General features: G+C 40.4%; 7 protein-coding genes and 2 long non-coding RNA genes across 21 annotated transcripts; 4 read left to right on the top strand and 5 right to left on the bottom strand.

Annotated features, from left to right (window-relative positions):
• Window positions 1-171,077: 171,077 nt before the first annotated feature.
• On the top strand, window positions 171,078-434,945 carry PLPPR1 (phospholipid phosphatase related 1). The gene is made up of 8 exons (XM_059142738.1): window positions 171,078-171,443; window positions 322,210-322,319; window positions 393,035-393,223; window positions 406,129-406,261; window positions 420,781-421,031; window positions 424,291-424,467; window positions 428,846-428,977; window positions 433,798-434,945. Exons 2-8 carry the CDS (start codon window positions 322,257-322,259, stop codon window positions 433,828-433,830), a joined length of 978 nt encoding a protein of 325 aa, XP_058998721.1. The 5' UTR covers window positions 171,078-171,443; window positions 322,210-322,256; the 3' UTR covers window positions 433,831-434,945.
• Window positions 434,946-441,855: 6,910 nt separating this feature from the next.
• On the bottom strand, window positions 441,856-458,053 carry LOC131812403 (acyl-coenzyme A amino acid N-acyltransferase 2-like). 6 transcript variants are annotated; one of them, XM_059141879.1, is made up of 5 exons: window positions 457,924-458,053; window positions 454,452-454,668; window positions 449,403-449,994; window positions 448,950-449,152; window positions 441,856-445,667 (listed from the first exon to the last, which is right to left on the bottom strand). In XM_059141879.1, exons 3-5 carry the CDS (start codon window positions 449,863-449,865, stop codon window positions 445,074-445,076), a joined length of 1,260 nt encoding a protein of 419 aa, XP_058997862.1. In that variant the 5' UTR covers window positions 449,866-449,994; window positions 454,452-454,668; window positions 457,924-458,053; the 3' UTR covers window positions 441,856-445,073. The 6 variants fall into 6 exon arrangements, with proteins under 6 accessions (XP_058997862.1, XP_058997861.1, XP_058997864.1 ...); XM_059141878.1 differs by having other exon boundaries at window positions 449,403-449,902; XM_059141881.1 differs by having other exon boundaries at window positions 449,403-449,856.
• Window positions 458,054-458,213: 160 nt separating this feature from the next.
• Window positions 458,214-466,558, top strand: LOC131812404 (uncharacterized). 2 transcript variants are annotated; one of them, XR_009346335.1, is made up of 4 exons: window positions 458,219-458,303; window positions 458,817-458,974; window positions 460,767-460,867; window positions 463,107-466,558. It is a non-coding gene; the product is annotated as an uncharacterized LOC131812404 (long non-coding RNA). The 2 variants fall into 2 exon arrangements; XR_009346334.1 differs by lacking the exon at window positions 458,817-458,974 and having other exon boundaries at window positions 458,214-458,303.
• Window positions 463,117-475,215, bottom strand: LOC131812402 (bile acid-CoA:amino acid N-acyltransferase-like). Of its 2 annotated transcripts, XM_059141875.1 has the most exons (5): window positions 475,026-475,215; window positions 472,119-472,306; window positions 470,404-470,919; window positions 466,975-467,177; window positions 463,117-463,713 (listed from the first exon to the last, which is right to left on the bottom strand). In XM_059141875.1, exons 3-5 carry the CDS (start codon window positions 470,867-470,869, stop codon window positions 463,117-463,119), a joined length of 1,266 nt encoding a protein of 421 aa, XP_058997858.1. In that variant the 5' UTR covers window positions 470,870-470,919; window positions 472,119-472,306; window positions 475,026-475,215. The 2 variants fall into 2 exon arrangements, with proteins under 2 accessions (XP_058997858.1, XP_058997860.1); XM_059141877.1 differs by lacking the exon at window positions 472,119-472,306.
• A 6,933-nt stretch (window positions 475,216-482,148) lies between these two features.
• MRPL50 (mitochondrial ribosomal protein L50) lies at window positions 482,149-485,825 on the bottom strand. The gene is made up of 2 exons (XM_059142734.1): window positions 485,672-485,825; window positions 482,149-483,120 (listed from the first exon to the last, which is right to left on the bottom strand). Exons 1-2 carry the CDS (start codon window positions 485,761-485,763, stop codon window positions 482,733-482,735), a joined length of 480 nt encoding a protein of 159 aa, XP_058998717.1. The 5' UTR covers window positions 485,764-485,825; the 3' UTR covers window positions 482,149-482,732.
• Window positions 485,826-486,022: 197 nt separating this feature from the next.
• ZNF189 (zinc finger protein 189) lies at window positions 486,023-499,873 on the top strand. Of its 3 annotated transcripts, none has more exons than XM_059142727.1 (3): window positions 486,023-486,370; window positions 487,080-487,161; window positions 497,037-499,873. In XM_059142727.1, the coding sequence occupies exons 1-3, from the start codon at window positions 486,338-486,340 to the stop codon at window positions 498,755-498,757; spliced, it is 1,836 nt and encodes a 611-aa protein (XP_058998710.1). In that variant the 5' UTR covers window positions 486,023-486,337; the 3' UTR covers window positions 498,758-499,873. The 3 variants fall into 3 exon arrangements, with proteins under 3 accessions (XP_058998710.1, XP_058998708.1, XP_058998709.1); XM_059142725.1 differs by having other exon boundaries at window positions 487,035-487,161; XM_059142726.1 differs by having other exon boundaries at window positions 486,024-486,370; window positions 487,077-487,161.
• An 8,432-nt stretch (window positions 499,874-508,305) lies between these two features.
• On the bottom strand, window positions 508,306-522,651 carry ALDOB (aldolase, fructose-bisphosphate B). The gene is made up of 9 exons (XM_059142732.1): window positions 522,495-522,651; window positions 517,304-517,425; window positions 516,271-516,482; window positions 515,201-515,255; window positions 514,196-514,356; window positions 513,203-513,286; window positions 512,171-512,345; window positions 511,553-511,752; window positions 508,306-508,835 (listed from the first exon to the last, which is right to left on the bottom strand). The coding sequence occupies exons 2-9, from the start codon at window positions 517,413-517,415 to the stop codon at window positions 508,740-508,742; spliced, it is 1,095 nt and encodes a 364-aa protein (XP_058998715.1). The 5' UTR covers window positions 517,416-517,425; window positions 522,495-522,651; the 3' UTR covers window positions 508,306-508,739.
• Window positions 522,652-526,771: 4,120 nt separating this feature from the next.
• LOC131812816 (uncharacterized) lies at window positions 526,772-541,179 on the top strand. Its single transcript, XR_009346496.1, has 3 exons — window positions 526,772-526,854; window positions 527,455-527,628; window positions 539,020-541,179. It is a non-coding gene; the product is annotated as an uncharacterized LOC131812816 (long non-coding RNA).
• A 6,639-nt stretch (window positions 541,180-547,818) lies between these two features.
• On the bottom strand, window positions 547,819-573,757 carry PGAP4 (post-GPI attachment to proteins GalNAc transferase 4). 4 transcript variants are annotated; one of them, XM_059142728.1, is made up of 2 exons: window positions 573,621-573,757; window positions 547,819-555,451 (listed from the first exon to the last, which is right to left on the bottom strand). In XM_059142728.1, the coding sequence occupies exon 2, from the start codon at window positions 555,372-555,374 to the stop codon at window positions 554,163-554,165; it is 1,212 nt and encodes a 403-aa protein (XP_058998711.1). In that variant the 5' UTR covers window positions 555,375-555,451; window positions 573,621-573,757; the 3' UTR covers window positions 547,819-554,162. The 4 variants fall into 4 exon arrangements, with proteins under 4 accessions (XP_058998711.1, XP_058998712.1, XP_058998713.1 ...); XM_059142729.1 differs by lacking the exon at window positions 573,621-573,757 and adding an exon at window positions 573,276-573,366; XM_059142730.1 differs by lacking the exon at window positions 573,621-573,757 and adding an exon at window positions 572,952-573,035.
• Window positions 573,758-576,716: the final 2,959 nt, after the last annotated feature.

Here is a 576,716-nt window from a genome sequence, read left to right as displayed (position 1 = left end):
CATACACTATACATATATTTCGTCTTGACCCGTAAAGAGCTTATAGTTTAGTAGAACCTATTTAAAGATCCTGGAAATATTTTTTTTTTCTTAAGTCATTTGTCTATACTTGAACAGTTGGATGCTGTCTCCTGAGTTGAAGCTTGAACAAGTGGCATAAACCAATGGGTAGTGGTCCCTTATAGTCTGTGCCCTAAGAGTTTCTTCTGTCCCCAGGTTGGCCAGAGTTTCTGCATGTTTACCTCCAGGAGCTCCCTTGTTCCTGTCTATTTTCAAACTTGGTTTTCCAGATTTTTCTTGATTTTTTGAACCTTTAGAGATACTCTGAAATCATTCCCTTTCTCTTATATTAGACTTGGTTTCTTTGGCTTGCCTTCCTCATGTGCTTATATTTTCAGTTTTTATGTCTTTGTTTTTTCTCCTTTTCTATACTTATGCAACTTTTCAAGTTTGTCTTCTGCAACATTTGTTCAGTTTTCCTGCCCTTAACTGCCTCCAACATTGATTTTAATTCCTCAGTTGCACTTTGTTTCTTTTTTTTTAAATTTAATTTTATTTTCAGCATAACAGTATTTATTATTTTTGCACCACACCCAGTGCTCCATGCAATCCGTGCCCTTTCTAATACCCACCACCTGGTTCCCCCAACCTCCCACCCCCACTGATTCAAACCCCTCAGATTGTTTTTCAGAGTCCATAGTCTCTCATGGTTCACCTCCCCTTCCAACTCCCTTCTCCTCTCTAACTCCCCCTGTCCTCCATGCTATTTGTTATGCTCCACAAATAAGTGAAATCATATGATAATTGACTCTCTCTGCTTGATTTATTTCACTCAGCATAATCTCTTCCAGTCCCGTCCATGTTGCTACAAAAGTTAGATATTCATCCTTTCTGATGGAGACATAATACTCCATAGTGTATATGGACCACATTTTCCTTATCCATTCATCTGTTGAAGGGCATCATGGTTCTTTCCACAGTTTGGTGACCGTGGCCATTGCTGCTATAAACATTGGGGTACAGATGGCCCTTCTTTTCACTACATCTGTATCTTTGGGGTAAATACCCAGTAGTGCAATTTCAGGGTCATAGGGAAGCTCTATTTTTAATTTTTTGAGGAATCTCCACACTGTTTTCCAAAGTGGCTGTACCAACTTGCATTTCCACCAACAGTGTAAGAGGGTTCCCCTTTCTCCACATTCCTTCCAACACATGTTGTTTCCTCTCTTGCTAATTTTGGCTTCTTTTATGTTTTTTTTTTTTTTAATTTTTTATTTTTTATAAACATATATTTTTATGCCCAGGGGTACAGGTCTGTGAATCACCAGGTTTACACACTTCACAGCACTCACCAAATCACATACCCTCCCCAATGTCCATAATCCCACCCCCTTCTCCCAAACCCCCTCCCCCCGGCAACCCTCAGTTTGTTTTGTGAGATTAAGAGTCACTTATGGTTTGTCTCCCTCCCAATCCCATCTTGTTTCATTTATTCTTCTTCTACCCACTTAAGCCTCCATGTTGTATCACCACTTCCTCATATCAGGGAGATCATATGATAGTTGTCTTTCTCTGCTTGACTTATTTCGCTAAGCATGATACGCTCTAGTTCCATCCATGTTGTTGCAAATGGCAAGATTTCATTTCTTTTGATGGCTGCATAGTATTCCATTGTGTATATATACCACATCTTCTTGATCCATTCATCTGTTGATGGACATCTAGGTTCTTTCCATAGTTTGGCTATTGTGGACATTGCTGCTATAAACATTCGGGTGCACGTGCCCCTTTGGATCACTACGTTTGTATCTTTAGGGTAAATACCCAATAGTGCAATTGCTGGGTCATAGGGCAGTTCTATTTTCAACATTTTGAGGAACCTCCATGCTGTTTTCCAGAGTGGCTGCACCAGCTTGCATTCCCACCAACAGTGTAGGAGGGTTCCCCTTTCTCCGCATCCTCGCCAGCATCTGTCATTTCCTGACTTGTTGATTTTAGCCATTCTGACTGGTGTGAGGTGATATCTCATTGTGGTTTTGATTTGTATTTCCCTGATGCCGAGTGATATGGAGCACTTTTTCATGTGTCTGTTCGCCATCTGGATGTCTTCTTTGCAGAAATGTCTGTTCATGTCCTCTGCCCATTTCTTGATTGGATTATTTGTTCTTTGGGTGTTGAGTTTGCTAAGTTCTTTATAGATTCTGGACACTAGTCCTTTATCTGATATGTCGTTTGCAAATATCTTCTCCCATTCTGTCAGTTGTCTTTTGATTTTGTTAACTGTTTCCTTTGCTGTGCAAAAGCTTTTGATCTTGATGAAATCCCAGTAGTTCATTTTTTCCCTTGCTTCCCTTGCCTTTTGCGTTGTTCCTAGGAAGATGTTGCTGCGGCAGAGGTCGAAGAGGTTGCTGCCCGTGTTCTCCTCAAGGATTTTGATGGATTCCTTTCGTACATTGAGGTCCTTCATCCATTTTGAGTCTATTTTTGTGTGTGGTGTAAGGGAATGGTCCAATTTCATTTTTCTGCATGTGGCTGTCCAATTTTCCCAGCACCATTTATTGAAAAGGCTGTCTTTTTTCCATTGGACATTCTTTCCTGCTTTGTCGAAGATTAGTTGACCATAGATTTGAGGGTCTATTTCTGGGCTCTCTATTCTGTTCCATTGATCTATGTGTCTGTTTTTGTGCCAGTACCATGCTGTCTTGATGATGACAGCTTTGTAATAGAGCCTGAAGTCCGGAATTGTGATGCCACCAACGTTGGCTTTCTTTTTCAATATCCCTTTGGCTATTCGAGGTCTTTTCTGGTTCCATATAAATTTTAGCATTATTTGTTCCATTTCTTTGAAAAAGATGGATGGTACTTTGATAGGAATTGCATTAAATGTGTAGATTGCTTTAGGTAGCATAGACATTTTCACAATATTTATTCTTCCAATCCAGGAGCATGGAACATTTTTCCATTTCTTTGTGTCTTCCTCAATTTCTTTCATGAGTACTTTATAGTTTTCTGAGTATAGATTCTGTGTCTCTTTGGTTAGGTTTATTCCTAGGTATCTTATGGTTTTGGATGCAATTGTAAATGGGATTGACTCCTTAATATCTCTTTCTTCTGTCTTGCTGTTGGTGTAGAGAAATGCAACTGATTTCTGTGCATTGATTTTACATCCTGACACTTTACTGAATTCCTGTATAAGTTCTAGCAGTTTTGGAGTGGAGTCTTTTGGGTTTTCCACATATAGTATCATATCATCTGCGAAGAGTGATAATTTGACTTCTTCTTTGCCGATTTGGATGCCTTTAATTTCCTTTTGTTGTCTGATTGCTGAGGCTAGGACCTTTAGTACGATGTTGAATAGCAGTGGTGATAATGGACATCCCTGCCGTGTTCCTGACCTTAGCGGAAAAGCTTTCAGTTTTTCTCCATTGAGAATGATATTTGCGGTGGGTTTTTCATAGATGGCTTTGATGATATTGAGGTATGTGCCCTCTATCCCTACACTTTGAAGAGTTTTGATCAGGAAGGGATGTTGTACTTTGTCAAATGCTTTTTCAGCATCTATTGAGAGTATCATATGGTTCTTGTTCTTTCTTTTATTGATGTGTTGTATCACATTGACTGATTTGCGGATGTTGAACCAACCTTGCAGCCCTGGAATAAATCCCACTTGGTCGTGGTGGATAATCCTTTTAATGTACTGTTGAATCCTATTGGCTAGTATTTTGTTGAGTATTTTCGCATCTGTGTTCATCAAGGATATCGGTCTATAGCTCTCTTTTTTGGTGGGATCCTTGTCTGGTTTTGGGATCAAGGTGATGCTGGCCTCATAAAATGAGTTTGGAAGTTTTCCTTCCATTTCTATTTTTTGGAACAGTTTCAGGAGAATAGGAATTAGTTCTTCTTTAAATGTTTGGTAGAATTCCCCCGGGAAGCCGTCTGGCCCTGGGCTTTTGTTTGTTTGGAGATTTTTAATGACTGTTTCAATCTCCTTACTGGTTATGGGTCTGTTCAGGCTTTCTATTTCTTCCTGGTTCAGTTGTGGTAGTTTATATGTTTCTAGGAATGCATCCATTTCTTCCAGATTGTCAAATTTATTGCCGTAGAGTTGCTTATAGTATGTTCTTATAATAGTTTGTATTTCTTTGGTGTTAGTTGTGATCTCTCCTCTTTCATTCATGATTTTATTTATTTGGGTCCTTTCTCTTTTCTTTTTGATAAGTCGGGCCAGGGGTTTATCAATTTTATTAATTCTTTCAAAGAACCAGCTCCTAGTTTCGTTGATTTGTTCTATTGTTTTTTTGGTTTCTATTTCATTGATTTCTGCTCTGATCTTTATGATTTCTCTTCTCCTGCTGGGCTTAGGGTTTCTTTCTTGTTCTTTCTCCAGCTCCTTTAGGTGTAGGGTTAGGTTGTGTACCTGAGACCTTTCTTGTTTCTTGAGAAAGGCTTGTACCGCTATATATTTTCCTCTCAGGACTGCCTTTGTTGTGTCCCACAGATTTTGAACCGTTGTATTTTCATTATCATTTGTTTCCATGATTTTTTTCAATTCTTTTTTTTTTTTTTTTTTTTTTTTTTTTAAAGATTTTATTTATTTATTTGACAGAGAGAAATCACAAGTAGTTGGAGAGGCAGGCAGAGAGAGAGAGAGGGAAGCAGGCTCCCTGCTGCGCAGAGAGCCCGATGCGGGACTCGATCCCAGGACCCTGAGATCATGACCTGAGCCGAAGGCAGCGGCTTAACCCACTGAGCCACCCAGGCGCCCCAATTTTTTTTTCAATTCTTCTTTAATTTCCCGGTTGACCCATTCATTCTTTAGAAGGATACTGTTTAGTCTCCATGTATTTGGGTTCTTTCCAAACTTCCTTTTGTGGTTGAGTTCTAGCTTTAGAGCATTGTGGTCTGAAAATATGCAGGGAATGATCCCAATCTCTTGATACCGGTTGAGTCCTGATTTAGGACCGAGGATGTGATCTATTCTGGAGAATGTTCCATGTGCACTAGAGAAGAATGTGTATTCTGTTGCTTTGGGATGAAATATTCTGAATATATCTGTGATGTCCATCTGGTCCAGTGTGTCGTTTAAGGCCTTTATTTCCTTGCTGATCTTTTGCTTGGATGACCTGTCCATTTCAGTGAGGGGAGTGTTAAAGTCCCCTACTATTATTGTATTATTGTTGATGTGTTTCTTTGATTTTGTTATTAATTGGTTTATATAGTTGGCTGCTCCCACATTGGGGGCATAGATATTTAAAATTGTTAAATCTTCTTGTTGGACAGACCCTTTGAGTATGATATAGTGTCCTTCCTCATCTCTTATTATAGTCTTTGGCTTAAAATCTAATTGATCTGATATAAGGATTGCCACTCCTGCTTTCTTCTGATGTCCATTAGCATGGTAAATTCTTTCCCACCCCCTCACTTTAAATCTGGAGGTGTCTTCGGGCTTAAAATGTGTTTCTTGGAGGCAACATATAGATGGGTTTTGTTTTTTTATCCATTCTGATACCCTGTGTCTTTTGACAGGGGCATTTAGCCCATTCACATTCAGGGTAACTATTGAGAGATATGAATTTAGTGCCATTGTATTGCCTGTAAGGTGACTGTTACTGTATATGGTCTCTGTTCCTTTCTGATCTACCACTTGTAGGCTCTCTCTTTGCTTAGAGGACCCCTTTCAATATTTCCTGTAGAGCTGGTTTGGTATTTGCAAATTCTTTCAGTTGTTGTTTGTCCTGGAAGCTTTTAATCTCTCCTTCTATTTTCAATGATAGCCTAGCTGGATATAGTATTCTTGGCTGCATGCTTTTCTCCTTTAGTGCTCTGAAAATATCATGCCAGCTCTTTCTGGCCTGCCAGGTCTCTGTGGATAAGTCAGCTGCCAATCTAATATTTTTACCATTGTATGTTACAGACTTCTTTTCCCGGGCTGCTTTCAGGATTTTCTCTTTGTCATTGAGACTTGTAAATTTTACTATTAGGTGACGGGGTGTGGGCCTATTCTTATTGATTTTGAGGGGCGTTCTCTGAACCTCCTGAATTTTGATGCTCGTTCCCTTTGCCATATTGGGGAAATTTTCCCCAATAATTCTCTCCAGTATACCTTCTGCTCCCCTCTCACTTTCTTCTTCTTCTGGAATCCCAATTATTCTAATGTTGTTTCGTCTTATGGTGTCACTTATCTCTCGAATTCTCCCCTCGTGGTGCAGTAGCTGTTTGTCCCTCTTTTGCTCAGCTTCTTTATTCTCTGTCATTTGGTCTTCTATATCACTAATTCTTTCTTCTGCCTCATTTATCCTAGCAGTTAGAGCCTCCATTTTTGATTGCACCTCATTAATAGCTTTTTTGATTTCACCTTGGTTAGATTTTAGTTCTTTTATTTCTCCAGAAAGGGCTTTTATATCTCTCGAGAGGGTTTCTCTAATATCTTCCATGCTTTTTTCGAGTCCAGCTAGAACCTTGAGAATTGTCATTCTGAACTCTAGATCTGACATATTACCGATGTCTGTATTGATTAGGTCCCTAGCCTTCGGTACTGCCTCTTGTTCTTTTTTTTGTGTTGAATTTTTACGTCTTGTCATTTTGTCCAGATAAGAGTAAATGAAGGGGCAAGTAAAATACTAAAAGGGTGGCAACAACCCCAGGAAAATATGCTTTAACCAAATTAGAAGAGATCCAAAATCGTGAGTGGGGAGAAAGGGGATAAAAAGAGGTTCAAAAAGGAAGAAAGAAAAAAAAGAAAAAAAAAAACAAAAAGAAAAGAAAAAAAAGAAAAGAAAAGAAAAGAATTTTTTAAAAAAGAATACACCTAAGAAAAATGTAAAAAAGAAAAAATATATATATTAGATAAACTAGTATAAAATCGTTAAAAAAGAAAAAGGTAACAGTTAAAAAAAAATTTTACCCGAAGGCGAGAAAAAAAAAATGAAAAAGAAAAAATTAAATTAACTGCAAGACTAAAAAAAATCACAGGAAAAAAGCCATGAGTTCCGTGCTTGGCTTTCTCCTCCTCTGGAATTCTGCTGCTCTCCTTGGTATTGAAACCGCACTCCTTGGTAGGTGAACTTGGTCTTGGCTGGATTTCTTGTTGATCTTCTGGGGGAGGGGCCTGTTGTAGTGATTCTCAAGTGTCTTTGCCCCAGGCGGAATTACACCGCCCTTACCCGGGGCCGGGGTGAGTAATCCGCTCAGGTTTGCTTTCAGGAGCTTTTGTTCCCTGAGCGCTTTCCGTAGAGTTCCAGAGGACGGGAATACAAATGGCGGCCTCCTGGTCTCCGGCCCGGAGGAGCCGAGAGCCCAGGGCCGCACTCCTCAGTGCGCGCTCAGAGAACCGCGCCCAGTCACTCCCGTCTGCCTGACCTCCGGCCGCGCTCCGAGCTCACTGAGCCTGCGACCGGTTCAAGGTAACACCGAGCTGCGAGCTTACTGTCGGCTCTGTCTCTGTAGCCGGCTTTCCCGTTCCAATACCCGCAAGCTCTGCGACACTCAGACACCCCCGATCCTTCTGTGACCCTGCGGGACCTGAGGCCACGCTGACCCCGCGTGGGCTTCGCCCCGGTTTAGCCTCTGGAGCGATGTCCCTCAGCGGAACAGACTTTTAAAAGTCCTGATTTTGTGCACGGTTGCTCCGCCGCTTGCCGGGAGCCGGCCCCTCCCCCCGGGGTCTATCTTCCCGTCGCTTTGGATTCACTTCTCCGCCGGTCCTACCTTTCAGAAAGTGGTTGTTTCTCTGTTTCCAGAATTGCTGTTCTTCTTCTCTTCGATCTGCCGATGGATTTTCAGGTGTTTGCAATCTTTAGATAAGCTATCTAGCTGATCTCCGGCTAGCTGAAGCAGTCTCAGCTTGCTACCTCTCCGCCATCTTGACTCCTCCTCCTCTTTTATGTTTTTTTCATTGCAGTCTCATTCCTATTGTTTTAGCTTTAGATTGTTCTCTTCATATAGGATATCTTTTCCTCCTTTACAGGGAATTTGTCTTCTGCCATGCAATTAAGATGTCAAACCATTTATTTCCATCAAATATCAAATATTTTCTGACCACAGAAATAATGCCTTCTTTCTTTGAATATAAAAAAATTATTACTAAATTCCTTAAATGAGTTGCATTATTAGAGAGAAATTGCCGGTTCCAGAAATGCTGCTTTGAAGATTGTATCACCTTGAAACTCATACATTCCTTCCCACTTTCCACAACAAAATGTCATGGCTTTGGATACAAAAAAAGAGAAACACATAGACATCGCTCCATCTGTGGCTGTCAGTTTGGGCATTTAATCCCCCCCCCCCCCATTGTATATGGCACCTGCTTCCCTTGGATCCACAAAAACCATTTCTTCGGCAAGCAAGACTCACTACAGAACAATTTTACCCCTGCTTGAGCATGTTCAGACCTCACATACATCATAGCGTCTTAGTGGGAAAGATAGACTTTTTAATATTGTTACTAGCTGAAACTCTTTTCTCTTCTGAATTGTCAGTTTACTAATGTGTTTGGGTTTTGTTTTGTTTTTTGCTTTCCATGTTATACTCCATTTACTGAAGATGTATAGCTCATACCCAAGACCTACTTTCCTTAGCATTTCTGTCATTTTCTAGGGACTAGGAAAGACTTTCCTTTGCTCCCTAGAGAATATCTTGCTTTATTTTTTTCTTGTCACTCTTCTGGCTATCATTTCAGAGACTGAGAATAGGCTGATTATAAGATATTGTATAGACTTGCTCTTTTGCCTCTGTTTGAAGGAAAGTGAGAAATGGAGGCAGACAAAGCTTGTTATGTAGTACTATTTTATTACTCCTTTCTTATGTGCTTTGTATGCCCAATTGCCTATAACATTTCTACTTAGATCGCTCACATGATCTTCAGACTTAAGGTGTGCACACCTATGCTGGCCTCCCTTGACCTTGAACCCACCCCGAATTTTGCTCCCTCTTCCATGGTCCTGAATTGTTTATCACTGTTTATCACCCAGAAACCTAGCAGTCATCCTTCATACCTCTTTTTCTCTTAAACTGTTTACAATTCTTTTGAGTATATCTCTTAAATAAATCTCAAATTCATCATGTTTATCAACATTTACCACTAGAGCCCTAGCTCATGCTGATGATATCTCTACCCTGGAGTACAGCCTTCTAAGAGATATCTCCATAAGGAATTTTTTTTGGGGTTACAAATAATAGAAAATAGCTTTAACAATAAAATAATTTTATTGGTATAATGTATTGAAAAGGCCTGAGTTAGGGTCAGCTTCAGGCAAGACTTGAGTGAGAATGTTACCAGTGTTACCAGAATTTTGTATTCCTTCAGTTTCTCTTTTTTACTTTCTATGGTGTTATTTCCCTCTTAAAACTGGATCGTCCTGTACAACAAGGGGGCTGCTAGGAGGTTCTGTGTCCTCATGCTTCCTTGTTCATGATGTTTAGGAAGAAAAATCATTTCTCCCAGAAGCTTGTGTAGAGTAGTGACAAAACTTCTTTCCCAGTAGTCCCCCCCCCCCCCTTTTTAAAAATTTAACCAATTCGGGTCATGTGTCCTTCCCTAAAGTACTCATCATAGTCAGAGGTATAGATTTTGCTGATTGGAGACTCACCTTTAGAACTGAGGGGAGATGGATCTCACTCATACTACATGACTAAGAATGTCACAGGGGAAAAAACTTAAAGGCATTTTGGGGACTTGTAAACTGAGAAGGAAAGTACAAGGCAGCACACGTGACTTATCCATCACACCATGTTCACTTTTGCCTCCCTCGAGTCTTTTCTCCACTGTGTAGGCATTGAAGCCTTTTAAAAAGAGAAATTGTGTTGTGCCATTCCTTTATTTAAAATAAGTCTTGGCCTCATTTTGCTCCTTAGATAAAGATAAACAATAATCCTTAACACTCCTTACAAGTTCCTTCTGGCTCTGCCTATCTTCCAACCTTATCGATTGCTACTATCTGCTTTTGGTCCCTATCCAATCACCCTGGCTGGCTGTTGTCCATTCTCTTGGATTATCAGGGCTTTTTCTTGTCTCAGAGCCTTCAGATAGCTATGTCACCTACCTGGAATAATCTTAGCTACTTTCTTCACCTGCACAACACCTGATTCGCCTATGGTTTTCTATTAAAGTCCTTTTCATTATTTAAAATAAGTTCTAATGAGGTTGTTGACCTAATGCTTGTTTTTTTCCCATCTAGACTGTAAGCACCATGAAGATAAACACTGGGCTTGTACTTTTTAAGAACCAGTGTGTCGGGGCGCCTGGGTGGCTCAGTGGGTTAAGCCACTGCCTTCAGGTCATGATCTCAGGGTCCTGGGATCGAGGCCCGCATCGGGCTCTCTGCTCAGCAGGGAGCCTGCTTCCCTCTCTCTCTCTATGCCTGCCTTTCTGTCTACTTGTGATCTCTCTCTGTCAAGTAAATAAATAAAATCTTTAAAAAAAAAAAAAAGAACCAGTGTGTCCTTGGTATCCAGCATAGTTCTTGGGCCTTGCTTAGTAAAGATACTCACCACTTTCATTCTAACGTCAAATAAAACTTCTCATCTGGTATCAGTAGAAGTACCCCTACCTGTCTCTATTTGTTCATTTGTTAGATGGCACAACATTACCCATCTTGTTCTTTCCTGTGAGCAAGACCTTTCACTTTAAAGAGCTTAAGTGTCCTCAAATCTAACCAGAGAAAAATATATTTCTCTCTTAGGAAATTAAAGTAGCTCAAGTATGTGTAAGTACCTAGAGTACTTGGTATACTTTGACAAATATTTGCTAACTTAAAATTGGAATCTGTATTTGGCAAACTTTCCACTAGGTATCTGTCCTAGTGTTAGCCATGGCAAATTGCTAGATAATCCTTGAAAAGTTACTTTACCATTTATCTTTATAAATATTTGTTGAACACTCAGGATGTGTAGCATTTTCCCAGGCTATTGAGGGACAGGTGAGAAACGGAATCTAGAAGACAGAATAATGCTTCAGAGCTGCTGGCCTTATTTGCACTTGGTCCTAACTTGACATTAATATATACATTTTGCTTTGAAATTGTTTTCTATTATTAAAACCTGAATCTTATTATATACCAACCTACAAAGTCTTTGTGGAGGATTTAAGGCTGTTGCTCTTGTTTTCATTTTCCAGGTTGTACTTATGCTTGGCTGGATTTATTCTTCAGATGTGCTTTGTTAAAGGCCCTATATCATAAGAAATAATCATTTTGACATGAATTATAATTCAAGAAAGGCTTTCTTAACATTCCTAAATATTCACTAAGGTAAATCATAGGAAAAGAGCAACTAATATAGTTGGCATTTTAGCATTCATTATGTCATTTCATCATTTTAGCACTTTAAAAAAAAAACAGTGCATGTTCACTATACAAAATTTGAAAAATATAGATAAGGAAAAACAATTTGTAATCTTATCACTGAAAGAGATAACTGTTGTTGACATTTTAATATTCTCATCCTTATACACATACCCACATGTGTATGTGCCTACACATACACACATGTGCACATAGGTATAGACATAATTTCAAATAATTAAATGTAAGTCAAAATATTCATGTAGTTTTTAAAATGTGTTCTACTCAGCAATGAAATGTGATTTTAATGAATTCTTATCAGTTCTTATAGTTGTATAATTAATTTTTTTGCATTTGTAGACCTATTACATAAAATATTATGACCTCATTCTTGAAAATACTTACATTGCTGGTCTTCTTTTGTCCCCTAATTGCACTGACTTTCCAGAACAGTGATAATTAATTGTGATAAAATATGCTTATCATGTTCTTGACTTTAATGGAGTTGTATGTAACTATGTGTATAAATGTGTATATGCATTTATGTGTGATGTTATGTGTGTTAGCATTGAGGGTGTTCCAGGAAAGGGGTCTTGAGAATCTGTGATTTGTTGGTAGGGTGGGATAAGAAACCATCAATAAAGATTAGGGGATTGAATAAATTCAGAACAGACAAACTGTTCTAGTTTTGGGAAGGTAAGAAAGGATTAAAGGTGAGGGAAAACTAAAGGCTGACTCACTCACACTTTTTTCCAACATAGTAGTAGTTGGAAGAAATTCATTTGTATGCCATTTATTGGAAAGAAAGGGTGATCCTGGATCTTGAAGGGGCACAAAAACTTTAGAATCCCTTTTGCTGTATTGGGGTAACAATACTTAAAGTAGCCTCAGGATCTGTGCAGTAGTTAAATCAAGCAAAGCCTGGTAGCACATCCAGGCTTTTGCACCCAGCAGAAAATCCAGGAGTGAGGCCTATGAGATTCAAGCCAGGTGACTGGTGCAGAGGCCAGACTAAGCATAAAGCTCTCAAGAGGAGAAAGCTGGCCTCTCTCACAGCTGTGTAACCAAACACAAGGAAGAAATAACGCATGAAGTTTCCTTGCTGCAAGTGCCATTGGTTCACTGAACTGTGATGTAACACCATATAAAGCAGCATTCATGCTTAAGATTGAGAAAAATTCCAACAACAACCAGATGTGCAGTGAGGGAAAACCTGGGCCTTAGTAGACCTTTTCTAATTCCAGCATGATCAGATAAAGGAAAACCTGCATGGGATTTCTCAAAAAATAGGATGGCAAAACAAAGACATGAAAATTCAGAAATATAAAATTTTAAAGATTTGCTTTAGGATAAGATCTGCTATAGGATTTATAAAAATATTTGGTAGCATCTGCTTATGGAATTAACTAAATTTGTAGTGTTTCATCAATTTTTTGTTGAAAGGTCAAAAATAATATAATGAGGGGCAACCGGGGTGGCTCAGTGGGTTAAAGCCTCTGCCTTTGGCTCCATTCATGATCCCAAGGTCTTGGGACCGAGCCCCACATTGGGCTCTCAGCTCAGCAGGGAGCCTGCTTCCTCCTCTCTCTCTCTGCCTGCCCCTCAGTCTACTTGTGATCTCCATCTGTCAAATAAATAAAATCTTAAAAAAATATATATATAATGAGAAAGTTGGTTGAGATGACCAAAAGAACCTTTTTTTTTAAAAGAATTAATTAATTAATTTGAGACAGTAGGGGTAGGGAGAGAGGGAAAGTGAGAGGGAGAGAGAATCTCAAGCAGATTCTACTCTGAGTGCAGAGTCCAATGTGGGGCTCAATCCCAGGACTCTGAGATCATGACCTGAGCCAAAACCAAGAGTGTGATGCTTAACTAACTGAACCACCCTGGTACCTCCAGAGGGCTTTTTTGAAAGGCATACAGAAATAAAGATGTGGATTAGAGTTTAATTAAATTAAAAACATAGCTTCAGATTTAAAATCAAGAGTGCAGAAGGCAAAAGGGATTTTAGGAAATTATGTAAGATATGTAGAACACAATTTTGGAATATAGTAAGAAATTCATAATTCTTGGGATATAGTAAAAAAGGATATGATAATGTAAAGTTGATAGAAAAATAATTGGAATGGGAAAGATAGAAGATATTAAAAATACGAAGAAATGCCATTTAAAGAGAGCAGAAAAAATGGAAAATAAGTTACTTAAAATTTTTTTTACTCACTGGAAAAAGCCACCTGAATTTTAAGTGAAAATGACTCACTGCACTTAAAGTGAAAATTCTGGCAAGATGAATAAATTTCATGGATAAAGGAATACTCAGTAGCGAGGGCCATGCCACTTGCAGCTTCTTTTTCTCATTACAGATCAATAATATTTGGAAGTGACTCTGAAGGGGGTCAAAGACTAATATGGTTATACAAATAGGAAATCAGCAGGTATCAGGCTTTTGCTTGGCATGACTTCTCACTAATAAGAACGGGTCACCTCCAAAATGATGGGTAGTAATGTCAGGAAGGAGTCCCTCAGTCATACTGAGTTCAAGGAGAGAGAATCAACTATAGGAAAATGGCTATGGTTTCTCAACAAAGAAGTGGTTTTCAAAAGACAACTGCTGAGATTTCCCACAGTCCCAGATCCTTTCCTCATATTGGTAGATTATGAAACTTTCCTTCATTTCATGACTTCAGACTTCAGAGGAATTTTGTACCACAAAGGAGACCATCAACAAAACAAAGAGGCAACCTACTGAGTGGAAGAAGATATTTGTAAATGATATATCTAGTAAGGGGTTAATATTCAAAACATATAAAGAACTTACACAACTCAAAACCCAAACCCCCAAATAATCTGATTAAAAAATGGACAGAGGATCTGAATAGACATTTTTCCAAAGAAGACATAAAGATGGCCAACAGACACATGAAAAGATGATTAACATCACTAGTCATCAGAGAAATGGAAATCAAAACCACAATGAGACATCACCTTATACCTGTCAGAATGGCTAAAGAAATAAGAAGTGTCGTTGAGTACGTGGAGAAAAAGGGGAATGTGAATTCATATAGCCACTGTGGAAAACAGTATAGATGTTCCTCAAAAAATTAAAAATAGAATTACCATATGATCTAATAATCCCACTACCGAGTATTTACCCAGTAAATACCGGGAAAGGAAAACACTAATTCAAAAAGATAAAACCACTCTTAGGTTTATTGCAGCATTATTTACAATAGTCAAGATATGAGAGCAGCCTCAGTGTCAATTGATAGATAAATGGATATAGGTAGTGCATGCATGTGTGCACACACAGACACACACACACACACACACACACAGGAATAGTATACAGCCATAAAAAGGATAAGAGCTTACCATTTGCAATATTGTGGATGGATATAGAAGGTACTATGCTTGCTAAGTGAAATAAGCCAGGCAGAGAAAGACAAATAATATGATTTCCTTTATATGTGGAATCTAAAAAAAACAGAGCAAATAAACAAAAAGCAGAAACAGAGAACTTCTAAAATCAGAGAATAAACTGATGGTTCTCAGAGGGGAGGGGATTGGGGAATGGGCAAAATGGATGAAGGGCAATGGGAGATAAGGCTGTGGAATGAGCAAGTCACAGGAATGAAAGATACAGCATATAGAATATAATAGTGTTGACTGGTGGCAGCTGGTAGCTACACTTGTGGGGAGCACAACAGAACATACAGAGTTGTATCACTATGTAGTACAGCTGAAACTAATATAACATAGTATGTCAACTAAACTCAAATAAATTTAATTAAAAAGATAATTTAAAAATCAGTGGATCTGAAACCAAGTGATTTTTGCTTACATAATCTTTGGGGGATGATTTCTTTGAATTATTTTGTTTTTATTCAAAATGAAAAGGTATAAACTAAATAGTCATAGAATTGAGAAGTGAATTATTGATAGGCTTTTAGGTGACTGAATCATATAAAAATACTGTTATCTTTCTACAATTAAATTATAGAGATTTGGATTTAAATTTCTAAAAGGAGTATGAGGTCATGTTAACTAGATTTTATTTATTTTTTTAAGTTGTATTTACTTACTTATTTTAGAGAAGGAGAGTACCCACAGGTGGGGAGAGGAGCAAAGACAGAGGACAAGCAGATTTCGTGTAGAGCATGGGACTCAATCCCAAGACGCTGAGATCACAACTGGAGCTGAAGTTAAGAGTCAGATGCTAATGGGGCGCCTGGGTGGCTCAGTCAGTTAAGTGAGTCCCTCGTTGGGCTCCCTGCTCAGTGGGGAGACTGCTTCTCCCTGTATGTGCCCTTTTCTCTTTCTCTTTCTCTGTGTCAAAAGATGCTTAGCCAACTGAGCCACCTGGGTGCCCTGTGCTAACTGGCTTTTTAACAATTTGTTGCTTATTAAATATTTAGTGAGATTCTGGTAAGTGGGACAATAGTATCAGATGAGTGGCTTCCAGACTTTCTCTGTCACGTTGAAGAGTTCAGGGTGATCCTATGACAATGATCCCTCAGAGTCAAGACTGTAATATAAAGGACTTGCTACTGAAGGACCATGGAAGGCATATGGGAAATGCATGGCAGTGCCATAGATTTGTGCATTACTAATATCATTATTTACAGGTGATTTAGTTTTTAATTTCATTATAAAATCTCATTATTAAGTCTCAGCAAGTTCTAAAAGCTATTTAAGCTACTTATTCATTTGCTTAGTCTGTTTTTATACAGTATCTAATCTCTGACTTTTCTTAATGACTGTTGACATTGCTGTAAACTGGATCACTTAATCAGTGGATAGCATAAAATGGAAAATCACTCTTCATGCTGCATTTCATTTTGCAATTACATAACTCAACAGGCACTTTTAGGGCAAGTAGAAGAGCCAGGGGGGAGGATTATCAAGCATATGTTATGAATATGAAAGAAGTTCTTCAATTTCCTTCAATATATACTGCCTTTTGGATTACTCTGGATATGCTGAAAGGAGCTTTCTGCTTATAGCATCCCAGTAACAATATATTTTACTCTATCATCTTTGATTTTAGTGTTATTTTTGAATACTCTTTTGTTATAGTCATTATACAAAGACTGTCCTTATGAATTACATTAATTATTTACATGTGCACCTACATAGGCATACCTTTGTAAATATTGCCATTATTGCTTCATCTATCATACCTGAGTACATCTGGCTCTTCTCATGCTATAGCATTGGGGAAAAGTATGAAGTCAAAAGGGCTGTGTTTTCATCACAAATCTACCACTTGCCAGCCATGACTGGTACATCAACACACTCTTCATTTTAGATCTGAGAGGGGATTGGATTATCACACAGACATATACTGAACAAAGTCAAGGAGATCTCCCCAAAAATCTGTCTGTTGACAAACATGATGTCTGATCAGACTGCTCCACATTTGTTGATGAGAACAATAGCAAACCCCTCAGCAACATCTGTCACAAACCATGAAACCAATGGAAAAATTGTGGCAGAGCCAGGGAAAGGAAGAAAGGAAATAGCCTGGTTCAGAGGCTGAGGCTAAAAATTATGTACGTGTGTAAATTATGAGGCTAAAAATTATGTGTATATACATCATGTGTATATATAAATACACAGATATACAATCTATATGTATCTTAGAAAACTATTTTTTCATAAGAGTTATAGCTCTTTTGAAAAAGAAAATACCATAAAGGCAGACAGAGAAGTAGAAACAAGCATTAATAGAGTCGTAAAAGCAGAAATGTTTCCTGAAGGAAATCTATAAAAATGAAAAAAGAGAATAAAAAAGTAAAAAAAAAAAAATCACATCTAGATAGTTAATGGTAAAATACACTCAGACAAAGAGAAAAATCCCAATGTATATAATGTTTCCCTGCAAAAGAGTAAAGATCTGGCTGGCTCAGAATTCTTAGGAATGATAAATGTTGGAGAACAATGGAACATTGATTTCAAATTTCTATGAGGTTACTTTTGAGACTTCATAAATTTGATACCTATTTAAGTTAGGTTTCCTATGTAAAAGCAAGAGAAATATTCTCATTAATGCAAAGTGTAGAGAAACACTTAAAACTATTGGATGCTTTACTCCAGTGACCCAAGAATGAGCAAAACATGGCATAAAAGATTTGAAACTGGTCAAACATAGGATTAAGCCAAATATTTGCAGTAAAATGAGTTTTTAAATTAAATGCAAATTTCAGAACTTTTTCTTGGTAGAGAAAACATGTAATCTTACAATTTTATTAACAACAATTTGGACTGAGGATGTCACATAAGATGGGAGTTTATGTGATTTAAAGTGTCCCATAAGTTTTTACACACACACACACACACACACACACACACACACACACACCACTGTTCTTACACAGTCAATTGCTGAATGGAGGGATGGTAGGCGACCAGCATATGTGCACCAAATGCCTCCTGCCTTTATACCATTTCTTTACAGTTGACATTCTTCTGATTGGCCAAAGGGTACATTCTGCCTGGTTGTACCAGACCAGTTGTTAAATGTCTCGAATATCATCTAGATTGAATGAATGAAGGAACAAATGAACTATTAGAGTTGATTTCTTCTCTTTTCCTCACCCCTGTATTCTTTTGGGTGTTTTTATCCTTGCTTTTAAGACTCTCCAAGCAAGTGTATGCCTTATTTACACTAAATGAAATTCTGTCTTTCCTTCACATAAACCACTATATTTCCATTTCTTTGCAGCTGTTTACCAAGTCTGAGGCAACCAGAATGTTGCATTTGTCTTTGTTTGAAAGAATACCAAAATTTCTTTTTTTCTCTACCCACACCCTGCATGTCATCTGAGTCATCTGAGACGTTGACGGTTATCTGTGAGTCTTGTGTTAAAATTGTCTTGAGGACAGGTACCTTGGACATTATCGTAATCCCTTCCACGCTAGTTTTCCTTAGTGGATGGATACCTAATGTTTATGTCACTTTATAGTTTTTCACTCTCTTTTGTAGATACATTGAATATTAAGATGAGAAGGCCTCATGGACATTGTGTTCTCATTTAAAAAGTGACTTGGATGAAAGTGGCTCATTGATTTGGTTTAATTATGTTTAATTGAAGCAAAGCTTCAACCAGAGTCTAGATCTTCTCCATTTTCAGGACCTTTTACTCAGATTAGTAGTTCATTTTTGTACAAACATATGCTTCCTTGTACTGTTCACATGTGCTGCATTTCTAGCCCAGAGCTTATCATTTTGGTGCTTTAGATTGCAGTCCAGAAATCTAAATTTCCTTCTTTGACACCATCTGCATAGCCAGCCTTTAACCTCACGTAGCCTCCTTTCTCTTTGAAACTTCCAACTGTTCTTGGAAGAAGCAATGACAACACCACCTGTGCCCCCTCAAATTCCTAGTCCAGACTTTCTGGTCGCAAAAGAGGTTTCCTGGAGAATACTTTTTTGTCTTACTAATTAATTAATTAATATTTATTGAGCAGCTATTGTGCGCCAAAACTACACTAGTTGGTTCCTTCCCAATTAAATAATAACTGAACTGATAATGAACTTGAGGTATTTCTATTGCAATATGCAAGCAAGTAAGTTGCCTTTCTCCCCACTAAGGGATTTCTCTCCTGGTTTTTGCCTAAAATTCTAGAGATACACTTAAGATAGCTTGGAATAAAATTTCCACTTCATTTTTTAAAAGCTTCCATTTTTTTCTTTTTTAGGTAAGCCATATGTGTTCATTCAGACATGTTAGAAAATTCAGGTAAGCACAAAAGAGAAAAACATTTTATATGTTTATGTATTAAAAAGATCTGGAAGAATGTACTCTGAATGGAACCTTTCTGTGACATAGGATTTGGGGTGGAGAGGAGGCTGGAAAATATATTTGTTTTTTTCACTTCTAAATGGCTTGAATTTTATAATGAATTGCTTTTATAATGAAAGAAAAGATCTAAATGTACAGTATGAAACAAAAGAGGTCAAGCTCATCTAGAGTTGGCAGGCAGTCTTTTCATTTGAGGGACAGACGGGTAGAAAGCGTAAGGGACCAAGCTCTAGTTCTTTCTGTTCAATTGTTGGGATTTTATTAGGTTCAGAATGTGGCTTGTGATGTATTGGTGGTGTTTGCCTTGAGGACACTAGCAAGAGACAGTTCTTAAGTATAATGGTACAGGTTGAATTGTGTCCCTCCAAAAAGATATGTTAGAGTTCTAACTGCTAGTAGCTCAGAACATGCCTTCTTTGGAGATAGGTCTTTACACAGGTAATCAAGCTAAAATGAGAAAATTAAGGTGGGCCCGATCCAGTATGACTGGTGTTCTCATAACAAGGGAGAAATGTGGTCACGTAAATGCATACACACCAGGAAAAGCACCACGTGTAGATAAAGGCAGAGATGAGGGTGAGAGCCCACAAGCCAAGTAACAACAAAGATTGCCAGCAAACCAGCAGAAGTTAGGAGAGAGGCCAAGAGAAGATATTCTCCTGGTGCCTTCATGCTCCCATCAGAAGGAGTGTGGCTCTGATGACACTTTAATCTCAGACTTCTGTGAGACAATAAGTTTCTTTGGTTTAAGTCACTCAGTTTATGGTCCTTTGCTTTGACAACTCTAGGAAACTAACACGGATGCTAAATTGTAAGGCATATTTTGAATGTTCAGTAAATTGGCCTTTAGTCGTGATATGAACTTTAAAGTTTAGCAGATTTAATTACCCGATCAGATGCTCAAAATGCGTAATTCTCAAAAAGGCCACTTTAGTACTTACACATTCATATTAATAAATAGAAGTTCCTACATATTGTCAGAATTTTATGGCCACAATACTAATGAAATGAAATATAACTTCTCATGTTAATGTTTGTTTTCTCTATGGTTCAAAGGATCTGTTGGGCTCCCAATCAGTTTACTTAAAGATTCAATTTTCGGGGCACCTGGGTGGCTCAGTGGGTTAAAGCCTCTGTCTTCGGCTCAGGTCATGATCCTAGAGTCCTGGGATAGAGCCCTGCATCGGGCTCTCTACTCCGCAGGGAGCCTGCTTCCTCCGCTCTCTCTCTGCCTGCCTCTCTGCCTACTTGTGATCTCTGTCTGTCAAATAAATAAATAAAATATTAAAAAAAAAAAGGTTCGATTTTCTGGGGCTTCAGGTCTCCAGCTCAGGAATCTAGAGGGGGTGGTGCCTTCTGTGTTTGAAGGCTGTTAATCAAATTAATCATGATTTGTGATTTGGAAAACAAGAAAGAGGCAAAAGGAAGTGTAATGGAATGCTGTATTACTCAGGGTTTAGTTTAGAAAACAAAAACTACATATCTTGAGCAAGACACAGATTTAATACAGGTAGTTAGGTATTTTACAACCATTAGAAGAACTGGGGGTATAGAATAGCAAGGAAGGCCATTGCTGGATCTCAGCTTCACCAGCACTTTTCAGCTTTCTGCCAAATTCAGCATCAGCAAATTACAGGAACTTCACAAACCTGTAGCACCAAGTTAAGAAATGTATAGAGGTGCTTGGAAACTCCCACATCTGCAGGGGTCCGTGTCCACAGTAGCTAGGGAACAAATGAGCGGGCTTTCCTCTCTCCTACCTTTGACTCATACATGATGCCTGTTACTGGCAATCTCTAACCCAGAACTCTGTTGGAGGGATTTGGAGAAATCTAGTTCTCAGGCAGTTATTCATTGGGATGCAGTTGAGAGCATAAGGGGGATTTGGGAGCTAAATTGCAAATAGACACTCTATACAGAAGCCTTAAACAATAATAGATATGAAGACTCTTTCCTGACTTGATTCCAACTTAGAGCTTTCCCAAAGTGCAGTTTCCATAGGTATCCGAAGATATTATAATTTAATATTTTATTGAAAATCCAAAATATAAGATCTAAATTTACTGTTAAAGGAACCAGTTTTTTTCAAATAAGAAAAAAGCTTAGTATTTTTAAATAAAAGCAAAGGTTTTGGTTCTTTTATTGGTATGATCTGGTATTCAAACAGATCAGTCAGAATGGTAGGCTTCTGCCAAGTTCAGATCAGTTCTTAATTAAAGCAACTTGCTCTGTATGTTAGAAGTGAGCGTTTACAACTTACTAGCATTGTATGCTAGCAGCTCTCCTTAGGATTAACTCCTCAAGGCGAAACATATGTCATAGCTTCAGTTTTCTGGTAACACCTGCAAAGATGTCGTTGCTATAGCAGAACAGTTAGAAAAGCTAGGTGTCCCAGAATAGAGAAACAAAAGGAGAAAGACAAACACAGAGAAGGCATACATGAATTTTACCCATTTATTGCTTATCTTCTTTCCCTTTCATACAAGTAAACCACAGAGTATTAGAGATATTTTGTTTGTTTTGTCTACTTCTGTATTCTCAGGCTTAGAATAGACCTGTCCATATTAACGTTATGTAATAAATGTTTGTTGAAAAAAAATTAAGGACTGTAAGTTAGCATTTTGTATTATTTTTTAAAGTTTTATTTTAAATTTCAGTTAGTTTACATACAGTGTACTATTAGATTCAGTTGTACAATACAGTGATTCAATACTTCATACATTATCCAGTGCTCATCACAACAGGTGTACTCCTTAGTCCCCATCCCCTATCTAACCCACTCCCCACCCATTAGTGAGTTAGCATTTTAAAAACACTTAGGTGATTGTGATTCACGTGGTCCTATAGAATCCCAAATACTGGTTAAAATTATAGAATACTTTCAAATAAATTATATTATATGATTTTTAAGGTCAAATAATTAATAGATCAAAGGAATGATTTCTTAAAACATAAAAAGCATTAACTATGAAAGACCAATAAATTCAATTACATTAAAAGGAAGAACTTTTATTCAACAAAAGGTACCATAAAGAGAATAAAAACACAAGTCACAAATCAGGAGATATAATTTGCAACATATGTAACTGACACAGGACTTGTACCTGCAAATCAATATGATTTTATTGATCAATAAATAATACTTATGAATCAATAAGAAAGAGAGAGACAAGCTGATATAAAATTAACAAAGGCTTAGATAGACATTTCCAAAAGAAATCCAAATGGCCTGAAAACATAGACTAGTGTGCTCAATTTTATTGATGATCAAGGTAATGTAAATTAAAACTGTGAAGATATGACATTACATATTCACTAAATTGGCAAAATTTAAAAGACAGATCTGCCAGTATCAACTGTTGGAGTGTATATGGATCAATGAAAAATTATACCTTGCTGAGGGAGTGTTATTTAGTACAGCCATTTTTGAAATGATCTTTAGTATTATATTGCAGACATGAATATACCTCAGCACTTTCCTAGGTATATTTTAGGGAAACTTATGCATATAAACACCACACACATGCAAGGATGTTCTCAGCAGTGTCAGCACTATTATTTATAATAGAAAATTATTGGAAATAGCCAGATGTTCATCACCATGAGACTAGATTAGTAAATGGAATATTACATGGCAGTTATGATGAACAAATCACGGCTACACAGCTATAGCATGGAGGAATCTTAAAAAAATTATATTGATTGAAACAGAGCAGGTCACAAAAGAATCCATACAACTTAATACAACTTAATTTTAAGAATGTTTATAAACCAGCAAAACTTAATTTAATGTTTGAGAATATCTACATATGGAGTAATACTGTAAGAAAAGCAAAGGAATGATAAATACAAATTTCAGGATAGTGGTTAATTCTGGTGGGAGTGTGGGAAGAGACACTTGATCTTAGCCAAAAGGCCGAGAAGCGATGTGTGGGAAGAGACAGATGAGGGGATAAGAAAGGTGTATGCAGGTTAATACAGAGATCTCAGGAATGATCTAGTTCTTAGGCTTAGTCATAAAGTCATGGGGTATTTACTGTTAATGTTTCACAACTTATTGTATAGTGGCTTTATTATACACAAACATCTCTGGTATTAGATAACTTAAAAATCCCACCATAATAATGATTGCTAGAGAAATTTGTAGTATGTAGGTACCAGATTATAAATTCCTTGAAGATAGATATTTGGCACAAACAAAATAACAATGATCTGATGAATGAAGATCTCTGTAATATGTGTATACTGATTATTCTAGAACTCTTGAAAAGATGTAGTTAGAAGAGATTGAAGATTGATGTCATATATTGCCTACTTCTTACTTTGTCTTCATTTGCTTAGGACAGCGATTTTTCACAGAATACAGCTAAACCTACCTCATGAGAAATGTCAAGTTAATGGAATCTGAATGAATATGCTTTTACTGATCTATATAAAATTGATGACTATTTTGTGTAGAAACTCATCATTTGGTCTATGTATATATAATTCATGTTTTGGAAAGGGCTGATAAAAGGAATCAGAAGATTTAATTTATGTGAAAATATTCTTTCTTTGCTCCATTCACCTATTCTAAATAGGAAGTCACAGTTTTACCTGAGTATATTACACAAGGCAAATAGATATTTTGAAAGGGGAAAAAGGAGAAAGCTATAGGAAGAAAGTTTCCTAGAGAATAATCTTTCTGACCTTTTATCCAAAAGATATTCTTTTGCACTCAAACAATAGGACTGAGATGAATAGCATTTATCTGTATGCTTAAGGACCTGAATATACCCAACAGGCTTAGAAGTTACTGACAGTGATTCATTCATATCATGCTGTCTGTGTTTGTGAGGTCAGAAATATTTAACAATTAGCTTGTCAGCTCTGCTGGTCCTGAGACTAGACTGGTTGGTAGATTTGACAGAGAAAAACCAGAGGGATCTAGGACCAGTGAAGTCTCAGGTTTTGCCAGTGGGCCAAGATGGGCACCTTTAGAGGAACTGGAGTGAGGTTAGTGAGTTCTTTTCCTGCGGTGATTTTGCTAAAGGTGAGGACACTTAAGGTCTTAGGGAGTTGTGAGGTCTTTTTGGTGCAGTAGTTGCAGATAAAGTAGGTAACAAATTGGAAAGAGGAGGCTTTTGGGGAGGTAGGGAGAGCCCGGTGCCACAAAATGGCACAGGAAGACTGAACTCAGGGTAGGATAGCCCAGCAAGCAAATGTGCACAGGCCAGCGGAGCCCATGGCCAGGGCCACTGGATATCAGGATAGCAAACTCGTAGGATACAAATGCCTCATAAAAAGTGTTATGATTATTTCAACCTTGGGGCAGAATGTAAGGGGAGGGAGTCAGAAAGGGTTAAAGGTGCTTTAAAGATGTATTGGAACTGAAGTAAGAAGACAAAATATTCTGCTCCTCAGCAAATGTATCCTTTTGTTTTATGTTTGGGGTTTTTCCTTCACTAAGAAATAGAAAACAATTGATCTAATACAAAGAAAACCATTGCTTCAGGTGGCTCTGTCTTAGGAGGGAATATGATATTTAGAGAAGGGACCCTATTCCTGCTGTCTGGGTTGATGCTGAGACTTGAAACCTCCACCTCAGACAAGCTTCTGATGTTGGGAACTAATGGCAGTCAAGCTTGGTTCAAGAAGGGTCGTGAACATTGGAGACACCACAGCTACTTCTATTCCCCAGGGGAATGTTTGGACCTAGAGAGTGTACCACTGAGGGATTAGTGGTGATGGATCCTTAAAGGCATTATTACTTTTTTTGACTAGTGTCTTGCAATGTTTATGCCTTTTCTTCAAGATCTTGGATGTTTTGGGTTTCCAGTCAGTTCGTGTGTCAGTTTGAGAGGATTGGTAGAAAATGCTCCCTATTCTCTCTAGACACCTCAGTAACTAGCAGAATCAGACACCAGGAGGGTGTCTGAGACAGTCACTGACATTCCTGTATTACTCTGGGATCAGAAGACAAAGGTAAATAACTTGATCCATAAGAAAACTTAAGACCCTAGTTATAAGGTATTAATCTAATCTTATTTGAACTGTTTTTTAAAACAGAAAGGTAGTGATTGAAGATTGATACCAGATGCAGTATAAGATTTTATCTTAAGTCTGAGATTTGTAATTGTTAGAATGTCAGTTGTCATGTCAGGAAATTTCAATATTCTAGTCTCGGGGAAAATGTCTTTTTCTGGGGTTAATCTTTTCTACTTGAAGACTGTAATTATGAGCACAGTTCCCAATCCTTAGGATACAATGATGGTTTTATAATCTCATCCCACTTGGTCACAGTGCCTCTGAAACAGACCCAACAAAGCACTGAATAGACTTAAATAAAGTTCTGCTGACTGCACAGTAGAGAAATGATTAATAGCAAAACAGCCAGATCGCCCAAAGTGATTGCACCATAGCTCATCTTCTCAGTTTCTCACATTTTTTATTAAAACAGTTGATTGATTTTTCTGCTTTCACAGCTTCTTCAGTGTAAGGTGATGCATTTCTTCTCTGGCATTATCAGTAGTTTGCAGTTGTAAAGCTGAGCGGCTGCTACTCTCCGCGAGTGCGTGCACATGTGGGTTTGTGTGTGCCTGCCTGTGGCCACACTCCTGCTTGTGCTGTGGTGCATGAGTTCTGGACCCAGAGTTAGGAAATCCAGGTGCATTTTGCTTCCTGCACTCACAATCCAGGCAATTTCATGACAGTCGCAGCATCTTTGAACTTTTCTATTTTAGGGCAGCAGCATTTTCTTTGTGTTCCTCACAAGTGTGTGAGAGCGTTTTTGTCAGTGTTGCAGAGTGAGCCTGTGAAGCTCTGGTGCTGAGCCCTAACAGATCCTGTTTTGAGTCCTGATCTTGCCATTTACTCTCTGTGTACCTGTTTAGAAATTACTTTGCTTCTCAAAGTGTCTCCTAGTTAGCTTGAATATGACTGTTGTGAGCTTCAAGTGAGAACATGTTTGTACCAGAAAACCAACATCTTCCAAAGCAACAACAAAACTGGCTTTCTAATAGTTAACAAATCTTGATGCTTTTCAGCATAAGATAATACATGGTAATGCATCTGACATTCACCTTTAAGTCATTACCTTTCTGGTTCAAGAGAGAATTCAGAACAGATCAATTCAGCATCTTAAAGGTAGGGTTTAAAGTCTATGCACGTGGTTCTGGCCCTTTCTTTATTCTTTTTCTGCTTTTTTCTCCCCAAATCCCTGGGGTCCACAGTGGACCCCAGTAATTGACAATGGAGGCTTTCAGATGGACCCTGCATTTGTTGAAGGAATAGATAAACTCTGTTAATGCCACCATATTATTAGTCAGCAGGAAAATCTTGTCCATGATCTGTCTAATCTCCAAGACATATGTTTTTATTTTTAAAAAGATTTTATTTATTTGTTTGACAGAGAGAGACACAGCGAGAGAGGGAACACAAGCAGAAGGAGTGGGAGAGGGAGAAGGAAGCTTCCTGCCGAGCAGGGAGCCCGACGTGGGGCTTGATCCCAGGACCCTGGGATCATGAGCTGAGCTGAAGGTACATGCTTAACAGCTGAGCCACCCAGGTGCCTCTCCAAGACATATTTTAAATGTCCATTCGTTCAGTCTTTGTTTCATACCAACTGCAGAAATTTTTATTGAAAAATATTGTTTGCTGTTATAACCAGCCTCTGTTTTATGGGACTCCCTCTCTTGAAAAAAAAAAAAAAAAAGCTTGCATTGTTGCTTTGAGGAATTATTTATGTGCTTTCCAATTTGCTATAAAAATAAGAAAAATGTACATCATAGTAGTCTGTTTTTTTTCCTAACATGTACTGTTTTTTTTTGTTTGATTTTTGTTTTTGTACCTTGGACAAAAAGGCATTGCTAAGCTTCTTTCTCCTTGTAATCATGGAAAGCAGTAAAAACATGACAGAGAGTAAGTGTGATTTGTTTTTTCAACAGTGGCTGTTACTCAGAGTTAAGGACATTTCATCATTATCACTGCATTTGTAATATGCTGCTTGACTGTTGGGGTTCAGTTAACCAAAGAAAATATCAGGTGTGAATAAAGTCACGAAAAAGAAGTTCACTATGAGGAAGCTAATTATCTAATAAAAATGTGTCTCAAGTCTAATAGGATTTCTTAGAGATCTCACTGCAAGGACCATTTTGGAGTTTATACCACATTATGAAAGACAAAATAAGCAAACACTTTATCTGGTCAGACTTTGATGTTTAGGTTATTTATATTCTGCCATATTCTTAAAATGATTTCAGGTATCTTACAAAGATTCATATATGGTAGCAAGATAAAATAAATTGAAAATAAGAATGAAAAATGAAGCAAAGGAAAAATAAAGATAGTAAAGTACAATGGAGTCTGGAATTAGTGCAAAAAGACAAGCTGTGAAATCCTATGCGCTGTCAGGGAAGGGCTAGAGTGGGCTCAAAGCTTCCTGTCAGCTAGTCTTAAAGGGAAACATGATCCACTGTGCAATTGAGAATACTAATAATATAATAATAATAATATAGTCAGACAGTCCTCCCATCGATATTTATAGAGAGGGTATTTTGAAATCTGGTTTAGACATCCTCAACAACAAAATAAGCAAGCATAAATTAAACAGTTGTGATAACACACACATAACATAACATTTACCAGTTTAACCATTTTGAAGCATACAATTCAGTGGCCTTAAGTACATGCACGCTGTTGTGTGACCATCGCCACTATCTACTTCGAGAATGTTTCATAAAATGAAAATCTCATATCCACTGAGTAGTCACTTTGATAGCAACCACCAATCTCCTTTCTGTCTTAATATTCTTAGAGTAAACATGATAGGGACATCTGGGTAGCTCAGTTATTAGGCGTCTGCCTTTGATTCAGGTCATAATCTCAGGGTCCTGGATTAAGTCCTGAGTTGGGCTCCCTGCTCAGCAGGAAGCCTGCTTCTCTCTCTCCCACTCCCTCTGCTTGTGTTCCCTCTCTTGCTGTGTCTCTCTCTATCAAATAAGTAAAATCTTAAAAAAAGTAAACATGATAAACACTTTCATAACTCTATGCATTATAGTGCCATAGACAGAAGTAGGTGGCAGCATATCATTTTCATATAATATTCAAATCTTCTGTAATTCTGACTGTCCAGAAAAGTGGAGGGGCATAAGAGAGGATGGATGGCTTCCCTCACCTCTGAAACCACTAGGAAGAATACCTGGGAGAATTGTTCTAACTAAGTGATTGAGTTGGAAGAATTTCTGCAGAGAGACATTCATTAGTTACTATGGAGGTTACCTTGGAGAATAAGAAGGATGTGGATTAAGTTTGTTGAAGAGTGATTTATAGCCAAGAATTACTGACCATCTTAGCATTGATCACAGGCAAAGAGTCAACTGAATTCCTCCCGTTGGTGAGGCTAATCAAGGAAGAGGGAGAGAGGGAAGCCACATCAGTTGCCTTGAAGGAAAAAGAAGGAGAAGTCAAGATTTGGAAAGCTGGAGGTGAAACAAGTGTAGTTCAGCCCATTGAGGGTGAATTCAATAAGCAAGGTTTTGGGATAGGGATACGGGTTAGATGGGTTCAGTAACCTTAATATCAGTGTGGGACTCATTTCATATATTTGGCTCCTCAAGTTTTACTTCTGATGTGCTATGAGAAAAACCTGGTGGATTTTGCATTGCTCCAATCTTTACTTTGAGTTTTGAATGGTAAGTATGAGTGGTTGTTTAAGTGTGAAGAAGCAGCATCGGTCAAGATAGGGAGGTCTTACACTTTGAGTTACACTGAGAATCATCTTTGCTTCTCTCTTCTTGTTTTCAGCCACCCATCCTGTCTTTTTTTTTTTTTTTTTAAAGATTTTATTTATTTATTTGACAGAGAGAGTGAGAGCACAAGCAGGGGAAGTAGCATAGGGAGAGAAAGAAGCAGGCTCCCTGCTGAGCAGGGATCCCAATATAGGACTCCATATAAGGACCCTGAGATTCTGACTGGAGCCTAAGGAAGCCACTTAACTGACTGAGCCACCCAGGTGCCCCCGTCCAGTCATTTTTAAAAAGGATTTTATTTATTTATTTGAGAGAGAGAGAGAGAGAAAAAAGCATGGGAGGGGCAGAGGGAGAGGGAGAAGCTGAGTGTGGAGCCTGATGTGGGGCTTGATCTCAGGACCATGAGATCATGACTCAAGCTGCTCAGTTGGCTGAGGCACCCAGGTGCCCTCCATCCAGTCATTTTGATGAATTTGCTTGCTTGATATCTTTAGTATTTTCCTTACCCATGACTTCTCTTCCTTTCTTAGTGTAATGGCCCTAATCCAAGGCCTTTGACATCTTGTGTCTGGATGATGACTGTAGCTTTCCAACTGGTTTTCCACCTTTGAAGCTCTTGACCATTTAATTCTTTCTCTAAGCTATTGCCAGATCTCATGGTCTCTGTCAGATAAATAAATAAAATCTTAAAAAAAAGTTATACTCAGGCATGACTTAGGGAGCACTTAAATCTCCATCATATCTCATAATACACTGTGGAAAAATAGAAGTGCTTGAAAAAGATATAGGTGGTTATATTTCTAACTGAAGATTAGGTAAAGGACTTTCTAATGGAAAAAACAACTAAGAAAAAACCGGTAGATCTGACAATACAAAAGTTTAAATTTTCTAGGTCAAAAATATCATGAATAAAAAAGTATGCATGAAGCTGGTCAAAATGCATAATGAAGAAGTGCCTGGGTGGATCAGTTGATTCAACATGTGCCTTTGGGTCAGGTCATTATCTGAGGGTCCTGGAACCTGGAGCCCAGTCAGGCTTTCTGTTCAGTGGGGAGTCTGCTTCCCTCTTTCCTGTGAGCACATGCTCTCTCTCTCTCTTTCAAGTAAATAAATAAATAAGTAAACAAATATATAAAATAAAATCTTTAAAAATGCATAATGAATATGAGAGATCCCTGCCTGTGTCTTTTTATTCTCTAGTCTCAGCCACACCCGTGGCAGTTAGTAGAAATAGTGAGAGTCTTCCTTTGTGTGTGCTGTTCCTTCTGTGTCTGGAATGTTCTTCCACCATACCTTTCTGTGACTAGTGTTTCCTAGTTCTTTATGTCTCAGGTCAAATATTCTCTTCTCAGGTCTTCCTTGTTAACCTTCTTTAAAGTAGCCAGCCCTCACTGTCTCATCCGTTATGACCTTTACTCTGTCACATTACTTGTTTTGTGTTCTGCATAGCTGTCATCATCACTAATGGAAACCACCTTATTTGTTAGTGTTCTCGTGTATTGTTAGAATGTAAGCTTTGTGAATGTATGGACCTCATCTGTCTTGGTCAGCAGCATCTAGACTTCTGTTCAGTAAGTCAGTAAGTGTTCAGTAAGTGTTGAATGAATGAGTGAATGGATAAATATGTGTATTTGTAGATAAAAGCCTTGGAAGGATAAATAGCAAACAATAAAGGGTTATTTCTAATTGGAATTTTGTAGATGGTTAAATTTTTCTTTTTTTAAAAATCTTTTCCAAATTTTCTGAAATGAGTATCTATTACTTTGTCAGAATTAAAATTAAATGGTATTTAATAGAAACCATGTTTTATTAAACAATTACATCTATAATGTCAGATCATTAGTCTCAATTAGCTTTGACAAAAGATGATAAACTATACGGACTATGAAGAAAAAATTTCCTAGAAACAAGGGTGTCAGCTTGCATCCTCTCAAAATATTCACACATTTAACACATCCAGTTAGCTTAACTGAATAATGAAGAAATCAGGCCAGAAAGCACCATCCAAATTGGATCTTCTTTTAAGATGCTAAAATAAAGCTCTTCAAATAAGGAGAAAAATAATTAAAAAAAAAATCAAGTACCACTGCCCAGTTTCAAGAAATGGTTGCCAGCAGTTTAGTCTTCCTGAATCTACCAGACATTAAAAAGGGCAGTTGTGGAAAAGGACTGGCTATAAAACAGTTTGAAAAATATCACAGTAAAACTATCTGCATTGCCATCTGCAATAGAGACATTATGACTCTGGAAAGGTCTGTTATTGTCTTCCCCATTCTGAGCCATCCTCTGTCATGTATTAGCCTTGTTTAAACTGATCAGTTCAACATGGAGGGAAAAAAGTGTCTGTTTTTTTCCCCTCCCAAATGCAGTTTTGTTTTTGGCCATACTAAGACTTGGTCATACCAAAATGATGATACTTTATTTATTTATTTTTAAAAAGATTTTATTTGTTTTTTAGAGAGAGAGAAAGAACATGCACACACAAGCAGGGGAAGTAGCAGGCAGAGGGAGATGGAGGAGCAGGCTCCCCACTGAGCAAGAAGCCCAATGCAGGACTTGATCACGGACCCTGGGATCATGACCAGGGCCGAAGGCATGCGCCACAAAGTGATGATACTTTAAACGACCTCAGATGGTCAGGTTGTTAGGAGCAAAAGAAACAAGATATAGTAGCCCTGTATTTCACTTATTTACTCACTTGTGTAATCTTTATCTGGCACCCAATATGAAAGAGGCCCTGGAGACAGGCTGGTAAAAAAAAAGACACATGATGCTTGTCCACAAGGAGCTCACTTTCCAGTGGAGGGAACACTAGAAACACAAAATAGGTACCAATTGTGATAAGTGCTGGAGAAGAAATATTTCCCTAAGTAATAAAAGGACAAGAAAATATGGACAGATTGAAAAGGGAAGACTTCTTCAAGGACATGATACTTAGACTGAGACCTAAAAGAATGAAAAGAAGCAAGCTAGAAGAGCCAAGATTAAAGATGTCCGTTTCCAGGCCAGAGATGTCTAGGTAATGTCCAATACTGTGTAATCAAGCAAAATGAGCAGTGGAAATGTGAGATAAAGTAGGAAAGATATACAGAGACCAGATCATATTGTTGTATTTAATTTTAAATGACACAGGAAGCATCTGAAGTATTTTAATCAGGGAATGATAGGATTTAAAATATCAGACCAGTAAAGTATTTTTAATGGGAGAATAGCAGAATCCAATTTTAAATGATCATTCTTGCTATTTTGAGATTGAATCTTAAGGGGGAACAGAGGTAAAAGCAGGAATACTAGTCAGGAGGCAGTTGTAGTCATACAGATGAAAGATTGAAGTTGGACATGATGCTAGCAGTTGAGAAGGGGGAAAGTGGATAGACTTAGGATACATTTTGGAAGCATAGCCCACAAAGAATACTTTGGGACTGGCTATAGGAATTTAGAAAAAAATTAAGTTGGCTTGGCTTGACCATCTGGGGACAAAGCATAGGATGAGAAGATTGGCGGAGGAACAGAGATTTTTGTGAGGAATTAAGTGTTCTAATTTTGGTACTTTAAAATTGAGATGGATTTAAAAATATTCGAGTAAAGATACCAATTAAGCAGTTGGATATATGAGGCTTAAGCTTGGAAGAGAGCTCTGGGATGGAGATGTAAAATGAGGAGACTGCAGTGTTAGTGTGTTTAAAGTTGTGGGAATAGATAAAATGAAGGAGAGGCACCTGGGTGGCTCAGTTGGTTAAGCCTTCTGCTCAGGTCATAATCCTGGAGTCCCAGGATCGTGTCCCACATCCAGCTCCCTGCTCAGCAGGGAGTCTGCTTCTTCCTCTGACCTCTCTCTTTCTCTCTCTTTCTCTCTCAAATAAATAAATAAAATCTTAAAAAAACAAAAAGATAAAGTGAAAGAGGAAAATGTGGGTGTGTGAGAACAGGGGCAGAGGGAGAGATTCTTAAGCAGACTACCCACTAGCGTGGAACCTACACACGCTGATCTCAGGACCCTGAAATTATGACCTGAGCCAAAATCAAGAGTCAGATGCTCAGCTGACTGAGCCACCTGGGAGTCCCTCATTGCTGGTCTTTTTAAGATGGAGTTTGTTAGTGTGGTGGATATGAAACCTCATGGAAACATTTAAATTATATTTTTCGTTCAAATGGTCAAACAAAAGTTTGAAATTTCCTGTAATATTTTGTCACGGATATTATTAGCCCTCTGGCCAGTTTCTCTTGGATCTCTTACCTTTTTCAAGCAGGCTGGCTCCAGGTGTACTCTCACTCCCAACAGTCCCTTTCTTTATATGATGACAACATTTCTGCCTTCCTACCCGTGTCTACTGGCTCCACCTCATTTTAAACCCTCACTTCTTAACCAGCCGTTCACAGTAGCCTTCTAACTGATTACCTTTCATGCCTCTTTGCAGTCTCACCTATACTAGAGTAGGAGGGGACTGAATAATTCTTCCTGAAGCTCGGCTCTGAGTATGTGACTTCTCAGGTCAAAGACCTTCACAAACTCCACACTAACAGCAGAGTGAATAAATTCCCACAGTCCTGGTTCAGCTTATATATTGACTGACATGTTGGCCTAGATGCCCTCTAAGTTTCCTTCTATGTAGTTTCCATCTCTGCTGTAACAAATCACCATAATTACCATGACTTAAAACAACACGAATTTATTTTCTTATAGTTCTGGAGATCAGAAGCTTGAAATGGGCTACACGGGAATAAAATCAAAGTGTGGGCAGGGTTGTGGTCTTCTTGAGGCTCCAGAAGATAATGCATTTTCTTGACTTTTTCCAGCTTTCTAAAAAAAAAAAAAGATTTATTTATTTATTTATTTATTTATTTATTTTATAGGGGTGGGGAGAGAGAGATACACAGAGATAGAGAGGGAGAGAGAGAATGAGAGAGAGGAGGGGTGGAGTCAGAGGGGGAGAGAGAAGCAGACTCCCCACTGAGCGTGGAGTCTGATGCACGGCTTGGTCTCATCACCCTGACATCATAACCTGAGACAAAATCAAAAGCTGGATGCTCAACTGACTTAGCCACCTGGGCATCCCAACTCCTTCAGCTTTTTAGAGACCATGTATATTCCTTGTACTATGGCCCCCATCCTTTATCTTCAAAGCCCAAGATTTCAGACTGAGTCCTTCTGCTGCTGCCACCTCTCTAGTTTTCCCTTTTCTGCCTTCCCTATAATGACCCATGTGACAGCGCCAAGTAATCTCCTTTGCCCATACCTCCTAGTTAGGTCCGTGGGAGGCACCAGTAGGGCACCAGTAGGAGATGGGGCAGCATGATGAGTGTGAACTGTGGGTTTGTATTTTTCTGGCTTTCTTCCCGTGGGTATCTGTTGGTTGGGTTTTGCTCCACTTCCAAATATCACAGCTCTCGTGGTCTCCAAACAGCTTTCCTCTCTGGATTCTGGCAACCATTCCCTTTTCATGCCCTTTCAAGCACTGTAGGATGATAATCGTTCCTGGTTGTGACTGAGTGTGAACTGGGTTTTTGTGGGACTTGTAGGTTTTAACATTGGAAGTCCTGAGTCCCAGGAAACCTGAAGTCCTGGCCAAACAGAGACAGTTTGTAACCCCACTGTTACTAGACTCTAAATTCTGCCCAATCCTTTAAAAATAATTTTTCTTCAATTTTCCAGTTTGAGTTTCATGTTGTGACTCTGACAAGCCATGTCTGTCATGTAAAGAATCTGGAGTTTGTTCTTATCATCCATACTTCAGAAAGTCCTGACTGTAGTATGGAGAACCAACAGAATGTGGGGAGTTGTCAAAGTAGTAAGTAAGCTGTGGTCATACTTAAACTAAGGCAACGGAAATGGAGATGGAGAGAAGGGGAGAGAATGGGACAATATAAATAAGACTGGTATAACAGGATATGGTGATTAATTGATCACAGAGATAAGGAGGAGGCAAGGATGACATACAGGATGTTGCTGGGGCTCTTGGTTGGACTGTGGTGCCACTCAGTGAGACAAGAAATTTGGGGAAGGTGGTGGTGTTTTTTTTTTTTAAAACATGAATGGGTGTTGTACTTTGTCAAATGCTTTTTCTCCATCTATTGAAATAATCATATGATTCTTACCATTTCTCTTATTCTTAATGATGCATCACGTTGCTTGATTTGTAAATATTGAACCACTCTTACATCCCAGGAATAAATATTACTTGATATGACCCTTTTAATGTGTTGTTGGATTTGGTTTGATGTTTTATTGAAGGTTTTGGCATCTATGTTCATCAGAGATATTGGCCTGGAGTTCTCTTTTTTGTAGTATCTTTATCTGGTTTCAGGTATCAGGGTATCTGGTATCAGGGTAATGCTGGCCTCATGAATGAATTTGGAAGCTTGCCTTCCTTCCTTCCTTCTTTCCTTATTTATTTATTTGTTTGTTTTTTTGAGAAGAACATTAACTCTTATTTAAATGTTTGGTAGAATTCACCTGTGAAGCCATCTGGTCCTGGACTTTTGTTTGTTGGGGGGTTTTTGATTACTGATTCAACTTCATTGCTGATAATTGGGCTGTTCATATGTTCTGTTTCTTCCTGATTCTGTTTTGGGAAGTTACATCTTTCTAGGAAGAATTAGGTTTAGTTGAGAAGATTGTGAATGTAAAGTCTTACCCCCAGCAGTTTGTGTGTGTGTGTGTGTGTGTGTGTGTGTTTTCCAGCGTAACAATATTCACTGTTTTTGCAACACACCTAGTACTCCATGCATTCCGTGCCCTCTCCAATACCCACCACCTGGTTCCCCCAACCTCCCACCCCCCGCCCCTTCAAAACCCTCAGATTGTTTTTCAGAGTCCATAGTCTCCACCCCCAGCAGTTTTTATTTTCAAATTATTTAACAGGCCTCCGTATGGATTGTGATCAATGAAAGTCTTCTGAGTTTGTTAATGTTCTAAGTTTGTATGTGATAGAAAGTGACCATAGTTATTGTTATTAATGCTGTGAAGACCAGCAAAAACTTCTTTTGGGGGAAGTTTTCATCACCTTGTGAGTTTCTGGAGGTGTGTATTTAGATTAGCATGTACTTTGAGAGGGTAAAGTGAAAAACCTATGTTGGACTGGGCCTTCCCTTTGGATCAAAAGGCCTTAGACAGAGAATCCTTGAGGAGGGAAGTTTACATAAGAAAATGAATCTGACTGTTGTGCTGAAACCTTCCCTTCAGCACTCTGGCTAAGCAGACAGTGAATAGAAATTTTGAACTGGTGTATGACCTATGAGCATGTGTAACAAATGACTTTGTATATCTTGGGAACATTTGCAATGCCTGAGTGTTGACATGTGACATTTAAATATGAGTAACACTTGAGTAACTCCAGGGTTAGCTGGAGTCAATAAATGTTTTAATCAGTATACCATGGCATTTATAACTTATATCGCAGCTTCTCCTAAATCTCTACATGATTATGACCTGCAACATACCATTTCCATGCCTTTGTTCACATGGTCTCAGCTGCTGCAGATCTCCTCTGAAAGCAATTTCCTTCTACTCTGCATTTCATAATATTCAACTTGTATATTCCTTATAGCATACATCATGCTTTGCCTTTTCTGATGTGGTGACTTGTATGCATGTCATATTTCCTAGAAGATGTTACAAACTGACAGACTCAGAGCCCCCACCTAGATGAATCCCTGGGAACCTATCTCCAGGTAGCTCATAAATTCTCACTGGCTATTATTAAAGTCTTATAGCTGCTGGTGTCTGATCTCCATTCCAGGAAATCTTGATATCCTACTTGCTCTAATAATAACATAGCCACTCTTAGGAAGTCTATTGATTCTAGGGAGGGCCACTTGACTGTAAGTTTTGATGGCCTTCTTTGGATGTCTGGAATGTACAGCTCGTTTCCTTGAGCTGGTACTGAGAAGTATTCCATAGGTACCATATAGTATCATACCTCTTAGAGTTCTCTCCAAGTGTATCCGTTGTTCCACAAATGACTTCCAGATCTTACATTCTTATTTTCTTTCTTTTAAAAAAGATTTTATTTAATTATTTGACAGAGAGATCACAAGTAGGCAGAGAGGCAGGCAGAGAGAGAGTCGGGGGAAGCAGGCTCCCCACTGAGCAGAGAGCCTGATGTGGGGCTTAATCCCAGGACTCTGAGATCAATCGCTCCCTTTGGGGAGGTTAACTTCCAGGCACTTTTGGCTTTCTGCATGCTTGGGTAAGTGGTTCCAGCAGCCCTGGGCTAAGTCATCCAAGTTAGCATTGCAGGAGTGGGCTGTTGGATCAAAAGCACCCCAGAACTAAGGAAGGTCATACAGAAAGAACAGAAGAGATGGGGGGAGGGGGTTTCTGGGTAGCTCTACGGGCAGTGTCCACTCCAGCTTCTTGCTCAGAGTCTACATTCAATGTCCTGGTCACAAACCATCATTTACAATGCTCCCTCCACTGTCTTTCTAGGAGACCCATAGAGAATTCATGGAACTATGACTCCTAGTCACCTCCTCTAGTGTGCTGGCATTTCTGAGAGGGATGCTTTAGTGAACCTTACTATAAAAGCAGTCTGTGAATTGCAACCATGTGTTTGCAGTTCTGAGTCTCCAGCCTGTAGTCGAAAGCTTTATAAATGACAGTGAACCCTGAATTCAAGTAAATTTCTGCTTTTCTGGACATAGGGTCAATTATGTTGAATAGCACATGGGGGAAGCCCCAAACAAAAGCATAATTAGGAAGAAAAATTATCCAGTGTTCTTACTGGACAGAAGGTCAGTTTCATTAGCTGTGTTTCTTGCCTTGAAACCAGACATTAAAAGAGACAATTTTGTTGAGGACCCGAGGCACACACTGCTTCACATGGGTAAGGTTTCCTTGAGCAGATAATCTGGTTGTACTTGGGACTTCTCTTGATATTCAGAACCACAAAACCTCAGACTTGAGTTTTTTTTTAAAGCACTCCTTAGATGTCCATTATTATCTTTGCAAGCCTCTCTGCTCCCACTGAAATCACTTTTCAAGGTGGTTCACAAAGTTATAAGAATGATTTTCCTCTCACCAACTGTGGAAGGAAAAGACTTTGGGACAGTATGGTACACAAGGGACATTTTATTAATGTTATTTTATAAACTCATAAATATAACCTTGATTATATGAGTACACATTCCTACCAGTGCTCAGGTCCTAGGGACTTTCTGTTGCTGGCAATGCTGCACAGAGGAAATGTTATTAAAATCCACAAATCCATCTCTCCCACTGTGAACATAACTTTTAATTTGACAGTCATAAAAGTCATCAACTATAACTATAACTACCATTTTAAAGATAGAGGAACTGAAGCAGAGAAAGCTAATGGCATTTCACAGAAGTTATATTAATACAGCAGTAGATCCCACCATTAACTACAACTTGTTCATTTTCAGTCAAAAGTAAATTTCTTTCATGATTAGCAATATAGTTTAACTTTCTTCAAAAAAACTTCTTTCTAGTCGCCATCCTTTTTTTCTGCCTTAAGTTTTAGTTAATTTAAATGAGGTTTAAAACTTAATGTTATAATTTGCTTTATGCAGCTGGAATCCAAGAATCTTTGGCATTTGTACTTCGTGACATTGAGATACAACTGTGAATGAAGTTCACATCAGATTCAGAGTCAACCATTAAGTGACTTCTGTGTACCTTGATCTTTCTCAAGTATTATTCAGTATAATCCATAGAAAACTCTTCTGAGAAGAGATTATTGATCCCAATGTTACAATTGATCTATACAAATATGAGTGATGTATACAGTTGTCAAATCACTGTCTTGTACACCTGAAACTAATATAACATTTTATGGTAACTCTACTGGAATTAAAGTAGAAAGATTTTAAAAAATGAGAAAAGTACAGAACTGACCCACTGGGCCTCTGAGATCACTACTGGAGCTATGGCAGAATTCAGAAATGCCCACAGCCATTGATCACTGCAACTGTCTTTGTAAGCATGTGAGCCAGAACATGGGCATCATTGCTTTAATTTACTGATTAGCAAAACAAAACATAACATTAGTGTTATGTCCCTTCAACTACCCCTGTAACTACTCATCAACCAGGAAAGGGAGAATGCACAGTGCTGCAGAGAAAACTCAACTGTATTTGCCAGGAGGAATCAGCCAAATGAGATATAGAAAATAGTCTGCTTCACTCCTCCCTTCCAAACCTCAAACAAGTGTTTCTAATTGTCAGAACTGAATTTATATTTAGAAATATAGCTGTAAGGGAGTCTTGCAGGTGATTTTTTAGCTTCTTAACTTTTTTGACCTGAATAGGCAAATCCACAAAAACAAGCTCACTGGCAGCCTAATCATGATCATAAGGGAGGCTCAGTCTTAGGTAAAGATGATATTGGAGAAAACACAGTGGAGTGGGGAAAGGTATATGGGTTTTTGAGAACATCATTGAGCCACTATTAAAACTTTCTTGGAGCCTGTCCTGTTTCTGAACTTGAAGTTCTATAAAATAATGACAATGTCATTATTTAAGCATAGTACCTGAAACTCTCTTATACCATTTGAGATCATTTGTTTATTTTTACTTTCCCCCCATGCCCTGGCACCATATAAGTTCCAGAATGGCAGAGATTTTTCTGGTTTTACTCACTACTCCCTTCTAATGACCTGAACCAACACATAAAATAGAAAAAAATGCCAAAAATCTTGCCGAAATAGTGAAGTGATAAAAATAGTGACTAAAACATAATAATTGTGGCTTAAAAGGAGTAGTGATAACCACATGGTATTTACACTGGGCAGGCAAAGTTGGTCTAACATTCAGAATCAGTTCAATATTACCATATCAGAAGGTTAAAAAAAGAAAAATTATGATCATCATAATAGATGCAGAAAAATTATTTGACAAGATTCAACATCCATTCTTGATAAAAACTCTCACCAAACTGGAACTTGAAGGGAAAGTCTTTATTCTGATAAAAGAAATCAGTGGAAGATCTATAGGAAATATACTTTGGTGTTTTAAAAATTATGTTTTCCCTCAGCCATATTGAGGTATTATTGACAAATAAATGTTGTCTATATTTAAGATGTATAACATGTTTTGATATCCATATGCATTATGACATGCTTACCACAATCAGCCTAGTTAACATATCCATCACCTCATATAATTACTATTTCTTTCTTTATTTATTTTTGATCTGATGAAAATGCTTGAGATCTACTTTTTTGGCAAATTTCAATTATAAAATACATTATCATCAACCATAACCAAGATGTTGTACAATAGATCTACCAAATTTATTCATTTTGTAGCTGAAAGTTTGTATCCTTTGATCAGTATCCCTCCTCTTCCCCACACCCAGCTCCTAGTAACCATCATTTTCTACACACTGAAAATGATAAAACATCAATAAAGTAATTAAAGGAAGACAAATAACTAGAGAGAGATTCCATGTTCATTGGTATTGTTAAAATGTCCCTTCTGCCCAAAGAGATCTATAGATTCACTGTAATCCCTATCAAAATTCCAATGGTGGGGCACCTGGGTGGCTCAGTGGGTTAAGCCTCTGCCTTCAGCTCAGGTCATGATCTCATGTCTTCCTCAATTTCTTTCATGAGTACTTTATAATTTTCTGAGTATAGATTCTTTGCCTCTTCGGTTAGGCTTATTCCTAGGTATCTTATGGTTTTGGGTGCAATTGTAAATGGGATTGACTCTTAATTTCTCTTTCTTCTGTTCTTGTTGGTGTATAGAAATTAAACTGACTTCTGTGCATTGATTTTATATCCTGACAATTTACAGAATTCCTGTACAAGTTCTGGCAGATTTGGAGTGGAGTCTTTTGGGTTTTCCACGTAAAGTATCATATCATCCCAGCAGGCTTTTTTTTTTTTTTTGTTAAAATTGACAAGCTGCTTCTAAAATGTTATGAAAATACAAAGGAACCTAGAGTTTTGTAATTAACAAAATTGGGGGGACTACTCAAAACTTAATATAAAAATATAGTAATCAACATAGGGTGCGGTATTGATGAGAGGATAGTTATATAGATTAATAGAACTGAACAATGGGTCTAGAAATAGATTTATAAAAATATCAAATTTCAACAAAGGTGTCAAGATAATTCAATAGAAAGATAGCCTTTTCAATAGATAGTGCTGGAATAAGTATACATTCTTTTTTTTTATTTAAAAAAATTTTTTTAAAGATTTTATTTATTTATTTGTCCGAGAGAGAGAGAGAGAGAGCACAAGCGGGCAGAGGCAGAGAGAGAAGCAACCTCCCTACCAAGCAAGGAGCTGGATGCAGGACTCGATCCCAGGACCTAGGATTATGACCTGAGCCGAAGGCAGTGGCTTAACCCACTGAGCCATTCATGTGCCCCATAAGTATACATTCTTATGCAAAAAATTGAAATAACCCATATCTCATTAAAAATGAATGCAAGGTTCATAAGTATACAGCATATTTCTTCTACCCTTTGTTGAGATTTCTCCAGCCTGTACTTACAAGTGGAACTACATTATTAAGAATAAGCTGGGGAGATTGGAGGGAAGATGGCAGGAGTAGGGGACCCACAATTTCATCTGCTCCCTTAAAATTCAGCTAGGTCAAATAATTCTGAACACCTATGAATTCAAACTGAGATCTAAAAAAAGAATTGCAGCAATTCAACAGATAGTTGACCACTTTTTATAAGGTAGAAGGTGTGGAGATGTGACTCTGAGAGGATATATCAGAAGATAAACCACATGGGGTAGGGGTGGGGGGCCCCGTAAGCCAGCCACTAGAAAGTGATACAGCAGTGGAGTGAAAAATCGGAAATTTTAGAAGTCTGCTGTGAGTGGAGTCCCTGCCCTAAAGGTGCTCAAGTGGTGAAGCAGGACAGAATTCTAGGTGGGAGCAGTGTGGTCACAGGCTTCCCAGGGTCATAGAAAGAACAGGGGTACCTGAGTACAACAGAGTTCCCAAGCATTGGAGTTGGGAATCTGACTACAATTAGTGAACCCCAAAATTGGCTCTCAGCTATGTGTTACCGTAAACCATGAACCTCGACAGGATTGGGCAACCATTTTCCAAGCAGGGGCCCAGCAAGCGACAACTGCTGGGAGACCCTGCTCCTTTCCCCAGAAGGAGCAGCAGAGGAGTGCGAATGATTGGGCAACTGCTCCCTGAGCAGGAGCCCAGCCAGTGGTAGGACTGCAGTGATTCCTTGACCTCCCCCGGAGGATTGGTATGGATGTGCAGCGCAGGACTCTGCAGAGTTTAGTGTACACAAAAGGGATTGACTGCTTTTCCCTGAGGGTGCACTGAAGAATGGGGACAATGATAGTTCAGCTCTGGGGCTGGAGATTGTGGTGTTGCCATTTTAACCTAATTTTTTTCATCTTCTAAAGTGGCTCGAGAAGGCTTTAGGGAACAAATGCCACATAGAGCAACCTGAAATAGCTTGCACTGAGCTCTCTGGCAAGGGTGGTACAACTCTACCCAGGCAAAGACACCAGAGAATCAGCGCAGTGCCAATGTTCACCTGCAAACCCCTTCCCCACCCCTCACCCTCAGGCAAGTACCAAGTTAATGGATCACTCAGAACTGAAAAACTCCTACTCTAGGGAAAGCTAGTATATAGAATTTGAGGGTTTTTTTCTTCTGAGTCTTTAGTCTTTCAGTTTATAGTTTTCTTCTTCTTTTTTTTCCTTTTCAACTAAACTAGTATATCAACTATTTTTAAGTCTTTTTAACATTTTCACTTGTCCATTTACATTTTATAGATATATTCTTCATTTTTGGCTTCCTTTTTACTATGTTCAATTTTATTTTTGCATATGTATGTTTTTCTGTCTATACAGTTTTAGGATTTAGCATCTTCTAATAAACAGACCAAAATATACCAGGACCATGTGGGTCATCCTGTTTTGTTCACCTGTGAGATTATATTCTCTCTGCCCCCTGCCTTTTTTTTTCTTTTCTTTTTGGGTTTCTGACCTCTTTGGATTTGTCTAGTGTGTATTTTGCTGGAACTATGGTTTATATTTTTGCTTTTGTTCACTTGTTTATCTATTTTTCTCTGGACAAAATGAAATTTTGAAATTTTGAAATTCACAGCAAAAGATAGAATCAGAAGTAATACTTCCTGCCATAGATTTAATCAATATGGATATAAATAAAATGTCAAACCTAGAATTCAGAATAATGATTATGAAGTTACTGGCTGGGCTTGAAGAAAGCATGATAGACACTGGAGAACTTCTTAGTGCAGAAATAAAATCTAATCAGGCCAAAATTTAAAATGCTTTAACTGAGATGCAGTCTAAAATGGATGCTCTAACAGATAGGGTAAATGAGGCAGAAGAGAGAGCCATTGACATAGAAGACAAAATGATGGAAAGGAAGGAAACTGAAGAAAAGAGAGAAAAACAACTAATGGATCATGAGGAGAGGCTTTGAGAAATCAGTGATACCATAAAGTGAAACAAGGAAGAAGAGAGAGAGGAACAGAAGGTATATTGAGCAAATTGTAGCTGGAAACTTCTCTAACTTGGGGAAGGAAACAGTTGTTTATGTCTGGGAGGCAGAGAGAACCTCCCTCAGAATCAATAGTAATAGATGAACACCACAAAATATCATAGTGAGGTTTCAAATTTCAGAGATAAAGAGAAAATCCTGAAAGCAGCCCAAGATAAGAGGTCCTTAACCTACAAGAATAGGACCATTATACTGGTAGCAGACCTATTCACAGAGACCTGAGGGCAGAAAGGGCTGGCATGATATATTCAGGGTACTAAACGAAAAAAACTTGCAGCCAAGAATACTTTATCCAGCAAGGCTGTCACTCAGAATGGAAGGAGAGATGAAGAGCTTCCAGGACAAATAGAAACTAAAAGAATTTATCATCATTAAACCAGCCCACAAGAAATATTAAAGAGGACCCTGTACATGAAGAGAGCACCCCAAAGAAAAGAACCAGAAATAAACAAAGACAATCTTGGGGCGCCTGGGTGGCTCAGTGGGTTGGAACCTCTGCCTTTGGCTCAGGTCATGATCTCAGGGTTCTGGGATTGAGCTCCGCATCAGGCTCTCTGCTCAGCAAGGAGCTTGCTTCCTCCTCTCTCTCTAGCTGCCTCTCTACCGACTTGTGATCTCTGTCAAATAAATTAATAAAATCTTAAAAAAAACAGACAATCTGTAGGTACAGCGATACTACAGGTAATACAATGGCACTAAATTCATATCTTTTAATAGTCACTCTGAATTTAAATGGGCTAAATGCTCCAATCAAAAACCACATGTATCAGATTGGATAAAAAAGCAAGACCCATTGATATGCTGTCTGTAAGAGACTCATTTTAGACCCAAATGCACCTCCAGATTGAAAGCGAGGGGGTGGAAAACCATTTATCATGCTAATAGACACCAAAACAAAGCTGGGGTATCAATCTTTATATCAGACAAATTAGATTTTTTAAAAAAGATTTTATTTATTTATTGATAGAGAGAGATCACAATCAGGCAGAAAGGCAGGCAGAGAGAGAGGAGGAAGCAGGCTTCCTGCTGAGCAGAGAGCCCGATGGGGGCTTGATCCCAGGATCCTGAGATCATGACATGAGCCGAAGGCAGCGGCTTAACCCACTGAGCCACCCAGGCACCCCGACAAATTAGATTTTAAACCAAAGACTATAGTAAGGGATGAAGAGGGACACTACATTATACTTAAAGTGTCTATCCAACAATAAGATCTAACAATTATAAATATTTATGCTCCTAATGTGGGAGCAGCCAATTATATAAGCCAATAACAAAATTAAAGAAACACAGCAATAATAATACAATAATAGTAGGGGACTGTAACATCTCACTCACAGTGATGGACAGATCATCTATGCAGAAGATCAATAAGGAAACAATGGCTTTGAATGACACACTGGATCAGATGGACTTCACAGATGTATACAGAGCATTCCACCCCAAAGCAACAGAATATACATCATCTCCAGTCCATATGGAACATTCTCCAGGATATATCACATACTGGGTCAACAAATCAAGTCTCAACTAGTACCAAAAGATTAGGATTATTCCTTGCATATTTTCAGACCATAATGCTTTGAAATTGGAACCCAGTCAAAGGGGAAATTTGGAAGGAACTCCAATCCTTGGAGGATAAAAAGCATCATACTAAAGAATGAATGGGTTAAAAAACTTCTGCACAGCAAAGGAATCAGTCAACAAAACAACGAGGCAACCCATGGAATGGGAGAAGAAATTCGCAAATTACACTACAGACAAAAAGCTGATAGCCAAGATCTATAAAAAACTCCTCAAACTCAACACCCAAAAACCAGATAATTATGTCAAAAAATGGGCAGAAGACATGAACAGACCCTTCTCCAAAGAAGACATACAAATGGCTAACAGACACATGAAAAAATGTTCATCATCATTAGCCATCAGGGAAATTCAAATCAAAACCACACTGAGATACTACTTACACCAGTTGGAATGGCAAAGATTACCAAGACCGGAAACAACAAATATTGGAGAGGATGTGGAGAAAGGGGAACCCTCTTACACTGTTGGTGGGAATGCAATTTGGCTCAGCCACTTTGGGAAACAGTGTGGAGATTCCCCCCAAAATTAAAAATAGAGCTACCCAATGCCTTGCAATTGCACTACTGGGTATTTACCCCAATGATACAGATGCAGTAAAAAGAAAGGCCATATGTACCTCAATGTTCACAGAAGCAATGCCTACAATTGCCAAATGGTGGAAAGAGGCAAGATGCCCTTTAATAGATGATTGGATAAAGAAGATGTGGTCCATATATATAATGGAATATTACTCAGAATATTACATCAGAAAGGAATATTACATCAGATATAGTCCCAATAGTTTATTTCTGCTTTTTTCCCCCTTGCCTTGGAAGACATATCTAGAAAGATGTTTTTATGGCTAATGTCAGAGAAATTATTGTCTGTCTTCTCTTCTAGGGATTTTTTTTAATGGTTTCAGGTCTTACATTTAGGTCCTTAATCCATTTTGATTTTATTTTTGCATATGATATAAGAAAGTTGTCCAGTTTCATTTGCAAGTAGCTGTCCAGTTTTCTCAGTACCATTTGTTTAAGAGACTTTTTCTCATTGCATATTTTTGCCTCCTTTGTTGAAGATTAATAGACCATATAATTGTGGGTTTATTTCTGGGCTTTCTGTTCTGGTATGTTGATCTGTGTGACTATTTTTGTGCCAATACCATATTGTTTTGTTCACTACAGCTTTGTAATGTAACTGGAAGTCTGGAATTATGATACCTCGGTTTTGTTTCTCTTTTTCGATATTGTTTTGGCTATTTGGGGTCTTTTGTGGTTCCATACAAATTTTAGGATTGTTTGTTCTGGTTCTGTGAGAAATACTGTTGATATTTTTATAGGGATTACATTAAATGTATAGATTGCTTTGGGTAGTATAAACATTTTAGCAATATTTGTTCTCCTACCTCAATGTTATTTGATAACCTTTCCCAACAAGTGGTTTGAGAAATTCTCAGAGCAAGAGAGTTTTCCAAGGAGTTTATGCTATCAAAAGCAATGATAGTGCTGTTTAAATTTACATTGAAGAGCAACAGGTAAAGCAATTATTTTACTATTTATTTATTTTAAAAGGTTTTATTTATTTGAGAGAGAGTGCGCATGATCAGGGGGGAGAAGCAGAGTCCTCACTGAGCAGGGAGCCGGAAGTGGGGCTCAATCCTTGGACCCTGAGATCATAACTGGAGCCAAAAGCAGATCCTTAACCAACTGAGGCACCCAGGTACCTTTAAAGGAGGACATATAATTCTTGAATAAGTAGTTAGTGCACATTGTGAAAATCAAAAGAATGTGCCTGTAACTTAGTCCCTTAGGTAGACACTGAATTGAACATTAATCATGAGCCATGATAGACTTGGCTATCATATAGCTGTAAATTATTTTTTGTACAATAAGAATAAAATTATTCTAGTGCTAGATAATTATTTAAGACCAGGACATAGGGAACACAGAAACTGATATATGCCCAGTTAATGAGGAGGATAAAATGTGAATAATTCTAAAACTTGCTTTGATATGAATTTTACCATATCTGTAAACTGCATCCATTTGATCAAAATTCTCATGTTGCACATCAGGAGATTTAAGAATTATTAAAAACCATTATTAAATGGAGAATGTCACAATGATTTTCATATGTATGGGAATAAAGACTATTTTTAACCACATAGTTACTATTAGAGTATACACCAGGAGACAAATTAAGCAAAATAAGAAAATACAAATTGTAGTTTTTGTCTATAAAATAAAAGAATTGAAAACATCCATAATTAAATACTATTTTATCTATTTTACACCATATTCATAGTTAAACTTAAATTTTACTATATTCTTGGCTCCCAAATGTCAATATAGTAAGCTTTTAAAATTATGCTTTTTCTTGTATAATTAATTAACATTAAATAGCATATATCACTATTAACAGAGAAAAGCCTGAACTTGTTTTTGTATATATCTTATATGTAAATGTACAATAGCTACATGTGTAGCTATTTAAATTTAAATTAGTTAAAATGAAATGAAGTTTAAAATTTAGTTCTCTATTCACACTAGCTTCATCTTGTTTGTTTGTAACATGTGTGGACAGTCTAGATGTAGAACATTTGCATTACTGGTCACAGAAAATTCTTTCAGATCGCTTTGATCTATATTATTGTGAGAGGGATTTGTTAGTTAAAATAGTAGGAAAAACAGTTTTATTTGGTATAATTATTTTTGTTGATGTCTTTTCCATGATTATAAGTATTTAGAGAGTAGAAATTATGTCTGACCAAGACTGATGCATGCTGGATACTAAATACATACAAATATACTTATTGCGGGGCACCTGGATGGTTCAGTCAATAAGCGTCTGCCTTCAACTCAGGTCATGATCCCAGGGTCCTGGGACCCAGCCCAGCATTCGGCTACCTACCTGCTCAGCAGGAAGCCTGCTTCTCCCTCTCCCACTCCCCCTGCTTGTATTCCCTCTCTCGCTGTCTCTTCCTCTTTCTCAATTAAATGAATAAGATCTTTTAAAAAAATACATATATATACACCTATTTTTCCCCCAATATACTTAATGTACCCCTATAATAAAGACAATAGCAGAATTAATAGCACCGTGTATCTTGATATATTTTCCACTGTGCAAAGTGGTTTTGTGTAAATGCTCTCATTTGAGTTCAAAAACAGTTTCAGGAAGTTGGCAGGAATTATAACTCCCATTTTACAGTAAAGAAGTCTGAAATTCAGGGACATGAAAGGACTTTTCTAGATGATAATAGCAATAATATTAATAGGTAATGTTTGTGGATCATTAATTCTTTTAACAAGTTTTTTATTAAAAGATTTTTATTTATTTGACAGAGAAAGAGAGAGATCACAAATAGGCAGAGAGGCAGGCAGAGAGAGAGGGGAAGCAGGCTTCCTTCTGAGCAGAGAGTCCAATATGGGGCTCGATCCTAGGACTCTGGGATCATGACCTGAACTGAAGGCAGACGCTTTAACCCACTGAGCCACCCAGGTGCCCCGGATCATTAACTCTTAATGTTTATTTATTAACTAATATCTACTGGCATTTATTATAATTAGGCATTAATGTTAATAGTTAATGTTTATTGGCACCTCCGTGAATTATATAATTTAGTTGTTACAAACCTCTGATTAGATATTACTTTTCTGTTTTTCCATTATATAATGAAGAAACTGAGACTTGGGGGGGAAATAAGGTAACTTGCTTAAAAGACTGGGATTTGAACTCAGGAAGTTTATTAGGCTTGTATGCTGACTTAGATTCATACTGTGGCTTTTCCCCTGCCCTAGTTTTGGTCCTTGAAATTCCAAACTCAACATTGGCCCACTTGGTAGCTTGGTGGTTCCAATTCAACCCTCTTGTGAGGAAAGAAAATTTAGCAACTAGCATGCATGTCAAATAACCCAGTAGTATACATTATATGCCGTATGTGGCCAATATTGAGATGCTGTGCACTGATGGCATCTTGATGGGACAGACCAAAGCTGTTGATCAATGGAACAAAAGACACGTACCTCTATGGAGTCAGCCTTGCATTTGTTTGCAGCTGAAAACAATTATGAGCCGAGCAAACTGACAATATGCTGTCTTCCAGAGATTTAGAAATTGCACAATTAAGCTAGTCTCAAATTGGCATTGATAAGGAATATAGCTCCAGCCCAAACCAGATGCCTTTGTAGTCATGAGTAAGGACCTACAGGTGTCTACCTCATTTTCAGACCAACATTTTGGAAGTTGGGTGATTCATGTGACTCCAACTCTGTGATAAATGTAAGTTTTCTGAGTCTCAGAGCTGGGGCAGAAATGATATTACACAGATGGAGAGCTGATGCACAATTTGAAGTATTGTCACATTTATGTCAATGGCTAAAAAAGTTTTTGTAAGTAGTCAGAACATGTTTTTGCACATTAATCTGATAAAAAATGTCTGAGTTTCTGCAAAATTCCACTGCCCATGGAGTTGAAAACCATATTGTCAGAGATTCTTGTCATTATCTACAAGGCAAAAGCTAGGCTTCTATAGCACTGTGTGTGTGTGTGTGTGTGTGTATATGTTACATAATAGTATAAAAAAATTCACAAATAGAATCTAATAAGTCTTTGGGCATATATGTATATTGGCTGTACTCTCTAAGTTGCAGAAGTCAGAAATTCAAATCTGAAACACAAACTAGAATCAACTGACTGATGTAACAGATTTTCAAGGAGTCTACAGGTTGTGAAGTTAGGCTGATATCATTAAAAAGCTTTCTTTCTCTCTCTCTTTTTTAAAATATTTTATTCATTTGACAGGCAGAGATCACAAGTAGGTAGAGAAGCAGGCAGAGTGAGAGGAGGAAGCAGGCTCTCTGCTCAGCAGAAAGCCCCATGTGGGGCTTGATCCCAGGACTCTGGGATCATGACCCGAGCTGAAGGCAGAGGCTTTAACCCACTGAGCCACCCAGGCACCCCCCAAAAGCTTTCTTTTTCTCCATCTTCCAAGTCTCCATTTCTCTTGAATTCATTCACTACAAGGTTCTCTTCAGATATACACCAGCTGTCCTTAACCACATCAGCTTAAGGGTTTTTAGCCGCTATAATTCTAGAAGAAGCACTCCTTTCCTAGTGGTTCCAGAAGTTGCATGGAGAGCTCTGATTAGTCTGACTTAGGCCATCTGATTATCTCTGAACCAATCAATGTAACAGAAAGGATGGACTGACCAGGCTCAGTTGTGTGCTTACCTCTGAAAAGACAGATAGAGGCCACCCTACTCAAACCACATAGTCTGAGAGTAGAGGAGAAGTGCTTCTGAAATGAAAAAAGGGTTTCTGATAGCAGATTAATAAACTGATGTTCATTGTGTGGGTCCGTGTGTGTGTATTTTGTTAAGATCAAATTGTAGCTAAAGTTCATGAGTGACATTGATGAGATCCTGCTCAAATATCATTCATAAATTTGTTATAAATCTTATCTTTTGTTAGTTTAGGAAGTTTATGCTTAGCTACAACTTCTAACTTAAGAAATTAGTGATTGATCTTAGATTGCTGTTGAGAAGTGCTAGATGATTCAAGTATTTTTATGAATTCATATATACCAGCACATACTAAAATAAATTATCATTCACTTTTGTACACACATTACTAAAAATACAGAATAATTAACTTTGGTAATATTAGCTTACGGCTGGGTGTTCCATAGATTTCAAAAAATATTTGTTGACTTCTGGATGAATATATAAATAAAATCCTAATTAGTTTTTCTGTGTCATTTCATGCTCTTAAAATAATCTGATTTATTTTGGTAAAATATTCCAGGTGTTTGTAAGTATGAAAGAAAAAGAGACCAAAGATCACTAACTAATAAATGTAACTTATTTTATTTGACTTCCATGATCTTTCAGTTATTAAGTTCATGAAAATAAAGATTATTTTTTGAAATAATAAAGGAATTCTTGGTGGCTGTAATTAGGATTCACTTTAATAATAAAATGTGAGCAAAGATAACTGATGATAATCTAAATGTCTAATTTACTTTGAATCTCTGTGAAACAAGGAATTCTTTTGCGGAATAACAAATTGTTTTGCATCATTCTTCAAATCAGATTCATAAAATGTCATACTAATTATGCTTGAAATATGAATTCTGATGTGATTGTAGGAGCCATTACAGCTTTATTCTGTGTCATCCTTCTTTCAAATGGCAATCATAAAACCTTGAGAGATTTTCAATATAGGATCTTATTTCAGAAATCAACAGCATCTAGAACTAGGGCTCATTGGAAAAGAAATTCAAATCATTCTATAATTTAAGTTACTGAATTGGAATGGAATAATGTTCACTCCCCTAAAATACACAGTTTATTAGAGAAAATAGCTAGAGTTCCAGAACGCACAGCCATAGAATTCTGTCTTTTCAAATTTCTTTATAACTTTCTGTCTTAAAAAATCATACCTCCGTGAGCTTCTGCATTTCTTTCTATTGCTTTTGAATGATGCCCTCTCCCAAATTATCCTGGATCTACAGTGAGATGATGAAGTTGCTAGTGTGTAAAATTTGGTATCCCAAATAATAAGTGAATTCATAAAGCAAGTCTGTCTTCCAGAAGATGGCGTCATATTTTTCCTCAGGCAGCATTCCATGGGATCACCACATGACTATTTTATTAAGTACCTCCAAAGACTGACAACAGCATCCTTTCCACTTTGACCCTAGGCTATCATCAAATACATATATAGAACACTTACAAAACTATACAAACACACCCCCTCAGAGCTCTCCATTTTCTTATATGAGGAATGTTCTGGAATGACTCCTTCATTCCTACCTCTGCTCCTTTCCAGCTGCTCGATTTATGAGCTAATTCAGCCACTACTTTTAGACCTGTTTTTTATTTTCAGCTCCATCATCAGCCTTAGGTCTAATAGCAGAACTCCCTCTCTGGTTCCATTCTTTTCATTCTTTTCAATGCCTTCTGGCATGCCACTAGCACTGTCCTTTTTGGTAGATAGCAGACTTACAGTATTAGAATTTTTTGTTTTTGTTTTTGTTTTTGGTGTTTTTTGTTTTGTTTTGCTTTGCTTTGTTTTTGTCTAAAGGCTATTCCAAGGCTAGTCAAAGGCAGAGAGTTCAAGGAGCAAAATGTAGACTAACCTCAAGGTTTAGAGAGGAGGCATCATGAGCTAATAAGAAATGAATGGACTGTGGAGGAAGAGAAAGTTTGTATCACAAACCAAGTTTTACAATGAGAGAAATACTAGTTCTGTGGATACTCCATAGGTGCACAGGCAGAATGAGAAAGGGCAGTTTAATTAACAAGTGGTGTTGAAAGCCAATGCCAGGGATGATCAGAACAAATGGGATAGGGCTCCCTATTGGAAAGTGCTGCAGGCCTTCCGAAAAGAGATGGACTTGACCAGAGAGCCAGCCAGGATGCTGTTGGCACTAGGATTTCAAATCAGCTGTTTTTACAATCTGTATTGCATCCACATGTGCTACAGCCCTTTCTGCCCTCATTTTTCAAGAGGCTTGGTAGGAATTCTTTGACAGTGTGATAATTCAACTAGCAATGAATGCATCCCGTTTAGCTGGAAACCAACTAATATTTCTCTTATTCTCAGGGTTACTATGAGAGGCTTTATCAGATATTCTGCCTATGTCCAGATAGACCATGCCTGATATTTTCCTAATCTACTCCTTGTACTAACTAGTTAGGATGACTTTCTTTTTCCCTAGAGATCTGGTGTTTGTCCCTAGTGATCACAATGATCAGTTTTACATTGTGGTGTTCTTAACTGAATACTGGGATTAAATCTGTTCTATCTCCTATGTCCTGGCTTCCTTTTCACTTCTGTGACTCATCAGATTTGGATCACTGAAATTAGCTGATTATCCAGGTCAGTATCCATGAATATAGTGTATCTAGGCTAGGATATCTAGGGTGATATAATGCAATTGATGTTTTCTTATGATTCATTTATTCATTTTGATTTTATTTATGTTAAATGGACTAAGAATTTCTAATATTTTCAAAATGTCATTCAGCATTATTGCAGCATTGACCACAAATAGTGAGGCTATTATTTCTTTCTTTGTACTGAAATGTTAAAGTGGAGGGAAGAACCAGACCTTTTGTTGAACTTGTCTACTTTTCAGGTGTCAGGTCATTGATCTTTAGTGTTCTAGGAACTAGTCTTGCATATCTGAGCTGCTGCCTTAAAGATGAGTACCATTGTAAGGAGTGACTAAGGAGTGAGTAATGCCTTACCATCAAAGATATGTTGCTGAGCTATCACATGTAGGCTTCATTTTTGGAAAAAAAGGTGTAAGTCATTTATAAATCCTACTAAATTATAAACATAAATGAGTTAACACAGTAAGTTTTTTTTCTGTTGTAAATGATATGTGTTCCCTAGCTTCATCTCTTTGCATTAGAAAGTAACTGGAAAATCAGAATCCTTAGCCATATCACCAGTTACATTATAATTTATTTTTTTGTAGAAGCACTAAGACCATGATTGAAACTTCCAGTATATTATTAATAATTCTTCATTTCTTAACCACAAGTGATTACTCAGCAAAAGTCAATCAACAATAGTTTTGTGAGGAAACTTCAAATAAGTTGGATGTCTTTGCCTGTAGGATAGGTTTAAAAATATTTGGGGAAAACATAGTTTTATATGAAGTAAATGAGTGGGGTGGAAATGTTAAAGGGTAATATGAAGCAATTCTATACCAATTTAAAGCAAATACTTAGCTGGTTTCAAAGTTCAGGGAGTCAGAACATTCTAGAAAATATGATCAAAAGAGACTCATACTACTAGGAATATTAAAGTCTCTTTCTGTTTACAAAGTAAAATATTATGTAGAGAATACAATATTACATGGAAAAGAAGGTTTATTTCCTGTTTGTGCAGTACCAACTACCCAGATCTCCCCAGAGCATGTTCTCTCAGCTACTGGAAATGTAGTGTGTTGATGGCTCATAGCTGTCCCTCTACAGAAGCTGCTTTCAAGTTAAAGGGAGATTTCTTTCCTAAGGTCATGCCCCCAGCAGCCCACATTAAATATAGGGTCATTGTGGAGTTACCAGGCCTGCCCCTGGCCTCAATTTCAAATTCTGAAGGGCCACCCTCTTTCCAGAGTTGCCTGTGGGATGAGAAGGAGCTTCTGCTGCAACTGCACCGTGCATCTCAGTGCAGCTTCTCCCTCTGCCAAGTCAGCAGAGGTGGCATTCATGGGATCTCTAGTTAATAAACTTTCCACAAGAAAATCTTTACTCAAGAGTGTGTTTCTGGGTACAAAAAATGTGATGGTACAAAAAATGGTTTAGAGAGGCCTACTCTATAATGTAATTTTGGAGTTGGATGACCTCATCACCTGTGGTGTGTAGAATACCAACAGCCTTGGGCATGCTAGAATTCTATACTTGGAAAATTTTCACTAGTGGTGTTGTGGAACAGCGTCACATTGGAAGGAAATGTATTGGCTGGTGCAATATAACAGGCATTTGAGAGTTATAAGAGAAGTAGTAATTCATAAAAATTATGAATCAGATGCCTGTTGTTGGGTAATACTAATGCATTGGAGAGGATAATGAAAAGCTCAAGGTTGATTAAGGCAAAATAAGAAAATGGGATGGCCTTCATGGCAGTATGTAAAGAAACCCTTCTCTTGTAGCAGAAAAATTTGGGTTTGAGAATCAGAGGGACAGAAAAATTTGAGAATCAGAGCTAAGATTTAATTATAAAAGTAGCAGAACTCCAGAGAAATTTGAATTGTCTGCTCTAGGAAGTTCATTGTGCCAAAGTCAGGGACCTGATGGGAAATGTGTGGGATTCTGAGATTTGGAAGGAGGACATCTGGATCACTGCACTCTATAAATTTAGAACCTCAGATCTCACTGCATCTTCCGGGTCTGTGTAAACGACTTACTCTTTACTGTTAATGCTAGTGATTTGTCTTACTTAAAGATGAGGTAGGGGCCTCTTTCTGGCAGGTCAGCACAGGTCCTTATACAGACATACCCTCCATTCCTCTCCCGGTCACCAGACTCATAGTTAGGACCAAATCTTAGCACTCAGCTGGGGAGTAACTGGGCCTGCTAAGGGGGAATAAGGACCATATGCTAAATAAAGGAGGTGCAGACTTTAGATAAAATGTGCCAGGACATCTATATAAATGCTGTTAATTATAAAATTCAGCTCCTCTACATATTTGCTTCCTTTTTTGTCTGCATGGCCTGTAGAAATCTTTCACTAGTGTCTTTTTGTCTTTTTCTCCATATATTTCCAACAGAGTTTTCTTCAAAAATATTTTGTGGCAGCATTTTTGACACATAAATTTTTACTATGGATATATAATCTTCTCCTTCTATCAGTACTTGAAGAGGTTGTGCCTGACCAGCCTAGCTGTTCCTATTTAGGTCAGCCATAAAGTCAGATTTGTGCTTTTTTATTTCAGGTGTTGAGGTGTGCTCTCACTCTTTAACAATACTTACTTCATTGAGTTGTTGTAAAGGCTAAAGTGAAAGCAGTAAACAATCAATACTTTTTCCATGCTATGTTACTTAACGCATAAGTGTTTAACATAGCTTGAACATTTTATCAACATAAAAATGCCATTGTTTCCCCTTTAGGGCTTCAAATTTTATTTTTATCTTATTCTATTACTATATTATTTCCCTCATTTCTTCTTTCCTTTCTGGAATTGCCTGAAAGATGTTTTGAGCTCTGCCAATTTGCTTGCCTTTAATCCTTTGTTTTTGTTATTTTTTATTAGAAGGATCTTTGAGGCAGAGAGTCAATTTAATAATTAATCATTTGTTCTAATTGAATACTTTGTTACTACTAGAAAGAGCTACTTACTGTGTTCATGTCTAATTTCGGATACTTCTAGGGAATTAATTCAGTTCACATCATTATTAAAAATCTAAATCTCAGGGCACCTGGGTGGCTCAATTGATTAAGCATCTGACTCTTGATCTTAGCTCAGCTCTTGATCTCAGGGTTGTGAGTTCCGGCCCTGCATTGGGCTCCATGCTGAGCATGGAGCCTACTTAAAAAAAAAAAAAATCTTCTAACTCTCCAAAGCCAGGACATTTTAGTTCAGCTATTTAACTGTTTAAACTAGGGGACAGTAGTGGTGAGGTGAGAACTCAGCAGGGGCTGCAGTAGGAAGCAGGTGAGGGCTGGTGTACAGTGTAGTTATGTGTCTTGAGCTATGATATTCTATGGTCCTAGGAACTGACTGAGCAGGACTGTTTAGTTTAAGGCTAAATGGGACTACTTTTCACCTAAAAGCCAAAGAGCCCACTTATCTCATTGTTTTTGGTCCTCAGTAAATGAAATTTTTTTCTCCTTGAAAATAATTTATATATGACCAAAGAGGGAACCAAGAATTACTTAGTAAGTATACAGACTAAGAAATGAGTTGGATGTGCGGGTCATGTCCTATCTAAATCCATAATCATGGTCCCGTTGGACATGAACCTTTCATCTAAGCTGGTATTAGTGATACACCTTCCAAGATTCTCTTGCCATTTGAAGATATTATAGAGATAATAGTATTTGAAAATAATCTCTTTTTTCCCGATAGATGTCAAATGACTTCCTAGTTCCTTGTAAATCTCCTATTTTATGTCAAGCAGAGACAACACTATTCTATGATATGTATTTCGTAGCCCTTTTTATGAAAAAAGAGAGCTAGAACAGGGTTTCTCACCTGGGCATTCTGCAACTTTTGGGCCAGATAAGTCTTTGTTGTTGGGGTAGTGGCTCCAACAGTTTTATGGCAGATGTGATCTTATCCTTTTCTAGCATCTCCCCCAATTTAGGAAAAAAGACCACATATAGCAATTATATTACACCCATGGAGTGTCAGAGATGGCAGGAGGCTTTGCAGTGTTTTGAGTCCTTAGGAGATGTAAGAGGGTCAAGGATATGGTGATCAGTCCTTGGTTTTAACTCTAATTTTGTTGCATGATCCTGGGCAATTGTTTATGATCTTGGTACTGTCAGATGATTGATCTCTAAAGTCACTGATACTAGCTATGTTATGTGGTTCATAATAGGTACTTGATAACACTTGTTGAATGAATGAATATACTGAATGTTTTGTGAATCTAAAATCACATTTTCACTAGCATTCAAAATTATAATCTATGCTTGTCTAATTTACCACTATAACCCTGAAACCTACCATAATGAGAGGTACGGTGTAAGTACTTAGTAAATGATTATTTGATAAAAGCACGAACAAATAGTATAGATTTCTTAGATTATATGATCATTGACAACGCTATGACTCCAAAAGCCTTACCATATTATTTTTATTCAAAAACCTCTTTCAGTGAAGGACATTATAAAAGACATATGTGTATTTCCACCCATCACTGTTTTATTCCCACACAAGTCCTGGTATTATAATACGTATTTGTCCAAGAAGTGAACAGTTATTGCAGAGAATTAGTACTTGTTTAGGCAAATTCCACCCCTACAACAAGTTATGGCTGCTCAAAGACAGTTTCTTTGGTCTTGGAGAGAGCCTCTGTCAGAAGCTAGTCAAATTTTGGTTCCCTTTAAGTCAAGATCACACAGAAAGATATAGGGGAAATCTCCATTCTGTGGCATTAGAAGGACTTAGCTTTCAGGTCCAATTTTACCTACGAGACATGTGTGGTTCAGAAAGTTTTTATCAGGTTAAGTCTCAGGTTTTTCATCTGCTAACCAGGGGTAAATAATACTTGCCTTATTGACTTATCAAGGTAAATGAAAGAAAACACTCAATAGCTGTCAAGATCTGTTCCTTTTTAAAGGAAGCCTACCATTTTTCTTTGGGGTACATAAAGGATATGTTCCAAAAATTTGCATGTGTGTACACAATCAATATTCTGCGAACTGTATTTAAATTGTTATGAAATGGAATTTTTCCTTTTAAAAGAATCTTGCTTTCATTCTTTTTGAAATGGGAGCAGGGTGCCCCTAGTTTGTTTTGAGAGTTCAAGTTTGGGTATGCATGGTTTTGCAACACAAATTCCTAGTTGATTTCAGTTAGCAAATAATCATCTTAAATTTTGAATTCACTTTAAATTGAAATAAACAGGGCTTATTCGCCTCCCAGTGAATTCTGGTCCCCAGACCTTTATATTGGAAATATTAAAACAACTGATTTTGTCATAGTAGCGAAGATCCCTGGAAGGGGACTGCCTGGGCTCTTGCCCAGCTCTGGTCTTTACCAACTACATGGCATAAAAGAACCCAGCCTTGTTACACCTCAGTTTCCTAATGTGCAAAATGAAGATAAAAATAGTGCCTACCTCCTGTTGTTATTGTAGGACTTAGAATGGCTATACATGTCTTGCATATGATAGGTGGTAAAGATAACTAATTAATTAACTAATTAATGCATTTACATCTTTTCAAAACCTGTCTTGGAACTTAGGCTTGTAAATTGTAAAGGCAGAGCTAGCAGAGGGCATGCAGAAGCCTGGGTTTTGTTTTCCAACTTACTCAGAACACTGTTCATAAAGCAGTTGTTTAAAATGGGGCTCTCCATAGGGTTTTTGAGATTCTCTGGTGTATATTTAATTCTATTGCTCTTCCTAAGTGCTTTCAATACACTTAGATGGCTTCACAGTTGAATTTTTCTCTCATCTGTTGTGGAATTCACTAAAGATAGTATATAGCTATAAATAAGCCTAGCCATGCTATTGTAACCATAGCAACCACCAGCCTTCAAATGGGGAGACGGGGCTCACATGGCTGGTCTCATCTTCAGAACAGCCCGACATGTCCCCTTTCAAATTAGACAGCTCAGAATTGTGCTTCACACACAGCACAGCTATTTGTTGCTCTCCGCAGAGTATCTATCATTTACTTGATAGTAAAGATAGATACTTAATATATTTCATCTCTCTCTTTAACACGTTCTCTGAAAGAATTGTACTAAATTCTGTGGGGAATAAAAAAAGTGACTTAAGCTAAGTCCTTCCACCAACATACAGTGGGTTCTTCTTAACATTTATGTTTCTTAGGTCATTCCTTCTCTGAAAACTCCTCAGTGGCTTCTTGGTAGATATAGAATTTGGCTCTTTCTTACTTTTTTAGCTTACATTTCACTCTCCTTCCCATAGCACCTTAAATTCCAAGCTTTGAAAATTCTGTGTTCTCTAGTGATGTTCTCTCTATCTTTGAAATTACCTCTCAACTCTCTCATTTGCCTTTCAAATTCTTACCTTCCCCTCCTACTCTCCCCCCCACCCCCAGTCTGGGTTCAAGTGCTTCTTGTGAAATTTTCTCTTATGGTATGGTTTTAAGATTAATTTAATTTACATAGAGGCCACTTAGTTCTCTCTTGTTCACGTGAGTGATTCAGTGGAATTAAGCTCTTACCTTACTAGGTACAAATCAATGAAAAACAAGAACAAAACAACAACATAAAATCCAAAAGTTCATTTATCAAAAAGGAGGGACATGGCAAATGTTACTTAATCTAGTCTCAGCATAGAAGATAGTCATGATTTTTATTTTCTTTTTTGAATGAATATGGCTGGTGAGAGTTGTGAAGGTAGGAAGGTAGTTGTGAAGGGTGTTGGGAGGGGCCTTCTTGTAATGACTCTCAAAGAATTTATAGAATTTCACTGAAAATAAATGGTAGATAAAGAAAAGTGAGGTAACTGTGATGTACAGGTGACTGTGATAATGATGTCGTTAGTTGAGATAGGAGTCAGAGGAAGAATATATTTGGTGGTGGAGTTATACTTGAGTTTTACCCCATTACATTTGATGTATCATTAGAACATCCGTGTCTAGGACAAGGTTGGAAATTTCTGCTTAAAACCTCAGGAACGACTTAGAACTAGAAATAGAGATTAGAAAATCATCAAAATATGGGTAGAAATTTAAGGCATTGGCGTGAATGAAACTGATTAGTGAGAGCATAGATTGAGAAGAGATGCCTGTTCAAGAAGGAGGTGCCACAGGAGATTCAGAGCGATTTGCTAAGAGAGGAAACATCAAAGGGTCAAGTGCCCTCACCAGGTACAAAGACTGGCCTTGAGTAGCAGGAGGCATTCTCCTTTTGAGCCAAGTGGGAAGGAGCAGAATTTCATGGAAGTGAGTATAGGTACTCTCCTCTGTCCTCTCAGTGGGAGTCAAGGCATTTATGGAGATCGAAGGGTGCGAGGGCAGGCTTACTACCACTTCCAAGAATAGGATCCTTGGGAGTCCTGCTATGGGAAATATTTAGGTATGGGAGAAAATAACTAGGACTAGATTAAAGAAGCTGAAATTGGATAATTTATCTCTAAATGAAGTCTTGACTATTTGTGTGATTTTTTTTCTTTGGAATTTAATTGTTTGGATGTAGAAGTCAAAATGAATAAGAATGAAGAGATGACATTCTTTCCTACAACATCACTTCTTGCTTGCTCCATTCCAGCCATCTTGACTTCCTTCCTTTTCCTTGAACACATCTGGTATACCAGCTGTTTCCCCTGCAGGAAGGTTCTTCATACAGGTAAGCCAGCCACGTGGCTTCCTTCCTTCCTGTCTTTCCTCATATCTGGCCTTATCAATGATGTTCATGCTGACCATCTTATTTAATATAGTAACTTTAAAGCTCTACATTTTCGTTCTCCTATCCCCCTTACCCTTTCTTCTGGCCATAGTATTTATCTCCTATTATATTAAATAATTGACTCATTTATCATGTTTACTCTTTATTGTCTGTCTTCTTTTACTGGTATTGAGCTCCATGAGGACATGGTTCTTTGTTCTGTTACGTATCCTAAGTGTCAGAACATGGTGTGATATATAGTAGTAGCTCAATAAATATTTATTGAATGAAATTCAAGTGACTTAAGAAATGTGAAGGTCAGTGAAGGCATATATTGATTATTAGTTTTTACTAAACCAGAAGCAGAAAAGTCTACTTTTCATGGTTACTTTTTGGATTTAATTTGTAACAAATTTCTTAGGTTATAAAATTAAATTATCCTCCCCTCCCTCTTTAGACACCCACTTCTCTGTCTCCCTCCATATATAGTTATAGTTATAACCTACTCTGATAGATCACTCACTACATCTAAGAATAAAATCCTCTTAATATAATTATATCTCACACAGGTATTTTGCATTCTAAATTTCTTTCTCATTTATTTAATTAAGGGAATTGGATTAGTTCCAGATGTCTAAAAGCCTTTTGAAAGTTGGCTTAAGTGTTTTCTTGGTGTTGGTAGGTAGAGAAGGACCATGACTGTGGTATAATGAAGAGCTTTCTGGTCTACCTCTGAGTGAGATGGCCCTTGTTTTGACCATATTTCTCTGTTAATGCTTACCCTAGAAAAAACAGTCACAGTTTTGCCCAAAGAATTTTAGGTAACCAAGTAACTTGATTCAATTGTAAGAACCAATGAACTATTTTTATGTTTCATAGAATTATCCTGCACGTGTACCTACAAAGTAACCTTGAGACTATTAGGGGCTATCCTTTCTTTTCCTTGTATTTGAAGGTCTGGTAACAGTGATAAAAGCTTCAGATTAAAGCAGTTTTCTTACAACTTAAAAACAGCAGTGACCTTGGATCAAATTGGAAGTTGGGGTCTCTGCTCAGATGAGCACAGCAGGCTTCTTGCCTTCTCCCAGTACTTGTCTCTCCCTCATGTGGGATCTGGGTCCTGGAGCTAGGGAAGCTTGCTCTCATTCTTCTCTCTACTCTCACACTTAGGAGGCCTTTCACATCTTTACCATGGAAGTAATCTCTTTTAGCTGTTCTCTCATGCTACTAATATTTTCATAAATATTCAGTGGAGACTGAATTTGTGGGTGGGCACAGACTTCTCTCGTCTCTGGGCTCCTATGCATTCTCATCAGTTCAAACTTGTCTCTTAACATTTTATGAAAATCTCAGATGTTTTCTTCTTGTCCATTTCTGTGATGACTACCTCCTATTTCTACTACTCTGCCAAAGGCAAAACAATCGTGGGATCTATTTCTCCTTGGGGGCATTTTTTTTTTTTTTTTTTGGATTTTAGTTCAGTAGGTTACCTTGTGACCTCAGTTCTCTGAGGGGCTCACACATTATGATTTTTTAAAGGCTACCTGGATTGTTCTCATTGTTAAGATAAGAACTACTTTTTCTGCTTATTTTCTTCATCTTAGGTGGAAGATATTTTTGATATCTAGAAGGATTCTTTGGTTGTTTCCCTAGTCTCTGGCTATTTCTAGTAACAAACTATAGAAATAGTCCCTGAAAGTATGGTCTTTAGTCTCTGGCTCTTTCTAAATATTTTGGCTGCCTGCTCACATTTTAAAGCTTTTATTTTATTTCTTTCAACATGTCTGATGCAGTTTTTTTTTTTTTTTTAATATTCTATGTCTAAGTATTATCTGGAATATTTGAAGATCTGATCTGGTGTCTGTTGCTTTTGATGTCTCTCAGTGATTGCTTTTTGTATTCTTGTGTATTTTGGGATTTTTGACTATGAGCTCATGTTATTTGAACTATTTCTGTGGGAATTCTTTGAATCCAGGATTGAAGTTGAATTCCTTTAGAGAGGATTTGTGGTACTTCTACATGGAGCATAGCAACAACTTTATGTTAAATTATCTGCCTGAGGTTTTTTTAGACCACACTAATAGCATGAGTGGTCGTTTTAGTTATGAATTCTTAGGGAGGATATCTTTTTTCCCTTACCAAGCACCAGGGCCAAGACAGTTTGATTTTTGTATCATGCCATTTTGGAAGGTGGATTTAATTTTATTCACAATTGCACTTATGATATAGCTCTTAGAGATCCTGGCTGCCTCTCATAGGTAGACTTGTAAATTTTTCTGTCTTTTCTACAACATGGGTAGCCATTAAAAAAGATTAACCTCTCCGTAGAAGCTTAAGAAAATGCCAGCTTTTGTGCTTGTTTTTCCTCTTACTCCTTCATTTGACCTCTGTGGATTTCTTACTTTGTACCTGTTCTGCAAATGCATTAATTAAAAAAATATTATGTCAGCATTTAATTATGAAGGTCATTTGTGGTATCTAGTATGTCACACTTCCATGAACAGAGTTCCCCTTATAAAATTTCTTTATTCTCATATTAGTGGGGTCTCAGAAGAGAGAAGAATTTGTGCTTTCAATTCATATTGTTTAACTTCAGAAATGAAAGACTTCCTTTCAAAGAACAGAGTATTATTCAAATGGTTACTTAAAGGTTTAAAAACAGATAATGTTATTTAGACTGATTCACAAATTTCCTGTATTTAGAACATCTTTCTCCATAGACTGATATTTTGTTGCCAATTATAAGCATATGACTAATTAGCATATTTCCAGGTTTTCTCGTCCAGGCTGACTGTTGTTAGGAAACATAGGATAGTAAGAGAAGGAAATTAGTCTTGATTTGTACATGTCCCCAAATTCCAATCTCAATGTTTATATGAATTTAGGGTAGATTATCTTTAAAGCAAAAGGGGAGTTGATACTCTTTCTCCTTCTTCTTTGAACAACCCATGATTCTTCCAGCCCTTTGATTTAACTCTTGGATTCTATGAGAGAATTCAGCCATGCAGAAAATTATTTGAGTGCCTATTTTCTCGATTTTCCCAAAGATGGGAAACATAAGTACCATCCTAACTACACAGGAAATAAGTTAATTCATTATATACAGTGGGTTAACTTAGGCTAACATTAAGGCTTAATTCTCTCGTGGAACCTCACATGAGAAGGGCTGCTAAACACTTCTTTTCCACATGTCATTCATCAGGGGGACCATTCAGCTGACTCTAGTTCCAAAGAAAACAAGAAACCTAGCTTTTTCCTTTTTTCTTTTTCTTCAAGATTTTATTTATTTATTTGACAAAGAGAGACACAGTGAGAGAGGGAACACAAGCAGGGGGAGTGGGAAAGGGAGAAGCAAGCTTCCTGCTGAGCAGGGAGCCCTTGGGGATTGATCCCAGGACCCAGGGATCATGACCTGAGTCAAAAGCAGGTGCTTAGTGAGGCACCCAGGTGACCTGAAACCAAGTTGCTTCTTTTTCTTCTTCTTCTTCTTCTTCTTTTTTTTTTTTTTTAAGATTTTATTTATTAGAGAGAGAGAGAGAGCATGAAAGGGGCGAGAGGCTGAGGGAGAAGCTGGTGAGGAGAGGACCTGATGTGGGACTTGATCCTGATACTCCAGGATCATGACCTGAGCCGAAGGCAGTTGCTTAACCAACTGAGCCACCCAGGTGCCTAAAACCATGCTTCTTAAGTGGGGTTGCAAGAAAAGGAAGAAAAGAGAAGAGAAGGCCATTTACTGTAAATCATTATGGTCCTTCAGTGCCTTTTATATCCCATCTCTAAATGGTAGAGCGACTGAAAATATGCAACAGTTCAGTAAAAAGGACCTGATTTTCTCAGTAAGTCATGGTTTTAGAAATGTCATTTGTTTCCATGACTCAAGGACAGTTTTCTTGATTGAAGAAAACGATTTAAGTGTTATTTTAAAATGTGAGTTTTGGGGCACCTGAGTGGCTCAGTGGGTTAAGCCTCTGCCTGTGGCTCAGGTCATGATCCCAGGGTCCTGGGATCAAGCCCCCACATTGGGCTCTTTGCTCAATGGAGAGCCTTCTTCCCCTGCTCTCTCTGCCTGCCTCTCTGCCTGATATCTTTCTCTCTGTCAAATAAATAAAAACAAAATATTTTTTTAAAAATGTGAGTTTTCTCTCCCCTAATGCTACCTTTTCCTGTCTTCCGCTCTTTGTGGGGCAAAATCTTTCTGACATCAAAGATTAGAGAACTACTTTAGTTCTATCAACACCTAAATGACTCTTTTTTGTTTTGTTTTGTTTAAAAGATTTTACTTACTTACTTGAGAGAGAGAAAGAGAGAAAGAGAGAGCAAGTCGGGAGGAGGGGCAAAGGGAGAGGGAGAATCAGGGTCCCCACTGAACAGGGATCCCAATGCAGGGCTCCATCCCAGGATCCTGAGATCATGACCAAAGCCGAAGGGAGACATTTAACCAACTGAGCCACCCAGGAGCCTCTACCTAAATGATTGTTACATTTATTTTAAATATCTCAAGTTAATGTGCTTTGGGATAATAGCTGTGGTGTAAAAGTACCATAGAGAGTTAACTTTTAATTAAATTATAAATACCTAACACTATGATCTACTTTCTAATAGAATGCCACCAAACAAACCACTGACCAGTGTAAAATTTCAGATTATTTTAATTAATCCTAAACTACTTAACTAATCTTTATGGTATCGGTTACCCCAGAGAGCCCTTGTTCTTTTTTAAAAAATTTTTTTAAAAGGTTTATTTATTTATTTTAGGAGAAAGAGCATGAGTAAGAGGAGAGTAGAGGGAGAGAATCCTTAAGCAGACGTCCTGCTGAGTGCAGAGCCTGACATGGGGCTTAGTCTCATGATCCCAAGATCATGACCTGAACGGAAACCAAGGGTCGGAGGCTCAATTGACTGCACCCCCTAGGTGCACTAAACCTTTATTCTTTTTTTTTTTTTTTTTAAGATTTTTAAAATTTATTTGACAGATCACAAGCAGGCAGAGAGTCAGGCAGAGAGAGAGAGGGAGAAGCAGGCTCCCCGATGAGCAGAGAGCCTGACGCGGGGCTTGAACCCAGGACCCTGAGATCATGACCTGAGCTGAAGGCAGAGGCTCAATCCACTGAGCCACCCAGGTGCCCCACTGAGCCTTTATTCTAAGATAGATCAAATTCTTTTTACTCTCATATTTAAATATATTTAAAAGCTCTCTCTATTTTTTTTAAATTCACTGTTTTTTTTAAATTTCTTTTCAGTGTAACAGTATTCATTATTTTTGCACTACATCCAGTGCTCCATGCAATCCGTGCCCTCTCTAGTATCCACCACCTGGTTTCCCCAACCTCCCACCCCACGCCCCTTCAAAACCCTCAGATTGTTTTTCAGAGCCATAGTCTCTCATGGTTCACCCTCCCCTTCCAATTTCCCTCAACTCCCTTCTCCTCTCTATCTCCCCTTGTCCTCCATGCTATTTGTTATGCTCCACAAATAAGTGAAACCATATGATAACTGACTCTCTCTGCTTGACTTAATTTCACTCAGCATAATCTCTTCCAGTCCTATCCATGTTGCTCCAAAAGTTGGGTATTCATTCTTTCTGATGGAGGCATAATACTCCATAGTGTATATGGACCACATCTTCCTTATCCATTCGTCCATTGAAGGGCATCTTGGTTCTTTCCACAGTTTGGCAACCATGGCCATTGCTGCTATAAACATTGGGGGTACAGATGGCCCTTCTTTTCACTACATTTGTATCTTTGGGGTAAATACCCAGTAGTGCAATTGCAGGGCCACTATTGCATAATGAACTTGTTAGGGAATTCAAGGCCCTTCAAATCTAGCTTTTGGTTTAGACACATTACATACCCTTTGTATTAACTTCCCATGACTTTGCTCATGCTCCTCTTTCTACCCAGAGTGCCATTTTCTGCTTTCCCGTGTGGCAAACTTTTATTAATTCCTCCACTATCAACTCAATATCAACTTTACTCTTCTTCTTCAAGAGACAAATGGCATGGTTCTCAAACTTGGTTATACATGAAATCACCTAGGTAACTTTTAGTTTTATTATAAACCCACCTAGGTAAATTTTAAAAAAGCAAGCAAGCAAGAAAGGAAGACCGACCAATTTCTGGGCCCCATATCCAGAGATTCTGATTTAGTTGGTCTGTGCAATCTAGACATCAATATATTTTTTGAAGTTTGCCAGGTGAATATAAACTATAGTAGAACCCTGATAGTATGATTAAGAGCCCAGAGACTGTATCAAACTGTATCAGACTTGAATCTTGACTGTACCATGGTATACTTCTTAGTTTTCTCTTCTGTAATATTGAGAAAATAATCATATTTAATTCTTAGGATTGTTGTGAATGTAAGGTTAGATAATGCAGGTAAAGAGCTTAGCTTAGAGCCTGCCACAGTAATGGAACACTTGGCTGGTTCTCCACCCATGGATTATATCATCCTTGGGAGCAACCTTGTCCTAACGGTCCTTGCCCCCAGCTTCCCGGCCCATCAAGTTATCTCCTCTTCACCTTATCTCTTAGATAAAATAGAGTTGAAGACTTTCATTCTGTCTTTGGAGGAAAAGTGCAGAAGCCTTGTTTGTTTGTTTAAATTTTTATTTAAATTTAATGTAGTTAACGTATACAGTATTATTAGTTTCAGGGGTAAAATTTAGTGGTTGATCAGTTGCATGTAACACCCAAATCAGGAAATTTTTTTAACCAATCTCCCTTCACTGAACCACTTCTCTGTCAACTGTCTGGAACAATGATTTCTTGCTTTTTCTTCTGTGCTGCTTGGTACTTATAACAGTAAAAACTGTTATACAGGAACCCATAACTCTTTATTTACAAGTTCAGTTCTACTTTAGACTATAAGTTGTCTGAGGGCAAGTTCTATGTCTTTTTTCATTTGCACATCTGACTTCTTGTACTGTCTGGGAACACAGTAGGTGCTCAGTTTGTTGGAAGGAAAAAAAGGAAAAAGGAAATTTGGAGAGAAGTAGATAATATTCCTAAGCCTACTTTAAAATTATGATTGAAAGCCATCTTCAAAAATGTCTCTCAAGAATTTAGATAGAACAGAAGGCAGATTGGGAATGTGAATATTGGAAAAACCTCAGACAATATAAATTCATAATCATGGTGTAGTTGTCATAGACTGAGCTGGAGGAATTTTTGAAAATTGAGTACTAATACCTTAATAATTTCTTGAGCTCTTCAATACAGTTTTCTAATTCTCTGCCTATTCCTTTTCCTTCCCTATTCCTTCCATGTTTGCTACTAAGCTATGCAACTGTTATGTCATATCTTAAGGTCAGGATACCATAATTGGGTTAATTTCTTATACATGGACTATTGGATCACAATGATTTTGGAAAAGAAAAAGTTGAGGAAGTAAATAGAAATGTTAATTTCTCTTTGCCAGAATGCTGATGAAGAATGCTTCAGGGGGATATTATAATAATGCTGTGAAGAGATATGACTATATAAAGATGCTAAAAGAAATCAGAATTTAATCTGTTTATTCTTTGTGATTAAATGGAAAAACCAAAATCAGCTTAATAGTCATGCTGTTCAAGTTTTTTGTGGAATTTTAACAGCATATTTCAAATTTAGTACCAAACTCATTATACAATATTTCAAATATCTAAATTTTGCCATAACTGCAAGATCATTAAAATGTACATTGTCCTTCCCCTGTGGGAATTATATACCACTTCTTATTTATTTGCCTTGGGCTATGTTTCAAAGTACTTAGTATTGCTATTTATGATTCACAGTAGACAAAATAAAAATGAACTATGGTCTCCATTACTTGTAAAATTTAGACAGTGTTATATTTTATATTTCTACTCCTTTGTTTTCTTTTAAAGGAAAGAAAATTTATCTTTCTGTTTATAGGAGTGACAAAGGGTAATTATTTAACATTTTAAAGCAAATAAGAACAAAACAAAATAAATAAAAATCTCATATAATCTCATCACCCAATACACTTCGTTGTTTTATATTTTATTTTATTATTTTATATTTTATTTCAGCCCTTTTTTCTATGTGAAAAGACATTAATTTAAAGACAATAACCTGTAGATATTGTTAAATACCCGTAAGCTCAAATATTAAAAGTATTTGTACAGCTCACCTTTGATGTTCATTGGTTGCTTCAATGGAAGTTGGGGAAAAGGGATAAAACATGCATTATCTTAGCATCTTACCCAGAAACATTCCACAACAATTTTTGAACAAATGAGTTGAGAATGAGAAGAAACTAGAATCCAGCTGCCGTATGAGAGCTGGAAGTGCAGGTGGGGGTCCGGGTTGGCTACTGTCCAAAAAAGCAGAATCAGAAGCAGGAAGGAAGGGGAGACACAAAGGTTAGCCCCATAGACTGTAACAGGAAGGGCCAGAGAAGCAGATCCCACAAAGATAAGGGAGCCCAAGGGATCTTAGATCTTTTCTTTCATCCTATCCTATTTGACATTAACTGCAAAAGAGAGCACAAGAGACAAACCATCCTCTTTCTCTGTACAGATTGAAGTGCAAATACTCTAATCACCCACTCTTTTCCTCTAAAGTGTCTTTAGTTTTGAAGACAAAGTTTCATTATTCTGAATGGTCAAGAAAGGTCAAACTTCAAGCTAAGATTAGGGAAAGGGGTGTGCCCCGCTGGGATAATTGATACTCCATGTTCTTGCAACTCTCAGGCAAAACTGTTGCCTATTTCTTCTTTTATATTAATATTTCATCTAAACAACTAGAAATCCCATGAGGGAGCTACTGTGAGCCCTATTTTACATCCAAGGAAAAGTGAGGTTTAGAGGAGTTAAATCATTTGTTCAAGTTTACACATATAATGAAGAAGCCCAGATTGAAACTGACCAGGAAGGATATTGTGTAATTTTAAAAAATCTTAGAAATCATCAAGATAAGTTCAGGAATACTAAATGAAAGCTTTCTGGGTTTTAAGGTTGTGAACAAAATCCCCTAGTGGGAAGAACAATTTAACATCAGGTATGTAGAACTTATTTCCTCAAGATTTGAAGTCATCTAAGAAGATAATTTGTTCAAGAAAGTTTTTCAGAAATTTACCATATGAAAATTATAGATTTTTAGATACATTTTAAATTTCTAAGTCTTTTTATTCTTGGGGAAAAGAAAGTTTTGTACTTTTGCAAAACAACTCTATGAGGCAGTAGGTAGACCAGAAAGTGTGGGCCTTGGAGGCAAAGGGAATGAGGTCCAAATTTCAACAGCATTATTAATTATCTGTAGAGCACATTGATGTTTCTGAGTCTGTTTGAATTTTGACATCTGTATAAGGGGATAATAATTCCTTTCTTATAAGCTTGCATGCTAACTAAATGAGATTATGGTTTATGAAAAGCTATCTAGAAATATTGGCTGTTGTTAGACAACTATTACTATACAGAGAAAAAAATTATTCTTCCAAAAAATACCAGATGTTATTCTTGGTTGCATTTCAAAGAGCAGTAAATGTGGTTGCATCCACAGGGTGATTGCTTTGTAAACCAGGTGTGAAAAAGGAGGCACTTAACCAGAGAGTTTCAGTAGTCATATCAGCCAACTCACAAAATTCTAGACCAACTCAAGACCAAATGTGGACCTAATATCCATCTGTTATTTGGGTAAATCATAATTTAATTCGTATTTTCAGCTAAACAAAATAGACAAAAGCATCTACTATTGCTTATTCATTGACAATTTGTCTGCTCTCTGTATTATAACAGCATCTCAGTTGATTATATCTACATTGTAGCTTAGAATAGCCCAAAATGAACTTCTTCATCTTTGGCCAAATACTGAAAAAAATCAGTAAAAAAGCAGAACCACTTTTACCTGAATGCTTAATTAACCTTGTACTATATCTGGCCGATCTTTGCCTTCCTAAAAAGTTCTTGACCATAGAATAAAATCTGAGCTTTTAAAGATCTTCATAAATTAATCTCTGCTATTTCTGACCCATACTTTCTCCTCCTCCCTACATTCTTTCTAATTTCTTGTCACGATAGCTTCTCCGAGTCCCTAACCTTTTCCTTCTTTCTTTCTTGGTTGTCACATCACCTGCATCAGGTCATCCTTTTACTTTGAGACTTGGAAGAACACCCCATTCCAGTGTGGGATCTGGTTTCTTGACTAACTCTCAAGGGGCCACCTGACCCACCATGGGGAGAACCTTGACTAACAGAAAAGGAGATATATATATATATATATGAGAGTGAGGGGGATAAAAATATATATGTATATGTATATATATGTACATATATATTTTTATCCCCCTCACTTTTGCTTGTGGATACTCTCAGGTGTGGCTTATCTGGAAAGGTACCAAGCAAACATGCTTGCTGAGTGCTCTGTGTCTTCACTTGAGAAGCTGTAACTATTATAATACATTGCATCACCATATATCACATTTTCCCTTGCCTCTTTTTTTTTTTTTTTTTTGTCACTTTTAAGGTCTTGAGCTTGTGCCTTCCACAAACGTGTTACAGCTCCTTAATTCTTACTTCAGACTCTACTTTCTTGAAGATCCAGGCTACAACATTATCATTCTTCAACCCACCACACTTCCCCACTTCCCTATTCTGTGTATATTTTGCTTGGAATGTTCACCCATTCTCCACAATTCTTAAAGATCCAGCTCAGTTGCCTCCATCTCTGGGCTCTCAGGGCAACTGGCACCTCCAGTTGCTCTACTACTAGAGCACTATTTTGTGCATGTAGTGGTAGGCCACTTTCCCTTAAGAGACTGTAATCCCCTTGAAGAAAGAATGTTGTCTTATTTTTCTATTTCTGGCACTCAGAATGGTACCTGTAGGGAGCAATGAATGTTGCTCCATGAAGTTGTTTAAGGAATGAACTGGACTAATTGAGTTCTGTGCTTTTAGTTTTTGTTTTTTGTTTTGTTGTTGTTGCTGTTTTGTTTGTTTGTTTTTGGTTTTTCTTGAGCATAATGATCTAATGCTAAGGTATTTTAGAATTATTTATCACTGGAAATTGTTATATTGTTATCTTCATTTATAACATAAAAAGGCTAGAAACCTCTTTGACCTGGAACCAAGAGGAAAATGCAATCTAAATGATTACATGGGAACTTTCTGACAAAATCTCTTACTGATGTCTGTGTGACACGTTTCTACAACTCCTATTTTGATCTAGTTTCTTTTGTAAAAATTGTTAAAGTGATCTGTGCATCTCTAGATGATGTTGCACTAAAACCCCCTGTATTGTGTGCAGCCTTTTGGAATGCCCAATGAATTAGGATTCCACAGCTGATCTAAGGACAAAGCATGTTATTGTTAGAACAGTGGCCAATTCAAATGGGTTTATGTGATAAGTCTGGAGGTTAGAAATTTTAGGAAGACTTCGGTGGGGTTTCAGTACAATACAATACAATATGTTGTATTATTTAGATAAGTATTAGGGATCTGGAATTATAGAAGCTCTAGGATTGGGTAAATCCTACTGTCTTGAATTTCCTTATCTTGGTATATTGTGTTCTGCAGTGATTCTTCCTACTTCTCCCCCTTTTCCTATGTTGATGTGTAGAAACTAGGCAATCTGGATATTCTCTTGTTGGCCCAAAGATGTTGGGCAAGAGAGACCCACAACCAACATGCTCTAGTAAATATCTTTATGAACAGATGCTAAAGACCATGAAATGTCAAGAAATAACAGAAAAATATGAACATAGACCTGCTGGCATCACCCCTGTCAGATGTAGTGTGGTGAGGGCTCTCCAGGAAGAAAACAGTTTTGCACTTTTGATTTCTCACCTTTGCCTCCATCTGTTTCCACTTTTGTTGAAATATTCATTATATATTAGACTGTCTCAGGCACAATACCATTTCCTGAAAAGAGAGCTATTTCTCACGTAACTCCTCTGGGTGAATACGATAATAAAGATTTAACAGTGGTAGTTGAGACTGGCAATTCAATAGTTAATGCCTGGTGGTTATAAAGCATCCCATGGAGATGAACAACTGAGTGAGAATTTCAGCATATTGGACTTTGGCAGGCATAGAGTGCAGCAAATGAGCCTCCTGACATACGAAGGCATCCCATTTGATTTGACATCAATTGAAAAACCTAAAGAATGTTCTAAGCCTTCCCAATCTCTCTTCCTACAGAGATAATATCGCGTCATTTCTGAGGGGAGCAAAAAGTTTATTTTGTGCAGTTTTCAAATTTAAGAACTCAGACATAAATTCTTACAATTTGAACAGTTCAACAGATGTTCATATAAAAGGTTGTGAAAGCTTTTTTCCCCTGTTGTCTCCTTTAGTCATTATTCTTGAGAAGTTACTTTAAGAGAAAGACCTTTCTTTTCTCTTTTCAAGATAAAGACTCAAGCCCCAAGAATCTTCTAAAATAAATTATATCACATAACAATTTATTCAGAAAAGAAGCACATGTGAAAATTTCTTAATCTTCCAGAAAGCTCTCTTATTCCCATGTAAAAGGCAGTATTATAGTGTAATAATAAGGAGTTGGAGCCCAACAAATTGTGACTATTGGGAGAAAAATATGAAAGCAGAGGCTTACTCGAGGTGGTTCCATTTCAGAGCTTCCTTTTTAACAGCACTGTTTTTCATGTCTATGCTTATGTATTTAACAGAAACCTTTTCTTCTGTCTGGCTGCCCTGTCTTGTTTCCTTTTAAAATTTAACAAGACTGAAGAAGAATGCATCCACTTTCTCTGAATGCCCACGTTCACTCTTGGATCTCTACCTACTTTTTAAAGGAATGGCATTACCCTCACCCCACCACCATTCAAGGAGCCATACAGAGGTCCCCTTCTCTGTCATATCGCCTCTCCATATAGTCACCCTTTTCAATAGTCACCATTCTCTTGCATGGTCTTGCCTTCTCATTCTCCAAGCCATGGTGCTCTTTCAGGCCTTTCTTGTTTCACACATAAATCACTGCTGTGGTCTCTTAATTGACTTCCCCTCATCTGATCCAACTTTCATTGCATCTCATGGCTTATAGAAGGAGATATAAAACTCTCTAGTTTTCATTTAACCAACCCCACTGCCTATGGGACCTCATGATTCCTCATTTCTGGCTAGGCAGTTCTAGTGCTGGTTCTCCCAAAGCATGATGCTATTCCAGGCACTGTTGTGGTATGATGAGTAGTGCTGACTGCTTGCATTGGGTATTGAACTCTGGCAAGTAACATAATCCATTGTATGAATGTGGGCAGGTAATGTAACGGCTCCATATGTTTGTTGCCACATCTGTAAAATGTGGATAATACTACTAATATCTACCTCATTGAGTTATTGCAAAGATTTAAGGCAGGCACGTATTAATAGCATGTATTAACCCATAAGACATGCTCTGTAGATGTTGGCTGTTAGTATCATACCATATCATACAGAAGGAGATACTGAGGTGCATGTAAGTTAAACAATTTTCAAATTGTTATAAATAGTTGAGTGAGATGGGAGTTTGAACCAAATCTGACTTCAGAATGCAACTAAATGTTATATTATGCAGATTCTCTTTACACCATTTACACTTGCAGTCCTCCCTCAATTGCTTTTATTTATTTATTTATTTATTTATTTGAGGGAGAGATAGAGAACAGAAGCAGAGGTGGAAGGGGCAGAGGGAAAAGGAGAAGCAGACACTCCACTGAGCAGGGAGCTGGAAGTGGGGATCAATCCCAAAACTCTGAGATCATGACCTGAGCCGAGCTTAACTGACTGAGCTACCTTGGAGTCCCTACTCCCAAACGCTGGTCACTTTCCTTTAAGGAATAACTTCACCTCCAGAAGACTATTAGTAGCTGCTCTTCCTCTGCTCTGAGATGTCATGGAGGCCATGGAGAGGGAGAAGCTGGCCACAATTTGTGCCTCTAGTCACTCTGCTTGATCCCTGGCCAGGTGTTTGTGATTGCCATCTGTTGACCCCTCCTGCACTCTAAGTGCATTGGGTGAACATGCCTGGTTTGGACAGAGAATATGAATCTCTCAAGAATAGGATGTCTCACTGAGGGAAGCAGAGAAACACATTTTTTTTTTTTTTTCATTTCACAAAACAGTCTTCCAAAGAGGCTCAAAGCTGGCTGAGAGTCCCAATGGTACCCTCTCTGGTGAAAGGGGTCCATTTTCAATGCATGGGTCATATTCATGGCTTGAAGATCTCTATTATACTCTTGACTACTCAGTTCCCAAACAGGAAAAAACCCTTGCGATTCATAATTATTAACACAGGGCCTGGTGAGATGGTTTAGGCAGAGAAAGGTCCCTAGAATGTGGGAGGAAAGAAAAGGATCTCTTCTGTGCCAGACACTATTCCACACATTGTCCTATATTAATTAATTCGGTCCATAAAAATTTGATGAATACTTAATATGTGCCAGGAATAGGACCTATAATAGGTCCTGTAATAGGACCTAGTGAGCTGGAATTCATTTGACAGACATATTCCTTGCCCTCATGGATCTAGGATCTAGCTGAAGGAAAGTTGTAGGGCAAACATTTTGTATATTTTTTTCCTCAATCCCTGAGAAGCAGGAAAATGTTTCCATTTACCAATGTAGAACTTGAAACCCAGAGAAATGAGGTGTCTTGCTTCATATTGCAGGTCTATTAAGTTAAGAAGCAGAGTTTCATACCCAGTTCTGTCTAGACATTAATTTTCATATCCTTCTATTTGTCACGGAATCTCTTTTGCCATTAACTTGATGGTTAGCTTTGTAGCCAACATTAAATAGTAAACTTCAGAGGCAAGCTTGTGAAATGTTGACTTATATTGTTCTTTAGGAAATCTGCCAGATCCTTTCATTCAACCTACTAAAAATTCTAAACATCAGAGTTTTGAGTATTGACTCTCTTGCTTAAGCACCAGGCACATTAGGCACAATTGTTTCTATATAACTCAATAACAATTAAAGTTTTTTCCTACCCAGTCCCTTAAGATGTATATATTGATTTAAAATAGAATTAGTTCCAAGTTAAAAAAGTGACTCAAATGCTGGTATTTAATGTATCTCTTAGCCCCAGTAAAGAGATTCCCAGGGAAATGCCCTAAGGGGTATAAAAATGGAGAACATTATATAGCTACTCTGGAGAATAGGAAAGGATGTGTGTTAGAATAGGCTTGAGAAGGCTTCTCTTGAGCTTGTTTGCATGTCTGTCACAACAAAGATTAATTTCTTACTCCTCTCTTCCTTCAAGTCTTTGCTGGGATATTACTTTCCCAATAACATCTTATTATATTTGGTATTTCCTAGCCCTTTCCTAGCCCTTCTTCTGATGTTACATTTTTTTTCTTCCCCGTTATATTTTTCTCTGTGGATTTTGTATTTTTTATTTTTTAAAGATTTATTTATTTACTGTGGGGAAGGGGCAGAGGGAGAGAATTCTAAGCAGGCTCTGAACTGAGGGCAGAGCCCCACATGGGGCTTGATACCATGACCCTGAGATCATGACTTAAGCTGAGACCAAGAGTTGGACACTCAACCAACTGAGCCACCCAGGCACCCCTTCTTTGTGGATTTATAAAAAAATCACCTTCCATACTATAAACTTAGCTTTATTATTTGTTTATTGTCTTTCTTCCTGTTTTGCACCTCTGGAACATAACCTTCATAAAGTAAGACTTTTTTTTTCTTTCATTTTCTACTGTTGTATCTCTGTTGATTAAAATAGGTCCTGGTACTAAGTAGGCACTCAACCAGTATTTCTTAAATGAATGAATCCCTGTTTTACTGATGAGGAAACTGAGGTTAGAGAGTATTACACTATCATTCTGCCTATTTTATGTTCATCCTTATGTTTCTGAGAGCTCTGCCTGTTGATATACATAGATCTAGTGAATTCTTCTCAGATAGCACAATATTATGTAATTTGAATATGGCAATTTTATTTTTCTGTTCCCCCATAGACGGGCATTTAGGCTATTTCCAATACTAATGTAACAGCTTGGCACTAGGTGTTGACTGAGGTGTTTTCAGTTTCCAGAAATGCAGAAATCAGCCAAGACCTAAAGCTAAGGACAAAAGGAAGTAAGTCCTCTACATTCTATGTGGATGGAACCATCAGCCAGAGGTTCCACCTGCCTCTCTGCAGGGCTTGGCTGTCCCAGCTGAATATAAGAAGAGGTGTGCGGGAAAGGAAGTAGCCTTGTGGGGAATACTATGTTCACTAGGAGAAGCTCTCTTCTCACCTACCCGTGTGTGTATGTGTATGTGTGTGTGTGTGTGTGTGTGTGTGTGTGTGTGTGTGACTGAGTGGGAATAGGTGTTCTTTTCCTGAATCCAAGAGAAAGAGTCCATAAGGAAATTATTTACAAAGTTCTAGGTGCCTGAACTGTCTTTTAGGTGAAGGAGACATTACTTTGTTAGTCATTTACAGATTTGAGTTGAAATTTGGTACTTTCTGTGTTGGTCTTTATCATTCATCATTGACTTGAAAGTTGTTTTCTTTTTTCTTAGTTTAACCATATTCTCCTCATGTCCCCAAGTTTCAAACAAAAGGGTTGATGTCAGCAATTTCATGTGTGGTTATGTAAGTAACTGTTACTTCGAGGACATAATGCCTTTAAAATATTCATTGAGGAAAAGTATGCTATATTCAAGAGCTCTAACTGGACAGAAATAATTCTCATTTAGAACAAAATAGTTTTACTTGAGGGTTTGAATAAATTACCGAAGACACCTAGAGTAAGTTTTGTTTATTTATGTATTTATTTCAAGTAATTTTTTGAGAGATTAAGAATGGTGTCCAAGCTGCTTTTAAAATGTTCCGAATTAAAAAAAAAAAAAAGAAAAGAAAAAAAGGAAAACCACACACACAAAATGTCCTGAGTAGGGTTATTTTTGTAATTAAGAATATCACACTTTAATGTACATTTGAAGTGATTAAAAGCATCAGATCATAATGTAATACCAAGACATCATTTATATATGATTTAGTTAATCAGGCACTTCCCATTAGACTTTATTACTTGCCTACCAGGCATTGATGGTGCCATTTCTGATTTGATCATATCTTCTAGCCAGAGTCTCTCCATTTAGAATGTCTTACTATCATCATGTTTTTTTCTAGAGCTGGGACATCAATGTTTGTGAATGTTTTTTGAAAGATTTTTTATTAAAGCTGTACTGAACCGAAATCATGCATTTAAAGGTTCTGATTCTTCACTCTGTGGTTTCTCCTCACTCTTTTCTAAATCTGCTTATTGCATATTGTGTTTGAGTTGACTTTCATTGCCAAAGTTTTGATTAAGTAAATGCCATAGGTAGAAATTAAATTAGAAGCACTTATCAAATTCTAGCCAGGTGATATCGATCTTTAAATGTAACCTATATATTCAAGGCAGCATGCAGGGTGTGGGCTTGGTGTCTATGAAATGAGCTTAGTAATAAATTGGGTATGCTACATTCCTCATCATGCTTTTATCATCCATTAACTAATTACTAGACAAGCGGGAGGGGGATGGGTGAAGAAAGAGGGTGTAAATGCTGGAGAGTTTTGAATGTATAGTATTAGCGAAGAGGAGAGGACATTTCCTTAGTCCTTTGTTTATAGTTCCTCCTTAGGAATTCTTTCCTACAGGTGTTTCTCTAGTGTCCATTATCAGAGTGTAGGGTGTCTCTAACTTAACTGCATGCACATCAAGTTGGTTCTTCTCTGGAGAAATGCTACTGCAGGCAGATTTTTATTTTACATCACCACTCCTTACGGATTTTTGTCCAATCACAAGGCATCAGAGGAGCTGCAGCTAATACTCCCCCACCAGCCACTTGCCCATTGCCGTCAATTAGGGAGAACAGGTGTCCCACCAGACAGCTGTAAATGCTGAGGGGGCTTCTGCAGCTGCCAGGTTAGCGCCAGGACTGGGCAAATGAATGGCCAGATTGCTGCCTGAGGGCACCAAGGTTTAGAATTTCCTGGGCAGGGGCAATTATCTCCAACTCAGAAGGTGAAAAAGAACTTCTGTTGAGGCTTTCTCCCTTATGGGGAGGGACTGCCAGCACACAGTGAAGCCCCGAATTAATTGGATGTCAGCCCTGACTTTGCTGTCAGAAGAACTGTGATAACTGGGTCATTCTTATTTTAATCCTGGCTAAGAAAATTGGGGGATTAAAATAATTGCCTGAATATTTCTAGGGCAAGCCAGTATAGAAATTGAGGTTCATGGATAATGCTGATCTCTTTGCTAAATCTTGTCTTGTTTCTACTTCATTCTCTTTCTTTCCCCTCCCCACTTCCCTGCTCTTCTCCTTCCCTCACCTGAAATTTTGGATGGTAGTGAAAAGAGCTTTAGCATTAGAAACACTTGGCTCATATGCCCAATTTTCTGCTTATTACCTGGTATGATTTGGGGCAAATTGCTTTATTTGTTGCACCTCCATATTCTCATCTACCAAATGGATTGTTGTGAGAATGAAAGAATGAGTTAAACGATATGCTTTTGTACCTGGTATGTTGTTGGTACATCATAAGGACTAATTCCTTTATCCTTCCCAATATGATTTCTCCATTTTACTAACTCCAGGTCTTCACAGCTCTAGTCTACAAAGCTTCAAAGATTGTTCTGATGCTCTGGGAACACCCTGGGTTGTTAGAATAATAACCACATCAAGCACTGTTCAACCAAGGCCAAATGAGCTCTATAGCTATTATGTCATTTATTGACTAATTGGTTGATTGATTCATTTGTTGAGAAATTATCTCATAAGCAACCGTGTATTCTGGAGGCTGACTGTATCAGGAGGTGGGGAAGAGAACGTCTTTTCGAGGAGATAAAAGAGAGTTAAGTCTAGGAAGGTAGAAAATTTTCTTAAAAAAGGGAAATGTGCTATTCATGTATGGAATTTTATATAAGACTAACTTTATGTATAACAGCAATAATAAAATTCTACCCCAAATTATTTGTTTGGTAGTTTTATGTTTCTATTTCTTTGTCTTCTTCAAGGTGAGTGTCTTCATGCTGTAGACCCCAGGGTGTAGAAATTATGAGCACAGACACATAAGCTCTAGTCTAGAACTAGGTTTACTGATTTTATAATTCAGGTTTAGTCACTTACTGGTTATATGACCATAAGCAAGTTATTTAGCCTCTCTGTGCCTCATTTTGCTCTGGGGTCTAGAACTCAATTGGTAATCACCTGATAGTGTTGTTATGAGGATTAGATGGGTTAATGTATTCAGATGGGTAAAGCATTCAGAACAGTGCTGGTCAGACAGCCCTGAGTGTTAATAATTACTGCTGGCACGCTCTGTAAAGTGGTATTTTATCACGATCACACAGCATCTTTTCTGTATTCTTATTGGTTCAGAGAATTTGTCCTTACTTTCTTTAATTTGTATTATAAAGCAAGAATATATGGAATACTCTCATTTGAATTATATACCTGGTCTTGAGATTCCTATATACCGTCCCTATCCCTCTCTCTAGCTCTCCTCTATTAAGAATTGCTGAAAAATAAGTGAATAGAAAATAACATTACGTATTTGGTGGTCTGTGGAGGGTGGTCAGTGATGCAGCTAAAAGCGGAAATGATGGAATGAAATTGGCTGGATTATTCCTGAAAGAACTTTACCAACACTAACGAAATGCAGTAGACCCATTTCCCTCTACAGAACACATCTGGTGTAATTTCCCCTTTGGTCATAAATTTCTGCAGCCACAGACAGCCGAGCAATAAATTCTTTGTTTAATATTTCATAGTCCTCTGTTGCAAGGGGGTTCCTTCACATGATTATACTTGATGTGAAAAAAAAGAAAATGTTCCTATTCAGTTCTCATCAGGTTGTTTCTCTCTGTGATATATATATATATATATATATATATATATATATATATATGTATATATATGCATTATATATATGTAATGCTTAGTTATTTTTATATACTTAAGCATAATAGGATAATTAAATAGTTTTAATGGTTTTAATTCTCCCTGTCTTTATGAAATTGTTTCTCTTAATTGTGTTTTGAGTTTGAGAAAATGAAAGCATATATTTTCTGTAGTTACATAGCTATTTTTATGTTTTGTAATTATGACATAGGTAGCCCTAACCCCTCCAGACTCACACATACCCGCTGATCACATTTTCAGGTGCAGTATGGCTCGGGTCAGGGGAAGGATTTAAGCTGTCATGTGCTCTCCCTGGAAGATGGTCCATGGCAACAAGCTGGAGTTAAATGTTACTCACCCAGTTCTCTCTTCTTTTATGTGGAATTAAAACTCCCTCTCTAGGGGCACTCGGTTGGCTAAGTGGGTAAGCCTCTGCCTTCAGCTCAGGTCATGATCCCAGGGTTCTGGGACTGAGCCCCATGTTGGGCTCTCTGCTCAGCAGGGAGCCTGCTTCCCCTTCTCTCTCTCTGACTGCCTCTCTGCTTACTTGTGATCTCTGTCAGATGAGTAAATAGAATCTTAAAAAATAAATAAATAAATAAAAACTACCCCTCCAATCATTCTTTGTCAGTTTTATTTAGTTTTAATAATTTGAATCTTACAGTGCCTTCATTTCTACAACTTCCAAATTTCATTTAGAATCCCTTATAGTCAGCTGTATATAGTACTGCACCAGTAATTGGATCTCTGGGGGGGAAAAGGCACTACATCGTAGCATACACCTTCATGATATAAATGCTCCCATCATGACTGATTTCAAGATACAGATGTAACATCCCTGAATGAGAAGCTGGTAAGAGATGGGTACATTTGGTGTTTGAGAGCCAATGATGCAGCTCCAGCACACCATTGCCTCTAGAATTAACAACATATTTTACCCAAGAAGATGAATCAGTATTCCAAAGTTATTCTACACTAGGTGAAAGACATTCTATGTGTGTATGTTAAGTATAAATGTGTGTGTGTGTGTGTGTGTGTGTATTTTATGTATTTGTGTGTATGTATGTATGTGTGTGTGTGTGTGTGTGTGTGTATACCTATCTGTATATCTACATCTCCTTTCCTTTTGTAGACAATTTTGGGCATTTTGATTTCCTTGGCAACTGAATACCATGTGATTGCAAATGAAATCCAATATAACAGCTTTACTCTTTTGGATAAAATCTAAATGAATAAAGAGATTAAGTATAAAAACTCTTCATAATTGGAGAGATGCCTTCTTCTCAGGTTGCTTTTCTAAGCCAGGTGTTCTTAGATTAAAACGAAGAAAACAGAGCATTGTTCCGTTGACCTGGTTTTTAGTTTAACTGTATTTCAAGGAATGAAAGGTCTAATCAAAGAGGTATCTCCATTTACACTTCCTGAAAACAGACCCAGATTGCTGTAAACTGTGATTTTCTTTTCTTCTTCCTTTTTATCATTCAAATACCGCTGTCTAGGAAACTTCTCTAAGGCTGGTTGGGGCCAAGTTGGGCACAGCTTGGGAAGCTCTCAGTGTCTTGACAATTCTGACTGTCTTTGTTATCCTGAATGACAAAGAAGTTGTCAGCAACCCTCGGTTTGTTTTGTTAGATTAAGAGTCTCTCATGGGAGGCTCATTTTTATTATCAAGAGGTATTATAATGTCAACTGGGTGGGCAACCTGACTTTAGGACCCAGTACAAAATGAAAATGTCTGGCCCCTTGTTAAAAATTATTAATAATTTCAAGGTAGTGACAGCAGAGTATTAAACCATATGTGGGGCCTTTTCTAGTGCAAGGCTCATGAAACCAGAACTGGGTGTCACCATAAGTCCTCTGCATCTTCTCATGCATGCCATGGAGTCAACATGACAATGGAGCTAGAGAGCTTCAATAGGAACAAGATATACCTGGGTCATGGGATGCCTCCATCAACATGGACATGAAATTTTCCAGTCCTGAAACGCAAAATGGCAGTCACCATTTCCTTCCAGAAGCCACCCTATACAGAGAATTAAAATACACAACAGTAGAATGACAGTCAGAAGAAACACATTAAAAAATTGGTGCAGGGGTGCCTGGGTGGCTCAGTGGGTTAAGCCTCTGCCTTAGTCTCCTGTCATGGTCTCAGGGTCCTGGGATCAAGCCCCACGTTGGGCTCTGTGCTCAGCAGGGAGCCTGCTTCCCCCTTCTCTCTCTCTGCCTGCCTCTCTGCCTACTTGTGATCTCTGTCTGTCAAATAAGTAAATAAATCTTAAAAAAAAAAATTGGTGCAATATGAAGTCTAAAGGGTCAAACTTGGTACTTCGCTGGCTGAAAGGAGTCAGAAACCTTAAATCAAAAAGGTTCAGTAAGAACAATCTATTTAGTCTGCTCTAAACAAAAACAACTAAGAAAAAAAAAAGGCTCATTTTCTGCCAGGATTCCTACAAAAGCAGCACTAAAACAAAAGACTATAAAATCTGTGAAGCTGGTTGCTGACTTGGTGGAAAATGCTTAATTAACAACATCTAGAGGTTAAAACACAGTTTAAACTCTCTTTTAAAAAAATGTCAACATCCTCTTACGATCAGTGTATTACACAGATCTACTGTGAATGATTATTCCTACCGTGAAAGGATTCTCCAGAGCAGAACTGGGTCAAAGGCCCACTGTCACTTAAAAATGTAGAGTTGACAGTTCTTATTCTTCTACCTGGAAATGAATGACAATTGAGGACAGCGCTAGAAAATGTAGAGACAGGAAGTGGTAGCTGTCTGAGTGAGAGTCTGGATACCAGGGAGGATGAAAGGGGGAAGGCTTCTTGCGTGGTGAAGCTGGTCCAGAATTGAACAGGGTGCTACGAAATAACCAGGTCCATTGCAGACCTTGGTCCATGGGCCTGTTAAAAAATAAACCAAGGCATGTTAAAAATTTTGAGTTTATTTGAGCAAAAATTGATTCGAATCTGGCAATGCCAAACTGGAAGTGGTTAGGAGTACTCTATGGACAGGACAGTGTGGAGGGAAACATGTGGAGAAAGTGGGGAAACAAAAAGAAATTAGTTGATCTGCTGTATCTTCAAGCTTAGTTGTGAATGGCTGCCCTTAGCACTTAGATTTAATAACCTTAAGGCATTTACAGGCTTAAGATTTTTGGTTCGCTTAGGTAGGCCACCAACGCATTAGAGCCATACTAATCCGATGGCCGCCTTGTTTAATTTAACAGACTATTTCTCACACGACCCAAGACAGGTAGTACAATTGTCTTCCATGGCTTCAGCAAGGTCCTTGAAGCTGAGGAGTTGTAAGCTCTGGCTCTAGCACATAGCTCTTTTCTGAGCTGCAGACTCAGACCTCATCTCTCACCACATCCCCAGTCACACTGAGCTGTTTGTCGGACTTGGAACATACCATGCCTTTCCACTTGTTCTTCTCTCTGCCTAGAATTCCATCTTGTGCACTAAGCACCGATACACCCACCTCACTGCCTTTCTAACTTGCTGCCTCCTTCAGATCCTTCCAGACTCAGTTCAAGCCTAGCTCTTCCTGGAAGCCTTCCTCACTTCTCTTTCTGATTTTTATGCCCTTTCTCAACATCCCTTGCCAATTCCTTCTTTCCTATAGGACAAATTGTTTAACTGATTAATTAATTTGTTTCCTTCCCCCAAACAAGAACTCCTCAAAGGGTCAAGACTGACCAGGTCATGTTCTTTCTATATTTTTAGTTCCTTAGCCCAGTGCCTGAAGCATAGTGTGTGCTCAGTAATTATATGTTGGATGAATGAGTGCATAAATAATTAAATGGACACTAAAAATTTCAGAGGGTAAGTGAAGAAATGGTTTCCACATGCCAGGCTCTTCCTCTAAGAAAAATTGTTTGGGAGTGGTTAGTGGAGAGGTAAGAAGTATAAGCACTATTTACATGTAGTTTAACTAGTTAGTTACTATGGAGAGCAGCCCCAGCTGGAGTGAACCTGGAGCTCGTTTCATCACTGTTTCTGTGTCGGGTGCTGGGAAAATTGTTTCGTATTCTTATGCCAGCTTACAGCAATAGGGCCTTTAATCATGGCTGTTCTGGCTAAGAGTTCGGGGTACTCATCTCTGGGCCTTCTCATTCTTTCACTCCTACTTCCTTTCAGCACTGTTCTTTTTGCATCACTTTTGACTGCTTTCAGGAAATTGCTAAGATGGCTGAAGTGGCAAGAGTGGATTTCTGCGGTGTGCTCTCACTGTCCCCAGGGCTGTGACTGGGGCTCTCGAAAACAGCGTGGTTGGTGACTGGTTGGCTGCTGTCCATTCTTTCTTCTCACTCTCTGCCTGGCACTAACTTTGGCCATTCAAGTTTTTCTCACTTCTGGTTTTACTCCCTGCTAAAATCAGCCCCAGAAAATGGGATCACTTGCCTCCACTGTGCAGTTGCTCTGTAAGGCTAGACCAAGTTGCCAAATGGTAGGTAAATGAAAAAGTGATAAAGTGAGTTAATTTAAATGACCCATGAAACCCGTGGTATCAGAGTCGCATCCTGGGACAACTCCTGCTCCTTGATTTCAGCACCAGCATAGGAATCTGGGCAGTGGACCTACAGGTGACTGGACAGGCAAGCATTTTCAGTTTTCTAGTGTTCTATCCAAAGTGTGTTAGCAGGAAATATACTTAAAAGGAAATAAGATTTGTAAATCCCATAAGTTCTAGAAGAGGCAGATTATGAAAGTCCTACATTGTAAACCCATTGATAGCACCAAGAGCTGTTAGCATGAGAAGGAAATTTGAAGAAAACCCAACCTCTTTACTTCTTAGATAATCATAATAATTAGCATTTCTCAAGAATTTACCCTATACCAGCATTAGTATCATTTTTCTACTATCTCATTTAAACCTCAAAATAACTCCGAGAGGGGCGTCTGGGTGGCTCAGTGGGTTAAAGCCTCTGCCTTCGGCTCAGGTCATGATCCCAGCGTCCTGGGATCAAGCCCTGCATCGGGCTCTTTGCTTGGCAGGGAGCCTGCTTCCCTTCCTCTCTCTCTGCCTCCCTCTCTGCCTACTTGTGATCTCAGTCTGTCAAATAAATAAATAAAATCTTAAAAAAAAAAAAAAAACTCTGAGAGGTAGGTCTTATTATTCTCATTTTAAAGATGAAAAAACTGATGTTCAGGGAAGTGAAATAAATTAGTTGATATGATAGAACTGGTGGGTGGTTAGAGCTAGAGTTAGAAAGGATAGGACCCTTAAGTTTTACATCTATAATAATGTTAGTTGCAATTTATTATAGAGTGTTCCAAACACTGGGATTTACCCTTCACTTGCATGAAATCATCCAGTCTTCATGAATGAGAGATATTGTGTTCCTCACTAGACAGATTAGAAAACTGAGATTCAGATAGATTAAGGGGATTATTCAAGGTCAAGCAGTAGAACTGGACTAGAAATCAGGCCTTCGTTTAGGCAAGTGTTCCTTTAATTCTTTCATGTTATCTCAAATGTCTTAGTCTTAGAAGATATATTTCACAATATTATTTTCAGATCCTAGAAGGGAAGGTGGGGGAAAGGTAATACTCCAGATTGCCTATTGGTATTTTGTACTTTTCCTGCCCACTTATGTTCTCTCCCAGGTATCACAAGGGATGAGAGCCTGGAACTACATTTCCCAGAATCCTTTGTCAGCAAGCTTCAACTTCAGATTCCACAGATTAAAGGAATTTGCCGAAAATTTGAGGAAGGAAGCGAAGTAGAAGTCACTATCCCCCTTCATCCCATTTCCTACAATACCCCTAATTCACTCCACTCTAGCCCTCTCAACCTCTGCTGTTTCTCAAACACTCCAAGAATACCAGACTGTTAGGGATTTTGCACTTGATTGTTCTCCTACCTAGATGGCTTTCTCCATCCCCTGAATCCATCACTTCTTTCAGGTCTTTGTTCAGATGTCCCCTATTCACTGAACTCTGCTCTCTGAACACCTTGTTTAAAAATCGCAGAATTAATCCTGGTGCAATCCTCCCCATTCTTTGCTTCAGTTCTCTTCACAGCACTCCTTGCCATCTGATACGTATTTTATTTTTTAATTTTACTTTTTACTATTTAATCAATCTACTTTCACTAGAATATAGGCTCCCTAAAGGCAGTTACTTCTATCTTTTAATTACTGATGATTCCCTAGTCCAGGAACAGATCTGGCATTCAATAAATAGTTCTTGAATGGATGAGAATAAATAGTGCCCCTGACAGGTGACCATGGGTGGTGACTCTGTGCATGGGGCATCAGTGTGGTCCTGAAAGTCAATCATGAGAATTTCATTTGTTTGGTTCCAGAGCCTGCTGTTACTTGCCTTTACTCCTGCTCTTCCTTGCCACTCTGATCTGTGAGGGCATCTGTGTAGAGTAAGAGATCCAATTCTCCATAAAAAATGCAGGTGGAGTTATCAGGAAGGTTTATGTACAACAGGGAGACTCTGCCAAGCATTTGCATGATCTTTGTTAGGGCAGTCAATGAGAGGCTGCCTACCCTGATGGGGAAGAGGAGGAGTATTTAATCACTGACATTATTTAGAATTGCCATTGCACAGTTGTAATAGAAAGCAGACTGACTTTTAGTTGTCTTTATGTATAGGTTTTTATAGAAAATGCTGCCTCTTACTTCTTCATGGGAAGTGGACCGCTCTCACTGCCCTACCTTGGTAAACTCAGCACAAAGGTGGCTGAGTTTGTGATGCTGACCTCTAACTGTTGTGACCACAGGGATTGGGACTTCATACTGGAAACACCTCCATCAGTGAACACACAGGTCATTTGCAAGGAATGTTAGTGCAGGCATTGGCACAGATCTTGAATTTGTTGTTTGTCTATTGTTTCTTGATGACCTATTCCTATTTCCAGGTCCTGAATTTCCATGTTGGGTGTGTGGGTGGGGAGGGGAGAAGTTTCTGGGTGTATTATATGGTATATCTATTGCTTTGTAACAAGTTACTCCAAAACATAATGGCTTTAAGGCAATATTTATTTATCTATCTTTTCTTTTCTTTTAAAAAATTAGCATAATGTATTATTTGTTTCAGGGGCACAGGTCTGTAATTCATCAGTCTTACACAATTCACAGTGCTCACTGTAGCACATCCCCTCCGCAATGTTCATCACCCGGCCACCCCATCCTTCCCACTCCCCTCCACTTCAGCAGCCCTCAGTTTCCTGAGATTAAGAGTCTCTTAAGGTTTGTCTCTCTCTCTCTGGTTTTGTCTTTAAGGCAACATTTATTATCTTAGTTTTTGAATGCAGGGAATCCAGACAGCTTAAGGGGAACCTCAGCTTCAGGGCCTTTCACAGTTTTCAGCAAGGTGCAGGCAGAGGTTGCGGTCTTATCTCAGGGTTCAACTGGGAAAACATCCACTTCCAAGGTTACTCATGTGGTTGCTGCCTGGCCTTCCTTCCTCAAGAGGTTTTTGGACTGAGGATTTAAGTTTCTCACTGGCTTTTAGCCTGAGGCCACTCTCAGTTCCTTGCCATGTTGGGTTTTTTTTTTTTTTAGAACATCTCGTAATATTGTAGAATGAGCAGGTTAGAGGGCAAGAAAGTACACCAGCAAGAGAGAGAGGATTAGAAAGCCAGAAGTTGTCGTTTTTGTACTTAATCTCAGAAGTGATATCCCATCAACATACTCTGTTAGTGAGAAGCAAATCACTAGGTCTAGCATAAGCACACCTGAGGAGGAGATTATACAATGGTGTGAATGCCAAAAGGCAGGGATTATTGGGAGTTATTTCACATGCTGCCTGGAACATTGGGTTTCTTCTTCAGTAATTACTCCACATATTTTAAATATTCATGCATTGGGGGGGCGCCTGGGTGGCTCAGTGGGTTAAAGCCTCTGCCTTCGTCTCAGGTTATGATCCCAGGGTCCTGGAATCGAGCCCTGCATCGGGCTCTCTGCTCAGCAGGGAGCCTGCTTCCTCCTCTCTCTCTGCCTGCCTCTCTGCCTACTTGTGATCTGTCAAATAAATAAATAAAATCTTTAAAAAAAAAATGCATGCATTGGACCTTGGGAGTGGTACTTTCCTGAGCCAGATCCTATTTTTGCTATATCTTATAGAAATTCCTTGAAGCTTCTGGCTGATTAATGGGTTTATTTTCTGGGTTATAATAAGGATGAAATTTTTTTCTGCTTTAAGATTTCAAAGGGAAATTGGGAGGGAAGAGAGTTGAATATATAGAATCAAATATTTTTATATGAAAATGATTTTTTCTAAAATACAAAGGCACAAGCAGTACAGTTTTGAGGTCTTGCATATGAAGATGTCTTACTGTTGGTGTTTACCCATAAAAGAATTGTGTGGATATCTAATATTGATACATATTCATTTTCCCTCCGAACTTTGCTGACATTAATTCACCATCTCTTCATTTTTGTTATTGTTGTAGAGGAGAAGTCTGAGGCTAACTAGGTTTTCAGTCATTGTTGGTAGATACTTTTCAAAGTTTTCCTCATATCACCTAAGAATTCACCATTTCAATATGTGCTAATAGTGTCCTACAGCAATCATTCTGTCTGAGGACTTCTTCCAGTGTATGGGCTGAAGATTCATAGGAGTTCAGGATAAATATCCTTGCTTCCTGACTCTGTGGTGGATGATACTGACACTGAGGTATGCTCTGTGTTCCTTGATTAGGCTTAAGTTCCTAGTCCCCATAGCTGCAACCAGCTCAATAAAAAGCCCTTTAAGATTCCTTTTTCTTCCTTGTCTCATGTTCCCAAGCCCCTGTAGGTGCTTCCTGGAGGCCTCAGAATCTGCTTTTGGGGGAACCCACTAGAAGACATTTTTTTGTAGGTGAGTTTCTTCAGGTTTAGGTAACTTTGTTCAGAGGTTCAAAGATTTTTTAAAAAATTAATTATTTATTTTAAGTTATAGTCAAATATTTATTTAAAAATCTGATACACTACCTTAGCATTTTCCATTAACTGAGGATGCAGAAACTGTGATAGGCATCACAACCTTTTGCTTATGTGCTGCTTTTGTGGGAGTCTTAGCAGCAGCATTGCACAAAAATAAATTCAAAATAGATGAAAGATCTAAATTTGAGACCTGAAACCATAAAAATCCTAAAGGAGGACACAAGCAGTAACTTCTTTGGCATTAGCTGTAGCAACTTCTATCTAGCTATGTCTCCTGAGGGAGCTAAGCAATATAAACTGTTGGGACTACAAATGTTGTATGTTGTATTTTGAAGTTGGGACGTCAAAATAAAAAGCTTTTACATAGCAAAGGAAACAGTCAGCAAAACTAAGAGGCAACCAGCAGAATTGGAGAAGATATTTGCAAATGACATATCTGATAAAAGGCTAGTATCCAAAATATATAAAGAACTTCTAAGACTCACACCCCCCAAAATGAATAATCCAATTAAAAATGGGGAAGAGACATGAATAGACATTTTTAAAAGAAGACATACAGATGGCCAACATACGCATGAAAAGATGTTCACCATCCCTCATCAGGAAAATGGAAACCAAAACTACAATGAGATGCCACCTCATACTTGTTAGAGTGGCTAACACAGCAACACACGAAACAAGAGTCTGTGTTGCTTTAACTAATTTTTCCTGGACTTTAGAAACCCTTTAAAAAAATAAATGCTCAGTTTTCTTCAGCTTAAGGATTTGATAAAACTATCGTTTTGATTATTTCTTCTTTTTAAATTTATTCTGATTTCTTTTTTAGGAAGTTCAGTTTGTTTTGGTCTCTCTTCCAAAATCACTAAATATCACTAAATGTCCAAATATTCTTTCTCTGTTCTCTTCTTCCATATCATTGTCTCTCTCATTACTTACATATATTTATTCTTATTCCTTGCATTCTAAAAATGCTTTTCAAGTCTGTTATTTGTTACCCACATCACTCCTTCAGTTTTCTGCAGCATCAGTTCTGCTCTTTGCTTACTCAGTGGGGTCTTAAATTCTGCAATTGTGTCTTCCCACTTTCTCATTATCTTGTCCTTTCCCCCTTTCTTCTCATCTAAGCTTTTAAAATTATTTGTTTTGCTTTATGTATGACATATCTTTTATACTTTTCTTGAAATTTTCTTGTAGATCCTACACTTAATGATAGAGAGCTATGCCCCTCTCTGGGTCTTAAGGATGCTACTTTTCCTTCTAATTCTGAAGTTTTATATTCATTTTTTTCATATTGACATTTCCTCTCTACTTGTCCTTGCTAAAGATAACATCTATCTAGACTTAATATTTATCAACAAATAAGGTGATTACTTTGGCCTATGTGCTTCTCTCTGTTTGTTCAGAGGTCAAATCCCTTCCTCAGTTCCCTTTGGAAGAGGGAAGATTCCTGTACACAGGTCCTGGATTCATTTCCATTTTCTAGCAGGCATGAATCCAGTGAGGGCTTCTCTTTCATTGCCCAGTATTCAGGGACATTAAGAACCATAGTTAAATTTCCTAGGATGCTCCATGCCATTTCTAATTGTGCCTACTCTTAACCCCTCCCTCTATTTTCTGCCTTGTTATTTGCTAGGATTGATAGACCCTGCATGGCTGTAGTACAATGCCAGTGGAGGTGGGAAAGAGTAGTTTCAGAAGCTCAGAGGTTGCCACTCTCCACGGGAATATAGGGGGATGAATTCTCAGAGCAGACCCTACATGTTTGTCTAAGAAACATGTTACATGGCAAGGGTTATAGTAGATTTTTCCTACTTAGTTCATGTGGTTCCTTTTTCATAAAGCAAATTTGTCTAATGCCATGAGCTGATGCTTGGGTCAATATTCTAAATCCATGCACATATTTCTTATAACTTTACTGGTTTATCTCAGATTCTGGCATTAGATTGCATGACAGACTTAATTTTTAGTGGCCTTGTAAATTGTCCTCTTTTCATGTGTTATCATTAATATTTCTCTGAAAGATTGGGAGGTACTGGGTAAGTAAATGTTACTGAGATCCTCTTTTAAATGAGAGATCTCATTCTTGTGTGTACTACAATAAGTGTGTAATAGATTTTGTCTAATTAGTTGAATATAATGTATAGCAATAAAGCTTTGTGATTTCTCATGTTTTAAACTTTACTCATAAGCAAGATTATTTTCTATTATGGGATTAAAATATCATCTCTTACAAATAACTTTATACACCTGCTTTATACATATCCTATAAATGTCTACCTTAAAATTAGTTTTGAGGCAATCACCCCAGCTTCAATGTATCTGCTGATCCTGAGGAATATTACTGTCAAAAATTATGATGAAGTACCCCAAGGTGTACATATTCATGGCTATTGCTCCATGTCTAACCTCAGAATTCATGATTACATGCAATGTAGTGACAGAAAGTAGGGGAAAGAGAGTCAAGAAAGCAAAACACAAGACATGCAGAGTACTTCTCCATCTTTAACAGGTATTAAAAACATCAGCTTGAGAGTGATTGATGTGCAGGGGGATATCATAAAAGTGCAGGATTTTGAAGACCTTTTTGGTTATGCTAAAAATAAAAAAATGTGAAGCTAGACTTCAAAATTCATGTGCTTGTCCATCTGAAATTTAAACACTAGTCCTGGCCACCTTTGATTAACAGTAGAGCCACCAAACTGTTCATGGTATAAAGAAATACATCTGTGGACCAATGTTGCTTAACACTGATGAGTAGAAAAATATGCACACATAGCGATTTTTAGGAGTGTGCCAGAGAATCGTCTTTTATGGGTTTCTGAGAACCAATTGTGTGTGGGTCTCTCCCATATTCTGCTCAGTGATATCACAATGGTAGCTTGAAACCACCTGTGTTTGGAACATTTATGTCCTAGAAATTGGCAAATGCTACATTTAGGGTTCCCCACCCTCCAGCCAGTTGTTAAACATTTGTCAAGACATCACTATTATTAGGGCTCTTTTTTACTTTCTTTCTTGTTGACTTATGTGATTATAGTTTATTTATATTAAACTCTTTGGCCTTCATTACAGTGATTGAGTCTGTGAGTGATTGGATTTGAATTTTTGTAAATTTGCTTTTACATAAGAGGAGAATCCCATATTTAAGCAATGGCTTGCACCTTCTTTTTCATAAGGAATTGTTAGTTGTGGCTAATAACTGCAAAAAGACAACAACTGTAAGCTAAATCTGTGACTTTTGTTTGATCATTAATCTCCCCAAACTAAAAGAGGCACTTCTATTCTAGGTTACTTAGCTTTAATATCTTTTTGGGTATTGTAGGCACTGCTACTATAAACATTGAGGTGCGTGTGTCCCTTTGAATCACTATGTTTACAACGTTCGGATAAATACCTAGTAGTGCAATTGTTGGGTCATAGGGTATTTTTAACTTTTTGAGGAACCTCCATACTGTTTTCCAGAGTGACTGTAATTGCATTCCCACCAACAGTGTAAGAGGGTTCCCCTTTCTGCACATCCTTGCCAACATTTGTTGTGTCCTGAGTTGTTAATTTTAGCTATTCTGAAAGATGTGTGTGTCTGTTATATTATATAAAATTTATATATATAATATGCATAATATATATAAATATATAATAATATATATTTTACATATATTTATATATAAATATATATTTATATCTATATAATTTATATAATATAATATATAATATATAATATATAATATAATATATAGTATAATTACATTATAATTATAATGTATATAGTATATATAGTATAAATACATGGTGTGTGTGTATATATATATATATGAATATTAATCATTAAAAAGAACGAACTCTTGCCATTTGTAACAGCATGGATGGAACTAGAGGATATTATGCTAAGCAAACTAAGTCAAGTCAGTCAGAGAAAGACATTTTACTTAGAAGTGAAATTTAAGAGGCAAACAGGTGTACATAGGGGAAGGGAAGGAAAAATAAAATCAGATGAAAATATAGAGGGAGGCAAAACATAATAGATGCTGAACTCTAGGAAACAAACTGAGGGTTGGTGAAGGGAGTGGGGTCGGGGGTGGGGGAACTGGGTGATGGGCCTTAAGGAGGACACTTGATGTAATGAGCACTGGGTGTTCTGTGCAAATGATGCATCCCTAAATTCTACCTCTGAAACTAATAATACACCATATGTTAACTAAACTGAATTTACATAAAGAATAAAAAAGAACTTTAATATAAATTAGAGGCTGGATGGCTCCAGTTAAAATAATAGTGGACTTAATTTCATTTGCCCTAAAGAGTGTTTCATAAATGAGTGTACCTAGTTTAGAGTCTTGCTTCCAGCTCTGTTCCATCACCCTAAAGCATGGAGGCCTCATCATCCTGAAGCCTGGGGGGGTCCATCACCCGGAAGCATGGGGGCAGGTTGTCTGAGAGGAGCACCCTGAGAAGAAAGGAAGCAGGGGCTCCAGGAAACTGTTGGCTTTGACTCTGCTGCCCTCCATTTCTCTCAACCTCCTTGGTATTTCTTTCGGCCTCAGTCTTTCCAATTCTCCTTTCATCATGATGTAGTTGCTCGTTTATTGTATTTCTTAGGTTGCATTCATACCTCAATTAAAAAAAAATTTAATTTAATTTAATTTAATTAAAAAAAAAGAAGCAATTGATGGGAAAGCCAACTATATGCTCATTTAGGTTACCTAGATAAGAAAGCAATTTGTCATCTCTAAACTGTTATCTTAAAAGTGGATATCCAATATTTATTTGAAGAAGAGGGACTGTCAACACTGGTTAAGAATCTTTTGTTGTTTCAACATAAAAGCACTATTCCTGTCTATTTTTCAGGACGAATTTACATGTAGTTAACTGTGAAAGGAACTGAGGACATAGGGCTGACTTAACTGGCACCATATTTTCAAGTTAATTCATAAATATTTTAATGTTCTGTAAAGAAGTGCTTCTCAAGTAATCATGTGCATATCCATCACCTGGAAATCTTGTAGAAAGCAGATTCAGCTAATTCTCAGTCAGTTAGTCTGAGGCAGGGCCTGAGATGCTGCATTCCTAACATGGTTTCCTCTTGCTGCTGATGTTTCTGGTCCATGGAGTATCCTTTGCGGGGGTGGGGTGGGGAGGGGTCCACATGCACTTTATTCTGACTTAAATGGAAGCATCAGTATTTCTGTATGAAAAGGGGAGAAACATAAACTAGTTTTCTCTATTTAAACTTCCCTTTCTTTTCCTTCCTTCCTTCTTTCCTTCCTTCCTTTAACTTATGAAGCCTTAAGACAGTTTCTTTTTGGGGGGGAATAAGTGGTTAACTGGCCCCTGACATTAAAGAAGTTCCCCATTTATTTTGTATATTTTTTCAAAAATGGAAGTGTATGCTCTTAGGAGTGAATATATGATTATGTGATTTTAGAATATCATTTCAAGATTGCTGCTTTGAACATGAGGTATGAAAGCCCTGGTAAGTCTATATTTGACTGTTGTGAAAATCATAAGATTTTTTCTACTCTTTAGTAATCTTTGTAGAAAATATTCTCTATAGTAAAAAAGGACATTGAAACTGAAAAAACATGAAACTCACTCATGATGATTAAAAGTGAAAAATTAGGCAATGATATTTCTGTAAGAATTGTCGTGATAACCATGTGAATTTACATCTTCATGTGCTAGCACATTATAGTATATAAATATGGGGATATGAAGTTGCTCTGCATAAAGTGGATCCCTCACCCCACATGAAGCTTTCAACTATAGAAGTCTGAACAAACCACAAGCTGCCTATGATGTGTTTTTGCTAGGCACATATTAGACGTTCAGTAAATATTTGTTGAGTTAATTGAATCAAAAGGAAATTTATATATGTAACTTGTATGCGAACCGGCATAATTTAAACAGTGCCTACCACAAATACATGCTTCTAGAAGTGATCCCTCCCATACTAACCTCTTCAGACCTGGAAGATAATCTATGTTATTTTGTTGGGCTTTATGATATGATGCCCTCCTTTGTCTGTAAAGCTCACCTCAACCATTTCAGCCAACACTGAGCTCTTTTCTTTTGAACACAGTTATTCTACCCCATGTTTCTGCCATTTGTATTTTGAAAAGATTGTATCTCCAAAAACACTGAAATTCTTAAAATCAGAAACAATGTCATTTTATTCTCGTGGGTTCTATTGCACTTAGCACAAAGCAGGTATTCAACAAAAAAATGATTAAACTGAGTTATTGTTTTAGTAAGTGATTGGTGATGAGCCTTTATTTATTAGATATCTCTGTCAGATATTTTAGGGAAGTCCCAGTCTATCCAGATTCAATGAAACAAACTATGTCATTGCTTTAAGAAATTTTCTTATGACTCAGCCTTTGAAACACTCACAGAGTAAGATATCTCTCCATTACAAAGGCTTAGGTATGTTTCTCCAAGGCTCAGCTAGACATGGTTGTCAGTGTATTTCCCTAAGGTCTGTTGAGGATAACTTTGTTATATTGCCATCAGATAGTATTGGTTGATGTTTTCTCAAGAATCAGCTAAGCATGATTTTGGTATGATTACTTCAACCAACTAATACTCTGAAAAGAGCAAACCCAACTAAAAATTGAGGAAACAACTAAATATTTTAAAATGCATATAATAGCTACATGCCTGAAAACTTGCTCTAGGTGATATACTATTCTATGTTCTTCATTTTAAGAATTTATTTTTTCTTTGTAACAGCAGTATGAGGTAAAATACAAACAACTAGGTATTGCTCTCTCAAGAGCATGAGTATTAAGTTCAGGAATTATTTTCTGAGCACAATAAAGATGGTAATTTAAAAAATAAATGTAATCATTAATAACATGAATCCATTAATTGTTACTAATGTATGCCATGCCAATACTGCTAATATAAAACAGAAAGGTTGTGACAACTTGGATGGGCCTAGAAGGTATTATGCTAAGCAAAATGAATCAGACAGAGAAAGACAAATACCATATGATTTCACTTACATGTGTATTCTAAACAGCAAAACAAATGAACAAACAAATAAACAGAAATAGACCCATAAATACAGAGAATAAATTCATGGTTGCCAGAGGGGAAGGGGGTGGGAGGATGGGCAAAATGTGTGAAGAGGAATGGGGAAAAAAACAAAAAGCACAAAGGTCTAATTTTTAGATAATTTGTACAATGCTATGGACATAAACTAGAAATACAAAAGTTCAGAGATTGTGTAGCAGTCTTCTTTAGACTGGATGAAACTGCTAAAGGCTATCAGTTAACCTACTACATAAGTAACACTCTTGTCAGCAATGTGTTAGACCAAAGGGTTTGTAGAATGATTAGAAATTCAAGAATGTCCTCTGAGAGTATAGTAAATGTGTCATTAAACTCAATGCCAAACACGCATCTGTCAAGTAGGAGCAATTTTCTATCTCCTAGGTGATTGGGAAAATCAGATCAACTCCAATATGCCACACTGAAGGTTTTTGAGTTGTTTCGTCGACCTAAATATGCAACTAAAGTGCAGTTTTGGTGAAGCCTATTAGGACTGCAAGGATGGAGCACAACTGCATATGTGGAGAACAGATTGCATTAGATAATAAACCAACGTGTACTAGATGAGTTCAAATGGGGCTAACCCAAGGACAAAGAGAATATAAACTTATATGGTCATTTTAAATTATAGCCTCAAAACAGGCCACTTTGGGTAAATATGACTGGGAGAATTCCAAAGTCTGAAGGAAGGCTCTGAAAACTACTGTCTTCACAAAACAAATACAGTCTTAAGCAGTGGTGATGAATCATGTGTGACAGCCACACCCACACATGCCCTCAGGGTCATCCCTCAAAAGAAGATGAAATGAGCTAAAGATATTTAATGTCGTGGGGTGCCTGGCTGGCCCAGATGGTTGAATGTCTGCCTTCAGCTCAGGTCATGATCTCTAGGTCCTAGGATTGGGTCCCATGTTGGGCTCCCAGCTCAGCAAGGATTCTGCTTCTCCCTCTCCCTCTGCCTCTCCCCATGCTCATGCTCTCTCTCTTTATCTCTCTGCCTCAAATGAATAAGTACAATCTTTAAAAAAAAAAAGATGTATTATATCTCATTTCTACATTAAGGATGTATATCTCTTAATAGGGATTCTATTATATCTTCAGAACATTAGTTTTCAAGCATGTCTTTTGAGCTATAAGAAACCTAATATCTTGTAGGTTGGTTTGTTTGGTGTTGATTTCTTAAGAACCTGAGGAAGCTTAAAACAAGAATATAAATAAATAATGGCAAAATTTAAATATAGAATATAGGAAGGTAAGAGCAGGATGAATATATGTATGCTTGGAAAGACAACAGTGAGATTTTATGTAGGTTGGTCTATTTGCTCCTCATTTGTAGTCCCCATATAGTGCAGGCCAACTCTTGGTAAAGCCTCTTTGACAAGTGACAAAGGGTGGTTGAAACGAATAAGTCATGTGGATTATAACATTTGAAAGATGGTCTTTTCAACAAATGATGCTGGACTAAACATCCACATGCAAAAATAAAATTTAGACACAGACCTTCACTAAAATTAACTCAAAATGGATGATAGAACTAAATGTAAAATGCTAAACTATAAAACTCCTTGAAGGTAATAGGGGAGAAAACATACATGGCCTTAGGTATGGTGATGACTTTTTAGATATAAAACCAAAGGCATGGTCTATGAAAGAAATAATTGCTAAGCTAGTCTTGACCCAAAAAACAAACAAACAGAAGCAATACCACCACCAAAACTTTCTGCTTTGTGAAAGACAATGTTAAAAGAATGAGGAGACAAGCCACAGACTGAGAGAAAATATTTTCAAAATACATATGTGACAAAAGACTATTATCTGAAATACACAGAGCTCTTAAAACTCCACAATAATAAAAAACAACCCAATTTAAAAATTGGCTGAAGACCATAATAGACACCTTATCAAAGAAGGCATATAAAAGCAAAAAAAAAAAAAAAAAAAAAGCATATGAAAAGATGCTCCACATTACATGTCATCAGGGAAATACAAATTAAACAACAATGAGGTACCACTATATACCTATTGGAATGGCCAGAATCTAGAACACTAACAACATCAAATGTTGATAAAGATGTGGAGCAGCAGGAACTCTTAATAATTTCTGGTGAGAGTGGAAAATGGTATAGCTACTTTGGAAGGGAGTTTGGTGGTTTCTCACAAAACTAAACATACTCTTATGGTACAATCAGGCAGTCATGCTACTTGGTATTTATCCAAAAGAACTGAAAATTTATGCCCACATAAAAACCTACACATGGATGTTTATAGCATATTTATTCATAATTGCCAATATGTAAAAGCAACAAAGATGTCCTTCAGTGGTGAATGGATTAATAAACTGTTATATACAAAGAAAAATTACTCAGCATTAAAGTGAAATGGGCTATCAAGCCATGAAAAGACATGGAGGAAATTTAAATGCATATTACTAAGTAAAAGAAGCCAATCTGGAAAGGTTGCATACTATATGATTTCAACTATATGACATTCTGAAAAACAGAAAATTGGAGACAGTTAAAAGATTGGGGGTTGGGAATTTGGGAGGGATGAATAGGGAGGATTTTTAAGGCAGTAAAAATACTCTGTATGATAACGTAATGATGGGTATATGTCATTACAAAGTTGACCACACCCATGGAATATACACCACCAAGAATAAACTCTAAGGTAAATTACAGCCTTTGGGTGACTATGATGTGTCAGTGTTGGTTCATAAGTTATAACAGATGAACCATTCTGGTGGGGATGTGGATAATGGGAGAGGCTATGTATGTGTGAGGATGGGGGTATGGGAAATCTCTGTACCTTTCTTTTAATTTTGCTGTCAACCTAAAACTGTTCTTAAAAAAAATGAAGAATTTTAAAAAATCAGGTAAATTGCTCTTTTACTGCCTAAATCCTGAATCAAGCTGTCTTTTTTCCTTCAAAAGGTAATTAAAAAATCCCACAGGCAACAACAGTCTCTTAAATCCAGGAAGTCAGTGGTTTTTCAAATAAAGCCTTTTGGGGGCGCCTGGGTGGCTCAGTTGATTAAGCCTCTGCCTTCAGCTCAGGTCATGATCTCAGGGCACTGGGATTGAGCCTCACATTGGGCTCTCTGCTCAGCAGGGAGACTGCTTCTCCCTCTCTCTCTGCCTGCCTCTCTGTCTAGTTGTGGTCTCTCTCTCTGCCAAATAAATAAATAAATAAAATCTTTAAAAAAAATAAAGCCTTTTGAATTCAAACTATATTTGATACAAAAAGAAGAGGTAGAAAATTATTATTTACTATACAAATATAAATATTAGTATAGTAAATGTAAAATTTACTAATATAAATATTTATAAATAAAATAAATATTTATACATAAAATAAATTATTAGTAAATAATAATTTTTAATAATAATTATTGTTATTCACTAATATAAATTTGCTAACATAAATATTTATTCTACAGTTACTACTACTCTGAAAGGAAACATAAAGAAAAACATTGTAAATTAGTCTCCTTATTTCTTGAAATCTCTCAGACAATCATGCTCTGGATTTCTCACCAGCAGATAAATTGGCTGATACTGTTTTCACAAGGCTATAGCCCAGCCAGATGATGATTATTATCAAGGAAGAGGGGTTTTGGGGGGCATAAATGAGAGGAGTTGAAAGATGAAATTACATGAAAAAATAAAGTCAATTTGAGTTTTGTGAATAATTTAGCTCATGGATTTAACTTGGTTTCAGAGATCTATTTACTTAGTTTTTGAGAAATGAAGGTTTCTTTTATTTCCAGATTATAACTTAGAAGTCAAGGGTTGGCAACATTACTCAGCCTCCTAGAAAGTGGTGAATGGTATAACCTATAATGTTTTTCAAATGGAAAAGAAAATGAAAATTAAATTCCTTCTTATCTCCCTCATTCCCTCTTTCCCTCCCTTTCTTCCTTCCTGTTTTTTGTTCTTGCTGTGTTCCTTCTATTAAATCAGTTTGTTGTTTTGAAGAATTTATAACTACTCATTTTTGTGAAATACACAGTTGTCTTAATACACTCCTTGGAAAAATGGTTTACTTCTATGGCCTACTTGATATTTTACTCATAGAACTGTTGGTCTATAATTTTATCATGTCTATGGTGGCTACAGGGCTAGAGTGCACATCTTAGCAAAGAGGCCACAGTGCAGATTATTAGACCTGGGGCAGCTGAATGCAGTCTGGGAGACTGAAGGAGATGGGGCTTTCTTTCTAGTCTGGGGTAGACTGATGGATGAGATTGGATTCACAGAATGACATAGAACACTTCCCTGTTTGGTCTGCTCAGGACTTGTTTTCTCCTCAATATTTGTAATTTGCGTTTGAATGTCTCTGGTTGGAAAGCTTAATGAAAACACAGGAGAAGTTCATGTTGCATTTCTTCCCTCCATGACTCCCATTTTTACACTTACCTTCAGCAATTCTGAATTGATAAATAGATTGGGACTGGGTTTGGCAGCATGTCTATATGCATAATCTCTTCTGGGTTAATATGTGACTCGTTTAACATGTGACTTAATGGGTATCTGTTTTCATTTTTGGATTTTTGCAGGTCTATCTGAAAATCTCTAATGTTGGAGGCCATTGCTTGGGCTGAAGTTAATTGGAGGGCCAGAACACACCCAAATCTGAAGGTAGGTCATTAATTAATTTATTCATTCAACACATACATATTAAGTATCCATTTTGTCCCAACCATTGTTACAGGCAAACTCTTAAAGGAAAAAGCCGGGCTAAAAGGATTCTATGTACAGAAGATGAATCCAGTGTCAGAAATGTTACTGTCATGGGTTGTCCACATATTCAGTTACAGACCTGAAACCCAGACTTCTCATCTAGGATTTGGCAACTTCTAGGTATGGTTCGTCATCTTCAAAGGTACTTGAAGACTATAGTTATAAACTATCAGATTACTTCTTCTTCAAAGTTTATATATTTTCCCTTGGCTTATCATTTATTAAATTTCTTAAATGAGGCAATTTTGAATAAGGGACCCTATCTTAAAATTTACCCAAAACCAACATTAGCACCTATATAATACAACTTGATCAACATAGAACAGTATTTAAAATGACCTGGCAGGGACGCCCGGGTGGCTCAGTTGGTTGGATGACTGCCTTCGGCTCAGGTCATGATCCCGGAGTCCCGAGTTCGAGTCCTGCATCAGGCTCCCAGCTCCATGGGGAGTCTGCTTTGCTCTCTGACTTTCTCCTCGCTCATGCTCTCTCTCACTGTCTCTCTCTCAAATAAATAAATAAAATCTTTAAAAAAAAAAAAAAGACCTGGCAAAAGTAGTTCTTCTATTTGCAATACTGAAAAGCTCCATGTGTCCAATTACAGTTATGGTCTCTACTCTAAACTCTTACCACTACCCACTAGGGCTGTATTGAGAAAACAGATTTAAAGGCCCAGACCAGGAGTTTAGGAAGAATATATAGCTTTCTTCATATAATAATACTAATAAGGAAAGATACCATGTATTGAGTATATGCTTAATGCCATACATAAATTATGATGTTACCAGTCTTTCAAGTTTGGGGACAAAAAATGGGTCATTTTATAAGCCAGGAAGTTTCGTTTGTCTTTCTGTGAGTAAATTTGTTTGATGGTTACTGTTGAAGCATTGTTGATCTGTTGAAGCATTGTTGGGTTTGGACAATAATAGCCAAAATATCTCAAGATAAGTAACTAATATAGTTCTGGTTCCAATGACCAGGAATTGAAAAAGCTGCATTTTTTTTTTTTTTTTTAAACTCTCAGTCATTTGCTGCTGTTGCTGGTTTTCTTTTTAAGCTACAAGAACAAAGGAGAATCCCAAACAAAGATTGTTGGGTTCAGCTATCAATTCCTAAAGAGCTAACAAACACTAGAGTATCTAGATTCAGCCATACTAGTTAATAGGAATCCAAACAAAGAGCTAGTGGGACTCCACGAGGACTCCTTGGGGAGTATATCAAGATTTTGTGTGTGTTAAAGTCCTTGTACCTGTGGGCTGGGGATTAAAAATGTCCTTTTTTATTTGTTCAACAGTATTAGCAAAGTAGTTCTTAGAGTTTATTGCTAATACTGAGGCAGCTCTAAGAAAAATCACACCACACTGAAAATGCTGGCCCTTGCTGAAATGTGTATTATGTAGGTAGTATATCTTGTCTCCACAGACAACTGTGTTTAACTTAAATAATTGTAAGACTTTCTAACTCCTTGACGTTAGGAAAGGAAAAATTAAATATCAAGTGATCATTGTCACAGAGGAGGAATATGGTGGGATAAAACATAGAAACAAAGAAAACTTTCTGGCTTTGGTTTCTAAAACCTAAATTTTTGGAAATCTATAAAGAACTGTAGGCACACATAAAATATTTGAGAGTTTGAAAAAAGAGGATTTCTTTCTCCATCTCCCAAATCCAAGCAGGAATAAGTTTTCTTAGAAGGAGTGTTGTGGTTGTGGGGAAGAAATGGAAGGGAAATGAAAGAGTAGAGATTTGATAGAGAAAAGGTGTCTTGGATCCTACCCCCGGGCAGAATCGTAAAGCTGAGCCAATCACTGCCCACTTGGGTCTGGAGTGACAAATCAGAGTGATCTCAAGATTTCTGCTAGTAATTCTGGAATAAATAGTCTCTCCCTTTGGAAAAGGTAAACTCTTTTGTCAGCACAAGGGAAGTTATCTTCAACACAAAGCTAACTAGAACGAGGAGAGCAAACCCAAGGGCAAATTCATTGAAAGGGTGGCCTCCTGATCAGCATCAAGAACTGCTGTATTACATGTGGAATTTAAGAAATAAAGAAAGTGAACAATAATAAAAGACACAAACAAAAAACCAGACTTCTGAATATAGAGAACAAACTGGTGGTTGCCAGAAGGGAGGTAGGTGGTGGAGATAGGTGAGACAGGAGATGGGGATTAAGAGTACACTTACCATCATGAGCACTGAGTAATGCATAGAATTGTTGTATCACTATATTGTACAATTAAAAATAAATAAATAAAAAAATTTTAAAGTTCAATTTAAAAGTTAAAATTTATGTTAAATTGCATGTGAAGCCCACTCTGTATTTGAACTTTTCACCTACATAAGAGATCTCCTTTATGATTAACAAAGCCAATCTGAATTAGGTATTACTTGGAATCAGTGTTATCTTCTGTGGTAAGACAACTACCATTTTTTATGTACCCTCTGTCTAGGTCCAAAACTTTAGACATAAACTCACTCAGTCTTCATATCACCCTGGAAAGTGAACATCATTGGGGCGCCTGGGTAGCTCAACTTGTTAACTCTCTGACTTGATTTCACCTCAGCTCATGACCTCAGGGTCATGAGTTTGAGCCCTACATGAGGCTTTATGCTGGACTGGGAGCCTGCTTAAGATTCTGTCTCTCGCTCTGCCCTCCTATCTCCACTGCACTCCCTCTCTTTCTGAAAAAGAAGAAAAGAAAGTGAATATCATCATCTCCATTTTACAAATCAGAAAGCCAGGGTTCAGAATGGTTGTTCAAGGTGGCAGAGCAGGGATTTGGATCTGCATCTATTAAGACCCCAAACCTGGATTCTTTCCTTTCTTACCATATTATATCCCAGTTATATATTTTTAAAATATATATAGATATTTTTTTAAAGTGCTTTGTTCAATGTATCACATGCTTTTTACTGACTTTTCTTTGAAACAACTTCCAGCCACCAATGTTTTTCAAGGTATAGGCCACATAGTGTACAAAGCACAGTTTCTTTACTATTGGATCCCCAGATAGGATTCAGGAAATACAAATCAGTTATAATAAAAGATTAGAATCTATTTTGAAATAGACTCAAGTATTTAAGGAGCAGAATTGAATGCACTACATTTAAGGTCTGCCTTATATGGCAACACAAAATAGCAGAAAGTGTGGGGGTTTGTAGTTAGATAGACATGGCTAAAAATTCCAGCTTTAAGACATCTGGGTTTATAGAGTGGCAGATTAGATGTGCCTAATAGATACACCACCAAAACCTCATCGAAAATCCTAAAGAATACAAAAAAAATAACAAAATTAACAATGACAATGATAGTCAAAGAAACAAGTTCAGAATCTGGCCTGACTTTTCATTGCATCATTGAAGGCAAAGGACTGTAACATGTGCTTCACCTGAAACAGTCTCCCTGGAGGGTATTGAAAACCTGTAATGGATCTCCTCTCTATATACCTACTCCAGGATAATCAAAAGTCAGAAAAAACAGTCAGAAAAACTTTGAGCCATCGTACAGTTACTCATAAAACATCCACTAAGCCAGATGGAGCTGGAATCATCTCTTCCCTGCTCTACAACCCTCAAATGGCGAGCCTTTCTCTCTAATCCACACAGTGAATACAACTGCAAAGCCTTGCCTTTCGCATCTGAATGGGTTGGAAGGAGGAGCAGTGACCATCAGTCGAGGCTGTCTCCTGAAAAACACTGCGCTTGGAGTGAAAGACAAGTAAACAGAAACAACAACAAAAATACACAAGCTACAGGAGGCAATTAAAAAAATACTGACAAGGGGATGAAACTCAAGTAAATGTGGCAAATGTGGTGAGATAACATTTTGAGATGCTAAGCTATTTTTTCCCTCCTGATGCTTCCTTTTTTTTCCCCTGAACCTCCCACCTCTGCCCCATTCAAGGAGCTGGGGAGTTCTGTCCTCCTCTCACAGGGCAGGGGTGGGACAGGATAGAAGATAGAAACACAGGAATATTATGGACATTATTTCCAAAAGCCTCAATTTTCAGGTGACTGGAGAAGACGTTAGGCATGGACAAAATGTTTAGGGTTAATGAAAAAGAGGTTTACCTTTCTACCCCAATTGGAGAAAGGGGACGGATTGTCTCAGGGAGAAGATGGATCCTATATCCTGCTTTCTGGAGGAGGTCCAGGGTTCAGAGAAGAAAGAGATATGGTAAATTTAGAGACAATGGGTCTTGGTCAGTTTGGCAGAGATTTTGGTGTCCTGGCATGACATGGAAAATTAGAGTCTATTTTGTGCCCATAAACTGAAAGGAAATTGGGAGAGAGAACCCTCAGACCAAAGTGGGGCAAGTAGAGAAAAGCTAGCGATATTTTTTTCCAGTGGAGACCTAAGCAGATTGAGGACAGAGAACCAGAAGAGGAAATAGCCACCTCAGAAGAAATTTTCATGGGCATATGGTATTGAAGACCAGATTAGAGGCCCTTCCTTGCCTCAAATGCCATAGCACTGTGTAAGTCACTCAGAACTTAGATACATCTCTAAGGCAAGGGGAGCAAACCCCAAATTACCTGAGCTTAAGCTTTTGCCATCGTAGTGAAATAAGAAATAAATATTAGGTCAAGTTATTAATAATTATTATAAAGTTATATTTATTTGCACATCTGAGATATAAACTGAGATAAATAACAATTACATTGGTTTTAATGATAAAACTTTCATATTACAACCTTCACTTGGGTCCATTGTTTTTGCTCAGTAAAGGAGAATCTTTTAAAATAAAAATAAATCCTATTGATAATTTTATGCCACTTTCTGAGGTAACTGGAGATTCCAACATAGGTTATAATTTGCTGTAATAAAGACTTCAAATTTAATCTAGAGACTTAATTCCGGTGGTTCAACAGTTTGGTAATAAGAACCTAAGAATCCAAAAAAAAAGTTAGTGCAAAATTGATTTTATCCATTTCTACTCACGTGAATCAAATAAACCCAATGGTGTAAAGTTGGAAGTCCTGTTGATGAAATACACTTGCACGCTCGTTCCCTGACCTTGGGCTAAATGAGACCAGTAGAAAGATCATTTATATAACTGAAAACCGTCTCTAAAAGCAGGCAGGTTTTAAGCAGTCTTTACATCAAAGTGGGTGTTTGGAGAGAAGCCGCTTTCATAGGTCCATAGAACACTTTGATGTCTGTCCTTCTCTCCTTGAGATTGGAGAGCACTAAAAGCCTCTGAAAGCTTTCCCCAACAACTCTGCTGTTTAACTTACAGGTAAGTTTTTCAACTAACCTTGGGAGACAAATAATTCAGATGATGACATGTGACATTTTATTACCGCCTTCTAAAAATAAAAGACAGAGGAGTTTATTTGCTGTCACAATTTCCAAAGGACAGCCACAAAAGGAAAAACATACCATGTTTCCAGTTTTTGTCTCACTGTGCTAAAAGCTTCGGAAGACTATGTGCTGATCTTTCACATTGCTTGTGACTAAGACACAGTCTTTTCCTCAAAGAGCTCAGAAGCCCTTGGGGAAAACAAACGGGTACCCCGATCATTACAATTCCATGACGTGAGTATTTTGATAAAGACATGGAGTTGGCACACATTGCATACTGCTTGGGCCAATGGGAGGATCTCAAGTCGTCACTGACGATGAGGATGTATAGTGGCAGGCAGGCCACGGAAGAGCCGTGGTCAGCCATTGTATTCAGGGCTACCCTTTTCTCCAAAGGGGGCCGATCTTCTTACATTTCCCATTCCCACAGGGCTGATAAAAATGGATGCTCTATTCCTAGGGGCAGAATTCAAGACTCAGAGGCCCCAGTTGGGGAGAAGTCAGGCAGAGGCCCAGACAGTGCCAGGCAGCAAGAGTGAGACAAGTCATTACCAGAAGCAGGGGAGTTCCTGAGAATTTAACATAGCAGATGGGCCTTCTAGGAAATTACTACATGCTTTGTTTTTCCACTGCCGTGGCCTCATTGGTGAGAACTGAAAGGCATAACAAATTACCCTGTTAGGAGGTTCATGAAGGCATAACTTGACTAAAGCCCTAGCTCTCCTTACTTCTAGAGAAGGAAAAGAAAACTTTTAGGTATTGCCAGATTCTGATGGCAACATCAAGATATTTCTGGTGTTAATCAGGGGCTGTTGTGGGCAAACTAGAGGTAAGGGTTAACCCCTTGTGTGTCAGACCGCTGGTACCATGTGGCCACCTGAGCAACATCAAGTTACCCCAGACTGTGAGGCAAACTGGTGGTTCCACAGGTCTCCTCTCAGGCTTTCTCTAAACCCTCAAAAGGTGGGGGAAAGAAGGGGAGAGAGAGTCCCTGGGTCAGAAAGAAGGGAGTGACTGATACTGGACTTCCCATGGATCTTGATAGATGATTCTCTGAATTGGTCATTAGTAAGAGTTTCTCAGCCTTGGCACTGTTGACATTTTGGGCCAGATGATTATTTTTTTATGGGCTCTGTTCTGTGGACTGTAGAATGTTTAGCAGCATCGCTGACCTTTACCTGCTGAATGCCAGTATCATCTCATCCTAATCGTCTCCAGACTTGGCCAAATGTCTCTTGGGGTTCCCCATTTGAGAACTACCATACTAAATAATTATGACCAAGTGAGGAAAAAAAAAAAAGAGAAGACATTATTGGAACCTGAACCTTGTGGAACAGGTCTTGTAATAATAGCCTTGTAATTATTAACCCTTATGTATCAAGTCATGTGCTGCAGGCATTTTGTAGATTTATTGGCAGTAACAAAGGATAGTGTTAAGGGCCCCCAAACACGAAGAGACATCCAGTGCAGGCAGGGTTGAATTTGGGAAACAGAGCAGAAGCCTTTAGTCCCATCTGGTGAAGGTTCATACCAACTCCCTAATGGGGTGTAGCTGGACATTTATTCAGCTCCCAAATGAATACTTTTTTTTAGTTGTTGTTAAAGATTTATTTATTTGAGAGAGAAACTCCAGAGGACTCTATGCTCAGCCCAGAGCCCAATGCGGGGCTCGATTTCACAACCCTGAGATCACGACCTGTACCAAAAACCAAAAGTTGGATGCTTAACCAACTGCGCCGCCCAGACACTCCCCCAAAATGAACATTCTTTATAACTTTTATGTATAAGTTACCCATAAACCATATGTGTGGCTTTCATTCCAGAATACTTACATTATCAAGCAGGCTATTGTTTATCTTAGAGTCCTTGATTAAAGAATATGTTAGCTAGTTTTAAATCTTGGGTGAACCCTAACTGAATAGTGGAGTCAGGTGTCTGATGCTTGCAATTCCTGGAGCAAAAGCAGGTGAGCTGTGAGCAGCCTTTGAAGGAGTGTTGGTTCTACCTTGCTTGTCTCTTTCTGGATCAAGAAGGAAGGACAAGAAGTCAGTACATTCAGCCCTCTTCCAGGCACTTCTCAGGCCTCCCTTGTATGGTTTATTTCTGCTTTCCAAGCTGCCTGTGATATTCCTTAGAGAAAGCTCAATGGGGCCCAAGGGGATGAGAGCCACAAGGTTGCTGGGTCCTCACTGTGAGACCCGCCCTGGTCCCTTCTGAGCTGTGGAACCAGTTTTCTCATGATGCCTGTCCTGAGGTTCATTCTCCTGAGTTCACATTTTTCCAATCTGGAACAAGTAGTTCTCTTTCTCCACTGTTATTCCTTCTCTCTGAATTATCATCACAGAATTTGATGAGGGGTAACCTCAAAAATTATCCAGCCGAATATCTTTTTCCCTCCACATATGTGTAGACGGAGGACCAGAGAGGAGAGTTGTCCTACCTAAGGAATCCTAGCTTAAGGAGAGTATACAGGAAAGAAGACTGGGGACGAAACACCAGGAACAGAAATATTTAAAGGACAAGAAGGCAAGACACGCTGAGGAGAGTCAGACATGTTGGAGGAAACCCGGCTTGAGAAATGATGGGGAAGGGTCAGTGGGGAGGGTCAGAAAGAAGGGAGTGACTGAGAGTCCAGCACAGTGAGAGCACTCTCTCATGCAGACAGGACCTTGGGACACTCACGTCCTGTGGGGGAAAGCCAGGCAGTAGATGTTGAGGAAGGGACAGAAGGAAACTCCAGAGTTTGGTGATGAAGCAGCTTGTCTTGGAAAAGGGAAGATTTCATCCTCTAGTTACCTATCAATGTTCCTGAACACTTGGAGCATTTGGGGGGATTCCCAGTGGTGTAAACAACAGGAAAAACTGACCAGTGAGACTGTGAACAGCTCTCCTTGATTGTAGAGCCTCCTTGGGAACAGCAGGATTTGTATGCAGTAGAGGAATGGACCATGATGAGCAGAGGGCAAGGGAGAAAGAGGTGACTTCAGTAATTCTAGGCCATTTCTCTTGGTGGAACACAGTGAACCATCAGCTCTGTTAAGGAAAAATGCACTTTTGCAACATAATTAATTTTTTTTTTCAAATTTCCATAGCTTTTGAGGAGCTGATGAAATAGATGTCTGCTCATTACGTGTTGCAGAGTTATTTTTCTGCCGGGGTGGGGGTGATTTTATTCTCAGGGGAAATGGGTGCTATATCTGTAAATCTCAAACATTACATGCATCAGAGAATTCAAGGAAAAAGCTTTTATTCTCTTGAGAACAACACAAATAGCTCTGGTTTCTTCTACCTCTTGTTTAAAGCCACCTCATAAAGTGCTATCACAAACAAGTTACAAGGATGAATTGTTTAGTGCTATAAAGTTTTCTGTGTGCAAATACATACACATACTGCATTTATACTCCACTTGTAGTGGTACTGTCCTCTCTAAGAGCACTTTAGAAGACTCAATATGGATTTTATTATTTTATTCACTGAAAAATAATAAATATAAATAAAAAACCTGCGTGTTAAAAGGTAAATAAATGATGGATATAAAAAATATCAAATCTTTATACTAAAAACTGAAATCTAGCCATTTGGTAATGGAATACTGATTTCCTATTCGTGTTGTTTTTCCTTGTTAAAAAACAGATGGTAGTTCTCAAAATTCAAAGTATAAACGGCAAAGCACAACTTCCATTTTTGTTCCTTTTTTGTGTTAAATGATAAACTTTACATTGGCCGAGCGGTACCTCTGATGACTGGCTCATGGTAGAGACTTCTCAACCATTAGACATGACCTTGTACACCATATTCCTTGGCAGAAGGGATTAGGTCACCTAATTCCATTTCCATTTCAGATATCTTTTTTTTTTTTAAGAGTCTTTCTCCCAAATGAGCCTCATTTTTTTTCTTCATATTTTCTACATAGTCTTCCTTTTGCAAGTCCTTCAGCTGAGAGTTAGGATTCCATAAATATCCCCAAAGTGGACTGGGGTAGGAGTGAACTTAGTAGTGTTTGATATGCTCCATGACCCAAACTATGAGGCAACTTCAAAACTAAGACTCTCAATTTTGCACACTCAGAATCAAACCTTATATGGCTTCATAACATGGACTTTTAATTTCAGGCATTGTCTTATTTTCTCTGTTGGACCTCCAGCACCTGGTTGAGTTTCTGGCAGATAGGATACTTTGCTAAAAAATTCTTGAATAAATAGAGGGAAGACAATGCTGTGGCCTCAAAGAAACAAACATTTTCACAGAAGCAAACACATTTGGTTTGGTCTAGGTGATTGATTTTGTCCATTTTGTTCACATTCCGAAACAAAGCCTTCTGTTATTTGACCAGATAAAAATGGGAGCAACATTTGGGCATTCAAAGCTAATAGCCATAATATAGATGTGTGGGTGATGGGGCAGCAGTATCACTGTAGATGAGCAGGGCAGATCCAGCTGATGTCTAGAATTCAGGGTGCCAAAGTGAGTCACCTTAATCTTCCTGAGGGTTACCAGCATCTTCTGCTCTCACAGGTTTAGGTATGCATGGTGAAGTTATACCTGGGTGACTTAGAATACGTAACAGTGGAGAAAGATGGGTACACAAATGGGCAAGTGATCTCAATTTTGATCTCATTTCCATTCTTAAATTCCTGCTATTATCTCCTCTGCCACAGGAGAGAACTAAGGGAGAGTCTAAAATCATAAAACTTCTTATAGGTTGCAGGTCCTCCATGTTTGAAGGCATCATTTGCAAAAACAAAATCATAGTCACCTGAATTGTAACTCATGTGAGGACATACACAGTATAGAAATGACAGCCTGAAGTAGCTCTCATTGGGATGGTCACTGAAATAAATAAGCCCCCCAAATCAATTCTTACATAAGCCACTGATTTCACATTCTTTCAGTTTCCTCAATGCAATGAGATGAGTCATACGAAGACCTGTCCCTTTAGTGGACTTGTTCAGTGTCCCTTATTTCAGGAGGAAAATAATCTGATAACAACAGAAGTATAAAACAAAGCATAGCCACCTGACTTCTCAGGTAAGTCCTGCAATTACCTCCTTCATTTGACAGTGGACATTCAAAATAGCCTTACAGACCATTGGCAGTATTCCATGCCATGAAGAGGACTACCGTCCGGTATAAAATCTATGGGTTAAATTTTATTTCAACAACTAGTTCAAATGCCTGTTTTTACTCAGGCTTTGCACTCTCAAGTACAGCGAGATGGGTCCTGTGATGCTGTACTTGGAGCAACTTGGGTATGCAACTATTTGGGGACTCCCTCTGCTTGTCGAGCCCAGCTCAGCAGCTGCTCTGAGTTGGTTTGGAGATTCTTGGTCTCTTGTAAACTGTAACTGAGGACAGCTCAGTGGTGGAACTGAGGCAATAAAGCCAACTGTATTGCATCAGGGCCCCTGGGGCTATGAGGAAACTTCGTGATTTGACAAGTTCCACCCGGTAATGAATGTGGGCATTGAAGAGTCTGTCTAACTGGTTCACCATTCTATCCTTGAATCCAACACACTGCCTAGCTTATGGTGGCTGCATATATTTGTAATATATATCTGTTGAGTACATGAATTCAGAGCAAAGCAAATTGGTGGTGAAGAATGAGCCAAAAAGAAGAAAAAGATTGTCCTCTACCCAAATAAGTTTGTTTGTTAAATATTAAACGAAGTTGGCAAGTTTCTTTTGCACTCTGGAGCGTCTCAGATCTTTAGTATGTACTGTGAATCCTCAGAAGGATTTAGCAAGGCAGTTTCCCAAGCTTTTTTTGAGCGTAAAACCCTTTGTTCTCAAAGTACTGATTAGCATCTCTCTGCAGTACTTGGACTAATGCATTTAAAAATCAGTATGATATAATAAGCAAAAAACATGCGCTCGACCTGATTTATTTTGCTGCTTTTAGAGGTATTGGTGGGGTGGGGGTGGGCACATGCTGGGCCTTCATGACAATTGAAGTACATAAATTTTAGATGAATCCATAGCATCTATAATCTATTTTGATAATAAGAAAAATTATTCTGTCAGTCCTGAAGTAACGTTAATCTTAATCTGTTAAACAGTTGAAAAACAAATTATATTTAAGATTATATAAGCACAGCGTGGGCGTGGTTCTGGGGTGCATCTACGTTCAAAACACCAGGGAGCTTGTTAATTGTTAAATAAAGTTCCTGAGCCTCATCTGCTCTCCAGAGTTTCTGGAGACAGACATAGGGAGGTCTAGGTATCTGCATTTAAACCTATCCCAAATGATTCTAAGGCAGTTAGGTCAACGGATGACAATCTGAGTAATACACATGTAAACAACATTACAATATATCATTGCTATGGTCAAGCGTATCCATTTTTTCTAATCAGGGCTTCTCTCTCTTGTCAGTTCATGCCTTTTAGGCATTTTATGTTCTGTATCTCCTCCAGTTTTGGAACAGATTGTAGCTGTCTTATATTATGATACCAAGATATATGTCCTTACAGGATGTAGGCAACCTCTGCATGGAAAGAGGTAAGGAGAATCTAACTCAGACTTTGCTTGGGGACCTATTTTTACCAGTTACATTTATGGGTAAGATCTCATGTCAGCAAGGGTTGATCTTGTATATTGTTGGAAGCTGCAGGAATGGTGAGGAAGGGAGAGATGCCATCCAACTAAGGGAGATTGGGTAAAACCCTTTTGAGACTGGATTCCCTCACATCTGTCAAGCTAATGGGATGGTAGGATGGGGAAGCATGATCATCAGTGTCATAGGCTCTGAATTCAAAGTATTTGGACTCTACTACTTAATAGTTCTGGGATGTCAGCCAGTTACTTCTCTGAGCATTTTTTTTTTCTTTTCATTTGTAAAATGAAAATAACCATAGTATGTGTCCTATGGTTATTTTTGACGTTTAAATGAAATGATTTCAATAAAGAATATAGCCTTGTACCTGGCATATAGTAAGCAATTAAGAGTAGCAGTTATTATCTTGAATGACAGTGGCTTTGAGTGCCTCTGTTACAGTATTTGCCATCTAATTAAATCTAGTGATATTAGTGATTGTCCTTAAAAAATAGAACAAAATAAGAACTATGTGATCTTACATGGAGTAAGGTTTAGAGCTCAATGAATTTGGGATTGGATATTAGCTCCATCTTTCACATTCACAAACTGTATGAAATTTGGGCAAGTTATTTAACCCATGTGAACCTATTTCCTTACCTGTAAATAAGGATATACCTAAGGATAAATGATGACTGTCATCATTGCCATTAGCTTTGAGTTGCTCAGGCACTTGGCAATTCATTGTCCTTATGGGATCAATTTAAGTGTTCCTGTATTTTTCTGAACCTCATTTCATTATGTTGAGTTCACTGAGAAGATTCCCTGACTTTCCAAAAGGAACAAGAGAATGCCCAGAGCTCAGGCCCAACTGGAGTTCCAAGATCCATCCCAATCAGGGAATGAGTGAGAATAGGAGGCAACCATGAGGTGTGGTGTGAGGGGAAACCAGTTTCTAAATCCTAGGCAAGGATGAGCTCAGGAGAAATAGAAGTTCCAAAGTGTGCAAGACCAAGTTGGGAGTGAAGACAGAAAGCAATGTACGAAGCAAAGGTCTGGAAACGGCATAGGCAAGTCAGATTGAATGTGTCCCAGAGGCAATGTCTGGAAATATTCTTTAGGCAACTCTCCAGAATGAGAGAAGCCTTTCAGGAAATTGCTAGATGAAGCCCTTGGTTGGTAAAGAAAATGTTAAAGGAACAGTGGTATTTTTGGACAGTGCCAAGTAGTCTAAAGTTACCATTATTCTTACTTTCCATATTATACTTTGAGCTCCTTGAGACCAGGGCTTGTGTCTTATTCAGTTCTGAGATTCTGAATTTCTAGAAGTCGGATAATAAATATTTAATATGAGTTGGTTCAGAGAGATCAAGGGATCATCCTTGTGTATTTCATCCCCTTTTATTTTAGGTGACTTACTAAAATACCTCGGGGTTCTTAAGCTTGATTCCAGGCTTTGCTGAGAAAGGTTTTTTTTTTTTTTTTTTTTTTTTTTCATCAGTCCAATATTTTTTTGTGATAAGAATTCAATTTTTTAAAATTTATCTAGAATAGTTATCGGACAGAATATATTTCCTGCTTAGTAATAGTGTTTATATTATACAGCAAGGGAAATCTAGAAACATTTGGGAAGCTTCAGTATTTTTCATACCTTTTTTAAAAAAAAAAAAGATTATAAATATCTATGAAAATAAAAATGGAAAAAGTAATTTTTACTTTGCCAGATAAGTTTTGTACTATTATTTTGATATAATAAAAATTAAAACTTAAAACTGGGCCTAAATAAGGATGTACAATTTTGGATCACAATGACACTGTGTGAGGATTTCTTATAAGTCAACTGGGGTACCATATAGAGACACATATTTGTGATGTCGCTGATGGAAAATGAGAAAATTTGTGTTACTTTAAAGAAAAAGAAATTAGAAGACATTTCTTATAATTCTTATTATTGTCTCTTAATTTTCAAAGAAAGTAATCACAGGATAATTTAGGAATATTTACATAAAATTCTAAAGAACTGTATTCTATTACAATGTCTTTTTTTCAAACACTACTATACTGCAACACCTGTGGTTTCCTTAATCAAGGAAGATCTCTTTTTCTTTTTCATTTTCTTAGTTGGGAGCAGTACTCGGATGCAGAGATTTTTTTAAAAAAGTATTTTATTTTATTTTTTCAGTGTTCCAAGATTCATTGTTTATGCGCCACACCCAGTGCTCCATGAAATACGTGCTCTCCTTATTATCCACCACCATGTATACCTAACTCCCCCCTCCTCCCCTCCAAAACCCTCAGTTTGTTTCGGAGTCCACAGTCTCTCATGTTCGTCTCCCCCTCTAATTTCCCCCAATTCACTTTTCCTTTCCTTCTCCTAATGTCCTCCATGTTATTCCTTATGCTCCACATGTAAGTGAAACCACATGATAATTGACCCTCTCTGCTTGAATTATTTCACTCAGCATAATCTCCAGTCCCGCCCATGTTAATACAAAAGTTGGGTATTCATTCTTTCTGATGGAAGTGTAATATTCCGTTGCATATATGGGCCACATCTTCTTTATCCATTCGTCTGTTGAAGGGCATCTTGGTTCTTTCTACAGTTTGGCAGTTGTGGCTATTGCTGCTATGAACATTGGGGTACAGATGGCCCTTTTTTTCACTCCTTCTCTATTTTTGGGGTAAATACCCAGTAGTCTGGATGCAGAGATTTAACTCTTGATCAGCAGGACACTTGAAGACAGAGCCTATGATTAGGAGCGGTCGAGTTGATTCTGCCAGTGGGATGCACTGAGGCCTCTAGATTGCAGCTGAGGTCTAAGAGTGCATGTGGCTTTTTTGGTGTGTCTTTAGAATGGAAAGAACTCTTTCTGTAATAGTTGGCTCAGTAGAGATGGTCAAAGTCACTTAATATTAAATCCCATCTTAGAAGGGATCTCATCTTTCTTTTACTTGTCTTGTCTTATATTTTTTTTAGCTCTTCTCTATTTTAGAGTGACATCATTACCAACACCCTTATACCCACTAAGCACAGAATTGTCATTTGTTGAATTTAGATAGTAGTTTGTCCTCAACTTTAGTTCTGCTTTTCTTTGCTGTTGACTGTAGTAATAAATTACAATGTAATGGCTGTTACCACTTACCACATGTTTATTCTGTTCCAGACATGATGTTAAGTTGTACATACATATTTTTTCCGCCATCATGATCACCATGTCAAGATCATTCTAAATGTAAGTAATTACTAACTGCTTGCAATTACAAAGAGACTAAGTCCTTGTTTCTCATTTGGGAGTTTCCTGTTTTTGCAGTCTTTTTTTCCCCTTGTGATTACTGGCATTTGAGTGATGATTGCGGAAGACTCCTAAAAATGCTGCAGTCGGTTCTAAAAGCCTTTGGTGGTATTTATCACCTAAAGTGTTCCTTCTGCTGGTTTTCTTAAGGAACAGACTCTCTCTCTGGAGATGGTTCAACTTCAGCTTCTACTGTTTTTCATCCCTTTGTTACTACTGGCATAATTTAGTTCTCATTTAGAGTTACAGTTGAAGGAAAAACAATTATGATTGTTTTCAGGATAGTCAAACTTCTTTATCCCCATTATTTTGTCTTTACACAAATGTAACAAATTATTTTGTCTTTACATAAATGCCAAATTTCATCTGTAGTTGTTAGATCAGAATGTTGATAATTCTGGGTAAATAGAAAACTGAACTTCCATGAACATGATTGAACTTAAAGTTAGACTTGAGTTTCATGTCAAGGAATTCCACTTTGTGCCAGTGTTGTCACTGTCATCAGAAGCATGGCCAGATACAGGGCTCTTGACCACCTTGGCTACCACTCCAAAAGTCTTAGCATTTAATATTTGCAAAGTGCATTCAAGTAACAAAATCCTATGTAATCACTAAGACTTTCTTAGGAGATTTGCTTCATTAATAAAGGAGGAAGAGTTATACCCTCATGGGGGCTCTGATGTCTTCAGACTCAGGGGCTGTGAACATTACATCAGGCACAGTTGTGTGTCCACTTCACACCCTAGGCAGGGGAGCAGGTGACCAGCGACCTCTGTCAAGTTGTCTTCCAACCCTGAAATACAGAAGTCACAACTCCACCTCCAGATCTCAGCTGCCTTTGGAATGTGATGTGACTATTAACGCAAATGAGACTGTTTCTCTTCCGTGCAGCAGCATTTGCTCAGCCGAGCTGCAAAAACACATGAGCTGATTGGCCTTTTAATAAGCTTCAGTGATCTTTTTTCCAATTTTAGACAGACTCCACTGATTTCCCCTCTCCCATGGTGGATGGACCCCTCTGGTGACATTTCAGCAGGTAGTGCTCAAGGTTCTAGAAGAGGAATCTGTTTATTATTATATATGTACATACCCTGAAACATGTAGTATATTTGTAAACACATTGAACAAGGTCTGGAATTATATCCAATGGTATCTTAAAAGTGGCAGCTTGTATACATACAAAACCACACTCATATTATCTCTGAATAATTGAACCATAAAATGCACGCTTCTTTGAATGTTCTGCAAGAGAGTTCCTGTATGGTTAAGTAGCCCCTACTGTGGGAAGAATGTAACTCCTATAAATCTTACAAATCTGTGTAGCCTCACACAGTCCGCAATGCCCACTTCTGCAACTTTCCAATATACTTCTGTAGAAAGGGGGAAGTAGAGGTGCTTGTTCTTTGAGCCAAGAATAGCAAGTTTAAGGTGTCCTTCTTTACGAATTGCCCCTTGGGATTTTAAAATCTGAGTAAGTGATTCATCCATTTAGAAGTTTTTCTGACTCATTTTCTGCCCAAGGTACAGGGAGGGTGTAGTGGTGGTGGGGTTGTTCCAGCATAAGGCAGGGGATTGTTGGGAAAGGCCTGAGCCAGGACCCCGTTATGGACCAGGCACTCTGGACACAGTGCTTCGATTCAGGGTACATGGCATTCCGAAAGCTGCAAGCATGGAAGCACAAAGACACAAAAATACCAGAGTACAAGAAATGAGGTAGGAACTCCAATTATTAATGCCAAAAAGAAAATTTTACACATTGTTTGGAGATACACAATAAATCAACTACATCCGGGTAATGGAACCACATAGCTTGGGGACAAAAAAGTATGGGGACTTTTCATGCATGCATTTACAAATCTTTATAATTTTGAATTATGTGAATATATTACTTTAAATTAGAATAAAAATTTTTAAAAACTTTCCAAGATCTTTTCTGCCAATTATTTTACACTCCCCCTGCCAAGAAGTTAATGTGTGATGTGGTGTGTGGCGGGGCCTTTGAAACCGAGTGTTAGTGGCAGAGCAAAAGTTTTTTAAGACAGTCCTCTTATTATTTCTAGGGAACTTTTGAGGGAAGCCCCAAACAAATTTGATTCAAGAACTGTACAAGATTAAAAAACCCAATAAAAAGAAGGAACATTATGAAAGATTGTCCAAGAATTCTCTCCTAAAATAGCTCGGGGTCTAGATTATTTTTATACCTGAGGTTTAGCCAACCTTTTAAATGAGTTATTTCTATGCTAAACTATTCCTGTTCATGGAACTAGTTGCTCTTGAATCCATTTTAAAGAATAACTCTGACATCAAAAACTGATAAAGGCAGCATAAAAAAAAAAAAACCCCAAAACCTGTCAATTTCCCCTTTTCTTTGAATAGCGGCAGTTTTTCATAGCTTCAATGTCCTAGTCTATACTGGACCGCTACTGGGAATGAAATTCTGAAGTGTGTGTCAGAGATGGCGCATGTTCTCGTCTAAAGATTTTACAGAGGAAACTTAAATGCCAATAGGAAGGAAGGACAAAGAGGGGAGAAAATAGATCATCAGCTCAAGCCGAAGATTAGACTTCCTATTATTCACTTCTGTTACAGACTAGATCCCCATAAAAGACTCCCCTGTCATAGACACATGCATACACACTTGCACACATGTGCACAACGCACACACATCCTACTACACACAAACCCACTTCTCCATTTGTTTCATACGTTTCTACCTGTATTATATACAGCCGTGATCTTTGGTATTGTGCCTGTTGCTGCCACACCCCAAAATGTTTCAGGTGGTGTATTTCCCATCAACTCCTCAGCCTCCTCTTGTCCTCAAACTCTAACTATCCAAGCTAGGAGCTTCTTTCATTTGCTTTCCAGGTGAGCTGATTTCTCAGGAACACATCTCCTGTCCGTTATCCATGGGTTCTATTAATCTGGTCCGGTTAGCACTGTCCTTCCAAGCACCTATTCCCAATTTCTTTTATGTGGATCCTCTTTGTACATTTCGTTGTTCATTTTCTTGGGAATTTGGGGAAGGGAAGCTCTCACCATCATTTTGTCTGGAAGTTTCTTTGCAGCACATGATTAAATAATGCACCTGTACATTTTACTAAAATAGTAGTTTTACTAAAACTGTAGATTTTTGATTCTCTGAGGAGTCCCTCTTACCACAAAATGAGAAAACAAGGGCACACATTTTTGTTTTTGTAGTACGTTTTATCGTAAAAGCAGTTTGTTGATTTTACTTTGAGTGTAATTTCCTTCTTAGAGAATTAGAAATAAACATATATTTCCTCTATTTCTTCACATGCCTCAAGGAATGCTCTTATTCCTTATATTTGTCTTCCCTTTGCATCCCATGCAGAACAATTAACTGTGTCTGTACAATTATTCTTGCTCTTCTGTAAAGAATTAGCAGTGTTTCCTGTGCATCTTTGGAATTCCATTTCTTATCTTTTATACCACATTACTCTCTCATAACCAGTTCTAGCTACAAATCTATTATGAATTATTTTATGGACAATTTATTCTTTTCTTTCCAAAGTCTGAGTACGGTTTATTTTTTTTCCCCTGTTACCACTACGTGACAAGTGTTTCAATTTATAATTTTCTAGGAATTCCTTTAATGTCCAAAGCATCTGATAAAATACACATGGGATCACAAGCTTCCATTTGCTTCAGTACATTTTCAATTATAGATAGTGGAGTGCTTAGACCTCCTGAGCTCCCAGAACATATATAATCTCCCATAACTGCTGCAGATCTCCAGCTGCTTCTAGCATCGCCCAGACTGGGGGCCTCAGGTGGATCAGTGTGCGAGATAGTCCACGTGGGATTTTAAACTGTGTTTGTTTAGAATCACAGATTGATGCTTGCCACCACTGCCTCTCAAACACATTTAAAAGGAATAATAAAAGCTCTGGCAGCCTGGTTTATTTTCCCTTCCACCCCAACGTAACTATTGGAGAGGAAACATCACGGGGGAGTGGAAATATTACAAACTCAGACTCAACAGATCTGGTTGGAATAGAGTTTTACTACATATTACATGCGTGACTTTGGACAAGGCCCTTAAATTTCTGAGTCTCATTAAAATGGGGTTTATATGAGAAGCTACCTCAGAGCCAGGACTATTGTGAACATGGATAGGGTAATGAAGGAGACAATAAATGAGTTTTTGAAATAGAGGGTAGTGTCACAACGCTGTCATCTGTCAAAGTTTACAAGATCCATAGGCCCAGATTTTAAAGGCTGGTGGTGAGGGCCGGCTCTTCCCTCCCCTCCCCAGCCCTCACTCTCATCGGTGGCTGTCACTTTCCTCTGCCAGCAATTCCCTCGCTCACTCTTGAGGACAGGTTTCTTCTGAAACAGAAGCTGAGGCCAGCGGTAGGCTGCATCTTTTCTCTTGGGGACGTTGAGTTTCAAGTGTGAGGAGTCCAGTGGGCAGTTAGATTTAGAAACAAGAAGCTCAGTAAACTTAAAAATCGACAGAGAGGACTTGAACCAAAGAAATAATCTCAAATAGAGAATCAGCCTTTTGTATTAGGAGGCCTATTATAGCATTCTTCACAAAAGAAGAAAAGAATTAGAGGCCATCCAGACATCCAGTAATAAAAGATTAGTTAAGTAACACTAAAAAAAAAATCACTTGGTGAGATATTATGTAATTTCAGTGGTTATATTTATGGATACTTTAAGTAATTCAGAAAATAGGTTGTAATGCTTAATAAAAAGCAAAATGAAAAACAATATATAATTCGGTTACAGTTACAAAAAATAATTTTGTAATTAAAAAAAATACAAAACACCAGTTCAGATGAAGTACACCAACATGTTAATGGTAATTGTCTCTGGGTTGTAAGTTTTAGGTGATTTCAGTTTTCTGAATAATTTTCTCTATTTTCACATCTCCAGTCATGGCCAGATTTTGTAGGCAGAAAGGGTGGCTTTTGCCAGAAGACTGACTGGGGTTTTATGAGGAGTCTTAAAATATCACATTATCTTGGAGAGTTTGCCATGGCCCAGGGTCAGCCCTCAGGCTGTCACCTTCCAGTGTTATCAGAAGGTCACTTGCCTAGGCTGTAATCCCAGCAAATGAAGGTGGTTAGTCTTGAGAGATATTTTATCATGGCCAGAGGGAAACATAATAAATCATCCCTGCCCACAGCAGAAATCACCTCTCCAGTGATGGAAAAGCTTGTACTCCTCTGTCTGAACAGTGCTGAATGGAACACAGTCAGCCTCTGGCTCTGCCTTTCTCTTTTCCATGCATTATGCTGACCTTCGTCTTTGCATGTGATTCATTAGGTTTCTGCTTACCAAATAGTTTCACGATCCAGCCTCCCTCAGTTCCCTCCCAAGTCACATCTGTTTCTTTCACAGGCATTTCTGGTTCACTTCCATCATTGACTAGTCCTATCCATTGTGTGTAAATCTTATTTCTAAATTCTTAAAAAAAAAACACTTTAATATCATCCTCATGTACTGGTAATGGCTTATGCTCAACTTCACAATGGGAAAATAATTTTTGAAAAGATGCAGAGACTGGTTTGTTTGTTTTATAAACACACCCATGAGTGCACTTAGTTGTGTGTATATATTTTTTTAAGTAATCATGCCGGAGGCAATCATCTGGCTATTGCCAAAAACATTCTTGATTTTGCCATTTTAGCTTGATCACCTGCTCAAATTTGAAATGATTTTTGACTGTTTCCAAATTACTCATTGACTCTGAGAGAGCATAGAAGCTCTCTTTAAAAATCTACAATAGGCATATCAGATAAAGGGCTAGTATCCAAAATCTATAAAGATCTTATCAAACTGAACACCTAAAGAACAAATAATCCAATCTACAAATAGGCAGAGGACATGAACAGACATTTCTCCAAAGAAGACATCCAGATGGCCAACAGACACATGAAAAAGTGCTCAACATCACTCAGCATCAGGGAAATACAAATCAAAACCACACCTCGCACCAGTCAGAATGGCTAAAATGAACAAGTCAGGAAATAACAGATGTTGGAGAGGATTCGGAGAAAGGGGAACCCTCCTACACTGTTGGTGGGAATGCAAGATGGTGCAGCCACTCTGGAAAACAGCATGGAGGTTCTTCAAAAAGTTGCAAATAGAGCTACCCTATGACCCAGAAATCGCACTACTGGGTGTTTGCCCTAAAGATATAAATGTAGTGATCCGAAGGGGCACGTGCACCTGCATGTTTATAGCAGCAATGTCCACAATAGGAAAACTGTGGAAAGAACCTAGATGTCCAGCAACAGATGAATGGATAAAGAGGTGGTATATGTATACACAATGGAATACTATGCAGCCATCAAAAGAAATGAAATCTTGCCATTTGTGACGACATGGATGGAACTAGAGGGTATTACACAGAGCGAAATAAGTCAATCAGAGAAAGACAATTATAGGATCTCTCTGATATGAATTTGAGAGGCAGAGTGAAGGGTTTGGGGGGTAGGGAAGGAAGGGAGACGAACCATGAGAGACCCTTAATCTCACAAAACAAACTGAAGGTTGCCAAGGGGAATGGGGTAGGGAAACGGTGGTGGGGTTATGGACATTGGGGAGGGTATGTGCTATGGTGAGTGCTGTGAAGTGTGTAAGCCTGACGATTCACAGACCTGTACCCCTGGGGCAAACAATAAATTATATGTTAATAAAAATAATTTAAAAAATAAATTTAAAAAATCAAAGAGAAAAAAAATACTGAGAATGTAAAAAAGAAAATTTTTTTTTAAAAAGTCTACAATAGTCCCTGGAATCAAGATCCACAGAGGAGATGCAGAGGTTACTTACATTGGGTCATGACCACTTTCCTGGAAACAAGTGTCACTAGAAGAGTAAAACCACCAGGATCCACCAGCCCAGAATGTCAGCTAAAATATCAGTTGCTAACTTAGTGGCATATCTCATCATCACTCAGACCTTGCCATAACCACAGCTGTGGGGGGACACTTCTAGTCACTGACTCTGTGTTGGCTTCTAGTGTACAACAAATAAAACTGTTTTATGGCTTGTGAGAAGGTCTTTATCACCTTGAATTCCATAGTTCCAAGAAACAAATAAGAGGAAGAAAGCTAGGAATTGATGGGTAGCATTTGATGGGGACTTATCATATTCCAGATAAGACATAATAAGATACCATTTATCAAATTTATAATATTTAATTTTCATAGCAACCATCAAAAATATATTAATATCCTTATTTTGTAGAAGATGAGCCTAATAAGGTTACAGAGATAAATAATTTGCCAAATGTTATGTTTAGTAAATGATGCTGGAATTTGGATCCTGTTTTCCACAGCTCAGGCTTTCTCTATGACCCTGAAAAGCAGAATTCTCACAAGGTTCATTCTTGACTTTTGGGAAAGGGCTTATTATTTTCCATTTTGGGAATCTGGGAATTCATGCATTACACAAAGTAAATTTTATCAGAATAAAATTGGTCATCCTGATTCTGTGGGGGTGAGGGGTAGGCAGTGGCGTGTGTGTATGTGTGTGTGTGTGTGTGTGTGTGTGTGTGTGTGTGTGTGTGTTACAGGCCTGCAGTACCAGGAAGATAGTCCTGTGTTAATAGGGTGAAATTTTATGAGATGTTTGGGAAAGCATCATACTTCTCCCAAATGCAGATTTCTCCTTGAACTTAAGAAGGATACAAACAGTAATAATAATAATAGCTTAAATTTATTGAAGCTTTTCTCTGCACAGGCCCTGTGCCTAGAACTGGCATGCAATAGTGGCTAAATGTAGGCTTTCAGCCAAAAATGTGCCTCCCAAGGGATGAATCATTGAACATCTCTCCTGAGAGGTGGACTAAGAGAGATATTTAATTATGGAAAATAGCACTATAGAGTGAATATTACATATATATTTTACATAAATATATTTATATGTAATGGGAGACTGGGGGCATAGGCATCTCTCAAGAAAACATTAAGGAATCAGTAACGGCTTCTCTAGGAACATTTGACTGCCCTTCTTAGTAGCTATTGTGCTCAGAGAAGTGGAAGAGAGTTGTTGGAAAGAGTCTAAGTTTTACAGATTCAGTCCACTTGGAGTGATAGCCAAAAGGTATCTGAAAATAATACGTGCAAATTGCATGAAAATGTAAATTATTATTATTAGAAATGGATGATGAATTTGGCTATGAATGCAAAATTTTCTTTTCTTTTTTTTTTTTTTTTGTGGGCTTTTTTCCTATTGTGAACTAAGGATAGTGTTTCCCCGAAGTATCCTGGCTCACATCCATTCCTCTCTCATGTTTGCGCCATGTAGCACTGATACATACATACATCTATGTGTGGACCATATAAACTTGAGGTGGCTTTTTCTCAGGTGAATTGTAATGGTTTTTCACAGTTTTTTCCTTCTAAATTTAGCAGTGAAGGATCTCCGCTAATTTTAACAAGTGTGTTCACTCCCATAAAGGCTTCCTTGTATTTTCTGGGGTGTAATTCTTCTACACAGTCAGTGATATTTTCTGTTCCCTGTGGACCTGATGCTACACTCTTTCTCAGGCAAGCATCTTATCGATCTTCCTCAGGTCTGGCCAAATTAGACCCGGGGAGTGTGAAATTGGTGAATTCACAGTTCTTGTGTCTCACTGTGACTCTATTAGGTCACCTATTTAGAGTCTGGATTTAAGTCAATCTATGATTCTGGGTAAACCATGCTAGCTAGTGAAAAAAAAGTTACTATGCACATTTCAAGAAACAGGGCCATGTAGGTTCTAAAAAACATAAAGTACAGTGTTTTTCCAAATTAGTTTTATAATACCTTCAGTGGCATATTTTTGTAATTCCATAGATTATACAAAATTCTTTGGGAATACATGGTATCATTTAACCATATGAGTTAGGTATTACTGTGTTCATTTTGCTAGTGAGAAAACTTAATCACAGGAAAATTATAATTTATTTGTGATCACAGAGCCATTAAGAGGCAAAGCCATAAGTAGACCTAAATCATATGTTCCCAAATCCTGTGCTCTTTCCTAAAGATTACACTGGTTTTTCTGCAAAAAGACTTAAAAGTCAAGTGGAACTGCTGAATTTATATGGGATATTTTTAATTGGGTAATAATATAATAAATTAGATATTACAATTATGTATTGCCAAGGAAAGAAGAAGTTAGTCTGATTAATACTCTGGAGATTAGCCATTGTCACTTATAGGTCCCTAAAGAAACATCTACTGTCAGGCTTTGGGAAGAGAAAATAACTAGCCTAGAACTTTAAGAAAACATGCAAAGGTTTAATCTCATAGAGTGTCCATTAGAAACTTCTGGTTGGCTTCTTTGAATACAACTGAATGTGTGGTTATAGAGCCAAGAAACAGAGGTCATTTTGACCCCCACCTTACCCCATGTTTGTATTTCTCGAACACCTACTATGTGCCAGGTTCTGTGCTGGCTGCTAGAAGTGGAGCCATGAAGAGAACTGTGTCCTCACAAGGTGGAGAGAGGAAGCTCCAAGGTCTCTTCCTCTTCTTGTAAAGGTATTAATCTCATCATGGGGGTTCTCTGTGCATGATCTCAACTAAACCTGATTTCCTCCCAAAGACCCACCTCCTAATACCATCACACTGAGGGGCAGTGCTCTAACATATGAATTTTGGGAGGACACAAACATTGGGTCCCTAACACACACCATGTATATTGTCATATTGCCACTGAATTTTTAGTATCTCGGTGGATAGGTTTTATTTTATTTTTGCAGTTCAGATTTCAAATACTACATCATAAAATTCCAGTAAGCAGTTCATATCTTAACAATAATTCCTTAGTTTTTGCTATGATGTAAAATGGCATGTTCCTGAATCACATGTTTTAGATCTCTGCAAGCTTTACAGAATGCAAAGTTTGTGTTACCTAGCGCATAATCTATACAATCACTAAAACAAACAAACAAACAAAAAACCTTAAAAGTGTAGTGTAGTTTCTAAAGGAAACATTCCCCAAATGTGGAGAATTTCAGGTGGCATCCACGTTCTTTGATAATCTCTGAGATATTCATCATATAGAGGACTTCATTAGTTTCAGAGTGTTAGCTGGAAATAATTCATAAACATAGTATTTTCTATCACAGTCTTATTTTTATATTGGTATTTCCATTATCTACTTGCTGTTTTCCTTGGTCAGAATCCTCCTTAATGTTGACTAATGGCACCAAAGGGGCAGAAAATGGAGACATTGAAAGAGCATGTATATATTTTCAGCTATAAAATTCTCACCAAAAGAGTTGAATGCTTGAAATAGAGCGCAAATATAATTGGATGCTTAAAGCCGAACACAAACATAATTAGTGCTAGAGTGGATTTGGTTCCCAATAAAAATGTAAATGATTTAGTTTAAAATATTTGGGATAAAAATTCTAATTCTAGGTTGTGAATTGAAGAATGCATTTGATAACAACTATTGAACAGATAAAAGTATAGTTCACATAAGGTGTAAATATTCTATATGTGTGCTTAAAAGCAAGTAGTTTTGATAATGTTTAATATTTGTGTTACAATTCAAATTAACCAAGAAATGTATCACATTTTTTATGAAATACATGAAACTACTATGGTTTTAAAATTAACTAGAGTTTAATGGCAAAATTTAGTAACAATTATAATTGTGAATTAGACTTAAAATATGAAAATAATATATTTACTGGACGTGAACCTAAGTAATTTTGAGAATCACCTAGCCCTTGAGCATCTAGCAGAGGTAGAGATGCTGATAGCATTTGATAAGGACTTGATGAATAAGTAAATATTTAAATATATATGTTTTCAGATTATTTTTCTTATATCTGAAATCTTTCTTTCCAAAGAACCCCAAACAAACCTAATTAAGGGATGTTCCTTTTCCCCCACTTACACATTTCCCCCCCCAAATCATTGTTGAGTTGATAGTGAACGAAGAAGATTATGACCATTTTTGTTTTAGAAATTCAAGACACACGTTTCTGGATGCCAGAAAGAGGAAATAGTTAGATAAAGGGGGTAGAGCTTTGTGAACAAAATATATTTATTAAGCACAACTGGGATTAGTTGCTTTGTGCCAGAGACTACTCTTAGCTGTCTGAATTATACTAATAATTTTCCATGTAACCAGCAGCCTGCATTCTAATAATTTGAAAAAAACCACTCTCTAGCCGTAAACATGCATAAGACTTAAAATTTAACAAATTTGAATCATTATATCTTTAAAATTACTTTATATCTCATAGTTGGGTGAAAACAATCATTGTTCTGGTTGAGTAGATCAATGAAATAGAACAGAGATCCCAGAAATAGATGCACATAAATATAGCTGACTGATCTTTGACAAAGGAACAAAGGAAATACTATGGAGCCAAGATAGTCTTTTCAACAAATGGTGCTGGAACATCCAAACACAAGAAAATGAATCTAGACTCAGACTTTATGCCCTTCACAGAAATTAGCTCAAAATGGATCTCAGAACTAAATGTAAATTTCAAAACTCTAAGACCCCTAGACAGTAGGGGCCTTGGGTTTGGTGATGACATTTTAGATATACCACCAAAAGCTTGATTCATGAAACAATGAACTGTTACATAAGCTAGACTTCATTAAAATTAGAAACTTCTGCTCTGTGAAAGATAACATCAAGGGATGGACAAGACAAGACACAATCTGGGAGAAAATATTTGCAAAAGACCCATTTGATAAATAACTGTTACCCAAAATATACAAAGAACTCTTAAAACTCCACAATAAGAAAACAACCCCCCAAATGGACCAAAGACCTTAACAGACACCTTGCCAAAGAAGATACATAGATGGAAAATAAGCATATGAAAAGATGCTTCACCTTATATGTCATCAAGATAATGTAAATTAAAACAAGATACCACTACACACCTATTAGAATGGTCAAAATCTGGAACACTGACATTACCAGATGCTGGTGAAAATGTGAAGCGACAAAAACTCTCATGTATTGCTGGTGAGAAGGGAAAATGGTATAGCCAATTTGGAAGAGTTTGGTGGTTACAAAACTAAACATATTCTTACCATACAGTTCCAGTAATCATGTTCCTTGGTATCTATCCAAAAGAGTTGAAAATTTATGTTCATACAAAAACTGGCACATGGGGGCACTCACCCCAATGTTTGTAGCAGCAATGTCCACAATAGCCAAACTACGGAAAGAGCCCAGATGTCTATCAACAACTGAATGGATAAAGAAGTTGTGGTATATATATATAGTGGAATACCATGCAGCCATCAAAAATGAAATCTTGCCATTTGCAATGACATGGATGGAAATAGGGGGTATTATACTGAGCAAAATAAATCAGAGGAAGATAAATACTCTATGGTTTCACTCATATGTGGAATTTAAGAAACAAAACAGTTGAACATAGGGGATGGGAAGGAAAAATAAAATAAGATGAAAATAGAGAGTGAGGAAAACCATAAGAGACTCTTAACTCTGGGAAACAAACTGAGGGTTTCTTGGGTGGGGTGGGTGGACATTAAGGAGGGCATATGATGTAATGAGCACTGGGTGTTATATAAGACTGATGAGTCACTGACCTCTACTCTGAAACCAATAACACACTATATGTTAATTAATTGAATTTAAATTTAAAAAGAGTAGTACACATTGGAAAAAAAAACCTGCACATGGACGTTTGTAGAAGCTTTATTCATAATTTTAAATACTTGGAAGCAACAAAAGTGCCCTTCATTAGGTGAATGGATAAATAAAATGTTATATCCAGACAATGAAATACTATTTGGTGCCAAAAAGAAATGAACTCTCCTGCTATGAAAAGACATTAGGGAATCTTAAATGCACATTACTAAGTGAAAGGAGACAAACCATAAGTGACTCTTAATCTCACAAAACAAACTGAGGGTTGCTGGGGGGAGGGGGTTTGGGAGAAGGGGGTGGGATTATGGACATTGGGGAGGGTATGTGCTTTGGTGAGTGCTGTGAAGTGTGTAAACCTGGTGATTCACAGACCTGTACCCCTGGGGATAAAAATATATGTTTATAAAAAATAAAAAATTAAAAAAAAAGAAACCAATCTAAAGGCTGTATAATGTATTATTCCAACTATATGACATGCTAGAAAAGGCAAAACTATGGAGACAGGGAAAAAAAAATCACTGGTTGCCAGGGATTGGGAGTTGGGGAGGGGTATGTAGGTAGAACACAGAGGACTTTTAGAGGACTCCATTTGATACTGTAAGGATGGATAGATGTCATTATGCATTTGGCCAAACCCATAGAATGTACAACAGCCAAGAGTGAACCCTAAGGTAAACTATGGATTTGGGTAATTATGATATGTCAGTATTTGTCCATGAGTTGTAACAAGTGTACCATTCTGGTTGGGAATATTGATAACGGGGGAAGTATGCAAGTGTGCAGGCAGGTGGATATGGGGAATCTCTGTATATTCTTCCTAATTTTGCTGTGAACCTAAAACTGCTCTAAAAAACAAAGTTTTTTAAAAAAAAACATTATAATCTTATTCCTACTGTCCTCCCCATATTCTGGTTTTCTGCTCCCCATCACCCCCAGTCAGTATCTTTACTATGACAAAAGAATTATGGCTTTTTCTTAAAAAAAGTAATTGTTCTATAAGATGTTACTCTATATTATATCACAGCAAAAAATATATTCTTCAGGTGTCTTATGGCCAGTACATACAATTTTCTGACTCAGATTTGCAGTGTAAAAAGGTGAGAATGTCCTGAAATTTTTGTATGTGATTCGATGTTTGCTCCATGAATTCTTCTAAAGTCCAAATGCAGAAGGAATGCAGCACAGTCATTCTCAGATCTCATCTGGTATCTCACACAAATACACTGCTTTATGTGACACATTGCGTTCTAGAGGATTTGGTCAGTAGAGCATTAGAACAATAACTGTGTTTACCATGTCAAGATATCATTTCAAGTATGTAAAGTATCTAAGTGGCCTACATAAGCTGACTCAGAATGACTTAATAGGGAAGAGACTATTACAGCTATTTTCCTCTCTGTTTAAAAGATGAATAAATGGAGGCACAGCAAAGTTAAATAGATGTCTCCGGATCAGAAAACTACCAAGAGCAACATGCAGAATGCTAAACGGAGGTAGTCTAGATCCTGAGTGGGGGCTTCATCTGCCCAGCGGCCTGCACCCCAGGACTCCATCGGTGACAGACGCTGGAGGTAGGTGGGCATCTGTATTGTTAGCCAGCTCTGTAGTTGATTTTGATGGATATTTCTGAGTCAGATAAACTAGGTTTTGAATTCTGGCTCCCATATTTATTGGCTGTATGAAGTTGGGCAAGTTTTTTAATCTTTCTGAGTCTCAATTTCCTTACAAATAAAATGGGAAGTTATTTACTTTAGAGTTATGGGTGAATTAAATGAGTTATCATATGTGAAGCCCTAATACAGAATACATTTTTAGGCAAGAGAAGGTATTGTTATTGTTCTGGAGAGTTTACCAGATCTTTCTATGCTCAAGTAATATTCTTTAAGAAGCATTCTTTGGCATGAATAGAGCAGGTATTTTATCTATAGTTTTTTGTTTAGGGCCTACTTTCAAATTATGCTTTCTCATTAAGTCAAGAAGAAATAGATTTACTGTCCATGTTTTGTCATAACTTCCAAGAAGCACTTTGACATATTTCAGAAGAACTCTTAAAACAGTGTCTCACAGAAATATATTGCTTAATGGGACACATTGTGTTATAGAGGAACTGGCTCCATGCCAGTGAGTATCCTGGCTTTCTTTGGGTCCCTTGATGAATGGGAAGCAGCTGCTTAGTATATGGGACAAGTCCTTGGGCATAAAAGATAAAAATCCAAACAAGACCACATTATTTGGGCCTGTCATCTCTTAGGAAAGACACCAGAGAGCACTGACTGATGTAAGGAGATAATATATTGGAATATGCCAGTGCCCTTATGTTCTATACACCACCTTTTCCCATTTCAGCTGAAGACACTCATGACTTTAAGAATGATTGGATTATTATAAAAGAGAAATTGTTTAATTTTTGTCTTCTAAATTTAGCAGCCCAATTCAGAGAAATACTTGTGAAAGCCAACTCTTCTGATGTGCAAGATCTAGGCTGTTTGAGAGGAGAAAAGCATTTCAGAAATCCAAAGGTAAAACCCTGAGGGAGCAGTGCATAAAGTTAATTGATACACAATAGAACTTAAGAGGCTGGGTGACCCGTCAGAAGTCCCCAGGCTGGGATTGACAGTGAAGAAAGGACGGACCCTGGGGAAGAAGCCAGTGGGCTCCGGCTTGGAGAGTCTTCATTGTAGGAGAAGGTCTGATGGAAAGCCCAGTCTCTGCTGAAATGAGCACTTTCCAAGGCCAGAGCCATGAGGTTGTGGGGTATCAGCTTTACCAGCAGACTGTTCATCACAGTTTGAGGAGTGGCAACTGCAACAGTTCCAGCAGGAGTAATTCTCTCTGTGCCCTGACATTTCACTTGGCCCATCTAAAGGAACTTATGTGGCTAATCTACTTTGACAGCACAGAACACTCATAGCCCCTATGAACAAAAGAGTAGAGCCCCAGATTTATCACTGGAAATGTGCAGTGAAGGGCCTTCCCAACATTTGGATCTAAGCAGCTGAACAGAAACAACTTTGTTTTTCCCCAGTTGGGAAAATAGCCAAACATAGTATTACACAAAAACAAAGTTTTTGAATGTACAAATTATAACCATCATACCCGGTGAAGAACAGACATAATGTACTTTGTAAGAATGATTTATGTTCTGTTTTTGACAGTAAAGTTAGTCGCCTTATTAGCTTAGGAGTAAATAGTAGGAAAACTGTTGAGCAGCAGAGTAAGAGGCAGCTGACTCTTAAGTGAGAGGAAAAGCAAAGGTAATAATGGGTGCATTATTTGATTTTCCACTGCAGAAATCATTTTGTGACAAATTCTGCCTGCAGGGAGATCATCCTTCCTATTTAACTTGTAGGAGATCATTTAGAAGGTTTGCTGGACTTGGCTGTATGGATCCTTCAGCTCCCAAGTACTTTTACAGGTATTGTTCCATTTCTTCCTCCTTATACCCTCATGAAGAAGAAAGCAGATATTTGTAAATCCTACATTACAAAGGCTGAAGAGTAATTTGTAGGGTAGGGAAACTGAGGAGCAGGGGAACTAAATGACCTTGGCAAAAGCTATTGCCATGGATCCCTTTTGACACCAAAAAGGAGGTATTTATAATCATTTGATAAATGCATGTATGAAGAATGTAGATTGTTCTGAAATCAATGGTTTTGAAGTTCTCTGAGAATGTTGCCGAATTTGAATTTCTCCAGGAAATCAAATATACTATTCCCCTGCAATTTAGGGATTGTGGAAGGAAAACAGCAGCTTTGATTTTATAATAAAATTATTAGTTACTCATTTTTCTTGGAGGGGACTTCAGTTGGAATTTGAAGGGCTTTTATGCCTAAGTCAAAGCTACTGTGGTAAATAATTCTTACTTAACACTTCCAAGCAATAGTTAGTCACTGCTTCAGTCCTTTCTGTCTTTTGAACTTTTTATCATCACCTTTCTTGGCATAGACATGTAAGATTTAAGTAACTTTATAGTTGTCTGATTTGCTGATGCTGGATTCTTAGAAGGGTCTTGGCACAAAAAGTAATGAAAGCCAGGATCCCTCTTGAGACTTTTATATGTTCTCTGTCATGTGATGAATGAAGAAGATAGACATAGATCAGGACAAACGTCTCTGATTTGGGAGTGAAGATTGCACGAGTAGACATATTCCTCCAGTAAGTAGCCCCAGTGTTTGTCACAGGTTTTGAGTGGTTATAGTGATGTGGGTAGAGGTGAATGGCAGACTAAAAAGGGTTTTAGTGGATGATGTGATTTTGTGACACACGTAAATCTATGTAAAAAAGGTATCCTTTGAGTCTTATAGTATTATATGAAATAAGTAGGGAAGGTATTATTTCTATTTTATGGATGAAGAAACTGTGGCTCAGGAAGGTAAAATGACTTGCCCAATGTCATACACTCAACCATCCATTTTTCTCCTTGTTGGAAAAAAATATAACATGGGATTCAATATGAGAATTCTCCAAGAGAAAGTTGAAGGTTTTCATAACACTTATCTGTAACTCAATTCATTGCATGGTTATGGGGGAAGCAATACTCAAGGGTTCCTTTAATTGCTGGGGCAATGGGAGTCTCCAGTGATATTTTGGACTATGAGTTCAATTGGGAAGGCACCTCAAACTCAAGGTTAAAGCTCAATGTTGTAACTAACATTAACAGTAAATGGCCTGGGTAGGAGATATCAGCTGGTGCATTTTCATGTTGACATAAACAGCTAGAACAGACTCACTGAATCAGCTGTGGGCCAAGAGAGATGGGGCACAATGAACTCAGCAATCTCTGAGAATTTGTAGAAAAGTCGACTCAGCAGGATTTCAGGTAGAATTAAGCAGAGGAAGTCCTCAGGTCTGAGGGCCATTTTTCATCCCTCCCCTTGCCAGGCTGCCAAAATACCTCCTTTGCAAACACTCCTGAAATTATTTCAGCAGCATTTATCTCTTTGATTTCGGGAGAGGGTCTGTGCCTGGAGTTGGCAAACACGGCTGTGGGCCAGATGTAACCCACTGCCCGCTATTGTAAGTGCAGTTTTTTTTTTTTTTTTTAAGATTTTATTTATTTATTTGACAGAGACACAAGCAGGGGGAGTGGGAGAGGGAGAAGTAGGCTTCCCACTGAGTGGGAGAGGGAGAAGCAGGCTTCCCACTGAGCAGGCTTCCCACTGAGCAGGGAGCTCGATCCTAAGACCCTGGGATCATGACCTGAGAAGGGAGACGCCCAGTGACTGAGCCACCCAGGCACCCCTGTAAGTGCAGTTTCATTGGAACACAGCCACTCCCGTTTGTTTACATACCGTCTGTGGTTGCTTTCATACTGGGAAGGCAAAGCGGAGAATCTGCAACAGAGACCATATGGCACAAAAATTTTAAAAACATATATGTATATATATATTCACTCTGGCTCATTATGGAAAAATGTGCTGATCTTTGTCCTGTACTATTACTGGCAAAATGCCTTAATCTCAATGTTAGTTCTGATTACACAGGAGCCTGAACTACTGTGTTGAAAACTCTGAAACCATTTCTCTAGCCAATGAGAAAGAGTGCTCAATGAGTAGGATCTGGTGTAGAAGCGGAAGCAGGGATTGATGGCCCTTGTGCCAAGTTTTTGCCATTCCCTACTGTAGGCTTTCAGCTCCCCGCACTGCTGACAGACCACCCTCAGCCAAGAAAGTCCCCGATGCCTTGAGGGCTGTTTTTCATAAAAGGCAGAGCAGGTGACTTCTAAATTCTTTTTTTTTTTTTTTTTTAAGATTTTATTTATTTATTTGTAAGAGAGAGAGAGTGAGAGTGAGCACAGGCAGACAGAGTGGAAGGCAGAGTCAGAGGGAGAAGCAGGCTCCCTGCGGAGCAAGGAGCCCGATGCGGGACTCGATCCCAGGATGCTGGGATCATGACCTGAGCCGAAGGCAGCTGCTTAACCAACTGAGCCACCCAGGCGTCCCAGGTGACTTCTAATGCAAGGCAAGTCCAGCACCTTGCCAAATAGATGAGTTAAGATAACTAATCACATATATGATTTAAACGCCATTAACTTCATTCCGTGATTTATAAGTGCTACCTTATCTGTTCCTACAGATCTGGGGAGATACTTGTTTTATTTTGTGGCAAAGGAAATGAACTTAAGGAAAGTTTGGCTCTTTCTAGTATTTAACCCAAATATGGTTCCAAAGCCAGTAATTTTCTAGGTCTGCTGGTTTAATTAATTTTGAGAGGAATCATAATGTCATTATCAGCCTTTCTCACTACATAAAATTTAACAATTAGAAATTAAAACTGTAGATCTAAGAGAAATATCTCTGGGAGGCTTAAACTATGGGGCATTCATACTTCAGTGTGTATGTAATACCTTAATAAGATCACTTTCTCTCTTAAGAGAGAACTCTAGTTTTGAACATTGTATAAATATAATAGGAAGTAATTTAGTGGATTTTTTTTGCTTGATTTTTGTTTTAGCAAAGCAAGTTAGGAAAGCAATGTTGGAGCATGATATTCATAGGCGAAACCAGTATATTCAGAGATCTAATGTTAGCAAAGGAGAGGATTTCAAACGTATCTGGGGTCCAATAGGTAGATATGAGACAAATTATGTCTGGCTGGTGTTTCATTCTATGTTGTTTTGAATGCAACTAAAGGAAATTTTTCAGCAATAATTTATGTTGAGGGATATTTTGTTCAAAAATGGATGTTTTCTTATGGAACTGAAGGACAGAACAGTATCGCTATCTTCAAAAGGAGCTTGTTCTAACTGGAAATTCCCTCTTTCTTTCTCTCTCTCTCTCTCTCTCACACACACACACAGACACCCATAACTACCTGCTTCATTCTTCCATTTCTGTTTCTCTACATTTGTGTTGGAAAAATTATATCCCCAGATAAGCAGCATTACCTTTCAGAATCTATCACAGATTTAGCACGGAGAATTACATAATAGGTCAGGACTTTAATTTTTTTTTTTTTTTTTTTTTAAAGATTTTATTTATTTTATTTGACAGAGAGAGATCACAAGTAGGCAGAGAGGCAGGCAGAGACAGAGGGGGAAGCAGGCTCCCTGCTGAGCAGAGAGCCCGATGCGGGGCTCGATCCCAGGACTCTGAGATCATGACCTGAGCCGAAGGCAGCGGCCTAATCCACTGAGCCACCCAGGCGCCCCAGGACTTTAATTTTCAAAACATGATCAAAGATAAGAAGGGCCAGAAACTTATTTAAAGCAGTTTTAAATAGTCCCATGTCCCTCTGAAGGGGAACAATTTCTATGGAACCTGAGATGGGGACTAAAATTTTTTAAAAAACAATTCTTTGGGGCTCAACATTTTGAAAGTGAGTTCACTGTCTTGGGGTTGGTGAGGGAATGAGGATTAGTGTAGCAAGATCCAACCTTTTCACAGATCTGCCTAATCAAGTCTTGCTGGTTCCTTCCTGAGATAAAGGGAAAAGTTTCTTGTATTACCTATCTTAGGAGAAATGAAGAACTTAGTTTCTTAGGCTTAGTTTCCTTTGCTAGATCAAAGCTTCGTTGGGACTCAGAAATTTACTTCCAGTTATTCTCTGCTTCACACAGTCCTGAGATTAAAGGGTAATATAAAAGCTATTATTCCAGCCAATAAGTCAAGATCCTCAGGATGGATAATATGAAAAACAAAATAGGAGGCAGACTGGCCAGTGACTTGTTCACTGAAACATTTTTACTTTTTTCTCTTAAGGTGTTTTTGTTTTTGTTTTTGTTCCTTTTTGGTGGGGGGAAGTGGTGAAATAAGTTTTATTATTTTTCTTTTATTTGTTATTTTTTAAGACTCTAGTATAATTAACATACAGTGTTATATTAGTTTCAGGTGTACAATATAGTGATTGAACAATTCTGTACATTACTCAGTGCTCATGGTGATAAGTATACTCTTAATCCAGCTCACCTATTTCACTCGTCCCCCAACCTACCTCCCCTATGGTAACCATCAGTTTGTTCTCTATAGTTAAGTGTCTGGTTTATGGTTTGTCTCTTTTTAAAAATTCATTTGTTTTGTTTCTTAAATTCTACATATGAGGGAAATCATATGATGTTTGTCTTTCTCTGACTGACTTATTTTACTTAGCCTTGTATCGTTTAGCTCTGTTCATGGTATTGCAAATGGCAAGATTTGGTTCTTTTTTATAACTTTTTTAATAATACTCCATTGTGTGTGTGTATACACACACACACACACACACATACACACACCACTCTTCTTTATCCATTCATTTGTCAAAAGATATTGGGCTGCTTATATTTGGCTATTGTAAATAAGGCTGCAATGAACATAAGTGTGCATATATCCTTTTCTTTTAAAAGATTTACTTATTTGAGAGAGAGGGAGAGTGAGAGAGTACAGGTGAGGGACAGAAGGAAAGAGAGAGAGAGAATCTCCAGCATCTTCCCCGCTGACCCCAGAGCTCCATCTCACAGCCACAAGATCACGACCTGAGCCAAAATCAAGAGTCAGACACTTAACTGATGGAGCCACTCAGGTGCCCCACATATAGCCTTTTTAATTAATGTTTTTGTTTTCTTTGGATAAATACCCAGAAGTAGAATTTCTAGATCATATGGTGGATCTACGTTTAATTTTTTTGAGGAGTCTCTGTACTGTTTTCCACAGTGGCTACCCCAGTTTGTGTTCCCACCAGCAGTGCGAAAGGGTTCCTTTTCTTCACATCCTTGCTGGCACTTGCTGTTTCTTGTATTTTTGAATTTAGCTGTTCTGACAGGTATGAGGTGATACCTCATTGTAGTTTCGGTTGGCATTTCCCTGATGATCAGTGCCATTGAGCATCTTTTCCTGCATTCCTTGGCCATCTGCATGTCTTCTTTGGAGTGTCTGTTCATGTCTTCTGCCCATTTTTAATTGGTATATTTGGGGGGTTTCTTGGTATTGAGTTGTACAAATTCTTTGTGCATTTTGGATACTAACCCTTTATTGGGTATGTCATTTGCAAATATCTTCTTCCATGCTGTAGATTGTCTTTTAGCTTTGCTGGTTGTTTCCTTAGCTATGCAGGACATTTTTATTTTGATGTTTTCCCAATAATTTATTTTTGCTTTTGTTTCCCTTGCCTCAGGAGGCATATCTAGAAAAATATTGCTGTGGTTGTTGTCAGAGAAATTACTGCCTGTGCTCTCTTCTAAGATATTTATGCTTTCAGGTCTTGCATTTAGGTAGTCTATTTTGAGTTTATTTTTATGTATGATGTAACAAAGTAGTCCAGTTTCATTCTTTTGCATGTAGCTGTCAAGTTTTCCCAACATTTTTTATTGAAGAGACTGTCTTTTTCCTATTGCATATTCTTGTCTCCTTTGTTGAAGATTAACTGACCATATAATCTTGGGTTTATTTCTGGCTTCTCTATTCTGTTCCACTAATCTATGTTTCTGTTTTTGTGCCAGTACCATACTGTTTTGATTACTGCAGTTTTGTACTATATCTTGAAATCTGGGATTGTGATATCTTTGGTTTTGTTTTTCTTGTTTAAGATTGCTTTGGCGATTCAGTGTCTTTTATGGTTCCATACACATTTTAGGATTGTTTGTTCTGGCTCTGTGAAAAATGCTATTGATATTTTGATAAGGATTGCACAAATCCGTAGATTGCTTTTGTTGGTATGGACATTTTTACAATATTTGTTCTTCCAGTCCATGAACAAGGAGTATCTTTCCATTTGTTTGTGTCATCTTCAATATCTTTTATCAGTGTTTTATAGTTTTGAAAATACATGTCTTTTATCTTTTGATTAAGTTTATTCCTAGGCATTTTATTATTTTTGGCATAATTATAAATGGGATTTGGAATTTCTATTCTGTTGATTCATTATTAGTGGATAGAAAGGTAACAGATTTCTACACGTTTTTGTATCCCTCAACTTTACTGAAATCATTTATCAGTTCTAGTAGTTTTTTTGATGGAATCTTCTGGGTTTTCTTTCTTTCTTTCTTTTTTTAAATTTATCTTACATGGTGTTGTATTGTATGTATGTTTGAATTTATGTTATATAAATTCAAGTTAGTTAACATATATTGTAATATTGGTTCAAGAGTATAATTTAGTGATTCATTGTTTACATATAACAGCCAGTGCCCATCCCAACAAATGTCCTCTTTAATGCCCATCACCCATTTAGCCTTCCCCCACCCACCTCCTCTATAGTAACCTCAGTTTGTTCCCTTATAGATTGCCTCCCTCTCTGTTTTTATCTTATTTTTTAAGGTTAATTATGGATCTCTTATGGATTGGCTTCTTCTCTGTTTTTATCTTATTTTATTTTTCCTTCCCTTCCCCTATGTTCATTTGTTTTGTTTCTGAATTCCACATATGAGTGAAATCATATGATATTTGGCTTTCTCTGACTGATTTATTTTGCTTTGCATAACACCCTTTAGGTCCATCCATGTCGCAAAAGGCAAGATTTTGCTATTTTTGATGGTTGAGTAATATTCCATTATCCATATATGTCATATTTGCTTTATGCATTCCTCAGTCAATGGAAAGTTGGATTCTTTACATAATTTGTCTATTGTTGATAGTGCTGCTCTAAACATTGGAGTATGTGTGCCCCTTTGAATTAGCACTTTAGTATCCTTTGGATAAATACCTAGTAGTACAATTGCTGGGTCATAGGGTAGTTCCATTTTTAACTTCTTAAGGCACCTCCATACTGTTTTCCAGAGTGACTATACCAGTTTGCATTCCCATCAACAATGCAGTAGGGTTCCCCTTTCTCTGCATCCTCTCCAATGTATTGTTTCCTGAATTGTGAATTTTAGCCATTCTTCCTGGTGTGAGGTAGTATCTTACTGTGATTTTGATTTGTATTTCTTTGATGATGAGTGATACTGAGCATTTTTTCATGTGTCTGTTAGTCATTTGTAAGTTCTTTATAGATTCTGGATACTAGACCTTTATCCAATATATCATTTGCAAATATCTTCTCCCATTCTGTTGGTTGCCTTTTAGTTTTGTTGATTGTTTCCTTCATTGTTCAGATGAGGTCCCAGTAGTTCATTTTTTGTTTTTGTTTCCCTTGCCTCCATAGACATGTCTAGTAAGAAGTTGCTGCAACTGAGGTCAAAGAAGTTTTTTCCTGTTTTCTCTTCTAGTATTTTGATGGTTTCCTGTTTTGCATTTAGGTCCTTTATCCATTTTGAATTTATTTTTTTGTATGTTTTAAGAAGGTTGTCCTGTTTCATTCTTCTGCACATCACTGTCCACTTTTCCAACACTATTTGTTGAAGAGAGTGTATTTTCCTCTTGGATATTCTTCCCTGCTTTTTTGAAGATTAATTGACCATATAGCTGTGGATCCATTTCTGGGTTCTCTGCTCTGTTTCATTGATCTATGTGTCTGTTTTTGTGGTAGTACCATACTGTCCTGATGATTACAGCTTTGTAATACAGCTTGAAGTCTGGGATTGTGATGCTTCCCGCTTTGCTTTTCTTTGTCAACATTACTTTGACTATTCAGGGTCTTTCCTGGTTCCATAAAAATTTTAGGATTATTTCTCCTAGTTCTATGAAAAATCCTGGTGTTATTTGGGTAGGGATTACATTGAATGCATAGATTGCTTTAGGTAGTATAGACATTTTGACAATATTTGTTCTTCTAATCCATGAGCATGAAATGTTTTCCCATTTCTTTGTGTCTTCAGTTTCTTCCATAAGTGTTCTATAGTTTTCAGCTTATAGATCTTTTACTTATCTGGTTAGGTTTATTCCTAGGTATCATTTGTTTTTGGTGCAATTGTAAACGGGATCAATTCCTTGATTTCTCTTTCTGTTCCTTCATTATTGGAGTATAGAAATGCAACAGATTTAAGCAAGTTGATTTTATATCCTGCAACTTTGCCAAATTCATGTATCAGTTCTAGCAATTTTTTTTGTTTTTTGTGGAGTCTTTGGGTTTTCTACATAGAATATCATGTCATCTGTGAAGAGTAAAAGTTTGACTTCTTCTTTGCTGATTTGGATGCCTTTTATTTCTTTTTGTTGTCTGAATCCTGAGGCTAGGACTGTGTTGAACAACAGTGGTGAGACTTGTTCCTGATCTTAGGAGAAAAGCTCTCAGTTTTTTCCCATTGAGGATGATATTAGCTATAGGTTCTTGATACATATCCTTTATAATGTTGAGGTATGTTTCTTCTATTCCTATTTTCTTGAGAGTTTTTTTAAATTTTTTATTTCTTTTCAGCGTAATAGTATTCATTGTTTTTGCACCACACCCAGCTATCCATGCAATCCATGCCCTCTCTAATACCCACCACCTGGTTTCCCCAACCTCCTACCCCCTGCCCCTTCAAAACCCTCAGATTGTTTTTCAGAGTCCATAGTCTCTCATGGTTCATCTCCCCTTCCAATTTCCCTCAAGTCCCTTCTCCTCTCTATCTCCCCTTGTCCTCCATGCTATTTGTTATGCTCCACAAATAAGTGAAACCATATGATAATTGACTCTCTCTGCTTGACTTATTTCACTCAGCATAATCTCTTCCAGTCCTGTCCATGTTGCTACAAAAGTTGGGTATTCATTCTTTCTGATGGAGGCATAATACTCCATAGAGTATATGGACCGCATCTTCCTTATCCATTCGTCTTGAGAGTTTTTAATCAAGAAAGGTTGTTGTATTTTGTCAAATGCTTTTTCTGCATCTATTGAGAGGGTCATATGCTTCTTATCCTTTCTTTTATTAATGTGATGTGTCACGTAGATTGATTTGTGGATATTGAACCACCCCTGCATCCCAGGAATAAATCCCACTTGATCGTTGTGAATAACCCTTTTAATATACTATTGGACCTTATTGGCTAGTATCTTGGTGAGAACTTTGGCATCCATATTTATCAGGGATAGTGGTCTGTAATTCTCCTTTTTGGTGGGGTCTTTGGTTTTTGGAATCAAGGTAATTCTGGCCTCAAAGAATGAGTTTAGAGGTTTTCTGTCCATTTCTATTTTTTTGGAACAGCTTCAGAAGAATAGGTACTAATTCTTCTTTAAATGTCTGGTAGAGGGCACCTGGGTGGCTCAGTGGGTTAAGCCGCTGCCTTCGGCTCAGGTCATGATCTCAGGGTCCTGGGATCGAGTCCCACATCGGGCTCTCTGCTCCGCAGGGGGCCTGCTTCCCTTCCTCTCTCTCTGCCTGCTTCTCTGCCTACTTGTGATCTCTGTCTGTCAAATAAATAAATAAAATCTTTAAAAAAAAAAAAAATGTCTGGTAGAATTCCGCTGCGAAGCCATCCAGCCCTGGACTCTTATTTGTTGGAAGATTTTTGATTACCAGTTTAATTTCTTTGCTGGTTATGGATCTGTTCAAATTTTTATTTCTTTCTGTTTCAGATTTGGTAGTTTATATGTTTCTAGGAATTTATCTATTTCTTCCAGATTGCTCAATTTGTTGGCATATAATTGCTTGTAATATTTTCTTTTTTTAAGATTTTATTTATTTATTTGACAGATAGAGATCACAAGTAGGCAGAGAGGCAGGCAGAGAGAGAGGAAGGGAAGCAGACTCCTAGCTGAACAGATAGCCCAATGCGGGGCTCGATCCCAGGACCCTGGGATCATGAGCCGAGCCGAAGGCTTTAACGCACTGAGCCACCCAGGTGCCCCAATATTTTCTTATAATTGTTTGGATTTCTGTGATGTTGGTTGTGCAATATACCCTCTTTCAGATGTACTCTAGGAAGGGGAGCATTCTCCCCCAGTACAACCTAGGGGATCCCCATACCATGATATTTTGTGCAAACCCTACCATGCTGCTTCCTCCCTCTCTCCCTGATTTCTCTTCATGAAAAGGGCTCCCTCCCCTTCTTGGCACTGCAGCTTTTCTCTCCCCCAGTTTACATCTCTGAACCTCACATCTGTCGTGTTCTCTCCCTACAAGTGTGCAGATTGTTTTCTTAACCATCAGATTGATTTCCTAGTCGTTCAAAATGATTTGATGTTGATCTAGCTGTGTTTGAAGGGTGAGACAAGCTCAGAGTCCCCCTACTATCCATCTTAATTCCTCCTCAATGTTCACAAAATTTTAAGTAAAAAGAGAGAATTGTTAAATGAAACTGAATATACAATATGACCAAATTTTGTAAAATATATATATGGGTAGATGTATATATAGACAAAATTTAAAATATTGATTAAGCAACAGTTATTTCCAGATATTAAGATTATGATTATTTTTCTCTTGTTATATTCTTCTATACTTTATAATTATTTTAAATCTTTACCATATATACTTTGGTGTCCTAGAGAACTATTCAGTAACAAATAACAAAAAATAAAAATGGTTAACAGTAAGGATTTCTCAACAGTAATCATTTTATTTGAAGGCTGAAATGCGTATTCCATGTGTACATGATGAAATTTATGAGGCAATAGAGGAATCAGAAGTTTTTATTGCTAATTGTCATAACTATAACACTCCAGCTAAGCAAGCTTATAACCACAAATGCTAGTAAAAACTGAGTAAAGATTTACAAATCTTTTTCTAATTAAAGACAATTTCTCACATTTTTTGACAGAATGGGGTTACACTACATTTCAAAAGAGCATATTATAAATGAATTTATATTTGAAACAATCCACTTACTATGAATTTCACAATGCTATGAGAAGAAATCAATGCAGTCCCCTTCAGTTTTGATGCCATCAAACCATACAACAGCAGCTCTTTCAGGACTACCCTCCTCCCTTTTTCAGTGTTTGCATATTATCGAAGTTTTGCTCCTGAGTCAATGATATTTCTTTCTGACAGACATTCAGACGAGATCGGGCGCGTTCAGGGTGGTATGGCCGTAGACCTGACAGACATTCAGAAAAATCTCTAATTCTAGCAAACTAATCTTCCTGTATAGTCTGTTCTGCTGTTTTACAAGGAACTGTATTTTCAGAGTTGAGTCTTTTTCCTTGGCAGTAAGAATGTATGTTTCCAATTCTCCCATAGGGAGGAAAAAAGAAAGAAATAAAGAAATCCCTGACATACCATGAGGCCTAAGCATGAAATTCCCTTGAATACAACTGAAAGTGAAAATCTGAAATTGATTTCTTATGGTATTGTTCTTGGTAGATTTTGTCTTTTCCTGTTTGTATTTTGGTTTTTTGTTTTTAACCTTAATATCTTGGTCTGAGCTTCCTCCGAGTTGCTTGAAGAGTCAGAATGGACCTAATACACCTGAGAGATATGCTTGCTGTTGTCAGATATGTCACTAGGGGAGGGGAGGATGCATTTACCTTTAAAAATTGAACTAGCTCCGGGCTCTGGGGTGGCTCAGTCTTTTAAGCATCTGATTCTTGTATGAAGTCACAATCTCAGGGTTGGGAGATTGAGCCGCGTATCAGGCTAGGTGTAGAACCTGCTTAAGATATTCTCTTTTTCCTTCTTCTTCTGCCCATCCACTAAAAGAACAAAAACTAAAACAAACAAAAAAACAAACAAACACCAAAACAAACAAAACTTAAACTAGCTTTATCATTCCTAGGCTGTTTACCCTGGAACACTTGTCATCATATAGAAAATAAACATAGATTTTCTATGTCAATCTTGGGGTGAGTGAACAATTAGAGATTAACAGGAATATTTGTTATTCAAATTTAACCTTCATTCTGAAATAGTTTAAACAATGAGTATAACTTAAACAGGTCTTAATAACATACTAAGTTCTTCCACATCTTACCTCAACTCATTTTCTTAATGAACAAGTGAAGTAGGTATCATTACCATCATTCCTATTTTATGAAAGAGGAGAGGTTCAGAGATAGGTACATTGCTCAAGGTCAAACAGTTGAGTTCTCCAAGAAAGGATTCAAATCCAGATCTTCACTGTTTATTTCTTAGACACCAAATATCCAAATGCAATTGCTTAAAGCAGAAAACGTCCACTGTGACTTTTTTGTAGCTCATTATTAGTTCTTGTAAAAGAAGAAGAAATCTTTGACTATTCCAAATCCCTTAATACTCAAACTATGGAAAGAGCCAAGATGCCCTTCAACAGACAAATGGATAAAGAAGGTATGGTCCATATATACAATGGAGTATGGTCTCTCCATCAGAAAGGATGAATACCAAACTTTTGTAGCAATGTGGACAGGACTGGAGGAGATTATGCTGAGTGAAATAAGTCAAGCAGAGAGAGTCGATTATCATATGATTTCACTTACTTGTGGAACATAAGGAATAACATGGAGGACATTAGGAGAAGGAAAGGAAAAGTGGGGGAAATTGAAGGGGAAGATGAAACATGAGATACTGTGGACTCTGAGAAAAAACTTTAGGGTTTTAGAGGGGAGGGGGTAGGGGGATAGATGAGACTGCCTGGTGGGTATTAAGGAGGGCACATATTGCATGGAGCACTGAGTGTGGTGCATAAACAATGAATCTTGGAACACTGAAAAAATTAAATTAAATTAAAAAAAAACAAACTAAAAAAAAAATCCCTTAATAGCAAATTACAAATCAGTAATTTTTAAGAAAAAGCCCAATTTATGCCAAGTAATTATGTTGATATCAATTTGTATTTTGTGACTTATTTTATAAGCCATTTCATCCTTATGAATCTGGAAAGCCTAAGAAGAATATTTATGAAAATATGTAACTGTGCAGAATCAAAAGAATGGTCCAGTCCCTGGATAACTGCTAGATTCAATTCTGCAGAACTGTTACTGGTAGTAGACCTTTAATTCACAGTTCTCAAATATAGTTTCTCAAAATAGGAATATGAATATAAAAAATAACTTTTAAAGCAATAACAAAAACCAAGATTCTTGAGGAATGTAGTACAGGAATATGAGGGAAAGCTCCTCTAAGGAAGACAGAGCAGATTGGAGAAAGAACTTATTTAGGCTTCACCTCTTGAAACAGATCCAATCTGAGAAGTTAAGAAAGAACTTTGCACTTCTCCTTCCATCTGTCTCCTAAACTAGAGGACCAGCAACTATACCAGTGAAATGGGAAACTTACCAGTTGTTCTGATGTAGATGCTTCTCCATGAGATGGTTAAGATACCCTACCTCACTTTTGCGTATTCAGAAAAAAATAACTTGATAAATATAAGAAGTGAACTTTAATTGCAGTAAATGCTCTAAAAGGAATTTTTAAAGAATTCTTTCAGTTCAGAATAAGTAACAATGAAACAGTAGGGATAGAGTATTTCATATGAACAGAACAAAGATGCATCAGAAGATGGAAGAAACTGCTGGAAAATTTGACCGTGGAGTGCAAATTATGCATCAATGTGCCCTCTAGTTGAGGACAAATATAATTAGCAGATTTGTTGTTTATCTGAGATACAAGGTTAAGAGCAACCAATTTACTGTCAAGTCTGGATAGAATATACCTGGTTGGATGATAAATAAAGAGATAGAAACAAAACTAAACAATAGAGGGCTGTAGTAAATTAATACAAAACAAGGGGAAGGAATATTATTCTGAAGGGTCAAGGATAAATTTGTCCAAGAAAGTAATTAGCTGTAGGATTCAGAAAAATGTTTCATAAAACCTGACTTCTTTATCAGAAAGCAAGAAGCAAAATCCTTAAGAGACAGAGTACTATAAGAAAGCTATAAAGAAACTATAAGCTATAAAGAAATCACAAACTAAACACAAAAGAAAACAGAACAAAATGTAAAGGAATATGGATAATACAACAAAGATTTGGAGGCAACAAAAATGCAATAATGGCACTAAAAATATCCTCTGGTAATGGTGGACCAGATTACTTGGATTGATTTTCTTACCGAGAACAACTAGGAAAGCTGGACAAAACATAAACAATATTTCTTTGAAGGCACTAGAGAGCTACTAACATAGAAGAAATTTGTAAGAAACAAGATGCAGGAAAAGAAACAAATCTTACATATGACACTGCTTTTCTCTTCAAGAAAGCTGCTGATTCTGAATGTGTCAACCTAGAGGTTGAGAAATTAGTCAGAGTTTATGGCTGACTAAACAGGGCCAGTGGTGTGACAAATGAAGTTGAGTCCACCAAAGTAGGGAAGCTATAGTTCACATACTTGGCTTTCAGGAGGAACCATGAAAGGCTATGAACTAGGAGTAAGAATACAGCAGAGGGAGGAAGAGAGCAGCCATCTATATTGTGGTTCAGCAAACTTCTTTTCAGGGCCAGATGATAAATATTTTAGACTCTTTCAGGCCATACAGTCTCTGTTGTAACTATTTAACTCTGCTGTTGTGGCATGAGAACAGATACAGACAATAAGTAAATGCATGGGCATGACTGTGTATTCCATTAAAATTGTATTCACAAAAACTGGCCTAGAATCCTGTTCTTCATTAGCATCTGGGATTAGTGAGTAGATACTGGTCATGATGCCAGGGCCAAACAGGCAATCAGAGTGATAGACACTGGCTTCCTGAATGGGAGGGGAAGACAAGGTGGGATTCAGAAAATCTCTGTTGCAGTTTGGGATTACTCTGTGTAGTAGACAGAATAATGCCCCGTGCAAAGGTGTCACAGTTCTAATCCCTGGAATCTGGGAATGTGTTAGCTTACATGGCAAAGGGGAATTAAGGTTGTGATGGAATTAAGGTTGCTAACCAGCTGATTTGAAGATAAGTAGAGTATCTTGAATTACTCAGGACGGCCCAGTGTAATCACAAGGGTCTTTAAAAGTGGAAGCAGACAGACAGGAGAGTCAGAGTGAGAGAAGGGGATGTGACTATGGAAGCAGAAATCTATAATTATGATATAAGAAAGATTTGATGGGTCCTTTTGGCTTTGAAGCTCGTAGATAGCCATGAGATAAGGAAGAAGGCAGCTTCTAGAAGTGGAAGATGCAAGAAAATGGATTTTCCCTTAGGTCTTCCAGACAGGAATATAGCCTTGATTTTACCCACTGAGACCAATTTTGGACTTCTGACCTCCAGACTTATAAAAGAATAAATTTGTGTTGTTTTAAGTCACTGATTTTATGGAAATTAGTAACCGCAACAATAGGAAATGAATACACTCCTTGTACCTGGGAGTGGGGCTGACAGAGCATGGGGGTGAAGCACCCCTATGCACCAGGAGATTCAGTGCAGAGTTAGAGAATGAGGCTGAGGCTAGCCAATCGCTTTCTTTGTAGTTGAGCTATGCAAACTAACGAGGTATCAGTTCTCTAAGCTCCATACTCTGGGAATTAAGATCAGGAACAATTACCCAGCTATTCATAATCCTTCATGATTTAATGTTTCTTTAAAATGAGCAAGTCCATAATTAACTCAGTTATTTATTTATCCAGCCCTTTTATTTCCATCCCTGCTGTTTGTTTGATTAGAGCACAACTGATGAGATTGTGACTTAGAAAATTCACAAATGAATATTGCTTTTTATGAAAAAAGACCTTTCTCTGCATGACCTGAAGCTAAATAAGTCTCATTACATATAAATTCATAAAAGACAATAGTGGTAGGATTTTATCTTTGTGGGTACAAAATGGTGACATGAAGGACAAGAGGGAGAAAGATGAAGGTTAACCCATAAAGTTCTAATTTAAAAAATAGGATATTAACATGGGATGTCTTAGCTTTTGATCAAGACTTACAGGTAGAAGATAGCATGTTCCAAAGTGAGTGGTTTTATAGAGCTAAACAACTCACACATATTGAGACTAGACAAGGGTAAGTTTATTGGAGTCCAGAAAGGATTTTGTGAAAATTTCTTCATATAGAGCTACATTCTCTAATGCCTAACCCATTCAAGGAGTGTGGGCAGCATGGGAGGAATGTATTTCCTTTGCCTCAGTTCCAGTGAAGGGGGGAAGATTTCTCTCCTAGCATTTGGCAGACAGTTGATTGATGCCTGATTCATGCCTGAGAGTACCGAAGAGGGAGATGCTATCTGAAGCTGCTCATGGAAGCAGAGGAAGCTGCATCTGGAGAGCGGTGCATTTCCTTCCAACAGTGGGCCGAAGGTACCTCGGTCCTGAGGAACAAGCATGGAATTCATGTCCATCATAAGAATGTTGGCCTGGGGTCACTTAAAAAGACATTCTGATCATTCTGCTCTGACAGAGGGTAATTACAGTGGAGAAGTTGATGGCGAACCATGGAGTATAAAAAATGAAGAATATTTGTGATGGCCTGCTAAAGGAGAACCCCCACATGGCCAAGAAATGTGTGGTCAGGAAAATGCAGCAGGAAGTAATCAATAGAGCAGAAAAGGACCCCAAGAGTTGGAGTCATTTTTAAACATCTGCCAGGTCCTAGACAGGATTGTATCAGCAGTTAAGTAAGACCTTAACTACCTTCTTCTCACCCTGTCCCCAGACTGCTTCTTTTTCCACTCCCTGCTCTGAACTCAGAAGGCCAGGAAAAGGAGTAGTGGCTGCTCCTTAAGTCTTCTGAGAGAGTCTTCAGAGGGACAGTCAGCCCTATATGGTTCCTTGTCTGAGTAATGTAAAGGTGAGAGGCTATGTCTATTGGTCTGAAACAGGAGAAGGAGAGGGAGAAGATAAAAGGCTGGGATGAAAATGGAATTATGTATTTGAAGGTCATGGGACATAGCTGAATGCATGGGACTGTGCAAAATTCCCCAGGGAAACTTCTCCCTACCCGCCAAAATAGGAATATGGAGAATGAATCTGTGAGAAACACCATCAATTAAGCAGTGGGAAGTAGAGTAGGAGTTTGTTTTAAAAACTAAGAACAGCTCTTCATCTAGCTCTTCTTTTGGTCAAAGGCCCCCATTTATGAGATGTTTTCCATCAGGGCTTCAGTCTGTGATGTAAAAGGTCATGAGTAAAAGGTCACCTAGGAATTAAATCCATAAGCTTGATGTTACCAGTCTGTAGAAGTAATGAATGGAGCCATTTAGCCAGAGATGTAAAAGGGAATAGAACTACTATGGAATGAACTTGGGGTTATTTATTAGTCCTTTGAATCACACTCTTATTTGCTTTTATATATGAATAATAATACTGCCAGTAGTGTCTTCTAGAATGCAACTAAATGATAATAACTTTAGTAGCAATAACTGCGATTTACTGAGCTACACTCTTCCAGGCCCTGACTTATATTGCACAATATTGTTAATCTTCCCTGGAACAAAGACGGGAAATTGTATTGACCAAGGACACGAATTAGGTCATGATAGAGAATTCTTATTTCCCATGCATAGCATCAGTGAATGGTTTGTTCCAGCCTATTAATTATTTAAATAGTTATTATCTATGTTTGTCCTTCTTGCTTGAAATGAAAACTGCTGATCTAAGCTTATCTGCGTAACATCTTGTAGCAATACAGAGAGTGTGTGTAGCATCTTTTTTTAGCAGAGAAAAAAGAGAAGGAGGAATTTCACTATGAGCCAGTCAGCATTCCAGTCATTTTTACAGACATTATCTCATTTCATTATGACAACAAACTTGTGAAATAGGTAGTTTACCTTCCCTTTATAAATGAAAAGTCCAGGTCACTAAGTTAATAAGCAGCTGAGTTCAGGTTATAGTCCCAGTGTCTGATTCCAGAACCTAGAAGGTAGAATTAGGCCCTTATTCTTTCCATAATATCATTCAGAAAGTTATTTTATGTCCTATTTAATTCTGTTTCTCTACATGCCCTTGAAGTAGGCAAAAATGAAATGATACGATGCTGATTTTACGGACTGAACATTTGTAGAACTGAGCATAAGAATCAGACTAGGTAATCTAACGAGTCAATGTGTTTTATGCTGGAGAGCATGCTATTTTCAACTATGATTGCCTTGTGATGGTAAGCTGAAAAAAATGCCCTCCCCCTAAAAAAAAATAGATTCTAATTCTAAATTAGATAAATAAATAATTCTAATTCTAAAAAAGGTTCTAATTTTCAGAACCTTTGAATATCACCTTATTGGGCAGATTGACTATTACCTCATGTGGCAAAAGATATAATTAAGTGAAGGACATTGACAGACAAGAATTTATCCTGGATCACCTGGGCCCTGAATACAATCACAAATATTATTTTTTAAAAAATATATTGATTTATCTTAGAGAAAGTGCATGTAGGTGTGCACATGAGCAGGGGTAAGGGGGTGGGGAGGGGAAGGAGCAGAGGGAGAGGAAAAAAAGCAGGAGAGAAGCAGACTCCCCACTAAGTGTGGAGCTCTACAGGCTCAATCCCATGACCTCAAGATCATGACCTGAGCTAAAATTGAGCTGGATTTTTAACTGACTGAGCCACCCAGGCAAACTGAGTCACATACAGTTTTACAAAAGAGAGGCAGAGGGAGATTTGAGACAGAATGTAGAAGACACTTATGCACAGAGAAGGTGATATGAAGATGGACCAGAGAGAGATGCTGCTATAAGCTAAGGAATGTCAACAGCATTGGAAGATGAAAGGAATAGATTCTATCCTAGAGCCTAAGGGATTGCAGCCCTGCTCACACTTTGATTTCTGATTTCCAATCTATGGAAATATGAGAGAGTAAATTTCCATTCTCTTAATCTACTGAATTCATGGTAATATTTTTAAGGCAGCCTTAGGAACCCAATACACACCTGTTATTCACTCTTACTTGGGAGATAATATATTCAGTAAGTAGTTTTCCTAAATCCTTGGACGATGCTGGGAGGAAAAATAGTATTGTGATTATATGTTTCTGAAATCATAAAAATATTGGTTTAAATTCAAACTTTATCACTTATGATCTTGGGTAATATATTCAATGCTTCTCAGTATCATTTTCCTTATTTATAAAATTGGGGGGCTTATAATATCTACAAAGTAGAATGGTTTAAAGAATTAAATGAGATAATGCAATAATAATGTAAAGTACTTAGCACAACACTTGATATAGGAAAAATATTCAGTAAATGCTAAAAATAACAAGAAGAATATGAACCCAAGGGACATTTTTGAAAATATAAAAAGTAAGAAAATTATCTTGATATGTTATACTTGTAAGATAGAGTTACAAGAAAATGCAGAAAAATAAAAATAAAAAGGAATGATTCTTCTGAAACCTTATTTAGGTGATTTTGAGTTTTCTAAATTAACATTTACCATGAATATAGATGAAAAAAATAATAAAATGCTAGTAAATTCAATCTGGAAATACTTTTAAGAAGATAATATATCATGAGATTGCGGTACTTATTCCAGTAATGCAAAGTTGGTCTTATATTAAAAATTCAACCAATGTAATATGCCACATGAAAAGAATAAAAGATAAAAAAAGATAAAGATAAATAAAAGATGCCTTAAAATTAGTTTAGTAGATACAAAAGAAAAACTATTTTACCAAATTTAACACTCTACAGGCTAAAATTCTTAGTGAACTAGGAATAGAAGAAATTCTTAAGCTGATAAAGAGTATCTTAGAACATGTCTACAGATAACAGTGTACTTAATTGTGAAACATTAAACCTTAATTTCTTTTAAAATTTGAAACAAGAAAAGGATGTTCACTCTAACCACATCTATTCAGCATTGTATAAGAGCTCCTAGACAATGCAATAAGGCAATTAAAAGAAATGAATGGTATAAATATAAAAAAAGAAATTAAACTGTTGTTTGTAGAAAAACAACTAACTAAAACTAATAAATTTAGCAAGGTTACAGAATACAATTTCAAGATGAAGAGAGTATATTTCTACAACTCAGAAGTAAAAAATTGGAGCTTTTATTACTTGACTTTAAGACTTATCATTACCAGAAATTTAGACTAATTAAGACAACATGATATTGGTATAAAAAGAGTTAGAGTCTAAAAATAACCTTACACAAAGATAGTTCATTGATTTTTGACCAAGGTGTCAAGTCAATTCAGTGGAAATTATTTATTCATTTAAAAGTAAAAACCAGAGTGCTAAATCTTCTAAAAGAAAGCACAAGAGAATATAATTGCAAGGTAGGCAAAATTTTTTGAAAAAAAAATTATAAAAACACTGATATTACAAAAATTGGATCAATTTGATTTTGCCTAATCAAAAATTTTTGTTCATCAAAAGATACATTAAGGGGGGTACCTGGGTGGCTCAGTTGGTTAAGCATCCGACTCTTGATTTAGGCTCAGGTTATGATCTCAGGGTTGTGATATCAAGCCCCAAGTTGGGCTCCATGATGAGCATGGAGCCTACTTACGATTCTCTGTCTTCCTCCCCCTCTCCTTGCTTTCTCTCTCTCTCTTAAAAAAAAAAGAAAAAAAGATACCATTAAGGAAATAAATATACAAACAATTAATTGGGAAAAATACAGTATATATGTCCAACAAAGGGGTTGTATCTAGTATATATATAAAGAACTCCTATATATCAAAAATAATTAGATGAACAACCCAATTAGGAAGGCTTGAGCAGATACTCCCCAAAAGAAGATATATAATGGCCAATAATGAAAATGGCCATGAGAAAAGGACTTTAATATCATTAGTTGCCACACAAATGCAAATTAAAAATACAACAAAACATCATTCACACCCACTGAAATGACTAAAATATGAAGAACTGACAACTTCAAATGTTGGTGACAATGTAGAGCACTGAAATATTTGCTAGTAAGAACATAAAGTGGTAGAAACAATTTTGGAGACTTGTTGGGCATTTTCTAGTGAAACTAAACATATATATCTTCTAGGATTCAGCAACTTCATTTGTAGGAATTTACTTAAGAGAAATGAAAATAAATGTTCACAAAAGACCTATACAAGATTGTCTATAGAAATAAATTATTTGACAGCTTCAGACCAGACACGAACCAACTGTCCATCTAAGAAAGTGGATAAATACATTACAATATATTTACTTAATTGACTTATATTCAGCAATTAAAAATAAACTATAAGACATTCAATTATTTGGATAAATTCCCAAATCATTATATTAAGCAAAAGAAGTCAGTCACATAAAAGTACATAATGATTCCATTTATATGACATCTAAAAACTGGTGAAACTAATCTGTAGAAGTGGGATGGGGGTTTGGGGTAGATTGCAAAAGGCCATAAGGAATGTCCTGAGGATTATGGAAATATATCTGATTTGGGGTGATGGTTATGTGGGTGTAAGAAGTTGTCAAAATTTATTGAACTAAACCTATAATATCTATGCATTTTTATTTTAATTACACCTAAATAAAAATACAAAAACCAAATATTTACTGGGCTTCGTCTTTTAAAAATTTCACAGAAATGTAACTATTCCAGTTTGCTATGCTTTCACTAAGAGAAGGGCAGAATATTTAAGAAATACATATTGAAGCACACAGATTCTTTTTCATTTTGTAATAGAAATGTAGTCTGCATCTATTGCTGTAGTGTGAAGGGATAATTCAAAACCAGTATACAAAAATAAAAGTGGATGTTTTATTTCCCTTAGATGTTGGAATTTTAATTTGCCAGTATTCCATTGTCAGATCTATTGTGTGGGTAGAACAGTCAGGATCACTAAAAGATAGGTTTCTGGGGACCTACACCATGAAACTGGACTAAGCTCAGGCACAGGTATATATTCCCTACCCAAAACTATAGAATAATTGAAATGGATGTTTAAAAAATATTAATAAATCCACAGAATGCTAACAAACAGGAAAATGTGTCACTAGACTAGAGATAATTAATAAGAAAATACGGTTCTGAATTGATGGAGAAAAGTGCAGCTCAAAACACACAAGAGAAGGAAGACTTGTGTGCTTCTGGGGGTACTCCAAACTTAGAAACAATGGGCAAAAGGAATTGGAGGAATCCTGGGTGACTGGGGAACAGTGTTCAGAGCTCCCTAGCAAGCTGGTCTTTGTCCAACTTCTAATTTAAGGTTGAGCAAGGGAAGCAGATGTATTTATCTACCCGTTCAATTAGAAAATGTGGATAGCTGGGCTAGTGACAGAGCATCACCCCAGTAGCTAGGGAAACCCAGAAGAAATGCTGTTCTGTTGACACATTGCATCCTGAAGTATATCCTTCCCCTTCAACATCATTACAAGAAGTAGGCACTATACATGAAGAATAGCCATAAATGAAAGAGTAAAGATGATAAATTATGTAGAAATCACACAACCAAGAATCACTAAATATTTGAGAAAAACAATACCATAAAAGATACACATTAAATTCAACCAAAAGAAAAATACCAAAGAAATAAGAACAATGGAGAAAATACTTTTACATATGTATAATTAATATTTTCATAAAGATACTTATAAGAACAGGTAATTTAAAATGACCCAATTAGAGATTTTAAAAATGAGTAACATGATCAAAATTAAAAAAGTAAAGTCAACCAAAAATTAAAATCAATGGACTAGGAGAATGGATTTAGCTAGAATGAGGTATAGAACTGAATGTATTAGCTGAGAAATTCTCCTAGAGTTTTTTTTATCAAAAGACAAAAAAAAAAAAAATTAGAAAGCATGAGAAAGTTAAGTGAAAGGGAATATTACATAGAATTTCTAATCTGTACCTATATGAGGCAATAGAATAGAGATCAATTAATAAAAGAAAGATTAAAGAGCATGCTATATAGCTGAACAAAAACAAAATTTTAAGTAGAAAAATCTCTAAGAGAGATAAGTAGTATTAAAAACAAAAGAACAACTTGTTTCAGGACAATAATTTTTTAAAAAAGTTTAATTTCAGGGGCGCCTGGGTGGCTCAGTTGGTTAAGCCACTGCCTTCGGCTCAGGTCATGATCTCAGGGTCCTGGGATCGAATCCCACATCGGCTCTCTGCTCAGCAGGGGGCCTGCTTCCCTTCCTCTCTCTGTGATCTCTTCCCTTCCTCTCTTCTACTGTGATCTCTCTCTGTCAAATAAATAAATAAAATCTTTTAAAAAAAAGTTTAATTTCATTTAATAGTAAATATATTTCCTACAGAGGCATAACAATTGGATTTATACCAGACTATTCTAGATTCCAGAAGCCAGTGAAGCAAGTCTTAAAAATTCTTAGAAAACATTATTTTGAGCCATGAATTAAGATAGTATGGACACTTAAACGTCAATAAATTTGAAATTTCAGTGAAATAAAAATTCAACATAAAAATTCAACTTAGCTAAAACTGACACAATAAGAAGTAGAAAGCATAAATTGTCTTTATATTGCTTTCTTTAGGGGTAATGTTTGTTTAGAAATGAATTATCAGACATTCTCTCCTTTATCTATGCACATAGCAGCTCCATGAGGGGACTATTCCTATGAAACCCAGTATGGTTCTGTACAGTGAAAAATTGAAGATCCTTTCCCTTCCCTTTCCTTTCAGACTACATTTAAGAAACTTTCCCATCATGCCTGTTACACCTGTACATAATGTGGACATTAACTGCTCCTTGCCACCTATCCTATATAAATAGATGCTGATGGCAGTCTGGGTCCAGGCAGAGTTATATAAGCCTTGGCTGGAACAAGAGAGTGGGAACATTCCTCCATATAAATACTTAAATAGATCTTATTCTTCCTATTTTCCACAGATTGGTGCTAAGGCAAAGTGGTAACTTTTTAAGCATTATCACAGAAGGAGATCATGGTGATAATTTGTTTAAAACAAATTAATTTCTGATTCTATATGCTAACACTGTATATAAAATATATTTTGCCTAGGGGAGGATGGGTGAAATAAGTGGAGGGACTAAGAGTATACTTACTGTGATGAGCACTGGGAATGCATAGAATTGGTAAGTCATTGTATTGTACACCTGAAACTAATATAGCAGTGTATGTTAACTATACTGAAATTAAAATTAAAAAATAATAAAATATGTACCAGTTAAAAAGAAAATAAATGTATTTTGTGTACATTTTTAGGTATTTGTATTAATTTAATTTAAGAATCAAATTAATTAAATGAATATTGTCAAAACTGAACAGACAGTTAAGTAGGACATGGATTCATGGATTATAAAAGTTCACTGAGAAATAGCTAAGTGGGCAGAAGGTCCTCATAGGTTATACATGGGATTAAGTATATAATCCACAGTGGGATCTCTTTACTAAAAAATGGCATGAGCTATGCTTCACCTAGTAAGTAAAAACTACTGTTTGGTTCTTTATTTTTAGTGCTCATCTAATCATTTTGGTAATAGAAGTAATAGTAATAAATTACAAAATAATGAAATATCAACTAAAAAAACCCTTGTGTTTCTGAGAAACTGGTAAACTTTCTTTTTTCTGTAGTGTGATTCTTCCATGTTCTGCATTTTGCTTAGGCTGTGAGAAAGCACCCAGAGTGTACCCGGGTGGCTCCGTTGGTTAAATGGCTGCCTTCCGCTCCGATCATGATCCCAGGATCCTGAGAGGAGCCCTGCATCAGGCTCCCTGCCCACTGGGGAGCCTGCTTCTCCCTCTGCCTGCTGCTCCCCCAGCTTATGCTGTCTCTCTCTCTCTCAACAAATAAATAAATAAAATCTTAATTAAAAAAAAAAAAAGAAAGAAAGCACCCAGGAAAGTTGGAGACTCAGTTGCATAAATTCCATTAATCCATGTGGGTAGTATATGACCTTCTTTCTATCTTCTATGATATTGGTGTTCTCTTTCCATTTGTATTTTATTAACATTTTTGTGATTGTCTTTCAACATGAATGTATATATATAAATGTATAACAAAATGATACAAATTATGGCATTATGGGAGAAACTTTATGGGTAGTCTCAAGTAACTTCTTTTATTTACCCAATTTCCCATTGTATTCCCTTGGTCAAAATCTAATCCAATTGGTTTATTGATGTATTAGTTTGCTAGGGCTGTCATAACAAAGTACCACAAACTGAATGGCTTAGAACAACAGAAATTTATTGTCTTAGAGTTCTAAGGGTAGAGGTCTGAAATCAAGATGTTATAGGTCCATATTCCTGAGGGCACTAAAGAAGGATCTGTTTCAGACTTCTCTCCTAGCTTCTGGTACCTCCTTGGCTTGTTACAGCATAATACCAGTCTTCATATGGTGTTCCATCTGTGTGGGCTTCTCTGCATCTAAATTTCCTCATTGCATAAGGACATCAGTCATACTGTATAGAGGCTCACTCTACCCCAGTATGACCTTATCTTAACTAATTAATTCTGCAATGACCCTATTTCCAAATGAAGTCACCTTCTGAGGTACTGGAAATTAGAACTTCCATGTATGAACTTTCAATTTAATCAATAACATTCAGTTTCTACCTATCCTCCAAAGAAGCCTTCCATTACTATGTTCAATTGTAAGTTGTATCCCCTAGAATGGAAAGCTAAATTTCAATATTTGTCAAAACTTAGATGGGAAGAAATCTATTATTTCATTCCCCAAAATATGTCTTTTCATTGACAACTCCTATAGTTCTTGGCACAGTCATCCAGATGTCTGCAGTGAGGCGATAAGAAATGAGCACCTTATCAAATGTTGCCTATTAGGCTAGTTCATTCCCCTTGATGAATACATAGGGCTGGTGGCCATAAGGAATTGTCTCTTGTTTTAATTTTTATTGGCAGACATTTATGTGTGTTGCCCATTTTAAGATAGCTCATCTATATACACCAGTCATTCAGGTAGACCAGCATTAAAGACTGACAGGAAATATGAGTAAATGCACATTGAAATTGACAGGTGGACAGGCTGACAAATTCAGAGCTTCTCCAAAGCAGCTTCCGTCTACTCAGCTGGAGCCAATCAGACCCCAGATATACATCAGAATCCTTTAGAAAATGTCATTGTTTGTTTCTACATTTTTACAAAGATCTTCTTCAGACAGTGGGGAAGTGAAATACGTTAACCATGATAAAAAATGGTGATAGCCTCATTTTTCTGCTGAATTTTGCACTATGGAAAGGACTTAGTTATTGGCAAAATGCTCTGCTACTGAAGAGCTACCTGCTGCTCCTCACCCCCACCCAGTGGAGAATGATGAGAGAAGGTGCAGGAGGCAAAAGTACAGCTGAATTTTCCAAACTACTCTTCTCAGGCTAATTCCAATGGCCTTTTTTTTTGTTAGCAATGTGCAAAACCCATGGAACCAACTACCACAGATGACATTTGTGAGGGTACAACACTTTGAGTCTGTTAGGTGGTATGAAGTGTGTATTAAAGGGAAAGTCTATGTCTGCATGGGACATAGAGGCTCATATTATTACCTTCAATAATAATAATAATAATAATAATAGCAATAATAATGGAATATACTATCTGCTAGACACGATGCCAGCTGCCTAACATATCTCTTTGAATCCTCTGAATTTCTTACAAAGAGAGAGGATTATTTTCATCACTACTTTACAGATGAGAAAGCCAAGCTAAGTGAATTGCTGTTATTAGGGAGTCTGTTTCCTAGCACAATGCTCTTTCCATTCTCTATTGAGTTCACTGCATATGTTTTTATGTGTATAATCCATCTAGATCTCATCTGGTGTGTGTGTGTGTGTGTGTGTGTGTGTGTGTACATGCTTCTGAACTCATTGAGCTTCATAGGAAAAATTTTACCCCCTCACTCGCCTTACTGCCCCTGCTTCATAAGAAATCATACCATACAACATCACTGCTCCTTTCCTATAGATCATAATGTACCTCATAGTTTCCTGGTGACTGTAGCATAATTGAGTCATTACATGCTCTAGGATGTGCTTTTGTGTAGCCTATGACCCCTGGTAAAGTAAGAAATCTCTGAAGAGGGACAGAAAAGTTCTAGGTTAGAAGATGCACACTGGCTGACCAGGGATTGAAACCTGCTCACAGAGGTCATTTCTTGGTCAACACAGAATTTCTTTGTTTGTATTTCCAAAGAGTCCATTCCAATGTCATCCATAGACTTTAAAAAAATCAAAGATGCCATGTAAAACTGGATTTGCCACTTCCCTTGAAAATCAGAGAAATTAATTAATTAATCAATTAATTAATTTTTAAAAAGGGGTGCGGTGCGTGGGTGGTTTAGTCGTTAGGCGTCTGCCTTCAGCTCAGGTCATGATCCCAGAGTCCTGGGATCCAGCCCCACATCAGCTCCTGGCTCAGCGGGAAACCTGTTTCTCCCTCTCCTACCTCCCTGCTGTGTTCCCTCTTTTGCTCTCTCTCTCTGTCAAACAAATAAATGAAATCTTTTAAAAAACCAAAGTAAAGAAAACCAGAAAACTGATAACACTTTGCCCCTTTCCTGTATGACAACCATTATTTGCCTCCTTTAGAAGGACACACTCTGGTCCATCCCAGGGATGTCCACTAGGAGTCTTGGGACTGCAACCATGCCCAGATTTCCTCAACTACTCTTATTGGTTACTTGACAGACTCTTTGAGTTTGCCAAGTACTGTTTTACTTAAATCATGACTACGGGCACTGCTAGCAAGGCATCTGTTGAGGACTAACTAGCTAAGACTGCCCTTTTTCATTGATGGTGGGTTTCGAAGCTGTGTGTGGCTTTTATTTAGTAGTCCTTGATCGTGCTGACTGCCTCCATCACTCACAACGAGAAAAATTCTCTGCTGCTAAGCAGTCAAGGGAGAATCCAACTAACCCCTCCCTGCAGCTTTGTCACCCTCCTTCCTCAGGGTGCATGAAGCAGAGCTCTGTGGGACTGTGGGAACCTCTAAGGAGATCCAGGAAGTGTGACTGCTGCTTCAGGAATTTGAGGGCATCTTTTTCATGGAAATGAAGACTCAGGTTCTCTATATTTTTCCCACCCAGCTACAAACCATCTAGAGATTTCACTCCCTTCCCTCAAAGTGAGGAGAATGACATGAAGTGGAGAAAGTAAGGATTTATCAATTTATCCTGGCAACATTTTAGTGCTGTGTTCAGAGCTGGAGCTAGCTCTCTTGTATTTTGATTCCACACATATTTCCCGAGCAGCTTCTGTGTTGAAAGCACCATGCTGGGCAGAGTGGCTGCTGGTCCCACTCCACTTTTACAGAGCACTGACACACATGATCTTATCTAACCCAATGGGTGGGGGGAGGACTTTATTGTGCCTGTTTTTTCTTTAGATGATATAACCCTGAGGCTGAGGAGGACCTTATCCAATGCCAGTGTGAAAAATAAATGAAGAGCACAATCAAGACTTGAACTCAGGGTTTCAGAGTCCATTCCAATGTCGTCCATAGACTCTGTAATGTTAATTTAGGCCATGCCATTTTAGAGGAAATGGTCTCATTGAAACAAACTGTGTTCCTCTGGTTTCTTTCTGTTTACTAAGGTTTATCAAATGGGATCACAAGTGTAGATAAAAAGATCTTCTCCTCTACCATATAGAAGCGACCATTTTCCTATTTAATTCTGGCTCCTGGCAAAGGAAAACTGTTATACTAGAAGAGGGAGCCATCATTGCAAATGCTGCTGATGTCCACCATTATTGGCACAGATGCTGATCTTTAGGACAAAACCAACATTCCGAGCCAACATTGCAGGTGGCGTGGAAGTCCACTGCCCACGCTACTGCTAATACTCATTAACGTAGGCATGAGGGGGCACAGCAGCCACTGGACATTTGAGGGTATAGGCACCACTGATGTGCCAAAACAGAGCTGTGTTCCTATGTGCACACCCATGATATACTGCTGTTTGAGGAGTGGACACAGAGCTAAAAGTGATTTAGTTCAGTGGAAGTGGTGATGGGATGCCCCAGAGCCAAGAGTTCCTTTTCTATTAGACCTAGTAACAAATGGAGAAAAAGTGGTGAGAGTCCTGCTTCCTTGGTGTCCAGGCAAACACAGTCCACATTCACTTTGAATCAGGCACTCTGATGGGTGAGCAGAAGAAGGCAGTAACATTTTTCCTGGGATGAGACATCCTTAAGAATCGCATTTACTGTCACATTTTATGCCCCGATTCTAGTAGGAAAGCACAGGTAGTCACGTGCCATTTATTAATTCAACAAACATAAACTAAGCACCCATCATATGCCAGGCAAAAGACCTACCTCCTTCATCTTCAGATCGCTCCCAGGTTAGAAAGAGGGTCACAAGATAAATGTCATTACAATGCAGTATGGTGAGTGCAGGCTAGAGATAAACCACAGGCACTATGAGAACATAGAGGAGGATCCTTGGCACACTTAGCACACTGGGAATGGAATGGAGGAGACAAGGTTTGGGTGGGTTGTGCTAAGATTTGGGCCTGATCTATATGAAGTCTTTGTCAAGCTCATGAAGGACCTTAAGGATCAGGCCAGGGAAAAGGTTAAACCAGTGAGTGACATGGTCAGATTGCATTTTAGATAACTTCTGGATTCAGAGCAAAAATTGGACCTGGGGAGGGGAACAAATAGGAACATTCCACATTCTTTGGGAAGGCGACGCTTGTGAACTGAACAACTTTGGGCGCTGTAAGGAAGGCGGGAACCACCATGCCAGTCAGATCAGCCTGGCAGTCAGAGGGGTGACAGCTGTTCCAGACAGTTTCCCTGACCACCCTGTGGTGCAGGAGCCTCTTGGGGCGGGAGGGCAGCTTCATCCTGCCTTACCGCAAATGGACACCTGTCTGACCACACAACACAGTGCTTGGCACGTGTACCCACTAGACCTTGGCAAAGCAAGGAGCTTCCAACACCACTCTCATCTTCAGGAGCCTAGAGAAGCTGACAGTAAGGAGACCTCAGACCAGCTTTAGTTGGATATTGACAGCAGCGGTGGTTATAGAGTAGGGCTGGGCCTGAGGCCAAATGAGTTGGCAGGGTCTGCCTGGCCTCTGCCTTGCCCCCTTCAGCTCCATCTGTCTAATAGTGGATGTCAGCCTTGAAGGGTGCCAGCCTTTGAATCTGGCAATTGAGAAAAGGAGAAGAGGACATACAAGATGTATGCTTATGGGTGGAAGACTGCCTAAAACGTTCAGAGGTAGGAATCAGTCACAGTGTGACCAGAGATATCTTTAAACCCTGTTCCCATCCTTTGCTAGTTTCCCCTTTTGTCTGCCATTATCATTCTTAAAGAGATTCCCAAATCAGTGTATCCCTAAAGACATTTGCGACAGGGGCCAGGGAATGAAAACCTAATTCAAAACGACTTAAGCAAAAAATGAATTATTTGCTCAAGTTACTGAAAAATCCTTGAAAAATGATACTTTAAGGTATGGCTAGGTTCAAGGGTTCAAAATCATGCAAAGGCCTCTCTCCTGGCATTCCTATGCTTAGAGCATTTTAAATGCTTAGAATGCCAGTAAAAGGAGGTATTTTCTTCCCTATGAATAAAAGTCCTGGGTTTTAATTTACTTTTCCTGGTTTGGATCTTCTTCCATCTCTGAGACACCACAAGGCTAGGGCGATGGGAGTTTCTGATTAACTAGGCTGGGTCTATGCCCATGCTTGGAAGTGGGAGAGATTTTATATCCCCAAAATACAAGGATTAGTGGTTGAAGAATGGTGGTGTGTTAGAGGAAATATAGATACCATTACTGGTCAAAGAGAGAAAACTGCAAGCCAAAATAACAGAGGCTAACCTCATTAAATCTTTGGCTTACCAAGATGTGTAGACTAAGGGCAAATAATTCTGATGAAGATTATCTGCTGATGATAATGATGGTGATGTTAATTATTATTGGTATTTTATGAAAAGATAACATAGTATAGTTATATAGTTTGGTATATAGTTCAGTAATTTTCCTGGTTTTCCTAGTCAGAAGAGTGGTTCAGGCATTTTGCTGAGTTAACATACCACTTACTGGTTTTAAGGGCTATGGGATGAACCAACGTCTAGGAGGCATACTCTTCAAAAGTTTCCTTGAGCCTCATGTCACAAGTCTAACCAACATCAAAATTAGATGGTTAAAATAAAATTTCCGTGATTATACTATTCCAGTAACACCTTAAGGTTGTTTTTAATAAGCCCTCAAGACATTTCTCTTATATCTTTCATGGAACTGTTATTTTATCAAATACATTTATAAATTAAAAAGAACATGAGTACACACTCAGAATATTAGACATAAGTTCCTCAGAGTCCTATCTGGAATTCTTGATATCAAATTCTCCAATTACATTGGCACCAAATATTTAACACATATTGGCTAAATAGAAGAAAGACTGAATGAATGACTTCTTACCTGATATGTTACCCAGCTATCCATAGCTGGGTATGCATAGCTGGGTAACATACCTAGCTATGGATAACTAGGATAGATAACTCAGGATAACATACCTAGATATAGCCCTAAAGGTAGAATTGCTGGATCATATGGTCATTTTATTTTTAATTTTTTGTGGACCTGCCATATTGTTTTCCATCATGGCTGCGCCATTTTACATTCCCACCAGTAGTGTACAGGGCTCTAATTTTTCCACATCCAGAGTGCCTGGGTGGCTCAGTGGGTTAAAGCCTGTGCCTTTGGCTCAGGTCATCGTCCCAGGATCCTGGGATCAAGCCCTGCATTGGGCTCTCTGCTCAGGAGGGACACTGCTTCCTCTCCTCTCTCTCTTTCTGCCTGCCTCTCTGCCTACTTGAGATCTCTGTCAAATAAATAAATAAGATTTTTTTTTTTTAAAAAAAGGATACTCAAAAATACTCAAAAAAGGATAATATGGGCACCTGGGTGGCTCAGTGTGTTAAGCCTCTGCCTCAGGTCGCGATCCCAGGGTCCTGGGGTCGAGCCCCGTATCGGGCTCTCTGCTCTGCAGGGAGTCTGCTTCCCTCTCTCTCTCTGCCTGTCTCTCTGCCTACTTGTGATCGTTGTCTGTCAAATAAATTAATAAACTCTTTAATTTCTCCACACCATGTCTGTGGCCCTAGCAAACTAATACAGGGAGGAATTACACTGAATTTGTAAGTTGCTTTGAGGGAGGGACATTTTTAGATAGGCTGAATTTTGTAACTTTAGGCTGAATGTATAAAAATGCTCAGCCAGCAGCCAAATGTATACGAGTTCAAGTTAGTAGAGGCATTGCTCCTATATTGGGATCTATGTAAAAATGTGTTCTTTTTTTATTGGAATTGAGTTTATCTTTAGAGTGGCAGTTTTCTTACAATGCTGGTTATAATTAGAATATATTTACCTGCCCTACTTTAACATGGAGGAATATTGTGCTCACACTATTTTTTTCCATTTTCGTTTAAAATATTCCTCTCATTAAACTTCTAGGGCTGTACAAGTCAGTTTTAGGCTAAAAATAGTATTGTTGCTATTGCTGCCACAATTCATGTGGAAAAAAACATATTAAGAGTCTAGCTTAATATGTTTTTAAAAAAGTCAACTTTTTTACAGGAAAGGAAAAAATAATTTCCTGAAAAATAATTTTTTTGAATTCTTAAGAAAGCATGAAAGCCACACTGACAAGGAGTTCCTAAACTGGCAATGGATTAAGATTTCCTGCACCAATTTAATGGTTTTTATTATTTTCCTATAGGCAGTACAGAAGGCAGGATTCTTCAGTTTCTTTCTAACAAACGCATTGCTGGGGACAGAGGTGAAGAGCAGAAAATGAAGAATTAGACTCGTGGTTGGGAAATGACAACTAGTGGGCCAAATCCAGCACACGACCTGTTTTTGTAAAAGAGAAAGAAATTGGAACACAGCCATTCTCTTACTTTTATGCATTGTCTGTGGCGACAGAGTTGAGTAGCTGTGACAGAGACCGCATGGTCCACAAAGCCTAAAATAGATGCTATTATGAAATAGCTTGTTGATCTTTACAAAATCAGCTTGTTGATCCCAGAGCTAGACTCTTAATAAGTGGTGACTGAGTAATTTAAAAGTAATTTTAAAGATGAGAAAAATGAGAACATTAATATTATTGAGAGCAAAGGGTTCCATGTTGGCAGCACAGGACAGACTGAAGAAGAGAAATAGATGGGCTCTGGCAGACTAGCCTTTCCTGGATTCTGTAGAGTCAGCAGACAGAAGATCCTAGCCATGGAATGTTTACAACATGTGACGTACGAGGCAGGCAGAATCATGATTCTCACAATTCCTGGTGATGTCTCCAAGAAAAGGTAAGAATAGCACCAGAGGTGAAACCAAACAGTAGGGGAGTCAATGATAGGTGTCTGGGTCTCACTTGTGGGGTTGTGGAGCGCTAGGTGGGATTTCCAGCAACAAATATGCATGGATCCTGGGGGCTGGGCCATAGGAGGTAGTCACCTAGAATACAAATCATGGTATGTGGGGGAACCCAGGAATCAGAGCAGATGCAATAGCAACCAGCATTTAGTTTCGTGTGAGTGAGACGAGTCCATAAATAAGAAAAGATTCTTGAAAATCTCTATCAGTCAGGGTCCCAGGAAGAAACACAGGGCACCCTCAAATGAAGATAACCTGAAAAGGGCACCAGGGCTGGTCTGTGTGACTGATAGAATGTGGCAGAAGTGATGGCATGTTACTTCTGAGACTAGTTTACAAAGGACTGCAGCTTCTGTCTTGGGATCTCTCCTTCTCCCTCTCTGTGATCATTCTCAAGAAACTCTTTTACTGTGTGCATGAATGAAAGAGGAGACATAATCTTGACACCAATCACCTGGTCCTTCCATTCTCCCGCCCTGGCCTCAGGGTGGTTGTGATTGGAGCTGAGACCTTTTATAGTTTAATCTACCTCTCCCTCCTATTCCCCATCCCCAAATTCCTATCCATGAATGCAACACAGTTGCATTATCACCCAACACAGTAATAATAGAAGTGTTGTAAGTGAAATTGTGGGGGTGGTCCTTTTCACTTTTTGGATGATTTCTTTTGAAGAGAAAAGAAGTTCTAACCATTATTGCCTTAACTATTCATCCTACTTATGGGGAAGTTAAATAAATTAGAACATTATTCTGGCTGGATTAGGAAACTGCCCTTTGAATAATACTGTACTTGGAGCCAAAGTGCATTCTCTTTCTGAACCAGAAACATTAGAATGGGCTTGATTTATGTTTTCAAAGGGGTAAAAGGTATCTGCAGAACCCTGTTTTGCCTTTCTCAGTCAATGTCCAGTTTTAGATAATTACATACACAAAACCTTAAAAAACAGTGCCTAGTGTCATGATAGAGTACCAAGTGTCATGATATTTGGGAGACTTTTTCAAAGTGAACATGTCACCAGGGGAAATTTATTTTTGGCTATGTATTTATTCATTCAGTCTTTAAACATTTACTGAACATATAGCACTTGCTAATTTTCATGAGGTACCAGGACCATAAAAAAGAAATAAACCTCTGCCCTTGAATGGCTCACAACCAGCCTAAGTGGGGTTAAGTCAGAAGTAAAAAGAGGGTTTACTGTGTTGGGAAGATTATGGAGATATTTTTATAATTGTTTTTTAACCTTAAACATATACAACTTTCATTTGTTAATTATACACCAATAAAGCTAAAAATTTTTTTTCTTTCTTTTTTTTTTTTTGCATATGGTTGTCACACACTGTTATATTAGTTTCAGGTGTACCATATATATATAATGGAATATTTCTCAGTCATGAAAAATAATGAGTGCTTGCCCTTTGTGATGACATGGATTGTCCTAGAGGGTATTATGCTAAGTGAAATAAGTAAGATAGATAAAGACAAATACCATATGATTCATTTGTATGTAGAATCTAAAAGGTAAAGCAAATGAATAAACAAACAAAAAGCAGAAATAAATGCATAAATACAGAGAACAAACGGATGATTGCCAGAAGGACTAGAGTAGGGGGTAGGCAAAATGGGTGGAGGGGAGTGGGAGATACAGGCTTCCAGTTATGGAATGAACAAGTCACGGGAATAAAAGGTTTAGCCTAGGGAATATAATCAATGGTTACATAACAGTGTTGTATGGTGACAGACAGTAGCTATACTTGTGGTGAGCAGAGCATAATGTATAAACTTGTTGAGTCCCTAAGTTTGTAACGGTTTTTAGCATTCATAGGAATGTTTTTATCCTTTATAATAATAAATTGCTAGTTTAGGGGCACCTGGGTGGCTCAGTGGGTTAAGCCTCTGCCTTCGGCTGGGGTCATGATCTCAGGGTCCTGGGATCGAGCCCCGCATCTGGCTCTCTGCTCTGCAAGGAGCCTGCTTTCCCCTCTCTCTTTTCCTGCCTTTGCCTACTTGTGCTCTGTCATATAAATAAATAAAATCTAAAAAAATTTAAATAAATTGCTAGTTTAGCCCTTACCTGAAAAATTCTTGGCATTTTTACCAAACAAGAAAAGATGGTCATATATATGAAATGTCTACAAGAAGAAAACATTATAAATCTATTTGTCTCATTAGGGTGGTATTTGAAAATAATAAAAATTATAGGTAGAACATTCAAATGGAAATAGTGTGTTTCGTAATTATTATAAAATATTAGAGAATTTATGCATATACTGCATCACCACAGAGTTGTTATATTATTTCAGCAATATATAACCTAATGGAATTGCTTTCATATAATTTTTTAAGAACTGAGACATCACTATAACGTCTCTAACTTTGGAGAGTTTTATGTTCAAACATTGTATCTACTAATGGTTTTTATTGATTCTAAAATTTTTTTGTATTGAAACTATGCTTTGAACAGCTAGTTCTATTTAAAATTTAATAACTAGGTCTTCTTAAAAAATATAAATTCCTATACAGTTGGGCGACAATACTGGGTTTTGCTGATATACAAGGTGAGGCAATTAGATGTGTTTATTTGTGGGTGGAGAGAGGTGCAAAGTTTAGGGATTGTCCACTAGGTAAGGGGATGAATTCTAAGTCTGAAATCTGAATTTAAGGAACATTGAAAATACCTGAATACATGAGCCCCTGGAAATCTTAGCATTAATTTCTCTCAAAACCATCTGCAGATGTGTGCATATTAATTGGCTTCGGGCATTCTGTTACCTAGGAGGAGTAACACATTAGATTGCTAAAATTAGAAGGAAGGCAAAAAAAAAAAAAAAGTGAAAATGCAAAGCTTGATGAGCCAATGTAGGTGGGGTGTTGCAACAAGAGACCCTGACTGCTAAGTGGGAAGGGTCCTTAATCTCTGAGAGATGGGAGTGCCAAAAAGTGCTTGAGGCTTTTACTGAAAAACAATGCTACCCCACGCTTAAGTCTAGTTCAGAGTGTGGAGGGGTGAGGCTTGGGGTTAGTCCCCATTCACACCATTCACACCATCCACACATTTTTTACAGCGTGCTTTTCATTTCATGGATTTGAATACATCAGTGATGTGTGAGGGGGCGATGGAGGAAGCCAGAAGGAAAATTGGAAGGCAGTTGGCTTTCATCTGTTTTATTTGTTTAAGCTTAGGGGAAAAAATATTCTCAGCCTTTTTAAAAAAAAAAAAAAAAAAGAAATCACAAGAATGAAAATGTTAAAACCACAATAATAAAAGAGCTGTAAGTTACAGAGAGCTCATTGTACACTCAGCACTATTAAGTGTTTTATGTGCGTCATCTCATTTAATGTCTCCTGTACTTCCCCTTCTTTCCTCAAACAGTAAAAAGCTCTTCCAGAACTTCTAGTTGAGCCTCTCCTAGCTGCCCCATAAAAGGATTCCATTTTATTTGCAATCCAAATTTGTAAAGTCTCCTTCACCCTTGACCTTGTTGGAGCTTTGAGATTGTGAACAGGGTATCCCTGAGCAGCAAAGGGAGTAGTATCCCTTGCCTCCTTATCCAAGGCCAGCCTCAGACAAAACAGTGTGTGTTTCTTGGCCAGGCAGTCCTGGACACTTATCATTGTAGAAAATATTGTCTCAGAACCATCCCTATTGATAGAACTGCCACATTGAGACCTGCAACTACCCCAGCCCTGCCTGTAGGCTCCAGGTCCTACCTACTTACTGGATTCAGAGCCCTCACTCACCTGGTGCTTATGTGTACAGTGCCAGGGCAGGGAGAATGGCTTTCCTGCCTCAGGGCCCTGCCAGTGCTAACATCCTGGAATTCAAGTGAATGCTATTCATTGCTCTGGGGGAATCATCTATCTTAGATGTCTTCCAAGAAGCCTGGTGCTAAGGGGAAGACCTGAGAAAAGAGGCATAGAAGGAAGGGGCCCCAAATATTGTGAGTGGTGCATTATAAAGACTTTGCTGCTTCTTGGGAGAACCTGATCTCCTCCCCCTCCCTGGTGGATAGAGACTCAGACACACTTTAGCAAAGAGATGCTGCAGTTCTATTCCCCTGAAAGAGCTACTGAGAGAATGAACCAGCCACTAGCAGTGCACTTTTGCTTTTAAAGAACTTTCTCTTTAAAGTTCCCACCCTTCCTTCCTTCCTTCCTGTCTTTTCTCCTAAACTTTGCTTTTGTTGGTGGTATCTTGACATGCTGTTTTCTCTCCTCCGGGTGTGCTCTAGGGTTAGGTCTAATTGTCCTGCTGTTCTAGTGTCACTTGGCATTATTATGGGGAAGATGAATGGGATAGGGGTCAGAGTTCAGCAAGTAGGCATCTGCTCGCTTGCACTGCATAGAAATGCTCAGAGGTGATCTTTAATGAAAGCTTGGAAAAGATGTGCACAGAGTAGACTGTCTTCTGTCTCTCCAGAGCTGGGATGATCAAAAGGCAGTCCTTCTCTGGAGGGACCAAAAACGAATAAACAGAACATAATAATATATTTACAAGGAGTTCCCGGCTTGGGATGTCTTTTCTTCTGTTGGAGAGGAAATGGAGGGGGAAACAGGGTGAAACAGAAAGGAGGTTGCAGATAGAAGCTCTTCAATGGGTCCTAACCACTGGCTTGTTTTGCTCTTAGAACAATCTCACCAAAGAGTTTCCACTCCACTGGTGAAGCCTCTCAGCTAGCCTCTCCCGCGGCCTCAGGTTACTGTGTCATCGCCAATGCGGGCTCAGGTTCTCCCACTGGACTCTCTTCGTCTTGACAGTTCTTCCACTCTACCAAGCAGCCAGGATCCCCACTCAGGAAGAACTGCTTTGGCACTGTAGGCAAGGGGGACAATGGATCTATTGTTCTTTTGGCCTTCTTGAATAGGGCAAATGTCTCCCCCATCTAACCTTGTCATCAAAAGAGGCTGAATATGGAGCCCTAGGAGACTCCTCTTCCTTCTACTCCTGCTTTGTTCTTTGAAAGAGGGGTTCTGTGTACCTTCCCCGCCCTCGCCCCATCAAACCTGTTTTGGGACTCAAATAGACAGTTGCCTTTTTCAGCTCTTCACAGAGTGGAAGTTGAGAGGGGAAGAAAGAGGCACAGACCAGGAAACTCATTTCAGTTTAAGTACGACCTGCTGCCTGTGATTCCTTCCGGACCGGGGGAGACCACCACGGTCCCCCGCAGCACAGAGGCAAGAGATCGCGGCCAGGAATCCCGGCGCAAGCGCTACAAATACACCCAGAGGAGAACTCGGCGTTACCCAGACTCGCAGCTGAAGCGGTCTCCTAGCATGGGTCGGGATCCCATCACCCGCTTCCCGCACCGCAGGCGCAGGGAGTCCCCGCGCAGGACGCACCTTTGCGGGTGGGTCTCCCTGCTGCCTTCCGGGAACCCGGCCGAACCCCTTGCTACTGGGTGGGCGCAGTCTTGCCAGCCTCAACCCGCAGCTCGCCCTCCTCCCTCTGCCAGCGCTCCGGAGTGAGCGCTCGGTGTCCCTCTCTGAGCATGCGCAGCCTGGCGCTCTCCCCGCCTCCCCCCCCCCCCCGCTCCCCCCTCCCCGCTAGCCTTTTGCTCCTTCCTTTCATTAAACAAACAGGAGATCCTGAAACCTGGACCCTGTGCTAGCGGCAGCGCGAAGAGGAGGCGGAGGAGCAGCCAGAGCGCGGGATGTGCGCCGACAGGGATCTGTGATCCCGCGCCTCCCCCCGCACCCGCCCCACGCGCGCGCGCGCACACACACTCACACACACCCGCACTCACATATACACACACTCGCACAAACACACTCTCGTACACGCCCGCGCCGCGCGCTCGCCGGCTCGCTCTCCCACGCAGGCGGAATGCAGCAGAGCCTGGGGAGCGTGTCTCCGGCCGCCGCGTGAATGCACCTCGCCCCCGGCAGCCCGACGACCCAGTAGGGCGCGCGGGAGGACGCTCCGCCACCAGAGGTGAGTGGGGCTCCCGCAACCGCGGGCGGCTCCGGGACACCCGGGCAGCTGGAGGGGTGGGCAGGCTCCCGGCCGGACGCGGCGGAGCAGGTGGCCCAAACCCAGCTTGCGGGTTTCCAGGTGCAGATGAAGGCGGCGCCCGGGCGATGCAGGGGGAGAGGGCGATCCCAGGGAGGGTCGCCTCCTGCGAGGTGTCAGATGGACCCAGCAGAAAGCTACACCCTCCCTGCTCGTAAACTTTCCTCCCCTGTCATTTGGGAAACGTGGAGACAAAGGGGGCGTGGAGGCTCCCTCCGTCCGGTTCCACCCTCCTGGCTGCATTCGGGGCTGCGACGGGAGCCGGCGTGCGGGCGGGGGCGCCCTGCAGGTAGCTGGTGCCAAGTCCTCCCGCCCGGGCAGGGGTTTGGGATTCTCACCCGGGCTGAAAGCGTCGCCTTTGATTTCCCCTCAGGCGTGGGCACCTGTCATCCCGCCCCAACTGCACACCCTAGGCCCGTCGTAGTGTGTGTGTGTGTGTGTGTGTGTGTGTGTGTGTCTGTGTGTGTCTGGGGGGTGTCACCTGGAGAATTGGAAGGGCAGCTTTTGGCTTTCTCATTCAGCGCTAGTGCCTGAGGCGTCGGGGTGAGGCTCGGGTCAGTGCGGGGATGAATGATGAGTTACTGAAAGGCTTCCCATAATCACCTCCTGGAAACGTTGGGCGCCGGCATCTCTCCTCCCCCGAGAAGGTGCTGTCTTCCCGCACACCAAGGCGGCAGCACTGGGAGCTGGGTTGGGGCTGCTGTGGCGGCGGCTGCAGCTGGGAGAAGCTGGGGCTTTATTTTTGCCCTGGGGTTTTATGACACACACAGGTGGAATATGTGGAGGATTCTGGGTTATTTTTCTTTGTGGGGATATTGTTTTCCCTTTTAACCTCTTTCGCGGGAGGGACTCTTTGCATCTAGGTATCTAGGTGGTGGGCAGGCACCGTTCTGAATATCTCCTAGGTCCCAGGGAAGAGGTCCCCAGGAAAGGATTTCCTAAAATGCCAGCCCCATTGGGGCGGGGCCTCAGAGTGCGGAGCGCCTCCCGGCACCTGGGAATCGCCTCGAATCTAATGGCTCTTTGAAACAGCAGAGACTGAGTCAACGTTTGAGGAGTCCAGGACTGGGACAAAGGGCACAGACAGTGGCCATTTAGGATAGGAGTGACTAGAAGCTGATTAGGCAGAAGGAGGTTCAGTGTGAGGCAAAGTACCCTGCAGGTTTCACTGAATTCATATACCCCTTCTACTTCTGTGGGTGGTGGCTTTTATTCGTGGATGGGACTCTAATATGGAGATTTCTGGAATGTCACATCTGGGGTAGAAAAGACTTGATTGTTCAAGTCTTTAATACAGTTACAAATTAGTTCTTTAACTCTAGAGAGTGCCATGTGCCAAAGTTTCTCCATCTTGACCGTTTTGTTCTCTGGGATGTGCAGACAGGTATATCTTTGGCTTTTCTGCATCTCAGGACCTTGGAAGAGGGGAGTGTGGGGAACCTGGAAACCAAGCTGATGCTGACGGAAGAAAACACTAGAAGCTCAGATCCAGAACTTGTGGCTATGGGTTGTCAGAGCGTTTCCTTCATTTTAAGATGATAGGTAGAGAACCTCTCTTTGCTGCTCTGGGGACCTTTTTTAATTTTAATTTTTAACATTTTGTAACCTCTTTGAGGCGGGAAAGAGCATAATATACGTGAAGCTAATTGAGAAAGGTCACAGATAAAGGAGACTTTGACTCCCAAGTCAACATAGCCAAAGGTGAAAAAGTTTTTGAGAAAGAAAAAAAAAAAAAAAAAGAAGGGGAGGAGGACTGGGAAAGGAATGCGTATTATTAAAACAGCTTCATTTATATGATTTTTAAAAGTTTTTATTCAAATTCCAGTTAGTTAACACACAGCATAATATTAGTTTTGGATGTACAATATAGTACACTCCATAATACAGTTTTTATTCTTTTTAAAAGCATCTAGTAAGATAGAAATCTGAAAGGTTTTTTTCTTTTTTAAAAAAACTAGTGAAGACCTTTCCACATATATTTTCAAGTTGTTATTGGTATGAGGGGGCTTAAATATAATTATCAGCGTTTGTCCTTTTTATTTCATGGTGAAATTCTCATTTGTTTTGCAAAACTTAACAAGGAAAGATTAAATTTTATTTTATTTTAGTTTTTTGCTTTTTAGTAGAACTCCGTTTTCTCTCTTTATGACATATTTCCTCTTCCTACATTTGCATTATGTTCAGAGTCTATTTACAAGTATTTATCCCACAGTTAGCATGAAAGTCATATAAAAATAGGTAACATAGTTCTGGGCCTCAAAGATTTTTTTTTTAAAGATTTTATTTATTTATTTGACAGAGAGAAATTACAAGTACACTGAGAGGCAGGCAGAGAGAGAGAGAAGGAAGCAGGCTCCCTGCTGAGCAGAGAGCCCGATGCGGGACTCAATTCCAGGACCCTGAGATCATGACCTGAGCCGAAGGGAGCAGATTAACCCACTGAGCCACCCAGGCGCCCTGGGCCTCAAAGATTTTATGATCTAGTTGTAGATACAAGATTAACACACAGGAAATAATTAGAGAGTAGGATAGCTCTGTACTGCACAGTGAGTTTATAACATGTATTCTATATACTCCAACGTCTTTCTTGGCTTTTCTCAACATTCAGAAAACACACATCAGCACTTGTTATGTGTTGGAGGCTGGGGGAGAACAACAACAACAAAAAACCCACAAGGAAGTGGCTTTCAAGGTGGGGGAAATGGGTATTTACCTAACTATGGTGCAGTCTGTTTAACTGTTATAATTATAGGTTAAATCAAAGGTCAGTAGTACAAACATGGTTTGTGTGTTTTTCTTCCCCTGGGGCTTTGAGATACTCTTGAAAAATGAATAGTCTTTTACCAGGTAGGGAAGGATAGAAAGGACAGTTCAAGCAGAGGAAATGTGTGAAAGTGCCCAATGAGGTAGGGTAAGCCATCCCGTGTGGCTAGAACACAGGGTGCTGGAGTGTAGATATAGAGGTGAACAGCAGCTGGGTAATATTAATTGACAACTAATATTGTGGAGTTTGCATTTGCATAGAGATATGCCCAGGATGCTGTAAAAGCATGAAGGGAGGGCATCCACCTCAAGGAGGGTGAGAAGATCAAGAAGCTTTCTTAGGGAGGTTGAGGTGAGAGGAGTCTTGAAGGACAAGGAGAAGAGGAGGGCTTTCCAGCCAAAAAACAAAACAAAACAAAACAAAAACAAAACAAAACAAAAAAACAACTGCATAAGAACTGGAAGCAGTTTTGTGTGGCTACAGTGAGAAAAGTAGGTTCTTAGCCCCATGGAATAACCAACTATCATGGCAGAGGTCAAGTGTGAATGGAAATATCCCAAGCAAAAGAGCTTCAGTTTTATCCAGAAGGCTTGGAAAGAGTTTGAAAGAAAGTTTGAGACATGATCAGATTTGCATTCGAGAAAGATGACTGCGACCCCAGTGTGGACGATGGATTGGAGGTGGGGAGAAGGAAGGCAGGGAGCTTATTGTGGAAATGTAGGTGTGGAATGATGAGGATGGTGGCAGTAGCATGGAGAGGAAGAGATGTGTCTGGGAAACGAGGGGAAAAAGGAAAGCCTGCTCATCTAAGAAGGGCCTCCTGCCTGTGCCCCCATCCTACCTCCTTCTTCCTCAGCATTCACTTGTGTGGTTCTACTTCCTGTATTTTGAAGCTGAATCTCCAGCCTTCATCATGGTCTTGGTACAGAGCAGGAACTCAATAGATATTTGTTGAATCAAAGACTAAATCTGTGATTGGGAAATCCAGTCACGAGGTGACGATCTCTCCGTTAGAATAGTAGGAGCTAAATCATGACTTCATTTCTCCAGGGTGATCACCCTTGGGAGGTCAGTGATGAAATGATCCAGGGGGAACTACCTCTATGAAGAGCTTTCCTATGAAGTGCCAATAAGAAGCATCATTGTGGCATCACACTTTTTATATTTAAAAATTATCATCAGCCCATTTTGGAAGCAACAGCACTTCGCACGGTTCCTGATTCATAGCAGGCTGGCAATAAATGTGAATTCCTCTTTCTTTCCCCCTCGTCAGAATATCCTGATTTCATGTGCTTTGCTCAAACTTTCAAGAGAGTCTGGAGGTAGGGAGTTTGTAAGCCACAGCGTCTCATTTGAAGAGCTCATGGCATCTTGGCATCCTGGAATGAGGGCCAGACAACCCATGTTCCAACCACGCAGTCCTGGGAACTGGGTTCCTTACTGAACCAAACCCAATCAGTTCCAATCTGAAAACTTCCAAGCAGTTCCCATCTTGAGTTCCAGTCTTAAAATCCCATAGGAGATGTCAGAACAGATAAGAAACATGAGAATTTCTTTCAGGTTGACTACAGAAGATGAAAGAGACCAAGTGTCAAAGATAGCATTTTGGGTTTGATTTTTGGATGGATGGCAGCAGAGCAGCGGGGAGGAAAGTTAGCTCAGAAAGTGAAAGGCTCAACACCATGTTGTGGACATTGATTCTGAGGTGACAACTGACTCATTTTGGAAAGCGCATAGTACAGATCCCAGGGTGGAGTGGTTTCACAGTAAATGGCAACTATTGCTCTTATTAAGGGGAGATGGAGAGAGCAGGAGTTCACAGAGCAAAAAACTAAATCTCAGCATTTAGCAAAATTTAGGGATGCGGGAGAGCAACATGTATCAAAGAAAGTTCCAATAGCTTGTCTCAAGTTAGCAAGACAGTAAGTGGCAGAATCAGATCTCAATTTTTAATAATCCTGTCAACTGTCTCTTCTTGTCAAGTGTGTAGATTACCAGGTTGATTTTAAATACAGAGAAGTTGAAAAGATTGAAAATAGGGCACTGAAAAAAGACAGTGAAAAGGGGTTCACTGTGACCATTAGGAAAGCAGTGTTTGTACAGCAGTTTGCTCAGAAGCCGTATTTCCAGGGGTTGAGTGGGGAATGGGAGGTAAGAAAATCCAGGCAAGGCGAACCCATCAGTCATTTATGAAGTCTGGTGGGGGAAGAGTTATGGGGCCATAGGGAGAAGAAGGTACAGTGAAACTCCCAACAGTTTTTATCAAGGGGGAGCTGGTGGAGAGAACACGTGTCTAAGGGGAACAAAAGGTGTGGGAAATGAGAGCAAGAGAGAGGAGACAGAGGCGGATGGACACCTCTTTGCAAGAGCTTAAGAGGGTGGATTTGAGAAAAGATGTGGAGTGTGTTCCTCTTTCCCATAACTAAATAACTATTGTGCTTGCTACAGCCAGATCCTTGAGTGTTCTGGAAACTCAAGGAGCCTCTGAGTGCCGTACTCTAAGGGTGTCACTTGGGCATACTGGATGATGAACCTTGTTCAGACAGTATGGTGGCCAAGAGCATAGACTCTGGAGTGAGACAGACTGTATTTGAATTTTGGCTCCACCACTCAGCTGTGCAACTTAGGGCACACGGGTTACTTTTCTCAGCTTCAAATTACTCTTGGCTGTAATAAGGTGATAACCATCTTCTCCCATCAGCTAGTCCTGTGACAACTGGTTAATATTTGGAAAGCTCAGCACAGAGTAAGTGCTCACTATATGGTAGGTATTCTGTGTGACAACAGTGAAGTCCCAGACAGAAAGTTCTGACGTTATGCTCAGGACCCCCGTGATTGTGTGCTTTGGTGTTCATTTAAAAAAATTAATTTGGTTGGTTATAAAAAGCTGGCTCTAATCCTGTCTTCCCAACTGTAGGAATTAAATCAGCACACAAATATGGCAGGGGCAGAGCGGCACCACCATCATACGCCTAAGTGGCGTGGCTAAGTCCTGGGTGTGTCTGCTTAACACATTTGCCTTGTTGCCTCCTTCTCGTGCCTTTCTGGGGAAGGTGCAAGTTTGTTTGCCTGAGGCTGGTCCTGGCATTCTCCAGGCTCATAGGTGTCACAGAGCAGCTACTTAGCTGTTGAGCAAATTGTTTGCAGGGAAGTGACTACGTGTATTAATTATAGCACATCTCCGCTACTGAAGGACATAAACTCTCAGTATCTCAGATGTGAGATTTGCAATACTTCTTGGGAAGTAAGAGCCTTCCATCTTTTTGGCTAAGTGTATGGTATGTTCTAAAATCACATTCCAGTGGAAATGGAAGCCCTACCATCTAGCTAATTGGCAACAGAGTAGTGAGTGGAACCCAGGTCTGACCATGACCCAGTGCTCTTTGCCTTATACTCTCCAAATACTTTCGTTACTGTTCTGTAATCAAAGACTGGTTTTGCTTGTTTGTTTCATCTACCCCACTTATACTAAGTACCGCCCATACTACACTTACTGAGGTTCCCAACTGAGAATTTTGTTGCCTCTGGGTCTTTGGTCATGCTGTTCTCCATTTGTGGAACTCCATTCTTGCCTTCCCTGACTCCTTTAGTCCTTTAGGCCAAAGTGTCTTCCTAGGGAAGGTTGTCCTGACCTTTTAACTAGGGTTGGCTTTTCTTTCTGTGTGTTTCTGTAGTCCTTAACTTTGCATTTTCAACACCTCACAGAACAGTTGTCACATAGTAACTTCTCAGTAAACGCCGTGTGTTGAATGGTTGGCGCAGTGAATGAATCTTGTCCTTTTTGAGTCATCACTGATGTTCTAATAATGCAGCTTCACATTGTAGAAAATCATAGACTTTGCAAGTGCACAGGGTGGCTGGAAGATTTCTAATAAGACTTCTAACTGAAGCAAGATGTGGAGACTGAGAACCAGAAAGGTTCAGTGACTCATCTGAGAGCATGTAACCAAGTAATGTGAGGACTGGGACCAGATGCCAGTTACTGATTTCAGATGTAGGGTCTACCCAAGGCCTGGATCAGGGTGAGCTGAAGGAGGAAGGGTTATGCAAACACATGGTTAATTCCCCTCTTTGTTTAAAATGTTGACATTTTGTTCATCATGGATTTTTGGCAATAATTTTGATTTTTTAAAAAAATTTACATTAAAATATTGTTTATCTTGATTGCTGAATTTTTTTGGGCTCCTTTCTCAATTTGCCTCCAATGCAAGTGCCCCATTGGCCTCACTCTGGTTCCAGCTGTGCCCTTCTGCAAAGTAAGAGGGAGAATATTTCATAGCCTCCCAACACTAGTGTAAGAATGCTGTTACACTACGTATGACATAGACCCAAATTAGAAATATCAAAGGAAACACCATTCAACATAGTGGTGGGAGCTGTTAATAAATATTTCATTACCTGGCTGCTCTGCTAATTAGTTATCATTACATTCACAGTATAAAGCAAGGCCAAAAGAAAAAAAACGAAGTTGAATCAAAGCTCTGTCTACCTATAATCTATCTATCTCAGGTCTAAGGACAGTGTAAAGATCATCTTCATCTGTAAATTTTTATGTCTGTATATTTGAGTTTTTTGAAGACCTAAGATGGAAAAAAGAGAAAATTATTCTACCCACCAACTTGGCTGGTTTGGACTTGTATTACTGCTGGCCTGTTTTGAAGATTTGTGGCCAGAAATTTAAAACAAACAAACCAAGAAACCTTGGCTATTTCTACCAAAAAATTAGGAAAGGAAGGAAAAGGACTGTTAATAGAGATGAGAAGAAGAGTAAAAGGGAGGGAATTTTGAGGGCGCATCTACTACACACAGCATTATTATGGAGTGTAGAAGAGGCTTGCATATTATTTCCTTGATTTCTCCAGCATGTGGGAACAGACATTAATATCTCATTCGACAGCTGAACAAAGGTCAGTTAGCTCTCCCAAGCTTTCAAAGCTAGAGCTGGATTCCCACCTCGGTCTGAGTTCAAGGCCTGTGCTCATCCCCCTTCATCCTTCTGACTCTCAAAGGATAGGGGTGACAGATCACCCCATCACCTTCTGATGCCCTCAGAGCCCTAGGTACAGGGTGTCAGCAGCTTGTCTGAGTCCACTAGATGGAAAGTCAGCAGTCAGCCCCCCTCCCTGCCATTATTCCCACCTTCTTTGCTTCATTTATCTTTTCCCATTCATCAATAACAGCAGAAAGCAGAGATGCATACACATAGGAAATAAATACCCCTCTTTGTGTGAATGTCATAAATTTTTCCATGACGTGAAAGCACATATTTTATCTTACCTCCATTATGTCAGAAAGGGCTTTTTCTTTGGGCATTATGGCATCAAGTGTTCTAGAAATGCTCACAGACACAGACTGAAGAAAAGGTGATCATAATTACTGGAGCAAATCCATCACAATGAGGGGTAATGGATTTGCACGGCTGATGGTCAAGGGTTTCCGGGTGCTCTTTTTATGGATGTTTCTGATGAATAGCAGGGAGAAGTGACCCCCCACTCCCAACCTTTTAAATTCAATGAAATCCATAATCAAGTGAAATCAGATCTAATTAACAAGAAATAAAATCTGGTCGAGAGCAATGCTGTTGAGCCCAGAGCTCTAGCAGCTGAGCAGGCTTTATCATTAGTCCCATCTTCAGCCTCTGCGAGCTGTTGCTTCCAGGCAAACCCACACACTCAAATGCTCTAATAACCAGCCCACAGCCTTCTCTCCTGGGGGTCACAGAAACTGAAAGAAAAAAAAAAAAAGTAAGACCATTTCATTCACACTTGTATTAACTGGAGAAAACATTATCTCTGTGTGGTTCCCTCTTCCCCCTGCAGTGTAAAAAGCAAGGCAGTATCTTTAGGTTTGAGAAAATCTTTGGGGTTTCGTTTTTTTATATATAGGCTGACAGGTAACATGTCAGACAAGCAATTCCTGGCCAGACTAGTTTGGAACAATTAGAGTATTTTAGCCATCAAACCCCTCAACAATGGTATAGGTACCACAGTGTGATAGAAAATGCATGTAATGAAGTACGGGGAGTAGAAAGTAAAAGTCAGTCCTGTTTCTGCTCCAAACTCTTCCGCAGAAAACCACTGTCAATTGCTTCGTGTATGAGCCTCCGACCTTTTTGGTTCATTAACATTTACATATGTTGTTCTTTTTTTCTTTTTCATGGTGAGATTATACTTTACATACTATCTTACCATTTACTTTGAGTTACAATTTCAAATGAAAGCGATTTTTAGGGTAATAAGCGTCTGGTAAATATTACTGTTGTATGAGAAGGGTGAGAGCTGCTTTCTATCCTAAAATAGGGCTCCGCTGACATATGCTAGGGTTCTTTGGCCATTTGTCCCCATGTATATTTTGTAGATATGGTCAATGAGCACATATTTTCTGAGCTTCTTCCAGGGACCACCTACCACCATGTGTTTTCCAGGAGCTTACCTTCTATCTAACAAGAGATAAAATAATTAGGTGACTTAATTCGAACTTAATGAATGGCAACAGCTGTAAATTCTCCTTGACTCACACAATTGCTGGAAGGGAGAGTCTAGTCAATTGTCTTATTTCTTTTAGATGAGAAAAGGCTCCATTGAGGTTAACTGACTTCTCCAGGGTCCCCCAGTGATTGGAGACGCTGGGATGACAGGCTGGTTTCCAGCTTCGGAAGGCAACGCTGCTTCCAACCTGGGAAGACAAGGCTACAGCCTCGGAGGGCACCACCAAACAGCCCTCACATCTGGAAGAGGAATCAAGGGTACTCACTTCACAAACACTGGTTCGAGCAACGAATCCCTAGCAAATTGAGACTCATGCTTTATGTAAATATTCCCACCACAAGCTGCTGCTGAGACTGTCTCCCCATCCTTACTCCCCTCCCTGCCTTTCTAACCACTCCCCAAGGTCTACCTTCTCCTCCCTGGCCTGATACTGTCCCACTTTACTAAGACTCTGAAGTTAAGCAATAGCCTGACCCTAACGTTGAGATGAGAGGGTGCCTTCCTTACCCAGGGAGGGTGTTTTTCTGTAAACAGACTGGCAGCGATTCATTTTTTAGTTTCACTTCTAGCCATCTTGAACCTTAAGAAATGAGTACCAAAATAACTGAATTTTACCTGCCAACTTCAATCAAGGCAGGAGCTCTTTTTTTATATTAACTGATGATTTTTTTCTTCGTGGTGAGAGCATAAGCAATGCTCTGATTCCTAAATGCTCTAATTATCTTTCACTGCTATGCAGGCGAGATCCTGTGGTGGGCTAATGGCTTGGGCTGTGGAGACAGATGGAGCTGGGTTCTAGCCCCAGCTCTGCCTTTCACTGGCATTGCAATGTCAGGCCGGGCCCTTTGCTGTTTGAAGACTCAGCTCTCTCATCTGGGAGACGGAGATAATAAAAGTATCTTCCTTCCTTGGAAGAGGTTTTGTAAGGAATAAATAAATTACTTGCCATTAATAGAGAGTTTAGAACATAATAAGGACTAAGGGCATTGTAGCTACTATTACTCACTATTTATTACACATATATGATGAGCAGCCCTCAGAACAACTTAAATGTCAAGCTTTTAAATGCCCAGTTGTCACATTTTCTTCCATAAAACTTTAACACTTTTTGTTTGTTTTTTGTTTTTTGGGTTTTTTTTTTTTGAAATTAAGACTTAAAGCAGGAAGCTGAAAATATGCATCGTTAACTTTGGTAACCCCCAAACTTTGTCAGGTCTATGTCAGAATATCACCATCAGCTAGTCCTAATGCATGAGCCATGGAATTCAGAAGCTTGGCCGGGGTGGGAAAATAGAGGGTTTTTTTCAGTACATCAAAGCTCTGCTTTAAGAGTAAATCTCAGCCCTCATCCTTTGCTTCTTTCTACTTGGATGGACTTGCTTGGGAATTGATGAAAATGTATGCCTTTCTCAAATATGAAGACAACCTTATGAAACACTCCTGGTGAAATACGTACCATAGCTCCAATTTTCCTTAGTTTTCTGGTAGGTTATCCAGATATATATATATATATATATATATATATATATATATATATATATATATATAGAATCCCAGTCACTCATTCAGTGCTCAGGTCTCCCCTTTTGCTCCAGGTAACGAGAAGCTATCCAGCTTCTCCTTTCCAGCATTTCTTCTTGTGGGTGGTCATAATGGATGTACCCAACATTGAGGCTTATTGGATCTGAGCTGTCATTGGCCAGGATCCAGAGAGCTGGGGCAGAGAATGTTACCTTGATGTGCATCAAAAATGCAAACATTCTTTTACCTCAGGACTTCCCACTTGCTGTCAGCACAGTCTAGGAGTCCTGCTTTGCAAAATGCTACATCTTTCATGCTCTTACCACTGTATACATCATGTCTTCATCAGACAGAGAGCTCTTCTCTGGTCACTCACCCAGCCCATTCATCTTTTCTCTACTCTTTTCTTTTCTCTTCTTCCTTCCTCCCTCTTTCCCTCCCTCCCTTCCTTTCTTTTCCAGAGAGAGTGGGAACAGGGGGAGGGGAGAGGGGCAGAGAAAGAGGGAGACAGAGAAAGAATCTTAAGAGGGCTCCGTGCCCAGCACAGAACCTGATGTGGGCTCCATCTCATGACCTGAGCCAAAATCAAGAGTCAGACTGAGCCACCCAGATGCCCCATCTTAAGCTCTTTACTCTGCTTTACATTTCTTCATTAATATTGACTACCACCTTACTTTCCATATATATGTTTATTATCTATTTGTGACCTGTCTCCTCCTACTAAAATGTAAAAAAGATGACAGACTCTATATGTCTTGTCCCTTTTTACATCCCTAAGACCTAGAAGAGTGCCTGTTACATTTTGTAACTTTAATTGAAATTTATTGAATAAATGAGTTAAAATGTAAAAATAATTGTAGGAAACCAGTAGAAATCACTTAATCTAAAAGACTGAAGATGAGACAACATCTAAAAATGTGAGATAGCTCCAGAGTTCTGCTCAGCAGATCTGGGAATGCAGACTGGGAATGAGGCCCAAGATAGGACATGGTCACAGAGGATTGCTCGAAATGAGCCAGAAGGTCTCAGTTAAGCGGCTGTCACATGGGGTGCTGGTGGGTGGTGCACATGCCAGCAAACTTATTTTTGCATAAGAATCCATTTTACTGTGTACAACTTGAAACATTAAAATATTCTTCCTGATTGAGCCAAATTATCCTCTCTCTAGCCTCATGGGGTCAGATGACCAGATTTAGGGGTGCAACTTGCATGAAGAAGGTAAAATTAAATGGTGCCCAAAGAAATAAAATTTTATTTTATAAAAAGACTCCTTTATATAGTGCTCCAATAAAATGAGCTAATAGGGCACAGAATAATAACTCATTAATTAATCACAGATTAATTAGCAGATTAATCACACATTAATTAACTCACAGATTAATAACTTTGGAAAACTAAAAACACTTAGCATGCATACCATCTTATCTTTGTATGTCACCCACAATTAAAGAAATGTATATTTGTACAGGAAATCTAGCTATCATGGGATCTTTAAATATGAGGTTATACCTGGTTTCTAGGTTTGGCTTGGGGTGCAGTGTTGACAGGTGTTCCGTGTGGTTTGTTGCTTTTTTGTGATCAGGGACACAGCAACTGGAGGCAGCTCTGTGAAGGGCTGGATTGCCCCACAATTGTCCCTGAGTTTCTCCTGGAGGAGCTGTACAAGGCGTGGCAGCCTTGCCTGAACACTTGAACCTGAGTCTTGATCTCTATGAATTTCCTTGGAGAACAGTTATTAGTTTTTTTTTCTAAAGATTTACTTATTTATTTGAGACATAGAGTATGTGATGTGGGAGGCCCTCAGGACATGGGGGCTGTGAAGGGGAAGGGCAGAGGGAAAGGAGAGCGAGAAGCCTCAAGGGACTCCCGCTGAGTGTGGAGCCCAACACGGGACTCGATCCCAAGATCCTGAGATCATGACCTGAGCCAGGTGCCCCTAGTTATTAGATTTTTTTTTTTTTATGGTTCTTTTGCTTTGAGCAAAAGGTTCCACTCTCTTAAACATCAGCTACACAGAAGAAACTTACCAAAACTCATCGAAGGGAAATGTAAAAATTTTGGAGGTTAGCTATGTTAAAAAGAGAATATGGTATAGTTGTTCTTAGTCAGCCTTCCTAAGAGTCATCAGGAAAAGCCAGTCTGGCAAGTGATGAAAAACTAAGCTAAATCTTTATACATGAAGAGAATAGAATTTATAGGAAAAGAGCTGAAAGAAATCTAAACATTCAGAACTGGTGAATTGATTGCCTAGTGTTACTGGAAGGATGAAATCACTAGAGAATAAATCAGAATCTATCAGTTCATAAATACCTTTTCCAATAAGGCATCTGGCAGATACAATGTCCTATAATCTTTCACCAGAGGGTGATCCCCAAGAGGGGCCCTTCTCCTCTCTTCCTCCCAGATCTCAGTTTTGCTATAAACCTTTGTTCTTCTTCCTTTTCCTCAAATTCAAGATCATTTGTTGTTAGGGGACAATTCGTGGAACAAGGGTTTCTTTTTTCTCTTGTTTCTCCAGAAAGCCTGTGGGGACCATCCCAAGGATACTTATTGTCAAGATTTTTTCCGGCTTTTTAGTAGCAAAGAGAAATATCTACCCACCTACAGTTTCTCTCATTTTCCCCTCCCAGGTGCTAGATTCCCGCCCCTCCTCCCGACCTGTTTCCTAAAAATAATGCTAAGTTGCCTTGAAGGTAGATTCAACATCCAAGTAAACCTGTTTCTGAAAATGCAGAACCACAGGAAGAAGCTTGAGGACTTTTCTTTGTCTTCAAAAGTGATTTTGATTCATTTCTTGATTTGAGTTTAGGAAATGGCTGTAACTTAAGAGATTATATTTTGGATCAAAAGGAAATTTTAGGGACGCCTGGGTGGCTCAGTTGGTTAAGCAGCCAACTTTTGGTTTGGGCTCAAGTTGTGATTTTGGGTCCTGGGACCAGTCCCTGCTGGCTGGGCTCCGTGCTCAGTGTGGAGACTGCTGGGGGTTCTTTCTCTCTTCCTCTCCCTCTGCCCTTCCCCCAAGCACATGCTCATGTGTGCACCTGTGCTCGCTCTAATACACACACACACACACACACACACACACACACAATCTTAAAATAAAATAAAATAAAATAAAATGGGTAAAAGCATAGACAAAGACAAATGCAAGGAATAGGTAGCTCTGTAGAAAAGGGTTTGAAGGGTGCCTAGGTGGCTCAGTTGGTTAAACGTCTGCCTTTGGCTCAAGTCACGATCCTGGAGTCCCAGGATTGAGTCCTGAATCAGGCTCCCTGCCCAGTGGGGAGCCTGCTTCTCCCTCTGACCCTCCCCACTCTTGTGCTCATTCTCAAAAAAAATAAATAAAATCTTTTTAAAAAGTTCATTAACACTTTTAAAAAAGGAAAGGAAAGGAAAGAGAGAAAAGAAAAGGGGTTGAAGACTGGGAAAATATCAGAGGAGAAATTATACTGCTTCTCCCTCTGACCCTCCCTCCTCTTGTGCTCTCTCTCAAAAAAATAAAATATATATTTTTTAAAAAGTTCCTTAAGCGGTACTTGGGTGGCTCAGTGGGTTAAGGCCTCTGCCTTCGGCTCAGGTCATGATCCCAGCGTCCTGGGATCGAGTCCCACATCCGGCTCCTTGCTCGGCGGGGAGCCTGCTTCTCCCTCTGCCTCTGCCTGCCATTCTGTCTGCCTGTGCTCGCTCTCTCCCCCTCTCTCTCTCTGATAAATAAATAAAATCTTAAAAAAAAAAGGAAATTTTATTGAATTCTAATTCCCTGGATGATACTTTACAAATGAAGATGATTTAAATATTATTAAATTGTGAATTAAAAAGAATAATTGTTCCATTATTATAGGAGATAAAACACATTGTTCACCTAAACAATTTTTCTGTATGAGCTTCACCCAGTATAATTTCTCCTCTGGTATTTTCCCCAGTCTTCAACCCCTTTTCTTTTCTTTTCTTAAAGAGTTAAGAAACATTTTTCTTTTTTAAAGATTTTATTTATTCATTTGACAGACAGAGATCACAAGTAGGCAAGAGAGGCAGGCAGAGAGAGAGGAAGGGAAGAAGGCTCCCTGCCAAGCAGAGAGCCTGACATGGGGCTCGATCCCAGAACCCTGGGATCATAACCTGAGCCGAAGGCAGAGGCCTTAACCCACTGAGCCACCCAGGTACCGCTTAAGGAACTTTTTAAAAAATATATATTTTATTTTTTTGAGAGAGAGCACAAGAGGAGGGAGGGTCAGAGGGAGAAGCAGTATAATTTCTCCTCTGATATTTTCCCAGTCTTCAACCCCTTTTCTTTTCTCTCTTTCCTTTCCTTTCCTTTTTTAAAAGAGTTAATGAACTTTTTAAAAAGATTTTATTTATTTTTTTTGAGAATGAGCACAAGAGTGGGGAGGGTCAGGCTCCCCACTGGGCAGGGAGCCTGATTCAGGACTCAATCCTGGGACTCCAGGATCGTGACTTGAGCCAAAGGCAGACGTTTAACCAACTGAGCCACCTAGGCACCCTTCAAACCCTTTTCTACAGAGCTACCTATTCCTTGCATTTGTCTTTGTCTATGCTTTTACCCATTTTATTTTATTTTATTTTATTTTAAGATTGTGTGTGTGTGTGTGTGTGTGTGTGTGTGTGTATGTGTATGTGTGTGTGTTAGAGCGAGCACAGGTGCACACATGAGCATGTGCTTGGGGGAAGGGCAGAGGGAGAGGAAGAGAGAAAGAACCCCCAGCAGTCTCCACACTGAGCACGGAGCCCAGCCAGCAGGGACTGGTCCCAGGACCCAAAATCACAACTTGAGCCCAAACCAAAAGTTGGCTGCTTAACCAACTGAGCCACCCAGGCGCCCACTCCTGCCCATTTTAGACAACTCTTGCTGCTAATCCTTAATGTATGACTCCCATCCCTTCCCCCCTGACAACTTTGCAGCCCATACCCATCCCAGCCCCTGAAAGAGAACATAAAGATCACTTGGAAGTGGTGCTGTGTAGGGAAAAGTAAGAGATTTCCATCAAAAGATCTGAGTTTGAGCCTTGATACAACTGAGGTTGAGCCTTTTCTCAACCTCTCTAGATTTCATTGCTTCATTTATAAAACGAAGACAAGGGTAACTCATAAAGAATTGTTTTGAAAATGATGAATGAGAGGGTAAACTGAACAATTCTACAGAAGTGTTCATTTATTCATATAATATTACTAATTCAGCACCATCATTTTATAGAGAATGGAGAGGAGGTAACTCTTCCAGAAATGCAAGGCTCACACTTTCACTGTTCATTTGGCATTTGAAACCAAATCATGTAGTATGAATCAGAGGGAAGTATATGTGTTGGCTGAGGATATAAATCACCCTAGGATCAGATGTGTTTCTCTTTAATATAACTTGGAAGTGTTCTGTGGTAAACAGAGTTTATGTTTGGCATTTATACAGGGGACCACTTTACCCAAAACTTTTGTTTTGCCCAAAACTTCTTACCTAAAGCTATTAAATTTTTTGCTTACTGTGTTCCCATTTTAATATGATGTGTGTCAGAGGGGTTGGGAAGATAATCATCCTTGTTTTAAAACGTGTAGGTAGGGGGTGCCTGGGTGGCTCAGTTGTTAAGCGTCTGCCTTCGGCTCGAGTCATAATCCCAGGATCCTGGGATCAAGCCCCACATCAGGCTCCCTGTTCAGTGGAGAGTCTGCTTCTCCCTCTCCCACTCCCCCTGCTTGTGCACTCTCTCTCCCTCTCTCTCTCGCTCTCTCTTTCTCACTGTGTGTGTCTCTCTCTGTCAAATAAATAAATAAAATCTTTTAAAAAAAACTGTAGGGGGGGGGTGTTGCTTACAGAAGAAGAAAATGGAGAGGACAGAGAGAGGGAGGGTGACTCCAGAAGGAGGCAACTATTTCAGATGAACCTAAACTAAAAGCAGAAGCTTACCAGATAGGGCTGTGGGGACTGAAAGCATCAACTGCAGTAACAAGGGTCTCATGTCCTTAACCTCTGTAGAGCTGGAGAAAACAAAACTCTTGTGATGAAAATCATCAGGAAGAGTCAGCTGCATGAGTAGGCATGTAGATTGAAGTTTTAATGACAAGCTAAAGTTGAAACTGGACACATTCCTTTGATTATTAGAAATCTGAGTTATGTGGTAAATGTTTGTTGAATAGGTGAATAAACGAAGAGCAGTGGATAAGTAAGTGAACCCAAAGAGTCATGAATGAATGGGATTCTGATGCCAACTTCATGCTAGATGCCCAGTGGGGCAACTTAGTTGGGCAATGGATAAGGAGAGTGTGAGCCAAAAATGTTCTGGGTTAGAGCTTCCCAATGCCTTCTCCTTTCCTTACTGTTGGACAAAATATCAGCAAAACCTTCAGATACAGACACGCTAAAAATAAAATTTAGAATCATATTAACTAACAAACACTGGTTTTCTCCTACAAAGTCCAGTGTATACATTCCTTTTTTTTTTTTTTTAAAGGTTTTATTTATTTATTTGACAGATAGGGATCACAAGTAGGCAGAGAGGCAGGCAGAGAGACAGGGGGAGGCAGGCTCCCTGCTGAGCAGAGAGCCCAATGCGATCCCAGGACCCTGAGATCATGACCTGAGCGGAAGTCAGAAGCTTAACCCACTGAGCCACCCAGGCGCCCCCAGTGTATATATTCTTAAGAGTGTTTGTGTCTATAAGTGCCTTACACCGAGGGGCTGCTAAACACAAACTTCACTTTCTCAGTTGTTCCATGGGGACTTTACCAAAGATAGTTGCTTTTGTGACCTTTTCCTGGTTTCCTGCCCTTTTCTCTGAGCTCCCTTTCCCTTGCATGTTTTTTTTTCTTTTTTTTTTAAATTTTTTATTTTTTATAAACATAAATTTTTATCCCCAGGGGTACAGGTCTGTGAATCACCAGGTTTACACACTTCACAGCACTCACCAAAGCACATTCCCTCCCCAATGTCCATAATCCCACCCCCTTCTCCCAAACCCCCTCCCCCCAGCAACCCTCAGTTTGTTTTGTGAGATTAAGAGTCACTTATGGTTTGTTTCCCTCCCAATCCCATCTTGTTTCATTTATTCTTCTCCTACCCACTTAAGCCCCCATGTTGCCTCACCACTTCCTCATATCAGGGAGATCATATGATAGTTGTCTTTCTCTGCTTGACTTATTTCGCTAAGCATGATACGCTCTAGTTCCATCCATGTTGTCGCAAATGGCAAGATTTCATTTCTTTTGATGGCTGCATAGTATTCCATTGTGTATATATACCACATCTTCTTGATCCATTCATCTGTTGATGGACATCTAGGTTCTTTCCATAGTTTGGCTATTGTGGACATTGCTGCTATAAACATTCGGGTGCACGTGCCCCTTTGGATCACTACGTTTGTATCTTTAGGGTAAATACCCAATAGTGCAATTGCTGGGTCATAGGGCAGTTCTATTTTCAACATTTTGAGGAACCTCCATGCTGTTTTCCAGAGTGGCTGCACCAGCTTGCATTCCCACCAACAGTGTAGGAGGGTTCCCCTTTCTCCGCATCCTCGCCAGCATCTGTCATTTCCTGACTTGTTGATTTTAGCCATTCTGACTGGTGTGAGGTGATATCTCGTTGTGGTTTTGATTTGTATTTCCCTGATGCCGAGTGATATGGAGCACTTTTTCATGTGTCTGTTGGCCATCTGGATGTCTTCTTTGCAGAAATGTCTGTTCATGTCCTCTGCCCATTTCTTGATTGGATTATTTGTTCTTTGGGTGTTGAGTTTGCTAAGTTCTTTATAGATTCTGGACACTAGTCCTATATCTGATATGTCGTTTGCAAATATCTTCTCCCATTCTGTCAGTTGTCTTTTGATTTTGTTAACTGTTTCCTTTGCTGTGCAAAAGCTTTTGATCTTGATGAAATCCCAATAGTTCATTTTTGCCCTTGCTTCCCTTGCCTTTGGCGTTGTTCCTAGGAAGATGTTGCTGCGGCTGAGGTCGAAGAGGTTGCTGCCTGTGTTCTCCTCAAGGATTTTGATGGATTCCTTTCGCACATTGAGGTCCTTCATCCACTTTGAGTCTATTTTTGTGTGTGGTGTAAGGAAATGGTCCAATTTCATTTTTCTGCATGTGGCTGTCCAATTTTCCCAGCACCATTTATTGAAGAGGCTGTCTTTTTTCCATTGGACATTCTTTCCTGCTTTGTCGAAGATTAGTTGACCATAGAGTTGAGGGTCTATTTCTGGGCTCTCTATTCTGTTCCATTGATCTATGTGTCTGTTTTTGTGCCAGTACCATGCTGCCTTGATGATGACAGTTTTGTAATAGAGCTTGAAGTCCGGAATTGTGATGCCACCAACGTTGGCTTTCTTTTTCAATATCCCTTTGGCTATTCGAGGTCTTTTCTGGTTCCATATAAATTTTAGAATTATTTGTTCCATTTCTTTGAAAAAGATGGATGGTCCTTTGATAGGAGTCCTTGCATGTCTTTTGATCTATGCTCTTGACCATTGTAGAAAGCCTTTGTTGCTGATCCCTAATGAATGACTCCCATCCCCTTCCTCAGACAACTCTAAAGTCCAGACTTCCTCCCAGGGCAGCAGGAGAATTACCATGTTCCACGTTTTTCTTTTCCAGCATCTACCCTGATTCATCGCGTCTCTTATTCTTTACCAATGTCAGTGCCCCCGTTTCATCGTTTAACTTTTCCTCAACCATTAATTCCTTTCATTTATTCTTTGTGTTACCATCCTCTCAAATCTTGCATGTGTTTTAACATCTTTACCTTCTTTTTATGTCCCTATTAGTATATAGTGTTTATAGCGAAGCTTACTGAAATCCAACCTCGTGTAGTCACACTGGTCTTTCTAGATAACTTAACTTTCCTTCCCCAGCGGAGTTGTTGATACCTTTCCCCAGTTATACTTTTACCCTTGAGACTCCTCCCACATGACACCAAGCACTTTTAACCCTTTCTAGAATTTTAGATTAGGGAGTTCTGTTCCTTTATTCCCCGGAGTTCTTAAAATACTCCTTGGCTATCATGAGCTCGCACATTCCTGTTTTAAGGATGTTTCCCTCATTCTGCATTACTATCGCTGAGAATAAGTTACAGCCTAGTCTACCTAATGACCTCATCCGCTCTGAGAAATGATATCACAAAACAATGTTAGGTCTGTGCCTGAGCACCGGGTCAGTCAAGTTCTGTTTTAGCCAGTAGGTGAATATTTGTCTTTTATTCCTGATCTTCCTCACTGTGGTGTCAGTTCTGTCATTTGCGTCAGGAACACACCATTCCTTTCCTTGATTAGTCCAGAGGTCTCCCCGGCACTCCTACAGTGGTGTCACTTCAGTTTCTCGTCCCTTTCATTTCTAACCCCCAGTGTAGATTGTAACTGGTGTGAATCCATCCTCAGGTCTGAACCATGTGATTTCCTCACCATCTGATGCTCTTTGTTTGTAAATTAAAACTATATGTTTATCATGGTCATGGTATAGGTTATTTCTTCCTCCAAATACACCTGTGACTGTAGTTTATTTTGAGTAGTATCCCATCTTTGAGCAGCCCTTTCATTTCTTTTACTTGTTGGCCCGTTTGATTATGGTCATGTGTTTCTTTTTCTGAGGCTGCTGATTTTGTCTAAGATCTTACTAAGAATTTTAGGAAGTGAATCTTTATTGCTGGTGGAGGTGTTTTAGCTTAGTGAAGTAAGTCTTGTCATTTTCCTCAAATTGTACCATATTGGTAGGTGGGCACCCAGCCTGTTCCATAGAAGAGGCTCAATTAATATTTGTCAGTTGACTGACTGAGTGAATCATCTGCTTCTTTATCCAATCTGCCATGCTCAGGAACTGTTTGGCCCTACTTCATTCCTTTTTTCTCTGTGTCTTAAGAACTATGTCAAGAGAACTGTGTCAGAGAAACAGGTCCATAAATAGATCATTACTTACAGGGAGAAATTCCAAATAGCCTTGTTCTGTGTCCTAGAAAACATCAGGGCTCCTGAAAAGCAATGCAAAAAATCACAACTAAGCTCACTATTTCATTGGGAAGACAAAAGACACAGACATGAGACAGCGTGATCCTTGATCTACTGAGTGTTCGAGGTAAGATGCACCAGGCCTTCCATGAACTGATTAAAAACCACAGAGATCCTAGAGCCCTTAGTGTAATCTTGGTACCAAGTCTCATATATTCCTGTAAAGTAGGAGAGAAGAACACAGTGTTTGGGGATGCAAGACCGTCCCAGAGAAATGGGGCTCCCAGTGAGTTAGTAAATGAACCAGACATTCCTTTTCAGGAAGAGGTTTATTTTTCTTAAGGTAAAGTATGAAGATTGATGTGATGCTGTCTCACTTCAAGGAGATTCTTAGAAGCATTGATTTTATAATAGGAAACATGCGCATCTCCTAATGCATCTGCATTGAATGCTCATGCTTCAATAGCCACAAATCCTCAGAGGCCAGGAAAAATTCTGTTTCAGAGCCATTGGCTAAAGAGTGGCTATTCACTGATACACAGACGAGAACTTGAAAGGTAGGGGAAAATATTAGCAGTACATATGGCTTGTAATAGGTTAATGAACATACTATCAAAGAGCACCACAAAATGATAAGAAATAGACAATAGTAAAATGAGCAAATGTACAAACAAGAAACTCATAAAAGGTAAAATGCAAATGTCCATTAATTACATCAAATTTATTAATATTCAGAGAAAAGCAAATAAAGACTCTAAATACCATTTTGCTACCATTAGATTATTAAAAAAATTTGTAAATATTGTTTTTATTCAGTGGTGACAGGTATGTGTATATGTATGTATATGTGAAATAGACACTTTATACACTGCTAATGGTTGTGTGAATTATTACAACAGTTTTAGCACTTAATTGGCAAATATTTTCAAAACTGAAAATGCACATACCTTTTCACTCAGTACTCTGATGTTGGGGGAAGATATCCTGAGGAAATGAGATATCCATGAGTTTTTAAGGATATATATATAGATAGATACTGATATGGATATAGATATATATCTCTACTAATGCAGCATTTAGTCATAAAATATGGAAAAATATCTGAATAGTTTATCAGTAGGGCACTGAATAAATTATGGAATACTAAATAAATTGTTATATTGTGCCATTTTGAAAAATGTGACTTAATGTTTACTTACCTGGAGGGATGTCTGTTATTCTTTGGGAAATGGAAAAAGAAAATTAATAATAGTAATGTGTGTGTGTGTGTGTGTATGGCTTACCATGTGCCTGGTAACTATTCTAAGTTGCATATATTACTATATTACTTCATTTAAATATTATAGTAGCAATTTACAATTGAGAAAATAAAGCAGAGAGGCCAAATGACTTCCAAGTCCATACAAATGCTTAGTGATAGAATAGAATTTCAACCCTATGGATTGGCTCCAAAGTTACACTCGTTTTTGTTTTTTTTTAAATGCAAATGCCATTTTATTTTTATTGAGTGAAAGTAGCTATTGCATTTTAGTGAAAAAAACCTCAGTAATAACATAGATTTGGAAATTGTATCTTCTAAATACATTAATCAGTTTTGAATTCCCAAGCGAATTATTTACTCGGTATCTATACAGAAATAAAATTTAAGAAGACCAAACTCTTTCGTCAAAATTATAACAAAAATTGTTTCTAAAACTTTACAGTTATAACTTAAGAAAATACACAATGAATTAAACTCATCCCAAATGCTGTGTTTTATTAGATGTAATTTACCTTTGTAAAATTATAGATTGTCAATAAAATGGCTAAATGGTATAGCAGAAACAAATATCAAATGCCAGAAGTAAATAAGAAATTTACATACATTTAAAATAATATGGCATATCTATAAGTGATCATAACCCCGTATCTGACACTCTTAAGTTCTGTTACTATTCAGCGCTATCTTTGGGGATCATAGCTTACGATACTTCTTTTAAAGTGTGTGTGTCCAAAATTGCAGAAGTGCCTCTTTATAAGGGAGATAAGATCTACAGTGCTACATAAGCCAATCAATACTGACAAAAAAAAAAGTGAAATGTACAAATCACAACCATAGGTTATAGTGTAGAATGCAAATCATGAAAATAAAAATGGTAGGTAAGGAAAGAGAAATCTTTAGTGTCGTATTCCTTTCTGCTTTTTACATTTCTACTTTCTTAGGTCTTCTCTACTCTTCTTAGTGAAGTTTTTTTCCTATTTGTTTTCTTCTAAAAACAAATCAAAACTTAATCTGTTTTTCCCTCCTACCTTCTTCCTTCCATCCTGCCCTTCCTCCCTCCCTCCTGTCTGTTTAGATGTTTCTCCGTAGAATCAGTCTGCCGAAGGGACTGACGTTTGTATCTCCATGAAAATAACAGGTTGGGGGTAAATATTGTCTTATATAATAAGCAGAGTACAATGTGTTAGTTAAATAATACATTGCCAAAACAAAAGAGTAAATAAACATTAAGTAAGTGGATTGGGTTTTTATATCATGCTACATAATATTGTGTCATGTAATTAATGAATAGAAATAATTATTCTCCTTGTAGCTTTAAAATTGAAATTATATGGCTGCCTATATTTTTCATTTCCTGACCACATTATAATGATAAGACTTTCTTCTTCTTCTTCTTTCTTTTACTCTTCATTTGTATTTCTGACTTTATTAAAAATCCATTACTTACGGTAATCCAAGCAAAAATTGCCTTCTGAATCCTTCATCTCATTTGTAATTTGTAGCCAATATCTGAGGGAAGTCCTCTCTTAGTTTGGTTTTCAGTCTCTTCGGATCTGTCTTTCCTAGTTTGGGAGGCTAGAAATCCAAGATCAAGACCCCAACAGATTTAGTGTATGGTGAAGACACTTCCTGGTTCACAGATGATCAACTTCGTCCTCAATGCTGAAAGGGCCAAAGTTGGCACTCTCATGACCACAGAGTACTTTGTCCTAAATGATAGCATCATAAAATACTTTTTTGTGTTAAAAAAAACAAATAATCATATATATGTACATATCTATGCATATGTATGTTAAAAAGTGATGCTTCTAATAAGAGACTTATTTTAAAAAACAAGTTGCCTAATCTATAACATAGAGATATTAATAACATCTGCTTCACAGGCTTACAGTAAGGATTAAATGACATAACCCACATAAAATATTTATCATAGTATATATGACATAATAAGCATATAATTAATGGTGTTTGCTATTCTTATAAACACTATACCTTGAATATGATGATGAGTATGGGCTAGACTAGTGGTTCTCAAATGGTGGTGATTTTGTCTCCCAGTCCCAGGGCACATGTGGCAATGTCTGGAGACATTTTCGGCTAACACAATGTAGGAGAGACAGAGCTATTGGCATCTAATGGGTGGAGGCTAGAGCTCCTGCTAGACATCTTGCAATGCACAAGATAACCTTCCACAGTAAAGAATGGTTTCATCCCAGATGTCAATACTGGCAAGTTTCAGAAACCATAATCTAGGGTGTTCAAGGCCTCAGTTGGTGCAGCTGAGGTGGCTGAGATGACAGGGTGATTGTGGCTTCTTTCTACACTTTCTCCCTGTAGGAAGCTAGGCTGGGCTTGTTCACAGGATGGTGTAAGGTTTCCCAGCAATAAAGGAGGGCAAACCCCAATGGGCAAATACTCTGCAGTCCTTTTTAGTCATGTTTTCTAATGTCCCATTGACCAAACAAGTTCTGTAGCCAAGCTCAGATTCCAGGGGTAGAAAAGCAGTCTCAACTTTTTGATGGGAGGAGCTGCAAACCACTGTGGCTTTTTTTTTTCTTCTTCTTTTTTTAATCTACCACTGAGGGGAGGCACTTTTAACTGAGACTCATTCTGCTAAACTGCCCTCCAGGAAGACTGTACCAATTTACTCACCCAACAGTTGCCTGTATTTCATTATCTCACAAACACTTCTAAGTCGGTGTTAAAAAGATATTAGCACTTAGAGTCTTTGATCAGTCAGGTGAAAGTAAAAGGGCAAAATAGAAATAGAACAAAATAGAAACTTTATATTAATTCTTTTTTGATGTTTCCACTCAGAAGAGACCAGATTCACATGTTAAAGAAGCTAATAGCATCTCAACTTGGATGTCAGATAGTACCTAAGCCAGGAGACATGAAAGGATTTATTTTCTCCCACACACCTGCTTCTCTTACACTTTCCATTTCAGTTAATGATACCACCATAATCCAGTCACTTGAGGCAGAAACCCAGGTCTCCTCTGGCTACCTCCCTCTTCCTCACATATATTTCAGTCAGTCACCTGGGCTTCTATCACTTTACCTCCTACATGTCTCCCATGTAATTCCATGTTTCCCCATTCCCATCACCATAAGGTTAGTTTATACTCTTATTATACCTTGCTTGGATCATTGCAATATCCTCTGTGTCCACTATCAATTCCCACACCACACCCCACCTACTCTAATGCCTCCAGAGTTATCTTTCCAAAATAAAAATCAGACCAAGTTAATCCATGACAGATATCCCTCTAATCTCCATGTACTTTGTGGAATTTTCATGTCCACTAAGAATTAAGTTCAGATGCCTTAGTAGAGCATTCACATCCCTGCTCTAGGAAAAATGATCATACTTTACCCATCTCACAAGGTTGTTTAGATAAATAAATGAGATGCTTAATGTATGTATGTTGGATGAATGAATATGTGAATCAACAAATGAGTCAGTAGATAAAAGGGAAGTACTTTTTGTGTGGCTAGAGTAAAGGATTTGGAAGTTGTAGGGAAGAGATGTAGGGAAGGGTAGTCTGGCACTGGATTATAAATGGCCTTGCATATCAGGCTTATAAGACAGAATTTTATTGTTTAAGAAACCAGAGCACATGATAATCTTGGCTACTTCAAATATTCTCTAGAAAGGGAAATATCAAACCCTTTTTATAGTGTATCTCAATGTCAAAAATTATTAGTTTGAATGTTCTTGTCCACATTGAATCACAATTTCCTGATGAAGTGCAATCCTCTTTGGTAGCCTAAATTCTATAACCTGATTTTCGCCAAGTCTTCCAATTCACAAGATAATTTCCAGATCTTCTTTTATGCATTCACTTCTTTGGATACAACCTTTGACCTATATCAGAAAATAATCTCAACCACATTTCTGAAGTATGTGTATGACAGTCAATTGGAACAGAATCCAAAATGGCTTTGGTATACTGGAGTCAAGGTATAATATTTCTGTTAGGCTCTCCCACCTGTTTTTCCCTGTGATTTGCACAAACCCAGTAGCTCTCTTTCAGATAGAATTATTATCCAGTACCTTGTGATATCTGAGGTTACTGACAATTGATTTCTTCTAGTGCCTGTCCCTGGTGTCAGTCACTGAAATCCTTGATCATCAATGGATGGTCAGAATTGCAGACAAATAAATGAATAAGGAAAAAATAAATTAATTGAAGGAGACTTCTTTGTCTCCAGTCTCTGACTCTTGCCATGCTGCAAACCTCTTCTGTATGCATTTGCTGTGTCAGCCCAAAGTGAAGCAGACAGAATGGGAATTGAGGAAGGCCATTAGGAGCTGAACCAGCAGGAACCCGATAAGGAGAGCCCCTGGCCCTGCTGCGAGGATGAAGGCAGGCATGGTCTGTGGCAGGAGTGGAATGGAAGCACTTTTTTCTATGCTCCTTGGTAACAGCATGGCCATTTCATAAACAAAAGGCTCCATGTGGACTGCTTAACCTGAGCTCATCAGTTCAGTGTCTAGGACTGGGAGTCCCTTTTACTTGAAGCTGGTGACTGGATAAAGAGGCTATCAATGAAATGGGGTTTTTGCAGTTTTAATAAGATCAAGTTCTATTTCCCTTGGAGGATCTGTGTTCTGTATAGAATCCTCTGTAACATTAATTTGTTTTTGAATTCTTATGCTAACAATGAACAACATCTACCTTTATTAGTCCTTTCCTGTGCTGATCCAAGAAGCATCCTTTTGTTGATACACATCTAATAAAGACAATCTCTAAAACCAAATAATAGACTGAAATGTGTCATTTCATTCAAGACCGGGCTCACCTTTAATTCACCAGCAGAGACCATTGTATTTGCCTTTGTGAAAGCAATTTCGTAAGTGTTCAAGTAAATCAAAAGATCAGCTAATTAATTCCTTATAGAATTGGATTAGATGCTCACATTTCGAATGGCAGCTTTATGCTTACTCATTTTCTTGAGTAACCTTAAATATTGTTGCTATCTTCCTGTTCCATTATTTATGTAATCACTAGCCCTTGGTATTCTGCTTCAGGTCATATAAAATCACTTACAGATATTTTCAACATATAACATACACACAGAGACCCTTTATGTCATAATCCGATTTGATGGTTTTTTTCCCCCCTGCATGACTTCATGTGGGAATTCTTGCTTAAACTTTATTGATCTGTCTGTTTTATTGTGCTAGGCTATCTAGTTCCACATCACATGGGTCAGATGGAGAGGTACAGTGAACAGACATACGTATTTTGAATCTTCTCTTGCTAGTGGGCACAATTAACTTCATCTCTTTTGAGCTGAGCTGTCCATTTAAAGTCATTATTTGCTTAGAATGCATTTGCTTAGAAACAAACATAGTTTACATGATATAAATTCCCAAAGCTAACTATCTCCTCCATCTGTATTTGGCAGTTTCTATTTCATGCTGGTTAGTAACACAAAAGCAGTAGCACAAAAAGCTTCCATTTATTGAGTCTTCTTAACCGTCAGATTTGGTGTAAGTGCTTTTTTTTTTTTTTTTTTTACATTATGTCATTAATCCTTCAATATTTCAGGGAAGTGTGCCCTATTATTATCCATAGTCTTTAGGTGAGAAACAAGAGACCCAAAGAAGCTGAGTAACAGTGAGTGTATGTTAAACATCAGGATTCAGATCCACAGTTTTCTGACTCTCAAAACTATGCTCTTAATCTTTTTATTGTATAGGCTCCAAAGGTAACCTGTTCCATCTTTCAGTTGTTAAATGTTTTATATTGAATGTCTTTGAAATATATCTTCCCATAGCTTTTACTTGTTGGTCTTATTTTGACAGTTTTGGCTAAGTGAAGTGGCTTTCACTTCTCTCCGTGCAGTATTTTTTATAGGAGAAACATAACTAATTCCCTCCAGAGATATGTATTGGGCACTTGACCTAAAGGATTATATATCAGCATGAAAGTGTCATTCATTCCTCAGGAACGCATATAACTTTTATAGAGACTATTCTCAATGTCCCTCCTTCATCTTGGTATTTCAGTAACCCCGTCTTGGATGTTTTCTATCCCCTGGTTCCTTTTTCTGGTCACACATCTATATCATATCTGGACCATGCTGCACCCACAACATCCTCTCCTACTAAGACAAAGACACCTTCAAGTTTCAACCATTCCCAGGTCTTCTGCAGATTCTGAGGTCATTTTATGGGTCTGGACAACTTAGTGAAGAGGCAAGGGATCCAATTTGAATCAGGAAATCAGGTCCCCTCACTGTAAAATGGAGTCAAGATCTTATACCTACCTCATAACACACCTACACATCCCAACCAGGATTAAATTAACATCAAATCAAGAGTTTCAGTCCTTGGCCCTAAGGACTACCTAAATGTAACCCATAATACCAAAAAAAAAAAAAAAAAAAAAAAAAGTCCACCTTCCACATACTGTGATAGATTCTTATATGTCTCTAGTCTCCTTTTGAGTTTGAAGATTTCTAAGGCTGGTAAAATTTTATTTTGACAGATAGCTTGGGATCCATTAAAATCTCTTAGTGCAGTCATGAACCGCCATTTGCTCTTGGTGAGGTGATTCAGTATCCAGCTGCAGAAGCCACAGACAACGATGCTGTCCTCTATTACTTTCTGGGCTCAGTTACCCCTAGGATTTGTTGTCAGTTAAAGGAAACAGCTTCTGATCAATGCTATTAGGTCACAGGCCTTTTTGTGCTTAGTCTCTTGTGCTCACATTTTGCCAGAGAAAAATGTCCAGTTTAATCCTTTCTTCCTTTTCCTGTCTGGTGACTTTTTAGGGTATTTAGATAGAAATTTGAAGGTCCCAGATCTCAAGTTCCCTCTTTCTTCTTCTTTGGGCCATACATACCCTTGGCCATTTAACTGAGGAAATAAAGAGAAGAGAAGAAGCAGAATTTCCTCTCAGCTAAAATAAGAAAAAGAAAAGGAAAGATTCCAGGTAAGTTAAAAGTGCTCTGCAGAGCAGTAATGAGCCCACCTAATACATTGCAAAAACTTGAACTGCTTCAGCTCTCCAAAGTTAAAACCCTCTCGTCCACCTAGCCGGAGTCCCGAGGCCATGAAAGGAAGAAAGATAGGGGATACTTCTTACTTTCTCAATGCCAGTCTTGTTTATATTCCACAAATGTCTTGTGATGGAGAGAGCTGAGGAGGAGCAAGGAGAGCTTAATCAGGAACTGGACCTGGGGAAGGGCTGTACACCTTATTCCCCCAGGCAGAGACTGGGTGGCGGAAGATGAAGAAAAGAGCTTTGGGGCTCTAAGAGCAAAGGGACTTACCTCTTGTCTTAGAACGTGGCAATGAGCTTGGTTTCAGGATCTCTGCATGGGCTGCCAAGAAGTGGTTCAGGCCTTGGGTGAAACTTTTGGGAAGTTCGCCTTCAGCGAGGTTAGTTGTGTGTTGACCTTCAGCACAAGAGTGACCCTGGACCTTCTGGACCACTAGCCCTTGTGGTTTCCTCCACCCCAATCAGTTCCATCCGCTTGATTGGTACAGAAGAGCTGGACAAGGAGACAAGCAGGTGCCATATGGAGACAGGAGCTCAGAGAGATGTTTGTGAGCACACAGGAGATACTTTGTGGGGACTCCCAAGGCACACGTGATTGTGTGGGTGTGAGAGGTATTTAGAAAGAAATTTGCTTTCAGGTCCCACTTGATGGGGTAGGAACCAATGAAATTTGATTTATTATTCTTACTATGATCCCTTCTGTTTATAAAGTCCAGAGAAACTCTATCACCTCAGACTCAAATTACCAAACTCCTTTTTCTAAGAGAGGAGATGCAAGCCCTTGAGAAGGTGTGTTCAGCTGGAATTAGCCTGGGGGGGATAAGGCATTTTATTGTTCTTTGTAATGTAGACAAAATAGTATTTTCTATTTCATGACAGTTTTCAGTATTGCATAACATTTAAATTTTCTTTAAATGTTCTGTCTCCTCATTTATTTCTCACTGATTAATTAGGTAACATTCTCATTTTATAGGAGAGAAAAGTGATATGCAGAAAAAAAAGTTGTCCAACTTAATCAGATATATTTTAAAAGATTTTATTTATTTATTTATTTGAGAGTGAGAGAGTGTATGTGTGCCTGTGAGTAGGGGTGGGGAGGAGCAGAGCAGAAGGGACAGACTCCATGGTGAGCACAGAGCCCACTGTGGGGCTCTATCCCAGGACCCTAAGATCAGGACCTGAGCTGAAATCAAGAGCTGGTCGCTTAACCAACTGAACCACCCAGGTGCCCCCAACTTTATAATCATATTAATAATGACAACTAATTAAGTCTCAGGTACTAAGCTAAGAAAGTTACGGGTCCTCTCTTATTTAATTCCTAAAATTGCTTTCTGAAATGGGTATTGTTATTGTTATTATTGGTGAATAAATGAAGGCTCAAACAAGTCAAGTAATTCCCTCAAAGTCATAGAGCTAAGGAATAGCTGAGTCAGGGTTAAATCAAATCCTACCCCCCCACCCCCGCCCCAACCACCCTGCCTCAAAGTCCACGCTCCTAGCCATTTGCAGGGAGACACTCCTACTTTGTGATTAACCACGAAATAGCCTTTCTGTCTGTTTTACCTGCAAGGGAGTTTTTCATTATTGTAAAGTAAATACCCTCTCAAATAACGTGTGTGTGTGCGTGAGCTTTTCATTAATATGCATCAAATGGAAGCATATGATTTTCAGATGGATTCATTTCTCGTTTTGACTGCTTTTATTAATTTGAATATCAAAGCACTTGCTTGTTTATACACATTAAAGAATGAGCACTCTAAAAAGAGACAAAAGCAACTCTCTGAAAAGGTTTTGGCATGTTTTTATGAGTAAAAAATAGTTTGTATGAATCACTCAGGGTTTGTGTGTATTATGCACAATAAACCAAATGAGTGTAACAAGTTAAATTTATGAATTAAAGATCTGGTAATTCATCAACCACCTGTCTGGGAAAGACTTTGGAATTCAGTGTATATAAAATGTTTCCTATGATCGCATGGAGGGAGTGTGCAGTATCACTACAGAGTAATGAGATTTAACATATACAAGAATTTAGATAATCCTTATCACATATTTTCTTTAAAATGCATTAAAAATAACATATTGAGTGCAAGCTCGCCACTCTATAGCAACCTTGGAGGGACTTTATATATCTCAGTGTATGCTTTCCTCTCTAAAGTTCTTATTTTAGAGGGTATGTATATATACTTATTCCAATAATACTGTCATTTCTTGAAACACTTTTAAAAATTCCCTGGGTAAAGAATTTCCCCCAGAGCCAGTTTATAAGGTGTTGAAAAGTAATTTGCTTCAATTTATAACTTCCCTCCCTTCTTTAACAAAATGTGGTGATTCTTCATCCTGTTATCCATCTGATTTATCAAACCAAGCTCTGAACTGTTTTTGACTGTTTCTCAAAATGAAGCCCAGTGTCCCAGTTTTGCCACTGAAGAAATCGAAAGCACTATGGAGAAAGTCCCCAAAATGCTGGAAATAATTTAGTTACCTCCCCAAGGTAGATAATACCCTGACTGGGTCTACATATCTTCAGGTGGACCGATTCAGGTCTGCCCTTAAAAAAAAAAAAAAAATCACATTGCTCTGAACACATTTGTACATTTTTAGCTCTGTGATCTCATTTTGCCATTCCAATGTCTTGAATCTTCAATGAAACTAGAAGCAAATTTCTAGCCATTGTGAGGCAATCTTTTGACCTCTTCTTCCAATTAACTTTCATTTATGGTATCTTTTTTTTTTTTTTTTAATAACATGTTAGTCAGGATATAACTTGCAAGACACTTTACAGTTTTTTTCTGAGGGAGGCTTTCAATAATTTAAGAACTTGACTGTAGGATATACTTCCCAACACCTGATTTAAAAACAGCTCAGCCAGACATTTGATTATAAAGCACAAGTTACTCTTTTTTTTTTTTTTTTTCTGTTTTTGCTTTTGGTACCTTGTTTTTGTTTAGTGAGATAGAAATAAATACCATTGAAATACATATAAGCAATTACACAATTTTTCTTATACTGTGCCTTTTATTACTGTGACTTATTATTCTGTAATAGGAAGCCTGTATCTAAATACCTTTGACTTTTAAAAGTATTCATAATCGTCAGCATGCTAAGCGACATGGAGAAAAGGAGGAGTTGTTTTGTCCTGTAAAGAGGGAGCATATGCCCTCGTCTGAGATTCTTTTTTTTTTTTTTTAAGATTTTATTTATTTATCAGAGAGAGAGAGGGGGAAGAGAGCGAGCACAGCAGACAGAATGGCAGACAGAGGCAGAGGGAGAAGCAGGCTCCCTGCTGAGCAAGGAGCCCGATGTGGGACTCGATCCCAGGACGCTGGGATCATGACCCGAGCCGAAGGCAGCTGCTTAACCAACTGAGCCACCCAGGCGTCCCTCGTCTGAGATTCTTGATGAAAAAGATCTCTCTGACTTAGGTTTCAATATCTCACATACCTTAGCTGAGGTGGAAGTGAGTGTGAGTTTAAAAGTAATTTTGACTTGAGATCAAACTATCTAGAAGTAAGTCTTATGTCATAATTACTGTTTTGAAAAATATTGAAAATTGTCATGAACTCTTATTAAGGAAATTGATTTGTAGATAGTAATAGAAACATATTTTTCATGAACATGACAGATGTAGCTTATGTTCATTAGCAATTATCTATTTTAGTTAAAACAGGCTTCTATCTCTGTATTTCTCCTCTTAAAATCACTTTTCCTATGAATCAGTTAGCTTCATAAGCTAATATATTTGCCATTTCTTTCAGTATTGTTTAGTTTTCTTTTTCTGGTGGAAATGTAATTAACATACAATGTTATATTAGTTTCAGGTGTACAACATACTGATTCAACAGTTGTATATATTACTTAGTGTTCCTGTAAGTATACTCACCAACTTCAATATATAACATTATTATAATATTATTGACTGTGTTCTCTTTGCTGTACTTTTCATCTCTGTGATTTATTATTTTATAACTGGAAGTTTGTACTTCTTAATCCACTTTATTTATTTCAGTCATCTTCCCACCTACCTCCCCTCTGGCAACCACCAGCTTATTCTCTGTATTTAAGTGTATTTATTTGTTATTTCGTTTTTTAGATTCCACCTTTAAGTGAAATCATATGGTGTTTGTTTTTCTCTGTCTGACCTATTTCACCTAGCATAGTACCCTTTGGGTCTAGCCCATGTTGTTGCAAATGGCAAGAGCTCATCCTTTTTCACAGCTGAGTAATATTCCTGTGCATGCATATATGTGTGTTTGTGTGTGTGTGTGTGTGTGTGTGTACATTTTCTTTATCCATTCACCTATCAGTGGGTACTTCAGCTGCATCCATGTCTTCGCTACTATAAATAAGCTACAATAAACATAGGGGTATATATATCTTTTGGGATTGGTGTTTTCATTTCCTTTGATTAAATGTCCAGTAATGGAAGTACTAAATTATATAGTAGTTCTATTTTTAATTTTTTGAGACACCCCCATACTGTTTTCCATAGTGGGTGCACTAATTGACATTCTCACCAACAGTCCACAAGGGTTCCTTTTTCTCCACATCCTCACCAACATTTGTTATCTCTTGTGTTTATTTTAGCCATTCTGACAGGTATGAGGTGACATCTCATTGTAGTTTTGATTTGCTTTTCTCTAATTATTAGTAATGGTGAGCATTTTTTCATGTATCCATTGGTTGTCTGTATGTGTTCTTTGGGAAACTGTCTATTATAGGTCCTCTGCCCTCTTTTTAATAAGATTATTATTTTTTTCTTTTTTTTTGGTGTTGAGTTCTAAGTTCTTTATTCGTTTTGAGTATTAATGTCTTATCAGATCTATCATTTGCAAATATGTGTTCCCATTCAGTAGGTTGTGTTTTAATTTTATTGATGGATTCCTTTGCTGTGTAAAAGCTTTTTATTTTAGTGTAGTCCCAATAGTTTATTTTTGCTTTTGTTTTCCTTTCCTGAAGAGACATATCTAAAAAAATGTTGCTAAGGTTGATGTCAAAGAGCTCACTGACTATATTTACTTGTAGAACTTTTATGGTTTCAAGTCTCATATTTAGGTCCATTTTGAGTTTATTTTTGTATATCGTGTAAGACAGTGGTCCAGTTTCATTCTTGTGCATGTAGCTGTCCAGTTTTCCCAGCATCATTTGTTGAAGAGACTGTCTTTTCCCTATTGTATGTTCTTGCCTCCTTTATTGTAGATTGATTCACCATATATCCATAGGTTCATTTCTGGGCTCTCTTTTCTGTTCCATTGATCTTTGTGTCTATTTTCATGCCAGTGTCACACTGTTTTGATTACTACCTTGTAGTATATCTTGAAATCTGGACTGTGTTATCTCCAGCTTTGTTCCTCTTTTTCAGGATTGCTTTGGCTATTTTGAAACAGCCAAAGTCATGTTTTAAACAAGTCACATTTTGTTTTTATTATTTTTTTAAGATTTTATTTATTTATTTGACAGAGAGAGAGTGCACAAGCACAAGCAGGGAGAGTGGCAGGCAGGGAAGAAGTGGCTCCCCGCTGAGCAGGGAGCCCAATGTGGGGCTCCATCCCAGTACCCTGGGATCATGACCTGAGCCGAAGGCAGCTGCCCAACAGACTGAGCCACCCAAGCGCCCCTTAACAAGTCATATTCTAAATAGTTGATGTTTATTATTTTGGGTGTCTCTTGTATTTGCACTTATTCATGCAGAATGGTATAAAGTCTTTTTTTGCATTCTCCAAAGTTTACTTTTAAAAGGAAGGGGACCGTGTGTGTCTCTGTATGTTTGCAGGAGACATAACTTATGTAAAGGAACAATTGTTTTACAGGTTTTATTTATTTTTTTTTAATTTTTTTTAATTTTTTTTAAATATATTTTTTTAAGATTTTATTTTATTTATTTGACAGAGAGAGATCACAAGTAGGCATAGAGGCAGGCAGAGAGAGAGAGGAGGAAGCAGGCTCCCTGCTGAGCAGAGAGCCCGATGCGGGACTCGATCCCAGGACCCTGAGATCATAACCTGAGCCGAAGGCAGTGGCTTACCCCACTGAGCCACCCAGGCGCCCTGTTTTACAGGTTTTAGAAGGAGATCTTGTCCTTAATAAAAATAATGAAGTAGGTAAATTTTATTTTTATGTCTTACTCTTTAAGACATCTCCTTCAGGGAGATCTGAAAACCTCTCCCACTTCTTGGAGCCCCGACACTCCTAGAGTCTAATGCCCGCAGGGCCTTGCTCTCATCTAATCTGCACACCCAAGTTAGAGATTATTATCCCAGAAGAATCTATAAATAGGTTAATAGATTATATTGGGGTATTTCAAGCACTGATAATATATAGTAATGGAGGGGCAGAATGGCTTCCCAGGAAACCACAAATCTAAACACCTTGATGACTATAAACCCTGGGGCTAGCTAGAAAATGGAGGCTAAATTTACCACAAATGCTTTGAATCCAGAAAGGTGGAATGAAATGAAAACCACCCCCAACCCCACCTCCACTGATCTCCTTTTATCTCATTCCTCTGAATTCTCTAGAACCTCTTTTCAATTTCTGGTAAATATTGCTTTTCTGGCTTTTCCCCCAAATACTTTTTTTTTTTTTTTTTTTTTTTTTTTTTTTTTTTTTTTTACCTTCTATCTTCTTGCCTAAGAAATTTTGACACTTTCCCAAAGCCTATGTTGAAATTGCCATCCTGGCCTCTCTTAGCTGGAGGCTCCCAGACCCTGGGTTTCCCATTGGGTTCCTGCTACTACATCAGACCATTGTTCAATCACCTTATTTTACCAACCTGTCTTTATTCGATACCTACTGTGTTTCTAGTCTCCATCCCTCCTTTGATGCTGATGTGTGGTAATACCTGATGGCTGGATTTGTAGCTCCTCCTTCATTCTTAGTCTATTCGACCTTTCCACCTTATGGAACATCATTAGTCAGTCTTTTCTTGAAATTCTCTCCTCTCCAAATTCTTTTACCTCTTGGCCTGTCTTTCGCAGACTTCTCAATCCCTCTTCTTTCTTCAGTCTTTAACAACTGTTGTTATTCAATGCTTTATCCTTTCTCCCTCTATATTCTTCTCACAAATGATCTAATCAACACTTAATTCCCCAAACTCTCTTCAGTATAACTGTTCTTTATTTCCACTGCTGCTACCCTAGCTGGCACAAACACCAGTGGAATAAACTCCTAAAAACATGTCTCCTGTCTTACTTTCTCCCTAATTCCTACTCACTTTCCATAATGTCTCCAGAGTCCTCTTTCTGAAACATAGACTCAAACTAAAACATTACATTCTTCAGAAATTGTTAATGAATCTTGTCACCTCCCAAAAAAAGTACAATCTGCCTCAGGCTTCACAGAAAGCCAAGAGATAGTTGAATGGTATGTCTGTCTATTTGTCCAAATGGGTTGTCTTTGGAACAGCTTGTTCATAGATATTATACTTCAGAGCCAGCCATGGTAGGCAGGGAGGGATGAAGTTTATCCTCTCGGATTCCTATCATCTGGTTCACTGTTCGAAGTTAGTCTAGTGGATTTTGACCCTTCTATGTGGTAACATTCCCTCAGAAGAAGGATCTTGAACCTGTGGTGTGGTGTTTCATTTCACGACAAGTATGAGAAGAGTCAGAATGCTGGTTGGCCTGATTACATGTTAATGGCCAAGATGGAATCCTATATTCTTGAGCAAGTGACTACTTGGTTCCAGGCAGTAGAATCACATGTATGTGTGAAGTCCCTTGGCTGCTGCTACAACAGAAGCCAAATAAATAATGGAGAGCCTGGGAAGCAGGTGAAGCCCAGGTATATAAGGAGGCAGATGTGTCCAAATATAATGCTCACCCTCACTACTCCTCAGGAAATAAATACAAGATTCCATTATTTTGCCTACCGGATTAGTAGAAGCTGAATTGACAATATCAAGCATTGATAAGATGGTGGAAAAACTGGTACACTCACAGAGAGCACTGAGTACTCACTTTGGAGAATAAGAAGAGTGGAATGCAAAGGCCAATACCTGTTGTTGGTATGCTTATATACTATATTTTATTTTTATTATTTTTAAAGAAGATTTTATTTGAGAGAGAAGGAGAGAGCATGAGTAGGGGGAGGGGCAGAGGGAGAAGGAGGGGAAAAGCAGACTCCCTGTTGAGCAGGGAGCCCAGTGAAGGTCAGGATCACGACCAGAGCCCAAGGTAGACGTGTAACTGACCGAGTCACCCCTGTGCCCCTTAATATATTATATTTTAAAATACTGGTAATGGGGGGAAAAAAACTTACAGAAGAATACATATGATATCACTTGGATACAAATAAAACCTAAGGAAATGGACAGAATGTAATGGCAATAGGTGTCAATTCTGGTCCCCACCACAAAATATGAGCCCTGTGGAGAAAGAGATTTGGGGAAGAAGCTTATAGCTGCCTACATGACAGGAAAACAAAATATGGCACTAATTGTGCCACCCAATATCACACCAATCGTGAAGTGTCCTTACCTGTCAATGACAGAACATGAAGGAGATTTTGTGTTGACCAGTGGACACAGAGGCCTAGTGGGAAAATGGAAAGATTATTTGAGATGCCCCCTAGAGACTCTTTGAAATAGTAAGGGAGGCTTTTCTTTCCTCAAGACTGAGGTCTTGTGGTGCCTGAGTGCCTCAGTTGGTTAAGCAGCTGCCTTGGGCTTTTGGTCCTGGGATTGAGTCCTGTGTAGGACTCCCTGCTTGGCAAGGATTCTGCTTCTTCCTCTCCCTCTCCGTCTGTGTACTATTTAAGATTTTATAAAAAACAGTCTCCAGAAAAATAAATAAATAAATAAAAAGACTGAGGTCTTGGAGGAAACATACCAAATCAGCAACATGTGAGAATTCATGTGATGATGAACTCATTGACTACTGAGGCCTGGGGTCATTCAGTTAGAGTTAATTGTTCCTTCTCTGTGGTCCCAAAGCATGTATTACATGATATTACAGATGACTCTGTTCTGTTCTCAAGGGTAGGGGTAATGTCATGTTTATGTAGGGTCCTCAATACAGTAGTGTAAGTGTCCCATAATGAAGACTCCTTACTGTTGTGGAACAGACAAATGGATGATTGGCCAGGGTCTCTAGAATCAGTCGGAAATACTTTAGAGTGATAACCCAAAATCAGAGCAAAGTCTTCTGGGTGAGAAAAATCTAGAAATACTGTATGTCTGGCTTGAGTCTAGACTCTTCAGAAGAGACAAGAACTGTCATGCCCTTTGGGAATCACTTTGAGTATTTGTAAATAGCTATATTTTTGTCCTTCAGGTCATGTAATTGCATGGGTCAAACTGAAAGTAGATAAAAACTAGAAATTGTTAATGGGTACAGTTTCTATCTTTCAATCAAATTTTGCCTTCTTCAAGTATTTCTGGGGCATTCACAGTTAGGACAAGTTTTGATGTGTGTGTTGGGTATGATTTCCCTCATAAAACCTGAGGATTTCATGGAGATAAAATAGACCATATTAAAAAGCGTTCACCACCACAATACAACAACAAAAACTTCAGGCTGATAGATATTCTCTGAAAGAAGATAATTAAATATATATATGTATTTTCTAGAGAATAAATGTGCTGATACCTGGATGTATTTCAGTTAGCATTCCTGAGGCCATTTATAGGCTTCTGTTCCTTTAATATGGTAGCCCTGAGTTTTGCAGAATAAGATGCCTTTTGATAGACTTTATATTTAAACATAAAAAAGCAACAAACACCCTTACAGTGTTAGGTTGTAGGCATAAATATTTTATGTATTTTAGACTCTATTTCAGATTTAACCCATTGCATTTTGGGGAACATGTCTAGAATATCTTTTAACAAAATGTAACAGGGCATTGAAAATACTAACTCATGGAAGATAACTAAACTCACCGGAACTTCGTGTTTAGCTAAAGATTCTTTCTCAGAAAAGACTCTCTAATGAAAGTTAGATTAGTAGGTAACAATTGCAAGATAAAGCAAAGAAATAACAGACCCTATATTATCATATGACATAACGCTGCTGCTTCTTTTTCCTTTTTTTCTTTTTAGTGGGCAGCAAAGCAAGGTTATTGAATGATAGCAAAGTGATAATACAGAGTTCCTGAGGAGGGAGGGGACCAGAGAGGGTTGCCATCTGAATTGCTAAGTCAAGGAGTTTTTATGGGTGTGGTGGTGGACTGTTTTCATCTGACCAACCCAACCAATCCAATCAGGTTTTTCTCATATGCCATAATGCTTCTTTCCTGGATAAACTTGTGCTTGAACACCTCATCCTCTTACTGTACCCACCTATCTCCCACAATTATACACCGTTCTGGGCAGGGAAAGTGTTGTGTCTCCTGTGTTCCCCCCGGGTTTGTGTTTGGCAGGGTGGTTTGCTTTGGACTAGTTCCTCATTGTGTCCACCTGAGTTCTTTAATCCTAATGGTGATGATATCTTAATTTGCTATAGAGTCTCAGGTCCTGCTCAGAGCTTGGTTTTTGAAGCAGGAAGATGGTGCTCGCCTTAATACAGCTCACACTGCCTTTGTAGGATCTCAGCCAACTGTTTTACATGTATCTCAAGTGGTGAGAAACTTGATGTAAACTTTCCTTGACATAGCCAGGGTGAGGTGATATATACGTTAGATTATGTTTTCTAAAACATATGAAGTGTTTATTAAGAGTTTCAGAAAATCTAAAAGCTACCGGATAATATACATTTCACTCTCTTGAACCAGGTGATTATTCCTTTTCATTTAAAAGAAACTCTGATTCTGTGAACTTTGCTCTTCTGGACCAAGCTGCAAGTCCCCAGTTGACAGACCATAGGACTTCCATTCCTTTACTTCATGTTGACCCTTTGTAATAATCCAACATGATACCTTTACTCTTTCACTTTCCAATCCCATCTCTACAGAGACCATAGTGATCTTGAAATGTCAATCAGATCATCTCACTTCTCTGCGTGCAATAATGGGTTCTCAGTGCTCTTAGAGTAAAAATCAAATTTCTTACCATTTGATCCAGCCCCTCATTATAAATTCCAGCAGAATCTTGTCTCTCTCTCCCTTGTTTCAATTAAGGTAATACGAACTGCTATAAAAGCTTAGCTCTGAAATCTCATGGCCTAACACCCATGGAGGTTTTTTTCTTACTCACGTTGCTGGGAAGAAGAAGGGAGCCTGGGCCTTTGCTTCATGTGGTCATCTGGGGGCTTCGATGTGACAGTTTAGCCTGCCACTCCCACCCCCATTCTTTTGGCCAGGATTCAGTCACATGACTATGCTTGTATGCAGAGGGTAGGGTGAGAAATAAAATCTTTTATTGGAAAACCATCTCCCCCAAACAACACTCTAACACTGAAGGGGCATTCTTTGTTGGAACTGCTTCTTCCCCATGACCCTGACACATGGACCTTCAGCCACATGAGTTTCACTGTAGCGTATTTCTACCTCCAGGGCCTTTGCCCATGTTCTTACTCTTCCAGGAACATTTCTGCTGCTCTTAACATGAGGGGTTATTCCTTCACTTTTTGCTCCTGTCTTAAGCGTCATCTTCTCAGAGATACCCTGCTTGCTTACTGTCTTATATTCTGAAATGTTTTCTATATTTATTTCTCAATTTATATTCATTGAAGTTTAGTTGACATAGTGTCATATTAATTTCAGGTGTATAATGTGGTAATTTGACAATTCTATACATTAGGCTCACTATAGTAAGGATAGCTTCCAGTAGTCTGTTACCATGCAGTCTTTCTTAACCACCTGTCAAAAGTAGGATGTTTCCAAGCAGCTTGTGGGTTTCCATTATGGCACTTATCATAATTAATGATCATTTGAATTGTTTATTTGTTTTTGTCTGTTTCTCCTACTAGAGTGTAAGCGCCACAAAACTAAAGATCTATTTGTCTTTTATAGCATTGAATTCCTAATGCCTGTCCTGGTGCCTTACACCAGTAGATGCTTAGTAAAGTTTGTTTTCTAAATTAAGGTAGAAATAAAATAAGACTAAAATAAAATACTGTAGGGGCGCCTCCCTGCTTGTGCTCTCTCTTTCTCTGTCTCAAATAAATAGATAAAATCTTATTTTTAAAAGATTTTATTTATATATTTGACAGAAATCACAAGTAGGCAGAGAGGCAGGCAGAGAGAGAGGAAGAGAAGCAGGCTCCCTGCTGAGCAGAGAGCCTGATGCGGGGCTCGATCCCAGGACCCTGGGTTCATGGGTTCATGACCTGAGCCGAAGGCAGAGGCTTTAACCCACTGAGCCACCCACGTGCCCCAATAAATAAAATCTTTTTAAAAATATTACTACTTACCATTAATATGAATTTACAAATTTATGGTTCTATGACCAGGTTTAACACAGTACAGTCAACAAATCATGATACTCTGTACTGACACTTCATGTTAGCCCAGCATTTTTTTGAACAATCATAAACTGACTATTCCACTTAGCTCTTGTTGCACAATACCTCACCTCAAAATTTAGTGAATTAAAACAGCAATAATATGCTCCTAAAACTGATGTAACATTGTGTGTCAACTATATGTCAATAAACAAAACAAAAACAAACTTAACAAATCAAATTCCCATCAAAAGATGGCTAATGTAACTTTTATTTTTTTTTAAAGGTTTTATTTATTTATTTGTCAGAGAGAGGGAGAGAGAGAGCACAACCAGAGGAAGCAGCAGGCAAAGGGAGAGGGGGAAGCAGGCTCTCCATGGAGCAGGGAGTCCAAAGTGGGTCTCGATTCCAGGACCCTGGGATCATGACCTGAAAAGAAGGCAGGCACTTAACTGAATGAGCCACCCAGGCACTCTATATTGCAAATTTAAAAATATAATTATTTTTTAAAAATTTAAATTCAATTAGCCAATGTATAGTATATCATTAGCTTTTAATATAATGTTCTGGGGTGCCTGGGTGGCTCAGTGGTTTAAAGCCTCTGCTTCGGCGTGGGTCATGATCCCAGGGTTCTGGGATTGAGCCCCACATCGGGCTCTCTGCTCAGCGGGGAGCCTGCTTCTCCCTCTCTCTCTGCCTGCCTCTCTGCCTACTTGTGATCTCTCTCTCTGTCAAATAAATAAATAAAATCTTTTAAAAAAAGATATAATGTTCAATGATTTATTAGTTGCATATAACACCCAGTGCTCATCACATCGCATGCTAATGCAACTTTTAAAAAAGAAAATAAGTCTGCTGGAAACAGAATTCGTACATACACATGGAATCGATGATGAGGAAACACTATTTTAAAAAAACAACAACAATAATTTTACCATCTCCCAAAGATTTTCGTGGGTCAAGAATTCAGTCAGTATTTGACTCAGATAAGTGTTGGCTTATTCAATAAGTATTCAATAAGCATTTGGCTCAGAGTTTTTCACGTGGTATGGTCAAACGGTGGCCAGTTCTCGACCAACAATGGGGCCAGAGTAGACACAGAGGCTAGAGGTTTCCAGACCAATTATTCCTGTGAGCAAAGCAGAAGCACATGCATTTTTATGACCTACCTTTGGAAGCATTATTTCACATCTGCTCTGTGCTGTTGGTTGAAGTCTACAGTTTCAAGTGTACAGGACATAGCATTGGATAGGAGGCGTGTCAGAGGATTTGTGGACAAATTTTTAAATTATCACATTGACCAGTAAGGAAGGAATCCTTGAATTTTGCTAAGTGTTTGAAAGAATTGTTACTAGGAGCCTTTTTCTCTCCCCTATTTTTTATATACTGCACCAAGGAATTCCATGACATTTTTTATTTTTTAATATTTAATTTATTTATTTGACAGAGATCACAAGTAGGCAGAGAGGCAGGCAGAGAGAGGAGGAAGCAGGCTCCCTGCTGAGCAGAGAGCCCGATGCGGGGCTCAAACCCAGAACGCTGGGATCATGACCTGAGCCGAAGGCAGAGGCCTTAATCCACTGAGCCACCCAGGTGCCCCAAATTCCATGACATTTAACTTTGTCCCTGCACAAACGTCTTTAAGTAGCCCACATATGTATGTATTCAGGACTTCCTATTTGAAAAGTGCCTCCTCTGCAGGGTACTGTAGATATCATGTCATGAGCAACCTGACCTTGAACTGAGTGCTCTCTCCTTTTCGTACCATTGGAATGAGGCTGCACTGATCCTTAATGTCGCTTTGGCACATTTGTGGAAACGAGCTTTTTGCAGCCTAATTAAATTTGGATTCCCAGCCTTAATATCCTACATAACACTTTCTCTGTTTTCATTAAAGTAGGGTTTTGTTGTTGTTGTTGTTGTTGTTGTCTTGTTTTGTTTTTTTTTTTTTAAAGATTTTATTTTTTATTTATTTGACAGAGAGAGATCACAAGTAGGCAGAGAGGCAGGCAGAGAGAGAGAGAGAGGAGGAAGCAGGCTCCCTGCTGAGCAGAGAGCCCGATGCGGGACTCGATCCCAGGACCCTGAGATCATGACCTGAGCCGAAGGCAGCGGCTTAACCCACTGAGCCACCCAGGCGCCCCTTTGTTTTTTTTTTTAAACAATGGCACAAATATTCGTTACTCTGGTCAGAGTTTCAGAGGAAGACTTTACCACCAATTCTGGGATCCTGCTGTATAACCATTTTACATTTAATGAGGTGTTTTAGAAGGTGGATAATTTGGTTTAGAAAACTCACAAATGGCCATAATGTTCCAAGCTCCAAAATGCACGTTAATCAGTGCAGTCCTCTGGGGTTTGCTTTGTTTGTTTTGTTTGTTTGTTTGTTTACTGAAATGTTATAGTTAGACATATTATACTATTCCAAGTATGACCTTGAACAAGGATTCAGTGACTTTTAAAAAAGGACACTTTCTCTTTAAGAAGAGTTTTTTGTATTTACAGAAAAGTGGCAAGAATGTTAGAAAGTTCTTGTGTAATTTGTGCTGTTTCCCATATGAATAACATTACTGTGCTACATTTGTCAAAATTGAGGAACCATCTGAGGGTTTTGAAGGGGCGGGGGGTGGGAGGTTGGGGGAACCAGGTGGTGGGTATTAGAGAAGGCAAGGATTGCATGGAGCACTGGGTATGGTGCAAAAACAATGAATACTGTTAAGCTGAAAAGAAAATAAAAGCTGAAATGAATACTGTTAAGCTGAAATAAAAAATTAAAAAAAATTAAGGAACCAATACTGACACATTATTATTAACCAACTTTGTTTAGATTCCTTCAGTTTTAACCTAACATCTGTTTTCTGTTCCAAGATCCCACAAGGACACCACATTACATTTAGTTGTCATGTCTCCTTAGACTCTTCTAGACTGTTATGAACTTTACTTGTCTCTGACCACCTTGACAGTTTTGAGTTGCAAACAGCAAAAATGGATAGGGAGGACCAACATTATATTGTTCCATTAGGAAGTTGAACATCAAGACTGCGAGAGCAAATTAAGGGCAAAGTAGCCGTGTGTTTGAATCCTGGCGGTAGCATTTCCAAGCTGTGTGACTTTGACTCAGTTCCTTAACCTAGCTGAGCTTCCGTTTCTTTATTGTTCAGGCAGGAAATAATAGTATGATCTTTATAGAGCTGTTGTGAATTAACTGAGCTAAAGTATATATTGCACTTAGCATAATACTTAATGCTTAGATGACACTCAACTGTTATTAAAAAGTGTCTAAAAGGGCTCCTGGGTGGCTCAGTGGGTTAAGCCGCTGCCTTCGGCTCAGGTCATGATCTCAGGGTCCTGGGATCGAGTCCCGCATCGGGCTCTCTGCTCAGCAGGGAGCCTGCTTCCTCCTCTCTCTCTCTCTCTGCCTGCCTCTCTGCCTACTTGTGATCTCTCTCTGTCAAATAAATAAATAAAATCTTTAAAAAAAAAAAGTGTCTAAAATATAGGCCAGTCCTCAAGATTATTTCAAGTATAAGACAGCTGACCTTGTATTATAATGGCAGTGATATCAATTATCTTAGTGCCACTTGTTGGGCACCTACCATGTACCAGTCACTATTCCAAGCTCTCTTCATGTATTAACTGAATTAATTGTACTGATAACATTACTAAATCCAACCAATCTTAATAACTTATTTCTAGGAAAAATGGCTTCTGAAATTTTAGATGTACAAGAAAAGAAAGAGGAGAGTCCAGTGTAATAAATTCATGAGACTAGGTTAGAAATGTAAGTCAGCATATTGATGAAAGCTGAGGGAAATGAACAGAGCCGAGGTCTGGGTGTGGGTTTTAAACAGAAGTATCTTGGAGCAGGGTTTTCAACATCCTTGAATTTATGATAAAATTTTCCATATCTTCTTTCTGAGGACTTGCTAGCCAGGCTTGGGGACGCGGTGGTGGGGAAGGGGCAGGATTTGAGGCCTGTCCTAATGCTCAAATATTTGGTGTGGGTGAAAACTCACTATCAAAAGAGTATGGAAAATGCTCTCACTTCTCAGGATGCCAGTGGCTTAGAAGAAATGGAAAACTGGCCTCACTGGTTCCATGATCCCTTCCCAAATACCCAGAGACAAACGTGCGTGTGGCTTACTAATTAGGTGGAACCACCCTAATGATTTGATTGCTGTTGTGGCTTCTACCAAGAGAGTGTTTGATTCATGTAAAGCAATCAGAACTATAACCCAGTACTAGCAAGTGAAGACTGGCAAAAATGTCAGTGCCAGGGAGTACATCCCCTTTGCTCACTGTGTACAGGGGTGATCGGGATAGGAAGGAGGGTCTGTTGGCCAAAAGACTGCTTAGAATTACTGTCTATTATTGTGGGCAAATGTTTCATAAAGTAAAACAGTGACTTCCTCCCAGGATAGCTTTGGGAGCTGAGGACAGAGGAGGAAATTAACTATTGAAAAGAGTTCCCTCAATGGTGCTTCAGCTGATCCAGGCTTCCCTAGGGGCTGTTGTTATTTTCCATGTGGATGCTCTTCAGGAGGAAAGAGAGAGAACAGGCAAGCATCTTTGTTTAAACAACAACAAACAAACAACAACAACAAAAGCAGCAATGCTGCAAAATCCCATACTTAATTTCAACAGCAGCCTCAAATTAGTGGCTATCAGCAAAGTGCTGGGTGTAATTACTTTTTAAAAATTCTTAAATAGACAAAATGTTAGATATAATGATTTCATACTAGAGATGAAATTGAGGCTGAGGAAGGTAAAGCAACCTGCCCAAAGTTCAGCAATGGGATGTGACCCCATTCCTGTCATTTCTACAATCTGTGATTAGAGCCATTGTGCTGTAGCTCTGAGTCCTGAATACCATGGCAGGCCCAAGCAGTGTCGAGGACGTTCTGTGTGGAAAGGCCTGGCCATCCCAGTGACAGCTTCCTGACTTAGAAGAGACTGTAGAGACGCCACAGGTTCTCAGCCTGCCTGCACAGTGAAATCACCTGGAGACTTGAAAACATACTGATGCCTGAACCCCACTCTCAGAACCTCTGATTTCACTGGGCCGATGTAGCATTCATTGTTGTGGAGATGGGAGGTATTTATAAGGTTCTCCAGTGGTTCCAGGATGATCCGAGGCTGAGCACCACTGACCTAGATCAGCTCTGACTGCCTACTCTTGTGACCCACAGACTATCCAGGCTCAGCATCCCCTGGGAGTTTGTTAGAAATGTAGACTGCTAGGACCCACCGCCCATGATCTTTCTACATACTAAGGTTTAAGAGTGGCAGTGCCCAGCTGAAGGATGGAGGAGTTACACAGCAAACGAAGGAAGGGAAGGGTGTTCTGGATAGATGGGTTAATATGCAAATGCTCAGAAGAGAATTATTCAGGAACTAGAAATAGGTCTTTGTAACTGAAGCACGGATTACTGAAGGATTATAGGATCCAACTTCGCATGCAGGCTAGACGCGCTTCTGCCCCAGGACTTCACACTGCTTACTCCCTCTGTCTGCAGGGTTCCTTCTCTGTCACCTCAAATGATATCTCCTTGATAAGGTCCTACCCTGATGACCTCCTTTAAATTGTAAACTTTCCTCCAAATCTTCACTCCCAGATTCCATTCTCTGCTCAGTTTTACACAAAATTTGTTACCTTCTAACATGCTAAATGATGTACCATTTCGTCTTCATCGTCGTCTTCTTCTTCTTCTTCTTTTTTTTTTTTTTTTTGGTCTCTGCATGTCTCAGAGGGAAGCTCAGCGAATGCTCAGATTTGGTTTGATTTTCTTGCATGCAGTCTCCAGCGCTGAGAGCAGCACCTGGCATTTAGAAAGGATGCTTACTATATATTAGTTGTGTTAACGAATTAAGTTATGAAGAGCTAAGGAAGAGGTCATGCTTAATTTACCTAGAACTTGATTATGAAGTCCTTCAAGAGCCTCTTCAGGACTTCAAGTGAATAAAGAACAAGAGGAGATTTGCATTTGATTTTAGGAAGTCCGTCTGGCTGCCATTTAGCTAGTGAACTTCAGGTGTGGGCAAATTAAGAGACAGACAAAAGGCAGGAAAGCCTGCTGGGTGACAGTCGCAGCCCCAGGCGAGGGGCTGGAAAAGCTGCGATGCAGTAGGGGCCCCTTAGGGGGCAGCATCAGTGGGGGCTGGGGAAGCGGGGGAAGAGGAGAGAAAAGTCATCCAGGGTTTCTGCTTTAGGCAACTAGAGGGATGGAAAGCCATCACTGAGCTGAAGAGGGTTGAGGAAGAACGGATATGTGGAGAGGAAAAGTAAAGCTACTTCCATGTATGAAACTCTAAACAGATAGAACCTGAAGGGAACTTGAATTTCACATTCCTTAAGCAACAATATATATTTAACGTTGACGCTGTGGTAAGTCCCAATGAGTAAGTGATATTGGTTCCGAAAAGTAACTACTGTGGGCTAGAGATACAATGTGAACAGGGCAGGTAGGGAGCCATTGGTCTGCCCTTGAAGAATTCATAAAGAGAAATCAAATGTTGTGGGAATCAGAGCAAGAATGAAAGAGACCAACAGAGAGATTACTTTCAGCTGGGAGTCAAGGAAATGAAACTTTCTGGTAATGGTAGCATTTACATGGCAGCTTCAAGGAAATGTCAGGTTTAGAAACACTGAGAAGACAGAGGAATCAAGGGCACAAAGGCCAAAAAAAAAATCTAAATCTAAATCATACGTCAGGAATAGCAAGTAACCTAGCCTGTCAGGAATTTAGACATGGGGTAAGGGTGTGCAATGAGAGGCAAACACAGAGATCCCAGAAAGCCAGGTACAAAATTGTCAACTATAAGATTCTCTAAAAAATTAGCCCCAAACCTAGTAAGTGATCAGTAGGTGTCCATTTAGTAGGTCTGTGGATCATTTTTTAATGGGAGTGATGGTTGCAAAGTGCTGTTTTAGGAAGATAAAAAGATTTCAGTAAAGATGGATTCGTCATTAAGTTAAGGCAAAAAGCTGGGAAACAAGGATATTTTAGTAGTATACTAGTCAGATAGGCTATCTACTGTCAAATAATCCTTCTATTTTAGTGTCAGCACCATAAAAGTATCCCTCTGGCTTTTCCAGCAGTCCACTGCAGGGGCTCCTGGTCGGACGGCTCCTAGAGACACACAGCTCTCCTCCAAATTGCAACTCAAGCCTCAGCCTTCTTATATGTTTGGCTTAGTTATCCTTTAGTTCTTTTTTTTTTTTTTTTTTTTAAAGATTTTACTTATTTGACAGAGAGAGATCACAAGTAGGCAGAGAGGCAGGCAGAGAGAGAGAGAGGAGGAAGCAGGCTCCCTGCTAAGCAGAGAGCCCGATGTGGGACTCGATCCCAGCACCCTGAGATCATGACCTGAGCCAAAGGCAGCGGCTTAACCCACTGAGCCACCCAGGCGCCCCAGTCATCCTTTAGTTCTATGGAGTCTACTCCACTCAGCTCATAGAATGCAGAGGAGAAAGAGAAGGTGAGCAAACACGCACACCCATTCCATTAGCTAGAATGCAGTCACATGGCTGGGACATCATCCCATGGGATGATCCCATGGGACATGTCCCATGGATGGGACAGCCATCTCCCATGGCTGGGAGGCTGGGACATCATCTAGCTGTGTGCCCAGAGAAAAGGGGAACCGGTAGTGTGTAAACTGGTCAGGCTCCACGACAGTCATGAAGGTGAAAGATAATGAAAATGAACTGAGGGAATAGAGAAGAAGATATGTGTTCAGTAAATATGAGGAAAGTAGAATTGGCAGTAAATTGCTACTGAATAATTGGGCAGGAGAGGGGAGGGTGGGCAAATGACACTGTTTGCAAATGTAATTCCCATCAAAAAGAGATGTTTACATCACAGGCCATTGAAATTATAGGTAAATATCTCCCCGATGCTTTCTATTTGAGAGAGTGACAATATTGTAGCAACTCACGGGAAGATTCCCAGGGACGTTTACAAGCTCTTGCGTCAATATGGAAGCTTTTAATTCTATGTTTGTTTGTTTTTAAAAGAAAGTAACTTCACTGTTCATGTGTTCTATTAGTTAAAAGTTTAAGAAAGCATGAATCCACATTTGTGAGGCTTAGGATACTTATTGCTTTGCTAAGGGATAAACAATGAATGAACACAATGGGAAAAACCTGGTATTTGCTTTATGTATCTACCTTGACGGATTGTTCTGAGGATTGTGCAGGCAATATAGGTAACATAACTAGCATAATGTTTAGCTCCTAGAAAATAAAAAATAGCTACTATTATTGTGTGGATATAACAAAGACAATTATGGAGGAATGGGTCTAGGTTAGGTGAGCTAGCCACGAAGTCATAAATCATGGCATGTTTACGTAGCATGCTGATACTTTAAAAGTCTAATTTTGCTGGGTTATTTCTCAAAGGAACGTCCAATTCAATAGCAGCTCCCCAATACAGAGTTCTCAGCTGAAATTTGTTTTGCAGCAGCTCTATTGCACAAATTGAGGCAGCTGTGCACAGCATGTGTTTCATTTCAATGACTATATCGTGAAGGGTGTTATGCAAAAGGCCACTAATCAGGGAAAAGGCTCTCTTCAATTGGCAACTTCTCAGGGCCACATGCAAAGGGAAATTTGCATGATTCATTAAGAAAGAACCACCCTATTGGTTTGTGTACAACGTGGATTATTTACATTTTCTGTTTTTAAAAAAATGCTTAGATGGTTATTTCCAATCCCATGCCTTCCCTCAGTTCATTAGCCTGAATAAACTAAGTTCCCTTGGCGGAGAAATTGATTGTAGAACCGTGGGTTTCTTGGGGCTGGTTTTTGCTGCATACCCAGATAACCTTAATAAGATTAGCCTTGTCTTTTCCTATGGGCTTTGATGATGGCAATCTACCATATTCTCCAATTAAAATCTTTGTCACACTTGACTTTTGTTTTGCTTAATTTTTATATTGTTTTCAGCTTAAAGAATAAAAGTAGATTGATCTGTTTTACTTCTTCTGAGTTAAGTGGTTCCTTGCACAGATTTCCATACCCTGGCTCATGTTTGTGAATCTGCACTGAAGCAGACGGTGCTAATCTATATGAATCTATTTTATGGAGAAAGAGGATGAAACCATGAATATTAATATCCTATTATCATGTGATGATATTCTAAACACATACAACCGTAAAAAATTCTCAAAATATGAAAGGAAAGGATCACGGGGTCACCTGTATAATTTCTGTCCCAAAGAAACAAAGCTAGGAAAGAACATGAAAACAAAATGTGATTCCAAGCTTTGCCATAGTAACAAACTCGTTCTGAGGCTTCAATTCTTAGTTAAAGGGTTAAGTCCTAGGTGGTGCCAGAAAAGTAAACATGGCATCCTATGTGGTTTTGGATCAATAAGATGCAAAACATTCACTTGATGAGTTTGTGAATGTTCACATATATTTTAGTTTAGGTGATAAGCTATTAGAGAAATCAAGTATGGGGTGGGGATGTAGCATTTTTTCTTTTTCCTGGGAGGAGTTCTTAGAAATGGCTCCAGTATTTGAGCATGGAATTTTGGATTTCGTTAATCATGTTAACTCCCTAATTTTTCTCCAAAAGTAAGGTCCAGAGAGAGGAAACTGCTTGCCTAACAAACTGCTTGGCCCCATCATAGGTAGGCCATATTTGTAATAATAGGACCACACATGCTCCTCTCTTTGAATAAACATCAAGGCTCTGCTTATTCTTAAAGAAAATATTTTCTCAGAGGTCATGGGGCAGTACAGACCATGGTACAAACAGGTTTCCTTTCTTTAGATGTGACTTCATCTCCTAATCTCTTTGTTTGCTATATTGGTCATTCATTCACTGCTGAACATCTCTATGTGGTAGGTTTTCTGCCAGATTTAACAGGACAGACAGCAAAAAGGGTGAGGGAAGCTCACCGAGTATTGGGCCAATTACCAAGTGATTTTTCCCGGAAAACAGTCTGTGTAGTAGAAATGCATTTGGTACAATGACTGTGTGGGTGGAGAATTATAGATACAAGTTTATGAAGTGCCATTAAAACCCCCCAGCAGTGATCTGATTCTAACATGCAGTGTTTACTTCCCTTCCCAACCCAAAGAAATTAAGGAGATCACTTACTGTGAGCCACAGAATAGGAACCAAACATTAAGCATTTCCTGAAAATAAACTCTCTTGGCCAACAATTGTGAGAAACTGCTCAAATGAATACTGAAAAAATGAAGATTTTTGTAAGAGCTGGAGAACAGACAGTTGTTAAATAACCCAGTGTCTAAGAGAAGTGATTTTTAAATGTTGACGTTTAGTTTCAAAACCAAGTTATTTAAAGGGCTCTAACAACACATTAAAAAAATCTTGAAAATCAGCATTTTCTTTTACAGATTTGCAGTTTTGGTGCTTTATCAAGGGCAGATGCCCAAGATCATAGATGGGATCACAACTTTACATCAAAATAAATTTTAATCTGCTTAATTTTGAAATAGTTTGCTTACAACATCAATCCCCCTCTTTTTTTTTTTTTTTAATAAAATAGCTTGATTTTCTTTGTTAGAACAGGCTAATATTACTCTATCCCTGCATAGCAGAACTGACATTCCACCAACTTTGTACGAAATTATACCTTCTGGTCTAATTTTCTAATTACAAATGACATGTGGAATAAATTTTCTAATTACAGTTGACATGGGGAACAAAAGGTTCTTGGATGAGAGTCCGGGAAAGAGACCAGTTAATGTAGAGCTGCTAGGTGCCTGTCTGGCGATGGAAGTCCTCTCGTGACTGGAAAACTCAAGCCACAGATCTGGTCTCCACAGAGTTGTTTGTTCATCCAAAAATTATTTATGATTTGCCTCCCAGAACTACAAATAAACCAGAGAGGCAGAGGAAGTCCCTGCGAAGGGAAGTTATTCTCTGTAGGGGAGACAAGGAATGAGCAAATCATTATAGCATACCTTCAGACAGAGTAAATGCTGGTGATAGGAAAATGACATAGGACAATGGTATAACCTGGAAGTGGTACTGGTCCCCTTAGTGAGGGTGGTTAAGAAGGCCCTTCTGAGAAATTGAAGATCAAGGGGAGAACAGATTTAGGCAGAGGGAACCATAAATGCAAAGCCTGACTTGGAGCAAGCATGAGGCACGGAGGGTCAGAAAGGTGGCCAGTGAGGTTAAGTATATTGAGTAAGAAGGTAAGTATTAGGGTATGAAGGTAGAGATTTGATAGGGGCCTGAGCAGGAAGAGTAGGAGTTCTCCAAGAGGGGTCCCTAGACCAGCAGAGGCAGCAACAGCATCCCTAGGGTATATGCAAATGATGTACATTCTCGGGCCCCATCCCAGACCCACTGAATCAGAGGCTCAGGAGAGAGGCCTGGCAGTCTAAATTTTAACCAGCCCTCTCAGTGATGTGTACCTCGAGACCCACTGAGCTACATATAGACTTGTTTGCCATGATAGGGAATTTGAGTCTTAGTCTTCACTGGAGAGTTGTAAGCAGAAAAGTGAAAAAATGTGATTTAGAGGTCGAGAAGGTAACTTTGGCCTTTGTGAGAAGACTGGACAGATTGGCACTTCGTCTTTTATGTATGTATTCTGAGTAAAAATTATAGCTCAGTAGGAAAGAACAATTAGCAGATTCATGCCGAGCTCTGTTTACTTTTATTGTGAGGAATAATTGTGTTCAATCTCATGCCTGAATTCCAGATGTCAGTACCTGAAAATGCAAATAGTAATTCCCTACTGTGCCATGTCAGATAACTGAAATTCAAACACACTTGTGGAAATGCAAACCCATTATCAATTGGTTTTGGGTACTAATGTCTTAAGTGAGGCAGATTTTCTAATTGAAACAAACAATTGACTTTAGCAATGAAATGTAATTAGGACAGTTATAAATTAATAAGTTAGTTGTCCATTTTAATCTGAATATCAGCCCAAATTTGGAAGGGTGTGTGTGTGTGTGTGTGTGTGTGTGTGTGTGTGTAAAATGTGCTTCCTAGACTGGGAACTTACCTTCCTACCATAAAATTCTTCTGGATATTTATGGAGTCTCCAAGGGATGATACTAGAGTGTTCTAGAACAGATCTTCTCAACCACCCCTTATTATCTGCCATTTTCCCTTTGCTTCTTCTCCACTTCCTTCACTTCCTGTAATATGCCTAGTAAGGTTAAATGAGCGTATGTTATTTGTGCCTTAACTACCACAGGTATACTTACAGCACCTCCCCTTACTAGAAGTGCTGCCTTTTGTTGTATGTCCTCTACCTCTGTGCCAAAATCCCAGTAGGCTAATGCTAAGGCATTGAAGAGGGAAATCATGCACACCCTGCTGGTGCCACAGAAAGATGAAGCCCAAGGAAGTGCTGCCTCTGCTTCTCCAGATCTTACATTGTGAGACAGACCTACTCTTTCTATTCCTGCCTGTGCCCCTGTTCTCCGTGGGACTCCAACAGGATGCCTGCCACTTCTGCTTCCTCAAACACATCCACTTTATGTGCTTTGGAGTAAATTTCCTCTCAGTACTTTCTCATTCGGCAAGCTTTACATCTTATGCTCTTGTAAAATCTAGAGTCTTGTGACCTACTGCAGTCTGGTCTGGTGACCGTGTAGGCAGATATTTTATCCCACTGTCATTGCTCATTCTCATCCTGAGTATTCTCTTCTCTGTTTCCTTTGTAAGATCTTCTGTTTCCCGAATTTCAGGAGACTTGAAGTTTGGCCACTCCTTGCTTTTGTGGGTGGGGAGTTGAATTTGAAAGGACAGCACTGATACAATGCATACAGTCCTTATTTTGGCCACGGCTTTCTAATCCTGTGTTTCTAGAGGCAGTGTTCACAAGAGTAAAGAGTATGAGAGTGAGACACACCAGGGACCACGTGTGTGAGTGACTTTGATCAAGTTCTTCTCTCTCTAGCTTTGCTCCTTTGTTTTGCTGGAGCACATCCTTCATTTCCCAAGAAATGGTGCATGAGAGGTAAGGTTAATTTTTTTAGAATTTTTTTTTTTAGAATTTTCATGTCTGAAATTATCTTTCTTTTATTCTCACATTAAATAATGATATTTGGAAATATAAAGCCCTTCAGCTTAAAAACCACATTTTCCTTAACATATTTAAGGCATTGTTCCATTGTCTTTTCATTTCCAATGCCATTCAGATTCTTCATTCTTTGTGTGAAAGCATTCTCCCCACTCTGGAAGTCTCTTGCAGCTTTCCTTTCTCCCTAGGATTCTGAGATTTCCCTGTGAAATGCCTTGGTGTGGGTTTATTTTTACCCATTTTGTCAAACGATCATGCTGGTCAGACTTGAAATCTGAGATTCATGGTTCACATATAGGAAATTTTCTCTAATTATTTTAAGGACGGTTCCTTCTCTGTTTTCTCTATCTCGTTGCTCAAAAAAATTTTTTTAATGTGACACAATTTGAAATCTCTGGGTACTAGAGGTTTGTTGACTCTGGTCTTCTCTGTAGGGTGATTGGATGGATTCTGTTCTTGGGAAACTTATGGCATCAATATCCTTAGAATTTTCTTTTTGTTTACAGTCCCCAGATAAGACTCTTCTAACTGTCTGCTTGACTGCCAACTTCTGGAAGCTGAATGGATGTGGAAAAGAGCTGAGGTCGGAACATTCAGTCTATAAATGCTCTATAATTACCTTTTTCTCGGTGTGGGGCCCACCTCACAACTGTGCCTGGTGTCTCCCAGTTCAGAGATCCTCTGTTTCCTTTCCCCAGAATAAAGCTCCAAGCTCCTGCCAAGATGGAGCAAGAATAAGGGGGAAAGACTTTGTGGGAGCCAACTGCTTCTTAAGCATTCCTTCTACAGATCTTGCAATTGTGAGCTGCATCTTCTCTACCCCTTCTAGAAGTATTTAGTGCCATTGATTTTTGAGCCTGCTGGGAGTTCTGCAACATAAAGCAGATTGCTTCTTGCCTTTCCCTGCTGCTGGTTTAGAAGTTTGCCTTCTGAGCCTACAAAGTTACTCACCACCCATCTATCTACTTTCTAGCCCGCAACCTTTTGGTTTATTGTCTTCCCCTCCCATTTTGGCCTGTAAGTTCATGCAATTAAAAAAAAAAAAAAATAGCTTACTTGAAATTTAATGGGGTTTGAGAGAGAACAGGATTAAATGCATGTGTTTAATTCACCCTTTGAAATCAGAAGTGCTTTCGAACTTATTTCCTCCCCTCTAGTCTCTGAATTGGGTTGGAAGGAATGGAGAGTTTTATGAATCATGGCATCTCTATCCCTATGCTTCCCCATTAGAAAGCAGAAATAGCTACAGTAAGTTTTGATTTAATTTTTTCCCCTCTGTGTTAACGTATGGACATGGTCCAATTCTATTTCTGTGTAAGATAAGATGAGCAGGATGTATTTAAATTTAAGAAAGAGGAATGGAGATTAGGTAATGGCAGAAATCTCCTGACTGTGGGATGTTGAAGTGCGTTATCAGGGGAATCCGCTGAAGCTTGTGAGTAGCTGAACTGACAAAGAGCTTAGAGCAGAGGCAGGGATTTTAACTTGGCTGGCGTTGCCTTTTAAGTGAGGCGCGGCAATTAGCACAGGAGCAGGGACACTCTTCTCTTTGTCTGGATTAAGAAATATCTGAAGTTTTAAGCAAATGCAATGCTCATTGATGGCTGTTTGCATATTGCAGAGTTGTCCCCAAGATCAAGTCCCTCATATCCAATTAGGGCCTGGGCATCATTTCCGAGAGGGGTGGGACTAGTGCTGGCAGATGGGCAGTGACTCCGTGAGGGTGTTGGAGGGATGGAGGGGGGTCCAGCAGCTGCTATGAAAAACACTGAGCACGTAACCACCTACCCATTACTAGTATACCTTCCAATTTCTTGTCAGAGAAGTGGCAGCTGATTACTCCTCTGCTTCTACAGAGTCCTTATGTTTACCTGCTCTCCCTTCTATTTTTCTTCTCTGTTATTTGTCATGTCTAGTTGCAACATAATTTCATCTGGAGGTGTTTTTTGTTGTGGTGGGGTTTTTTTGTTTTGTTTTGTTTTGTTTTGGTGGCTTTTTTCTTTCTTATGTTGAGGGCTGGGGTGTTGGGGTGAGCAAGAAAGCTTTTGTTTTTTTCAAGGAGGGGATTACGATTCTTTTAGTGTGGTTCACCCATGAGCTTCCTTTAATTGTGCATCTGCTCCCTCCTATCCTGAGGCCGGTGCTGCCAGGAGAGCGCTGTCCTTGCTGTGCCAGGAAATCGGGTTGGATTTATGGTTAACTGCAAAATCAAACTCAAGGAAATAAAATTGGCGTTGACTTCTCTGCACCTGAAGCCTGGACACCCCTTCCTTGCCTTTTTGGGTTTTGATTTGGAAAGACAGCACACTTATTTCTTCATCGTCTTCATCATCATCATCAACAACAAACAGGCAGTTTCTTCCTTCCATATATGCAGCCTTGTCAAACGGGTGCCACACTCTGCCTACGGTACAAAATGTATACATACAGTGTACCAAGTACAAAATGGGAGCCATTGAAAAGAGCTTAATAGCCACTTCTAAGAGAGAATCAAGTCTGGAGTATTGATGGATCTTTGAAGAGATTTAGAAACAACACACAAACTCAAAGGTAGTAAAATGTTTTACTTGGGAAGGTCAAACAGGGAACTTTTTATGTGCTACTAAAGGGTTTTCTAAGTTGCTTCAAGGTTACTTTCTTTCTGCTATTATATTTAAATATTGCAAAGTATTGTGACAGTTAGGTCTCACAGACATAACTTACTTGGGGTGCCTGGGTGGCTCAGTTGTTAAGCATCTGCCTTCGGCGCAGGTCATGATCCCAGGGTCTTGGGATGGAGCCCTGCATGGAGCCCTGCATGGAGCCCTGCATGGAGCCCTGCATGGAGCCCTGCATTGGGCTCTCTGCTCAGCAGGAAGCCTGCTTCTCCCTCTCTCACTCCCTCTGCTTGTGTTCCCTCTCTCTTTACCAAATAAATAAATAAAATCTTTAAAAGAATAAAAATTAAAATGCTTACTTATTTGGCCAGGGTTTTCAAATCCCACTAGAGGCAATGTGGCACAGGACTACAGAGCATGCGTTTTGGAGGAAGACAGGCCTGGGGCCAAATGCGTTTGAGCGATTTTGATCAAACTATGAAACTCTTTAAATTTCAGACTCCTTATTTGTAGACTGGGAATGCTGTTTGTGCTTCTCTAAGGATTGTGGTAAAGCTGAAATGAACAAATAAAAGGAAACTGCCCAGGACATATCAATGTGGGGCAGCTACTGTCATCACTGTGACTGGTAGTGGAGTTATTATTATTCAAACAGCAGGATTGTTGGCATAGCGAAAAGGAGGGAGGAGGCACTAGAGAAGTGCTTTGGGTGTGAGCAAAGATGAGTGAGCCCAGCCTGCTTCTCCTGTAGGATTTGGTGGAATATCTGTATAAACTTGGTCCCAAGGTACAGACTAGAAAATGATGGAATTTGTACTAGTTCTCCCTAGAATTTCTTGTATTACATGCCAGACCTCCTTGATAGGTATAGCTGTTAGTCTCATTCACAAGAGCATGTCTTCCTTATCTGTATCTAATCTCAACTGGTCTGCAGACTCAACCGGCAGTGAACATTGATACTGTGGAGAAAATTCCAACAGAACAATAGAAAGCATGAAACGTATTGTTTTTTTTTTTTTTTTTTTTAATTTATCAGAGAGAGAGAAGGGGAGAGAGCGAGCACAGGCAGACAGAATGGCAGGCAGAGGCAGAGGGAGAAGCAGGCTCCCCGCTGAGCAAAGAGCCCGATGTGGGACTCGATCCCAGGACGCTGGGATCATGACCTGAGCCGAAGGCAGCCGCCTAACCAACGAGCCACCCAGGCGTCCCGAAACGTATTGTTTTAAACTAAACTATTTTATTTATTTATTTTTTAAAGATTTTATTTATTTTTGCGTGAGAGAGAGACAGAGAGCAAGCACAAGTATGAACAGGGGGAGAGGCAGAGGGAGAATCAGGCTCCGCACTGAGCAGGGAGCCCAATGCAGGGCTCAGTTCCAAGACCCTGGGATCATGACCTGAGCCAAACGCAGCTGCTTAACTGACTGAGCTACTCAGACACCCTAATTAAACTATTTTAAAATGTCCCAATATTCAGAAGAATAGTTGGAGAAAGTAATAAGGACAAGGAAAATTATCAGAATTTTCATACCTTCTAGCTGATAACATTTTTTAAACCTGGAGAGAGTATTTAAAAAAAAGAAAAAAAGTTAAGCTAAGAAAATAAACAGGATTTAAAGGATCGGTGATTCACAACTGGGTTTCTGGGATTTAAAACAAACAAACAAAAAAGGTAATGCACAATCGGCAGTGAAGAGAATTAACACTTAGTAAATGAAGCCTTTTCTTTTTCCTATGTGTCAAATCAAGTGTATTTCATAAAGGAGCAGAACCTCTTCAAATAGATGCAATGAAGCCTCCTATAAGCATTTCCTCCAGGGACTAACAAAAATCAATTGCCTACTCAAGGTAGATCTTTAATAAAAGATTGAATCAAAATGGTATTGAAAACTGCATCAGCTATAAAGGAGTGCCCCTTAAGACAGGTGATTTCCCACCATACATACTCTTCCCGACAGGTTCCATTATCTACTTAAAAGGAGAAAGTTTGATTGAGGAATGCCATGTTGAATACAAAGATCTATTCTTTCATCTGTTTACTTATTAATGGTCAGATACATTATCTTAAATAACAAAGAAAGGATATCTCTAAGCCTTGTAATAAGAGTGAATATATTTATGTGTGTATCTCAAGAGAATTCCACTTGGCTGATGATGCCTAATTAATCTTTATAGTTTGTTTGTAAGGAGGATGCAGTTTTAATGTCCTCCAATCTGTAGATCTAATAACTGAGGAGCATAGAAGATAAATTGTGTCTGCCTTGACTGGATGGCTTTAAAGGGGTTCTCTACAGTCTGAATAATGGAGCCCATGCTAGGCTTTGTCCATGAGGAGATTTTGACTCACGGCTTCATGTGTGGTCAGACCAGAAGCTGCTTAAATAGGGAAAAATCTATGAGAAATGTTCAGGTGGTCCCACTTCTTGGAGGAACAAACAATTTGTGCTATCCCTTTGGGACCTACTATTTGGGGCCTATCCTCTTTTCTAAATCCTAGGATCTGGATGGGTTGGGGATACTGTGCCCAGCAAGGCACATGGTGACAATTCTTCCCAATGGGACAGAGGACTAAAATTTGTTATATGGCACTAGATCCCATGTGGTTGGGGTGTATGAAGAGTGAAAACAGAGTGGCAATGATGACGATGACAATGGTGACTTATTTTATTGACTGTCACTCTGTGCCAAGTGTTCTATTTGCTTTATTTAATCAACATAGTAATCTGTTAGGTTAGTGTCATTACTATACCCAGTTTAAAGGGCAGTAAGTAAAGCATATGACTTTTATTAGTAAAGAAAAAAGTGGAAAATCCGAGGTTCAGAGGGAGTTATTTATTTTTTTTCTAATGCAGGATAAGGCAGTTCACTCTACAAGGCTCCTTTGGCCTTCTTACAATTCAATTTTTGACTCAAGGATTTCTTTGAAACACTGCATGCAGGTATTGGACTAGATAATGCAGGGAAATGAAAATGGCCAGCTGTCTGTCTTTAAGAAATTCAGTCTGGATTGGGCTACAAACTCAGATACCTTCAGGGACAGCCATGAAGCACAACATCAGTGAGCATGAGAGGGTGAGGGCCCAATGGAGAAGACATATCCTATCTAAGATGGTCTGATTATACAGCATTAACACCAAGAATCCCTACCACAAAGGCAGAACTCTCTGGGCTAGATTAGGTCTGGAATTACTCTGCATTTCATGCAGATTAGGTATTCTGATTTCTTGGCCAATAAGATGTTTTCTCTGTGATTTTTCATATTTAAATAAAAATGTAGGATCTTTACTTCTGGGATATGGAAACCTTGATATGGAGACTTAGGAACTTGCAATGGCCATCAACTCCTGCTTTGAAGGAAGCCCCTGTAAGTGAGAATGGAATAGGCTCATGGAGAGAAGCAGAGATAAGAGATGGGGTGAGCAAAAGTCTAAATGGCATTCATAGGCCCAGTCCCAGTTGTTGTTAAGGCTCAACAGTACCTTTCCTACAGTAGCTCTTCAACTATTTCTTCAGTAACGGAAAATGATACTCTAGAATATCCTTTTAGGATATTTCTCTTTCTCTTTTATTTCAGCCAAACTAGCTTAAATTGCATTTCTGCCACTTGTAAAATGGCTTGATTAATTCCCAGGGCTGTCTATGAGTCCAGTTAAGAAGATGGGAGATAGAGGAGAGGATGGGATCCGCCCACAAAGCAGAGGGCCATATGGAGCCATCCATGTCTCTAAACCTAAATAGAGAGGCATGTGTACTCAAAACCAAACAGTTGGGGTCAAAATGAGAAGACAAAAGGAGACTTCAATTCCTGTTGGAAGTGACACCAAAACCATAAATAATGAACCTTTGCCAGAAAGCTGCATGGAATGGGATTCTGATATGCTGCCATAGATCAAAGACAGGACTCTTAAAGGAGGGGGTGCTGGGACTACTTTTCAGAAGGAGGAAGTGATACTGGGGTACTGGGACAATATGTAAAGTGGACTCACTCCTTTAGATTGCCCTTAGGACTTACTCTGGTCTCTTAGGATCCTCTTCTCTTACTATAGGTGGACCAGGATAACTCCCCTGGTCCATCTTAATCTGGATATGAACTCTGAAAGTATCACTACTTTTCTTGGTGTCTGGGAACATATAATGCATCCTACACATATTTTGTGAACATATTCCATGCTTTACAGAACCAGCTCTGTTTAAAAAACAAACAAAAACAGCTACATTGTGATATAATTCAGATGCCAGACGTATAAAGTATATAAAAAGTGACTTTCAGTGTATTCACAGAGTTGTGCAGCCATCACAATATATCGTAGAACATTATCACCAACCCCAAAAGAATCCATGTCCCCTTGAGCAGTTACTTCTTGTGTTTTCCCCAATTGTCCCACTCAGCCCTGGTAAGCTCTGATCTGGTTCTCTTTCGAATTGCCTATTCTGGTCATTTCACACAAATAACATCCTATAATATGTGTCTTGTGTGACTGGCTTTCACTTAGGAAAATGTCTTCAAGGACCATTTATATTGTAGATATATGAATACTTCATTTCTCTTTATTGCCCAATAATAGGCATTATGTGGATATACCACATTTTATTTTTCCATTCACTGAGTGATGGACGTTTGGATTATTTTTAGTTTTTTGGCTATTATGAATAATGGTGCTATGAACATTTTTTGTGTAAATATGATTTCATTTCTTTTGCATATATACCGAGGAATGGGATTGTTGGGTCACATGGAAACTTTTTATTCAACCTTTTGAGGAACCTTCAATGTGTTTTCCAAAGAAGTCACACCACTTTACATTTCCAGTAGCAAAGTAGGAAGATTCCAATTTCTCCGTCTCCTCACTAATACTTGTTTTATTAAATGTTTTGTGACTGTAGTCATCTAATGGTTATGAAGGTGTATCTTATTTGGGTTGTAATTGGCATTTCCTTAATGGCTAATAACATTTTGTATCTTTTCTTGTGCTTATTGGCCATTTGTTTATCTTTTTTGTGATGATATCTATTCAGATCATTTGTCTGTTTTTAAATTAAGTAGTATTTTTATTAAATGTTTTTATATGCTCTAAGCGCAAGTTCCTTGTAAGTTACATGATTTATAAATATTTTCTCCCATTCACTGAGTTGTCTTTTCATTTTCTCATTCTTGAAAGGACAATCTTATCATTTTGGAGGTGCCCAATTTATTTTTTCTTCTGATGCTTGTGTTTTTGGTGTTTTATCTAAGAAAAGATTTCCAAATCCAAGATCATGAAGATGAAGAATACTCCATATTCTCTTCTAAAAAGTTTTAGAAATTTATCTCTTGCATTTAGGTCTATGATTCATCTTCATGAATTAATTAATTTTTGGTATTATGTGAAGAAGGGCACTAACTAGTCTTTGTGTGTGGATTTTGAGTTGCCCCAGCACCATTTGTTGAAAACACTATTCTGTTTTCATTGAACAGTCTTAGCACTCTTGTTCACAATCAACTGACCATAAATGTAAGGGCTTATTATCTGGACTCTTCATTTTATTCTTCTGATCTATGGGTTCATCCTTATGCCATTACCATGCTATCTTGATTTCTGTATCTTTGTAGTAAGTTTTAAAATCAGGAAGTCTGTGTATCCTCCAACATATTTTTTTTTCCTTTTTGAAGATTGTTTTGGATAATTCTCTGTGTCCTTTACATTTTTTATTTGAATCTTAAGATCAGCTTGTACATTTCTGTGAAGAAGCCACCTGGGATTTTGGGAGTGATTGCATTGAATTATTTTGCTTAGTGATTAAATTTTGATAGTATTTGATAAAGACTGCATTAAATCAGTTTGGGGAGTATTGCCATCTTAACAAGATGATTGATAAATATGGTTGATAAATATGGGAATATCTTTCCATTCATTTAGGTCTTCCTTAATTTCTTTCAATAATTTTTTTTTAGTTTCCAGATTATAAATTTCTCACTTATTTTGTTAAATTTATTCTTTTTTAAAAAATATTTATTTTACAGAAAGTGCATGCACAAGTAGGGGGAGGGGCAAAGGGAGAGGAAGAAAGAATCTTAAGCAGACTTACCGTTGACTGCAGAACCCAACATGGGGCTCGATTTCACAACCCTGAGATCATGACTTGAACTAAAATCAAGAGTAGGACACTTAAAGACTGAGCCACCCATGTGCCCCTTAAATTTATTCTTAAATATATTATTGATTCTACTGAAAATTGAATTGTTTTCTTAATTATAATTTTGGATAGTTCATTTCTAATATATAGAAACAGTATATTTTTGTATATTGCTCTTGTACTCTGCAACCTTGTTGAATTTATTGATTAGTAGTTACGATAGTATTTTTGTGGATCCCTTAGGATTTTCTGTGTACAAGACCCTGTCATCTGCCCATAGAGTTTTACTCCTTTCTAACTTCAGTGCCTTTATTTCATTTTCTTTTCTTTTTTCTTTTTTTCAGATTTATTTATTTATTTGAGAGAGAGAAAGAGTGTGTGTGAGCAGGGGGCAGAGGGAGAGGGAGAGAGAAAATCTCCAGCAGACTCCCTGCTGAGAGCACAGTCAGACTGGGGGCTCTATCTCACCATCCAGAGATCACACCTGAGCTGAAATCAAGATTCAGATGCTCAACTGACTGAGCCACCCAGGCGCCCCTTCATTTTCTTTTCTAATTATCCTGGCTAGAACCTTCCAATACAATGTTAAATAAAAGCAGTTAGACTAGACATCTTTGTCTTGTTCCTGATCTAAGGGAGAAAACTTTGTCACCATTGAATATGATGTCACTCAGTGATTGAGTTGAGGAAATTCATTTCTATTTCTGTTTTCTTGAGTGTGTTTATTATGAAACGGTTGGTTTTTTGGAAACTCTGATCATGTAGCTTTTGTGTTTTAATCAATTAATATGATATATTAATTTGTTTACTTTTTTATTAGAGCTTTCTTGCTATCTGAAAATATTTACTTTTACCTACTCAACCTATGTCATCACTTAGGTTCTCTGGAAACAGACATTAAGAAAGATTGGGAGCCACCAAATTGTTCCCTGTATTTATGAGTCAATTTCTGTTTTATGGTTTTGGGTGGTTGCCAAAGGGTTGTAGGGCAGGCCAGTGGGTGAAATAGGTGAAGAGGATTATGAGGTACAAATTTCTAATTGTAAAATAAGTAAGTCTTGGGTACGAAAAGTACAGAATAGCAAATATAGCCAATAATATTGTAATAACTTTTTATGGTGACAGATGGTAATTACATTTATTATGGTGAACATTTTGTAATGTATCTAATTGCTGGATCACTATGTTATACACCTGAAGTGAATATAATATTGTGGATCAACTATATTTCAATTTAAAAAGATAGAATTTGAGGTATAAGATGTTTATTAGGGATCAACACCTACGAAAGTGTTGAGAGAAAGCAAGATTGGGCAGAGGAGAAAGTCAGACTGCCATATATATCTGACAAAGTCTTATTCTTAGACAGGTATGTCTCATCAAGTCATCCTATGGCAGGTCAAAATAGCCAGGCCTTTTTGCCCTATCTTGGTCAGTATCCAGATGTGGGCTACTTCATGAAAGGTAGAGCCAGGTAGCTTTCTATAGCTAAAACAACCCTAGAGATGCTTACAACTGAAGATTGCCTGCAGATCCCTTGGGCAATAAACCCACCCCTTGAAGGGTGATCTGGGCCATGCATCAGCCTGTCAGCCACACTGTCTCTTACAGAAATCTTAGACTCTGATTCAGGGTTTGCTGCTGTTATCTAAAGGTTGAGTTAACAGAGTAGAACAGAAGTGTGTGGTTAGCCCTCATACTCTTTGTTCAGAGTCACACACACAAGGCCAATAGCCACAAAACCACAATCAGAGTACTATACTTTTTCTTGGACTACTTAGCATCTCAAAAAAGTCTAACCTATAGTGTAAAGGAGATTTGGTGACTCATCTAAATATTATCTCATGAGAAACAGGGCTTCCTCAAATCAAAAGCCATTCAAGAATAGTTTATTATTTATGATGACAAGTAATACCTATAAACTATAAGGTTTCACTGATACTTCTTTCATTTGAGAACAGGAAGTTGTTTGCGAAGGCGTTTTAATATGCCTATTCTGTGTTTATTCATTCTGCTAGTCTTTTCTCATTCTTGTGTCCATTTTCCTATCAAAAGTCTCCATACATGTAAGTCAGGAGGTCCAATAACCATAGAAACCATGAGAAAGAAAGAAAAAGATTAAAAAGTCACATCTATTTCTATCGAAAGAAGTGCTGCTTGTAAATTTAGAATATGTATTTGTTTTAATCCAGGTTTCACTTTTTATTTACTCTGGCTTTGTTACCCTTGTCTCACTTCAGTGGCCCTCTTAAATCAACTTAGACTGGGTTGGACTGAATTGTTTTTTGTTTTGAGAAAATGTGGTATAACGAACAGTAAACCATATTTATACTCATGTGGAGTGTCAATACATTTTATGTAAATAATTCTCTCCGGTCTTACATACTAGATTATCTGGGAAGTGGGGAGGAGAAAATTAACTCATTCAATGTTCCAAAACAGTGACTCTGATCTATTCTGAAGGTGAGAGTAACCATTTGATACTATTTTCATCAGAACTATCTAGTTATTGTTCTTTGAGGCAAATGGTTCTTCCATAAATGAAATAACTTGTCACTCCTGTAATCTGGAATTTGAATCATCAATAACATGTGTCTGATTCATCTCTGTCTCTCTGAAATGCCAGCACTAAGAAGAGAGAACAGTGCATGGCAGAGGCTTTGTCAACCCTGAATGAATAAAATGCTTAGGCTTTTTCAAGGAAAAATTAGAAGAGGACCCTTACTAATAAAATTTGGAATGAGAGTAGAAACATCCAAGTTTCCTCTACCTTCTATTCTACCATCCCAATCCCCATGGAAGGAACTGAGAGACTTTAGGGACAGCAAGGAACTTCAAAGACTTTGTGCTAGAATACCATGTGCAGCCAGTTCAAGAAGATGACTTTGAGGACCAATAAAGTGTTTATTTGCTTGTGAAATTACTGTCTGTTCTCTACTTGCAGGAGTCAGGCCACAGTTTAGGCAAGTGAAATGAGCAGAAAGATAGAGTAGAAGTGAAAGTAACCCAAATATCCACTTCTTGTGTTTTATCCCTCTTCCCCCTTTTTATTAAAACATCGCATTTTGGTCTAAAACATTGAACGACTGCTAATTTTCACAATGATTGTATTAGACCATCTTAAGTAATCAGCAATGCAATTTACCATCATTGAGCTCTATATGAAAAGAAGACATTTTGCATTGCACTCACCCTGTAAAATGCTTTGAGAAAATTAAAGCCGGGGTTACAATAGGAAATGGTTGCAATGATATTTCTGCTGTCATTTATCTTACTGTAATCAAATAATTTTAACCTGCTTAGCCTTTTATTATTCCTTCTCTAGGAATTTCTTTATACTGAAATTATAACTTTTATAGAAAATCATAGTAGGAACACAAAAGAGCTGCTCGAATTTGCTGTGCTGGATCACTGATCCCTGAATGTTAGCACTCAGATAATTAAATAAATATTTTGACACCTTACAGTAATTCCAAATGGTGAACATGTAAAACCCACAGGGATCTGCCTTTCCTAGCAAGCTGGCCTGGATCTCTGATTCCTCATACACTAATCTTAAGAGACAAACATGTAACTTTCATTGACTGTTTAGTATTTGCCAAGCATTGTGCTAATATGTATGATATCAAAAGATCTCTTCAATCCTCACAACACCCAAATGAGAAAGGTTTTTTTTTTTTTTTTAAAGTTTTATTTAAGTTCTTATTAGATAACATACAGTGCATTATTGGTTCAGGAGTAAAATTCATTGATTCATTGCACCTAGTGCTCATCAAAACAAGTGCCCTCAGAAAATTCTTAGTCCTATTTTATAGATCATTTTATAGAGGCTTAAAAAGTCAAGGGACTTGCCCAAGAACACATAGTAAGTCATGGAGCTGAAAGACAGATAGAAGGAATATTATTACTAACCAAATTGTTATTAATGAAGTTAACTTAAATATATATATATATATATTTTTTTTTTGAAAGTTAGTATTTTCATGATTATGTTTACTGCACAATAATCAGAAAAACAAACATTAAAATGAAAACAAAAATCACCAATGTTCCTGTAGGGGAGGAAGAATATTTTCTCTCTACTTTTCTAAGTTGTTGGCTGAGTCTCCCCATCCTCCTACCCCATAACACAAGACAGATTAGCAGTAAAGAAAGCAAACGGAAATTGAGTGAATGATAACCCAGGAAAACTGAGTAACTCCCTGAAATGGTCCAAACCACCACCTTAAATACCATCTTCAGCTAATGACAAAAGAAAACTGTTGGGCTGGAGGAAAGCCTGCTAATGGGAGGTTACCAGGAAAAGCACACTAAACAAGGGAGGTTGCTATGCAGATCAAAGTCATTGTCTTTTCCATTGAGAAGAGTTTCCAGAGACTTAGTCATCCTGCTCTTCCTGGTACAGAGAGGGACATGTCCTTACAAATGGGAATTTTCCTTATAGATGGAAGAGTGTCTTCCGAAAGGATAACTTCTACTCAGTTTTCTTAATTTTCCCAGCTATTTCTTAAAAATAACCAGTCTAAAATAATCCTCATGTGGAGAAGGCACATATCAGGGTGAAAAAGTCTGCTCCCCTTCACTGTCCTCTAATCCTTGCCAAGATCATTTATACACATGAAGTTTCAAGTTGGAATAGTATTGTACCAAATGTAATGTGAACATTATTTCCACATCATTAGTTTCCTTCTAAAAGATCACTTTAATAGTGTTTAATCCATGGCCTCCTATTCCACGTTATAAACCCATGCTTTAGTCAGCTAAATTCTTATTTTTGATTAATTTGTCACTAATTTTCCCTTATTAATGTCTATTGCAATGAACTTTCCTGTTTAAACAGTCTCTTGTTATTTTATTTGTAAAATTACTAGCAACTGAGTCAAAAATCAGTATTTTTAAGGTATTTGATACATATTTCTAAAGTTCCCTTGGAGAAGGTTGTTGCAAATGTATTAGTTTGCTAGAGATACTATAATTAAGTACAAGAAACTTTTTTTAGAACAAGAGAAATGTATCATCACAGTCTGGAGGCTAATCAGGGTGTTGGCAGGGCCATGCTCCCTCTGAAACCTGTAGAAGAAGGATCCTTCCTTGACTCTTTTGGCTTCTAGTACCCCAAGACATTCCTTCGTTTGTACCTGCCTAATTCCAGTCCGTACATGGCGTTCTCCCATAGTCTTCCTGTATGTCTGTGTGCAGACTTCCTCTTTTCATAAGGACACCAGTCATTGGATTAGAGCCCATCCTAATGCCTTCATATTAACTTGGTGAAATCTGCAAAGACCCTGTTACTAGATAAGATCACATTCTGAGGAACTGGGGGTTAAGACCTCAACTTACCTTTTTTTTGTAGAGGGCACAACTCAACACATAATGCAGGGTGTACGATATTCTAAACCACTTCCAAACTTCTTTCATCCTCCTTCAACACAGGGTACTCTCTCTTACCTGTGGGCCTGCATACCTGCTCCTTAAAACTAGAATGTGCTTTGTTTCAATGTTAGCTAGAGTTTACTTCTCTTTCAGGTCTCACTTTAAATGTCACTTTCTGGGGCACCTGGGTGGCTCAGTGGGTTAAAGCCTCTGCCTTCAGCTCAGGTCATGGTCTCAGGGTCCTGGGATCGAGCCCCACATCGGGCTCTCTGCTCAGCCAGGAGCCTGCTTCCTCCTCTTTCTCTCTCTGCCTGCCTCTCTGCCTCCTTGTGATCTCTCTGTCAAATAAATAAATAAAATATTTAAAAAAAAATAATAAAAAAAATAAATGTCACTTTCTTTTGGAAGACTTTGCTGATCTCCATCCTCTAGAATGTTAGATGTCCCTCTGTCCCTACGTTAGCACTTAGTATTTTGCACTGTGATTTGTTTAACTGTTTTTCTAATTCTCTTGACTCTAAATTCCATGAACACCAAGAGTCCTGTCTGTCTTCCTTACCATCCATGGTATATTTTTGGTGCCTAGCTGGTGCTTGAGTAAATTCTCAGTATAAATTTGTTGAATAAGAGGATCTTTACAGTTGAAACCCTTTATCAAATAAAGTGGCCCAGCTTGGTACAACCCTGCTTACTCTTGAGTTTCCCCCTCCCTCTGTGTCACTTTTCTCCTCGTGCTCTGGACACACTGGCCTCTCAGTGCTGCCAAGAGCCCCTTTTCCCTCATGCTCTAGGAGCATTGTCCATGTTGTACCCCCTCTCTGGAATGAATTTCTGTGCTCATACTCATACCTATCCTTCAGATCTCAGCTCAGAATTCACGTCTTCTTCTTCTTCTTCTTCTTTTTTTTTTTTTTTTAAAGATTTTATTTATTTATTTGACTGAGAGAAAGAGGGAGAGAGAACACAAGCAGGGAGAGTGGGAAGCAGAGGGAGAGGGAGAAGCAGGCTCTCCATTGAGTAGAAAGCCCAGTGTGGGGGCTCAAACCCAGGACCCTGGGACCATGACCTGAGCTGAAGGCAGATGCTTAACTGACTGAGCCACCGAGGCAACCCCCCAGGGCTCACTTCTTTCAGGAAACTTTCCTTGGCTCTCCCCGTTATGGGATGAAAGACTGTGTCATCCACCACCCAACCCCATTCTACCCCCACTCCACTGCTGCAAAGTTCCTGTGTTGAAGCCCTAAACTATAATGTGATGATACATGAAGATTGGGACTTTGGGAGGTAATTAGGTTTGGGTGAGTTCATGAGGGTGGAGCCTCATGATGGCATTTAGTGACCTTATAGGAAGCGGAAGAGATCAGAGCCCTCAATCTCTTTCTCCATGTGAAGACAGAGAAAGCAGCCATCTGCAACTAGGAAGAGGGCTCTACCAGACAGTGAATTGGCCGGTACTTTGATCTTGGACTTCCCAGCCTCCAGGATGGTGAGAAATAAATTCTGTAGTTTGAGCCACCTAGTCTATGGTACTTTATTATGGCAGCCTGAGGTGACTAAGACACACCCTATCCCCTTTCCCAGTCAAACTCTCTTGTTATATATTTTTCAGAAACACTTGTCTTAGGGTCATTATCTCAGTTGGCATTTATGCATTCATTAAAGGGGATATTAATTAATATTTGTCTTGCTAATAGATGGTAAGTTCCATGAGAACAGAACTATCTAATTTGACCACAAGTAAGTAGTTGTTGAATTTTAAAAAAAAAGAATGAGAAATAAATGAATTAGTTTCCTTTTATCCTGTCATTCCCCCCTCCCCCCTTTCTATCCCTTCTTCCTTTCCTCTACTTTCCACTGTGCTAGCTAGGGCAACTCATCAAAAACACATGAGCCCAGGAAGCTGGAGGGGATGTCTACAGTGGAATAGTTATGGTAAGGATCAGGAGATCTTCTGGGCCAATCCCCATACCAGGCAGAAGTTCATTCAACAGTCCTGAGGCTTGAGCAGACAACTCAGGAACTTTTTCAGTCACTGGAAGCTCATGATATGCTGACTCAATACCCTTTTGAGTAGTTCCAATGGTTTGAAAACTCCAACAACCATCTCCTTAAATACCTTCTATTTATCTGGTCCCTCAAACCTAACAACTCTCAGCCCTCTGTAGCCGTACAAGCTAGAAGTATTTTCTCTTTTACAGGACCCCCTTCTAGTATTTAAAGTTGTTATTAGCGACCTTTCTTCCTCGAACAAGATTCTGTTCCTAGTTCCATTCCTTTCAATAATTACTATCCTCTTTGTGTTTTGGGGTCCATGTCTTGCTCGTCTACCTATCTCCTTCCCTCTCTTCCTCCTTCTTCCCTCTTCTCATTTTCTATCTTCTTTCCTTCCTCCCTTTCTCCTCCTTCCTGTTCACATCATTTTTGTTTGTTTGTTTCCCTCTGCCCTTTCCTTCCAATCTCCCCTTCCCTTTCCCTGATTAGTTTCCCCAAGAATATAAAGCAACTAGAGGACCTTTGGCTCTTATTTTCTTTTTAAAGATCAGACCCGCCCTGAACATCACAGAAGTCGGCGAAGGAGGAAGAGAAGGATATCACCAGCTTTGAGTCATTTGGATCTTAGAATGACAGTTGTACTTTTTTTTTTTTAATTTTATTTTTTAAATTTTTTTATTTTTTTAAATTTTTTATTTTTTTATAAACATATATTTTTATCCCCAGGGGTACAGGTCTGTGAATCGCCAGGTTTACACACTTCACAGCACTCACCAAAGCACATTCCCTCCCCAATGTCCATAATCCCACCCCCTTCTCCCAAACCCCCTCCCCCCAGCAACCCTCAGTTTGTTTTGTGAGATTAAGAGTCACTTATGGTTTGTCTCCCTCCCAATTCCATCTTGTTTCATTGATTCTTCTCCTACCCACTTAAGCCCCCATGTTGCATCACCACTTCCTCATATCAGGGAGATCATATGATAGTTGTCTTTCTCTGCTTGACTTATTTTGCTAAGCATGATACGCTCTAGTTCCATCCATCCAAACCTTAGACAAAAGTGCTGAACAGGATCGAGCTGTTTACAGAAACCTGGGAAGGCTACGAAAACTCCCCATCAAGTTAATACTGATCCATTAATCAGCATGCTCAGTTATTAATATGCCATCACCAAGCTCCTGTGGAAGAGGTGAACGATAATGTAATCACCAGGGAATCATGAAAGCTAGATTTAATATTTCAGAGAAACCCACTCATTTATTCACTCAATTGAGTGCCCACTTAATATGTAACCCTGACATTTTTAACTGAATATTTTGGTTGAGGCAGCGGTAATAGAGCTTTGAATTTCAGAATGTCAAACTTCTGTACATTCAGAAGTCATATAATTAGTTTCCTGTCTATTTTGATGTATCCAGCAAATATACCATAGCTGCTGACCAATTTTGCATTCAATCAGTCCTTCTGTTTTAACTTTAGAATTCCCATTCATTGACTCAGCTGACACAGAAGTGCATCGCTATGGCAGCTGCTTCTGCCTTCTTTGCTAAATGAAATGGAGATTGTGACTATCTCTTTTCATTAGATCAGCTATACTGCTTTATCATTCCAGAAGAAGCAGTCAAGGCCCCAGAATGCATGACCGACCAGTATCCATGAATCATTGCCAGGATTCTTTGATCCTTCACCAAGGGAGTGGCCCTGTATGAGTGCCAGATATCAGAGCAAATCATGGTTCCCAGCTCTGCTGGGATACATGGCTTAAAATGTGCAGTTTTTCTGAAGGTAGGATAGAACATATTTCTCTCTCTCTCTCTCCAACCCCTTGTTCAAGTGATGGACAAATCCTGTCATTTCTACCTCTCACCTCTCTCTGGAATTTTTCCTCCCATCTTCATTTTTTCCTGTAACTACTTCATCCAGACCATCATCATCTTCCATCTGAATTATAGCCAGAATGCCATTCTAGCAGGGCTCCTGTTTTCCTGCCTTTCTCCACATACTATTCACACTGTAGCCAGAGTGATATTCCTAAAAGATAAATCAACTCAAATCATTTCCTGCTCAGAAAACTTTGGTGGCTCCCTTTTGCCTATAGATATAGGCCTATGAGGATATTTAAGGCCATTTGTGATTTTTTTTTTCTAACCTTCCTCCATAGCCTGACCCATCCCATTCCCTGTGTATTACCCTTGGTTCCCTCCATTTCCCTGAATGTATTACCTTATTATGTCTTTGTCCTTGCTGGTCTGTCTCAATAACCCCCTTTCTCTGTCTTCTTGCCCAATATTCCAGTCCATTCGAATATATCAGAGAAGCTCTCTGGGATACCCTTGCCTCATCACACCCAGGAAGAATTAGACATTCTTTTCTTATGTTGTTGTGATTATTTGAATTAGATTATAGAAACATGTTATTGATCCCTTGAGGTTAGGGATTTTGATTTTACTTTTCTTTATTCTTGACTACTAAAACATAGCAGGTGAAGATTATATAGTTGCCGAATTAATTCATAAAAATGGTTACACTAGGAAATATTTGTTCCTTATTCTATGTCAGGGCACTGTTCTAAGCACTCCACATATGCTACCTATCTAACATACAGCCAGATGACCCTTCTAGTTAATAGGCACTGCTCTGTGCCTTCAATGTCCCAGAAATGTGAAACCAACTCTAACAGTCACTCTGTCACCAACCCACACCTCTATTTCCTTGCTTCTACATTTTTTGCTTACTAATGACATCCCTGCAAGCTTCAGTCTATCTCAGTTCTACACACAATATTCTCTTAAGGAGTTTCAGGAAACCTCAGCCCTTCACCCTGGTTAGTGGTGGTGTCAAGTCCAAGTGCTGACCACAGGTTCCAGTCTCTGTTGTTAGTGGCCGGGCAGCCTGTCAGACAGGGAGTGTAGTGTCTGAGCAGTGACCCTATATTTTGTGTTTAGCTAGTTTTCCATCCCTTTCTTAGACCTTAAAATCACCCATTCATGAATTGTCTACTTGTGCCCAGTTTTCTGAGCTCAATATTCCTTCTTCCTCTCTCCTCATGCATTTCGATCAGTAGTACTAGACTTCTGGCATAAGCCCCATTCCAAGATTTTATTTTAGTAACACTTGAGATTTGGGGGACTCTTGCATTTCCCACTGTTCCTCTGTTCCTCCTGGGGGTTGCCTAATACCTATGGGTGGATTCATAGTAGCTGATGGTTTGCTTGGATGCTGGGACCTCAGAGCATTGTCTTGACTTGTATCCTGTGGGTCCTTGGTCTGGATCTTTCCTGAGACTGTAATGGGTTTGCCTGTGTAGTAGAGCTTGCCTCTCAATCCCAACCTTACTTACAAGTGTTGTGGAATCTCCAATGTGAGAAAAAATAATTCTTGCCTTTATTTGACTTATAATACAGTTTTTCTAAAAGCTAGCTTACCCTGATCACATGCTGTGTGCCAGACATAAAACTTTCACATAAAAGCTGCAGGGTGAACGTCATTATTCCCATTATACAGTTGAGGAAACTATGCCTATGAAATAGTAAATGATTCTCTCAAGGTCATCTGGCCAGTAAGTGATAAAACCAAGATTCAAATTAGTATCAGTCTGCCTCTAAAAATCTAGCTTCTTCTCTGCAAATTACAGAAGGAAACAACTGGGACAAGGAGAAAGTATTTCTGGCCCCTGAAGGAGGTTGAGTTCATAATAAGTGCTCAGTCAATACTCTTTGCTTTGATGTTGACCCAGTATCACTGTACAAGCCTCTCTTATTGATTGTGGCCAAGGCAATTGTAGAATTATGAAGTAGAGCCAATCAAAAGTGTCCCTGAAATGAATGAATATGGAGTGCCTCAGAGGTATATAACTGTGGGTTGCCAAAGATGACAGAAGATGTGGTTAAAAGCACATTCAGACACAGTGAAAGGCTTATAGTTGCTGCAACAGCTTTCCCCAAGCAGATGAGGGTATTTTAATTTGGCAAACTGATATAAATTCTGTGTAAACAATGGCATTCTTGGGCTACCCCAAAGATCACAAAAAGCAGTGAGGCAGCTGGTGGGCCAGCACATTCTGCAAAAAGAGTGACACACCAACAGCATCTGGAGAGGCCAGGTGCCATAGAAGACCAAACAGAGAGAGGCCTTTCTAAAGAGAACACCACAGTCAAGATGGGAAATAGCCAGAGCAGTAGATGCCCCTTCATCTTTAGCAAAGGTTGGTTAACAGTACATATAGGGTATGGAATGTTATATCTGAGCAAAGGAGCATGTAGCTGACTAATCCCATGGATGTCTAGTTCAGGGTGTGTGATCTGGATAAGCACACATAACATCAGAGTGGGTTTGTGAAACACCTGTGGGTGCTCTGAGACACATACGAACATGTGAAGATCCAAGTGGGCATGAGCATTTTCTGAAAAAGGATGAGTCACGTCTAACACACATGGCTGTGGAAAAGCAAAGTGAATGGATAACATACATAAGATTTAAGTAAACATTTTCAACAACCCGGGGAATGTGAGTCATCTCAGCGTGCATGTGTATTGTCTGATGAGGGTTTGTGATGTCTCAAGTGCGACTCTTGAATAAGCACAAGCACACCTAAATATCGGTGTGTAATGTTTGAACTGCTTACTATCTAAGTGAATACACTTTTTCAAAAAAGCGAATATGTGTCACATTTTAGTGAACATGTGTATCACCTGCATAGGAAGGATGTGATGATCTGAGCCAACAGGTAAAACATCTGAATGAGTATGTGTAACATTTAAGTCAGTCAATCTCAAACTTGACCCTGTCTCATAATCACCCATAGGATTTGTTAAAACACAGATTGTTGGGAGCTTACCCCAGAGTTTCTGAATCAGAAGATCTGGGGTCAAGCTTAAGAATATGGCATTCTCGTGATATTGATGTTACTACTCTGGGAGCCACATCTTGAGATCCACTGTTTTAAGTATGAGTAAAAACATGTGTAACAGTTAAGTGCCCTGATTAACATATACATGAACACATATGTGATCTCTAAGTGAACACATGTAACATTTAAGGGGCACTTAACATCAACCGAATAAATATTATGACCTCTACACAAGTATATATAACATTGACTGATGTGTGTAGGATGTCAGTGAATTGGATCTTTGTGAAAATAACTGAACAAGCATGCATAAAATCTGAGAGTATGTGGAATTGCTGAATGAGTGTGAGCACCACCTGAACAGATAAAACATCTAAAAGATGTGTATGTTTTATACCTAAAGGGACTCATTGTCTATAGGACTACATAGACATCTATACAAATAATTACCATACATTGTGGGATACAAAGAAATGAGTGTACAAGGAACAAGGATGCACAAGCAACAATAGTGCATCAGGAACAGAAGAGATGCTCCCAGAGGAGGACATGTGGGTGGAAGAGATGATGTGTGAGGTCTGTTTGAAAGCTGTTGAGGAGCATTCTGGGATGACAGGAAGAGGTCGATGGAGGATGTATTTCTATAAGAGGATCCAGAATAGGCAAAAACATAAAATATTAAATGGTTTGACATGTTTGGAGAACCACAAGTAGTTTGGGATTTCTAGAATAGAATATGAAGTGGGAGCAGAGGGTTGAGGCTGGAGTGTTCTGAGAGAGCAAGATCGTGGTGACGCTTCTGGGCCATGATACAGAACACGGTGGTGCTTTTCGTTTTTTTCCTCTCTCTCCCAGTCAGGATAGAGAATCAATACATGGTTTAAAGCAGGGAATGAATGTGATCAGTGTATATTTAGAGATATCACTCTGGAGACTGAGTGGAAGATAGGTCACAAATGGAGCAGAAGTCTACTGCAGCATCTGTGCGTGACTGCTATGGTGGTATCTATGTATCTGTGTATCTATGTATGTAGATCTATGTATGACTAGATCTATGTCATACTATGTATGACATAGTATGTCATCTCTGACCCAGGTGTGGTAACACTGGGCATTACCTAGTATATGACTATCTATGTATACATAGGTCTATGTATATGTAGATCTATGTATCTATGTATGATCTATGTATAACTATCTATGTATGACATCTATCTATGTCATACATAGATAGTCATATCTATGTATGACATAGTATGACATAGTGTGACATACATAAGCTATGTATGACATAGTCATACATCTATGACTATCTATGTATCTATGTATGACTATGATAGGCATATCTATGTATGACTAGATACATACTATGTACATAGATACATACTATGTATCTAGTCATACATAGTCATATGTATCTAGTCATACATAGATACATACATAGATACATAGTCATACATATCTATGTATGACCGATGGTGAGATCTTATACCGTAACAAATGCAGTGGAAAGTAAGGGACAAACAGAAGCTATTTGAGGGGATAAATACCGACAGGACTTGTGGAGCTGTGCACTGGTAGGTCATGAGCATCAGATGGAACGACTGCGAGAGACTGGGTAGAAGAGGAGGAAGGATTAAGAGGAAGAACTTGGTATTGGACACCATCCGTTTAGGCACTCCCTAAACATTCAGAAGGGGATTGTTGTATTTGGGTCTGGAGCTCTAGGGACAGTTCAAACCTCAGACAGAAATTTGGAGATGACTGGTCAGTGATTACTACACTCAAGGTAATGAGGCAGATTTGGGTGAGAAGAGGGATGAGCACAGAGGTTAAGGAGGAAGAACCCCAGGGATCAACATTTGAGAAATGGGCAGAAGAAGAGACTCAAACGAAGGGCAGTTAGGTGGAACCATCAGAAAGGGAGGGGGATACAGAAGCATGAGACCTCAGGAAACCGCGCGTCCCTTCTAAAGTAGGGGAAAATCAACTTAATTTGAATGATTAACGGATGGTCCTGAATGGAGTGTGTGATTCAAGAGGGAGTCCTGCGTTCCATCCTGGCTGTGCCACTGGGTACTTCGGTGGCCTTGGCTCATGAACTTGAGTCTCTAGGCAGTTTTTAAATATGAGACATGAGAAGGCAATCTTGATGATGAGACAACAGAAGTTTGGTAGTTTCTGTTTTGCCTGTGAATGAGGGTTTAAAAACCTTCTTGACCATACTTGCTCCAAGGCAGAATCTGCATTTCTTGGCCATGGGTTAAAACCCTAAAGGCATTGTTCACTAGTTCTTTGGCCCTGGGCAAATTACTTAATTTCTCCAAGCCTCAGTTTCCTATAAAATGAGTCTAACAGTAGTAGCTTTGGGATTTCTTGTAAGTATTAAAAGAGATAAGTCGCAGAGTGCTTAACATAATGCCTAGGACAGAGTAGGTAGTCAAACAAACGGAAAACCTTTAACAGCAACAATCAAACCCCTGTGAAAACTATCATGAGGAGGAAGTTGAATTAGATCCTCTGAAGTCCCTTCCAGCCTGATGCCCTTTGCATTCGCTTCTCTTTTTGTCTGTGACCTTGTGATGGGCTGCTAGGTAGACATTTATGGCCTAAATATTGACTAAGAATAAGGATTTGGTTTCTGATTTCTGACATATATTACACAGTCAAGAGAAAGTAGTTCTGATGGGGGGGGGGAAATGAAGCAGCAATAAATGCAAATAGACTAAAAAAAAAGATATATATATATATATATATATATATATATATATATATATATATATGCTCGCCAGAAAGTACCCCCCTCCCCCATTTCCCTTGACACAGTTGCAGAGCCTGGGTGCACAGAATAGAACGAGCATCTCCCACTCATGACCCATAATAAATTGTTTCTTTGACCCAGTCACTGGGACTGGTGATTATTTCTTTCTCAGAACAGTGCAGGAAAATAAGAGAGTTACGCTGGGGAAAATGTGGCTGATGCCTCCTCTCCCTGTTACCACACCTGGGCAGAGCGCCTCTTTCCTTCCTTTACAACAGTCACATTGTAGGTATTTTTCATATGTGCAATATCTAAAAATAGATTTGCAAAAGGTGGGTTATTAAATGGATTGCTGAAGAAATTGAGGACCCAGCAAGGTAGAAAGGTAAAGAAATCCAGTTTAATGCACGGTGCGCATGGAACGTGAGGTGAGATCTCACCTCTGTGGTGACAGTGACCGTTTTGCAGTGCAAAACCATTCTCACCTCCAGACCATGGCAGGCTAAGGGGACCAGGAAGGATGAAGGCGGGACCTAAGAAGGGAATAAAAATTAGGTTTACCTTTTAATCACTTATTTTCTTTTTATTTGTGGGAAAAAAAAAAAAAAACCCAGGATGGCATTTTCTAGGTAGTATTTGAACTGCTCACCCTGTAGAAATTTTCCACTCTCAACTCTTCACGCTCCACTCAGCTCATCGGGTTGAAATCCTTCATTACTTCCAATCACCAGAAATACTACGATTATTATGGGAATGAATTTGGAGCACGCATTTTTATATGCTAGCATTAAGGAATTTTAAGGAGTTATATTCCAATAATCTATGGGATAAATGCTAAGACAGTTTGTTAGAAATAATTTACTCTGTTCTCTCTGTGTGTGTGTGTGTGTGTGTGTGTGGTTGTAATGGTAGCTCGCATTTATTGAGCACTTTGAATACTAGATGATTTTCTAAGTTCTTTACATTTAACCCTTAGAATTAGAATCACACTATTAGGACTACAGGGACACTGCTAGAGCCCAGTGAAGACCATTATTTCCCCATTTTATAGCCAAGAGTATTGTGTTTAGTGATGCAAAGTAATTCACCCAAATTTAGCCAATTCACGTGGCTAAATAGTGGTGAAGGAAGATTTAAACACAGGTCTGCCTGATCCTCAAACCTGTGTTTTGAGGCCCTATGCAATACTTGTGTGTACAAAAAAATACATTGAAGTAAGCGAAACCTTAAGAAATACACATCACCACTGTGTCTTGCCTTGCTTGCAGCTGGAACTTTGTGCATTCCTTTATTATAATAGTTACTGATTTGAGTTATAGTTGTGTGTGTGTGTGTGTGTGTGTGTGTGTGTGTGTTTAATTCTTTACCAATGGTTCTTGACTTTTTTTTTTTTTTGTATGGTGTGAGATGGTGATGGCAGTCATGAACTCCTTTGAAGATTTATCAAAGTTAAGACTCTTCTGAGAAAAATGTGCATGCATTTAGATTGGGTTAATGCTTCAGTGATTACTTCTATAATGTCATGCATCTCCCCCATCAAAATATAATTTGAGGGGCACCTGGGTAGCTTAGTTAGTTAGGTGTCCTACCCTTGATTTTGCCTCAGGTCATGATTTCAGAGTCCTGGGATAAAGCCTCACCATGGGTTCTGCATTCATCAGGGAGTCTACTTGGGAGTCTCTCTTTCTCTGCCCCTCCTTTCTCTCTCTCTCTGTCTCAAATAAATAAATCATATATATATATATAATTAATATATATAATTAGTATATAATTAATAATCATTATAATATAATAATTATATTTTATATATATTTATAAAATTTGAGTATCCTTAGATTTTTCAGACCTGTGAGATCACTCTTTTATGTAGTATCTTAATACTAAGTATTTCCTAAAGGAAACTCAGGGCCCCTCTGCAAACATCTGACTGCTAGGGGCGCCTGGGTGGCTCAGTGGGTTAAAGCCTCTGCCTTCGGCTCAGGTCATGATCCCAGGGTCCTGGGATGGAGCCCCGCATCGGGCTCTCTGCTCAGCAGGGAGCCTGCTTCCCTTCCTCTCTCTGCCTGCGTCTCTGCCTACTTGTGATCTCTCTCTGTCAAATAAATAGATAAAATCTTAAAAAACAAAAACAAAACCAAAACAAAAAAAAAAAAAATCTGACTGCTATAAATACTTCTGAGTCTGTGTTGCCATATGTTACCTCTGAGTCCAGATGCAGATTCAAACCCAGCCCTGGACAGTGGTTGACATACTTAGTGAGGATCTGAGGATAACTTGATGTAATTCAAGAGGGAGAAAGGGAAAAAAACAAAACAAAACAAACAAACACTAACAATTGGGCATCAGATGTAACTTTTCTTAAAGTTTCCTGTTAGACATTTACCCAGTGTGTGACTATCTTGTTGAATAAGCAGATGAATGAAAGAATAAATCTGTAGACCCTTTAGGTATTCATCAACCAGGTAGCTTATACCCTACACAAGACTGTAAGCTCATTATGGGCAAAGATTTCTTTTTGCATCCTTCACCATTCTATATCTAGAGGCTGATGCTCAATAACCATTTCTTGGGATATATTTAAAGAATAAATCCATGAACCCAAGAAAGACAACCCTTATACAAAGGTACACTACAACGAATAGCTCCTCTTTTTTAAAACTTCCATTAAAGCCAGGCTAGAATCCCTATAAAAAGTATTTCTAGGGGCGCCTGGGTAACTCAGAGGGTTTAAAGCCTCTGCCTTTGGCTCAGGTCATGGCTCCAGGGTCCTGGGATTGAGCCCCGCACCCGGCTCTCTGCTCAGCAGGGAGCCTGCTTCTTCCTCTCTCCTTGCCTGCCTCTCTGCCTACTTGTGATCTCTGTCAAATGAATAAATAAAATCTTTAAAGAAAAAAAGTATTTCTAAATACAACAGCAATATTCTCCCCAAAGAGAATTCTACCATCACCTCTTCAGGGCTGTTTACAGAATACTATGCTTTCCCATTTACCACATTTCTAGTTATTTTCATGTAATTGTCTATCTTTTCCATTAGTCTCAAAACTTCTAAACTTCATGAAGGTAGGAACCGTTTTCATCTACATAGCACGGTATTCCCAGGTTTTAGGTGAAGCTAATAAACTTTGTTAAAGAAGACCAGTTGCTTCAATGAATGAATGATTAATTCAATTGATTGTTCCATTCATGGATTATGGGTTGCCTTAGATTGTAAATATCTTGCAAGGGTCTTTCCCACTTTGTAGTCCTGACCTATAACATAGATTCTGGTACACGGTAGGTGTTCAGTAGGTGGTTGTTGAGTGACATAAAGACACATGTAAATGATGGTCTTGGATAAATAGTGTGATTAATTTATTGTCCAATTTGGGCCTCTTTGACTGGGAAGGCAGGCACGATTAGTAATTATGGCAGAATAGCAGGAATAGACCAGAACTGCCAGGGACAGAGTGGGAAATTTGATCAGCCTTCAGATAAAGATGACACCAAAAGAAGTAGTTCTTTGTTTAGGGAAAATAAAAGCCAAGGTCATTGTAATGCAGTTTCCTCTAACACTTTTTTTTTTTTTTTTAAATCTTACCCATGCTATAAATTAACTCTAAATAATTAAGCATACCTGTTATTTACTTTGGAGACCCCAAGGTCCTTTCTGTCTCTGAAAGGTCCTAAAATCTGGGAGACAGGCTCAAAATATCCCAGAGACAATTGCACATTTGTCTGTTAGCCTGAGAAATAAACTGTTGTAATGATATGCGTTTCTGTTTCTTTGACATAGGGAAAGGGAATCAGGACCTCCTGGGAATACTGCCCTAACACTCATGCTTACTGAAAATGTTCCCAGATGGCTTTGGTCTAAAGATTGTTCTCAGGGCTTCTCTGGGTCAGAGTGCAGCCTTCCCCACTATGCACCACAGGACTAGATCTACGTATTTAGCTCTGATGAGAACTAGTGGGTCTCCTGAGCCAGTGGTGTTGGAAGAGAACTGGAACTGTCATTGCTTCCAGTGTAAGGGCCTCATCCCCTATTTGTGGATGGCAAATCCCTTTGTCAAACTAAGATTCTGGCAGCTTAGTACAGGGGACTTCAGAGTTAGAAGACAGAGTCTGAAGGATACTCAGCCACTCAGATGGCTGTGTGAGCCTGATTCATGTCACGTTTCTAGCCTCTTGTTAGTCATCTATAAAGAGGTATGATGTTGTGAAGATCACTTCATGTAAAGGTACTTTATAAACTGTAAGGGACAGTACAGAAACTATGAAGAACTGAACAGACAAGCATCTTGTAGCTGCTCTGGACATCATTAATGATGGCCAACATTAGGATGCTACCAGGTTTAAGCCACTGTTTGTCCTTTCTTTAGAAAAGGATTAATGTCAGTGAAGTCCAATAGCCATAAACTAATTTTACCTGTGTTTGAACTTGATATAAATGGAATTATATTCTACATATTTTTAGATTTTATTTCTTCTGACTGTGGTGTTCCTGTAATTTTCTTATGCTCCATATTGCTCTGTATAGCTAACATTCACCCCGTCTTCAATGCTATTTATTATTCCATTGCTTTGCTTTCATTTTTTTTAAAGATTTTATTTATTTATTTGAGAGAGAGAGAACACAAGCGGGGGGAGCAGCAGGCAGAGGGAGAGAGAGAAGCAGGCTCCCTGCTTATCAGGGAGCCCGATGTGGGACTCAATCCCAGGACCCTGGGATCATGACCTGAGCCAAAGGCAGAGGCTTTAACCCACTGAGCCACCCAGGTGCCCCTGTTTTCATTTCTTTGTTATTATAAACATTTCTGTGTATGTGTGTTCTTATGTAAACGTGAAAGAGTTTAAGGGAAGATTTTAAGTTATAAGTAATTTATATCTTCAGTTTTATATCTTATGTCTATTGTCTTCAATGGATAAAATGAATTTATATACCCACTAGGAGCATGTGAGTTTTCTGATTGCATTTCCTGGCCAACATTTGATATGGTTAACCTTTTTAATATTTGCCAGTCTGGTGGTTGTAAAATGGTATTATGCTGTGGTTTAGATTTGAGTTTTCCCGCATTTACAAAAGATTAAATTATTATTTAATATACTTTCCTACTACTTGGATTCCCCACTCTGAAGTGCCCAGTCATGTCTTTTGTTTATTTTTCTACTTGATTGTTTTTTTTTTTCTTATTGATTTGTTAGTATTCTTTAAAGTACCTGGATACTAATGAATTGTGTTATATGTGTGGCAAATATCCTCTCCCAAGTTACAATCTGAGTTTCTGTGTTTGTTTATGTTGGAAGAAGTTTTTGTTTTTACTGTGGGCAAATGTAATAATTTCCTTTGATGGTTAACTGTTTTTGTGTCTTGTTTAAGAAGTAATTTACTACCCTGGGCTCACAAAATGTTCTCCTATATTGTCTTCTAAAAGCTATAAAATGTTGCCATTTGTGTTTTAGTTTGTAATCTACTTGAAATTAGTTTTGGTGTATGAGAGGAGATGGAGCAAATTTGTTTTTTCTAGGGATAATCAGCTGTCCCTATGCCAGTTTGGGGAAAGGCCATCCTTTCCTGTTGATCTGTAGTGTTAGCTCAGTCATGCATCAAATTCCCTTGTATCTGTGTTGTGTGGCTCTGTATTCCAAGAAACATTTTAAAATGAGAAGCATCATTATCATTCTTGCAACATTCATTTATAGAGAACTTAGTTTAAGCTAGGAACTATGCTCAAAAAAAAATCTTTTTTTTAATAAAGATTTTATTTATTTATTTTGACAGACAGAGATCACAAGCAGGCAGAGAGGCAGGTGGAGAGAGAGGAAGGGGAGCAGCCTCCTCATTGAGCAGAGAGCCCGATGCAGGGCTCAATCCCAGGACCCTGGGATCATGACCTGAGCCGAAGGCAGAGGCTTTAATCCACTGAGCCACCCCGGCGCCCCTATGCTCAAAAATTTTTATGTATTGTTTAATTAACCCTCAAATAATCCTGTTGAGGTTGGTGGGTGCTATTCATTTTACCCCCATTTTACTGATGAGTAAACTGAATCAAATATATAAATTAGATAGATAAAGTAAGTATCGTTTTTCCTAATAAAAGGTAGAGACTGGCAATGAACTCTATGTCAAAGATGTGTTTATTCTGCAAGACATCATTTTGGCTTAAGAAATCAGAATGTATCTTTAAAGCCTGGAGCTTTTTAAATGCCTTTTTAAAGCTTTAAAGTTTATTTCAAATATACTGTCCGTTGGGGAAATGGATATAAGCATACTTACTGCCCCCTTTCTGCTTTTGCCATGTCACATATGAAAGCTTTTTATAGAGTATTTTGTTAGAATCTACTTATTTAATAAGGATTAATGAGTTCATCCCACTGTGTAAACAGACAATTCTCTGATGTAAATTCATATAAGAAATGAAGTAAAATTCACTATTATTAATCACAGATGCATTAAATGAATGTGCTTCTTCATACCTGCATTTGGGTTATGTAGTCAGTTTTTTAGGGCCTTCCTGTTATTTTTTTAAATTTTTTTTTGTTTATTTTCAGCATAACAGTATTCATTATTTTGCACCACACCCAGTGCTCCATGCAATCCGTGCCCTCTCTAATACTCACCACCTGGTTCCCCCAACCTCCCACACCCCCCCCACTTCCTGTTATTTTTAACCTAGGCAAAGATCAGGAAGTATAAAATGTATTCATTTCAACCTATGGCTAATATATTCAATTTTACCCATGTCTAAAAACCCTCCTAGAGACCAGAATTCCTTTATTAGAAATTCTAGCCATAAAGGAAATACTAGGATCATTTGCTAGTCTATAGGGAGAGCTCACCTTTTTATGAAATGACTAAATGTGCACTATAAATAAAACCCAAATATTCATATTTCTATACACATGCATACACACATGTGCGTACATACACAGACACGCACACAAAAAATTCATGCCTCTAGTTCAAATATTAGGTCTAATGAAAATTTTCTTCTGCCTTTTATACACCCTATCCCACCCATGGAAACATCTTGAATAAAACTAAATCTTACTTGGCCACTAAACTGGAGATTTGTCACCTATGCAAAAATAAAATAATATGTCTGATAAATTGAAAATAAGAATTCTCTGAGAAACTTATGAGTTCTTGAAACTTCCAAAGTGATGTTTCTATGCAATCTAATGACACAAATGAATTCCTGCTAAGAAATTCTTTTTTTTTTTTAAAGAAATTCTTTTAAATCTTAAAATAATTGTTTAAATTTTCTTTTTCTCATGGAAGGCCAGAACAAATTCCGGCAGTCCAAAGCTTAGAGAAATCTTTCCTATTTCTGCTATGTCTTCCCTGTTAGACATTCGTTTGCTGTGTTCTTTTGTGTTTTCCATTCTGGTATGATTTTTTTTTTTTTTTTTTTAGTGGAGAGAATCAGACATTCATAACATGTCAGAATTGAATGAGACCTTAGATATCATGTAGTTTAGAGAGAACTTCCAAGTGTAGTTCATGGATCTGTAAGACTATTGGAAAATTATTTTCATAGTAATACTAAGAAGATAGCTTTCTCGTCATTCTCCCTTTCTCACTTGTGTACAGTGAGTTTCCCAGAGGGTATGCAACATGTGTTACTGCAACAGATTGAATGTAGAAGTAGACAGGAAAATCCAGCTGTCTTCTATTTACTAGACATGATAAAGATAGGCAAAGTGTAAGAGCGCTACTCTTTTTATAATTGCTATCTGTTTTAGAAAATACTGTTATTTTTCATAAAGTGGGTTTTTTTATGTTAGTCTGCAGTGGGTTTAGTAATGTTGTCCTTGAATTAATAAATATTTTTAAAATGTCTCAGTTTATGACTAATACAGTAAAGATTGATTGATACAACCCATATAAGCAAACACTCTTCTGGGTGATCAGTGACTTTTAAGGGTATAATTAGATCCTGAAACAAAAAAGTTAGAGAACTTCTCATCTGCTTGAGTTTAACTCCCATCATTCTGCAGTTAAGAAACTAAGACTTACACTTCCCCAGGGAGATGGTCAATGCATTAACTTCTCTTCTCTTTCCGGCATTGCCAGTCATTTTTTGTGTACCTCCAAAACTTTGGGATCCGAGAGAGCCAGGGCAGTGCCCTATACCTCTGTCTTGAGCACATTCTTACTGGCCTAGAAAGTAGCCAAATACACTCTATGACTGAATAGTTATTATTGTTATGAATTTTACAAAATCATCCTAGTATGTTTTCCAGGGGATATAGGTAGCAGGTAGCACAAAGCACCTGGTGTAGATTTTATACCATTCCCACAGAAAAAAAAAGGCAAGATAATTTGGTAATCTGCAATCCTACTACTTAGAGATAATACTGTTGATGTTTTTGGCTATATTCTAATTTTTTAAAAATATGGTTTTGAAAATTTGAGTACTACCCTATATTTTAATGAATTTTAATCATAATTAATGAACCATATGTAATATCTGCCACTGGGTGGTTTACTCATAACTCAGCACATTCAAAGTTATTTTGAATTCTTGGCACATACAAGTAGCTCATTATGTGGCTCTGAGTGACTGACTCTGCTTTGGGTGGGAAAGGTGGGAAGACTTTATATTCAATAATGATCCTGGGGGCACCTGAGTGGCTCAGTGGGTTAAGCCTCTGCCTTCGGCTCAAGTCATGGTCTCAAGTCATGGGATCGAGCCCCGCATTGGGCTCCCTGCTCAGCAGGGAGCCTGCTTCCCTTCCTCTCTCTCTCTCTCTGCCTGCCTCTCTGCATACTTGTGATTTCTGTCTGTCAAATAAATAAATAAAATCTTAAAAAAAAAAATGATCCCAGTAAAGTATCCCAAACATGTAAATAGCCTGGCCATGGTTAATAACACCAAAGCAGAACAGCTCTTGCTAATGTTTTAATTTTTCGTCTATAAAAGCAAGAGAATATAAATGTGACATGAAGGCTATAAATCACAAAATGGATTTTTACTTAGTAAATCAGTTGAAGAGTAACAGGGGTAAGATTTCCCCCAGTCTTCAGAATTTATATGATGATTCACTTGAAGATTTGAATTTGAATTGAGTAGGTGATTAGACTCACTCATTATAAAAGAAATACAAATAAAAAATAACAAAAAGAATACAATGTTTAAATTTCATAGTGTCAAGGATTAAAAAGTTACATACTACCCTGGTTAAGAAATACAAATAAATGTAACCACTTAGAATGCAATATGGTAATAAATCTAACAAAATTAAAAGGCATATATCCATTTACTTAGCATATTCCCTTTATACCAATATGTTTATGGAAGTTTGAAAAACATGTAGAACATTATATCATTGTTTATAATAGCAAAAATGGGTGAAACCTACAATCCAGCAATAGTAGGCCATTTGCATAAGTTCTGATATATGCACACAATCGAATCTAATTAAATAATTTAAAACATTGGGATAGAGATAGATGTACTGATGTTGAAGAATATATTGTTGAGATATAGCATGCTGGCACTTGTATAAATGTGCAGGATACATATATAAATTGCATATATGCCTGTCTATGCATAGAAAACTTCCAGAAGAATAAAAAAGGTATTATTAACAGGGGTCACATATGAAGACTGGACTTTAAGCTGAGGTAGAGGTAGAAGGAAAAAGAGACTTACTTTTAAAAAAATTTTTAATTAATCATTTTTATTAACATATAATGTGTCATTTGCCCTTTTTTATAGACTATGCTCATGAGTTACTTCTGTGATTAAAAATGTTTTATTTACTTATTTTTTGTTATAATTTTATTATTATGTTATGTTAGTCACCATACAGTATCTCATTAGTTTTTGATACAGTGTTCCATGATTCCTTGTTTGCACATAATACCCAGTGCTCCATGCAATCTGTCCCCTCCTTAATACTCATCACTGGACTCACCCATCACTCCCCAAAACCCTCAGTTTGATGCCCAGAGCTCATAGTCTCAGTTTGTCTCCCCATCTGATTTCTCCCCATTCATTTTCCCCTTCCTTTCCTAAAAAACAAAAAACAACAAACAAACAAACAAAAAAACCTTTAAAATCTATATGCTTTTTGATCCAACAATAAAGCTGAATTAATTTTATGGAAATAATTATGTATATCTGAAAAGCCTTGGTCTTAAGATGTTCTTTTGGTATTGTTAACAATTGTGAAGATCTAAACGTGATATAGAAGTGATCAGCCTCAGAAGGTGGGGTAGACAAATTCCAGTGCACTAGTAAAAATCATGTGAAGAGAGAATATTCGTGCTATATTGTTAAGTGGTGCCTCCCCAAATATCTGGTGACTCAAATATCTGAAGTGTGCTATAATGATGGGATAATAGATGAATTTTATTTTCTCCTTTTTAAAATCTGTATTTCCTGAATGCTCTTCAAATAACAGGTATCACTGTTACTTAAAATGAATGAATGAGGGGTACCTGGGTGGCTCAGTCAGTTAAGCGACTACCTCTTGGTTTCAACTCAGGTTATGATCTCAGCCTCGTGGAAACAGCCCTGTGCCAGGCTCTGTGCTTGGAGTCTGCTTCAGATTCTCTTTCCCTCTCTCTCTGCTGCTCATATTCTCTCTCTCTTTCTCTCTCTTAAATAAAAAAATAAAATAAAATCTTCTTTAAAAAAGAACATCTGATACAATAGTTTTGTAACTCAGTTTTTCTGGTTTCTATTTTCTTGGTTCAGTAATGCTACTAATTCTTGGCTTATACATACTAGAACTCCTGTATAATTGATGCATTTATAAGAACCTGTATTGAGCAGTCAGTGCTTTTAATAAAAACTATTTTTGAGATTGTACGAAAATTTGGAGGACAATATTTTTCTGCTAATACCTGGTTTTATACCCAAATAATGATAAATTATCAATGTAATTTGATATAGTTTGACAATATTCTGTTGGTGCTAGTCTGGCATTTTGTAGATTTTACTTATTTTGATAAAGTAGATGAAACTGAAGCAATGTCAATTACTTAGTGAAACTTTCAGATATCAGGTGGTAAAACCTTAATTGCACAATTGTAAAGACTGTACAGTATGGTTTTCTGACTCTCACCACAGAGCATTGCTGATGTATGAGTCTCTGCATGACCTGATCAAACCATGTCATCGGAGGCATTCACCACCTTGACCTACCACTGATAAGGAGACATTTAGAAGGGCATCCAAATATTAGAAAGCCTTTATAGTAGAGAAATGGAATTTATTCTCTCACATACCAATACTTCAAAATAAATACAGCTTGGCTTCATAGCTTCTCCCTCCCCAGCTTCCAAATGTGTACTTTATTTAAACAGATTTGAGCTCACAGGATCATTTAGCATTTCTCTTCCCTACACATGCTATCAGCAGGCACTCATGTTGATGGATAATCGCGCTTGAAGACAATGCAGTTTTCCAGTCCTATTTCAACCCCCTTCCTGTTTGTTAAGCTTAACGCCGAGTTTATCCATCATACCCCAGAAGCATTCAGGGTGGTAAGGACAACTTTTCAGATGCTGTCATTTTTGTATTATGCTGTGAAACATATACATAAATGTCTTTATATATATTTAACTCCACACTTAGACTTAACTCCTCACACAGACTTCAAAAGGGAATAGACACTGAAGTAAAAGCCTGCCTTCATCAATAACACATGTAGCCGTGATTGCTCATTTATACAGTTCTTTTTTAAAAAGATTTTATTTATTTAACAGAGACACAGTGACAGAGGGAACAGAACACAAGCAGGGGGAGTGGGAGACAGAGAGGGAGAAGCAGGCTCCCTGCTGAGCAGAGAGCCCGATCCCAGCTCGATCCCAGGACCCTGGCATCATGACCTGAGCCAAAGACGCTTAACTGACTGAGCCACTCAGGCGCCCCGTTTATGCTGCTTTTACCCACTTCTTATTGGGTTCATATTCCCAGAGATGCGATCTTGGATTTAGAGTCTGGCTGCAGTTCCCATCTAAAAATAGCCCAGATCAACAGCTTCAAATGCGAACAGTGTGGTTAGCAGCGATTTGAGTGCATTAGGACAGATACCCTCTTCCTGCCCTGAATCATTGCCTCTCTCTGGTGTGTGGAACCTGCGAATCGCTACCTGGTCCCTGAGCAGTGCAGAGTTTCCCTAGGGTGCTGCACACTGTGGGGGGAAAGTGGGAGCAAGGAATGCCAAGGCGGCACTTCTCTTCTTCCTCATGGAGGCAGGAAGAGGTGCCAGCAGCTGCCTGACAGTGGAACATCTGAGTGGGAGTGTGAACACTTCCTCCTCTCCCTAGTCCATGCCAGGTGCTGGCACATGCTTATTTATTTATCTTTCTTGTTGAAATAAACTCAGCAGAAACAAGTCCATGTTGGTTCACATGAGACGATGCAGAGAACTGACCTTGCCATTCAGACGTCTGCCTCAAATATTTAGGTATCTGCAGTGAACCCAGTTTGGGGCTTGGAAGATGGATGATTTTCTCTAGATTTTTTCTTCTTCTTCTGGGAGCTGACAAATCCAGAGAGTGAAGACTAAATATTTGTTGGGACAGTTATGTATGTCTGGGAACCTCAAGCTTGACTGTCTTTTAGATAGAGACATTCAAGTTCAGGAGATGCTAGAGTGAGAGTCGGAAGTAGGAAAGGAGGTGATAAGGATTTTATTCTTTTGCTGAAACCGTAAGCATTTTACAGTTTGCTCCTTTCTGTGGAGAATATTTTAATAGCCTCTGGTCAGAATCCTGAGTTTTGGTTCTGATTTACTCAAAACTGTACTTACAAAACCAAACCTGAACAAACCATAAAGAAACCAGGTCACTGTTTTTGTACATTTTTGCCTCCATATTCTCGAAGTGATGTTGGGTCTTTAGAGAAAGCAATAAGAAAGTGAATGAGTAAGGGATGTGTGACTATTATTAATGTTTTTAATTTTTCTGTAGGAAATGGATCACTCACTTTCCTTTAAGATGAACTAATAAATTTATTATCCCAAGATCTTTACAAATCAGAATTCAAATGTATCTATGGGACCCCAATTTGCATTCCTCGAGGGAATTTTTTATAACTTCTCATATATGCCAGTATTCAGTATGCTTGGGGGGAAATTTGGTGCTGTTAAGAAAGAACAGCAAAAAATCAGACTCCAACTTTATGCTGACACCAAAGCTTTTTTTTATAGGCAAAAAAGAAAAAAGAAAATAAAACCAGTCAAACGCTGTTGACAGACAAATGCCTTTTTAAAAAAACTTTTATAAAAGTAATTTGCATATTTCTGCAGAAACTCCAGCGTCTCTGGCCCTTTGTTTCTGTGGCAGAATTGCAGAGAGGTCTCTGCCCAGCGACAGTAGAAGGCAGACACAGAGGGATGAGCTTCCGAGGCTTTGGAAGAGAGCAGGTCCTGGACCCTGGGGGAGATCTCTTAAGAAGGGGGGAGGAGGCCCAGCTGGAGGAGAAGGGAGAGGTAGGCAGCAGGGGAGGGAAGAGAAATGACAGACATGGGGGGCTGTTTGGGTGGCCACCACAGGGGGTCAGATAAGGAGCAATGGAGGTGTCCTAAGAAGTGGACAGGTGACTGAAAATAGGAATTTTGATAAAATCAGCATGGCAAACAGCAGCATCGAAACCCAGGGTTCAGAATCTGACAATGGCTTTCTATGCACACATGATAAAATCCAAATCCTTACCAAGGCCTGCAGAGTCCTGCAAAATCTGGCTCTCGCTTTCCCCTTTTGCCCCATCCCTCTGTATACGTCTCATTGCTTGCTACACTCCAGCAAATTCACCTGCCTCTGGTTCTTCCAATATTCCAAACATTTCTCTGACTCAGAGCCCTTCTATATGCTGTTTCCTCTGCCCGGAATCCTATCTCCCCACCCTGATCCCCGCTACCTCCCATCCACTGGCCCCAGATCCTAATTCCCCTTCAAGTTTCAGCTCTAATGTAAACTTCAGAGAGGCTTTTCTTGGCTTTCTAATTTATCTGAGTGTAACCTCTGGCCAGTTACACTTTTCATAGTTTTCTTGGACCCTCTGTACCCATGTGACCTAGTTCCCACCCTCACCTCCAACATAAACAGCAGTCTGAGACGCAGAGAGGTAAAGTAACTGGCCCAGGTCACACATGAATAAAGGGTGTCTTGGTTGGGACACATAAACAGGGACCAATAGTGTGCTTGGTATTAAACCCGAAGATCCAGGAAAAAAGCAGGACTTTGTGGAGAGGGACACCTGTAAAAGACTGAAACCTTTGGGTAAGGCATGTAGCTGGACCACGCTGACCCAGGGAGAGGGACCAGACCACACTCTCCTTTCTCCCTCAGTCTCCTGCTAGTGCTCCCCATCAGGAAGCAGGAAGGGAAGGGAGACAGTTGATGTGGTCCCCACAGATCAGCCCAAAGGGCACCACGCAGGGTGAGACAGGTAGATCTGGGGCAAGCCGCAGTGGAACAGGGATTTGAACTTAATTTGGTTCCGGCACAGAATATTAACAAGGATATATGTCTGCCTCTCTAGTACAAAGTGCTTAGCTAGGGCTGGTTCCTATTTAAAGAAGAGCTGATGGCCAGTGAGGGGTTACTGTTTCTCCTGTGCTTGCTAGAAAGCCTCGTAGGCGGCAGGTGCTAAACATGTTTCTCCGTAGAGGAGCACTAAGGATGATTTATTAACTTACTCAATACTTTCGAGAGGTGATGGAGAAGACTTTTTATTTTACTACTTCTTGTAACTAATTATGTTTTCCAGAATAGTCTGAGCCTTACAGCTGCTGGAGGTGACTCCCCAGGGAACCTAGCATCACATGCGGGGCCCGCCTGTGTTGTATCCTGCTGCCTTGTCATGTTCTGTCCAATTTCAGCAGCACAGGAAGGCCCTTGCCTGAGACAGGACACCTCAGTGCATCCTTAGACCAGAGCCCCAGTGAAACGAAGTGCCCTATGCACTCCTAGAAGGTGGTTTTCTTCTTCCCAAATGAAGCTTCAGGAGCCTAAATATTTACATATATCCAGGCTGCAAGGCTGATTCACACAGAGAATCAGCAATCCACATACATTTAGCCTACGAGGGCGGGTGTGACAGTTGTGGGAATGGTGACTGATTTCACTTATGCAATTATTTATCAAGTGCTTTTCCATGGGCCAAACATTTGGGGCTACAGTGATAAACAAAATAGACATGGTCTCATCCTACTTGCACATTTTACTGTTCAAACAAATTGTCCATTGAGGTTGAAGGATGTATCTTTTCCTCCCTTAGAAATAAAAGACAGGGCAAAGAATCCAAATTAGAAAAATCATAGATGCAAGAGACATAGAAAAAAATATTGCATAAGAGCCTTTTTAACAACCATTGCTTAAGACCCAATGGTGAGATATGCATTTATGCCATATGGTATGCGTACATTAGGCTTCTTATCATAGATGGTGGATGTACACTTAGCTGCATCTCATCTTAAAGAGAGGAATTTCTTGCTTCCTTTATGCTTGTAGAATTCCCTCAGATTTAGCTAGGAGAGATAATAACAGTGACAATAACAGTAAGTCATTCTGGTAAGCATGTTCACTTTTTGCTGAGTTCCTCTACTACTTACCAAGACTCTTGGACTTTGTTCAAGTCCTTCCAGTCTTCCAGAGAACAAGAAGGAAGTTTCCGCAGAAGCGTTCAACTTTGAAGATTGTCGAGGAATGAGCACAAACCCCAATGTGGCTTTGTGGCTATATGTCAGTATTATCTAGACAATCCAATAGATAGCTCTGGAACACTTCCTATCTGTAAGGCAGGAAGGCAAGAAGAAACGTGTTTAAGAGTGCAGACTCTGAAAGGAGATGCGTGAAAACATTAGGCAGGTTATTTAATCTCTAAAGCGTCAGTTTCCTTTTCTTTAAGTGGAGATGATATGAACACCCAGTTCCATAGTTTGTTGTGAGGATCAAAAGGCATCACGTACCTGCACGGAACCTCGTCCATCATGAGCACTCAATAAACATGACCTAATCTTACAAGAATTCTCACTCTCATATTAGTAGTTTCTGAGTCCCTCTTCTTAAGTAAGAGGGGCCCTAGAATATTGGGGTTCTCCTGCTCAAAGGCTGTTTGTCCACTGCTGTGGAGACCAATGTTATGTCAGCAGTGGTTTCCACGGGGAATTTTCAAAAAGCAATCTAGATGGCAGCCAACGGGCAAAAGATCAAATGTTCAGAGTACAAGGTAGAAGCTCATCCAGAGAAATTACCTAAGTCATTTCACAATGCAGCTCTAACAGTTCTGATCTGTTACTAGCATTGTAGGACATAGATGGGCAAGAAGCCAGGAAAGGCAAGCACAACCTGCCCTGGGCACTAGCATTCAAGAATCTCAACTGCTGCTTCACAGATGGGACAAAGATGCTCCTGGTTGGGTTCTGGGGATCCGGGTTTAGTGGGGCTGATATGAAGATGCTAAAGAGGAAGAATATAACTGTCTGAGATAGAATGTGGCTGATGTCACACTTTAGGGGCCAAATTGGTTTTCCTGGAAGCAGGGTTGAAAGGGGAAGCTGACTAAATGGTACAAGAGATGAAGAAAAGTTGAGGAGAGCAAAGCATAGCCCATGAACTGGGAACTGCATAGCCTGGAACTGTCTCCTGTGGAGTCTGCCTATATAGTCTTTGAGATAAAGATGCTCCTTCTGCTGGACCAGCGGATGACCGAGAGCAATGAGCGAGGTTGTGAGGAAAGTAAGGGAAAAGCCATGAAGCCCGCTCCAGACCAGGTAAAGGGATTCAAGCCTACAGACAATGGAAAGCTATAAAACTCTTATTCTCTTTAAGTAAGCAAGCAGCATGGTGAGACTTCTGTCTCAAGAATACCACCCTTCAAAGCTGAATTTTGTCCCCCCAGTCTTAATTAATTTCTTCCCCTTCATCCCCACACAGCTTGGCTCTTGTCACATCACTATATTAATTTTTTCCGTTACTGTCTTCACCTTCCAATTGTGAAATCCTTTGAAGGCAGACCCTATGTCTTAGACTTTGCCTTAAAAAAAAAAAAAAAAAAGAGGATAAGGACATGAATTTAAAGTGCAGATTTGGATGACATCCCATGAAAAGTTTGTTTCCAGAAACTCCTGAAGGGCTGGGCGCTCAGATAGTGAGTTACTTCTCTTCATCTGCAGTAGAATAGTGCCCCCCCTCACCCCGCACCCGGGAAAGGGTCAGCTGTAACTTGCCATGAAGTACCAGAAGCCTCCTGAGAGTCCTTTCTTCTGAGCTTTCTCATCTCTCTTTCCAGGCTTGCCGTAGGCTTGTACATAACACCTAGCATGCGCTTAGTTTAAAAAAAAAAAAAAAAAAAAAAAAAAAAAAAAAAAAAAAAAAAAAGTCTGGTACCTCTTCTTTGAAGGACGACCTTAGCTGAGGCATTCAGAGTGGTGCTTTCCTCTTATTATGGTATCTTTGGTGGTATGGGCTTTGGCAATGTGGAAACCCACCTGGTCCCCAGGGAGATGTTTATAGTAAAACTGTTTCCTATTGCACTGCCCAGAGCTGAAGAGCAATCCCTGGCCAGCAGAGGGTAGCAGAGGGCTGCAGAGCCAGGTCAGCTTCTCCTAAAAGAACTTCCTTCTGGAGGTCATTGAGCTACGAGATGTTTCTGGAAGGAGAACTTAAGAGTACAGGGTTGACAGGGAGAGTTCATAGGCAACCAAGAGCCAGAAGCCCCCTGGGGAAAGGTAAGGCTGTAGAGAAATTGAGGAGCTGCCCCCCAGACAGGCCTGACATAGTTTGGGGACCACCAATAGGAGACTAGGAACTTTGGCTGAGGGTATGGAGAAAGGACCAGCCTAGCACCATGACACAATCCCTTTGCCTTCTGCAGAACACCAGAGTTTTTGATGAGCTGGATGAGACATGGTTTCTAGAGGATCTCAAGGTAAACCCCAGACAGTCTCTAAGACTTAAACTTGCTAGAGAATATGGTGGCCCTGGGTTCTGGAAAAAGCCCTTGTTCATCCTCTTTTCCACATCCGTTTCCATGTAAATCAACCATTTTTGTCTCAGCTGTTTGTTCTACAATCAGCTGTGGAGGTAAAGACTCAGGTTGTCACTGATGACGCAGTAGTCTCACTGTGGCCATCCAGCCTCATTTTACTATCATGACTAACGGAATTTAAGAGTTATCCCTCCCTACTTTGAGCCTTTGCTTTATTGAGTTTTCATTTAGTGGCTAAGAGAGCTCTCTGAGGTCTTCCTGGTGACAAATTTAAGTCCCACTTCTTCACATCTAAGGTAGAAGTCCAGCCTCCTCTTATATGGCTTCCCAGGACAAAAGGATATCTTTACACATATGATAATAAAAATAATCGTTTGCAAAGTATGAGAAAGAGATGTGGAATGAGATGTACTCAATCTCTCACAATTTTCCTTTTTTTTTTTTTTCCACCCTACCTATAATAACCAATGGAATCAATTGTTGTGAGTTCCTAGTGTTGGCCTTGGTGGTTAGGATTACTGGCAGAATTTGTTGACTTATTTAAAAGAGAGAATGTTTGGATGTTCTATTTATTTTTCCCCAAGTTAATTGACCAGTGTATCTTATCAATGTCTTTGTGTTTTTATCATCGAAGTGTACAGTTCCTCAAAGAAACACCATGAATATCCTTATTGGCTAGAACCTCATTGTCTGGTACGTTGTCTTCCTAAATGACTTACCCTTGACCTTCTTTCCAAAGTCAGTCAGCGGCACGTGCTAATAAATGAAGGGAGGGGCGAATGCCTATTACGTAATCAGCACCATCCCTTCTTTTATCCTAGGACCACTCCATTTCTTCAGCTGAACCAAGGAAATAGTTACCATCCTATTCCCTCTTTCACTAGTTGTAAGTGTGGGATCATCACTGAAGCAAAGGTTTGAGGATCAATTAGCTCAACAACCAACCCACCTTGGCTTCAGAATCTCTGAGCCCTGGAAGAGACTATGACCCAACGAGGCCCTCCCTGTTCTGTCATATACAGGACTTAGTGGCTCTTTCATCTCATCATCCCAATCACATCCCTGGTGTTGGGCACACTGGAATAATTCTCGGTGGCTTAGAGGACAGAATCGGAATCCCTCCGTTGGTGATTATTACAGGGGGACACCATTTGGGCTCCGTTTAAAGAGGCATTTTCTAAGACAGATGAGGTAGATTCGCAAGGGGAGAACTCCAGTCACTGAGGTTTAGGTGAGAGGCTGGAAAGCCACTCGTCAACACTGGTCCTCTCTGATACTCAGGTTGTTTTTTAAAGTCTTGTATAGCATTCGGGATATGATGATTGTGACCTTCTAGAATGGGATTCTTACAAGTCCTGGGTGATGTCTGAGCTTTAGCCAGAGGAATAGTGCAATACATCTTAGAAACAGTATTTAGCTTCGTTTTATCTGATGAAGAATAAATTTGCATTTACTGAACTCCCGTATGCCAGATTCTGGGCCAGGCATCCTATATCTTTTAATTCTCACAACAACCCCACCAGGCAAGGTGTGTTCTTCTTATTCCACAGGTAAGGCAGCTGAAACTCAGAGGGCTTAAGTCACCTAAGTTCACATCATAGCTGAGCCCAAATTTAGAGCCAGATCTGTCTGAAGCTCTGTCTTTTCAACATACCAGGCCGCCTTTAATAAAGAATCGAAAGCTGTGCTTACCAGGGTTCTGGCCTTCTGACTATACCATGCATTTCAGTCACAAGTAACAACATTTACAACAGTAATTTGTGATCAAAGAACAGTTTGTCATTTTTTTTTTTAATGCATGAAGACAGGGTACACATAGCTCAGCTTCATTTTCCATTCACCTCAGGACATGTGTTCAGCCTGTGTCAGCAAGTGGAATGAATGGGGTGCTCAGGGAAGGTGAAATATAATTGACTATCTCAGATTTATGGGAGTCACAAGATTTGTATAACTGGTTAGGCTGTGAGGATTGAGAATGGGCCAGTGCAAACAGTCAGTTCTTCTAGTAGGTAGCAGCTCATACCCTTGCTAATACTAGCAAAGTCTATCTCTTCTTTAGATACAGGATAATACACACTAGGCAAGCTATTTGAAGAATGATCACAAATGCGACCATCACAGTGTGGCTAAATAATTCCACTAATTTGTACTTTGAAGAGCCAAGAGCCCAGAGTCATCCCAAGGAACATGGACATAGCATTTCCCAGTGCTATCTGGAAAGCTGGAGTGAATCCAAACAGTCAGCCTTTTGATATTTATTGCCTTTATATAAAAACAGACATTGGAACTTGCTTTATATTCATTTGTTTTCCAGGTTAGCTCTTGCAATTTGCTTTGAATGTGCATGGAGGGATTTTTCAGAAGTAGCATCTGAGCCATAACAAGGAATCTTATCTGGCAGTCTTCCCTGTTCTGTCACCAAAGGCTAATCTCACCCCAGGAACACTGTCATACATCATAAAGATGTACACCCTTTCCAGGCATTTTAAAACCTGTTTGTCTTCTCTTTGTTGTACAAACACCGACATTGTCTACAACTGTTAGTTTTCATAATATTACTAGCAATCAGTTAATTGCACTCCCTGTATGCCCAGCACTGTTCTAAGAGCTTTTCATCTCAAAACAACTTTGCGATGATTCTCATTTCACAGAAGTAGAAACTACATCAAGTTCATTTTTCCTTCCTTTATAGGCTAGGGAAAAAAATGACAAGTCGAAATAAATATACCTGCAAGCTTGAAAGTGAATATTCAATTTAAAACACAACACAAACAGGGGTACCTGGGTGGCTCAGTCAGTTAGCATCTGACTCTTGATTTCAGCTCAGTTCATGATCTCAGGGTCATGAGATCAAGCTCTGTACTGGGTGTGAGGCCTGCTTAGGATTCTCTCTCTCTCACTCTCCCTCAGTTCCTACCCCTTCCCCTATGCGTGTGTGCCTTCCAGCTCTCTCTCTAAAAAATTAAATAAATAAATAAAAACAACACGACAAAACAGTTTCGAGGAAATATATTCTAGAAGTTATTTGTAGGGTCCTGTCTTCTGTTCACCATAGTTTCAATCTTGTTTAATAATTTCTGTAGCTATCAGAACAAACAGATCCAGGGTACCTGGGTGGCTCAGTGGGTTAAGTGTCTGCCTTTGAGTCAGGTCATCATCCTGAGATCTAGCCCTGCATTGGGCTCTCTGCTAGGCGGGGACATTGTTTCCCCCTCTCTCTCTGCCTGCCTCTCTGCCTACTTGTGATATCCATCTGTCAAATAAATAAATAAAATCTTTTAAAAAAATGAACAGATCCTCTTAATTAAATATATTATGAGACAGTCAGTGTCCCCATGAAAAAATAACCTGTTTGAGAACTGACCCAGGGTAAAGTCTGAATTGGAGTTGGTGCCTTTTGTGTGCTCCTTCTATCCTCATGAACCCCTAGCTCCTGTTCATTTTAATACCTAGTTAGCACATGGTTACCCTCAAAGACTGCTGGCTTTCAGGTCTGTCTGTAGATGCTGCACCAGTATTTCCTATATCTGTTTCTAGAATTGCAGATAATGATATTTAATATAATTGGCTTTGTCTTAAGTGTAGTGTTTTAGGGCCTCGTAATAGCATTCTTTCCCTTAAACCTGAATTTAACTTCAGTATGGTAGATTCACCTGGGCTTATGTCAAGGAATTGGTGTTCTTGAAGCCCCTCAAAGACTATGTTACACCTGGTTCCCTCTGTGAGCCCTATAAGCAAAATGAATGTATCTGTATATTTCCAAAACTCTAAATAGGTTTCCATGCTCTAAAACCGAGGCCAAACATTACAAATCTGAAAGTCCTTCCAATGAGGAATGCTTAAGTTAGTTGGTTCTAAGACCCTAAGAAGTAGAACATCTTTATAGTGAGGCTTCCAAGATTTGAGATCAGACAGCCTCGGTCTAGTCTTGCTAATAAGGGCAGATGTGGTTTGCCATCAATGTCGCATGCCCAGTGATGGCCGGGTGCTCAGGGAAAAGCGGGGAGTCCTCGGGGAGGGGTGGGTATGAGTGGAGAGATTTCAAATCGATAGTTGAAGGATCATTTCAAGATGGTCAGCAAAAAGTAGGGAGAGAAAGAAGAATGGAACCACATCAGACATGTTGCAGGGGATCCTGTGCTGGGGTGCAGATAGTGATTAAGGTTGGCAGAATGTCTAGAAAGAGTAGTTCAGGGATTTTTATAGGTATCTAGAAAAGATAAGCACTTCAGGATTGTGAGAAGTTTCTCTGAGAACCTGGGGGCTGTGTCAGGAGATACATTTAAAGAAAACCTGGGACTTCTAGTATTGAAGAACAGAAAGGTCTGTGGCTTACACGGAGCAACAATCAGAATATCCAGTTGTAGAGAAAGTCCAAAGAAGAAAAACCTCGCTGGAATCACAATTCTTGCCAGCCTATCCTTACAGCTTTTTGTTTATAAAGTCAGAGAAGCTCTTTTTTTTTTTTTTTTTGAATGCTTTAAGTGAATAGAAATCATTTTTCCTTTAAGATGTAATTACGATCTTATCTACTCTTTCCAAATCCTTGTATCATCTGAGTCGATCTGTGGTAGACAGTTTACTAAGTGCCAAACTCTGTTTCCAGAAATTGCAGCTCTGAAGGCACGGTAAACCTACACTTCCTTAAAAGCAGCAATTGGATATTGCATTTGGCACTTAGTGGAGTCCAAGGCTGGCATTTGCTCTGTTGATATGCCCAAATTAATAGGGGCTAATCTTCAAAATATGTAGGTAATTTCATTTATTTAACTCAATCCATACCATTTAGAGTGTTGATATACTTCTCTGATGAAAACCTGGGGAGGAGATGATTTCATGGAACTCTACCTTATGGTTGGATGTGACCATTGACATTATTACCCCCGTTATGAGGAACAGAGAGCTACATAACTGACCCAAATCAATCCAGTCGAGAGAAGGCTCTGAAACACCATCTCTTTTCTTCTAACAACACAGATCCTATTGTTCTTTCAAGGTTGCTATAAAATTTATCTGTTCCCAGAAGCTAAATCTGACTATACTTAATAATGCTATATTCTTATAGTCCCCCTTTAACTCATTTTTATCCTACTTAGGAATCTTAGCCTATCTTACCATATGAATCCTTCTTATATTTTCCTATTTCATAGGTACAGATCTGCAGCTGTACTGGGGTAACTACTATACTAAGCCATAACTACTTCACTGGTTTCCACAGGGAAACTTAGATCTCTGCAGCCTAGAGACCCTCATCCTCCAAGTCTTCAATGTCCCATGCCCTTTTGCACAGTGTACAACATGCTGTAGGGGCCCAAGAAATCTTTGTTGGAAATTAAAAAGACGGACTATATTAAATGTTGGCCAAGATGTGGAGCAGCTGGAACTCTCATTTGTTGCTGGTGAGAATATAAAATGGTACAAGCCACTGAAGAAAACAGTTTGGAAGTTTTGTTTTTTTTTTAATTTTAAGTTAAACATACATCTAGCATTTGATCCAACCATTCCATTCCTAGTTATTTATCCAAGAGAAATGAAAAGCATATATTCACACAAAGACTTGTACACAAATGTTCATAGCAACTTTATTTGTAATAGCCCAGAACTTTGAAACAACCCAAATATTTACAGGCAAATTGATAAGTAAATCATGGTATAGCCATATAATGGAGTACCACTTGCCATTAAAAAGAACAAACTATGGATAAAAGCAATGAATAAATTTCAAAATAATTATACTGAATGCAAAGCCAGACCAAAAAAGGAGTACCTACTGTATAGTTCCACTTATATAAAATTCTAGGAAATATAAACTCATGTATAGTAACAACATATCATGTAGCTGCCTAGGGATGGGAAGGCAAGAGAGGTAGGTTTTAAAAGCCATGAGGAAACTGTTTGGAGTGATGGAGATGCTCATTATTTTGATTATGGTGATGGTTTCATGGGTATATACATGTCTAAAGTCATCAAATTTGCATTTTAGATATATTCCATTTATTGTCGATTATACATCACAAAGCTGAAAAAATAACCAAAATATATATATATACTGAAATTATTCTGTTAGGTCAGTTATTAAACGAAACGAGACTAAGACAAAGTGAAAGTTACTTAAAGCTTTATTTTATGATAAGTATTAGAAGTTAGACTGATTGGCCAGGGGAATGAGACTGAGACAAGGTGAAAGTTATGCAAAGCTCTATTCTATGCCAAGCATTATAAGTCAGACTGACCAGACAGGGCCATCTCCGAAGAGAGTGACCCCTCCCAATCTTACAGGCTACCTTTTATTGGGTAAAACTGCAACCCGTATCTTGGTATCTCAACCCACCAGGTTTGTGTGTCTCTTGTCTATTGGCTAGTTTCATCCGGTCTGGTGACATGTTATTCAAGATTACTCCATACTAGGACAGTTACAAACAGTACTTTCTGGGAAGGCTTAGTCAGTTAACATATTCATTGAGAATAATAAGATCATTGTCTTTCCCAAGATGGAGTCATTTAGGTTTAGACAAGACCTTCTCACTGTTACAAACAGTACTTCGTACTGATTAGATGTCTCCATCTGGCCTGACTCATCCTTGTTTTCTGGGCTCTGCTATCAGGAACTAGCCGACTACATATTACTGCTTTCCCAGACTTGTTTCTAAGTAAGTTTCTCTGCGGGGGGAGAGTCAATTTAAGTTTACTGCACAAACAACAAAGTGGCTATTTACCCAAGATGGAGTCGCTCTGGCTAAATATGTCCTTACACTACATACACCAATTTTCCTTCAGTATCCCACTGCCTCCATGTTTCCATGGCGAGAAGCTTCCTCTCTGAGATCAGCATGCAGGACCCTGCGCAGACAAGGAGCACTTACCTTAGGCAGAGCTGATGTGATTCAAGCTACTTAGCAGCTACATAACCCTTGGGCACATTTCTCTGTGTCCCTATACCTTAGTTTCCTCTTCTATAAAATGGAACTAATAATATACCAACCTCATGGGAATGTTATAAAAATTAAATTAGATAAAAGATTGGCATAATTGTAGCCGTTATAGGTTCCATATTGTTAAGGACCTTTTGTTTTGCTTTGTTTTAATGAGACGGGCACACATTTATTGAGAATTTTCAGGGCTTGGTTTAATTCTTGCTAATTCTCAACCAATTACTGAGAATAAAGCAATTAGCAAAGAGAGAGCAGACTATGCTTGAAAATATAAATAATACAAAATCACTTCTGGGCATCTATCCACTTAATTCTCCATCATTTGTGCTCAACTGAATTAATAGCATATGTGTGTGTTGAGATGTTCTAAGTGGAGAATAGGATAACACAGAGCACGTGTATCGGGGGCAAAGTGGGAATTGATATTGAACAGCACTGAAAAGTACTTGAAAGTGTGAGTTTCAGTTTAGACAGTCTGACTTTAAATGGGAGTTTAGCCACATATTGTTTATACGTGAAGCCCTGGATGTGTTAAACTTCTAAAGTCCTCTGTTTATATATCTACAAAATGTAGGTGCCTGGGTGGCTCAGTAGGTTAAAGCCTCTGCCTTCGGCTCAGGTCATGATCTCAGGGTCCTAGGGTCGAACCCCTGATCATGCTCTCTGCTCAGCGGGGAGCCTGCTTCCTCCTCTCTCTCTCTCTGCCTGTCTCTCTGCGTACTTGTGATCTCTGTCAAATAAATGTTTTAAAATGTAGATAACACTTCACACATCATAAGTTTATTGTGACACATATTCATATTAATTTTGGAAATAATTTCAAGGATTACTACACAGGTAATGGCTCCCATTCCCCTTCTTATCTCGGGTAAGACCAACTGTGTGTGTGCTAATGATAAACACATTATTTGACCAGAACCTCATGGTATTAAAAACAAACAAACAAACAAACAAAAAAAAAAACGATTGAAATGCTCTTGTAAACTCATTCTGGAATAACTGTGTGTTTCTGTATGTGAGACGATCTGATCTCTCCAATGAAAGCAGGTGTGGAAACCCAGCTTCTAATTCCTAAGGCAAGCACTGTCCCCTGGCCCCAGTGTATCTGTTCAGGGCCACAAGCTTTTAAAGGGACCACCTGAAGGGTACGGGACTCAGAAGCTCTGGTAGAGAGGGGAGGGCCGAGGGCCGGCCAGAGGGAGCAAGGCTGGGGCCTCTTCTCTAGACGAGAAGCCACTTCACCAGTTCTGTTGAATGTTCTTTCTGTTTCTCTCTCTCTGATGCTGCCATCAGCTCGTGGCTATGAAAGCTTTGCTGCTGCTTGCCTTCTTTTGCTTTACTCACTTTCCATGGAGTCTTGCAAGTCTGAGAAAGGCACACATTCTAAGCTGATTTTGTAGATGGAGAACCGAGCCCTAGAGAAACAGGTAGTGAAGAACTGGCTTTGAAAGAAACTTTTAGCAAAGAGACTAAAGCTATGGACTCGATACTCAGATTATCCGGGCTCCAGTTTTATCTCTGCCACTTACTAGCTGTGTGATCTGGGACACTTAACCTCACTTTATGTTAGTTTCCCCATCTGTAAAATGCTGATAAGAACAGCACCTTCTGGGGCACCTGGGTGGCTCAGTGGGTTAAGCCTCTGCCTTTGGTTCAGGTCATGATCTCAGGGTCCTGGGATCGAGCCCCACATTGGGCTCTCTGCTCAGCGGGGAGCCTGCTTCCCCATCTCTCTCTCTCTGCCTACTTGTAACCTTGGTTAAGTATGTAAATAAATAAATAAATAAATACCAGTACCTACCTCATAGGGTTGTTGACAGAATGCTGAGTTAAAGCAAAGTGCTCAGAACAGAACCTTGCTGATAAGATGTACTATGCCTATGTCAATTATTGGTTTTGAACCTTTACCTGGGAGGTCTCATAAGAAAATATTTAGCATAATGAGATTATTCTGACTCTCCATAACCATATTCCTTCTAGACTATTTGGCTAGTAGTGTCTTATGCCCTTGTAATGGCTTTTAAAACAGATAAAGGTTAATCAACACTGCCCTAAATGTGACCAGGACACAAGTTTCTAAAGGATGCATCAGAGAATTCTAGTACTTAGAGGTGGTTTGGGGTCCCCCCGCCAAAGTCTGTAACTGTCTTAAGTCTCGAATAATTAAGCAAGGATTATGGTACATGTTACCTCCTGTCTCTATGTTTGGCCACCAGGTAGACGCAAACATACTACAAATTATACAGCTGAACTCGAGTTCAGCTGTGATGTAAATCCCTTGGGGTCAGGCCTCAATTAGAAAACCTCTAGAAAGATAAGCTTGAGTTACAGTCTTAGCAGTGACAAGAGTTTTTCTTTCTTATCAGTTTTTCTTCATGCTTTGATCCACTTCTGAACTCCCTTCCCTGCACATGGAAACTGTCCCCTTATACAGGCTTTTGAAATCTCTCCTACGCTTTAATACCATTGTCCTTTTAATAAGTATAGTATTCAACTGCTGGGTAGAACAGACTTAATTCTTTCCCCCTGAGTTTTTCCATTATAAAAGAGCATTTGCTAATAATTAAATCATATAAGCACTATAATAGTATGAGAAGGCAGGATAGCGTGTATGCTGAGTGTGGCTTCCAGTATAAGATGAAACCGAATTTGAATGCTAGGTTCACCACTTAAAAACTTTTCACTTTGGATAAATTATTTAACTTAAGCTCCAATCACTTTATCTGTTTGTGTTTTTTTTTTTTAAGTAATAACTGGTATGTATATGATATTTACATGACTAATTTTAGGTAGTCATGAGGATGAAATGCTCTAACATATGCAGATGCTTACATTAGTGCCAGACGTAGGGTGACCACTAAATAAACATTAAACTCTTGTTTAATGTTTCTGCTTAAAAATTATGGAGTTTTCATACTAGAAGAAGGATGCCTGTGTTGTATGACCGCTATTCTTGGCTTTATCCCTGTAGGGAAGTGAAGGGAACCACAGCAAAGTTAGGCCATATAACCATACTTAAGCCCGATAGTAGGACCGTATGATAGTTATAACCAAGGCTCTGAATTTGGACAACCTGAGTTCAAGCCCCAGCTCCCCCTTTTACGCTACGAGCTTGAATAAGCTGTGAACCTGACTGGGTCTACATTTTCTACATCTGCAACATGGGGTCAATGATACCATCCACTGGGGAGTGGTGAGAATTAAGAGAGCTCATACTTCTAAGGCACCTGGAACAAAAAATGGCACATTAAAAGCATTCAAGTATTTGAATTGCTAATAGGCAAGAACAGTCAAGGAAATTGCAGATTATAAACAACAATTTTCGGTTTTGAGTTCTAGGAAATGCATCGTTTTGTTCTCTACATAAATGAGGTCGACATCCTTAATAGTTTCTACTTGTCCTCAAACCAAATAGACTACATTTCTATGTATTAAGCCTTTAGTGACTGTTGAGGCACCATACAGAATATACATGTTTAAGACTTAAGGGGTTTGCTTTTAAGTCAAAGAGACCAGCCTTAGTCATAGAAAATAATTTGACTGGGGCACCTGGGTGGCTCAGTGGGTTAAGCCTCTACCTTCGGCTCAGGTCATGGTCTCAGGGTCCTGGGATGGAGCCCCGCATCGGGCTCTCTGCTCAGCAGGGAACCTGCTTCCCCTCTCTCTTTCTCTCTCTGCCTGCCTCTCTGCCTACTTGTAATCTACTTGAAATAAAATAAAAAAAAAATTATTTGACAACAGGATTAGTTCATACGGTCAAGTTCTAAGGGATATGTTGTCATCTATAAGAAAAGAAATGGCAAAAAAATGATGAGACTCATGAGCTGGTAGTAACTCATAGACAGTATAGGATACAACTAAGAGTTTTTGGAGGGAGCAAGAGTGGATTCAAGCTCTGGTTCCAGAGACCAAGAAAAGCAAAGGGGAGGTAGTAGGACTAGACATGGTGTTTGTGGAGGAAAGCAGCAGAGGAATGATAAACGCCAGGATTTATCAGAGGGTATTTTGAGCAGATAATGGGAATTGAGACTCTGAATGGCACACAAGGTAACAGAAGACCTCTGAAGAGTCAAGTTTATGGCTTAACTCACATCTCATTTTATAGATGAGGGGATAAGCATAAAGAATTACTTCCAAGTCGCACTTACACTGCAAGACCCCATCAGCCCTGGCTCCTTGGCCAGTGAATTTTGTGGGGTCAGATCACAGAGAACACGGATTAGAAAAATTCCTTTGCCTCCCACATGGTCATGATTTAAATCTTATAGATCACTCAATGCTCTCTTTTATCCATACTGAAATAAACAAATATGGATTCATAGGCTACTCAGAGAAGGGCCTCATCAGCCCCCACTTGGGAGCACCCAGCCCCTGGTAGGTAGCTTGATTACTGGAGCACTGGCTTAGAACCCAGCCCTCATTCCCAGGGCAAAGCGTTCCCACTGCAGCACACCACCCCCACTTATTTACTGTGATTTCAAACTCTTCCCTGAAGGATCTTCCGCCTCTCCCTGCCAGGCTCACGGACTCCGGCTTTTTCCCCCTACGGTGTGTGTTTCTTCTTATCTCTCACTTTTACCAACTCCCTCAGGATCAATGAAAGGGTATTGTCCGCTTAAATGCAGCTTCCAGGATTGCTCTCCCTGTGACTCCCAAAGATCTGTCAATCTGGAGTTTTTGTCTGATTCTGTCGGACTGTGCTCCGGAATCAACGGAAGTCGTTAGATGACAAAGGTCTATCTGTCCCTCCTACCCTGGGTCCCCTCTGGCTGACGGGTCCCAGACCCTGTAACCTGAGCCCTTTCTTGATAAAAGCCGGACCCTCGCATCCTCTGGAGATCCCCGTGTGCCCTTAACCTTCTGGGGCAGTTGTTCTCACCTTCACGTTTTTCCGTTTTCCCCTCCTGCCACTGTGTGCCGACAGGTTCTCGGTGAGGAAGGGAGCAGCAGGGGAGTCTGGGAAAGCCTGTGCATTAGCACAGCCGTGGGTCATTTCAGCAGCTGTGCTGGGAAGAGCAGGCAGGCCAGAAACCGCGGCGAAACGTGCGAAAGCACACAGCAGGCGCTTGACTGAGGTGGCAGGGATTTCTTGACGGTTCTCTGTTTTATCCCATCAGCTTTGACTCTTCTTCTTCACCCGTGAGTGGGTGTCAGTGACTCCAGCGTTCCTTCCCCACCCTCGCCGCCTCCTCCTCCTCTTCCCTCTGCTTCCCCTCACAGCCCTCAGTGGCAGCCGAATCAGAATTAGGAGGGCAGTAATGATCCAATGATCCCACCGTTCCCTCTTCACCATTTATCACCAGCCCACTTCCCTTTCAAACCCGAGACACTGCTTGCGTATGGCGAGGTGCCCAGCAGACCCCGAAGAAACCTTGCTGCCAGGGCCGGCAGCGTTAGGGTTGAGAGAATTAGCACAGGGTCGTCATCCGACCAGAGATGGTACGTTGGATGGGTTGAACTCCAGTAACAAAATAGACTTCTGCATTCTCCTTTGCAGGACATGGTTTGCAGGACAGTGTTCCCTTTTCCTCCAGCTTAAGTTGTTTCCATTTCACCACCTTTACTTGTTATAACTGAATATTTCATGAATCTTCTCCTCCTCCTTCAATGTTCCATCATCAAGGCGTATGTGTCTTTACAAATTGCACTTATCCTCTTATGCTGCTTGCTTTTAAGCGCCTTATGTGATTTTGTGTCAAAATACGTTGCACGGGGACTCGAAAAACCATACCTGCGTGGTGGGCCCTTGCTTGCGGTTCCCTGGTTTGTTAGTGACAGCACCTGGCTCCTCCGACGTACGGTCCAGACGCTCTTCTCACAGCAGGAACTTTGGGACAGAAGGGCAACCTGAGAGGTGACCTTCTTTGGCAGACTGGGTGGCAGGTCTGGATGGAAGGATGTTCTGCACATCGGGCTTGGGAAGTACACACAGGCAAGAAAAGAGACAGCTGGCAGGGAGAGGCACCATGTTGGTCTGAACAAGCTGTTGGAAAAACTGCCAGGTGAGAAGAATCAAGGAGAGGCAAGAGGAGAACAAGCCAGAAGGAATGGAAGCGTAAGAGATAAGAATGAGGGGCGCCTGGGTGGTTCAGTCACCCTTCGGCTCAGGTGAGGATTTCCAGGTCCTGGGATCGAGCCCCATGTTGGGCTCCCAGCTCAGCGAACAGTCTGTTTCTCCCTGTGCCTCTCCCTCTGCTTGTGCTCACTCTGTCTCTCTCTCAAATGAATAAATAAAATCTTTTAAAAAAGAAGACTTAACTAGACAGAAATAGATGGTAGAAGATTAAAGAAGCGCACAAAGTATAATTAGGGACATTCCTAGCCTGTACTCTGCCTTTGGACAAATTAGAAAAACATGCCAGTTTCTCTGGGCGGGCGGGGGGTGGGGATGTGATGTGGGGAGGTGGTCCTGTGTTTGGGCGCACAGCTTGGTGCACAGGAAGTAGGCTCCTGTCTGCTTCCCTGGTTGGTGCCCTTCCGTGAGGCCCAGCCTGCGTGCTGTGCACGTTGGCTGTGTGTGTGTACCAACCGAGAATATGCTCTGAAGAGCAGTGGCCCAACTTTTAGTATGTCTTACCTCTGGGAAAAAAGCCTGCCTCCTAAATGTTCATATTATAGCATTCCTTTCCATAATGTAGTAGGCTTTACGGAGTTCCTAAGCGTCCAGGCCTGTTTGATTCCCCCAAGAAGTCCTGTGAGTGCACTGTTATGCCCACTGTGTAGATGAACAGACAAGTTCAAGAGATCAAGTTGTTCACAGAGGACACAGGAGATCAACTGAGTGGCAGGCGTGATTTAAATCTAGATCCTCCGGCTGGAAGCCCTGAGCTTTTCTGCTGTATCAGTCTACCCACAGTGACAGTACACAGAGAATAAATGAGGCTGTGTTTGTGAATTGCCATTACCACTCCTCATGCATATGCATAATTAAGTTATGCATATGTGATAATTAAGACAACTGTGTCATCTTGTCTGTACCAGCATAACGGGTGGGTTTTTGCCACCAAGGCCATTTGGAGAAATGAATTTCTGCGCCTCTTCCTCCCAGGTAAACAGCGGTCAGTGATATCGTCCTCATAACTCATTGTTAATAATCATCCTATTTCTGAATATTAAACTCCACAGGACAGGGCTTCTGTTTCCTATATCACAGCTCCAAAAACAAGAACAATACTTGGCACAAGCAGCGGCTCATACATATTTGTCGAATGTTTACTGCACGCTGAGTGCCAGGCTAAGAACTTTACACACGTTATTTCATTTATTCCTCACCACAGAGCTGCAGGCTGGGTGCAAGAACCTCCATTTTAAGGTTGAGGAAATCAAGAGCCAGAGAGGGAAGTAACTCGGCAGAGGTCACACAGCTAGTAGGAGGCAGGGCTGGCATTCAAACGCAAGGTGGATCCTAAAGCTTATTCTCTTAGGAGCTAGAATTGTCGCAAGGGTTAAATAAAATTAAGTACAGGGCCCAGCACTGCATGTAGCACAGAGATGTTTGATTACTGAGGATCTCTCTGCCCATAAATCCAAAATTCATGATCACTTTTAAAATGTCATAAGATTAAACAAATACAGATGTCTTTGCTGATAAATAACTAGAAGCCCAATTTCTGAACACGGAGTAGCCAGATTTTTCTCTCCCCATCAGGCTTCCTACGTTAACAATTTCTTGGGGTACCAACTGATGACTTCTCCTTTAAACACATACCCCTCATTAGCTCCAACAATGCATGTTCTCACGGGTCTCACAGCCCAGGCGACAATGACACTGGCTTCTGTCCAGGGATGTAGAGGAGAAGCCAAAAGTGACTAACGTCCCATATGGTGATAAACACAGTTCTGTCTTTATAATGTATTCATCTCCAGAGGCCTCACGGCAAAGCAATTAATACTGCGGTTGGGAGGGTTCCCCTACCCACCCCCCCCACATCTATTTGTTGTGAAATAAACTATATTTCTTCACCTTTTGAAAACGGAGGAAAAAATAACACTTAGAAAACATTCAGTAAATAGTTACGATGAAGTCTGATAAAAACAGTTGCTGGAGCATACCTCCCCTCCCCCCACCTTAATATGCAAGATGACCCAGTACGGGCGACAGAATGGGCCCACGGAAGGGGCTGCTGTTCCTAGAGAGCCACCGGATATTACCAAACTCCATCTCCGGAGATAACCTGGGAAATAGGAACTTTGAAATCAAAATAAATACTTGGGTTTGGATCCTAGCTCTGCCTCCTCCTAGTTTTGCCATTCTTTTTTTTTTCTTTTTTAAATATTTTATTTATTTGAGAGAGAGACAGTAGGGAGAGTATGAGTGAAAGAAGCAGACTCCCTGTGGAGCTGGGAGCCTGATGCGGGACTCAATCCTGGGACTCCAGGATCATGACCTGAACTGAAGGCAGTTGCTTAACCAACTGAGCTACCCAGGTACCCCTAGTTTTGCCATTCTAAATGAGCTCTTCTCCTGTGCTGTAGCTGCCCTCTCTCTTATGAGGATGATCATGCCTGCTTCGAAGCCACCCTGCCAGGACTCCGATGTAGCCGACCTAGGGAGTCCCCGGCCCCAGGGGAGCTCCCTGTGCCTGTTTCCTTCAGGGCTGACAGTGTGGAAGGCTGAGCCATAAGGGGCAGGAGAAGGCTGAGCGATGAGGGGCAGGAGGTGACTGCAAAGAGAATGCACAGTCCATGTGTTGCACTCCTGGCAGGAGGAGGGTCATTTTGACAGGAAATGTAAGACAACAGTGACATACAATTCTAACTGGTCAATAGATTGGCCATTTTGAAGGAAAAGATGCAAAAGACTGTGGGGCCAGCGTCAAGGGCTGAGGGCCCAGCATTGATCCACACGGCTTCAGAGCTTTTCCCTACTCTGTGCCTCAACAGCTCCCCGAAAATGTAAACCTCTACCACACGTGTGCCACTTGATAGGATTAGTGAGATGAAACTTGTAAATCTGTAGTATCTTCAAAAGAGGAGATGATGGGAATTCAAAAGCAGCTAGGAAGCCTCAGCCACCCCCCTCTCCCACTCCCCTCCTTTAGGGCGATGGCTGTGCCAGCGTTCTCCTAAAAATGACTGTTGATGAATGGGTTTGGCTTTTCCTGGAGACACAGAAAACAAATTAAATAAGTAAGAAAAAATACATTTCCTTCATGGACTGAAGCAAAGTTTAAATTTCATTTATTCAAGTGTTTGTTGAGGTCTACTCTCCCTTCCCCCCCTCCTCTCTCTGTATATATATTATATATTATATATATATTATATATAAAATCTTATAATCTGTGATTGGTATTGCCCAGGAAAGAACACCCTACATATTTACCGAATAGCCTCTTTCTCCAGGGACTTTCCGCATTTAAATAGCTCCCCATTCTCTCATCTGTTGTACAAGGATGAATGGCCCCTTCTAGAGGGTACAATATGGCAGCTGTTTAATGACACATAATAACATGATGTAATAGAAGAAGCCAACAAGACCCCTTAGAAACAGTGAGGGAGAAGGCGGTAAGAAGTTAGTAGCCAATTACCTGTAGTAGAATTTGCCTGTTGTGTTGTGGGGAGGATTGTTTTGGTGGAATGTGTAGTAAGACTTCTAGAACTTCCACCGTTTGTGATATGTACTCTGCCTAGCTAACAAGAATAACATTACAGAGTTTAGGACGAAAGACTAAAATAGGTAACAGCAACAAGACACAAGGCAGAAGTGAGAAAGAGGTGGAGAGTGTGTTCCACAGATGAATGACCTCAAGGTCGTAGGTAACACTGTCTGCTTAGCGGTATCACAGGGACACCTGGCAGGAATCTCATGAGAAAAGGATCCAGATATGCAAGTTTCAGTCTGAAAGAAAATGACATTCCTGTATCCCTGCATAGGACGGTCCTGAGGAATGAAGAATTCTTTGAATAGAAAATAAGCATTACCAACTACAAAAGACATGGCATTCTCTTAGATATTGTGAAGAAAGATGGGTCTCCTAGGAAAACATATGGGAATTCGCTCAAGCAACAGATTCTAGTCTGAAAGGATTGGCTCTTCTGTCTCATGTTATTGAAATAATTAGCATCATCAGTTCTTAGGCACTGTGGGGGTTGATAAAACCAATACAGTCGTCATGTATTGACGATCTACTCTATGCCAATCACTGGGGTAAGCCTTTTGTGTGAGTTACCTTATTTAATTCTCATGATTTATGAAGTAGATATTAACGCCAGTTTTCAGATTAGAAAATTGAGGATCAGAGAGATTAAGTACCTGCCAAAAATGACACTAAGTGACAAATCTCACTACTTCTTGTTAGACAGAACTGAACTCAGGTCAAAGTCTAAGTTCTTAACCATGATGGGTTTTTCATAGCACAGAGTGAGCAAGAGGATTGCAGGTTGCATACGGATGAATATTTCTTTAAAGATTTTATTTTAGAGAGCGATAGAGAGTGTTCATGAGCAGTGGTTGGGGCAGTGGTAAGTTGGGGAGAGGGAGAGGCAGACTCCCAGCTAAGCAGGGAGCCCGATGCGGGGCTCGATCCCAGGATGCTGAGATCATGACCTGAGCTGAAAGCAGATATTTAACTGACTGAGACACCCAGGCAACCCCATGGATGAGCATTTAAAAACTTAATATCTATTGAATGAGGATTAGACAAGAATAAAGAACTTTGTAGCAAGGGGATGGAAGTGGGACAGCCACAAATAAGTATGTAAATACCCGAAATTGGGAAATTACATCAGGACACATATGCTTACATGATTCTTGAGCTTCTGTCACCAGCACGCTCTGTTGCTATGCTCTCTGGAATTTTAGTCCCTTTGCCCACTTAGTGGTGCCACACACCAAATCAGTCCCATTGTTGACTTTCTCTGTTGCTATTCCTTTGATGCCTAATAGTGTGGGGGAAGGAGCACAGTCCTGCTAATTGGCCACATCGCTACACATTGATAATTCCCAGCCCTAATTTGGTTCTCCCTATTGGTCAGCATTTCTATTCCCTATCCCGCAGTGGCTGTTCTAAATCCTTACCATTCTCTCAATCCGATTCTATCCGAACATCTCTCTCATTAGAGGATCCAGGCTTCCTCTTTTACCAATAAAACACCTCATTAGAGATTCTCATATATATAAGTAAACTGAAGCACAGAAAAGCTGAAGTAACTTATCCAAAGTCTCCCTGCTAATAATGGTAGAGCTGGGATTGAAACCTTGTCAATCAGGCTATAGACTTTGCCCTATTAACCACGATGCCATATTGCCTCTCTGGTCAAACATTTTGAATGAGTTAACCAATGAATGGATGGGTTAAAGAAAGACTGGAATTTGAAACTTGGGATGCCCCTGACCCAGCTCAACTCTGCTTATACTTCTGAAGCTAGTGACAAAGTTAACTCCTATATTAGGACCCACAAAATGGAGGCTCCCCCAGTGGCCCAGCACAGGTCACAAAAGTAAACCTAAATCAGCCAGCACTTAGGTTTCTTTGGCAGGAGTTCTCCATAACATACACCAATCCCAATCTTCCAACTCCCCTTTAGCTAGTTCACCTTACCCTAGAAAATAGGACCCGCGAGCCCTCTAAGGAACTCTACCTCCTAGCCAATCATGCTCTGTTTCTGCGTTGCCCCTTCTAACATTTTATAAAACCCACTCTTGCCCAAAACCTCTTGGGTAGAGTGTTGCACTGCTTCTGAGGCACTGTGATCCCCTAATCCACAGCTTGCTCTCCTTTGCCTACGGGACATCACCTTACTGAGTTTTTTGGTTTTGTCATTTGACACTAGGCTTGTCCTTGTATGTGGCCCTAATCCACATGCTTTAGGACTTGGCTTTACTTGATTGGTTCCTTCCCCAGAGTCCACAAGAACTTGCTCCATGACTTAGTTTTCCCTTTGCATCCACCAGAATAGTTGATCCACCAACCCTTCCCTAGCTCCAGCGAGCTTTTCTATAAACCCTCTTGTTCTTAAGAACAGTCTCCCAGATCAGAGTCCAAGAATAGTCTAAAATCCTCCCCATCCTCTCCCAAAACTTTGTCTCTTGAATCGTCTATTTTCTCATTTTCTATTATCACTTCCTTAATTCCTTCATATAGGACATTTTTTGGCATTAAGAATTCAGTGAGGGATGCCTGGGTGGCTCAGTTGGTTAAGCAGCTGCCTTCAGCTCAGGTCATGATTCCAGGGTCCTGGGATCGAGCCCCACATCGGGCTCCTTGCTCGGCAGAGAGCCTGCTTCTCCCTCTGCCTCTGTCTGCCTGTGCTCGCTCGCTCTCTCTCCCTCTGTCTCTGACAAATAAATAAAATCTTAAAAAAAAAAAAAAAAAAAAAAAGAATTCAGTGAGAAACAAAACCAGAACCCTGTCCTCCAACTCCCATTGGAAGGAAGGAGACAGGCTCTAACTGAGATCCAGATTATCCTACCTGAAGAGAATCAAACATAAATGGGAAAAGCAAACCTGAGTTTGGGGGGGTATAGTGGGGTGACCTGACAGTATAGAAAGCTCCTGCGAAGTGGGTACTCATGAGTTTATTAAGAAAACAGAGATCACTCAAACTAGTTGGGTGATGTGTGTGTGTGTATGTGTGTGTAACTTTTGCCGGATTAGATAAGGCAAGGAAAAAGTAGGTGGATGACTTTCTGCATTTCCTCATTAACTCTTTTTTTTCTTTTTTTAAGATTTTTATTTTTCTTTATTTGACAGAGATCACAGGTAGACAGAGAGGCAGGCAGAGAGAAAGAAGGAAGCAGGCTCCCTGCTGAGCAGAGAGCCCGATGGGGGGCTTGATCCCAGGACCCTGGGATCATGACCTGAGCCGAAGGCAGAGGTTTTAACCCACTGAGCCACCCAGGTGCCCCTCCTCATTAACTCTTATACAGGTCACTGCAAAAGCCAAGTAAGTGGTCCCCTTACCTTCAGTACCCACCTTTTTACCACTCCATATCGATGGAGTTCTCTGTAAGACACAGGTGTGTTATACTGTTGCTCTGCCTAGATACCTCTAATGCCTTCCTTGCCTGCAGCGGTGGTTCTCAAACCTCAGTATATCAAAATCACCTGAAGAGGGGCACCTGGGTGGCTCAATCATTAAATGTCTGCCTTCAGCTGAGGTCATGATCCCAGGGTCCTGAAATCGAGCCCTGCATCGGGCTCCTTGCTCTGCAGGAAGCCTGCTTCTCCCTCTCCCACTTCCCCTGCTTGTGTTCTCTTTCTTCCTGTCTCTCTGTCAAATAAATGAAATCTTTTTTTTTGTTTGTTTGTTTTGTTTTAATCACCTGGAGAGATTACCAAACTGCTGTTCCTTCCCTCATTCTCCTCAACTCACTACCCCTAGTTTCTGATGCAGTCGGTCAGGGGTGGAGCCTGAGAATCTGCATTTCTAACAAGTTTCCTGTTGATACCCATGGTCTGGAGACCACACTTCGAGAACCCTGCTCTGATGAACACTGTGCTAACTCCTTCATAAACTGAGCCAGCCTATTTCCAATTTCACTCGTCCACCCTCTCATAAAGCACTTACAGAAACAGTGTGCTAGCCAATCCAACCACCTATAGCATTTTCAACATGCCAAGTACCTTCTCTTCAGTTACCTCTGCTCAGGCCCTTTCCCTTGTCATGAATACCCTTCCTTTCTCTCCCGCGGTGACATCCTTTCCCTTTGAGCCCCTGCCTGAACAACCACCTCTGGCAATCCTTCCTTCAACCCACCATTTGGGAAAAATTAATTACTGCTTCCTCTGGGCTCCCAAAGCACTTTATATCTCTTGATTTCTCACAGCATAACATAATTCTTTGTCCCTTGCTTTGAGGAAATATGATTTATTCATCTCTGTACCCCCCAGTGACCAGCACAGGCCGTGGTGCATAACAGATGCTCGATAAATGTTTATTGACCCATGACTAGTTAGGTACCTGGATGCTAATGATAGTCAGAGAAGGCCCCTCGGGGCAGTCAGGAATAAAGGAGTAGAAAGAATACCTGATAATGTGTCTTGTTGGACTGGAGTCCCTGGGGCAGAAAGCGGAAGTCCCTCAGAAGAACCGCCCACCTACACTGTCCACCAACCCAGACCGATTTTAGAGATCTGTTCATTTTGCAGAAAGGGAGAAGTCTTGAAACTCTGGGTGTTCTATATCCTGACTTCTCTTGGATCACCTGAGAATTTCAGAAACCAGAAAAGCATTGTCAGTAAAACCGTATCTAAATAACCTGGTGAAATTTTCCAAGTGTGAGGCTCAGAGTTCTTTTAAACCATTACCAAAATGATCTCTCCCTAATCTTTCCCTCCTCAAAACGAGCATATTGTGAGCTCTGAGCGCCCAGTGATGACAGACCTAGGGTCACCAGGAAATATCCCTCCCTCCAAGAAACTTAAAATGCTGCCAAAACACATGTTATTAGCATGTGCTTTGTTTGTTGACATTGATATTTTGTGATTTTTTTTTTCCCCAAGCCTTGTTTCATCTCCACCTGGCATTAAGAATTTTTCAAAAGACTTCTGTTTCTGATTTACATTCTTGAGAAATGACTGGATATTGTAAGATCATGTTGGACAAAACCCCTGCTCAGCAGTTCTGACACTGTGGTCACGGCCCAGCCACCTGATACCTTTAGAACTAAATGGGAGCTGCCCAGGGAGCTGGGAGTGGCTTCAAGCCTCACCCCACAAAAGAGGTGCTGGGCTTGGAATTACCTACCAGTCGGTTTAATGACCTCATGTGAACTTCTCTCAAAAGTTGTTCTCTGTGTGTCCAAGCAGAATCTTATCCAGTGCCTAGTGGTCTAGTATATTTCCAATGTCTGTATATTTATAGTTTGTGAGGAATGTCTCTTATTTCTCCACAGTGAGGGCTTTCTGTGGGAATTACCATGGTTTTCTGTCTCTGGGCGGGCTTTAGAGTAATAGTCACTTTTGGCACCCATTTCTTCATCATACGAGGGTGAAATATTCAGGGCTGCTCTACAGATCAAGAAGGAGTTTTGTCCTAAGTGCCTTTTTGCCTCCATCTGAGTCATTTTCCTTCTAACTACTGAAGAGGGGGGAGCAGAATAGGAATAGGAAAAAGAATAAAGAGAATGACACTTGACGACAACAAGGAATGAAAAGCAAAATTTACAAGAGCCTGAGTTCCCAGGAAGCAGGACTAAGAGGAGCTCCGGGGAAGGAAGGGTTGAGAAAGGAGGATATAGAGCGAACAGACAGAAGATGTAGCTTCGGAAACTGGAGGTGATTTTGCAGGAAACCAGCAGCTGGGACGGCAGGTACAGTGGGAGTGTGGGGTGAGGGCCACCAGGTACCCCATTGGCTGAGCGTTTGTGTCACAGGCGCTTTGTTATCCACTTTACTCACTACCTTGTGAAATCCCCACCAGAACCCTGTGAGACATGAATATCCAAGCCTAGCTCAGGGAAGTTACATCCCTTGCTTAGTGTCACTCGATAAGTGACAGAAATGGAATTTAAGCCCAGATAATGTTTTGACCCCAAAGCCCATTCTTAAGATGGCCAAATCTGAGGCACCAGCTTTTTCTTGGCTCAGAACATTCTGCAGTCAGGTTGGGAGGCCTATTAAGCCGGCAATGGGTATTAAGAGAGGGTTCTACACCTGTGTGACAACCCACCTTGAAATCTCTAAGTGACCTCTGCTTGGAGTGTACGGGACAGAGTCTGAGGTTCCCAGGGTCCCACTTTTGGTATAACTATGAAGAGGGTAGTGTGTCTTCCATTCTCACCAGGGACTTCCCTTGGGCCCTCAGTCAGTAAAGGCCTCTGCTCTTTTCTCCTCTCCTGTATTTCATTGCCCGAGGACTCTGCTGTAGATTAGGAGATTCTCAGGAGCTCTTGGTTGTCTGACCTTCAGCCTTTCCCTGGGTTCATTTTCCTCATTAATGAAACGATTTGCATGTACAGTGCTAAAAAGCATTTAAAGAATGAGGAAACTGCCAGTAACAACCAACTAACCACCTGAAGTTAGGATTCTACCCCTCCACCCCCACTTTCTCTCCTTATTTTCATTTTTAGCCATTTGCCAAAGTCAGTTCTCTATTGCGTCTCCCCCAGGAATGGATTCTCCAGCTCCCCTTTTCTACTTCCATTATGTCAGGCCAAGCCCTGCCAGGCTTTTGCTAAACCCTTTATTCACCTTGTAAATGGTACCCTTCCTGCGGCCCATACTCTTCTTAAAGATTTTCTGCCAGATTAATCTTCCCTAAGCACAATGCTGATTTTGCTCTATGTTGACTAAATTACACCTCACTGATCACAGAATAAAACCACCTCCTTATTCTTACCGGCCATGGGTCCTACCCTACTTTCTAGATGCCCTACCCAACATTCTCTATTCCAGGACACATCCAGAACTTTACCCACTTCTGTGCCTTCCTCCCTACAACTCCCCCTGCGTGGCATGCATTCTCTCTTCATCCCCAAATGTCCAAGTCTATCTGTAACTCAAAGCCTGGCTCAAGTGCCAGTTACCACAGAGGACTTTTTTTTTAATCTTTGGAGTTCCACTTCACCAGTACTTTATTAGGTGTTCTTAGGAAAGGGTATGTCTTTTTTACCTGCAGTTTCAAATCTTTAATCCAGGATTGTTTTCTTCTGTTATATCTTTGACTATTTTTACTCTGGGTTGTTTTTGTTTTGTTTTGTTTTATTTTTTCGTTCCTGTTCCCTCTTTCAGGAACATCAGTTGTAGGTATATCAGATGTCCTTTGCCTTTATCTCTCATCTTCCTTATAATCATGTTAATATCTTTGTCCTTTCTGACCTTGTCTTATGTCATTTCAAGCCTCTCCACTATATCTGTCTCTTTTTTCAGCTGTATTTATTTTATATTTTTGCTTTTAATAAGGCTTTAGTTTGTCAAGATTTTATTTTTCTTTTGCATTTCTTTGAGTGCTGCCAACTTTTTTTTACCTCCGGTGGTCTCAATAATAATTGCCTATTTAAAATCCTATATCTCCTCTTCGAGCTCTTTCTACAGCTGTCTGTGATATTTGCACATCTACTGAGATTTGTCCAAATCCTTCCTTTTTATTGGGTTGTTCTCTTCCTATTACATGTTGTTGATCTAATTTTTTTCTTTTGTGGGGTTTGGATTTTTGGTTTTATAGCTCTTATGCTATAAAAGGCCAGTGGGTGACTTTTTGATTATCAGTTATCCTTGATTTGGGCTGCTAGTTTCAGAAGATTATTTGAGTGGACTGAAAGGCTGTGAATTGGGAACATTACACAGTTTTGGTTGAGCTTTGTTGTCTTAAACACATTTCCACACAATCTGTTGTTTTGTGTTTATCTTGCAAATCAAGCACCTGACTTCAGTTTTTGTTATCCAGAAAGCTGGTATGGTTCTCAGCAAAATATAAGTCAGAGGTTGTTGGAGTCATGATCTGAGGATTGCTGGTTCTTATCCATCCATCACCTGTTCTTTTTTTTTTTTTTAATTTTTTAAAAAGATTATTTATTTGACAGACAGAGATCACAAGTGGGCAGAGAGGCAGGGAGAGAGAGGGGGAAGCAGGCTCCCCACTGAGCAGAAAGCCTGATGTGGGGCTCGATCCCAGGACCCTGAGATCATGACCTGAGCCCAAGGCAGAGGCTTTAACCCACTTAGCCACCCAGGCACCCCCATCCCTGCTTTCTTTATGACCTGCCTGTGCCCCCATATCTCATTGCCTCAAACACAGTAACTTTTCAATAGACCTTCAGGGCAGTGGCTCCTGCTTTTGGTAAAATCTGCCTCCCACGTGAGTTCTGAGGATTTCACTGTACTGGTGACCTGGTGCTTCATAGTTGGCTCAGTATTGCCATTTCCAACTAAATGGAATTTTTCTTCTTTAATAGGTTTGTGTGTGTGTGTGTGTGTGTGTGTGTGTAGTATTTGAGAAAATAGAGTAAAATGGAAACACCTTTACATTTTAAGCAAAGGTTCAGATGGTATATTTTGAAAGGTCAAATTAGATGAAAAGGAAGCCATGTGTGGCTAATAGAAAATATTCTATGAATTAGATAACACCAAGGTAATAGGTATTTGTTACTATTATGAGTTGGTTGTGTAATTCTGGAACAATGGATGTGAAATAATTTTAAGAATATAAGACTGCAGAGTGCCTGGGTGGCTAAGTCAGTAAACCTCTGCCTTTGGCTCAGGTCATGATCCCAGGATCCTGGGATTGAGCCCTCATTGGGCTTCCTACTCAGCGGGAAGTCTGCTTCTCTCTCTCCCACTCCCCCAGCTATGCTTCCTCTCTCGCTGTCTCTCTCTCTCTGTGTCAAATAAATAGATGAATCTTAAAAAAAAAAATAAAAATAAAAAGAATGTAAGACCATATTTAAATGTCAGGTGGTAATATTCACTACAGAACAGAATTTATATGAATCTGAGTCATCCTAAAAAACTTACTGGCTGGAATACCCAAAAGCCTTTTTATTTATTTGGTTTCAAATGTTTTTACTCCTTTTAAAAGGAAAAGTATGTTCATGTTCTTTAATCAGAGGAAGATATTAACTGTTGGAGAAATAAGAGTTAAGGACTTGTTGCTTTAAAATATTCTACAGTCAGACTATCTAGCAGAGCAACGTTCTAATAAGTAATCAGCTGTCAGGTTCCCAGACACTGTGGATGAGTGTTTGACCATGTAAGAGGGAGGCCTTTTGTGTGACTGTACTATTTGTCAGCTCCCTGCTTGGTTTACAAAGGAATGGCAACTATGTAGCACATATGCTGCTATTCCTTCCTTGCTGAGTCCATGATTGAGTGCTAATTCATCTTTGTATATTTTATGGTGAAATCACACATGGCCTCAGAATCTTTCCCAAAATAAAACTTAAAGCATCTACTGTAAATGTACTGAAGATGGCACGACTAAAACAATCTGCTTGCCAACCCTGATTTAACTCACCACTGGATTTCTTGATTTAATGATATGTCCAAAATAATGATAAACAGGAAGAAATGCAAAATTATGTTAAGATGAGATTTTCTAACTGTCAGAAAGTACTCTATTTGCTTATTTTCTATGCTGTTTGGCAAGGCAACTGGCATTCAGATCAACATTTATTGGTATCTCTTCTGGGCACTGTTATGAACTAGGGTAAGAAGATGACTAAAACGAGGACTCTGTCTTCAAAGAGTAAGCAAGTTAGTCCAAAAATATTAAATACTTCTTCTGACAGACACAATGTTTGGTACTGGGGTTCTAGCAGTGAACAAAAGGACACTGACCTTGACCTCCTGGGACAGATAGTCTAGAAGGGAAGGTAGGATTTCAAAACATAATGGTCACTAATGAAAAGCACATAAAGTATTTCAAAATTGTAAATAGGCCCTACTATTAGCATTTTGATGAGAGCTCTGAGTTTGTTGTGGGTGGACAGGTTTGCTATCCGTAACAGAGATAGCCATAGAAATAAGATAGAGTGAACAAGAACTTGGTATGACACACACATGCAAAAGAGGAGTTATGTACAAGAAACGTAAGTAGTGCCAAAGACTTAATGATTAATTCTGTCTTTCAGAGTCTGGGAAGCACACACAGGGAACACCGAATGGAAGTTTCATTGAATGAATAGGCTGTCAGTGGGCAGATAAGGAGAGAGTAAGGCTTTCCAGACAGACCAACAGCTGGAGTTCAAAAAACAAAAGAGAACCACTGCCTAGTATTAGCAGACAACTGACAGTGACTCTGAATGGCAAGCAATAGCCTTTAAGATAATAAGGGTCCCTTAGAGACAACTAAAGAAGCTTAAACTGTTGTTTGCACTGATGAGCCTGATGTTATTGACATGGTCCCACTTACTACAGAAAGATCACTTGGTGGCAGTCTTAAGGATGGATTGATGGGTAAAATAAAGCCTGGAGATAAGGAGCCCAATGATAAAATAAAATGCCAAAATCTAACTACCTAATCCAATCCACACTTTTGGTCATCACCTTACTTGATTTTTTTTTTTTTCCTGTGATAATGGAGAAGGAAAGGAGAGAATGTATTTGAGAAATATTTAAGAGACAGAACCCCCAGGACTTGTTAATTGCTAGGTCATAGTCCCCAAGAAAAAGAATGGGGTGATTGAGCATATGGAGCTTTCACTAAGATGCAGATTATAGGAGATTTGGGTTAAATTCATGAGTTCAGTATTGGGTGCATGAAACTTAGATGCCTGTGAACATTCAGCAGATGTCCAGTGGAGTGGAGAATATGTGGCTAAGTTCAGAAGAGTGGTCAATCCTGAAAATGTGGGTTTGAGCATTATTAGCATATTTCGATGGCGAAGACCATGAGGATAAATGAAATTACCCCCTAAAAAAGCGTATGTGGTGAAAAGAGAAATCTGAGAAGAGAATTCTAGGAAGCATCAACATTTAAGTAGAAGTTTAGCAGAAGAGTAGAGTTCAGGAAAGCAGACTGAAAAGGGATAATCAGAAATATAGGAGGAAAATCAAGAGGGTGATATCCCAGAAGTCAAGGTAAATGAAATTTAAAGAAGGTGGTTTCTGCAATTCAGAGAAATAAAAGTCAGTACAGAAACTTGTTAGGTTTGGCATTTAGAAAGTCACTGTTGACATTTGGTGAAAAGAGCATCAATAGAGACAGAGATGGATAAAAAGCCAGGTTATAAATGATCAAGATGAGAAAATTAAAACCTATAGAGCATTCTTTAGGCTGGGTGAGAAGGAACAGGGAAGGGAGAGTTAGGAAGATAACTAGTTAGGAAGATAACTTAACTAGAGTTAGGTTGCAAGAGGGTTTCTTCATAGATCAAGAGAAGGTTGGCTTCTAGAAAGAAGAGGAAACCAGTGGAGGAGAGGTGGGAGAGGATAGGCCCAGAACGCAAGTGAAGGAACTGGCTTTCATCTTAGTTTGGATGTCTTTAGAAACATGCTGTGAGATAAAGAAGGCAAGTACAAGTGGTTGCTTTGGGAAACACAGAAAATATTAGTAGGGGAGTATGGAAGTGGGACAGGGGAGGAAGATAGCCAATAAAGGATAAACCCAAGTCAACTACCCTTGGGTGACTAGAGCTTAACTCTGTGGGGAAAGCCTGGGAAACTGTAAATGTATGCCTAAGTTTTTTCATCGAAGGGAGCTAGGCTTTTTTTATCCTAGCTACCATCAGACATTGGTTGAGGGTGGCTTCTGAGACTCATTTTTGGTTTTGTTTTTGGTTTTTCACATGTTAGCTTAACTTTATTTTTTTTTAAATCATGTTAGTCACCGTACAGTACACCATTAGTTTTTGATGTAGTGTTCCATGATTCATTGTTTGTGTATAACACCCAGTGCTCCATGCAATACATGACCTCCTTAATACCCATCAGTGGGCTAACACATCCCCTAAACCCTCCTCTCTCCAAAAACCCTCAGTTTGTTTCCCAGAGTCCACAGTCTCACATGGTTCATCTCCTTCTCTGATTCCCCCCTTCATTTTTCCCTTCCTTCTCCTAATGTCCTCCATTGTATTCCTTATGTTCCACACATAAGCGAAACCATATGATAATTGACATTCTCTGACTTATTTCATGCAGCATAATCTCCTCCAGCCCTATCCATGTTGATGCAAAAGTTGGGTATTCATCCTTTCTGATGGAAGCATAATATCCCATTGTATATATGGACCATTCATCTGTTGAAGGGCATCTCAGCTCTTCCCACAGTTTGGCAACTGTGACCATTGCTGTTATGAACATTGGGGTACAGTTGACCCTTCTTTTCACTACATCTGCATCTTTGGGGTAAATACCCAATAGTGCAATTGCAGGGTCATAGGATAGCTCTATTTTTAATTTCTTAAGGAAGCTCCACACTGCTTTCCAAAGTGGATGCACCAACTTGCATTCCCACCAACAGTGTAAGAGGGTTCCCCTTTTTCCACATCCTCTCCAACACTTGTTGCTTACTGTCTTGTTAATTTTGGTCATTCTAACTGGTGTAAGGTGATATCTCAATGTGGTTTTGATTTCAATCTCCCTGATGGCTAATGATGATGAACATTTTTTCACGGTCTGTTAGCCACTTGTATGTCTTCTTAGGAGAAGTGTCTGTTCCCACCTTCTAACCTTTTTTTGACGTGGTTATCTGTTTGGTTTTTTTTTGTTTTTTGTTTTTTGTTTTAAGATTTTATTTATTTATTTGAGAGAGAGACAGTGAGAGAGAACATGAGTGAGGAGAAGGTCAGAGGGAGAAGCAGACTCCCCATGGAGCTGGGAGCCCAATGTGGGACTCGATCCCGGGACTCCAGGATCATGACCTGAGCCGAAGGCAGTCGTCCAACCAACTGAGCCACCCAGGCGCCCGGTTATCTGTTTTTTGAATGTTGAGTTGAGGAGTTCTTTATAGATCTTGGGTATCAGCCCTTTGTCTGTAGTATCATTCGTGAATATCTTCTCCCATTCCATCAGTTGCCTCTTTGTTTTGTTGACTATTTCCTTTTCTGTGCAAAACCTTTGATCTTGATGAAGTCCCAAAAGTTCATTTTCGCTTTTGTTTACCTTGCTTTTGGAGACATGTCCTGAAAGCAGTTGCTGTGGCCGATGTCAAAGAGGTTACTGCCTATGTTCAACTCTAGGTTTTAGATGGATTCCTGTCTCCCATTGAGATATTTCATCCATTTTGAGTTTATCTTTACATATGGTATAAGAGAATGGTCCAGTTTCATTCTTCTGTACATAGCTGTCCAATTTTCCCAGCACCACTTACTGACGAGACTGTCATTTTTCTCTTAGATATTTTTTCCTGCTTTGTCAAAGATTAGTTGACCACAGAGTTGAGGGTCCATATTTGGGCTCTCTATTCTGTTCTGTTGGTCTATTTGTTTATTTTTGTGCCAGTACCATGTGTCTTGGTGATCACAGCTTTGTAATATAGCTTGAAATCAGGCAACATGATGTCTCCAGCTTTGTTTTTCTTTGTCCACATTTTCTTGGCAATTTGGGTCTTTCTGGTTCCATCCAAATTTTAGGATTGTTTGTTCCAGCAATTGAAAAATGCTATTGGTATTTTGATTGGGATGACATAGAAAGCATAGATTGTTCTGGGTAGCATAGACATTTTAATAGTGTTTATTCTTCTGATCCATGAGCATGGTATGTTTTTCCATCTTTTTGTGTCTTCAATTTCTTTCATAAGTGTTCTGTAGTTTCTACAGTATAGAGCCTTCACCTCTTTTATTAGGTTTATTTCAAGGTATCTTGTGGGTTTTGGTACTATTGTAAATGCAACCAATTCCTTAATTTCTCTTTCTACAGTTACATTGTTAGTGTATAGGAAAGCAACTAATTTCTGTGCATTGATTTTTGTATCCTGCCACATTACTGAATTGCTGTATGAGTTCTAGTAATTTAGAGGTAGAGCCTTTGGGATTTTCCACATAATGTATCATGTCATCTGTGAAGAGAGGGAGTTTGACTTCTTCTTTGCCACTCTGAATACTTTTTATTTCTTTTTGTTGTCTGATGGCTGTTGCTACAACTTCTAGTACTATGTTGAACAATAGTGGTGAGAGTGGGCATCCTTGTGGTGATCTTAAGGGAAAGACTCTCAGCTTTTCCCCATTGAGAATGATATTTGCTGTTTGCTTTTCATAGATGGCTTTTATGAAATTGAGGAATGTTCCCTTTATCCCTACACTTTGAAGAGTTTTAATCAGGTAAGGATGTTGTATTTTGTCAAATGCTTTTTCTGCATCAAGAGGACCATATGTTCTTCCCTCTCCTTTTATTCTATCACATTGATTTGCAAATGTTGAACCACCCTTGAATCCCAGGGATAAATCCCACTTGGTCATGATAGATAATCCTTTTAATTACTGTTGGATCTTATTAGCTAGGATCTTGTGAGAAATTTGGCATCCATATTCATCAGGAATATTGGTCTGAAATTCTCCATTTTGTTGGGGTCTTTGCCTGGTTTGAGGATCAAGGTAATGCTGACCTTATAGAAAGAGTCTGGAAGTGTTCCTTCTGCTTCTATTTTTTTAAAATAGCTTCAGGAGAATAAATGTTATTTCTTCTTTGGATGTTTGGTAGAATTCCCAGAGTGCATCAGGTCTTGTTTTGGGGGAGGTTTTGCTCACTGCTTCAATCTTGTTGCTGGTTATTGGTCTATTCATGTCTGTTTCTTCCTGGTTTCAGTCTTGGTAATTTATACATTTCCAGGAATGCATCCATTTCATCTAGGTTTCTTATCTTATTGTTATATAGCTGTTGATAATAATTTCTGATGATTGTTTCTATTTCCTTGATGTTAGTCATGATCTCTCCCCTTTCATTCATATTTTTATTATTTTGGGCCCTTTCTCTTTTCTTTTGGATAAGTCTGGCCAGTGGTTTATTGATCTTATTAATTCTTTCAAAGAACTAACTTCTAGTTTTTTGATCTGCTCTACTATATTTCTGGTTTCTAATTTATCAATCTTTGCTCTAATCTTAATTATTTCTCTTCTCATGCATGGCTTGGGCATCATTTGTTGTTCTTTTTCTCCAGTTCTTTAAGGTGTAAAGTTGGTGAATTTGGGATTTTTCAATTTTGTGAGTGAGGCTTAAATGGCTATGTATTTACCCCTCAGGACTACCTTTTCAGTATCCCACAGGTTTTAGACCAATGTGTTTTTGTTCTCCTTGGTTTCCATGAATTGTTTAAGTTTTTTTATTTCCTGGTTGACCCAAACATTCTTAAGCAGAATGGTCTTTAGATTCCAAGTGTTTGAATTTCTTCCTTTTTCTTTTTCTTTTTCTTTCTTTCTTCTTTCTTTCTTTCTTTCTTTCTTTCTTTCTTTCTTTCTTTTTTGGTAATTGAGTTCCATTTTCAAAACACTGTGGCCTGAGAATATGCAGGGAATAATCTCAGTCTTTTGGTATTGGTCAAGACTTGATTTGTGACCCAGTATGTGGTCTATTCTGGAGAAAGTTCCATGTGTACTTGAGAAGAATGAGTATTCTGATGTTTTAGGGTGGAATGTTCTGTATGTATCTATGAGGTCCATCTGGTCCAGTGTGTCATATAAAGCTCTTGTTTTTTGTGTGTGTGTTTTTCTACTTAGATGATCTGTCTATTGCTCATATTGGAGTGTTGAGGTCTCCTACTATTAATGTATTATTATCAATATGTCTACTTTGGCTAACAGTTGGTTTATGTAGTTGGCTACTTCCATGTTGGGGACATAGGTTTATAATTTTTGGAGTCTTTTTTGGATAGACCCTTTAAGAATGATATAGTGTCCTTTTATATCTCTAACTATAGTCTTTAGCTTAAAATCTAATTTGTCCAATATGAGAATTGCTACCCCAGCTTTCTTGTGAGGTTCGTTGACATGGAATATGGTTCTCCATCCCTTCACTTTCAGTCTGGATATATCTTTACTTTCAAAATGAGTCTCTTACAGACACCATATGGATAGGTCCTGTCTTTTTATCCAATCCATAACCTGTGCCATTTCATGGGAGCATATAGGCCATTCACACTGAGAGATTATTGAAAGATAGGATTTCATTGTCATCATGTTGCCTGTGAAGCCCTTGTTTCAATAGATTGTATCTGTAAATTTCTGTTCTATATCACTCTTGTGGTCTTTCTCCTTTTATAGAACCCCCCTTAATATTTCTTGAAGAGCCAGCTTAGTGGTCACATATTCTTTCCAATTCTGCTGGTCCTGGAAGCTCTTTATCTCACCATCCATTCTGAATGATAGCCTTGCTCGACAAAGTATTCTGGGCTGCATATTCTTCTCATTTAGTACCCTGAATGTGTCTTGCCAGCCCTTTATGTCTTGCCAGGTCTCTGTGGACAGGGCTGACATTATTCTGATTTTGCTTCCCCTGTACATAAAGAATTTCTTCTCCCTAACTGCCCTTAAGATGGGTTCCTTGGTTCTGAGATTTGCGAGTTTTATTATTACATGCCAAGGCATTGGTCTGTTCTTCTTGCTCTTGGGAGGGACCCTCTCTGCCTCTGGTTTCTTTGTTTCCTTCCCCAGATTGGGGACGTTCTTGGCTACAGTTTGCTCAAATATATTGTGTAGACATCTGTCTCTCTCCACCCCCTCAGTGGTTCCAATAATTCTGACATTGAAATGTTTCAATGTTTTTACCTCTCGACTGATGATCCTCTGATGCCATAGAGATCGAGACATAAAATCTTAGGCTAATTTTATGGTGTTCAGAGTGGCTTGGTAGATATCTAGCTAAATTCAGGAGACTGGTTGAAACAGAGTCCTCCACTCTTCTGCCATCTTGCCTAGATCCCCTTGCTTTGGTTTTTGTTTTTCTCTTGAAATTATCATGTTTTACTTTGTTATGATAAAAACATATTTTGAGAATAAAAGTAAAGGGCCTGGATCTACTAAGTATTATGGAAATAAATGAATAAACTAAAGGTTAATGTCCAATTTCCCCCCACATGACAGTGTGTGCTATTATGACATGTGATCAAAAAAAAATTTTTTTTTGAAGTAGGCTTCACACTCAGCATGGAGCCCAATGTGGGGCTTAAACTCATAACTCGGAGATCAAGACCTGAGCTGAAATCAAGAGTTGAATGTTTAACCGACCTGAGCCACCCAGGCACCCCCGTAAAAATGTTTAATAGCATACTTCACACTGTATTTGATTTATCTGTTTGCTTATCTGCCTCCCCTTTAGCCAAAGTTCTTCTAGGACTGGGATGATTATTATTCATCTTTATATCCTTAGTACACAGGTCAGGAATCTAGTAGGCGATGAGTAAATGTTGAATAACTGAGTAAACAGCACACTGCAGAGTGTTGAAAGGTTTTCACTTTAGTTTCAAGGCATTGATGTTGACAGTCACCACACCATTCATCTTGCTCTAACCTAGGAATTTAGTCAATATATTTATATTAAAATAACTTTAATTTAGAAAAAGCAGTGGTTCTCAAACCTAGCTGATGATCAAAAATATCTGGGAGCTCTACTGCCAAACAATAAAGTCTGAACCTAATATAAAGTATCTCTAGCTGTAAATAACACTAGCAAAAATCTAGTCCACCAGAGGAAGTCTTTGAGACAGAGTAAAGGTAAAAGGCCAGGGGCCAAGAGTTTTAGTTTCCTGGTACTTCCAGGCTGCCTTACAGATGCCTGAGCCATTATTCTTTGCTTCAGGTAAAATGTTGCCAGGTAAAGGGATGCTGTAGATACTGCAGAGTTGGGAGTTTGGCTAGATTGGTTGAAGGCTCAAGTGATGTGTGCTGAGCAGGAACAGCTACTTTAACTTGGAGATTGACTCTCTTGTTGAGTGAATGGAAGCATGGAATTGAATGGACTCTTCCTCCATTGCCTTTCATGCAGTGGGTGTGTGAATGTTAAACTTGGTTTACCTTTGTCATATATCCTCAATTTAAGAGTTAAAAATATGTCTACATAGGAATCTATAAAGTAAAAACATTATTTTCCCCATCTTACACTTATAATTGATAACCTTGATGATGCCTGACTGCATTTTTGATAGAAGTAGAAGGTCTTACTTGTCTTCTCATAAGTGATTTTGTAAGAACACCTAGAAGTGGAATTTTACTGGGAAAAATCAAGTTTATATAACTAAGTACATAGAAATTCAAAATCATTAATGAAATAATCTAGGTAATCTAGATAATTAAGGAATTAAATTAAAGGTGTTAACCACCCCCCCAACACACACAGAATTCATATCCTTAATATAGGCTAATACAATATTTGGGCTTTCATTATAAAAACTTAAATATCGGCAACCTATTTTGTGTTGTCTTGGTGTGAAAGATTTGAGTGGCAGTTCAGGTGTGCTAATGTAAGTTTTTTCTGGATGGACCTCTCTGGGATTTTGACAAAACTGAAGACAACTTTTCTCCCCATCTGTAATGACACTGATCAGTTTCTTTTTCCTTTAATGTGTGAATCTGGTTACTAAATATCACTAGAAGTGATTGCCTCTGAAGAGTGGGACATGGAGATGTGGAGAGGTGAAATGAGAGCCTTCTGGTGGGATCATAAACTCATCGTTGTCTTTAACCTCAACACATAGGTTATTTTATATATTTTTGAACGTTCTATGAAGAAATAATGGTTTGTGGAACAGAAGAGAAAGTCTGAGAGAGACAGAGGGAAAGAGGTGGTGAGTCTATAGTGCAAAAGTGCAAAGAGCTTGCGGGGGGGTGGCATGTGAAAATGATAAAGTGGCCACTTCCATGATCAAGCTCCAGGTAGAACTCCTTCATGATGGGAAGGGGGCATTGTTAGGGATTGAACTGACTAACACAAACAGCCATCATGTTCCAAGCTCTGTGTTGATAGTTGAGCCTTTCTGTCTTCCTTTCTGGGTACTGAGGGCCAGACCCTCAAGACTAAGTAACTTCTACAAGGAGAAATTATTTTGCCTATTGGGACAGGAACTTGAAGTTACTAGACAAAATGCTGGTCTTTCTGTACCACGAAAAACCTGGTGGTAGTGATAGCATTACCTTGAGGGATAAGAAGTTGGAGTGAAGGTGCTAAAGGTAAGTGGAAAGGCCTCTAGAGTACCTACAGATGAGGTTCCTAAAGTGTACACCTGGGGAGAGATGGAGCCTTCTAGAAATGGACAGAACAAGAACAGTGTGGTTCATTCCCCTCTGGAAGGTTGTGAGCTAGCTCTCCTCTGTAACTAAAGAGTGCTGTTGCATCTGAGGACCTGGCTTGGGAACTGCTTTTGCTGTAGCTGTGGGATAAAGAACAGGTTTCTTAACCTCAGTACTCCTTAGTTCCTTTCACAGTAAAATAGTATGGTAATCCCCACATCTGAGAGTGGTTATAGGGATCATGTGAAGACAGCTGTGTAAAAGGCTGCCTGGCTGATGATACCAAGTGTTAATTTTGGGTTTTTTGTTCTTTGTTTTGGGAGCATTTGGTACTGCCTTACTCTTTGATAAGAATAAAAGCTTTCACATGAGAAATCTATTTTATCACGGGATTTGAGTCTTCGAACTTTTGTCCAAAAATGAGGATTATAAATCCCATGATGCAGTATGCATAACAAATGTGAGAATTTAAAATGTAGCCTTTAAGGCTGTTAAAACAATTGCTTATTTAACATGGACCAAACCAAGATCAGCAAAGAGCTCAGGTTTCATGAAGAGCATAAAATTGGACAAGTTCCTGGATAAAAGGCTTATAATCTAATTAGCCAACAGGATTTCATAAATATTTATGCAAAAATCATAGGACTGGAAAAAAGTTTCAAGTTAAATGCAAATGTGATTTCTAAAAAAAAAATCCTTAACTTCCTTGTTCACCCTAACCTCTTACATGCTTTCAAAGTGTCATTAAAATATTTTTTTTTTTAAATTTTTAACCACTTCAGTGTGACAGGTTGTCTGTAGCTGAATGGTTGACTGGATATAAAACATTCCCCTTCAGCTATTAAGACTGTCCTTGAAAAAGAATGTTTCTCAATTTCCTTTAAGATCACTTATGCTACAATGAATAGCATTAAACCACTTTGGTTTTGGTACTATCACTTCATCAGCATGATTTTTTGCCCTTGACCTACAAGAGATATGAGTGGGAGGTTTCTAACTGGATTGCATCGTCAGCTGCATATAAGTAGGATTTTCTGATCATCAGCATTGTCCACAAATGGAATAAGCTGTAAGAGTGTTTTCTTTCATTACAGATGTTCAAAAACAGACTCAATACATGGCAGTCAGCATGTTACCTCAGTTGCCCTAAGATGTTCTGATTCTGGGAAACCAGAGTCATGCCTTGGATTAAGGAAAGTATTGAATTATTGAATGACTTTCCACAAACTTGCAAATAAACACAACTGTCCCCTGATGTCAAGCCAGTATTACGTATTATGTTTACTTATTGTATTTCACTCTTTGTGTCCATGCACCTTAAAGACTACTGTGTTTGTATCCTTGTACTAAGGTTCAGCTGTGTAATTTCTGACAAGTTTGCAACCTAAACCTCAATGTCCTTATCTATAAAATGGGGATATTAATAGTACCTGCCTTATAAGATTATGGGCATTCCTAGGCAATGCTAAAGAACTCAGCAAAGCCTGGCACTTGAGAAGCATTTATAAAGAAAGAAAAATAATGTTTCCTCTATCTTTATGGTAGGGACCATAATAAAAGACAGATTTAAGGGAGAAAACAAACACAAGTTTAATAACCCCAGGGTGGTGGGTGGTGCAGTCAGTTAAGCATCTGACTATTGGTTTCGGCTTTGGTCTATTCCCATGGTTGTGAGATAGAACCCTCCATTGTGCTCCACACTCAGCACAGTCTGCTTGAGATTTTCTCTCCCTCTCTATCTGCTCCTCTGACTGTATTTATTTTCTCTCTCTCTCTTTAAAATAAATATATCTTGTTTTTAAAAAGGAGTTCTTTTTTTTTAATATTTTATTTGTCAGAGAGAGAGTGGGGGGGAGCTCATGCAAACAGGGGGAGTAGTAGGCAGAGGGAGAAGGGGACTCCCCGCTGAACAAGGAGCCCAATGTGGGACTCCATCCCAGGATCCTGGGATCGTGACCTGAGCCGAAGGCAGATGCTTAGCCAACTGAGTCACCCAGGTGCCCTTAAAAAAAGAAAAGAAAAAGTTTAATAACCTGTTTTCCTCCTGTATACATGAGAAAGACTCAGATAAACTCCCTGAAATGACCCAAGCCACTACCTTAAATACCATTTTCAGCTAAAGACCAAAGAAAGATGTAGGGGGCAAGAGGGGTGCAGTTATGGGAGGTACCCAGGATCCTGTAGTAAATAAGGTTAAGGTTATTAAGCACAGTGAAGTCCTTGCCTTCTCCATTGATAAGAGTTTCTTTAAATTTAGTCCTCCTTCTCTTCCCGTATAGAGAGGAAGACAACCTTACAGAGAGTTCCCTTATAAATGTAAACATCCCTTGCAAAAGGGTGATTTCTGCTTGGTCTCCCGAGCTTCCCCTATATTTGCTATGTCTTAAAAAAAAGCAAGCACAGGATAATCCTTATGCCAAAAACATCATATTTGGAGTAGCAAATTCTCCCCTTCACATTCAAAAATATAAATTACTTATTAAATAGAAAAGAGAAGAATGTCTGATGAGGGGATTTTCCCAGATGCCAAGACTGTCTCTTTGGGAAATTATTACCTTCTTTCAAACTGTATAGAGTCATTTTCTGAAACTTTAAGGATTGAATGGGTCCTTGGACTAGATGACTCATGGGCTCGTTTCCTACCCTGAGACCCCATTATTATGGACATTTAATGCATACTAATCCTTTAGGGTAAATAGTTCAATATCTATTCTCCCAAAATAGCAATAACCTGGCTCTCCTGGGTAAGCACTGTGTAGGATGAGGAACCAACATGGTGGCATGGAGTCCAGTGGACCTTGTTTATGTTCTAGCTTTAGTACCTGTTAACCTCGTAGCCATCCTGAGGCAAGTTACCTAACCTCACTGAGCCTTAATATCCTCAACTATAAAATGAGGTTAAAAGAATATCTTCCTTAAAGAACTGGAATGAGGATATAAAAAGTTAGTCCATGTTCTAGCATATGGTACTGGGTACCCAGTAAACAATCTTTCTGTTGGTTGCAATTTTCGTTTTCACCCAGGTGTGTTTGCATGATTAAACACAGGCCAACTGTATTCTCTACTTTCAAGCTGCAGGACTGCCTCCTGCCTTGCCTTTGTGCTAACACAAAGTTGATGTAAGATTTTGGATTGCACCCAGATGTGCTAATATAAAGGCCTTAAATAAAATACTTTTGGTTAGAAACTGTTTGGGCTCAGCTACAGAGCAGTGACAGAAGTGCCTGGCTTCCAGTAGGGGGCGGGAGGGGGAAATGCAAATGAAATTGTGGTTGGCTTTATTTAAGGAAGAAGTTGAGAGTTTTGTGCTAACAGCATGGGTGCACATCTCTTCCCCTCTTCTAGAGCTATTGTGGCAAAGTTTTCTTCGTCTGCCATGTTAAACTTGAGGAAATTAGATTCACTTGTTTATTAAGTTTAGGAGTTTAGGGCATTCTGGCTTCAGGCTCACCACGGCTTTTGATTTTTGCTTTGGGGGCTTCTAGAATATTTGGGGCTTGACAGTACTTGGCCAGCATTGACTCATCACTGAACTCTACATGCTCTTGTATTTTCCTGGTTGCCCAAATAGCTTGGCTCTGTGTTGTGGAGAATGTAGTTAAGGGCTTCAGGCAGAACCCACAAGTGCCTTTTAATTTTTCTTGTTGTTTGGTTCATCACTCCCTTTATCTCATTATCCACATTTCTCCTCCAATCTCAAGAATGAATTTCCTCCTTCTAAAGCCCCAAAAGCCAACATGTAGCCTGCACACTGCTACCTCCTTGACTGCTTTGTGATTTCTCTGTGTGTGTGTGGGGGGGGGGAATGTGAAGTCAACTCCTTTTTGAACCTAAAAGCTTTTCAAAAATAGATAGGAACAAATTATGTGTCCTGGGAACTAGCCACAGCTGAGTAATTAATAATATTTTTATCTATATGAGTAAGGAAAATGTTTAAGTATTGCTCATGTTCTCTACAAATGGTCCCTCCTTGTTAAGCAGAATAGCCTAGTTTCCCCATCATCAGTCGTGTCTGAAGGGCAAAGACAGAAGCTGGCACTATAAGTGTGAGTGTAAAAGGCTTTCATTCAACAGATGTTTACAGAATAACCTGGCACATTCTAAACACTACATACATTGTGTACTTCACCCCTCACAGCAATTACCCCAATACACCCACACCAGTGCGAAAGGATAGGCAAACATAGCAAGTCATGGGGACTTAACCTACTTACTTGTTTCCATACCATAGAGCCATACCTGCCAGACTGTAAAACTAGCACTCCAGTCCATGGAAATGGGGCTTCTTCATCTAGATGTAAAATTACACTGATGCAGGTGATACAAGTTGATGCTGACCCAGGGAGGAAATCCTGCCATCCTGCTGGCATTATAGTAACATCAGGCTGATGCATTAGGTGGGCAGCAAACCTCTCCAGACTCTGTGGGTCACAAGCTAGCAAACCGCAGAGAGAAACGATATTGTGTTAGAACCCTGGAACAAGTGTTAACTTCATCCCAAAGTTTGTTCATAGATATCAGCATGGTCCTTCCATGAACGTGTGCCTTTTGCAGGGTTAACTTAGACTAACCAATTCCTGATTGGGCCAAAATAACATCAGATCCCTGGAATGATTTTACAGTCCTATGAAGTATGGAGTTTCAGCGGGATAGAAAAGAATGAGAGGTCTCCCAAGCATAGTCACTGAATGTATCTTGATTCACGACTTGTGGCAGTTCCCTTAAAATTAGGGAAAACTGAGGGTTATATCAGGGAATTACAATCCCTGGATCTTTATTAGACTCTAAAAAGCTCCAGTGCATCAGAGAGTGAGCTATCCATTAGCCAGAAGGCTGATGACCAGGGAAGTGGATTAAGCCCTTTGCTTCTTTTTTCGTTTTTCTGGAGGAGAAATTGACATACTAAATGCACAGACTTTGCGTCAGACGCCTAGATTTTAAATCTCAACTTTGACACTTACCAGCTGTGTGATCCTGGGCACTCTGCTTAAACTTTTTGTAACTGTCTGCTTTTGTATCAAAATACAGTTCATAATCAAATTTATTTCACAGGGTTGTTGTCCATACTTAATGAGTAAGTCAATGCTGTATAAACTTAGCTTTTGTCTTCCTCCCTTTGATCCTGGCCCTTTGACACCTTTATAAATGTTCCCACTAAAAATAGGAAGAGAAGAAGAAAAGAAAAACTCAAGTACTTTGTGTTTTGGGTTGGTTTTTTGTTTGTTTTTTAGTAAGTTTTGTTTTGTTAGTAATTTTAGGAAAAGGACAAGTAAAACTCTTGATCTGCAATTGGGTGAGTACTTTGATTTTTCATTCATTTTCCTTCTGGTAACACTGTGAATTGGCTATGCTTTAATGACAGGGTCTTTTAAAGACATGACAACACTACTATAGCTAGTTTTTGCTGACTCTCTACTCAATGCCCAGTGGGACTTGGCTGTAGAGAGCGGGAAGGGAGAGGGGGGGAGGTGGAACTGAGGCAAACTCAGCCACCTTTCCACATTCTCTTTGGAACAGCCATAACTATTTCCATTCATTGTCATTTGGCACTGTGCCAGCTGCTGTGGGCGTTACAAAGACTTAAAGTCCCATTGCTCTTACAGTTGATAATCTGGAATGAAGACAACCCACCTGCCCATAGAAAGTTAATTGAAAACGTTAGAGTCTGAGAGACAACATGCGAACACAAAAGGCTCATGGACTAGAAGGGGTCTAAGATTGCCTTGTCCCATCCTGTCATTGATGATTTAATGTCCCTTGTGATTAAACACCAAATCAATGCTCAGATAGTAAATATGCATGGCTGATTGGTGGATCAAAGCATGACTGTTGTGAATGGCTGACTGACTAAACTAGGAAGTCTTCCTAGAAGAGGCTAACACTGAATTGTGTCTTGACGGATATGTAGGAGCTAGAAAGGCAAATAAATAAATAAATAGAAAGAAAGAGAAAAGAAAAAAGGAAGGGCATTTGTTAAAATTTAGGAATCCCAACTTATTTGGGGAATACATTTGTAATAAGGTATTGGTTTTGTTGTTCTTTAAGTGTGGCATTTTAAAAGGAGGCATTGTGAGGCGATTCTCAAGAACAGCCTGTCTGATTCTGGGCCACGTGAAGGCTCAGAGAACACAATGGGGATTCACGAGGGAAGGCTGAAGAGGAGGCTGCAGGTGACTGGACAGGAGGGTAAACAGAAAACTGTTCATCACTACTGGAGATGGCAAGAGAAAGATGAGTATTTTAGCTTGAGGGATTTACATGGTAAAAAAAGCATTTCAACATTCCTAGCACTCTCACTTTAACTGATTACTAAATCTTAGTTACTCTTCTGATTATCCCTTGACTTCACTCACCCCTGTGTCTCTAGTGCCGCAGGCTACCCCACACCACCCTCTCTTCCTGTCCATATAGATGACAGCAGGTGACCACTGACCACTTCACCATATGCATTCTTGTCCTGTTCTCCCAAACCACTCCGTGTACCCTGAACAACCTTCAGTGCACACAAATCAGGACCTGGCAGCTTTCTTGCTTAAGACCTTTTAAATGTTTGCTATTATCTTAGAACTAATTGTAAACTTTCTAACCTGGCCTATCTGGCTCTTCCCTTCCCTAGCCTCACTACATGTCCCCTTGCCTGTGCTCTTTCTGTTTCAGCCATATGGCTGTGCCTTCTCTCATCCTGGGACCTTCCTGTAGGCTATCTCCTCCAACGGGAGTGTGGTTCCTGCCTACCCTCTTCACTGCTCTGTATCCAGAGATTCCCCTCTTCGGGGGAGATTTTCCTGGCCCCCATTACAGGTCCCATGTTTTTAAATCTCACTTGTAATTATTTAACATCATCTTTGCAAGAGACAACGTGGGGTATAAAATTAGGCAAGGAGTTGTGTAAGTTATATTCTGGCAAGTGGAGAAAAACAATAAATCAACACAATAAATAAATTCCATCCTATGTGAGGTAGTAAGTGATAAAAGAGAAAGTAGATACAGGGTAAGGACGATCAGGAATATGCTAGATGGGTCTACAGCCATGCCCACCCTGAATGCACCTGATCTCTTCTGAGCTCGGAAGCTAAGCAGGGTTGGGCCGTTAGTACCTGGAGGGGAGGAATGCTTGAAGAGGCAGGTGGGCTGCAATATAAAAGAATGGTCAGCCTATCTCCATATCATGTGCAAATTACTCAAGAAGTAGTATAGTGTTAATTATAAAAAATAAAACGATAATGTTATTAACTATATAAAACCTGGCATGGAATGGTAAGTTCCCAATAGATGTTTATCAAGGAGACTAATGGGCAGTATTACCATTATTATTATACTCATTCAAAATTCTAAGGCTGGTTCAGTCACTGATTAAATGCAATCCTCCCCAGACTGCTCAGATCCTCCCCTGACTGTGGGCAAATCAAGGCTCACACCAGTGTTTTCTAATCCTCCTCTGAAACCTCCCTTGGTGAGAGGGAATTCCTCTTGCTTCTATTTCCTGTCTCCTGTGAGAACCAACAGGATCCAACAGAGCTAATTAATTACCCTGTCATGAGGGCATAGGGACTTCTGGCAGTGATTTCTGAGGGTGCCCAAGCATTGAAAATCTAATGACAAAAATAAAAACCACTCTGTTCCAGAGAGTTGGCATGAGGATAGATCTGGTATCTTAACTCATGGATCCCTCTTTCTGTTTCTTTGTCTCTGTCTCTCACACGCACATTCGTATTCTCTCTCTCTGTCTCTGTCTCTGTCTCTCTTTCTGTCTTCTCTTCTGAACAACAAACAGCTTGGCTCCTGGGCAGCTTAGCTTTAAATTGGAAAATGCAGCCCTGCTTGGCAGAACAATGGAATCACAGACTCCCCACTGCTCAGAACAGTTTGTGACATACATCCTTGCAGGCAAGACCATAAAGTGTTGTCTAATATCCTGGAAACACCACACCCCAAAAAGACTTTCCTGTGCTTCTTTAGAATTCTAGTCTATAGGAGCATTTCCTCTCTTCTCCAAGAAGATTGCACTTTGGTCTTGATCTTCTTTTCTCTCCACTTAACTAGTGATGCCATTGGTTGGAACATTAGAAACCACTGTAGCCCAGGAGATGCAAACCAGAACAGAAATCAAAGAGGAATGTTGAGGAACCAGTGACTACAAAGTCTGAAAGTGCACTCTGGTCCCTCTGACCCTAATATTTAATAAATTCTCTTCTAGGCTACTGTAGAGAAGCCCACATACCAGCATACCAAAAGGGGCTCCTATTTCCCTCTCCTTCCTGATCATCTGGGAAGTCTAAAACCTAGATTAAAGCCAGCTCTTGCATGGTTCTAATCCCATCTCAACTAGAAGACAGTGGTCTCTAACAGGTCTTCCTAACTCCAGCGTTCACCCACCACTGTCCGTCTCACATCCTATACGTCAAAGGGTATGTGAAGACTCTAAAATCTTCAGCTTGACATTCAGCAAACCAGCCCCAATCTTCTAGCTCTGCGCAGTGATCCAGGGTACCCCTTCTAATCAACCATTTAGACATTAGCGTGCTCTCTGCTTTCCTCCCAACTGCTTCAGTTCACCCGCTGAGCTCGGTGCTTGACATCACCCTTGTGCTCCTTGTTATTTGTAAAAGCCTAGTCTCTAACTGAGATGGTTTGCTTCTAGGTGGACTTTGGCTCCCTCTCTTTTCAATTCAACTTTTAACTCTTGTATATTTAATTAAGGCATACACCTTTATTTATTTTATTAAAGATTTATTTATTTATTTATTTGACAGAGAGAGAGAGAGATCACAAGTAGGCAGAGAGGCAGGCAGAGAGAGAGAGAGGAGGAAGCAGGCTCCCTGCTGAGCAGAGAGCCCGATGCGGGACTCGATCCCAGGACCCTGAGATCCCAGGACCCTGAGATCATGACCTGAGCCGAAGGCAGCGGCTTAACCCACTGAGCCACCCAGGCGCCCCAGGCATACACCTTTAAAGCAGCAGTCTAAAGTGATTTTATTTTCAAGTTTTTTGTTTTTTTTTTTTTAACAACCAAAGACTCAGAAGTAGAATTCAGTGGAATAATTTCCCCCTTTCCATTTTACATGGTGAGACGTTTTCTTGTTTACATTTTGATTTCTAGGACTTCAAAATCACTATTTTTCATTGTTCTTTGGGAATAAGTATAGTGAGTCTTAACTAGTTAGTGGGAGAAAGGGATTGACCCAAAACCTACAGTAGTACCATATTGCTGAGTTCATGCAAAACCTAAAAAGGATAGACCCAAGACCTAGTTAAGATGAGGAGCTAAAGAACTGACCCCGGGCAGATGTGAAATCAGTCACGGGAGCCGGGCAGTTTGGCCATATAGTCAGTGTTAACATTTACTGTGCAGCCATGTGCCATGTCCCGTACAAGGTACTAAGGTGACAGTTGAGCAAGACTGGCAAACATGGCCTTGGCCACATGAAGCAAAGCTGATCAACAGTCTGGAGAAGGGATAGACATAAAAGAATTGCCCAATAAATACTACAAAGGAGCCTGAAGAAAGTACGTAATAGAACTGAACCCATCAGCGCAGTTAAGGAAACGTTCCCATTGGAAATGGCATTTAATTAATTAGATCTGAAGGAGGGGCAGACATTTACTAGGCAAATATGGAAGAAGGAAGAATGCTCTGTGAGGCAGTGTGTGAGGAGATCCAGAGGTGAGAAAGGGCTCGGCATGTGGTGGAAACGGAGTGACTGGAGTATAGAAAGGCTAGGGGTGGGCACAGGGTGGAGATTGTTGCAAAATGGGACTGGAGAGGTTTGACAGAATCAAAAGGCTAGAGCCAGCTGAGACATCAGCCAGGCAGCCTTCGCTTCAGTTGTGAGAGGTCCAGCAGCAGAGAACCCTGCACGTCCAATGATACTCTGGTGACAAGGGGCAGCGGCTGTCTTGCAGACTATCCATTCAGGCTTATGGCTGAAGGGTGAACCAGGCATCCTGGCAGGTTCAGAGGACCCACCAAGATAAATGGGGCAATTGAGTCACTGAGTGAGGTCCAGGCAGGAATGCAGGCCTGGAGAGAGACTGAGGTACCAGGAGGGTGAGTCATCAGATTTAAGCAGTAGGGACAAAGTTGACGACTGGTTATATGGACCAGGCCATGTAGCATAGGAGCCCAGAGGGAACCTGGAATTATTCCTGGGTCTGAAAAGTTATCAAGAACGGTGTGAGGGCCCAGATATTTTGTAAATATTTGACTCTCATCTAGATTTCCCTGGTTTGTGGGTTTTATGCACTTTGTATTTCCCTGCCTTATTATGGGATAGTTCAAGGGCTGGACTGTGGCTCTAGCTGGGAGATATTGTGCGGAGAAGAGCCTGGAGGAAAAAGGGAGTGCCAAAGCCACTCTCCTATTATGTAGGGACTTTACATGGTCACTCCTCACAAGCTTTGAAAAGCATCTCTAAAATTGAACAGAGTAAAGAATTTCTCTCGAAAGGCTAAGAAGTGTATTCCTAAATCACATACCATCTTAAGATGAAATCATACAACCCATTCACATACCATCTTATAATGAAATCTACAACCCATTCAGTTTGTTCCTATCCCTTCATGTCTTTGTTGCTCTAAAAAGAAAGAGAAGGAGGAGATGGTAGAGGGGGAGGGGGAAAGAGAAAGAACTGAAAAAAAAGAAATAGGTTTCCAGCTTTGGGAAATTAAATTCAAACTGTGATCCTGATTGGAGATAATGTACTAAACAGAAATGATCCAGAACAGTGAGGGGTAGTTCAGTGCTACCAAGGAAGTAAAAGACTATTTTAACATGTGTTAAAGATGAGCTGGATTGGGCTCACCCTGAGTACTGTGGAATCAAATGAAATTCTCACAACTCACTGTTTCTGACCCCTTAATTTCTCCTCTTCTGCATCCGCCCTTACCTCTCATTAATAGTTGGGGTACATACAATTATTTCTATGTATTTTCCTATTGTTCTCCCTTTGTAAACAAACCTAATCTTATTTTAATCTTACACAAACTTAATTTTGAGTAATTTCTAGAAAGTTCCATTATGTTCAATGTGGTAAAACTCATGTCCGAGATGCCTTTGAATGACCTGAGTTACAGATTGTGCTGGCACGTATTCTTGGCTCTGTGACCCCTGATATCTGGGGAAAGCCTACCCACTTAGTGGCCTAGGCTCTCAATAAATATTTAGTATTCTGTGGCTAAAATTAACAAGTCAGGAAATGACAGATGCTGGTGAGGATGTGGAGAAAGGGGAACCCTCCTACACTGTTGGTGGGAATGCAAGCTGGTGCAGCCACTCTGGAAAACAGCATGGAGGTTCCTCAAAATGTTGAAAATAGAACTGCCCTATGACCCAGCAATTGCACTATTGGGTATTTTCCCTAAAGATACAAACGTAGTGATCCAAAGGGGCACGTGCACCCGAATGTTTATAGCAGCAATGTCCACAATCGCCAAACTATGGAAAGAACCTAGATGTCCATCAACAGATGAATGGATCAAGAAGATGTGGTATATATACACAATGGAATACTATGCAGCCATCAAAAGAAATGAAATCTTGCCATTTGCGACAACGTGGATGGAACTAGAGGGTATCATGCTTAGTGAAATAAGTCAATCGGAGAAAGACAACTATCCCATGATCTTCCTGATATGAAGAAGTGGAGATGCAACATGGGGGGGTTGAGGGGTAGGAGAAGAATAAATGAAACAAGATGGGATCGGGAGGGAGACAAACCATAAGTGACTCTTATTCTCACAAAACAAACTGAGGGTTGCTGGGGGGAGGGGGGTCGAGAGAAGGGGGGTGGGGTTATGGACATTGGGGAGGGTATGTGCTATGGTGAATGCTGTGAAGTGTGTAAACCTGGAGATGCACAAACCTGTACCCCTGGGGATAAAAATACATTATATGTTTATTAAAAATAATAATAATAAATTTAAAAATTAAAAAAATAAAAATAAAATATTTAGTATTCTGTAAAAGACACATGAAAGAAAGGGAAAAAAAACCAATAATACTCTACAAGGAGTACTTCCGGTGCCACTTGTGATTCCTGGATGAGAAACGTTTTCATACTGGTTATTAATTAACCAACAGTGAAGTCCCTCTACTTGTTGTCTAGTGAGTTGAGAGTCTGTCTTGGTGGGAACAGAAAGTATTCTTGGCCATGTATGAGCCCTGGTGATTATTTGTTCTAATCCCTCTGGATGGTTTCTCTTGGGCCTTGGGTACTTTCCATTCATGCTCACCGGAAGTCTGCTGAAGACTCAAAAGGGACCCTCTGCAGAGCAACTGCTCTCTCTCTGCACTGTTCTCTTCTCTGTCCTCTGCCTTATGAACTCCAGTTGCCTGGGCTCCCTCCTCATTCTCATCTCTCCCTATTCAGGGAGACCACTGGCCGCTTTTCTAGGTTCCTCTTCTCCACCATGGCCTGAAGACTCTCCAGGCAATAAGCTAGGGCAGTCATAGGGCTCACCTCTGTTCTCATCTTTCAGGGATCACTGCCCTGTATTGCCCTATGTCCAATGCCTTGAATATGATTGTCTATTTATTTTTGTCTGTATGTTTTAGTTGTCAGGTGTGAAATCCAGCCTCAGTTGCTTTCTCTTAGTTAGTTGGAAACAAAATCCCTCCAGAGCTATTTTAAGGTTGTTTAAGCTTGTTTTCAACACTCCTTTTTTGAGATTCCACACCATATGGTAATAAGCAAAAAAAAAAAAAAAAAAAAAATTACAAAATTCCTCTGTTGGGTACTAGGCAGGAATAGGTTTGTCCCCTTGGGCAAAACTATGTCCTTTATCCCAGATGAAGCAAGTTCCTCATGAGCCCCAAAATTCTCATGTTCTAGGAACTCTGCAGTCAAGCCTCCTAAATTAGTGTTTCTCTCCCAGAGGCCATCACTCCCCATACTTTACTTCTCTCTGGAAGGGGATGTTTGGCAATGTCTGTAAACCTTTTTGTTGTCAATCATTTGGGAAGGGGGTTGCTACTGTTGACATCTCATGGCTCGAAGCCACGATGTAACTAAACATATTGACTAAACAATGCTCAGGACAGCCCTGCACAACAAAGAATTATCTGACCTACAATATCAATATTGACAGGGTTCACAAACACTGTCCTAAATAATTGTGTCCTCAGAGTGAAGAATTCTTGGCTTCCTCAGAAAGGCACCATTTTTGGTGTCCTTATTGTTGTTCCCTATGTGAACTTCATTAATTCACATTATCCTCACTTTGATGGGAGCCATGACATTTTTCAGCAAAATTAGCCCAAAATGATCTCCAAAAGAGAAAACTCTCGCTTCCCTAAAATAATGGACTCGAGGCTACTGAGAATGACCACAGGCTATGTCTTTGGTCCCTGGCCACTGGCAATTTTAGATTCTCATCATAGCTGGGCAGAAAGGCCCACTGAGTCATGGTGCCTATTTCTCAAGGACATTTTTTGTCCTTTGTAGCTTCCTCGCCTGGTCAGCTGGAGCCAATTTTGCAAACCTTAAAAGTCAAGTTTATCCCCATCTGACTGTTACCATGTTCCATCACCATCCACTTTCAGAATCACTAAAACAGATACTCTGTAATCAGTAATTATTTTTGTATTTGTCCTGGGTTGATTAGGAATTGTAACACTTCTCATAAATAAGAGGAAATTACGTGGAAAAACCAGTGAAAACATATGAGAAGGCATTGATCCCTTCATTGGACAACTCTGATTTATGATATACTTAGCTGCCTAGAAATAGGAGCCCTGTCTGAATGTATTACCAGGACACAGTGTTGTCTGTCAATATTCCCCTTTTCCCCTATGTTCCTATCTAATATGGAAATGGGCCATCTTGTATTTCTTGTTCTTGAGGTACTCTGCTGGCAACAGTTTGTCATAATACAGAGTTACAAATACATACATTTTGGTAGCTCATCCTGGTTTTCATACATTTGACCCAGTCTTTGTTTTTAGTTTCTCAACTGTTAGGCTGATTCATATCTTTGGAAACTTTGCTCCTGCTGCTCCCTTTAGCTTAAATGCTTCTCTTATCCTCCTACGTTTATTTTAATCAACTTGAACAGCCATCTCTTCTAGGAAATCTTTCCTTAACTTTGTCTCAACTAGGGCTGGATTATTACTTCTTTGGACTCTAAGCAAGTTTCCTCTGGAGACCCCTTTCTCTATTTAAAAAAATTTTTTAATTTATATTTTACAATTAGATGGTATAAAACTGAATTTAATAATATATATTAATTTTTTTTCTGACTACAAGTCCATTTGCTGGTTTTAGAAGAAATTAAAATCTTTGCATAAGCCCCTCAAAGTATTGTGGATCCTAGGTGCCGTGACTACTGTGCCTAATGTATAAAAATTAATGTACATTATAACTAATGTATAAGAGACCCCTGATCCCATGAGTTAGAATTGATTATTCATTTGTGCTGCCATTATCTCTCTTATTTCCCCCCCCCTTTTTTTTTTTTTTGAGAAGGACAGTGAGAGCTTGCGTGTATGAGTAGGGGAGAAGCCATGTGACACTCCTTCAAAAGATTCTGATGACTTCTGCTTGAGGGAGCATGGAATAAGATGTACTTTTCATTGTTCCTCACTAAAAACAACTGGAAATCTTAGATGTTATATATAAAACAGACATAAGGGGGCGCCTGGGTGGTTCAGTTGGTTAAGTGACTGCCTTTGGCTCAGGTCATGATCCTGGAGTCCCAGATTGGGATGGAGTCCCACATCGGACTCCCTGCTCAGCAGAGAGTCTGCTTCTTCCTCTGACCCTCTCCCCTCTCATGCTTTCTCTCTCTCAAGTAAATAAATAAAATATTTTTAAATAAATTAATAAATAAATAGAAATTTAAAAATAAAACAGACATAAGGAAATAGAGAGGTAGAAGGGAAAGGTAGACTGTCTAGGGATCTCAGCATGCAAGAAACAACACAATAGTGAGTTCCCAGGATTTTCATTTTGCTTCCTCTCTGACTGGATGTTGGAGACTCTGGCAACTGTGAGAACACCAGTTCTCACAGACAAAATAGTCCCAAGCAAAGCTCTAGCCAAGGGGTCAAGAAAACAGCAGCCTAGGAAGCCAAAAACTTTCAGAAAAATCCCCTTGACTCCAGCTGAATACCACAGAAAAAAAATTACAGTCTCATCCCTATTGCTGGGCTGGTGAAGGCCAAGGGCAGTTCTTGGACTTCTACCTTAGGAGTCTGGGGGAGCCTCTTTATAGCCTGCTATTAGAATCATGTCAGAGAAGGCCAAGGGGGAGCCAGAAATTTATTTCGTGCTGGACAGTAATGAGTAGTCTCCCTACTTCCCAGTATCAGGGGAGAACATGTGGGGAGCCTGGACTTTCATCCCTACCAGGCGGTACTGAGATAGTCCTACTTCCCCCTCATGGGGGTGGTATCAGAGAGGGCTAGTGGAAAGTCAGCAATCACAAGGCCACCTTCCCACAGTGTCCACAGAGGCCACATGGGGAGCTCTAAAGAAAGAGGTACCTTGCCCCTTCCCAGCCAGGATATCAGTGGAGCCCTCCTTGAGGCCCTGAATTCCATTTCTGTCTAGCAGAGGGGCCCCTCCTCAACCAGATGTCACAGAAGACCAAGTAAAGGACCTGGGCTTCCTCCTTCACATGATAGTAACAAGGGGATATTCCCCATACCTCCTGGAGGAATAGCAGAGGAAGTATGATAAAAACACAAGATCTAAACAAGATCTTAAGGCTTCTAATGTAACAATCCAAGGTTTCAATCCAAAATCACTCTTCATACCAAGAACAGGGAAGATCTCAAATTAAATAAGACCAACAAATACCAATACCCAGATGACGTAGATGCTAGAATTAACTGACAAGAATTTTTAAGCAGTCATCATAAAAATTCTTCAATAAACAATTATAAATATGCCAAAGCAAATGAAAAAATAATCTCAGCAAAAAAAAAAAAGATAATGTAAAGAAAAAGCAAATGAAAATTTTAGAGTTAAAAAATACAACTGAAATTAAAAACTCAGTAGGTGGACATAACTCAATGCCATAAGGAAGACTGACAGAGGAAAGAATTCATGAACTTGAAGATAGTATAGTAGAAAATACCTAATATGAAAAACAGAGAAAAGAGACTGAGGAGGGGAAATCAGTCTCAGAGACATGATGGACTAAAACAAAAGATATAATATTCATGTCACTGGAATCCCAGGAAATAAGAGAGCATGTTGAAAAGTATTCCAGGAATGAGAGTTAAAAATTTTCCCAAACTTGGAAAAAAACATAAACCTAAAGATTCAAGTAGTAAGAAATCTCCAAGCAGAATAAACCAAAGACTCTATGACTCTATGCCAAGACGCATTAGTAGTCCAAAGACAAAATACATATCTGATAAGAGATTTGTATTCAGAATATAAAAGAACCCTTGTACCTTGAAATCAATAAGATAAAAAAGCCAGTCAAAAAACCTGAAGGATTTGAATAGATGCTTCACAAAAGAAGATATAAGAATAACTAATAAGCATATGAAAAGATGCTCAATATCATTTGTTATTATGAAATGAAAACCACAATGAGATATCATCTCATAACCACTAGAGTGACTATAATAAAAGAGATGGGCAACAAAAATGTTAGGATGTGGAGAAATGGGAGTTCTCCTACGGTGCTGTATCAATGTAAAATGACACAACCACTTTGGAAAACACTTTTGCAGTTCACTTTAACATAATTTAGTGCATGACCCAGCAATTATACTCTTGATATCTAACCGTGAGAAATGAAAACATAGAGCTATGTAAGACTCACACACAGATGTTTTTAGCATCATGACCCACAACATTGGACACTACCTAATATTGGATTCAGCAAAAATCGGAAACAATCTACATTTCCACCAATTGGGTGAAGATGCTAGAGATATACAATGGAATACTATTAAGCAATAAAGAGGAAAAAATTACTGATACGTGTACTATGCCATGAATCAACCTCAAAAGCATTGTGCTAAGTCAAGGAATTCAGGTCAAGAAACTATATATTGTATAATTCTATTTATTTGAATCCAGAAAAGGCAAACCTATAGAGACAGAAAGTAAATTAGTGGTTGACTTGCTGGAGGAGTATGTAGGGAGCTGATGGTGAGGAAAAGGATTCTTTTTGGGGTGAGAAAAAGTGCTAAAATTGTTTTATTGTGACAACTGCACAGCTTGGTAAATTAACTAAAATAACATTGAATTGTATACTTGAGATGGGTGAATTATATTTAAAGTATGCCTCAATATAGTTAATGATCATATCTGTATATATAAAATCTCTGTATGCATGTAATAAGCTAGGTTGTGTTTTGGGCCAGAAGAGTGAAGATAGAGGAGGATTTTGTCTGATACCTCAAAGCTTGTCTTTTATTCTCCATTTCATTGCTACTTTTTATTAATCATCTGGAGAAACCATCTAAAATACTAGGTGTCTGATGCTTTTTCTTGTTCTGGTGCCCATGCTTACTTTGAGGAGATTAAAAGTTAATTTTCTTTTCCAGTATATGGCACCGTATTTAGTTGATGCAAACAGAAGGACTCTAAGTCATAAACGCTGATAAGTAAATTTTCAGGTATTTGGGTTAAGTGAGGGTAAAACGTAAAGGAATGGTTGCCAGATCAACTCAATGTGTACCTCACATATGGATTTTTTCTAATTATAAAAAAATTAATTCTTCCTAAATCCCAAAATAAAATGGAGATATAGATTTATTTTAGTAATTATTATAGTATATATTATAGTATATACTTATATATAAATATATACTTACATACTTATAGTATATACTTAAGTATATACTTAATAATATATTATTATAGTATAGTATTATTTTATAACTGATAATATCCAATTTTAATTGAAAAAATTAAGTTGCCTAAAACTTAAATAATACAAATACTGTGATTTGTGTGGAGTTAATACTTTAATCAAGTGAGAAAGTTGTATCTGAAAAAGAGAAGGAAATGTGAAGTTTCGTTCTAGAAAAGGTAAGGAGGACTTAAAGCTAAAATTAAGTTAAAAACATCAGTTCAGGGGCGCCTGGGTGGCTCAGTGGGTTAAGCCGCTGCCTTCGGCTCAGGTCATGATCTCAGGGTCCTGGGATCGAGTCCCGCATCGGGCTCTCTGCTCAGCGGAGAGCCTGCTTCCCTCTCTCTCTCTCTCTCTGCCTGCCTCTCCATCTACTTGTGATTTCTCTCTGTCAGATAAATAGGTGAAATCTTTAAAAAAAAAAAAAAAAAAAAAAAAAACATCAGTTCATGACTTTAGAGGAAAGAGCAGTTGGCCATTTACACGGACTGGCAGTCCCTGTGTCGCTGTTCACACCACAGCCGGTAACAACTACGAGGAAGGATGACATGGGAACAGAACAGACAAAAGATGATAACTATCAAGATCAATACTGGAGAACCAGTAAGTGCTACCTTAGAGAGAGAATAAAATGTGCACTGGAAAATTCTTTTCATCTGGCCTTGGAAGTTTTATAAAAGTCTGAAACCTCTACTTGCTTGTTCAGTTCATTTTTATTCTTCTTTAAAAAAAAATCTAATGCAAGAATATTTTTGGTTCAAAGTCAGACAGATATTCTAACAAATACTTAAAATAACCCTCTGTTGCCTAGCTACTCCATTCTTGTAAAATGAGAGATTTTATTATGGTGTCAGTGTTTTGTGGTTGGGACACACGCACACACACACACACACACACACACAGCTGAGGGAACTCAGCGAGAGGGATCAGTGATGTATTAATCCAAAATAGTTAATAGCTGTATAGTCAAGGGAGCAAGGGCAAGAGTAGAGTAGGCAGAGAAAGAAACCAGGATTAGTGCCTCAATACTAAATGTCAACTCCAAAGGCAGAGGCAAGGGCAGAAACAAACAAAATAGGCAAATTAAAGAATCAGGCACAGACCAAGGAGATCCATGCAGGATGGACAACAGACGTGTTGTAGCAAAAACTGCCTTTTGTGGCATGAGGGCTGGGGTAGAGCACCACGCAGTTCCAAACAATTAGAATTCTGTCCATAGAGTAGACATAGCTTTGTGCATAGGCAGCTTCCTACATGTCCTTTAGACTCTAAGACTGTTCATGGCTAGTATTTATATTTCTTTTCCCTAGAATGATGACTACTCCGTCTAGACTGTATTATAGATCACTATTTGCATTGTTTATCCACAGCTTGTTTATCTGGAGGGCAGCTAATATTTTTATGTAAAGACCCAAGGGACTGTTAAACACGTGGTTCTTACACCATGTTACCTATTTCTTTTGCAGCCTGGAGACAGTTGCAGAGGGTGCCATCTTGCTACATGGTGTAAGAAATGGCTGTAGGAAACAACACTCAACGAAGTTATTCCATCATCCCATGTTTTATATTTGTCGAGGTATGTGTATTTCTTGCCTTTATGGACAAATTGGAATAATAGTAGTTTTGAGGCTGAGAACTTGGGTTATGTTGTTATTTGACAAATTTTGATAGCACAAATATTGGTAAAGAATAAATTATGCAAAGTGTTCCTTGAATTGGAAGCCATAGAACAAGAAGGTTTATCTGTGGGGTACAAAATAATTTTGTTTTATTATATCCTTTTTATTTTCAGTGGTGACTTGAAAGTATTAATTATGATCAGTTTTTAAAATAAATATCATATTTCAGGAATCAACAAGCCAGTTGGTTTACAGATGATGTTAGTTGGACTTTTGCCTTGCAGCCCAAATAAAGAAAAGGAAATCTTAGAATTGACTATTTCCACTGGGCATTTTTCTTTAGTGGATTATTTAGAGCTTATGTAATGTGCAGTTTCTTTCGGTCATGAATGATTTTGTTGAGTTGCTCCAAGTTTGTACCAACAAGCAGTTCTCCAGCATCTTCTTGGTTAAACTCGTTACACCCCTTTCCCACTGTACTTCCCTTTCTATAGAGTTTGTTATAGAGGAGACAAAACGTGGAAATTTTAGGAAGTCTGGAATTATCTGATGCAAAAGCAGAAAAAGCTAGTTACTCCAGGTTGTCTCAAAATAAGATATCCAAGACCAGCTGTAACATATTCTTATGGGATCTTTTTGGCTGAGTGTGGGAGGAATGTGCATGTTGATGCACTTAATTACCTATGTGAAAATAATCAACACTTGAGGTAAACCACTAATTATATTAGCAAAATGGTACCTTTAGTACCTATGTGTTTAAACATTTCCTATGAATCAGTGCAACAATATTTTTATTTTCTACCTCTTGAAGTAACCTTAGCTATTTATACAGTCTGTTGGGTAACTGAACATTCTGATTTTAGGCCAAATACATGTTTTGCTGATCCTTGAGTTTCACTTTACAGAAATCGCTTGGTAGTTTAGATGAACAAATAGTACTTGATGTATTTTCTGGTGATATTTGTGGACCTCTTCGTATTGGAGAATTAGGTGGAAATAGGACATTAACTTGGGACAGAGATGTTAATGTAAGTCAGGATACTTAAAGACTCAAACTATGTTACATCTGAAAGGGTAAACAAAGAACTCCTTTCTCAACAGAAACGCATATTTTTTCATACTCTAACTTGACCCTTTAACTTGTTACACCTAAAACTCTAACTCCTTTATTCTTGCTTCTAAGGCCAAGAAAAACTCCATTCGGACAATAACTATACCTTATGTATATTGTGGGCTCATATTGTTCATATTGAAAGTTTAATGAGGGAAAAGGTGTCTCATGCAGTTTATGGGGAAAAGAGAAGAAGGCTGTGGCACCATATCTGTCTTGCAATGTTAAAATCTTTTTTCTTTTGTTGTAAGAAAAATAAATTTATAAAGTAAGCTGGGGGACATTAGAGAATAGGTCATCTGTCATTATCTTTATCCTCCTGGTAGCAATTTTATTTTAAATTTTCCTAGAAACCAAACAAGAACCAAACCTCAAAGTAAGAGGTTTAATTTATTGCTGGAAAGTGTATCTCTGAAAATTTTCAGCCCCCTAACGAATGAACGATGAGCTGACTGGTAGAGCAAGCAGGAAGAGACATAAATCTGTCTTTCTCTGCCTTAACCTGGCACAAACATAAATACAAATCAAAAAATCTGGGAAAGGAAAGATAGTTTATTCTTTTTCTTGTTGCATTGTCATTCTTATTCTGCATGGAAGCTTAAGGTACATCAGGTGTGTAATTTATGATTCAACACTTAACAACACCTGGTACTCATCACAGGTGCACTCCCTAATATTGCACTGTCTGTTAACTATCTGGAATTGAAATAAAAACATTAAAAAAAAAAGAGTGACTTCTCTCTGATACAGGCAGGAGAAGGAAAAAGAGGAAGTAAAGCAAAGTAGATCTTAAGAGGGGAGGAGGTACATTTCAAAGTGGCTTTCATGATTTTGCTGTATTTCTTCTGTTAAACACTGTTGTATGGACCCCAATATTCGTTGCAGCATTATTTACAATAGCTACAATATGGTAAAAACCCAAGTGTCCACCCAAGGATGAAGGGATAGGGAAACTGTGGAGTGGACACACAATGCAATATTATTCAGCCATTGGAATGAAATCTTGCAATATATGACAATATGGATGGAACTTAAGGGCATTAGCTGAGGGAAATAAGTCTGAGAAGACAAATACTGTATGATCTCTCTTATATGTGGAATTAAAGGAAAAAAATCCACCAAGTTCATAGAAAGAACAGATTAGTGGTTGGTGGGGTGGGGAAAAATAGGTGAAGGGGGTCAAAAGGTGAAAAAAGAAAAAAATTGGGTGGGAAGGGGCAGAGGGAAAAGGAAAGAAAGAATCCTAAGTAGATTCCACACCCAGTGGGGAGCCTGAGGCCAAGCTTGAATTTAGAAACCTATTATGACCTAAACTGAAATTAAGAGTTGGACATTTAACTGACTGAACCACCCAGGAACCTCCAATTTTTTTTAATTTTAATTTTTATTATTTATTTGACAGACAGAGATCACAAGTAGGCATAGAGACAGGCAGAGAGAGAGGGGGAATCAGGCTCCCCACTGAGCAGAAAGCCTGATCCTAGGACCCTGGGATTATGACCTGAGCCTAAGACAGAGGTTTAACACACTGAGCCACCCAGGTGCCCCCCCAATTTTGTTTTAATTAAGAAAACATTTTTTAAATATTTCTTCTGAGATTGGGCAACAAAACTTTGAGTAAGATCCAGTTGGGGGTGTAGGGAAGAAACAAAAAAAAAAAAACCCTACTCTTTACCGATATTATGACAAGTATTGTTTACAGGAATATCGAAAAACTTGGTCAAGAATAACTTGGTTAAAATATCAATTTGATCAATGAATGTCTTTTCACTATTGCTTCTTAATTATAAAATAATTCAAACAGAGAAAATATAACAGACACTCCTGCACCCACCATCAAAACCAAATCTTAAAATTTTGCCATAAATGCTTCAAGCATTTTTTTCAGGGAAAATAAAATATTACAAATATGACAGAAATCCTCCCGTCCTGGACCTAGAAGGAAAGGTATCTGTGAAGTTGGAGACTTTATTGTCCTGCATGATTCTCATCCATATTTTCGTATTTTTCCTATATGTCCACATATTCATAATTAATATCTTAGGGAGGTTTTACATAAATGATATCATATTGAACTTTCCTTTCACAACTTGCCTTTTCATTCAGCATTAGGTTTCTTAAATTTGCCCAGATCAGCAATCCATTCCTTTTAAATTTGCATTTTATCTCATTGTGTAAATACACCTAGTGAGGGACAGCTTGCTTCGTTCTTTTTTGTTTTCTTAATACCTATTTTACTCTTGCACCTTTCTTTTGTGGAAAAGGTCCTTTTTTCCAGTCTCCAGATCCTTGCAACAGCTTCCCTTGGCCTGACACTTAGCAGTGGAATTGCTGGGGTATGATTACATTTTCCAGTTGTTCACTTCAGTTTAAGAACAATATTAGTATTTTTATATCTGTTTCCTTGAGGAAACTTTGTTAAACTCTTTGTTTTAGGATGTGTATATTCATTTTTGTTCAGATAGTTATATCACCTGCAATTAGTAGCAGATTTGTTTCTTCTTTTCTGATTATGACTTTTTCTTATCTTTTTGCTTTGGGTAAGACATCCAATGTAATGTTGGATGGAGGCAGATGTAAAAGACATCCACGCCTCATTACTGACTTGAAAGAGACTACATCAGGTGTTCCAGCATTAAACTATAAATATGGACTTTCATTCCTTTTTCTTTTTTTTTTTTTCCTGTTCCCTGCCTTCTAGAGTAGATTACTTCATTTGTTTTAATCCCTCCTTCATGTTGTAAATTACAGATTCTATTTTTTGTTTGTTTGTTTCAAGTTTTCATTTTAATTCCTATTAGTTAACATACAGCGTAATATTAATTTCAGGAGGAGAATGCCGTGATTCCTGACTTACTTACAAAGCCCAGTGCTCAACGCAAATGCCCTTCTTAATTCCTGTCACCCATTTAACCCATCCCAAGTCCACCTTTCCTCCAGCAACCCTCAGTTTGTTCTTTATAGTTAAGAGTCTCTCTTATGGTTTGCCTGTTATTGTTAGTTTTTTCCCTATGTTCATCTGTTTTGTTTCTTAAATTGCACATGTAAGTAAAATCATATGGTATTCATCTTTCTCCCACTCACTTCTATTCTTTTAAAACTTCCTCTCCTTTTAAATATATAAACATAACAAACAATAAGATTAACCAATAGCTCTTGGCTTTTCTTTTTTTTAAGATTTTTTTTTTTTTTTTTAATTTGACAGAGGGAGAGAGAGATCACAGGCAGGCAGAGCAGCAGGCAGAGAGAAAGAGGGAGAAGCAGGTTCCCTGCTGAGCAGAGAGCCCAATGCAGGGCTTGATCCCAGGACCCTGAGATCATGACCTGAGCCGAAGGCAGAGGTTTAACCCACTGAGCCACCCAGGTGCCCTGCTCTTGGCTTTTCTTAAACAGTGATGATGTTAAGCCAATTTGAGATCTTGGGTGTCATTCTTGATTTTTATATCTTCCTTATATTTTTGCGCTAATGTTTCAGTCGTGGTTCCTTTGAATTTACCCACATACTCATTTTCTTTGCTCACCATTCCTCCCTTTATTCCTCTCCTTCCCTTTGGGTTTAATTTCCTCCTGGAACTTTCAGCACGAGTCTAGTGAATTGCAAGCATTTGTAATAGTTATCTGAGACTGTCTTTATATTGTAATTAACCCTGCCTTCCTCCACCCTTACCTCCTCATCTCCCCTGTTCTCTCAATATATTCTGGATCCCCTCTCCTGTCTTCCTGCTTCCTTTTCCTCCCCTGTTCTTTCTGTCATTTCAGCGCCATTTCTCCCCCTTGAGGATCAACAAAAGAGGATTTCCCTCAGGGGAAAACACACTCAAATGGGTGACTGAAGTGTAATTTTTTCCCTAAAAATAAGAACATGTGCTAAGATCCCTCAAGCTCCCCTCAATCAGTACCAGTGTATTTTTTTTTTCAAAATATGGAGGTATTGGGGGACTGAGATATTCCTCTTGACAAATCCTTCCAGATACCAGTGGATTCTTCTCAAGACAGTTACATTGCATTCTCTGTAAAATCATGAATAACTCAAACAGTCAAATCTCTTTCAAATATATTCATGCTAACAGCAAAACTCTAAATGGAGCTTAGCTTCCTCGACAGACAATATTAAGTACCAGGAGTTTGGACATAATGAATGCAGTTGTTGCTTGATATGTACAGATGTGACAGTTTTATCATTTTGATGGTTGCTTGTACTTGAGACTTTTATTGCCTGTTTTTGACAACTCATTTTTCTCAGCTGGAACCTACCAGGTGATTGTTATAAATGCCAGCCTGCAGATAAATAATCTCATGAAGTTTTGCAAGAACTTGCTGGCTCTGAGCGTCTTTCTTCTCTGGGGCCAAAAGTGAAGGCATTGCTCATTATCATTTTGGGACGATGAGCGCTGTTTCCAAGCCTCTTTTATTTTGTGTGCCTGGGACTTAACAGTGAGTCTTCTTAGCCTTGCTCTCTGCTATTTGCTTACAGGAGATTAAGATTTAGGAGATCTGACCCCCTTGTTCCTGAGACTCAGATTGCAAAAAAGATTTTTGTATTTAAGTTACACCTGGGAATTGCCAAGGAGAAAGTACCAAAAACCATATCCTTAGGCATAGGTAGGGTACAAAGAGAAAATAAGTTGTTATCAAAGGCAGTGGGTTCAAATATCAGCTCTTCCATTTACTGCTGCTGTAGACTCGGATAGCTTCTTTGGACCTCAGCTGCTTCATCTGTGAAATGAAAACAAAATAACAAACAAACAAACAAAAAAAAACTTCCTCTTGGGCATTTATTTGAGAAATAAATGAGGTAATGCACCTGAAAGTATTTGCCAAGTAGGAAGTGTTTAATAAGTAGTAGCATAAAAATAATCAAAAATAATAGCTCCTACCCAATATAAAAGACATACAAAACCAACAAAGATGAAAAATAAAACTAACCGTACACACACACACACAGAGACACCAAAACCCTCAGTCTTAGAGAGTTTAATCCCCAGATATGCAACATTACTGGCCTTAAGGGGATGATGTTTTTAGAATATATATTAAGTTGTTATTAGATAAGGTTTCAAACAAAGCAATGAAAAATCTGTTGGTCTTTTAAATTGCAATGACAAATATAAGTTATAAAGTACTTTCCTGTGTCTTTTCTTATGTAACCCCCACTTTGACTAGCGTTTGCCACATGGAGCAAAAGGACAATGCCAACATTTAGGTATCTATTATTTTTCACAGTATCAAAATGCCAGTGTTGATTTTAAAAAGAAGACACGGCTGCTGACACCCTTCATCTTTGTCCTCAGATGCTCTTCCCACTGAGTGAGGTTCCTCGGTTCTTCAGCACTGAGTTTCTTCAAGTTGGATGTTTGGGGATCAAGGGCCCCATTAAAATAAACCACCATCTGGGGAAGAGAAGTTAGGACTAAGAAACTAGATCTGGTCCCGAAGGACAAAAGATCAAGAGAGGAGAACCGATGGGTGGGGGAGGGTGGGGAATGAGATGGTTGGACTCCAAGGGATGGACTAGGAGCTGGGCCTGGGACTCTTCAAGTCCTCTCTTTCTGAAATCATTCCCACCACACCCTCCTGCTATTTTCCTTACTGGTTCTACTCTGTTACTCACCTGCCCTTGCAAAGTTAATAAAATACCCAACCTTACCCTGGGGGAAAATACAAATCTCTAATATGTGTAAGAAAAGATGTGCAGTGTCGCTGGTGATCTAAAAATGGTAATGCTACTAAGTATAAAATGCCATGGAAGGATTTTGAACAGGGCAGGGACACGGTCAGAATGAGAACCACTTTGCTCATATCCGCATTCTCTCTTTTTTTTTTTTTTTGAAGATTTTATTTTATTCATTTGACAGAGAGAGATCACAATTAGGCAGAGAGGAAGAGAGAGAGAGGAGGAAGCAGGCTTCCCACTGAGCAGAGAGCCCGATGCGGGACTCGATCCCAGGACCCTGAGATCATGACCCGAGCCAAAGGCAGCGGCTTAACCCACTGAGCCACCCAGGCGCCCCTCGTATCCGCATTCTAATGAAATACATAACTCTCTGCATAGATCTCAGAATCTAAGTGACCCAGATTTCATTTTTTTAAATCTGAAAATACTGGTATGACACCATTAAATACACCATATTTGACATTTGCAGGGTGTTCTATTACGGAACTAGAGTACTATCAAGGCTATCAGTACCAATAGAATAATATCAACCCTATGCAATAGGAGTAGGTCTTCACATTTTAAATATCAGATGAAGAAACCGAGGTCCAGAGAAGTTAATAGACTTGCTCAAGGCCACACTGCCAATAGGTGTTAAAGTTGGGATTTTAATTTAACATAAATTTACCTTCTGTCCCTTCCACTGCATCGATGTAGGCATAATGATTGGTATCCTACAGAAGACACAGAAGAAGTAAACTTTCTACAGTGGAGAACTAACCTGGTTAGTGCCATCTGATAAGTTCAGAGGCCAGAATTCCAAATATACAGTAATGTTGAAATGTGAATTTCCCTTTCTACAATCTGCCATTCTTTCAGAGCTTGAAGAATACTACAGAGGGTCCCTGATTTACAGTGGTTTGGCTTAGGCAGAGTACGAGATGATCCTATCTCACAGCACATAAAAATATAATTTATAGGAATGCTCACTTACAGGAGCTGGAAGTATAAATAAGCAGTCTGTAGGGAGAGTGGCTTGGCACTGTGCACCAAAGCTTTAAGATTTTGTATTCCCCTTGGGACCCCCAAAAGCACACTCTTCATCTGTGCTACCGAAGTAATCATGGATGTGACAGATTTTGCTGCAAGATGATTTACTATTAAAATTGTGAATGGTGAAAAAGGAAAGCCCCTACTGTTAAACTTACAGGGGGATTTAAAAATTCTTGTCCATTCAAAAAGTATAACACTGCATCCATAAAAATGATATTATAGAAGAGTATTTAATGCCATGAAGAGACATTCAGAGTAGATAAGGAAATGGGTGAAAGGGGAATGGGTTCAAAACGGTATATAGTCAAGAGTCTACCTGGGCTTCTCCAGACTGTGAGTGTAGATGAGAGGGACATTATCAGTAAGAACCAAAAATCTCACTGTCTGGTGCTCACAGCTGGTCACCGCAGATTCCAGCAGCCCCAGTCTTCCTGGGTAAGCCCGGGATTACCAGCTGTGCTCACAAAGCAGGCTTCCTGCTCTTGTTACCCAGAGAACTAGAGAATTTACATCCAGTCCAGCCAATACATATCCATTTCCTTAAGCAAAGGAGCCTCATAAATACATATCCATTTCCTTAAGCAAAGGAGCCTCATAACCTCGCCCTGCCGTGGTTAACACTGTTCATACTGGGGAATGCCAGCCATCAGAGCTGCTGTTCTCTACACTGAGGCTGGGAAGGAGCCCTGCTCTCAAACTCACCATCTCACTTCATCACCAGAGCATTAGTGGGGTGCTGCTAGGTCTTACGTTTTGGGCTACAGCCCTTCTGTTTGCAGGACTCAGACATGAATCCATGTACTTGTGGAAGGGCCAATACCTACGCGGACATACCTGTCTCTTTGACCCTAATTGGCCTTCTGTTTTCTGCATGCAGATTAGTTCAGGGAAATTATTTTGGGGGGGACCATCAGCCTCAGCAACTTCTCAGACATGCCAGGTATGGTAGGGTCATGGCCCTAGGCAGTGAACTTCCAGCCACTTAATCTCAACGTTCAAATCTGTAGTCCAGATGCAAAATACGATGCTTTTTTGGAAATACGTGTGGGTGTCTATACAGTTGTATGGCCAGAAAACAAAGGTGTATGCATAAAAATCAGTGTTCATTTTTGGGCGTTGGAGTTTAAGTTATATTTTTTGCATGGAACCTATGTACTTTTTCCATCAGGAGAAATTAAATAACTGCTTTTTAAGATTGTGCTAAGTTATTGATGCCTGTAGTATAAAGTACAGAATTCTTTATACAAAGATAGAAACTGATTACTACATCTGTAATTTGAAAACCCCTTATATTCACAAAAAGTCCAAGTCTTACATCATTTCTCAGAGTGGAATTAATTGAAACAATAGTGAGAGTGGCTCTTCCTAACAACTGACTATTTTTTACAACATACACTATGTGGATTTCACGAACACCAAGCTTTAGGGAGCATTATATAAATAATTATAATCATGCTTTAATTATTGGTTTTGTTTAGGAGAATATATATGAGTTCTCTGAATTTCTTCTCTCTGGCTATAGGTTGATATATGAAATTGTTCATTACGTAAAATAATGATCTTATTTTCAGTTTTAAAACTCTTTTCTATACATCTTTATGGAACTGGCTTTTTCTACTCAACTGGCAGCTCTGGCCAGAGTGTCTTCCCATGGTCCTCAAGCTCTTTTGGTGCATGTTCTATCAGTGAAGTAAATATATGCCCCATTCCGCACCCCCCACACCCCCACCGTGCATCACCACCTAAAACATCTCTCCACACAGTTAATGATAAACATATAAACTCTTAGTGCTAAACGGGGATTTAGATCACTTATGCAAATGTCTCTTGTTTCAGAAAAGATAACTGAGATTCAGAGAGGTGAAGTGACTTGTCTGAGATCACACAGCTGGCTATTGACTGAGTTAGCAAGCAAACCTGTAACTTCTGACCCTGTCATAATCATAATCAGCAGTGAATTAGTTACTCACTGCTGAATAATCTCAAAAGCAGAGGCTATAAACATTTGGAAATAATGTTTATAACAAGAACAGTTTTCCTCCCACGTTCACACCTGCTCATCACACCATGTGCTGGAAAAGTATGATCACTCTCGTGTAAGGGTGTCTGATCATTTTGCTCTGGTCCATCGTCACTTCGAGTAACCACATTTAAAGTAATTTTTCCAGAATTAGACCTACAAAGCGCTAACCCATCCACATACTCATTATATTCTCTTTATGAACAACAGCTTATATTTGGAAAAATGGAACATAGGAAAATAAAGTCCTTCTAAAGCCAAGTAAGAGATTTTTCTCTCCGAGACCATGGTTAGCCCACATGGGATGGCTTCACTAGCACAGCATCTTCACAGTGTAGCCTGAGGACCACCTGCTTTGAAATGATTGGCGTGCTAGTTAAAATTCAGGTTCCTGAACCCAGCCACTGATCTTAATCAGAATGGGGGAAGGAGGTGAAAGATACCCATTTTTCTCAGTTTTTCAGGTCATTCTTATGTACAGTCAAGTTTGAGAACTAAATAAAGCCAGTTGTACCTCTACACCAATAGACCCAGCTTAGCAGATGCTGACAGTGCCCTGCCCATTTGCTCTTGATCCATCCTAGCATACAGCCCTGAACAAACACACAGTTCCTCTGTTGTCTGTCCTCTAGATGAGGTCATTTTCTGCCCGTAGACGTACGTTATACCTAACAAGGCGAGGAGGCCATGACTGCCAAGTTACTCCCACTTACCCTTGACCCATATGATACTCTCAATAGATGCTGAAAAAGCATTTGACAAAGTACAGCATCCCTTCCTGATCAAAACTCTTCAAAGTGTAGGGATAGAGGGCACATACCTCAATATCATCAAAGCCATCTATGAAAAACCCACCGCAAATATCATTCTCAATGGAGAAAAACTGAAAGCTTTTCCGCTAAGGTCAGGAACACGGCAGGGATGTCCATTATCACCACTGCTATTCAACATCGTACTAGAGGTCCTAGCCTCAGCAATCAGACAACAAAAGGAAATTAAAGGCATCCAAATCGGCAAAGAAGAAGTCAAATTATCACTCTTCGCAGATGATATGATACTATATGTGGAAAACCCAAAAGACTCCACTCCAAAACTGCTAGAACTTATACAGGAATTCAGTAAAGTGTCAGGATATAAAATCAATGCACAGAAATCAGTGGCATTTCTCTACACCAACAGCAAGACAGAAGAAAGAGATATTAAGGAGTCAATCCCATTTACAATTGCATCCAAAACCATAAGATACCTAGGAATAAACCTAACCAAAGAGACACAGAATCTATACTCAGAAAACTATAAAGTACTCATGAAAGAAATTGAGGAAGACACAAAGAAATGGAAAAATGTTCCATGCTCCTGGATTGGAAGAATAAATATTGTGAAAATGTCTATGCTACCTAAAGCAATCTACACATTTAATGCAATTCCTATCAAAGTACCATCCATCTTTTTCAAAGAAATGGAACAAATAATGCTAAAATTTATATGGAACCAGAAAAGACCTCGAATAGCCAAAGGGATATTGAAAAAGAAAGCCAACGTTGGTGGCATCACAATTCCGGACTTCAAGCTCTATTACAAAGCTGTCATCATCAAGACAGCATGGTACTGGCACAAAAACAGACACATAGATCAATGGAACAGAATAGAGAGCCCAGAAATAGACCCTCAACTCTATGGTCAACTAATCTTCGACAAAGCAGGAAAGAATGTCCAATGGAAAAAAGACAGCCTCTTCAATAAATGGTGCTGGGAAAATTGGACAGCCACATGCAGAAAAATGAAATTGGACCATTTCCTTACACCACACACAAAAATAGACTCAAAATGGATGAAGGACCTCAATGTGCGAAAGGAATCCATCAAAATCCTTGAGGAGAACACGGGCAGCAACCTCTTCGACCTCTGCCGCAGCAACATCTTCCTAGGAACAACGCAAAAGGCAAGGGAAGCAAGGGAAAAAATGAACTACTGGGATTTCATCAAGATCAAAAGCTTTTGCACAGCAAAGGAAACAGTTAACAAAATCAAAAGACAACTGACAGAATGGGAGAAGATATTTGCAAACGACATATCAGATAAAGGACTAGTGTCCAGAATCTATAAAGAACTTAGCAAACTCAACACCCAAAGAACAAATAATCCTATCAAGAAATGGGCAGAGGACATGAACAGACATTTCTGCAAAGAAGACATCCAGATGGCCAACAGACACATGAAAAAGTGCTCCATATCACTCGGCATCAGGGAAATACAAATCAAAACCACAATGCGATATCACCTCACACCAGTCAGAATGGCTAAAATCAACAAGTCAGGAAATGACAGATGCTGGCGAGGATGCGGAGAAAGGGGAACCCTCCTACACTGTTGGTGGGAATGCAAGCTGGTGCAGCCACTCTGGAAAACAGCATGGAGGTTCCTCAAAATGTTGAAAATAGAACTGCCCTATGACCCAGCAATTGCACTATTGGGTATTTACCCTAAAGATACAAATGTAGTGATCCAAAGGGACACATGCACCCGAATGTTTATAGCAGCAATGTCCACAATAGCCAAACTATGGAAAGAACCTAGATGTCCATCAACAGATGAATGGATCAAGAAGATGTGGTATATATACACAATGGAATACTATGCAGCCATCAAAAGAAATGAAATCTTGCCATTTGCGACAACATGGATGGAACTAGAGCGTATCATGCTTAGCGAAATAAGTCAAGCAGAGAAAGACAACTATCATATGATCTCCCTGATATGAGGAAGTGGTGATGCAACATGGGGGCTTAAGTGGGTAGGAGAAGAATCAATGAAACAAGATGGGATTGGGAGGGAGACAAACCATAAGTTACTCTTAATCTCACAAAACAAACTGAGGGTTGCTGGGGGGAGGGGGTTTGGGAGAAGGGGGTGGGATTACGGACATTGGGGAGGGTATGTGCTTTGGTGAGTGCTGTGAAGTGTGTAAACCTGGTAATTCACAGACCTGTACCCCTGGGGATAAAAATATATGTTTATAAAAAATAAAAAATTAATAAAAAAAATAAAATAAAATAAAATAAAATTGAGTCAATTTAGGCCATTTTCCCCACATTGTCTGCTGTCATTTCTCTGTGGGTTGTTCATCCTTTTCAGAAATCTAACGTGTACAACATCCTTCCCAAAGGATGCCAATCACTTGATATTAAATCCTACAGCTTTTCCTTGAGGAAAAAAATCTTCAGATTTTCTGGAGATGAATATTAATTTTGTATATACACATGGAATTTAGATAACTTAGGAATTAATTTTCTTTTGATAATAGACAAAAGCTTAGTTACCCAAAAGAAAGGATGGGGGCATTTTAAACATTCATTTTCCCAGGAACTACACGTTATTTCATGAAGAATTTCAACTGTATGTTACTAAAGTATAAGTTCCTCTCACCTACAGTTGTTGAAATGTGTCTTTAGCATCTCCTAAGCCAATTTGAGGCTGAAATTTGGTGTCTTTCTTTTCAGCTCCAAAAGAAGACAGCATGGTATTTTGGGGAAAGGTTAGGATTTGAGGGTTTGACAAAACATCTGTGTCACCTTCAGCAAATTACTGAACATCTCCAAGTTTCAGTTTTCCCATCTACTAAAGGGTAATAATAATAATAATAATACCTGCTTCACTAGGTTGTTTCGAGGATTAAATAGCATTTTTAAGGAGCGTGGCACACAGCAGGTAGATCACCCCTCATTAGCTCACATGACAACTCTGCTAGAAGCATGCACATGACAAAGCCAGGATTTTATCAGCTCAAGAATGCCCTCAAGGTTGTTTTTTTTTTCATATATTTTTATTTAACTTTCTCTGTTCTGTCATTTTTGTTCCATAAGTGTCTTTAGCTGAAGGAGCTTTATTTATAGAAATCTACGTAGTCACTGTCTCTGACCTGTGAACATTCGGCTGACTTTGGCACAGCCACTAGCTCAAGTGAAAACTCAAATGACTGACCTGTCAACCTAATGACATACACAAAATTCAACTGTTTAATTTATTTGCTTTCTACAGAAATTAGTCTGTTTTGACAGAACTGAGTAAAAAGACAAATCGTTTTGACCTTCAAAGCAAGATGCAAGATAGCCAATGAATCTTGTTCAACCAGTCTGGGAGTTTATGTGCTGCCCCCCGGCCACAAAAAACAGGCTGGGTTATATGAACGTTTTCCTTTTGGACTGATCCTGCAAGCTTGCACTGTATGAGCAAAGGCAAGTTCTCTGACACCTGTTTCCAAGTGAACTCAGGACTTCGGTTGATTCGATGTGCGTAATGTCACGACTTAGGCTGTGACCCCTTCGTGCTATAAAGAATTCCATGCCGAGTTTTCAATGGCAAATTCCACTTTTCATTGTGCAGATATTTTATTAGTGAACAGACTTTTATTGTGTATATATTTCTAGTTTCCTCCCAAAGTATTGTCCTCTCTTATCTTTCCTGTGGGGTTATGTATGCAGAAGTCTTACCGCCCTCTGGCTTCAACCTTTGGCAGGCGAGGATGATATCTTTTTTACATATCTATTATAGAAAAATAATTTGTACAGGATATATGCTTCTTTCAGGTTGGTTTCCTCCAGAAACAGACTCAAAGACAAAAATTGGAGTGCAAGTAATTTGAAAGTACCCATAGAGAGCAGGGAAATGGCAAAGGAGAGAAGCTAATAGAGGGTGCACTGAAGAGCAGGTGCCATTGTGGAGATCCGGGGCTCAGTGTGGTTGGAAACTTCTGGAAGGTTGCCTGGACTATGCCTCAGGGTTTCCATAAGGAGTGAGGAAGTTGCAGTATTCATGCTATGATAGCTGCATCGTTTGAGGTTTACTGCAAGGGGCATCAATTCCTGGGCGGTTTAGCCAGCACTGCGCGCAGCCAGTGCTCTCGTGCACCTCAGAAAACCCTCAGGCAGGGAGTGACTTTCTAAGAAAACAGTGAGGGCTGAAGGACGGTGGGAAGGGCTCTGGCCACCTCTGCTGTAATGCTTAATAAACTCTTATTGTGCAGAATTGAATGAAATTTGCCAAGAGCTCCCAGAAATGTCAAATGACCATAAAACTTGAAATCATTGATTTTTGCTCAGCTCCTGCAGATACAGATTTTCAGCAGCAGCAGCTTTGTCAGGACCAAATGGCTTGGGAGTGGTGCCATTTCCAAAAGCAGCAGCAGGGCAGTTTTTCTTCTAACTTTGTCACACTGTTGGTATGTCTTCCATATCCAGGCTGTGTTACAGATGGAGCAATAAACTACTCTTTATACTTCTTGAACTGAACTGTCTGGGATCTCAGCGGAGACTCAGAGCATAAAGGCTCCATGGTCCTTTGGAAGCAGTGCTGGTCCAGAAGTCAGGGAGCTGGGGTTTTCTTCTTCCTTCTAGTGTGACTTCGAAGCCCTGTGGCCTTGCTGAAATCCCTTTGAACCTTCTAGGCTTCATTTTGCATCTGTAAAACACACAGATTGAACGGTAAGGTTGCTTCTAGCTTCGAACAAGATTATCCTCTGAAATAAGGCAATGAGACTTGTCATTTGTTATGTGGATCAAGTAGGGATTAAGGGAAAAAAATACAGACTTACATATAAGTGCAAATATACATATTTATTTTTGTAACATTCGTAGGTATCTATTTATTCTGTAGTTATTTTTACTCCAGAAATGTAAACACAGATTTTTATGGCAGAATATATCCTTTCCAAATGATTGTATTCCCCCGAAAGCACAGGTTTCCTACTTCCACTCACAAAGGAGAATATATTTTCCATGTAGACTCAGAACAGGGGAAGGAATTTGATAAAGAGAATTATGTCTTGTTTTTCTTGTGGCTGACTTGATTAAGTGGTCTATAGAGATGAACGTCCATTGAAAATGTGTGCAAATAACCCAAGGGTGCTTCCCCATGTGTTGCAAGTTTCTCTGAATTTCCCGTTGGTCTTCATAAATTCAGCAGGACTGTGCTCATATAAAAAGACTCCCTATGTCTTAATATTTTTTAAAAATCAAGCTTGCAGGACTCGTTTTGTTTTTGTTTTTTTGCTGATTCAGCTTGAGTGTTGGTTTCATATCGTAATAAATGTAAGGTTTTTATCATTTGTTCCCAAGAGGTAGAGTATTGCGTGAGGGGTAGTAGCAACTAGCTCAAACCCACGGGGAATTTGTGGGCTCACCAACCCCAACCCCTATCTCTTTCAGGACTTTACATCACACTGCAAATAAGGAAAATGAGGTATTCAAAGATAAAAATCATGTTTTGATAGCTATGACAAAGGGAAGAAAGATTCACATTCTAGACTAGCACGACTCCTAATTCTCCCTGGCTCTGATCTTCCCACTTGTGTGGAAAATGCTTAGGCTTGGTGATGTTCAGCCGAGGATACAGAGTGTTATTAGCTCCAATTTTGAGTTCCAGCCAAGTTTATGGGCACTCAGCAGCTGCTGCTCCCATGTACCAAGGAAGCAAAGCCAAGGCCAGGCCCTTCTGTTAGTGCCTTGCCCTTGTATGGACCTGTTCATCTCCCTGGAGACCAGCCTCACTCCAGACTGGGTCTTCAGGACCCTCCAAGTATAGAACAGCTTTATGAGGCTCTCTACCTTCTCTAAAAGACTCAACATTTTCTTATTGTGCTAATAGGAATGTCTGAGATCCCAATAGATCTTTGAGTCAAATCCAACTTTGGAACTTTTTAATAACTGGGGTGACATCTAGGTGTCACCCCCACCCCCACTTCACCCCCACCCAGTTCACCAGTGTAGCAAAAATCACAAATCAGGTAATGTTCAGTTTTATCAGGGTCTCAGAAAGAAGTTTAGGTTCTGCCTTTTGGAGAGAAGGTCTTTGTGTATAAGTGCTGGGGGTAGGAAAAAGTGTGGTAACCAACTTGAGCATCCTATGGATTCTTGTAGATTTTATTTTAATGATTACAGTGCCAATTTGTAACCTTTAAGGTACTTATGTTTCCCAAACTTTTATTACCCCGTTGTCTGTCTGTCTGTCTGTCTCCCTCTCGAAAGATAGATAAGGACATGTCCATATATATCCATAGTTCTATTATTGTTTCTTCTTGGAAATTATCTTTCCTTACCCTCAAGGTTTTTGTATTTCTTGAACTTGAACTTCTGTGGTTCTAAAACTTTTCACTAGAAGGGTTAGAAATGTAGATTCCTAGCTCCTTGAGGATTAGATTTGGAGAAGATAGTTAATTAGGAGACTACATTCTAAACAGTTACTCCCTGTGATTCTACATGCAGTTGGCAGGTGGGTCTTCTTTTGAGAAAAACTGTTTTAGAGAAGCTCATCTGATAAATGTATTGGAAAAATCTCTTCCAAAAAGAGGTCTTGTCAATGCCAGAAATTGTTTGTAAATAGAAGTAAATCACAGATAATTCTCTGTCATCTACAGGAAAACAGCCAATAGATACGAGATGTACACCCAAAGGTTATTGTTATTTGGGACAGGTATTCATTTAAGCATTTTATTTTATATTTTCATCTATTGTCTGATGCTTAAGTTCACATTGACAATTCCCTTTGGACATGACAAATACAGCCACATAAAAGGACTATAATGTCGTGGACTAGACTTTGACCTTAAAAGTGTTCAATCAGGTATTTTACTTAACTGTCATCTGTTAAGTACATATTTATTGACATTTTCCTATGTGCTGGGCCTTCCGCCTGCATGGAAGTGATGTCACATGTGAACTCTCCCATAAATGTCATAGGAGGGTCCTGTACTACTGGGCTGGTGTGAGATACACAGGCTCAGACAAAAAGAAGTTTTACTTAAAGAGGTGCAGTGTACTTAGCTTTACTCAGTTTAGGAATCACAAACTTTCCTATAATTGTGAGAAAGACCCAGGGAAACGCTCTGTTACCTGGCAGAGAATATTAGCTGGTGGTTGGAAGTGGGTAGGATAATCATGGGGGTAGAGACAGTGTGCCCACAAATTACACCAGCATTTCCCCAGGGGTTCTGGAAAATGTGAGTTTGAAGGTCACAGTGACTGCAGATGTGTAGGAGCTGAACTATTTCTCCAAAGTGACAAGGTGGAAGAAAGGTTTAAAAACTACTGATCCTGCTTGCCTGCCTGCCAAACCTGGGAACAAATAAAAACTACTGATTTATAATGATTGTCTGGAGGCCTTTTAACTTAATCTTTTGTCAGTCCCACAAAAGACTACCTGCGAATGTCTAAATCCATGCTCTGGGAAGGAAGGTAGTGGACCAGACTGGGCTACACTTCACACACACATACACACACACACACACACACACACACACTCACTCACTCACAACATGTGACTTCAAGGCCGCACCCTTAGCCTTCTGATTAACTTTCTAGAAGTTCAGTTTGAGGACAGTCCTTACCCAATGATTTTTGAGGTAGTAAACCTGAGGCTGTTCAGTAAAGCACCTGCTGCTTTGACATATTAAACTGCACTTTCTCCTTGAGCCTGTGCTCTCTGCTTAGGTAACTTTTTCATTCAGTCCTTTTGTGAGCAAGCAGATTGTCCAAGGTTCTCTTGCTCTATAGCAAAGGGCCAAAAGTGGGGGTAGGGAAAAGATAGGTGTAAACTGGGACTCTTTGCCAGCAGATAATCTTCTTGAAGGGATTGAACAGGAACATTGATTCAGCTCCCAACTATGACACCTAGGTCTTCCTGCTAAATTGTCACCTGTCTAACTGTACACGGGCTAATTATATTCTCCTTGTAACTACTGCTGATACCTGGAGTTATTCTTTCCTCTAAGAACTCAGAGCTGCTCCAGGAACTCGCCAGGGAAGAAGAGGGTCCCGGCATCACTAGGTCTACACTGTGGGGTTTGACATCCCCAGTAAAGGCACAAAGTGGATCACCAGAGCAGCCCTTCCAGTGCCTATCCAGGACTTCGAGTAAACACAGCCCCTCCTGACTCGAATACCTCGGAAAGGGGCATCGCTTATCCTCTTATACTTGGGTCGAGAGTGTGGACATGAAACAAATGCCTGTGTGCTGAAAGAGTTTTCTTCTGGGATTATGTGCATGATCTTGGTTATTTGCGAGACTATACTTTTTATGATCTATAATTATCTTAATTTTTGTTTGTCTTTTTTATTATGTATCACTCAATAGACTGTAAGTTCCATGTATAACAAATATAATAAATATTGGTTCAGTGAATGATTAAACCCTCAAGAAAATCCTAAATAGCCAACCCCCCCCCTCACTTGTTCCTTTTTATAAGAAATGAAGAAGAATGGAAAAGAGAAGGCACTAGAAGCATTGGACCACACTGACCTGCAGTATTATTAAAAGGGCTGCCTTTGAAGGAGCAGGAGGCTGGCTGAGGACAAAGCAAAAGCTGGCGCCTTGCACCCCCCCCCTTCACCCGCTCCCCTCCATATGTGTAGCATTCCTCAGGCACCCCTGACTGCCATAAAACGATAAATAGTTAACTTGCTGAGATCACAATCCTGCAAGACAGGAGTCTCCCTTGGTTTGCAAATGTCCTTGAGATTACAACAAAGAAGTTACCTTATCGATAGCCCTAATGTCACCTTCTATCCTTTATTGATACCTGGATTGGGAGAACTGAGGACAGTTGTCTTCATATCCTCTAATTCTTTGATCCAGGTTGGTTTGTTGTTGTTGTTGTTGTTTTTCAGTGCTGTGGTTTCTGTCAGCTGTGGTTTGATAATCCTCATACTCTGAACAACTGGGCAGCACGCTTTCTTTCTTGGAACGTGCATACATTTTCAGAAGGTTGTTCCAGGGGCCCGAGATGGAATGATGGGTGGTGAGGAGAAAGTGCGAGTAAACATGGGTGGGTAGGACCAAGCTTCTATCCCTGATGCCAGCTTCAGCCTGTGTGGTATCAGGCTATTCCCACTAACCACCAATGGCAAGTCCATCACTAATGGACCATATCTTGGTATAGGAAGTAATCGAAGAATTCTTGAAGGAACCATCATCAACCTGGTTTATCCTTCAGGAATTAGAAGAAGAATTCTGAGCCTGTAAGTTTGAAAACAGAAGCAGTGCTCTTCAAAGTAGGAGGACAAAATACATATCCAGAAATCAGTAGTGACAGAACTAAGAAACAGTAAGGACCAGGGAAGGACTTGCTCAGGTCTAAGGAGAGGTCCCAAATGGAAGGCTAATGACCCTGTTCTATCTCCAAACATATTTTCTTTGGGTCACACATGATTTTAACAGTCCAGAAACCTTGCTTGAAAATTCAAGTTCTGTTAGCTCTTGAAAAATCGGAACAATGGCTAACACTGGGATCACATCCTATAATGCAACAATCTCCTGGAACTGGGAAACAGCTTCCCCTTTAAAACAGAGCATGGAAAGTCAATCGGAGAAAGACAACTATCATATGATCTCCCTGATATGAGGAAGTGGAGATGCAACATGGGGGGTTAAGGGGGTAGGAGAAGAATCAATGAAACAAGATGGGATTGGGAGGGAGACAAACCATAAGTGACTCTTAATCTCACAAAACAAACTGAGGGTTGCTGAGGGGAGGGGGGGTTGGGAGAGGGGAGTAGGGTGATGGACATTGGGGAGTGTATGTGCTATGGTGAGTGCTGTGAAATGTGTAAACCTGGCGAGTCACAGACCTGTACCCCTGGGGATAAAAATATATTATATGTTTATAAAAAATTTAAATATATATATATATATTTATTGATATAAAAAAAATAAAACAGAGCATGAAGTTTTTGGTTAACAAGTCCTGTTACTGCCTATTACCTTATGTTCTCCCAATTTCATTTATTTATATTGCTCCGGGTAAGCTGCAAGATTCCAACTCTGGCCTGTGGGATAGATTTAGGATTTTTAAAGGGTCACTATGTACTGGAGATTTCATGCACAGAATGGAAGCAAATGGACAGTCAATGCCTGATTCCACAGGAGAAAACTAGGGGCTCAGAGAAGGCATGGTTGGGGCTCAGGCACCTTTGGGAGACACCTGTGACCTGTGGAGAATGCCCCTTACCCCTGAGCATTAGCCAGGGGTTGAGCATTTTTTGCAAGTGGTTGGAGTGGGCTTTCCACCCCCCTGCGATGGTTTTCTTTGTCAGCACGCATTTAGCTTGCATTTTATTTTTATTTTATTTTATTTTTTAAATTTTTTTATTAGCTTGCATTTTAGTCCGTTTGTGGTGCTCTCTCTGTCAACGCTGGGACCTCTTTTGGACGTTATAGCTATTCTTTAATCTTTATATCTCAACCTTCATTTGTTCCAAGTGGCTAAGTATCTCTCCACTGGAAAATTTGCTTAGTCTCAGTAAATGCGCATCTGTTATTAGTTCAGATTAGTTTTGCCAAATCACTGAATATAATATCCTCGGGGTAGAATAAATTAATACATTTATAAAGGTAATTCCATTAAGTATTTTTCCACGGCGGTCAGAAAAAGGATATAGAAAATTTCTAATGAATCCTTTGGAGTGGTTTTCTAAAAGACCCCCTCCAAGTCTAATTAGTTGTAAACTGTAATTTGGTACCTTTCACATTTACAATGATAGATCTCTCTGACCACTACACCTCCTATAATAGCTCCCCCTTTGGCAAGCTAAAAAAAAAAATTAATAAATTAAAAAAAAAAAAAAAAAAAAGGAGGACTATCCAGGTTGGGCTTGCCATTTAGTCTCTCTGTGCCTTTGTTTCTTCATTATAAAGCACACCTGTCAGAGCCTTGGGCAAGGGAGGAGGCTGCCCTCGGAGAGCTCAGAAACTATTCAAGAGTCAGGTTTGGGGGTGCCTGGGTGGCTCAATGGGTTAAGCCTCTGCCTTCGGCTCAGGTCATGATCTCAGGGTCCTGGGATCGAGCCCCGCATCTGGCTCTCTACGCTGCAGGGAGCCTGCTTCCCCTTCTCTCTCTCTCTGCCTGCCTCTCTGCCTACTTGTGATCGCTGTCTGTCAAATAAATAAATAAATAAATAATCTTAAAAAAAAAAAAAAAAGAGGTCTGTGGTTCTCAAAGGTTAGTCTCCAGCCAGTAGTGTCAGCATCACGAGGAACTTGTTAGAAATGCAAAATCACAACTTGCACTCCAGATCAAACGAGTCCGAACATTGAGGGGTGCGCCCTGTAATCCCTTTAGCAAGCCCTCAGGTGGTTTTGGCACATTAACGTTTGAGAGCCCACGTTCCATCGTTCCCAGCATTCTGTTTATAACAATTGTACTGCAAATTTCTTCACAAGGCTTCCCAGTAAGCGAAGGCATGAGGTTCGAAGAGTCAGACTCTTTTCCTCGGTGAGTTTTTTCTATCAAGTAGATACATGTTCTTTGTGGGTGATGCAGCACAGGTATGTGATAGACAGAACCAACCTTTAAGGTAATTTTGGAGACGAAGAAACATCGGCTCATTGTCTACCTCCCTGTTTAGGATTCTTTCTCAGATTTAACGTGCATGTTCAGTCCACAGGCAAGCCCCTCCACAGCCCGATAATCTGTGCTTTTCCCTTTACACAATCTCCTTTCCATCATCTGTTGACCAGAAAAGTAAGATCAACCAATTCCCAATGAAGAATTTAGGTTAGGTCCAAACCATGAAGACGCATGAGGTAAAACGAGCAGCACCTTGGGAGCAGTTGGCAGTGCAATTTTCTTCATTTCCACATCAAATGAATGTAAAGGAACCTGACCATTTCAGGGTTGTTCATTTTTCAGCTACCAAGATAGTCCCTCTAAGGAATTTCTATAAATGTGATTATCTTAACCAGTGAGACGTTTTAAAAATAGCACATCAATTCTCTTCTGGACCATGGCCTTGCTGATCTCATCATTGGCTTTGTCTTCAAGATGAACACTGATTCCTGCAGACTGATCGTGTGGTGATTGTTAACCCAGCTATGAGCCCAGGAATAGCAGAGCCTTAGTTAGGTGTGAAGAATGAGCAGGACTTCCTGGGAGGATATCGGTTCATTTCAGAACCACTGGAGCTTCCTTCAGTTGTAGGATTAATTTTTGAATTAAAACAGCCAAATGTTATGTACATTTGCTATGTCCTGATAATTGCTCTGATTTGCCATCATTAGCCATGCTTTGCGAACACCATAAACAATGGTTAGTGCTGCAATGAAATATACGATGGCATTCTGCAATAAGCAGAAGTACCACTGGCTTGGGAATAGGAGGTATGAATAGTATGCCCCTAACAGAAATTCATGTCACCTACCGGTGCTACTTCAGAGCGCTAAGGGGATCACCTAGGGAAAGACCAAGACGTGTAGATGATGCCACCAGCTGCTCAGAGGCCTCTAGATCTTTAGTCCAGGGGCACAGGAGTTCCCTGGGTTCTGTGGGGTTGGTGTGGAAAATAACCAATGGTTAGGAACAGAAAGGGAGGACCAGTCTTCATCCCTACCCCACTCTCTGGAGCCCTTTGCAGGGGATCACGTGACTTTGCTTCTTTCCTCCTCTTGTTCTTTATAATGGGTTTTGAGTATAAGAGGATTTATAGTCTCCCCTAATTTTTTCCCCCAAATTTAACCTTGTATCATAAGACTGTTGTGAAATTTACATGTTTCTATTGGTCAGTGTTGTTTATAAAAAAAAAAAAAAAGGTATTTAAAACCTAGAATTTGGAAGAAGAATGCAATTTTCTTCATCTTTACAATGGAAGTTGGGCATCCTTCCATTTTTAACCTTAATTAAATTTAATTTTATATCGTTCTGTAATTACAATTATGACTTTATGAGCCCCTGGTTAATTTCAGAATTCTGATGTTGCTGCTGAAAGTAATAATTGAAAAGATAGGACTAGAGATTTCACAAGGGGTCACACAGCTAAACAGAGATGAGCTTCATGAAGACAGAACGAGAAAGCAGCCCTGATGCCCAGAAGCTAGCTCAGTACTGTCAGCTATTCTCTTATTGAACACAGTCAATTTCATAGGATATCAACATTAGACATGGCCATTACGGATCAAGACCAAAATAAGACCACTCTGAAATCACATCTGAACACAGGTAAAATATGAACTTTGCCCAAGCCACAAAACCCCAAATATCCCCTCTCAGCTAATGGGAGGAACTGCTGTTTCTTTACCAGTTATAGCTTTAGTCTCCCTCTACTCTACCCTAGATAAGATTTATTGAGATAGGGGCGCCTGGGTGGCTCAGTGAGTTAAAGCCTCTGCCTTCAGCTCAGGTCATGATCCCAGGGTCCTGGAATCGAGCCCCGCATCGGGCTCTCTGCTCTGCAGGGAGCCTGCTTCCTCCTCTCTCTCTGCCTGCTTCTCTGTGATCTCCGTCTGTCAAATAAATAAATAAAATCTTTAAAAAAAAAAGAAAAGATTTATTGAGATAATCATACAATTATGCTTTCTGAAAGTACCTACTCCAGAGAGAAGCCTGCTTCCTTGGACACTCCACAAGTTACTCACTCAAAACCCCAGTTCTGTAAGTTCTTGCTCATACCCTTTTCCTGAGACACCCCACAGTTACCCATGGTATGCATTCTCCCTCTCTGCAACCGGCCACAGACCCAGCTTATTCAACGACAGGTGTGTTCCTGGTAGTTGTTAGCTAGAGAATATTCTATGAGTGGTTTGCTTATTTGGTTTATCCGTTCTGAATAACAAATCTGAATTGCGCTAGTTGTGCCCACTTCCTTCACCCTGTCCCTCTCTGTCCCTCTCTGACCTCAATTCTTCTGGGAGATATCTTCTTTTTTTTTTTTTTTTAAGATTTCATTTATTTATTTGAGAGATTGAGAATGAGAAAGAGAGCATGAGGTGGGGGAGGGCCAGAGGGAGAAGCAGACTCCCTGCTGAGCAGGGAGCCTGATGTGGGACTTGATCCTGGGACTCCAGGATCATGACCTGAGCCAAAGGCAGTTGCTTAACCAACTGAGCCACCCAGGCACCCTGGGAGATATCTTCTTAATGGAGTCCTATGCTGAAAGATTTTAGTCTTTGGGACAGAAAGAGTCACCTGAGAATCCACACTGAAAATGTATATTAGGGTTTCCCAGAGAAACAAAACCAACAGGGAGGAAGGGGAGGTGGGTGGATGGTGGATGAATAGGTGCACAGATAGATGGGGTAGATAGTATTATATTAAAAGCCCAATACTTATTGCATGTCAGGAACTGTCCTAAGTGATTTACATAATTAACTTGTTTTAATTCTCATGACAAGCCTATGAGGTAGATATTGTAACCCCCAAAACAGAAGAGAGAGGTTAATTAACTTACCCAAGATTACACAGCTAGGGTTCAAATTCAAGTTATCTAACTCTACGTTCTCTTACATTCTACTGCCTTTCCTAGGATCTAAATGGTAGTAATTCAGAGTGCCAACTATACCCAGAGTAATATAAGTCATTCTAGGAGATCATGATGGTTATTAAAATGTTTGTGTATTGTATTTTAGAATTAATGTAATTATCAACCTCATTCTTCTGAGTACAATGATCAGAACTCTTGGGAGAGCCATATACTATTATCAGTATATAATGATGGATTTCAGATTGTATACACAAATAATATCAAAAATATATTCCTCTTAGTTATCACAGCTCATTGTAAAATACAAACATATGGGAAACTGTCTTCTCTGTGGCAGGAGGAGTGAGAGATGTATGTAACATGAGGACTGAGTACAAGTGCATTATGGTCTTGTCCAGTGTATTGCGCGTTTGCCCGGTAGCTCTCTTCTTCGTTGATAACAGCTTGTTGGGTATTTATACCTGGGAACACTATTCGATTTCCTAGGGTGTTTCTCTTTTCTCCACTCATTATTCTCAATCCTCTGTGTTCTCTGTTCATCTTAGTCACAGTGGGTATTTCCTTTCCTGGTCTACAGATCACTTCTTAATGCTGACTTGCTATTTTCCTCTACAGTTTGTCAGAATTTCTGTAATAGTTTAGCCGTGTTTACACCTCTTCTAACCTGTAAATATATTGATAATGTTAGTTAACAAATCAGGAGCTTATTAAAATACCCAAAAATGCATAAAATATTTTGAGTAAGCGCTCAGAGAAAGATACAATTCTTACTTTTAATAAGCACTACATGAAATTTAAAATAAGGCATATGTTTAACATTATATGTACATCATAGAACATTTTTTGTGTTATTTTAATTCCAGTATAATTAACATACAGTGTTCTATTAGTTTTGGGTGTACAATATAGTGACTCAACAATTTGATACATTACTCATGTTCATCAGTTTCACTACCCCCACCTCCACTGTGCTATATGCATTTTAAAAATATTAAGGTTATTATTTTTTAATCAAAAAAGGCTTTTATTTAAGCAAAAAACATATGAAAAGTTTCCCCAAATCATGTATCATTAGGGAGCTGCCTATCAAAACACCAATGAGCTACCACTACGCTCCATTAGAATGGCTAAAATCCAAAAGGCTGGCAAGGATGTACAGCAACAGGGGCTCTCATTCATTTTTTAAAAATTATTTTTATTAAGATATAATGTACTATTTGCCCCAGGAGTACAGGTCTGTGAATCATCAGGCTTACACATTTCACAGCACTCACCGTAACACACACCCTCTCCAGTGTCCATAACCCAACCACCCTCTCCCTACCCCTCCAGCCCCCCAGCAACCCTCTGTTTGTTTCATGAAATTAAGAGTCTCTTAAGGTTTGTCTCCCTCCCAATCCCACAATAACCTTGTTTAAGGTTAATATTAAAATAGTAAATGTGCAGGAACATAAAAATTTATAAATAGATACGACCTTCCTGAAACTTATCACTGCCAACTTATTAAAAGTCATGATTTAGACATGATTACAGTACAGTGTCCTGTTCATTATCTGAAGCAACCATAGGAAAACCTATATACTCCTAAAACTTGGGGAAATACCTCTTAGCATTTTATATATAGAATATTCATTATCCATTTTTACCTTATGCTGTTTGGGTTGCAATTCATTTTCACAACCCTTCCATTGCTTCTTGTTCCAGTCAGATTCTAGGTGGAATGCCTGATCCTTGAAAAGGGAAGCACACTGAAAAAGCAAAGGGAGTTAGTGTAGTCAAGAGCTCCTCAAATGCAAATGTGCCACTGTTTTACTGGCATTCGTAGGAGGTTAAATACTGACAGAAAAAAAGTGTGTGATACTTGGACTAAATAATGTATTTCATCAGTATTGTATCTCTTTCTCCAAACTTCTGTGAGTCCATATGTTCATGGAGAGGACCAGAACTTGAGAGTCAGTTTGGAGAGAAGTATTTGTCTGCAGTTGTGATCTGAGAAGGGAAGGTGTAGCTCAGTCACTCTTGATGGCCCTGTGAGGCTTCCAGAAAAATCTGTAAAGAGAGGGGTGAGGTGACAAACAGATCCTGGTAAAGAAGGGTTTTAGGGATTGCTATCACTGAAAGAATAAAAACTAGGTCAGAAATATTTTTGTTCAACTCCATTCAAGAATCAATCACATTATTCTGCAGGGATGCTGGAGGAAATTATTATTTGACCTGCTGCAGAGGGACCTTTTTACCCTGATGGCTTCCAAATAGCTTCTTATACTTCAAGGAGCTCAAGCACACCATTGCACTGCCAACACATCCTAACCTCACTAGCACCTTGGCACTTGGCCTTGTCACACTAATTTTTTTAGAGGTCTATTATATGCATGTATGTGTAAATGTGAATATACACATGCATGTGCATAGATACACATATATTTTGTAATAAAAATTTAAAAAAAACAGATCTTCAAACAAAGATCTGGAACTTAAATTTTTCATATAGAGGATCCTTTCAGGTTGTTATTTTTAACTTCAAGTGATAAATATTCAAAGTCAAGAACGTTTTACTTAATTGAGAAATATTCTACATTTTAATTCTATCAACATTACTTAGAAAATTAGTTTGGAAGTCCAAGCCCGTGTGGTAAGAACAAAGCAGGATAAACACAGGGTGAAATGGGTTCAGCGGATTGGGAGTACAAGTATTACGATGAGCACAGAGTGATGTATGAAATTGTTGGGTCACTATATTGCACACCTGAGAGTAATAAAACACCATATGTTGATTATACTTGAATTAAAAAATAAGTGACAAGAATTTTTAAAAAGATAAACATTGGGGGGAAATCTGCAAATTGCATTACTTTATGGCTTAATGAGCTACAGAAACCAGCCAGTCACCAAATAATCAGTTTCAGTAAAGTTGTTTGAAATAAAAAGTGGTATCCAGAAATAGCCATTTAATAATAAAGAGATCCCATTTTAGAGCAAGAAACGTGGGAAATACCTAGGAAGAAACGTGTGAGATGTTTATGACAAAGTAAAGCGAACTAGAAAATTTGAGAATTTTGCTTGGTAGAGACTGACTCACAACGTGCAGCTGGAAGTTTGCTGAAGGAGTGGGCGCAGAAGGCTGACTGGAAAGAGGAGTTAACTCCTAGCACTTGTTCAGTTCTGGTCAAAATCTGATTTTTTTTTTTTTTTTGACAGAAGTTACTCTAAAATTCACTTGTAGGGGCACGTGGGTGGCTCAGTTGGTTAAGTGTCTGCCTTCGGCTCAGGTCATGATCCCAGGATCCTGGGATCCAGCCCCACATCAGGCTCTCTGCTCTGCAGGAAGCCTGCTTCTCCCTCCCCCACTCCCCTTTCTTGTGTTCCCTCTCTTGCTCTGTGTCTCTCTCTGTCAAAAAAAATAATAAAATCTTTTTTAAAAATAATAAAATTAAATGAACACGATGAGTAGAATGAAATATAAGAAATCCCATCATTTAAAGGATCTCATGAAAAATAGGTTTAACTACATACTTGATCTTTGGAGACATGATTATTAAAGGAAACTAAATATTCTATCATATAGAAAACCAAGTACAGCGTTTTGACATACATGGCACTTTTTTAGAAAAAGGAAAAATAACCGGCAAGGAAAAATATTTAAACCTATTATGGCAGACTTGGGATTAATATGTATACTAGGGATAACACAAAGGGGGAGATAATAGTTGTTTTGGGCTTTGTGGGGCAGGGCCAGCCTTATGGGCATGTAACTTTCACTTGATTTAATGCTTTGGTGTTGCCATTTTGAAGTTCTTACTAATTATTGAACTCTGCATTTAAAACTAATGATGTACTATGTGTTGGCTCATTGAATTTAAATTAAAACTTTTTTAAAAAAGAAAGAAATTCTTAATAGTTGTGTAACAAAGGGCTCTACATTTTTATTTTTTTCCTGGCCTCTGCAAATTGTGTAGCTAGTTCTGTTTGTGGGCCATACTATCTCTGCTGAATCTACTCAACTCTGCAATCATAGCATAAAAGCAACCACAGAGGGGCGCCTGCGTGGCTCAGTGGGTTAAAGCCTCTGCCTTCGGCTCAGGTCATGATCCCAAGGTTCTGGGATCAAGCCCTACATCTGGCTCTCTGCTCAGCAGGGAGCCTGCTTCCCTTCCTCTCTCTCTGCCTGCCTCTCTGCCTACCTGTAATCTCTGTCTGTCAAATAAATAAATAAAATCTTAAAAAAAAAAAAAAGCAACCATAGATAATACACAAATGAATGAATGAATGTGGCTGTGTTTGAATAAAACTTTATAAAAACAGGCAGTGGACCACATTTGGCCCATGAGCCTTAGTTTGCCTTTGTCTGTACTATAGAGAAAGTTTATAGAAATTGATAAAAAAAAAAAAAAAACATATAAAAAAATGTCCTACCTCGGGCGCCTGGGTGGCTCAGTGGGTTAAGCCTCTGTCTTCGACTCAGGTCATGATCTCAGAGTCCTGGGATCGAGTCCCGCATCGGGCTCTCTGCTCAGCGGGGAGCCCGCTTCTCCCCTCTTCTCTGTCTCTGCCTGCCTTTCTGCCTACTTGTGATCGCTCTCTGTCAAATTAAAAAAAAAGTCCTACCTCAACAATTTTCAGAGAAATGCCTATTAGCAGAAAACAATTGTTGAATTAAAGCAATAAATGCATTAAATAATGATAAATAAATGATAAATAATTAAATTATGATAAATAATTAAATTATCATTAAATAATGATAAATTATTGATAAATGCATAAATAATGATAAATAAATGCATTAAAATAATGATGAACTTCCACACTGATGAAATCATGGTAAATATGGCCTCAAATAGCACTCACGGGAGCATAACTCAGAAAATTTTTTCAGGCATATATTTGAAGAATTATAAAATGGCATGTCACCTTTGACTTAGTGTCTCCTCTCCTAGAAATTCATCCCAAGAAATAGGTCAAAATTGGAAAACACTGCATGTACAAAGAAGTTGCCTAGATTTATTGCCAGATGAGAAACTGAAAACTGTAAATGTGCTACATTGGAAGTACACTCAAGTCAACTATGATCTATTGGTTTTATGAAAGAATATACCATCAATAAAAGTCATCCCTTTTGTGGATACGGTTTAAAACCTGGAAAAGTGTTTTTAGTGTTCTGCTAAGTGAAAAGATCAGATAAAGCCTGTCAGTGCTGTGTTTTCAGAAATGCAGAAAGTATTCAGGCAGAGAGGCAAATCCTGGAAGCAACCAAAGGGGAAGCAACTAGAGCACAACCTTTGGAGTCCCAGCTCTGACGTCAGTCTACGCCCGAGGGAGATTCCTGGCCTTGACCTATTGACATAACCCTGAGCAGGTTGCTTAACACTCTGTAAGATTCAGTTTCCTTTTCTACAAAATAGATAACAATAACATTGTACTGCTTATCTCATAAGGGTATTTGTGAGGTGTAAATGAAAAAGTATGGATGGCATAGCACAGTGCTCTTAAATGTTACCTATTATTATTATTATTTATTATGAGCCAAGAATGGGAAGTTAAAACTATTTCGTTTTTAGTCCAGTTGTTTTGGCATTATTTGTGCAGTTCAGGAAACTTCTAACAGCTATCTTTTAAAACGTAGTGGTTAAGGGACGCCTGGGTGGCTCAGTGGGTTAAGCCGCTGCCTTCGGCTCAGGTCATGATCTCGGGGTTCTGGGATCGAGTCCCGCATCGGGCTCTCTGCTCAGCAGGGAGCCTGCTTCCTCCTCTCTCTCTCTCTCTCTCTCTCTGCCTCTCTGCCCACTTGTGATTTCTCTCTGTCAAATAAATAAATAAAATTAAAAAAAAAAAAAAAAAAAAAACGTAGTGGTTAAGACCGCAGCAATCTCAGCAGGTAGCAAAGGAAAACGATTAAAGCAGGGATAATAAAAAGACGATTTTGAAGATTTCACCCACAGAAGAGAGACAAGAATTGCTGAAATCAGTTGCTAAGCAAAGCCACAAAGACAATTAGAAGGAGCACAGAGAAGGGTAATGAGCAGTGATAATTAAAGCTGCCACCAGATACACTCACACACACCGATTCGCACACATCTATGGGTCCTTCAGGGAAGCTGATGGAGTCAGCCGCAGAGAAGAGGAAAGGGTGGTTATTAAACCAGTCATGTAGTGAACGCTCGCCTTCACCCAGCTTCTCCCCCGCGGTACAAATGGGAAGAGAAGCCGCATCATCAGCGTTCTGCCGGGACGTTGTGCTGTTCTCGCCTGGTCCCCATCCCTGTCGTCATCCTCACCCCTCACTGTGGGCCAGTGGGGCTCCTGGACATAGCCGGATGGTGGGGAGTCCCTTGTCTGGGAGATTGGGTTCCCAACGCCGAATTCGTTTTCGCCATTTGCTGCCAAGAAGCTTTGTGAGGAAAGAAGCAGAGAATGCAGAAATCTGGGCGTGTTCTCCAGCCTCATGATGATGGTCACTGCCCTGGAGAGCCAGATCCTGCGTGTAGGACCCTCCCACCTTTGTTCTCTGGGTTACACCTGGGATTATCTGACAGACTGAACAGGGCAGTGTTCTGTGGCCTCACCGTGCCAAACCCAGCAAACCCCCTCAGCATCAGTGCAAACAGAATAGAGTAGAACGGGCTGAAATAAAATAGGGTAGGATAAAATAAATAGAAGTGAAAAAACCCAAAACACTAGAAATCTTAGAGGAGGTCAGTAGCTGGTGAACGATTTTCCTTTGGGCGTGTTCTTGCGAGCTCACTCATCTGTGATTTTTGCCTCCTTCGTTGCCCTGGGTGTTCTGCAGAAATCATGTTGTTCCGGGCCCATTTTGAGCACTCCACTGACCTCAAGTAATGTGTCCTCTTGCCTATGTTTCTTAACCTCAGCACCAGTGACAGTTTGGGCTGGATGATTCTTTGTTACGAGGGTTATGCTGTGAAATGTAAGACGCTTAAAAGCTCCCTCTGGCCTTTACCCACTAAAGGCCAGTAGCAGTTTCTCTCCAGCTGTGACAACCAAAAATGTTTCCAGACAAGGTCAAGTGTCCACAGGAGGGCGGGAGATACCAAAGTCACTCCCAGGGAAGAACCTCTCTTCTAGATGGTACTTCTGAAGGACCTCATAGTCACTTTTATGTTAAAAATGCCATTCAAATCGGCATGGTGACTTAAATGTATTGCTCATCATCTCAGATTTAAAAGGGAGTTATTATTAAACTCATATTTCAGGTGAGAAAATTGAGGTTCTATTGGCCAAATGTTACATAGATAATAAGTTGTAATATTTGGATCTGAATCTAGATTTCTCTGACTACAATTCATCTTTTTTCTACCTCTTGACAAACTAGAGTATTCTTTAACTATATGTGTCCAGGCTGCTAGGACAATAATACCATGGAGTTGGTGACTCAAGAAACAGACTTATTTCTCACAATTCTGGGGTCTGGAAAGTTCAGAATGAAGGTACTGGCCAATTCGGTGTCTTGTTCATAGAACAACTGGTGCGGGACAACTTGTTCATAGAACGCCTGTCTTCTCCCTGTGTCATCATCTAGTGGCAGAAGAGCACGAGAGCTCTCTGAGACCTCTTTTCTAAAGGCTCTAATCCTGTTCATCAGGCCTGTCTCCACTCTCATGACCTGTTCACCACCCAAAGGCCTACCTTCCTAACACCATTCTACTGGGAGTTAGGATTTCAACGCGAATTTGAGGATGACAAAAACTCCAGTTCAAAACAATATCTATATTGCATACGGAGCAATAAAGTAAGAGTAAAGTAGCAAAGAAAAACATGAAAGGGTAGTATCAGTTCAGCTACCATTACATTATTAAAGTGCCAGTACCTTTTAGAACACAAATGTTATTATAATTCTGTTCTCTACCTAAATGGAAGTAATTTATCTTTGAGAGTAATTAGAGTCACAGGATTTTCTTTTTTCCAAGTATATTGGGTCTCTCAATTGAAGCTCTGTAAAACAGACTTCAAACTGGTTTATATAACTGAAAAGCTCAGATATATTACTGGCTTCAGGTATGGCTTGAAGCCATACTTCAAGCCATGGCTTCAGGTATATCAGATATAATACTGGCTTCAGGTATGGCTTGATCCAGAAGTTCAAAGACTTTCACCAAGGACTTTCTCTCCTCCATCTTTTAACTGCCTCTCTTAATGCCAGCTTCATCCCCAGATTAACACTATGAGCCAGCATTCACATGACACCATCAAAAAGAAAAGAGTTTTGTTTTGTTTTGTTTTTTGGTAGCTTCACAAAAGAAAGAGCCCACTCCTTTCTCTCTTAAGCCCCAGAAAATATTGCATTTGGCACTCCTGCACCATATGCCCATCCCTGGACCAATAATTGAAGACAGATGCCTGGATGTATGACTCACTTTAGCCGATCAAGGCACAACTCTCGACTATGCATGGAGGAGAAGTGGTTTCTGAAGGGAAATTAGGAATATGATCTCAGAAGATGGGGTAATGGAAGCTAATGGGCTGGGAAGGGGTATGACAAATAACATGCTTCTTCACCAGTTCTGAGAACCTACTTCCTACAGTTGGTAGTTTCCATTATTTAACACCTACACCGTGACCACCTTGTTCTGTCACAGAGCTTTTACCACAGACCTGTTTGCTTTACCTGGCATCGCTGGAAACTCCTTGGCAAGTGCCCAACTACAGTCACTAGACAGGTATGCTTCTTGGCCAGGCCTCCCAGCTGGCCCCTGTCCTTCCATCAGAACCTCTCTCAATCACGGGGACTCTAGTGCCAAACTCTCCTCACTGCAAGTAGCACAGCAGTTTGTTCTTCGAGTCCAAAGGAAAGGGACTTCCTATTTCTGAGCTCCTACTGTATACCACGCAAGTCACATACCCTCTATCAGGTCTTCCTACACCCCACCCACCCTGTGAGGTATGTATTGTTACTGAACTTTACAGATGAGGATATAGGCGCTCAGAGAGGTAAAGTAGCTTGCCCAAATTCCTGTCACCTATAAGAAACAAAACATGGATTCAAACTGGCACATGTTTCATTCTCAAGTCTGTGGTTGTCTCCAAAAGTGAACCCCCTAAGTTCAGTCAAGCAATATATATTTATTGAGAATCTATTTATCAAGAAATATCCTCAATCCTATTTATAGAAAGTGAATATAAAAGCATTCTCTTCTTTTCCCTCACAAGTGAATAAAAGGAAGAAGGAAATAGAGAAAACGGGAAAGACAGACCTCTTGTGTAAGGTGAAGGTCCGTAGCCATCAGAGTGGTACAGACGGCGCCTGGGAAATTAGCACCAACACGTAAAGCCAGAGCAAGCACAGCCATGGTGAGGCAGGTTCTTTAGCTGACGTGCAGTGAGCGGCTTCAGGCAGTGACATCAAGTCCCCAGAGGGATCAGCAGCAGCGGGGGCAGCCCTGCAGGGATGTGGGGATCCAAGCAGCACTTGAGAAGGAGGTCAAGCCCACGGTCTGTGTGGCAGGCCCCTTACGAAGCACGTCAGCTCTGCCCCCACGTTGCCCTGCCCTCGGGGGATTCCTGTTAGAGAAAGATGGCACACTAATACCCAGGAGCTTCGGTTTTGCTAAAATTCAAATTCCATGGTCCAGAATAGAACAAATAGGAAGAGTGTTTGTCTTAAAAAGCCAACTTAGGTAAAAAGTTGTGCTTGCTCGTCACCTGATATGGTAGTGTGTGGATTTCTTTCAGCCCTAGCAAGAATATGGTTTTGAGCTGTACCAAAATGGATCAAAATAGCCTCCCCAACTCAGTCTCTATGTACCTCATACCTGCCCCCCGAAAGCCATGGAAACCTTTGAAGGGTGTGAGTTAAGCTGAGTCCTTTGCCTGTGATTCGTAATATACAGTTAGGATGGCACAGACGTAAGTAGCCGCTTCCCCAGTATATGTCTCCGAGAGTTTGGGCAGTCATACATGATTTGGCTTGCTCTGCCTATAGCCCAGAGCAGGAGCCCTCGAACTGGGTTCTGCAGAGAGCTGGGCTTCTGATAGAGAGTCATTCACCTGCAGCCAACAAGGACCTACAACGCTAAGTTCCAAGAAAGGACCAGGGCCTCAGGGCTTTGGATGTCCAACCCAACAAGTAGGCCAGCAAAAGGAGGCTAGAGACTATTTTCCGCCTGACCTGCTACCTGAGAGTATTAGGAAATGCACTGAAGACACTGGTTGGGAAAATTATGCTGTAATTTGGGGGAAATGATGACAATTTCAGTATAAAATGAAATGCCTAGTTAGCTAGAGTCCATCAATTTATAGAAAATGCCATATGAACATGGATGTTAAACCTATACCTGTAATATCTAATTATATATAACCAACCTATACTTCATTACTGTGGACAAAAAATTGTCAGTTTTTAGATTGTACTTTTTAAAACTTCTCAATAAGCTATGTTCAAGAGGAAACCTCTGTCCGAGTTCCTCTCCTGTTTCCCGTTAATGTGCTGGATCTGAGTATGTGGTCCCCCACCTTATAAAGATGGAATCACAAAGCCTCTCACCTCCCTAGAGGGACAGCTATGAGGAATGCCACTGTGCTTTAGCCTCTGACAATTGACAGTGTAAGAAGCCGAAGAAAATGGAAACATTCTGCAAAAAGAATTTTCTTTACAAGTCAGGTGGTGAGTGTCTTTGCTGTTGTTGATGGTTATCACCAACAATAGTGTAAAAGGCTCCGCTAGAAAAACATTCCAAGACCACACCCAGAAAGACACAACCCACTGTTGAGTTTTGAACATTCCTTACAGTCCATAATGGGGAATATAATGAAGCTGTCGTTTGGATGACTGAATGGTTTTTTCCCTGCTCACTGAACCCAAAGTTACTGGTGTTCAGGCCTCTGTTGACTGAGTCTTTGAGAGAGGGCATCCTGGTGGTGGTAGCTTTACTTGGGATGAGAGAGTGCACTGTGTGCTCTTTCCAAGCGTCTGTAGATGGCCCAGTGTGGGCATTTGTAGACACCAGAGAAGATTGCTGGACATAAAAGACTTGTTAACACGCTGGGCCTGAATTCGTGCCTGTTCAGGAATCTGTCAGTAGAGAAATGAGTTTTACCAGTGACTCCTTCTTAAGGGAAAAGAATCATTAAGTCAATTCCTTACAGGCTGTCTGTGGGGAGATCATGTGGTCACTGCTCACACTGCAGCTTCTGGAAAATGGAAAGCACCACTGACAGAGCTAAGGAAGGCCATGCCTCACGTCGCTGGGCAGGGCCCGTTTGTTCATTCTGGTCCCACATGGCTCAACCAAAGCAGGAGCCAGACCGCGACCAGATAAGGACTCTCCCACACACTCCCAAGTTTCTGGAACTTCCCATCCCAATTGCAAAATGTTCCTGTGCGGTTGACCACAAAGAAGGAGCCTACGGTGCAGATAGCTGGGACTGAGCAATCAGAGAAGGCCCCACAGTAGCCAGTGTGTGTGGGATGCTCGGACACAACCATCTGTCATACCCCATCTCATGTGCCACAACCGGCTTTGGAGGGGTCGGATCCCCTCACTTAGCATGACTCTCCCGCGGCCCCCTCATCTGCGAAACTAAATGCTAAGACTTCAAAGTGTTAAATACTAGAGCCAGTTTGGTGATTATGAAGATGCTTTTGGAAAAATGATAGAATCTACTCCTGTTATACCAAACCAGATACAAATATTGGTGCTGGAATGGACCCTTAGAATCGACCCATTGATACCATTTATTTTGCAGCTGGAGAAACTGAGGCCCAGAGAGATCAAGTTCCTTGCCCGGGGTCACTCGGTAAGTTTAGTGAGAGAAAGAGGACCTGCCCCCTTGTCTCCTGACCCCAAGTTTAGTGCTCTTTCTCCAAGACCAAAGAGCCCATGGCTGCTTTTCATCTTTGATGGCCTCTTTTCCTGAGTTTGCTCTCTGACCTGATGGCTCAACTGCTTGTGCTCTGGGCTGGTGCCATAGAAGCTTTCTCCAGAGGTGGACCTCCTGGCAAAATGTCACCTCTGTGGCAGAACGATATATTGAGATATTAATTTGTTTTCATGTGTGGGTTTTTATTTCCCGCCTTCCCACACATCCTCTATTTTGTTTCAATGCCAAGCAAGTGCCCAGGGGTCAGGGTACTTTTTAATCCCAGGGATGTAAGTCAGGAACAACAGCAAAATTTACTTAAATTTACTGACTTTTCTTGTCCTTGATGAGAGCTTATACTCCTTAAAGTGATTATCCTAGGAGCCCTGGGAACAGGGGGGAAATGCAGGTGTCCCCGAGGACCAGGAGGGAGAGAGAAGGAGGCGTATTTCCCCAAATTAGAGAAAAGAAACAAAATGGGTGGATCTTTCAATTAATGAGACCTGTGTCTGGCTGGGTGTCAGAACTTCTGTAAGGTGGCAAGACTCAAAGGTGACATCCACATGGGACACCATAGAAGGCTGGGGTTGAGCCCTGGGGCTCTGAGCCCCAACAAAGCTGTGTGTGCCCTGATTGTGGCTCAGAAGCAGGAGCCCCTAGAACCGGAGGAAGTGCGTGAGCTGGATACCAAGGATTTCAGGACCACCGGTAGAGACCAACACCCAGGGGCCTCTCTGATGTGCTGTTCAGATCCTGCAGGGGAGTCCCAGTAATTATGGCAGAATAAACTTCTTATGGCCCAGTGTGATAGTGGCTCAAACCCAGCTGGAAATTGACTTAAAAATAAAATTAAAGGGCTTTCTTTTTTTTAATACACGAGTTCATAGCAAGATTTTTACCTGCTATGTTTGTCTTAAAATTTTTATCAAAGTGTGGCTCTTACATTTGCCTCAACAACCGAAATCCTACCCACGTGTTTTTCAGTGTATAAAAAGGCCCAACTTCAAAGCTAATGATTTGTCCCTGAGAAGGTTTGTGGTATGGTGGAGGTTTTTTGTCTGCTCTGTGAAGCTTTTGCTGACCACATACCCTCCCCTGGGCTACTACTGTATCTTGTGAGTGCATCAATAATTGCACTTGACCCTCTGCATTATAATTATTTGTGTACAGGACTGTCTCCCCTGCTAGACTGCGAGCTCATTAAATGTAAGGTTCGTGCCTTACTCTTGAGCGCATTCCCCCAGGACCCAGCACAGATGCGAGCATGTGGGAGACCATCAGTAAATCCATGTATTATGCTGTAGTGTGAGCTGTGGCTTTTCCTGTAGCATTTTTCCTCAAGAGTTTCAGAACAATATGTGGTCCAGCAGCTCAGGCTGCACATAATTTTATTTTGAGATTAAAAAAAAAAAAAAAAAACCACAAAACACAAACCCTGTGCATTCTTCATTTGACCTAATGAAAACAGGAGAGCCCAGAGTTCCTTAAACAGCAGAGGTTTCCAGATTTCCAATGTTGTCACTGCTTTTTCTTTCAACCTAGGTCAATTCAGCAAACTCCAGGAGAACACCTAGTGTTTTCAGGGCACTTTGCTTGATGCTGTGTGAAAGCATGCCCCCACACATGCTCAGCTGAGAGGTCCAGCCTACTAGGGAGTGTAAGCAAAACCATTATTGAAGAGAGTTAGTTGACTGGGGAGAAACAATAGGAAGTTAATACAGTTTGGAGGAGAGAAGTAGAAAATACATGAGCTGGAAGAAGCAAATGAAGAATACTTCCTCCTCTCCAAATCACTGTATTATTTACCCAGGAATCGATATAAAATGTTTTGAGCTGCAACCCCCAAAGAGATTCAGGTGACCAAACTGGCCATGTCCATGGCCTGCCTTGTCAGAATCAGCCAGTTCTTAATTCCGAATGAAAAATGATTAAGTCTGTTTGCAGAGATTTGTGTTTGTTACTGGATCAGAAGTTTGATACTGGATCAAAGCCACAATGATACATAAGTTCTTAAGCATAATTTTATATTGAAATGAAAATAGAGTGTATTTGTGATTATTCAGTCAAAAAAGTGCAGTGTGAGATTTAAATGTTACCTGTATTTATTATTTTCTAGATACTATAAGTGCCTTACAAGCAATTTTGGGGGCACTGGTTAGTTCTTCCCTAAGAATAAGCAGACCTTTAGAGGTTAAAGCTCCTTTTTTTTTTTTTCTATTTATAAAAGCAACGCCTATAAAATGCAGAAAAGAAGAAAAAACCTTCCATTATTCAATCATTCAAAGAAATCCACTGCTAATAATTTGATGTATGTCTTTCCAATATTTTCTATGCATGTTTTATATCATAGTTTGGGATCATATTGTTTCATATATGGCATCTCCTACTTGTCCTTATAATAAAAAAGAGCATTTAAAAATACCTTTTAATTCTTAATCTCACAAAATGAACTGAGAGTTTCTGGGGAAAGGGGGGGTAGGGAGAGGGTGGTGGGGTTATGGACACTGGGGAGGGTACCTGTACCCTTGGGGCTAATAATACATTCTATGTTGATAGAAAAATAAAAATAATAAATTAAAAAATACCTTTTAAAAATAAGATGCCTGGGACGCCTGGGTGGCTCAGTTGGTTAAGCAGCTGCCTTCGGCTCAGGTCATGATCCCAGCGTCCAGGGATCGAGTCCCACATCGGGCTCCTTGCTCCGCAGGGCTGTCCCACATCGGGCTCCTTGCTCCGCAGGGAGCCTGCTTCTCCCTCTGACTCTTCCTTCCACTCTGTCTGCCTGTGCTCTCACTCGCTCTCTCTCTGACAAATAAATAAATAAAATCTTAAAAAAAAAAAAATAAATAAAATAAAAATAAGATGCCTAACTCTAAAATGCCATGCATTTGAAAGCTTTTATCAGTCTCCTCAATTAGACCTTAACAAAATCTTTACCAGGAAGTAAAATTCATCAAAACTGGCCATAAATTTAGAGAACCCATTGGAGGGTCACAGCCAGCAAAGTCAGCAGATTCTGAAACCTCTCCAATTTCTGTGCCTTGCCAAGTGACTGAAGTGGAGAGGCAATTTGACTATTGCCTTCTGACTTTAATTAATGTTTAATACTCGGTGGCAAAAGCGCACTTCCTCTTGTAAGTTCTCATTAAGTTCCTTTTGAATCAGTTAACACCCTGTTTATAAAGATGTGGATATTTTCTCTAATTACTGTAATTCTGGCTACTGTTGTAAAAAATCAGTGCTCCGTATCACACTGTCAGAGATCATTACAGATGCGTACATACTTCTCCCCTCCCTCCCCTGGAAACGATCCAACCGTCTCTGGAAATCAAATGCATTAAAAGGTTTAATAAAGGGAAGGGAAATCCAGACAACTCACGTCTCATTTCAAGCCGTTCCAGAACAAAACAGGGATGTAGTCATCAGGGCGATGAAATATGGTCTGTTTCAACGTTCAGGATATGGATGCAGAGTTGTGTTACTTATAATACATTTCATTATTGTAAAATTCAATTCATTCTGCAGAACGAGAATGAACTGAGGTGATTTATGCGCTCAGAAACCCATTTCGCACTCCTGATATTTCCTTTCCTGTGGAGAGATACCAGGGAGGGTCTAAACCCTGGCCTTTCTCCACCCTTTCAGTTGGCCCTCCCCTGGGGTAGAAGGACTGTGTCACTGGCAAGTTTGGGAGGACTGGGCCTGCGTGCCTCTGCTGCTGCTTCCTTTCTTCCCTGTGGGAGCCAGACATCACAAGAAGCATGTATTCTAGTCTGTTCTTTCTGTGTGGCGAAGGACGGTGGTTTTCTAGCACTGTTTATGACCGACTAGGTAAGTCCATTTAATTCTGTGGTTCCATTTAAGAGATCTGTCTAGGGGGCGCCTGGGTGGCTCAGTGGGTTAAGCCTCTGCCTTCGGCTCAGGTCATGATCTCAGGGTCCTGGGATTGAGTCCTGCATCGGGCTCTCTGCTCAGCGGGGAGCCTGGCTTCCCCCTCTCTCTCTGCCTGTTGCTCTGCCTACTTGGGATCTCCATTTCTCAAATAAATAAATAAACTCTTAAAAAAAAAAAAAAAAAAAAGGTCTGTCTAGGCCCCATCCCTTAACCCAGTCTCTAGAAGTAATGAGGCCCTATCCTGATTTCCCTTATACCTTCTCACTCTCCTAACTGATTCAAAACACTTGGTAGGTGAAACATGTGCTGTTTACCAGCTCCATTCAAGAAGTCACCACCCCAAACACAAGGCAGGTAATTCAAAAACAAGGCAAAATAACACTCTTTTTTTAAAATGTGTTTTTCAAGGAGTTGGTTTTGTTTTTTGTTGTTGTTGTTGTTGTTGTTGTTGTTTTAATCAGTCACTCTCTGTTCTCAATTTTCCCTGTAAATTCTGCTATAGCCTCAGCCTTTTAGGGTTTACCTAATTATGGATCTATTTAATAAAAAGGAGGCTTGGGGGAGGAGACCTAGCTGTCAACGGTCAGAATTTTCCCTGGCAGGAGGCTGTTATTCTTCATGTCTGATATTTTCTTCTGTTGTATTAGAAATTATCTTCCCCATTTTACTGAGACTGGGTGAAGTTGGGCAATTTGCCCACATTGACAGGCTGGTTTGTAGCAGAGCAGGGAATTGAACTGTCCAGCTCCCAGGCTAGAGCTGCTTCTTCAGGAAAGCTTTCACTACCTCTCTCCGCAATCGCTACGCTGACATTCTGTCCTTTTGCTGCTGAGGCCATTAGGAGAATAGGAGGAGGGAATAAGGGAAGAGAAAATGGTACTTATACAAAGAATTTGTAGGGAGTTGGAAAACGCCATGGATTGCTTGGGGGCCATCTATAACCTAAGTCTCCTGCTATCAACCGAGACTTTTTTTTTTTTTTTTTTAGTTTTTTTTCCTGCCCCCAAACAGGATTCTACATTGTTGTGTTCTTTTTTTATTTTTTTTAAGATTGTATTTATTTGAGGGGCGCCTAGGTGGCTCAATGGGTTAAGCCTCTGCCTTTGGCTCAGGTCATGATCTCAGGGTCCTGGGATCAAGCCCCACATTGGGCTCTCTGCCCAGCAGGGAGCTTGCTTCCCTCTTTTTCTCTGCCTGCTGCTCTGCCTACTTGTGATCTTTCTCTCTGTCAAATAAATAAATATCTTAAAAAAAAAAGATTGTATTTATTGAGAGTATAAAAGCAGGGGGAGGGGCAGAGAGAGATGGGGAAGCAGGCTCCCCGCAGAGCAGAAAGCCTGATTTGGGGCTCAGTCTGAGGACGCCAGGATCATGACCAGAGCCCACAACAGAAGCTTACCTGACTGAGCCACCCAGGCTCCCCTGCTGGCCTGTGTTCTTGTCTTTTTGTTTTAAGCTACTCCGTTTGTGGTAATTTAGTCCAACAGCAATAAGAAACTAAAGCACTTACCTAAGAAACTTTCTTTTCTTTTTTTTTTTCTTTTTTTTTAGTATAGTTGACACATGTTACATTAGCTTCAGGTGTACAGCATAGTGATTCCACAAGTTTATATTATGTAACTCACCACAGGTGTAGCTGCCATCCGTCCTGATATGTTGTTCTTACGGTATCATTGACTATCTTCCCTGTGCGGTGCCTTTGATTCCTGTGACTCATTCTGATCATTCCATAACTGGAAGCCTATGCTTCTGGCTCCTCTTCACCCATTTTCCCCAATACCCCACCCTCCCTCCCCTCTTCCACAGCATTAAGATGTCTTATTTGATTATGTTTTTGATTGTTTTGGTCTAATCAAAATTCTTTCTTATTGGAAGGCAATCTTGTTGACTTTTTTCTTCCAAATTCATTCAGTGCTTTGAAAATGTCAATACAAAAGTCAAATTTTCTTGAGTTATTACTCAGGGAATTCTCCCCTCTGAGAAGATTAAGATTCATTTATGTCACCACAGTAACTAAACTCATCTTTTACATCTAAGTGTACCCTATTTTTGTAAGCGAACTCTGCTTGCTATTGATTCAAATGTTGTAAAGAGAATAGTGCTATTTTCCCTCCTACTGCTGTAGCCAACATCAGGGAGAAGGACTATCCTATTAAGCTGAGAAAAATTTCACCCAACTAGAAATTCATGTTGCAGAAGTTGAGTAATTTAAGAGGTCAAGGCAAGTTTCGTAGAGGGGTACCTAATCCGTGTTTGCCACTTACCTAAAAGGGACTTAATCAGTGTGTAAAGTAAATGAAAGTAATAATCTGGATGGGCCTTAAGGGTGGGTGGGAATCAGACTTCTCATGCATCTAATAGACTTGAATCAAATCAGAGAAACCTATGAGTACGTGTGTGTATGTGTGTTTTGATATAGCCTTCCTTGTGTTGTTCCCTGAGTCTCAAATTGTAAGTCCCAGAATTCTAACTTGTAAGATAGACCACTAACAGTATTTTTGAGGATAGAGAGTAAAAAAGCTGGGATATCAAAATTTTCTATAAAATGTAATCATCTGGGGTGCCTGGGTGGCTCAGTTGGTAAGCAGTTGCCTTCGGCTCAAGTCATGATGCTGAGGTTCTGGGATTGAGCCCCATGCCAGGCACTTCCCCTTCTGCCCCTCCCCCTGATCATGGTCTCTCTCTCTCTCTCTCTCACACACACAAATAGAAAAAAAAAACTTTAAAAAAAATGTAATCATTCATAAGTAATTAGATCCACCACCTAGCATTTGTCATAGCAGATGTGGAAATTTTGCGTTTATTTTTATTGGTATTTAATCATCTTTATCTCCTGACAAATTTCGGGGCTTGTGTGTGTTCCAGAGTGAGGAAGTGCAGCTCTTTATCTCACAGAAGTGCCTTCCAAATCCACATATTCTCCCTTTCTTCCCCAGTTCCTTTCACGATTGTGTGCCTTTGCCCACACCAGAGGAAGGGAAGGGAGAAAAACAGACCAGTGTTTGTTGCATCAGAGGAGTTTCTAACACAGAGAGAACTGTCTGATTTCACTCTCATTCCAGCAACCTGGGAGCTAGAAGCATCAGGGAGGCTTTGCACCGGGATGCAAATTGAGCTCGCCTCTCATTTGCCAGGACGCGGAAATGCTGACTCTGCAGCTGCTGCGAGATTTTTTTCTCTCGCGAAAAATTTTTATTTCAGACCTCCAGCATTTTTCATTTATCTTGGAAAAACCAAATAGGTACATGCTGTACTTTTATTTCCTTAAGTTTCATTTAGAAGGGATGACATTTCTCTGTGGGTTTTTCTGAGAAAGTAGTTTCCTATCTGCTTTGATTTGTTCATCATTTTCAAGTGCTACCAATTACCAAGTGCACTTAGTCCCCGAGTCAAGTTCTCCAGCTGATAGAACACCAATGCCCCCTACTGATAAATTCCCCAGAACCTTTCTTTAGAAAAATGAGAACCTCACCGCCCCTCTTAAACAGGCGTGGTATTCCCCAGCCCTGTCTGAAAAGGGCATATTCTAGGGTCACCCTAGTCTGCTTTATTAGCCTCTCATTAGGGTAATTTCATCTATTAGTCTTTACTAAAGCAGCTAGAAGTTATTTCATGCTTGGCTGGCTTTATTAGAAAAACAATTTTAAAGGTATCAGCGGAGCTTTATACCTGACAAAATGAGAACCAGAACTAACATTTGATTATGGTAATGTAATTCCTGTTACATTGTATTTGTCTTTAATGAGAAAAGTCCCTCAGAATGCCTTTATATTTGTCTTTCTGTTTCTCCAGTATTTATAGAATTTCTAACATAAAGAGACTTTAAAAGCTTAATGCTTCAGATTTACTTGCATCCTATTTGATGTCATCTCCATCAAGTAATTGCTTGGTTTCTCCTAAAAACAGAGAACACATCAGCTATCAGAGCAACCCACTGCACCTTTGACCAGTTCTGACAAAAAGATCATGCAAAATTTTTTCTGTTCTTCCAAATATTAGGCCAATTTCTACCCTTTGGCTGCTGTAACAAATTTTTGCTATAACAAATCTAATTCCTATTAATTATTCAAATATTTGAACAGAAAGATCATGCCCTTCTCCTGGCATTCCTCTCTTCCCCAGGAAGAGCACTATAAACTTTCAGAGAAGAGGCAAAATTCTGTAAATGTGAAACCGAGGGGACAAGGACTTAGGACCAAAAGCCTGAAGGATATAAAATTCCAATTTTCAAATGATGTCCTAATTATTAGTTTCTCTCTCTCTCTCTTTCACACACACACACACACACACACACACACACGGACTTTTCATGGTTACAACATATACACTTTAAAAATGGCCGTCTATGATCTTAGTAAAGGGACAGGAACCAAGTGCAGTTTCTGTAAAAGTATGATTTGAATGTTGCCACAAAGATCCAACCTCAGGGCTCCTTCATGAATTCCCGAAAATTGTTAGACCTTCCTGTTCGACTCACATAGTCTTAAGCAAACAGTGTCAGAGGAGGATTTCTGACAAGGTTGAGAAAAGAGTGAACCTGGACAGAGGTTTTTTAATCAGCAAATGTCTCCCAAGGCCATTTGGATCTTCATGAAATGCTTCTCATTCCATGAGTTCTGCCATTTCTCTTCAGGCAGATGCAAAATCAAGACTCCTGCTGCTCTCTGAGTTACCCACTCCTCCGCTACTTTTATTTGCAATCTTAATTTTGCTGTCTAGGTGGCCTGTCACCAAGGCCATTGCAGTGTTTTACTTAGAAAGGCAAAGAATGACCTTAAGCCAAGAACCAGCAGCCATATTTGTTAACTGGTCTTGTTCCCAGTTGAGTCTTAAGAGTTGCTCTTCGATATCTTAATTTTCTTAAGATAATGCAGGATGGTTTTACATGCTGTGTTCTCTGGGAAGCAGACACAATTGGAATAGGAGTGCAAAAGGTTCACTGGGGAGTAACATCTGTGAAAAGTGCGTGGGGCTGTATTGGGCAGGTGGAGGTAACAGTCCATGGTACAGAACAAAGGGGATCTCTGCCAGCCACTGGGGAGCTCTAGTGCAGCCTTTGTTCATTTAAGGAGTCAACAGTAGGACAAAAGTGGCTAGATGTTTGAAACACATCTTGTTTAGCTGTTGACTGGAGAAACTTCGAGAAGAACTTGGCATGGCCTTGGCTAGCACTGCCTTGCTTAGTCATTGGCTGGGGCTGCCCTGAAAAAAGGAAGACCACTCAGAATGTGAGGTAAACCAGAAGGAGCTAACAGCTGGAGGCTGCCAGCCAGCTGCCTTCCTTGCAGCTGGGCAGCAAGTTCCTTTCTTGAAGGGAGGGATCTGGCTTAGTACATCTCTGGTTTTGCCACCGTGGTTGGTTTATTGTTACCAAATCCATCTCCAGTCAGTCCACATTTGTAGCTGCTGTTTTAGTGTCCATGGCTGTGTAACCAACCATGCCATGTTAATCATTTGAAACTCCAGATTTAATGGTTAAGAGCAGTGTTACTTTGTACTCCAGTTGGTGGATCAGGAGTTAGAAAAGGGTCTGGCTGTCTGGCCCTGCCTTAGATTTCTTTTGGTGCGTCCAGTTTGATGTTGGCGGAGGCTGCATTTATCTGCAGGCTGTGTCGGGTGTTCGGGACGGTTCACTAATTGATGGCAGCTGAAGCGGGCTGTCCCCCAGGAGTTCCGCAGGTGCTCTCGAATAGAGCACCTACGTGCCTTGGGCTTCTCGCCGCACGGTGACTGAATTTACAGCGGGAGCACCCCAAGATTAAATGATCTCGGAGACCAAAGTGGAGCTTCAAGGTTTCCTCTGACCTAGTTTTAGAAGTTGTGCAGCGTCCCTTTCATCCCATGCCATTTGGTCACACAAACCGCCTTCACAGGGAGAATTGGACTTCACCTCTCAATGAGAGAAACAGCAAGTCATCTGCTGTGTGTGACTTATCCTTAATCCCTGCTACACTACTGTTATTTTCTTTTCACTCCATGATACTTCACACAAATATTTCCCATTTGTCAATCACTGTTCCTTCAACGTGATGTCAGAGTCCTTATGGCTCTTCTTTAATGTTTTTTTACTTTATATCTGCCTCTATTTAAGGGGAGCATCAGAGCAGAATATTCTAAATGTCGACTGAACAGCCCAGAGAAAAAGCAGAACTCTCCCTGTCCGTAAATTCTGGAACTGTTAATAGAGCAGGGGGAGAACAGACTTTTATGAACATGACACGGCAGTATTCGTGCACATTGACCTAATTTATTAAGTAAACGTGACTTTAGTGTTCACTGTGTTCCAGGAACTATGCTAAGTGCTGGGGCTACAGAAATTTAGTCATGTCCTTGTGGAGCTCCCAGTTTAGTGGTGAAGATTGTCATGCAAAACAAGTGATTACTGCTGTGTTAGGCACTGTAATAAGAAAATGAGGCTTTATGTGAATACAGAAGGGAAAGTTTCAAATGCTGCTAGGAGAGAAAACAAGGCATTATGCCTTAAGGAAATTCATCAGGCCAAGAAATGGAAGAAAGAACAATTGAAGCAAACGGTAAAATGTATGAATAGGCACAAAGATATTAAAAAAAAAAAGGACAAATGTAGGTAACTTACTTTTAGTAGAAATGTATGCTTAGTTCTTTAGCTACTTCTAGGGAAGAGCTTTGAGATGAGATTGGAAAGCCACAGTAGACTGAGCCTCAGCTCGTCAGGATCTTGGGTGGCATGCTAAGTAGTTGGGATTTTGATCCCCTTGAAAAAGGAAATCAACAGACTTGTATTTTTAAGAAAGTATTTAGTGGCAGTATGACTTGGAGTCTGCCTTAATGTGAAATAGAAAGTAGCAGGAAGACAGGCACCTGGGTGTCTCAGGCAGTTAAGCATCGGACTCTTGATTTCCGCTCAGGTCACGATCTTGGGGTCGTGGGATCCATCTTTTCGCTGGGTTCTGCGCACGGAGTCTGGTTGGGATTCTTTTTCTCCCTCTCCCTCTGCACCCCTGCATGCTCACGTTCTCAAATAAATAAAAAGAGCTTTTAAAAAGAAAAAAAGTCAGGGACAAGTCTTCATTTTCTGGTGTACGTGACTTTATGGTTGTGGGGGCACAATTTTCAGAGAAGAAAATACCATAAGAGGAGGTTTCCAGAGAAGGAGCGTGGGTGATGATTAATATCGAAAATCTTGAGTAGGAGATGGCTAAGAAGCATCTAGAGGAAGCTGTTGAGTATGGATTTAGAAATAAAGGTCTGGAGTTCAACAAACTCTGCTAGATACGTATCTATGAATAATTAAATACAGGTGGAGATTGAAGCCATGGGAGAAGTTCAGTAGAAAGTAAAGTCTAGGGGCGCCTGGGTGGCTCAATGGGTTAGGCCTTTGCCTTCAGCTCAGGTCATGATCTCAGGGTCCTGGGATCGAGTCCCATATCAGGCTCTCTGCTCAGCAGGGAGCCCGCTTCTCCCTCTCTCTCTACCTGTCTCTCTGCCTACGTGTGCTCTCTCTCTCTCTCTCTCTGCCTTTCTGCCTACTTCTGATCTCTGTCAAATAAATAAAATAAAAATCTTAAAAAAAAAAAGATGAAGTCTAGAGCTCAAGAAAGGGGTTCATACAAGAAATAAAGGTTTCAACATACAAGAGGCAGTTGAAACCCTGGGACAATGTGAGATCTCACCCAGCGCAGACGGTCAAAAGAAAGCACAGAATTAATGGTAGAATGGGATGTGTGCGTGAGGAGAGTTGAGACAAGACGGAATTCTGAGACTAGGAAATTAACCACAAAAGAAAGGAAGCCAAGGGAAGAGAAAAGTTCAAGAACAAAAATGTGACCAGGAGTATCGAATCCTGCTGAGGCATCACATAAACTGAGGATTGAAAAATGTTTAACAAATTTTTCGATTAGGAGGTCACTGATGACTTAATGAGAGTAGATGAAGTTAACCCATGAGTAGCTTTGCAGTGTGGGAAAGTGAAAGAGTGGGCTCGAGGTAGAAATAAAATCCAGGGAGAGTTTTAATTTATGTTTTGTGCTTTGTTTTATTTTAAATGTTTAAGATATGCTCAGAAACAGTGAAGATGGAGAGGTTCAAGAGTCCGAAAGAGGAAAAGTCATGGAGAGTAGCGTTTCCAAGAAACATAAATTAGTTAACATCTGAGAGTGAACAGGATTCACCCCCAAGTTGTTCCTTTACACTGATGCCCCTCTCCTCACCACCAGCCAATATTTAAGCAACAGAATATTTTAGGCCCAGGTGTTAGGGCTTCTGTTATCTCTGTGAAATGTCTTTAAGTTGCATTCAGTCTTTCATTCCAGACTGTTGAGAACTTTCTGGATTCTGATTTTGTCTTTCAATATATATGCTATCCTTCCATGGTTCACATCAGTTAGAGATTTGATAAGGCTGACTTCTAACTCATTGACATGAAACTGAGAAATGAACACCCCTGGATTTCCCCATTACTATTACTACTGATTCATTAATGAAATCACATTGAGTTCACCCAATATTCAGTATACCTGTCACCCAGTCTACGTTTCTATCTTGTCCACATGGTTCTCTAACTCACCTTTTGCCAGAATCCTGGATGCAATCTAAATGGACCACAAATAACCCATCTGCCTACTCTGCCAATCTTGTACGCCATTAAAAAAATGAGACATAAGATGAAGTGATTCATGCTGAACCCATCCTGGCTCAAAGATCAATGCTTCCTCTTCTAAGAGCAAGAAAAGTTGCCCTGCCTGTGACATCCATTCAGCAATCATGCCCAGAATAAATGTGAAATCCAATCATCATCATCAGTAATGCTTTTAATTCTGTATACTTCCCTTTTAGAAATTGGGAAATATGTTTGCCCGTCTCCAACCTTCCTCTTTCTCTTCTCAATAGTTTCTTAAAACTCTCATTTGCAGGGTGCCTGGGTGGCTCAGTGGGTTAAAGCCTCTGCCTTCGGATCAGGTCATGATACCTGGGTCCTGGGATTGAGCCCCACATCGGGCTCACTGTTCGGCAGAGAGCCTGCTTCCCTGCCCCCCTCTGCCTGCCTCTCTGCCTACTTGTCGTCTCTGTCTTTCAAATAAATAAATAAATAGGGACACCTAGGTGGCTCAGTTGGTTAAGCAGCTGCCTTCGGCTCAGGTCATGATCCCAGCGTCCTGGGATCGAGTCCCACATCGGGCTCCTTGCTCGGCAGGGAGTCTGCTTCTCCCTCTGCCTCTGCCTGCCGTTCTGTCTGCCTGTGTTCATGCTCTCTCTCTCTCTCTCTGACAAATAAATTAAAAAATCTTTATAAATAAATAAATAAATAAATAAAATCTTAAGGAAAAAAAAACCCTCTCATTTGCACATTTTTGGTTTCCTGGATGTGATTTCTGTTATAAAGCATATATACACCAATTTAAAGCAACTCTGTTCTTTCTTTGATCACTCCTTAGATTTGGGATAAATGCCATTCTAACTTTATAAATCTAAAGATCTTTTCTCTACACAGGGAAGATAGACATCCAATAAATACTGGAGAATTCTGCTTTCTCCATATCTTCCTTTAACATCATATTAGCATTTTATCTTGTTGCACCAAATATAACTGTAGCATTTTTGTTAGCCACAATTTACTTTGGATTTTAGAAGTGTGAACACATATTGAAGAGGTCCACTGTCTTATGTTGATCTCAGCTCTATTCCCTTTAATCTTTTATATATTCAGTCTCAACAACAACAACAAAAAAAATTGGTCTCAACAAAAGCTCCCCATAACAACCCAAAGAATTTCTTTCAAGTTGTTTCTCCTCCTCTTCTGAATAATTAGAACTTCATTTTTGAGAATTTTAACCATCCAGGCCAATTTCTTTTTTTAGGTTCTCGAGCATTAGACCCATTGCCAGGTCAATCTCAGAATCTTTTGAATTCTGCTTTCATGAGTTCTGGAGTTCACGTCCCACTAAACTCAACCTTTCCATTCTTAGATATACTCCAACAAGAGAGAGAAAAACATGGGGAAGAGCAACACAAAGGCAACTCCAACACTTTTTCTCCTCCTCTTTCAGACTTGCAGACAAGATAACTAGGTACTTAACATCCACTCCTCCTTCATCTATAATGTCTGAGAAAAGGAGTTTTATAGCCATCATCAGGAAAGATAAACTAAAGAGGTATTTATAAGGAAAAGTGTTTTCAGTTTCTAATGCGGTTTAGATTTACCGCCTGGCAATTTACAGAGTATTGCTTATTGTATGGTTGTCAGGATGCACTTGAGAGAACATGGGCCATAGGCTCAGTGGTCTGTGTATTGGCACCCCTCTGGCTGGTGTCTGGATCTTGCAGCTCTACCCTTTCATCCATTTACTGAACATGCACGCATAGCACCAACCACATACCAGGATCTTAGTCTGGTGCACTGCTTTTTCATGATCTCCCAGAATAATATTTTTTCCAGAACCAGGGTACTCATAGGAACATTTTTTTAGGGATTACAGTGGCATGATTGTTGCTATTCTATCTTTCATACCTCTAAGTCTTTGAACATGTTGGGCGAATGTAACCTGTTCTTAAACGTATCTAGCTAAAAATATTTTTTCCTGATTCCCAGGAAATAGAGTTCTTCCCCTCCTTCATATAAAATAAAGGAGCCTGTGCCTAGGAAGGACTTGAACTCAGCCTGGGTTAGCTCATACAGCAATACTAACAGTTTTCAGTATCTGTTGTAGAGACAGTAAGAGAGTGATGATGTGAGATAAAGTGTCAGTTGATGGGGCTTGGACCAGCACCTTGACCACATACCCTAGTTATGACAATTGTGTCATTAAAGATGACATATAAATGTGAAGACACCATTGGAGTGATCTTTTCCATACTGGATTCCCTGCCCTCTGGTGACCTTTGCCAGAGGTCAAAAGGCAGAAGCCACAGTCGAGAATGAAAAGGTACCCATGATGAATGATTATTAACTATGAAGAATATAATTCACTCCCTGAACCTTTTCAGCTCAACATGCCTGGCTTAAATCAATGCTCTAAATATGTCTTCTAAAGTAATTTCACATTTCATTGAATAAATTTCCAGTGACAGGGCATGCTCAGTCATAAGAACCCTAGTATAATGGCAGAGTATTTAGAGTGCTAAATGATACAGATTATGCATTGTGCCATGTTCAGAAAGTTTCAAAAGGGAACAATTGTTTTCAAAGAAACAAAAATCAATCCAAAAGGATGAAAGTGAGAAAAGAAGGCTTACGTTACTTTGCAGAACCTCCAGTCAAGCATGGATATCTAGAGAGTGACAGTTTTTCATAAGAATCTGGAGATTATGGGCTCTGAGAGCCTTTCTGCTATCATGTGTATTAAAATAATTGTTCCACTAATTCAAATCTCTAAGCAGCTTAATGCCTGTTCTTATCTTTGTTCAATTTAGACAGAACATAACAAAAATGCTGTATCTGTTCAATTTCTACTCCTCTAAATGAAACTGTTCAGATCTCTGAGCATATGTGATTGACCACACAGTTGGTCATTCCTTTCAAAGACAAGGTGAAGAAAGCCTCTTCCAGGCCAAGGGTCAAAATGAGAGGTGGTCTTAAGATAGTAGAGAAGTGGGGGGTATAATAACACCTTCCTAATGGAATGCACTTGAGGACAACTTAACCTAAGACTAGGAGAAGGAATATTTGCTCCACTTAATGCTCTGAATTTAGTAGAATCACCATGATTGTGTCAATTTCCATGCCAAATTCCATGATGGAGTAAAATGGTCAGCTTATAATATTGGAGCCTTACCTGAAGGTAAGAAGGTAGTAGCTTTTACTAAAGCTACTGCCTTCCTCCAAGATCAAAGTAAGCCATTGACGAGCAAATGTCTGGCAATTCTCCATGCTAGATTACTTATCATGTTCTTCTCTGAAGAAGATACTTTGGAAACAAAGTTCTCTTTCTTAGGAACGTGGAGTACTTAGGAACACAGGATTCACTCAAGCATGTCCTGAAAACCTGCTGGTATTTATCGGATTTCAGGACCCACTTTGTATACCTGAAAAGGTGGTATTCCTTATGTCATCAGGGGTGGCCTAATTCTAGTCAATTGGTAACAACTATCTGGAGTACCATGTCGAAAATTATTGGAGACCCAACTGGGTTCAACAGGAGAGTCCCAAAAATTACCAGTGATGTCTGTTATCATTGTACAGCATGGCACATTTGATATGTGTTTGTCATTTCTAATTATGATGACTTCAAACTACTATTTTTTGTTTCATTTCTTTAAAAACACAATGGAAAAAGAAGCCTGGTTGGGTGTGCGGGATAGGTTTAGGTTTTCTGCACACTGAACAATGAAGGCATTGGTCCTCTATTTATCTCATTCTCCGATAGTTTATTAGTGTAGAGGTCATAAAAATGGTATAGACATTTCTGAGCCACAGATATCCAGCCTAGGAGTACTTGGAGAAGTGGATATCTGGCCCCGAGCTCTAGACAGAGTAGAAGATACACCTTCTGGAATTACAAAAACCAAGAAAAGTTTTTAAAACTTTCAGCTCTCTCCTATCACCTGCTAGATAACAGGCATAGATGCATTTGAGGACTTAATGCTTCCTAGAAATGACTGCTTTTCTTTCTCCCCATCCTTTTTCATGCATAGAATAACAGTAGATAATCAACACATGTTTATCATAATAAAGGTGGAATCCATGCTGCCTAGGGATACCTAGTGCTGAACTGTCGCAACTTAGGAAACATTTCACCATAAGAAAAAATTTTAAAGGTCACATTCCTACACTAGCACCAAAAGATTCCTATTTTGTTAATTCACAACACAACGTGAAAGAGCTCTGGGTCTCGTCCCTCCTCCATACAGGCCCACTAACCTGCTGCCCAGAACCTTGGAGCTAATTCTGTCGCACCCCTTGTCCTTGTCTGTATTAACACAGTTCAGGAACAAGGACTCCAGGTCCTCTCTCTCGTGCTCCACACAGCTCCACACAACGCTAATTGATCGAGTCTCCCAACATCCTCAACCCCTAAGCTGCTGCCCTAGGAAATGTAAAACTCACACATGTGTCACCACTAAAGTCCTTCACTTTCTTAACCTTGTCTGAACAGTGCCTTCCTCTTACTATGAACTTGGCCTTAATTATACTGCTTCCCTAGAGCTCTCCTGGTAGCTTTCCTTTATCTCCCACAGTCTTCGTGCTATTTTACTTGAAGATAGGATAAGTGCTGTCCTTGCTCCTTATTGCCTCTTCTAGACTGTTGCCCTATTCCCCTCAGAAACAACTGGTTTCTCTGTCAAGGGCCTGTGCTCCCATCTAAGACAGATTACTACCAAGGTCACTCTACAATGACAGGCTTGATGGTGCTACTTCCCTGCTCAAAACCCTTGGTATTTCCTTTTGAGTCTATGATAAAATGTTAACTTCTTCTGCCTGGAATCTAGCGCTCTCCTCTTTGGAGTTCGTACCTACTTCTTTTATTCTCAGATGGATAGGGCCCTTGATACGCCCAATCCGATAACCCAAAAGGTGAATCTAGTCCCTGGACATGCCTGTGTTAATCAGAACTCCTTGATTACAAATGACAAAAATGAGACTGAGCAAAGAAGGGAACCTACCGGCTTGTGTAACTATAAAGTTCTCTATGTACCAATATAGAAAGGTGGTCAAAACATGTTAAAAGATGGGGTGCCTGGGTGGCTCCGTGGGTTAAAGCCTCTGCCTTCGGCTCAGGTCATGTTCTCAGGGTCCTGGGATTGAGTCCTGCGTTGGGCTCTCTGCTCAGCGGGGAGCCTGCTTCCTCCTCTCTCTCTGCCTGCCTCTCTGCCTATTTGTGATCTCTGTCAAATAAATTTTAAAATCTTAAAAAAAATTTTTTTTTGTGGAACAGCATGTTCCACATGCTTGTAGTTGTGTGTTGTGGAACAGCATGTATAGTGTTGTTCTACTTCATATATTTTTTAATCTACTTATGAGTGTGTATGTTTATATCCCTGGAGAGAAAGAAAACATCTAAAAGAATAAATACACCTCATATATTAACAGTGATTAATTTCTAGTGGGTAAAATGCTGATGACACATTTTTCAATTTATACCCTTATGTATTAGAGTGTTTTATAATTTTTTAAAGGTTCAGATTTATGCTTGATTAATGGTACCACCATGCTAATGCATAGCCATCACATACCATCCAATATGCAGCCACTAGCCATGGATAGGTATTAAATTTAAATAAATTAAGATGAGATAAAATTTTTAAGTTCTGTTCTTCAGTTGCAGTCACCATATCTCAAGCGTTTGATAGCCGCATATCCTTAAGTGGCTAACATATTGGGAGTACAGATATAGAACATTTCCATCAATGCAAAACATTTCTCCATGATGGGAAGCATCTGGTAAGCTAGATGAACCTAGATGCTCACCTGATTGCTTTCACTAGGATAAGTGGCTTCCCTGAGATGCAGCCAGAGGGAAGCAGGTGCAGCCCAGCGCACCTGTGTGTGATCTGACAGCCAGCAGGAGTTTGAGTGAAGGTCCAAGTCTGTGTTCGTTTATGCAAGATCTTGTAATGTCTTTGGGAGAGGCACTCTGTTAGAGGCAATTTATTCATTAATTTTAAGGGAGACAAGGAAAATCCCTACCCAGTAAGTTTTAAAGGAAAATGAGAATCTCTAAATCTTTTGCCATGTTGAGATTTACCTGTTTTAATTAGAAAGAAAAGCAAACTGGTTGATTTAAGAGTGTGTTTCCTTTTCTTCTCATTTGCCTAATTCCCAAGTAACTTAGCATTGCATATGGAGAAAGAAGAATCATGTTCCTTTCTGGTAGGGAAATTAAAATGGTATCTTAAGTACTTTGGTTTAAAATTATTTGAAAGCAAACATAGGAAGCTCTACTTTCCTTAGTAGTTTTTTTTTCCTAGTTGGAATCTTCAATATTTGTTTTACATAATATGCAGGAAATTCAGTGTTAGTGTCTTGTTTCTATTCTGCTTTAACCTCATAAAATCATTTTCCAGTGCCTTTTTTTCCCATGTAGATCCAGAATTTAAATAACAAACAGGAATTCACAATAATCTTTTTTATTTAAAAAAATAGTGTGATTTTATTTAAGATGTTACAGATTACAGTATGATTTCAACATTTAAGTAGCAACTTATTATATTTCTGCCATCCTTTTAAAACCATGAAAACAAAAAGTCCATGAAAATCTTTTTTTTAGAGCAAAGTAATTACAACTTTATTTGACCACAGATCTCCTACCCTTCCTCCGTCTTTCCAAAGTACTTATTAACACCTTCCATACCAGAGATCACTGTTCAGAGCACATTAATTTATATCAAAAACTTATTTTTAACCAATATACTAATAAACCATCCCAAACAGATTCAGGTGATATGTTTCTTGAACAAATGACTGGGTTGCTATGAGTAAAACCAACTATAGAATTTTATCCATTCAGTCAAGTGACATCTTTTAAATACCTATTATATCCCTGTGCTAAGCTGGGGCTACCTTTCCCTTAGGACTTCACGGCTTGGTGGCGGGAGACACAGGGAAACAGAGGATGACCGTGCAGTGTCCTAGGTGTTAGGATCGTATGAGATCTGCACAGGAGCAATCTCATCACACTGCAGAGGTGGTCAAGGAGGACTTCCAGAGCAATTTCAGGAGTTTTGGTGTGTACTGTCCATCCACTTCTGGGTTCTTTATAAAGCCCTCTACACCTAACACCCTACATCAAAGTAGTCCTATGATGAAAAACATATTTCATGCCTCCATCCCCAAATATAGAAAAGTACAGAATCTGAATCTACCATGAAGACCCATAGAAACCAATGCTATTATAGAAGGATCCGTAATGTCTGGGCAAATTTCTTTTGTTGGGCTTAAATCCTACCCTATTTTCCTGAGATTAAATGGATTCTGTTGTTGAAGCCCCTAAGTAAGTCACCTTTACTTGAAACACCATACATTAGGATTTTGATGTTATTATGGTACGGATAGACCAAAGGAAGTAAGAAAAAAGTCCTCTTTTTTCTTAAGAGGAGGTCCAAGACTCAAGATGATTAGTTAGGACAAATTAGAAAGCTATTCTCTAGGCCGAATGTCAACCAGTCTCCCCAAGGCCAAGTCCGTGCTTACTGAGAGAGCAAAGGCTGCCATGATGGTGATTCAGATACTGGGTGCGTGCATACACCTGTGACACCAGGTTTTGCTCCTACAGTGGCTATGCCTGCTGATCAAGTCCATATCTCTTTTACCAAAAACTTCTGTTGATTATTAATGAGAGAAGTATTAAAGATGGCAAGAAAATTACTTTTCCTTTTGAAATTATAGTATGAGTGTAGTTTATTCAGTTGGCTCTTTAAAAATTAAGAAGTTCTCATCCTCACAGATAAGATTTTCTTCCCCTACTTCCACTCACACTCCCTTAGTATTAGGGAATACTAATAACTGAATAAGTATTAGACATACTTATTCAGTTAATAAGTCTGCTTCATATGCTCGACCATCAGAAATGACCTAAGCCTTCATTCCTTTGAGAAGGGCTCACTTTATTGATGCTTGAACAATCATATTTCCAAAGATTTTCTTCAGTGTTTTTGACTGTAGTAGAAGGCACATCAAAGACTCTTATAATTTCTTCTCAATTCTGCACCATTCTCCCCTTCCCCCACAAGAAGAAAGTAATGCCTTCAGTATCTAAAGACTGGCATTCTAATAGACCACTTCTTATTCTTGTAGCTTACCCGGTGGTGCTCATTCCTATAATGAAGTCAGGAACTGAGACAGTTGAATCCAAAAATATTTGTGGCCTTGGAGCAGAAGCTCCATTCCTTTCACAACAGGGTAGGTTGTTTTGGCCATGACTCTTTGGAGTCCTATAACTCCAAACTCCATAACTTTCCCATAACAGAAAACCAATTGCTCTATGGGAAGCCATAAACAAAATTTTTAATAAGGATTAAAGTGAATCCTATGAAACTCAGGAGGCATAGACTGGCCTCAGCATAAACTAAAATAAGAAACTAAAAAACCTGTCTTTCAAAAAGCTTGAGTAGAAGTGAAATATACATTTATCCATGTTAAGCCTCAAAGGAATAACTAAAGTATCTGTTTTTTTCTGGTTTGAGATAAAATCACAAATTGATTTGGTTACTCTGTTCATTTCATGTCAGTCAGAAGAATCTCTACACTTATATTTAATTCAAGAGCAATTACTTAATTAAAATTAGAAATCAAATTAATTACTCCAGAGTAAATATATGCAATCTATTAAATAAACAACATATTTCACTTTTAGGGCCCATAGGAGGAAAATACTTAGAGGACCCTGGTGTGGAGAAGCTCAGGAACTTCTGCCTTAGCAGAAGAAAGGCAGCTCCAGGTTCTGGGGTTTATGAAGGAGATTCAGTGAAAGCAAAAAGCTTCAATTCTGTTCATCTACTAGAACATCCCCCATGGGGCTGACCTGTTCATAGTGGTTCCTAGAGAGCTTTCCCCCCTTATTTTACTTTTCTGTGCTATATAACAAATTGCCACACACGTAGCCACTTAAAAACACACGAATTTATCTCGTGCTTTCTGTGGGTTAGAGTCTGTGTGTGAGTTAGTGGGGGGTCTTCTGCTCAGTATTTTATTAGGTGGAAGTCAAGGTGTCAGCAGGGACTGTAATCTCATCTGAGGCCTACGGTCTTCTTTCAGGCTCACTAGTTGCTGGCAGAATTCAGTTCCTGTAGGACTGAGACCTTCAGTCCCTAGAGTCAGCCCATCATTCCTGGCTACGTGGTCCTCTCCACAATATGGTAGTTTGCTAACAAGGTGTTTCTACTGCTTCAAATCTCATAATTGCATTTAGGTCTCAAGTGATTAGTAGGTCAGGTCTTCCCAGGATAATCTCTCTCTTTTATTAACCTAAAGTTAATAATCAGGGACCTTAATCACATCATTATAGTTCCTACACCTTTGTTACATAATATACTATAATCAAGGAATGGCATTCGGTTATATTCATAGGTCTTACCCACACCAAAAAGGATCATACCAAGCATGAACACTAGGGGGCAGAAGTCTCAGCAGAATTCTGCCTGCTGCAATAAAATGAAGAGAAAGAAGAGTGAGCATTGATCTTGGTTCAGCCTCTCCCAGGCTTAAAGTCACCATCCTTGGGCATAAAGCAGAATTAGGCTGTGGGCATAAGTATGCTCAAACTGAAGGAAATCTCAGTAATATAAGCATTTGTACCTCTTAAGCCTAGTTTTGACTGTTTATCTCTTATATTGGCCTGATTTATTTTTGCTGACTTAATCATTTATTATATATTTGCATGGTATGTCTAATATTATAAGGTCCTTTATATATTGGATAATCCTTTGCTATCTGCAAAGAGCTTCTCCAGGTCTTCTCATTTGATCCCATTTCTCATGTTGTCTCATTCCCATTAGGGTATTTCCCCTCATGCGGGTCAGAGGATTAGAGAAGCTAGAGCCATGCATCTAGGATTACAAAGTCAGTGACAACAAACACCAAAAGTTAGGTCTTCATCTCCAAATTATGGTCCCCGCTCCTTTTTGATCCTCTTTTGTATCATGAGGATATGATGGCTTCCAGTGCCGCCTCTCTTTGGTTCTCAAAGAGGTTGAACACAGTTTCTGTCTCCTTTCTCCAATCTTCTGTGTCATCTTTGAGAACTAAGCAGACCAGGATTTTGTTTGCCTACCCTTCTCCTACAGGACTGTAGGCCCCCTGCATATTGATATGCTGGGTAACAGTTTAAATTTTGTTGCGTTTCTGATTGGCCAGTTGATTTTATGTAACTCTTTATATATTAGGTTTTCCAGACAACAGGTTCTGTTGTTTATTCTGTTTTGGGAAGGCTGAGGAGAGCCAAGAACTCCCCCTTTATCAGCAAGTACCTTGTAAGCCATGAGTTAAAACAGTATTTTTTACATATATTACTTTTCACATTTAAGTGTTTTATATCATTACAATATCCATTTTACATATGAGGGAACTGAGATTCAGAGAGATTTTATATAATACCTGAAGCCATACAGGTAGCAAATGTGCATTTAGTACTACATCTGAGTCTTTAAGCTCCAAAGGCCATAGACTTCTGTAATACCATATAACCACTAGGACATCACTGATGACACAATCCTTCCCTGTCTCATCCTGTGTCTGTCATAGTCAATATTCTCTTCTTGATTTCATCATAACATCCACCCACCCTCCCTTCCATCCCTCCACACATTTATCCTTCCATCCGTCCACCCATCCATCCGCCCTCCAATTAGAACAACTAACAGTGTTAAACACCTGTCATTGGGCCACTTGCTCCTATTCTGGTAAAATGAAGAACGCCTTCCTTCCTACATTCCTACCACTAGCTGACAGATTTAGCACATGGTTGGTACTCAGTAGTTGTCTGCTGACTTACAATGCTTCTGCTGAGAAGCTTGAGACTAGCACTCAAATCAACTTAGTTCACTTTAACAAAGGAGGCAGTAGGACTGTAGAGTTTTACACCATAGAGACCATTTATACACTGCTTCCATCTACCTCTTACCTACTTCTCTTAAGTTAGGTAATAAATAAAATGCAGATCAAAGTCATCCAGAACTTTCTCCTCGAAGCCTTCTCTTGACTCCTCAGGTCATCACTCTCACTTACTTACACATTTCACATCACTGAATTTTGGCCTCCTCCCCGCCCCCCACCCCCACCACCCCAACCCAGAGGCCTGAGGCAGCCTGGGGAAGTGCAGGGCCAATAAAGGGCAAGGTTGGTGAGCTCCTCGGGCCAGAGTCCTGAGCCTTCCCCTCCACCAGCCCCCGGAGTCATTCAAAGCCTTGCTGGAGAACTTCACATTCATCACTAATGAGTGTTCTCAAATGACAAAATCATTTTGAATTTTTATTCTGCTTTCTCTGATATTTGCTGTGCTTGCCAATTTTGTGTTGTTATATTCATCCGTGTCATTGAATTTTTAAAAATCCCTAATGGCAGAAGATCAAAGAGAAAATTCTGTGGCCCAATTTAGCTTAACTTAGACTTAATAATTATCCTTTCCTTAGTGTAATTGTGTATCGACCGAGAATATTATACACTTGACATTTCTCCATATTATTCACCAATAAATAACAAATTTGATGCTAGAGGATAGAAATGGGGGGACAAAAAGACAAGAATGTTATATTTATATCTGTTCTTTAAAGGGTGGCCAGGCAGGAAGGCCTAAGCCGCCCGGACTGAGAGGAAGACCTGTGTATTTTCTCCTAACTGAGGAGTAATGCCTGATGAGGTTTACTGGCTTGTTCTCTAGTCAAATGATAGACTTTTTCTCTCCATTACCAAAACCTGGGTAGGACAAAGCCTAAGGTGTACGACAGAGAGAAAATTGCTTAATTTACCTGAAATAGCTATCACTGAAGATTTGGGAGGAGTAGCAAGACACAATCATATGTGTCTTAGGATCATAACTCTTTAGCAGCAAAGTAGGTGATGGCACGAAGGGGCTGAGATCCCAAAGGCAACATGAGCAGATGGGACAAGATTTCAGAAGTGTACTTGGCGGAGTATGGGATCCTGAATAAGAACATGGCAGCTGGCAGAACAAAAATACGACAAATAGGAGTGGCGGTGTGGTCAGAGAGAACCGACAACTCACCAGGGATGGCATGAGGAGTGGAAAGGGTGAAGGAAGAATGGTCTGGAATGACGTTGAGAATTCCAATGCGGGTGACTGAGAAGGTATTGATTAGATTTACCAGGATAGAGAAACTCAAGAGAAGTGGCAGGTGAAGGGGAGGAGAAATGCCAAACTCCAAACGACATTTGGACTATCTGTGGACCACAAGGTTGGTGGTCAGGGGAGTGTGCAGGGGGTCCAAGAGTGGTGATAGAAAGGGTCGACAGAATCAATATAAGAGTAGAATCCAAGGAGGGGCGACTGGGTGGCTCTGTGGGGTAAAGCCTCTGCCTTCGGCTCGGGTCATGATCCCAGGGTCCTGGGATCGAGCCCCGCATCAGGCTCTCTGCTCGGCAGGGGGCCTGCTTCCCCCTCTCTCTCTGCCTGCTTCTCTGTCTACTTGTGATCTCTGTCTGTCAAATAAATAAAGAGTAGAATCCATAGAAAGAGATGTGATCTCCCAAGAAGAGAGCAGGGAGAGGAGAGGCAAGGATAAATCCTAGGAAGGTACTACTGTTTATCAACCAAGCACAGTAAAAAGGAAGTAAAAGCAGTCCAGGAAAGAATGGCCAGAGGCAGAAGAAAGTAGTGGTTTTAAATACTAAGAAAGGAAAGAGGTGGTTATGGGGTGGGGGTGGGGGGGGCTCAGGTAATCCTCATCTTACCCCAAAGCCATGTAAAAAAGCATTGAAAAGAACAAGCATGTTGTATGAAAGTGAGTCACTGTATCGTACACATGAGACTAATATACCGTATGTTAACTAACTGGAGTTTAAATAAAAACTCTTTTAAAAAAGGAAAGAACAGGGCCGCCTGGGTGGCTCAGTGGGTTAAGCCGCTGCCTTCGGCTCAGGTCATGATCTCAGGGACCTGGGATCGAGTCCTGCATCGGGCTCTCTGCTCAGTGGGGAGCCTGCTTCCCTCTCTCTCTCTCTCTCTCTCTCTCTGCCTGCCTCTCTGTCTACTTGTGATCTCTCTCTGTCAAATAAATAAATAAAATATAATAAATAAATAAATAAATAAGGAAAGAACAAACCTATAGCACTCAAAGAACAAGAGAAAGGATTAAACACTTACCATGTGCTAAGCATTTTACAGACATTATCTCATTATGCTAACTCGGGTTTGAAGTATAAAAGAATGGTTACATGGCACCAGAGGTTCAAATCCTGACTCCACCATTCACTAGGTCTGTGAGCTTTAATTATTTTTCTTCCTTTTTTTTTTTTAATTTTCTCATCTTTTAATGAGGGTAACCCAGTATCCTACGGTGAGGTATGAGTATAATGTAAGTAAATGCATTTCAAGTTATATAGCTTGTTATGTGGCTAATCAATGAGTCTTTACTATCCTTTATTTGGGATTGCCTCTGTAATATCTGTCTCCGCCACAGAAAGCCCCAGAGATCATGTCTGTTTGGTTAACAGTTTTATTATTGGTGATTCAATTTTGTTAGCAGGTGAATGCCCCCAATGCCTGCACATAGTAGGCACTCAATAAATATTAGTTGAATGACTGAACAATCTCATTTCATCCACATATTCTTGCCTATGGGTATACCTTTGTTCTTGTTAAAGAAGGGAAGCGAGTTCTCCTACATACACTGGTCTATTGTAAGTTTTCCAGATTTCACAAGAGAATGTTATTCTTAACCACAGCTTAATTGCCTATTAATTAAAAGACACAGGTCTGAGGAGGGAAATGGAGAATTATTAATCAAAAGGCATAGTTTCAGTTTCAGTTAAGTAAGTTGAATAAGCTAAAAAAAAAATCTGAGGTACATTGCACCTGTGACCAGTAATACCATATAGTATGCTTATGTATTTGTCAAGGGGGTTGATCTCATCTTGTGTTCTTACCACAGTAAAATAAATTTTTCAAAAACTGTCTCAGAAAATATGATTTATAAAGGGCAAATAAGGATCAAATATACTGACGAAGGAGAATTAACCAATGGCTTAATAATTTTATTTTTACTCCTTCATATCTTGAGAGATAGTATTGTTTGCAAATAACAAACTGAGAATAGTTACATGGCTCTTAAAAACTTGTATGTGTAGAAATACAATATTTATCAAGAAGCATTATTTTGTAGATGGGAAAACTATCGGATTATTCAGTCCTGGCTAATGTGATGATTTTATATTCTCTTACATACTTTGGTGCATGTGGTATTTGTTGCTTATTCAGAAAAAAATTTATATTCTACTCAAGTTTTAATTTAAAAAATAGCTAACAGTTGTTGAGTACCTGATAAGTGGTTTCGATATCCTAAATCGTATAGTTCTCATACCATTCCAATGAGAACTCATTTCTCATATAAGGAGTGAGTTACCCATTTCACAGGTGAGGAAAGTAAGGAATAGATAGGTTATGTAATTGATTCAAAGTCATACAGTGATAATTAGTGGATTTGGGATTTGAACCTGTGTGTATTAGTCACTTATATGTATAAGGAACTTGCACACTATGAGATAAGTATCAAATAAAATAATGCCTCATTGAAGGATTTTTGTTTTACTCTCAGTAAGAAATACATTTCATACTATATTATACATACTTCCTCTGCCTGTATGTTATATACTAAACATATTTCACATAAAAAAACTTGCTCTTACTATGTGTGAAACTCTCTGATATATGCAATTCTATTCTGTTCTCTTCCACTAAAAGAATTCTAGTTGAACTCTGACGTTGTGTACATGTGTTTCATAACCCAATAATGGTTTCAGACCTGCAGTTTGGAAAACCACCATACTAAGGGACATATTAAGAGTCAATGATAGTAAATGAGTATAATAATAAGTAGAGATACCGTTTACTAAGCATTTACTATGTCCCAAAATAGGGTTGTTGATGTTTATGTATAATATCCTCAATTCTCATTACAACTTTGAAAAGTAGCTCAAACTTTTCTCACGTAAGAACTGGGACATGGAGAAGTTAAGGGACTTGTCCTACAGAGATGAGCCTGATTAAAGTTCTTCCACTAGTCTAATAATAACATGAAAGTATATTCAACAATTAAATCAGTAAAAAAAATACAGGTCTGTATTTCACTAGCAGGTTACTTACTAGAAAATAGTCTCTAATTGACTGCCACCTAATAGTTTTTTAAAAATCTAAGCCGAGAGAAACAATACCTGGGAAGAAGTATTTGAAGTATATATAGTCTGGTTCATTCTTCCTAGTCAGACAGTGCTTTAAATACACAGTTAATATACAGTTTACTATACCATTCTTGTGCTACCCCATTTTTCAAATGGAGAAACTGAAGCACAAGATTTTAAATCCCATGCCTAATAAGCAGCAGAGTGAATTTCCAACTCAGGAAATGTGTCCCACACTCTAAGCCTTTCATCGTGCTATCTCTCTAGTTCAACCTAGACTGAACCGTAATACCCGCCTCCTCAAGTCTGTCCCACAGTATTGCTTTTGTGCATTTTGCTTTGATGTGATGTTATCAGCCTATGTTAAGAATTGACAGGGGAAGGGACTCGTGGGTGGCTCAGTCAGTTAAGCCTCTTGACTCTTGATTTCGCGCTCAGGTCGTGGTCTTGGGGCCGTGAGGTTGGTGCCACATCAGGCTTCGAGCTCAGGAGGAGTATCTGCTTGAGATCCCCTCTCTCTCCTTCTGCCCCTCCCCATACTCTCACGCCCCCCAATAAATAAATACATCTTAAAAAAAAAAAAAAGAATTGACATGGAGTCCCATATGATGAAAAACAGCACCATCGTATTCCACATTGAGCCCTTCTTTATCAGACTTTTTATAAGAACCTAGGAAGAATTCCAGTCCAGTTACTATATTAGAAATATTCTACTTATCTTTATCCATTGGTTAGTTTTATCTTACAGATACTGTGAAATGTGCAACTGACCAGCATTTCCCTATTGTGTTGACTATTAGAAAACTTTTACTCCAGGTTGGAATTCTGTCTCCTTACTTATGTCCTTTCTTCTTTTGTTCCAAATTCTCACCAATGCTCACTTACTTTATTTAATGGAGGTTGTTAAAACTCCTTTTTGGAACAAAATGAGAATATACAAACATGCCTCATTGCATATTTATGAGTTATTTATTAACTTTCCTACAAATAAGGAAACTGACACTAGGAAACATTTGAATAAACCACTCAAGTTGGTAGTACCCAGTCTACCACTCAATGTCATGCTGACATATTTGTGACCTGATTTTCTGCAGGCCACAAAAGTTTGGGGAGAGAAATGCATCATATTTAGTCATCATCCTGGGTCCACCCCATGAGTTGTGTGACATTATGCAAGTCATGTAGTCTCTCTGTGCCTCTATTTCATCACCTGAAAAATGGAAATAATAATATACCTACCATGCAGGGTCATTGGGCAGAAGCAGAGTTAATGTATGTAAAGTTTTTAGAGAGTACCTGGGATGTATGCATCATATATATCCTGACCCTTATTGGCACCATCTCTTCCTCCTCTTTCTTGGCTCTTTCCTATGTTGTTTATGTGGAGAACTTCCAACCCCTCTCAGAGGGTCACACTTACTTCTAAAGGTGCCCATGGAGGTCTCACAACGGCTCATGATCCATTTTATTATGTTTTCCCTCCTGCTTACGACCTTGGTTCACACTTCCATTAGCACCCTACCTGTGGGTTTCCCACCCCAGCCCTTGTGTGCAGCTACAGACACTCGTGCTTAGCTGGCTCTATCTTAATATGAAAAGCATGCAAGTCCTTCATGTGTATGATTTCCGGAAGTCCTCACTAAGACATCACCTCTGCATCACAACCACACTGAATCTTACTATCTAAGCTCTGATACAGTTCTCCTTCTGCTGAGTTTCTTTTATCCCTGCTGACTTTGAACTGATCATACACCCCCGGGGCTTAGTTCAAACCAGTCTCCTAAGCAGACCCCATGCTGTCCTCTTCATCCCCTGTACTCCCTTCTCTTCCATTCTTCAGCCCTTTACCTATTCTTCTGTCAACTCCCTCCCTACCAGTTCACCAGACACAGGCAGCCATGTATGAACCCCAGCTGGGGATCAGCTGACACCCTCCTACAGATCTACCAACCATCGCCTGGTTCTTGTGTTGATGAGCACTCCCCAGCCGGATCACAAATTCTGCACCTTCACAGCACTTAGTTTGGGACTGAACACAGAGGCAGTTACCACAACCAGTTGTTGTTGTCTGATTAATTTGCAGTGGGCTTGATAGTTGCTGGCAAAACCAGAATGAGGAAACCCTTTGGGGAGGAAAACATTCATTGCCTCAGGCAGAGTGACCTAGCACCCCAGTTAGTTTGGGATGATCTCAGTTTGAGCACTGAAAGGTCTCATGTCCCAGGAAACCCTCAGTCTTGAGCAAACAGAGATAGTTCGTCACCTAGACTGGGCTTCCCAGTTTCACATATGCCCCTTACACTCCAGACCAGATACCAGTCCTCTCATGTCTGTTCCCAGGCTCCTGGATGAGTGCACACACGTGTCCACACACACACATTGTCGTATTCACTTGCTGTCATGAGTCATACCATCATTACCCATTCCCCCACTCTTTGAGCTTATATCAGGTCATATAAATTAATGTCCACAATTGCTCCAGACTTTACAGACCCAAGGAAAGTGTACTGTCATCTCCGCCCTTTCCCTCAGCTTTGTGACCCCCCCCCCCATTATCACTCATTGTGACCTTCACTTTTCTCTAATCACTGGAGGGTAGTGATCTCAACCCTGAGAGGCACAATTTTGGATATTGCTGGCTTCTGCCTTCTGAATCCTTGTGGAACAGTCGGGATTTAATGTGTTTTTATATACCAGATTGTCATTCTTAGGAAGTGAAGCTGAGGAAAAACCGTGGTACATAAGGCCCTTCCCCCCGCCCCAACAGCCATAATTGCTCCTTTCACATGGGTATCATCAACCCTCCACTAGCGCTTGGGTCCGGCACAGCCTCACCATCTGCTCATGTGACACCAACATTATGGCCTCCCTCCATGCATCTCTAAATGGCGCTGGAGAAGGCAACAGAGATGGCAAGTGTGCCAGCTGGCACCAACGACACAGACCTAGACAGTGATGGATCACGGCCCAGGACCAAGAGGAAGGAGGGAGGACCCTGATGGCTAATCGTGCGCTGTCATCAGAGTGGCAAGGCGGACCTCTTCTGCTCATGGAAGCAGAACCACTGCAGTGTTTCTGTTCCTGCAGTAAATGCAAAACTGCTTTTTAATCTGTGGTCCCAAGAGAATGTTCCATAGAAAAGAAACCTAGAAATCAAGATCTGAATCATTCTGGCTTTGCTTCTGTACGTGTCTAACTGGCATTACAGGAGACTCTCCAGGGAGTTTGAGCATTACTTGAAGACGGCAGGCAGGAGTTTCTGGCTGATCAGGGAGAATGATCAGGGTCAGTAGACTTATGCTTCCGGATCAGTTCTGTCCACCAGGCTGCACAAGTTCCAACGTTCCCATACCATCCTGAGTCTCCGAGGCTCTCTGTTCCTTAATGCCCCGCAACTGACTAATTCACGCATTCATTCCATTCTCTTTCAGTGCTGCTTTCAGGATTGAACTGGCCAGGCAGCTGTTCGAGATTTATTCTATAGATTTCAAATTTAGGCATACTGGCCTTGGCTTTTTTGTTGGCATTAGTGTTGATTTTGATGTAATTGAAGTTAAGATGGTTCTATGTTCTAAAAGTTTCTAGCCTACGTTTTTCTAGTGAGTCTTTTTACCTGTGTACATTTTTGCTTTTGTGGACTTCACTTTCATCCCACCCATTTTAAAATGAAAGTGGTAGCACAGGGGTGTCCAGGAAAATCTGATACTTGTCCTCTGTGGAGGAAGCTAGATGCCATTTTTGTTTTTGTTTTATTCAAAAGCTCCTATAGATCCCGCCTGTTCTCCAAGTAGCTGTTTCCTGCCTGTTTTCCAAGTAGTTGTTTCCCAAGGGCTGATGAAGCCATGGGACAGAAATATGTTTCCAGCCACAAGGAGGAGATGTCTAGAAATCCCAGATCAGGCCTGTGCAGGAGACACAGACAGCCGTAGAGGGAAAGCCCCCCAAACTGTGGGAATCATAGTGTTTCCTCAGCTCTGAAACATTCAGGTCACCTGACTAGGCTCCTTCCCATCAGGTCAGCTCAGTTGACCAGTGAAACAAGAAAGGAAGAGAAACTTCATGACCTCGACGAGATATACTAGCTTCCAGCAGGAGCACCCATTAGCAGAGGCAGCTTTGGAGCACCTCTCTCTCATACTTACCCAAATCTCCTCTCTGGGGCTCAAAAGAAAAGAAAGCAGAGAGGGCTGACCCGAGCACTGGTGATTTACACGTGGCAAATTCACCGAGAAATACCGTCAGGCACAGAGAAACACACAGGAGTATCCAGAGATGACTAGATGGTCAGAAGTTGTGACAGAAGGTCCACTGGGGGATAGGGGAAGGAAAGGCCAGAGAGCAGAATATAGCCCTTGTAGAACCAGAGATAAGTCGTGTCTGAAGGGCAGTGCGTGGGAAGTGTGGTTTGCGACCTACCTGGAAATAAAGAAAGGAGGCAATGGTTGAGATCAAGGACAAAGACCCTTCTAGCAGAATTGTTAGGAGTTCACGTTTAAGACACACTACAGCTCAAAGCTCCTGAATGCTTTCAGCTGTAACGAGGAGGCACTGCAGGGATAAGATCACAAGTAGAGGCTGTGTCGGGTTTCAGAGAGTGTCCAGAGTATAGAGCTTCTCTGTAATGCTGGGGCTAAAGAAATGGATAGGAAACAGGTAAAAAAGAAGCCTCTCTGCTCTAGAGTTGAGCCTCTGCTCCCCCCCATAACTCTTCAGGCTTTTGTGGAGGGTGAAATTTTGATCCCATGATACAGGTGGGGTTTTTTTTTTGGGGGGGTTGTTTTGTTTTTTTCTCCTGGGGATCAGAAAAATGTGGGTTTCTAGTCCCAGACTTACACTAACTAGCTATGTCATGACATTGGGTTAGTCATTCCAAGGCTGGCATAAGAACTTCTTACTTTTTAGCCTTCCTAAACCCTTCTTTTCTCCTCATTGCCCCATATGTACTTCCAAACAAAAAAAATTTTAAGCCATAAACGATGTACAAAGACATCCTCCCAAGATCTGATTTTTTTTCCCGTAATGATTACTTTGATACTTTAAAAAAAAAAAAATCAACACTTAAAAAAAAAATTTTTCCCCTCCATTTTACTTTCCCTGCTTTGCTGATTCTCAACCTAAGTACCTATTTAGATAACCTGTTGGATAATTCAGCAGTGCTCAGTTCCCCTTGCTGGGCCTCTGCCTTCTCATCTAGGAATTAAAGGTTTAGATGGGAAGATCTCCAGAACCTCTTCCAGCTTAATTTTCTGTAATTTCATAACCTCAAAAACCTGTCTCCTATCTACCTTTATCACCATCTTATTTGGCATTTTAGTGTTTCTAAATATGAATAAGAAAACTAATGTTGGCTTTTTCATATTCCCTCAACTTCTCATACCCAAAGGCTACATCTAAACCTCAGTGAGTACCTGGGACATTTGTGAGTCCAAATGAAAGGTTAAGTGTGTCCCCTTTTATATCTAAACCTTATGAAGGATCTGTGTCTATGATAAGATGTTACCAGGAAAGCCCTGCATTTACTGGTGGAAAGCATTTTGGAATAAAGGCACCTTTTTGGAGAAGGTGACAGCTGTGCCTGGTCTAGGATTCCTGGACCATGTGTTCGGCTAGTAATTTAGGGTGTGGTTCTAGGCTTTTAACATTTCTAGGCTTTAGCTTTCCTGTTTGTTCATTCATTCATGATTTACCTGCCTCTAATATTTTGTAAGAAGGTAAGTCTATCTCTAATACTTTATGAAATTTCTCACATCTACATCTTGCCAGTTCTTATGCCACTGCCCCTTGACTTTTCACCACTGTCCCGATTGGAAATACTGCCTTGACTCCCAAGCATCCTCTGAGAGGGTGACCAGCAGAAACGGGGTCTCCCTCCAAGCCTTGCTGTAGTCTGCCTTTCCGATGGGAGCTGTTCATTATTTTCTGGAAGGTTTCTATAACAGATGTTACGAGGCAGACAAGCAAGCACACACTCCCCGAGCCCAGAGCGTGCTGAGGCAGGCACGCACACACTTGCCAATACCAAAAGGAGGAGAGCGGCTGGGGTGATGGAGGGAGTGTGTTCTGCGGGGCGAGCACTGCTCCGAAGTCCTGCTAATGTCTCTGTGTGGCCATGCTGTATTTTCAGCTTGTCATCATGGCTGGGACAGTGCTGCTTGCCTACTACTTCGAATGCACTGACACTTTTCAGGTGCATATCCAAGGATTCTTCTGTCAGGACGGAGACTTAATGAAGCCTTACCCAGGGACAGAGGAAGAAAGCTTCATCACCCCTCTGGTGCTCTATTGTGTGCTGGCTGCCACCCCAACTGCTATTGTAAGTACAGAATAGACTTCCTTCGCTACTGTCAGATCCAAAATAATATTTCCTGTCTTCCTTTTCTCCTTTTTCCTCCTTTCCTGGGCATTCACCCAGCCTTACTGGGGTGTCCTATTCCAGCCAAAGCCTTGAATGTAACTCTGCATTAAAAAAAAAAAAAAAATCTCATTAAAATAGGCCTTGTCTTTTATAGGTGGCTTTTGTTTTTGGCGTCTGAATGTATATAAATCTATGCATTTTGTAAGTAAGTGGGAATGTTCTAAATCAACAGGCTTGATTGGCTAGTACTTTAGTGAAGAGTAGCCGCTGTGCTCTCGGGGGTGGGGGGAAATATGCTGTGGGTGGTATTCAAGAGAGGTCTTGAATGTAAATGCTGGCGCTGATTTAAAGACTCAGATCGGAGTGGAACAGACTCCCCAGGGCCTTCGTCTCCTGCTGTTCTGATTGAACTTCCAGACTGGGCTGTTGCGAGAATCACTTGACCTGAAGTTTGCTGTGATTCCTCCTTGGTGACTCTGGCTGTGTTCACATTACATCACGTTCAATTCAGCTACAGCTTTACCTTCATTTATTTCATTCTTCTCTCTCAGGAGGCAAAAGAATTGGCTGGGCCCTTCTCAGAAGAAACTGTTTCAAAAGCCTAAACTCAATAGATCTGTGTTATCCCGTAAAGGGCTTGAACCCTTAGACATTTTAATTTCAATTTTAAAAATGACTTTGTGAGTGTTTTAAGATAAACCTTTCTGTGTCTGAACAGGCTACAAGGTCAGATTGGTTGGGATGTAATCTCCGCTGTCATTTCCCCGTATCTCTTCTAAGAGCTGCCTCCCCCCAGCTCTGACCCCTTCTCCCCCCTACCCTCTTCCTCTCCCCTCTTTTGGTAATAAAAATATTGACTGCCATGCTGAGAAATATTCCGATGGCTCAGACATGCAGTTCAAGTATTTTCTATGTCAATGTTTTGCTTGCTTTAAGATGAGTAATGGAATAGAATGTTGAGGAGAAAGAATATGGGCATAATGAGTCATAGTACTTTAATTTCATTTTGATCATTGATCCTTGCTTGGCTCTACAAGCCCCCCCCCCACCCCGCCATGCCTTTAAATGATAAGACGATGCTGTAGCAATTAAGGTCAGCTGTGAGAAAACTGCGGTGTTGCGGTAGTTAAAAATACAAGCTCTGCCGAATAACACACCTGGATTCCCATCCTGTCTATGTGACTTTCGGTGAATCACTCTGTTGCCCCCTCTCCCCCCACCGTTAAACAGGGATAACAGGACTCCCTACTTCAGGGAGCTCTCATGAGATTTTAATAAGACGGTTCATACAAGTAACTCCGCACAGTGTCTGGCATGTACTAAGTGTTTAGAAGTAGGGGAACAAAGAACCTGGCTAGAAACTGTTTTTCACCCTCTTCAGGATCACAGACCAACTTCCTGTACCTGAAGAGAATGAGATTCCACGTAAAAACCCAGGAACTGCAATAGATTTATTCCGGAATCATGTCCTGATGTCTTTTTGTCTCAGAAGCATATCATTTTCTTATGTATTCAGACATCTCTCTGAGTGATATGTTGACTTACTAATGTATTTTCCTCTCTTCTTCCTAGTCCCAGGATATATATCATTGCCTAGGTTCTCCTGTAATTACTTAGTAGAATTAGAGAGTTTTTTTCCATCCAAAAAAAAAAAAAAAAAAAAAAACCTAAATAAAGCAAGGGAAACTGATTAGGAAAAATTAGGGCCAAAAAAAAATTAGTGAATCAGAAAAAAATAGAATTAACAAATAAAATCAGGAGCTGATTCTTTGAAAAGTAAAATGTTCAACCCCCTAGATAGTCTAATATAAGAAAAGCAGAAGTAAAAAAAAAGTTAAAACATATACATATATATGTATAAGCAAAAATACATGAACCTTTAAAAGTCTATATTGTATTTACAGGGCAGCTGGGTGGCTCATGCAGTTAAGCGTTTGTCTTTGGCTCAGGTCATGATCCCAGAGACCTGGGTTCAGGTCCCACATCAGGCTCCCTTCTCAGTGGGGAGTCTGCTTCTCCCTCTGCCCTTCCCTGGCTCATGTGCATTCTCTCTTGCTCGATCACTCACTCTCTCTCTCAAATACATAAAACCTTAAAAAAATAAATTGTATTTACAAGTCTCTGCCAGTAAATGCTTTCTTCTCAATAAAACTGGTAATATTTTATGAAAAGATAATTTACTAACAATGCCCTAAAAAGATGTAGAAAAGCGAAATAGTGAATAAAAACAGAATAAATTTTTAAACATATCTAAAATTTATCTCGTAAAATGGTACTGAGGACATGTAGCTGTAAAAATTCCTTCAAACTCTCAAGGAATAGAAAATCCATAATTCTATAAAATGTCCCAGAGCCTAAAAACAAATGGAAGGCTTTTTAGTGCACATTACAAAGCAAGAAAAATATGGATTTTAAACACTTAAAAAGTCTGCATGCACACCCACAAAATCACTCGGTAGCAAAAACAATCTCCCTTACGAAAGTTGATGCAAGCATATAGAAAAGGATTGATACACTTGTCTACCTAAAAATAAGCATTTCTAACCAAGTAAAAGACCACAGAAAGTTTATAGGATATATGACTCAAATGTAAATATCCTTAATATTTACTTTTCCTTAAAAAAATGAGCTTCCCAAATAAAAACAGAAGACAAGAATAGACAAGTAACAAAACAGTAAATTGACTCTGTGCCTGAACATTTCTATACTTATCCATTATCAAAGAGAAGTAATTTTGACAAGGACAGTATTTCCCCCTTTCTGTAAAATTGGCAAATGCTTTAAAGAAACACTGTGTTGTTGAAGGTACAGAAACTTTCACACAGTTCTCATAGAAGTAAGATATATTAAAAGTTTGTAAACTTCAGACTCAGTCATTAATTCCAGTCCCTGAATTCACGTTAAGGAAATAATCAGTTTTACATAAATATAAGGATTTGTGTTTAGGGATGTTCATGTCAACAGTAGTTTCAATGGGAACCTTGGAACTAGCTAAATACACAGTCCTAGAGGATTGTGTAAATACATTAGGAGACAGCTGTGTTTTTGAAACACCTTTAATAGCAATGAAACAGGCTTTTGATATAATGTTAAGATTTTTTTAAGGGCTAAAAAATGTGGCAGTATTGCATGTAAAATCTTTCTCCCTTTCACAAGAGAATCTGACTTTCTTTTAATTTTCTGGGTCCACTTCCCTAGAAAAGGGAAAAGTGGTATGTATCCACTGTGTTGCTAGGCAAAATTAACCCCTGATTGGTGAATTGCACCCGGACTCCGAGGACTATAACTACCCAAGGAGGTGCCGTGCTATGACTTCTAAGTGCAATGACTCTGGAAATTTGGCACAGCCATTGTAGGACCCTGAAGGCTATGCCTGTGGAGTTGCTGCACCATATGTTGACTTCTATAGGGTTTGGGGCTTGTAAGCCACAGTGGCTCTTGCATCCTTTGATGTGTCTATGGTCTCTTGCACCTGAGCTCCACGGCTCTGCTGGACCACTGTGAAGACACGTGCTGAAGAGGAGCATGTGATGCTTCCCTGTTGGCAAGCTATGGTTCCTTCCAAGTAGACCAGTGCCAAATGTAGCATGTGGTTGTCTGTGGGTCTATTTAATGACCCTAAGAAGATACCTTCTGTGTGTTGCAAGATAATCCCACATTTATAATTATATATAAAAAGACTAGTACAAAATAACTAAAAATTCACAGCTATTATCTAGGAGTGCTAATGGTACAGTTAATTTTTTCTTCTCTTTTATACTTATATATTCATTTCCAAATTCTACATGAATGTGTAATATTTTCAAATCAAAAGATACATTTTTAAAACATTGTATACTCTAGTTCTTCTGGCAGTAGTTGTGAAATGACCAATCTCTAATTAGACTTGAAACTCTCAATTCTAATAAAGAAAAACACACAGCAAAAACAAAACAAAACAAAAATAGGAAAACAGAACTTAGTGAAGAATGTTCTCCCTGGGCAATAATGATAGTTTTTGATGATGAATCTCCCCGGGCAAAAATGGTAGTTCTTTCATTCTAGGATTTTCAGCAGAAACTGTTCTGTTTGCAAAGTTTGATCCTGTCTCTTCCATTGATTACTTTTCCCCAAATGACACAAATTTACATGGGGGTCAGTTGCTCCACTGGGAAGTCAAAGGGTGTGGTCAAGAAGCAGTGAACTGAGGACTAAGAACTCGCAGTTCTACTCTGGCTCTCAGGTGTGGAACCCTCTCCATTCCTTTGCTTCCCTGGGTGAACAATGTGACCAATAATGCTAGCAAGTCCCTAAGATATAAGCTGAGGAATATTCCATAAGTGAGGGCTATAAGCATGACATCTTTATTTATATTCTGTAGATTTTTGCCTAACTTGTCCTTCCAACATCCCAGCAAAATAGAAAAGACACCCCAAAGAACATAGAGAAAGGATGTGGTCCAGTTCCCTCATTTCTGAGTTGAGAACCTTGAGACTTAACTAGGTTAAATGGCTCACTGAAGGTCCAGCTAGTTCTGTAGGTGACTGAACAGATAGCCGCCCATTTGGTACCACTTTCCTTTGGCTCCCAAATGAGGGGCATTGCTAGAAGCCAAGGCTGATTATAGCTGACAGGTTAATAGCAGAGAGCCGCATGGCTTTGGAACCCTGCCGACAGTGCTTGATCGTCCCCCAGGACCTGAAAATAAGTGAGTAGCGTCAGGGTACAGAGCAGAACTCTTCTGATACCCAAGTACATTTCCTGGGAGGAAGGAACTGTATTCAATTCTTCTGTCCCATCCTTGGGAGGTATGGCTTGTCCAAGAGCAGCCTTTATTGGGCCATGGGGATCAAGATCCCAAGTCTCTAATTTCGCACAGCCCGTTTCTGTGTGTGCGTTCCCTGTTCCCTTCACGCTGCAGTCAGCAGGTCTCAGGTTGAGTATATCAGGAGAGGCAAGGATCCCAGTCATGGCTCTGCCTCTGATAATTGTGTGACCTCTGGTGAGTCATGTTCCCTCTAGAGGCTCCGTTTCTCATCTGTAAATAAAAGGAGGGGTTGGGCTAATGATCTCCAAGATCTTTCCAGTTCTAACATTCCATGAAAGCTATTTAAAAAAAAAAAAAAAAAGATATTCTGATTGGAAAGCTCCACATGTCATGTTCCCAAGCCCTAAGTCTCAACTTTCTTTCTGGAGTTTGATTTTTACACTCTGTGGCTGGTCAGGTTTTCGCAGAACAGCATAGAGTTTTTGTTATCGTTGTTTATTCCTTCCTTAGACCCATTTCCTGTTTTCGCTGGAAGAGAGGGAAGGCAAGACCCTCTGGGGTGACTTGTATGATATTAACTAATGTCAGTTTTCAAAGAAGTAGTTCAACCTGCATGCCGGTTTTCTGTGCATTCTCAAGCACGTTAGCCATAGGAAAGCCCAGCACCTTCCACTGCTGTTTGTCCCTGGGGATGGGCATTAACAGCCCCATTCACGGCTTCGGGGACGCACAGGAAAAGCACAAGGGAAAAGACTCTGCCGAGTGTTTGCCCTGTCATTTCCTATTTCTCCTTTTGTGCGCTGCTGTCAGAAGAGATCAGCATCATGTTGAGGCAAAGCCTCCTGGGATAAACTGCACAGGGACAGGCCATGGCTGTCTCAGATCTTCAGGAAAGGTTAGAGCTTGGGGGATTTATCGTGTCCAGAACTGTTCAGCCAAAAGCAGTAGCCCGCACTTCCAAGAAATCTGCAGAGTGCATACTAACCAGTGTGGAAACCCTGGGTGCCTGCTGCCTCTGGCCTCCTGAGGAAACTTGTACACTCAGAGTCCAGGGCAGAGAGTCTATTTGGATAAGAGGATTTAACTCAGTGGAGAATCTGATTTACCTCTATCTTACCTCAGTGCCAGCCCCGCAAGGCATGAGAAAATGGCTATGAAACCTTTTCCTTGGCCTCCCAACAAAGTGACAAGGGGAGTATTTAGTATTGAAGCAACAGCACTTTCGATGTCTAGCGTGCGAGCCCTGAAACAGCTCACAGTTTGCATGCAGCCGTGCACGCATGCATATATAAGACTAATCGCGAATTTCCTAGGAAAGGAAGAGACAAACACAATTTGATAAAAAGGCACAATTTGGAGGAAATTGTGACTCTTCATTTGGGGGGGTTTCCGGGCTGTCAGCTCTTGAAGTGAGTATAAAAGCCCAAAGCACAGTGTGGAACAGAGTGGGCTCTCACTGTGTGCAAGTCTGTTGGCTGGCTGACGTGGGTCGCAGCTGCTGAGACAAAGGACACATTGTGGTCCCTTGCGCTGCCTCTGAACCTGCTCTTCCAGGCTCTGAACAATCTCATCCGTTGAAGCCCCTTTTAGCACTTCATAATTCACATCTTTTTCCCTTTCGTACATGATCACATGACTTCCTTTTTGTTTTTGTTTGTTTGCTTTTTTTAATCATGAGACATGATTTTGCTGCTGTTGATGCTAATGCCCTCAGTCTTTAAAATGACATTTTTTTCCTGGGAAAGATTTATACGTACCCATTAATGGTTGTGGATTGTTTTTTAACTTAAAAAAAAAAATGTGTTTCCCCCCTCTTCTGTCTACGCTGCACATGAGTGCTCTAAATTCTCTCACAGATTGTCTCTTCCCCTCACATCATCCTGAAGGGAGACTTGCTTACCGTCTTTGAGATGCCCCTTCTAATGATTGCTGATCATTGTTAAGGAGCTTTGATAATTTGCTTCTCAAAAAGACTCTTTGCCTAAAAATACATGCTGGTCAATTTCCTTATGCATTTTACTTTTCACTGAGAGCAGTATACTACCTAACCCATTTTAAATTCCAATTTCTTTGATATCCACTGTCCAGGAAAAAAGGGATAAGAGATTACTGTGCTTCGGAAATATAGCATGCCACTTTTTTGGTACTACGTTTTATAACAGGTGTCAACTGAAGACTGCCTTCTGAATGGGTAGATGTGGCGCCTGGAGTCACACCAGTAGGGAGCCTCCAATCCATAAACACTTATTATCCCAGTTGCTGAACAGTTTTCAAAATGCCATCATGCAGATGGCCTTGACTCCACTGAAGGCGTGATTTGTAAAAGGCATAGGAAGTCCCTAGAGCTGAATTCCTTACTTACACTTAGATGTAATTAAAGCAGAAATCAAGGGCTCTTGAACCAACCAGAGCTCAGCACCTGAGAGGACCAGAATGCCTCTGCAGATTTGGTTTGTCCGTGGCCTTCACTGGGGAAGATTAGAGCAGAACATGAAGATGCTGGCAGTCAGAATTGGCAGCACAGTCTGTACATGTTAAATTTCCTGGGTCACTAAACAAAATCTACTGCAAAGGCCATGCCTGCCTTTCCTGCAAATGCTCAGGACTATATAGAAGCCTCTCAGGAGAATACTGGAAGCATCCAAAAATCCCTGGAACTGAAAGCCCTGAAGATATTTAGACACTAATATTGGGAAGTATACAAAGAACCCTTTCCTCTTCCTGAGTATAATACCCAGAAATCCCAGAGAGGAGGCCTCCAGCCTCTGCCGTCCTTTAGGAACCCAGGTGACAGAGGTATCAGGCAACAGGATGACTCTGGAGTGGGTTGCATCCACTTTGCTGAAGGGAAGATGACTTGGTGAGGGCAAAGTGAAATAAGGCCCTGAAGAGTTTAACCAATGGAACTGAGATTACAACCCAATTATATGACTTCAGTTTCCCTTAATCAGCACTCTCTTGTCAGTTCCTATCATAAAGGCAAAAATGTTGGAGCTGGAAAAGCACAGGAGAGGTCTTCTAGTCCTACAGATGAGAAACTGAGGCCCAGGGAGGTCCAGCAATTGGTCCAAGGTCAAATACCTGGTTAGGGGCAGAGCAGAGCTAGAGTCATACCATGTTTCCTTACTCCAGGACTAGAGACAGTGATTTTTTTTTTTTTAAACCATTCTCAACAGATATTCTTGTCTAAATAGACCAGGAAGTAAAGACAACAAACATTCCTTGAGCACCTACAGATGCTTTGACGTACATTTTTAATACTCACAACTGTTTTCAGGTATAACTATTACCCTCCTTTTCAAGGTCATGAAAAAAAGAAAAACTGGGGCTCCGAAATTTCAATTACTTGCCCAAAATCACACATCAAAGGAGGAGAGAGCTGAGATTTCAACACTACAGCCCACATTCAAGAAACAGCAATGATTTTGATCTTGCCAAGTACCAGAGCCACAGCTAGCATGTGTGTGAGCTCAAAACATAAATTTCAGAGTTTCTAGATGCTCTTTTTAGTGACAGCCACATATAACATGCAGTGAATCCCCCTTACAATATGAGATTGTAATACATCTTCCAGTGACGACTATTTCCTGCAAACTCTTTTTATTTTGAAATATAAAAACTGTCCCCTAAATATTTTGCATTTATATCACTTATTTATCACTTACCAGATCTCCTTAAAGAAGTGAAGTCTATAAGATAACACACTGTGGGGTGCCTGGGTGGCTCAGTCATTTAAACATCTGTCTTCAGCTCAGGTCATGATCCCAGGGTCATGGGATCGAGCCCCATGTCAGGCTCCCTGCTCAGCGGGAAGCCTGCTTCTCCCTCTGTCCCATTCTCTAGCTTTTGCTTTCTCTCAAATAAATAAATAAAATGTTAAAAAAAAAAAATAAACTAAAACACACCAAACTGATGAACTATATTCCAGGATTATTTACTTATTTGCCATTTGGGTTTATATATCTGAAATACAATTTTATCAACAAAGAACAGTTATCCTCATTACTTACAGTATATTTACTGTTCTCTAAATGTCTTATGTCACGTGGGGTTGTAGCCAGCATAGCTGGAGGATAATAAATGCACCAATGAAATTCATTTGCAGTTCATCCACTCCCGGATCTAGAACTTGGCCTTGGTCATTTCTTGCCAGAGGGTATTCTCATTTGCTGTGAGTGATATGATGTTTGTCAGCCAGCAGTCAGAAAGGCCATAATAAGACAGCCAGGGCCAAACACCTGGAGAGTCCCACATGTCCCAGTCGCTCTCTGAACAGAGGGATAGAGAGGCAGAGTGTGTGGCAGAGACAGAGATGGAGGAACCCAGCCACTCCCAAAACCAGAGTCATAAACCTGCCGCCTTGAACAAAATGGCATTCAGTGTGGGTTGGAGGCCTAGCAGGAAAGAAGAGAGACCTTTTCCTTTATCAAGCAGAATTCTTTCACTCTCTCCAAGCATAATCAGGCCCTAAATGAGACTAGGGGATTCAGTAGATGGACAAATAACACCTTAGGTATGGTCGGTAAAATACAGAGAAATGAACATCCACAAAGCCCACTCACTGGAGCCTGAGCGCTGGGCTGCTTCTTCAGCAACCTTTATGTCCATCACAGTCTTAACTGAAGACCAGGAATATTTTCCTACCTGGTAGTTATAAAAGCATCCCTTTCCCCCCTCTCCTTCCTTTCCTTCCTTTCTTCCTTATGTAAACATTTATTATCACTGAACATACTCCCAGTATTGTATATAGTATAGTAAGTGTCCTTGCTCTGTTTTTTTCTTTTATGCTTTATACCTTAATTGGAATTTTAATAATGTTGCCAATAGGAACAATTCTTGTATTGCTTATTACCTTTGATGTGAGGGTCTTAGGATTTGTGGACATTTTATTTGAGCCCCATGCCCTTTTGCATGACAAGTTTGGTTTGGTTTGGTACGACTTGGAGTGATTTTGTTGAGATTTTTATGTGGGTATGTGTGTATGCACATGTGTATCTTTAAGAAGAATAGGGTGTATATAGATTCTCTCACACATTTTCTTGCTTTCTTTGCCCTCATGTGTGAGTAGTAGAAAGCGTCACTAAATGGAGAATTTCTAGAATGCGCACATCTCTTTCCTATAGAAAAAGAATGTTTTGGGCTTCTTAAATGGCTAAGGCAAGCAATGTTCATTTCTTCTCACGCTTATCCTTATGTGGTTATCACCCTCTATCTCATTTCCCTGTTGCTTTGTAATCATATGTCGTTTCATGACATTACATGATGTATTTATTAGTATTCTGTGCCCTCCCTACATACTCATACACACCAGATATATGTTCACGTCTCTGCCTCCAGTGCTAAAACAGCTCCTGGCAGAGTGGGTGCTCCCTCTCCAGAACTATCAGATGCAAAAAGAGTGTATGAGTGAATTTAGTTTGAAGAGATAATTCACTTTGGATTACTTAGCCCTTGGTTTTTATTTCATCTTAAGCAATACACCGAGAATTGTGTGCTTTCTTGTCCATATTGTCAATTTCCTGCATTGTTCATCTTCAGAGAAATTAAGGTCAGAGGATTCTCTAAGTAGGTCTCCTAAAGATTCAACCTTTTATTCATTCAACAAATATTGATTGAGCCTACTATGCATCAGTCCCTGTTCGAAGCACCATACACGGAATGGCAGAAGTCCTTCCTATAAGGACAACATAGCCAAACGAAGAAGGACATACAAACAATCATTATAGTTAATGGGATAGATGTCGGGATAGAGATCTTTATAATGTGTTGTGGAGACAATGACAAGACAGGGTCCCTCTTTTCCTGAGGGGACTGGCAAAGGCTTTGGGAAGGGTAGTGACCTTTTCACTGGGTCTGGAAGGATCCATGGCGGATATTGTTTTGTGTTCTTTATAATCTACCTCATTCAACTTGTATTCCAAAAGACCTTCATTAATCTGATATGCTTCATTCATTCAGCATTGAATAACTACTTTGTACCTTACACTTGGCTAAGCCCTGGGAGAGTATAACCAAAAATAAGACAGACAGGACATCCCATGACAAAGAACAACAACAATAATAATATGTAACCATTTCTGGTAAGAAATAGAAAAGAGAAACACAAGGTAAGAAATCCATGTATAACAAGAATGTTGGAGCTAGTCTGTGGAATCAGAGAAAGCTCCCTCAAGGAAATACTGTTTCACATATTCAAGCATGCATGAATTTTTCCCCATCTGTTCACAAAGATAACGGCAGTGCAGTTCCATCATGTGTAGTCAGGACAAACAAAACCCCTCGGCACCTTATTTTAGCAGAGATAGGTGTTCCTAGAAAAGAGGGCGGGCTGAGTTCTTAAAGCTATTGAAATATTTGTCCGTGGCAGAGCATCAGTGCATTGTTAATTCCAAGGGACATTAGGCACAAAAAAGTGCAAGGTCTGAACAGCCATCCTTAGCATCTGCCAGCGTGATACGCGCCATTGTGTACCCGTCAGACCCCGAGTCCCGTCTCTTCCTGCCAGTGTCCTGTCCCATTCTGACTGGCCTCCAGTTCTATGTCCACAACACCATTCTGTCCTGTATTTTAATAGCATCTGAGTTTTTCAGTATTTGAAACACACTCCACTTGACTTGTGTTGACTTCTCTGTTCAACTATTTTTCTTGAGTCACTTCCAAGTAAAAGCGTAAGTTGTGAACATGAAGGCTCTGGAACCAGGTCTTCTTGGCTTCAGAGCTGGGGTTTGTGACTTATGAGCCCTGACCTTGGACAGATTATTTAACCTGTCTGAGCCACAGATGTTATATTTGTGCAACCAGATAACATGGGCACATGGGGTGATGGTAACAGCTACATTTCAGGGATGCCTCTGTTATTGTCCAACCATGTGTGGCCACGTCCCCAAGTCCTTCAGTTTCCTTGCTTGTAAAGCAGAAAATACCTGTAAATGACACCAGTTTTACAATTCTACAGTTCAGTTTCCACACCCATGTGCCACTCATGATGTTGTCGTCTTTATCCATCTAAACAGATATTCCGTAATGACAGGAGGAATGTGAGGGAAAGGGGAACTCTTACACAGTGATAAAGTTTATCTAACACCATAAGCGTGTGCCTGGCAAAAAACATCTCTAAGGTCACATTCTTCTGGGGGAATGTCAAAGTTGGGATGAGAAAAATAAAAATGGCATATGATGCGGTGGAAGGTGTGAACTTTGGAATTTAGGCGTCATGGAAACCAGTCCCAGTGATTCCACATGCTAGCTGGATGCTCTGGGGGAGTCCTGAACTTTCTTCACCAGTGAAAGAAGGTTAATAATGCCTACACTAGAGACCTGCTAAGCATGAAAAATACTATGATGAAGCACCTGACACCTAGTTACCAATAGATGGTGGTAATTACTAACTTTATTCTTTGCTGATGATTCTCAGTTGATGATGAGTTGGTGGTAAGTTGATGACAGCTTACTGATGGTAAGTTGGTGACAACTTACCTCCTTATTTTAAATAGGAATACACCACCCTGAGTTCAAGAAGCGTAATCAAGAAACGATCTACACAAAGGCATTGTGATTAATGTGGTACTACATACATATTAGTTCCAGATAATGAGAGAAATGCCAATTATAAAGAAGGGATGGTCAGCCAGTTCACAGCATGAGAAGTATAGCTCAGACCAACATGTTCAAATAAAGATTTATCAGGTAAATAATGTATTGCCACATAACAAAGTCATAATTTATCATGATGTGTACTTATGGGCATACGACTGTCCCAGTCATTTCTCAGCATTGCAGCTCACCCATTCAGTTAAAAGAATTTATTCCCAGCAGGAGTGAGCCTTATCATGGATTCTATTATAATTTATTATGGCAACTTGTGTTTTTATAAGAATTTAGAATTTGATAGAATTGCCTGAAACCTCACCAAAATGATCAGTTATTGCCATCTCTAATTCTTTTGAAGAAGTAAATATAAACTAATAATTAAACCCCACTCCCTACAGCATGACATCTTTTAAAAGGATCTGGAGCCTCAAAAGTTTGGGTTTTGCTCTTGGTTTTTTAAAGTCACTGGTCTCCTTTATCAGACCATTCTCTCCAACATGATATTTCTTAAACATTCCTTCTCCAGATTTTTATTGGTGAGATATCCATGTATTTCATAAAGTCAACCAGAGAATCTTTGATTGCCCAGGAGAAAACCATACTGACCGGAGAATGCTGTTACCTGAACCCCTTACTCCGAAGGATCATAAGATTCATAGGTGAGTACAAGAGCTTGCCGAACCGAGCCCTCGCTTATAGGTCCAATCTGCTGAACTTACTACAGATGAACACGCTTGATGGAATAGACTAAGCTATGGGAGCATCAACTTTAAAAGCAAAGTTTCTTTAGGGGTTTTCCAGAAAGTGGAGCCATTGAGCCTGATCATGATGCCAAGTCCAATTTCTCATCCTTGAAGTGAAGCAGGACTTACTCAATTCTCTTACAAATGATTTCAGCTTGGTTTTTTTTTCCCCCTACACAATATTTATCTGAGATACTCTCTAGACATATATTTTAATATTGACCAGATATTGTCATATACCATTTAACTGAGTCTGGTGGGGGGGGGGGCACAGCGGGGGACACAAATAAAATGAATTTAGAAATAATCAAATTTCCTGACAAAGATTTCCCATCCAGTATAATTTTGTTATGCAGTGAACTCTACTCAAAGTAGGAAATGTAACCCGTCAGAATCTGGAGAATGGTGCCTTTCCAAGGTTGGAAAACAAATAGCTTTATTAGTGTTCATGATAAGAAGTAACTAAAGCGTGTTCTATATCTCTCCTCCTAGGACTTTTATAAAAACATCTGAGGTGATGTGGATAATGGTTATAGAGTGGGAATGAATATGTATATGGGAATACGTAGGAATTAGATTTTGCAGAGTTCCTAAACAGTAAATACTCAATAAATAACTGGTACAGTGTTCAAATGAGCTCCTACAAGTATCTACTGACCAGATGTTCATGGGAGCCAGGATAAAGCTCCCAAAGTGTGAATATTGCTGGTATAAAAACAAGCTGTGATACTCTTTAAAACCTACAGGGGTGCCTGGGTGGCTCAATGGGTTAAACCTCTGCCTTCGGCACAGGTCATAATCTCAGGGTCCTGGAATCGAGCCCTGCATCGGGCTCACTGCTCGAGAGCCTGCTATCCCCTCCTCTCTCTAAATAAATAAAATCGTTAAAAATTAATTAATTAATTAAAACCTATAGAACTGACAGCTGGGAAAGTGAAGGCCATAATATAACATCCTCTCAACTCTTTTGGTTATCCTTAATCCTCTTTTTTTCCTATTGTAGAAAAGGGTTGGAGTACTTCAAGTCATAAGCAAATGACCACATTAAAATAAAAAATGCAAGAACTTTTGTGATTGGAGTGGGAATGAGGGAAGTGGTATCTGTGAGAAGCCTAAGAAAATCTAACTTAAAAGAAGCAACTGTTAACATTAAAATAGTCTTCACAGCTACCTATGTGGCTCAGTCAGTTGAGCTTCTGCTCAGATCATGATCTGGGGTCCTGGGATCCAGCTCCCGCCCATGCCCATGTCCTGTATGGCTCCCTGCTCGCTTGGCGGGAGTCTACTCCCTCTCCCTCTACTGCAACCCCTACCCTGACTTGTGCATGCTTGTGCATGCCCGCTCTCTCTCTCAAATAAATAAGTAGAATCTTAAATTTTAAAAATGGTCTTCAAAAAAAAGTTGACTTCAGCATCTACTGATGCGATCGGCACAATGACCTGTGGAAGTCTCCAGTGAGCTCACTGGGTAATCCCTGGTCAATATGATGTCACTGTCTGTGAGTTCACTCATGCCAAACAGTGGTGCCTTTCAAAGATGTCCAAAGTTTGGTCACTTCCCACCAGAGTGGTGAGGTAACAAATCATCAAGGAGAAAATAAAGGAGGGAAGAGAATCTTTATTATACAGGACAGTGGGCTAGACACTTTATGAGCATTATTTCATTTAATCCATCCAAGGCCCTGTAAGGTAACTTATAATCTTAATTGTACAGATGAAGAATCTGCTATAGAATGGCGTAAAGTCACTTTTCCCGAGCAGTGTGAGAGTGTATATATATCTATACACACATTTGCGTAATTTGATTCAGAGAAGATTTTATGATCACTGCCTGATCGTATAATTAGAGCAAGTTATTTAAAGCAGAAGGTTATTTACAGTTAACTGGAGATTTCTTTAAAAGTCACTGTTGTTCTTTCTTGGCAAAGATAAGGAAAGAATCTGGGGCAAAGTCCAAAAAATAGAAATTATAACCGGCGTCTATCATGTATATCTGCCTGTCTCAGTGCATTGTCGGGGCAAGATTTGTTCAATGAGGGATAGTAACAGCACTCCCCCCCCCCAACTATCCAGGAATGAATCCTGCAGATTGCCTGTGGTAGTACCTGAAATTCCTACTGGAGTCAGTGCATTGAGCGGAGGCGTGGTTTCAGGAGGATGATTAAAGTAGAAATGTCTCACCCAAGAGAAGCATCAAACTCCCATTTTCATAATTGGTGACATTGTCCATTGAAGTCTATAATAAGCTAACAGAGATGCTGCTCACGGGGAAGGGTGTGGAGACAGGCAGCAGGTAACTTGCAAATCTTGGAGAACTAGAGGAACAGCATCAAGAAGGAAGGGAGGTTGCTGGGTATGGAAGCACTTGCTTCATGCTTTCCCTCCTCTGTTTTATGGCACCAGCATCTGCTCAGTTACTTAAATCAAGATCCTAGAGGTCACCTCAAGCCATCTGAGAACTTCTTAGAAATGTACATTCTTAGGTGTCATCCCATACCTACCAAATCAGAAAGTCTGGGAATGGAGCCTGATGATCTGTATTTCATGACTGGTCATCCAGATGATTCCAAATCACTCTGAAGGTTGGGAGCCCTGCGTGTAGGCCAGTGAAATATCTTGCCCTGTCAGTGGTCCCCCTGCATCCTATCCTGCAACATGGCTCCGGGAGCCCCAGGTGCACAAAAATATCTTCCATTGACCATTTTGCAGATCTTTCTGGATCCAAACTATGATCAAGTCATTTCCCTGCTTCCCAGAGCATTCCTGGTGTTTTGAACAGTGTGACGCCTATCTCTGGTTCCTGTTCATGAGCTGTTCCTCTGTCGGCAGAACCCCATTGCCATCCTCTCGCCCTTCAAGCTGACAGTCCTCCTCAGCCTCCAGAACACTGCTAACACATTACCTCTTGACCATGCCAGACAGGTAGCTCCCAGGCCCCCACTGAGCCTGCGTCTTTTATAGGCACTTACTTTATATCCCTGTAACTATACAAGGCTGTTACTCCTATTACTTTGTGATCCTTTGGAGAGCAGGGATTGTATCTTTTCACTTTTTATCAACAGCATATTGCAAAATGCCTGGCACATAGATTTTCAATAATTTTTTTTAATAAGTAAAGAACAATGATTAACGTTATTAAATCACAGATTTGCCTGAAATTGCTTCCATAAATGCTGGCAAATATTCATTTGCCTCCTGTTTAATTAACTTTATTACCACTCTTCAGCTTAGTTTTAGGAAATAGTTTAAGTTTAGGTACATATGTTAGGCAATTTCTAAGACAAACTCAAAGAAGTCTGTCCTAACTTCATATAGGAGAGTTGGAGGTGGGGGGAGGGGTCTGTGTATCATAAGAAGGGCAACTTACTTTTTTTGAGTATCTGGATGAATGTTTTTTATAAGAGGAAAAAAACATACTACTTAAAGATCCTTTAAATGAGGAGGTTTTCCTTTGAAAAAATTGAAGTAAGATAGTAATCAAATGTATTAGAAATGTTATTGTAAAGAGCTTAACAGTCCTTTTGTTGTGCTTAAGAGTCACCAAAAATCATCAGAAAATGACAACTGTTTTACCTAACTGTTCTAACTAAGTTGAAATTGCATGATTTTCTCTTGCAGTTTATGTAATTATTCTAGAATCCATTACAAATAGTATTTCCCAACAAATATGATCAGCTTCTCACTGCAAAATGACCAGGGAATTAGCAAAATATTTTTAAATGAAGTAATGCTTTATGCTGTCAAGGGTAAGGAGAAGCTTGGGATTCAAATACATTTCTGGAAAGACTGTATCTATATACTTTCTGTATAGCAGTTTGACAGTGTATTTCAATAGTCTTAAAAATAAGACTGGGTGGCTCAGTGGGTTAAGCCCCTTCCTTCCGCTCAGGTCATGGTCTCAGGGTCCTGGAAGCCTGCTTCCACCTCTCTCTCTCTCTGCCTGCCTCTCTGCCTACTTAGGATCTCACTCTGTCAAATAAATAAATAAAATATTTTTTAAAAAATAGCTATCCTTTTTAACCCAAAATTCCACTTCAAATAATTTATCCCAAGGAGATGGTCATTGATGTAAATTAATTTTTATGTACTAAAATTCTTTTCATAACATTAATGATAAATATCTAATGATACACTTTTTTCAAAATAATGCTAACACCGTAAGTTACAACCTCAGAAGATGTTATATTTAAGAATTTTTAATGAGGGCCGCCTGGGTGGCTCGGTGGGTTAAGCCGCTGCCTTCGGCTCAGGTCATGATCTCAGGGTCCTGGGATTGAGTCCCGCATCAGGCTCTCTGCTCAGCGGGGAGCCTGCTTCCTCCTCTCTCTCTCTCTCTCTCTGCCTGCCTCTCTGCCTACTTGTAATCTCTGTCTGTCAAATAAAATAAATAAAATCTTTTAAAAAAAAAATTTTAATGAAAGGGGAAATATTCATGATATAATGTTATTTGAAAAAGTCAAGACACTATGAATCTATAATTATTTCAAAATAAGGATACATCATAGGGGTGTGTGTGTGTGTATGTGTATCACGATGAAGAAAGATTGAAGGGAAATACACTCATAGTCAACCTATATCATTTCTGAGTTGTAGGAGAATGGTTGAATAATTTTTACCTTTTGCTTTCTATTCTATAATTTCCAATTTTTATCATGAATATCTATAATTTTAAAGTCAGAAAAAGAGTTAAACATTTTTTTAAGGGGGCAAAGGGAAGGAAAAATAGGGGCTAGGGAGAGGCTACTCAGAAGGTTGGGCAAGTCCTTTAACAAGACCTTCAGCGTGGGAAGCAGAGCTGAGAGTGGTAACTTGCCTTTCAGTCTTCTCTAGTCTGGCTGGTGTGGACTTGAACAGTATCCCCTCAGCCCACCCCAGAGTTCCAACATAAATGTTCAGTGAGAAAATGGCAAAAATAGTGAAGTCAGATGGAAAATATTAAATGAAGAAGATAATAGCTGTGTTGACTTTGACAGAGAGGATGGAATTGCTGTGATTCACAGATCCAATAATAAATTGGTTTTCCCAAAGTGGTCGTTAGAAGAAAGATGCCCAGCCTCCCGAATGTAGGTTGTACCCACCTCTGAACGGTTTAATTTCTCAAGTTGTTTCCATGATGTGGGAAGGGAGGAAAAGAATGGACTGAACTAACACATTTCACCAACATTTTATAAAAACAAATGCAGTCAAATTAATAACACAGACTTGGACTTCTCCATCTCCTCAACATTTTCCTCTGCATTCCTTTCCCTTCTTATAGCATCTCTTTTGTTGTTGCACTAAATTGAACAGCAAAAACACATAGATCTAAGTTCTCAAAAGAGATAAACCCTTGCATTCTCTTTGCAGCAGCAAGGACAAAATAAGGAAGTCACATTTTCAAAAAAATTCATGAAGAGAAGTTTGGTTACATTTATTACTAATATACTTGAGTAAATGTAGCCTTGTAAACATCAATTATTAAATAGTAAACTTTTGGTTTAATATTAAAAAGTAATGAATAAAAAGCATTAGAATTTGATGAGGGTTTTGAGGTTTTTTGCCATATAGAAGGAAAACTAAATTAACTTTCCCTTCTTGAATAACTAATTTATTTTGGGTTAAAGGGAAAAATTCATCCAAATACATCAGGATTAATCTATCTATTTACAACTAGAATAGCCTGTCACCCAGAAGCTATTTATTACGGGTTTTCCATTTAGGATCACATAGTTGTTCCATAATTACTTATAATAAAAATTTAATTAAATACCAAGCGAGTCTTATGCCATTTAGGTCAGGTCTGAGGATTAGGTAGCACTGGACAGAATAGAAAGCACCATGGTAAACTGTTAATCGTGTAACACTAATTAATTGCCATAAATTAAGTGTGATCTAAATGGAGCATGAATATTTTAAATGCAGCTTCAAAGGTCACAGTGTTTTATGGTCATAAGAATTGGTACCCTGAGACAAGCTTAATGTCAGCCTTTTTTGAGAACTAGAAAATCCTTCTCAATTTTGAAAGTCACTTAAATGTACTTTATCTAAAAAGAGACTTAACTGGATTCAGGAAGTCCATTTCTATGTACATTCAGTATTTATACTGATTATACAATTTATATATAATACATAATTTAAATTTATAAATTAGAGGACTGATCATATTCATTCAACCTTCAGCAAATGATTTAGGTGGGCATCTACCATATGGTAAGCACTGATTAAGTTGCTGAGGACATATTAATGAACCAAAGAGAGATTTATTTGCCCTCACCGAGTTTTTATTCTAGTAGAGGAAGCCAAGCATTAAACAAAATAAATAAGTAAATTGTAGTGTTCATTAGAAGATAAGTATCATGTGGAAAAATAACATAGAAAAAGGAAATGGGCAGTTTGTAGGGGCAGATATGCAATTTTAAGTGGGGAGGGAGAGGCTGTCTGTCCTTCAAGGAGAATTGTCTAGACTTGGCAGTGACTTCCTAGCAGGACAGTGACCATTCCAGGAAAGTAGGTGCCCCTTGTACCAAGTGAAAAAAGTTAAGGTTCCGGTTTTTTCCTAAAAAAACTTGCAGTGCCCAGGCACCCAACTTTCATCATCTGGACAGAAAAATGCCAAAGGCAAAGCAAGGCATGAGCCTATAAGCCAATGGAGATATTTCTGGAACTCAGCGATAGAAACCAGAGTTGAAGCTCCAGGATATACATCAGGAGGAGAAAGCCAGTATAGATCTTCGGGGGGAAATGGAGCCTCCATTTCTGGAACCTCTGTCTCTGGGCTTCATAAGCAGTGAAGCCACCAGACTTTGAGACGGACATGTTTGGTACTTCCTTCTAGGGAGCAAAGATGCCTGGGACATTTGGAGGGGTGGGGAGGTGCTGGAACTGGGAGCCCTGAATGACTAAAAGGCACAGCCAGATCTCTGCTTAGGTCTCCAGAAGTTGTGATGAGTCTGCCTATGGTTCAGAACAAATCTGTTCTTCTTTGAGTGTCATCCTCCATGAATGAGAATAAGTCTCCTTATCCAGAACTCTGTAGGTTACTCTCATTATCAAGAGAAGAGTTATTTAGTCATATGAGAGTCTAGTGATCTTCCCTGAGGGCTCTCCCTGCACCAGTGTTTAAAAGACTGGACTCTAATAAAAGGAACAAGTAGATAGCCACTTTCTCAACACTTTGTAGAAGAGCTGACGCAAATTCATGGCACTTCATTGGTAGCACCCCTGTCCCAATAGTGACAATCAAAATGGTCTCTAAACACTGCAACGCGTTCCCTGGGAACAAGATCACCCTCAGTTTTAAAGATTTAAGAAAACACGTAGACTTCACATTTTTGCTTAAAACATTATATGAATACTTTTGCTATGAAGATATTACATCATCATAAAATTAGGCACAGTGAGATGCAAGAATACTGTCTGAATATTGGCAATGACTCCCAACAGTTGATAAAGGGTGCTTTCAAAAGTTTTATGTGAAAAATAAAATTTACACTATCTACAAATACCGAACCGTTATATTGCACACCTGAAATATGTCAGTTACACCTCAATAAAGAAAGAAGTAGTGTTTTGTAAATAATTTAAATTATTACATATGTACATAATAACTCTAACTAGAAAATGCATCAGGTAGAGACACTAGGTCAGTATCTATCAGTCACTAACAGGATGTGGTGCTGGTTGGTGCTAGCAATGGAGAGGATTCAGATCACCAGCTTTGCTTCAGAAATTTAGGAACATGATCAGAAAGGGCAGAACTCCAGGGCTGTTACTTGGAAGTCCTCCAGAATTTGATATGCCCGTTGTTAACATTCCTTGGTAGGTAAGGAATCTAAAATCTTCCCTTTCCACATTTAGTTTGTATCTAGGGCATGCTTCCTAGAATTATTTGCATCTACTTTCTCCATTTTATTGTACTATTCCACTGCCAACGTGCCTGGGTGGCTCAGTTGGCTCAGCGTAGGACTCCTGATTTCAGCTCAGGTCATGTTCTTGGAGTCCTGAAACCAAGTCCCATGTGGGGCTCTATGCTCAGCACAGAGTCTGCTTAAGATTCTCCTTTCCCTCTGCCTCGGCTCCCCGCACTTCCCCACCCCCGCCCCCACACATGTGCACTCTAAATCAATCATTCAATCCATAAAGTCTTTAATAACATTTCACAGCCTCTGGCAAACTTTTAGTATCTTTGTCTCTGTCAACCAGGCTTTGGATCCACACTGTCTAGGGGAACTGAGGAGCAAATATTTAAGGCCAGCAGGAGTAAGGGAGAAGTCAGACATTTGAAAGAGGAAAAACCCTGAGGAATTGTCCTCGGAAAGGAGGGCTAAAGAAGACATCCCTGTTGAGATGTCCACTGAGGAAACTGAACGTAAGAGTTCCTTAGGTGTTCCCCTTCCACTGAGGAATATGGCACCGGTGAACCCCCGTATTTGTACTTGCTGGTGTGGAATACCCATTTTCCTACTAAAACGAAGGCTAGGAACTGATGTATTCTGTTTCTTGAACATCATAGTAGGAAAGCGAAGGCAAAAGACTCACAAAGCTGGTTAAATTTTGAACACAAGAAAATGTTCAAGCATTCTCAATGTCACACAGCACAGTAGTTCTTCAGTCCTCTCTTTTAGGGCATTGTTTTGCTCAACATAGACAAAAGAGCAGCCCTCTTTTAGAAACGTTTGATAAGAAGCTGGGAACGTGTGTTGAGGGAGAAATGGGATTCCCTCCCCCTCTTCAGAGATACTGTTACCAACCTAACCCGGATAAGTCATTTTTGTGTCTTTTTCAATATCCTTTTCTTTTTGAAAGTTCTAGATGTTAGCTTTTTCATATGAAAATAGGCAGGAGTCATGTACTCCTGTGTTCATATTTAAACTGACAACCATTGCAAGTTCTCAGGATCAGAAAGGGAGACATTTCTCTCGAAGATGTCTAAGTATAAAGTTGTCCCCAAACTGATCGTGATTTCCAGACTCCTTGTGCTTCACAGCTCTCCTCGGTAGGAAGTCTCTCCTGTTGGGTACAGCAGGGATCTCCAGATTCCAATTTAAGATGATTTTTTTCACTCTCGTTGCACCGAAAATGGAGACACCCTTAATTTCCAAATGATGATGTACAAGTTTTTCTGACTCATGAGACACTTAGAAAGTCCCAGTTTCCAATTATCCTCTTTATTCCCTAAGTGCCTCTGCTGAATTTTGGGGAAGTTTATAAAAAAGAGACACAGTCCTTACGATTTACATGCTAAATGGTTAGACTTCAACCCTGTGTTCAATGGAATCTGGGATATGAGACACTTACCTGAGCTAGAAAGTCTGGACACGTTCCTATGCTTTTTCCATTCTCTTCTCCTGTTCTTATTCTGATGTTTCTTTAGCAGTCCATTAATTGATTCACAAATAAATATTAAATGTTTACTCCATCACATTTGATACTGGGTGCTTAGGATGCAACGTTAAAATAGATGTTCTCTGTGCTCTTAGAGGGCTTGTATATTCTGCAATTCCAACGGGAGAGTTGGTCATCACTAGAAAATCACACACATGTAAAATTCTCACTGGGACAACAGGTAGGAAAAAGTAAAACAATATCATACTAGTCTAATATAGGAATTTTTTTCCAAAACCCCATGTGATAGGTGATTGTTTCTTTCACCCTATCCACTCAGGCGAGGCAAACCCACCTATTGTATGGATCAGCAGACAGAAGTGTGGCTTGCTCTTGGCCTGCTCTTCAGAGCTACAGCTGCAGAGCAGGCTGGTGTGCACAGCGCGAGCCGGCCCCCAGTCAGCAGGCTTTCTGCCGGAGCTCCTCCGCTCCTCGCACCCCCACTGCCACACACAACTGCAGGGCCCAGCAGGCGCTTGTCTCTAGAGCCTGTGGGTCTGTTCCCTGAAGAGGCCGCCGCCTGTGCCTCTGCCGCCTCCCACCTAGCTCTTGCCCAGGAGTGTGTCCCTGAATACGCTGAGAAAACTGAAGAAGGAGAGAGGACAGTTCCAGGCAAATTCAAAGAGCAGAACTCATCCAGTAGGGTGACCACGGCCATATTTTCTGAGGAATCTCCATCCCCGAACCTCTGAGTCAGGGGCCAGATGGTAGGAGAGAAACGAAATCTCGCCCTTGGTTTTCTCCCCTCATCTCTGTCTTCTAAGGAGAAGTTCGAGTTTTCCTGAAGTAAAAGTCCGTGTGTTTGTGTGTGTGTGTGAGAGAGAGAGAGAGATTGAGAGAGAGAGAAAGAGAGAGAGAGAGAGAGAGAGAACGCACTCCATGTCTCTTACTGATAATGGAAACCCCTTCCTGACTCTCCCCTCAGATTGGCTCTGGGAGTTTCCCTCTTTTTTCACAGGCGTCGGTCGTGGATGCTTCAGTGGATCACTGAGAGCTGCTCTACCAGGGCCAGTCAAGCAAGGTGCCATTTTAAACTAGAAATTACACATTTATAATTTAATATAGAATAGTTGGCCTTCGATGTAGAGGTTCCCCTTCAGGTCACAGGACCTTTGTGGCTGAAAGGAATTTAGTCCTTCCCTCACCTCACCAATGCCCCCTCACCCCATTACCACCCTGCTCTCTGGGGCTAGGCCTCTTAATGAGAGTCACCTGTGTGGAAAGCAGTACCATCCTCCTTGGCACCAGGAAGTCTGGTTATGTACTTTGACCAATTTTGTTTTTTTTTTTTTGTTTTTTGTTTGTTTGTTTGTTTGTTTTGGAAGGCCTAAAGGTATCCTGCTCTGAGTCCTAGTATCTTTTTCTAGCATGCCAGTTATGTGTGGCTTTGCTAGTACTCCTTATGCACATTTCCTGGTTATGTCACTGCTCCTGCTACGTTCACATTTGAGTAAAAGGATAGTTTCCTGCACCGATTCCATAGCATGGACCAGATCGCAGAGTTTCACCTCCACGCCCTACATTGTTAGCGATCAAAGATCCTAACTTGTCCTGAGACAGACTGAGATCAGATGAACCCATATGGAATCCTGAGGGGGAAAAAATAGGGACTTTTTAATACTTTGTCTTCCTCTCTCTTCATCCTTCCTCCTTCTTCGTGCCTGATAGGTGTCCTCTTTAGGCCACAAAGAAGAATGCTCAGGTTCCCTTGGCTGATCTGTGTCATCCTGACAAGGACAATAGACATCATCATCGATTTCTTTGTCCTAATTCCAGGCCCTTCTAGCCTCCTGTCCTCTCGGCATTCTAATGCCCGTCATCCCTTAGAGTGGGGCAGTTTACAAGCCCTTATCCCATACCACACTAGGGTGTCTGAGCTTTGTGAGGTGTCCCTTGGGCTCTACTATTTTTCCCCTCCCTCTGCCCTTGCTAATAGAGGACACCATTCTGATACCATGCTGGTTGTGAAGCTTCTCCAAAAAGCTGCAGTGCTCCTGAGATGGGATGGAACATGCTTCAGCTAGATTTCCAAAAATCATCCTGGAGCTTTCTGTTGCCCTGCCCCTGGGTTTGACAGCCAGTGTGAGGCAGAGTGAATGGGAATGCCTCTTCACGCCCTCAGCCAGGATTCCGGCTCCTCCTTGTGTGTCCTCCCCAGCCACATCCTCTCCTACGTTAGTTTGATTTTAGAAACTCAGTGGTCAGACCATGGCTCTTAGTCTTCCGAGCCAAGCCTTTTTGGAATTCCAAACAAAGCAACAATATCTACATGCGTCTCGAGCACGGAGCTCTGGCAAACCAAAAGTGCTTTACTTTTAGACTATTTTGTTGGTGGTTAATTCATTCATAAATGTGATCAGCTTCCCCCAAGCAAGGAGTACTATTGGGAGCAGATTCAGAAGATAAATAGTTAGAGGAATGAAAAACCGTATCTGTTAAAATTTCAAAAATATGACCTTACTGAAAGAATCTTTGACCCCAAGGTAGGTTCTATAGACATGTTAAAAACATCTCCTTCAAATCATACGTTGCAATACAGGAGACCATAAATGGTGTTCCACCTGACCCTAAGGACAAAAGTAGCTATTGTGAGCTTCTGAGGCTGGGAAAAGACACACAAGGAGCTCAGGGTTCAGAGCAATGGCTGGAGTGTCTCACAAAAGCCCTGTAGGATCCAACATTCTCTGTGATTCGCTGCTGTGGGGTCCACCGCCCTTTGTTGTCGCTGCCCATGTCAGGCAGGTGGATTCCCCGGGGCTGCCACAGGGCCCTTCTGAAGCTAGATCAAATGCACCAGAATGAACTGTTTGGAAAGCAGACGCTTGTTAAGCCATCAGGAAAAGCAGAGGTGATCCTAAGGAAGCAGAGAGGAAGAGGGGAAGGCCCACTTTCTGCAAAAATATCCCGGAACAATAAAGAGCAGAGCTGCCACGGCAGCACCGCCACGAGACACCTGAGACACCAAGCCGAGGAGCCTGGTAAATCCCATCTCAGAAAGATCAAACCTGCCTTGATGGGAAGCACTTCTGACAAATAAAATGCCAGAGGAAAGTGATGCCACTTTCCCTTTTTCAAATCATAAATTACCCTAGTTTCCTGGAAAAGTATGCCGAGACAGACTTATTGCCCTCTTGAAAAAGCCAGGGAGACCTGGTCTTTAACAATCTCGCTGGAAGGTGTTAAAAAAAAAAAATGTCTAACCATTCAGACTTCCAGAACCTGGGGGTGAAAATTGCCATGGATGATCAATGATTGCCTACTCTCAGAGGTCAGACCTTCTGAGAGTGAGCCGGCCAAAGCTATTAAAAGAGCCAGTTCTCATTGTGATAAAGCACATCCTGGCAGAGCCACAAAAAGGAAAATTACAGCAATCAATACAGATCAAAATGAAAACCGGATGAAGGTTTCAGCCAAACTTGCCTTCATTTCTGCTATAATGGATTAACTTTTGGGTGCTGATATCAGCACAATTTGCAGATCGAGGACATCGTATGGGAATCCGAGTTGGGTAGACATTTAACTGAAACTATAGCAGATCCTTGACATTTACAAGGGCTAACACTCCCTCTCTCTTGCACTTGCCAACTTCTCCCATAATTGAGCCACATTTCAGAAATCTTTATCCCTTCCAACAACTTGTATGTAGCTCGGTGCTGCAGCACCTCTTGGTGTACCGAAGAAACAGCAGTCCATTGAGAAGCTATCGCTGTACTGCATAGGCTTTGAAAGAGTTCATAGTGAAGCTTCCAGTAAGGAATTCTGCTTTATCATGTTCAATCTTATTGGGACTAATCCCGTGGAATTTGCCAGAGGACAGATAAAATCCAGAAAAGATAGGAAAGATAGCCTCCCCACAGGATTCTCGGCCAAACAGCAAAGTCAGTGTGGCAGGAAGAACCATGCCCTCCTCTCCCCGAATGGCTGTATCCTAATCCCTAGAAACTGTGTAGATTTGATACCTTATATGACAAGAGGGAATTTACCGGTGTGACTAATGCAGGATCTTAAGATGAGATTATCCTGAATTAGTCAGGTGGACTCAATGTAATCTAAGCGTCTTTTTAAGAGGGAGGCAGGAGAATCGGAGTCAAAGGAGGAAGTATGACAGTTGAAGCAGAGGTCGTGACGGTATGATTGCTGGAAGGGAAGGGGTCCAAGACAAGGAATGAAGGCAGCTTAGATGCTAGAAAAGGCAAAGTATGAATTCTACTCTCAAGCTTCTGGAAAGAACACAGCTTGTTAAGACTTTGATTTTACTCCAGTGAAACCTATTTTGGACTTCAGACCTCTAGAACTGTAAGAGGGTACACTTGTGTTGTTCTCAGCAGCTCAGTTTGTGGAAGGCCGTTAGAGCAGCAGTCAGGAATGCGGTCTTTTACACTCGTCCCTTGTCATTTTCTCTGTCCAACATCAAGTGAAACATCCAGTTCAATCAAGGTTTCTGGAATGACCTTTTTTTCTCTCTTTTAGGGTGAATTCCTGCACAACCTCATTCACTCTCAGCTGCCGTTGATTTCATAGATATCCCTTCGGAGCACTTGCATTTCCAAACAGGACCAGGGAGAATATGTTTTCTATGGGAAAAAAGGGAACGAACTGCTGTTGAATAGCTATTGAAACCAGGCACTGTAGTGGGTATTTTGGACCTATCCCCTGTCATCTTTCCAACCTCTTTGTGAGGCATCACTGCCCCCAACCTTGTTGTGACTGAGGGTCCCAAGGTTCAGAGAAGGCAAATAGCTTACACACAGTGAGTGAATCAGCAACGCTGGGGCTCGATGGAGGCAGATCAGTAGGACTTCAAAATTCTAGTTCCTTCCATTTGAACGTGTTGCTTCCGCCTTACTTATACAAAACGATAACATGCAAACAGCAGAAGGTTGGCATCAGTTTAGAGGAAAAAATGGTTGGGGAAGCAGGCACCAGTCCCTGCAAAGACGAAAGTCAGGGGACCATCTGACTCCGGTGAGGTCCTCTTTGGCGGTTGTTGTGGACTCTCACCGCTCCGTCTTCTCTGGGGGACAAAACTGTATCGATGTCATCATTCCTGATCATTTCCACTCTCCTTGTAGGGGTATTTGCCTTCGGACTTTTTGCTACTGACATTTTTGTAAACGCCGGGCAGGTGGTCACGGGGCACCTGACGCCATACTTCCTGACAGTGTGCAAGCCGAACTACACCAGTGCAGACTGCCGGGCACACCAGCAGTTCATCAACAATGGGAACATTTGCACTGGGGACGTGGAAGTGATAGAAAAGGCTCGGAGATCCTTTCCCTCCAAACATGCTGCTCTGAGCATTTACTCCGCCTTATATGCCACGGTGAGTACTGAAGTCCTGTTGTCACTCCCAAAACCAAGTCGAGTGTTTGGCTGGGACAGGAGTCTCTCTCACCTCCTCACCTTCTTTCTCTTATCGCTGTCACTTAAGAGTGTTACAGGAAACACGTGACAGCGTGTTTCTCCTGTACGGCATCACACTGTTGCCCCTACCCCCCTCCCCAACATCCCAGGGTAATATACTGACCTGCCAGAGGCTATTAATTTGGCAGGGTTGATTATCTCTTAGTCAGATCTTCCCATTTTACAGATGCAGAAACTGAGGCCCAGAAAATAGCTGAGAGCCCCCAGGTTGGATCTGGGACCTATGCTCCTGGCACCATGTCCAGGATTCTTCCACTTGCCCACAACAACATTCTTTGCCAAAGTTTTCATTGGTCCCAGAGCAGCACACATTTCGCATACCTGCCTACAAATTTGCAGGTGTGGGCCTTCAAACACATGGTTGCCTGGGTAGTACAGCAGACCTGAGAGAAAACCACAGTTTCCCTCTGCTCCTCCTGACACTCTTCCTCTTTATTTAGCCAGAATAGATGGACAATACTACATGAGCCCCAACACCCAAAAGTTCACTTCTCGCTGCTCTACAAATCAGACAGGGTTCGACTGCCCCCGCTAGGGTGTAACATTCTCTTTACACTTTTTGCTTTCATTACCGAAAAAACCTGAAATGTGTCTCGTGTCTTAAAATACAAGACGAAACAATTGGTGTCCCTTTTCTTTTCCTCCTCTTTCATTGTGTCCATTTTGGGTTGACTTCATCTCCCCTTTCTCTGGCCTGTGCTTCCTTAGAACCAAGAGTGTATGGAAGCAAGTAAAGAAGGGATCAGCTCAAAAGCTGGGTACCCCTTGCCTTTACCTGTGGAAGAGCAACTATTGGTCAAAAACACACCTTTTCCCTACTTGAACTTACGTTCCAGGTATGACTAGTCTAGTGATTCTCAATGAAAGGGAGGGGAAGGAGAGGGCAGAGGAAAGACCCCCTTAAGATAATCCATTCTTCCCAGAGGTTCTGAGCAAGACTCACCCTACCCCCAGGGGAGCAGGTTCCTACAGTCTCCAGGGAGAGTAACTGTGCTCTCTCCTGAGAGCTTGCCTCTGATGGGATGTCTCTGACATCCCTGGAGACAAATTCAGGGTGGAGAGAAGGTGACTGACTACACGTCCGGACTATTGAGCACAGTGTAAAATAAATTGCTGAATATTCTCTTTAAAACAATGGTTCCTTTGTGTCGAGCTCACAGGATCACATCTGTAGGATGAATCACCCAAAATGAGCTTTCCTAGTTATTCCTTTTAGGTCTACCTTTTAATGAGTATGTGATGAAAATTATTTCAGTTGCCGCTCATTAAGGAAACATGCATGTAGATAATAGAGAACCCTCAACTTACAAAACAGATCAGTTATAGCTTGTAAGACTTCTTTGCTTTATGATAGATCGATCGATTGATCGATCAATCAATTGGCAGGCCACATATTTTTTAAACAAAAAATATCCTCTCGGGCAGTCAGCATATTTTTCCACTTTCAAAATATCCATTTGTTTGGAATTATCCAGAACCAAATTTTATATGAAGCAATGTACTCTTGAACCCCTTTCTGTATATTGACCCAACTCAAGTCATTGCTGTGTGAAATTTGTGTAATACCACTATAAAAATTAATCTGTTACTCATAATAACTGATTGTCTCATCAGATGAGATATAAATTTCTTTTGAGTAAAAAGAAGTCTGTTCACTCAGAAGAGATGCTGCTGTAGCACTTGTTTTCGAGGATTCAGATATAATCCAATCCAAATCATGCCCACAGATGGACTATAACCAGATAAACCCTGATACAAGATTCCAACTGTGTGAACTCCTTTTGAGCCCCTACTATGTGTGAAGGACTTTCAGAAATTACTCAACAAGGATGTCCTAAGTACTGGTTAATACTGTGAAGAATACTAACCATAAGCCCATGCTCTTGATAGTTTGTAATCTTATAGGAAGGATTTATAAAGGGTATACCTAAACAAAACAAAACACCACAAAAATATTAAATACTCAAGTTAAACATACCTGGTATGGGTGTTAAGTAACGTTTCCTATACAGGGTCAGAATGGTGTCATGATGTGTTCTCATTTGTGTAGCTGATCGGACCACAGTTTTCCATAGCACATCTGTCACCAGTAATGTCTGCCTGTATTCACACCACTGTTGTGAACAGTAAACTTAGGAAATTAAGTTTCCATGGTCATATTGTAGAATGTATTCATTTGAACTTGTCTGTGCTCAGGCCATAAAAATACACTAGAGACCATGAGTATTAGCAAACTATTTCTCAGAATTGCAAACTCACTTGTCAAATTTTTAAAGAAATTATGGGATGGATCAGTAATGCCCTCTAGTGGCTTCTTGTAACCATTACCAAAGGTGATTAACAACTTCTTTGGAAGAGGCTCTAGCCCACAAGACACACATTTAAGAACCGAGCCTCTGAAACTTGAAGAGTCTTGCCCGACTCCCCACAATGAACAAGAACAGTCTACATCTCAGGTATCATAAATTGCATCATCCTTTCCTCAGGTCAGATCTTCCCAATCTTTCAGATGTTGTGGAACCCTTAGAAAGACTCGGTATTTTAAAGCACGCCAGAGTAAATGCACAGACAGAGCCCATCACAGCTGTTCCAAGGACTGTGAGAATCCATTTCCCAGCGCAGCTAAAATCTGTTTGTGTGACGCACTCATCCGAAATTCTATTTCCGTCAATCTACTAACCAGTCAATGCTTTCATATTTCTTGCCTACAAGTGTGAAGAATCAGCTAGAACTGTGGGGGACACCAAAAGGGAAATGTATGGCCACTCGCCTACCTGGTCTTCTCTTCCATAAAATTCATTCTCACAGAAGGTTAATTTGGTCTCTGAGATTCGATATGGGTTTCCCAATACCCCCCAAGTGAATCTTGAATTTGTTGCATAAAAGGTGCCTGTTCTAAAGCTGATCTTTATTCTGCAGCGGGTTTATGGGCCCCTAGAACACAGAGCAACACGACACATGTGTGGCTGTGTGTAGTTCTTGCTGCACTGGTTTCCGACCCAGATTCTAACCTAAGTGACTTGGTGGGATGTTCAAGCAGTCAGCACGCCCGCCTTGGCACGGCCCTGTTCACCTCCGTTTGCGTGTGTGTGTACGCGTGTGTGGGTTTGCGCCCCGCACAGGCTGCCTCGCACTCACAGGTCCCCATCCTGTTCCAGATGTACATCACAAGCACAATCAAGACAAAGAGCAGTCGTCTGGCCAAACCCGTGCTGTGCCTGGGGACCCTCTGCTCAGCCTTCCTGACGGGCCTCAATCGGGTCTCCGAGTACCGGAACCACGGCTCCGACGTGATTGCCGGCTTCATCCTGGGCACCGCTGTAGCCCTGTTTCTGGTGGGTCGGCTTCCCTCCTTCTGTTTCCCCTGAAAGTCTGTCCAGGGTCACAGCGAGTCGGATTAGCCAGACCCGGAGCAAGTCCATGCCCCAACCTCGTAAATTGCCATTTTTTCCCCTAAGGACTATGCATCCTATTGCCACAAAAAGGACTTCTAAAGTACATTTTCTTCCAGGAATCTGATTGCATATTCCCCATGGCGGTCAGGAAGAGGAATGCCTGGGGCCAGTGGCTTGTCCCCCTTTCTCCAACCCCTCCTGGGCTAAGGAGTGAGGCCTGGCAGACTAGTAATTCAAAGCAGTGTTCTTTTTTTATTTTTTTTTAAGATTTTATTTATTTATGACACAGAGAGAGAGATAGCAAGAGAAGGAACACAAACAGGGGGAGTGGGAGAGGGAACAGCAGGCTTCCCCATGGAGCAGGGAGCCCAACACACAGGGCTCCATCCCAGGACCCTGGGATCATGACCTGAGCAGAAGGCAGACGCTTAACGACTGAGCCATCCAGAAATCCACAGAGCATTGTTCTTTAGATATTTGTGCAGTAGGTATTGAGAGCAGAGGCTAAGTTTTGCTTGAAGGAAGAACGGAAAACCAAGACCAAGGGTGGAAGTAGGACAGCCCCTTCGTAGGCACCCCAGAAGTTCAGCTCTGCTCCATACTTGCATATCCCACTCAGCACTATGAAAACCCTCTTCTAGTGCGCCTGGGTGGCTCAGTGGGTTAAGCCTCTGCCTTCGGCTCAGGTCATGATCTCAGAGTCCTGGGATCAAGTCCCACATTGGGCTCTCTGCTCAGCAGGGAGCCTGCTTCCTCCTCTCTCTCTCTGCCGACCTCTCTGCCTACTCATTTATCTCTCTCTCTGTCAAATAAATAAATAAAATCTTTAAAAAAAAAAAAAAAAAAAGAAGGAAAGAAAACCCTCCTCTAGCCACACCCAGATTTTCTAAAAGGCTTCTATTACCATCTAAACGTGGCTCTTGGGCAACTTGTTTCCACTCCAGTTGGCTTCTCAACTACATATAATAACCTTTCTGGAGAAGAGTTTGGGGTAATACAGTTTTCTCCATCTCTTGACATTTCCAATGATTTTAGTTCTTCAAATAGATGGGGACCTTGCCACCTGCTCAGCTAGGAAATCTTTTCATCCGAGTTGGATTGGAAGTGAAGAGGTTAATTTTTATTGTTTTTGTCTTATTACAATTTTATTGAAGCATGCTAGGCAGATCATAAATGGCACAAAAAGTGTACAATTTGATAAACTTTTTAAAAAGATTTTATTTATTTTATTTGACAAATAGAGACCACAAGTAGGCAGAGAGGACTACTCTCTGGTAGCCACTTAACTGACTGAGCCACAAAGGCACCCAAACCTATATCAATATATATATATATATATATATATATATATATGTATATATATATTTGTTTTTTGCTATCTTTCACCTGGCATAATTATTTTGAGATTCATCTATTGTAACATGTAGCAATAATTCACTTCTCTTTCTTGCTGTGGAATATTTTGTTTTGTGGGCATACCACAGAAGTATTAATTTTTAAATACTCTTCAGGGATTTAAAATATACCAGGAGGATTTATAGTAAATCAGTGGGCCTGGAGAGTCATATGTTGTGCAGAAAATGAGTCCTCTGGTCCTATTCAACAAGCTATCCCTAAAACGCAAAAGCCATCACAGCCTTAATGCCCCTCCTACCCTCCTGCCTACTCTGGTCCAAAGCCTCCATTAAGACTGGCATCACGGGGTGCCTGGGTGGCTCAGTGGGTTAAAGCCTCTGCCTTCGGCTCAGGTCACGATCCCAGGGTCCTGGGATCGAGCCCCGCATCAGGCTCTCTGCTCAGCATGGAGCCTGCTTCCTCTCTTTCCGCCTGCCTCTCTACCTACTTGTGATCTCTGCCTGTCAAATAAATAAATAAAATCTTTTTAAAAAAAAAATACTGGCATTGCACATAGATGCACTTCACAGTCCTGGGACCTAATTCTTTCTTGTCCTATCCTTCCTCCTTGCAGTACTTAATGTACAAAATAGACATATGCCTCTCCCCATCTTTAACTTGGAGTTTTCCAATTTTTTTTACCTGCTGAGTTACAGAAAATGCTTACATTTAGTCAGAACACCGATCTCCCTGGGGAGATTAGGAAGCTCCATTTTAATTCAAAATTATTTTTAATGGATCCAAGCTTTCTTTCTAAAGTAAAAGACAGAGGACTTCAGTGCAAATGGTCTGTATGAAGCTGTAGGAAAAACAGAGCTGAGACGGTCCTCAGATGTTGATATCCCCTAAGGAGTATTTTCCAATGACTGCTCTTTAAAAGAAGGAAAGAGTATGGGAGGCTTCAAGAGAAGAGATGGTTCTCAAAGACAGATAAGCAGTTCAAAAATGAAGGCTTGGTCTCAAAAGCCAAACAGTTCTGCTGCCCCTCAGTCCTGGAGCCAGCATCCCCAGCTAGAGAGAAAGAGCAGTGCTCACTGTCCCAAGCTACTGCCTAAGGTTTTATGGGATGAATCTGAGAAATCCTTTGCATTTTCTAAGGAGCCATATACAAATTCTGCTTTGGTATTAAACTCGATTTTTCTGAGTAACTTGCAGCCCTGTTTCCTACTGCTCAGTTACTGTTTGCTCTGTTACTGGCTTCCAGTGGATGGAAAATATCAGACTTTTTTTTTTTCCCCACAGTCTTTATGTAAGACCCAGAACTGCTACTGAATCGCTCTGGCAGGAGAGAGACCCCACAATCTCCCACTATTTTCTGTGTGTGCCCACATACACACTGCACATGCACTTACACTGAGCTTGGAAATGGGTCTTAGAGGAGACTGGAAGCTCTCCAAACTGGAGACTTGGAGAGGACACAGGGAAAGAAGAGTCCAAGAACTGCAGCCTACGTGCATTCTTGTTTTGTGTTTTCTGTGAAGAGGAAATGGAGGGGAGGGGACTATTAAGTGAGCAGTCACTACATGTTCTACCCTTTGTATACACCAAGTCACGTGCTCGCAGGATAAGCCTAATTATATTCTTATCCTCATTTTATAGATGAGGAAAGTTAGGCTCAAAAATAAGTAACTTGCCCAATGACCACTCAACCAAGAAAGCCATAAATCTGACCTGGGTCTTCTCAGCTCCAGAGCTCCTAGACTTCCCATTTCTCCCATGTCTTTAATGGAGGCGGTTTAATCAGACCTGGAGAGTGGGACGGAAGAAAGCCAAGTAGAGAGTATTTACATAAATGTTCTGCCGGGTTTGAAGAGTGACAGGAAAGATTCAAAAGATACTGGGTGAGTGTGTGGCTCAGTCGATTAAGTGTCTGCCTTCGGCTTGGGTCATGATCTCAAGGTCCTGGGATTGAGCCCCCATCGAGCCCTCTGCTCCCAGGAAACGTGCTTCTCCCTGCTTGTGCTCTCTCTCGCTATCTCTGTCTCTCTCTCAAATAAATAAATAAGATCTTTTTTAAAAAGCTAAATTTTCCTTTAAAAAAAGATTCAGGAATACTGGATATAGAAACAAAGATTCAAACAAGGGGAGAGAGAACACAGAAAGAGACAGATAAACTCTATGAGGGCAAAAGAAACAGAGAAGATGGTAAAGACAGACTCAGTTATGAAGGGGGCCTAAGTAGGAAATAAAGAAAAGTGAGTAGTAGTTTGGAGGGAGAGTATTTTAATGGAAGCAGTAGAGGAAATGTGCCGCTGCATTATTTAATCTCAAGCAAACAGTAGTCACATAATTTAAGGACGGTCATCTCGGGCAGGAGGTGAAGACTAGCTCCCGCTGATGATTTGCCATGAGTTTGGCACTTGTGAAGAGGCAGGAGAGTATGGTGGTATGATCGAGAGGCTATGGAGTTAAAATCTCTCTGTGACCTTGGACAAGTTATCTAACGTCACCATGCCTCCTTGCCTAAGTTGGAGATGATAATAGTACCTCCCTTGTAAGATCGTTGGGTGGGTTACATGCAGGAAGGGAAAATTCTCAGCACAATGCCAGCCATGGAGTGGCCCTCAGTAAATGTCAGCTGTTATTATGAGGTAGTTTACACTCATTGTGTCTTTTAATCACTACAGATCTATGAAAGAGGTGTTGTTATTTCCATTTTACAGGTGGGGAAACAGGCTTAATGGGGAAGGTTGATTATCACTGACCTCATGGTGATTGGTCAGATGGTTCTTCAGCCCTTAGAGGTGCTCAGCAACCACCTAGATTGTGCCCAAGGTCTTTGTGTGGTCCCTACCCACTGGCTCAAAGGGAAAAAAAGTCACAGTGGCAAAGACATTCTAGGGGAAAGGCCTGCCACCCTTCGAGAGGGCCAGGCATTGATGGCTGCAGTCTGACCCTGGTCTTTTGTCCCCTCCCCCTGCAGGGCATGTGTGTGGTCCATAACTTTAAAGGAACACAAGGATCTCCTTCCAAACCCAAACCTGAGGATCCCCGCGGAGTACCCCTCATGGCTTTTCCAAGGATAGAAAGCCCTCTGGAAACCTTAAGTGCACAGGTATAGTAAAGCAGTTTTAGCAAACCAAACCCACAGGCTCGAGGCCTGTTAGCTTGGGAGGTAAATGAATCAGTTCCTCTACTAGAAGCAGGCGGATACCACTGAATCCACTCAGCACTAACAAAAATCTAAGGTAAAGCCTCCAAGAACTTCAGGTTTCTCTCAGTTAGTCTGGAGCTTGGCAATCATGAATCCTCAGGAAGTCCTTAGGCATGTCTAACCGCAGCTGCTTCAAGACACCTTGACCGACTACATAATACCATATTTAGGAAATTCATACCAATTATGAGAGAGGTCAATTTGATTAAGTAACTGGACAGTATTTGGAAAGAGAAAGTTTTTATTATATTCAGTGATAGATGTAGACTAGAAGCACTTTCAAAAGATGATGACGAAGTATTCTTTGGGATCCATTTTGATGACCACAATCAAAAAATTCAATGCAACCTTACTCACTTATTTTTGCCTCAGTCGGTTGCTAGGTGCTTCACAAATACATCCTTATTTGAACAAACACCTTTTGAATTGATAGGAGAATTCCCATTTCACAGATAAAACGGGGTCTGAAAATGGCAATGTTCATTTAACTCGCCCAAGGCCGCATCCCTTGCCAGTGGGAGAGCTGAGTTGAGTGGTTCTTTAAGCAGTCAGAGAATAAGAATAACCAATAACAAAACAGGGTTTTCACTGCCTTTGCTCAGTTGGCTGAGTCCTGCTAAAATGTTCTTCTGTAATAATCTATTTATCTTGAAACCTTCTTTATACTTATATTCTTACAAAACCGTTTTTATAGACAGTACAACGGAGAAGGAAATCACCTCCCATTAGGATTATCATGTACTTCATAGAGTACAAAATAGTATTTTTCCCTTTTATCAAACATCTCTCTGAGATGAACAGTCCTATTTCCTTTCACATTTAATGAAGTCTTTCTAATTTTATTAATAAGAAAAACAAAACAGTAAAGCCATTTCTATTTGGGTAAGGTTGAGCCCTCCATTAAACCCAGTGCCAAGTATTTTGTTTGTTTTCCCTTAACCTGTATTAAGGTGAAATTTTTGACTTGGTTTAATGAGAAAGAACATACTGAAAAATGTCTTACTGGTTTATTGATATTTGGCCTGTTGATGAGGGTTGAATGATAAAGTGATCCCTTGCAATGAGACTGTGAGACAGACTCTCTCTGGTCTTCCCTATCAAATTATATTACTGTACCTGATAAGATCAGAGTGGTTCCCCCTACTTTTGAGGTGAAGCAACTGAAGACAAAGGTGAGTTTTAAAAGCAAACAAATATTTACTGAGTTCCACAAACATGGCAATGTCTGTGTTCTTTTAAATGCTGCCTACTTTGCCTTGAACATCCTGGTTTGAGGACACCACCTTTCACCCCAGCCTTTTGCACACATTGCTCAGGCACTACCCTCTGTTGGAAACCACCTCCAGACTTCTGCCTTCTCCCTCAGAACAATTAATAGTTGACCATCCAGGTCTCAGAGACATCTAGGCCATATTTTGGGGGGTTCCACTTACCTTGAAAAATAAAGTGCCAAACAGAGTTTCAAAAACTGATCTTCCACAAGATAGATAAAAGATTCCTTCAACTATATGTTATTATTCACTACAGGCCATAGTTGAACTTCTTTCAAATCTGTCCATGTATCTTTATTTCCATGTCTATCACCCTATCTGGTTAACAATGAGGTCTTTTCTGAATACACAGCCCTTCATGTGATTGTCTTGCCCAATGGAGGCCAAAGTGTCCCTTCTTATCTGCCCCTCCCCCCAAGAATTTGGAGATCTTTGAGGATCTGAATGCTGTGAACCATATCTTATGTACTCTCCATATTTCCTGGCATTCACTAGGTGTGAAACAAATGTTTGATGGATAGAGGCAAGCCAGAACCAAAACCTGAATTAAACACTTCAGACAAAACCAAGAACCTAAAATCAGACCATGGGCAGTCATTATCTGAATCTCCAAAGAAAATAGAAATTAATAAGGAATACCAGGACTTCTGTAGGCCAGGCAAAGCAAAGCTACAGGATGCTGGATAGAGAGATTACTTCTCAAGTGATGCCTTCCACACCAACTGTAGAAGACTCAAGTAACAAAGCAGCTGCTTTTAATATCAAATGTTTCTACGTGTAGTTAGGATGATTATACTCTTTATTTGTTGGCCAAGAAAAGAAAATTAGCATTTATTGCAAGCGATCACATTGAGTTCTCACAACAATTCTGCAATTGCTAATGTTAATTCTGTTTTGTAGATGAAGTAAGTGAAGCACAAGGAATTTAAGAAACATGCCCAAGGTCACCAAGTCAAAATTAAAACAGGCCCATCTAAGTCTTAAAGTTCCAACTCAATGTATGATACCCCCAGCCTGGCATTCCCTTCAAGGAAAATTCCATTTGGAAATCTGCATCTCTTAGCATTCAAAGGAAATATGCAGTAGGGATGTGTGTGTTTGAAGTGAGCTACCACTCTTCCAAAATAAATATGCCTGTATTTTCTCCTGGGGGCAAGAACTCTATGTGAGACACCAACACCTAGGTTTTCTAGTAGAAGCTGGTTCCTTTGTAATTTCTGGGATAGAACCATCTTCCCAGGAAGAACTTTGAGGGTCTGAGAGAACATATGAACCTTTCTTCAGAACATGCATTCATACGTGTGAAATCCATCCCACTGTTCAAGATACCTCAAGAAGACTGGATAGAGAGGGGACCTGGTCACTCACCCAACTTTTCTTCCTCCCAAAACCTTTCTTTCTCTTTTGCCACATGGAGCCTCCCCAGCTCCAGTGCTTTTTATTCCTCCCTAAAACATCAACTCAGATTTGCATATTTGTCTCCTGTGATTCCCCTTAGCATAGTTGATTGAGACAAGGTACATTTTCCAAGATCTTTCCCAAGTACTGAAGAAAAACCAAAAGATAAGTAATTACAGAATCCAACAAACCAGAAATGGTCAGATTTCCAAAGCATGATTTTATGATCCTATAGAGTGAGTGTGATCTCACGGAGGCCCCATCCCAGGAACCCACAGAGTGATTCTGATCCTAAAGAGACAGGTGTGGAATGATCCATATTCTGCACCCCTGTGCCTACATGTACCCAAGCAGTCACCCTTAGTGTTGAGCAATTGTGGACCTGTCAAACATAGTTTATATTAACAAAGAAATGAAGTTAAAGAGGAAACGGTTATATTAACCTACTCTGGGTTGGTATAAAGTTTCTCAATGTCTTCAGATTTGGGGAGGGGGAGACATTTTTTTTCTTCAGCAGAAAAAGAATCCAATTTATGCTGATGCCCAGATTCCTGGAACCTTACTCCAAGAGGTTCTAATTCAGCAATTCTGAAGTAAAATAATTTATATTTAAGAAAATATTCCCAGAGGAATCAAATGGCCCCCTTAATTTGAAACTCTTGATAGAAATTTGTATTAAATAGAAAAAAAGACCTGGAAAGTTAAAAGAGATCTGCCCAAATTCACCCATTTAGTTACCTTCAACTGTTGGATTACTTCATCTTAGTACTTCACTTAGTCTCAACTAGAATCTTATACACAAGTAAATGACCAAAGTATTGATCCCAGAAGTTTTTTTCAAAAAGGAAGGGTCTTATAAAAGTAAAAACACAAAAGGAAAAGTTATTTTTCACACTGTGGCAAGAAATGCATCAAGCTCTAGTTCTCGCAAATACAGCAGATAAAAGTACTTTGAAAAATAAAATACTCCATTTCTAAAATATGTAGTTGAGCTCTCAGGAATATACTCTAAGTCTCTAGTGTCCTAAAAACAAACAGAAATCAAGAACCCCCCATAATAATCAATCAGATCTAACACCACAGTTTCTTTTATTTCCAATCCCCACGGACTAGGGGTTTTAAGTTCAAACAAGAGGAAGTGTGGGTCTGCAAAAAGGGGGTCCTGTATATAGAAGTTATATAAAGAAGAGGTAGGGGTTGTATAAACGTGGTGTATATGCAAAAATTGATAGAGTTACAAGGAAAAAAGACAAATCTACAATCATAGTATAGATTGTAACACATTTCTAATTAATAAGCAAACAAAATACGGTGAAGACACAGATGATTAGTAAGGTAGATCTAATGTGCATTGTATAGAACCCTCAAAACACATGAAACATGAAAATAAACCACAGAGAAGTCTCAAGAAATTTTACAGTGTCAGTATCACACAGATTACATTCTCTAGAAAAAAAATTCAAAGATATCTACATCTAAAAACAAAAACCCTACACATTTGAAAATATTAAACTCATTTCTATATAGCTCATGACTCAAAGAATAAATCATAAAGAAATTTTTCAAACATTAGAACACATTAAAAATGTGGGATACAGGGAAAGTTACTTTGAGATCCTTAGATGTTCTTATTAGAATATAACGAAATAAATATAATATAAGATAGTTCTATAGAGACAAAGTTTAGTTGAACAAATTATTCTATTTTGGTTGAAAAATCAGGGAAGATTTAGGGGCACCAGACTGGCTTAGTCGGTAAAGCATTCGACTCTTGTTCTTGGGGTCATGAGTTCCAGTCCCACATGGGGTGTAGAGATTACTTAAATTTAAATAAATAAGTAAATAAATAAATAAATAAAATTTTAAAAAATGTATCAGGGAAGATGTAATAGAGGAGGTGACAATTTAAGGGGCCCTGGAAGAGCATTTCAGGGAGAGGGAACAGCCTGTGCAAAGCCAGGAGACAAGAGCGCAAGGGCACAGCCTAGGAAGAGTGAGTGTGCACATGAATCAGTCAGCCCACGCTGAGTCTGCATCTGCTTGTCTTTGCAGAATCACTCTGCCTCCATGACCGAAGTCACCTGAGACAGCTGAGGTGTCACAAGCTGTTTTTTTTTAATCACCCTCCAATTCAATACTTCAAGACACACAGTTACTCGATGTCAAACTGTGAAGACAAGTATTATGTTTATCTAGTTAGAGGCTAATGTTTTGTACATTTTTTGGTATGAGGAAGTGATGTAGCTTGCCCTCGTTTTTTTTGTTTTGTTTTGTTTTGTTTTTTTGGTCAGCTTTAATATATTTATGCCAGAATTTTAAACCAACGAAATTTTCTCCTTGTTCCAGTGTGCATTGAAGAACCACATTGATTCAATGATTGATGTTGTTTTGTGAAATTTGTACACGAACCTTCTTTTCTCAGTTTTATAGGCACAGAAATAAAATGAATATAACAGTCCACTTTAACCCTTTATTACTGTACTTGCTGCCTCCTCCAGAACTTTTGAATTTTAATGAAAGTTAACTTTTGAGTTGCAGGGAGGATGATGTTGGCTAATGGTGAATCTCAAAATCAATTGCTCAGAAAGAAATATTTCTTTCAAAAAGAACTTTTTGTCCTTGTCTCTTAATCTGTTTTGTATTCTAAGATAAAGCAATCTATTAATGAAGTCACTTACTTCCATAAACAAGTGGCAGAGACTCCTGGATTTGAGGGGTGTTGGGGCTACATGGTTCCCTCTTCAATAATGGTTTCTCCTAGCTCAGAGACTCAAGGTCTTTCTGGAATCGTGTCCTTGGGCTGGCAGGTGACACTGCAGACTTCCTTCCAAAAAGCAACCTGTACCAGTCTCCCCTGTCAACTCAACAGTTTTATATCTCACATTGTATGGACTTTATATGAAAATGAATATTTTACACTTTCACAGTATTATTTTACAGAAAGGGTATCAGAGCATCTACAACCTAGAGCCCCAGAGCAACAGCTTGACTTTGTGGCTTTTAATTGTTTTAGAATTTTAACTGCATCTCATTTTTCTAGCATGGTAAATAACTAATGTGTAACTCCTTTGAGAGAAGGAGCTCCCTTGTCTGTACCTATCAGAATGTTTTCTTGACACCTTCCGTGTTGGCTCTTCTTAGCTTTTTTTTGTACATATTTTTTTTTCTAAAGAGAAGAAAAAAAATTATCACAAAATGTATTCTGGCTCATGTTGTTTGTTTTAAGCTTCATCCACTGGGCAAAAGTATTAGAAGAGTCACGATCAAGTGAACTCAAGGAATGTTTATACCTTTTAGTTCTGTGTCTGCTCAAATAAGCCGTTCTAGAGGCATGACGGGTAGGTCCTTCCATGGGGGAGTACGTGAGTGAGTCAGTGGGTGAGTAAGTGTGAGGAGGGGGTCTGTGGGTGTGTGTAGGCAAAATTTAAAAATTCTTGAAATTACTAGAGCACTTGCAAACACAACTGGATGCCTAACAAGCTACCTTGGTTTTCAGCCTGCCCATATTTAAGTGGTCAATAAAAAGTTAGTCATTTTTAGGAAAAAAGCTTACGTCTGCTAAATAAAACTTTGCCTGATCTCTCATCTCATTCTGGCCTAAAGTGGTTTACATTTCCACACTCAAACGTTCACGTGCATCTTCTGAATGCTGTCTGACTGATGACGTTGGGTAAGCAGGCAAGGTAAGAAAGAGTGCTGAAAGTCTATTCATCCCAGATGCCGTGCCCCCCTGCTTTCACCGAGGAAATCTGGTTGTTCCTGAGACAGTCCAGGGAAGCTGGGACGACCCGAAGGCAGTGCTGTACCTGTCAGCGCTGGTATTAGAATCCCAGTCTTCCTGACCTCACTACAGGAAGGCGCCTTTGAACCAAGGTTGCATCTTTTCAAAGATTTTTCAACCTGATCTGCTTGCTTAGATGGCTCAGGGGATAGTGTCGGTCAGAAAAGCGCAGCATGAGAAAGATGCATTCTGTTACAAGAAGGAATAATCTGCAGGCTCAGAGCTCTCCACTTTGTATAAGCTACCTCAGCATAATGTTGCCCAATTTCTGAGTGATTCATTTTCTAAAGAGATTTTAGGATTTTTTTTTTTAAGTAACAACAATGAAGTCTTGATTTTATTTTCTTGTTCATGGTAAGACATTCTGAAAAATGCCGGCAGACTTTATTGATTTTATATTATCCATTTCTCATCACAGTGAGAGGCCATTTAAATGTGTGATTCCCAGACGGTATTTCCAAGAACGTAAGTCAAGTTGACTTATGAGTGAGTGTTACCCTTCTTCTTTCCATTCTGGTTTCCATCTAGAAGGCCTTTTCAAGTGTTACAAGAGCTCTAGCCACAGACTCTAGTTTCCTAGTCTTGGGCTTGGGAGTATTGGTACATAACTTAGTCAAGCTCCGGAGGACACCACACTGTGACACTTGGAAATAAGGGACATCTCTGGGCTCACATCCCTGGGACCAGTGAGCTAATCGGATTCTTTCCATTATGCCATGGCAACCTTAGTATTGCCTCTAATTAGCCCCCAAGTCACTTCACAGACCTCAAGTTGATCTTTCAAGCCTGCCACTTGAGTTTCATTTCTTAGAGCTAGGGACTCCTCCACACTGGGCCTTCTACAAAGACAAAGCCCTCCGGCTAACTAGGATGAGTGGTCACGATAGCCTCAGAATGAATCCTGTAATAAGCATTTCCTCTTTTTAAGGACAGCCCAGAGGAGCCTGTGAAGTCTGACCCCCTGTGAGAGGGAGGAGGGGAAGAGTAAAAGAAAGGCTAAGGAAGCCTGTTGACCTGAACAGCTTTATAGAGCAAATAACTCAAGTTTGTCAAATAGACGGATTCCAAACATCCTCCTAATTTGGCTAAAGGAGACAATGACTCATTTGGAAGTAAAGAGAATTTGAATGGAGCCTGTAGGTAGTTAAACAATAAGTCTATTTAGATAAGGGAATGATAAGGATGAGGAAAAGCACTCATGAACGTGTGGGTGCCTCTCCTGGCAAATTCTAAAGAGCTCCCTATCAAGCCATGATAGAAGGGCTGTATGTTGCTCCTCTGACTCAGAGAATGCAAACGGGCATGAAACCACACTCTCAGAGGGAGTAGGTAAAATGGGGTGATTTAGAGAGCACAAGAGGCAGGAGTAGCCTTTTTGTTTCAAAATATTGGCTTCATTTCTGTGTTTTATGCAACTACTCTCTCAAGGGCGCTGTGTATCTTGGACATGCAATACCGGATTTCCCCAGTTTGTTCTAAGGAGTAGGGTTGCAGTAATTCTGCAACCTGTCCTGCCGAATTCAAGATGTGTACCAGAACCAGTCTGCCATTCCCTGCCATCCCCGGAACCGCCACGGCAGCCTCGTAGTGAGCACCAAGCCCCTTGCTCGCATCTAGTTCTTGATCCAGATGGCTGGATCAGTCATGGATACATTCATGGATATCCCGGAATCAATTGACATATTGATACTCTATTCTCCAGCCCGTTGCCCCTGTGGAGCCGTTAACCGCACACACAATTCTAAAATTAGAAATGACTCTGGGCGCCTGAGTGGCTCAGTGGGTTAAGCCTCTGCCTTCCACTCAGGTCATGGTCTCAGGGTCCTGGGATTGAGCCCCTCGTTGGGCTCTCTGCTCAGCAGGGAGCCTGCTTCCTTTCCTCTCTCTCTCTCTGCCTGCCTCTCTACCTACTTGTGATCTCTGTCTGTCAAATAAATAAATAAAATCTTAAAAAAAAAAAAAAATGACTCTGCCTGGGAAAGCAGCCTTTGTACTGCTCAAGACTGGTGCCTCTGTCCTCAGTCGGGCTTGTGCATTTCGGTATCCTATGTGTATCAGCATCTATAAAAGGTCTAGGGGCTTCCCATGAAACCCAGTAAACCTATGTGCAGAGCAAAGAATGAGGTGAATGTGAAGCTCTTTTTCTTAAAGACAGTCTCTTTAAAAAAAGAGATGTACTTACTTTGCACATAGCTCTACTCTGATGGCCAGAATGGTTTTTTATAATCGACTAAACTAGATTTTTTTTCTGTTAATGGGTTTTCCTCTTTGTCCCAGTTTTTTTCATTCAGGGCAATGCTGGACAACATTCACTGAACCTTTCTTCCCGAGGCCAGAACACACCTCTGCTTGGTCTGCTCTTTCTTACTGTATGTGTAGTAATCTCAGTCCAGTGTTCTAGGCTCTGTGTCTGTGGACCAGGAGAAAGTCTGTCTTTTACTATTATGTGTTGAGCTAATCAAACTGAAGAATTATGAGGACCCTTACCACATCTGACCTCAATTATAGTGGAAGCTATAACAGATAAGAAAGATAAGAAAGGTAAGCTATAACAGATAAGGAAGGTAAGAAAGGATTGAATTACTTAATCCCTAGCAACAGAAACTTGTGTAGCTTCTGTTGTCAAGTGTCAAAACTAGTTGTCAATAATAGCTACATGAATTTGAAGGAAGACAGTGAATTCTTCTGTATGGTAAAGGCATCTCTACTTCTGTGACCTTGGGTAAGTTAACCTCTCCAAAGCTTAGCATACTTATCTACAAAATGGAAATAATTTAGAGACTACCTATGTGGTGATAGTTAATTTTATGTACCAACTTGACTGAACTACAGGGTGCCCAGACATTTGTTCAAACATTATTCTGGATATGTCTATGAGGGAAATTTTTTGGATGACATGAACCTTCTAATCAGTAGACTGAGTAAAGACGATTGCCCTCCCTAGGATGGGTGGCCCTCATCAAATCAACTAAAAGCTGAATGGAACAAAAAGGCTGATCTTCCCTGAAGTGAGAGGGAACTCCTCTCCCTTGACTCTGTGAGCTAAGACATTGTTCTTTTCCTGCTTTCAGATTCATACTGAAACATCAGGTCTTTTTGGATCTCAAGCCTGTTAGCTTTCAGACTAGAACTTACACTATTGTGGGCTCTCATGGTGCTCAGGCCTTTTAGACTCAGGTTAGAAGTATACCATCAGCTCTCTTGTTTGTTTGATTTGTTGATTACAGATCCTGGGACTTCTCAGCCTCCATAATTGCATGAGCCAATTCCTTGTAATAAGTGTCTTTATATACATTATGTTGGTTCTCTTTCTCTGAAGAACCCTAATACAGATTTTGCTCATGAGAACATTCTAAAGAAACAGAATTTTAAGGATGAGTTTTCTGCATGGGTTTTGGGGTTTCTGGAATTGGTTCTTTATTCTGATTAGATTCAAAGATGCTAATGACTCTATTTCAAGTAGTAAAGAGAACACTAATAGCCCATGGCACAATCTGGCAATAGGGACATACAAAATATCACTACTAAATACTCAATCACTAATAAGAAGCAAGGGGCTGAGTGGCATTGTATATGATCTCTAAACATTTTGGAAAACTAATGAATATAATGAGAGCAGCTAGCTGTTCCTAATGTCCCTGGACAAAGTAGGGAGAAAATTTTGAACTTAGGGATTTAAATTCCTAATGTATGTGCCTTGTCAATGATCTGAAAGTTTTTCTGGGCTCTCTGAAGAAGATCCTCATCTTCAGTCATAGGGCTGAGATTGCTAAAAATCCAGCACAGAATCTTATCTGGTGACTTGCTCAATCGCAATGAAAGCCAAATTCCCAGCCTCATAGTTTTCTATGATTAAAGTGAGGGCATTAGTGAGGAAAGCATGCCATAAAGATTGTGAGGATTCAATTAATTGTCTCATGAAATTCAAGATGGTTTTTAATTTTTAATCCACCTTGCCCACCTTTCTTTAAAAAAAAAAAATTGGGTTGTGCAATTTGTCCTTCTATACTGCCTCAGGCCAAATCCAAAAGAGGGTGGGCTGCTGTGATGAGGGAAGTGTCCATGATGATGATAGTCTTCAGCAGCAAAGAACAGAAAATTCCAATGTAAATGGATTTAACAAAGGAGGAAATTTATTTAATCCAATAACAAGAAATCCAAGGTCGAACTTCCATGAAAACCACATAATTAGAACCTCAGTTCCATTTCTCTGCAACTCATTTGGCTTAGACTGTGTGTGTTGGTTTTGTCCTCAGGCTGGCCTCAGCATATCCTCAGCATTAAGATAAAGCAACATCCAAAGGGAAGAGTTGTGTTTCTTTGCTTTTTAAGATAAGAAAAATTTCCCCCAAATTTCCAGAATGTCTCTTTCAGGCAATCTTCATTCTCTTCAGATGTCTCTGACATCTTATTGGCAAAAATTATGTCACAAGTCTGTGTCTACACTACTCACTGGATGAAGGAAAAAAAACCACTGTGATTGGTCTACACCACTTAGCACTCACCTGTGAGGGCTGGAATAAGTCTAGAATCACTGACGCACAAGGACACGCTTGGGTACTATTAGAAAAGAAAGGAAGGACTTTAGGCTACTGAGAATACTTGCCGCAGAGTTTTGAAACCAATGTAACTTTCTGCGAAAAGCAACTGTAATCCACAAAGAGCACATTAAAAAAAGATAAGATGGGGGCACCTGGGTGGCTCAATGGGTTTAAGCCTCTGCCTTCTGCTCAGGTCATGATCCCAGGGTTCTGGGATTGAGCCCTGCATCGGGCTCTCTGCTCAGCAGGGAGCCTGCTTCCTCCTCTCTCTGCCTGCCTCTCTGCCTACTTGCGATCTCCATCTGTCAAATAGATAAATAAAACCTTTTTTTAAAAAATGAGATAAAAATGTTTGGTCATTGTATAATAACGAAACGGTAGAGTGGCAAGCCTTAGGGATAAAGAAATCCAGAGACTGAGGCACTGCCATGTCCTGTATCATGTCCTGTATTACAAATTACACATATTCAAAGGCACATAAATCTTTGCCTTTGAGGTAGACTGCCTAAACATCCTAGAAAGAGAATACTATAGAGTGAAAATATTGGGACTCCTAATTACACATAAATCAGAAGGTATGTAGTGTCTTACATATTTGTTTGAACCAGAGGGACATCTGCAGTATGCCAAAAGACACAAGAAAGGACAGTGTAGCTTAGAGAATCAAAATACCTGGATGAGTCAAATCAAGAGCAATCTTGGTCCACACGTTCAAGAAAACATTCAGAATGCTTCAGAAACCATAAAAGCACCTCCCCCAACTCACAATTTCCATTTCTTGCAAACATAGTAGAGGGAATAGGAAACACACCTGGGACAAACTGTGCTGACTGGAGAGTCAGTAGACCTTGCCAATAATGAATTTCATTTTTGTTCACCATCTGCCAAGTGGGCATGTTCTTCAGTGATGTTGGGCATATAAGGTTAAGTCTTGACCATCTAAGCTGTCATGATGGTCTCCCTCCCCTGGCTTGTGGTTGCTTTAGGCAGGAACATGTGACCCAGTTTTGACCACTGACACATGCGGAAATCTAAGGGAGATCTTCTTCATGAGATACTGGGGCAGTTGATCAACATCTTAGAACAATTAGGGGGGGGGGGCTAGCCTAAGAGAATAAGTTAACGTGGTAAGGATGGCAGAGCAGAAATATAGAAGGAATTTGGTTCATCATGACGCTGCTGAACTGGTCAATAAACCAAAGCCATCCTTCCTTTGGGTTTCTTTGTAGAAGAGACAATAATTAGCCCATTGTTTAAACCAATTTTAGTCAGATTTTTCTAACCAAATAACAGGGGGAAACTAAATAATGGAAATGGAAGCTGAGATGCTAGGAAAGCCTTGATAGAAGACCATGAAGGAGATAGGTTTCATTTTGCTGAAATCAGATCCCTAGAAAGTAATATCCATGTAGTGCTAGGATGAGTGGGTTTTCTTAATCCCAATGATTTATACTGCTTTTTAAATATAATGACAAAAAATAAATAAATAAATATAATGACAGTATCCTGTACAGACTGTGGGTGTGTTCATGAAGGCCGCGGGTAAAACCGGGAATAAGAAAGGATGTTCTACTGATCTATCTGTAAAATGAAAACAGGATAATGTACAGCATGGTGACCATAGTTACTAACACTGTATTGTATACCTGAAATTTCCTGTGAGAATAGATGCTCTCACCACACACACACACACACACACAAAATTTGGTAAGTATGTAAGGTGATGGATGGATGTGTTAATTAACCTACCTGTGTAATCATTTCATAATATATATGTATATCACATCATCAAGTTGTACACCTTAAAATTTATTCAGTGTTATTTGTCAATTATAACTCAGTAAAGCTGAGGGGAAAAATGAGAACAGGCTTTAAGGAATCAAACCCAATTGCAGACTGGGAAAATTAAAAATAATGATCATCAAAATAACACCCAAGAGATGAACTAGATAGCAATTTGGACATGGCTGAAGCACAAATTAGTGAGGTGAACAATTCAACTGTAACGTTCTCAAAGAATACAGGGAGCTCGGGACAGCAGGCAGAGGGACAAAAAATATATATATATGAGAAAAATTTAATACTCATGGAAGTTATATCCAGAAACTCCAAAATTCTCCTAATTGGAGTTCCAGAAGGAGAGAGTAGAAAAAACGTAAAGATTAAAATGATCATAAGAGTAATAGAAGCAAATATCTAAAGCTGAAGTCAGGTCGCCTAGGTGGCTCAGTTTTTTAAGCCCCTGCCTTTGGCTCAGGTAATGATCTCAGGGTCCTGGTATAGAGCCCTACATAGGGTTCCCTACTCAGGGGGGAGCCTGCTTCTTCTCACTCTGCCCTTCCTCCCACTCATGATTGATTTCTCTCTCTCTCAAATAAATAAATGAAATCTTGAAAAAAATAAGTAAATAAAGTGGAAGACAACCATGTCTTGAATTTGGAATGGACTATACAGTACCAAGTAAAATGAATTAACATAGTAATGATAAACCCACCCACCCCTACTTATATCTTGAAGAAATTTCAGAACACTAGGAACGAGAAAATTGTAAAAAATTTTCAGATACAGAATTAAAAAAAAAATAGAATTGGGAAAATCTGAACCAAAGGAGAAAAAAATCCGATGAAGTAAGAAGACTCACTGACAACAGTGGATGCCAAAATAAAAAAGTCAAAGTCTATTAACATCAAATTCTTCAAGTATAAAATTCATTATTGCAAAGCGAACAAAATAGAGACATTTTTTAATTTGTTAAGATTCAAGTGAATAGGAATCTTTTAAAATAATTACTTGAGTTTGTGCTTTAGGAAATGACCAAATGAAAGATAAAGGCAAGAATTTAAAAGACAGGCTGTAAGGAACTATAAGTAGGAAGGACATGTTGAAGCATAGGTGTATATTAAATATGTATTTATTGTGAAACGAATCAGTAATCTGAAATTAATGGAGCTGCCATGGAGAAAAAGATTCAATACCTGCCAAAATTCTTGCCTTTGGGGTAAGAAAGGTAAATATATTGATTGTATCTTTTATTTTTTAGCTTTTTATATGAAAAATTACAACCACTCATAAAAAATATTGTAACAAACTTCATTATAGCCACAATCTAGAAGTAATAATTATTCACATTTTGCCATATTTCTATAGTATTTTTGAACAATTCCCAGATATCACAACCCTTCACCTTTAAATATGTTGGTATCTTTACTACATCTTTATCTAAAAGTGACTTTTTACATAACCACAATACCATTTTGACAGCTAACAAGATAATAGCAATTTCATAGTATCTTTTAATATTCAGTCCATATTCAAATTTTTCTAATTATCCCCAAAATGTTTTTTTACAGTTATTTTGCTCAAACCAAACCCACAAATAGCATTTGGTTGATTATGTCTCTTAAGTCTTTTTTTAATGCTTGATAGTTCCATAGTTCACTCCAATGCCAAAAGAAAAAAAAAGGGGGGGGGATTGCACAAAGGAAAAATCCCCAACTTTTTCTTGAAACCAGCTTCTGAAAAAAACCAAGTCAATTGCTAATTAACTTATGGTGAGACCAGATTATACAATGACCCACAACCTGAATTTGTTTGTCTCTTCGTTAAGATGGTTTAACTGGTCTCTAGGCACTGTATCAATAAGAAGTTTGATCTAAAGGTTTGATTAGGTTCAAGTTTAGTAGCGTTGTTTGAAGTAATCTAAGTAGTGCTAGGCATTCCACCATACATCTTGTCATGAAGCAGATTATGTAAAAATGACCATTTTAAGAGATGTTAAGTTTGATCCATGGGTTCAGGTGGTAACAGTCTAATCCTCAACTGCAAATTTCCTTACCCCTTCCCCTTAGCTGATACCTTGTACTCTGGTAAAGTTATTCTTGGGTTTAAAGGTGGGGGGGTAGTAAATCAGGAACTATCTAGAAATTAACAAAATGAGAACACTGCCAGAAAAATAAACACAAAATAATTGGACATGGAATGAATTTATTTTAAAACAACAGAAATCAAGGAATCAGGAAAAAAAGACTTCACCAAGAAACAAACCAAAAATTGTTCTTGGAAAAGATCCACAAAATAGAAAAATATTTGGTAAGTCAGGTTGAGAGGAAAAAAAGAGAAAAAATGCAAATAATAGGGGATATGTGCAAAATTATAAGTGAAATATGTGTTCTAGAAAATATGGGTGAAATTCTGAGAAAATAGGAATGACCAGGTTGGCTCCAAAAGAAATTTTAAAATCCATATTAGTCAATATGAGAAAAATCATCTAGTAAAATCAGACAAAAAAAGAAACGTGAGTCCATTAATGAATATAATTCACCACATTAACAGAATGAAGGAAGAAAGCATTATGAAAATAATTAATTCTGATACACTAATTGCTACAAACCTGGGCTATTCTAATTGCTTTAAATTTATTAACTAACTTCAATAACTAATTTCAATAAATGCTATAAAATCACATGATTAAATTCAATCCCACTCCTGATTAAAATTTAAAAAAAGGAATATATATTATGGATAAAAAGAAACATCACTATTCTGAGAAAAAAAAATAGAGTATCTATTGGAAATCAATAACGAGCATTACATGTGATGTTGACATTAGAACTTTTCATATCAAATGTCAGAAACTCAATTTTAAACAGAAGTGACTTGTTTTTCCACAAGTAACTTGGAAGTTCCAGGGAATTAATCTAGATCGGCAATCCCTGGATCCAAGGTATCCCTACCTAGGAAACAAAAGATGATTCAATTTGCTAGGGCATCACAGTTTTGAGACAGCAATGTATGCTGGTGCATAGAAACTAAGATTCAGTTAACAAAAAGTACAAATTCCATACAAATTTGTCAGATATTGATCTTGTGCCATTAGCCCTTGATTTTTGCCCTACGTCGTAACAACTGATTCAGGAGAACTGTGAACCTAGAGAAGTCAGGAGAACCTCCTCTTCCTTAGTCTTATTTTTTTGTCTCCCCACTTCATCACCACCCTGAGCCCTGGCTCAGAGTTTGCTTCTGGCTTGAATAAGGTGTTGCCTGAAGAATTTCAGGATCTCTCCCCAGGAGTGCTCCTGAGCTGCGGCATGGGCAGTGGGCTCCCCTCCCCAGAGCAGGGGCGAAGAAAGTTTCATGTTTGGGGAAGCGTAACACAGGGGTGAGTAGGGCGGCTCGATGAGATGGCCCGCCCCCGGGTACACCAGCATCCTTCCATTGTTTCTGCCGTGGTTCTGCAGCCGGTGCAGAGCCTGCTCAGCGTACTCCCTGCTCTTCATGCATTCGTCGTTCTCTCCAACAATGAAGAGGATCGAACCCTGGGCCTTTTCAACCGGAAGCACGCTCCGCTGATTCACCTTATCCCGGGGGTCCCCCCTGTAGTGGAGGAGGCGTACAGCCCCGGAGATGTCAAACTGCATGCGCTCCATAAACATGGGAATGGGTGCTATCACCAGATCTTTGTACCTGAGTGGAAATTCACAGATGGCAGTGGTCCCATTGATGCAGATGGTGGCTACCACCTGCTTCAGGAAGCAGGCCATGGCCAGCCCGATCTCTGCACCTTTGCTCACGGAGATCACTCCAATTCCTGGCGTTTGGACCTGAGGCACAAAATGAAGCGAACCCATCACAGGCCATACTTGAAGGAGCTGCCCTGCTGGCCAGTAAACTAGTGTCATGGAAACAGTCAGACATCCAATATACGGGATGGTAGTCTTAGCGCTGGGGTTTACCAGCTTCTGTGACTGTTAAACATTGCCCCCTTGCCTTCTGGAAGCCTTATTGTCTTACGGGGGTGGGGATAATATTCTCTACCCTACGGGATTGTTGTTGTACGGATTTAGTGAAACAATAGAAATAAAAACTCTTCATCAGAGGGAATGTTCCAGAAAAGCAAAAAGAGTTTAAATTCACGAGCAACATTCAACATCACCTGTAGAAGCAGGTAACCTTAGGAATCCAATTCTTCTCCCCAGCTAGTTAAAGAGGTTCCTGGGTCCTTTCGAGTATTATGTAGGTGTCGTTCATATTTAAATAGCAATTTACAGCTACAGAGGTTTTGCGCCTCCATTAATCCAAGAGCTAATCATGAAAGCGCTGGAAGGGTAAAAATGCAAGACTTGGATTCTATAAAGAGTTGAATCCTGGCGCCCCATCTAATAGAAAAAGTAGTAAGTCATAGGATGGGGTCCTTAATTCTGTGAAAGGCTGAGGGAGCAGAGGGTTTGGGAGATGAGTAGGGAAAGGAAGAGCATTTTGGACAGACAGAGGCAAACACGTGGCAACCTGATACATTTACTTTGTTTAGAGTTGTATGCCCAGGCCCTGTCATCGGTTCATCTAAAAAAAAAAAAAAAAAGTTATTTATTTATTTATTTATTTTTTTGCTTTAATTACAGCTTTCTGAGATCCCATTTTCAAGTTTCTACTTCAATAGGTCTGAGTGGGCCCAAGAATCTCATCCTAGAGCATATCCCTTCCAGGAAATCCAGTGCGTTTCTACATTTGGGAACCACTCCTAAGAGGAACAGACTGGGGAAGGAGGGAGGAGACCCTCATCACGATGGCGGCAGCACAGGGGAGCAGCGAGGAGGGAGCAAACCACAACAGTGGGTGGCAGAGAGGGTGAAGAGGCTGTGCCGTAGGAGAACGATTGGGGAACAGCCCCTGAAGCCCTTTGGGACTGGTTGAGGATATAGGGAAGGGAGAGAGGGAAAAACAGATGGGCACGGATGACAAGGTGGATTCATCAAGAGTTTATTGGGTGCTGGGTCCTCAGCTAGGTGCTTTACACACCAATGGTCTCAGCTTGCCTTTCCAATAAGAGCCCAGAGATCAGGAAGTCTACAAGTCTTGCTTAAGGTTACAACAGTATCAAGGGGCCAAGGTGGGAACTGAATCTCTTCGGATGATACTGAATCTGAATGCTGCCAATTGCCCTTCCTCCTCAGCTAAAGTCACAATTAGTAGCAATTGAAAGGAAAAAAAAAATTTTTTTTTCACTTGAAGACATTTTATCTGGGATTTAATTCCTGCTAGACAATCCTTTAAAGAGAGCCAAATATGCTTGGAAAAATCACACGTGGCGCCTGGGTGGCTCAGTGGGTTAAGCCTCTGCCTTCACCTCAGGTCATGATCTCAGGGTCCTGGGATGGAGCCCCACATCGGGCTCTCTGCTCAGCGGGGAGCCTGCTTCCCCCTGTCTCTCTGCCTGCCTCTCTGCCTACTTGTGATCTCTGTCAAATAAATAAATAAAATATTTGGGGAAAAAAATAAGAAAAATCACATGTATGTTTGGTGATAATGACGGCAGTTTCACTGAAGGTGAAGATACTGATAATACTTCAATAGGAGACAAGACCTCGTGTCTCCTAAAGAGTCAAGGCTCTCCAGGGAGAGAGAGCAGTATGAGTCATGGAGTCAGGATAACCAAAGAGTTTGGAGCAAAGGCACTGCCATAAGGGCTGTCTAGTTTTGACACATGACTTAATCTGAGGGTGCCTTCTTATCTGAAAAACGAGGCTGTCAACAGGACTCAATCACGAAGTAATTGTGAGTGATCAATAAGAGTGCTTTAAAAAAAAAAAAAAGATCTTATTTATTTGACAGAGAGAGACAGAGCGAGGGAGGGAACACAGCAGGGGGAGTGGGAAAGGGAGAAGCGGGTTGCCCTCTGAGCAGGGAGCCCGATGTGGGGCTCAATTCCAGGACCCTGGGATCATGACCTGACCCGAAGGCAGACAGTTAACCAACTGAGCCACCCAGGTGCCCCTTAAGTAAGAGTGATTTTTGAGTATTTAGCATAGAGTCAAACAGAGAGCTGTTTAGTAACTGTTACCTGGTATGATCGTTTTATCATGACAGGCTGAACCATAAAACATAGCTGATACTCAAACATTTTCAAACTGAAAAACCAGAATTATTATATTTCAACTTAACAGAATGTCAACCCAGGCACCTGACCACGTGATATTTATTCCTATTATTCTGTTTTTAGTTACCAACACAAACATCAGTGCTTCGAGACCTCTTCAAGAGGTCTAGATTATAATTCATCTGATATTTAATTCCTAGAAAAAAAAGCTGGATTATGAGACATACTAGTTCAGTCTTTCTCATACCTGAATGTGTATCTGAGTCACCTGGGGATCTTGTTAAAATGCAGATGCTGACCGGGCTGTGTCCTGAGAGTCTGTATTCAAACAGCTCTCTGGTCTTACCAAGGCCTCTGGACTGTGGACCACATTTTGCACGGTACAACAATACTTGACAGAGTTCTAAAATGATCCTTCCTTTCTAGATTCCTTTCCTGGCTTTGGGCTTTGCACACTTACTTGGGGCTCAGTTCTGCCCCTAGATCTGATACTAACTGATGAGCTAATTCAGCTAATCAGATGGTGTGGCCACAGCCATTCTGCTGAGAATTCTGCTCTCCTTCTGTGGCCCAGCTCTGAAACTGAACTTCTGCGCACTCTGAGTCTCAGGACTTTTGAGGGGGGCTTAACTTCAGCACTGCCCATGTAGAGACAATCACTGAAGTCTGAAACCATGTCAAGCCGGAGAATTCATCATTTGAGATCAGCAGCTGATAAAAATGGAAGAGTTACTGATGCATGAGTCACATAAGGAGTCTTGGCTTTTTTTTTTTTTTTCCATCGAGGATAACCATAACACACCCACCATTTACTGTCCTCTGTGCCAATAAGCTGATCAGCAACCCAGCAATCCCACAAGGTCAACATCATCATCCCCATTTTAAGGGCAAACAGTGCTATGCCCAAATCAAAACAGATTGGTAAAATAGGCAAAACAGGCATTTCTGATTTGGGGAGGGGGGGGGGACTATAATGTTACAAGCTAGAATGAAAAGTATTCTTAATTACCTTGGGATGAGCTAGTAGCAAGTTAGCGGCTTCCTCAAAATATTCCAGGTCGATCTCCTGCAGTAACTTGGGCAGATCTTCGTAGGCAAAATACGCTAAGGCCAACACGGCAAAGCCATGAGCAGCCAGAAGACTGGCCCGAAATTCAACCAGACCCCCTCGGCCCCCAAACAAATCAATGACTCCTGGGAAAGGACCTTCCCCTGAAAGCAACAAAAAGAAAAGAGAATGGGATCAGAAAGAGTGGAAAGAGGAAAGAGGTTTGAGTGGCTAAGAGGGGGGAGTACAAGGTGAGAACATAAATTCCACTTTCACACACACACACACACACACACACACAATGGCATGTTGGTTGTAAACTACTGTGGGAAATACTTGTTCTCCAAGAATGTGATTGCTTTTGTTCTTATATTCATCAACAACATTTCCTGTATCACCAAAAATTAGTCTTACCTGGAGGCAGAAAAAGGGCTCCCCGCACCCGACCTTCTCGGACCTGCACCCGCTGTACCCCAGGGGCCGAAAACCAGCGCTGGACCACCTGGCTGGCTATGGGCTCTTCTGTGCTGAAATCCTGGAGACCAACTGTGTCGTAGAGGTTCAGAGTGACCCAGAAGGGGCTGTTCATCACATCTTGCTTAAGTAGCCTCCTGAAAGCCTTCTGACACTTCAGAGACCAGAAGAGACCCATTGGGTGGACCCCCACGTAGTCGCCTCCAAATGCAGGAGCCTTCATTAGGTCCAGCTCACCAACCTCGTCCGTCTTGTAGAAGGCCTTGGACCGGAACACGTTCCCCTTCTCATCCTTCAGAGATGCTGTTAGGGTCACCAGCTGCAACGGGGGCAGGCCAGTCACTCGGATGTGCACCGGCTCATCTGCAAGGGCACTTGCTGGGGTGGCTGTCAGCTGGAACATTGGCAAATCGCAAAGGGACAGAGTGGTATTCCCTGCCCTGGAGGGTAAGAGGAGACTTGAAGTTGGAGACCGAAATCCCAGGAGAAAGACTGGGACAAGGCTTGTGTTAGGTCTGGCCAAGCTCTGCTTCTAGAGACCTCAGGCAAAATATACAGAATGTTCAGAGGAAGGAAACAAAGATGTGCAAGAAAACTCATTATTCTCATTTTACATATGAGGAAACAGGTTGAGTGACATACTCAAAGCCTCATGAATAATTAGCAGTAGAACTGGAAATTCAAGCTAAGGCTGATAGCGCAGCCTCCTGTCTTCTCCGTTGTTAACACTATAGAAAACCTTCATTTCATGGTTTGGGGTAAGTTGAACTTTAATTCTTCAGTTGAGATAATACCCATTTGACCTACTTCACGGGGTGTATTTTAGGATCTGAGGAGGTAATGCATGGAAAAGCCCTTACAGGAAGGATCAGTGTTGCTTTTTAAGCCCCACACCTACCTGGGGTCGAGTTACAGGGACAAGAAATATACTATGGTGTTGTTTGTCTCTAATCCCTCCCTGTCGTTATAAGATCAAATTCCAGCTCTTTTTTTCTGTATTCCCATTATTTATTCCTTTTAAGGGAAAATAGAACTCTATGATGTTTTGGGGAGGGGGTGTTTAAGATTTCGTTTATTTATTTGACAAAGAGAAACAGTGAGGATGAGAACACAATCAGGGGGAGTGGGAGAGGGAGAAGCAGGCTTCCAGCCGAGCAGGGAGCCTGATGCAAGGGCTCGATCCCAGGACCCTGGGATTATGAGCCAAGCTGAAGGCAGACGCTTAATGACTGAACCACCCAGTGCCCCAAAACTCCATGATCTTGTCTCTGCTTTTACGCCTTTCTGATGGACTGATAAATGTCAAAATGTCAGCAGTGGTAGAGACTGTAATAGACATTGGGCCAGCTATTTTGTGCTCTGCTCCATTAATAAGCAAAATTTGGGCTATTTCCTCCTTCCTTATCTCTTTTCTCCTTTCCTTTCTTCTCTCTCCTCCCTTTCCTCCTTTCTTCCATACCTCATACTCACAAAAAAAAAAAAAAAAAAAAAAAAAAAAAAAAAAAAAAAAAAACCTATTTATAGATAACAGATGCAGAGTAAAATAAAAATAAAATAGAACTGAGAAAATATGAACCAAAATCAGGCATTGGTCAAAGAAAACCTAGAGCATGAAAAATAAAGCTTTTCATGTGCTGTAAGTTTGGCACCGAATTAGTGACAGCCGAAGGAGAAAAGGTAATTTGGTCAGTTCTAATTATTATCATAGAAAAAGTTACCAGGTCCTCAAGGGAAAGGAAAAAGAGAGGTCTTTCCAGTATTTAGCTCTGTAAGAAATTTCTTGTATGAAACTTTGACATAGCATGTGTCATTTTTGGGGGACAAAATCTTGATAGACGTTGTAATGATAGAAAAGCCCCCTAAAGCCCAGGGATGGAGATTCAGTAGCTATGCTGACACCATGTGACCTCAACCTGAGGCCACGGCAGGTTGGATCAGGGTTGAATTCCTGATTCAAGATGTGCCAGGGATATTTTCCCCTTGCCTATTTAGAATGGGGACTCAGAGATCACCAGTCATTCCGATTTGTCAGAAATTCCCCATGGTGGTCACTCTTACTCTATGTGTACATATTTGCTATTTCCACCAAAGAGTATGCTGGAGATTAGATGAGAGTGACATTTCCTACAAGAAACAGTTCTTTCAAGAGAATGATATGGATCAGACAAAAACAAAACTATGAAACAAATAAGCGAGAGAGAGAGAGAGAGACACCACTTGTCAGTCCATCCGTGTCTCAGGTTTCCCCATCGAAGACAAGGAAAGGACCAGATGATCAGTAACTCCATAGTCATTGCCCCTTGCAATATGGGTTAAATAATGTCGGTGTCTTTCATACCTTGAATCTTGGGATGGGTGTACCTTTGCAAGGATTTGGTAGGGATCCAAGGCAAAGTTTGACAGACTGCCTTCCCAGCAGTTGGCTGTGAATCTAACAGATCTCAGACTTATGAAGCCTACATGTCATCACTCCCTTATAGTCAAGAAACAAGAAGAGTCCAGAACTAAAATACACACATACACAACACATACACGTGTGTGCATGCATACACACATGAATGAAGACTCAGTACTGATACACCTGGGGTTCTGAGGACCCCTGAGGTTTCATGAAATGTAATTATGGGTTTCCACTAGGGTTCTTTTTTTTTTTTTAAGATTTTATTTATTTATTTGACAGACAGAGATCACAAGTAGGCAGAGAGGCAGGCAGAGAGAGGGGGAAGCAGGCTCCCTGCTGGGCAGAGAGCCCAATGCAGGGCTCAATCCCAGGAGCCTGGAATCATGACCTGAGCTGAAGGCAGAGGCTTTAACCCACTGAGCCACCCAGTTGCCCCTCCACTAGGATTCTTAACTGAGAAAAAAAGGAACTGTTTTTGAACTTCAAGTGTCGTGTGGTTATAGTACACATCATGACAGATTGTGATTGAGTGGTCTCATTAGTGATTTCCTTACAAGTTTTTCATCCCATGAGGGCCATGTGCAAAAGGGGGTCATGTTCATTTTCAGTTTTGGGTACAAGACAGAAGGGGCTCTTTTTTTTTTTTTTTTAATTTATTTATTTATTTATTTATTTGACAGAAATCACAAGTAGGCAGAGAGAGAGGAGGAAGCAGGCTCCCCACTGAGCAGAGAGCCTGCCATGGGGCTCGATCCCAGAACCCTGGGATCATGACCTGAGCCGAAGGCAGGGGCTTTAACCCACTGAGCCACTCAGGTGCCCCCGAGGGGGTTCTTGATGGTCAGTGAGCACTCTATTGCAAGGGGAGGAGGGTGGTAGGCTGATCATGTCTGCCCCTCCTTCCTGAATTACCTACCCCAAACTCCCTTTACACCTCAAGAAATGAGTTAAGGGAGTAAACAAACCTTCCTGGTATAAAGGAAAATGAAAGGGAAATCTGCATTCCGAAAAATGAATCCTTACACAGCGCAACTCCGCTACATAACGACACTTGGCTATTATTTGTAAGCATTGAAAAGTGTGGACAGAGTAAGAAAGGCATAAAGTAGAGGCAGTATAAGAAGAATATTGTAACAAGGAATCGTGTTTTCTAGAATTTTTCTCACTTTGGGACACCTGGGACATCAGGCTCCCTGCTCAGCAGGGAGTCTGCTTCTTCCTCTGCCTGTCACTCCCCCTGCTCATGCCTTCCACCCTCCCTGTTCTGGCAGGTGCATAAACAATGAATTTGGAACACTGAAAAAAAATTAAATTTAATTTAAAATATAAAAATAAAATTTTAAAAAATCTTAAAACAAGAAGAATTTTCCCCCTTTATTTATTATTCCACTTTTTTAAAATTTTGGTAAGCGTTTGCCTTTTATAAACATATCTGAAATGGGTGCCTGGGTGGCTCAGTAGGTTGAAGCCTCTTTCTTCAGCTCAGGTCATGGTCCCGAAGTCCTGGGATCCAGCCCCGTATGGGGCTCTCTGCTCAGCGGGGAGCCTGCTTCCCCCTCTCTCTCTGCCTGCCTCTCTGCCTACTTGTGATCTCTGTCAAATAAATAAATAAAATCTTAAAAAAAAAAATCCGATGGTCCAATAGGCTGATTTTTGAAGATAAATTGAAAGTGGAAGAGGAGGACTGAAGGACTGGAGACATGCCTCATGAGATCAGAAATGGAGAATTACCGTCTTCTGAGTCAATTCACAAGAGAGGACTCGCTGTCAAGTCTGTCTAGACAATGAAGCTACTAACCGATGGGATTTATACTAGCTGGTGATATAAGTTGTCCTGTCCCATGAGCATTATCTTTAACAAATAATTTTAAAATGCAGCGACAGCTCCAGGAAAATTGAAAAGGCAATCATACACAACAATCCTCTGACAAGGAAAGGGCCTGGTTCTTTTAAATGACTACTGGAATTCTATCCTCTCTTTGGTCCTCTTTTTTTTCTCTAACAGAAAAAATGTATTGAGCACTTACTAAAAGCTAGCCACTGGGTAATATTAATTCCCATAATTAAGCCTTTCCACTTTTCAAGGTCCTTTCATGGTCATTATAAGTCAGGAGATTGAACTCACGTGACTTAGCCAAGTTTGTCTGTGTTAATGGTGCAAAAAGAATTTTAACCCATGTCATCTGATCCTTCACTTAAATCTTATTTATGGGGCTCCTGGGGTGGCTCAGTAGCCAGGGAGCCTGTTTCCTCCTCTCTCTCTGCCTGCCCCTCTGACTACTGTGATCTCTGCCTGTCAAATAAATAAATAAAATCTTTAGAAAAAAAAATCTTATTTATTTTCTGTAAATGACAGTAAGAATGTGAACATGCATTTTTTTTTTTTCCTGGCCTCTCCCACCCTTGTTTCTTTTTCACTACGTTCTTATCTTTAGTTTTTTCTTTTCCTTTCCCTGACTCTGAAGCTTTTAATGACAGATACAGCCTGATGCATTGTACAGCAGGATAGATAATGGAATAGTAGGGTTGAATTTTATAGTCCACAAACCCACATGTGCACAAAATGCAATGTTTTCCTATTATCCTACCTTCAGCGTAATTTCTCTTTTCAGTCCTTGTTCCTCCAGGTGGCAGAGACACACGCACAGAATTCAGAGAGAGCACTCTGCTTTTCCTTGCGGTCCAAGTAAGTCCCAGTGACTTGTACGGTGCTAAAAGACTTGGCCGGAACACCATGCTCCTATATTTTTATGCATTCTTCCAAACCCATTTTGCAATATATGCCGGGGGTCCAAATTCAGATACCTGGAGGGGTGGGTAATATAAGTTCGCAGGGAAAGGTCAGAAAGAATGCAATATACGACGGTAATGAAATAAAGATCTGCCCAGTCTATAGGCATTCAGATGTATTCTCCTAGAAACAAAACAACACAAAATAACACAGACACACAACAGAAACCCCAGGGTGGATACCAAACAAAACGCACCTATTTGTGACTTTGGGAATTCACATCCTCCTATTAGGGTTTTTGTAACTCAAAAAAATACTTTCCTGGCCTTTGTTTTTGTGTCATTCTTTCCTGAAGCTCGGAGGGCCAACTGACCTCTCTCGGGTAGAAGAACAAGGTGAAATGGAAATACCAAAATATGGTGGTGGGAAGTGGGAGGTAAGGACTCGTACAATATTTTTCCACTGGTGCATGGCAATTTAGCCCTGCCCCCAATATCCAAAGCCCTCCAACTCTCTCCTTATTACCTCTTACCACACTTAACGTTCGTGACTTTTTCCTGCTTTCCCTGTATTCGAATTCTGTTGTCTTATTCTCAACTAGATCCCAACTAATCCATATACTGTGATAGGAATTAATACCTTTGTTAATAAGGCTTTTGGCTCTCAAAACCAGTCTGTCACAGATTTTCTAGAATAAGTCATAAGAAGCCTTAAAGCTTATCCTATCCAATGCTGTATTGTCAACATCGATAAAGCACCTACTGTATAGGAACGACTTTCTGTCCTCTGGGCTCTCCACAATGCCACCCAGAGCACATAATATGTTACTGAAACGTGCACTAGAGCCATTTATGCTGTGTTTTTGCTTTCCTGTGAATCTGTACATTTCTTGAGGGCAGGATCCAGTCTGATGTGTCTTGGTCACATTCACTGCACAGGGAGCCCTTCATTTCCTGGTCGTCAACTGATTATTCAAAATGACTATTGATTGTGCTCTCCACTTCATTCCCCTAAGCTCTCATCCATTTACCTAAGTCTGCCTTCCTGTTTACAGTCTTTTTCACTTCCCAGTCTAATCTCTGCAATCTAGTCAGGCACATCTCAACACAAAAATAATCGAATCACTCTCCTGCTTTAAACTTTGATGGCCGCAGGGTGAAGGGTGAAGTCTAAATCCTCTGGCCTAGCATTAAGACCCTTTGCAGGGGAATGGTTCCACCACAGCACCCTGGAGGGTTCTCCGTGACCACAGGCAGAACTTGGACCCCCAGGACCTAAATCAGGATGGGATGCCTTGTGATCGCGGGGCCATGGCAAGTTAGGCAATCTTCACAGGAGGCTTCACAAGAGTGTTTTCTCACCTGTCCCTCTTATCCTTTTTTTTTAATTGAAATATAATTGACATATGAGATTAGTTTCAGGTGTACAACATTCGACAACTAATACACATTACCAAACAATCAGTGAAAGGTTTAGTTACCATGTGTCATCATACAAGGTTTTTACATTGTTATTGGCTCTATATTCCCTATGCTGTACTCCACACCCCGATGACTTATTTACTTTATAAGTAGAAGTTTGTATCTCTTCATTGTCTCTCCCTATCTTACGGGAGGCTGCCATGAGACAGTTTTCCCATCACTTCCCTGGTTGCAGAGAGGTGTACGATTTTGGGGCACGGCTGCAGGCTCTGTGACAGTTTTGCTGCAGTCTGGAGTTGGCTCCCCAGCAACTGTGTTGAGGTCATGGGGCCCCGTTTGTCTCAGCGCCATTGTTTCAGGGTGTAAGACAAGGACTCAGACAGCTGGAGCCTGTGGCTTCTCTGGCCTTCACTATCTATGTAAATGATAAACTGTCTGAATCTAACAGGGGTTCATTATTTCTTTACCAGCTGAATCTGTCAGTCTTGGACTCGGACTTCCCTTTGTGTTTGGCGCCCTTTATAATAATCGGATTCAATCAAAACCTTTTCCAACTAACCCCAGCCTACTTACTAGTCCAACCAACCATCTCATTATAACATGTAGCATATGATGTTATAAAAATCTGCTTCATCTCCCTCCCTTTCTGCCCTAGCAATGTAGTAGCCTCTAGCCACCTACAGCTAATGAAATTTCAGTTTATTAAAAACAAATAAAATTTTAATTCCTTGGCCACAATAACCACATTTTAATTGTTCAGTAGCCACACATGACTAGTGGCTACTACACTGGGCAATTCTGATAGAGAATATTTCCATCATCCTAGAATATTCTATTGAACAGCACATGCCTGGATTGTTAATTATTCCTCGGGGGCAAGAATTACACCTTGCTTGACACTCTATTCCTCAGTTTCTAGAATACCCTCAGGCACGTAGTGATGCTCAGTAAGTATTAGAGTAATTAAATGAAAGAATAAATGATAAGTGGAAAGGTTAAAAAAATAATAATAACATTTCTCAGACAGTACAAAGAAGAAAGAACAGAAGCCCAACAGAATTCTCAGAGGCTACTTCTGAAGATGTGAGACTCTTACAAATCCGATGGAGTAAAGTCTCCAGGCTTCTTCTCATCTCTGCAGCAGAAGCCTAAACACTGCACCTTGCTGAGTGTCCGGGAAACTGAAGCCACAAAGCAGCCAGAGGGCGAGAAACAAGCTGCCCCACACAGGATTAGCCTCCCAGTGGCTGCAGAGAGAGCCCTCGGCAATATAGGAGCCTCTTGGGCTAAAAGCCGAAAGCCCTGCGGTGAAGCAGACTCTGGACTCCCAGGCTGAAGGGTATCAAGGTTATGTACGCCACTGGGTGACCTTGACTCATCTGGAGTAAAGACAGCCAGGAGCTGCTAAGACACTAGCGCCCCAAGTGGCAGGAAACAAAGAATAAAAGAAAGCAAAAAGTCACCCATAGAAGTTAAACTTCCTAATCAAGAAACAAAAGTCCATTCCCTTTAGGGGCTTTTCTTCCTTCATCACAGGTATTTCCTACCCCTCTTCCCAAGCCGTAAGTCCCAGAGAAAAATTTCTTGAGTCAAGAAACAGTCTCTCCATAAGTTCACGTGAGTGGGAGGACCCTGACTGTGCAGCCACAATCAGTCTCTAAATGACCTCTTGTTAAGTGGATGCTTCTAACATAGATCTGCGTGGCCAAGCAATGGGCCACCCACCCATACCCCACCCCACCCCCGGGGTGCGGAAGGACATTGCAGTTCTGCCAGAGAGCTGCGCTAGCCCTGGAGATGAGGAAGGCACACAGCTGAATGAAAGCCAGCTTCCTGGGTGCCCAGTCAAAACACTGAGCAGTTCCCGACCAGGCCAGGCCGTGACAGCCTGACTCCCCCCACACTCACCCTGAATTTTGCTGCTGCGAGCAGTCTGGAGTAGGACGGCTTGCTGGGCCCACTAGAGACACTGGAAGCTTCCCCAGCCTCTTCTTCCAACTGAGCTAGCCAGGCCCTTGCTAGCCTACTCTCCCTCACAAAACGGTCAGCGTCTCCTTCCTCTTACGTATGTTCCCAGTGATGGGACTGTGGGCCCTGCTGGGACAGGGTCAGAGCAGACTCTCGGGCCGGCAGCTGTACCTCTCAGTCCAAGTGTTTCACAACGGAATCTCAGGTTTCATCACAGGACTTTGGTTTCTAAGCACTTCCCTGACTCCTCCTCCCCACTGCTGGCTCTGGTCTCCTCGGGGATTTCCTCCTCTGAGTCTGTGGTCTCAGCGTCTAACACGGTAAGTCCCAAACGTCTGACGCAGTAAATCCGCACCAGGAGATTCTAACCAGAATAAGGTCCTGGGGTCTGTATGTTCAACAGGGGATTGCTAAGGCATAGCTGGGTTTTGAACTGCTCTTCCAAGGGACAGCGGAAACCCTCCTGATGCAAAAACGCCTCCTCGAGACCAGAACCTCTGAAACCTGCCTCACTGTTAATGCCCTCAGTCCAAGTCCATGGTCAAAATGCAGGAATGATCAGGTTTTCAGATTGTAGACTGCGCCTCCAGACTTGCTTGGGGGAGGGCACTGTGTCTTTTCATTACTGTACCTTTCATTTCTGTACCCGGGAGACCACCGGTCCCTGGAATCAGAGAGACCTAGATTGGAACCCGGACTCTTTAACTGGCCGTGTGATCTGACCTCAGGCAGATTGTTTTACTTCCCTTGGGCTTTGATTTCTCTCCTTCTTCTTCTTCTTCTTCTTTTTTTTTTTTTTTTTTTTTTTAAGATTTTACTTATTTATTTGGCAGAGAGAGAGAGACAGCAAGAAAGGGAACTCAAGCAGGGGAGGTGGCAGAGGAAGAACCAAGACTCCCTCGGAGCAGGAAGTCTGATGCAGGGCTTCATCCCAGAACCCCGGGATCATGACCCGAGCTGAAGGCAGATGCCTAACAACTGAGCCACCCAGGTGCCCCTGTGCTTTGACTTCTTAAATAAGAGTGATATATAAATGCACTGAAAGTGAAATATTAGCCTGGGGGGAAAGGACTGGTCTTGGAAGTCACGGGCAGATTGGAAGTACTGAGGAAAGAGAATGGTGTCTCAGCACACAGCTCTCATAGCAGGTGAGAGGTATCTTGGCAGAATAGCAAGGCTCCCAGCTGAGGGACTAATTCTCAAGATCAGGTCCCAGGGTGGGATCAGTGTCATTTTTATGAAGATTCTAAGAGCAGTGCAGGAAAGGGTGGGCAAGACAGGATGCTGTGGCACCCAGGTAATAAAGTGGGGGCAGGTTGGCAAAGAGTCAGATCTTTTCCACTCCGCTTGCCCAGAACAGAAAACATCGGGGAACCTAGCTGTCCATGGGCCCCTAAAGGCTATAGCATATGAGGAGTGGGGACACCAGGTAGTGAAGTGATGACTGCGTACAGAAGAGACTTGGGGAGTTATCAATAGCAGGCATGAACCATGCAGAAAGGACTGAAGTCCTCTCGGGCAGAAGGATATCTACCTGCAGTCTGCCTTCAGAACCACGACTGCGACATCAATTCTTCTGGCCTTCTGGCCTGTCCTGAAGGTTTGAGACCCTGCGATCACATAAGCCAATTCCTTAACATCAATCAATCTCTCTCCCTCTCTCTCCATGCACACCTTCTTAAGGTATATTTACTGGGCCTGGAAACGTAACCAACATAAGACAGATTAAGAGGTGAGAAGTACATAAAAGTTTTTAATGTAAGTTTCGTGTGGCACAGGAGCCCTCATGAGGAATGAGCCCCAAAGAAAAGCAAATACTTGCTTTTATATTAGCTTGAACAAAGAGAGAGACCATTGTGGAAAAGTAACTATGTGGGCAGTCAGAAGGAGGATAATCATTCGAACAAGGTCTATTTGTATAGAATTCTCTCAATCTCAGTTTCTGTCTTTGGTGGTAAGAATTTTACTTTCCTTCTGGTTGTGGGGAGGACACCTTCCGTCTGGGAGTTTCCTCCTGCTTTGAGGAGGGAAAAAGGAAGGGTCAGAGGGCCCTTCTTGTATCTGCCGTTTTAACTGCTGATTTTTGTTAAAGAGACATATTTTGGGGTGATGTATTCTGGTTGCCTTCAAAGGAGACAGAAGAAAAGCATGAAAATTAGTGCCTATGGAATGAAGACTATTCTAATGGGGGTAAATATGAATGCACTTGGGGTTCACTGGGCTTCCACACAGCTACAACACAATCAGTGGAAAACTGACTCCTCCTCAACGGTAGACCCAGGCATGGCCCTGATCATCTTTAGAAGCTAAAAAATTTCTCCCTAGTAAGAGTAAATATAGAACTTGTCGTGTCCCTAGATCTCCTAAGCCAAAAACAGCGAAAACAATGTATTAATGTATAGACCCAAATTTATTTCAAATTTCCAGAGACTGGAGATTAACAGGCCATTGGGGAAAATCTCAACACAGTGTAACAGAGAAAATTTAGGTCTGAGTCCCTGGGTTCTGATTCTAGCCCTGCTTTTAATTCATCGTGTAATTTTCTCTGCACCTCTACTACTCAGTACGAGAAGGCTGACATAGATCAGTACCCCCCAAAAAAGCCTGCCATTAAGTAGCACCTTTATGATTTAGCTATATCTGTGTCCTCTGGCCTATTTCTTGTAAGGCAAAGATGATCTTTACTAATGCCTCTCTGACAGCAGTGATGTTCTTAGTAATTGCTTTATTCTTCCTCAGAAGCTTTATTCCATTAAGTCTGGGTCCTGGGGCTTATCTTTCAGAAGAGTTCTGCCTAGAGAGAAGGTCTGAGCCTTGACCAAGGTGGGAATGGATTGTGAGAAGCTAGGAAAAAAAAAAGAAGAAGAAGAAGAAGAAAAGAAAAGTAAGAAACTGGAATCTATAGAAGAAGGTTTTGTCCTGCTTCCGGTTTAGAGTTGGGAAGTTAGAGTGAAACAGGACATCGTGTGCATAGGCAAAAGGAGATAGCGCATGCAAGTCTCCTTTTGCACTCCTAGCATGTGAAAGAGTTTAGCAAGCTCCCAGATTCTCATGGTGATGGGCATGGAAGGCAGCTGAGAGTTGAAGGTCAGCAAGTCTGCCCTGATTGTTGCAGCCACGTGCGAGCCGACCTTTTAGCAGAGGAGATGTGGTATATGCATCTGTCAGGGGCCTGACAGAAGACACAACTCACATTTAGAGAATGTGCAAGGACAGTAAAAGCCAAGTGGACCAAATGCAGAAGGTGAGAGTGGGTTTACCAGCTGGCCTGGACCATGCTATGAGTTAACCAGGTGCAGATACTTTATGGGTGCACACAAGAAGTCAACCCTGAAAAGCAGACCAGTTACATTTCCAAGAAGTCAGAGAAGCTGGCCAAGAATGGTTTTTTGATCTGCCTTCCTGTCAATATTTGTAGTAGTGATACAGAACAGAATATATGAAAAAAAATTTTTAAGACCTTCTTGGTTCTGAAAATCCACAAAATGTAAATCAAGGGATATAAAACATAAACATCATATCTCATAAACATCTGATTCTTCCTGAAGTCTGGAAGAGGAAACAAAAATAATTATACCCATTAAACCCACTATGTTAGCTATTATATAGCATATGGCATATATAACTAATGATGTAGCATCTAATCTATATAGTTATTATGTAGCATATACCATAGGCGGTATTAGCCATTGCAATTACATGATTATTAGAGTCAAAGAAGTGACTAGTCTGATTGACTGGGTGTGGGAAATGGAAAAACTTCTCTGAGTGAGAAAGGTGGGAGGCTAATAGCCTCGCTCATCCTGAATGGAATGATTTCACTCTAAACAGAGGGAGTATCAGAAAGCAGAGGAAAGAAAAGGAGTTTAGGCAGATACCGTGAAGCGCCTGTGTATTACTTCTGTCCCTCTAACTCTTTGTCGGCTCCCCCACCACACCTACAAAATCATTCAAAACACCCTTTTACTGGCTCTTCTTCACTTGATTATCTATCTTCCACATTGCAATTCAGTAGCTCAGGAATATGTGGATTGTGACTTGCCCGTTAGAGGAAATACGTCAAATTTGACCTTGGACAAAGTAATTTGGATCGTTCTACACCCAAGGTCATCAGACTATGCCCTGTAAACTAAATCTAGCCAACAGCCTGTTTTTCTACTGCCCACAAGCTACGCGTGGCTTTTACATTGGCCAATGCTTAGAAAAAAAAGAAAAAGAAAATTACTATTCTGTTACATGTAAAAATTATATGAAATGCAAATGTCAGTTTCCATAAATAAAGTTTAAATGGAACACAGCCATGAACATTCATTATGGCCTGTCTATGCTGCTTTGGTGTTTGAATGGCAGACCTCAACAACAGTGACAGAGACTTAATGGCCCACAAAGCCGAAAATATTTGCCATGTAGAACCTTAGAGAAATAGTTTGCCAGCCCATAAGGTATACAACCCACAGTATCATGGCTCCTTCCCTAAAGTGCAATTCTGGGAACCTCAGATTGTTTCTTTTTCAAATGCTATACATTTTGACACAAATATTACTTTATTCTCTTCTCTTAGCCTTTGTTAAATTATTGATTTTAGGTTGACTCAATCGCGTTACCCCCATAACAGTTTCCATATTGCCTCAAAATAAGAAATGTTTCTTAAGCTCTAGTTTTTCAATGGCAATGAAGTAACCATGAGCCATGAGCATATTTTCATATATGAGAAATCTAAACATATTTCATTTGAGTTTTAAGAAATCAACAAATATCAACACCTGATCCTACTCATGTCTGTTTTTAAAACCAGGGGATTCTGTCATTTATTTTGGTCATTTTTCCTTCCCCCAAGACAATTGCTGTAATAATAAACCAGAATATTTTAGGGCAGATAGAGCCCTAAATGTATTCTTTTTTCCTAAATGTACTTTTTAAAATATAAAACTCTCCATGTATGATATTGGATTAAACAGAAACCGTTCTCCCTTTCCAAAGTCAAGACATGAACATTGTCAGTCACCCTCCTGCTTTCTCTTAGTATAACGTACCACAATAAGAAATCAAAGATGTTGCTCTATGAAAATCAAATGAAGTATTGATTGATTGATCACGTGAAGTATTGCTGCTCTGTTCCTCAGGAATATCTTCTCAGAGTTGACTGGTCACAACTGGAACAAGATGCTTCCTGAGAAACTTCTGGATCTCCTTCCAAGAATGCTCCTGGGCAGCGGCATGTAGGGTCACCTCTCCACCCCAGTGAATGGACAGGTGGAGGCTGGAGATCTTTGAAGCACAGCACAGTGGGGAATAGGGAGGCTCTAACAGGTGGCCTGCCCCAGGGTAAGATAGCAGGGTCCAGTTGTTCTTCCCGTATCTGCTCAGCTGTTGGGTGGCTTGCTCAGCATACACTTTGCTGTTGAGATTCTTATCATCTTCTCCCACAATGAAAAGGAAATGTCCCTGGGCCTTTTCAATGGGGAGAAGAGACGTCTCACTGGCTTCACGTCTAGCTTCCTCAAAGCTGTGCTGGAACTCTGCTAACCCCAAGGCATTGATGGACAGCGATTGTGGAGAGATGGCTAAGGGCTTACTTATCTGACCATGATATACCTGTGGAATGCTCAATATGAAGTTGGGCCCATTAATAAGCACAGTAGCTGTGACTTGTTTTAGGTGTATAGCCATGGAGAGTCCAATCTCTGCACCTTTGCTTATGGAAACTATGCCAATGCCTGGGCCGAGGACCTAAAAATAATGGAAATGAGATGTTGATTCTGTCTACCATTTAGCAAAATGCTACCACCTCAAATAACCAAAGAACTTGAACAACCAGTAGGAACCAAGCAAGGACTAACCCCACCCACATGCCCAGTTCTAGAGTTCTGGAATACATGATGAACGTTCAAAGGAAATACTCCTTCAAAAACATATCAGGCCTTCCAAATTAAATACTATGGATTCAGCGTGGTGTTAGGCACTGAGTTTAAAATGCCCTAAAGAAATACCAATGTAGTAGGAAAAAGAAGAAAAAGGCCCGTAACTCATGTGAATAACAGAAGTCAAGTTACAGTTGATCGGTCAACACCGTTGTACCAATTCTAGGGTCTCTAGAAGTCCAGAGGAAAGGGTACTCTATAGGAAAAGACTGAGAAAAAAGATGAGTTTAGTAGAACAGAGAATGGAAACGTGAGCAGAGGATTCTAGCTCTGCCGTGGTTGCCCTGGAAGGTTTCTCCTTTAGAGAAAGGTTTCATAAAGGAAGCCTGGCTCAGCTTCCTCTTCCGCCTTCAGTCATCAAGCAGGCATTTTTAAAAAAAGATTTATTTCTTTGGCAGAGACAGAGAGAAAGAGCATACACAAGCAGGCAGAGAAGTAGGCAGAGGGAGAGAGAGAAGCAGATTTCTCTGCTGAGCAGGAACGCCTGATGGGCTCAATCCTGGGACCCTGGGATCATGACCTAAGATCATGACTCAATGACTGAGCCACCCAGGTGCCCCTAAGCAAGCGAGTTTAGATTGTCCCACCCTGTACTAACCGCCGGAGGACACAGAGGGGAAAAAAGGCGTAAGTCATCTTTTATCATCAAGGAACTCACTGCCCGATGGAGAGACAGGAGGGAAAAAAACAGACAATTAGAGTAGCTTACAAATTCTGCGATATAAGAATGCACATAGGCAAGGCTGCCAACCCAGATTACCAGGGAATAAAGCAGGATCAGGGAAAGATTCTCAGAGGAAATGGGCTACAATTTGGACCTTTATACAAAAAAAAAGTCAGGCGGGGGCGACAAACAAGAAGGGAAGTTATTGTATGCTGTGTAGTGGACACCAATAAGAACTATTCTCTTTTTCTTTTATGGGGCATGTATATTGCCCCAGGGGGTAGATTCTGATGGATCTGAACCTATTCCCCTATGCAATATATATATATTTTTTCAGCCTCTTTGGAAGGCCAATACATTCTACCTGAGGTCCTATCCTGTATATTAAGAGGGGTGACCGGAATCATCTCCTTTTGAATTAAAAAGACCTTTCAAGCTCTGAAGTTCCACGTCTTAATATGAAAGATACAGAGTCACAGTTACTGCAATGAAAGGTGAGAACTCAGAATGGATTTGGCCAGGGAAGACAGAGTAAAAGGAAGTACAACACAGATCAACAACAACAACAACAAGTGACTCAGTTGTGTGCAGACATTTGGCAGAACACCAGCTCTTGTTATAACTTCTGCCACCAAATTTGGGATCAGGGAATTTAGAATGCTTAGAAGACACTTAAAATCAACAGATGGAGAAATAAGATCTATAAGGAATTGAAAGGTGGGTGGTCTCTCTTCTCACAGAAGAGAGAGCATGAAGCAGGCTTAGTGGAAGTAGTAAGAGCCTAGGAGAGAAATCTGGTTTCCAAGTCTCATTAGTCATTGACTAACTTTGGGAAGTCATTAGTCATTGGCTGACTTTGGGAAGAACGCTGAGGGAAAAGTCATGCAGCAAGTATAAGGGAAAGCAGGCTAAGGAAGTGAACAGCAGAATCACGGAACCTCATTTCTCATCTAAGCCAAGCAGAAAACGCAGCACAATATAGCTATTTAAAAATTCAATGCATCAGTAGATTGTTAGTGATTATTGCTCATCTTATTACTGTAATTCTGATCATATTTTGGATGATCCTTTATATGAAATAGGGTGTGGTACAGAGACTTAATTTTACTTGGATCAGTTCTTTTATTTTTTGGACTTTATTTATTTATTTGTTTGGGGGGGGGCATAAGCATGAACAAGGGAAGTGCTGAGCAGGGAGTCCGATGTGGGACTCCACTCTACAACCCCGGGGTCATGATCTGAGCTGAAGGCAGACATTTAACCAACTGAGCTACCCAGATACCCATAGAGCAATTTTTTTGTTTTAAAGGTTTTATTTATTTGACAGAGACGGAACACAGCAGGGGGAGTGGGAGAAGCAGGCTTCCCATAAGCAGGGATCCCAATGTGGGGCTAGATCCCAGGACCCTGGGACCCTCTGGGGTCATGAGCGGGGCTGAAGACAGATGCTTAAGCAGCTGAGGCACCCAGGCATCCAAGACGCAATGGCTTTAGATTCAGATGGAACTGAGTTGCATTTCTGTCTCTACCCCATCCGGTTGTGGGAATTTGGACAAGCTTCTAACCCTTTCTAACCCTGAATCTCTTCATCTATTAAATACTATGGTGGTGATGCTATTTCGAAAGGTTCTTGTGAGAAGTAAAGGGGATAATACAAGTGAAGAGCTTACTAGAGTAATTAGCAATACACATCCTCAATAAATGTAATTCTTATTATTATCACCTTCTCTGATTATTATTATAGTCACCAGACTGTACAAGACAGATAATCTTCCTTTGAGGAGTGAGTCTGATTTTTAGCTATTGGAGAGGACTTAATTATAATGCTGTAGGACTTCCCAATCCATACCTTCTTTAAGTTCTAAAATGTGCTTTTCCTGCTATATTAGGGTTGCTGCATATTATCCCTTGTTAATTGCTGATATTTTTTTCTTAGTGAGAATTGCTCAGGGCACCTGGGCAAATAAATAAAAACTTTAAAATAATTAAATGAAGCCATTCCATCATGGACACAGGCTAATTTCCCATTTTGTCTTTCTGAGCAAAAGACATTGGGTGGGAAAGAAATCATGTGAATAAGATGGCTATGTCATAGAACTTCCAGTTCACTGAGGAGAATCATACTTGGAAGTTACGGGAAGCCACAGGGTGTAATGGTTATTTGAAAACAGGGACTAAGAGGCACCTGGGTGGCTCAGTCGTTAAGCGACTGTCTTTGGCTTGGGTCATGGTTCCAGAGTCCAGGGATCGGGCCGTATTGGGCTCCCTGCTTGGCAGGAAGCCTGCTTCTCCCTCTCCCACTCCCCCTGCTTCTGTTCCCTAACTCGCTGTGTCTCTCTCTGTCAAAAAAATAAACACAATCTTTAAAACAAACAAACAAGGACTAAAAGAAAAGGCAAAAATTACCTTAGGATGTCTCAGGAGAAAGTTGACAGCTTCCTCAAAATAATCTAATTCTGTCTTTTCTGGTTGGGCAGGCAAATCTTCATAGTTAAAGTAAGCCAAGGCCAAGGAGGCAAAGCCACGACTGGCCAGGAGACTGGCCCGGTACTCAATCAGCCCACCAATACCACCAAACAAGTCAATTATCCCTGGGAAACGGCCCTCTCCTGAGAAACAAAAAACAAAACAAAGCTGAGGTTAAGGGGAAGGGAAGGAAATGAGAAGAAAAATACGACAACACAAAGAAATGCATCACAAATTCTGGAATTGAAGCATAAATTTTCAGTAGAATCCCCAAGTTTTCAGCTTTGTATCTGGGGCAGAACTAAAGCTGATTGAATACATTAATGGAACATAGTATCAGGAAGGCTGATTGGGAGCCATGTTCACTGACAAGTTTAATCTCTGTAGCCAAGGGGTCCTGAGGACTCACAGTGGTTCATTTCTGTAGTATTGGAGTACAGAAAGCCATTGAAATTAGGCAAGCACTTTTTAACCTATGAAAAGGTACACAATTGGGCTTTAGGAAATCAGTGAAGGTCCTGAAATTATATGCAAAATATAGGTTTAAGTGGGTCTTTCTTTCTTTTCTTTTCTTTTCTTTTTTTTTTTTTAAGAGAGAAAGCATGCAAGCTGGGATGGGGTGGCACGGGGGAGGGGCAGAGGGAAAGGGAGAACTCTTAAGCAGCCTCCGTGCTCAGCAGGGAGCCTAACAGGGGTCTCAGTCTCAGGATCCTGAGATATGACCTGAGCCGAAACCAAGAGTAGGACGATTAACCAACTGAGCCACTCAGGGACCCCTATGTGTGCATTTTACTAATGAAAGCCTCTACAGATTTAATTGAGTTCTCAAAGTATATATAACTCAAAATATATGACTTCAAAGAAAGCTATTGAAATGACTGTTAGCTAAAATCTGGACTTCACACTGCTCTATTCCACTCATCTGACAACAGCGACAAAATCTTACAGTCAAGCAGGTGTAAATGGTAAGACCTTCCATGTGACAACAATCTGTTTATTCCCTGAAACTTAACACTGGTAAAGAGTAGGGATGGTCAGAGTGTCATTCTACACACGCTCTGTGTAGGCAGCTAGTTTTCTAAATAAAGCAAAAACAAATTTATGATGCACTTCTTGGAGGCACTCTAGTCTCCAGTAAGTGATTTTAACGGAGGTAGACTTGTCCCATCTATGGAGGCATCTGGCTGGCTAAGTCAGTAGCGCATGTGACTCTTGATCTTGGGGTTGAGTTCAAGCCCCATGTTAGTACTTAAAGAGATAAGTAAGTGAGATGTTACTTAAAAATAAAAATGTTTTTTAAAAAGTGTGACTTGATTTAAAGGATATTGGGAGTTTTCAAAACAAAACATTGCTATGTTTTCTCATCTTGAGAAAGGGAGCAATAAAATGGTACTAAATATATCTTCGCTTTAAAATACCACTTCAAGGAACGCCTGGGTGACTCAATTGCTTAAGCGACTGTTTTCGGCTCAGGTCATGATCCCAGGGTCCTGGCATCGAGCCCCATGTCAGGCTCCTTGCTTGGCAGGGAGCCTGCTTCTCCCTCTCCCTCTGCCTGCTACTCTGCCTGCTTGTGCTCTCTCTCTCTCCTCTCCTCTGTCAAATAAACAAATAAAATAAAATACATTTTTAAAAATACTGCTTCAATAAATGAATAAAGTTGCTTTTCATCTCCTGATTGCCAGGAGGAGGGAGGACTTAAGAGTAACGAGCCTCGGGGCGCCTGGGTGGCTCAGTGGGTTGAGCCGCTGCCTTCGGCTCGGGTCATGGTCTCAGAGTCCTGGGATCGAGTCCCGCATCGGGCTCTCTGCTCGGCGGGGAGCCTGCTTCCCTCTCTCTCTCTGCCTGCCTCTCCGACTACTTGTGATTTCTCTCTGTCAAATAAATAAATAAAATCTTTAAAAAAAAAAAAAAGAGTAACGAGCCTCTGATCATGGAAGAATGTTGTAGTTGAGAATTGTTTTGAGCCCTGACTCAATCCTCTTTTCGCCCCACACAGTTCAATGCTCTTTTGTATCTATCCCCACAGAACAAGCAGGACACACAGAACATGCAGTATCCTCGAGGATTCACCAAAAGTACCCTCTAACCCAGCACATCACCCAGGTGATGGGGATATCACTGATATGTAGATTTTTAACTGAGGTGGAATAGGAGAGGCACAGACATTTGTGCCACTTACTTTCCCATCCCTACACACAATGATGGTGTCTCTATGCTAATTACTAGGTGTACAAATACTGAGATTTATGACTGTACGTGTCAGGATGATTGTAGAAAGGGAAGCTTTTTATTTTTTTTTTTAAAGATTTTATTTATTTATTTTCAGACAGAGATCACAAGTAGGCAGAGAGGCAGGCAGAGAGAGAGGAAGGGAAGCAGGCTCCTGCCTAGCAGAGGGCCTGATGCGGGGCTTGATCCCAGGACCCTGAGATCATGATCTGAGCCGAAGGCAGAGGCCTTAATCTACTGAGCCACCCAGCCACCCCGAAAGGGAAGCTTTTATTCCTTCTACATCATCTATAACTCTATGCTGTCAAGAACCACCTTGAACACTTCAGGCTTCCTTTACCAATCTCACTTCTACATGTTTCTGTTTCTGAAAGCAGAGAGAGAGGCAGTACATTCTGATGATACGATGGCTGTGTCCCAGATAGAAGCTCATGCTTAAAGAAGGGGCTCTCAGACACACCTGAGACCCGGACCTGTCGAGGGCTACTTCTGGGAAATTGACTTTGCTTCACTCAGTCCCACAATAAAACCTGAGAAATGTACCAGTACACGTTTTGAACCACTTACTGGTATGTGGAAATCACTGCGGGAAACTGACTTTTCTGGTAGGGACCATGTTGTGTATCTGCAGATGTATGGAATGTCCTATAAATACGCAATATTTATGGAACTAGAGAGTATAGAGTCTCTTTGCATCCTCTATATTTGTTGCAACATTTCAGTCCGTTGTATCACCAGCTTATTTGATTCAATGACCTACACCTAAGTTGAAACTCAGGCAAGACAGAACTCCCAAAAGAAGCTGGGACACAATCAATATCAGGAGGTGAATCTTCAGGGAGTTGCCTTTAACACAGATGGATTTCACATAAATCCAAAGCTATGAAGACCCATAATTCAGGGACTCCATAAACTACATATAGTCATATCCTTAGACAAACTCCAGAACTGTTGAGATCCAACTTGAGTTGGAATGTGGCCTCACCATATTCTTGTTCTGACCCAGAGTTAGCCCTGATTCTAAGGCTGGAAAGGACTATACTATATACTATCCATATGCAAGTTAAACCTCTAGAAGGATTAGGCACTGGAAAGAGGGAGCACAAGGATGACAGTAACCAGGTTAATTTTACTCACCAGGAGGGAGGAAGAGGGTTCCCCGAAGAGGGCCTTCCCGAACTTGGATCCGTTTGACACCAGGTGCTACATACCACCTCTCCAAAGTCAGGCTGACTTTTGGAGCAGTGGTGGCGATGTCGGATAATTGCAAATTTGAATCATAAAGTTTTATTTGGACCAGGAAGGGGCTATTCACCACATCTTTTTTCATCAATTTCATTAAAAGTTTTTCAGGTTTCAGGGACCAGAAGAGACCCATAGGGTGGACTCCGATGTAGTCACCTCCCAGCGAAGGGGCCTGCTGCAGGTCTACCTCCCCAGCTTCATTGGCCTTATAGTAGGCTTGAGAATGAAACAGGTTCCCCTTCTCATCTGCCAGGGAGGCCTGAAGAATCACTACTTGAAAGGGAGACAGGCCAGTAGCACGAATGTGCACGGGTTCATCAACAAGCGCACTTGCAGGGGTAGCTGTCAGCTGAATCATTGTCACAATGAGGCACCTGGGATGATTCTCAGTAACGTTTGTAGTAAGACCTGGATGTAAAAAAATATATACATGGGAAAATTAAATAAGACAGTGATAAGATTAAGGAAAGGTGAACTGGACCAGGAACCTGGCTGCTTGGGATTCAGCTCTAAAAATATCCTGATATAGGGGCGTCTCGGTGGCTCAGTCCTTAGATGTCTGCCTTCAGCTGGGGTCGTCATCCCAGGGTCCTGGGATCAAGCCCTGCATCAAACTCCCTGCTCAGTAGGGAGCCTGCTTCTCCCCCGCCCCCCAATCTCCCTGCTTGTGCTCTCTCTCTTTCTGTCAAATAAACAAATACAGGGGCCCCTAGGTGGCTCAGTGGGTTAAAGCCTCTGCCTTCAGCTCAGGTCGTGATCCCAGGGTCCTGGGATCGAGCCCCGCATCGGACTCTCTGCTCAGTAGGGTGCCTGCTTTCCCCTCTCTCTCTGCCTGCCTCTCTGCTTACTTGTGATCTCTCTCAAAATAAACAAACAAATAAATAAACAAACAAGTAAATACAAATAAATAAACAAACAAACAAGTAAATACAAACAAATAAATAAACAAACAAACAAGTAAATACAATAAAATAAATAAATAATAAATAAAAATATCCTGATATTATCTGCAAGTGCAAGATACCGGAGAGCTTTTAGCAAATATGTGGAAGACATAAAACAAGTAGATGCCTTTTATAGTAATTATGAACCAGAGTGGAGGAAGCAACAGCCAAATAGGCACAAATGATATCAGCACATCCAAGGACGATCTCACAATTGGCCATCCAGAGCCCTTGAAAAGTTAGATGCAGTAGAGGACAAGAGTGAGATGTGCGGCTGAAAATTGGGTTTGTTGGGGTGCCTGCGTGACTCCATCGGTTAAAGTTCTGAGTCTTGATTTCAACTCAGGTCATATTCGTAGGGTCCTGGGATTGAGCCCCATGTCGGGCTCCCTGCTCAGCACAGAGTCTGCTTGTCCCTCGCCCTCTGCTCACCTCACTTGCAGTCTCTTCCTCACTCTCTCAAATAATTAAATAAATAAATACGCTTCTTAAAGAAAAAAGAAAAGAGGGGATTTGTTAAACATCTACATATATGGAGCTGGTGACTCTGCTACTAAGAGAGCATGAAAACCAGACAAATCTTCCCAAAAGAATGAGGACAAACTCTTTGAGGAGAACAAGGAGGTTGACGTACGTGTTACTCCCTAAAGAAAAAATACTCACAGCTTCGTAGTTAGACTTCTCCAGGCATAAGCAAAACCAGATGCTGACAGAACCTTCAGGTACAGAAAAATTTGCTAAGCTTTTCATAATCTTTGTCTTAAAGATTAAGGAATGCCTTTCCCCTTCGGGTTAGTGTGAAGAAAGTCACAAAAATGGCCATTGTTTCCATTCTAATAACCTAAACTTACCTAGATAAAGACAAAATGAAATTTTTTTTTTCTTAAACTCATTAGATTGCCAAGAATCTAAATGAATTAAATTCCAGTGAGTGATAGGTTCCTCCTACGAGAGAGGAAACTTTCTCTTCTACAGAGTGATTTCATCTATGATAAAACAGCAAAAAAGAATCCCCCATAAAGAAAAATGAGGAGAAATGAACAGAACATTTAATGCAATTTTAATGGATGTGTGCAGGCTGTTTTGATAGATTAGAATTCTGAGAGATCCTAGCCAGAGTCCTTCTCCAAGGACTTGGAGATTTGGCCACATACTCTAGGACAATACATCAAAGAAAGCTAGCAGAGGCATGAACAGGGAGAAATCTGTCAGAGGCATTGCAAGTCTTTCGTATAAAGCAAAGCAGCTAACTTCCAAAGGAAGGGGGAGATAGCCAAATAGATTTCCCTGGAAAGCCAGAAGTGGGACTACAGAGCAAAGAAATTTCCTTAGTGATCCTTTTTCTAGAAGAATTCTAAACCAGAGAGAAATATCCTACAGTTAGAAAAGCTAGCAACATGGCCATAAAAAGCCAAAGATATCTCAAGAAGTTCACCAATGCTTAGCCCGCAGTTTCTTCTAATGAGGAAGGCCTAATCCCATACCCAGAAATATCTGAAGGCAGTGGTGCCCCGACTCAGGTGGGGCACCTGGGTGGCTCAGTGGGTTAAAGCCTCTGCCTTCGGCTCAGATCATGATCTCAGGGTCCTGGGATTGAGCCCAGCCTCCCCTTCTCTCTCTGCCTGCTTGTGATCTCTGTCTGTCAAATAAATAAAATCTTTAAAAAAAAAAAAGCAGCAGCAAGCCCAGACCCAGGTCAACCACAGGTCAGATGGGTTCAGCCTTTAATTCTTTTTTTTTTTAAATTTTTTTAATTTTTTAAGATTTTATTTATTTATTTGACAGACAGTTCACAAGTAGGCAGAGAGGCAGGCAGAGAGAGAGGAGGAAGCAGGCTCCCCACTGAGCAGAGAGCTCAATGCTAGGGTGATCCCAGGACCCTGGGATCACTACCTGAGCTGAAGGCAGACACTTTAACCCACTGAGCCACCCAGGTGCCCCTCAGCCTTTAATTCTAACATCCTGACACTGTAGGGCTTTGCTCTTTTCTTGAGGTAAATATTACTTATTCTGGTCACTTCTTTTATATGAAATATCTGGAGTATGATTGTAAATATTATAAGACAGAAGAGAATCAAGAAAATTGATCCATGATGATGATGAGAGCAAACAGTCCATAACAAGAGGCACAGAAATAGCCAAGAGAGTGGAATGATTAGAAAGGAACTTTGTTGTGGTGTTTTTTTATTCGTTTTTTGGGGGGTAGGGGTGGGGGGATAGAAGACAAAGAGAGCACCCTTTCCCTTGTCTGTGTCTCTCTGTCTCTCAAATAAATGAAATCTTTAAAAAAAAAATGTCTTTAATATGTAAACACACATACTCATGTGTGTATTTAAATGCACTTAAAAGACTTTAAAATAAAAATAATAATGTCCGCTCGCCTCCCGCTCGCCTCCCGCCCGCGGAGCTGAGCTGCGAAGCGGGCCGGGCTGGCGCAGAGAGCACGTCCCCCAACGGGCACGGGCGCAGACGCGCGCGTTCCTGGGGCTCCGCGGTCAGGTGGGTGTCCCTGCGGGGTCAGGCCTGCTGCTTCTAGCTCGCTGCCAGAGAATCTTCCTCGCAATTACTGCAGTTGACTGCATCTTTTCTCCTAGTCTTTTCCCTAAGATGAAGACAAAGAAGTAATAATTCCTACAAAAGAGAGAAGAGCAATATCTTAAAGTTATCTCTGCCATCTGGTCCTTTGGTCGGACGGCCGCCTCCACGAACAAAATGTCTTTAAGATTCCCTGGCTCGTTTGGAAAGACTAACAACATTAAGAAAAATTAACGAACCTCAAGAACGGTCTGGTTACCTGAGGTCAACCACTATCAGAAAGCAGATGATCCTTCTAATATATCATCAAAGGGACAATAGTGGCCTAATGCTATGTCACAATGCCTGTGTCATTCACTTCACTTCATCTCATCACTAGGCATTTTATCCTCTCACATCAAAAGAAGAAGGGTTCAACGAATAAACAAAGAGAAAAATTGTCCTACCCCGAACACAAAGTCTCGGATTTACACAACTCTGAACAGACCTAGTTACTTAACAACCGCTAAAGTGAATTAAAAAAAATAAATAAATGCGGACATATGTTAAAAATAATAATAATAATAATAATGTCTTCTGGGGTTTAAAGAACACATAGAAATATAACAACAAAAAGGTGGGAATGCAGTTAATAGAATTATATTAAGATTATTATCTTATTATTATTATTTTTTAAAGATTTTATTTATTTATTTATTTGACAGAGAGACACCACAAGTAGGCAGAGAGGCAGGCAGAGAGAGAGAGAGGAGGAAACAGGCTCCCTGCTGAGCAGAGAGCCCGATGCGGGACTCAATCCCAGGACCCCAAGACCATGACCTGAGCTGAAGGCAGCGGCTCAACCCACTGAGCCACCCAGGTGCCCCTATCTTATTATTTTTCAAGCAGTACAAGAATATTTGCAGGCAGACTAACAATTTAAAGGCACTATAGGAGCTCAGCCCACGAAGACAGAGAAAGCTGAGCAGCTTAGGTGTTAGAGTAGCTGATGAAAGCAGCAAGCTGAAAACAAGAGTCAAGCTTTTAATCACTTACTGTGAGGGAGAAAGTGCCTGATCAAGATAAGGATGAAGGGTCTGAAGTCGGCAGGTCAGCCAGATGTGGGAGCCCCAAACCAAGGATCCAGCAGTTCTGAAGTCAGGGTAGAGTGAGGGGAAGGGCTGGAAGTAGAAAAGAACTGGTTGCTGAATGAGAGTAAATGAAAATGTTTTCCAGCCTTCTTGCATAAAGAGAGGCCTCAGCACACATAACTGAAGACTTTGGACCTTGAACGAAGGTCTGATGATAAACAGATCTACCATGAAGGATCCTGGGCAGGAAAGGCAAATATGAGGGTCCAACCAGCCTGTGTGACTAGTGACTAGGGAGACCAGTAAGTACCAAGTGTCCAGAGTCCTTGCCTCCAACTTTTTTCAGAGATTGACATGCACTGGTTGTACCCCAAGTCTTGTGCTGGAAGAGCAGCATTCCACCATGATACCTGACAATTAAAGCCTTTGTAATTGCCTATGGTCAGTTCTGGAAAATCACACATGAGTTTTTAACCAAGAGCTAGACTTCTCAGGTACCTATTATATTCTCTAGAATAACACACACACACACACAAAATATTTGAGTAACCCCAAAAGAAACAGGTGTTCCAGTTACTAGGCTGTGTAATAAACCCCTCAAAAACTTAAAGGTGTACAACAGCTGTTTATTGTGCTCCTATGTTCTGCAGGACACCAGGACACCAGGACACCAGGCAAAGGCTCAGTGAGATCAGCCATCAGTTGCAAAGACAAAAAGCTTTTGGAGACTACTAAACCAGTTCTCACAATTGTGTAAGAGTGAAGGAAGCTGAAAGAAAGATGACTGCCAATCGATAATTTAGGCAAGTTCAAATCTGGAACTGCTATTTGCTATACTATGTGTAAATCCTCCTGCATTTTTAGAGAGAGGACACTGCCTGGTAAGAGTAGGGATGAGAATGAATATGACAGCTGAATTATTCCAGATTAAGAAGGGAAATAGAGTGGTAGTTGAAGTATGGGCCAAGAGTTTGCTTTGTGGCCCACCTCACATTCCTCGAGAACTCTACTTTGCATTAAGAACTCAAAAGCAAGTAGTGTACTTTGAGGGGTTTCCAGGAAACATAAGCACCGAGGAACAATGGGAAGTATCTAATAAATTGTTGGTTGAGGGCTGACTGGTGGGGGAAGAAGGAGCCTTACTTTCCCACCACTTCCATCCTGCCATGCTGAGAGGTAAAATGGACTCTGGAGGCCCCAAAAAACTGTCAGGCACAAGAATCCAAGGTCTGATATTGTGAGTCAGGCTTGTGCACTAATACCACTAGGAGAAGTCTATACAGACAAGGTATTGACAGTATCTGCTAACATTGTGTTCTGTTTTTAATGTGTGTGTGTGTGCACGCGCGCACGCGCATGTGCGTTCAGAGGGAGAGAGCAAGAGATGGGGTAGACACGGGCATGAATACATGCTGATGAGAATGAGCCAACTAATGAGAGACAAGTGCTGAGAATGAAAATCTGATGGTGAATAAGACATTTTCCCCCGAGAAGCTTAAAAACAAGTGATTTTATAGCCCCAAAGTACTCTATTTCCCTTGTAAACTTATTTAAGAAATTGAGTATACATAAGGCACACAGAAATACATGGCAGTCAGGAATGGAATTTATATCTCCAATTCTTAGTAAAACTGATTAGTAGTTCAATAAGAATTTATCAAGGGTCTACACTATGATAATCATGGAGAGATTAGACACAGTCCGACTTTAAATAAGCCTAAAGGTGGGGCGCCTGGGTGGCTCAGTGGGTTAAAGCCTCTGCTTTCGGCTCAGGTCATGGTCTCAGGGTCCTGGGATCAAGCCCTGCATCGGGCTCTCCGTTCAGCAGGGAGCCTGCTTCCTCCTCTCTCTGCCTACTTGTGATCTCTGTCTGTCAAATAAATAAATAAAATCTTAAAAAAAAAAAAAAAGCCTAAAGGTGTAGACTTCCTTCCATACATTATCCATTAAGTTTCTACTTAAATATCACATGGATCAACCAGTTTTCCTGAACAGAAAGAAAGTAAATGAAAAGTCATTAGCCTTAGTTCAACTTATAATTCTTTTCAAACATCATCACTTTTTCCTTCATATCCTCAGTTTATTACATTTCACTACCAGAAAGTATTCTTGAATTGCATAAATATGTAAGACCTTTAAGAAATATCCTCGCATAATGTAATTCTAACAAACCATTCATCTGACATTAAATCACCCTTCAAATAATATAAAAAGAAGACCACAATTCAAAATCCCAGACTAAGAGAGTTTCTTCTACAATATCCTAGGAAACAGTTTTAGAAAGAGGGAAAAATATTAATGGAGATGGGGGAAGATAGAATAAAGAAAGGCTAACAAATAATTTCAGAGTCATTCTTCCCCAGAAATATAAATCCTGGCTTGATATCTTCATAATCACAAATCCCTGTTGGTATCTTCTGTAAACAAACTCCAACAGAGTTTGTGCCCTTATCGGAGCACTCTTTGAACTCCATAGCTGAGGTTGTAAAATGGGCAAAAAGACTATTTGTCTGCATGAACTGCTAAATTCCAAACACTGAAATTAAGAATCTGACTTTACTTCTCATTCAAGACCTGAGACTTTAACACATTTCCAATCAGCCCAGAGGAGAGATAGCCCTGATTACAAGCTAAAAAGTACCTGACATATTCCCCTCTAAACTTCCTTTTCCTCAATAAAGAAGAATGGCGCTATCTAGAGTCCTCTTATAAGTCAAAACCTCAAATATGTCTTTGCAGTCTAACCAAACTAATGAAGCACTGTCTCCCTCTCTAAATAAATAAATAAATAAATAAATGTGGGGTGCTTGTGTGGCTCAGTCTTTGAGCCTCTGTCTTAGGCTCAGGATCAAGCCCACACTGGATTTCCTACTCGGCAGGAAGCCTGCTTCTCCATCTCCCACTCCCTCCCCTTGTATTCCCTCTCTCACTGAGTCTCTCTCTGCCAAATAAATAAATAAAATCTTAAAAAAAAAAAAAAAGAGGAAAGTAAACCTAAATTAGAAGAAAGGAAGTAAGAAAAGTGTATTAGCAATGAAACAGAAAATAAACAATAGAAAGAAATGAACAAAGACGAATCTGGTTCTTTGAGGAGGCCGACAAAATTGATGAACTACAAGCCAGAATGATCAAATAAAAAGAATAAAATTTAAATGCCCAAAATGAAAGGGGGTTATCATTGCAGATACAATAGACCATGAAGAGGAAAATAAGAGAATATTATGAACAATTTTATGCTAATTTGACAACTTAGATGGAGTGAATAAATTCCTTGTAAAATACAATTTAATAAAGAACTGTTTCAAAGTAAAGGAGAGCAAGTGAAGATGATAACAAAAATGTAAAGCATGAACCACGATTAGATCCTCTATCAGGAGGTAAAATTACTATAAAGGTCATTTCTGGGGCATCAGTGAAAATTGAATATGAACAATGTATGATTAGTATTGCTTCAGTGTTAAATATTTTGAATTTAATATTTCCTGATGGAAAATAAATTTCATGGTAGCTGCAGTTTGCTACTATTCAACTAACATTGGAATTCTGCTGAATCAGAAGTTAATTTTAGAGACTACTTTTGAACCTAGAAATCATACAAGTAAAAAAAAACTTTAGGACTTTTGCACTGTGAAATAACCTAATAAAAATAAGATAGAAAAGTGACTGCAGATAAGATAAGCTCATGTTTGCAGGTATGACTGAGTTCAAGGTACCTGTCATTTAATCTCTTAGGATATACAGAACATATGTTAATGGGATTACAAATCAAAGAAGTAGGACAGGGGTGTCTGGCTGTCTCAGTCAGGACAGTATGTGAATCTTAATCTTGGCATCATGAATTCAAGCTCCACTTTGGGTGTAGAGCTTACTTTAAAAAAATACTGCCAAGGGCGCCTGGGTGGCTCAGTGGGTTCAAGCCTCTGCCTTTGGCTCAGGTCATGGTCCCAGGGTCGTGGGATCGAGGCCCGCATCCGGCTCTCTGCTCAGCATGGAGCCTGCTTCCTCCTCTCTCTCTGCCTGCTTGTGATCTCTTTTTCTGTCAAATAAATAAATAAAATCTTATAAAAAATACTGCCAAAAGGATGACTTATACATACTTATAAACAAACAAAGAAGACCACGTTGCCCATTCCTAGGTTCAAAGTCAAGAAATTTAGTGGAATGACTTCCACTTCTGAGTAAAAGGGAGTTTTATGGCAGACCAATACACAAAAAACTGAAAAAGTTGTATTTTTTAAAAAATAGATAAAAATAAAAGCAAAAAACGGGCAATAACTTAAATATCCAGTAATAGCATGATTGAAAGATTATAGTGGTTCTCCGCACCCTTAGCTAGATTCACTTTCCAGTTTGATTTACCTTTGGTCAACCCCAATCAGGAAGCAAACAATACTTCTGATGTAAATCAGGTCAATAGCAGCCTACCTAATTCTACATCACAACACCTGGGTTATTCACCTCACTTCATCTCATCACAAACAGGCATTTTATCATCTCACCTCATCCTAAGAAGGGTGAGTATAGTACAATATATATTTTTTAAAGATTTTATTTATTTATTTGACAGAGAGAAAGAGATCACAAGTAGGCAGAGAGAGGAGGAAACAGGCTCCCCACAAAGCAGAGAGCCTCTGAGATCACGATCTAAGCCAAAGGCAGAGGCTTAACCCATTGAGCCACCCAGGTGCCCCCAGTTTAGCCCAATATTTTGAAAGACCACCTTCACATAACTTTCATTACAGCATATTGTTATAATTCTTCTATTTAATATTAGTTATGGCTAATTTCTTGCAGTACCTAATTATAAACTTTCATAGGTCTGAATGTATAGGAAAAAATATAGCATATATAGGGTTAAATACTATCCAGGGTTTCAGCATCCATTGGGGGCCTTGAGATGTATCCCCCAATGGTTAAGAAAGGTCTACTGTACCTAACATTCAGTTACAGAGGTTATTAGTCAAATTTATTACTCTTAAGGCTATCTTAAAATAAGCAGAAATGATCATAGAGTGAAGGGAACAGGACAATGTGACAGTAAGTTTTAAAATATAGGAAAAAGGTTTTTCATTTGGAAATACACGAGTATGTTAGTGATTATCGGAGTAGCAAGACCAAAATGGTATTGGCTTTCCCAAATGTTTAAAAATGTGCTTTTTCTAATCAGAAAAATGACATTAAAATAAAAAAGAACAGGAGAGGGAGAAGTCTATTTATGTGGCTTGAAATACAACTGTCTGTGCAAATCTATTTCTATTAACACTGAATATTTTATTACCAGGTTTTATGTAAATATATTTACTGAGTTGAAAGGCCCAGCTAACTATAATTGAGAACTCTTTTATACAGCAATTACTTAATTTTTTAAAATGTAAACCATATATAATTATATCATGCTTGGTGACCTCAGTAAACAAGTTAGCAAATCTAATTTAAACTTTTCAGGAAAACCAAAGGTCATCATTGATAGATTTATTGCATTGGACTGTCGAACGGTGACACCTTCTAGTGTTATTAATGGATGTGGTTTATCTTGTCTATTAGCTCAACGTTTCAGGACCACTGCTTCAGGGATGGTACTTTCCCACTTTAATTCTAGGGTCTAGGGTCATGTTACTCAAAACATGAACAGCATTGTGTAGGAGTTTTTAGACATACAGAAGCTCAGGACCCACTCTTGATCTATGTAACCAGAATCTGCATTTTAAAAAGATCTCCAAGTAATTCATATGCACGTTAAATTTTGAGAAACACTGCTCCAGGTTACAAATAAGTCCCTCTGCCTTTATACCCATACACAGCTGGGTTTTGCAGTTCTCCAGGTAAAACCAAGTGTTTTTTCTACACTCCCTTTATTATCTATTATTTCCGTCATGCCCTTTGCACATTTTTCTCTATCTCCAGAAGTAAAAGATGTGCAGGAAATAAGATAATCAAATCCGGTTAAGTTAAATTCAACTATTTCCATACGGAAAACTTTCTCACATAGAAGGAATTTATCAGCTCTGATATTTAAGCTCCAGGGCTTCAGAAACTTCTGATGTTCTTTAATCTGTAGATTATTAAAAATCTCATTGTCCGCTGACATTTATGGGTATGACCATAATGGAACCAATTTTATTAATATGCCAGAATTTATATAACCATCTGACTTTTGCCCACTTCAAAGAAGTTACCCTTGGAAAAGAGAATATATGCAATTTCCTTCATATAAAAATTATCACTTTTCTTTCAGAACTATTAGTGGTCAAGGTAAAATACATGAAATTCCTTCTCTGTCTTATTACTGACTAGCCATATCTGAAGTCTAAACAAAAATAATTCCTGGGCGCCTGGGTGGCTCAGTGGGTTAAGCCGCTGCCTTCGGCTCAGGTCATGATCTCAGGATCCTGGGATCGAGTCCCGCATCGGGCTCTCTGCTCAGCAGGGAGCCTGCTTCCTCCTCTCTCTCTCTGCCTGCCTCTCTGCCTACTTGTAATCTCTCTCTGTCAAATAAATAAATAAATCTTTAAAAAAATAATAATAATTCCTAATTTAATCACTTCCTCAACATCTGTAGTTCAGAACTATATGGTAATTAGCTACTTAAGTATTTCCACAAATTGAGTACCTACACCAAAGTCTGCAAAGACCACCCTAGTGGACATCGGCAGGTACTCCAAGCCAATTTTAAAGTTACAGAAAAGGGGGCACCTGGGTTACTTACTTAAGTGGCCAACTCTGGATTTCAGCTCAGGTCATCAGATGAAGCCCTCCATCATGGCTCCATGCTGGGTATGAAGACTGCTCAAGATTCTCTCTCCCGCTCCCTCTGCATCCCACCCCCTGCCCTGCTAAAGTGCATGCCCCTTCTCTGTCAGAAAAGTGGGACAGAAAAGCTAAAAAGATTTGACATAAGTATCATCTCCTTTTAAGAGAACATTCACTTAGATATAGAATCTGGCATCTCTCTTATTTTAAAAAAAAAGTTATAGCATTTCCTAGTTGGTATATACTCTAATTTTTTCATTCATAATACTTAAATTAAGGAAATGACTAGACAGAGAAGCAACTTTCACCTTTAAAAAAATTTAAAACACACAACACTCTTCAAAAAATGTACTTTAATTCCAAGAGCTTAATCTAGAATGAACACTATCATTTTCTATTTCTATTTGTGAAGTAAAGCAGTGAAAGAAACAACTTACTAAAATAAACAACATAGATTTTTACATTTCTTTTACAAATATCCAAGTTTCCTTATTTGCATTTATCCTATACATAATACCACCTTAGATTTAAGAGTCCTACAGGATTAAAACATGTTATTTTAAAACACATTTTTGCATAAAACATGTTTTATGCCTATGAAGAATAAACATCATGTCTGAACATATAATAGCCTCACATCATAGGAACAAGTTTAATTACTGTGTCCTCCAGAGAAGGAAATTTTCATACACAATTGATGATTTGATTCCATTAAAAAAAATTTTTTTCCAGCGAATGTGAAAAAAGAAAATCCTGCTATTAATTCATGACATGAGGAAAAAAAGAGGTAATTCATTCTTCCACAGAAAAAGTGGGTTTAGAAAACAGTTCTGACAGCATTTTACATGGTAAAGTATCAAGGCTAATAACCAACCCCTTGCTCAGGACAAAATGATTTCAACATGCTTCTCTTCTGAATTGCTCAGTAATCCCAAGTGATTTTTAAATTGGGAGGCAGGTTACCGGCAATAAGTTCATCAAATTTAGATCTATCATGAATAGGCACATTATAGAAATCAAGAACATCTCTGACCCTACACATCTGGTGAAGCCTGGAGTTGGGCACTGCATGGCCCAGGTCATCAGCTAAACGTGCCAACAAACCGAATTTCAGATGACCATCTTCCAGGGACACATCCTGCCAATTACTAGGTATAGATGAGCCAAAAATTTCTTTGACACAAGATTCCACACGACTCTGGAGATCTTCAGGTGGTATGTATGTTCGGCTTCGTAAGGGCGGACACACCAAAATAGGTTCTTTCTTCACCTCTTCCACTGTCTCAGCCACCACTGGCTTTGTTTCTTTTCTGGAATGATCAAAAGCAAATATGTGAATCTTTGGTTACAAGCTGATGAACACCAGACCCAATCTTATCTATCTATCTAAATCAATAAATAATATGCACAGTCACTACTCTCTGGGGCCCTGTGGAGAGAGTAAGATAGGTAGTAGGTACCTGCCTTCGGAAGCTTGTAACTGAACTCGTCTGGTACGCACACACAAAAAAAATTATAGATTTTACATGCTCTAAGAATTCCAAAAACAGGTAAGGAGGTTTCACATGCTCTAAGAATTCCAAGAACAGGTAAAGAGGTAAATCATTTGCCTGGGATTCCCAGTTTCTAAACCCAATCTACCTCTCTAACCTCATCTCTAATCTCCTATATACACTCTGTGCCCTACCCAAACTAAACTACTACATTGTTTCCCTCTTTCCTGGTGTCATGTGTTACCTCAAGTTATATCCTATTGGAAATGGCTATCTTTCATCTTCACCTATAGAATCTTACTTTAAGTCCTAGAACAGAACTGTTCTCTTCCAAGAAGCTTTACTTGATTTGCCCAAATACAACTACAAATTCCTCTGATCTACTGTAGCATATTATATTGCTGTAACAGTATATCGCATCCTACCTGAGTTTTAATTTTTTTACATTCTATTTCTCTTACCAGGTCAGGGTTTCTGAGCTCAAATACTGACATTTTAGACCAGATAATTCTTTGTTGTAGGGTGCTATCATGTTCATTGTCAGAGTCCAGCAGCATCCCTGGCCTCTGTCCAGGATAGGGTAAATGCCATAGCATTCCTGTCCTCTAGTCATAACCAAATGACACTGCCAAATGTCCAGATGGGTAACTTATCCCTGGATAAAAATCACTGTACCAAATTATAAACTCGTTTTATTTATCATAAAGACCTGTTTTATTGATCTGCAGTCCTTTGAAAACTGCATGAATAACTGTTACTGAGTACATGAGCCCATGTCAGGAAATCTGCCCGATACACTACTTCAGTGCTTAATGAAATACTAGCTGATCTGACTCTTGTTTTCCATGGAGTTGGTAACAGACTGGGATGGGTCATCCTTACAGAAATGGGAAGCAGCAGAAAAAAAGATGTCTGGGGGGAAAAAAGAAGAAAGAAAGAGAGAGAGAGGAAGGTAAAGAGGGAAGGAAGGAAGGAAGGAAGGATGGATGGATGGATGGATAGATGTCTGGCCAAGAATATGGTTTGTTGCACTATTTTCCTTCGCCTACTTAAAGATTCTTCCAACAATTTAGCCCTCATTCTGCATCAACTCTTTATCATTTTCTTCTACCTACTACAGAGTTTCCAAGGCACACAATAAGCTGTTAAAAAATCTCCCATCTTCAAAGAAAAACAAAAATACTCCTTAGACTCCGTGTTCTTACCAATCTCCCGGAGTTGTCTATACTTTCAGTGTCTACTTCATCACCTCCCATTTTCTCCTCAAACTACGCCAGTAGTATCATCAGAATGAAATGTAATCCATTCTTCCCATCTCTGTAATCTAGTACACTGCTCTAGTTTTCTCCATAATTTACCATTTTTTCAAAATTATATCCCACGTTTGTGTTTTTGCCTCCATCAGAATATATGCTCTATGAAGACAAATATTTAGTCGGACTTATTAACAACATCTAAAACATCTGACACAGAGTAGACACTCTATGAATTTGTGATGACTGAAACAAACCTGAAGATCTGAGATACTACTACTCACCAAAAAAGAGGGGAAGCTAATAAATCCATAAACAGATGACAAAAATCCTTCCGGATGGAAAGAGTTTTTGCTTGAACCCTGAGGGCATAAATGGTTCCCTGAAGTTCCCACAAGTTTTGAGGTCCTAACACTGTGAGTCAAAACAGATTTACCTTCAAAATATTCCACAAGGTGCTGTGGGAGAAGCAGCAGACGGGGAATCAGAGACCTGGGTTCTGGTCCCAGCTCTGCCATTAACCCGCTTTTGGGAAAATACTTCCTCTCCATGGGGCCTCAGTTTCCCCATACGTCCGAGCTCTGAGAAGGGGCGTTGTTTCGCTACTGTAAACTCCTTAGGGAAATGTTGACCCACACCTGACGTTTAGTAACTGTCTGTTGAGTCAATCAATGAATACACAAACGAACAATAAGAGGAGGCCACACTTCCCTTCTGAATCTGGCGCGTGAAGGAGGACACCGCGCAAATGAACTTCGTTTCCCGAGCGCTTTCACGTTCATGTTCCGGATTGCTCGTTCCAAGCGAACCATGTTTCCGGACACCGCACGCGGGGCCTGGAACAAGTGTTTGCTGTTTGCTTAATAAATGAATGAGCGACGGGGGAGGGAAAGAGAGCGGTGACTCCGCGATCAGATGACAGAACAGGCAACACTGGGCCGCAGCCTTCCAGGAGACCCGCGCTTTCGCTTCTGGACTCCTAACCCTAACCCAAGTGAGGACTAGGGTCGCGTTTCAATAGCATGGCACTCGCTTTTGAATTCGTGCTTTTATCCTCCTCAGTTTCTCTCCTTACTTTCCCTGAACGAGACCCACCATCCAAACTTCCGCTTTACCTGAGTCGAGACCAAAATTCTCTGCGTGGTGCCCCTAAGACGATCCACGTGAGGCCTCTTCTGGCAACACCAGACGCGGACAGTGCGGCCATCTCGGAATAAAGCGGCTTGCTAGCGCTCCGCTCTCAGGGGGGCAGTGACGCGCCAAGACCAGCCAGTCACATGTAAGCTTAGTGGTAGGTGTTCCCTTTTTCCTGTGAAGCGCCACTAGTTTCTCCCGCTCCCTTTGCACGCCGGGAAATGTAGTCCGGTGGCCATTGCCGGCAGAGGAGGGGAACCGAGGCGTTCTCTCAGAGCATGACGGGAGTTGTAGTTGGGGGGCGTCCCGGAAGGTTCCGGGTGACGCCTTCTGGTCCGGGGGCGGGCGGTCATAGCGCTCCTTGGCTGAAAGGAGGAGGAACTGGCAACTGGGAGGAGGCTCTAGCGAGGCCTGGAAGTCTGCGCAGCTAGGCGGGGAGGGAATTGGGGGTTGGGGGACGGCCAAGGAGCGCGTGTGATATGCTGCTGGGGTCGTGACCGCTCGGGGACCAAGGCAGGACCTGGCCATACCCAGCCTGGAGGCCTCGCCTTCGTTGGGCCTAATTTCTGAAGGCTGGGTAGGCCTTAACGAGAGGCTTCTTTCCGTGCGACCGCCGCGGATTCCTGCCCCGATTCTCTGTCCAGGAGATGGCCTCCCCGAGCCCCCCGCCGGAGCCAAAGGTAAGTTCCCCTCTGGGTATCACCGTTCTCTCGCTATAACCGGAGCTAGGCCGCGCCTCCGCCCCCCCACCTCCCTGACCATGGTCTTTAGGGCCAGCGATGTGTGCAGGGCAGTACCCCGTAGTGCTCCCACTTGGCCCCCCCCCTTTTTTTTTCCAAGAGCGACTTGGTAAATCAGGTGAAGAAAATTAGTAATGTTCCACACATGCGCCCTCATTTGTGAGTTCTTCCAAAGGAGGCACCATTTTTAAACCTCCCCCGTGTTTTATGCGCCTGTCACGATGCTTGGACCCAAGGTAGACGCTTAGAGAAGTTCATGGAATTGAACAGGGTCCCAAGCCAGTGGGGTAGAGTTGGAGCTGGGGAATTCGTGCAGGACACTTGGGGAGTTTGGGGACAGCTTACTAGAATGAAAATGTTAGTGTATAATTATTAAACCAGAAAAGCTCTATCTTTAGGACCAGCACTACTGACGACAAGGATCCAGTTCAGTTATCATCTAGTTTGAGGTGCTTGTCTGTTACAAAATTGGGCCCCATTTGGAACTCTTGGTTATCATGTTCCTCCTAGCCTACCTGGCCCTGATAAGTGATTTCGTCTACTTTCAGTGGTAGAATTGTCCTTGAGACAACAAGAACTGACTACAGAAATCGTGCTATTTCAGGGGTTGCTGACATTTGAGGATGTGGCTGTGTTTTTTACCCAGGAGGAGTGGGATTATCTGGATCCAGCTCAGAGAAGCCTGTATAAAGATGTCATGATGGAGAATTATGGAAACCTGGTCTCACTGGGTAAGAATCTTTTCTTTCTCTGGTTAAAATATCTGAGAGGCTATAAGAAATCAGACTCTGAGAACACTTGGACCACTACCAGTACCAAAACTGCGTTGTTCCAAAGTTCTGATTCAGATCTTTCAGCCATTAATTGTTTCCATGCCTGTCATCCCTAGCTTCCTTGCAATAACTAAAATACATGCCTTTCTGGCTTCTTATCTTCATAATCTCATTCCCATATTGCTCTGTACTTTCCCTCCTGGCTCATCCTCCCACTGATTTCCTCCCACCCCTTTTCACTCTGCCTTCTGGAGCCCCTGTTCTTCTTCACATAATGTTCCTTACCCCTCCTGGCCTTAACTGAAAACTGGCACTTTCCCAAGGACACCACTTCCCTGGCAGAGGCTGCTTATTTTCCTGCATTTTCTTTTTTTCCCCTATCCTTTGTCTCAAGGCTTGAAGGGAGAAGTTATGTTCTACCTTTTCAGGGCTGTTCCTGAAGCATTGGTTTAACCCTTCAAGCAAAATTTCTCTTCTTGCCTCAGCAGTCTTGCTCTACCCACTCAATTCCTTCTCACTGTCATCTATCGACATGTCTTGGTCCCTCACACACAGATTTTGTCACATTTCAGAATCTTCTGTATGCTCACCTATGCAATCAGTGATGTAGTCATCACTTAACCCTCACTATATTCCCTGACCTTATTTGCTTCAGGGACCTGGCTTTCCTTTTTTGTTCAGTTCACATCAGTGATCAAACCCTCAGTTTTGTCAAAACAGGCAAATCTTAAACCCTGATATCTTACTCTTTTGAAAATTTTGCAGACATTATTATTATTTTAGATTAACTAAACAGGAGTGACCAAAACAGACATCATCTCTGCCCATGTGGAGCTTACTCTAACTTCTTACCTTTCTACCTCTCCTACTCCTTTCCTCCTACACCTGGTTATTCTTTTTTTTTTTTTTTTAAAGATTTTATTTATTTATTTGACAGAGAGAGATCACAAGTAGGCAGAGAGGCAGGCAGAGAGAGAGAGAGAGAGGGAAGCAGCTGCTGAGCAGAGAGCCTGCTGTGGGACTCGATCTCAGGACCCTGAGATCATGACCCGAGCCGAAGGCAGCGGCTTAACCCACTGAGCCACCCAGGTGCCCCTACACCTGGTTATTCTTAATCATGTTTGCTGTTCTTGACTTCTTCCTTTCTCCCCGCCAGACTATCAGTCCTGTCCTAACTTCATCTCCTCATCTAATCCATGGACCTACATATAAATTATCACCAGCAAGCTCTCTCACCACCTTGTCATTGTGCTCTTTGCATTCTGCAGACTTCAGATTCTGTGTTGGTTATAAAATCTGCCCCTTCTCCTACCAGGGTTGCTAAATACAGCAAGAGAAGTTCTTTAACTGAAAAGACTGATGCCCTGTGTATATGTATGCATGGCTTTTCTTCTAGTCTGCAGTGGGTTTTTACATCTCAGCCAGTTTTTTATCATTGATTGCTCTTTCCCTTCTTCTTTTTAATGACTATTACAAAAACTAAAGAAGTTTTCCTTGGGTCCATCACCCAGTGGTGGCTTCACTTTCTGTGGCAAAGAGAAGATAGAGGCTACTAAACGTGAACTCCCACCTTCTCTGCTCTTCATGTGCATGCTTAAGACTACTCCTGTTTCCTCGCTTCTCCAAGAGTTTATCCATCTGTCATCTTTTCTTTTTTTTCCCCTTTACAACTTTAGTCTCTATTCCTACTCCACTGGTACCTTTATTTTGATAATAGGTATGTTTATGACTCTTCCAGTTGGGGAAGGAAGGGAGTGGGTGGTGATCCTTTGAGTCACAGTCTCCTTGCTGCTCCTTGTCACCTCCTCATTCACTTCATAGCCAAGTTTTTGTAAGAGTGGTTAATGTGTGTTTTGTACTTTACCTTCCATTATCTCTAAGCCCCTTTTCTTGCCTCTCCCATTCCCCTTGAATTGTTTAACATTGGTCTGTAATAACCCAGTTGTCAAATGCAATAGACATTTTTTGGACACTGTTTTATTTCACCTCTCTATAGATATTTGAAACTGTTGCTACCTTCTGTTGCCTTGCATTCTCACACTTCCTCTCAATTTATATGCTTTCTTTGGCAAAGCTTATCTATACTCAGATCATCACCTACTTCTTTGTGATAAGTCCCAAATCTTACTTTCACCTAAGAGAAGCATCTGGAACTTACCTGCCTAAGTAAAAATCCTGGTTCAGCCACTTACAGGCCTTGTGACCTTGGGTGAATTACATAATCTTTCCATGCCTGTTTCTTTTTTACCAAGTGGCAATAATAATAGCACTTACCTCTTTGGGTTACTGTGAGCATTAACAGTTAATATATGTAACGTACTTAGGACCTTGAGTAGCATGTAGTAAGTATAATATAAATGTTGATGGCTGTCACTGTACTCTTTATCCTCTCTAAGAGTGCTAAAATCTTTGTCATCTTCTTTTGAAGACCATGTAAATGACTCACACCTGGCAAATCTCAAATAACCCATTCAGATCTCAAGGGCCTTCTCTTTGGAATTAAGTACTCCTTTTTCTGTGTTACTGTATACACTTCTGTTGAATTTATCACACTGTACTCTAATCATTCTTTATGTTATTTTTCTAACCAGGTTTCCATGAGGACAGTAACTATATTTTTTTCATTTGATTTCTCCAGCACTTAGCGCAGAACCATATATAGAGTCTACTAAACATTGACTCTATTATATGCTCAGCACAGAAGCATATATATTATATGCTTCTAAGTATTTGTGTAATAGAATGAATGAATATTCTCAAGGTTCAGTATCTCTTGACCAGTTACTGCATTAGTCCATAAACTAGCCTCTTGCCTCCAATTTCCCTTTCTTTTAATATATTCTATTTACTGCCACCAAAGTGATTTTGTTAGTTAACTCCTTATAACTTACAATTCCTGGTAGCCTAAAGGATAAAAGTCTTAATTTCTTGTACCTGCTAGGGCCTCTCTAAATAGCCCTCCTGGGTTTCTAGCGTCATATATTATTTTTGCACACCACTTCAATCTCCAGTCATATCAGCTGCTGATTTTTTTCCCCAATATGCCATGGTGTCTCTGAGTCATTGCCAGCTTTATCCACACATATGGTATCCTGGCTGATAGAACCAGACATATGCCCAGCCTTGCCTGCCCCTACTACTGTTAGATGTGAGTACCATATGGACGAAGGCATGGCAGTGAGCCCATCTGTGATCTCCTACTTTCAGGTTCCCATTTTAGCTGAACTACAGCTTTTTATCGGTTATTATTTCTCCCTCTGCAATCTTTTCATCTACAGATTCTGTCACCATTCCTTTGATAAGAGTTCCCTTGGTGAAAGATCACAATTACTTGATTTTTTCTAACGTAGTGTTTTACTGCACATCATCTTGCTTCTTTAGTTAGTACAGCTCTCTTCCAAATTTAATTTTGGTCCTTTATTCGTACCTTTCCTTTCTATGATGATTTTTCTTTAAACACTTTGGTAACTATGTTAATAATACAACTGACAGCTTGATCTCAATTCTCAGTCTTCCAGTTCTTTCTTTCTTTTTTTTTTTTAATATTTTATTTATTTATTTGACAGAGACAGTAAGATCACAGGTAAGCAGAGAGGCAGGCAGAGAGAGAGGAGGAAGCAGATTCCCTGCTGAGCAGAGAGCCCGATGTGGGGCTCAATCCCAGGACCCTGAGATCATAACCTGAGCCGAAGGCAGAGGCTTAACCCACTGAGCCACCCAGGCCCCAGGTCTTCCAGTTCTTTCAACTGAAATGGATGTCTTCAGTTTTAATGACTTTTTTCTAGTCTGCTTGAGCCGTATTGGACCTTGACAGAATTGGGAATTGCTGTTCCTGTAAGACCTTAAACTCATTGTTTCTCTTCTTAGATTATATATATACTTAAAATATATATATTGTGTATTCTTTCCTCAATTGTTTGTTCAACTACTCATCCTTTCAATAAATAGTTAATCAAGCATTGTGCTAGTGCTAGGAATGCAGATTCTTCCCCATTCTCTCATTCTTTTACCAAAAAAACTGTTCTTCCTATACACTTTCGGATTCTAGGATTGGCAGCTGTGGTCAGTCCACAGGCCAGATCTGGCACACTGTCCATTTTTATGAATAAAGTGCCTATTTTGGGGGCGCCTGGGTGACTCAGTAGGTTAAATCCTTTGCCTTTGACTCAGGTCATGATCCTAGGGTCCTGGGATCGAGCCCCACATCGGGCTCTCTGCTCAGCAGGGAGCCGTCTTCCCTTCCTCTCTCTCTGCCTACTTGTGATCTCTGTCTGTCAAATAAATAAATAAAATCTTAAAAAAAAAAAAGTGCCTATTTTATGTATTATCTGTTACTATTATCATGCTGTAGTGGCAGAGTTGAACATTTGCAATAGAGCCTATATGGCTCTCAAAGCCAAAAATATTTATTGTCTGGCCCTTTTTGGAAAATGTATGGTAACTCTTGTAATGGCCTAAAGCTTAGCCACTTCCACTTCACCATTTCCTTGCCATTTCTCTCTGCAGCTACCATAGTATTAAAACTAATGAAAGATTATAGAAATCAACTCAAACTAGCTTAAGTCAGCAAGAGAACTTATTATAGGGACAGGTGGCACACAATATATGAGCACGACTGCAACTGGATGTCAGAAAAGGACTAAACCCAGGGGCTTCTGGGTGGCTCAGTTGGTTAAGCATCTGACTCTTGACCTTGGCTCAGGTCTTGATCCCAAGGTCATGTGTTCAAGCTCCACATCTACTGTGGAGCCTACTTTAAAAACAAAAACAAGGGGTGCCTGGGTGACTCAGTGGGTTAAGCCTCTACCTTTAGCTCAGGTCATGATCCCAGGGTCTGGGGATCAAGCATCACATCGGGCTCTCTGCTCAGTGAGGAGCCTGCTTCCCCCTCTCTGCCTGCTTCTCTGCTTGCTTGTGATCTCTGTCTGTCAAATAAATAAATAAAAATCTGGGACGCCTAGGTGGCTCAGTCCGTTAAGCCACTGCCTTCGGCTCAGATCATGATCCCGGGGTTCTGGGATTGAGTTCCGCATTGGACTCCTTCCTCGGCAGGGAGACTGCTTCTCTCTCCGCCTCTGCCTGCCACTCTGCCCACTTTGTGCGCGCGCTCTCTCTCTGACAAATAAAATCTTTAAAAAAAATAAATAAATAAAAATCTTTAAAACAAAATGAAACACAGAAATTGGATTGCTCAAGAAGGAACTCTGTCTTTGCAATCTGTTTCTTCTTGGTAGACTGGTCTTTCCTCCTCATAACCACATGCTTCTGTCGCTATAGCTTCTGAGTTGATAGATTACAATTCTAGTCGTGTTCAGAATAACTGCCTATTTCAGTTTTAATTCCTGGTAGAGATGCACTTTGAGTCAATTCTCTGCAAATTAGCTATATGATCACAGGATGGGAGCATAGACTAAAAGCATGGCAGAGACCTCAGAAGGTGATTATAGCTACCAAGCCCAGATCTAATGGATAGTCCTTTCTGTACTACTCTGTGTGGAAGTCAAAACTCACTTGTTTTCTTTACCTGTCTCTTTGACGTATTTATTTTCATTCCAGTGTCTCTCTGTCTAATTTACTTAAGCAGAGTATTACATTTTATGTCTGATATGATAAATCATTCTTTTATGTTCTTTTTTAGGATACACTTGTTTTCTTTATTCTTCCAGTTGAAATTTAGATTCATTGCGATTTTTTATTCATTTATAAGATTTTGATTGGCGCGGGTGCCTGGGTGGCTCAGTGGGTTAAGCATCTGCCTTCGGCTCAGGTCACGGTCCCAGGGTCCTGAGATCGAGCCCCACATCGGGCTCTCTGCTCGGCGTGGAGTCTGCTTCTCTTTCTCCCTCTGCCTGTCTCCCTGCTTGTGCTCTGTCTCTCTCTCAAATGAATAAATAAAATCTTTTAAAAAAAAAAAAGATTTTGATTGGAATATAGTTGGGTTCATAAATTGGTTTGGAAAGAATTAAGATCCTTATAACATTGAATCTCTTTAGCAATTTGCTTGACTCTATTTATCTGTCTTACGTCCTTCAGAAAATTTTTATGGCTTATTTTCAAAGCTCTCATTCAATTCTTATGAGACTTATTCCTGGTTTTATGGTTTTTATTACTGCATAAGACATTTTATTTTTCTATAACATTTACTAATTTTTTATTCTTGGCAGTAAGTACTTACCACTGTTTATTTTACATCTTAGTTTTCTTGTTACTATTATATTTAACTTAATTTTTTTTAGAAATTATACATGGACATTATATTGTCTGCAAATGACAACAATTTTATCTGATTCCTTTGAGTAAAACCCTAGAACAACAACACTGGGTAAACATTATAAAGAGACTTTCCCTTCTCACAAGGAATTTACAGTCCCATGGAGGAGGTAAATACAGCGCAATAACAGTGCATATAATAGCTATAATGCAGCTGTGGATGAGGGCTGGTAATAAAAAACAGAACATCTAAGTCTGCCACTTGGGCTTAGTGAAGGCTTTGTAGAGGAACTGTTACTTGAATTGAATCTTAAAGAGAAACCGGGAGTTTGCCAGGTAAACAATGTTGGGGGACATTTAGTAAAATGAGATGTTCGAAGAAATGGCATAGAAGATTAGCATAAGCGGGGCGCCTGGGTGGCTCAGTAGGTTAGGGCCTCTGCCTTCAGCTCAGGTCATGATCTCAGGGTACTGGGATCGAGCCCCGCATTGGGCTCTCTGCTCAGCAGGGAGCCTGCTACCTCCTCTCTCTCTGCTTGCTTCTCTGCTTACTTGTGATCTCTGTCTGTCAAATCAATAAATAAAATCTTAAAAAAAAAATAAGATTAGCATAAGCAGTTTGCCCACTTTGCAGTGTGAGAGAGTGGGTAGGAGGGTGACTTGAGATTTAGAGAACCTTTTGTGAAGTGCTGAGTATCATGGTGGAAAGAGCTTTGATTTGCTCTCATAAGTGATGGAGTACTAGTGAATCTACAGGTGGTGATGTGACTGGAATTCCATTTCATGCACATCTCTCTGGATGCAGTGGAGTAGATGTAGTATGGAGACAACTTATTGGATGGCTTTTGCATAATCCAGGAAGACATGGAAAGAAGGTAGATACTAGAGAGCTGAATCTTTGATTTTGGTGATTGTTTACCAGTAGGAAAAATGGAAAAATCTAGGGTGATTTTCTACTTTGGGTCATGGATGAAGATGCCTGTCAAGAGAAGATGATTGGAGGTGGAGTCATACATGACAGCAAATGATGATGATCATGTTAATTGTAAGCCCTTTTTGAGACAGGTAAATAGACTATATAGAGAGAGCAAGGTAAGAATGTAAATATGGGTAACAGTAACCTTCAACAGTTAATGAAGGAAGAGAAATACATGAAGGAAATTTATTAGAAAAGGCCAAAGAAGAAATAGGGAACTAAAAGAATATAATGGCATAGAAATCAAAGCCAGATAGTGTCAAAATGGAACTAGTCAACAGTGTCAGATGCTGCTGAATAAGGACTAAAGATGTTTATTGTATTTATTATTCAAGAGTCATTGGTGATTTAGAAGAAGCTTTTCTAGATTCTGGAAACAGAAGCCATATTTCACAGTAGGTTGTAGGGGAAGAGGTGGGCATGGGAAACATACCTAGGAACGGGAGACCTACAGAGTTAAGATTTTATTTCAAAACTTAGCTTTCATTAAGAGAAGGGTTTCAGGTTTGAGATAAAGTTGGGCGTATTTGTATGCTGAGCATATGTAAATATGTTGGCAATGGAGAACAGATGGAAGAACGAGGAAACAAAGGTAGTAGTTAGGTACTCAAGAGACATGGGAGATCAAGAGAAGGTAGGTGAATTAGCTTTGGATAGGAATGGAATATATCTTCATATACCATTGCAGATAACTTTATAGGCAGGGGGCAGAAAGTTCAGGGAGTTCTCTCATCCTTTTTCATTGTGTGAAAGAAAGCAGACCTCTCAAGTGAATTTAAGATATAATACTATTAGTAGCATAAAGAGAAATAAAGTTTCTACTGATTTTTTAGAGTAATAAGAGAAGTGTTTTTGGAATAAAATAACTTAATGACTGGTTTGAACTAAGTGAAAAGAAAACTCAGAGATGACTCCAAAGAAAATTAGAAAATTGAGAGAAAAGAGGAAGTCTAAAAAAGGAAATTGTTTAGGGCCAAATGTATATATCTGTTACCAATCAGTTCTTCTAGTGGAATTATCCAGCAGAGAGCAAAAGAGGGAAAATCGGGGAGAAAGTCAGAGGCAGACTTGAGTTCTGTATGCCACTCTGTTTCATCTTACATGAAAATGTAAGATTTTCATTTCTCAGATGTCTTAGAGACTCTCAGTTGGAACTAAATGGCTCCAACTTGGCTCTTACATTAGAAGGGTAAGAAACCTATGTACTTGAAGAATGTGGTAGGATTTGCGGTAGGGGAGGGCGTAAGTTACCACAGACTGCATTTTCTCTGTTTCTTTCATTAACTGTGACCATGTTCCTTTTGTATTTATTTTATTATGTCTTTCTGTATCATAGACTCCTTGTCACTCCAATGCATTTTTTTTCATTTTTTAAAAATTTTATTAACATATAATGTATTATTTGCTTCAGGTGTGCAGGTCTGTGAATCATCAGTCTTACACAAATCACAGCACTCACCATAGCACATACCCTCCCCAGTGTCCATAATCCATTATTTTATTTTAAAGGGCATTTTGTCTCAGTAGAGGAGTGCTTTAGTTAAATATTTTATCATGTTTTCTCTCCCCAGTGTACTAGTCATTCATTTTATTAGCTGGGGAACTTCATGTCTTATCTTTGAATCCTGAATCCTTACACACACCTGGAATGCTTTTGTTTGCAATAAGTAAATTCTGTCTACGGCCATACCACCCTGAACGCGCCCGATCTCGTCTGCAATAAGTAAATTCTTGTAAATGAATGAATTGTTGCTTCCCCTGTTTTGTTTTTTGTTTTTGTCTTTTATCCTTTTCAACATTTTGTGTTCATTTCTGTCAGTTATTTGGTCTACTCATGGTTCAGTAATGCTGTCTTACTCATATTTTCCTGAACCTACGTTTTTTATTCCTGCATCATCCTTTCTTCCTTGATAGAATACTTCATTATACTACTACTTGTTCTATTTCATTGTTTCCCCATCTTACCTTGCCTAATTGTTGATTTACCAGGACTTCTTCCCAATTCTGCTTGCCCTACTAACTCATCATTTTACTTATAAAAACACCCTTTTAGTGTGCCTGGCTGACTCAGTTAGAGGAGCATGTGACTCTTGATCTCAGGTTTGTGAGTTCAAGCCCCATGTTGGGTGTAGAGATTACTAAAAAAAATAAAAACTTAGGGGCACCTGGGTGGTTCAGGGGGTTAAGATTCTGCCTTCAGCTTGGGTCATGATCTCAGGGTCCTGAGATTGAGCCCTGCATCTGGCTTTCTGTTTGGTGGGGAGCTGCTCCCCCCCCCCCTGCCTACTTGTGATCTCTATCTGTCAGATAAATAAGTAAAATCTTTAAAAAAATAAAAAATAAAAACTTAAAAGCTTGCTTCTTTAAAAACACACATACACACTCACACACTCACTCTTTTCATACCCCTTCTCCAAGAAAAATATTTTATCAGATAACTAATATTATTTATATAGCTTGTATTCTTTGCCAGGCATTGTCCTAAATGCTTTGTATATATAAACTAATTTAATCTTCACTATACTCTGGAGTAGTCATTCACATTTTATAGATGTAGTGGATTAATTTGTATTAATCTTACTTTCCTAAGCATTTCTCCTTGCTAACAAGAGAGCCCAGCTGATCTATTTTCTATTTATTATTCCAGATGTTTTGAACAGAGATAAGGATGAGGAGCCAACTGTGAAACAAGAAATTGAGGAGATTGAGGAAGAAGTGGAACCACAGGGTGTAATAGTTACAAGAATCAAAAGTGAAATTGACCAAGATCCCATAGGTAGGGAAACCTTTGAACTTGTTGGTAGGTTAGATAAACAGAGAGGTATCTTCTTATGGGAAATACCAAGGGAATCTTTGGCTCAGGACCAGAGAATGTTCAGAGGAAACAGTAATATTATTCGTAAGAGATCAAACTCAGAAGAGAAATGCCATAAATGTGAAGAATGTGGAAAAGGTTTTGTCCGGAAGGCCCATTTCATTCAACATCAAAGGGTACATACTGGTGAGAAGCCTTTTCAATGCAACGAATGTGGAAAAAGTTTTAGTCGCAGTTCATTTGTTATTGAACATCAGAGAATTCACACTGGGGAAAGGCCGTATGAGTGTAATTATTGTGGAAAAACCTTTAGTGTGAGCTCAACCCTTATTAGACATCAGAGAATCCACACTGGAGAGAGACCCTATCAGTGTAATCAGTGTAAACAGAGCTTCAGCCAGAGAAGGAGCCTTGTTAAACATCAAAGGATTCACACAGGTGAGAAACCCCATAAATGTAGTGACTGTGGGAAAGCCTTCAGTTGGAAGTCACACCTTATTGAACATCAGAGAACTCACACTGGTGAGAAACCCTATCACTGTACCAAATGTAAGAAAAGCTTTAGTCGAAATTCATTACTTGTTGAACATCAGAGAATTCACACTGGGGAAAGACCTCATAAATGTGGAGAATGTGGGAAAGCTTTTAGATTAAGTACATACCTTATACAACACCAAAAAATCCACACTGGTGAGAAGCCTTTTCTTTGTATCGAATGTGGAAAAAGCTTCAGTCGGAGCTCATTCCTTATTGAGCATCAGAGGATCCATACAGGTGAAAGACCTTATCAGTGCAAAGAGTGCGGGAAAAGCTTCAGTCAGCTGTGCAACCTTACTCGTCATCAGAGAATTCACACAGGAGACAAACCCCATAAATGTGAGGAATGTGGAAAAGCCTTTAGCAGAAGCTCAGGTCTTATTCAGCATCAGAGAATCCACACCAGAGAGAAGACTTATTCATACAATGAAACCAAGGAAAGTTTTGATCCAAATTGCAGTCTTGTTATACAGCAGGAAGTCTACCCCAAGGAAAAATCTTATAAATGTGATGAATGTGGAAAAACCTTCAGTGTCAGTGCACACCTTGTACAACATCAAAGAATCCACACTGGTGAAAAGCCCTACCTGTGTACTGTATGCGGGAAAAGCTTCAGTCGGAGCTCATTTCTTATTGAACATCAAAGAATCCACACTGGTGAGAGACCTTATCTGTGCAGACAGTGTGGCAAAAGCTTTAGTCAGCTTTGTAATCTTATCCGACATCAGGGTGTTCACACAGGTAATAAACCCCATAAATGTGATGAATGCGGGAAGGCCTTTAGCCGGAACTCGGGCCTAATTCAGCATCAGAGAATACACACAGGAGAGAAACCTTACAAGTGTGAGAAGTGTGACAAAAGTTTTAGTCAACAGCGCAGCCTTGTCAACCATCAGAAGATCCACACAGAGGCAAAAACCCAAGAAACCCATGAATGTGATGCTTGTGGCGAAGCCTTCAATTGCCGCATATCTCTTATTCAGCATCAGAAATTGCACACTACATGGATGCAGTAAATGTAGAGACATATTCAAGCTCAGTTTGACTTGAGACTAGCTACCCAAGTGCAGTTTCAGTATGGCTCACTGTGAGTCAGTTTCAGTGACAAAGCAGATTGTCCTTGGCCTCAGGCAAATGGTTTCTAAAGATTCTGTGAAAGGTGGACAGCTGCCCATAGGCAGCTGAAGACTTCCATTACTCTTTATTTTGATGATCCTAGAGAAGGACTCAGTAATTTATTTAAGCATCTTTTTTTCCTCACACATCTTTTAGGAGAGAGGTCAAACCCAGGTTCAGAGCACTTGGTATTATAATTAATAAAGGGACAAGGACAAAGTTGCATTGGTACAAGGGAGCAGAAGTGAGAAAACTAGAGTAATTAATTATTCAGGAGTGTCCCCTGCCACCATCATATGATGGTTCGTTCAGTTCCATAATATGTTTGGCAGTGCATGCCAAAGCCTAGTAATGAAGCATAGGATTAAGTTTTCAAGGAAACAGCCCCATTTTTATTTTTTTTTTTTTTCCAAACTGATACCCAAAGGTTTTCTGGGTCATTGTTTAAGAAAGCCAGTTATTTGGCATGGAGTTAAAGAAACAGTTCCAATGCCTTGTGGTTCCCAGATCTGTGAAATGAGTGGACCATTAATCTTACGTGTAAAGATTATATGAGTAATTAATAAGCCTAGCAAAGGTGTTACCGAGGAACCTTTGGGAGTGCCTTTTTTCAAGATGGGCCTGAAAAAGTGGAGGAAGACACTTCTTTTTGTGCCCTCCCATCTGTGAAACATAACTGTAGTCCTATACAAATAATCTTATTCCTCCACTACCAGTAGCATGCGAAAGTGTACATATTTTGATTACCAAGAGTTGGAAATAAAAAGACCTGGAGTCTATACTAGGAAACATATTTTGGTATTGCTTTGGTTTTTATGGTAACTAGACTTTGCATGCGATTTTAAAATCCTTATTTCTGGTTCTAGGGCTTCCCTTAGTTGATGGTTATATAAACCTATTAATTCATCTGTTTTAATAATTAAACCTGTTTTGTTTTTTGCTTTGTGTAAGAGTTCTTTGTTATTTTCATTCAAAATCTATCCTGTCAAATAAATACTGCACTTAAAAATTTAGGATTTAAAAGAAATTGCTCTCACTTGTACCTGTGACTACAGGCATACCATGGAGATAGTGTTTGGTTCCAGAGCACTGCAATGAAGCAGATATTGCAATAAAGCAATATAATTTGTTTATTTCTTACTGCATATAAAAGTTATATTTACACTTTACATAGTAGTCTAGTAACTGTGCAATAGTATTATGTCTATGAAAGCAATGTACATGCTTTAATTTTAAAATACCTAAATACCTATTGCTAACCATCATTCTGAGCTTTCAGTGAGTCATAATCACTAATCAGATTAGGATAACAGATAAAATAGTAATGAAGATGTTTGAAATATTGCAAGAATTACCAAAATGTGACACAGAGACACAAAATAAGCAAATGCTCTTAGAGAAGTGGAATAAAGAGATTTGCCTGATGCTAGTTTGCTGCAAACCTTCCATTTGTGAAAACACGCAGTATCTGCAGAGCACAATAAAGCAAACAACAGTAGAACGAGGTGTGCCTGTAGTGACCTTTTCTGGGATAGTTCCCTTAAGGGCTAAATCCAGATTCTTTAGAATTCCAGATCACCTGGAACTCTATAATTCTACCTATCTAATAGTTTGAGCAAAACACCTCCCTTCTATATTACAGACATTCTGAACCTCCCCTCCACACTTTTTTCATCTTCCCCTGGAAATATTTGTGTGTGCACATGTGAACATGAAGGTGTATGTATAGAAATTGTACTCTCTGCATTCAGATTAAGTAGTCAACATCAGTTACCTGTCAAAACAGAGTTTGTAGCCCAGTGAAAAGCAGAAAAAGTAACTGGAAATGCACTTAAGACCTCAATTATCCTCGTGCTGGAAATATCCCCAGATTTACTTATTCTACACGAATCGTTCTCTGGCCAGTGTTTCAACTAATAATAAGGTTCTCAGACCTGTTCTCAGTATTTTGGAAACCCTAATGCAAAGTATTTTCCGTATGTCATAGTTGCATGCACACTTAAGCATTGTGCTTTTTGCTGGAGTCACATCTATTTCATGTATGGTTTTCTTGCTTAGCAGAAGCTGTGACTGTTGACTTCATCATAATGTGGGGACATGGTCATAGGAGATACTCCTACTAAAATTACATCATTTTTAACATCCTTGGTTGTAAACCTGGAGTGATAGCTCAAAATTCCAGTCGCCATGAAACAATTCTTGATCGTATATTCAGTTCATTGCTTATATAAAGCATAGCCAAAAAGATTAATTTTTTAAAGCAAGGTTATTGCAATGTTCACAGTTGTTTTCTGAGAGGATGATAAAAGAACTGGGAGGCACATGAAGAAGAGAAAGAGAAAAATCTTTCAAGAGGAGATGATGCTTAAGATGAGATTAAAAGATGAGTACCAAGAAAAAAGAACAGTGTCTGAAGACAGAATTACCAGAGGACCTGCTAGCTATGGAGTGAGCCTTCCATTGTGTGGTGATGGGAAAGTGGCAGGTAGCTAAGGCTGCCTGTGAACAAGGGCAGGGGAGAGTTGCCATGCTAAAGAAATAGGACTTTATGCTGCCAAAAATTCTGTAATAACATTTTCCTTGTATTTAAGCTGTGTGTGTGTGAAAGAGAAAGGGGCACATATTTTAAGTGTGCAGCTCTGAATTTTACAACTCAACCTATTTAACTAGCACTCGGCTTAAGAAATATTACTGGTACACCTGATATTCACCTGGCTACCTTTCCAAAATCTACACACAGAGCACATCTTGTGGTGCCTCTGTTTTAGTTTAAGAGAGAACGCAGAAGTGAATAGGAGGAGAAAGATGAGTTCATGTACTTAACAAAGGCCAAGAAGTCTCGTGCCAGCTATAAACAAGAACCACCAAAGCCAGTGGTGTAATTCAGTCCCAGCCCTAAAGACCCAAGAACCAGGAGCACTGATGTCCAAGGACAGAAGAAGATGGATGCCCCAGCTTAGGTGGAGAGCAAATTTGCCTTTCCTCTGCCTTTTTGTTCAGTTCACACCCTCAGTGAACTAGATGATACCCACCAACATTGGTGAAGTCGGTCTTGACTTAGCCTACAGATGCCAGTGCACATCTCTTCCAGAAACCCTCACAAACACAAGAGGTAGTATTTTATCAGCATCCCTTAGCCCAGTCAAATTTAAACAAAAAGTTAACCATCACAGTAGACAACATTTTAAAACAAGCGGGCAAAAGGAGTCTTTGGTGGAAAAAAAAAATTGAAAATCACTGCAATGCTCCATTTCTCTAACTCTGTTAAGTGAGGCATTTCATTTTCATCTGTCTTCCTAAAGGAGGATGTCATCAGCAGATCTAGGGGCATACAGAGCATACCCAGCTGAGCATAGTATTTGTAGAGTAAATTTCAACTTTTAAAAAAAATCTAGTCCAAATATTACAAGCTTTTTTGTTTTGTTTCGTTTTGAAGTCATTGTTCCTAATCAGTATTTAATACCCTTCACCTGCCTTCTCTCCTTCAAATGTGATCTGTGGCCTTGGGTGGTTGGCAGGAGTGGGTTGATTGATTTCTTTTTAATTAAGGCCAACTCTATAACCATAATGTATGGAAAATAGAAGGATAGTTGCATTTATTTGCACAAATAGTACAATTTCCATTAACGTGTGCTTTAAAATACACGTTGGGTGCTATGTTAATACTGTATTAGTTGCATAGTTGCTTCAAGGAGTCCTTTATCCTCAAGGAGACTTTGAGAAGTGAATAGTAAGCCGTATGTACTCTACAGTGTAAAGAATGGGGGAAAATCATGTAAGTTTCCAAAATGCTGAGTCTTGATATATTTTGCAGGAATAAACAGAGCATATCTCTAGCTGTGCTATTTCCTGTCCAGGAGCCATGTTCTCAAGAATGTGCATCTCATGTTCCATGGTTAAGGTAACCTACATGGTTAAGGTAACCTACATCATATGACGGTCATTGCATCCCTGGGACCAAGAAGTACACTCTGACTTCTTTAGCCTATGAAATGCTCCAGGGTAAACCAGGGCAGGACAAGGAAAAGTTGGAAGTGGCTGCCAAAAGATGTTTGACCTTGGACTTTTTAAGAGGGCAGGATAGATTTCTCTGACATCTGAGACCTCGGCTACAGCCTAGTCCTGGTTGTTCTGAGTGGCCAGAATTAGTGCTCTGTTTAGAGGATGCTTTGTATTTCACTGTGCTGCCCCATACTCAAAGGGCTGCATCTGTGCGTGTATGTTAACCTCGTTCTGAGAAGTAGATGTAGAAGAATTGTGAATTATTTGTCCCAGGACTTGCCTGTTGAGTTGCAATAAAACAGAGACTTGTTATTAGGGTGGTAAATAGCAACCTTGCATGAGAGTTTTTTGTTTGTTTGTTTTTTATATGTGAATTTTGTTGTTATTTTCTCCAATCTAAAGATCTCATGTCTGCTCACCCACCACCACCAAGACTCTAAGCTGTATGCTTAATTTGCTATGCTACACACCAAGCTACTCCCAGCTTCCCAAACTTCTCCCAGTCCACTACCTTCCAAGAAAGTAATTTTCAACACTACTCTTTTATTTTCTGCTCAAAAATTACTCACTGGTCTCAATTTGTTGTTACTCCAAGGCAAGACTTCCCATAATAACCCTGCCTAATCTCCCCTTCCCCTTCCCCTTCCCTGTGCTGTTCTACTTGCCCTCACCCTTCTAGTCTAAGTTCCAACAGTGACCTCAACATATATAATCTGTATTCTAAAGTTAGTTCATCTTCACACTCACTCAAGTGCCTTTACCATTCTCCAAGAACCAACTGACAGGGAAAAAACATAATATTTATTTACAATTTATGTATCCAACACTCTACGTAAAATATTTCTAACCTCACAGCAACCTGTCTTACAGACAACAAAACTGAGGCTCAAGATCTCAAGATCATATAACTAGCAATAAACTGTAATTCATCCTACTGTCTTTATACAGCCCCGTTGGTCTCAGCACCTCGCCTGTGCCATTGTTAATTTAGCACAATGTTGTGTACCATTTTGTTTCCTAACTGTATCCTTGTCTTCCTCATCTCAGTGGTCAGGACCATGTAGTATCTTCACATCACAGAGCATACAGTAGGTGCTAAATGAATACTTGTTGACTGATTTTATAAATGTTCACAGAGACTGATACCCAGTATTGAGCGTTTGACCATTTCTGGAGGCTTAGGACAGGAAAATGTATTTATTCGAGGAGTGAAAAAAGAGCTAGAACTGGCTGTGTTGAGCTTTGCCATCACTCCTGTGTCTTCACTTGTCCTCTCTAGAAAATGGGCTCAGGGAATTGGTAGCACTACGTGAGCCCTCTGGGCTCTACTGAGCATGGGTTATTCATTTTTACCCCATATGTGAGATAGCTGTTGTTCTAAAGACAGGTCCACACTCCTTTATCTGATAGCCTTGAGGGTGTATGTGTTTTAGAAATGAGAACTTTTCAGATTTTAGAGATTAAATAGAGTGCTTATGCTATATATTGTATAACTCCCTCTGCAGGGTATGAGTCAGCACCTAAAATCAGACACATTAGCTCCGCATCCCATCAAGTGGAATAAAGATGACAGCCTCAAGTCAGGTTTTGCCACCAAATAATTTGCTGCAAGCTTAGGAGAAAACTTGGTTTTCAGACCTTTTTGGATTTCAGGATTGTGAAAATTGTGATAAGGGATGTGAACTTGTTATTGAGATGTAGTGACTCATTTAATCTCTCAGTAGTTTGCAATGCTAGACTTTTTTTTCTTTCTTTTTCTTTTCTTTTTTTTTGGGGGGGGGGGCTATGAAGAACAAGAGAAAGGCTATGAAGAACAAGAACGTGCCCAAGGTCACATGACTAATAAGTGGCAGAGCCAGCATTTGAGCTTAGACTGTCTGACACTAGAACAACTGCTTTTTACCACCCCAAGTACTGCCTTCCAAGAGGAACTTTGCAGGTTTCACGGACTGGTGATGTGACCTTGGACAACTGCCTTAGTGCCCTGGCCCCCAGGTTGCTCTGCTATTGTTGCGAGGAAATGTAGATGTCAGCTGGAGGCTTCTACCTCATGAGAGCTAAATCAGATGGACTGGAAGTCCCAGCCTGCATTGCAGAAAGCCTGCTCCAAGATTTCTGCAAAGTTCTTGAGGCTTGTATTCTCACTGTCACAGTTGGCTTCAGCTTCTGCTAAATTAATTCACATTATGAATCATTATGAATCATCTCAGGATCTTGTTTTTGAATAGCAGGATGTAAACTCGTGTGAAACTCAGCTCTTCCTCTCAAGCAGACAAAAGTCTTTAGATTGCTTGAGATTTCTCCACCTTCTTAAAAGTGCTTTATTTAGTCCCCTCTCCCACTTCCAGATTGCCCTGGCTTCTCCCTGCCTGCTCCCTTTCCCCTCCTTTTTCCTTTCTTCCTTTGTCCTGCTCATTTCCCTGCCTCTTCTCTCCCTTCTCTCCTTCTTCCTCCTCAGAGCTAAACTAAATTCCTCTTTTTAGTCCTTCCTACAACTCCTTCCTGCATTTACTCATTTTTTGTGACCTTGGTTTTTGCTACTTATGCCTTCAAGGTATCGTCTTCTCCCATTAAATTTTCTTACACAATGGCAGTTCTGAGTTCCTGGTCTTTTGCCCTCCCTGGATGTTCACCCTAAATGCTATCTCCTCCCTCTTCCTAACCCCCAGTCAATGGCATGTGTTTCTTGCTTAGCTACTTATGCTTCATTGTGTGGTATGCAAATGTCATGCCTACCCTAAAGCTGAAACTTGTCTTAATTACCTTCAGTGCCTAGTCCCAAATTTTATTTTTAGTAGGTGTTCAATAACTACTAGAGTAAATGTGACGGGTTTACCAAAAGGTAGGAAGCCACTAATATATTCACTCTGATCATATAGTTAATAGAAATTAAAGTCTATAGCCGTATAATATTTGTCCTCATATTACCCTGAGTGGAGTTAAGTACTGGGGTTGACACTAAGACAACTGTAGTGCCTTAGTTGGGAAAATATATCCGATGATAGCCAGGAAAATGCATTATATAAATTCTCATCCCCAATGAAATGTAATTCAGCCTAGATCAAAATACTTAAATAACTCAACCTTGATTATAAATTCTCGCTAAACCCATAAATGAGAATCTAGGAGGTTTTTTCACAACATAGGGTCAGGGGTGCTGAGTAAGCTCTAGATAAAACTTTTCTGGCAGAAGAATTTTGTCACACCAGATATTACCAGCGTTAGGAAGTTTAACACATGGTAGGATCTCAACTATTTGCCGAATGAATGAATGCAGTAAAAAATATGGAGCACCTGGGTGGCTCAGTGGGTTAAAGCCTGTCTTCAGCTCCAGTCATGATCTCAGGGTCCTAGGATCGAGCCCCATATCGGGCTCTCTAATCGGTGAGGAGCCTGCTTCCCCACCTCTCTCTGCCTGCTGCTCTGTCTACTTGTGATCTCTTTCTCTCTCTCTTTCAAATAAATAAATAAAATCTTAAAAAAAAAAAATGTAGAAGACCGGGGCTCCTGGGTGTCTCAGTCAGTTAAGTGTCCAGGTCTTGATTTTGGCTCAGGTCATGATCTCAGGGCTGTGGGATGGAGCCCCACATTGGGCTCTGCACTCAGTGCAAAGTCTGGTCATCCCTCTTTCTCTGCACCTCCCCCCCCACTCACACACACTCTTTCTTTACATAAATACATACATAAAATCCTAAAAAAAAAAAAAAGAAAAGAAAAAAAGACATGTAGAAGACCTACACCACTGGTGACACAGGTTTTGAATACTACCTGTTGCCCTGTCTTTACCTTTCTCCCTGGTCACAAGCCCATTATAGGAGAAGGAGACCTGAGAGCTGAATTCTCTCAGCTCTCAACCCCTAAACCCCTATATGTGTGACTGTCAGCAAGTAACTTAACTGTTCTAGGCTTCGTTATATTATCCTAGTAAAAGTGAAAGCCTCGGGCCAAATGAATACGGTTGTCTTGGGGCACCTGGGTGGCTCAGGGGGTTAAGCTGCTGCCTTCGGCTTGAGTCATGGTCTCGGGGTCCTGGGATCGAGTCCCGCATTGGGCTCTCTGCTCAGCGGGGACCCCCCCCCCCCGCCTGCCTCTCTGCCTGCTTGTGATCTTTCTCTGTCAAATAAATAAATAAATAAAATCTTAAAAAAAATATATGGTTGTCTTACAGAAGTAGTACAGGTGTATGGAAACAAATACTCAAATTGTGGTAGAGACGCATGACTAAAAATTCTCCCTGTCTCCCAGGTCGATCTTCTCAAATAAAGTCCCTTTGGACCAATTCTGTCTTATTCCTCTAAATGCTATGTGTATGCCTCTAGTTCTTAATTTATCTATTCTAAGAAATACCATTTATCTTTGCACCCTTCAAGATAAAGAATTTAGTTTACTACTTTTCTCCTATATTAATTATATGTGTGAATATTTTAATGACTTATATCCATTCCCTTGAATAGACAAAAGCACTATTTCTTTTTTTAACCACTGTTTCTTAATCTGGCAGTTTTAAGTAGTATCCTGACTCCCCACTAAGGGAATTAATGTTCCCTTCGCTTCCTTCCACCTCTCCTGTTCCTTTAATTTCCTAGCTTGTCAGTGAAATCATTATTTTTTTTCACCAAAATCATAATTTTTATAATGTACGAAATTATATTTAAATTCTTTTGTAACTATAGTTGTCTTTAATGCTTGTACTGTAGGTTATTTCTGAAAATTGAAAGCTACAATAAAGTATAATCATGTGAATTGTATTTGCTGCAGACTGAGGCAGTGTGCTTAGATGTGCACAGGGAGTGGAGTGTGTGTCACCAAACCTGGGTGACTTCAAGAGGAATGCGAGCGTCAAAGCCATGCTGATTTTCCCATTACACTCTGCATGTTCCTTGAAATCATTTTACAGTGTAGCTTCCTATTATGAAAGGCTTTCCTTTTAAAATATCCTCAGTGGGGTGCCTGGGTGGCTCAGTAGGTTAAGCCTCTGCCTTGGGCTCGGGTCATGATCTCAGGGACCTGGGATCGAGCCCCGCATTGAGCTCTCTGCTCGGCAAGGGCCTGCTTCCCCTCTCTCTCTGCCTGCCTCTCTGCCTACTTGTGATCTCTGCCTGTCAAATAAATAAATAAAATCTTTAATAAAATAAAATAAAATATCCTCAGAATTGAAACTTAGTGTGGTAGTTCTCAAATGTGGTTATACTTTGGAATCATCAAAGAAGCTGTTAAGAAACCCTGACATTTAGAGGATCCCACATCCAGCGTTTCTGATTTAACTGGGCTTAAGCATGGCCTGAACATCTGGATTTTTACATTTTGGGCAGATGATTTCAGTGAGTAGCCCAAGTTGAGGACCCTGACCATTAATGTCAGTCAAGTCAAGTCTTGTGGAGGCAAAGGTCAGGAACTATACTGAGCCCTTTGGAAGCAGGAGCAGAAAGTAAAACCCGATACCAGCTGGAGGCTTCTAGAACATTTTATTTCCTTGTCGGTTGCAGTTGCCTCCTTCATAACCTACCACTGCTATGACTGTTAAATAAGACACACTTCTCCACACTCAGCTTCTCGGGTGTTGTATCTGGTGGTCATTATTCAAATGGAGAGCTGTTTTCAAGTCTGTTCTTTTCTTAGGTGGATACCCTGGGGCCTGGGGAGCTGGAGCTGTTGCAAGGAAATTGCATGAAATTTCATCAGATCCTTGATATTCACACCTACGTTTCAGGAACTGATTTTTTTTTCCCCATTGTGTCTAAGAATTTAGCATGCGTGGTGTTTCCAGTAGTTCCGATCTGATTTTGTCTAATTTCCAGGGACAGTAGAAAAGTTGTTCTCTTTCAGATCTCCCACCAAGGCACCTAGAAGAGCTGGAGGCAGGCTGGTGGGCATGGGGGTCTAGTAGGTGTAACTGGCTGTGAAGAGGGACTGAGTAGAAGCAGTGCCAGAAGAGCCTGTGTGAACATACTGTCCTTGGGCTGCCTGGCAGTTAGCCTAAAAAACAAGCGTGAGAGAGGACATGGGGTTAGAGCAAAAGCAACCCTGTACTTGACCCTCCGGCTCTCATTTGAAACCAGCTCCACCTGCGTCTGGATTTCTCTCTCCTTATAGTGGTTTTGCTAAATATTGGTGCTGATAGCCTCCCTTGCCTTCTCTAATACATCATCTCCTTTCCTATCCCAGTTTTCTGAGGATCTCTCCAAGCTAAAGTCTGCGTCTGTTACTGAGAAAGTTTCTTTTTAGTACCAACAATATTGCAACAACAGTATTAGAGACTGAAATTGAGAAACTTCTCATTGATACAGTGATAAGGGAATGGATGTTTCAAGTGGAGAAGCTTGCAGTTTGTTAGGAAATGGACCAGACGTCATGCCGAAGGATCGGGCAAGGTGCAGCCAGAGGTACAACACAGCAAATTTTAAAAATTCTTTTCTAAAAAATTTCCATTTTCCACCTATACTTGCCCACAGGATTATATCATTTTTTTGTTGTTGTAATCATACTATCTTGGATTCCTTGTATAAATTCCAATTAAAGGGGAGTTCAGAATTATAAAGCCCACCGTAATAATAGCTGAGTGCCAGTCAATGGTACCATGTCTTCAAGTCCCTGTTACTCTTGTCTTGCTCTCTCTGGGATTTATTTTTATATCTACAGTGATTTTCAAAGCATGTTGCATGGACCTCAGCACTTCTTAGAAATGGAAATTCTCTGGTTTGACCCCAAACCGTCTCAATTAGAAACTCAGCATCTGGGACCCAGAATCTGTTTTCACATGCCATCCAGGTGATTCAGACACATACTCAAGCTTGAGAACCACCATCCTAAATGACCTCAGCTTCCCTTCTTTTGTGTGGATGACTCTTCCAACCTTACTTTCACAATCCCTCCCATCATATTAGCCACATCTAGCCACCCCTCATCAGCTACATCCACACCCAGCGCAGCCACACTCAGCTTTCCATTCCAACAAAGTTAAGACACTACCTCTAATATCTTACACCTCTCTTATCCCCCTGAGATGGCTTCTAAGCTTCTCTGGGGTCTGCCTTCCCTTTAGTGCCTCATTGCCAAACTTCTGGCTACACTTGACTCCTTGCCCAGCCTCCTCTGTCATCAGCAAGCCGAATATGGAGATAGCTCAAATTCAAATTCAAATTCTTCTGTCTCCTTCTTGAACTTTTACACTTCTATTCTATTTCCCTTTCAGATTGCTGTAGATCTTCCTGCATGATTAAGAAAGCTATTAGGAAAATTCAGGATCTAAGTTAATGCATCTCAAACTCACTCTCATTTCAGCTGCCCCTTTCCTGATACTTGGCCATTCTGTCTAGTGAGTCTCCTAGTGGACCAATGCAATAGCTATCCCGGGCTTCCCTGCTGTAAAGATGAAAATCTCCACTCCCTTATCCCCCTCAACAGATGCCCTTGACTGTAATCAATTGCCAAATCCCTTCACCTCTTCAGACCTGAGTCCAAACCCAACTTTTTTTTCTTCTTTGCTCTTCCCTCCTTTCCGAGATCAGCTGCCACCTGCAGTTAATAGTCTCACACAATCCTTCTTCTAACTCCTTGTCCTCTCAATTATCCCTACTATCCTCATCTTTAATCTCTCCTCTGGCTCCTTTTGCTTTACGTTTAATTTCTTTATTTTTTTGTTATGTTCAATTAGCCAACATATATTACATCATTGGTTTTTGATGTAGTGCTCAACGACTCGTTAGCTGCGTATAACACCCAGTGCTCTTCACCACACGTGCCCTCCTCAATACCCATCACCCATTTGCTTTACATTTGAACATGCCTGGCTATCTCCTGTTTGGCTAAACTCTAAGCTTCCTGAAGGCAGCATCTGTGTCTCTTTGTTCACCCCAGTCCTTGAGGTGATATTCAAAAAGGAATGGTTACTGACTAAATAAAATCCTGTTCTGTCCTCATTTCTCCTGGTTCTCTTTCTGGGCCTTTTCCTGACAGCCTTCTTGAATGGGCATCTTTCCTCTTCTCTCTCTGTGGAAACTGTTGTGTTGAGGGTCATCAGTAGGTTCCCACATGCCCATCTCATCTTTTTTCTCAGCCTTTGTTCTGAATCTCTCTACAATGTGTTATGACTGGCCCCCTTGAAACTTGTTTCTATTTGTTCCCTGGATCCTTGGCACATCCTGTCTTATTACTGCTGCTTGTTCTAGTCGCTTTCTTCTACTTCTTCCTAAAATGAAAGGTGCTTCTCTTCCCTCTCAAGTGTCTCTGTGGAGATTGTCTACTGCCTACTGTCATCAACCATTCTTCCAGTGTAGATCATTTACAACTCTCCCCAGCCTCTACCTTTCTACTGAGTTCTCATGACAGCTTTTCAAATTATCTAGTAGACACTATCTTGAGATACCATCATGGCCTGAAGAAAACAATGCTTCTCCAGGTAAGAAAGCCAGGCTCCTACTATCCCCTTGATCAAGTAGGTAAGAAGTAGTAGCATCTTAGAGCTCCCGGATGGCTCAGTCAGTTAAGTGTCTGACTCCTGATTTTGGCTCAGATCATGATTTCATGTCATGGGATCCAGCCTAGCACTCAATTCTGTGCTCGCCAGGGAGTCTGCTGGATATCCTCTCTCTCCCTCTCCCACTGCCCCTCTCCATACCTGCTCTTGTGCTCTCTCTCTTTCTCTCGCAAATAAATAAATAAAATCTTAAAAAGGGGGGGGGGTAGTATCTTACCACGGCCCGCTTCATGAAAGCCTCCTGGGTTGCCTTCTTGTTAGCAGCCTTGCCACCCCAGGCAGCCAGTGCACTGGCCTGCAGGGCCCGTCCATAGGAGAAACTCAGTTTCCAAGGCTTTGGTAGAGGGCAAAGGTTGATAGCGTTGAGGTTGAGTGTAGCATCCTCTTCACTCATGCCACCAGACAAGAAACAGATGCCTAGAAGAAGAGAAGCCATTGCACTCTACTAGTCCCAGCTTCACTACCCAGCTTGAGAAAGCAAGCCAGAGCCTAAAAGAAATGGAATGCCGCCATTCTTTCTCTACTCAATTTGCATGGAACTGGGTTAGAAAAACTAGTTTGCTTTTGCCAAGGTTAGCTGGGCTAAGGAGCTAAGGAGAGAAGGGCTTTAATAAATAAGTAGTGTGGTGAACTATTGAGAAAATCAATGGATTGTGTGCATTTGGACAGACTCAGGCAATGTGGTGTCATGGAGTGTGAGGGAAGCGCTGGCCACCTGTGAGATACAGAGGTCTGTTTCCTGGATACAAGACTCCCAGGCCAACACCAATGCTGGTGGAACTCCTTCACGGGATAAGGGCTAAGACCTCAAGTCAGAGAAGAAAGAAAGCCTTACCGGGAACAGCTGCAGGAACGGTCCGGTGGAGAGCTGTGACCGTGGCCATAGCCACTTGTTCCGGAGTATACTTTTTGGTGCAGGCGTGTCCAGCAGTCACCATGTTGGGCTTCAGCAAAGTGCCCTCCAGGTAAACGTGATGGTCATTCAGGGCCTTGTAGACAGCAGCCAGGACCTGAGGGACAAGACAACCAAAAGGTGAAACCCAGAGCCAGTCTGACAGTCACCTGACCTTAGCACTTCTAGGTTGCAGGGATGAGAGACAAAGGAATCCTCCTATGGGCTTGGCCAAAGTTTCCTAACCAGCCCCCAGTCCTCATCAGGACAACACACAGGCACCTGCAAGCCACAGCCATTGAGCACAGCCACACTGGCCTAGCCCCACCTCCCCTACTCTAAGTGCTCACTGCAGGGACAGATGGCATGGGTCTGCTTCCAGGAGCCCCTTCACTCCTCCCTTCCCATCACTCCCTTTGGGCAATTGAGCCTGCCTTGATTTAGCTAGCCGGGGACATCTCAGTTGGCCTCTACTCTCCATCCCCATAGAAACTTGAGTAGTCATAAAACTTGAGTAGTCATAAAAACAGACATTTTAGAGACGGAAGCACTTTCAGACCTCATCTCAGTCCACCTACTTGTGCAAGTGGAGAACATGAAATCAGGTTGCATTGCAAATATGAACAAAGTACCTTCTAATGACATTTTGTCATGTGAGTCTCATCTTACTTTTAAATTTCTTTGTTTACATATAATGTAAGTGATCCCAAAAGATAACCACAACCCCACAGCTGGGAATAAGGATTATCAAATCCAAGTCTCGGTACTGCAAATCCTGTGCTTTTTCCATAGGAAAATCCCATCATGCTGAAAGAGTAGAAGGTTTGATAAGTATCCCCTTACCTTCTCATTGCTACATAATGATTCCAACTGAAGAATATTTCAATATAACAGCTGATACATGTTAAGTAACAGCTCTTACCTAAAAATAAGATATTTCAACTGGAATCGGGACCTTTTTATTCAAGACTTTACCTTCTCAGTAACATACTGGCAGTGTTCCAAGTCATGGTCTCCATCAGGAATGACCTCTGGTTCAACAATGGGTACCAGCCCATTCTAAAAAGGAAAAAAGAGGAGATAAAATGTGGCTCTGCTCACTGTGATCCTTTCCTTAAGAAGATACTTGACAGTTGCAATTGGGATAAAATGAAACCCTTATAGAGGAATGCCATTCACTAACTTAAAGGCAGTGCAAAGAAATTTAATGGCATCTCTACTGAGCATTTTGTAGCTTAGCCAAAAAAGAGCTGTGAGGTTTAAAAATAAGAAGAAAAAGTTCTCCTGGGAGTACGTAAAATAACGAAATCCTTAATTTCTATAGAAACACATTCTTTTAGAGACTATTCTAGCTACCTTAGAACCCAACTGTCATCCTTTTGGGGCAGTTAAACTTAAATCACTAAGAAGGATACCCCTTGTGTGGGTTAATTAAGGAATTAAGCACTGTGTACAGTTCTAATTGGGACTCTCCAGGTGCCTACATCTCAGGTAACCTCAACATAGTACCCACACAAGCAAATCAGACTTAACTGGGATCCCAGAGACACTGTGTTGGAAATTAGTGTCAGGTCACCATCCTCCAAGATATTCTTTGGGTTGGGGCTAAATCAGAGCTATCACTCTCAAGCTAGGGATCTAAAAGTATGGTGTTTTAGATGTGATAGAGCATAGGTAAGCAATCACCTGGCCATATGGGGCTGGATCACTCTTAAGACCCAGCTGGTAGAACTTTGACAGAGGGCAGCCATTGATGGCATTGGCCTTATGGGCTCGTAGCTGACGTGTGGGACCAAATCTTTCCCTACCACACTTGGCTATAGCAAAAGTGGTAGAAAATGGCAGCAGGATATATTGGTGAGATAAGGCTCATGTACTTATAGTAACATTGGAAAGACAGGTATAGTAAAATTGGAAAGAAGAAAGTTCTTTCTGACTGCTTTTCAGCACAAGGAGAAGGCAGAGCACCTGCTGACAGATGCTGGCATAGCGGGCCAGGGCGTTGGCATTTTCCTGGATGGCAAGGCTGGATGGACACTGGTTGTCAATCCTCAGCACAGCACGCCATTTCCCAAAGTCAGCACCGTCTCTCTTGTACTGAGCACAGCGCTGAGAGAGGCCATCAAGTCCTGCAAGTCAGAAAAGAGTGATAGGGCCACTGTTAAAGTGAAGTTCTTCCTTGCCTTACTTTTCAGTTAGCAGAGCTTAAGTATTGAAAATATCCGGGTAAGTAAACATTAATCCCAACACGAAGCCCAAACTGGGGCTTTGCACTTAAGGAGAAGAACAGAGGGAATTAATATTTGTTTAACATTTGCTATGTTCCAGGCATAATTCTAGGCATTTTGCATACCTTATCTCATTTAATTATCATAATGATTCTAATAGTTGATGTTACACTTGTTCTACAGATGTGAAAACAGGGGCTCCAAGGCGTTACATGACTTTACCATGTTTGTATGGCTAAGAAGTGACAGAGCTGGAATTCAAACTCTGCTTGACTAATCTAATGCTGTGGTTCACACTTGTCTACTTGGGCAGTGAAGGACCTTGCAAAATTGTCTAATTAGTAAATGACAGAACCAGAAGTCAAACTCTGGTGAGTCCAATCCCAAAGCTTGGGACCTTTCCTCTTTTCTGCTGCTGGATTTTTCTCTAAAAATTATACTCTCGGGTACAGAATATCTTCTCTGTGCAAAGCACTGTGATAAGCATGTTATATACACTGTCTAATCCCCATGACTACTCTGCAAAGTAGATATTGTCATCCTATTCTGACTCAGAACATGTACATAACATGACTAGACTAAGGTCACACAGCTACTGAATAAAGAAGTGAGGGTTGAAAAGGAGATGTATGTGGCTCTAAAACCAGGCTGAGATTCATGCTTTGTTTTCCCTTGCTCACTTCTTTGTTTGCCTGCATTTCTAGCATTTCTTACCATGATTCATATCAGCAGGTGATAGCCTTACCTTGAATGGTGGTTTCTTTGTTGGTTCCTGCAAGGGGAGCAGCTCCCTGGTCTAACTGTGAAAATAAATAATTAACAAGTAATTAGCAGGTGTCAGGGGGCCCAGGAAAACAAAAGCAGAGCCCCTGGTATTAATAGTTCTCATCTTTCACAAGCTAAGGAGTTGCATTAGGAAGGTGTATGAGTCACGGGGGTGGGGGCGGGGGGACACAATTAAATCCACAGCAGAAGGCAAGGACCTAGAAGGAACAATGCAAGAGTGTCAACACTAGGAAGATGGAAAGGATGGAAAGCACAGGCCTGGAGCTTGGGGAGTAAGTAATCGGACAGTACCTGGAATGCAGAGGGGCCATAAAAGAGCAGCTTCTCTTAGCTTATTTGTTCAAAAGACATTTAGGGAGCACTGACACATACTGAGCAAAACATTATTCCAGGAAATCAAAAGAGTAAAGATGCTACCTCAACTCCCAGCATAGCAGAGGCTGAGGTCATGAGTCCAAGAGGTAGACAAGCTGACTCTGGCTTTGCCTTGTTGTGGGCAAACGCCTTGTAAGTCTGTTTTATTGCCTCATCTCTTAAACAAGGATAAGAACTGAATCGACCACCAGAGGTTACAAGGAAGATTAAATGAGCGCTTGGAGTTGTAAGCACTCAACAGATACTAGTTTTCACTCCTGAGAAGTTCATGTAGTTTCGGAAGACTGAGTTACACCTGAAAATAGTTTAGTCACACTAATGATTGTGAACTAAATAATAATTATGCGACGGAACTGTTTTGAAAACTCCTTTCGTCCTTGTAGGAGCCTTATGAGGTAGGCACTACAATTCCCCTTTTAGAAGTGAGAAAATTGAGACACCAGGAGATTGAATACCTTGTAGAAAACTTGGTTGAAAGAAGAAAGCACTAGCAGAAAAATCTAGAAAAGGATCTGGCTCTCAGGGGGAGGCTGATGAAGGAAAAGAGAGTGAATGGCAACTAGACAATGAGAGTGTTCATAGCCTCTGCCCAGCGACTGGGCTGGGAGTTTGCCTGGGAGGAGGCAGAAGGGAGATGGGAATGGAAGTGTTCACCTTGATTCCCACCACGATCCCCTTTTCCTTGAGGATGTTTCTGAACAGCTTTCCCTGGCTGTCCTTCTGGTAGAGGGTCTCATGGAACAGGATCACACCCCCGATGCTCTGGTTGATGGAGGTATCCACAGTGAAAAGGATTTCTCGGAACTGTCGGCGATTCTCCTCTGTGTTCTCCACCTTGATCCTCTGCAGGCGGTTTCCCATGGTGCCTAAGGTGGGCGGGCCAAAGTCAGCTTGAGGAGCCAGCCAGGGCTCTGTGGCCAGCCTCCTCCCCTTTAGGGACCCTCAGCAGGATGGTTGGCAAGACTTTCTTTTTTATCTAGATCTTTAAGACTCCTGTCTCCTTTTTCCATTCCAGGGGAAAGACCTTGGCTGCTGCCAGGATGCTGGCTAGGAAGCGTATAGACTGGATGTGTCAAGGTCAGGGTGAAGACTACCATTGGGTCCAAGTGTATATGTCAGGCCCTCAGGCCTCTCCAGCCACCACCACCCTGACCCAGGTCCAGCCATCAATCTGACTAGATGTACGTACAACAGAAGGAGGGATAAGGTGGGCTCTTGACTTCCCTGGCTTCTACCATTTTATGGTGGGCCAGACAGGCCTGCCACAACTCTCCCTTGTGCCATCCTGGGCTTCTTTCGGCCACGAGCCCTTCCCTATCCTAGATATGGGCATTTCCCTGCCCTCCCTGCCCTTCGCTAGCTAACCTTACACTGACTTCTCATTAGCAGCAGAGGTCTGTGTATCTGATCTCAATCTGGTTTCTGAGTTCTTGGTTTTTCTACAGTCTAGATTCAAATGATCCCTGGCGAGGGGCCTTGAAATGGAGGCCTTGAGCCTTTTCCCTTGGTTTTCAGAAATCTGCCTACCAGAACTACAGGACTCAAAATGTCAATGCTTGCTGGGTCTTCTGCTCCCACTCCTGTGTACCTTTACTCCTCTGAGAGGAAAAAGAGTGCAATTGTTGCTTGCCTTGGCTAAGTTGTAGAAATAAGAATACGCTTGCTGTAGGACGAGACTTGCACTCACCTACAGACTCATCTGCAGCCAGGATCCCCTTCCCATGGGCAACAATGCGCTGTGCAATTTCGGAGAGCTCCTTCTTCTGTTCTGAGGTGAGGGCTGGAAATTGGTAGGCCATGGTGACTGGTCTGGAAAAGAATGCAGAAGTGTCCTGAACAGAACTGCAGGCAGCTCAGACAGGTTCATGACCGAGGCAGAGAAGGGGTACAAACAAACCCTCTCTAGGCTCCTTTGACACTTCTGGCCCACTTCCATAACTGGATGAACAACTGAGTTCTGGGCTCATCCCCCTGTTAGCTTAAGTGGTTGCAATTAGCCATAGTGGATGAAGGTGGGCTGTCAGATTTCCTGGTCATCCTAAAGAGAATGTCTTCCAGGAGACCTTTGGGTTCACTGAACCAGAGACTGGGCCAGCTCATTCGTGACCCACTTGCACCTGATGAATGGATGGCACTGTGATACTTGACCATGTCTCTGTGGATTTCTGGTCCCTTTGTGTGCTCTGGGTGTCTTGAGGCCAGGACACTGAGACTTTTAGCCTCTAGGGTCATCTCCCATTTTGTTCTGTTAGCCTGTGTTATTCTCTGGGTAGCAAGCTTGAGAGGAGATGACCTTGCAGTTAACCTCTCTTAGCTTTGGGACATAGAGGGTATGGGGTATAAGGCTGGACTATGACTATGACACCATTTGGGTAGAGAGGGATTTTCCCTTAATGCCTCTGGCCTGGAGGCTCCCACAGACTCTAAGGTGCCAAAGTCATATGGTGATCCCTGCCCCAGGAATTCTTAGCTTCACTGCTCTAGCAAGGAAGGACTCTGGTTTGAAGACCCCCTATCCAAGCACCCACCTCAGTGGTGGTCCTCTGAAAGGGATCATTGTTCTCGTTGGGCTGCTACTTTGGGCCAATCTTTTTTTTTTTTTTAAAGATTTTATTTATTTATTTGACAGAGAGAAATCACAAGTAGTTGGAGAGGCAGGCAGAGAGAGAGAGAGGGAAGCAGGCTCCCTGCTGCGCAGAGAGCCCGATGCGGGACTCGATCCCAGGACCCTGAGATCATGACCTGAGCCGAAGGCAGCGGCTTAACCCACTGAGCCACCCAGGCGACCCTACTTTGGGCCAATCTTAAAAATGCAAAGTCATGGGGCACCTCGGTGGTTCAGTGGGTTAAAGCCTCTGCCTTTGACTCAGGTCATGATCTCAGGGTCCTGGGATTGAGCCCCACATGGGGCTCTCTGCTCAGCAGGGAGCCTGCTTCCCCATCTCTCTCTCTGCCTGCCTCTCTGCCTACTTGTGATCTCTGTTTGTCAAATAAATAAAATCTTTTTTTAAAAAAAGGCAAATGCACAGGGCTCTCATCTTGAATGTTAGAAAGAGTAATTTTGCATATGTTGGACTATGAAAGAAAAAAATGGTAGTAAAGACTATCTTGAGTGTTTTCCTATCCAGTCCTATGACCTACTCCTTTCCCTGGTCTCCCCCCCTTCATACACTCATCAGTAGGGTAGACATCCCATGTCTGCTTTCTACTTCCTGCAAGCCCAGGATACCTCAGTTCTCATTTGATCCACTCAGCAATGAGGTAACCAGGCCAACTAGTATCTCCATTAATTAATGAGCAAGCTGAGACTCAAAGAAGTTAACTGACTTGTCCAAAGTCTCAGCTATAGTGAGGCAGAGCTCCCCACCCAGTCCTGACCCTGATGGCAAATCAGTTTCTTCACATTTTCTGCATTGCTCCAAGGCAGGCTTGATATAAGAAGTGGATGGGGCTATGGAACTAATTCTTGAAAAAATATTGTTAGTATCACGGATGCCATTGTCACTTCAACAAGAGTCCTCATCTTAACCCAAAAGCCTGGAACTACAGTGCTGTCCCTGAGGACAGGACAGGCTAGTAGTGGCCAATGATCTCTAGAGAAGATATTCTTCCTAGGCCACTCCTGTCCCAGCCACATGAAGATCATGTTTCCCCTTGGTTACACATGAGTTCGCAATATCATAGTCTGGGATTACTTGCTGTAAATCTGGTCACTAGATCTTTATGTGGAAAAAAACAACCTGAAGTTGGTGACCTTCAGGCCAAAGTGCAAATTTTCTCTCTTAGTTTAGGTAATTGCACAAAAGAATTCACAAATACGAAATAAAGATGTTTCCTTAATGAAACAAAAGGAAAACATAGCCCAGTGATAGCAAATCCCCATTAATGCCAAGTACTCTGCTAATTGCTTTACAAGTACTATATAATTCAGTACTCATAAAAATAACCTCAAAAGGCAGCTGGGCTTCGCCCACCACTACCACAAAACAGATAAGGAAAAAACATGAGAGAGTTTAATTATTTTTCCAAGGACAATTAACTAATAAGGCATAGAGTTGGGATAAGGGGTAATACTCCCCCCCCCACTTCTGGGAAAGAGTGAGCCTGGTGAAAGGTATCCGTCTTTGGGTGACTCTTGATAACACCCCCAGAATACTTGTTGAGGATACCCCCAGAGTACCCAAAGTCCATGGGCTGTGGCTCATCGTCCATATACCATGGACCTCGTTAATTCATAAACATCTCACACATTCACACAGTTTTTAGCTACTAGATCAGACAGACCTGGGTTCAAGGATCAGCTCTGCTTCCTCCTCACTTAGACCATGGACAAGTCAGTTAACTTCTCAGAGTCTTAGTTTACTGTGGAATAAATGGCACTAATATCTGCTCTGGGTGTCTCATTGCCGAGTGGATCTACTGTGACCTGTGACCACCCTACCCATTGTAGTTGCTCAAAATATATTTGTTGAGTCAATTGCATGATAAATATGAAGATGTTTTATAATGCATTATGAAAAAGTTGGGTATTGAGGCGCCTGGGTGGCTCAGTCATTAAGCATCTGCCTTCAGCTCAGTTTATAATCCCAGGGTCCTGGGATCAAGCCCTGCATCAGGTTCCCTGCTCAGTGGGAAGTCTGCTTCTCCCTCTCCCACTCCCCCTGCTTGTGTTCCCTCTCTCTCTGTGTTTCTATCTCTGCCAAATAAATAAAATCTTAAAAGAAAGAAAAGAAAATGTTGGGTGTCATCATTTCTCTCTTTTTAAATTTATTAAAAAATAGTTACCTGAAATTCCATGTTTCTATTTACTACCAAGTTATTTTTTTCCATCGAGACAGTGCGCTGACTCGACCAGAAAAAAATACAGAGAAAGGTCAAATCGAACCAATCCTGTTTACGGGAAGTTAAACTTCTACAGAGGGATTAAAGGTCTATACCACATCAGCACAAATGTTGCCCCTCTGTTAATCATAAAACAGGGTCACAGACCAATGTTCATCCCCAGGAGACAGGAGGCCAGCTGGGAGTAGGTAACTGCAGAGAATGGTTTCATGCTCCTATAAGCCTCTGCTCACCGTGGTCTCAAGCCAATTTGATTTTAAAATGTGATGGGAAGTTGTTCACATCATATTACTTAATAAAAGGGGAAAAAGCAAATTTCAGAGAAGTATGTAATGCATAATATCATACTTTTTTAATTAAAAAAATGCTGTACCACATACTATTTGTGGATCTATACAAGCAGAGAATAACCACCCTGGGATTCCCTGTGGGGCTTGGGATGGGGTGGACCAACTCTCACGTTTTACTTTATAAATTTTTTGTAATGTTGATTTCTCAAATAGGCTTATATATGACATTATGTATTATACATTAACAGGTGATACATACACAAATCTTGGAAGAGGTTGTGAGTATGAAAATATGAGAATAGAAAGCAATCACGGAAAAAACAGCTGCAAAAGACCTCAGGGATATCTATAGCAACCCTGCCAACTTTGAAGATGGGGGAACTGAGGCTCAGAAAGACTATGTCTGGTGGCCCCTTCCAAATTGTGATGCTCTAGAATTATAAACCACATCCTACTGGCTTATGACTCAGAATCCTTTTTCCAATCCTTTTTAGCAAAATAGCACATGAAACCTACAGTACGGTTAATTCTGCCTTTCTTCAAGAGGTTCTGTGAAAGGAGAATGCCTTGTAAAATATGAGTATTTAACTCTTGAAGAAATATCAGAAAGTAGAGAGTCCATTCACTTCTCCAACAGGCAAGGTGGATGGGTTTTCAAGAGGACATGAGGGGCTTATGCGTTGAAAGCAATGATCTGCAGGTACTGTGAGCAAGGTTTCTATATACAGACGTCTGAGGATGCCCACAGCTTCATTACCCTCCTCAGTGTCACAGTGACAAATGCAAGGAGATGCCTTAGGACAGCCTGGTGCCTTTGAGCCCATGTGAGGTAGCACAGAAAAGAGAACTGAGTGGCTCCCTTTCTTTTAGGATTACAACAGCTATACTGCACTTAGCACCTGGCGCTCTAGCGCAGGCCTGGGTGGTGCCCAGAGGCACCTTCACGTAAGGTGGCCGGAGTTCAAGCCCCGACCAGGTCCAAACTGGCGAATGGAGCTGTAGGTAACTATTTAGAGAGAAGTTTATTCTAAAAGGCACAACATGTCTATCCGCACAACATGTCTATTTTTCAGAGAGTAGAGCAAATGTCCCAAAGGACATCAGCCTGCTTTTGACTCTAAAAAACTTAAGCTGTAGGATTTCCAAAGTAGGAAATGTTACAGGAACTGTTAAATGAGTGGAAGTTGTACGATTCATAATCCAATGACTGCGGGGCTCTGTGGCCTTTCAAGGCCCGTTCCGCACTTTCTCATCTGAGCAGTGGGATCAGGCAAGGGCAACACACACTAGGAGTCCATTTGTGTGACCAAAAAACTTAAGTGCCAACACTAGTGGGTGTAGGAAGAGAATAAAGAAAATGACATAGGACAACAGGTCTGTAAATAAATCATCAAAATAAGCAGTTGTTACGGGGAGAAAAGGAATGAGGGGGAATCTTGATAAGTGATTAGAACCTAACCAAGAAAGTGTGTTGAAGTCAGAGACAGAAGAGCCTTTATACGAGTAACACCGGCAACGGTCTCAAACACTCTGCCTCAGCTCAGAGGGTCAGCAAAGCTGTGGATGAGCATTTATTTACACTTAGGGAGTAAAACAACCATTTCAGCACACCAACACATCTTGGCCACCACCGAGTTTTTCCTGAAAATAAAAGCAAGCAGACTTTCTCTGCTACATGTGTAGGACCATCAGTGACCCTCACTCCCTAGTGCAGTCCAGGCAGACAAAGGAAGTTCTGTTACTTACAGTTTGGGAGAGGAGAGGCCTCTTAAGGAGCAGAAGCTGTGGACGAGGCAGCAGCTGCCAAATAGGACGAACCTTTGGGAACACGCAGTTTTTATAGACCTCCTATCAGAGTTTGTTTGTTGGTTTTGGATTGCCTTTTTTTTTTTCTTTTCTTTCTTTCTTCTTCTTCTTCTTCTTCTTTTTTTTTTTTTTTTAAACTTTCACCCTCCCCTTGCCACCTTGGCCTGATAGGGAGGTGTTTAACCAGTGCCTGATTGGCTCATAAACACCCAATCCCGATCACGCTCACACACTCACCGGACTCAGGGAATGTTAAAGCTATAGGGGAGACCCTGTAGTTCTTAATGCAGACAGTTTGTTTTTTCCAGGTGAGGAAACAGGCACAGAGGATTAGGGGATTCCCCTAAGTCACAGAGTTAGTAAATGACAGAGCTCTAGAGCCACCAACAGAACCTGGGAAGAATGTCACCTTAGCTCTAGCACTTAATAAATGACCTTGGCCAAGCTTTGCTTTCCTTTCCTTTCCCTTTTCTTTTCTTTCCCTTTCTTTCTTCCTTTCTTTCTTTCTTGCCTGCCTTCCTTCCTTCCTTCCTTCTTTTCTTTCTTCTTTGTCTTCTTTTTCTCCTTTCCTCCCTTCCAACTTCTCTGGGCCGTAAATATCCTCCTCTATAAAGTGGGATCTCAACTTCACAAGAGCATTGAATGAGGCTATAGAGTGCCTGTACGCAATAGGCATGAGCTCCTTCCTTGTCCTCCAAAATCAAGCTGGGCCCCCTGACGTTTTTAATACCAGAACACACTATAACTACCCCATTCTCATTCTTTCTTACCCCTTACGCATTTGTCTTTAACGTTTGTAAAAAACTAGAATACAACCCAAAGTGATTGGTGTAAGCCACCACCAGCTTCCCTCGTTATGGCACTGTCTGCGTAAGGGTTCATTTACAGAGATTTTTTTTTTTTTTCCTGAGTACTAAACTACTATCTAATTCAAGAGAAAGCAAATAAAATTGTCTTCCTGAGGCAAATAAAAGTTCTGGGGAAATCTAAAAATAATGAATGACCATGATGACAGGAAAGCATGGAAGTCTCAGGACTAGATTCCTTCGAAATAACTCATAAAATGGAAGGGGGAGAAAAATCCTAAAAACCAAAGTGCTCAATGGTATAGGGTGTGGCGCTCTAGTAAGTGAACTGTCAATGGAATGAAGGAAAATGAAGCTGAGAATTAGGTTGTCTTCATAGAGTTTAGGCTCAGACAGCTTCTAAAAGTGGGGGAGCATTAGACATTGAACATGAGACTTAAAGGCAATTGAAATGTTTGAAACACAAAACTGAGGTTCATTTGGTTGGGAAGTTTTGGCCAAGGCCTGTCCTAAGGAGAGCAAAAGGCCAGGCCAAGTAAAGGTCATCAGCATTCTTGACTCCACGTGCCCCCTGAAGGCACACTTTCTGGTTTCCCAATCTCCACCTGATGCTCATGCAAGCCCCTGCTGCCTGATTCATCAGACCAAGATGACTTGATCTGGGGATATGTGAGTTTCATCAGATCTGATTTTTGCCAAAGGAGAATGGAGGATGAAAGTGGGGGATAGCGAAGACAGAACAGAGAGCAGGGTTAGTGACAGCTGTTGTGGGGGTCAGGGCTAGAGTGTCAGAATCGTGATTAAAACACGCCACCTGCCAAGAGATGCAGGGTAGAAATAATTTAACTTAAGCCACCCACATGAATTATTCTTGTTATAACAATGATAGCGATAGTAATAACTATTTTTTAAGGTGTTAGGATGCATCTGGTTCTTTTTATACATAATCTGCTGTCTCAGCACTCCTCTAAGGAGAGGTTTCTTACTCCTATTCTCTGGATAGGGAAACTCTCATTCGGAGAGGGTAGTAACTTGCCTAGAATCACAGGACAGCTACATGGGGACTCCTGTTTCCTCCAAGCCAGCGATCTAAAGCAAAGCTCCTTACCTTTTGGCAACCGCAGACAGCATAAATGTCCGCCCTCTCCCCCTCCCAGCAGTTTTTAACCTTGGACATTAAACCTGCATTCATCAGAGAAGAATGCCTTGCGTCGGCAGACCTGGGTGGCCCTGCTCTGGCTGGGCATCACTTCACGTGGACAGCAGCCTGGCCAGGCGTGGCAGAGGAGCGTGGACACATTCACCCTGATGGGTGCCACCTGCTGCTGCTTCCGTGGCATCAGCATTTGGCCACCTCCAGGCTTGGATGCCCAGCTGAAACTCAAAGTTCAGGAAAGCAAGGGCAAGGCTTCCTGGAGCTCAGAGGGACAGCAGGGCCTGAGCAACACAGACTGCCGGCAAGGTTGTTTTGTTTTGTTTTTTAAGTCTCTTAACTTAGTCAATTGCTCAAAACTGAGATAGGACATGATATGTGGAAAGAGCGTGGGACTTGGGAGCTGTGAAACCCTGGTGAAGCCTCCAACCTCTCCGATCCTCATTGTTGCCATTGGTAAAATGGGCTGGTGACGCCTCCACCCAAAACTGCTTCGGAGGCAGGAATGAAATGACATCTGGTGGGGGGTGTAGCACAGAGGACATTTTTATTAAATTGCCTGATCTGAATGCGTACTTCTGGCTTAAAGGTTTCCAAGTGCAGACTCTCCTACAGGCAAAAATCAGATGTCATCCATGAGCATTTCTGTCACTACCTCCAATAACTGCCTTGTTTATTCTCCAGTCCCCACCCCACCCCAGATAGTTCTGATTTGAGTATGATGGGCCACGAATTCAACATATTCAACACTCAATAGAATGTTAGTAATATTATAGGGGAAGAACTTTCATAAAAAGGGGCCACATCTACATGTTGCAAGGAAGACCCATGATTGGGTCAATAAAGCATCTTACGATCTCTTTTCCAACCTGTGGTGCAGATGTTTCCTTACTGTCTTGCGATCTGCTGTGGGAGTGGGAATGGTGTCAGCAACCTGAAAGCAGCAGTCATTGTTTTGGTCCCAGGGATGGAGCTAGTGTTATTTCAGCATGATTCCCAAAGTGTGTATTGAGGTTCTCTGTATAAGGCATTTGGTTAGCTCCAGAGGCATTTCGCAGAGAGGATACTTTTGTAGAGAATACCCGACGAGGAAGGCAGGCCTGTTGTCAAGACACTTCTAATCTAAGGAGTGGGAAGAGAAAGTTGAGGTGAGAATCAAATAAAATCAAACCAAATAAGAGAATGCATATTAAAGAAAGTACCAAGTTGTGGTGGTGGTGATTTGTTACTGAGGGTTCAATGAAGGCTCCATGAAGTAACATGAAAGAAAAGTCTAGATATTCCAGACTGCCACATGGCTAAGCCGCACTCCATACCATCTGATCCAGTGCGTCAGACTAGAAGACCTATGTGCAGAAGGAGAGTGAGAATGTAAAATGACCTAAATTCTAGGGCTTAGAAATACCATCCCCTTGAGACTAGAAACAGCTAAAGCTTGAACGTGATAAAGAACAAGGTTTGTCTTGTCTGAGGAAACATGCGGGCTGTTAGGACGCTGGAGAGATGGAGTCAGAAAAGATGGGGCTGCAGAATTTCAGGATTAGGGTGACCAGTAGTTATCTGACAGGAAAGAGTTACACTGGGGTCAGCCGTGACCACCAGCCCCCACTGTCCCAGATTCCCTCCGAATGAGTTGTTTACTGCTGTGTCAGTGTTCTCTCTTTGCCTTTTGCTCAATCATATCAAAGTTCAATTCTTCCCTATCTAATCAGGACTCTCAGTCACTTATGTCATTTATGACCCCCCACATGTATTTTTTTCACTATTCCTTATCTCTTTGGTGGAACTGTCTGGCCTTCAGGATGGGAAGGCATTGCGCACCAGTAGAAAGAGGTAGAGCTAGGGAGGCAAAAGATGTGGGTGGTGGTCTAGTTCTGCCCCAGGCTAGCCAGGGGACTGAAGGAAACCATGTTCTCTTGGCCTCTAATTCCTGACGTGCAAAGTGGGCTTAGGAATACCACCCCTGTATAACGTTTCCGTGTGGTCCCCGAGTGAGCGATAGCATCTAAGTGAGTGCTTTGGAAACAATAAAGCCCTACCTAATTACAGGATGACTAGACTGAGCTACTCCAGGGAAGCAAACGCTACCAGTGCTCCTGTGATATGCGTGTACATGTGTACACACACACACACACGAGAATCAGAAAACAAGGTTCTGGCCCTAGTTCTATGCTGAACAATGGAACATATTGCCCAAGGGAAGGCAGTACCATTTGTTGACCACTTACTCCTCCCAGGACTTTTTGTGGGCACTTCACATAGAATACATCATTTAGCTGGGTAGGCGTTGTTTTGGGGAGGAAGGAATTGATCCTATCTCTGGCTCAAGGTCACATCATTAGTAAGTATTGGGGAAAGGACTTAAATATCAATCTGTGATTTTAAAGCCATCTTAGGGCCTTGGACTCATCATCTTTGCAGTGAAGGAGGGATTGCTTCTAGCAGCAATATTCTGTGGTCTTCTCCACTGAAATTGCATGTTTTTAACACACATGGTTGTCCTAAAAAAAGTAAATGATTTTAAACAACAGTAAAAGAAACTTAGATTAGACTGTGAAATGTTTTGTTTTGGGAAGTATTGTTAAAATAGATTATTTATTAACTAGAAATCTTCAAAATACTGGGGCACCTGGGTGACCCAGTTGGTTGGGCGTCTGACTCTTGATTTCAGCTCAAGTCGTGATCTCAGGGTTCTGGGATTGAGCTGGCATTAGGCATCAGACTCTGTGCTCAGCAGGGAGTCTGCTTGAAGGAGTCTCTCTCCCTCTGTCCTTCCCCCAGCTTGCGCTCCTACTCGTAATCTCTTTCTCTAAAATAAAGAAATAAAGCTTGGGGGGAGGAGGAAAGAAATCTTCAAAATACTGGTATGTATGAAAGAACATGGGTAGTTCTAACTCCCTGTCTCATATTCCCCTTCCCTTTGGGTGGCTCCGTCCCACAGGAATGAAGAGTGCCAAGCTGACCAGATCCTGGAAAGCTGGATGAAGAGCCCAGACTCTGAGAGGCAGCCAGTCAGCCAGCATCTGCAAATAGTGGGCCAGTCCATTGCTTAGTGACCACCTCAGTGCCATCTACTCTCCCACAAAGTGAAGAACAGGATCATTCAGCCTCCCAGGTAATTAAATTTCAAACTCAACCTTGTGCCTTTCTGAATATCCAGACATAAATTATTTTGTGGCATGTCAATATCCTTTCATCATTAAGAATCTGGACTTTGAAGTCATATAGCACTTAAATTCTGACTCAGAGCTTCCTTGCTGTGTTATTTTGGGTAAGTCCTCTAAGCTCTTTGAGCCTCAGTTGCTTCAGCAGCAAAAGGATAATAGTCCAATGTAAGCTACAACATTGTTGGAAGATTGGCTTAATGATGATGAACAAAAAGGGTTTTGCATAATGCCTGGTAAAGATTAATTACCAGATAAATAACAGTTGCTATCATCTTCTTCATCATCATCCCCTTCTTCTACATTCTCCAAATTCCCTTTTGCCTCTCAATTACCAAAGAAGAGTCACAACACCCAACCTCATCATGTCCTGTGTATCTTCATCCTGAATACTCACACCTCACTCCCACCCTCAGAAGCTTTCTTCATTTAATAAGCAGAAAAATTAAGCTGGATCCTGAGTTCATCTCAAAAGTGGCATACCCACACCCAAGAAAATGAACACTCCCCCCACAAGAAGATAGTGGGGATTTTTAGATGAGGAAGGATTTTTTTTTCACCCATTAGGGTATCCAAAGTTTGAAAGGGTGACTTATACTTTGAAAAGGATGAAGAGAGAGGTAGAAGCAGGTCTGAGGAGATGGGATAAAATGGTAATGTGATTTGTAGAAAGTGGAAAGAAGCATGAAGGAGGAGAGATGAATAAAGGGATGTCCATGTATTAGGGACTTAAAAGTGAGACAGAAAACCATTAAAATCCTAGAGGAGAAAACAGGCAGGAACCTCTTCGACATTGGCCATAACAACTTCTTACTAGATGCTTCTCCTGAGGCAAGGGGAACAAAAGCAAAAATAACTATTGGGACTTCATCAAAATAAGAAGGTTCTGCACAATGAAGGAAACAATCAATGAAATCCAAAGGCAGCCTGTGGATTGGGAGAAGATATTTGCAAGTGACATTTGTGATAAAGGGCTAATATCCAAAATCTCTAAAGAACTTATAAAACTCAACACCCAAAAAAAACCCAAGACCCAGTTAGAAAATGGGCAGAAGACGTTTTCCAAAGAAGATATACAGATGGTCAACAGACACATGAAAAGATGTTCAAAAGCACTCATCATCAGGGAAATACAAATCAAAAGTACAAGAAGATACCACCCCACATCTGTCAAAATGGCGAAAATTAACAACACAATAACAATAGGTGTTGGTGTGGGTGTGGAGAAAGGGGAACCCTCTTGCACTGTTGGTGGAAATGCAAACTGGTGCAGCCACTCTGGAAAACAATAGGAAGGATCAAAAAGTTAAAAATAGAGCTACCCTATGACCCAGCAATTGCTCTACTAGGCATTTATCCAAAGGATACACAAATACAGATTCAAAGGGATACACACACCCCAATGTTTATAGCAGCATTATCAGCAATAGCCAAATTATCGAGAGAGTCCAAATGTCCATTGACTGATGAATAGATAATGAAAGTGTGGTATATCTATATAATGGAATATTACTTGGCCATAAAAATGAATGAAATCTTGCCATTTGCAGCAACCTGGATGGAGCTAGAGAGTATAATGTATAGAGAAAGACAAATACCATATGACTTCACTCTTATGGGGAATTTGGAATTTAAGAAACAAAAGAAACAAACATAGAAAAAAGAGAGGAAAACCAAGAAACAGACTCTCAACCACAGAGAATGCACTGATGATCACCAGCGGGGAGGGCGACATAGGTGACGGGGACTAAGGAGGGCACTTGTGGTGATGACACCAGCTGTTGTACAGAAGTGTTGAAGCACTAAATTCTACACCCAAAACAATATTACCCTGTATGTTATCTAACTAGAATTTAAACAAAAACCTGAGAAAGGAAAAACAGAGAGCGAGCTGGCCATGCAGCCACTCTTCCAGAGTTAAAAAAGCAGGTGGAGCTGCAGGAATGGCCACCACGCCAGGCAGGCAGGAGCCGATTTCCTCAGCACGCCTGTGCCCACCATTCTGGAAACATGGCTGAGCTGCACCTCTGCAGGCCAGTTCCCTGTGGCAGAGCTGGCTCCCGGCTGTGCTGGGCCCCACTGCAGGGCCAGACAGAGGTGTAACTATGAGGCTGGAACAAGTCATCTCTGAGGCAGGGAGCCCAGGGAGGTCCGCATCCAATTATTGGCACCTCCACGAAGGAGGCTGTGGGCAGACGGACCCTGTTAGGCAACTGCTGGTTCCCCTGAGGCAGGAGAGGGGAGAATTCACCCTCTTTAAATCTGTTTCCTGCCCTGGGCCTGCCCTCTTCTGCCAGAGGCTCTCCTTTGGGCCCGTTGTCCAGGGAAAACAAAGACCTTTGATCCTGGTGGGGCAGTGGTAGGGGTGGGGGGTGTAAAAACCACCACTTTAGAAAGTGGGGAGACAAAAGGCAATCACTTATTATTACAAGTAACTATATTCTGGAATGTCATGGTCAAGGAGCATGGTCAATATGCATTAAGTATGATTGCTAGAACTCTTGTCCATGCGGTGTGTGGTCAAACCGGCCAATCTTTTTTCCAGTGCTCCCTCCTCTCCTCCAGCCCCCAGAGACACTGTCCCTGGGATCTTTTCTGTCATGCATTCTGGAATTTTAAGGTTAGCTGCCAGTAGTGGTTCTGCAAAAGTGAAGGTCCCTTTTGGGTCTAGGAGGGCAAGAAGGCAAGATCGCAAAGAGCTATGGTTAACTCACACCTCTGCTTGGCTTTCTTTGCCCTTGTAGATCCAGATAGAATTGGCTCAAACCTCTGTTCGACAACCTCCAGAAAGCCCAAGCCTTCCCCCAGCTTTGAGGGAGATTCTGGGGGTTAAGGTCACTCTGGCTCAGCGCTTCTCATTTCACTGAATCAGTCAAGCACACCGGTCATGCCCCAAGCAAGGATACGAGTCCTGTCCCTACCTTGGTGACCCAGAGGGTAACTTGACTCCTTCATTAGATTTCCATAAAAAAGCAAAAACAAACAAGTGAACAATGCGGAAAGTCTTTTCATAATGTTAAAAGTTTAAATGAGTCATATTAAAACCCTAAGAACTTATTTGAATAACACCAAGTGGTTAGAAGCATTCCTTTCAGGAGAGTTGAAGAAAGACTTCTAGTTAAAAGGCAGAAACTGAGAAAAGAAATTACTGATTAGCTACGGCTTAAAACCTAGTTGGCTCTTAGGGATTGGCTGTCCTTTGGTTTCCATTTCGTAACCTTGAGGCATTTACCAGCTTAGATTTTGGCTTGCTTAGGTAGGCTCTCTGGCATTCGCGACACCTCTAACGGCCTCCTTGTATAATTGATTTAACCATAGACATAGCTAATGGTCTGTGGAGAGGAAGGGTATTACATGATGGCCATAGAACAATTTAAAACGGAACTTTAGTCATCCCTGTTCCTAAAAGTCCTTCGAAACAGCCCCCCTCACCCAGGTGGGGTGGTCCAGTCACTATTAGAGGCTCTACTTCTCTCCTCTGCCATGTCCCCTGTTCATTTCTTCCCTCTCAGTTTGTCCTTAGAAGTCCGAATTGTTTGTACTTAACCAGTAGGCTGAGGCATTACCCCACCACACACCTCCAGACCTTTGTATCTCCAAACAAATCAATGTTCTGGGCTGTCAGAAAGAGCCCTGTGCTCTGCTCTGATAGGCCACTCAGAAAACCTGAAGCTTCGCCAACCTGCCCCACCTTCCTTCAGGGGTATTTGGTATTACATCACAATTTTGGTTTCTCTCGTAAGCATATTCCAAGGTTGTGTGGTGAGGGCCACGAGAGAGGCAAGCCCCCTTGTGAGTTCAAAGGAGGATCATCTCTTTCTCTGAGATGGTAAGGGAAGAATCCAAACGCAGACCCACTGACCAGAAGCGAGAGGGTTGAGGTTTTCCTGCTCTGAGGTAGAAGTTCAGGTGCGTGTTTTAGAGGGAGGTGGGTGCCAGGCTTCGAGGAGGAACAATCCTCCTGTGGGCCTGTTTTCCCCTTGCCCTACTGCTCTGAATGTGGGAGTGGAACAGAACCAGAAAACACCAGAGAAGAATGAACAAAGGACAAGTATTCCTTTGTACCCAGATGATGTAATTTCACTTTCTTGAGCTAGACATGGCAAGGACAAACTGTGACTCTGTTAGCTAATCATGGCCTGGAAGAAAGGCAAGGGAAGATCTGCGCAATTCGGAACTTTAAATTATTTGTTCCTAGATGTTTACCTCCTTTAAAGGGGGTCTTCAAAGTCAAGCCCACAACTGGTGTGACATTTTTACACAATTGCTTATAAAGCCAGCAACAGGGCTGTTTTCATTAGGTATGTATCAAAGAAGTTTTCCATCTTGGCCAAGGAGGGCATCTAGCCAAGGCTGGAACTACTTGGCTATTAACATACAGACTATTTAAATTTGGGGCATTTAACTTTAACCAGGACCAACACATAAAGATAGGAAGATCTGAGCTTCACATTTAAGAAAGGACTCAAATTTGGTTTTGACATTATCACCAAATGAGTTATACACAAAATTATTGTTAGATGTGTATATTCAGAGCATTAACATGTTAAATGTATGCACCCAAAATAATCCTGGTTTTGCCATTTCTTCATTTTTAACATATTTACTGGAAGCTGAAAATTAGGGGAGTAGCTTAGATCTCCTGTGGCCTCTGAAAGGCCCTGTCCCATGTCTCTTGATTATGTAGAAAGAGAGATATCTTTGTTCTACAGCAAAGGACTGTAAACCTGGGCTTAAGTCCCTTAATTATTGGGAAGATCGCCTGAAAGAAACATCAGGAGAGGATCCCTGGACGAATATGCAGTCGGTCCAGTCCGTCAGAGGTGCAAAGAATGGACACGTTGCCTACCCAGGCCCACACCTTTCCTGCTGGAACTGTTTCCGGTGAATAACACTGATGTGCTTTTGGTATGCTATGCTCTGACTTGCCTGCGGGCCAAAAGCAAAAACTGGTCTGCGCTACTCACGCTCAGGACATTGTCCAATAATCCCCTCACAAAGCGTGCTCGGTATGAAGTACACAGACAAAAATTCTTGCCTGGACTGAGAATTATGAAGAGGTGTGCAACTCCTGGACAGTTGGTTTAATTGTATCTTCTAATGTCATGAAACCACTTAGCTGACCACATTTCCATTTCTCATTGTCTGCTAGTTCATCCAGAGACATATTTTTGATCTACTCATACCATTGTTATTAGTCTGGCTAGTTCTCTTTTGGTTTATCTCTGGGTTTTTGTTTTTTGGTGTTTTAGTGTATGTTTGGTTTTGTGTGTGTGTGTTCTTACATTTTATTCATTAATCCAGATGTTTTTTATTTTTAATGAATAGTTTGAAACAGGAATTTAAATGTATTTTTCCCAAATAGTAAAGTATGTGAGGCATGCATGTTCTTTTTTTTTTTTTTTAAATATGATTTTATTTATTTATTTGTCAGAGAGAGAACACAAGCAGGGAGAGCCATAGGCAGAGGGAGAAGCAGGCTCCTCACTGAGCAGGAGCCCTACCCAGGACTCAGTCCCAGGACCCTGGGATCATGACCTGAACCAAGGGCAGACATTTAACCAATTGAGCCACCCAGATGTCCCAGCCATGCTGTTCTTAACCTTCTTCATGCATGTTCTTAAGTGCAAATAACAGACTCAACTTGTCTTAGCTTGGGCTGCTCTACCCAAATACCATAGACTGGGTGGCTTAAACAACAAACATTTATATTCTCACAGTTCTGGAGGCTGTGAAGTCCAAGATCAAGGTGCTGGCAGAACCAGGGTGTGGTGAGGACATGTCTCCTGGTTTGCAGATGACTGTCTTCTCATTGTATCCTCACAGGACCAAGCAGAGAGAAAGGAAACAAGCTCTCCCCTGTCTCTTCTTATAAAGGCACTAATCTCATCCATGAAGGCTCCCCAAATGCTCCCCAAAGGCTTCCCAAAGGCCCCACCTCCTAGTACCATTACATCAGGGGTTAGGAATATGAATTTTGTGATGACACATTCAGTCCATTACTAGCTTAAGCAGAGAAGGCTTTGTTAAAGGGTATTTGGTAACTCACAGACCTCTGTGAGAGCCAAAGAACTAGGATTGTAGGGTATAATACGCAGCCAAGAACAAGACAGTCATGGTCAGCACATCTGACCATACCACAGGATGGTTCTAACGAAAAGAACTTTTTAAAAAATGGACTCAGGGGGACATCTACAACTCTAACACGACTGCCCCAAAACACTCGTGACACCACATGTCCCAGAGGAATAGCCTCCCTGAATATGCCCCCTCATGTGGCTCTTCTCCACATCAGGTGTCATGGGGGCAGAGTAACGGGGAGTGTAGACCTAAGTCATAGACCTGATTTATGGATTCTCCTGGGAAAGCAGGACTTGTTTACAAAGTGAGAAAGGTGTTCAAAAGATATTGGACCACCATGATGAAGTGTTCTGTTACCATAATCACAACACTATTTCTAAAACAATTCAGCGTTCTTCTGAGATACTGTTCATAATATACTTGATTAATACATATATGTAGGGGCACCTGGGTAGCTCAGTGGGTTAAGTGTCTGCCTTTAGCTCAGGTCATGATCCCAGGGGTCTGGGATAGAGCCCGGCATTGAGCCCTGAGTTGGGCTCCCTGCTCAGCAGAGAGTCTGTTTCCCCCTTTCTCCATCCCTCTCCCTCCCCTCCTCCTTATGCTCACTCCCTCTCTCTCAAATAAATAATAAAATCTTTTTAAAAAATAATACATACATGTATATGCGCCTATAGCACACACATGCATATTATGCTTTCTCGTTTTCTATGAATGCATTTTACTTTTTCCTTGTAGTACTCAATTCTGTTTTAATTACTTTAACTTTATGATACATGTAAATATCTAGATGACCTCCCCAACAATCTTCTTCAAAGGTTTCTTGGCTCCTCTTATCTTTTAATCTTCCAAGTGAACTTTAAAAGGGTTTTGTGAAATTTTCAATTTGACATTCTGATTGAAATTATAGGAAATAATTGCTGTGTTGTTAGAACTTAGCACCAAGAAAGATAAAAATGGCACCCCATTTACATTTTCATTTTCATAATTCACTAAATGATCACAGTTCTTGTGATAATCGGCTCTATGCATTTCTTGAGAAGTTTATGCTAGGAGCTTTTTTGTTGTTGCTGTGTTAAGTGAGATATTTTTCCTTTATATTTTTAACGTATTACTGCTATTAGAAAATCTACTTCTTTCATTATATAAAATCTCTTTAGTAACTTACCTTCTTTTTGACATTCATAACTAGTTCTGTTTTTCACTCGATGTCCTTCCATCTTGAATATCCTACTCTAAGAGAAATGATCTCTTGTACGATTAATAAAGTATTGCCATAGTCCTTTTCAATAGCCTCTTACCCATTGGTTAGCCCTTACAAAGGCTAAAATTTTGTGATAATCGTGAACTTCTTTATTTCTAAATTCTTTTTCATGGTAATCTACTAGGGTTCTCTTGTTAAGCGTGATATTGCTTTTAAGTTTGAGGTATTTGTTCTTAGAAAATTGTCTGTCTTCACATAACAAGAAGGAACACTGAAGCTCTAGTTCTGGCTGCGGGCAGGCATCAGCGCGGGGCTCCTGCAGGAGGAGCTGGCGGGGCCGGGCGGCGGGTGCGGGGTCGGCATGCAGGGACCTGTGGCACCCAGAGGGGGGTCGAGGTGGGGGTCTTCGTCCCCGCAGGTCGCGCTCTTGCTGGGGAGGGGGTGCTATCGCCGTGGCAGGCGGAGTCGGGGGCGCGCAGCGGCAGGGAAGGGGAAGCGAATGGGACAGTCCAGGCCGTCTGCAGGGAGCGCGCGGCCCCTCTGCGCGTCCCCGTTGCCTGCGCGCAGATGGCCGGACGACCTGCAGGGGGCGCACGAGCAGGCGGTGGCCCCGGTGGAGGCAGAGGCTGCGGAGTTGGACGCGGGAGGCAGCGAGCGCCAACGCTTTGGGGGGCAACAGAAAGCGGAGCCACCCAACGACTCGGCCTGGGAATGAAGCCCGTCTGACCGTCTACGAGCCGGCAGTATTGACCTGAGCGAATCTCGACATCCCTGCGAGAGGAGAGGAGGAGAAACCACATAAACCGTGCGCTGGCCAGAGGATATAAATGTAGATGAAGATCCAGATACGCATCATCCTTTCTGACTTCCAAAACAAATTGAACAGGTGCTTCAAGAATAAAGGAGAATAAATAAAATCTTAAAAAAAAAAAAAAGAATAAAGGAGAAAAGACGCATTCCACCCCAAAAAGGCAACAAAGGAGCGTGAAACAGAAATGGAAGAAGAGACAGTGCAAAATAAGATGGTAGAAATAAATTTAAAAATCTCAATTATGACAAATATGAATAGATTAAGGTCACCAGGGGCGCCTGGGTGGCTCAGTGGGTTAAGCCACTGCCTTCGGCTCAGGTCATGATCTCGGGGTCCTGGGATTGAGTCCCGCATGGGGCTCTCTGCTCAGCAGGGAGCCTGCTTCCCTGTCTCTATCTCTGCCTGCCTCTCCGTCTACTTGTGATTTCTCTCTGTCAAATAAATAAATAAAATCTTAAAAAAAAAAAAGAAATATTTTTATTTATTTATTTGACAGAGAGAGATAGTGAGAGCAGAAACACAAGCAGGGGGAGTGGAAGAGGGAAAAACCGGCTTCCCACAGAACAGGGAGCCTGAGGCTGGGCTTGATCCCAGGACGCTGGGATCATGACCTGAGCTGAAGGCAGACTGAAGGCTTAATGACTGAGCCACCCAGGCGCCCTTGGATTTTTTTTTTTTTTTTAAATCAGTAGATGCTCTTTATAAGTGACACAGTAGAAATGTAGATTCAGAAAATTTTAAATAAAAGACTTTTTTTTTGTTCTAAATGCTTATATCACAATAGCAAAGAGACTAAAAATTAAGCTGAGCTACTTAAGTTGAAAGAAAAAATAGACCCAAAGAAAAGATAAGAGTGGAAACAAATGAAACAAAATAGAGGTAAGATTCTTTTAAAAGTGAATGAATGACACACCCTTTGCCAAGAGTGTTTACTTGTCTTCTTTTTTTCCTTTATCAATGTTAAGAATAAAAGGAAGGGTACTTAACAGGCAATAAGAATCTCAAAATATTTGTTAGCAGGGTACGTGGGTGGCTCAGTGGGTTAAGCCTCAGCCAAATAGCCTACCATTTCCTCATTTCCTCATTTAAATATTTTGGCATCTCCTAGACACCATTTAATTTGACTCATGTACTTTTTCTTCATGTCTGATCCATGTCTATAGTAGCACTTCCTGAAGGTTCTTGTAAAAATGAGTTATTGTTTATAAAATAGAATCTATCTTAAAAAAAAGACCCCAAAATGTATTTCCAGATTGCATAACAGAGAGTACGTCTGGTTAATCCCCCCGTAGGCTATGTGTGACTATACACACTTCACTCTGCTCTTGGTTCATCCCCATTTTGAGGTTCCACCACCTCAAACTTAAAGGGCCCCAAAGTGAACTCACATCCCTTCCACTACCAACCACAGACGCAAGAACCGCTAGCATTGATTCAGCCTTTAATGTGAACCAAGCATGTTACATACATCTTTCAATTGATAGGTGTTGACCTCGACCTCACCATTTTCCAGGTAAGCAAGTGGAGAGCTTATGTAATTTGCCCAAGGTCATACTGAGCTAAGACATGACCCCAGCAGATTCGACTCCCAAGCCCTGGTGCTTAACCACTTCTTTCTACCCAAGCTTTCTGTGATGGCAAGAGATAATTCCTAAAACAATGGCTGGTGGAATGATTGGCAAAAGAAATGTTTTCCTTTACATCTCATAGCAAATCAATGTCTATGATAAATCCAGAGCTCTGGCATCCTCTGAGATCATTCAGTCCCTGTGATTCCTGCCTTTGCCAACAAACACCCCTGAAAATGAGTGTGTTCAGCCAAGTAGATTCTGCTCAGAGAAACTGTGGTCTTTTATTCCTTAGTGACCTCTTCTGGTTTGCCGACTGCCTGCTGGGACATCCACCTTGGAGTGCCCCTGGCTTCCTGCCTCCTGCATACTTGTACTTGGGCGACAGAGAAAAGGCCATAGGGGAACTGCCTGATTCTGGGACCTTCAACTACTCATTTCACCACTATGAATGTCAGTTTTCTCATTTAGTAAAGGCAAGCACAGACATACGCCCCCAACAGAGCTGTAAGAATTAAATGAAATATGGCCTATGCAGGGGCCATAAGAATTTTAATTATAGGGACGCCTGGGTGGCTCAGTAGGGTGAGCCACTGCCTTTGGCTCAGGCCATGATCCTGGGGTGCTGGGATCGAGTCCTACATCGGGTTCCTTGCTCTGCAGGGAGCCTGCTTCTCTCTCCGCCGCTGCCTGCTTATGTGTGCGTGCTCTCTCTCTCTCTCTCTCTCTCTCTAACAAATAAATAAATAAAATCTTAAAAAAAAAAAAAAAGAATGCTAGGGGCATCTGGGTGGCTCAGTGGGTTAGAGCCTCTGCCTTCGGCTCAGGTCATGATCTCAGAGTCCTGGGATCGAGTCCCGCATCGGGCTCTCTGCTCAGCAGGAAGCCTGCTTCCTCTTCACTCTCTGCCTGCCTCTCTGCCTACTTGTCATCTCTGTTTGTCAAATAAATAAATAAAATCTTTTTTAAAAAAAGAATGTTAATTATAATATGTGACAGAGATAGAAGAACAAAAGAGAAAGTAGAAAAAGAACTGAACATTACAAGATAGGAATGTGGTCAGTTTTTGTTTCTTTCTTATAGATGCTTTCATTCCTCCAACGGGTACCATTGCTGAGGGCTGCCTGTGTTCCAGGCACTGTTACGAATGATGGAGAAGACTTCCCTCAGGGGCTGAAGGGGAGGAGAAACTTGACCTCTCCCCTGGTAGGGTCTCCTCAGCTGGGCCTGAAAATTGAATCAACATAAAACAGGTTAACAGGAGAAAAGCAAACAGATTTTCACATGTACGTGGCCCCACAAGAAAATGAAGACCCAGGGAAGCAGTTAGAGCTGAACGTCTATATTCTAAATCAGGCAAAAGTAGTAAATTGGGGAAACATGAAAAGACCAAGCTTTGGGACAGTCACTGGTGGAGAGGTGACTGAGATGGAAGGGTTAGTTGAACGAGGTTGGTTTGTACAGATTTCTCTCAGCATAGTCTCCCACCTCTGGTGATAAGAACTTTTCTGCCCTTCTGTTATAGGGGAGGCATCTTTCACACAGGACTTTCATCTTCTGCTTTCAGGAATAAAAAGGAAGGTCAGTGTCCTTTTTGCCTCTGCTGCCCTTTAGATGGCAAAACAATCTTGATGTCAAAGTGACGTTTTTGGAGATGACATATTCTGGTTTCCTTCAGGGTTCACACCTGCAGGGGAGAGATGGGCTGTAACAGATAACGCCACATGATAAGTACGGTAAGAGAGGTATGCTCAAAGCAGTGAAGGAGTCTCACATGCCTTTTCTGGAAAAGGGAAGTAAAATCCCAGGTAAGTTTATTGGGGGCATCAAATGGGGACCTGCCGGCTTGCACTCTGTCCTCTAGAGGGAGCTCATGCTCTTTCTCTGAGATCTGAGAAGCCTTCTTTCTTATCCGGGGATCTCTTCAATAGAGCTGGGTTAAGATAAATGCTCAGGTGCCTTTTGGTCTTTTTAGATATTCCCTGTTGAATGGCTTCCCACCTTGCTCCTCTTCACAGCTGGTACCATCGGGGGAGGCTGAGTCCTCCTCCCACTCGAAAACTTTGCTTCCTTCAATTGGAAGACAAAGCCAGAACCAGAGTGAAGTCTCCCCAGGCAAAAGAATGACTCATCTGGGCACAATTCCTATTTCATAGCACAATCTAAGAAGACAGATGACATCAAGATTTGGGGATGATTTTCCCATAATAGTCACTTGTGCACAGACTCTAAGGGGGTGGCCTTTGCCAAGGTACTGAAAGGAGGGGTCAAGACAGGGTTCAGAAATTTGGGACCCAGACATATTTATCACTCACCACAACTAACAGATAAATTTAGATATTTCCATTTTATTTTTTATTAATGTTTTCTTTGTCATTTCATGACTACATGATTTGTTGAATCAGGGTTCTCTTGAGAATTTGGCAAAAACCCAATTCAGAAATTTTCTAGAATTTATTTATTGCAACAACTATATTTCATAGGAATATATATCTCTATTTCCTCGATTGATTCCCTTCTTTTCATCATGTATATTTTTATAATCTATCAATGTTTCCATATGCATACTCTTACATAAGGAAGCCTAAAATAGTCTCTGATTGTCTCACATGGAAAATTAAGATAGAGTCTCTCAGTTTGTATGATATCCAAAAGAAGAGAGATATGGACAATTTTTTTCATTTAATTTTAATTTTGTTTATTTAATGTATACCACTTGATGAGTTAGAGATAAATATACACTCAGGAAACCAACAGGGTATATACCAGATACATCTATCACCTCCAAAAGTTTCCTCTCACCCTCTTTAATTATTATTACTTTTACTATGTGATAACATTTAACGTAAGATCTTAGCAAAGGTTTAACCGAAGATTTAACATAAGATCCTATCAAGTTTTAAAGTGTACAATTGCTATAGACTTCTTGTTAGCTGAAACTTTACCATTTGGTTAATACTTTTCTGTTTCCCTCTCCCCCAGCCCCTAGATGCTAGAAGCCACCATTCTACTCTCTGTTCAATGAGTTTGACTATTTTAGATTCCTCATATAAATGGTATGTTGTATTTGTCTGTGTTTAGCTTATTTTACACTCTCTCAGCTTATCCATGTCATCAGAATTGGCAAGACTTCCTTTTTTCTTAAGGCTGACTAATATTATATCGTATGTGTACAACACATTTTCTGTATCCATTCATCTGTTGATGGACATTTAGGTTGCTTCCGTGTCTTGGCTACAGTAAATAATGCTGCAATGGCTACAGGAGTGCAGAGCATTTCTTTTAGATTCTGATCTCAATCCTTTGGATATATACCCAGAAATGAAATTGCTGCCTCATATGGTGGTTCTAGTTTTAATTTTCTGAGGAACCTCTGTACTGTTTTCCATAGTGGCTGCACCAATTTTTTTTCTACCAACAGTGCATGAGGGTTCCCTTTTCTCTGCATCTTTGCAACATTTGTGATCTCTTGTCTTTTTGATAATAGCCATTTAATAGGTGTGAGGTGATACCTTATTGCGGTTTTGATTTGCATTTCCGTGGTGATTTGTGATCCAATTCACATTTTTAAAAAATAAGATGGGTTCTGGATATAACCCTAATATCGGGGCTTCTACAGATTCTGAAAAAAGAGGAAACTTATGCTAAATATGAAGCTTGGGGATTTAGTGCGCTGGTTCTTCTCTGAGAGACTGTGCCTGAGACTAGCTTCAGTGCTGAGACCACACACGGGCACATTGAGCTCATGGAGGTGGGCCCTACACATCCCTCCTGACAGCCTTGGGACAATTTGTTACAAAGACTTTCTAATATTTTTGAAGCTGGAGGGAATCTTATAAGAAGTATACTTTTATTGCTTTTATTTCCCCCTAAAAAACTTAAAGTTTCCAGATATGGCATGTCTTTTATAATTGAGGGCATCTTCAAATCAAAGGGACAGTATATAGAATTCATTTATAGAACTTTAGATTCATAAAATGTTATAACTAGTGGGCATTAAAGATAAGATGATCCAGCAAATTTTAAAGGCTTTTTCCATTGTTTCTTAAATCTGGACTTTTTTGATGTAAGTCTGTAGAGAAGCTCTGCAGAAACCAATAGATCAAAGCACGGTGAGCTGGGGTGCCTGAGTGGTTCAGTGGGTTAAGCCTCTGCCTTTGGCTCAGGTCATGATCTCAGTGTCCTGGGATTGAGCCCCACACTGGGCTCTCTGCTCAGCAGAGATCCTGCTTCCCGCTCTCTGCCTGTCTCTCTGCCTACTTACAATTTCTGTCTGTCAAATAAATAAATAAAAATTCTTAAAAAAAAAAAAAAAACACCAAAAACACAGTGAGCTGATAGATAACCCAGCACACTCACCCTCCTCTCTGCTGACCTACAGTCCTGAAAAGAGCTTATCAAGAGCAGTTTGAAATGTAACGAAAAGATGCAGCCAGCTCTTGTATCTTTGGCACAAAAACCACTATGTGAGTCTTTTCAAAATAACAATTTTACGGAGATAGAATTGACATAATAAACTGCACATTTGTAAAGTGTAACCTCTGATGTTTGGGCACATATACACCCATGAGACCTTCACTGCAATCAAGATACCGAATTTACCCATCACCCCTAACAGTTTCTTCATGTACCTTTATCCTCTCTACCTCACCCCACCTCATCTTCAAGCAACACTGATGTGCTTCCTGTCCTGTGGGGTTAGATTTTATCTTCTAGAGGTTTACAGAAATGACATCATCCAACACATGCTTCTGTTCGTGTGTTTGCTCCGGCTTCTTTCACTCAGCGTCATTATTTTGAGATTCACCCATATTCAAGCCTTTCATTGCCGACTAGTATTCCAGCAGTTGGATGTCCCTCTGGTTTATCCACTTGCTGCTGATGGACATTTGAGTGGTTTTCAGGTTTTAACTATTATAAATAAAGCTCTGTGAATATCCATGGGCAAGTCTTCATGGAGACATATATTTTCACTGTTCTTGGGATAAATACCTAGGAGTGGAATGGCTGGAGCTGATCAAACGGTAGGTGTGTATCGAACTTTTCTAGAAACGAGCCACCTGTTTTTCACAATGGCTGTACCACTTTATGTTCCCACCAGCTGTGTGTGAGAGTCTGGCTGTTCCACATCCTCGCCAACACTTGGTATGGTCACTCAAAATTAATTTTTTAGCCACTTTAGTGCATGTGTAGGGGTATGTCATTGTGGTTTTAATTCGCATTTGCCTAATGACTAATCTTGCTGGGCATCTTTTCACGTGCTTGTTTGCCATTTCTGGGTGGACTGTCTGTTATTCTTTTTTTTTTTTTTTTTTTTTTTAAGATTTTATTTATTTATTTAACAGAGAGAGATCACAAGTAGGCAGAGAGACAGGCAGAGAGAGCGGAGGAAGCAGGCTCCCTGCTGAGCAGAGAGCCTGATGCGGGGCTCGATCCCAGGATCCTGGGACCATGACCTGCACTGAAGGCAGAGGCTTCAACCCACTGAGCCACCCAAGCGCCCCTGTCTGTACATTCTTGTCTTTCAGCTGCTTCAGTTTTGTTTTTTTTTTTTTCTCTTGAAAAGTTTCTGCAGTTTTGGGAATGCTTTGAGGCATTTTGCTCTCTATTTTTCTATTCTAAAATTTTATTGACGGGACTATTAGATAAGCCACACAATCAGATGGAAACCGAGTTAGATCGATGTTAACTAACAGCTACCTAAGTAGGTTAGTGCTTACGGCACACTCAGGCTGGCAGAAGCGAAGGCGAAATGAATGAGGGAAATCATGGCATATGGTTGGGAGAGGGTGGGAGAGGTTGAGAGAAAGAAGCCAGGCAGGGAAGAACTAACTCTGCCCCGTCCAGAGTCTTTCCCGTCGTTCTGCCTCTATCATGGCCAAACTTTCACGGTCTTTTTCCCCCAAAGTTACTTTTTTAAATTATGATGATGGGAGAACTTTTTATTATTTTCGTGGCAAACATGTTAAGGAGGTGGGGCCCTTAGCTCAGCTGCAGAATCTAGCTGCAGGCTATTCCATGTGGCAAGGCTCCCGAGAACTTTCATGGCGAGCTGCTTGATCGGAAATCCATGCACAGGCAAAAGAAGGTGTATCCATGGGATGCCTGGGTGGCTCAGTCGTTAAGTGTCTGCCTTCAGCTCAGGTCATGGTGGATCAAGTCCCTCATCAGGCTCCTTGCTCAGCGGGGAGCCTGCTTCTCCCTCTGCCTGCTGCTCCCCCTGCTTGTGCTCTCTCTCTCTCTCTGGAAAATAAATTTAAAGATATGTTAAAAAAAAAAAAAAAAAGGAAAGGAAAGTGTATCCATAGACCAGTGTTAATGTATAGTAAATTTTGTTTTGGTTTTGGTTTTTGGTTTTAAAGGACTTGACCAAAAACGCAGTAATAAGCCTATACTTTGCATTTGTCTCTCTCACAAACAGGTGTAGTAGAGTGAGGACATTAGCCTAGACTGGAGTTCTGGAGACAGTCTCTCGTGAGGGGAATGGATGTGATCTCCTTAAGGGTTTGGGCAAAGGGGAAAGCGAAGCTGGCATTCAAAAGAGGAAAGAGCTAAGCATGGAAGGGGCGGGGGAGGCGACGGAATATCTCCAGCCAGTTCTCCTCCCTCTTCCTCATTGGCCTGTGGGGGAGGGGCCATTTCCGCCGCTCCCACACCTTCTGTCCACTCTTCTTACCAGCCGCTTCCAGAGGGAAAAGGAATTGCTCATGCACTCCAAGTCCAGGGTCATTACCAAGCCCCGTCCTACTAGGGAGTAGAGTGTCCGAGCTGATAGATTCCCTCTTTTGCAAACAGTCTCCTCACTGCAGTGCCCTGGTTCAGGGGTTGGCCATTCACCCTTCTTTCTAAGCGCTTCGGCATCAATTGCATCTGGTCTGTTCCCGACCTCTCCATCCCTCTTGAGTGATAGAAGGGATGCAGGCCTTCCTTAGATTCCAGGCCTAAACAGCATTATCTAATTTGGCTTAACCAAGATGTCTGCCCGGGCAGACAATTGGGTGCTCACTCATCAGTTAATAAAAAGGTATTTCATTCTCCATCTGGTTATTGTTCCCACGTGCACATTCCTTAATTAGGAATCCCTGAAGTTGTCCGAGTGCTAGGATTTCAGTCACTAAACTGAAATGCTCACACTCCCATAGCTAATCCTATAAAAGGTTTCAGTCCGAAGGGAGCCCCCAAGAAGAGGCAAAAATGGTGTCTAAGGTAGAAGGCCTGCAACTAGGGTCGAAGTGCCAGAGGTTCCGAAGGTAAATAAAAAGCTGTAACAGGCCCCCTTGGAGCTTCCTCTCTGGATAGAGACGAAACCATCATTCACTGATCCCCCCCACTCTTCCGTCCCTCCAACCATGCGCTCATTAACACGCTTTGGGGTTCCAGGTACTGGGCCGTGACTTATGGTACAGCAGTGAACATGCCTGACGCTGTCTGAAGGATTAGAAACAAAAGGGTGTATGTCGATGTGTCATGAAAAAGGAAGAGGGAGAGATGGCACAGCCTTGTGCCTCCATTCTTGGACTATATTGGAACACTTGGGGCACCCAGGGGACTCAGTTGGTTAAACTTCCTCCGGCTCAGGTCATGATCTCAGGGTCTTGGGATGGAGCCCCACATCGGGCTCCCTGCTCAGTGGGAAGTCTGCGTCTCCCTCTCCCTCTGCTCGCTGCTCCCCCTGCCTGTGTTCTTTCTCTCTCTCTCAAAAAAAATAAATAAAATCGGAAAAAAAAAAAAAAAGAAAGAGACTCCTAATAGAGAAAAAAATGATGGATTAAACAATGACAATGGGCTTCCTCCTGAGAAAGTTTCTGGGACTCTGGACATAAGCAGTACTGATTTGAGGATCAGGGGACAAAACAGAGCACAGAACTGAATTGAGAGGAGCCCCTGGGCAGCTCAGTCAGTTAAACATCCGACTCTTGATTTTGGCTCAGGTTGTGATCTCAGAGGCCACGGCTCTGGCTGTTTGCAGCCTGACGCCAAGAGCTGCTGAGTAACCAGTAAACCTTTTCTTCATCTTTCTTTAAGCCTGCTTGACCAGGGAGGTTTCCCACTCTTGCTGGGGCAGCTACAGGACTGTGAAACCTCTCTCGGCCTCAACTGTTGAGTTGCTGTGTGGAAAATAGTTGTCCTACAGGGTTTCCCGGATCTTTATTAGATCTTACGGAAGTGAGAAATCAACCTCTGTCCCCAAGACGTTAGCATTTGTTCTTGTCACGCCGAAGTCTGGCTTAGCCTCCAGAACTGATGGTTCGGTAAGCATTCAGAAATAGTAACCTTGGTACAGACTATCACAGCAGGGGAAAGAGAGAGACCCTTTTAGGCAGTGTAGGGCCAGAATAGGAGAGGAAAGAGAAGGTAGGTGCTGTGTGATAGTTGGGGCCAGCGAATGCTATGTGATATGTTCACCTAAGGTACCTTTTTGGAGGTTCTCAAGAAATATTCGAGTGAGGATTTTAAGGGGTGGGGAAGAGTGTGTCAACAAAGGAAACCGCATTACTTAGTATTAATATGACCTTCACGCTGATACTCACAGGCTGGTGAGGCTACTGTCTCTAGTATAAATTGTGTTGTGGGATGTCTTCTGTGGGGGAGAGTCTGCAATTCTAGAACTGACTGTAGTTCTTATCTTCATCTTTATTCCCTTCTTAAAGAGGGAACTGCCAAACACTGCTCAAGAAATTGCTAGAAATTTCAGGATCTCCCTAGAATTCATGTCAGACCTACCTCTAAACTTCCAGGAACGTGGAGTTTTCTTGGTGAACATAATTTCAATGATTTCAACTGAAACATGATTTCAATTTCATAGTTTTCTCATGAAACTGAATACACACAGGAAAATACTTTCTGATGTAGACATAATAAGATTAGCCTGTTTCAGAAATTTATAGCACAGTTCATACTATACATCAACATTCATGTGACCATTTTCTAAAACTGTGAATTTGGAAAAAAATAAAAGGCTCTTCGTGTGCCCCAAATCAGTAATTCAGAACAGTTCAACAATAGGTAGAAAGCCTGATCTTCAGTTGTCAACTGGTCAATCCCTTTGTCCAATTTGAGTCTGAATATCTATACTTCCTTGAAACTAGCAACAATGATCTTACTGCTTCCATGATGTTTCCTATGCAGCAGCTCAGATAGATGCCCTATCATACTGGGAAGAAACTGAAGTCTTACAGGCCTCTAGGAATCAGATAAGTTAAACTTCTCACAGCTTTTGACACTCTAAAACAATCTGGTAGCAGTATCTTTTTTTAAAGGCTCCTATGACATAACTCTGTGACTTTTTGGTTAAATACATCTCATCTAAGTAAAATAACCTCCATGTTGCTTCGATTTCTAAATATCATATAAAGTGGCAAGAGCAGGAAATAATACTAAAAGTCTTGACCACTCCCTCCAGAAACTGGGCAGTCACGGTCCACATTTCACCCCTCAGCTTTCCATACCCATCTTTCTGGCTAACAAAAGCCCTTTGTTTAGGTGATGGGTAGAGAGTGCTTTAGGTCAAGAAAGATAAGCCTCCACGCAAGTAAAAGGGAGGGATTTGGGATTGGGATTTGAGATTGGGTTTCCCTTGGCCTGGGACTGGTCAAAGAGAGGGCCTGGCCCTTTTCTGGCCAATGAAATAAAAGGAGAGGACTCGGGGAGATTTCCTGAAATCGTTCTTCCTGGAAAAGAAACACAGAACTTCACAAGGAGGAAGTTTTTTCCTACCCCATTCTCTTCCATCTTTGAATGTAACCCTGTGAGGACTTAATATTCGAAGCGGGGATAGCCAATGGCAAAAGACGGCAGATAAGGAGAGACAGAATCTGGGTCCGGAATGGCACCATTGCACTATAGAGCCTGGCCCCTCCAGACTGTTTTTTAGGTGATAAAAATCAAACATCTCTATTGCCTGAGGCCCTGGGAGACTGGATTCTGCTATTTGCAGCTAAATTCATCTGCTATAACCATCTCCCGCACTGAAACCAACCCGCCAAATTTGCAGCACACCTTCCTGATGTAGACGTGATTGTGAATTTTAATGTGTGTCTCTGCCTTAGTGTGAAGATTCATGTTTAAGTGCGACTGTAGGGGTTAATTTGGCTAGAACGGTTTTCTTCCTCTGGTGTTAACCAGTAAAATGAAAAATAATGTGATCCCAATCTCTTCAAAGCTTTCTCTGTTTCAAATACGGGAGTGTGTTTCTGCAAAGTGGGGTGTTTCAGCTAATAGTTCAGTGAAATTATAAAAAAGATAATCATCACAAGGAAAAAATGGTTTTTTTTTCTTGTCTTTTTTTTTTCTTTTTATTGTGCCTATATGACAAGATGGATGTTAGCTGAACCTATGGTGGTACTTATTTCATAATATATGTAAAGCAATCCAGCATGCTGTATGCCTTAAACTTATACAGTGATATACGTCAATTATTTCTCAGTAAAACTGGGAAAACATTCTAAAATAAAACAACTTGAGTCATCTGAATGAATATTGCTTATGTGATTTAGGCATTTATTAAGATGGAGATAAAACGCTATATTTAAGATTTACATGATTACTTTGCTTGACGTAATTCCTTGCAGAATAATATATGAACTATGTTTGTGAATGTGATAGACACACACCATTCTTTTTTTATTTTTAATAGCTTTCAAAATTTAGTTGTTTTTTCCCTCTTTTTCAAAAGGAGAGCACCCCACGGGTAGATTCCTGGAACCCTGCCTCCTTTATCATAAACTCCCTTGCAGGAGGAGTTAGATAGAAGCCAACCTTTGTCTGGTAAACCCTAGCTGGCTATGGATTGTGGAGGTATTAGGGCTAGCAAAGTATGGTTGAGAAGGATAAGAGAAATTGCCCAAATATGGTGCCAGAAAGAAATTCATACAGACTAGTTGACTTGGGATTTCTAAACTATGGGCCTCTAGGGGGACCTGGGTGGCTCAGTTGGTTAAGGGTCTCCCTTTGGCTCAGGCTATGATCAAACCCCATGTCGGGCTCTCTGCTCAGCAGGGAGTCTGCTTCTCCCTCTGCTGTTCGCTCTGCTTGTGCTCTCACTCTCTGTCAAGTAAATAAATAAAATCTTAAAAAAAAATAAAGTATAAGCTGATAACTGTATAAGCAACTAGGTCTTGGGGTCACAACAATGCCAGAACTTATATCATTTTCTGAATAAAACCAAACTGAATAAAACCATTCTTTGTTTAAAATGTTGCCAGCTTATTAGTTTTGCAGAGAACTCGTTTTTTGTGGAGAATTCCCATTTAAACAAAGCCATGCAAACACAACATAAAATAACCCAAAAGTCACGTACCAAAAAAATGATCCTCTAGGAGCGGCCTGTTCCTTACATTTCAACTCTGGGAAGGTTTACGTCTCTGTTCTTGGTTTGTGTTAAATCATATAACATTTTGCCAAGGGCCACTCCTACCACCCAGAGCCACTGACCCCTCTAACCTGAGTTCACCCATACAGTGTGGAGATTGTTCTGTCACTTTCTTTCCAGCCTCCTGGCCTAAATGTCCTAGAAGAGGCCGTGGACCCACCACACGTGGTGTTCCTGTCTCGATTCCTGAAGATGTGGCAGTTGCGGCCTGAAAGGAAAATTCCCAGCCTTCCCCTGATGGTAACACGCAGGACCTCCCTGCACAGAACCCCCAATGCACACACTAGAAATAAAACCATAACAACCCCCAAAATCAACCGTGCGGTGATGTAAAAAAGTTCCTTTTCATGCTCGTCGTTCCCTCTGCCCGGAATGCACGTAAAAAGCTTCTTTTCACTGGGTTCAGAATTGTACATCATAACCATCCCTCACTATCTGGACTGTACTCTCTCTCCCCTAAATTTCCTTCCCTAGCCCCTTTTCTCTGCTACTAGTATTCCTCTTTTCCACAGGCAGTTCCACTGTGGATGCCTCTACCCTTTCAACCCTTCTTTTTCTTCCCTTCCTTCCTTCTTCATTCATCCATTTCCTACTATGCGTCTGGTATTGTACCAGGATCTGGGTGTACAGCAATAAATGAAAAAGAAGATTCTAGATATTGGGAAGTTCGTATCCTGTGGGAGGGGGAAGGAGGGGGAAATATCCCAAAATAATAAGGGAATTTCAGGTCACGACAAGAGCTTTGAAGAGAATCAAACTGGGTAAGTGATAGATGGGTCTGGGGGTTGGGAAGGGGGAAGACTGCTTTAGAGAGGATGGAAAGTCTCTTGGGAAGGATTAAAATTGAGAGCTGAATTCTAGGAAAGATTCAGCCAAAGGAAAAGTGTTCCATATAGAGAGGATGGCCATGCAAGGGCCTTGCAGTAGGAGTCAGTGCAGCAAGTCTAAGCTGGCATGGTTAGAGCCTGGACGACACACAGAGGAGTAGTAATAAGACATGAAGTCAGACAGTTTACAGGGGCAAGATTCCATCTGGCCTGGGAGGTAATGTAGGGGGTCTGAAATTTATTCTAAATGCAGTAGGAAGGCAGGTCCTAGCAAAGTAATGAATTCTCTAGAACAGTGACTATTCATTATTTAGTTCTTATGCATTCTCCATAGGCTGGTCCTATAAAGATTCCGTGACAGTGGGACACACAGGAAGAATTAATTACAGGGGCCGCTGGCTGGCTCCAACAGTGGAGCATGTGACTCTTGATCTCGGGGTTTTGAGTTTGAGCCCCATGTTGGGTGTAGAGAGTACTTAAAAATAAAATCTTTTTTTTTTTTTTTTTAAAAAAAGAATTTATTACATACGGAGTCTGGGACACAGAGAACAGGGGACAAATGAGAGATCCTCTGCGTCACTCTACATCTTTGTCTTCCTCTCCCATCTCTTGGACATCCTAAAGCTACCCCATTCCTACATACTTAGGCCATCTGTTCCTTGCTTCTTTTGGATAAAGTTATCATTTGGCTTTGGATTTCCATCTGTTTTTACACCGAATTATTAAAAGAGATGCCTCTTTTGAATCAGTTCATTCATCCACATTTGTGTGTAGGATGTTAGGGGAAAGATCAAGAAAATCTGTTAAGATCTAAGCCAAAAATCCCCACTCTTAAGAGTGATGACTCACAAAACCCAAGTCCTGGAGTGAGCTGGAAGCCACTAGCACATTTCCACTGCAGTTCTAATATATATATTAAGTACTTTTTAATTACATTTTCAATCATCTTTGACATAGCCCCCAAAGGTTTTCCAAATAAAATCCAACCTAAAAACAAAACCAAAAACCAGTGCCAGTTAATGAACATTTCTCAGTAAATTCATTATAGTTGGGATAAAAACATTCAAGTGGTTCATGTGACTTAAAATTAGCCAACTTCATATCATGTATTACTGTAACTCACAATGTAACATAGCGCATATAAAAATCCCACAGTAATCAATTCCAATTAGAATGACTCTCTACCCGAACTAAGTTACCAATTAAATAAGTCCTACCAAATAAGGAGTGTATCCAAGATAAATTAGATTAAGCCTCTCATCATATTAATCTGATTTATATTCTCCAGCTACACAATTGTATTCTCTCCCTTTTTTCTTTAAACAACAATAAAAAAGAATGCACAATTCAAATGTTTCCACTTAATACAACAAAATCATGGGGCGTCTGGGCGGCTCAGTTGGTTAAGCATCTGCTTTTAGCTCAGGTCATGATCCCAGTGTCCTGGGACTGAGCCCCACATTGGGTTACCTTCTTGACAGGGAGACTGCTTATCCCTCTGCCCCTCCCCCTGTTGTGCTCTTGTTCTCTGTCTTCCTCTCAAATAAATAAATAAAATATTTTTTAAAATACAAAAAAATCAGTTATGAATTTTTAAACAAACAGCCCATAACTGTGAATGGTTACCTTGGGACTCCAAAATGGGGTGTGTGTGTGTTTGTAGTTTTGATACCATTCACACTAGAAAAATCCATCCAGGGGCGCCTGGGTGGCTCAGTGGGTTAAAGCCTCTGCCTTTGGCTCAGGTCATGATCCCAGGGTCCTGGGATCGAGCCCCACATTGGGCTCTCTGCTCAGCAGGGAGCCTGATTCCCACCCCCCCCCCCGTCTCTCTGCCTGCCTCTGCCTGCTTGGGATCTCTCTCTGTCAAATAAATAAATAAAATCTTTAAAAAAAAATTAAAAAAAAAAAGTCCATCCATTGAAATAAGTGAGAATGACAAAAGTCTTCTCAGGATGCCTCAGTGGAACAGGTGCTTTTATTTGAACTGATATGTCTCTGCAAATATACCCAGTCACAATAAGAAACTTCTTAGGCCTGACAATTATTTAAACCCTGAAGGGTGTGCAGGGTCTGTTAGAGACCTTCACCTTTCTGGTGACCAGTGTCCTTTGTAATGAAAAGGGGACTTTAGTTCTCCTCCAGCCCCCTTGCTTAGGATTAAATGAGACTTCAGCTTTGGTGTAAAGCTGTCAGCTGTCCTGATCGAAGACAGCATACAAAAACTGGACTCTAGGAACGAGGGACAAGAGGGAGGGAGATCTGCAAGAGGATAGGGATGAAATAGCAGAACTGAGCCTGCATCTCCTGCATATGTCCAAAGACAGCAGACTCTAGTTAAGATCTCTGGGGGAAAGCGTCTTCATGGAAAGGGGGAGAAATTAGACAAGACCAGGATAGCTTTTGCCATCCTGGGTGAAAAAGTCAAGGAAGAGATATGTGCATGCAGTAGACCACTGAATCCAAAAAAGCACAGATATAACTAGCAATGATCCCCCATCTTCTGCCTGGCTAGCTTGGATGTGACTCTCCTGCTGCTGGGCAAAAAACATTCCCGAGGAGATCTGATTGTTACTGCAACAGGCTCTAATGAGGTATAGGCCAGGGGTGGTTCTGTTCCCGAACACGGGATGAGCCAGTGACCGGGAGAGGTTGAGTGGAGCAGCGGCATCTGAACATCCTGCCACGTCAGCCAGCAGCTCCGTTCACTTTGGACATTCCTGAGTGACACATGACATCTCACGGTAACAACACACACATAGACCTGTTTGTTCCCCAAGACCTGTTTGTACCATGGCAGCTTACAGAGACATTGTTCCGTCCAGGTGACAATCAGATTCTACAAAAGAGACATGGACTACACAGATACTTAGAAAGTGAATGTGGTTAAGGGAAAAGGGCAGGAGCTGGAAGTCATGGGAGCCAAGTGCCTACCCCAGCTCTGCCGCTGTCCAGCCGGGCGAACCTGGGAAGGCTGTTTCACCTCCCTTGATCTCAGTTTGTCCACCTGCAAAGCATGGCGTGGAACTCCAGGCACCATGAGCTACTCTCTCAGTGCTTTCAAGGGGATCTCCGGATGGAAGCTCACTGGAAATTTAAAAAAAGCCAACAAACATGGCGCTGAAACAACCCGTCAACGCTTCAACTCCCATGTAGACATCCAGCTTCACGAAGGGACTTGTTGGCCTCTCGTTTGATCACTATCGGCAAAGGACATTTAAGTGTCACTTTGGAGGAGAGTAGTTTTCAGACCTCGTCTTGGAATAAGTTCAAGAGGAGTTTCAGATCATTTCCAGTTGGAACAAACCATTATTTTTGGCTTGGTTGGGGATGGCGCCACGTGACGGCCGAGCTACATCTCCTTCACGAATTACAGTGACAAGTCAGCCTTCATTCTAGCAGTTTGGTCCAGAATGGCTGCTCCCCGGGTGGGAGCCCTACACCCTGTGGCACACTTGAAACTACACCATTAATATCTCCATCCAAAATACACTTGAGTGTTATAAGCTTATCACAGAAAAGAAAAAGAACTGGTATTTACCAAGTGCCTTCCCTGGGCTAAGCACTTGCTGAGTGTTTTACAAACATTCTGTCTCTTAATCTTCAAGGCAACCTTCAAAGGTAGGTATCACCATCCCTGTTTTATAGGTGAAGAAACTGAGACTCAGAGTGGTCATGACTTGCCCAAGGGCACATCACTGGGACATGGCAGAGATCTGAAATAAGAATTCAGGCCTTTCCCACATCACAGTCTATGCGTTTGCCTTCTCTAACATCATGATACCCAGAAGGAGGGAAAACAAATGAGGGTGAACAGTCAGCCAGCAAAATTCAGAAAAAGGCTATGCTGTTAGTAAAGAGCTCACCCATTTTACATCATTCTGCAACGTCCAATTTTCAAAGAATCAGAATATGATGGAAATATTCGATAAATCACTACTGAACATAAGCAATCTGACCTTGATGACCCAGAAGGCGCTTGCAGACCTTGCTGTGCCTCAAAGTTCTCACTAACAATACCGACCATCAGCACACTACAGATGAATGGAAAAGAAACACCACATAAGGGAAGTAAGATCGCCTGCCTCCAAGTTGCCAGGCACCGCGACGGCCTTTACCAACTGGCTTTACTACACCAGGTCAAAGAAACAAACAGAACCTGTCAATATGGTCCTGCCTCTTCAGACTTATATTCTAGACATAAATCTGTTCTCATGCCCAGTGAGAGAGAAACCAATTAGAAAGTATCTTGCCTTTCACCAAATTCTACCCTTAAAATCCTAAAACGGTCATATCTTTGTGCACAATATTTTTGGCAGTTACGAGCGCTTTCACAAAGCAGAGCTGAGGACGACTGCAGAATACATCTGGTACTGAAGTGCCCCCTGGGGGAGGCAGCGTGGCTCTGTGGAGGGAGAGGGCTCCTGCCGTGGGGCGGACAACCGCTCCTGCCAGAGCTACCAAAGCCAAGTTTCTTGACAGACGTGTTCTCGGCCATCTCAGTGCCTAGATCCCTAACAACATGAAACAACATAATAATTGCAAGCAACCACGTCCAAATAAAGAACTCGATATTGGAATCATCGAGAAGCGGCCACGTTCAGAAAGGCATTTCCTGGCACGCTAGAGCAGACTGGGATGAAAGTTGTACCGAAGGCTGGAGAAGAGCCCAATGTGCTTCACGAGGTTGGGCTCCACCACGTAGGCCCGCTCCCCCTTGGCCCTCAACAGGGAGTAGAGCGCCATGTCCTTGCCGAAGCCCTTGTGGCAATACACCTGGGACAGGTAGGTGAGGGTCCGGCGGGCCGCAGGGGCCGGGAAGAGCATGGCTGGGGTGCAACACTGGGAGGCAGGGACCACGCTGTACAGGGAAGGACTTAGCCGCCGCAGTTCCAGGAAATAGTGCCGGCCCACCAGTTCCACCAGACCCATGCTATACAGGGAGAAGAAGAGCATGACGGGCCAGCTGAACCCGGGGCGGCTGGCAAACCGCATGTATATCCAGGTCAGCAAGGGCCCCAGCAACATGCCCACACCGACCCACTCCAGGATCCGCATGGGCTCCGGGTTGACGTAGTGCTGCAGCCTCTCGGGATGGTAGAGCTTCAGATAAAGCGCATCTCGGAGGTGCGGCTCCGAGAAGCGAGCCCGCAGAAGGTGCTCCAAGACCGGGAAGATCTGCTCCTCCGGAACGGCGTCGTCTTCCACCATCAGGACGTAGTCTGGGTTGTAGGTCTGCAGGGAGGACTCCAGGCAGTAGACATAGTCCTGCTTCTCCTTCTCAAACGAGTTGGTCGAAGGGTCATCACCATAATCATCCTCAGTGCCCTCATAGCGGTTGGCCACGGGGACATACTTAGACAGCAGCTTGGCGTCGAAATGGCTCACGCTACGTTCCACGTTGCACAGGAAGAGCTGGTGGCCCTCACACTGGGGGCCGCATTGCTGCAGAAGCCGGTGAAACTGGGACACCACCTGCAAGACATAGTGGAAGCCAGGCTGCCTGTCAACAGTGATGATGGTGATGACCAGCCAGGGGCGGGGGGTGGCCTGCCAGACGATGGGCACCGAGCCATTGGCAGACGGCAGCTCCTCAAAGTAGTGGAGGGCAGCTTCGCCTTCTTTCAAACTTTGCTGCAGGAACTCCTGACTCATTTGGTTCAGGTGCCATTGGCGTAGATAGAAGTAAGAGTGCAGGAGGCGGTGACAGGCTAGGGGGGCCAGCAAGCCGAACGTCACCACCGTTAAGATCAAGAGCTGGACAGCGGTGCTGCCCCAGGAGAGCCGTCTCAGCCTCCGGAGGAGCATGGCAGCGGGAGGGGCTGATGCACTCATGAGGTCAACTTCTGGTCAGGTCTGGTCCCGAGAACAAACCATCCTGGAATGCAGGCCCAAATCAGCGCAAGTCAAACCTAGACAGAGACAAGTAGAGGATGGTGAGAGACCTTAAACAAAACAAAACAAAACCTGGGCACAGAACGCAGCACATATCAACCCAGAAATTCTACCTCTAGGCTGTAGCTACTAGAGACTTCAAAGTATTTTCTCTAGCACGCTCCTCTTTGGTTGTGTCGGTCAGTGATCCCCAAGATTCTTTCATTATTTCTACGAGTGAGGATATCCTGGTGTATCCAAGCAAGTTGCCACACCCACAGATGGTAGGTTGGGTTTACAATGTGCCAGAAAGTCATGGGGTAGGCTAGTACGATCCTTATTTCAATGCAGCAGCTACAGACACCTGCCTTCTTAAAATGGATGAAAAAGGAAGACTTGACACAAAGCAAATACACTTCTAAAGTAAATTCCAAAGTTAAGTTGTGTATTGATAGACTATGCAAACTATATTTTCTGCACATCCCAAACAAGAAAAGGACTCTTTAGGATAAGATGTCTTTGTCAAGATCTTCCATTCTAATTTCTCTAATCTCATACAACTAAAAACTGCACCTTGGGGCACCCAGGTGGTTCAGTCAGTTAAGACAGTGAAGTGTCTCTCTTCAGCTCGGGTCATGATCCCGGGATCCTGAGATCCTGGGATCCTGGGATCAAGTCCCTCGACGGGTTCTCTACTCAGCGGGGAACCAGCTCCTCCCTCCTCCCCCTGCTCCTGTGTGCTCTCTCTCTCTAATAAATAAAATCTTAAAAAAAATTTTTTTTAAGATTTTATTTATTTATTTGACAGAGCGATCATAAGTAGGCAGAGAGGCAGGCAGAGAGAGAGAGGAGGAAGTAGGGTCCCTACTGAGCAGAAAGCCCAATGTGGGGCTCGATCCTAGGACCCTGGGACCACGACCCAAGCCGAAGGCAGAGGTTTTAACTACTGAGCCACTGAAGTGCCCCTCAAATAAATAAAATCCTTTAAAAAACCCTGCATCTTAGTTTAATCCTGATTGTTCTCCCATTTTATTTTTTATAGCACTAACCCAGGGACCAGTATCTCCCATATGCACATGAACTCCAGAGCCCCAGACCTGGGAGGGGAGGAAATATCTGAAGAAAGGTCCATGAGCAGCTCTGCAATGAGGCAGGGAGGGATAGACAGAAATGAAGATGGGGGGCGCCTGGGTGGCTCAGTGGGTTAAGCTGCTGCCTTCGGCTCAGGTCATGATTTCAGGGTCCTGGGATCGAGTCCCGCATCGGGCTCTCTGCTCAGCGGGGAGCCTGCTTCCCTCTCTCTCTCTCTGCCTGCCTCTCCATCTACTTGTGATTTCTCTCTGTCAAATAAATAAATAAAATCTTTTTTTAAAAAAAAAAGCATCATTAAAAAAAAAAGATCTTTAAAAAAAAAAAAAAAGAAAAAGAAATGAAGATGGAAGAGACAGCTGCGCCCAGCTTGGTCCAGAAAGGATGTTGCAGGCGGTGATGGTTCACAGTGCAGGCTGGAGGTCAGGCACACGTGACTCCCAACTCAGCGGGTGAAAAGTCGCCTCTCCACAGCTGTGGGGCACCTGGCTGGCTCAGTCGGAAGTGCCAGTGACTCTTGATCTCGGGGTCCTCAGTTGGAGCCCCGTGTTGGGCGTAGAGATTACTTAAGTAAAACTTTTTTTTTTAAAGGTTTTATTTATTTATTTATCAGAGAAAGAGAGAGCACAAGCAGGGGAGCAGCAGGCAGAGGTAAAGAGAGAAGCAGGCTCCCCGCTGAGCAAGGAGGCTGATGTGAGACTTGATCCTGCACGACCTGAGCTGAAGGCAGACACTTAACCGACTGAGCCCACTCAGGTGCCTCCAAATAAAACTTTTAAAAATGTATCCATATAGGGGCACCTGAATGGCTCAGACGGTTTAGCATCTGACTCTTGGTTGCAGCTCAGGTCATGGTCTCAGGGTTGTGGGATCAAACCCAGCATCGGGCTCCGTACTACTGCACTGTCTGAGATTCTCTCTCCCTCTGCGCCTCCCCCCAACTCTCACACATGCTCTCTCTCACCCTCTCTAAAAAATAAACAAATAATATCTTTTTAAAAAATGTATTTATACAGGGGTGCCTGAGAGGCTCAGTTAGTTAAGCATCTCCTTCGGCCCAGGTCATGATCCTGGGGTCCTGGGATCAAGCCCCACATCAGGCTCCCTGCTCAGTTCAAGGCGTATAAGAAGGCGGCCCAGGAGAAGATGATCCAGCAGGAGCATGAGCGGCAGGAACGGGAGGACGAGCTTCGAGCCATGGCCCGCAAGATCTGCATGAAGGAGCGGGAACGTAGAGAGAAGGAGCGAGAAGAATGGGAAGGCCAGTATAGCCGACAGAGCCGCTCACCCTCCCCCCGTTACAGTCGAGAATACAGCTCTTCCCGAAGGCGCTCAAGGTCCCGATCTCGAAGTCCCCATTATAGACATTAGGCTGAAGTGTGGGGGGCAGGGAGATGGGGGGGGGGTGAGGGCTCAGGCTGTGATGCTGCTGGTTTGATCTCTAATGAAATAAAATCACTCATTATTTAATTCCAAATAAATATTTAATCGCTCAAATAAATAAATAAAATCTTTAAAAATAAAGAAATAAAAAAGTATCCATACAAACTCAAGTAATACCTCCTTGGGAGTAAGCAGGCCTAATGATCTGAGGGAAAACAGACTCAGACCGAGAAACAGAATTCAAAGGACAAAGCCAGTGTAACAGCAGTAATGTGAATGCAAAACTAAGCGGTGTCTAAAGAACAGAAGGTAAACCTTCTTATGTCAGAAGCATAATAAAGTGTGTACACATTTAGAAGAAACCGCCTAGCTTGTGAGTTATCTTGAAGGAAGGGCCGCCCAGGCACCATATGAAGTTATGGTACAGCGTCCCGGGCTGTCACTTCCGTGTCCTCCCCTTCTTGGGCACATAGAATGACCATATTCCCTAGCCCATCTTCTTCAGGTGGGATCCGGTGACTAGGACTTGCCAGGAAAATATGAGCAAAGTGGCAGGTGTGACTCCAGGGCCAAAGCGGTTGAGAGCAGATGTGCCTACCCGACTTGCTCATTCTCCATTTGCCAACTTTGCGGGGGGCGGGTGGGGGTCTGGAGGAGTGTCGAGCCACCAGATGGCAGGAGCCTGAGGTCCTGAATGACTGCATAGAAGAGCGGTGCTTCCCGCTGCTCACCTCCCAGGAGCTTCCCAATCTAGAGTGGGCTGGTGGGGAGTCACGTGTAATCCACCATGTCAAGTCACTAATGATTTCTGGACTTTTCACTGCCCCAATAACCTGTCCAGCCCAGTAGAACCATGTACAATACCACACTTCTCTCTATAGGATGATGACATAATAATTCATCAAAGGTCTCATTTCAGCTTCAGCGGCCCATTATACTGTGGGACCCAGAGGTGAGCCGGACTACCCCAGTACTAGTAAGAGATCTGGCTGGTACCGGAAGGGGGGAATAGCAGGGAGAGGTTTGGAGAGCACACAACCCCAGGCCCGCGGGTCTGAGGTCGTTCAGAGTACGGTAGATGGGATGCTTCTGCCTGTTGGCTCAGGCCAACAGAGTGAATAAACCACGTGGACACACATCACTCCTAGCGGAAGCCAAGGACCAAAACTGGATTGAGCTTATATTCCTGGTAAGGAATGGAGTCTTTCAGGTGGTTTCCGCTCACCTTGTTCTCCCTGCGTCTGTTATCACCCAAGAGAGCTGCACCCACTTGGAAGAAGGAACGAAATACAGTCAGCGGGATAAGGCATGCAGCTTGGAGAATGCCAGGCACACGGTGAGCGCAAACATGACACCATGATGATGATGAGAACGCAGAGCTCTGTGTTTGGTGCAAAATCCCCACCCACACTCCTTCGACACGATCTTCTAGTGACAGTTTCTGGTAAGGCAAGAATGTGACGCTCTTTAGCTCCGATCAGTCCCAGGGGTGGGATGTTTAAGGGCTGTGTGTGTGTGTGTGTGTGTGTGTGTGCGCACGCGCATAGTTACGATTTAAAAATATAAATGTGACGCTATCGCTCTCCTGCTTAAAGCCCTTCTTTAGCTTCCCACTGCTCTGGTAATAAAATCCTCATTTCCTATTATCGTCCACGAGACCCTTTATGATCTGGACTGTGCCCTTACCTGTCATCTTGTTCGACTGGCCTTTTCTCAAGTTACTCAAAATCAGAGGCTGGCAATATTTTTCTGTAAAGGGCTAGAAATATTTTAGAAAATATGTTTTAAAAATTTAATTTTAATTTAATTAAAAAATATTTTAGATTTCATGGGCCACATATTGTCTCTGTTGCATATTCTTTCTAGACATTTTCTTCCATGAAACTCTTTAAAAATATAAAAACTATTTTTAATGCTCCAGCTACATAAAAACAAGCTGGAAGCCAAATCTGGCCAGCAGCCCATAGTTCACCAATCCCTGTTCTAGACCAGTACTCTCCAATAGAAATACGATGCAAGAGCCACAGAGATAGTTAAAATTTTCTAGCGGCCACAGTAAAAAAGTAAAAAAGGTAAAAAGTAAAGTAAAAAAGTAAAAAGAAACAGTTGAAATTAATTTTAATAACAGATTTTAAGTACAATACTCCAGAACTATTATTTCAACATGAAACCAATATGAAAAATTATAAATGAGGAATTGTATATCTCAATTCAGACTGGTCGCATTTCAAGTAACCAATAGCCACATAACACCAACTAGCAGGGTGGCTCTAGACACACTGATCTTTCCAAACACTGACTGTGCTACACTCCTATCCAACTCCTGGCCTTTGCTCTCACAACTCCCACACCTTGGAACAGTTCATTCCCCCACCTTCCCTGCTTCTTCACATTGATAGCTTTTTCTCATCCTTTAATACACTCTCTCCGGCCCATGCAAAGTAGGACCTATGAAACTGGCAATCACGTATTTTCCTAATGGGAATTAGCTCTGTAGAATTAATTTGGGAATACCTAAGAAATCCACTAATGACTCAGCAATTCCATTTCTAACATTCCTTCCTAGATATGTATTCTCATGTGTCAGAAATGATTTGCAGCATCATTTGTAAGAGCAAAATACTGCCAAGTGCTCATTAATTGAGAGTGAGTCCAATAAATTATGATCCATCCAAAGACAGGAATACAAAGTACCCATTAAAAGCAAGCAAACTTGGAAGAGACAAGATGGCAACATAGAAGGCTCCTGAACTTCTCTTCTCCCAGGGATGCATCAAATGTACAGCTACACCATGAGAAGTTGCCTGAGAGAAATCCAGAACCTAGCTGAGGAACCCCTATGCATAGGGGAATGAGATAATACCCACATTGAAACACGTAGGAAAGAAAGGCTGAGACACACTCCAGCCATAAACCCCACCCCAATACAGTGTCCTACAACCGGAGTGGGCTCCCAAAAGATCTAGCTGTGAATGCCACTGGGGCTTGCATCCATGAGACCATAGGATCACAGCAAACAAAGAAGGTATTCTTTGTGGGTGCATGAACACTTCCCAACTCTATCCCCTCTGGGCCCAGCATGTTGGGAGCAGGCAAAAATGACCATCCCCAGTTTTTCTGTGGAAGGGTTTAGATTGCATACTTTACAAGTTCCTGCCAGGGGGTAGAGCTTCTCACTTAGCCCGTACCTAGGAGCTGGCTGAGATTCTCCCCAGAACCCAGGGGAAGCGATAGGCACTTCTCCCATCTTCTCCCTTGGGCTCACTCCAATGATAAAACCAGGTCACCAGCATCTCTCTGGAAGGAGCTTTACACAGGCCTCATGTCCCAGCTTTTGCAGCAACACCTGAGTGATGGGCCCCTGGGTCACCTGGCCCCAAGTCACCAATGGTATATGACTCAAAACACTGAGAACCAGTAGATGAATTCAGTAAAGTTGCAGGATATGAGATCAACATATAAAAATCAGTTGCATATCTATATACTAACAAGGAGAAATTAAGAAAACAATCCCATTTATAACACCACCAAAAAGAATAGACCACTTAGGAATAAATTTAACCAAGGGGGTGAACAATCTGTATGCTCAAAACTATAAGACATTGTTGAAAGAACTAAAAATGACACAAATAAATGGAAAGATATTCTGTGGTTGTGGATTAGAAGAATTCATATTAAAATGTCCATATTACCCAAAATGATCTACAGATTCAATGCAATCTCTATAAAAATTCCAATGGCGTTTTCCACAGAAATAGGAAAAACAATCTTAAAATTAGTATGTAACTACAAAAGACCTCAGATAGCCAAGGCAATTTAGAAAAACATAGGCGGTAAGCTTCTTGACATTGGTATTGGCAATGATTTTTTTTTTTTACACCAAAAGTACAGGCAGCAAAAGCAAAAATAACTAAATGGGACTATATCAAGCTAAAGGTTTCACACAGCAACGGAAACCATCAATAAAATGAAAAGGTAACCTACAAAATAGAAGAAAATATTTGCAAACCACTTAATAGACAAGGAGTTCATATCCAAAATATACAAAGAATTCACACAACTCAACGCTAATAATAATAATAATAATAATAATAATAAACTTGTTAGAAGAAGCAACTTATTAGAAGCAGTGCTCCCAAAGATCTAGCTGTGAATGCCACTGGGGCTTGCATCCATGAGACCAACAAGACCACGGCAAACAAAGAAGGTGTTCTTTGTGGTTGTATGAGCACTTGCCGACTCTATCCCCTCCGGGCCCAGCAAGCAGGGAGCAGGCAAAAATGATCATCCCCAATTTAATAATAATAACCAACTTATTTCAGCAGGCAAAGAAGGATCTGCATAGACATTTTTCCAAAGACATAAACAGCCAACAAATCTACTTGAAAAGGTGCTCAACATCACTATTCATCATGGAAACACACATCGAAACTATAATAAAATATCACCCCTCTATCCCACCCTTCAAGTGGGAGTCTTAAAGTTCAGGGTGCTAGATATGTGGCCCAAACCCTTTATTCCTCAGGAAGAAGCCGGACATGGGGTGTTCCCTCCAGGTTGTAGGGCACTGTATTGGGGTGGGGTTTATGGCTGGATTGTGTCTCAGCCTTTCTTTCCTACATGTTTCAACGTGGATATTATCTCATTTTCCCTGTGAGTAGGGGTTCCTCAGCTAGCTAGGTTCTGGATTTCTCTCAGAACTTTAACAGACACCTTAACAGACCTTAAGATGTCTATTATCAACAAGGCACGAGATAACAAATGCTAGCACAGATGTGGAAAAAGGAAACGCTGTATACTGTTAGCTGAAACATACACTGGTAGAGCCACTACGGAGATATGGAGGAAGAAAGTATGGAGGTTCCTCAAGAAATTAAAAACACAACTACCAAATGATCCAGCAATCCCCCATCTGGGTATTTATCCAAAGGAAATAAAAATCCCTCCCTTGAAGAGGGATCCAGGACTGCAGCCTTATTCACAATCCATATAGCTTTCACTGAAGCTCTATGGAAACAAACCCCGTGTCCACTGATGGAAGGATGAATGGATGAAGACTATGTGGTGGATCTATGCAATGGAATAGTATTCAGCCTTGAAAAAAAGGAAGGACATGATGCCATTTGGGACAGCAGGGATGAACACAGAGGGCATTATGTTAAGTGAAATAAAACAGAGAAATACAGATACTGCACAGTACCTTCTGTATGTGGAATCTAAAAAAAAAAAGTCAAAGCAGAATAGACAGTTGGTTACCAAGTACTAAGAGGAGGACTATGGGAGTCGGGAGAGGCTGGGCAAAGACTATAAACTTTTCGTTAAAGATGAATAAGGTCTGGGGGCGCCTGGGTGGCTCAGTGGGTTAAAGCCTCTGCCTTCGGCTCGGGTCATGATCCCACGGTCATGGGATTGAGCCCTACATTGGGCTCTCTGCTCAGCAGGGAGCCTGCTTCCTCCTCTCTCTCTGCCTGCTTGTGATCTCTGTCTGTCAAATAAATAAATAAAATCTTTAAAAAAAAAAAAAAAAAGATGAATAAGGTCTGAGGATCTAATGCATAATCCGGCGACTACAGCTGCCGATACTGTGCTGGCTAAGACACAATACTGACATTAGCTAAGAGAGAACTTAAGTGTCCTCACCACAAAAAAAAAAAAAAAAAAAGAAAGAAAGAAAGAAAAAGTTCAAAAAAGCAAACTCTTCATATACAGATATGGAAAAATTTTAAGATATATTTTCAGTGAAAGGAGAGCTAGATTTGAAAACAAAAAAAAACAAAAACAAAGACTGGGGCTCCTGGGTGGCTCAGTCATTAAGCGTCTGCCTTGACTCGGGTTATGATCCGAGGGTCCTGGGATTGAGTCCACATCGGTTCCTTGCTCTGCAGGAAGCCTACTTCTCTCTTTCCCACTCCCACTGCTTGTGTTGCTTTTCTCCCTGTGTCTCACTCTGCCAAATAAATAAATGAAACCTTAAAAAAAAAAAAAGACCTAGAAAAGTATGTATTTATGTATATATTTATATATATGTGTATTTTATGTGTGTATATGTGTATTTTATGTGTATATATATATATATATATATACATATATATATATATATGCTACCATTTGTGTAGTGGATCATTTGTGCAGCCAAAGGAGGAAAATGTGCTCAAAGGGCACACTTTTAAATCCAGATATGACTGGAGGGGACCTAAAAGCACCCAGTCTTCCCAGGTCCTTGGCTTCCTGTTTTATTTTCTTGGATCTTGCTAAGGGGCCTGACGTGCATGCAGGGCTGGCTTCAAATTTGCTGCATAAAAGAGGCTTGTATGTTCCAGGTGGATACAAGAGGAGAAAATTTTCTTGAGGCTGTTTTTCAAGCAAGCATGATGATCTTCCTTCGATTTTGTTATTTGTGTGGGGCAGGAGAAATTAAGGAGATGTGAGTCTCCTCCAAGCCCCCACTGTGCTGCTGTTCTCAGGCCCTCTCCTGCCCCGAGACCCCAGGCTCCTGATTCTCCTCTCTGGCAGGTGGGTCAGGAACTGCAGCACCTGGTGTTGACATCAAGGGGACCTTTAATCCCAGGCAGTTTCCCCACTGGGGGCAATAAAATCATTAACATCTCAGAAATAGCTTACTTTAAAAATATAGTGTGAGAGAGCTGTTCTCCTGACCATCAGGGAAGGAATGGGATTCAGTTCAGAGGGCACATGGTCTCTGCCTACACTGATAAGTTTCTGCTGGGGTGATGAACAACCCCAGACCTTCAGAGCTTATGATAACGACATGCACTTCTTGCTCCCGAGTCTGTGGATTGCTGTGCTTCAGCCGGGTTCAGCTCTGGACTGCGGGTCAGAATCAGACTGCTCCATGTACCTCTTGTTCCAGGTCACGTTGCAGAAGGAACAGCCATCTGAGCATGCTCTTTTGGTGGATACAAGAGGTACACAAGAGTCAAAACACGAAGCTACATTCACAGCCTCACTTAACCACGCCATAGATTAAGTCCACTCACCATGCACCAGCCAAAGCAGTGGGGCAGGGAAATTTACTCCTCTGGCAGAGTACAGGAAGGGGAAAATGAAGGTTCAGTGGGAAGCAAAAGCAGCAGGCCAATTTCTAAGCCCGCAGCAAAAAAGAGAAAGGCTCTAGCAATCTGCTCAGAGTCTGGGACATTTCTGAAACACTCACAAGACATCTGGCCCCATATCACTATACACAGAATGAGTCAGGACAGATGAGAGCAATGACCCCTAAATCTCAGGAGTTCATAAGAAAAGAGGTTTAATTCTTGCTCATGTTTCTTGTCCGTTATGGATCACTGAAGACTCTGCTCCCTGTCATTCACACTCCAGGACCCACGTAGATGGCACTGCCTCTTTTCCAGACACTGCTGGGTTTGTGGCAGAGGAGAAAGAGACGGATATTGGACCACAGCTGGCTCTTAAAGTCACAGCTCAAAAATGACACACATCAGGCCCACTTACCTTTCATTGACCAGCGCAAGTTACACAACAACTCCTGAGTTCAAGATAACAGAGTTATGTAATTTTTCTGCAAGAAGGGGTACCGAAAGACATATAGCCAAACCTGAAGCTAATGATTAGAGAAATACAAGTCTCTCTAGGGAGTGGCAGAAAGTATCCGTAACGATGATGCAATCTAGCACACCCATTGTGGGCTCTGAGAGGTGGGATCGGATCCTTCAATGATCAGATGACTAGTAGGCCTGAAATCCAGCCACGTGGAGTTAGGTAGGCCTTCAAGACAATGTTCTTGTTTGTTTTTTATTTAAGATTTTATTGATTTATTTGACAGAGAACACAATAGGTAGAGAGGCGGGCAGAGAGAGAGGGTGAAGCAGGCTGCCTGCTGAGCAGAGACACCCCCCACCCATGCGAGGCTTGATCCCAGGACCCTGAAATCATGACCTGAGCCGAAAGCAGAGGCTTTAACCCCCTGAGCCACCCAGGCACCCCTTGTTTGCTTTTTAAAACATCTTCTTAAAGGATTTAACCAATTGCTGCACTATGGGGTGTGGTATTCAGGACCTCCTATAATTTATTTCAGTTTACTGATTTGGTTTTAGGATAATTTACCTGAAAACAGGATTTTGCATTGGTAGTTTGAGGGAAGGAAGTCTCTACTCCCAGCCCAATATGGGGCTGGGACAGAAGTAGGACCACGTGTGCATTATCACTCTGTTTCCAGAATTCCATAGTTACCCATGGCATCACCAGCTCAGGACCACATCCAGGAATGCTGGGGACTGACTGGGATCTGTGAGGTGGCCTGGAAACAACGACACCATTACAGTCCTGATTCTACTGTGTAATGATTACTGAGTTCTTATCTATACCGTACTGGTGCACTTTGAAACACAACCATTTTCTAAATTGGATGATGTCTGTTACTGTGTCTCGGATGGAGGGCTCAGAAAAGACAATAAAAGACAAAGACGAAGACATGAACATGAAATAGGGCTAGAATGAATAAATGGAGTGACAATGACAATTGCATTTTACTGCAGCTTTTAAAAATTAAGCTGGGGACACTTGGGTGGCTCAGTCGGTTAAGCAGCCGACTCTTGATTTAGGCCCAGGTCATGATCTCAGGGTCATGGGATCCAGCCCCACCTGGGGCTCCGCGCTCAGCAGGGAATCTGCTAGAGAATCTCTCTCTCTCCCCCTCTCCCGCTGCACTCTCTCTCTCTCAAATAAATAAATCTTTAAAAAATAAAATAAAATAAAAATTAAGCTGAAGGAGTTGCAGAGGTATGTGAGGCAGTACACTAGGCTGAGTGTCAGGAGAGAAGCTGTCAAGAACACGGTTTCCCAAGTCTTTCCTCCTACATGAATGGCAACACCACTTCCCAGGAACCTTGAGTCCAAAGGATCAGTACACACTGACTTCTCACCCCTATGCAGTCGCTTCCCACCCCCTAGCAATGCCTCTTGATGTAATGGCCTCTTGATGCCTCTCTTCTCTCCTGTCCTCCCACAGCCATGCCCTTCTTCACTGCCTCGCCCTAGTTACTCCTCATCACCCCCCAGCCAACTGATGGCAACGGGCTCCTAACTAGGCCTCCAGCTTCCAGAAGGAGCAGCAGATGGATCTCGGTCCAGGTCTGGTCCCAACACTCACTCATTAGGTCCATTTGTAAAGAAATCATTTCTCTGAGACTATTCTGCCTCTGTCAAACAGGAAAGTGAAAAAATACCTCATTTATGGAGGCATTGTGGGGATGAAATGAGACAATGGCTATGAAAGCCCTTTGTCAGACAGAAGACACTGCATATGATGGTAATGTTTCACATTATATTCATCTGATGCTCTTTTCTGTGGAACCGTGCAGGATTCCCCAATGACTACAGAATGAAGTCCAACTTCTTTGCCAAGATTCCTCACGACCCAGCTTCAACTGTCTCTCCAGTCATTTCTTCTCCTCGCACAGGCTACTTAACGCCCAAGAATGAGCTCAGAAGGCACCTCTTAAAAACCAACCCTCATCTGCCCCAACCAGAAATAAACTCTTGTTTCTCAAGTGCTTGGCCCCTTTACATAAATTTTCCCCCAGAACATTCATTTATCACTTGCTACGTTAGACTGTATCTATGTATAGCTACCACTTATTAAGCTCTTACTACATATCCAAGTTCTGTAACAGACTCTTACATCTATTTGATTTAACCAGAATAGCAACTCTTGAATAGCAATGGAATTAAAATAAATGCTAGTGAGTCGAAAGCAGGAAATTAAAACAGGGGAGAAATTCCAAAGCCCATATTTTGTTCACAATGCCTCCTGCCCTCCATGGCTTTATTCCTGACCCCTGACTTATGCCCTAGTTAGACTGATAAATCCTTTGTTAGTGGATTCCGTCTGATTTATCTTCGGTATCCCTTGTAGGCTCATCACAGTACTACTCTATGCATAGGAGAGGCTCAATGTTTGTCAAGCAAATAAATGCCCATAATTAAGTCACTTGACCTCAGTGGGTCTCAATGCTTCAGCGATTAAATTGGGAGTATCGAAGAGCATGGCCTTAAAATGTGCAGAGATCAACTTATTTGTACATGTCTATTGAGCACGTATTGTGTGCTAGGCAATGTTCTAAGCATCTCATCGATCCTCACAAGAAGCCTATGAGAAATACTATTATTCAGCCCATTTTATACCTGCAAAAACTGAAGACAGAATTAAATTGTACCAGAGGTTAACAAAGCTTTTAAGTGGGTGGGAAAACTGAAACCTAGGCAGACAGACTCCAGAACCCATGTTCTCAACCAATATGCAATACTATCTCTGCAGAGATTGGAAACCCAAGAAAATCAGCTGAAACATCATTAGAAATGGTAACAGCTTTTCAGGATGCAAATGTAAATATTAATATATAAAAATAATAATGTAAAAATATTTAAAAATAATATACAGTATTACACACACACACACACATTGCTTCACCTTATCAGACAATGACCAAATTAATTAAAGGGGTAAAAGAGCCCCATGAAAATGGGATAAAAGACCTAGGAATAGGGCGCCTGGGTGGCTCAGTGGGTTAAAGCCTCTGCCTTCGGGTCCGGTCATGATCCCAGGGTCCTGGGATCGAGCCCCACGTCGCACTCTCTGCTCAGCAGGGAGGCTGCTTCTCTTCCTCTCTCTCTGCCTGCCTCTCTGCCTCCTTGTGATCTCTGTCTGTCAAATAAATAAATAAAATCATAAAAAAAAAAGACCTAGGAATAAATTTTTTAAATAGGCAGAATATACACACATAAAATTCTACTGAAAGATATTTAAAAAGTCTTTGGTACGTAGAGAAACAGAACACTTTCCCAGCTGAAAAGCCTCACTAATGAAAGATGATAGAGATCTCTTTCTCCAGAATTAATCTGTACATTTAACATAAAGTCAGTTCAATTTACTTTAAGAGGGAGTGGCCCAGTTCAACAAACGGGCACTTGATAAAAACTGGTGCAACCTTTGGAAGGAAAGTTGAACCAGTATCTATAAAAATTTTATATGTGCATTCCCCTTGACATAGAAATTCGTTCTAGGAATCTATCCCACAGAAATACCAACACTTGCTACCAAAGATGGACAAAGAATGTTCATGGCAGTTTTATTTGCAATAATAAGAAAAAGATAAAGAGGGGAAAGGGAGGAGGGACAGGGGAGGAGGAGCGGAGAGGAAGAAGGAAGGAGGAACTGCAGGGAAAGAAAATGCGCAGCAACAGGGAACACTTTTACATAATTACACAAAGGGACCACAGGAACCATTAAAAAGGAAGTGAAAGCTTTCAATATACTAACATTTTAAAAGTCTTAGCTAGGTCTCTGCTAGGGACTGAATGCATTCCCCCCAAATTCATGTATTAAAACGCTAATCCTTGGGGCACCTGGGTGGCTCAGTGGGTTAAGCCTCTGCTTCTGGCTCAACTCATGATCTCAGGGTCCTGGGATCCAGCCCCGCATCAGGCTCTCTGCTCAGCGGGGAGCCTGCTTCCCCCATTCTCTCTGCCTTGCCTCTCTGCCTGCTTGTGATCTCTCTCTCTCTCTGTCAAATAAATAAATAAATTTATTTAAATTTATTTAAAAAGAAAATGCTAATGCTCAATGTGATGATATGTGGATATGGGGTCTTTGGGAAGTAATTAGGTCGTGATGGTGGAACTCTCATGTTGGGATTAGTGCCCTCATAAGAAGAGGTAGGAGAGCACTGGCTTGCTCTCTCTGCTCTCTGCCAGTGAGAAGACAGGGAGTAGGTAGCAGCCCTACACTGGGAAGAGGGCCCTCAGCAGGGCACCCTGATCTCAAACTTTCATCCTCCAGAAAGAAATGTTTTGCTGTTTCCACCACCCTATCTATATTAACTTGTTACAATTTGAGCAGATTTTAAGTGTCTAAAGGAAAAATAAGGCAAACTATGTCAATGCAATTGCAAAAAAAATGTACAGAGTATGGTCATTCTTTTTTTTTTTTTTTTTTAAGATTTTATTTATTTATTTGACAGACAGAGATCACAAGGAGGCAGAGAGGCAGGCAGAGAGAGAGGAAGAGAAGCAGCCTCCCTGCTGAGCAGAGAGTGCGACGTGGGGCTCGATCCCAGGACCCTGGGATCATGACCCGACCCGAAGGCAGAGGCTTTAACCCACTGAGCCACCCAGGCGCCCCTGGTCATTCTATTTTTAATATGGAGCATAATTCAATGAAAGAGAGATGAAGGTGTGGAGGAATGGAAGCTTCCTGTTTTGCTTCAACACCCCCCACCCCCGTTTTTAAAAGATGTTATTTATTTATTTGACAGACAGAGATCACAAGTAGGCAGAGAGGCAGGCAGAGAGAAAGGGGGGTGGGAAGCAGGCTTCCCACTGAACAGAGAGCCCGATGCGGGGCTCGATCCCAGGCCCCTGAGATCATGACCTGAGCTGAAGGCAGAGACTTAATCCCCTGAGTCACCCCTCGACACTTTTTTTTTTCTTTTAAGATTTTACTTATTTCAGAGAGAGAGCATGTGCACAAGCATGAGCAGGGGGAGGGGGAAGGGCAGAGGGAGAAGCAGACTTCCTGCTCAGTAAGGAGCCCAACATGGGGCTCTATCCCAGGACTTTGAGATCATGACCTGAGCAAGGCAGATGCTTAAATGACTGACTGACTGAGCCACCCAGGCTCCCCTTTCAACACTTTTGTAAAGAGTTATGTATTACTTTTATGATCATTATTTTAAATGTTCATTCAACAAATACTGAGTCGTGTGCCGGGCACTGGGTTAGTGACATGACATTCAGGGCCCCTATACTCTGAGGACCCTTGTTATCAAAATCCGACAGAAATCCGAACAGGATTTTGTCTGTTTCTTTTGGTGGCACAGGGAGGGAGAGGTTAGTTAACTTGACCAAAGTATTCTAAAGATTTTCTGGGATTAATACTAAGAAAAACTACTAGAAAATGCTCGCTTTGCTGGCATATACACTAAAATTGGGAGGATGTATCAAAAATTAGCATGGCTCCTGGGCAATGATGACATCAATTTTGCACTTCATAATTTTTTATTGTGATGGTGGTTACATTTGATAAAATTCATGAAAATATACATTGAAATGTGTTTTACTGCATGCAAACTGTACTTCAATAAAACTGATTTTTCTAGGGGCGCCTGGGTGGCTAGTAGGTTAAGCCACTGCCTTCGGCTCGGGTCATGATCTCAGGGTCCTGGGATCAAGTCCCACATCGGGCTCTCTGCTCAGCAGGGAGCCTGCTTCCCTTCCTCTCTCTGCCTGCCTCTCTGCCTACTTGTGATCTCTCTCTGTCAAATAAATAAGTAAAATCTTTAAAAAACAAAAACAAAAACAAAAAAAACCCTGATTTTTCTAAAAGCTGGGAAAATGATAATACAGAGTAGAAAGAGAGAATCTGCCTAACCAGATTTTAAATCTACCATAAAACTTCAGTAATTTAAATAACAAGGCACCAGCACCAAAATATGCTGATAAAAAGAAGCGAAAATCCACAAAGATACAAACATGTAATAACTCAATCTACCGTAATGAAGCAATTTAAATCCGGGGTGAAAAACAGACTTAATAGTTTTGGGGCAACTGGTTAACTCTTCAGGAAAAGTAAATTAGCTCTCCACTTGATAACTTTGGAATAAATTTCACATTAAAACTTTCAAACAAAAGCTTAAAGGTACCTGAAGAAAATACAGAAGATTATTTATATATTTTAGGAAAGGCCCATAGGTTTAGGAAAGCCCCTTCTCAACAGGTCTGCAAGGAAACTATTAAAAGAAAAAAAAAGGTGCTATAGTGAGCGCTGTAAACTGTTTAAGACTGATGAATCACAGACCTGTACCCCTGAAACAAATAATACATTATATATTAATTCAAAAAATGACTAAATGGGGTGCCTGGGTGGCTCAGTGGGTTAAAGCCTCTGTCTTAGGCTGGGGTCATGATCCCAGGATCCTGGGATGGAGTCCCGCATCCGACTCTCTGTTCAGCAGGGAGCCTGCTTCCCCCCCCCCTCTCTGCCTGCTTCTCTGCCTACCTGTGATCTCTGTCAAATAAATAAATAAAATCTTTTTTAAAAAAATTACTAAATGAAAAAATTAAATTTGTGTATGGTCAAAGATGAAAAACTGATAAAACAATCAGGCAGAGTGGGAAAGACTATGCAACATAAATGACAGAATTATTTCTTTAATGCATAATATATAAGGAGTGCTTAAAAAATGAGAAACAGAAAGACACTCCAATTGAAAAGGGGGCAAAAGAGGGGCGCCTGGCTGGCTCAGACGGTGGAGTGTGCAACGGGTGATCTTAGGGTGGCGAGAGCCCCACGTTGGGCACAGAAATTCCTTTTAAAAGGGTGGTGGGGCCAAAGAAATAAGACAGTTCACCCCTGCAAATGCAAAAAGCCAGTACACAGAGGAAAAGGTATCGGTGGCCCCTGCGCAATCAGACGTGCAAATTAAAACAAGATACTAATTTTGTCCACCTTATTTAGATGTTTGTATGCAGAGAAAGCTTTAAGACGATATCCAGAAAATCTCAACAAACTAGAAGAAGTTTTAAGTTATCTTTATTTTCTCCTTTACATTTTTCTGTTTCCTAAATGCTCTGTAATACACTAATCCTTCAAAAAAAAAATTCCAGTAATTTTAATAATGCTAGGTGTTAGGCACCCATAGTTTTCTCTTGTCACCTCCCAAAGTACCTGATAGAAATGCACGCCTAAAAAAATCTATCCCCCTTACCAGGTTCTGTTCTCCTGGGGAAATACACGTGCTCACAGGCACACACACCTGCAGATTCTGCTAATGGGCCGCTCAGTGAGATCATCACTGGAGCGGCCCTGCGCTTCTCCCGGGGGCAGCACGGGACCAGCAGGGGATGCCAGGGTCACACCCGCCCTGCAGGAGCTCTCGCCCCGGGGCTCTTCGGGCGCAGTGCGGCACCGGCAACGCCCGCGCCCAGAGGCCAGGAAGAGGATATGACTAGCGGGGGTGGTCCTCTCCACTCCTCCAGGAAAGAGAACGGGAGCGGAAGACCACAGTCCCGGATCTAGCGTCTGCTGCTGACCTTGGGCAGTCGCCATCGCGCTCGGGCCTCAGTTTCCCGGCCCGTAGGTCAGTGCTAACGGTTCCGATCGCCGCGCTGGCTTCCTTCGGCTGGTCTTTTCGGGAGCTGGGAGGGACGCCTTCCTCTGCTGGATCGCCCTTTCTCGGTTCCCGGGCGCCGAGGTCGCCCGCAGAAACCCCACGCCGCAGCAGCGCTTTGGCGAGCCCGGCTGGCCCGAGGGGAGAACGCGCGAGGGGCCCTCGCAGCGTGCCGGCGGCCATTAGGCGATGCGATGCGCCCTGTGGCTGTGCAGCCCGGCGGGGCTGGCCGGGAGCGGGGTCTTACCTGGGCTCGCACGCGCCCGGCTCGCGCCTTCCTGTCGGCCTCGCGGCGCGGCCGAAGCGGGCGAAGGGTGCAGAGACGCCCTCGCCGCGACACTCATTCATCCCTGCCGTGACACCGGCCCTGGCCGCGCGGGGGATGCCTTTGTGGGGTCCCCGCGGTCCTCCGGCAGGAAGCGGCCGGCGCCCCGGGCCGGGCCTCAGAGAAGCTCGCCTGGCCGGAGCGCACGGCCGGGGGCGCAGGCCCTCCGGAGCGGCGCCAGCACCCGCCGCGGCTCTTCCCGCGCTAGCGGCAGCTCCGGCCGCGACGCCCGAGGGGCTGGGCAGATCGCACGCAGGGAAAACCTACCCGGTGGGGGGCGGTCAGCTGGTGTGCCGAGGGCCGCCTCTGGTGTCGCCTAGGCGGATGGGCTCATCGCCACAGAGGAACCATCGCCCAACCCGGAGGCCCAGGCGGAGAGGGCGCAGCGCGGTTCGGGTGCGCGCCGGAGCCTCACCTCCTCCCGCGGCGCCTCACCTCCTCCCGCGGCGCAGCTCCCGCGCCGGGTCCCCTCGCTCCGGCAGGCCATGTGACCTGCGAGCTGCGGAGCGACCGCAGCCCCCAAAACCAGCTTGAGGGAAAAAAGGTGGGGGATGGCAAAAGAGGCGCCAACTGATGGGCAGAAAGGGAAAAGCAGGCTCAGGGCTAAGGAAATTGAAATGCTGGAAGATGAGGTCTCTGCGCTTTTCAGAGCCCCAGCCAGCCCGCAAGCGTGTTCTCCGCGGGAGGGAATTGGTTTTGCCCATAATAAAAATAATAGCCGACACCACCTCCGCCCCAAATCCCTGTGGCACCTAGCCTTATACCAGGCGCCTTAAGAACGTTCCTCTAGATCTCAGTTCACTCCTGGATATTACAGATGATCATCCCCAATTTGCAAACGGCGAAAGATTTGAGAAGATGATTGCCAAGTGCAAACCCTTCCTTATTACAAAAGCCGGAAATGTAAACATGTATTAAAAAATCAGAAAGGTTTGGTTTAACTAGGTCACCTAGCCAGGCAGGGGATTTAGGTCTGTGACCCTTTCCCCTTACCTGTCATTCTCCCGGGAGTGGCTTCTGTGGTTCAGGACCCATCTCCAACCCTTCATTTAGGCAGATGTTTATCGACAAATTGTTCTGACGTCGTACCAGCACCATAGATGATGAGAATGAGGTAAGAATAACCGCCTACTTCCAGACTTCTTGTACATGAGGTTAAAAATTTTGCACAGAACCTCTAGAAGAGAGAGCCGAGCAAAGGGAGAAGAGACTCAGGAAAGAAATTAATGAAAAGTGGCTCTTATTACTGGAAGGGCTTTCATGCATTGAGAGAGGTCATTTCTGAGCTTCCTCTCTCAGAAATCATTTCGTTAACAGGCCACAGAGGTTTAATAAGAGATCCAAAAATAACTAGGTGAGAGCTGAAGGAGATAACTTAGTGCTCATTGTCAAAGTGCCAAGTATTCCCTAAGTATATAACAAATGCTCATTTAAGTGGCGATGTGATCTGTCATACATTGCAACCTTTATTTTAGTCAGATATCATGAAGGAAACTACCTAAAATCTAGGCACTTCTGAAAAGAGTAGTGAGGTCTCCACATACTGCAGAATATTTTTTTCCCTTCAGATAGGTTGTCACTACTCGTTCCGGCATAGGTATGTACATCTGTACATCTGTTTCTGCCTTCAAGGGTGCCCCAAGTTAGTCAAGCAGGAAGCATGTTCCTTTTGTGAGAAGAATGGAAGCCAGCATGATATTCATCATGGGGGCACATAGAGATGTATTCGTATTAATGAAATGACGCTTCTCAGTGCACGGAAGCCGTTCATTAGAAAGCCATTCCTTTGGGTCTCGAATGTTCTTTGGTCTTCCAGAATCCTATTTTAAGCAAGTATTGTTCTGAAGAATATAACATTGGAGGTATGAAGAAATGGGCACACTGGTTGAAAACAAGTACTGAGCAGCCCAGGAAAGCAAAGTGGAATAACCCTGGGGAGGAAAAGGAAAATGAAAGCCAGCTAGATTCCACTCTGGCTTCCTAGGGTTTCCACCTCATGGTTTATTGCCTTTCTTAGCGCTTCTAATTCTAGGTCAGCTTGCCTTTCTAGGCTGGGGGTTAGCAAATTAAAGCTCACTGCCATTTTTTTTGTGCAGCTCGCAAACTAAGAATAGCTTTTTGTTTTTCTTTTTTTAAAGATTTTGTTTTATTTGACAGAGAGAGTACGAGCAGGGGAAGTGGCAGGCAGAGGGAGAGAGAGAAACAGCCTCCCGGAGGAGCAGGGAGCTTGATGTGGGGCTGGATCCCATGACCCTGAGATCATAACCTGAGTCAAAGGCAGTCGGTTAACCAAGTGAGCCACCCAGGAGCCTCAAGAATGGTTTTTATAATACTGGATGGTTAAAAAAATAAAAAGAAGAATATTTTGGTACATGTGAAAATTATATGAAATCCAAATTTCAGTGTTAATTGGTGCATAGTCATTCATTTACTTGTGTCTGTAGCTATCGTGAGTGGAATAGTGGTGACAGAGACCTTATGACTCACAAAGCCTCAAATATTTACTGTCTGGTTTGCAGACACCTACTCTAAAAGGTCTGTTCAGTGGCCCACTAGATAAGGCAGTAAAGCCAATAAATGCTTATGTAATTTTTCTTATGTCAGCACAGTTGGTACTAGATATTAAGTTCCATTAGAATCTTACACCCATCCACCAGGCCGTCGGTCTGTCCTCTATCTTACAACCAATATTGACTGAAGAATTGTTCTGACATAGTGCCAACACCATGGATGAGAATGAGATAAGAATTGGTTGTGTGGGGGTGCCTGGGTGGCTCAGTGGGTTAAAGCCTCTGCCTTCGGCTCAGGTCATGATCCTGGAGTCCTGGGATCGAGCCCCGCATCGGGCTCTCTGCTTGGTGGGGAGCCTGCTTCCCCCTCTCTCTCTCCCTGCCTCTCTGCCTACTTGTGATCTCTCTCTGTCAAATAAATAAATAAATCCTAAAAAAAAAAAAAAAAAAAAAGAATTGGTTGTGTGTCACACTCTCAAGGAGTGTGTCTTTAGGAATGTCTGGAAGTGTAGGAAAGACTGCCTCGGATGACAGCTCGATCTGGCACAGAGCTTGGGAAGCCAGTCCTATTCCCTCGACCAGTCCCAGACCTCCTCCCTCCAGACTTCTACCTGAGACGCATCCAGTGGGAAGAGAGGTACACAATGATTTGAGGTTGTTTCATATTCCATTTGTAAAATCATAGGGGATGTTTCTAATTTCCATGTTGGGTAACAATTTTAAGGGTATTTATTATTATTTTATGGGATTATCATTATGCATAGGTAATAAAAACTGCATTTTTCTAACATAAGAGGAATGGGAGGCCAGTTTTTCAGATGAAAGCCCAAAGTTGAACGATTATCAAGATATT

Source organism: Mustela lutreola, chromosome 12, assembly GCF_030435805.1.
Source record: "Mustela lutreola isolate mMusLut2 chromosome 12, mMusLut2.pri, whole genome shotgun sequence".
Taxonomy (NCBI): domain Eukaryota; kingdom Metazoa; phylum Chordata; class Mammalia; order Carnivora; family Mustelidae; genus Mustela; species Mustela lutreola.
This window is presented reverse-complemented; position numbering and strand designations above follow the sequence as displayed.

Coding starts and splice junctions, on each gene's coding strand:
- PLPPR1 (XM_059142738.1), top strand. CDS start 322,257: ATGGCTGTAGGAAACAACACTCAACGAAGTTATTCCATCATCCCATGT. Junction 322,320..393,034: donor CATGTTTTATATTTGTCGAG/GTATGTGTATTT, acceptor CTGTATTTTCAG/CTTGTCATCATGGCTGGGAC. Junction 421,032..424,290: donor ACTCCGCCTTATATGCCACG/GTGAGTACTGAA, acceptor ATCCTGTTCCAG/ATGTACATCACAAGCACAAT.
- LOC131812403 (XM_059141879.1), bottom strand. CDS start 449,865: ATGTTCCAGCTGACAGCCACCCCAGCAAGTGCCCTTGCAGATGAGCCG. Junction 449,153..449,402: donor AGCCCTTTTTCTGCCTCCAG/GTAAGACTAATT, acceptor TGTTGCTTTCAG/GGGAAGGTCCTTTCCCAGGA. Junction 445,668..448,949: donor TGCTACTAGCTCATCCCAAG/GTAATTAAGAAT, acceptor TTTGTGCCTCAG/GTCCAAACGCCAGGAATTGG.
- LOC131812402 (XM_059141875.1), bottom strand. CDS start 470,869: ATGATTCAGCTGACAGCTACCCCTGCAAGTGCGCTTGTTGATGAACCC. Junction 467,178..470,403: donor AACCCTCTTCCTCCCTCCTG/GTGAGTAAAATT, acceptor TTTGTTTCTCAG/GAGAGGGCCGTTTCCCAGGG. Junction 463,714..466,974: donor TTCTCCTGAGACATCCTAAG/GTAATTTTTGCC, acceptor CATTATTTTTAG/GTCCTCGGCCCAGGCATTGG.
- MRPL50 (XM_059142734.1), bottom strand. CDS start 485,763: ATGGCCGCACTGTCCGCGTCTGGTGTTGCCAGAAGAGGCCTCACGTGG. Junction 483,121..485,671: donor GAATTTTGGTCTCGACTCAG/GTAAAGCGGAAG, acceptor TGATCATTCCAG/AAAAGAAACAAAGCCAGTGG.
- ZNF189 (XM_059142725.1), top strand. CDS start 486,338: ATGGCCTCCCCGAGCCCCCCGCCGGAGCCAAAG. Junction 486,371..487,034: donor GCCCCCCGCCGGAGCCAAAG/GTAAGTTCCCCT, acceptor GTGCTATTTCAG/GGGTTGCTGACATTTGAGGA. Junction 487,162..497,036: donor TGGAAACCTGGTCTCACTGG/GTAAGAATCTTT, acceptor TTATTATTCCAG/ATGTTTTGAACAGAGATAAG.
- ALDOB (XM_059142732.1), bottom strand. CDS start 517,415: ATGGCCTACCAATTTCCAGCCCTCACCTCAGAACAGAAGAAGGAGCTC. Junction 516,483..517,303: donor GGCTGCAGATGAGTCTGTAG/GTGAGTGCAAGT, acceptor CGCCCACCTTAG/GCACCATGGGAAACCGCCTG. Junction 513,287..514,195: donor ATGCCAGCATCTGTCAGCAG/GTGCTCTGCCTT, acceptor TTTCCTTTTTAG/AATGGGCTGGTACCCATTGT.
- PGAP4 (XM_059142728.1), bottom strand. CDS start 555,374: ATGAGTGCATCAGCCCCTCCCGCTGCCATGCTCCTCCGGAGGCTGAGA.